This window comes from Ochotona princeps, chromosome 3 (assembly GCF_030435755.1).
Source record: "Ochotona princeps isolate mOchPri1 chromosome 3, mOchPri1.hap1, whole genome shotgun sequence".
In the NCBI taxonomy this organism is placed as follows: Eukaryota; Metazoa; Chordata; class Mammalia; order Lagomorpha; family Ochotonidae; genus Ochotona; species Ochotona princeps.
The window spans coordinates 40,925,018-41,498,566 of NC_080834.1; the positions used below are offsets into that span (position 1 = coordinate 40,925,018).

At 42.1% G+C, this 573,549-nt stretch overlaps 4 protein-coding genes and 1 pseudogene across 12 annotated transcripts; 2 read left to right on the plus strand and 3 right to left on the minus strand.

Annotated features, from left to right (window-relative positions):
• Positions 1–54,781: 54,781 nt before the first annotated feature.
• On the minus strand, positions 54,782–63,314 carry LOC101532384 (high mobility group protein B1-like; annotated as a pseudogene).
• Positions 63,315–72,038: 8,724 nt separating this feature from the next.
• Positions 72,039–307,474, plus strand: APP (amyloid beta precursor protein). Of its 6 annotated transcripts, XM_004588594.4 has the most exons (18): positions 72,053–72,269; positions 126,905–127,072; positions 145,835–145,964; positions 175,835–175,947; positions 177,694–177,887; positions 202,456–202,652; positions 218,142–218,309; positions 220,471–220,527; positions 231,933–232,066; positions 238,823–238,897; positions 239,908–240,066; positions 256,856–256,984; positions 259,249–259,348; positions 285,253–285,474; positions 293,151–293,204; positions 297,969–298,069; positions 300,311–300,457; positions 306,498–307,474. In XM_004588594.4, the coding sequence occupies exons 1-18, from the start codon at positions 72,213–72,215 to the stop codon at positions 306,597–306,599; spliced, it is 2,307 nt and encodes a 768-aa protein (XP_004588651.1). In that variant the 5' UTR covers positions 72,053–72,212; the 3' UTR covers positions 306,600–307,474. The 6 variants fall into 6 exon arrangements, with proteins under 6 accessions (XP_004588656.1, XP_004588657.1, XP_004588651.1 ...); XM_004588595.4 differs by lacking the exon at positions 293,151–293,204; XM_004588596.4 differs by lacking the exon at positions 220,471–220,527.
• Positions 307,475–419,540: 112,066 nt separating this feature from the next.
• On the minus strand, positions 419,541–459,241 carry GABPA (GA binding protein transcription factor subunit alpha). Of its 2 annotated transcripts, none has more exons than XM_058661733.1 (10): positions 459,102–459,241; positions 452,066–452,168; positions 450,273–450,417; positions 448,513–448,597; positions 443,686–443,931; positions 437,214–437,408; positions 433,679–433,732; positions 432,595–432,735; positions 432,216–432,408; positions 419,541–420,554 (listed from the first exon to the last, which is right to left on the minus strand). In XM_058661733.1, exons 2-10 carry the CDS (start codon positions 452,140–452,142, stop codon positions 420,326–420,328), a joined length of 1,365 nt encoding a protein of 454 aa, XP_058517716.1. In that variant the 5' UTR covers positions 452,143–452,168; positions 459,102–459,241; the 3' UTR covers positions 419,541–420,325. The 2 variants fall into 2 exon arrangements, with proteins under 2 accessions (XP_058517716.1, XP_058517715.1); XM_058661732.1 differs by lacking the exon at positions 459,102–459,241 and adding an exon at positions 458,684–458,993.
• On the plus strand, positions 459,058–467,161 carry ATP5PF (ATP synthase peripheral stalk subunit F6). Of its 3 annotated transcripts, none has more exons than XM_058661736.1 (4): positions 459,058–459,183; positions 462,986–463,164; positions 466,454–466,578; positions 467,034–467,161. In XM_058661736.1, the coding sequence occupies exons 2-4, from the start codon at positions 463,001–463,003 to the stop codon at positions 467,069–467,071; spliced, it is 327 nt and encodes a 108-aa protein (XP_058517719.1). In that variant the 5' UTR covers positions 459,058–459,183; positions 462,986–463,000; the 3' UTR covers positions 467,072–467,161. The 3 variants fall into 3 exon arrangements, with proteins under 3 accessions (XP_058517719.1, XP_058517718.1, XP_058517720.1); XM_058661735.1 differs by lacking the exon at positions 459,058–459,183 and adding an exon at positions 459,190–459,319; XM_058661737.1 differs by lacking the exon at positions 459,058–459,183 and adding an exon at positions 459,353–459,515.
• A 6,543-nt stretch (positions 467,162–473,704) lies between these two features.
• On the minus strand, positions 473,705–543,377 carry JAM2 (junctional adhesion molecule 2). Its single transcript, XM_058661738.1, has 10 exons — positions 542,792–543,377; positions 500,213–500,278; positions 492,874–492,981; positions 491,380–491,532; positions 488,516–488,718; positions 483,622–483,721; positions 479,464–479,571; positions 478,054–478,069; positions 475,654–475,693; positions 473,705–473,846 (listed from the first exon to the last, which is right to left on the minus strand). Exons 1-10 carry the CDS (start codon positions 542,856–542,858, stop codon positions 473,814–473,816), a joined length of 894 nt encoding a protein of 297 aa, XP_058517721.1. The 5' UTR covers positions 542,859–543,377; the 3' UTR covers positions 473,705–473,813.
• Between the last annotated feature and the right edge of the window lie 30,172 nt (positions 543,378–573,549).

Genomic DNA, 573,549 nt, shown 5'->3' on the forward strand with positions numbered 1-573,549 from the left:
TCCCAAAGCCCTGGGCCGTCCTCGACTGCCCTCCCAGGCCACAAGCAGGGAGCTGGATGGGAAGTGGAGCTGCCGGGACTAGAACCGGCGCCCATAGACACATGGACTTTCATACCAAAAGGGTTTACAGACAAAGGTGATTAGTAGCTAATCCAAATACATTTGATCTTTTCTGCAAGAATTTTTGACATTCATAAGAGACACTGAATATTTCAGTTAAGAATGCAATGTTTTTCCTATAAGCAGCCTTAGATAATCTGTGAAAATGGTTCACTATTCACTTGATCTAGAAAACCCCACAAAAATCACTCAAGGTTTAACTCTTTGTACTCACTTGAAGAACACCCAAAACTTACCCAGACTGCCAACGGTAAGCATATCAAAAGCCACCAGGTATCTGAAAGAGTTCACATTAAAGGAACAACATCAGCCATCCCGTCATCCCAACAGTGGGGTTGGTCTGCGCACCTTGGAAGTGGTTGAGTTGGACATGGTATCATTTGTCAAAAGCACTAAATTTCTTTTGCACATACTTAAAAATGCAGAGAGTAACACTATAAACTCAAGAATTTGGATATAGATTCTCTGGCCTCTGGCCATAGAATTTATCCAGATGAACAAAGCCCCCAAAATGTGCCATTGTACCTACAAAGTACATAGTCAGATTATTCCATACACGAGCTCCTCAGGCCACATAGAGATGATTCTCACTGAAAAAAAAAAAGTTCCTAAACTAGAAGAGGAGGTAGCAGAGAAGAAAAGGATATCCCAGGGAAAAAAAAAAAGAACTTAAGAAACAAAAACTAATGACTAGGAAATAACAGCACAGAAAACATGTAAATAAAAGTAAAATAGAGAATGTAATGTAAAAGCAGCAGGTTATCCTATGACTGTTTACCACTGAGGGCTTGGGCTAACCTCCAGGATCACCTAAAGAGGAAGACAGTGGCATGACTAAAATGGGCTTGGTCAGGTTAAGCTGAATCACTCCCATCTTAGAAAACATCACTACAAAGTGCAATGCTTTGGCATCAGTGAAGTAACTACTACCTATAAGAATTGATGATGTATTATAAATTAATCAGAATAGTTTGAAGTTTCCCAACACAAAGTATAAATTCTTGAGATTATAGAAAAGCAAATTATCTTGAATTGATCATTACACTTGGAAATATGTATTAAATTATCATACCATGATGGGTTTTTGACACAATTTAAGTGAAAGGGCAGGACAAGCCATTCAAAAGCTTAAACAATGCTAGTACTCTTATTAAGGAATAAGAGTCCTTATCCAGTCTCTGCAAAATACAAAATGTTCAGTATGTTGAACTAACCCTTTAAGAGTAGAAATCATTTCCTTTAAGTTTTTTTAATTGCTTTGTCTTATCAACCACACAAATGTATGCATATATGTATATATGTATAGCACAGTCTGAAAAGATAAACACTGAAATGTGTATTGTTCATCTATAGCTTGTAAGATGTCAAGTGACATACTTGTTCTTTATGCTTCCCTTTGTAGTTTAAATAGTTTATATTAAATTACTTTGCACTGAGGAAAGCTGTAAGATTGTTGTCACTTAAAGAACTAAGATAATGTCAGAGGTGATGGCATTTTCTTTTCTACAGTGGGTATTGTGCATGTGTAGAATTTGTGGATTATACTGAAAGCTACAGGAGTTGGCAGGAAGAAGCAAAGGAGACAATCCTATGAGGTATGTATTGTGGAACATCAGATTAAGCCACTTCCTGGGACACTGGCATCCCATAGTAGAGGCCTGCTTCAAGTCCTGGCTACTCTGTTTCTCATCTGACTTTCCGCTCATGTGCCTGGGAAAGCACACAGATGATATCTGTTGCACCCTTGCCACCCACCTGGGAGACCCAGAAGGAGTTCTTGGCATGCGGCTCCAGCCTAGTTCAACCCCAGCAGTTGTAGGCATTCGGGGAGTGAACCAGCAGATAGCAGATCTCTTTCTCTCTCTGTCTCCCTCTCTTTCTCTCTCTCTTGCTGCCTCTCTTTCACTTAGCCTTTTAAATAAATGCTTTAAAAATAAAATAAAATAAACAGTCATACTATCTTTGCAGCAGGAAAGAACCCAACTCGTGTGACTGACTTGGATCTCTTTAGCATGCCTATAAGATCTTCTACAGTCTGAACACTGTCTGGCCATGTTTATTAATTCATTCAACACTTACTGCATGTTGATGGTATTGCAGGCATAGTGCTTTGGAGATAGGAAAATAAATGAGCAAGAAATTGGTCTCCAGGCGATCATACAGTGTTGAAATATATATATGTAAGTCAAGGCCAGTCTGGATTGTACAGTGAGACTTGCCTAGGAATTCAAGGTAGAGAACAGCCTTCCAGCACAATCCAGAAAAATGGGAACACAGCAACAGTTTAGCATGAGCAAGCCGGGGCGAGCTGAAACTTCATGGTTTATGATGAGTGCCAGAACTAGAAAATATCCTAAACCTCTCATCATGTTCCCAAATTCCATTCCAAGGCAGATGTCCTAGAAATCCATGCTAATATATTTCCTATTTAGAATCTTATTAGAACATGTAAAAAAGCAATTTTTGTTCATATTGATTTCAATTCATTTACCGTAATTAAATTTCTGTAATTATTGCAAGAAAGCTCAATGAAAATAGGTTTACTTGTTTCTGTCAGGCCAGTGCTCTGCATTGCTAAGATCAATGCTATTTCCTGTGGCTTGGAGGCAAGAGTTCAGGTCATAGTGACATCATCCCCAACAGGAAAGGAAAATGTCATCCCCACAATTCAGAACCGAATTATTTTCTTTGAAAGTAGTTTTATTGCTTTTTTAATGATACACACCGGGTGTCTAATAGAAGACAAAAATTCTCAAAAGAGAAACAAAAAGTAAACTCCCACTCTACCGCCTAAAGGTAAGCCCTTGGGCTTTTCTATGGCATCCTGCTATACATAGCCATGCACATAGAGAGAGCAACACCCACACTTTCACACCCATGTTAGAAGAAATGTATAGTGGAATGCTATTCTGTAACCCACTGTATTCATTAAACAACATATTGTGGGTACTTTAGACAACAAAATGTTTATTTCTGTATCATTTTAATAGCTATACAATATATCCTTCTATGCAGGCCAATAACTAGTTTTAAAATATCTATTGCAAAATGTGCCCACCAACTTTAAAAAAAAAAGGTTCAATAGCTTGAGCTACAGTGACACATCATTTCATGCATTTGTAATTATCTCATGGTAATTTCCTACTAACAGGTTTTTGGCTCAAAGAAAATGATGCTGCCAAACTTTGCAAAAATTTTTTTTTAAAGTTCTTCCACTTACAAAATAATAACCTGCAAATGACCAATAAATAAGGCAAAAAGAATGTCATTGCTATGAGGGAACTGAAAATCAAAACTATACTGAGATAGTGCTTCTCATGCAGTAGCATGACATGAATCAGAAACAGACACGTGTTGCTGAGGAGGAAGAGCAATTGGAACACTCATACATTTCTGATGGGATTGTAAATTGGTGCAGTCACTGTGAAAAACACTCTGATCATTCCTCAAACATGTCATTACCATAAGATCCAGCAATTCTATTCCTATATAGAAGCTCAAAATTGAAACTGGGAACTGAAACAATGTTTGTATGCCAGTGTTCATTACAGCACTACTCACAGTCACTAAAAGGCAGACATATCACAAGTGCACATCAACAGATGAATGGATAAACAAAATGTGGCTTAGCTTTACAACGCAACATTATTCACTGATCCTTAAAACCATTATGTTAAATAAGTCAAATACCAAATGGCGAGTGTTATAGGAATTGAGTCACATGCAGTCTTTAGAATAGGCAAATGTACAAAGACAGAAAGGAAATTAAAGGTTTCAAGAGGCTGCTTCAGAGAGGAGAAAGGAGAATTATTCCTTGATGGTTTACTTGAGTTTGAGGTGGTGAAAAGTTTTAGAAATGGTAGTGATGGTTGTATAAAATCATGAGTATAATTAGTGCCTCTGAATTATACATTTAAAATTGATAATGGTGGCGGGCATTTTGCTTAGTTGGTAAAATACTGCTCAGGATGCATTCATGCCATAACAGAGTACCTGGATTTAAGTCCTAGCCCCAATCCATCTTTCTCTGAATGCACATCCCAGATGGTAGCAGGTGGCTGTTCAAGTAACTAAGTTCCAGCTTCCCATCTGGGAGACCTGAATTGAGTTCCTAGCTCCTGGATTAGGCCTGGTCCAGTCCTAGCTACTGTGAGCATTTGGCAAGTGAACCACTGAAGATGAGATCTCTATCTCTACCCTGTCTTCATCCTTCCCTTTCTCATAAATAAATAAATGTATAATAAGTAAAAATGATTGAAATGACTCTGTCAGGCCACTGTTGCAAGAGGAGTGATCATACATTCTTCAGTAATGACTGGTGTGAAACATTGCTTTTTCCTCATCAATATGAATATGCAGAGACATAGCATCAGTTGTATAAGTTGAAGACACGAATCTGCTTTTATTTAGAGCAGCTGATTCATTACAAGAATCTGGGTGAGAAGTCCAGGACAGAGGGCCAAGAAGCAGTGGATATCACAAAGCAGAGATCTAGCTAGTGAAAACCAGTAACTTCCCACATGCAGGACACCTTCAGCAGCATGATCTGCCAATGCACGCACCACCCTGATCTGCACATAGTGCCACACACAGAACCAGTGCCAAGTCACATAAGAAATGACACTCAGCCATCAGAAGAGCCTAAATATACTTGGGAATTAATACATACATTTCATAGAATTATATTATACATCTGCACCTTTACAGATACAACCACACAAGGATGACTTTTTAATTGGGGGACTGGCAGCATTGCATAGTAAGCTAAGTCCCTGCCTGTGGCGCCAACCTTTCATATGGACACCAGTTCAAGTCCAGACTGCTTCATTTTCAACCCAGCTCCCTATTTGTGTTCTGGGAAAGCAGCAGAGGACAGCTCAAGTCCTTAGATTGGTGCACCATATGGGAGAGCCAGAAGAAACTACTGGCTTTTGGTTTCAGATCAGTTCATCTCTAGTCACTGTGGCCATTTGAAGAATGAATCAGCAGATTCGAGATGTCTCTCTGCCTCTCCTCTGTGTAACTCTGCCTTTCAAATAAAAGTAAAATAAATCGTTTTAAAAATTAAATGTTTAAAGAACCTCAGTATTCCTCTATTTAAATTTTTTACCTTATCATTACAGAAACTGAGACACATAGATTTTTATTATAGAAAAATTCTCAATCAGCATCAGAGATTATAATTCCAATCTCAGTTATTTTATACTTCCCTGCCCACCCTGAAAAATCTCCATCCTCAATTTCCAAGGGCAAAACCTAAGCCTGTGAATTTAACACTTTCTAGCCCTCATCCTGCCACGGGAATTGTTCTATTCTCCAATTTGCTTTGAAGACTGGAAGAGAATATAATTATCAGCACTGCTCGTGTTTCCAAGGCACATTCCCCAGGTGGCTGAAAGTTTCTAGTCTGTGAAGCACCAGGTGAAATGTCAGAGTACTCTTTTGATTGGCACCCCCAACAGCAAGGGAGCAGATGTATATCCACTGGCAAAATCTCATGCTGATAGAAAAACTTGCTAGTTATGAGACATGTTGCCATGTAGAATTAACAAAAATCCTAATTTTACTTTTGATTTACCCTTTATTTTCTAATATTCCAAAGGTAGATATTCAATATTATTTTCAAATTATAAATGTATCATAAGTGTGATTCAGCAAGAAAGAACAATAACAACAAAAACACAGAACTCAATAAGGACATTTTATTTATTTTTTTAATTACATTTCATTTTATGACACAGTTTCATAGGCTCTGGGATTCCCCCAACCCCCCCGTACCCTCCCCCCAAACAAGGACTTAAAAAAAAAAAAAAGATTTATTTCTTTTTATTTGAAAAGCAGATTCTTGTTACAGAGAGAGAGAGAGAGAGAGAGAGAGAGAGAGAGTTCTTTTTTCTACAAATTTACACCTCAAATGGCCACTGAGCTGATCCAAATTCAGGAGCTAGGAGCAGGGGCCGAAAGACCAGGATCATTCTGCTGCTTTTCCTAGGCCATTCACAAAGAGCTGGAACAGAATTGGTGCAGCTAGAACACAAACAGTGCGTAAATGGGATGCCAGCCATACAAGTAGAGGATTAGTGTGCTATACCACCAAGCCAGCTTCAAACATTTGCTCTTGTATTGTTTTCCATATTATCAATGATTGCCTTCACCTGGAATTTAATTGTTTTAATGCCTGTTGGTGTTTGAAAATGCTTGTTAAATGCTGTTGGATGTATCTTGACAATAGGATGCTGGACTGTCGCATTGTCTGTACCAGCAATGGTAGAACACACTTAAATAACACAATGTTGGGCTTTTGACTGCTTATGAAGGACTATACTATTGTAATAATGTGGGGAAAATCAGCTGGGGGGGGAGGAAATTTGGGGAGGAAGTAGGGAAATCCCAGACCCTATAGAATTGTACCATAAAATTCAAATTATTTTTAAATAATTAATTAAAAAAATTTTAATTGAACTGGTGATTAGCACAGCCCTTGGCATAAATATGGATTGGGACTTGACGCACCGTGCCAGTTTAGACCGCAGCACAGTTTGGTGCTCTGGAGGACCACGGCAGACGTGGGACGGACTCGGCTAGGTTTCAACCTCAACTGAGCCATGTAAGAGCTATATGTGGGTATGAACGAGCTGTGGCTGGGCTCCAACTTCCAACAGCAGGAACCAGAATGGGTTGAAGAGCGGAGCTGGCCCAAGGAACTGCTGATATGCGTGAAGCCTGACACCAGGAACGGGTCTGGTGGAGGAACCTGAAAAGTTCCTCTGACAGGACACTGACCCTACAAATAAACGCAGGAAGCAAGGAGGTTAACAACCCAGAAGAGGCGTTGGAAAGTAACCCACTTGCATATATTGGCTCAAGTTGGGGGCGAACCGGGCTGAGTTAGCTTGCGTTATCCACTGGCAAGTCTGTGCGCTGGAGCTGTGCAGGGGTCTGGCCAGGTTCGGTTGCGATTAAAAAAAAAAAAAAAAGATATACAATACAAAATGCCAAGGCAAGGCTGCCTGTGCCGGTCAGGAAAGCAGCGCCCAACCAGCACACCTCCCATTGGTTTAAGTGAAGCATGAGTGTGTGATGGCCAGAACCAGGATGGGCTGCAGTACTCATTGGTTCCAGTGGAGGTCGGGGCTGAGAATAGAACCAACCCAGCAGTTGCAACCACCAGCCGATTGGGGTGATGGACTGTGGCGGGCACTGTGCTTACTAGTACATGTAGGAGCCTGGACTGGGAACACCTCAGAGCTTCTTTGGGGATTCCCCTGAACAAAATGGAGGAATCAAAACATTAACCAAGAAAAGATGGAAGATGGAGTAGATCAATCAACCACCTCAGCTATATGTTTGCAGCGGAAAACTGGACAAGGGGAAACTCTAAGATGGACTATGTCAATCAGTGGACTCTGCACCAGTCTCATCGTACCTGGATTGTTGCTGATGATATGTTGGAGCTTCTAGTTGATCCGGATGACACTCTGCTGGCTCTGCCCTCGGACCGAGAGGGCCTCCCTAAGAGGTCGTTGAATTTGTTCAATGGGACGCTGGACTCTATGTATGGTGTATGCTTGCAATGAGGGAATCCCAGAACAACTTGAGCTGTGGCTATGCAACAGGATGGAGGAATCCACCGGGGGGGGGGGGGGAGGGTTTGGGGTGAAGTAGGGAAAATCCCAGTACCTATGAATTGTGTCACGTAATACATTGTAATTAATGGGGAAAAAATAATAAAAGTAATAAAAGTAAATAGAAAAAAAGAAAGTGTAAAAAAATTTTTTTTAAATGCTTCTTTAAATGGGTATGCCAAACAGTTCATATGAGGGCCTGGTATAATAGCTCAATTGGCTAATCATCCCCTTACAAGCATCACCAGGAGCCCTTATGGGCACCGGTTCCTGACCCAGCTGTTCCACTCTTGATCCAACTCCCTGTTTGTAGCCTGGGAAGGCAATGGAGGATGGCCTTAAGCCTTGGGTCCCTGCACCCACGTGGGAAGCCTGGAAGAAGTTTCTGGCTCCTGGCTTTGTGTTGGCTCAGCTCTGGCAATTCCAACCACTTGGGAGTGAACCAGTGGATGGGAGGATCTTTCTGTCTCTTTGTCTCTGAAAATCTGCTTTTCCTATAAAAAATGAATAAATATTCAAAAATTCATATGTTAGTTTCTCAAATATATAAGTTATTAAGGGGTCAAAACTGAGTTGAATAAATGAAAATACACTTTTAAAATCCAATTTATATTCTAGGATGCTACAGCAAGCTTTTCCAAAAGATAGGCCATATTCATCTTACTTTAAAAACAAGATTTCACAGACCTGGCATGGTATTCTAGTGGCTAAAGTCCTCGCCTTGCGCACGCCAGGATCCCATACAGGTGCCAGCTATAATCCCGGCAGCTCCACTTCCCATCCAGCTCCCTGCTTGTGGCCTGGGAAAGCTGGACAGCCCAAAGCCTTGGGACTCTGCACCCACATGGGAGACCAGGGACAGGCTCTGGGCTCTTGGCTTCAGATCGGCACAGCACCAGACATTGGGGCCACTGGGGAGTGAATCATTAGACAGAAGATCTTCCTCTCTGTCTTTCCTGCTCTCTGTATCTGGCGTTCCAATAAAAAAATAAATAAGTCCTTATGAAAAACAAAAGACTTCACAGGTATTTTGGTATTGGCAAATCTTGTGCCATAATAGGTGTCAATTTGAAGGTGAGTACATTAAACATATAAGGAAAGTGCGTAAAGTGTCAAAGTTTTTACACATGTAGTTAATAATGAAGAATTTTATTTTAGTTTTTAGCTAGTGCAGTAATCGGATTTTACAAATACTTGAGAATACCAAGCATGTTCAAAATAATAACTCAGTACAAATAAGATTTAATAATACTATATCACATATTTTAGAGATTTGTAAAATTTTTCAAAATTGATACATGTATCAAAGTTTTGCTGCTTACATAATCAAATAAAAACTGACAACTTGAGATGGATGTCGTTACACAGTGAGTTAAGCTACTGCTTGATGTATCTGCATCCCATATAGAAATACCCAGATTGCGTTCCAGATACTCCTCCTCTAACCCAGCTTCGTGCTAATGTCCCTGGGGAGGAAGCTGGTGGTGAATAAACAACTGAGTCCCTTCACCCCAAGGGAGATCTGACTGAGTTTCTGGCTCTTGGCTTTAGCCTGGCCCAGCTCTAGGTTTTACAGACATTTGGAGAATCATCTAGCATAAAGGAAACCCCTTCCCTTTCTTTGTCTCTCTCTCTCAGTGTTTCAGTCGTGCAAGCAAATCATTAAAAAAAAAATACATCTGAGGACTCCTTTTTTCCATGTGATTAATGGATTGGTCATTGCTTTTCAGAATCATGTAAACACAAAGAAGTGTTTGTACTGACATAGTTTTTTTTTAATCTATATTTTCACTTTTAATTTTTGTTAAGATATTCAGTCATTAATTTTTATTTGTATGAAAAGCAAAGTAACAAAAAGAGAAAAACGGATCTGGTACCACAGTCTAGTGGCAAAAAATTCTCGCCTTGTACATGCCGGGATTTCGTATGAGTGCCGGTTCTTGTCCCAGATGCTCCACTTCCTATCCAGCTCCCTACCTTTAACCTAGGAAAGCAGTAGAGGATGTCCCAAAGCCTTGGGACCCTGCACCTGTGTGGGAGACCCAGAAGAAGCTCCTAGCCCCTGGCTTCAGATCAGCTCCAGCAGCTCTAGCCATTGTGCCCCCTTGGGGAGTGAACCAGTGGATGTCTGTCCTTCTCTCTGTAAATCCAACTTTCCAATAAAAATAAAAGACTTTTTTTAATAGAGGGAAAAACAGAAAGATGACCAATCTGCATGTTCTTTCCCCCAATGGCCACAACATCCAGGACTGGGCCAAACGGAAACCAGGAGCCTTGAATTCCATCTGCATCTCCAATGTGGTTGGCAGGCACACAAGTACTGGGTCATCACCCACTGCCTTCCAATAAGCACATTATCAAGATCAGAAGCAAGACGTAATCCCAAGCCATCCAATACGAGAATGCAGGCATTCCACACAGCTGCTTAACCCATCATACCACCATCGCTGCCTCTTACATTTTAACTTCCCTTTTGTTTCCTTTTTCTCAGCAAAATTACTTTTTGTAGATTTCAGAAATTTTGTGTTAGCTCTTCCAAGTTGATTTGCTGTATTCTCTAAGTTCGTGCCATTGCGAGCTGACATACTGAAATTTGATTTACAACATAGGCATCAGTCAACTGGAGAACATACTATCTGGAAAACTGGGAATGCGAGCACTGAAGAATGCCAAGACCCACTAAAAATAGAAGGGTCCCTATTTTCAGTTCCGTCATCTCTGTTCGGCATAAAAATCTCTTATTGCATCTCAACATGAAGGTTTTTGTTGTTTTTGTTGTTTTGTGTTTTAGGCAAAGTGGAAGAAAAAATAGCGATATGTCATTTTACTAAAGCAAGTCATTTTTAGCCCATCAAATTCCAGTATACATGGTTGTAACCGCTTCAAATTGCCATGTGAAAAGAAATTACTCTCACCTAATTGCCTGCCAAGGTTCATAAAGCTCTTCTGCGTCATTGGCAATTCATTGGTCTATTGATATCATAATTCACATTGATATTTTCTGAATCATTTTTACCCACGCTGAAATTCACTTCCCTTAATTTTTAACATTTAGTAGTTCCAAAATTAAGACACGTGCTTTTGCTACACAATTTTCAGCAGATTCTACACAAATACTGCTACGTAAGTAGATCTTCTTTTCCTTTATAACACACACACACACACATATACAGGCACTCATGCATGTCACGTACATGCAGAAACAGGCATACATATACATACTTCCAATAATTGAATATATTCTCTCACAAGTGGAATTTTTTCATTTCATAGCTACATTTTATAACCATATCTACCCATTGTGCCTTTTGAAACTGTTCTGACACCTCCTTATGTGACATATTGGTGATCAAACCTCTTTATTTCCAAATGCCGAAATTTTTACAGTTCAAATTCTGTTAATGAGTTGGTTTCCAGTACAGTGTCATGAGGCTCAGTTCCCAGAATCAAATCCGTCTGTCAGTTCCTTTCCCAGAAGCAGGACGCCTCGCTGTTTGAAGAGTGTCACCCAGGGACCAGCACAGTGTGACAAGAAACAGCTTCATATCAGGATGACTCCTTCATTTACCCTGACAACTCTGCATGATGTGACAAATGAACATTCGCACCTGCCAATCTGGCCAAATTTTATCTTCCCTTACTGCACACCCATGAGGTTTTACATCCTCTCGAGGAAAGTAAGTCTTTTGGAAGCAACCTTGTTGTTCCGTACTCCCTGAAATGCACACAGCATTCATTCTCACTAGTGGGAAGCCCACACACTTCAGATGTCAATGGAAGATTACCCCTGCAAGGAGACTTGCCTAGTGTGTCAACTCACTATTACCTCCTCAGGCAAAATGTCCATCTCCGTGGTCAGTCTCCTCCTCTTAAGGTCACTTCCTGAGATACTGACTGTCCCAAGCAAAGAGTGGAATCATCATGGATTCCAAGCCTGACAAGATGAATTTAATCACCAAACATAATCTGTCCCCAGGAGGTAAAACCCTCTACATGAGCCACTGCTCAGAAGTCTGATGAAAAAAACAAGTAACACTTGATGATTTTCTAGAAATACATAAGAAATTACTCACCAACAACATTTGCAAATTACCCCACTTTTCCTTACATTTTGTAGTCTTCAGATATAATCCCTTGAACTTCAGTCTTATATATATCTAAAGGAACACAAAAGAGCCATTTGAATGACTACATAAAAATCTAGGGATTGTTTGCAAAATAATTTTATTGTTTTATTTTTAATTATTTTTTTATTTTTGAAATTTATCATGCAATTGTGTATAGTCTGGGATTCCCTCCCCCCACTTTCCACTCCCCGATTGATTTTTACCATAATGTCACACTCTACATAAAGAGTTACAGTTCCATCAGTCTGTTCTTTCAGTGTTCCCCGACAATACTGGTACAGACAATGTCAGCCAGTCCATCATTCCATTGTCTAGATATACCCAACACTTTCATTGGGAGTTCATCTTTTGTTTGGAAGCAGAGATGCATGTCGCATTGTGTCTTCACTTTTGTTTATGGTTGTCTCCATCACTCCACCACTATACATTCCAATTTGCATGTTAGATTCCTTACATTAGAAAAAACATATGATATTTCTCTTTTTGTGATAGATCTATTTCACTAAGCGTAATAGTCTCTAGTTGGGACCATCTAGTTGCAAATTGCATAATTTCATTCTTCTTAATGGATGAGTAATATTCCATGGAATAGATGTACCACAGTTTCTTTAGCCACTCCTCTTTGGATGGGCATCTGGGTTGTTTCCATTCCTTTGCTATTGTAGATTGTGATGCTGTAAATATAGGATTACAAATCCCCTTCTCACATGTAGTTTTAATTTCGTTTGGGTATATTCCTAGGAGTAAGATAGCTGGGTCATATGGCAGGTTTATTTGCAATTCTCTAAGCACTCCCCATACTGATTTCCAAATTGGTTGTACTAGCCTGCACTCCCACCAACAGTGAAGGAGGGTACATTTCTCCCAACATCCATGCCAGCAGGTGTTGTTAGTTGAGTTCTGAATGTAGGCAAATCTGACTGGAGTTATGTGGTACCTGAATGTGATTTTCATTTGTATCTCTCTGATGGTTAGGGAGCCTGAGCATCTCTTCATATGTCTGTTAGCCATTTGGATCTGTTCTTTTCAAAAATGTCTGTTCATTTCTGTTGCCAATTTTTTCACAGTCATGTTTTTTGTTTCTTTGGGTTTTTTATTTGTTTTCACTGTCCCTGGGATTCTGAAGCTTTTCATAAATCCTGGATATTAGTCCCCTATCACTTGTGTAGTGTGCCAAAATTTTCTCCCATTTGTTGGCTTCTTCACTTTGTTAATTGTTTCTTTTGCTGTACAGAAGCTTTTTAGTTTGATGTAGTCCCGTTGGTTCATGTTGGCTTTATCTGCCTTTGCATTTGGCATCTTTTCTAAGAAGTCTTTCCCTGTTCCTATTTCTTGGAGAGTGCTTCCTATGATTTCCTTTAATAGTTTGATGGTTTCTGGTTGTAGATTTAGGTCCTTGATTCATATAGAGCTGATTTTTGTATACTGTGACAGGTGTGGGTCTTGCTTCTTTATTCTACAAGCTGCTATCTAGTTGTCCCAGCAGCATTTGTTGAATAGACCTGGCTTTTTGCCTGGATTGTTTTCAGTTTTCTTGTCAAAGATTAGTTGACTATACATGTGTCGACTCCCTTCTGGTGTTTCTATTCTATTCCATTGATCTTCTTCTCTGTTTCTGTACCAGTACCAGACTCTTTTGATGATCACTGCTCTGTAGCATGTCTTAAGGTCTGGAATTGTGATTCCTCCAGCTTGATTTCTATTTTTCAGGATAGCTTTGGCTATTTGTGGTCTTTTGTGATTCCAGATGAACTTTTGCATCATCTTTTCTATTTCTGAGAAGAATGTTGTTTGGATTTTGATTGGGATTGCATTGAACCTGTATATTACTTTTGGTAACATGGACATTTTTGATGATGTTGATCCTGCCAATTCAGGAACATGGTACATTTCTCCATTTTTCAATATTTTCTTCTATTTCCTTTTTTAATGTTTTATAGTTCTCATCATAGAGGTCTTTTACATATTTAGTTAGCTTAATTCCTAGGTATTTAAGATTCCTCTCCACTATTGTAAAAGGGATTGTGCTTACAATTGCTTTCTCAGCCATGGAATTATTTGTGTACACTACAGAGAACAAATTGCATGTGTTTCACAGGTACAGTTCCAGGAAGATAGTCATGTTTCCTCCCCTCTCTTACACTCACTCCTTCACCTTCATCTTTCATTTTTGCAAAAACACAGTTTTAATTCCTTTTATAATTGCAGGTTTAGCTTCCCACTAACAATCATATTCAACACATGAAAATTAGGAAAGCCACATTTTCACAGAAATATAAACAAGAGCTAAAAATGGCAGTTGTATCACAAGATGTATTATTATCTTTTTAAAAATTTACTTCTTTTTATTATCATTTTATGATACACCTTATAATTTTTGTATAATTTTTGTGTTCTGTATGAACTGCCACATAGCCAAAAGACAAGATTTCATTTTTTATGGATGAATAGTATTTCATAGTGTGTATATGTGATATATATGTGCATATATGCGTGTGTGTGTATACATGCATACATATGTGTGCATATATGTATGCATGCATATATATGCATGTGTGTATATATATATATATAACATTTTATTTATTCAGACTTCAATTAATGAACATCTGAGTTGATTCCACATCTTAGCTGTTGTGAAGTGACTGGCAATAAATATGGGGGTGTTGGGTACAAATAACTCTTTCATATACTGAATCCATTTTCTTTGGGTATGATCCCAGGTATGAGATGGCTGTCATATAGTGGATCTATTTTTAAATGTATAAGAAATTGCCATACTATACTGGTTAACAGTCTCACCACCAGTGTATAAGGATATCTTTTTCCCATATTCCCCATATTCTTACTGGTGTTGGCTATTTTTTTTGCTTTTTGAATGATAGTCATTCTAACTGGGTGAGGATAAACCTTGCTGTGGCTTTTATTTGAATTTCTCACAAGGCTAGTGATTATGAGCATTTTTACATAAGTCTGTTGGCCATTTGACCTTCATCCTCTGAAAACTGCCTATTCTTGTCCTTTGCCCATTTCTTAACTGGGTTGCTTGCTTTGTCATTTTTTACTGTCTTGAGTTCTACATAGATTCTGAATATTAACCCTTTATCAAACACAAAGATTGCAAGTGTTTTTTTCTCTTTTGCTGGTTACTTTGTTGACTGTTTCCTTTGCGATGCTGAAGCTTCCTAGCTTGATGTAATCCAATTGTTTATGTCTGCTTTTATTGCCTATGCTTCTGGAATTTTTCCCAATATGTTTTTTGCTCATGCCAACATCTTGCAGTTTCTCCAATGCTTTTTTCTAGTAATTTGATGGAATGAGATCCTAGATTTATATCCCCAATTCATTGTGAACTGATTTTAGTGTGAGGTGCAAAGTAGAGGTCCTCTTTCATGTTTCTGCTCACATGAATCCAGTTTTCCTGTGTCTACATTTGTTGAAGAGACTGTCCTTTCTCCAGAGCTGAAGTCCAGTTTGTTTCTCAATGATTAGTTGGTTGTAGATGTGTGGGTCAGTTTCTGTGGTTTCTAGTCCATTACATATTTTTATGCCAATACCAGGCTGTTTGGGGTATAACTGCCCTGGAGTAGATGATAAAATTTGATATTGTGGTGTCTCCTGCTTTATTTTTGTTGTTTAAGAATGCTTTAACTATTCATGGTTTCTGGCATTTCCATATGAATTTAAGCATCTATTTTTTAATTAATCTGAGAATAATGTTCTGGTATTTTGATCTTGGGATCACTTTGATTACAATTTAATCAATTGTAATCTTGTATGCCACCAGTTGCAATAAGCTATATATAATTGGAGATCACTTTGATTTTGCAAATTGACTTGAGTAATATGAACATGTTTATGATAGTATTTCTTCCAATCCACAAAGATGTAGGATTTATCCATTTTTCAGTGTTCTTCAATGTATTTCAACAGTGTTATGTAAAGTTCATTGTAGAGAACTGACATATCCTTGATTATATTTACTCTGGGGTATTTACAGTTTTAGCTAGTGTGAGACATTAATCTTACAAGCTCTTTCTCAGCCCTGACAATACTTGTTTATACAAAGGCTATTGATTTTATACCCTGCAACTTTATGTAACTCTCTTATTTCAATAGTCGGTTCTTAGTGTCTTTTGGTTTGGCTGCATAGAGGACCATGTCATCTGCAAGTATGGACAGTTAAACTTCCTCTTTTCTAATTTGTATGACTTTGATTTCTTTTTCTTGTCTGTTGGTTCTGTCTAAAATTTCCAGAACTATACTAAATAGCAGTGATAAATGTGGGCTTCCTTTTCCAGTTCCAGTTTCTAATGAAAATGCTTTCAACATTTCCCCATTCAATATGATGTCAACAGTGGGTTTGTCATATAGTGTCTTGAATATGTTGAGGAATCTTCCTTCTATATCCTGTTTGCTTCAGGACCTTATCATGAAAGGATGTTTCATTAAATCAAATTCTTTCTCTGCATCTACTGAGATAATCACGTATGGGTTTCATTCTTCAATTTGCTAATGTAATATTTCACATTTTATATTTAATTATCTACTTGCTTATGTGATAACATCCCTGCATAACAAGGATAATTCCTACTTGATCACGATAAATGATCTTTATGATGTATTGTTGGATTCTAGTATTTTGTTGAGAATTTTTGAATATACATTCACCAGAGATATCTGTCTATAATACTTTTTTGCTTTATTTTTTTCTGGTTTTGAAATTAAAGCAATGCTGGCATCATGGAAAGAGTTTGGAAAGATTCTCTCAGTTGTTTTGAATGGTATGGGAAATTGAAATAATTCTTCTTACAACTCTTGGTGGAATTCTACAGTGAAGCCATTAATTTATTGGGCTCTTCTTTGTTGTGAGGGTCTTAATTATACCAACTCCATTTTGGTTATTGGTGTGAGAGGTTTTTTTGTTGTTGTTGTTGTTTTGGTTAGTTTTGTAGTTGCTTCTTCATGCAAATTTTATTTTGAAATTTTCTGAAGAAATGTTATGGCCATTAATTCAACACCCAGCATTCATGTAACTGGTGTCCCTTCACGGGAGAGTATAAGACCCAAGCACAAACTTTAGTGAGTAGGGATGTGAGTAATAGGGATAGGATAAATAAAAACCATGGTGGGCAGGTATACAGCCTTACATGCTCAGCAAATCTTTTTTTCAAATTTGATATGAAACAATAAAGTAAAAATGAAATGGGCACAGATATTTGGTGCAGCAGTTAATATCAGCTCCTAACTCCAACTCCACTGCTAATTCAAACTATAAGAAGTAGCAGTAACAGCTGGAGTGAATGGTTCCTGCCACCCTCAGGCAAAATCCAGCTCAGTGCATCCCTCCATCCACTGTCCAGACCACTGCAGGCATTCGATGGGAAGAAGGGGTGTGGATCATTGGATGAGAGTTCATCTGTCTCTTTCTCAGTGTCTCTACCTCTTCAGTCAGAAGACTTGTTTCAAGACCTTCTTGGAACCACCTGCTCATTGTGAGTTTTCAGACTAGAAAATACTAATTTAGCTTCAATTCATTTCCACCACTTATGTGATTTGAATGCTGCAAGCATAACAATACTGTCCTTGACCAGTTGAAATCTTTATCTTTGATGCCAACTGAAGGATGATCTCTCCTGCCAACCATAATTGTAGCACATAGAAGTTGATATCACAGACCCTCCATACACATCCAAGAATGCTATCAGACATGCAGACAACAGAACTCCCCTTGAAAACCATTTCAGGAAGAGAAAGATTCTTGGACTTGCAGTGAATTTGTCCTGACTCTTGGTGACTGGTTAGGCAGAAACAGAGGAGATTTATTTTCTGACTGGCCCTCATCTGCGCAAGCTCACTCATCTGCAACCCAACTAATTAGAAAGTTCAGGATACCTTTTGAGCAAAGCAGAGAAATAGATCTGAGCCAAACTCAAGCTGTACAGACTACTGATGACTGCACCACACTGAAGCTGTGGAAAGATTTGGAAAAATGTTCATGCCCTGGAAAGAACATTAGTGAAAAATCTTATAAGGCAAACAAGCAGATACCATTGCTGGAGAGGTCACTGCCAGCAGGCTCTGTGCAAAATTAATACCACAAAATGGTTGGTGCCATGTGTCCTTGTCTCCATAGACAAGGATGGCTGCTTTAAGAATTTAGAAAAATGATTGGAATAAAAGCCAAAAGATAAAGCATGAAATATTCCTCACTCAAGAACAGACACACGCAGCTAAAAAATGCCACCTAACTCTCCTCTAGTGTTATTAAGGGCACTGAAGTTCTTGAGTATTTGATACACTCCAGATGCCATGTAAAAGTGAGCTTTCCTATTACAGAAGTACTATCCTATTATCTTCTGCTTGTAATGAAGAAATCAGAAATTTGGAAAAATAAAACTAACATGTGGAAAAGCTGAAGCCAGTGTTTATCTGAATTCAAGGACCATGTTTTACAAAGCAGATGGGCAAATACCACCAGGAGCAGATAGCTAGACATCCCACTGCAACTTCAATTATACTACCCCAGGAAATAAATAGTCATATAGAATAATTTTAGATTGGGTTATAATTAAAGCACTTGTTGAGTAATTAGCAAATAGCACAGCTGTTAAATAATACAATACATACAACTAACCTCTGACACTTGGACTTAAGTTACTGCAAGTGCATGAACACAAATCTATTCATCTCACTTTGTTTTCCAGTCATTGTACAAATAACTAGTTGCATGGACTTTTATTAGATCATATTCCCATGCAATAATTATAAGAATGCTTAGAACCTCACCACATTAATTTATCTGTGAGAACTTGGAGAAAAACCATTCCACAACATAGCAGGATTTGAAAATGACAGAAATAATGACACTTGTTGAGATCAGAACACTTTATGAAGTTCTTCGCTGTTGTTGGTCTATTACTTTACGTATAATAGGAAGCACTACAAAAACTATCTGAGCTGAAGGTTCAAAGTTCTATCTCTATTCTTAATTGGATGGTTGGACATATCCTCACGAATAAATATCTATCTTAGGCGTAAGTAACAACCTTCCAGCATGCCTGTGACCATCTGTACTCATCATCTCATCTTGCCAAAATTTTACCCCTGATGTCCTAATGTAGGGTTCAGGAATCTGAATTTTTAACAATCATCTAGTGTTCACACAGTAAGTCTTCTACCTTGATAATTAGTATACTCAGGTTAGGTTAGGTCTTTCACTCTGGTGAGGAAGGACTCCCTCGGGTTCACGCTGGTAGGACGCACAAGTGGCCTTTCATTTGTGCCTAAGGTGTCTGAGAATTCTCCTAGAATCTCAGATGACTGGAATAATTCCTCCCCTGAGTAAAGTGCATGTGTGAGAAATCTCCAGGATAACCCTAGCCGAGACCAGCTTTTACAGACAAGATTGCTGACATTTCTACTTAGATAAGGGTTTTCTTTATTCTCTTTTCATTTTTTAATTGGCTCAGAGCTTGTCAAAATAAAGCTGAGAATGGGGCCCAATGCTATAGCCTAGTGGCTAAAGTCCTCTCTTTGCATCTGCTGGGATCCCTTATAGGCACCAGAAAGTGTCCCAGCTGCTCTACTTCCCTTCCAGCTCCCCGATTGTGACTGGGGAAAACAGCTGAGGATGACCCAAAGCCTTGGAACCCTGTACCCACGTAGGAGACCCAAAAGAAGTTCCTGGCTCCTGGCTTCAGATTGGCTCAGTTCCAAACACTGTGGCCACTTGGGGCGTGAACTAGCAGATGAAAGATCTTTCTCTCTGTATCTACTTCTTCTGTATATCTACCTTTCCAATAAAAATAAATAAATCTTTTAAAAATAAAGCTAAGAATGAAAAGTATTTTTTTTTTTTGCATCCTATTGTCTGTATCTTCAATAGCTCTGGTACCAATAAACAATAGAGCTCTTTGGCAAGCCAGGATCATCAACTGAGTTATCCACTCGTAATGGATTCTTCTCAATTACCCACTCAAAATGTCCTTCATTTCTCCTCTGGTTAAGACCATGGCTGGCCTTGGAATAGTAGATTAAATTGAACTAACAGATTCATATTTTGATTGTGATCCAAATTAGAATGAAGGGAGGCATATTTTGTCTTGGGTTTCACATGCTGCTGAGTAAAATCAAACTGAAGCCACATAATGAGAAAATAAAAGGGCATTCTTCTGCTTTTCTTCTAGACACACACAGTGCATACTTAATTAATAAGTAATCCACTACCTCTGTTGACCATCCAATAAAGTCATAGAAAGACAGCCAATTAATAGGACTTGAAATTCAACAAGACAAATCCTAGATTCAAAATACGTTTAATTTCTTAAGGGGACATTCAGAATAACTTACCAAAATACAATCAAAATCAGAGATAAGGATCAAATACCAAAAAAAATGCTTACTTACACGTAAGAACAATGCAATTCACAAAACAAGCCATCTAAATGGGCACAACAGTCAAAAACAATTTTCAGGGAAAAGCAGAGAAGAAATGGGTTCTTTTTTTTTTTAATTACATTGCATTATGTAACACAGTTTTATAGATACTGGGATTCCCCCCACCCCTCCCCAAGCCCTCCCCCATGGTGAATTCCTCCACCTTGTTGCATAACCACAGTTCAAGTTCAGTTGAGATTCTTTCATTGCAAGCATATACCAAGCATAAAGTCCAGTATCTTATTGTCAGATAAGTTCAATGGCTTGTTAGGGAGACCTTCTCTGGTCTGAAGGTAGAGCTGGCAGAGTATCATCCTGATCAATTAAAAGTCCGAACACAACATCAGCAACAATTTATAACATTATGGAATTAGTTGACATAGTATTGAGTAACCAATATGTTAAAAAAAAATGCAAGTTCTTAATCACATCCTGTGACTTCTTCATTGATATTTCAATTTTCGTTTATATACAACCAGGTTCTATACACCTTAAAATGGCTATAGATTACTGTTCAGCTGTCTCGTGTCTATTTTCATTATAATATTTAGCATTTTATAGCGTTGAAGCATAATTTTGCTGAACCTGGCTGTTTTTCAGGAAGTCTAGACTGTCTTATTACTCTAACAAGACATATGTCAACAGTTTAGGGGCAGAACAGTTTTAGGAGGGGTGTCTTGTTTGACACTCTAAACAAGAAGCATGTAAGGCAATACATGGAAATTCATCCAACTTGGAATCATGCCATTCACCATTTGGAGTGGAATGATACTTGCCTGCCTTCAGCAAGTATCCTATCAATTCTGAGCAGCCAGAAGCCTCTCACCCTTCACACACCCTATTAATAATTTGCCATCCACTGGCACCCACCTTGCTCCATCTTTGTAAATCCCTCCTTGTCCTTGTTAGAGTCAGAATTAGTCCCATCCCTCCACCACTGCAAGAGTATACTGCAGTTGTTCTGTACCTATTAATATGGCCCCATTTAATAAAGCCTGTCTTTAAAATGGATACATATGGGCCTGGCACAGTAGCCTAGAGGCTAGTCCTTGCTTAGTACGTGCTTGTCCGAGTCCCGGTGACCCGACTTCCCATCCAGGTACCTGGTTGTGGCCTGGGAAAGCAGTTGAGGATGGCCCAAAGCTTTGGGACCCTGTACTCACGTGAGAGACCTGGAAGAAGCTCCTGGCTCCTGGCTTCAGACCAGCACAACTCTGGCCATTGCAGGCACTTGGGGAGTGAATCAGCGGATAGAAGATCTTCCTCTCTGTCTCTCCTCCTCTCTGTATATCTGACTTTCTAATAATAATAAGTAATTTTTTAAATGGATACATATTTTTTTTAAAATAAGCTGGAAAGAAAGCCGACTCACCATATTTTAATGCATTCCTTGATGACCCTCATAGTATCTCTTATCATGGGTGCATAAATACAGAATGAAATTGCAATAATTTATGATAAAAATAGAGAGGTGGGAAAAGAACTATAACTTATTGATTATTTTTGCATTATTACAATTATTTGACATGGTGGCTGGATTCTTGGATTCAGATAAATCTAGAATTCTTTGATTCTTAGCAATGAATAATTTAGCAATAACCTTCAAACATCATGTTCATAATTAATATGTTAGCCATTATAGATCCTAATGAGTTACTTTGCCTATGTAGCATGTTATATAAAAGGGAGTATATATATATATATGTATATAAATTGCAAGTACTAATTCTAGCAGAAGAAACTGCATGAGAAACGGCTATGAGAAAATAACTAACTCTGTATTTAGTCACGTACAGACCCTCAAAGATAGAATATACTCTACTCTTACTTCGATACCAGACTCTCTGTGTTGTCCAATTTCAGCAACAATTCCCTTAATCATATGCTAAGATGTAAAACACAAATGTGTTACAGATGGGAACCCAGCCCAAGTGGATAGATTTCCTATTTAGTTAATTGTTGTCAGATAATTCTCTTGCTTGGAAAATATCCTTCAGGCTTACACATTTCTGAAGAGACCTTAGTTGCCTTTTTGGATTAAGACTCATCCAAAGACCATTACATCTACAATGAAATGAGGTCTTCGACTGTCATTGTGATTGGATTGTAAATATTCTGCAAATGAGCACACATCTGAGCTCAGAGTTGATACAATGTTAGTAATAACATGCTCCTAGTTACCATTGACAATTCCCATCTCTCTCAGCCTTTACTTCTGTTTCTGTACAATGGGAGGGATGACTTTCAGCTACAAAATTGTGATGAAGAGGAAATGATACTACAAGATCACTTTACAATCATGGTGCTTAAGGAGATGCAATGCAGAATCATGTCACTTTCTCCTAAATGTACATAATTCTATAGACAAATAATTGGCCCTAACCCAATCTTGGAGAAACCATCCTTAATGTATAACATGTTATGTTTTGAATATTATATGTTGTGTATAAACTAAAATTGAAGTATAGGTGAGGTGGTCACAGAAGGTGGCTGGGAACCCGCATTTACTTTTAACATATTGGTTACTCATTACTATGTCAATTAATTCCATAATGATGTAAATTTTTGCTGATGGTATGTTGGAGCTTTCAATTGACTGGGATGATACTCTGCTGGCTCTGTCATCAGACCAGAGAGGGTATACCTAAGAAACCGTTGAACTTGACGGGACAATAAGATGCTGGACTCTATGTTTGGTATACGCTTGCAATGGGGAAATCTCAACTGAACTTGAGCTGTGGTTATGCAATAAGGTGGAGGAATCCACCATGGTGGGAGGGTTTGGGGAGGGGTTGGGAGAACCCAAGTATCTATGTAACTGTGTCACATAATACAATGTAATTACTGAAGTTAAATAATAAATAATTAAAAAAAAAAAAAAAAAAAAAGCCTGTGCTAGAACTGATATTTGATACCATCATCACTGGACATACTGAACAGTGAGCATTTTTGTCTAAAATGTTGATCTGTTAATTTTTCAAAGTTCTGTCTCAATCTTTGAATAAAAGTAATTCCTTTCGTTTGTGATCTTAAAAAAAAAAAAAAAAAAAAAAAAAAAAAAAGAATCATTTACCAACAATGAAACTTCTAACACATTCTCACAGAGAGGCTTATGCTTGCAATGAAAGAATCTCAACTGAACTTGAACTGTGGTAATGCAACAACGTGGAGGAATCCACCATGGGGGGGAGGGTTTGGAGAGGGGTGGGGGGAATCCCAGTGCCTATAAAACTGTGTCACATAATGCAATGCAATTAATTAAGAAAAAAAAGAAATCACACTAACTGAGCTTTTGTTAAATATAAATGCAGCATTATTAAATCATCTTTAGCAACTTGGAAAAAAATTCAGTTCAATCAAGTAGGATAATTGAGATCCAGAGAATCATGGAGTTGATCTACCAAAGGGCTGATAGTAGAGGTTAATTTCACAGCCTCATCCTTTTCTCACTGTTTTAAGCCATGTGGCCCTGGTATGCATGAGAGGCAGACATCTTGCCCCCATTTAACTTTAACAATAGCTCAGTTCAAGGTCATCATCTCAAGAAAGAGTGAGCCACTGATTCCTTCAGGTCTTTTTAGACCTCTTTGGTGCTCTCACAGCACTTTGGATTTGCTTTCCTAGCACTTAGAATAATTGATGATTAAGACTTACTTTTGCAACTCCTTGATTAATTCCTCCCTCTAGTTCAGTGTAATTCCAATGTAGCAGAAAGCATGACTAATATGCTCACCATGGTGTCAGTTCAGAGCCTAGCACACAGACTGACTGCTCCAGGGAGGGCATGAACAAATGGTTGGTGTTTAATGAGAAGTGAGAACTTGAAGCCATCTCCTCTGATATCAAAACCAATGTTCATTTTACAACCCAACAAGCAGAGCTCTATGTAAGTATTACCTGGGAAGCTCATTAAGACACATTTACCTAGGTCTTGCTTCACAATTGTAAACTCTCAGAACTAAAGGAATTTTTATTTTCAGATGACAACCAGTTCATGGAATAGCTGCAACATTCTGCACTGGATAAATACTATAACCCTAGACAGCACGCTCACAAGTACAGGATCCAGAATCCTGGCATTTTAAACCCTGCCTTCTGTCCAAAGTTGGGGGAAAAACCCTCGCAACTGGTTCTATACTGCATCAAGGAAGCAAATATAAAAATCAGTTTCCGCATCCTCACATGGAACGTGGTGTAAGGAATCCCTTCCATTAAGTATAAATCACATGCATTTTTTAAAAGGAAACATTGGAGCATATTGCTGGATAAGAGAACAGTCTGAAAAGGCTAGCTACATATGATGTGTTTCCAACCATGTGATATTTTAGAAATGACATAAATACAGATACAGTGAAAATACCAGTAGCTGCAGCAATCTGGCAGAAGGGGTGGATATGAACAGGTGCACAGAGGAATTATTTTAGGGAGGTGAAGTTGTTCTTCATGAATCTGCCATAGTTGCATAGGGGAGAAAATTTTCCTCTGCACTCTTGCATTCTATTTGCTGGACCTGAAAACTAAATAAACAAAAGACACAATTTCAGGAGAAGTGGAAGATGAAGTTATTTTTACTTTTATGTGCACAGTGGCCCTACAGAAAAGTTAAATCCAAAGAGGAAGTTAGACCCAAAGGCTTAAATAAAATTTTAACAAAGAGAGACAGATTGTAAAGTGAGTAGATTGAAGAGAGATGACGAGTCGGCACTGAGCTTCTAGAAGCGGTAAATTTTGAAGTGACTAGCAAATATCTGGTAAGAAAAGGTTGTTGATTTGTTGAATAAAGTTTGTTATGCAAACTTAAGTCCTCTCCAATCAAGTATCCCTCAGAACTTCCTGATACAGAACATTTTTAAAAGATTTATTTATCTATTTTTATTGAAAAGGCAGATATACAGAGAGAAGTAGATGCAGAGAGAAAGATCTTCTGTCTGCTGATTCACTACCCAAGTGCCTGCAAAAGCCAGAATGGATCCGATCTGAAACCAGGATCCAAGAGCTTCTTCCGGGTCTCCCACATGGGTGCAGAGTCCCAAGGCTTTGAGCCATTCTTGACTACATTCCCAGGCCACAAGCAGGGAGCTGGATGGGAAGTGGAGCAGCTGGGACATGAACCCATGTGGGATCCCATTGGATGCAAGGTGATGAGTTTAGCCACTAAGCTACCACACTGGGCCAAGAACATTTTTACAAAGCAAAATTTAAGCTCTGATTTTAGGTAGAGACTTTCTCCTGAGTCTACATTTTAAAAAATGCTTTCAGCTCAAAATAATCTTTATGCAAAAATAACATTTTAGTGTTCATATTCTGGTTCCTTTCTGTGGATATATACACTTTATGTCTTGCAAGGCATTTCAGTACAATACAACACATACACAAAAAAGAACCTAATGTAAATCACCAGCTATAATTAATCACACCTTATCAAAAGTAGTTTATTAATTATAAGGAATGCACCACACTCATGTAGGTTGTTAATAATAAGGGAAACTGTGAAAAGGAACAGAGGGAAAGCGGGAAGGTAAATACATGAAAATCTATGATCTGTCCAATTCTTCTGAAAAATCTAAGGCTATAGGGTTTTGTTGTTGTTGTTGTTGTTTGGTTTTTGGTTTTGGTTTTGTTTTTTGTTTGGTTTTTTGTTTGGTGTTTTTGTTTGGTTTTTTGAGGTCTGAAACATCACAAAGCACCCATGAAATAGACTGTGGTGGTACAGTACAATAGTAATCACCACACTCCACATTTACCGAGTGGTTACAGTGTGGGCAGCACCAAGTTAAGAATTAACAAACGTTCCCTCATTTAACCTCAACAACTCCTCTCTAAGGTAACTCATGGGATCTCCAAGACCGGAGGGCTGAGGGAAGTATGAGAGAGAAAAGTTAAGCCCTTAGCCAAGGGCACACAGCCAGTGAGTGTCACAGATTTCCAACCCAAATCCAGACTGCCCCAAAGTCCACACATTTACCCACTGTTACACACACTGAATGACTCAGGGATTACTACCAGGTTTTATCCATTACTGTAAACCCACAGGCAGTAGTCCTTCCTTAGTTGTCGGGGACAAGTTCCGAGACCCTCAGGAGACGCCTGAAACCACAGGAAGTATCAAGACATATTTTTCCCATACACACACATCCCAATGATAAAGTTTAATGTATAAATTAGTCACAACAGGAGATGAGCAATACCTGCTTTGGTTTGAATATGATTTTATCTCTGATGTCTTATGGTAATCATACTGAGGAGGGTAGGAATTTAACTTAATTAAGTCTAAAGGTGGGGCTTTTTAGAAGCGTTTATAACAGAGTAAGTCATTGGGTGTAACCTCCATGATTAAATCCTGTGGTCTTGTAAGAGGAAAAGGAGAAAGTATATAATATATACATGTTCCCTGACTGCCACTGTATCACTTCAGGACTTGGCCAGCCAAAAATTTCATCACCAGATGCTGGACCAATTATATCCATGAAATCTTGAATTTTGAGCCAAAATCACCCTCTTTCTTTATTAGTTAACCTGCCCCAAGTACCTCATCACAATAATGAAATGAAGACTAATTCACTGTTTCAGGTAGCATGCGTAATACAGGTATACAGGACAAAGAAACAGATTCCATGTAGGGCAGAGGTGGTACAAAGTTTCATCATGCTGATCAAAATGCTGCATAATTAAAACCTATGAATTAAGATGCTCATAATGAATCAATGCCTACTAATGATACAAGGACACATGCAGAGTAAAACATGGAAACATCCTGCCGTCAAGAAGCTGGGGAAAGTAGAAAAGCAAGTCATATTGGTCATGTCATGACTGTCTCAGGAAAAAAAATCCTGTTGCAAATAAACCAATAACATTGATGTACATATTACATGACAATACTTCATTCTAAAATAATACTATTCACTGACAACCAATAATGTAAAAGGTAGGGAGGGACAGTGGGGTTATGAACAGTAATAGGTTTAAGGAAAGACATATGGGTCTTGTCCTCTAATGCAATGTTTGCATTTCATATGGATTTTGATCAAAAACAACTACAGGACAATAACAAATGAGTAGAATTTGAATATAGCTTATATATTAGGTGACAGTAAGGGATTATTAACATTTTCAAGTGATGTTTGCTGAAATTAGTTTTAAAATATCAATGATTGCTAAAAGATGAGTATTACAGCTAGGATTTGCTTCACAAGTTGAAAAGGATTAACTGAACTGACTGTGAAGAGATCATTCCCCAACTATTACATCAAATGATATGGGTACAGGTTTTCATTGCGTGATTTTCCTTCTCTTTGAGTGCATTTGAAACCTCCCACAATGAAAGAGATGATTTTTTCAGGGTGGTTATTAAATACAAGTCTCTAACTTATCTAATCTTTTGCTTTTCTGTTTCATTCAATAAACATAAGATAGAAATATGAATTATGAAAATAACAAAGCTAAAGCATCAGAGTCCCATATACCTGCATTTCCATTCATTATCTCAACAGACCATGTCTTGTGATTTCTGTTAACCTTTCCAGCAGGCAGCCGTCCTGTTCCCACAGCTACTCTGCACTGGGTTTCTTTTTATTCATGTCCCTCTAGACTTGTGGCCAGAAAAGGGCATCTTCTGCTGAAGGAATGAGTTGAGTTCAAGGGCCCTGTTGCATGCTGATGTTTTCTCTGTGAAGTGAAGGGCAAGAGAAACTCTTGGGGATGCTTATTGCTGTTCAGAGTAACAGTTTTCTGCACTCTTGGGCATTGTCCATTGCTATTTCTCACCCAAAACTGTGGGCCATCCTTCCAGTAAGTTCAGTCAAGAAACACCCCAGAGGAAGTTGTCACACAAAGTAATGTATTTGCAGTAACAAAAGAGACTACAGGGAAGGATTTCCAAAACCAAGGCTCCCCAAGCAAGAAAAGACAAGTATCTGCTCTTTTATAAGGGATGAATACAAAAAAAGGGGAAGGTCTTCTCATTGCATGTACAGGTAGGTACAAGTTCACATGGTTGTAGTACAAAATGTGTCTTGACATGTACCATATTTATGGTTATAACGCTTAACCTCCTCCTGGAGTGGAGATCTTAACTATTGAAATGAAGCCAGGAGTGACTCAGATAACTATTTCGCTCCCTTGTTGGGGGGTCTGGATCAATTCAGAGTTGCTAGCAATTACTAGAGATCCCCATTCTTGGACCTGGGTGATCTGCACTCTTTCAAAAAAGTTTGTTGAGTCCCCCCATTGATTCATTGATTATACTCTCCTTGATTATACCGATTGAATTGTAACCTGATTTTTTTCCTTTGTGATGTCTGATGCTAATTCCAAAGACTTTGAATGTCAAAGAGGAGATGTGTACGAAAAAATAAGGTTCTATCTCCTACCCATTGCTTGTTAGCCATGGGAATAAACCGACCTTGGTCTAAATCTAAGTAGAAGAAAACAATGTAAATTCCATCTCCCCAGCAATGAAAATGTAAGCAAAAGTCTGAAAACACCTTTATGATATCTGTTTTTAGAAGTTGGTATGTTATTTTGTTGTAGAAATTTCTTTGAAAGAAATTCCCCAGACCTACGTTCCTTGGGCTGGTCACAGCAGTCTGGACTCAGAGCCGTGTGCTTCCTGGTACTCACAGATTGAAGTTTGGGTTAGAGCTAACACATGTGAGTGAACGTACAGCATTTTGCTTCCGAGGGTAGCAAAGTGGTGAGTGTGCTCACTTCGTGTCCTCCTTCCCCCCAAGCACTTTCACTTCCCCGGGAAAGTGAAAGGAATGCCTCAGCTTTGGTTGATTTATCCAGCTAACTGTCAAGGTATTCTTTTTAAAGAATATTTTTCATTTCCTATACTGGTACTGAGTTTTAACATTCAAACCATTCCTAAACCTTGTCTGAGGAATTCCATTAAGCCCAGTGATTTAAAATTCTAAAGGTCAGGAAGAGTATTACTGTATACTTAAACAAAGACCCTGCTTGGTATAAAAGTGAAATATTGATTATGCAAATTGACAAATGAGTATTCTCTACAATGCTATTGCACAGTATTGATGTGAACTTTTAATCCAAACAGCCTCAATGAGTTCACTTCCCAACTACATACGGATAGGTAAATTACTCATTTCTATTGGGCTCTGTAAAATTTTTAAAAAAGCATATTAGGTGATTGTTGATGATCTCTCAAAATCTCAGGATCAGTGAAGTGTTTATTACCCTAAAAACTCATCAATTGAAAACTGGTTTTCCTTGGATAAGAATTTGATTCAGGAAAATAAGGTTCCAAGAGACCACCTGACACCTGAACCCATATATGCTTTCTCATATATTTGGGGCTTTATCTGAAAAATGTCCATGTGCACAGGACATTCTGTTCCCAGGAGTAGTTCCATATGGGACACCAAATTACAGATCAGTCACTGCTTAATGAATTTAGGATCGGCACATATGGCACCATGTTTCAAAAAAATGCTTCCTTCAAACGAGGATTGCCTGTTAGACTTCAGCTATTATAGAAACACATTTGGTTGGGTAGCCAACATTCATGATGAAAATCACAGCCCACTTTACCAGTAATGCTAGAAAAATGCTTTTGACCCTCATTTTGAATAGGAGAAGATAATTTTACTTTGACCCTCTATGAGTATAGTTCTTAGTTGAGAAGGACACCTATATCAAAAGATAGAGTAACAAGATAAAAACAAATGCAAGGTTAATAATATGTAGGCCTCACGCATACATGCGAGATACCCCAAGAAGTGAGTGATTTTTCAAGAGATGACTTCAAATTCACTGGATATTGAAAGAAAGACTGAAGGATATAGTAGAGGCAATAACAGGGACATGACCAGAAAAAAGCACAGTAAATACAAGTGATGTTTGTCCTAAGATTCCAGTAAATGCCTTCCCCATTGATGGGTTGCTTGTGGTACAGTCATCCTTCCGGTATCTGATAGCAGGGAAATACCCTAACAGATGGGGATTTCCTTTATAAATACAAATTTTAATTTAAAACAAGGTCACTTTTGTGATCTCAATCTTTAATCCTGGGTCTGTAGTTTCTCAAAATAATCAATCTTTTTTGACCAAAGAAAGCGTTTCCTGGGGTAGGACACTCTGATCTCATATCTATTCTGCTCATGCTCTGGCAGCTATGACGACAGCTATGATGAGCTATTTCTCTACTCCTTTATGAAGGATTGCATAAGTAATGACTCTTCTACTACTTATTTTCTTTACATCAAATGATCAAAAAGTGTCAACCACATCCCTTGACCTGCTGTAGTGCAGCACAGTCCTACAGGACAATTCTGTGTGAGTGGTCAGAATCCGACCTCAGGAAGTGCAGGGCATTTCTGATTCAGAGCTTCCTCTGCTAAAGAATGCACAGTTTAGAAGCACATAGTGTAGGGACTCACCTAAATCCTTGCCTTGCAAGCACCAGATCTCATATGGGCACTGGTTCATGTCTTGGCTGCTCCACTTCCCTCCAGCTTCCTGCTTGTAGCCTTGGAAAACAGGAGAAGATGGCCCAAAGCCTTGGGTTCCTATAACCATGTGCAGACCCGGAAGAAGCTCCTGGTTCTTGATTCCTGCCTCAGCTACAGCCATTGTGGCCATTTGGGGAATGAACCAGTGGATGGAAGATTTCTCTGTCTTTCCTTCTCTTTGTAAATCTGCCTTTCCAATAAAGATAAATAAATCTGTAAAAAATTAAAAGATGTGCATGGCGTAAAGATGCCTCTAGGAATAACTCCCAACGAATAGGAAAGAGGAATGAATGCTCCAGTCTCACCATGGCAGAGGAAATTGGAAACTTGTTCTGAAACCTCTGCACATTCATTGCAGGGAAATGAGCCTGGACAGATCAATAAGAATAAGATGTATGAATGTTTTTTGTATGCACATATCGGATAGGAAGATAGACATTACAATATGAGGGGCTTTAGAACAGAAATAGGAATTTCATACAATTGAATGATGGAAGAAACCCAGAGCATTCCTCAGAAGCAGGCCAGCCAGTGCCTTCCCCTCAGGAGTCTTGCGCAAGTCAGATGCTCTTGTTAGGTTGAGTCCCTGCCCTCCTACAGATACCCTTAGGGGAAACCTTTCCAGTCCTTTACCAGAGGACTCCTAGGGCTAATAAAATCCTACAAGGAATTTTGTGAATTTCCTGCCTGTAAAACTGTCCTCTGACATTCCAGAAGAGAGTGTGGGGGAAGAGACGTGAGCTCAAATCTATGAGAAATCCGGTCTGGATGCAGAATGGGCTGTAGTCTTTCCAAAGTTATCTACCTGGTCTCTGGCTATATTCTCTTCATTCAACTTTGTAAGTACAGTTACTTCTTTCATGTCTCATAAATGAAACTTTTCTTGTAAAAACACAGAGACCTCTGACCTGCACATCTGTGGTACCTTGTAGAGCAGAACCAAAGGCAGCGGGGGGAAGGTACCCAACAACCCAGTGAAGATTAGACACTTACTATCCTCCTTTGGAGAGAGGCTTTTTGGAGAAGATAAGAACCTTGTGGGTAGTGAATAATCATTATGGAATATGAGTGAGTCCCCAAGACAGAAATGAACTAGTAAACGATTTTCTTTGCAATCTGAGTGATTCCCAGAGAAAGATATCCTCCTTTGACACCGGCCTTATGAAGTGTGACTACATTCCTCAGCCTTCTTGTTCTGGTCCATGATAGAGATTTCGGGACAGGAGTGGAAGATAACTGTTCCCTTCACTGGGTCCAATCTTAAGACAGACAAGGGAATAGCAAAACCTTTCCCCTGCACCTGTTAAGAGAGCAAGAGCATCAAGATAGTCAGAGGAAGGGAAAGACCAGAGACAATTTGATTCTAACACTGTTTTTCCAGCTCAAATGTCAAAGTGCTACATTTTGAAGTATTGTTTATCTGAGCTCAAACATCTTGGAGGGGGAACCTACGAAGTTCCTTTCATCTCCAACACGGCAGTCTGATAGCCCACAGGGACAGCTAGCTCAGTGACTGTACATTTCTCCCACTTAGGATCTCACTGTATTTTCCCCCTCACTTTTGCTTCCTGACATTAACTCCTAAATAAAGCACCTGTGCTCTTATATTGTCTCAGACCCTGCTTTCCTGTAAATGCAATCAAAGGCATCTTTCTTGATGAAAACTGGAAATTGAATATCGTAAGTAAGATACTCTGAACTGATGCTCCCCTTAAGAGAAAAATTTTTATCAACTCCGCCCTTAAATTTCAGAATGGCTTACTCTGTGATAAACACACCCTTCATGCATCTAGGTCTTTAGGGCCATTTCAGCTGTACCTTTTTTTTTTTTAAACACTGCCCAGAATCTTCCTGTCACAAGATGGTGGTGGCGGCAAGGCGGAGTCGGAGTTTAATCCAGTTCCTGAGATGCCCTCATGCTGTACTTACCCTGAGGGAAGAAATCTCTCGGTCCTGGGAACACCTAGGACTTGCTCCTTGTATGGCTAAGGTGCCCATGGGCTGCGGCCCAAGCATTGGGTCTGATTTGGCTCAGGCACCCTTCGCACCACCACGCTGCAGAGGGCTCCTTTTTTTTTTTTTTTGTATGTCTTTTTTTTTTTCTTTAATATTCATTTATTCATTAATTACATTGCATTACATGACTGGGATTCCCCCCCTTCACCCCAAACCCTTCCCCCATCATGAATTCCTTCACCTTGATGCATAACCACAGCTCAAGTTCCGTTGAGATTCCCTAATTAAAAGTTTACACCATACAGAGTCCAGCATCCCACTTGTCCAGTTCAAGTTCAACGGCCTCTTAGGGAGGCCCTCTCAGGTTTGTAGGCAGAGCCAGCAGAGCGTCACCTCGATCAATTAGAAGCTCCAACATATCATCAGCAACAGTCCAGGTATGATGAGGCTGGTGCAGAGTCCACTGATTGACATAGTCCGTCTTAGGGTTTCCCCTTGTCCAGTTTTCCGCTGCAAGCATAAAGCTGAGGTGGTTGATTCGTCTACTCCATTTTCCATCTTTTTTTGATTAATGCTTTGATTCCTCCATTTTGTTCAGGGGAATCCCCCTAAAAAAAAATTTGAGGCATTCCCAGTCCAGGCTCCTACATGTACTACTAGTAAGCACAGTGCCCGCCACCGTCCATCACTCCGATCAGCTGATGGTTTTAACCCCTGGGTTGGTTCTCTTCTGAGCCCCGACCTCTATTGGAACCAATGAGTATCGCATCTCTCCCCGGCTTGCAGAGGGCTCCTTTTGCCCCAACCCCACCGGTTGAACACTGCTCAGCTGCAACTCATCAGTCAATATCTACATCACCATCAGATTTTGAAATCGGGATTTCTTTTAACACCTTCAATCCCCCCAAGCATGTCAATAGCCTCCTGCTACATTTTCCCAACCACTTTCTGAAATTTTCTCACCCTATGCTTCAACAATAGCTTCTGATGACAAAGTTTGTTACATCATTTTTAAAAATATTTATTTATTTTTATTTGGAAGTCAGATTCACAGAGAGAGGAGAGATAAGAGAGAACTTCTGTTTGCTGGTTTACTCCCCAAAGGACGTCAATGGCCAAAGCCTGGCAGGTCTGAAACCAGGAGACCGAAGCTTCTGGGTCTCCCACGTGGGTGCAAGGTCCCAAGGGCTTGGGTCATCCTCCTCTGCTTTCCCAGGCACATTAGCAAGGACCTGGATCTGAAGTGGAACAGCCAGGACTGGAACCAGCACCCATTTGGATGCTCCCACCACAGGTAGAAGCTTAACTTACTATACCACAGTGCTGGCCTATGATTGCATTTTTTAAAGTTTCTGATTTCTTAGAATTACTCTAAGCCTTAGATGCTCAGGCAAAAAGAGAATACACAACCAAAAACTGCAAGCTGTGCAACCTGGCAAGTACAGAGGAAATCACTAACTTTCAGAAATAAGACTAGGGAACATGACCAGAGCCAGGGTCTGTCTACTAAGAATATGTGATGCAGAAGCCTAGATCCACTGAAGAAAAACAGTTATTTCCACTCCTGCCCTGAAAGCTTCCCTATCTAGGACCAGGACAAGAAGGCTGAGGAATTTAATCACACCTTAATAGACTCTTAGGAATAATGTTCTTGAAACTAAACTTGCTTGGAAAACAAGGCAAAGACTTTTTGGAGTTAAAATTTTTGAAACTCCTTAGAACTTAAAATAACTGTTTAAACATTGACCAAGTAAACATGCTGGTATTCATTAAATCAGAAAACAAATTTACATTGGCAAAAGCAAAATTCTCTGCAATTTGACACAAAGGTCTTAAAGTAATATGAGTTATTTGCTTTCAGTTAAATTTTTCTAGGTGAATTATCTTGTCTTTAAATAAATAGCATTTTACAAAATACTATCAGAGCCTTTCCTTTGGATGGCATGTTAAAATCTAAGGATGATTTTAACTTAGTTTTTTTAACTGAGGCACAGAAAAAAATTATATAACAAAGATAACATTCTATTTTTATGAACGAGTAAACTGAGGTCACATTGCTGGTAACTGGCAATGTCAGGATTCAATCTAGGTCTTTCAGCTCCAAATTTAACAATAAACCATTTGTCCAATAAGTATCAGCATTTCCATAAAGAATACCTTGAAGTTATTTCAAGGTTTCCCACAGGGTGAAGCAGAAGCATGTGTGTCTCCAGTGATATTCAACTTCAAAAAATGAGGTTTCTCTTTCATGAAATGAATAGGAGCAGGTGGTGAGCTCAGCTCATCTGGAAAGAACAATGACTGGGGCATGCATTGTGGCACAGTGCATTAAGCCACTGCCTACAGCACCAGCATCCCACATGGGCACTTCTCTGTGAATGCACTTGGGAAATCAACAGAGCATGACCCAAGTGTTTGGACCCATGGATCATTTGGGAGATCTGAAAGAAGTTCCTGGTCCTTGCCTAGGCGTGACCCTGCTCCAGCTGTTGTGGCCATTTGGGGGGAGAATTGGCAGATGAAGAGATTTCTCGTCCTGTCTTTCCCTCTCTCTCTTTGTAACTCTTCTTTTCAAGTAAGTAAAAGAAAACCTTAAAAAGGAAGAGAGAAAGAGAGAAAGGAAGGAAGAAAGGAAGGAAGGAGAGAGAGAGGAAGAAAGGAAGGAAGGAAGGAAAGAAAGAAGGAAGGAAGGAAGGAGGGAAGGAAGGAAGAAGAAAAGAAAGGAAAGAAGGAGAGAAGGAAGGAAAAAAAGGGGCAACGATCAGCTCCTAGGTGTCTGTATCCAAGGAAAGATGCCTTCATGAGCACATAGGGCAACTGTAGCAATCTGATTAAACACAGGTTCCCTTTTGATCTATCAATGCAATAAATCATAAAGTAAATAATACTAGAAATCATCACCATCACGTCTTTCTCAAGCAGAACCTGGCACTATCTGGTGTAAAAAAGTTTACAATATCAGGACCCAGCACAGTAGCCTAGCAGGTAAAGTCCTTGCCTTGCACATGCCAGGATGTCATATGGGCACCTGTTCATATGCTGGCAGCTCTGCTTCCCAATCAGCTCCCTGTTTATGAACTGGGAAAGCAGTTGAGGATGGCCCAAGGGCTTGGGACCCTGCATCCAGATGGGAGACGCGGAAGAGACTCCTGGCTGCTGGCTTCAAATCAGCTCAGCTGCAGCCATCACTGCCATTTGGGGCGTGAATTAGCATATGGATGATCTTCCTCTCTGTCTCTCTACCTCTCTGTAAATCTGCCTCTTCAGTAAAAATAAATAAATATTTTAAAACATTTATGGTATCTGCTTGAGTTTGTCATCTTAACAGCATTCTTCATTTAACCAATAAACTAGAACAAATCTTAAGGGCATGCTGATACTCAGGAAAGAAGTTTCCACCATTGAGAATGTGAAATGCTGGGGTTCGATCTTAATCAAATGATCGCTCTGTTTCTATTTACATAGCCTGTGACGTAAAACTAACCATCCCACTAGTTGTGTTTTTTTGGGGAGAGAGGGTTGTCATATTATCTAGTAGTTTAATTTTGTGAAAGTAGATTCCCACAGCTCACATATGAAAGGTATAGTACTTTGTGACCCACCAGGGCTGCAAATGACTTCTTACCTCTAAGAAAAGATTACTTCTGTATTACACTTCTATGACAGAAAGATCAGTCCTTTACAACCACAAAATCCAGGACTGTATTTCTGTAGTAACAAAATGACAAGTGAACCTAACAGTGTGTTTTTAAAGGATTTCTGCCTAAAGGAGAAAAACAAAATGGGTCCTAAAGCTTTGTCTGTAATGGGAATTGTATCTGTTACCTTTTCATGTAAACTTAAGTCTTTAAACAAAGACTTTCTGAGGCTAGTCTTTACATAGTGGCTTGTTGCCACTTGGGACACCCACATCCCACCTTAGAGTGCCTAGCTCAGATCCTGCATCCTCAGCTTTTCATCCTGCTTCTTGTTAATACACAGCATGGGAGGCAGCAGGTGATAATTCAAAGTTGCATCTCTGCCAACCACGTGGGAGACCTGACCTGAATTCCTGGTCTCAAACTGCAGTACAGCCTAACCCTGCATATCATGAGCATTTGAGGAGTAAACTCTATCATGTTTTAAATTTTTCAAGCTTCTTTTTCATAATATTACGATTATCTTTGCTGGGAAATACTTCTATGCTAACACTGTTTTTCTAAACAAAAAAAAAGATTCCAGAAATATGACATCCCTGCTCTTTAAAAAAAATACCAATTTTTAAACATATTTTAGAAATTAAGCATTTGGTCCTTAAGCCTAATGAGTTTTTGTTTCCTCTTCCTTCCTTTCCTTCCTGAGAAATGTGGAATCATAAATCTGACAAGTAGGACTAGGTAGACCAACACCCTGACAGTAGTGGGAACATTTGAGCAAAATTCCCAGTTTGGGGTGTCAGAAGCTAAGGAGGGCCCAGCGTGATGCCCTAGTAGTTACATCCTCACTTTGCATGCACCGAGATTCCATCCAGCTCCCCGCCTGTAGCCTGGGAAAGCAGCAGAGGATGGCCCAAGGCCTTGGGATCCTGCACCTGCATGGGAGACCTGAAAGAAGCTCCTGGCTCCTGTCCTCTGGTCGCCTCAACTCTGCCTATTGTGGCCGCCTGGGGAGTAAAATCAGTAGATGAAAAATCTTTCTCTCTGTGTCTACATTTTTCTGTAAGCTTTTTCAATAAAAATAAATTGATCTTTTCAATAAAGAAAGATAGATAAAGACTAAGGAGAGTGGCAAAAGCATCAATGTAGGAAGACTCCACAGAGCAGGTATTTAAAGCTTGGAAGAGTGATGCTGGTTTGGATGGAATTCAGTGAGATTATATCCAGGCAGGGAAAGATGGATGAAATACATATTTTCAATGTAACTGGAGCATAATTTCTCACTGCCAGAAAAGAAAGCTGTAAATTTTTAAATGGAAAAGCAAAGCAAAACAAACAACTCCCCTCCCAAAAGAGACAAGCAAGAAAAGAAAAAAAAATAGTAATGCTAGATTAAAACTGGAGAAATTGTGGGCAAATTACCATATACTAATTAGTTCCCCTATTCTAAGACACTCTGAGGGCAGTAACACTCAAAGAGCAATGACCACACTTACCAACCTGTATTAGTCAACTTTTCATTTCTCTAACTGGAATACTTAAGAAGAGCAACTTGGAAGGAAGGTTTATTTTGGCTTATGATACAAGGTTCACACTTCAAGTGTAGGTGGCCCCTGAAGTACGGCGTCTTGTGGAGACTGGCAGTGGTGGAGCAAGAGTGAAGGAATGATCACCTGGAAAGTCAGGAAGCAGAGATAGGCACAATAAGTTTGTTTGGCCTACAGAATCTATCCAATCTGAAGAGCAGTCTTAGGGCAGTCACTGCCCTCCCCCGCCACACATGTACTCTAGTGGAGCCTCCCTGATGCTATAAATAGATTCAGTCCTCATTCTTAATTCATCAATCATTAGCACAATACTTTGAAGTTTAAATATATGCACAACTTTGGGAGCTAAATCTTATTCAATTCATAACATGACCAAATTTTTGCTTCTGCATGCTATTTTCAATTAACAGGAAGCAGAACTGCTTATCCAAAATGATCAATTCCAGGATGAGACAGCGTAAGTATAAAATTAGCCTAAAATGTTTGATTGTGCCAAAAAGTCTGGAAATGTTCAAAGAATAAAGGAGATATGTGAAAAGATTCTATGGAAACCGTCAGAATGACAAAAATAATGGGAGATTTTAAATAAAATGGTAGACTGCAGTCTTTAAAGATACAAATAACTCAAATAACTTGAAAGCTTTGTGAGAAATAAAATGTTTGCATGGTTTGCAAATACTTCACCATGAAATAGTGATTATCTACAAATGGAAAGAGAGTAAACCTGACTGTGAAGAAACATGGCCGATGCCCTGTTAGCCCAGTGATTCAAGTGAAAATCAGCAGTCATCAGATGAGTCACACGGAAGCATTGCACACAGGATGCAAGAAAAAGAAGGAAGCAGCAATGCTTCATGAAATTCCTGCCAAGGATGCATGAATAGACTCATGAAAGCAAAGTGTAAAAATCTGAACTGTGAGGCATTTCACAAAATAACTGACGTATGAGTTTCAAGTATCAAATTTATTAGATTCAAGGAAAATCTAAGACCTTTTCTAATCCTGCAGAGGCAAAAGACACATGGCAGTTCAATGTATTTCTATGATTCAGAGCTGGATCCATGTGATTTAAGGGCATGAGTCAGACACCTGGTAAATCTTTGTTAGGAAGGTGATGGTTAGTTGTATGATTTGAATGGCTGTATTTCAGTGATAAGGTGAAGTGCATCATTTCGTGATCTCTACAAATACTTTAGGATCATGGAGCATAATGATCTGCATTCCATTACTTAAAGCCCCCCAAAGGAGCTTCTTTTACTTAAATCTCAAGCAACCTAATACTTCAGTGTCTGATGGAACCTGGTCATGCATATGTGTGGGCACATCACATGGTGGGCTAAGAAGAACAAGAAGCTAAGCAAACTCAATCAAATCTCCTATAGCACAATTATAAGTGTTAAACTCTTAATTTTACTTTCCCTGGTCATTTCCATACAAATTTGACTACGAATTAAGACAATCTCAAGTCAAAAAGATGGAGAATTAAAAAAAAAAAAAAGAAAACACACACACACACACACAAAGGATGGAGTGAATTTCATACCTAAAGAAAATTCACTATCCTTTGTACAATAAAATCCAAAAATAGAATAAGTTTTAAAAATTAAATTTAGCTGGCAGAGTTTAACTCAATGTATCAGTGACTGACAACTGGTAAAAATAGAGTTACAGATTGTCATTTCAACTTGCCAAGCCTGAAATGGATATTCTAGAATTGTGGTTCTGCCTGCAAATAGTTTTTATTAAGCTAAATTAATTTCAAATTTAGTCCACATGTGATCACATTTCAGAGTTTTTCAAGTATATTTTCTTAGGCAATTAAAATTAAGTGGCACATATTCTTCTGTTAATAAAAGGCAATGGCATGCAAAGAAAGAAGGCTTAACAAAAGGTAGAAACTGGTTCTGCATGATCTAACTGTGGCTTTAGATAAACATTTAATCTCAGTATGCATAGGTTTCTGAACACATAAAATTGATAATAAACAGGACTATTTTTTTTGTTCCCTTGAGCTTTTCTTAAGTATCCCTCATTTATAGTCAAGCTATTATCTTAATTAACTTGTGAATGACCAATTTTAATTTCTTTTCACTTCTTAGTGTCTAACATCTCTACTTATCATAGGGTCTCTTAACTTCTAACATTCAGTATTTTTTTTCCAAACTCGTGGAAACTTTACATACAATAGAGCAGTAATTATCCACTATAAGCAAATAATTTCATGATGTTATAATCCATGGTTCCAATTTTTCACTTATTAAGAAAATTCTTTGTGGGAGTGACAAAATCTTACTAAATTTCACCTATCTCTGTATTTTACTTCTAATAAAACACCAAGCACTAACAGAATAATATTAATCATATTAAAATTCAAGCTATTTATAGAATAATAATGAATCAGTGTTCAAGGTAGAACTACATGTATTGTTGAAGCACACTCACTATTTAAACATATTTCAATTAGTTTGCTTATTAAGGCTTTTCTTGTAAGTTAACAATTTCATGTATTAACTCTCGATATAGAACAAATTAGCTATGGATTGGGTTATAACTATTTGGAATTTTTAATGCTTCTTTTTTATTATTATTATCGGTAGTTTATGATACAGCTTCATAGGTCCTGGGTTTGCCTAAGCCCCTCCCCAAGTTCCCTCCCTCCACCAGTGAGTTCCCCTACATTATTGCTACAGTATAGTTCTTCATAAACAGTCATATGTGCATAATTGCAGGTATGGACAATGGCAGAGAGTCCAGCATCATATTGTCAAGATATAGTAAACAGTTTCATTGGGAGTCCATTTGGAAGTAGAGATGCATACTACATTGTATCCTCACATCTGGATACAGCCTCCATTTCACAGTTGCTGTACATCCCTGTAAATGAAAAGCCAGAATACAAAATAAACAACAGGAAGAAAAATAGAAATTTACAAAATCATGAAGTTAAATAACATGCTACTGAATGATTAATGTGTCGCTGAAGAAATGAAAAAGCAAATCAAGAACCTTCTTGAAGAAAATGATGCTACTATATGATTTATGAGTCATTGAAGAATTTAATGAGAGTTATGAAGAGATGAAGCTAAAAAAAGTCAAAATCCATGAGATATAGTTTCTGCTGATCTTTGTTGGTAAGATATGTCTCCTGTAGGCATCAAATAAATGGGTATTGTTTTTTAATCCAGTCTAATTATCTAAGACGTTTGATTGATGAGTTTAAACCATTTACATTCAGGATTAATAGGAATGGGTGATAATTTGGTTCTGTCATTCCAGCAATGGGTTGTTATTTGATTTAATCATCTGTTATTTTACTGGGATGTTCTTCACATTTGCCTTTGGTTTTGGAGAGTGCTATTCCTCTTTTCTGTCAAGAGAACATCTTTAAGCATCATTTTTTTTAAAGACTTATTTTATTTTTATTACAAAGTCAGATATACTGAGAGGAGGAGAGACAGAGAGGAAGTGGAGCCGCCGGGATTAGAACCAGCAACCATATGGGATCAAGGCGAGGACCTTAGCCACTAGGCCACGCTGCCGAGCCCTAAGCATCATTTGTAAGGCAGGTTTGGAAGAAGCATATTCTTTTAACTTCACTGTGGAAGAATTTTATTCCATTTTCAAAGACAAAGGAAAATTCTGCTGGATATGTTATCCTGGGCAGACAATTTATTGCTTTTAGAACTTGGAATATGTCACTGCATTCTCTTCTGACCTATAGAGTTTCCTGTGAGAGGTCTCCTATGAGTCTCATTGCCATTCCTCTATATGTCAATTCATTTTTTTCACATGCACATTTAAATATCTTTTCCTTATGTTGGATTGAAGAGAGCTTGATTATCATGTGTCATGATGAAGATCGCCTTTGGTCAAGACTGTTGGGAATTCTGTGCCCCTCCTGGATGCTGTTTCCCAGTTATTTCTCCAGATTGGGGAAATTTTCTTCTATTATTTCATTGAATGCATTGTTAAGCCCAGTTTCTCTTTCTGCACCTACTGGGACTCCCATAACTCTTATATTTGGCCTTTTAATAGTATCTTTCAATTCTTCAATACTTTTTTAGCTTGACCCAGCTCTGTTTCCAGCTTTTTGTTTGTTTCCTCCTGGTGACAGGAAATATCTTCCAATTCTGAGATTCTTTCTTCTGCCTCTTTCATTCTATTTTGGAGACTCTCCACTGTATATTTAATTTGCTCCAGTGTATTCTTCATTTATGATATGTCAGCTTTCATTTGATTCATTTCCTGTGTGACATATTCTTTAAACTCCTTGAATGCCTGCTTTATGTACTTCTTGTTGTTGATAAGAAGTTTTACAAGTGTTTTGAATTCTGTAGCCCCCATTTTCTCATTTTCTTCTTCAGTCAGCTCTGAAGTTGGCAAAGGCTTTGCTCCTTTTCAGGGGAGTTTTCAAAAACATTCATGTGCCTTTGCCTCCTCCCTTGCTCTTGGTCATTGTACTTCTGGTTAGCAGATTATTCTCCTTGGGGTAGGTTTCTAAGCTCTGTCACCCACAGGTCTACAATTCAATTTTACTCACTGTGGTTGGTACACAGCTCTTTGAAGTCACTTGTGCTAGTCCCTCCAGTGAGTACCAGGTATGTGTTCTTACGTTAGACTTCCACAATGGTCTCCATAGTCCCAGCTCCTGGCTCACCAATCTCCATCTCCTATGATACCATGCTGAGGCTGCACTGTTGTCTGTACCTTTCTCCCACTTCTATTTGAGCAGTTCCCAGGATTATGGAAACACCAGGTGTCATATATAGCTATTGTGTTGATGGTGCTGATATTGCTGGAACCTATTGGCTGTTATGTCTGGGGACCACATGGACCTATTTTGGCCCATATGATTCCACTGTATTATTTTCCCTGCAGGAACAGTGCAATGCACTGAGCTCAATGAGTTGTTTCCCAGCTCAGTGCATGCACAGTTCACTGATGTCCCTGAAGTCTTAAAGACTTTGCCGCAATGTACAAAATGGTACCAGATGTGTCTCTACCAAAGTTCTTGATCTTCTGGCTGTCAGGTCTGAGGTATCTTGGGTAGAGCTTGTAGGATACCATGCTGTTGCAGTACATTGAGCCAGAAATGAATTAACTCCCAGCTCAGTGCAAGCATAGTCCAGTCCCATAGCCTTTGCTCCGTACACAAAATGGCACCTGATTCAGCTGTAGGCAGTTGACTGGGCTGTGAAATCCAACTTGTTCATGTAGTGCCAGCCTGGGACTTGCCACTCTGTCTCTGACCTGGTCAAATCAAACAGACAAACAGGTTGGGCAGTTCTTTGTCTGGGTTCACCTCCTGAGCTCCCAGTGAATGCCGCTTCCCACCTTGTTGCTGCTGGAGTTCTGGATGCCGGTGCAGTTCAGATCACTGTTCGCTGAATGCTGCTGGAGCATTGGTCACTGCAGCACCACACCATTGTGTCCGCTGCTTTTCTTTGTCTGTCAGTCTCCAGGTGCCCCTCAGTTGTCCTTTCCTATTTCCTGGAATGTGCCTTCTCTGCTTCACATTAGCTAATGCTTCTCCGTGTATTTAAATGTGTCCTTACCATATTCTGCCATTTTGATTTTCTTTGTAATTCTTCTTAATACATATAATTGATACTCAGTGTTTCATTATATGAATTACTTGTAAAATATAGGCTGTTAACAATGTATTGAAATAAATAGAAAGTTGCTAAGTAATAGAATTAATTCCTCATAAGTTAAGTTTCTCACACACAATGTGTCAAAAAGTAAAAAATCTTTAGTATCATTGCCTGAGATATTTATTTTCTTCTTATTCACATACCTATTTTCTCATGAAAGAGTCCACTTGATACAAATGAATTTTTAAAACTAACTTATCACTCCCAGGTATCTTAGTGGGCATTAAGTTGACACATAAACAAAATGGTAAAGGTTCAATCATAGAGATAATTTAAACAAAGAAATTTTACACATTAAGACATAGTCATGTGCAAGTTCTTCATTGATGATTTGGTTTCATGAAAAGGAAAACTTTATTTAAATATTTCTATTTTAAAAGGCAAGATACAATATCTTTATAGTCATTAAAAGAAAACATCACTCTTTTATTAACAGATGAAGGACTCATCAAAAATAATTTTCTCTAAAATAAATTTCTCTTTGGGAAATTTGTACACATAAAATAATACCAGAATATAATCTAGAGAAGTGTGTGATGGCTCAGTTGGTTAACCATCTACCTGCAAGTGCCAGCATCCCAGATAGTTGCCAACTCATGTCCCAGCAGTTCTACTTCCGATCCAGCTCCCTATTTATGCCCTGAATAAGCAGTGAGGATGTCCCAAGGCCTTGTTCCCCTGCATTCGAATGGGAGGTCCGGAAGAGTCTCTTGGCTCCAGGCTTCAGATCAGCTCAGCTCCAGTCAATGAAGCCATTTGAGAGTGAACCAGCAGATGGAAGAGCTAGCTCTTTCTGTCTCTCCTTCCTTCTGCAAATCCACCTTTTCAATAAAAATGCTAAAATTTTAAATATATATGTAATTATACATATGTATATAATTCAAATAGTCAGAAAAATGTAACAAACTGTTCTGACACAATCTAACAAAATTAACAATCTAGTTATTTATCCAAACCTAACTGCTGTACTCATTAAAGTTATATTTGTAAATATTGGAGCACTCTAGGACACCACGCAAAGGTAGACATATCCTACAAATCCCAGGAATGATCTTCAGCAGGTACATAATGATCAGAAGCGATGTAATTTGACAAATTAAATTTGGGAGCACATTTCTGCCTTCCATATCCTTAACCACAGTAACAAGCCCAGGACACAGCACCATAAGAAGTACGCTCCAAATACTGGCTGAATCAGTAAATGAATGCATCTCAGTCTCAAATGCCTAATCTTTTTCTTTTGAAAAAGAAGAGAATTTCTTGTCCAGGGCCTGACTCAGCATTTGGCATTTCCCTCTATGATGATCCTCAGGCCTGTGCTCTTCTGGACTTACATAATTGCCTCTGACCCTAATGGCCCCATAAACACAATGTGATGGAAGAGATGTGTATTCCATCCTTTCATCATTTAGGAAAAAAAACATGACTGTTTTATTTCCTTTGCCCTTTGAGAACCCAATTTAAAACAGTTAGGATCTTTGTCCTTTTCAAACCATTAGATTTTTAGTTCCCTTAATAAAGTGTGTTAAGTGTTTCATTTTGCAGGATTCATAATGCTAATAAATTCATCAATCTCATCTTCATACATCCTACTGCAAATGTCAAACAACATGTAGCTGACAAGGTCAGCACCATTAAGTATAAGTTCATGGATGTACACATTTGTTCTTGACAGGGTCATCTATGGCTAGTCTCTGGCTTTTTAATGTTTCTGTTACTTGAATGTCAGTAATTGTCAACTGTTGTCACATTGGTTTATTTTTGTGGGTCAACACTTCCAAACATCTACAAATACTTGTATTTGTCTAATGAATATTTGTATTTGTAGTAAGTTAGCATGTATATTCTTTACTATTTGTAACATTTCATTATAACATTTCAATGTTTTTCCTCATTTGAAATTGCTACGATTTGAATATATCACCCAAACAACATGTTGAAGTTTAATTACCTCTGTGATGTGATTAGGACCTCATGAACGGATTGATGAATGTTGTTTTTGTTCCAGGAGAGGACTTATTATCATGAAAATGGATTATTTTAAAAAGTGAATTTAGTACAGGCCTCCTCTTTGGCTTGTTCCTGCTCTCTCTTCCCTCCAACCTTCTACCAAAGGATGGTGAAGCACAAAGGGCCATGTAGGTGTCAGAGTTGTATTTCTGGGCTCCCCATGCATCAGAACCAGGGGCCAGTACATTCCAGTTCATTATAAATCAGTTTATTTTCTGACTTTTAGTTTTTACCAAAAGTATAGCAGAATTTCTTACAGATTGTTGGAATAGTTTTATTGTGTTAGTGATCTCCAAATATTTATGATGCTTTTGATATGTGAGCGCATTGCCCCAAACAATTAGACTATAGAAATGTAATCATCCCTTGCTGGAAGAACAAATTATGAAATAGGGAGAGATAAAGATGTGCCCTCAAATACAGACGAATGTGAAAAACAAAGGCAAGGCCATGTTCCCTGGAGAGCAGCTAATAGAAACCGTCAGTACAGAAGTGACAGGACAATGCAAAGACCCCATGGGAAAGCAAGGAAAGAGAACAGCCTTGAAGACGCGGGCCAGCTACCCCATGTTACCAGCCAACCCTGGATCTACACAGCTGGCTATCAGCTGGAAAGCAGTCTTTCCAAGATAGGAAGAGATTGTTGTGCACCTGCCACCATCAGCCTTACAAAAGGATGATTCCACAGTCCCTCACTAACTTCAACTCTGGGGAGCTGGCTGGCTATGATTCAAGCAGCTACTTTTCATCGAAACAGAAAGCCCTGTTGCTTCATTTCTCTCACTCTACTACCATCCCCACCCACAGTTCCAGGCTCAATTACCTATATTAAATGACACGGCTAAATTCAATTCCACTGCTACCAGGTTACAAAAGTCACCAGACGCCCTGCATCCTGCCATTGTTGGAGTTGCGGGATAGGCTCCAGAGCTACACTCATTTTAGCTGATCTACAGGAGTTCTCAGCTTCTTGAGACTAACACCAGCAACAGTCCATGCAAAATCCAGATATGATCTGAGGAATCTCCCGCTGCCCTTCCTAGCTCTCAGTGCTATAAAACATGGGCAACACCCTGGCAACACCTTCACATGCTATGTGAGAACTTGGAGCAGTTTCATCTGAGCCTGTGGAATTGGGGCTGCTGGTAGTATGATCTTTAGAGTAACTTGCAGCCACGTATGGTTCCAGGAGCATTCTATCTGTATCCCTCTGCTTCAGACAGATGAGTACCACCACCTCCCCACAACTCCACTGTACCCTGTAACATCAGCACCGTAGAAATCACCACCTATACTGTAATAATCAAAACCAGTGCTGTAACAATCAACAACAGTACTATAACAATCAATTCCTTAAAACCACTGAATTACTGGGTATGGCCTAGAGAAGAGTCTGCCTACATCCCACCTTTCTGGACCCATTACTGCTATTACAGAATCTCTTGTAGACCTTTGCAAAATCTTCTGTATTCCTACATGTTGGTCAACTACTCCAGTGCTTGAAAAGACTTCTGGTTTTATAAGTCCCAGCAATATTCCCCTGGCAGAACCTGAGAAAGGTCTCTTATACATCACATAGTCCTAGAGCCACAGCTGTTGGTACCACAAGCCCCTACATCACCCAGGCTTCCCAGTGGGACAATGGAGCAGCCCCTTTTTGTCACTTAGCACCAGGTATGAGTCCCTGACTGTCACAATCCAATTTAAGGAGGAAATAACTCCAATTATTTTGAAACCAATCCAAGATTTTGAAAAAGGATGGAACCCTGCAAAAAAACTCTATGAAGCCAGCATCACTCTGACAACAAAAGAAAACAGACATATCACAAAATGAAAACTACAAATCAATATCCTTGATGAACCTAACTGCAAAAATTCACAACAAAATAGTAGCAAACTGAATCCAGCATTAAACCCAAAAGATCACACATCACAGTCAAGTGGAATTAATCCCAGAGATGCAATTTATCCCAGAGATGGCTCAACATTCACAAATCAATAGACATCAAAAATCACATCAATAGAACAAAGAAAAGAACAAATGATCATCTCAATAGTTACAGAGAAAGCATTTGATAAGGTTCAACATCCTTTGGTGATGAAAACTCTCAACAAATTAGGCATAGAAGGAAAATACTTCAAAATTATATGGGTATATATTCCAGACCAACAACTAATATCACACTGAATAGGGAAAATTCTAAATCATCTTCCCTCAGGTCTAGAACAAGAAGAAACTGTCCACTTTCACCACTCAACATAGTACTGGGAGTTTTAGCAAGGGCAATTGGGAAGTTGAAAGAAATAAAGAACAACAATATTGGAAAGAAGGCAATCAAAATAATCATGCTTGCAACTGACACAATACTGCTCATGGAAAACCCTAAACAATCCACAAAAAAATTAGAACTGATAAAGCTATTCAGTAAATTCACAGGCTGCAAAAGAAACATATGAAATAGAATTGTTTATGCTAATCATGTACTTGCCCCTCAAAACAGAAATCAAAACAGAAATTCCATTTCTAATAACCATAAAAAATCAATTATTTAGAAATAAATTTAATCAGAGAAAGAATTGTACAATGATAACTATAAAATCCTACAGGAGAAGTCACTAAGGATATACATCTAAAAAGGAACATAATACTTGCTCACAGATGAGAAAAATTAATGTCATTCTAATGTCTATTCTACCTAAAGCCATTGACAAACTCAACTCAATCCCTGTCAAAATAACAATGTCATTCTTTACAGAATTAGAGGAAAAAAAGGTCCAAAATCCATATGGAATCACAGAAGACCCAGAGTATTCAAAGCAAGCCAAAGGAAAACAACGCAAAAACAACAATGAAACAAAACAGGAAAGAAAAACTAAGCTGGAGACCTCATAATATCTGACTCCAAAGCTATAGTATTTAAATCAGAGTGATACTGGCATAAAATTTATACATAGATCAGTGGAAAACAAGAGAGCATAGAAAGTAACCCACATACCTACAACCTACTTATTTTTGACAAAAATGCCCAATTATATATTGGAAAAATAAAAACTTCATCGATAAATGGTACTGTAAATACTGGATTCATATATGTAGAAGAACAAAATTAGATCCCTTCCTCTCTTCATACACAAAAATCCACTGAAGATGGATTGTAAAAACAACCTAAATTTATGACATGAGACAAAGAAGTTGCTGGAAATATGAGGAGAAACTTCAAGACATTGTCCAAAAACACAGGAAACAAAAGCAAAACAAGACAAATGGAATTTTATCAAACTCAAAAGCTTCTGCTTAACAAAGGAAAGAATCAATGGAGTACAGACAGCTGACAGAACCAGAAAAAATGTGCAATTCCAACCAAGGAATCATATTCAAAATACATCAGTTAGAAAGGAAACGCATACACAAGGATGTGGAAATGTGAATTATTGCAGCCACTGTGGAAAACAGTATGATGATTTCTTAAAAATCTGAAAATAGAATTGTCACATGATCCAGCAGTCCCACTGCTGGGTTATATTCCAAATACATGAACAAATTATATCAAGGAGCTAGCTGCAACACCACATTTCTGCAGGAATAATAGGGATTCTTTTTAAATAATAGGGATTTAACCAAGGTGTTCATTAGCAGATGTATGGATAATGAAAATGTGACATGTATACACACACACACACACACACACAGATATATATGCACAAAGAGAGATACAATGGAATGTTATTCCATCGTAAACAGAATGAAATTCTATTACTTACATTAAAATGGATTCAATCTGAGAATACCATGTTGCATGAAATAAATGAAATACAGAAAGACAAATATCATACATTCTTTCTTACATGTAGGAGTTAAAATCCAAAAACAAAACTTAAAAAAAGAAACAAATGACTGTGTATCAGTATTGCTGCATAATTTTGTTCAACTTTGTTTCGTATCTGTCAACAAATGACTAAAAATTTTATATTATTATAATTTTAAAATTTGTGATTAATTTAAAACTTACTGTTATAACATTTTTCCTTTAATTATTTTCATACTCCTTGCCTATATTCCTACGCATAGAATTTTTTAAACTTTTAATGTGTTGAACATTTTAACCAGTGGTGCTAAGTCATCTCAAAAAAATTGAAAAAACGAGGAAGAAAAGAAGGGAAAGAATAAAGGATGGAAGGGGAGAGAAAGAGATTATTATAGTCTCAGAATTCTACCTATGACCATTACACCGAATCCTTAGAATTTATTTTAAAAATCTGTTTAATAGAATTGATTTAAAAAATTCATTAGAATGGATAAAGATTGTGTTGTAGTAATTATTATGTATTTACTGTGATACTGAGGATCTAATGTATTCATAAATCCCTCTAAAAACTAGTTATGAAACATTAAAACATAAGGCTTTCAGTCCCAAAAAGACAATTACTGTGTCTTCTATCTGATATAAGGTAACATTCATGCAAAATACAAAACAAATAGATATGTAGGTAAACACATATATACAAATATTCTTGTAGATGAACTATATAATTGAGACTAGCATACCAGGCAGTGTAGATATGTTGCAGTAGTCATCTGTACTCCTGAATAAAAGGAGGACTTCCAATGAAACAATTAAAGATTCCTTGACAATTTAATATTAGATTTTCTACCTTTGTATCTGTAATGCCGTGATACACTTAAATAGCAGAATGCTAACCTTGTAACTGTTACTGTATTACTCTGATAATATTATGGGTGGAAGTGGTGAGAGGGGGAAAAAGGAAGGGAAGAAAAGGAGAGGATAATCCATGTACCCACAAAACTGTATCATGAAAAAATAATAATAACAATTTTAAAAAGCCAGGCTTAATTGTAATAATAGCATAAGTTCCAAACACAGTCCTATCCTTCTAATTCAATTCTAGAACTTTCACTGAATCAACAAAAACCACTGCACAATTTTCAGTATACATTACTACTATTAAATATATATGTCACCAACAGTGATAATTTCACCAGCTTCTATACCCTGTGGGTCATCAGGACATTTACTGGTCCTTTTACCAAGATCAGACTTCCCTTCGTGGTGGTAAAGAGATGGCTCTAGAAGAGCACGGTGCTGGAGAGTGCACTGCCACATGGTTCTAGAGTAACTGGGGAAAACCGTGCTTTAATGTCATAGTATGCTTTCATTCTGATTTTCTATGCCCCTTACATTTAGTGTCTTACTAGTTCCACGATAACTTCTTCCATAAACTCTTTGTTACTCTTTTACAAAGTAATAAAACAAGGGAATGGGAACAGTTCTTTATCTTTTGCACTTGTGATTATTTATGGTTCATAATTTGGGAATAATTACATATGAGCATAGAGGCAGTACCCTGGGCCTTCTTGTTTCTTCACTAACATAGTGGTGGACGAGAGAAGATAATCTAAGACTATAGTATGCCCAGTTTACGTAGTTCCCTTGGTATGTGGAGTTTCATGCTCCTATTTGTTTATGTTTAGCTGCATTGCTTGAATCAGTAAATGAAGATCAAGGATAAAGATGTACAGTTTTTGCAGAGGAAGAAAGAAAATTATATCCACACTTCACCATACATCTAAGAATCAAATGTGATGCAGCCCCTGTGGGAGCATCTTCTAGGATCTTGAAGACCTGGAAACAGCCAGATTTTACAGGAGTGCAGAGTAACTATGTTATCTGTGAGGAAATAGCTATAGCTGGGTGTCTGAATTAGCTCAGAACATCCAGACAACCCACAATCTTCAGCGACATATTAAATATTCCAAAACAACTATTATGGGGAGGAGTTGAGGTGAGATAAAAAGGTGTGCCCTTTTCCTGAGTCATGAAGGGTGGAGTTGGGGAAGCCAAAGAACAGACTTGAATTTAGACTTTGAGAATCTTCTTCCCTAAGCAGTGGTTTGAGAAGGGTTGGCATCATAGGGGTCCAGCTCCCAGCTAATTTGAAATTCTTCTGCTGCATCTTTTCATCGTTGTCAAAGTTCTTCACCTGAGTCTGTTTTTATATGGAAGTTAATCTGTATCACACTACCTTTGTCACATATAGTTTTGTCTGCTTCAAGCTTGGAGCCATTATCCACAGCATGCCAGAGAGCTGTAGTAACAGGAACTTGAACTGGCACTCTGATACGGGATGTAGAAGCTTCAAGAGGCAACACTACCTATTGTTCCACAATGCCACCCATACCCTAAATTTGCTGAACATCTAGTCCCTCAGTTAATAAACACATTAAGCCTTTGCTAACAACATTCCTTCACATCCTTGCCTATTACTAAGGCCCTAGAGTTCACAAAGACTCAGTCAATTCTTGCATCGTAGTCTTTTTCTTTTGCTGTTGTGTATAATAACCATTAAAACTAAATACAAAGTCTTTTCTAACCCCAGTCCATAGTTTCAGCACCGAACTGTCATTTATTAAGTGTACGTAATGTGCTAAGCACCAAGCAGATGCCAGTTCTCAGCCCCATAACAACCTCAGGAAGTGGGCTGTGTTGTTCTCACACCCGAGAAGATAGAAACCAAGCTTAGATCATCCCTACGGAGTCACCACAGGGAAATTACAGGCCCAGGGTTAAGTTGTAAATTTCTGAGTCACATAATCTGGGCTTCACTTCCCATTTGTCTCCTCAAAGTATAAAACCAGTGCAAGACTGGGAATAAAGAAGGAAGAGTGTAGAATGTCTCATGAAGACCCATGACCTTATTCCAGTTTCCAACATATAACAGTGATGTGCGAATACCCATTTTAAAAAATTTGGCCCAAAGCCTTGGACACTGACAAAGAGTTCTTACAGGTGTGAGGCTACTCAAACTAGCAGTCTGCAGCAGGAAGATTTTTAATCTTGTCCCGGGTGAGCAAGCAATAGCATATTCTCAGGTCATTTTCTTTTGAAAAAAGATCTACTATTTGTTTCTTATTCTGGTTGTCAACCCTATTACCCACACTTGGTAATGACTGCAGTACACTGAAGTTTGTCCCCAGGCTACTTCCCGTTGGTGTTTCTGAGAGATATCTAAGGAATCCTTTGTTGTCTCTGTGTCTACCATCCCCTTCATTGATTTTCCTGCTGCACTTAAATCTAAACATTGTCCTCCACTGACCTCCTTTGGCAGTTTGGTTTCAAGTTCTCAGGGATGGCAGATTGGTCATCTCTTTCTCATGTGGTTTTCTACAAAATGCACACTCCTTCTTGTTGGTAATACTCTGGAATCATGAATACAGGTACCACAAATCAAGTACAGCTTTGCCAGAACCAAGAGGGCAAGTGACTGCTTTACATCTTCGTCTCTCCTCCATAGTCAGTAACTGTAACTAGCAGAAACCTGGAAAAAAACAACAGCACACATTTAATAATAATTAACAAAACATTGCTTTCACAGAAAGGAGAGTAAACTTATTAGAACATACTCTTAAATGACTGGAATGAGAACATAGGGAAGCAGAAATGGCCTCCAGAGAAGAGCTAAAACTGGCACAGAGTAACCAGCAAATGCATGCCCGGTGACCCGCTCAGATCAATGTGGTTGACATGGGCATTTTTGGACTTTAACAGAGAATATGACCAAGACTCCTGTGATACTTTTATGGACAAACTAGATTGGATTAGATAAGCATGTAATTATGTATAATCATAGCTGGCTTATTTAAGACTGAATTCATTATAGTATGTATTCTGAAGAGGTGCTGCATAGGCATCATTTAACACTTACAGCCTCCCCACCATCATCTAGTCCTGCACTATCTGCTGTCACGTGGCTATTGAGCACTTGAAATGTACCTGAAGTGAGTTGTGTTTTAAGTATTCAATGCACACAATTGGAAGATGAAGTGCTAATAAAAAAGGATATAGATATCTCATCAATGTATTTTATACTGAAAAATTATTGCAATAATTACTTGCATAGTAATATAAACTATATTATTAAAATATGTGCTTACATGGTGGGAGGGTATGGGGAGGGGTGGGGAGAACCCAAGTATCTATGTAACTGTGTCACATAATACAATGTAATTAATGAAGTTAAATAATAAATAATTTAAAAAATAAAATAAAATATGTGCTTATTTTTTTAATAAGGTTATCAAAACGTTTAACATTACCTGTGGTTTGCATTACGTTTCCGCTGACTGTGTTGGCTTCAGCCAGCATGGCGAACCTCATCCTGCCCTTTACCCATTCTGTATTAGTCATCCCAGAAGCCCTGGATTCTCAGCTCAACACTAATCACCCATCCCCTACAATAGTTCCAGTCTATACTTCTTTTGCTCTCCTCAGTTCCTAACTTCCTTGCTTTGCACCTTGTGAAAAATCCATGGTCCCTCAGCCACTAAGTTCCCATCTACTCTGCTTCAAATCCAGCTTCCTGTTACCGAACCTGGAAGGCAGTAGAAGATTGGCCAAGTACTTGAGTCCTTACCACCCATAAGTTAGACTGACTCGTAGTTTATGTCTCTTGGCCTCAGCTTATTCCAATCTAACTGTTGTAGCCATCTGGGAGGAGTGAGACCCTATGTGGAAATTCTCTCTGTCTCTGTATCTGTGTGTGTGTGGGCGTGCGTGTTAGTGTTTCACACTCTGTCATTCTGCTCTTCGAATTAATAAATAAATCATGGTTAAAAATTTTAAAAATGGGTATGAAACCAAAGATTTAAATCTTAAATTTTTTTTATCTAGAATCAAACTTAATCACATGTGACTAGTAGCAACTATAAAGTAATATGGTTATAAATATTGCACTATTTAAGACAAATTTCCTTTTTTAATAAAAAACTGTATTTGCTTAGAAGCATTCAGAATGTCAACAAAACAGCTGCAACTTGTTTTTGCAATTACAGAGTGGTACTCAGGAAACAGAACAACAATTATTTTGTTTAACTGCATCAAAGACAACTGAAGATGAACAAGTACTGTCCCCATATAGAACTAATTTGTGCTGTGCACGAACAAGAACCTGCTTTACATTTCATGCCAATTTGCAGCCCCCATACCGTACCAGGCAAGGTTAGTGGCTATTAACAATACCACCAGGACAGGACTGTCTAGACACATTTGATAGTGTGTTAACTATGCAAAAACGACACTGTACAGTTTAAAAACAAATCTTGCACAGCCTTACATTTCCATTTTTTTTTTTCCTTTAAAAGGAGTGAGTTGTGCACGGGGCGGGTGGGGGGGCGTTAAATACTTTACAGACAAGAAAAAGAAAACCTGCGAGAACCAACTTCTTCATCATCATCTTCTTCTTCATCTTCCTCCTCTTCATCTTCCTCCTCTTCCTTCATTTTCTTGCTCTTTTCAGCCTTGACAACTCCCTTTTTGGCTGCGTCAGGTTTCCCTTTGGCTCGGTATGCGGCAATATCCTTCTCGTACTTCTCCTTCAGCTTGGCAGCCTTCTTCTCCGAAGACTGCTTGTCGGTGGCAGTGTTAGCCCATGTCTCTCCCAGCTTCTTCGCAGCATCACCAGTGGAGAGGCTAGGGTGCTCCCCTTGGATTTTTGGACGATACTCAGAACAGAACAAGAAAAAGGCCGAAGGAGGTCTCTTGGGTTTGTTGGGATCCTTAAACTACTTTTTTGTCTCCCCTTTAGGAGGGATATAGGCTTTCATTTCTCTCTCATAACGAGCCTTGTGCGCCTTTGCCATGTCTTCACATTTTCCCTTCTCTTTAGCAGACATGGTCTTCCGCTTCTCTGAGCACTTCTTCGAGAATTCTGAGAAGTTGACGGAAGCATCCGAGTGGTTTTCTTGTGCTCCTCCCAGCAAGTTCGCTCAAAGAATGCATATGATGACAGTTTGCCTCTCGGCTTCCAGTGGTTGGTTATTTTTCCTTGGCGAGGCACAGCCGCCCAGTGCCCGTCCGGCTCTCACTTGCCCCGGCGCTGTCTCTATGGATCTCAAAGTACTGCCAAGACCAATTTCTCCACGTGCACAGCACGCACTATTCCCTTTTATCTACCCAGGACATAGCTCCAGCAATTGTTCTTTCTCCTTCTTATCCAGTTTTTTCTTGTTACTAAGTCATTCTCTTTTACATAGAATTGTTCTGCAGTATCGTCTTTCTTTTAAAAATGTACTTGACAAATGTGAAATGTTCATATGTCTGGGAGTAAATTGAGAATCTGCACTTCAAGCACTGATATAACTTTCTATGCTGGATGAATATATCATCGTGAAGCAGTATTAAAAATGACAGTCTACATTAGATATAGAGACAGATCTTCTATCCACTGATCCATTCCCAAAATAACCACAACAGCCAGGGTTGGGCTAGGCTGAAGCTAGAAGCCAGCAGTTGCTTCCAGATTTCTCACGTGGATGCAGGGGTCCAAGCATTTGGGGCACACTCCATTGGTTTCCCACGCATGTTAGTAAAAAACTAGGCTGGAGGGCCTGGCGGCGTGGCCTAGCAGCTAAAGTCCTCGCCTTGAACGCCCTGGGATCCCATGTGGGCGCCGGTTCTAATCCCGGCAGCTCCACTTCCCATCCAGCTCCCTGTTGTGGCCTGGGAAAGCAGTCGAGGACGGCCCAATGCATTGGGACCCTGCACCCGCACGGGAGACCCGGAGGAAGTTCCAGGTTCCTGGTTTCGGATCGGCGCAGCACCGGCAGTTGCGGCTCACTTGGGGAGTGAGTCATAGGACAGAAGATCTTCCTCTCTGTCTCTCCTCCTCTCTGTATATCTGACTTTGTAATAAAAATAAAATAAAAATCTTAAAAAAGCTAGGCTGGAAGTGATACAGCCAGGACTTGACCCTGAGACCATATGGGATGCTGACACTATAGGTAGTGGCTTAATCTGCAACACCAAATCCCTGCCCACAAATGCACTTTTTAAGGCATTATTAGGCTCAATATTCTAGGCAGTGTAAATGGTTTCCTGCTATCCACAACGCAGTAATGGATAGTCTAGAGCTGAGAATTTTATTGCTAGGTGGGAATTGCATTTTAATTCGAGGACATATTATCTAAAGTAAAAAATGCACACCTTGTAAGTTTGGCATATTCATTCAAGTTATCTTTAATTTCTTTTTAAGAAACAGGTGAGGTTTATGCCATAATAAACATTTTTAATACAGAATCTACTGCTTTAATCTAATTCCGTCAAGAAAAATTAATTTTTATTGTATTAATAATGCAAGATAAATGATCACCTTGAAAATTTGCTTTGCCCCAGTAAAGGAGATTCAGGCTAGATTTAAAATTGCAGGAGTTTTTAATAAGGACTTTTTTTATATAAAACTGCCCTTGCTTCTAATTTAAAGTTTTATTTTAGAGGAGAAGAATGTCTTTTCCCTAATGTCGCATGCTGTGTCTTAAGGAAAGTCGAGTACACACATTTGTTATTTTGAGACTGCATGGGTAATGTTCAGACTTTTCTGCCCTGGTCGGTGAATGCTGGGAGTTGGACAGTGTTGAAGTGTTGCACATTGTCTCTTCATTCACTGTGCAGCCAGAGACCATCCAGAATGGCTGTGACCAATGGATGACACTATGGATAAAGACGTTCAAGGACAATAGTATGTCTGTAAACCATGTTTTATGGGTAACATTTTAATATTCCAAAATTCAATATTTTAAATGCATCAACATTAATATTAAGTTATCAGAGGTTAACCTCACCAATTACTATTACATGTGGTACTAAAGGATATGCCAGGCAATAATGTTATCAAAATGCAGATAAATATATAAATAATCCTTTCCTGGCATTCTCTTTTAGCTATAACTACACTATTTGTCTCTTTTACAGCATTTGTCTTCAAACAGAATAATTGCTGACAACAAATTCTTCCCCCCAACTTCTCTAGAATCCTCTCCAGTGGCACTTCTATCCTTAATCAACCTTTGTTCATGTCACCACTGATTTTTCCAATTACTAAATCTAATCGGATCTTTATCATATTTGGCATATTTGCAATATTCATGCATTCCTCTGAAACACCTCTTTTTTTATTAAGATTTAATTTTTTGAAAGGCATAGTTAGAGACAGAAGAAGAGACACAGAGAGATCTTCCATATCATAATGGCTCATTCCCCCAAACAGTTGCAATAGCCAGGGCTGGACCACACCAAATCCAGAAGACTTGCACCATGTGGCTGCAAGAGCCCAAGGACTTCAACAGCCACACTCCAGTGCGTTACCAGGCACATCAACGGAGAACTGGATCCCAAGTGGGGCAGCCGGGACTTACCCAGTGTTCGTATGGGATGCTGCCAATCCTGAGAGCAGTTTGATCCTTTATGCCACAAAGCTGGTCCTGCTTAACACTTTGTTGATTTGGCATCTTGAGAACAACTGCTTCTTCTCTTCCCATATCACTTGGTGCTCCTTCTCTGTTTGCTTTTTAGTCTATGTTCATCTCAAAAAGTGTTTAAGTGTACTGCACTCATTCCTTGTTTTCTGTCATTATACCCGAGTGATCTCACTGAACATTACCTAAATTTTTATTGTAATCATTTCCCTTAGTCATATGCTAGTCAACAGCTGAAGTGCCAAATAGTATCTTTAAATTTTGGCCCTCTCCACTAAAGTTAGCTTTCTTACAGTATTCCCCCATCTCTCTGCTAACTCTGTTTTCTCCAGCCCCTAGAGCTAAAAGCCTTGTGTCATTCTTTAAAACATTCCTTTACATCTCATTTCCAGTTCATCAGAAAACCCATTTGGCTCTAACTTCAAAATATATCCCAAAATTTGTTTTAGACACCTCCCACATTTTTCCAATGGTGTCTTATATATTTTTTTCTTCTTTGACCCTTGTCTCCCTATAATTTTCTTTTTCTCTTTTAAAATAAAAATATGTATGTATGTATTTGAGGGCCAGTGAGGGAGGCGAAGAGAGTGAATGAGAAACAGAGAGATGTTGGATCTGCTGGTTCACTCTCCAAAAGCCTGAAATGGCCAGGAATGGGACCAATGCCTGGAGTCAGAATCTCAATTCAGATCTCTCATGTGGGTTGCAAGAACCTGAGCCATCTGTTTAAGAATAAAGTTGGAATCAGGGATCAGAGCGAAGTAGTGGGATGTGTGTATCCTAGCTAGTATCTTAGCCTTTAGGCTGATTCACCCACACCCAGTGTTACCAACCTTCATTACAGGAGTGATTCTTCGAAAGCACCAACTGAAGCATACCGTTAGTCTACCTAAAACACTGCACTGGGTTCCATCTTGTTCAAAGCGCTGTACGTGATTATGTTCAAGGCCCTATACTTTTGGTTTCTTTTCACTTCTGTGTCACTTTCCCAGGGATGCCATAACAAAGTGCCAGAGTTTCAATGGTTCATACAATGGAAATTTATTTTCTGACAATTCCAGAGACACGATGAAGGTGCTAGCATGGCGAGTTTGCTCTGAAGTCTCATCGTTCCCACATGGATTACCAACCAAACTTTCCCTGGGCCTTCCCATGGTCCTTCTGCTGTGCAAATCCAGATGCTAGTCTCTTCTGTCTGTGGGGACATCAGTTACGCAGGCTGAGGGCCCACCCTCATGAATTCATGCTGATTCATTGCTTTCAAGTTTATGGTCCCAATCTGGGGTGCTGAGGGTTTGGGCTTCAGTGTCTGAGTTTTGAGGGTACATGGTTCAGCCCAAAGCATGCTGCCTAACCTTCCTCTTGCCACTCTCTCTTTCATTCCCTCAAAGAGCTCTCTTGTTGTTCTTGAAACATCATCACACTTACTCCTGTGTTAGGACTATCCTCTCCCTACACTTGCCTCAACGTAGCTCCACCAGTGAGACCTATCCCGATAACTCGATGTACAAGAGCAAGCAAGCCTCCGATCCCATACCCACAGACACAGTCTCTCTATCTCCTTGTTCTGCTACTCTTCATGACTTGTACAATCATACACCCTTTAATATATGTCCTTATTTACATGCTCTTGTTTAAAATATTGCTCAGCTTGATAGATGATCCTTCAGTATTCTCTGAGTGGATGAAAACAATAAAGTCATTTGGCAAAAGGAATTACATCCACAGCTCATCATCATGAGGGATCAGACAACCATATCCTATGAGGGACAGTATAGAAAAATCAGATGTTTCATTTTGAGAAGGAGTTCAAGAGAACATGTGATATCGTTCAACAGTTGTGAAGGAGTGTGTTGTGGATGAAAACAGTCTCTTTTTGCACTGAGCACTACCACTTCAGTCACGAAACCCAAGAATAAACGTGAAAGCAAATTTCCTCTCAATCTAGCAGCACAAAAATTCTAGTGAAGTATTTTCTGCAGCTCACTCCCAAGATTAGAAAATAAGGAAGCAGAAGCTATATGGCTGTCTCGAATACGTTGCAAATGTACCTACTTTCACCCGGGAAATCAAACAGGTGACCTCTGGGTTTGTGGGATTTCAGTTACAAGATTCTAGACAGATATTCCAACACTGGTAAGGAGGAATGTTAATGTTCATAATGTGTGGCTGTTTTTTGTGTTCTACTGATTTCACGACTCAGGTCTAAAGAGATTGGCAGATCCAGGAAGCACCAAAACATGAAGTGACTGGGAGGTCAAGGACCCGGTCACGCTTTGCCAATTAAATAGTCAAGATTCTGTGCAAGTTAAGCCTTGACCTCTGTCACCACATCATCACCTTTAAAAAAATGTATTTATTTTTTATTGGAAAGTCAGATATACAGAGAGGAGGAGAGACAGAGAGGAAGATCTTCTGTCCAATGATTCACTCCCCAGCTGATGACAGGTACAGAGCTGAGCCCAACTGAAGCCAGGAGCCAGGAGCCTCTTCTGGGTCTCCCACACAGTTGCAGGGTCCCAAAGCTATGGGCTATTTTCTGTTACTTTCCCATGCTACAAGCAGGGAGCTGAATGGGAAGCAGGGCCAGGATATTAACTGGCACCCATGTGGGATCCTGAAACTGCAAGGCGAGGACTTTAACCACTAGGCTACTGTGCCGGGCCCCATGTTTTATTTTAAACTCTGTGATTCTAGGTTCTTCTTCAACTCACAGGAACTTTTTTTGGAAAGAGTTGTTAAAGAAAGAACACACAGTCCTAGAAGGCAAATGGAGGTGGGAGGGCTGCAGAGAAGAAACATACTGCAATCCTCAGACTGAAGGTGAACCATGGATACTGCAAATCCGTCCTTGCCAGAGGAATACAGGAGCCAGAGGAACATGTCCTCTGGGCCAGTCAGCCTACATGTTTTCCTTCAGTGTGAAAGGTTAGAGAGCTCAGAACCTGAACGATCAGGATGGGGAAATGCCAGTAACTCAGGGGAAATAGAATATGAATTGTGATAGCACCTGCGTCTCATTCTCAAGGGATCAGGAAAGCCCTCAGTTGTGCTTTGCTTTGGTGTATAGAAGGCATAACTCCAAGCCTAAGTGGAGGGAAAAAACACAGAACAATGTTGATAGAATCTGATTTATTTAAAAAAAAAAATCCCAGTAGCTCCCATGGTACAACTGATTTTAGGCAATCTATGACTCATTTTCTCGTGAAAGCAAAAAATCTCTACTCAATATTTTCTAGGATTTAAGCCAGTGTATATGCTAGTAGGCTGACATTATCTTAAAACTTGTGTTTTCACCATTTTTCCTGTGGATTTTCATCCCACTTTACTATTACTCTGAAAGAAGAAATGGCTTGTTATGCAGTATCTCTAACCAGGCCTCACTAATTCACCCACCCAAACAAGGGGACTCCTAGAATCCTTTTCTCTGTGAGGTTCAGATAACAGAATCTGTTTTCATTGATAGTTGGAAAACAGAAAGAACAACATGCCATTTCAGACTTGGCTCCCGAAAGCTTTTTGTGTGTGTGTGTGCAACAGTGGGAGCTGACAAGGCCACTAGACACCATTGTGGTACATGACTTTTTCAATAAGGACTAACAGAGAAAAACTACCTAAAAGTCAGATTTATGTTTTGACCCTGAGAGCTCTGTATCTCCCATGCCCTTGTGCTCCATAATATTACGCTTTACATATGCTTTTCGGGGTTATGCCCACTTCTTCAGGACCCCTCTCTTGGATAATTAAAGGCAAAATAATGAGCTCAAATCTTATGCTGAGGCTTATCTTAGTGAAGCCAGCAATACTTCCTCCTTCTCACATGTGAACACCCAAAAAGAAGCCATCTCAAATGCGAATTGAATTCTGTCCTATTTTTCCCCCAAACTGGAAAGTAGCTACTCATACACTTGCACATTTGTCTAATAAATATTCAGTGACTCTAATCCAGTATCTTCCAAGTAACACACGTTGTAACTCCTACTTTAAACTTTCAGGATGCTTTTTTGGCATGTTATGTCCTACTTTAAAGCAGCTGTCATCCTAATATTTCCACTTTCCTCCATTATTAATTTATCTTCCAGGTCATGTATAGGAACACCATTCAGCAAAAAGAATCCATCTGCTTTTAAAAAGTATTTATCTGAGAGTCAGAAACAGAGAAAAGCACAGATAGAGCTCCCTTTAGGTGGTTCACTTCCCCAAGTGTCTGCAGTGGCCTGGGGCCAAGTTGGGGTCCAAAAATAGGAGTCAGTAACTCAGTTGACATCTCTCCCATGTTGGGAAGCCAATTACTTGAACCATAACACACTTCCCCCCGCCCCCCAGCGAGTGCATTCACAGTAAGAGGAAGTCACTAGCTATAGTCCAGATACTCCAACATAAGATGCAAGTGTTTCAATTGCTGAGCTAAACACCTGCCCTCCCTTCTGCTTTGACAAAATGTACACTATACACCTTCATTTCTACAAAGGTCTAATCGGGGCACATGTAAAGCAGAGCTCCCCAAAACAGATTTGATAAGACACTTCCAAAGAGTTGATGCGGTAAACAAACACAAAACACAGGGAGATGGAGTGATGTCGTGTACTCCTCTTTAAAATTCAGAATGCATGCTAACATTATAAAGGGTAGTAGGTATTCCAAAGATATTTAAGTAATTTTATTTAATCTTATTTCTCAATTTTGGTGACAGAATTCTTTTCACATATTCATGTGAACACACTGCCACAGTAGAGTTCCACAGTACCTAGTTTGGAAATTGTGAAAGATATGTTATTTGTCTTGAAATTTATTATCCTAAAATGCCTATACATTTGAAAATGGCCTTGATATGGAAATATAATTTAATTACATCTCACATGTGTCAACCCTGACTGCATTAAGGAATGCCCAGACAGCTGATAACGTATTATCTCTAGGTGCATCTGTGAGAGTGCTACCAGAGTAGATTAGCATGTGAATCAGTACATGGAGTAAAGAAAACCAATCAATGGGGGTGAATGTCATTCAACCCACGGAGGCTGGGTTAGAACACAAGGGCAAAGAAAGCAAACTGTTCTCTCCTGGAGGTGGACAGCGGTGTATGGCTGTGGACATCAGAGTCCCGGCTTCTTGAACTCTCAGGCTGATCGGAGTTCAGAGGTCTTTAGTTTCTGAGAATTACACGAGTGGCTTCCCAGGTTCTCCAGTTTGCAGGTCACCAGTCCTAGATTTTCTTGGCCTCCACAATCTTATGAGCCAATTCCCAATAATTTTCCTTATGTGTGTACACACACCCATATGAACACACACACACACACACACACACACACCTGTCAGGTCTGTTCTCTGGAAAACTCTAATACACAAGGATATCTCTAAGTGACTGGGTTCCCATTAAAAATTACTAACCATGTCTACTTATTTGTGACATGTTACTTACTTTACCTGAATAGTGTTCAGCATATCTGCTTATGGGGACAATCATTTCGTTATGATGAACGATCTGTCCAGTTAGCTCTCCAACATTCACCTACACCTCACCGTCCCTTCAAATTTCACTTCTCATATTCATGTCACTTCCTATTTCTAAATAAAAATAAATTAAAATCACATTTAATATTTTTTAAAGTTTAAAATGACTTTTCTCTTCTCTTGTAATTCAGCATCATAACTATCAGTATCCAAGCGAGAGATTTGAGTACAAATCCTTCCTGATGTATTTCAGCGTAACTGATTCAACTTTCCTCACCTCTCATCTGTGGAGTGTTGTTAACCCAATGCAACTTACAGCTACTTAATGAAATTCTGTCTATAAGTCCTCAACTTGTGTGTCCTCCTATGATTTTTTTTTCCACAACTTTCCACAAATCCCATCTCTGGTCATATATAGAACCTCTAACATATTCTTTCTATTCTTTGCAATTTCACTTTCTTCCTCTTCCTCCTCCTCCTCTTCTTCTTTTCTTTCTTTTAAAAAAAGATTTATTTACTTTTATTGAAAAGGCAAATCAGATTTTACAGAGAATAGGAGAAAAAGGGAGAAAGATCTTTTATCCTCTGGTTCACTCCCCAAGTGGCTACATGGCTGGAGCTGAGTCAGTCCAAAGCCAGAAAGGAACCAGAAGCTTCTTCTAGGTCTTCAATGCAGGTGCAGGCTCCCTAGACTTTGGGCCATACTCGACTGCTTTCCCAGCCCCCCAAGCAGGGAACTGCTTGGGAAGCAGAGTACCTGGGACATGAACCAGTGCCCATATGGCATCCTAGCACTTACAAGGCGAGGATTTAGCCATTGAGTCATTGTGCCAGGCCCTCCAATCCCATTTTCTTGACTCCTCAATCCTCCCTATTCCCTGTCCCTACTGACAAACCTTCGGTAGAAATGTTGAAATGCATCATATTTGCAAGCTTGCAGGGAGCAGTTGTCCACTGCTGCCCAGTCCATCCAACCTAAATCCCTCATCATCTCTCACACCAAGACTCCCCACTATGGTTAACTCCATGTGCCACTGCCATCACAGGCACTCTTGATGGATCTCTCCTCACATAACTCTTCTTTATTACCTCTTTTCAGTTAGCACAATAGTTGCTATCAAAATTCCTGCTTTTCTTGTTCAGCATTGATGCTTCCCAATGCTGTAGGTCTGTGACTCGTTTGTTTTGTTGAAGGCACATACATGTGCACAAACACTTTATATCAAATTGTACTTATTAATGTACCTTTTTTCATTATGCCTTTTTCCTCCCCCAATGGTTTTTTCACACAAACATAAAAATCTCCAACAGAACTGGGGGAGTAGGGGCTGGTATGTTGGCTCAATTGGCTAGTCCTCCACCTGCAAATGTCAGCATCCAATATAGGCACTGGTTTGTGTCCTAGCTGCTCCAATTCCTATCTAGCATAGCCTGGAAAGCAGCATAAGATGACCCCAATCCTTGGGCCCATGCTTCAGATCCTCCCAGCTCCAGCCACTGCGGCCATGTGGGGTGTAAGATCTTTCTCTCTGTCTCTCCTCTCTTTAAATCTGCCTTTCCAATAAAAATTAATAATCCTTGAGAAATATTTAATGGAAGGAATGCATCATTTTTTATTTTAATATATCCCCCAAAATCTTATTCAAAATGGTAGTGTAAATGGACTAACCTGTACCAGTTTTATTTCTAATAGTTATAGTTTAGCTGGAATAAATTGCACAGAAAATAGTAACTGTCACTGCAGGTCACAGAAAAGGGAATGTTTGCTCAGAAACAAGGTTGTCTGTTGATTGGATATGTGACTTGTTTATTCCCTGGTTGGTGTGTGTTTTGGTCTTGTCATACAGGATTTTTATATGTAGGATTTTTTTCTGACTATTCTACCTGCGATCTTTCAATTCATCTGAGGCTGAAATCATATTTCTCCAGCTACAGCCTTCACTTTGATTTGAAAGTTGATTAGTCACCAGAAAGTCTGAATTCCTTCTTTCTCCCTAAAAATAACCTAAAATTGGATGATTGGTGGCTATCTTTTGTGTGCAGTGGACAGGTCCTGTTGCCTTGGGGGTGCGTTTGAGCTTTGATGTCTCCCCTCAGTGCTGGGTGTTGACAACAGGCTCCAGTGATTCCTGCCGAGAGCTGGGGCTCTTCATATATGCTGGGGAGTGACTCTCTCTGACCGCAAGACGTGAGCCTTCATGCTGCAAGATAAGCCCAGTGAGGTACCTTTGGCACCTCTAGCAAGTGGCTTTTCTAGAAGCTTAACTATCTATGAACAGGCTGTGTTTCTTTCACATACGTGGTACACACCCAGTGAGTGGTCAGAGCTTTGCCTAATTCCCACCACACTCTGCAACTCCATCCCTTTATTGGTCACTCAAGAGATCACATCAGAATGCAAATGACAGCAGTCTGGTTTGAGGGCAGCCCTGAGACTGCATTCATTTATAAGTGCATATATATATACCAAATCACTCACAAATCTTGGTTTTTTGAAAAAAAAATTTTTATTTGAAAGTAAAATTTACAGGGAGAAGGAGAAACAGAAAGATCTTCCATCTGCTGGTTCAATCCCCAAATGCCACAATGGCTAGAGCTGAACCAATCTGAAACCAATAGCCAGGAGCCTCTGTCAGGTCTCCCATATGAGCGTAGGGAGTTGGGCCATCTTCTACCATTTTCCCAGGCCAAAAGCAAGGAGCTGGATGGGAAATAGAACAACTGGAACGTGAACTGGCACCCATATGGAATGCTGATGTTTACAGGTGGAGTATTAGCCTCTTGAGCAATGGTACTGGTCCCAAATTTGTACGTGTTATCAGCTAAATGTTATTTAGGGACTTGCTTCAGGGTCACTGACTTGAGAGTCACTGTGTTTGCTGACGGACACTGACTAAGCAAGATATATGCCAGGACCATGCTAGTCACTAAGTGACTGCTGCAGCGAATTGCTATTCTCCTGGGGAAAAGGCAATGGATTTATGTGGTACATCTGGCAGCTGTGCTGCTGAGGTCTCGGTTCACCAGCATATAGACTGATGAAAGGAGGGTTTTTCAGAAACTGAGGTTCTGGTAAGTTCCAACGCTTGTAGGCAGAGGTTGGGCTTTCTGGTAACCTGGGTTTTTCTTCCTACCCCATTTACTGTGTTGTGATTCAAAGTTTTCTGAGAGACCCAGGAGTAGCCCACACAAATCCTCTCAATCTTACTGCCGCTGGGCTAATTTTCAGAACCCCTACAGCTGGGGTTGTTAAAGCCTATTTCTTTCTCTTCTGTTTATGTTCCAGAAAATATAGGGGTGTTCAGAATCCTCAAACAAGTTATGTAAGACAGCTGCCAACAGTGACCTCTGGCTAAATATTTAAATTTGTCAATTCATGGAGTTAGTTATTTCGACTCATGAAGTATCTAAACCTATTTATTCATTTATTTGATCTGAAAGCCATTTCTGAAGTAGTTTTGTGTTGTTAGTGCAGAAAAGGACTCATTTTAAAATGTTAGGGAGCTTGAACAACACGAACCCTTCCTAGGTATACAAATGAAGACCTGTAAAGAAAGCAAGGGTGGACATTTGGCCCAGTCATTTAAGATATTGCCTGGGATGCTTGCTCCCAGGTCAATGTGCCTTCTTGAGTCCTGGCTACTCCGCTTGGGCTCAAGCTTCCTGTTAATGCACATCCCAGGCAGGCATCAAGTAATGACCAAGCACGTGGGTGCTTCTCACCATCTGGGGAGACTGGATGGAGTTCGGCTTTAACTGAATACAGTTCTGACTGTTGCAGGCATTTGAGGGGACTCAAACAGCCATAGAGGACCTCTCCCTGCTTTTTTTTTTTTTTTTTACCTCTCTCTGTCTTGCAAATAAAATGAAAGCATATTCTTAAAAATTAAAAAAAAAGTGAGATGTTACATCCTTTGCCTACACTTAGGTCTGTTAGATGTGTATAGTTGAGCATGGGGATGTTAATGGCTAATTATCAATCTAAACATTTCCTGATGTCTGTCCTGGCTCAGCCCTGGAAGTTGAGACCATTAACAGAAGGAAAATCTTTCTCTGTCTCTCCCCATCTCTCTGTAACTCTAACTTCCAAATAAATCAATCTTTTTTTAAAAAAGGAGATGAAGTGGGGAATAATTTACTATATTGGGATAATTTTATAGTAAAAGCTCAAATGTTATTTTTAAGCTAGGTATCTCTAGATAGTGTAGGTTTTGGTCAAAAGAAAAAAATTAATAATGCCCTCTGCCTTTGAGCAGGCAGAGAAATCAGAGAATGCCATTCAGGATCTACTTCTGATCCCGCAGGTGAACTTGACAATGAGGTTCTGGAATGGAATATACATGAAGAAGTGTGTGCAGCTCTGAACTATGCACTGTGTCTGCCATCACAGATAAACCCAGCAGGGGTATAGGAGGTAAGGTTGTGCCCAACACCACTGGAAGCCTGCAGTAGCCATTGTTCTTCATACACTCCAGAAGCAGGCAGCTAAGGAAAACTATCCGGTTATGCAGCAAGCATCCTGACTCCCAAAGGACATGCGTAAAAGAAGGAAAGAATCCATTCTCCAAAATGGACCTGAGGATAGCTTAAAATATTGGAATAACTTTAAGGCTTCTGTTATGGACTGAGTTATGTGCCCTCCGAATATGTATGTTCAAGCCGTAGCCCTCAGTGCCTCGGCATCAGGGTCTGGATAAAGGTTTTAAGGAGATGGCTGAACTGAAAGGGAACTGTTAGTGTGGGCCTTTACGTGATCTGGTCAGTGCAGTTGTGAGGAGAGGAGATTAAGTCATTGCAAAGAAAACAGGGGCATGAACACATACCAAAAACAAACCAAAATCATGGGAGGACACGGCAAGAGAGTAGTCGACCAAAGAGGAATTCAATCTTGTCTGCCTTTTGATTTTGGGTTGTTTTTTTTGAGACTGTCAGAAAATGAATTTCTGATATTTAAGCTAAGTCGCCTATAAAATTGTGTTACAGAATCCCTTGCAAACTAATGCATATTTTATTTTTAAATTAAAATAACTTGGGGGGTCCTGCACAGTGTTGTAACAAACTCATCCTCTACCTGTGGTGTTAGCATCCCATTCAGGCACCAGTTCATGCTCCAGCTGCTCTACTGCTCATCCAGATCCCTGCTCATGCCCTGGGAAAGCAGCGGAGAATGGCCTGAGTCCTTGGGCCCCTGGACACATGTAGCAAACTTGGAAGAAGCCCCTGGCTCTCAGCTGCAGTCCAACCCAGCTGAGGCAGCTATGGCCATTTGGGAAGGGAACCAGAGAAAGAGTGTCTGTCTGTCTGTCTGTCTGTCTCTCTCTCTCTCTCTGTAACTCTTCCAAGTAAAAATAAAGATTTTTTAAAAATTGAAAACCATATTTGAGGGGAGAAAGCAATATAAAGAGATCTCCCATCTGCTCCTTTGTGCCCTACATGCCAGCAACACTTTGGTTTGGGCCAGATGGAAATCAGAAGCCAGGAACTCCACCCTAGTCTGAATCCCAAGAACCTGAGCCTTTATCTGCTGCTTCCCAGGGTGCTCATTAGCAGGACACTAGAATCCAGAGCAGACTCTGGACTGGAACCCAGGCACTCTGCTCAAGCAGCTTGCTAACTGCTGGGCCCAGTGCCCACACTCTAACATAGATTTTTACCTTTGAGAAAAAGTTCTACAAAATTTTCTTTTTAGAAAGGAAAAGTGACAGGACTGTTTTCTAAAAATTATTTTTGCTTTATTTTGTTGTTTTTCAGAGATCATCATGAGGGTAAACTAGTACATGGGCCCACAGTGCCTTGTTGAACCTGATGGAGAACAAGCAGATGCCTTCTGTAGCTGGCTTTCCTTGTTGAGTGGAATGATTTTCCACTTGAAAAGGGCAAAAGAACTAGCGGTTATTAGCAGCGAAGGCCCAGGATGAGTGATAGGATTAGAGAACAAGTCCTTGCCGCTCCAAAGGAGGCCCTTACCGCCCTCCCCCTCCCACCAACCCATCCAGATAGCCAAGTTCTAACCCCCAGGCTGGAGCTGTGTTTAGACACAGGAGTTTTTAACATCATAACAGCGTACCAGTGAGGTCATTAGGTTGACCTAGTCCTCCTAGAAGACAAGAGGACGCACCTAGACACGGAATGGAGGCTCTGGAGAGACACAAGGAGACGACATCTGTCGCTGAGAGAGAGCTCTCCGGGAACCCAGCCCAGCTGACACCCCTGGACTCAGACACCTAGCCTCCAAGATCCCCGGATAACACATTTCCACGGCTGCAGCCACACAGCTCACGGTATTTTGTCATGGCAGTTGTCACAAAACAACAGGGACCTCATCATCTGCCTCATACACAAATATTTTTTGATGATATTTATGGTAAGCACATAGCCACCTAACGACAGGATGCTACAGATATGGCCTAGCAGTATTATCCATGAAATAGAAGGCAAAGATTAGGTGATACAGGCATCCAATCTGAGTCCCCAGTAAGATGTAGCTTTTTTTTTTTTTTTAGTACAGATTGAGGTGGACAGCAGACTATTCTACACTGCAGTGATTAGAGTATGCTTGGAGTGTTGCAAGAAAACAGACACTGGGACACAGGGTGTGGAAGGAACCAGAAACAATGTCATTCATGAAACTATTGAAGGAAGTGCTTGTTTTACCTTGTAAAGAGAGAATTCTGGAGGCAGAAGCAGCAGCATAGAAACTTCTGGCAAGTATGGGAAGATCAGCACAGTGGGAAAGAGCCGTTCTGCCCAGTCACTGGGGTTGCAGCAAGAATATCTGAGTGGGAGTTTAAAGAGAAGGGATGTAGATTTTTAATGAGTTACGCATTTTTTAGTAACCACACAGTTTGAAGAATGTACTGTCTGAAGAGCTGGTGGACATCTCACAAGCCAAGGCTGTTGGTGAGGGGGTGATATGGGATCTGACTGAGAGATGGCTGACCCCTTCCACACCCCTGGGGGCTGTCTCCCCGGCTTGGATTCTAGAAGATACCTCAGGGGGAGACAAGGGCACTGAGCTTAGCATCTCTGAGTCATGTTGGACAATGTATATCCTTCTGACAAAGCACCAGCGAATCACCTTTCCTCTGGGAACATCTTGACCAGGGAATGTAAGAGTGTGAATCTCAAACTGATCCATCGAAGAGCTCTGATTTTGAAAAGACTGTAACATCCTCTCTGCCTTTGTGAACGCCAGGCTCTGCTTCCCAGCTCTCAGGACTGGATCCAGTCTCAAAGGCTCTGTGCCCGTAAGAGGCCCACACTTGGCCTGGCTGCTGCTGCCATCTGAAAATGCCTAATTCTGGAATAAAGAGCTGCCATATTTTTATTTTGCCCTGGGCCTCGGGTGTGGGGACATGCAGTCTGCTGTGGCAGTTCCATGGCTGGGTTCTCCCTGCCCGCCTCTCCTTCTGCTTGCCTCCACCCACATCAGGTCACTGACTTGCAGGCAGATGTGAGACAAGTTCATTACCTTTCCTGATGTACATGTGAGAATGACAGTAAGGTGGGGAATGACATAAAGCATGGAAACAGATACTGCATAGAAACTTGCCATTATTTGCTAAGGACACTCAAAGGACATGGAAGAAAGAAGGAAATCAGGGCCAGGCGTGAACGGCTGAAGCAGGGGAAGACAGGAGAATACTCGGTGAGCAGACAGATAAATGCTGACTCCTCATCCATCCCCCTGGCCTGGATGTCCTCCAACAGTCGCTAAACTGGTGACAGGAAAGGTATGCAGCCCCTGGGCAGGGCCAGAGACCTCCTTGGCATCACTGCTTCCCACCTGCCAGCCTTTGGGGGACTCCTACCTCAGATCAGGAGCAGGGGGCACCTCTGGGAGGTTCCAGAGCAGACACACTATCTGGTTGCCAGCCAGCCCTGAACCATTTGTATTTGATCGGGGAGAGCGTGGCCCTGCAGAGGATTCACTTCTGCAATTCAGAGCAGACACAAGGAAGAACAAGGGCAGAACTGGAGGTCAGAACGCTTTGGTTATGGGGCTTGAATTAAATCATCTCTCAAGATCTCTTCCCTTAGGATGAATGCCACATCTCCACCTAGCCAAAAGGCCCTGCTGTCAGCCCCCTCTCTCTTAAAAGATAAAATGCAAAAAAAAAAAAAAACAAACACCAAACAAATCCCTTCTTTTGGGAAGAAGTAAATGGGTCGCCTGGGTCTTTCCTAGGTCTAGAGCTTTTCCTCCTTTGGTTCATTCTAAAGATAGAAATTCTAGTTTGCTGGTGGCTTTGAGAGAGAGAGAGAGAGAGAGAGAGAGAGAGAGAGAGAGAGAGAGAATATGAATCCCGAGGCTTTTACTGTGCTGTTTCAACAAGAAATCCCAGTTCTGTACTTCCAGAAACGCCCGCCCCACCTCTCCAGCTCGGTGCAAAGGCCCGAAATGCAGACAAAAACGCAGCCCAGCAGCAGCCCTTTCTAGGACATCCCCGAGAGGTCGGATGATTCACGCTCGCGGGAACGAGCTGGGAGCGCTCCCGACTTTTCTGGAGCCGCAGCGTCCCAGGACTCCCCTTCCCCTCCTCCTGCACCGTGCCTCTCCTCCCTGCCTCGATTCCCGGAGCCCAGGTGGGGCGCCGGCTGGGCAGGCGCGCGGGGCGCACGCGGCTCCGGGAGCGCTGGCACCTGTGGGCGCCCGAGGCCGCTCCCCGGCGGCTCCGCTAGGGGTCCCTCTCGGGCGCCGAGCGGGGCGGACCGGATCAGCTGACTCTCCGGGCTGCGCGCCCGGCCGCCGCACTCCCGCTCCGTCAGTTCCCTCGGCAGCGCTGGGCGAGAGCGCCGGGAGTCGCGCGGCTGCGGGAGCCCTGCAGACGGCGGAGGCGGCGGGCAGAACGCGGGCGCGGCGGATCCCCCTGGCACAGCAGCGCACTCGGTGCCCCGCAACAGGGTCGCGATGCTACCCGGTCTGGCACTGCTCCTGCTGGCCGCCTGGACGGCTCGGGCTCTGGAGGTGGGTATTGCGCCTCAGAAGGGGGGGTGGGTGAGGCCACCCCGGGAACCCGGTTTCCCCCACCCCCACGTCTTTAATCCGAGTCAGTGTGGGTGGTGGAGGAGACTCGCTCGCGGGCGCCCTGCGCATCCCGCCCTCGGCCCAGCCCAGAGCTGGGGACGCGCGCTCCTGCCCGGGGAGAGGGATGGGCCGGGCGCCGGGGCACCCTGGTCGGCGCCAAACCTCGGGCGAGAAGGGGAGAGGACGACCCAGATCCTAGACCCCGACACAGCCCTCACCTTGGGAATGGGAGACGTCCGGATGGGGGAGGGGGAACGGAGCACGTGGGGGAAAAAAAAAAGGCGAAAACGCAGCCAGTCCCGGATCACATCCCCGGCTCTGAAATCTGTGTCCTTGCCTTTCCCTCCAGTCCCGGGGAGGAGTCGGGATAGCTGGGGAGACCGGGGCCCCTCTGGGCTTCTCTCTGCCTTCTCAAACGCCCCGTTTCACCTTTCCTCCCACCCCCACTCTCTTCCTCGCCCAAACCTCCTCCTCCCCCGTGGCCGGCGGCCGCCCGGGTGCCTCCCTAGCCGGGGCGAGCGTCGGGGTCGCGCACCGCCTTCCGCAGGCAAACTTTGAATGTTTCTGCGTCTGCCTTTTGTGTTAAGTTGCGAGAGCTGGGAGGGGTCGGAGCACCCACACAGCCTGCCCGCAGCTTCCCCAAAGCCTGGACGTCCCGTTCGCACCCTGGGCTTCTCCGGGCGAGGGAGGAGGGCCCCAGGAACAAAAGCCGCGACACTCCGCCCTCGCAGTCCGGGGCGCGGTGGCGAAGCCGCGTTGGTCTCGGTGCGCCACCGAGGCTCCTGCCCGTCTGTCGTGCCGGTCGTTCGGGAGGGGCTGGAGCTGGGGCCTCTCCGGACGAGCCTCCGTACCCTCCTCTGCTTCCCACCCGTGATCCCCACCCCCTCGGGCGTGTCCATTCAGGGCCTGTGCTGCAGAGTCCTGGGGGAGAAGTGTACCGAGAGCCGGCCGTGCGTCTGCCAAGGGCAGTGGCGGGTGATGGGGAAACACGGGCTCTTCCCCCTCCAATGCATCAAAGGAGGCGTTTGTCTGCATAAGGCGCAGCCTCCTGCCTGGCAGCTCCGGGGATCGTGATCTAGCCTCCCCGCGGGTGCAGGACGCCTGGGAGGTCCGCAGGGTCTCTCTTTTTTTAGGGTACTGATGAAAGAATTGGATTGAGTGAAGATTTAGACGGAGAAGATGGCGCCTCTGCAGCGTAGCAAAGAAAAGCTGCGAGGAGCTGCAGCCTGGTGAAATCCACCCACCGCTAGGTGTATAGCAAGTCTGCGCCATTCACCCATCTCGGGAGCTTTTGGCTAACGCAAATGACTGCTTTTCCTTGTATCTATGGTTGCTCTGAAGTTGTTTGCGTGACAGTTGGGGCACAGCAGGTTGCGTTTTGCATCCGTCGCATTCCCTGTTTTACCGTGTGCAACCTCCCCTCCTGAATGCCCCCCCCATAGTAATTTTCCAAAAAACCAATTTCCGGACTACTGTTTCCTTGCAGGTCCACTGAGGCTGTACAATCACACCATTACAGTTTCCCGGTCCGTAATTTGCAAGGTCATTGAACTTTTTTCAAACCCCTCTGATTTTTACCAAGTGCCCCCAAATCACCGAAGGGTGGGTGCTGCATAAGACAGGTGGTTTTTCTAAGCGTCCAAGGATTTTTTTTCATATTCAAAAGAAATTATTTACCTGATGACATTTGTATAATTATTTCACTTTTACCTAATTGTCTAATTTGCAAATTAAAAATGACAAGTCATTAAAATTATATAGCAACAGTTTTTTTGGACCTTTTCTCAAAAATTATTGACGTTTCTTGAACAGTATATGTGTGTGTGTGTATGTATATATACACACACATACATATTTTTTTCCCTGTATAAAATGAGGCAACTTGCAGGCAGACGGGATTCAGTTTTAATATTGGGCTTTGGCGTTTCTGGACTATTTCTACTGTCCTTTTTGGATAGTTCAACGGGCTGTTGTCACTTCCAGCCCAGGGTGCAGGTGAGATTCCAGCAATTAATTTGCAAAGCGTTGGTGGAGGGTGGGCCATACACGCTAAGGAGGTTGGGGGTGGGGCATTTAACCAGCTCAGGGCCCGCAGAAAAGGTAGCTCAGAGATAGGTGGCCTCACTTTTCCTGAAAGCCACGGGATTGCGTGGCCTCCTGGCCTCCCTGAGTTTAGTGTTAGAGGCCTGAGTTCCACACACCTTGACGTTTATTTACTTAGTTGATTCAGTCTGCCACTTCTTTTATTTCCTTGGGGTAGGAAGGCAGCGAGCCTAATCTTCACAGCCTGCGCTGGTGCTGCAGTGGCTGGCGGGATAGAACCCCAGGGCCACGGACAAACCCTGCTGGAGGGTTAGAAAACTTGTACACAAATTAATGAGGCCCAGATTCCCTGGTGCTCTTGTAAAAGAGTTAACCTTTTCTTGCTGACCCTGGGGAGCCATAGTGACTTGCAAAAGCTTCTTGCTCAGAGTCAAAACCAGCCCAGGTTCCTAACAAGGCTGTTAGACTGCAGAGAAGTTACCAGGTGGGAGCACTCATGCGGTTAAGTTAGGATTACTGACTTACAAAAACGAAAAACAGATGTGATTGAATATTGGCGTGAAGGAAAATGGAGTGGTTATCTTTACGATCCAGGCTTTTTCCTTGTTGCTGGATGATTCTAATTTATGTCAGTTTTTATGGCACACGGGAGTCTTATATAAATGTTTGTATTATGATGGAAGTTGTCATTGTGGAAAATAGATGTAGTTATTATGTGCCTGAAAAAGCGAATAAATCTAATAATGTGATTCAGTAAAAACGAAGTTTTTGCAAATTTTATGAAGCGATTTATAAAGCATTTTTTTAGTACATTCTTTTTTTGAATCGCTCCTTTGTTAGATTGATGACGTGTGTAAAGGTAAACCTGTCCAAATGCACCTGGAATGCAAAGCTTCCAGAATGTAAGGTTTAGTTTGCTTGCATTCACTTTCTTTCCCAGGAAGTTTGCAGGGTAAATAAAACATGCCCATGATTATAAAAGAAAGCAGAATGTGCTAAGAGCCGAAGGGAAAGGAGGAGTTAAGTGGTATCCTGAGTTCAAGAGATCCAGAGTAAACACCTCTATTCAATGTGTACAGCAAAAGTGGAATGAGCTAATCCTGGAGCATTTCCTGGTGGTACATTTCCAGCCAGGTTTGTATCCCCGGGGCCGGGAGCGAGGTTCATCTCCGCATTCACTGTATTTGTTTACATGTCTTTCTGCAACTCTTCCTTCCCAGACAGGACACACACACACACACACACACACACACACACACATACACACACGAGATTGTGAGTAGTACGTTTTTCTTCTTAAGTAATAAAAGAATGAGGAAGGTTGTGCTCTGGTTAGATGAATTTCTTTAATTCATTGGGGACTTTTTTGTTGATGGTGTTTTGGGGCACTACCCACAGAAACGTCTTTTCCTTCAAGAAGCTTCCAGTCTTCTGGGGAAGCCATGAGTGTGAGCTGCACCTGACGCCTGCACGGGGTGCTCCCTGCAGAGCACTGGGGAACTGTGAGGCAGTTGCACGGAGGGGCTGAAAGCAGAATCCAGGAGCTTGGGTACTTCCAGCAGCATCTCGACTAAGGAATTCACATGATGAAAAATAGATGGGTTATAGGATAATTTAGGTTTGATTTTTGGTTTTTGCAAGTGGTTTCTTACCTCTCCTTGTTTGGCTTGACTGTGAAATCTTTCATTAATTTTTGTTGTTAACCAAAGTAGACTACTGAAATCTTTAAATTTGCAAGTGAAAATCATCCTGAAAAGGCAGATGTTATGTAACTGCTTCTTCAGTTGAATTCTATGCAGCTTAAGAGATGTTTCAGGGAAAACATTAGTATTTTTTTTTAAAGAAAAATGTCTAGTAGATTATCCTCTGTAGATGAACCCTGGTAATAGAAATATTTTATTCATACTTGCTTAGAAATCTATGCAGACCAGGATTATAATGATTGAAAAGTTCTGATTTGTTTATGAATTAGCAGTTTGATTTTAAAAAAGTGATGTTTAATCCGTAGTTACCTGCTTTTTGAGGAGTGGCTCAAAGGACTTGACTTCATGTGCATAAAATCCCACCTGCAATAGAGAGCTAAAAAATCATTTATTTTAGATTTATTTGGAATGACTGCATTTTGAAGAACCGTGCAATTTATATTTAGCTTGAACATTGTTAGAATCTGTAGTAGCTTATGAAAATACAATGCAAAATTTTATTTCATGGTAGTTGAAATGGGGAAGATGGGAGATTAAAAATCCCACTCTGGGGGAGGGGGAGAACTGGGGTTGCTTCTACATTTATAATGTTAATTTCTATTCCAGGCGTATTGTAAGGCCAGTAACACTGACTCATGGACTGTTCCATAGGTGTGCTTAGGGAAGGTGGCGTTGCACACTCATCACAGGGCTGCATACGGCTAGGATCACATGACAAGGATTCTGGCTTGGTTCCCTTGGAGCTGTTGACCATGAGCAAGCTGCTGTGCCTTATTTTGAATGGGGATAATAGTGTTTATGCTTGTTGAGGATTCGTTGAATTACTAGTGGGATATTTTGTAAAAAATTATAAAAAATAAGATTTATTTTTATTTAGTGCAATATTTTTTAAATTCATAGAAGTTTTTTTTAAAATATGCATGTTCCATGAAAGTTTTAAATACGTTTCAAGATTTTTTTTTGGCATCAAAATAAACTTTTAATTCTGTTTTCCATGAACTTTTCAAAGAACTCTTGTAGATGCAAAAGGCTTGCAAATAAACCTGATTATGCAGTCCAGGCACTTAGTAGTGTTACAATATACTTAGTAGTGTTACTGGTGACAATATAAAATGGATATATTTAAGTCTCACAAGAAAGTTTTAAGAAATCCATGTCTTGTTTTACTTGTTGACGACTTCATTTACCAGATAATTTAGACTATAGTTGGAACTTGGTAGCTTTTTCTCTGTAACAAGGAATGGATTTAATTTCAATGTAAAAGTCATGCTTCATATATAATTTTTGTGATTAGATTTTACTTATTAAGTATATATGCTTAGTATTTCATTTGACTTTTTGAAAGGTAGTAAAGTAATTCATGTTCATTGAAAATTTCTGACAGTATCAAAATGTGCAAAAAGCGTAAGTGGATTTTACACAAATGAGAAAGACCTGTTAATCCACGCACTGGCAACCTGTTGTCCATCTAATACTCTGACTTGATTATTAACTCAGCCTCCCATCAGCCATCAGCGATGAACAAGTTGTGAATAAGCTTGGTTTGCTGTTTAACATAATCATTTCTGGAATAAAGAGACATTCGACCTTGTCCATCTGAGCAGAAATGGAAGACTTTGAAAGGCAGCAAAAATTTGGTCTTAGATGGAATCTTGTGGCACAGACAACGAGAGAGCCTAAGAGCAGACCTCATGAGCATGTGGCATTTCTCCAAGAAATCAATTTCAAAATAGAATGAGTGTGGATAACCCACCATATTATGACTATCACATTGTTACTTCACATTTATAGTCATCTAACTTTTAACACAAACTACAGATTTTACAAGTCAGCATTAAGTATTTTTTTTAAAAAAAGTTTTTCTTTAATTGAAAGGTAGAGACAAAACTCCTACACTTAGGTTGGCTTCCAAGATGCCCATGACAGCTGAAGCTGGGCCATGCTGAAGCCAGGAGCCTGGCTCTTTGGGTCTCGCACGTGGGTGGCACTCAAGTAGTTAAAGCACCACCGGTTGCCTCCCAAGGGTACACACATATTAGTAGGAAGATGGAATTGGAAACCAAGTCAGGGCTCAAACCAGGAACTTCATTGTGGGATATGGGGTTCCCAACTGGTGTCTTAACGACCATGCCATGTGCCCACCTGTGAAAGTATATTTTGTTTATATTTTGTACATCTATTTCAGAGTAAGGTGGGGGTTTTTGAATATATGAAACTAGGAATGCCGTAGCTCAGTTATGACTGAAGGGTCAGGAAGGAGACTCCCAAGCAATCTCTGCAGGTTTTTCTTATCTAATTCTTCTGCCTGTAATTATCTTGCTCACCTGAAAGAAGACAGGCCGGTTGCAGGTAGAGGATGTAACCAGAGGAACCATGTTTTTAATCAACATCCTGCTCAGAGGAGACAGGAAAGCAGGAGATGGCCGCCCCATCACATGAGTACAGCTGGTGACAGATGAAGAGTAAACAAATAAACAAAACGAACATTACGAAAATGGGACTAGAACACGTGTTTTGCAGGTAAACAGATCAGTGCAGTGATTTCTGAAGTGCAGGGATGGACCTAAAACTGTTTGAAATTCCTAATTTCTGCATTATCTCTTTCTCTCTCAATTCCACAAGTCTTTCAGATGGGAGATTTGACTTAACAAGGCATTTGTTTTTATTTTCGCGATTTAGTTGGTATGAAATAGTTCTTTGATTGTCTTTCCAAAGGATAGAATACTTTGTGCTCCCAGTTTGCTCCTGGAAAAATCCATGTGCTGTTTTCATCAAGGATGAAAAATGTACTTCACATGGGAAGGAGCTGATCAATGACCTTGCAGCAAGAGAGGATATTCAAGTGAAAGATACATTGTCTAAGGAGAAGTCATTTGTAGTAAGTGAACAAATGCATTATTACTCTTGTTGCTTTGCTAAATTTCACAGCTTTAATGACTGCAATATATTTGGATCCTATGGAGACATTTTCAAGGAGTAAAAAAGAGATTTAATCCTGCCCTTGAGATCTATTTGAATAATTCAAACTTGCCTCCTGGCACCCAGTTACTACAAACTCATTTGTCGAGTTTTTCCTTCTGTGTGCTAGCCTGATGGGTAGTTTGCAATGAAATTAATGAAGCAATATAAATTTCATTTTAATAAGAAGAAAATGATATCCATTAAGGTTTGATTACTTCAAAAATGACTTTCATATCTGCTTCTATTATTAGGTGAATTTTCAAAAGCATAATTACATTGTTTTTAGAAATATTTTCTTAGAGGTTGACTTTATAGGTAGACATGAAAGTCTCTCACTTCTATGGCCATTTCAATTTTTTTCTTTTTGCAAAAGCCTCAACACAAAGTTTTTTGAAATCATAGCTTGAATCTTCAGAGGCTAATATTCAGACCCATTATATGAGACACAATATTTGATAGACGATCTTCTGTGCTAGTGCTCTTAATTGCTTATTTTGTTTAAAGCACGTACAGTGTTTTGACTGTACAGTGCATTAGAGGATATAACTGAAGCATTCCTAAGAAAACATGGTCACATTCAGTTATACGAAGAATAGTATACTGAGAGATACATGTTAATTTAGAAACATTAAATTAATTAGCAACTTAGTCAAACTTAGGCTCTTAAAATATACCCAGGAAAGGAAAATTTGTTCCTTTCATTTATAATGCTTGTTTAAAAAAATTGTATAAAGAAGCATACAAAGAAAAGTTAAGCCTTTTGCTTGAGATTTATTATTTAACTTTTTCTGAAGTATTTTATTGTGGAAGAAATGTAGATATGTCACCAGTGGCTTAGTGTGACTAAGTCGCTTACAGCTCTCTACTTCAGGAATTTAGTTGGTTCAGCCAGAAAAAAAAAGTCTTCTTCCTAAAATACTTCATTAATCCCCCAATTGGATGAGGTATTTCCAGTTGAGGGTGCCTAGGAATGATTAGGTCTGAATAAGATAGAGTTCAGTGTTTTGGGATTCAATTGAGTGGGCATTAAAAATAAAAATTTTATTGTCTTTTTTTCTGGTTTCCTACTTTTTTGCCATTTGACAGCCAGTGTTTTTTTAGTGTGAAGAGTTAAAACTGGTCCTTTTAAAAATCAGTGTTGAATTCCATTACTTTTTTTCCTCTGGAAGAATTATACTCTTTAAGTTCAAGGGCTTGATGCCAATAACATTGTATGCCATGAACTTGATAGTTGAAAATCTAACTGAAGGTATTATGACCAGCCTTGTGTCTTTTCACAAGCTTGTTTTTAATGTTTTGCGTCAAGTGTTAAATCTTTGTACTCCACAGAATTGAGATAATTGGGATCCAGTACGACAGACTCTAAAATGCTAGAGGTATTTTGTTGAGGGGATGTTTGTAGCCGAACAAACTGGATACGTGAATGCGAAAGCCGCTTACATGTTGTTTATTAAACAGTTGTCCAGGACTCCATTTTTAGAGTATGTTTATGACTAAACAGCATTTTTGCTCCCTGTGCATATTTGTTTAGTGAAATAGAAGGGGGCATCCCAGAGGGAAACTAGGCTACTTCTCCATGATAGAGTGGCCACGTGACTGTGGCTAAACCAGAGTAGGAGGAAAGGACGTGGCTACTGACACTGTCCAGGACAGAAATAATGAACAATACCGGCATTTTGGGGCATTGCTTTTGCAAAAACAGGAGACAAGCCTACCTTTCTTGTAGAGTGCCTTTTGTTTGAATTTACTATTTGAATGTTTCACTTCACATTTTTGAGCTGTGGTTCAGTTTTTGGTGTGACTTTTTCTGCGTGCTGTAAGGACACAGATGGGAAGTGTTCAGTTCGTTAGGGTTATTTCTTCTGTGTTTCTTGTCATACTTGTTGGTTTCATGCACTGCCGGTGGAGAGATGAGTAAAAGCTGTCAGTGTGTGATGTCTTTTTCCTGGAGGGGAAAAAAAAAAGTCATCGGGTTCATTGTGATTCTTACAGTTTATTATCTTTTAAATCATCCTGACATGTTGATCTCATTGTGCATTTACTTCTTGGTGTCAGAGAGTGAATATGTCAAACCCAATCCCAAACCCTTGGTTCTTTTGGTAGTTGGAGGGAAGGTTTGAATGGATTATGCATTCACCTGGTCTGTCTACTCCAGACAGTCTTGGGCGTTTGAGATGGGTTTCTGTGATGGTGACACTGATTTGTTGTTATGCTGTTAAACCTTATCATTCATTTTGTATCTTGTGATTTCTCCCTCTTGAATTTTCCAACTTGTTTTATGTGGGACAGATACTGGATTTCTTCCAAGGGTTTGGGTTATGCCAAGAGCTTAGAATCTTTTTTTTTTTTTAAAAGATTTATTTATTTTATTACAAAGTCAGATATACAGAGAGGAGAGACAGAGAGGAAGATCTTCCATCCGATGATTCACTCCCCAAGTGAGCCGCAATGGCCGGTGCGCGCCGATCCGAAGCCAGGAACCAGGAACCTCTTCCGGGTCTCCCACGCGGGTGCAGAGTCCAATGCATTGGGCCGTCCTCTCCTGCTTTCCCAGGCCACAAGCAGGGAGCTGGATGGGAAGTGGAGCTGCCGGGATTAGAACCGGCGCCCATATGGGATCCTGGGGTGTTCAAGGCTAGGACCTTAGCTGCTAGGCCACGCCACCAGGCGCAGGAGCTTAGAATCTTGATGACATTGTGAGTAAATGGAGAGGTACTTCAAGCTGTGCTTTGGCGAGCTTCATAGCCTGATAGAGGAAGAAGGAGATGCAGACATAATTAGGTACCAATTGCAAAGGATCTTATAGAAAAATGTGAGATTTCTGGGCCCAGTGCAGTAGCCTAGCAGCTAAAGTCCTCATCTCACACCCATGTGGGCACCACTTCTATCTGGCGACCCCGCTTCCTATCCAGCTCCTTGCCTATGGCCTGGAAAAGCAGTCAAGGACGGCCCAAAGCTTTGGGGCCCTGCACCCATTTGGGAAACCAGGAAGAAGCTCCTGGCTCCTGGCTTCGGATTAGCTCAGCTCCTTTTGTTGTGGCTACTTGGGGAGTGAATCATCGAATGGATCTTCCTCTCTGTCTCTCCTCTTCTGTATATCTGACTTTCCAATAAAATAAATGAATAAATCTAAAAAAAAAAGGATATGAGATTTATGCATAGAGAAGACAGGCAGGATTGGAACTGGGTTTCAAGGCTGCATGAAAGTGAACTTGAGTATTCCAGGGCTTCTGTAGACAGCAAAATGGCGAGGGGGTAAAGGCTCAGACCAGGAATCTGAAAGTAAGAGTGAGGTATGGTAGGAGACTAAGTTTTGGATGCCACTGATGAATTTGCACTTCATGTTTTCAGCAGTGGGATGCTTGTAAATGTTTCTCAATTGGAGATGCTGAGGGCTGGTTCAAGTAGATTAATGAACTTTTGCAGACGTTCTTATCAATGTCTGCTCAATTTTGTGTTGCATAGATGATGACATTTACCTGCAAGGATAACTGGTCCTTGCTCCGTTAGATACACACATTGCCACAGGGGTATACTGCAGACTCTCAAAGAATAAGGGAGGGGAACTGGAATATTGACTGACAACTGATGATTTGGGATTTAGAGCTGCAGAGGAAACTGGGGCAGATAATACACATTCTGAATTAAAGCAAAGATTCTTTGTGGACCCTTAGAGTAGGTATGTGGGATTGTCCCCTTTTCTTGTGTGCTGGGGAATGCCTTTCTGTTTTTAAGAAGGTAACCAGGTAACCTCCAGGAACTGAGCTTTCACAATGGACAGCGGAACCCAAAGTGTGTTCAGATTTGTATTGCTGGGAAATCTTCCCACCAGAGCGAGAGGAAAGAGGGATCATTCCTGGGTCTCTCTGGGTAAGAGTAGCAGTGTCAGGTTTATTCTGTTAGTAAACTATCTTTCATTTGATATGGAGAATTCCCCAAAGAACCTTCTGTTGCATTGGTCCTTTGAAAAGCACCACAGATAAAACTAGCTTTGAGGTTTTCAGAAAAGAAAGGCTCTTTTGAGCAAGATCTGCCTATTGTGTCCAGCTGCCTCTCTGTGGATACACAACCATTCAGATCTGTATATGCTGCTCTGTGTCATTGAACCAGACTGGAAAAGTCTATAGAAGAGGGGAAAAAAATAAATATATTTGCATCAATAAAAAGGGAATAGACATTCAAAAGTTCTAAATTATTTATCTGTTTTCTTTCAGTTATTTTTGAAAAAAAAAGTTATTTTCATTTTATTTGAAAGGCAAAGAGTTAAGGAGTGAGTGAGAGCTAGCTCTTCCATCTGCTGATTCACCCTTGAAGTGACCACAGCAACCAGGGCTGCTTTGGGCTGAAGCCAGGAACTTAGAGAATTCCACTTGAGTCTCCCATGAGCTTGGTAACAGCCCAAGCACTTGAGACACCAGTTGCTGCCTTGCAGGTTGCTCACTGACTGGAAATTGGATGAGAAACAGGGTAGTCAGGACTAGAATCAGTGGCTCTGTAACGGTACATGGGCATCCCAAGTGGCAATGTAAGATGCTTAGCCAAGTGCCTGCCCTTCATTTCAGTTATTTTAAAAATGATTAGATGAGGATACATACTGGAAAGTGTCTGTTTAAAGAAAGATTTAGAAAAACCTTTAGTTCTGAGCAGGCTTGAAGCAATCACCTATTTAGGAAGCCTTAGGGGTTTTTGTAGAAGGGATTTTATCTGTGCTTTACAGATTTGTTTAAAATATGTCCTGACTGTTTGCCGTACTGTGCCTGATTTTACTTTATGGACAGGTTGAAAATATGTTTCCACAAAAGCTGCTTTTGCACTGATTTTGACTCTTTGATTCCCTTAGAAATGAATCAGAAGAGTTGTTCAAATGTGGTCATTTTAATCTTGGCTTTTTGCTTTTTTTTTTTTTTTTTTTTTAAGATTTTTATTCATTTTATTACAGCCAGATATACACAGAGGAGGAGAGACAGAGAGGAAGATCTTCCATCTGATGATTCACTCCCCAAGTGAGCCGCAACGGGCCGATGCGCGCCGATCCGATGCCGGGAACCTGGAACATCTTCCGGGTCTCCCACGCGGGTGCAGTGTCCCAGTGCATTGGGCCGTCCTCAACTGCTTTCCCAGGCCACAAGCAGGGAGCTGGATGGGAAGTGGAGCTGCCGGGATTAGAACCAGCGCCCATATGGGATCCCGGTGCATTCAAGGCGAGGACTTTAGCCGCTAGGCCATGCCTCCGGGCCCCTTGGCTTTTTGCTTTTTAAATTGAAGTATCAAGACATGTTTTACCTGTACATTTTTGTGCTGCCTACAGAAAACAGATGGAAATTTGTTTTTGGAATAGTTATTGTTAATGAGAATTAGAAATAGTAACTGTAATATATATTTGGATGTATATTTCAGTCCTATCATACTGCTCATGTTTTGAAGTTCTGTTGTTCCTAACTAATGGGTGCTAACGGCCCACCTGACATGGGTGGCCTGCCTTGCTCTCGATGGCAGAGAGGAGGACTACTGTTTGCTCTGTGTCAGTAGCTGATTTTGCAGCTCTGCGGATGAATGCCTTTGTTTGAGGTCCCTGCAATGAGAAAGGTTGACAGTCAGAATCTGTTCTAAGAGGAATTCTTGAGTGTTTACTCTGTACCCATCTAGATTTTATTACTATTTCATTGCATTTGCTCATATTCTTATTTTAGATTTCTAAATAAGCAAGCTTTTTAAAACTATGCCTGCTTCTTGTTACTTTAAATACATTACCCAAATTGGTAGAAATTTATTGGAAAGTTCCTGGTGAGTATTGATAAGGTAAAAATGTAGTCCTTCCATGCAAGTTCATTATAGTCATATCTACTAAATTCAAACAGGAGTTTCAGAATGGATGATTGGGGCCCGGCAGCGTGGCCTAGCAGCTAAAGTACTTGCCTTGAACACCCCGGGATCCCATATGGGCGCCGGTTCTAATCCCAGCAGCTCCACTTCCCATCCAGCTCCCTGCTTGTGGCCTGGGAAAGCAGTCGAGGACGGCCCAATGCATTGGGACCCTGCACCCGCGTGGGAGACCTGGAAGAGGTTCCTGGTTCCCGGCATCGGATTGGCGTGCACCGGCCCGTTGCGGCTCACTTGGGGAGTGAAACATCTGATGGAAGATCTTCCTCTCTGTCTCTCTTCCTCTCTGTATATCTGACTTTGTAATAAAAAATAAATAAATCTTAAAAAAAACCAAAATGGATGATTGTAAATATCTTTGTGAAGTATGCTAAATTATTACTTTAAGCATGTATTTGATTCATAGGAATCTGATAAAAGATTGAAAGTGGCTGTGAAAAGGCGCATTTATTTAGGAATTTCCTTAAGGTCTGCATTTAGTAAAATCAAGATTCAGGCCTGGAGTCAATAAAGTGTCAGTGATTACTTTTAGGCTCAGTGTCTTAATGTTGATTCGCTTTTGGTGCTCAAGAAAACAAAAGCGTGTTGTAGAGTAACCCCTTATAAGCAAGTGTGGGAATGGTAAGCACCAAGGCCTCACGTGGACAGACAGGAATAATCGCCGTTATTCCATTCAGATGCTCTGCTGGGGGCATCTTGTCTCAAAATTCCTCCAGCCTTTACTTGTGTCCAGTCCTGGCTCTAAAGCAGCACTATCCCCCAAAGTGTAATGGATCGTTAGATCCAATTCTAAAAATTCAAGCAGCCAAATAAAAGATGAAATGGTGAAATTAGTTGTAATAGGTCAGTAAATCCAAAATATTTGAACATGTGGTCAGTGTAAAAGGTATTTGTGAATTACATTTTATGCATTCTTCATATCATGTATTTAGAGTTTTCACACAGAGCAAATGTGAATTCAGACCTACTACATGGCAAGCGTTTAATCACATATGACCGCTGTCTATCATATTGGATAGTTAAGTCTAGAAGGCTAACTGAACCTATTGCTAAGTAAGAAGAAAATCTCAGTTTTTGGAGCAAAATCAAGTGAAACCTCTTTTCTAAGCTCCCTTCATTTGTGAGATGAATGAAGGAGGATCTGGAGTGTTTGAGTTGCTCAGAATCACACAGGAACTTAGGATCAAAAGCCCATCCTTGCTGTTGGGCTTTTTTCATCACCTTAATTCCTCTTGTGCAGTTCCATATTACTGGGTTGACTTTAATATATGTTAAAGTTAAGTTGTTGCTCCCAGGTAAATATTGAGCTAGGAATGTCAAGAAAATCGTGCTTACTTGGAGAAGACGTGGCTGATCTGGGCAAAACTGTTTTGCAGCAGGGTAAGAAATAATAGGTACATTTGCAACCTCTGGAATAGCGAAGTAGAAAACTGGGTCAGGTATTCAATTTGCATTTTAAAAAGTTGGTACCCGTTTAGTGATGGAGAACACTGAAGTGTCAACTTCCCGCTGAGAGAAAGGGTGATGGACATAACTTGACCTTTCATACTATGCTAGGTATATGGGTATATTGGAAAATACATAAATAATTGCGATTGGTTTCAGGACTTATGGAAAGACTGAGATGCTTAAACAGGGTTTGGCTCTCCATCTCATGCAGATGTTTATACCTCAGAATCTTAAATTATGATTGCTGAATTATGAGAGCGGTGCTTGATCCAGTAACAGCGTCTGGGAGGTAGTCCTAATAGGAGGGCATGGGTCGCCAGTGGGTAGTTCTTTGTTTTTGTTTTAAATTTTTGATTACTTGAAGAGAGACAGAGAAGGAGACTGGGATCCGTGTGCTGGTTCACTCCCAAACTCCTGCAGTTGCTGAATCCAGGAGCTGGGAACACCATCTGCGTCTTTCATACGGGTGCAGGGGCCGCAGAACCGAGCATTCATTGTCTTATGTGATTTCACAGGTGGAAACAAAGCAGCATCCTTTTTCCCATTTCCTTGCAGAGAAACTTCCTGACTTTATGTAGCTTTTTTTTTCTTTTTAAACAAGTGAGAAATATAAATCTTATGAGTTTCCTGAAGAATCTTCAGCCCACCCAAGGGAGCCATATTTATCTTTAATACGTTTTTGTTTATTTGGAAGAGAGAAAGAGACAGATGAGAATTCCTGTGTTCTAGTTCACTCCCTCGAAGCCCCAAACATCAGGGACTGGGCCAGAGAAAAGGAAAGAGTGAAGGATACTCCCGTGTGAGGACAGGGGACCATAGTCCTTGGGTAAGCATCTGCTGAATCCCAAGTTATCCAGGAAACTGAGCCAAGACTCAAACGCGGCACTGTGGTTCAGGATGGTGCCATGCCAAGAGGCATCTTAACTGCTGTGCCTTATGACCAAGGGCTGCTTTCATGAGACCCAGTGTGGGGTAGCAAAGCCAAGTGGAACGCATTCACACAGGTTTTGATTGTTACTGGCTATTGATATGGTCAAGTAAGCAGTTTTGTTACCATGTTTCATCCTATAGATTTCTGGAGCGAAATTTTATTGTTGTAAAACTACAGTGATGTACTGGCCCTGTTAGAAAAAGATGACAATAAAAACAAATTTCTGTAATATCAAAGTTACAAGAATTCTAATAATATACAGCTAAGCTATAATAGATAAACTTATTGATTTGCTCAACACAGTCATAAGAAAGGTCAAGTCTCTGATCTCACAGAGTTTGTACTTTATCAGGGCAGACAGCAGACCCATGTCTGTGCTATTGGATGCCACTGGACAACCAGTGCTGTGAAGAAAAATAAAGGCAGCAGTGAAAGACTGGAGAGAGAAATCCAGTCTAGAAGTATAAAGGGGATCAGAATGTACCACCCCAAAATATGCCATAAAGATTAAGCTGAAGGAAGTGAGACAGAACAGGCACAGGCAAAATTATGACGCATGGCCCTTTTGCCTTAAGGCAGGGTACAGGTTTATCTTTGTGGCTGTGTCTTCCCTCCCCTCTGCTGTGTCAGGGGAGAAGGCTCTTACTGCTGGGGACCATGTGCGTGGCAGTGGTGTCAGTCTTCATAAATAAACTATCAAAATAACCATCACTTGCAACTAGCATCCCACAATTTACATTCCCCCTGAAATCCAACACTTTTTTTCTTTGCCTTGTCATATCTTCCCAGTATATTGTTCTTTGTTAAAATGGTATCTAAACTGTCAGGCCTAACTACTCCTTTGATATATGCACACACACATACACACACACACACACACACATATTAAAGATTGATTTATTTTTACAGGAAAGACAGATTTACAGAGAAGAGAGACAGAGAAATATCTTCCATCCTCTGATTCACTCCCCAAATGACTGCAATGGCTGAAGCTGAGCCAATCTGAAGCCAGGAACTAGAGCTTTCTCCAGATCTCCCTCACTGGTGCAGGGTCCCAAGGCTGTGGGCCATCCTCCACTGCTTTTCCAGACCCTAAGCAGGGAGCTGAATGGGAAGTAGAGTAGCTGGGACACAACTGGCGCCCATATGGGATCCTGGCTCTTGCAGGTAGAGGACTAGCCGCTGAGCCATTGTGCCATCCCTTCTTTCCTCATTGAAGAAATGATTATATTGAATAAAATTCATGTTTTTTTTTTTTTCTCCTACACTAACCTGTCTTTTGTCAGTTGAATTTGCAAGGCCCCAGGTATTCAAGTTAGAGTGGAGGGAAAAGCATTCGAGCTGGAGGAGATAATAATTACAAGTCTGTGTGATGGAAGTTTGCTGGAGTGTCTTGAAGTTACATGAAGTGTTGCAGACATCCCACTGTAGAGAATGCGTATGTTTTCCATGATGTTTCACACTGGTGAATCATTTATGGAAAACCAGTGGTGAGGCTCTTTCATACTGAGTCCTTTCAGTTAGAGGAGAATTTTATGAGAGATACTTTGTATTTTAAGTACCTAAGAACTCTCAGAATAACAATTTATCTTTGTGCCTGTTAAAATTTTAAATAGGGAGAAATACTGTTTCAGAGTGATTTCAAGGTGTGTATGTATGTATGTGTGTGTGTGTGTTGCTGTATGGAGTTAATTTGCATTATAAACTTGGCAGTCCACAATGTATTGTTTATGATTTATTAGTTGTGGAGTAAACATCTGTATTTCTTGCATGGGTAAAAGTGGGATGCAGTGTGAGGCTAATAATACTAGCAGTTGTCATTGTTACCAACAGCTCTCTGAAGGAGGGGCTCTGTTTACTCTTCAAAAGCAGCCTGTGAGCTGAGCTCTGCCATCGCCAGCTGAGGGGGGCCAGGTGAAACTCCCCCTGCCTCTTCGCAATTGCTCTCACGTGTTGGAGAATGGTCCAGTGGATGGAGTTGAGCCAGTGTTGCTCCTTGATCTGGGTGTCAGCTCCTTGAGAAAGCAAGCGTTGAAGTGCAGGAGATTGGGAAGAAGACTGGATCTGATGGACTTCCAGTTCCTGGCGGCTGTACTGGATTTGCCACCCCTCACCTGCAGCAATCTCTGAGGGTCATTGCCCCTACTGATATCTTCTCTGTCCTTTTTTACGACCACTCCCTCCATTTCAACCTGATCCCTTTTTGTCAATGGAGGTTTGATAGTCCTTAGTGTAAACACTGAGGTCTTTTAGCCTTGGTTGAGTCTGAGTGCTATTCGTTTATGAGAACCACACCTCGGGAGAGTGACTTTGCTTCCTCAAACTCTGTTTCCATATCAACAAAGATCTGTAAAGAAATTGGTCAGAAGAAAAAATTGAATCAAGAATCAGCTGCAAAGCATAGATGGCGACCAGTGGAAAGCCTTGAATGAATAGGAAATGGCTCTGGTTTAACCCGGTTCAACCTTTTAGCAGCATCTCTCCTTGGACCTTGGTAGTTCAGGTCCACCACACCTTACCCCTTTGGATATGCAGAGCCAGGGAAGAGGCACAGCTGCTTGGGAACTGCTTCATTTAGTATTTCAGCACCCTGTAGTACACAGCAAGCTCTAGTATCTCACCATTTTCATTGGTAGGACTTTTGACGTACAGAGACAGAATGACTGATTTGTAGTTTTGGGTAGACTCCATTGTGGTCAGGTCCTTACAGAATTTAAGCCCCGTTTTCCCGATGATTGTCTACTTCTCCTTCCTCCTCTTCCTCCTCCCCGTTGGGGAGCCTAGAAGGGAAATGACTTGAGAAAGAATGTGAAGCATGCTTGTCCAGGATGCCTAAGCTCTCCTGTGCCCTCTCCCGCCCTCCCTTATGATGCCAGCAGGCACAGCCTGGCGTCTCGGACTGATTGCAGACAGCTACAACATTCCTGCCTCTCTTTCAGAGGTCTCTGCTAACTCCTTGGGTAACAAATTTGTTTATCAGGTTTCCAGAGGGCTGGCAAAGACATAATTGGGGGATCTTTCTGGAGGGACGGGAGGCTTCTGGCACCTGCAGCTGGTTCCTCACATGCTGGGTGTTGCTGATGCTTTAGGTAGAATCCTCCTGGCCTCTTGGTGTCAACTCCTGGTGGCTTTGACTGTGAATGGAAAAATGTGCATTTCTATTCACATTTTTCAGTCTGTTTCTCTACTGATGTCATTGAAACATTAGATTTCAGGAGCAAAATCTGTGTACTTTTAGTAGTTTCAGAAAGCTTTTAGATTTCATTCACTTGAAAAAAAATCTGAATTGAATGGCATGCTTTTTTTTTCAGTTGGGGAGATTTTGTTTGTGTGTTTTTTTTTTTTTTTTTTTTTTTTTTTTTTTTGTAAGTTCAATTTGGAGAATTAGCCTGGGCTGGAGAGGAATTGGATGTTTCAAGACAAACACTCAAGGTCTGCAGGAATTTTTGATGTTTTGATTTGAGAAGCATTTACTTTCCCTGCTCTCCAGTGCTCTCTTATGACCCCGCAAGTGTGAGGCCCTATCAGGTGTCCCTGTGTGTGATCCCATTACACCCACATCCTGTGGCTGCAGCCAAGTGCTTTGAGGCTGACTTAACATGGATTAATTGAACAGTTGCTCTGTGAAAACAGATGTTCTTTGCCACTTGTTTAAAATAAATTGTCACGCCGTTAGAAAATGTTTAAGAAGTCACATCTTCTTATGAAACTAGAACAATAAAGCAAAATTAAAAGGCTTACGTATAGGCCCAGCACGATGACTCAGTGGCTAAATCCTTGGCTTGCACGTGCCACTGGGATCCCATACATGGGCATCACTTCATGTCCCAGCTGCTCCACTTCCCATGCAGCTCCCTGCTTGTGACCTGGGAAAGCAGTAGAGAATTGCCCACAGCCTTGGGACCCTGCACCTGCATGGGAGACCAGGAAGAAGCTCCTGACTTCACATCTGCTCAATTCCGGCTGTTGTGGCCATTTGAGGGGTGAACCAGTAGATGGAAGCTCTTTCTCTCTGCTTCTCCTTTGCATAAATCTGCCTTTCTAATAAAAAGAAATAAAATCTTAAAACAAGAATGCTGATATAAAAAGCTAAGGTATTCTATTTAAGTCCTTGGCTTCAGAGTGGATTTGCTCCTTTAGGGAGCTTCTGGTCAGCTGCTCACTCATGCAGATAAGACCTATGTAAATGGCAGGGTTCAGGTGTCTTATCAGAACTGTTTTCGTAGTCTGACCTTTCACAGTAACTGAGCAAATACTTTCTACATGTGTGTGAGGTAGTATGTCAAGTGAATTCAAAGTCTGAAGGGAACAGTGAGCCGCTGGGTAGTAGCACGAAAACATTTCCATGTGAAAGGGAAAGTGAAGCTACACTCTGGGAGGCAGCATTACAGCAAGAAATACATGTCAGTTAACAGACACTTAGGGACATGAAGACTTTATTCTGAAAGTGCTTTGGGAAAACCATTAGGTAACAGTAGAGTCATGGCATCAAAAAAAGATAAAGGCAGACAGAAACAGTTGGTGACAAACATGTAGATACAGAAGTTATAGCTGCACAGCACATGCACAGAAAAATCAGTGGGACAAACTGAAGTCAAGAACTAAATATCTGTGTACATTGCAGGATAAAAATGGCTTTTCAAATTAGAGGCAGAGAGGTGGATTATTCATAAGTGATGTTTGAGTATCTCACACTGCATAGAGGGAAGCTGGGCAGTTATAGTGCCTGTAATAAAAAGACTTCTTCCAGGTCAGTAAGAAATACTAACAATGAACATCCTTTTTTTTTTTTTTTCATTTTTACTTATTTACACTTTACTTGAAATGCAGGCAGACAGGTCTTCCATCTTCTGGTTTATTCCCCCAATGCCTACCATAGCCAGGGCTGGTCTAGGCTGAAACCAGGAATCGGGGACCCAGTCTAAGTCACCCAGCTGGAGACCAGGACCCAAGTACTTGAGGCACCACCTGCTGATTTCCACACTGAATTAGCAGAATGCAGGGTCAACAACAGAGCCAAGACATGGACCAGCAGCTGATACAGGACAGAGGCATTCCACGTGCTACTTAACTGTTGCACCAATCACTCACGCTCCGTTTTTTTTTTTTTTCTTTGTTGTTGTTCTTTATTTTAAAGATCTTAACCTTTTTAAGAGATTGATTTTATTTTTATTTGAAAGGCAGATTTTTAAAGAGAGGAGAAGAGAGAAACAAATCTTCCATCCACTGGTTCACTCCCCAAATGGCCGCAATGGCCAGAGGCAATCTGATCCAAAGCCAGGAGCCAGGAGCCTCTTCCGGGTCTCCCACACAGGTGCAGAGTCCTAAGGCTTTGGGACGCTCTTCTCTGCTTTCCCAGGCCACAAACAGGGAGCTGCATGGGAAGTGGAGCAGTCAGGCCATGATTCAGTGCCCATATAGGGTGTTGCTGCTTGCATACCATGGAATAGCCAGTTAATCTATCATACCATCCCCAAGATAAACATATATTATCAAAAAACTAAATGGCTTTTTAAAAATTAATACAAAAACTTGAGATTCGTGGGGGAGACTATGATATCCTCAGGTGTGCACCGCCTGTCCCCTGCCGTTGTCACACTCAGTCCTGCTGTCTCTGTGCTTCTCCTTCATTCTTTTTATCCCCACTGGGTTGTTTCAAAATATTTATTGATACGATTTTATCCATAACTATTTCAGTGTAGATGTCTTTGAGATCAGAGGAGATCGGGCGCGTTCAGGGTGGTATGGCCGTAGACTTCAGTGTAGATGTCTATAAAAGAAATGGGCAGCAAGAAAATCTCCTTAATAGTGCACAGTAAAAATACAAAATATGCTCAATTCCATTTGTAATCAGGGAAATGCAAGCTGAAAGAGAGAGAGGATGCTGTGATTGCCAAAGTCTTGTTGTAAGAGTTGAAGTTTGCTTCTATTGTCAGTCAGTACAAACATTCAGACGCAGTCATTCAGAAGTTTAAATGCATATCCTCCATGTAGCAATTCCAGGAATTATTATTTTACACTAGTATATAGCTATACATGGATGAGAATATTATTACAGCATTGTTGAGTTAAACTAGCTCTTTAAAAGCGTTTGTCTTATTTAAGTGGGATCTTTTGCAATCATACTGAAAGAATATATAATTGTACTGATGTAGACAAGTAGCTAAAATACACTGAAAAATGAATATATAGAAAATAGGCACTCAGTTAACTTTAAAGTGTAGTTCATGGGGCTGGCGCAGTAGCCTACTGCCTGAAGTCCTACCTTGTATGCTACAAGCACCAGTACATGTCCTGGCTGCTCCACTTCCCTTCCAGCTTTCTGCTTGTGGCCTGGGAAAGAAATCGAGGATCGCTCAAAGCCTTGAGACCCTGCATCAACATGGGCGACCAAGAAGAAGCTCCTGACTCCTGGCTTCAGATCAGCTCTACTCCAGCTGTTGTGGCCACTTGGGGAGTGGATCAGCATGTTCAGTATAGTTCAGCATAGGCCCTGTTGGTTTCTTAAGACTGCTTTCAGTTTGCAGTTGGACTGAATCTTTTTAACTTATAAACAGATACTGCTTATGTCACACTTATATGCCACATCCTGGACGTAGAACTCCCTGCTTTTGCCATGCCTCCTAGCTGGCCAACCAGGTTCTAAAACTTGTCTCCAGGGAGTTCTACCAAGGGCAGTTTGTCCCATTGCCCTTAGCACATCTCTGACGTTAATAGGATGTGGTTTTAATGTTAACATCTAGAATCCTCCCAAAACTGTATCATGGAAAATAATAACAATTTGGAAAAATTTTAAGAGAATGGCAATGATTATATTATAGAACTAGATCTTTCAGGGAATTTTATCTGGTTTCAGAGATCACTGATTCCTAAAGCCTGCTTTTGAAAATATTAAAACTTAAATGATTACTTTGTGTTACCCTACTTTATCACATTGAACATTAGGAAGCAACTCCTTCAATCAGGTTTATAGTCTTGATGCTTGCCAATAATGCTGGCTCCAAAATTCTCATGTTGAGAAGGAAAGGGTTTAATGGAATTGTTTTCACTCCCCCTGAATTTTATACTGAGATGTGTTGCATTTTTTTTCTTCCTAAAGCAGTTGAAAAGAATTCACCATATAAAATGCTTGTCTTTGGGTTATTATATATTTCATTCAAAATAGATGTTATAGTCTCTTAAACTTAGGGCTTTAAGTGTAGACCCTTGTAAAACCACTAACTAATATTTCAGTGACTAGTTGGGATTGAGAGGTTGTACTAAAGTGCACATAGTTTGAGATAGAAAATATTTGAGTAGCAACATGCAGAATATGTTGAGGTTGTGTCAAGGAGAAGGTAACATTTGCAATGAGGATAATGAAGGTTCTTTTCAATTTACAAAAATACATGAAATGGAAAGATCTGGGTACTAATGTGATATTCTTTTATAAAAAACACAGAAAATGAAATATAATTAAAATTATGTTTGTTGACACTGCATCATTTGCTGATGCCAGGCTCTAATAGGACTGAGGTCAGAATTCAGACTTCTGGTCCTTAATGATGGCCTCAAGCTAAGTGAAATAAAACTAGACACAGAATGACAAATCATGCTTGATCTCACTTGCATGTGGAACTTAAAACGTCAAACTCGCAGAAGCAGAAGGGCGGCCACCGGATGAACAGCTACGGTAAAGTCAAAAGGGCTGAGTTGTTTTCCAGAACGTTATTGTTCCTGAAACATTTTTTCATTACCTTTTTTCTTCTGTGTAAATATTTAAGCACTTGTCTTACCTTAAAATTGATTTTCCCGCTCAGATCAGGGGTCAAAACTACTGTCAGATTCCCTTCACATTCCACTTTAACTATTGCAGATTGAAGGTTGTGGAAAGCAAAGCAATATTGATGTTTTGGATCTGTGACCTTGAATGAGGGTCTGTTTTTGGCCACGAGTTGATTGACTTTTCAGAAAATTTTATGAAAAAATCTGAATTTGTCTGTTCTGTCATAAGTTGTGTACATTGCTGAAATACAGGTGATAGTTGCCAGTTTGAAGTAATGCTAAGTGACGTTAATTTAGAATAGAGAGCATCTCCTAGTACTGACTGCTCTGCGGAGAACTAGATCTGAACCTTAGTGAAGGAACGGGTGTGCTTGGCCACCAGCGTTCATTTCTGCTGATAACAAGCCTTCGTGGTCATTTACTGAGCCTTTTAGCTTCTCACACACATTCCAGGCACCATATCTTATGCTTCCTGGTTGCCTGGGCTCCAAGTTTTCTACCTGATGTGACCAGGCAGCCACACAGTAGTACAGAGGTGGCTGTCCTGGGCATCCACGGTTGATTGCAGGCCTTCATGTGGGCCTTCCTCAGGCTCAGGAAAAGCAGATTGTTGCTTTTTTTGAATTGAGTATTTTCTTTTTTGATAAATCAGCTGTTCATATTGTTTACCTTATTTTTCTCAGTTTCTTTATCTGTGAAGTGGGATTTATAGACAGGTTCCCAACTTCTCTGGAGGGGTGAGCATTGTAAGGAACAGTATAGCTTATTTACATTCAGCCTTTTTAAAAAAATTATTCATTTGTTTGAAAGACAGAGTAATGAGAGAGAGAGAGATTTCCCACTTGCTTGTTCATTCCCAGAGTGCTCCAGATAGCTGGGGCTTTGCCAGGCTGAAGCCAGGAGCCTGCACATGGTGACAGGAGCCTCAGCATTAGGGCGTCATCTGCTGCAGCCACTATGCTATGGGAGCTGGGAGTCACAAATAGTGGTTAGCTGGTTGCCATCATATCTATTCCTACTTGTATTTCTTATTACTACTGCTGTTGTAAGCCAGTGGTGGTGATTGGCTTGAATGTGTCTATTTTCAAGGTGTTTCTGGTACCTCTGTTTATGTCCCACCTGTATTTATAGACGTCAGGATATAACTTTCTCAGTCTTCTGTCTTCTTATGACTTCTTGTTTCTCAAATACAATAACCTTGTTTTTTTGTATCTTTGATTGTAGGGTGGATTGAAATTATATCTATGCAAAAATTAAGATGAAGGAAGGAGTTTTGAGGGAGGAAACAGAAGAAAAATGTATTAAATATGTTGTTATTCTTATTAACTATAAAACATTGAGTGACATTCAAATTAGCTTGTGGCTTATACAGGCTTTAGAAGCTTGTAATGAACTAATGGCATGCAATTTTTGTAAGTTTTCATTAGAATCTTTGTGTTGGTGTTAGCTACATGAGGTATACATGTCATTGTTGTGTGGAATCACAGTGTTAGAATCCAGGCTAATGCAACCTGATTTTAAAACATTTTACTTTTACTCTTTGTAAATGTTCCATTTAGTGAACTGTTTCTCAGAATAGGGCAATATTAGAGACAGAAAAGAACTTGAACTTTGGGTCCAAGCACTCCATGTTTGATGGCAGTACTTCTTACTGGTCTTTTAATAACAGATAACTTGCTGGCAGTTCAAAGCAAACGTCTCTGAATTGACATCAGCACCAGAAGCCCTTGAGACAGCAATATAAATAAGCAAACAACTATTTTCTTAACCAGAATTTTAAATGGTGTTGACTCAGCTATCATTGCCTAACACATTTCCTGTGCTCATTGCTTGTAAGCTGTTGTAATTCTGCTGTAGATGCACTAGACTTTGACTTTGTTGAAATCTGTCCTCTTGCCTCCAAATTTTTTTCTTTTTGAGGCCTGATGTGGAGGATGCAGTGAGTGGGGGTGAAGTCCCTGGTAAACCTTGGAGTTTGGGCCAACAATGCTTCCTCCCTGACTGCTAACATTGGGCTTTGTGTTAAGAGAAAATCTAAAAAAAGGAAGTTAATGGACTGCATCAAGGACAGACAAGCATTCCTGTGGCTGTGGCTGTCCATTGCTGGCTTCACAGTTGGCACAGTGGGTGTGTGAGGTGTTTGTGTAAGTAGCACGGCTTTGCTGCGCCTGGTGGAAGTTGGGTTAGTTTTGACTTACCTTCCCAGGGATGGGTTAATCTGTGGTCACTGCAGAAACAGTTTATTGTTGGCTGGGAGCATTCCAGTGCCACTGATGTCATTACGAGTGGTTGGAGCCAATTCTTCTCCCAGATTCAAACCAACCAATTAGAGGCATTGTTGGCTTCTGGATTATCAGCTATGTAAGGGAGTTCCGTGAGGCAGCCTATACCTCTAGTCCAGACATGAGCGTATTTTGTGAGGGACAGTGTTAGTCGTAATGGCCAGAGAAGGGAAGAAGTTCATAAATGATTTAATTTGGTAATATAGGCAATGCAGTTCTCTAATCAGCATGATAATCCTCTATAAAACATTCATGCTCAACTGGAGCATTCTTTTTGAAAACATGGTTCTCGTAAAGTATATATTGAATTTTTGAAAATCATAAACAATTTAAAAAATGTGGCAGTTTGTAAGAATTGACCATGATTAGACAGTTCTAATCAAAGTGTGGTAAGAAAGTAGGCTCAGCCAGCTTAGGACAAGGCCTCTAGTTGCCTTGTGGTGGCAGCCAACATTGCGACCTACCAACATGAACCTCGGCTTTTGGAGGACACATGCTCTTCTGTATTTCACAAGGTGAAGGATGTTTTTGCTGTGTTTTGTTTTGCACATTAGTTGATGATGAGCTTACCTGTGGGATTAAAATATGTGCACATGATCAAATGTAGTTTCCTTCAAGATCAACAGGGTTCACCTTTATGTTGGAAGCACTCCAATTAGAGTATTTGGTTTTGTGCATGAAAAAAAGCTATTCTGTTACCTGCTTCTCGTTTTCTGCTTAACATTGTATCATGCTGGTTCTGCAGTTAGGGATTGAATGAGCCTTGTCTACCATATTTCTACCCACTTAACATCATAGGTCAGAGAAGAGTTTTCTCCCAGTCTATAAAATCATGTGCACTTTATTGCTTGCCAGGAAGATCAGCAATGCTCTTGAAAACCTTCTCTCTCCTTTCCTTTGGCTGCTCATAGACTAGTGCTCCCAAAATGTCACTTTGCTCTTTGAGTCACTAGACTTCCTTTTTCTCTTGATAATTAGGTTGTGCGTGATCGATCCCGCGTTGTTGCAGCATTGAAAACACCTGCCAGCAGAGCATTTGTGAAACAGAGAAATGTTTCGGAAGTACTTTTAACCCTTTGGTTTAAACCTGGATTTTGATACTTTAATATGTGTAATATTCAAGTACAGATGATAAATCTGTCACCTTGCCAAGCAGATTAAAAAACCCTTTTTGCTACACATAATCTCGGACATGTACTTATCTGTCTTCAATCATTGACCACCTTGGGCCCTTTCTATGGAACCTGATGCTTTTTTGTTGTTTTCTGAAGTGTCTGAAAGCAGATAAGTTTCATGCTGTCATTTTTGGCTCTTTATATTTCTCTTCATGGATTTCAAAGACAGTTTGATGCAGAATGTTACAGTTAGACCAAAATAGGAAATAAATAGAAACCTGGATATTAGTACATGTTTTGGTATTAATTCAGACAGTTCTTCCCAATATTCATTAGACATGCAACAAATGCTTGTTAGCCGACTCTGAAGCTGTAGGGGAAGGTGAGTTTCCTAGGGAAGCCCTGTGTTTATGGAACAAACAAATGTTTTGTTTCATCCATAAAAGTCATTGGCAGCTGACTCAAATCCGCAAAAAGAAGGAACAGACATAAATAAAATCCTTCTGGCGGTTTTAGTCCTAGTTGTGGCAAGAGTATCCTGCTAAGCAGATTTTTGTATTTTTAACTCTGACTTAATATTGTTTGGATCTTATCTCTTGACCTTGTGTCTGTAGCTCCCAGTGAAGAGGCTGTGGTCCCTGATGCTTCCTGGGTGTCAGGGTCTGGTTCCCCTTCTCACCTTCCTTGTCGGTGACCCCCAACAGGGAAGCACTCTGCTGTTCCTCTTTCCGTGTTAGAAAGAACAAATCCCCTCCTTTGCCACCACTTCCCACCTACTTGTTCTGTGGCACTGAACATTACTTCATAGTTGGGGTTACTTGAAATTGTGACAATTTTCCTCAAGATAACAGTTTGTGAGCTTCCACTTAGAGTTAATACAATGACAACATACCCTGTTATACATAGACTTATCACCTGTGAAGTAGATGTTAAAATCCCACTTGGCGTTTATTGAAACATGCTGTTCTCTTATAAACGAGGGCATCTCTGGAACTTCAGAGTTCCTTAGGACACAGTTTGAAATCATTTATCTAAGGAGTCAAGCTGGTGGATTCTTAAAGTAGAGGTGATTTTAGCCTCTTTACAGATCTAGGAGGTGAAAACCAATAAACTGATTACCCGTGGAATAACCGGTGTAGATACAGATGGATTATAGATGTTAGGCTCTGTCTTCAACTTCAAAGTTCATTTTTTCTTGGAATTAGTAAATAGCCTATAAAAGTAAAAATGTAGGATCATGAGATACCCATTTATTTCCTAAAGACTGTTAGGACTGCTCCATCAATGCCCATTGCCCATGGTGTGTGTGTCTGTCCTACAGACAGTGGGGTGCAAGGGGAGAGAATCACCCCGTTGTATTTCTACAAAAGACAGCTCTACTGCTATCTCCTGAGTTTGGTAAAACCTTCCTGGAGCCATGAGGCTGGGGAGCTGGGTCTGTGAAGAGAAAGGCAGGTAGGACTCATGGACTTTCTGTATTTTCTAAACAAGGCTTGGATTTGACATCATACTGGGGACTTGATTTTGAAGCAAATGAAGATTTTAACTTTATTTAAGAATAAGTTTTGAGGACTCAGTGGCTAAATCCTCACCTTGCATGCGCCAGGATCCTGCTGGGTGCTGGTTTGTATCCCAGCTCCTCTACTTCCCATCCAACTCCCTGCTTGTGGTTTGGGAAGGCAGTTGAGGATAGCCTAAGGCCTTGAGACCCTGAACCTGTGTTGGAGATCTGGAAGAAGCTCCTGGCTGCTGGCTTTGGATTAGCTCAGCTCCACCTGTTGCGGCTATGTGGGGAGTGATCCAGTGGATGGAAGATCTTTCTGTCTCTCCTCTTCTCTGTAAATCTGATGTACCTTTCAAAAAAAAAAAATCATTAAAAAAAATAAGTTTGAGAGGCATGTGTAGTGGGATTGACCTGCCTCTTCTGATTTGAAAACTCTCCTAATTTGGAGGTTTGATTTGTCTCTCCTGATTTGGAGTGCTGGTTCAAGTCCTAGCCGCTCTGCTAACCTAGCTTCCTGAATGTGCCTGGAAGAGCAGAAGATTATGATCCAAGTATCCAAGTATTTGAGTCTTTGCCAACCTTTTGGGAAACCCAGTTGTAGTTCCTGCTGTGTGGGGAGTGAACAGGAAGGTACAAGAGCTCTCTTTTTATCTCCCTCTTTATGTCATTTTGACTTTAAAATGTATAGCACCTCCTCCCCCACTTTTTTTTTGTAAGGATTGAGTTTGAGATAATAGTGATGTGTTGCCTTTTCACATAGTTTGCGTTGGCCTTGATAATAATGAAAGAAGTTGAAAATGAGCATTTGCAGTGGTTAAAGTAAAAGGTTTGTGAAAAATAATTGGCTTGATTTTGCCTTTTTTAAAGAAGTAAATACTGAATTTTGCATATTTTGTCATAATTCTATGATTAGTTGGGAAATGGTATAACATTTGTTTATGTTTAGATCCAGTTGAATGTCTTTAAGTCATGCATTTGGGACAGCTGTTTTAACCCCAGGAGGTTTTCTAGTGTGTTGGAGAGACCTTGAATTCCCAAGGGGCAAGACTGAGTGTTGCTGGATAGGTGATTATATCAGCCTGCTTAACCTTCTTGATAATCTGTGAATATAAGAAGGTCATAATAATCCCAGCTTTACTTTGGCTTGCTGCATGATTAGGCAGACATAATGAGGGATAATATCGCTCTCCGTTTTGTTCCTGGAAACAGTGTGAGTGCAGAGCTCAAAAACACTAGGAGGTGGGCACTATGGTGTGTAAAAAGAAATTCGAAATGTCAAAATATTTGGCGATGTAAAATGAATAAAAGAGATAGGGGTGAATATAAAATGATATAAGAAAATATTACTGCAAACATCGTGGCAAAATAACACTTTTAATCTCAAATGTATTACGGTAGGCATTGAGACAGTTATATGGGTGTAAGAAAATGATCAGTAATGATTTATTTATTTATCTATTTTATTTACTTTCAAAGGAAGAGACATACACAGACAGATAAATGAGACATAGGGAGAAACAGCTCTCCAATCCACAGATTCCTGCAAAATCCAGGGTTGGGCCAGACTGAAACCAGGGCAGGGATCCCCCAACTGAGCCATCATTGGCTGGTCCCTCCTTGCACATCATCAGAAAGCTGGCCTTGGGAACCGAGCCAAACTCTCAGCCAGGCAGGCGGACTGGGGACACAGACACCCAAAGCAGTGTTTTATTTGCTAGGCTGAAGGCCTACCCTAATACTGAATTTTTACTTATTCACAATAGATTTTACGGTGTAATTATGTGAAATTGTTATTACTGTACCCAGAGTGGGGGGAGGGACTGAAGGGAAAGAAGGAGTGATGTGTACCCTTCCCTAGAGTTACACTTACGTGTTAACTGCAAAAACTAAATTATTCTGTAAAAGGAAAGCATTCACGCTGCTTTAACAAGGACTGAAAATTCCTATGGGAAACATTGCAAGAATGAGTGAAGATTCGGAAAATATTCTGCTTCACCAAATGGCCTTGATCTTACTTACGTATTTAAATTGTTCCTTAAATGCCTGCTGAAATCAATTATGTACACCATTAAGCTAATTTCTGATAGGTTTATGGTCAAGGCTGTCTTACTTACAGATGTTAATACTGATGATTTCATATTAAAAATGTGTATTTTGGTTATTTCTAAAGCAGAGTGATCGAGAGGGAAGAAGGGAGTAAGGAGTAAGAGATACCTTCTTTATCTGCTGATTCACTCCTCAAATGACTGCAGTACCCAGGGCTGGCCAAGGATGAAGTCAGGAGCCTACAGCTCCATGTGCGACTTCAGCTAAGTGTTGGTTCAATGTAATTGTTGATAAATTTGTCTTTACAGTTTAGTGGAGTTTGATACAATTGGTTGTTTTTCTAATTTATTACTATGTCACTCATTTTGGTGATAAAACATTGTTCTTCAGTACTTGAATTACACTTTGTTTAGGAGACATTTTGTGGTTTTCCATATGATTTAAGCATGCCCGTATAACACAGTTGATGTCTCCAAGAAAAGTTTACTTCAGTATTTGTTTTAGCCTGGAAAAAGAGAAGAGACACTTTGAAATGACAGACATTATTGCTACGCAATCTGTTATCTTTAAGGCAAATAAGATGATAGAATGGCAGTGGACTATGAAATGGTTACCTATTGCTAGAAAACCTGGGTACACTGTTGGTAAACAGTGTAGTGTTTTATTTTAGGACTTTTTTTTTTTTTACTATTTTATAGCTACCATAGATGTATATTACTCAGGAATAGGTATGCTGAAAAAGAAATATGCTAGACTTTATTCTGAGTAGTGAGCTTCCGTCTCTACGATGGTCTTGTTTATTTCAGCAGAGTAGTTTTGCTGCTTTGTTCTGTACTGTGGTGCTGAGGAAGGAAGGAAGGGAAGACTAATGCTAAAAATACAGATTGCTAAATAGAAGTCAGGTTCCAGTTTGGGTTTTCAGGCTCACATATTTGTACTGTGCAGATCTGACACATTTAGAAACAGGAATCTGTGTTTAGCATAATCATAGCCATACAATTCAGTCATCTCTATGAATTTTCATGTTGCAGAATGTCTAATGGAATCTTTTTTTTTTATTAATTACATTGCATTATGTGACACAGTTTCATAGGCTCTGGGATTTCCCCAACCCCTCCCCGTTGTAGTATTACAGATAAATTAAGTCAAGATTCTTTCTTTGCAAACATATACCAAGCATAGAGTCCAGCATCTTATTGTCCGGATAAATTCAACAGCTTCTTGGGGAGACCATCTCTGGTCTGAAGGCAGAGCTGGCAGAGTGTCATCCTGATCAATTGAAAGCCCCAGCACAACATCAACAACAATTTACAGCATTATGGAATTAATTGACATGGTATTGAGTAATCAATATGTTTAAACCATGCCAGTTCTTAATCACCTCCTGTGACTACTTCATTGACATTTCATTTTTTTGTTTATATACAGAACCTGCTGCTATACACCTTAAAACGGCTATAGGGTACTATTCAGCTGTCTCTTGTCTATTTTCATCTTAGTATTTAGCACTTTATAGTGTTGAAGCGTAATTTGCTGAATTTGGCAGATTTTAGGATAGTCTAAACTGGCTTATAAATTAACAAGGCATTTGTCAACAGTTGAGGTGCAGCACAGGAGGGGTGTGCAGAGAAATCTTCAATACGCTAGTGAGGAGTAACTAATCTTTGTGTCCTACCTAGTAAGGTATATGTGAATCCACGCTAACCGTTTCCTGTCTGGTTCTAAGCTTTCCTTGTATTTGTCTGTCTATTCTAATTTTTTTGAGGGGGGTGTTCCAGAGCGACCCTGATGGTCATTGCAAGCGAGGGTGGGGATCCGAAGCTGGAACTAAATAAGGACCAGAAAAGGCTCCCCTCCCTAGTCGCGAAGGAAGTTTACTGTTCTTCTGTTTCTGCGGACCGCTCAGGGCTCCTGGCTGTTGTTCCAATGACCTTTGATCCTGGGAGGAAGGATTTGGGCTTCTTCCATTCCGTGTGGTAGATCCAGACGGGGCTGGGTGACCTCAGAGTTCCCTGCCTCCAAAGGCACTCCAGTTCCCCGTGATCTCCTTGTCTGTTGGGATGTAGTCCTTGGTGTCCGTACTGATAGTCCTTGGTGGGGATCCTGAGTCTTCAGGGTTGGGATACAAGCCTTCTCCTGTCCACCTGTTCGACTCTGAGGTCCCCCTGCTCTATGCATATGACCTCCTGTTAAGAGGTTGTCAGGATCACTCTTGATTCCCCCTATATGACTTTGTAGTTTTACCGTTGTCTAATACTGATTTGAATCTGTTGTCTATGAGTTACTTGTAATGTTCCCGATAGGTTATACTTCATGTGTTCTTCTCACCTTCTAAGGAGATGGAAGATTTCTCTGCTGTCCCGCCCCCTTTCCGAGTAGCTTAGGGTCTTAAAAGTATATTAGGTTTTACAATTCTTTGATGTAGATCATAAGCAGTCTGACTCACACTGTTTGTTGATTCATTGATGACATCACAATATCTTATTGCATTAGATACAGGCTGTTTGAGGTTGAAATAATATTACAATATACAGGTACTATTTTCCGGATTGACATCATTTCATCTTAAATTAGGGCAAGCATGTGATATTTAACCTTTTGGGATTGGCTCATTTCCCCTTAGCATAATGGTTTCCAGTTGGGCCCATTTGGCCTCAAAAAATTGCATTTCGTTTTTTTTAATAGCTGAGTAGTATTCCATGGAATAAATGTACCATAGCTTTGTTATCCAGTCTTCTGCTGATGGGCATTTTGGTTGCTTCCAAGTTTTTGCAATTATTGATTGTGCTGCTATGAACATAGGGGTGCATGTTGGTTTCTCGTGTAGCAAGTGTTTTGGATATATTCCTAGGAGTGCTATTGCTGGATCATATGGTATGCAGATTTTCAGTTGTTTGAGTGTTCTCCATACTGATTTCCATAGAGGCTGTACAAATCTGCAGTCCCACTAGCAGTGGAGCAGGGTTCCCTTTTCCCCACATCCTCGCCAGCAAGTGTTGTTGGTGGTTTTTTGTATGTGTGCCATCTTTACTGGCACTAGGTGGTACCTCAGTGATGTCTTAATTTGGATTTCCCTTATTGCCAGGGAACTTGAGCATTTTTTCATATGTTTGTTTGCCATTTGGGTTTGTTCCTTTGTGAAATGTCTGCCCATTTCCCGTGCCCATTTCTTGAGAGGTTTGCTTGTCTTGGTGTTTTGGTTGTTCTGGAGATCTTTGTATATTCTGGAGATTAGCCCCCTATCACCTATGTAGTGTGCAAAGATCTTCTCCCATTCTGGGGGTTGCTTTTTTACTTTGTTGATTGTTTCCCTTGCTGTACAGAAGCTTCTTAGTTTGATGAAGTCCCATTTGTTTATTTTGGTCTTGATTGCTATGAATTTTCATGTTGTAGAATGTCTAATGAAATCTTACGACTATCTGAAACAGGTATTCTGTAAGGATTTTACTAGGTTTGTGCTAGATGGAGAGGAACTTGATTTCCAGAGCTGCCAACATCAAATTCTAAGACCTTCACTTGAGTTGGTGTGCACTTCGTTTTTCAATGATGAGTGTTCGGGCAAGCACCATTGCTTGTGAATACTGACCTTGTTGTTTTCTGATGTATTTTTCTTGTTCATGAAAAATCAGTGCCTTTCTGCCTCCAGGGAATCACTTGAGATACTGCAGAGTCTTCAGACAATAATTTAAACCAAGTGAATTTTCTCTTTTTAAATTTTGTTTGAGAAGCAGAGGCAGCTTTGATCTGCTTGCTCACTCTCCCAATGCCTGTAATAATGGTTTCTCGTAAAACAGGTTTTTTGGATATATTCCTAGGAGTGCTATAGCTGGGTCATACGGTATGTCGATTTTGAGTTGTTTGAATATTCTCCATACTGATTTCCATAGAGGCTGTACCAATCTGCAGCCCCACCAGCAGTGGAGTAGGGTTCCCTTTTCCCCGCAACCTCACCAGCAAGTGTTGTTGGTGTTTTTCATGTGGGCCAATCTTACTGAATGCCTGCAATAATGGGGAACTAGGAACTCATTCCATGTCTCCCAGGCGGATGGCAGGAACAGTTATTTGAACCATCATCTGCTGCTTTCCATGGTGGGAGATGAACTGGGGAGGTAAGCTGGGTTAGATACTCTGAAATGACGTACAGGTGTCCCCATAGGCAGTTTAACTGTTAGGTCAAAAACACTGATTCCACACAAAGGGAGATTTTTTACACAGATGTGTTAAAAGTTTTGGCCAGTGCCTGGCATGGTAGCCTGGAGGCTAACGTCCTCACCTTGCATGCACCAGGATCCCATATGGGAGCTGGTTCCTGTTCCAGTGGCCCTGCTTCCCATCTAGCTCCCTGTTTGGAGTCTGGGAAAGCAGTTAAGGATGGCTCAAAGCCTTGGGACCTGCACCTGCGTGAAAGACCCGAAAGAAGCTCCTGGCTTCGAATCAACTTAATTCTGGCTGTTTGTTACAAGGCATTTTGGGAATGAATCAGCAGATGGAAGATCTTTGTCTCTCCTCCTCTCTGTATATGTAACTTTCCAATAAAAATAATTTTTTTAAAAAAAGTTTTGACCAAATATGAGTGAGGAACTGTTTGAGTAACTCTTGTTTTAAACAAAACATTCCAAATTATGTTCTGTGTCCAGTTTTAGTGTGGTATGCAACAAGATATAGTGGCAATTAATAAAGCATTAACATATTGTCTTTGAGGAAAACCCAAATTAGAATTAATGAAGTTCATGGTATTCTATTATCTTTTAGTTACCTAATTCTTATTTATCGATAAATGAGCTCCCTGATATTGCAAGACCTGGTAATTCTACTTTAGAAGTATTCCTAAAGGCCTTCGCTTTTTAGAAAGGGTGTTTTCATTTGACATTCAGAGTCACTTGTCTGTTATTTTTGTTGACAATGGGACAATTGGAAATGAGTTGTAGTCCTGTTGTGAAATCAGTACTGACATGGCTCCATGTTTTAGACAGAAAAGCGCTGATTTTTCTCCTCCCCGTATATATACACATATACATATTATATGTATGCATTATTTATGTATATGTGTGTGTATATATATATATAAATACATATATATGTGTGTGTGCTACAGGCAGAGCCATGGCTTCTGCCTTTTATGTTGTTATTTCTTATTCACTGATGATCTTATCACTTTATTGAATTTTACAAATAATATTTTGGAAATGAGCACATGAGTTATTGCCTGATGTGCACCATTCATCAAGCAGCTCTTGCTGCTGTAAGTGAATCTAACCTTGACTGAACATTTAGATTTCATGCACCTGTGGAGTAGCACAAGTCTGGGGTTTTGCACTGTGTCTGGATGTTATAAATATTTGTGATAAATTTCTTGATCTGGATACTTTTTTGTGCATTCTGAGGGCTCATGTTTTCCTTCTGAAATATCTGGCCTTTGGAGATTATTTTAATCTATTTTTGTGCTTTGCCTTCTATATGTAATCATTTTGTCTCAAGTCAAATCTGATACTTTATTACAGTCTGTGGGCTTTCAGTGACATCAGCTGCTCTTGTCAAAACTTCCTCCAGTTTGGTTTTCTTCATTTTGTTTCACTCAGATGATGTGGTTGAGTTTTGCTTGATCATCATTTCAAAATATGCTCAAACTGGTAAAAATGGAAGAATTCCATGACCAAATACATTTGGGAAAACTTGACTTAAAAAAAAAAAAAAAAAAAACTTAACCTGGAGACCGTCGTGGTAGCCTAGTGGCTAAATAATTGCCTAGCATGCACCAGGATCCCATATGGGCACTGATTCGTGTCCTGGCTGCTCAGTTTTCCATCCCGGTCCCTGCCTGTGGCCTGGGTAAGCAGTAGAAGATGGCTTAAAGCCTTGGGACTCTGTATCTACTTGGGAGACCCGGAAGAAGATCCCGACTCCTGGCTTCAGATTGGCTTGGCTCTGGCCATTGCGGCCACTTGGGAAGTGAACCAGTGGATGGACGCTCTTTCTCTCAGTGTCTTCTCTCTATAAATCTGCCTTTCCAATAAAAAGAAATAAAATCATTAAAAAGATAGATTCTTGCAGTTCATTCTATGCCCACTGCTTAATAATGCTTTGATCAAGGGCAGTGCATAAATTGAAAACTTCCCATTGCTCAGTGACACTTCAGTGTAATGCCTTACCAATGTGTTTGTAGTGAAGTTGGGTAAACAAATTTGCTACAGCACTGCCAGTCATATAAAAACATGGCAAGTATAATTATGTATAGTGCATCATGCTTGACAATAACAAATGACTATATTACCGGTTAATGTATTTACCAGTCTAATTGTTTTAGAGTATACTCCTATGTATAAAGAAAAATGTACTATAAAATAGCTTGTATGTTACTCTGGAAGCAGCCTCAACTGTCCTGTGTTTACCACATCTCTTGATTGCATCTAGTGCTCAGCCTGTACCATCCAGATTGTGGAAGTATGCATTATGCTTGCACAAAGGCAAAACGGACTGACAAACATTGTTTAAAGCATGTCCCATTATTAAGGTACATACAGCTGTATTGCTAAATTTTAATCCTTGCAATAATGTATGAAGTAAGGTGCTATCTATTCATTTGAGAGAAAAATGCAGTTGATGAATTTCAGAGATTTCCCCCAAACAGCTGGCAATTTGGCCCATGCCTTTTGAGTCCAAAGATCACCCTGAGGTGTGGGATCTCTCTACCTATTCCTACAAAGATCCTGAACCAGCTCTAAACCCCTGAGAGAAAAGGAAGTGATGGCTAGGCCCTGTTCACAGCTGCAGATGTAAGGCATAGAAAAGTTTCTGCAGAAAGTTTATTTTTAAGTCACGTGTTTTTGTTGGACTTTTGATCCAGTAGCAAACATCTTTAAATTCCAGTGAGAGTTAATCATTTAAAGGAATTCTAGTAATTTAGCATGTCTTCATGTGTCCAAGTCCCTTACCATGGACTGCTCAGCTAGAATTATAGTTTTAACCCATGGAAAAAAGATTCTGATTGGCTTACTTGGTCTTAGGAAACCCTAATTAAGAGTTTGTGATTCTGGTTTCTTGTGAACGTTGCTCAGAAGTGGCTACCACCCATTGTTTCTATTTTTATATAGCTTGGATAAGTAACACTCAAGATATGTTAATTAATAGATTACTCTTATAGCTTGACTCAGGGAGTTAGTGCAATAAATGTGTTTTTGATCAATGTATAATTACAGCGAGCCTCATGTTATCTGGATTGGGTTATCCTATTTAATGTTAATAACTGTTGATCTCAAAACTGTCTTTAATTTTTAAACTGGTACATAAAAATCATACATAAATATAAGGTACCACAAGGATACCTTGAATAATGGTCAATTCAGGTAGACCTGCTTATTAAATGCCAGATACATATCAAAACTAGTAAGTATTAATTTACATACTTGCATTGAAGGAAGACACGTAGTATTTTGTAGGGTTTAGATAATTGTAATTTTCCATTATAAGTTCGATTGTCTCTGTGCTATATGGAAAATCTGATTCAACCCATATTTTCATTCCAGTTTTGTTTTTAGTATTATCCTGGAGATACAGAAATGAGTAAGACATGATACTTTTCCCTTAAGTAAAAGCTTAACTCAGCATTTTCAGCCTAGATACCCTTGGTATTTTGAGTCAAGTAATGCTCTTTAAAAATCAATTCCATTTTTTGGTTGTTGTTAATCTGTTTTATTTACTCGAAAGGTAGAGTTATAGAGGGAGAGGGTTAGGGGTGGGGAAGGTAGTGATCTTCCGTCCACTAACTCACTAGCCAGATGGCTGAGACCATGGGGTCAGGCTGTGACAGGCTGCAGAAGAACCTGGGAGAATGCATGGGTGCTGGAGCTTCAGGTGGTGGCTTAACCCAGTATGACACAATGCTGGCCCTAGGTCAGATAGCTATGGATGGGGATGTCTGGAATGGCTGACCAGTGCATTACAGTATATTTAATAGCATCCCTGGCTGCAAGATGTTATTAGAACTGTGCAAGTTTTGACAACCCTGCTCCTTGGAGTAATTCATGGGGCTCAAAAAGCAAGGTGGCTTTGGGTCCCTGTAGTTTAACTAGCTTTTCTCCATTGAGAGCCACTGTATGGCTGAACAATGGGCAAGGCTCCTGCCTGGCTAAGCAACTGACGGAATGAAGATTGGCTGTGCATATAAAAGAAAATAAGTGCATGCGCTATTTGAAAATTTACTCTGATTTAGACTGGAAAAGGTTAGCATTATGTGTACGCCCACATCATTTCTTCTTTAGAAAACAGCTGTGATGTGAAATACCTTTTAGCAAATCTGAATAGGTGCCTCTACTCTAATTACTTAAAATTCTTATTACTTAGAAAAATTATATATGTTAACTACAGTAGAGTTGGGAGCCAGAGTTTACATGTAATTTTTTTGTGTATGTTTGTGGGCACAGCTGTGTATTTCTCTTGGATTATTTGAACAAGTTTTAAAAATGTGTTTATGTAAATACTCCATGATTGGATTTTCTAACTTCTTTGCGATGCAGTGTATTACCTGGCTTACTTAAGGGCAGGATGTAGATTCTATCCCATGTTATTTTTCTATTTTAATGCTTGTTGCTATGTAGGCATGTTAGAAAAACGTAGCCGAGGATCAGGAATGCATTAGTGATTCAAGGAGATAATTTGCTTGGTGAGAGTCCAGATAATTCTTTCCCCAGGTCACATAGGCAAATCTGGGCAGGTCTGTTACACATTTGTACTTTTGAGAATTAAAAAAAAATTTCCCATCTTTCAAGGCAATGAAATACAGATGGATTACTCCACCAGACTGGCTGCAAGAATCCCTGCTGTGATTCGGCACCCACAGCTGTAGAGGCAGTACTGTATATTTGTTGCTAAACCAGGGGTTCATTGCTGTTGGCGTCTCTTTCTTGCCCCTGCTTCTGTCCCCATGATGTGCTCCCATTTGCTGTTGCGGTGCTCCTGTTGCCCGGTGATGTGAAGGCCCTGCAAACCAGTCCACCCACCTCCTAGCACCCTGTGAGCTGTTGCCATAGTTGACAAGTCTCACAGTGTCCTCTTACCTGTATTTCTGTGTATTTGGCCGCATGCCATAGTCTTGGCTGGGCATTGCATCCTTCTCCCATGCTCCCCAGGACTGAGGCATCATCCTCTAGGGGTCCCATGAGTGTGCTCTAGTTTTCTTTTATCAAAAGAAAAAATAATGATTATTTTAAGACTCTTAGTTATACAATCATCCAACTTGAATTAAACCAACAGAGCCCTAAATATAACATTTTGTATTGTTTGTTTATCTGAGAGGGCAGAGGCAGGGGGAGAAAGAGACGATGCCTGTCCCCCAGTTCATTCCCCAAATGCTTTCAACAGCTGGGGCTGAGCCAAGCTCAAGCTGCAAATTTGGCACAACATCCAGGTCTTCCTGTGCATGGCAGGGACTCAACCCGTGAAGCCAATACCTGGTGCCTCCCAAGGTGGGCATTGGCATGAAGCTGGAAGCTGGAATGCAGTCAGAATTCAAACCCAGGTGCTCAGCTACAGAAAGTGGTACTTGAACTGTCGTTCATGGGCATTTTAATCACTGAGTAAAACACATCACTTTTCATATTATTTTAGAGAGGAAGGGACTCGTGCATCCTCCTACACTGGTGAGATGCCGCTCTTGATGTCCTTGAAATGTGGCAGTCAAACATGTATTACAAATTCAAGGTTGCTTACAGGCTGGCCCTGTGCTATCTGTCCTGCTTCCTCTCCCCAGCCCTACCCATAAACCTTATCTACTCCAGTCCATGAACATTTCTTTCTCCAAATGAAGTAGGACATTGCCTCCTGAGAGCTTTTTAACACCATGACTTCACACTTGTGCTTTGTCATGTTAGCACCTATTGTAGCCAGTTGTGCCTCAACCATGACATTGTATGCCAAAGAAGTGTGGGTCTCCCCACCATTCCTTATCTGGAATATTATCAATGCTTGGGAAGTGTTTATTGAAACATAAGACATCAAGCCAGAAATTTCCTGAAAGTTAGCCTAGGATTCAACTCTGAAACCTCTGCAAGCAGCAGCAAGGGTGAGTATTTGATAGTCATCTGCATACGCGGTTGGCCTTAATCATCAGCTCTTCCTTGTGGTTTCAGGTGTTTTTCTGCAGGCTGATCTTTTACTTTAGGTGTTAGGTTACCCCATAATCGATTCTATGCCTTCTGCGGGATTTTAGCTGCAGGAATTTTTAAAGGATGTTGGTTGGGTGCTTTTAAAAAAAAATCCGGGCTGCCCACAGTTGTGCAATTCTCCGGGTCAAGGGAGAGCGTCTGAATCTTTAAGAATGTAGCTTGAATTGCAAACTGATGCTCCTTGCACGAATGTGTTATCAAAGAATCAGAAAACTAATATTGCAACATATTCAGCCAGGCACTCCTAACTCGGACTGCCTTGCTTTTAAGCCCTGTTGCTAGAAGGAACTGGAGGCTAGGGTTCGCAGGGATTGGTGAAGACAGAGGTATACGTTATACTTGCTGTACATGCTGCAGTAGCTTTTTGTTTTGTTTTTAGTGTTAGGAAATTGTTTTTCTGTTGCCACAGGGAGAAAAAAAAAGAAAAAAGAAACCCTCGTGGGTATCTAAGGTGAAATCCATTTTGTACTGTTTGCTGCCTTTGTCAGTAACTGTAGGTTCTACATTTTAGTTAATTGTGGTCACTCTTTCAGGCTAGGCATTCCGTATTTCTCAAATATTTATTGCAGGAGTGAGCAAGGCAGGCAAGTGGTAAACAAGGAAGAGCTCCCAGATAGTGAAGCATTTACGTTAAAAGAACGCATTCTGTCGTGTTGATATGTCTAAGTGTTATCACTTCTGCTTGGAGCACAGATGTGTGCCTCCAGGTGGTAACCACTGGGTCCTCCCAGCACCCTCAACATGCACATACCACTGTGACTTGGAAAGCGCCTTCGTGATGCTTCTAACCCAGGCCTTCCCAACGTCCGCTGGGGTCTGTCCTCATTTATAGGGAGGAAAATGAAGTCTCTCATGTTACATAACTGAAACCAACACTAAAATTAAGTCCAAGAGTAAGACTTCATTTTTTGGGGGGGGGCTGTGATCTGCTTATTTTCTGCAACAAATCAACAATTTTTTTTTTCCTTATAATGTAGCCAAGAAAACAGAAATAGCAGCTTCACTTTTGTGTCCTCTTTGGAATTATTTTGTGCTGGGATTGCAATTCCTAACTGCCTTTATTCTGAGAGGAATGTCAGTTTGAAAAATTCTTACTGTGAATCTGAGGCAATGGAATGACTTCTTTGATAATGCCTTGGTATGAATTATTTAAGAAGGATAATCTATCTTTTCTTATCATGCACCTAGCCTGAAACCTGAACCTTGTGTATTTTTCAGGCCTGATGAGAAGGAATAGTATTGGCTTCCACTGGAAGTGATAAGTTAACAATACAGTTTGCACAATGAGCATGAATGCTGTTTCAAAGTTACTCTAGGTTTTTCACAGCACCTTCCTCTCTGGGTTTCTGTTGGCAAAGCTGATTTTTCCCATGCCAAAGACCTGGTAGTAACAACACAATACAATATAGACAGTAACCTCTGAAAGGAAATAAGGGGTGTATTTAAAAATCAAGTGTCCTTTTTGCTCATTAGAAATAGAATACATCATGTTTTCTTGCCGAAATATTTCTGTAAATGTGATTTTAAAAATGAAGGATACAGTTCTAAGACCATGAATCCTCATAATGCCCAGCACTTACAGGTGTTTGGGCTAACGTGTTTACGAATAATTTCTCTTGTTCTGTTGACTGCAGGCAGCTTTTACTGACTTTACGCAAATGTGAATGTGTGAGCTCTGTGTGTGTTTGAAGAGATAAAAACAGAAAAAAATAATAAATATCTGAATTCTTGTGCTTTAGTGAGTTTCCACGGAGTGAATTCTTTTATTTCTCTTCTCTTTCCTTTCTCCTAATCTAGTATGACTTGCTTTTTCTCCCAGGTTTTCTAATGGCATTTAATTATCATATTCTATTTATTGTATCCCTTCTTTGTTAATTGAAAACAGTGTATGAATGGTCAGGGTCAGGTAGTCTCATTTTGTGGGTCTTTGCTAATTATTGGCCATTGATAGTGGCCTCGCTGATGGACTCAAAAATGTTCTGGGGGGGCTGCTGTCCTGTGTACTTGAAGCAAGTCAAATAGAAAGAGATTTCAGCAGGACTCTGTGCTCCCAATGTGGGTTCACTCCTCTTAACCTAAGAGCTTTCTGAGATCTTTAAAAGCTTCAATTTGGCAGATTGAAAGGCTGAGAGAGACAAGGGAAAAGACACAGCTCCCGCATCTGCTGTTGTTTTCCCCAAATGGCTGCAACAGGTGTGGCTGAGCAAGACCAACACCAGGAGCTGGAATCTCCATGCTGATTTCCCACACCAGTGGCAGGGACTCAAGTACTTGAACTATCCTCTGTTGCCTCTCGGGATGTGCATTAGCAGAAAGCTAAATTGGAAGTGGAGCTGTGACTTGAACCCAGATTTTCCAGTGTGGAATTAAGCCAAACACCCACCCTGCTCTCAGATTTTAATTTACATTTTGGAAGACTCTTTAACCTAATTAGTAGTTTTGTAACATTTTGCTTCTAAAAAATTGTTAGACATGAAAGGATATGGACAGTGTGGGATGTGTGTACCAGATCCAGGTGCGTAGACTGGCTTCCTCGTTGCAGCTGAAGACTAGTAACCCCAGTATCTAGTTCTCCCCATTTTCTCCCTCATTGTCTGTCTATCCACACTGGTTTCATAATTACCTGAAGCCTGAGAGCTGGGAGAACCCATGACAGACAAGACTGGGATGACTTTCTTAGTGACCAGTGTGCTTTATTTTCTTGCTGAAGTAGTTTAGGCATTTCCAAGATACGCACGTGTGAGTCTGACCTTATGGCATGTGTTCTTCTGCCTCTTCTGAAACGTTGTTCTACTATTTTTCTACATGCAGCTTTTCCAAGACCTCTTATTTTATTCTCTATAGAATGATCTCTCGGGAATCTGTTTCATCTGCATTCTGCATTATCATAGTAAATGTGAAGGGCCAGAGGAGAAAGATATGCACTGTAAGATTTTGCATTTACACTTATTTGTACATGAATCATTTTCATATAAACCATGAACCCTAGAAAAATTCATTATTATGCTATGAAACCTTATTGATAAAGCTTGAGTGCATTTTAGTTCTGCATCATTAGCAATAAAATTCATATTTTAAGAAAGATAAAGATCAAGCTATCTTACAGGTGATACATGTTCCAAGTTTCCAGGCAAGAGGAATGGCTTGTAAATTATGTGCGGATAGTCTGTTCCAAGATAGTAAGATTCTGTCTAGAACTCAGTTATTTTCATGTACATGGGTCCATGTATTAAACCCAGGATATAGTGGATTTAATCTCTTGAGGATTTGCTTGGTGCTAGCTTTTTGAAGCATGATGAAATCGGGTAGAATCTCAATGCAAGTGCCAGACTCCAATTCGGCTTCACCCAACATTCCAGAACCGAGTTTCTCACCCCACCCCTCTTCTCTGCACGCGTTCCTCCCTCCCAGAGAAATCTGGGCAGTAGTTATGTGGGTCAGGAACCCACAGAGCATGTGTGACACAGATTTCAAAATACGCTGCTTACTTAACTGGTGAGGGTGATCATGGGCACATGACTGTTCTCTGGTGATAAGATGTGTGTATGTGTCTTGCTGGGAGAAGCCCAATTAGAGTAAGATTCTGTATTCCCAGAACCTCATGTGGAATGTGAGAGGGAACTCGGTCTATTTAATACGATTAGACTATTTCAGATTTGAAGCATTTCTTCATCAAGATCACATTGAGTGAAAACAAAAGGCACGCAATTGAAACTATCTTCAAACAAGTTGGCCTATCATTTTCAAAGGTCTAAAAAAAAAAGAATAGACCTGTAAAAGCAATTAGACCCAAAGATGGCAATAGGTTGTCCCTCCCCCAAAAGCATCTGAGCTTTGTGTTTGGAGCACCATTCTTTTGGCCCCTAGCCATTATCACTGGCGGTCAGTTCAAAAGAACAAAAGAATATGTTCATACGGCCTAGCTGAGACAACCTCAGGCAATACACGCAATACCACATTCTCATGATCTTTGTGGCTATGCATGTGCTGGCCTGAGCTGGTAGAAGTTATGGATGTCCTGACTCTCCAAGAGCTTATGAAAGGGCCGTGAGGAGATGGTGGGTACATATGCAGAAAGATTAATAGAAGACAAATATGTACTGTGTTGCCCAGCACTGAATATTGTTAGTCATATTATGTGCTTTGTAAAGTTTCTTTTTGGCAAGTTTAGGGCTATGCTATTCAATGGAAATATAGTACAAGTCCTTTAGATAATTAAATGGTTCAAGTAGCCTCATTTCAAAAAATAATTAGTATTCCTTTAAGTAACTTAATACATATTTTAAGACCTATTTATTTAAAAGGAAGAATTACGGAGAGAAAGAGAGACAGGGAGTGAATGACTCAATGGAAGATCTCTAAATGGCTATAATGGCCAGGACTGTGGAACCTGAAATTTCATGTTGGTCTCTCACATGGGTGACGGGGTCCGAAACAGTTCTGCCATCTTTTGCTTTCCCCAATAGCGGGGAGCTGGGCTGAAACTGGAGCAGCTGGGACGAGCCAGTGCTCATATGGAATGTTGGTGTCTCTGGCTGTGGTTGAACCCTATTGTACCATAACACTGGTCCAATAACATTTTATGAACATAATTATCACTTTGGAATGTAATCAATAGAAGTGTTATTACTAAAACCTTTCATTTTAGCATGTTTATATTTAAGAGCTTCAAATCCAACTTATGTTTTCATTTAAAATAATCTTGGAACACTTCATTTTCAGTAGAAAACTTTGTGTTTATTTAAGAGTTTTTCAATAATAGATGTCTTAGCAATTACTGTTTAACTTCATATGAACTACCATTAAATAAAATGAATAATCAAGTTCCTCAATCTTACTAGCCCACATTCTAAGGACTCAGCATTCGATGTGGTCAGTTGTTACCCTACAGGACAGTAAGTTAACCAAATTAATAGGATAGTCAATTGTTTTTTGTTTGGTTGGTTGGGGTTTTTTTTTTTTTTTTTTAAGAATATGGGAGGGAGTAAAGTTTTCAAGAACAGCAACAAAAGAACAATGTTTTGGGAAGGTAGTAAGGGCTATATGCTAACAACGACAAAGCAACAGAAAATCCAGTCCATAGTCAAGTAGGCCTACTGGGCACAAGTCATTTAGCACAGCATGAGTGAACATTTAGCCTAGCTGGTAAGACTTTTTATGCACCAAACAGTGGAGTACCTGAATATCATGCCCACCTCTGGGTCTGGACCGTAGTTCTCAGCCAGTGCACTGGGAGGAGTCAGTGATGACTCATCATTTGGACTCCTGCCCACTTTGACCCTGGGCCAGTTCCTATCCTTTTGCTCATTTAGAAAGTGAGCCATTAAATAAATGCTTCTCTCTCTCTCTCTCTTTTCCCCCCCCTTTTCCCTCCCTCTCAGTAATTAATTAAAATGTTTAAGTTTAAACATTGTTTCATAAAACATTAGAAGTAAGGCAGCAGAATTAATTATGATAGGTTGATTGTAGATCATCATTGATTGTAGACCTGTGCTTTACCAGCTGTGTGGGCAGGACTGTAGATTCCCTGGGAGGAATTGCTCAGCTGTATCTCACGGATTTACTCATCTACTGCTTTAAGGACAAAGTTAATCCTGTAACTGTCCACCCAGTTCATCAGTGCCTCTTGCAACAACACTGGATGGTTATTCACTGCGTGTGTGGTTGGTTGCCCGTGAGCTGGTGCTCTGGGAGCTTATCCCTCAGTGGGTGAGGCTGGGAATTGGCAAGCCCTGAGGAGGTGGAGCTCAGGCAGAGGTTGTTACTGTTCCCAAGCTCTCTCTTGGGTTTCCTTTCTTGCAGTGTGGTCTCTCAGTGAACCACTTTGATGCCATCCACCGTCAGGCTGCACAGCCAAGGAGCCCCTCATGGAGATAACTCTGTACAGTACTGTTGAACTTTGAGCCTCTAAAACTATGAGCTAAATAAGCTGCTTATTCAGCCTCCTGCATTCATTATAGTAATAGAAAAGACAGTAGATATTTTACTTACTTCATTTGCTAATGAGCCGCTCACTACCTTATGACTTTCCTAGCTATCTTCCTTTGTCGCTAGGTGTTTTCTTGTGAGTTTCATTCAGATGTTGGATAAACTTGTCTTATTTTCTTATGTTCTGGGGTAAATTTTTTTGCCCTCCAAGGAGGTTTCTTTTAATGTCCTAATAATGCTCATCGACATGTGACTGCGTTATTCTGCAGTGGTTTCAAACAGCCAGATTTCCTGTTTGGATCTTGTGTTCTCTTAGCGAAGCATGTAAGTACATTAACTGTTTTCATTTTCATCTCTTACAGCTATCTCTTTCCTGTCATGTACTACTTCAAATAATTATTTGCAGCAGAATACAGGATGTTGTATATATTTTAAAGAACAAACAATAATGTTTCTGCTTTCTGAAAGAAGTCCTGTTTTTATCATTTAGTGTCTTATGCCTATGAAATGCAAGATGATATTTCAAAAATTTGTAAAAACATAGGTAAAGCGGAAGCCTATTTTGGTGCAAAAAATTTGAAAGGCATTCATAGTTTCTTTATAATGTTTATTTTCCGTAACTTCTTGAAGACCTCTCTTTCATGGCTCTGCTCTTTTTATTGCCACAATAGTTTTACAAAAATCACAGCCTACCCAGAGAATTTGGTGGCTTAAAAACAACCGTTTATTATAGGCGACAGACTGGTAGGTCAGCAGATCTTGGTTGAGCGTGGCTGGAGTTCCTGTAAGTCAGAGAAAAACAGGAGCATGAGCACAGATGAAATGTCTCTTGTGTCTAAAATCAAAATGATTCACAGATTTTTTGGGTTTTCTGTGTTGCATAATGTGCTAGAATGCTAATCAATCTTAGCTGTCAGAGTCGGTGGAAATCTTATTGGAGAATAATTCATTTGTTCCTATCAAGTTCCTTTATAGTGAATGCCATTCAAACTGTTGTTTCTTAGAAATCCAATTTCTGACTCCTCCAGTTTATAGTAACACACTTAAATAACTCAACGGTTATTTATAATCTATAAATCTAGCAAAATACTGGCATTTCTGAGTTTCTATAATTGATTTGTTAAACTGCATATGAATATGTATGTATCGTAGTACCACTACTACGTAATACACACGTAGCAGTAAGTTACCCATAGATACACAGTATTTGCTCACAGTTGTAGATTTAAGAAAATGCAGATTGAATCAGTAAGAGTTACTGAATATCCATTAATAGTTGTAGTGTTGGGAAGTTCGTATACCTCGAGAGCAGATTCAGTTAGTTCTATCTAATTTAAGGAGAAAACTAACTTCAAGAACATTATATATTTGTATTTCAGGTGAAGAGATAAACTGTATATCAGTGTGACTGAAAAGAGTGGAATTCTTAGCAATATAAGATGACTAGAGATGCAATTAAATGTGGCACAGTATGTGAGAATTCAAAAAGTTAATGGAATATGTATATTAAGGAAAATATTTATTTTAAAGCTTTACACCGAAATACTTTCAATTGCATTTTCCATGAGCTTTTAGAAGCAGCCATCTATGTGTGGTTCTGCCTGTTTCTTTGTGGAACCGTGTATATGCAGTTAAAACGCAGAACATTCACTTGTTAAAACTAAATGTGCATTCATTGAATTATGAACAATTTTGAGGTTAATAGTTTGCTACACAAAGCTGTATTTTTCTTAGAATTCGCTTGATGTCTGTTTATTCCAGAGTTAATCAACAGACATCACTTTCTTGGTCAAATACTAAAATGTGTGGTTTAAGCATTGGCAGTTTTGTAGGTGTCAGAGATCAAAAGTTTCTTTTAGTTTCCTTCTGGGTGCCAGCCGCAAGGAAGACTGACCTTGTTATAAGATTGTAGGAACTTGAGAAAACCCATTCTCTGAGCTGAAAGAAAAGCTTGGGAACAACAGGCGCCACAAATAGCATCAAGGTCCCTAACTTGTAATTTGAAGGGAGATAACCATACCCCAGAACAAGAGGAGAATCTTTAGAAGTGATATATGTAAATTAGTTATCCGTGAGGAACTTTTTCCTTTCTCAGCACCCTGGTGGGGCCAGTCAACTGAGTGGCAGAAAGGCAAGGTGTGGAGTAATTACGCAGCAGGTAGTGGAGTGCACAGATGTGAGGATGCTCCGTGTGGGTTCGGTGGAGCGGTGTACAGTTTCAGTGAAGACATTCCATTTTTCTGCAGGCCTGGGCTGGCTGCTCTGTTCTCTCAACACAGACACGCATATGCACACATAAGGGCAAGATGCTTGAAAATTGCAATTTTCCATTTTAATTGGATAGATTTAGCCTGGTCGCACCAGCAGAACCCTTGATGGAGTAGATCCAGCTCCCTTCTGCTTCTGTAACTCTGGCCTTACCTGCATCTGTTCTGGAGGCTTTTCCCTTCCTAGAATTCGGATGAATGCTTTCTGTAGATTCACCTGCGTCTGCAATTCTAATTTCCAATCAGTGCTAAAACGAGCAGCTGCTGGCTCTGCTGAAGATACCTTGGCATTTAAAGGAAAACTTTTCCAGATAGTCTTGTCCTTAGGAGAATGAAAATGTACTTCGTTCAGGATGAAGTATTGTATTTAATGACTCCCTTGAAAGAGGTTTGCTTGGACATTTTCTGAATTGTGATTGTAGAGGACATTTGTAAATGGAAAATTTAAAAGTGCATGCCATTGACTTCAGAGTAACATATGGTAGAAATGTTTGTGGGATGTAATTGACTTACCCTCAGGTTAAGGGAAAGCTGTATTTATGTGTGGAAACCGCGGGTGTGCTAGAAATACAAACACGATCCTGTGCTTTGCAATGGGACATCAGACAAGAATGGGACCTGCAGGAAAAGCAGCAGATGCAAGCATTTTCCTCTGTGAGGCTCGGTATTCAGAGCACCGAGGACTTGGTCACAGTGCAGACACCAGAGGATCTGCATTAGCTGGAGGAGGCCTTGGGGATTGCCTCAACCCACAGACGCAGCTCAGCTGCCTACCTCTACCCGAGCAGCACGTAGCCTGCTCTCTCTCCTTGCCAAGCAGGACTTAGGCACACAGAGAGCTTCTTGTTCCCCTCTGCCTCATTGTGGAGGCTGCTGGAAGGAATGCTGCCAAGCCTGCTCCATAAGGAATTTTGATCTCCTTGATAATAATAAAGAAAGAAACTTTTTGGAGAAAGGGAACACCCCCATCTGAAAGACAACAGGAGAACTTGCTCAAGAAGCCTGGCTCTGTGCTTCACTGTAAATCACGACAAATGCAGGTTTACTGCAAATTCTGCCTTTATAGCTCTATACATTTACATTTGTTTGCTTTTGCTTCCTCTTAAACACCTTTGAAGCTATTTAGCAACTTAGCATTGAAAAGTCCATTTCAGTGTTCTATGTTATTTTTTTTTTTCTGGCAGCAAAAGGTTTCTAAAAGGTTTGCGATCTTGTTAGGTATAATATTTACATCTCTGCAGTCCAGAGCCTGCTGTGAACAGCCTCTTGTTTTTGACACGACGTGTGAACACTCCTTTGTCTTGGCAAGTTATTTTATTCATTGTCCCGGAACACTGTTTTCCCATGGGAAAGCACCTCGGGTCTTGTGATGTCAGTGGGAGCCTTTCAGTGCACGGGCAGGATCTTCATATTCACTCCGAAGTGCGTCAGCTGCCAGTGACCAGTTACATACCAGGGTTCTAATCCTGTAGGTATTGTTTTAAGATCTCTGCCAAGTCGCCTTGAGATACCTTGGAAAGTGTTAAGATGTAAGTGGAATTAAAATGTAGTAATTATTTGGTTCTATTTCCCATCCAGTGAGGTATTTATATTTTGCTGCCTTTGAAAGGAGTGTTTAAAAGGCGGCAATTTGGAACTGTGTCATAAATAAATTTTTTTAAATTAAATAAAAAGGTGTAATTCTTTTTAGAATGACTTTGAAGGAGCAAGCTGTTTGTTTGTTTGTTTGAAAGGCAGGATGTTGGGGGTGGAGGGAGATAGGGGAGTCGGGGAAACAAGACTAACCCCCCACCCCCAAATGGCCAGGCCATAGACTGGAGTTTTCTTCCTCATTCCTGCAGGAGCTGAATTCATTCCCATCCAGGTCACGAGTAGGGAACTGATCAGACTTGAACAGGCAATCTGATAAGATGCCAGCATTTCAGGTGGCAGCTTAACTCACCCGTGCCACAACACTGATTCCAAGAGCATGAGTTTTTGCTGGCATCAAAAAGCTTCGTCAAGGACCCAGACATTTCCATTTAGAAAGTTCATATTACTGTATCCTGACTAGGCTTACTGTGATTAAACCGTTTCATGTAGGGCTTCTTTCAGGAAAAGGGATTTGGGTCAACCGAGTGGGCTCTTGGACACAGCTGCTGTGTGGCCACATTGCCTGGTGTTGGTGCTTTGCTTGGCTGAATGCCAGGGAGTATGAGCTGCTGCTAACAAGCCTGCTTTGTTTCCTAAATGGGCTATTTAAGACAGGTAAAGATGCTGTGGGTAATGTTTATCCTGTTTCAATTAACTCAGGATGGCTGCATTACTTAACAGGTGGAAATCTTTGCAGGTGGGCCTCCGCAATTTTGTGTCTGTAGAATAATTGCTTTGCTTTTCATATACACATCTGATGTGAGTTTAGAAAATAATTTTTCCTGAGAAACGTGGTTTTGTGTGTTTGTAAGGGGGATTCCTGGCATATTAAATATAATAAATGCAACCTATTTATTTATTTGAAAGTCAGAGTTACACAGAGAAAGAGGGAGAGAGATGTAACTTCAGTCCACTGTTTTCTACACTGTGGCTACAATTGCTAGGAGCCAAGAGTTTCTTCCAGGTCTCCCCCTTGCATGGCAAGAACCCAGGCACTTGGGCCATCTTTCACTGCTTTTCTTAGGCCGTTGGCAGGGAGAGGGTTCTGAAGTGGAGCAGGCAGGACTTGAACTGGTGCTCACATGGGATGTTGACTATGTAGCTGGTGACGTAACCCTCTGTGCCACAGTGTCATCCCAGTTTGCCCTAATTATTGAAGGATCCAAGTCTATGCTATTAAGCTGGCTGTAATTGAAGTCATTGGAAGAATCTCCATTATCACTCTCCATATATTTAATTTTTAAATTAGTTAATCTCATCTGATATGAAACTCAAATATATCTGAAGCATTTGTTTTTAAGCCTGAAATTCCATTATTAAAGTGAAGAGATTATAGAGTAATTCTGATCTAATAATATTTGAAGATGTGAAAAACTTGCTATCATTTGTGGTAGCCAGCACACACACACACACACACACACACACACACACACACGAACTGATGGCCTTAGAATAACTCTCAAGTCATGAAGAGGAAATGGTGACAAAATGGAGATGAAGAAATAAATTTAAAAAACAAAGAGGCTTTTATTGATTATACTTCTATAATGGAGTCACTGATTATTCTCTCTTGTCGTGTTCCTGAAAGTTTCATGCTGGAAGGCCTCAGTCCCGGCCAACACTGGGTTGGCTGGTTATCCTGTTGTCAGTGCAAGGAATTTGTGCCTCGTGGTGTTCTGTTGGAGCTGTCCTGTTATTAGGAATTGGAAGGGTAAGGTCAGCCAGGAATAAAGAGGATGTCTATGCTGTAAAATCAGAGGGTCATAATAAATCATTGTAATAGAAGTCAAGGACTTCCAAAGGAGAATTCCGGCCTGACTAAAAGAGTGAAAAGGGACAGTTACTGCAGAAAATCCATTCTTTGTTTATGGGTGTAGAGGTATGGCATGTAAACTTCGAGAAAGTTGGAGTGATAAGAAGCAGGTGGGAGAGTGCTGAGTGTTATTTGTTCCCTGGTGGAGGAAGGGTGTTTGTGCATATACTGAGCTTGAGAAAAGGGGTAGTGTTTTAGGGGTCTGTGCTGAGGAACAGATCAGCACCAATGCCAGATGAAGACAACAACTGAAGCAGATTTTTAGTATAGTGATTAAGATACTGTTTGGATGCCTCAGCCCACATCAAGTCCAAATCTCAGCTCTGCTTCCAGTTCCAGCCTCCTGCTAGTGTGCATACTAGGTAGCAGCAGGGGCCTGAGACCCTGCTACTCTCACGAGAGACTGAGATCAAGTTCCCAGCCCCTGGATCTGTCTTTGCCCAACCCTAGGTGTTGCGAGCATTAAAGAGAATGAACTTGGGAAGAGGAGCTCTGTGGCTGATTCTCCCTCTTCCCCTCTCAAATAAATTTTAGAAATGCATCTTAAAAGATTTAAAGATTTTTGAAACAGTTTTTATCGCTTCGTTTCTGTGAGTCAGGAGTTTGGTAGTGTCCTCTGAGACACTCAAGGTCTCTCCAAATTTGAAGACGTGATGTCAACTAGGGCTGTGTGGGGTCAGCCAGGACCGCAGGTGCTTAGAGACTTGACGGAGATTGGCTGCTGCCTCACAGAGACATTGACAGTGGACATGGCCATGGGACTGCTTACCTGTCCTCCCAACACAACAGCTCTAAGTGAGCCCAGAACGCAGTGAAGAAGCAGGATGCCCTTTCTGACCACCCTCTGGAAGTTGCACAGCATCACCTCTGCTGCACTCTGTTTCTGGTACAGAAAACCCAGCTACCTTGTGGGAAAGGCTGCTCCAGGTAGTGAATACCAGGGATGGGACGCACTGTGAGCCTGGTTGGAGGCTGGCTGCATTTTTGGTGGAGACTGAAGGAAGGGAGGAAATGGAATCCAGGGCATTGATGTTGATAAAAAGGACACTTTTCAAGGACATTGCAGTGAGCTGGTGATAGAGCAACAAGTAGAGAGAAGTTAAGAGGTCATGAAGAGAGGATAGATTTGACATAATATTTATCAGCTATTATAAAGGTTCCCTGTGGTGACAGTGTGCTAAGACCCTGCTAATGTTAGGACTGTTTGGGACAGGAATGAGTGGAGTTTGGGCAGAGAGACGTATCTCAGCAACTGCTATGGCAGTTTGGGCAGTGGATCGTGAGTTTAGACTGGCAAGACCCTAGATGGCACCTAAGACAGGTGTCAGTCACAAATATCAGCTTCCTTTTTAACCTCTTTTAACTTTCTCACCCTGCTACTATGTATTTCAGTAACATTGCCAAACGTTGTTGATTTTTTTTAAGATCCAGACATTAGATAATCATTAAACTCTCAAGGAAATGTTGAAGTTGAAGCTTTAGACTTTTACATTTGGGCTGCCTCTTGATTCAGTGCAAGGTCTGCTTATTTAAAGGACATTAAATCGTCTGTTACAGTTGGACAAAATGCATGTGAAGATGCCTGGACAGAACAGGTGTCTGTGTATTTTATGTTTCTGTGGCAAGAAATGCTGGGAAATGGCTGTAGTTCTTAGACTGCAGTCTCTCAGTGCAATGCCTACATTGTTCATGTATTTCCTGCACTGAACTGTTACAAGTTCCTCTGGAATTACCCAGCTCTCGACTCTGTGCATGGCTTCTGTTGAGTGTGTTCTTGACGCGGAGGTTTCACATCTCTGCAGCTACTGGATTTAACTGGTAGGGAGGTGTGGATTAGGCTTGATGTGTTTTTTGATTCCGTCATATCAAATAGCATTTTCACTCCTGTGGATAAATTTTTTATCCACTGGATAATTCTGTTTTTCTTTTAACTCTTGAGATATCAGAACATATTAAGCAAGAAACAGACACTTTAGAACTTCCATTTTCCCTTATAAAATATTTATATGAAGATAACACTTATGCATAAAAGGATTGAAAACATTGGAGGCACCCTTAATTTTACTTTTAAAGATAAGTTTGGCAGAAAAAGAAGGAAAGAAGAGAGCGAGGTCTTCCATTGTCTGGTTTATTCTCCAGACAGCTGCGATGGCCAGAGCTGAGCTGATTCAAAGTCAGGAGGCAGCAGCTTTTTCACCATCTCTCACATGGGTGCAGGGGCCCAAGGATTTGAGCCATTCTCCACTGCTTTCTCAGGACATAAGCAGAGGGAAGTGGAGCAGCTGGGACAAGAATTTAGGCTAACAGCCAGGGATTAGCCACTGCTCTGGCCCCAGGAGGCATCCTGTCAAGAATACTTTACTGAAGTGCTGTATTGCCTACAAACATCTACTAAGACCAATTGCAAGGACGTGCCATACTAGACTCTGAATGAGGCTTTGCTGTGACTGGGGATACTGGACACCAGCATCCTTACTATATGCTTAAGAACTGAGAGTGGTGATCAGAGAATGTTGTAGGAAAAAGGTAGATAGAATGGTGAAATCCAGTTATGTTTTGGTGCTGAATTCTACTGTCACTTTTTCTGGTCAGAAATCAATCCTACTGTAGTGACTTGCTAACTAATAATGCACACTGTACCAGGTCTTTGGTGCCAAGAGGTGGCATACAGTGTTACTCCCCAGCCTGACCATCAGGAGGAATGGCATTGTGCTTTGTGTGATTCAGTGGGTGGTTAATATGAAAATGTGGTTTGCTCCACAATGGTTGTATTTGTTTCAGGAAGACATTTCACTGTCAGAACCTTCCAATCAATGCTGCAAAATCTTTTATGGGAATACATGCATGTTTTTCATCTAAAACATTCTATTGAGTATTATTTTTTCCTCTATTTTCATAAGAAAAAGCACCGCATTACGGTTTGTTAGAAATATCAGTAGTATATAGAATACTTAGCCCAGGAAATATTGAAGATAAAATTAATTCCTGATTCTAAATTAGCAGAACTGCTTTTGATATGTTGCCAAAATCTCTGTTCTTTTACCCAAGGGCTACAGATTCTGTAACTAACCAAAGTATGTGTGTATGTGTGTTTCAGGTGCCTACTGATGGCAATGCTGGCCTCCTGGCAGAACCACAGATCGCCATGTTCTGTGGCAAACTGAACATGCACATGAATGTGCAGAATGGGAAGTGGGAGCCAGATCCATCGGGGACCAAAACCTGCATCGGTACGAAGGAGGGCATCCTGCAGTACTGCCAAGAAGTAAGTCCTGCTAGTTTGTAGCCAGTGCTGTGTCATGATGGTGCCATGTTGGCATGTGGAAAGTGTTTGACATGGGAACGTTTCTGGTTTCACACTTGGGGATTATGGATGCTCAGTTAGCATTTCTTTCTTTCTCTTACACCAAAGGCATCTTACAATAAGTGATATTTTGAACTTGGCTGTTTTAGTTTCTTTCCTGGAAATCATGTCCTGTGCTTGAGATCTTCATTCTCTTTGCGTAACTTTCCTAGTATCTTCCCTGTCATGCTATAGGAAATTTCTTCTTATATTAAAGCAATTGAAAATCACCAGAGTCCCAGACATTTTATCTCAGGCTTCCTGACAGTTATCTGTCCTGGGAAATATTATAGCTCTGTGTGTTTGACTCATGTTCAGTATAAACACCAGGAACCTGGCAATGTTTTTGGACTTATAATTCTTTATGTCGTGGAAATTTACCTTCAGGTTTTTTTTGGATCAGTAATGAAGCTTTAGCATTATTATTATTATGGAAATATTTGTATCTTTCACTATGAATATTAAATGTAGTTAGTAACTGTCTAATTTTGGGTACAACTCTGTAAAAAAGGACGATATCTAATTATTAACTCCTGTACTTGAGCCCTCACCCACTGTCTTGCAGGGGTTTTTGTTAGTGGGAAGAGAGAATGGGAACTGGAGCTGGGTCTCCAACCCAAGACCATGCAATATGGGATGCATGATCCCAAGTAGTGTCTCAGCTGTTGTGCCCAATGCCTGCTCTAGAAGCTACTTTTTTTATAGTTTGGAATTCAAATTGAGTTAGTGATATATGTCTTTTCAAAATTACTGTTATTACTAGGCTGTTTAGTTTTTAATGTGCTCTATTTATAAAGGGCAGTCTTTATTAACTTACATTCTGAGGAGAACAAATTATACATCAAGGAAATTTTGAATCTTCATATTAAAATGGATACTATGAATATTTAAGTTATTTAATATGTATTTTTGGAAAGCTTTTGAGAATACATTGATTCATTAAGGGTTGATAATAAACTTTTGCCCAGGTGTGATATTTATGATGTATATATTTTTAAAGTGATCGCGTTCTGCAGAGTTCCTCTAGTACAATTTTATGTGTAAGTGATGAACTTGGTAAAGAAGAGGCATCTGTGTTTTGGGTAACATTTTAACATTTCTCGTAGATGCATACAGATTTTCATGTTTAAGATCTTTCAAATGCTAGAATTGAAATTTAATGACATTCATCTTTTACTGGCTATTGTTTGTGTGTGTTCACTTATAACTTTAATTTCCTCTCTAGTTTCTCTTATGCATGTTTGTACTGCGTATAGTGCTCTACTGAACTCTGAGGGTGCCTCTTATTTCCTGCTGTACTTAGATATCCCACTAATGCCTGGGTAGCTTTGCCTCTTCCTCCAGTCTGTTGTTTGTCCCAGGGTCAGGTCCAGGGCATTTCCCAGTCCCAGACTTTACCAGATTGCAGGTGACCATGGGCTAGGAGAAGAGGACAGGAATTCTCTGGCTGTCTCCTGCCTGTCGCACATCTGGTGTTTTCCTCTCTGTCTTGCTCACCAGCCACAGAGGGTCTGCACGGGTGATGCACGCTAGCCAAGTTCTTAAGTAGACATGAGCCTGTGGAGGGAGGAAAAGACTCAGACACCAGGCCTGTGAGCCATTTAGATGAATCTGGTCTCTGTGATATCAGCAACCACTGCAGGTGTTATTTCCCAGTGTCATTCTCTTACTCTGTCACTGTGTTCCCTCTGGGCTTCCTTGCTGGAGCCTTGGTGTCTGAGCTGTTCAGTTCTGAAGGCGTGAGCCCGCTGTGGCTGTAGAGCACATCAAGTGTGGCTGAGCCAAACAGACGTGTGTATAGCTGTAAGATAAATACCACATTTCACAGGTGGAGTGTGGATAGGCATGTAAGATAGCAATAATCTTATATGGGTTCCACATTGAAATAATTCCATTTTATTATTAGGTAGTTTGTCAATATGCTATTACATTTTAATTCTGTATGATTGATTGGCTTTCACCTTTTTGCTTCTTCACATGGCTCCTAGGAAGGGTATGGTTACATAGGCAGTGGTATATTTCCATAGGACAGCAGTGTGACTCCCTGATGAACGTGCCACCAGTAACTCTGGGTTATATGCAGTGGCAAGTAGGAGAAGCAGGTAGAATTGGAGAGTTTCCCCTCATCTGTGCTCAGAACTTGACTGGTGATGGAGAGTACAGAAGGAAGTCTTGTTTCGGGACATTTACAAATGTCTTACACTAAAAATATGTTAAATATTATAACAAACATTTTAATATTATTTTACCTATTAAGGTGTTTTAGTTAATTTTTTTTTTCACTCAAAAGGCAGAGAGGTAGAAAAGGAAAATGAGACATAGATTTCCAGTTCACTGAGGCACTCTGCAAATGCCTTCAGTAGCCAAGGTCGGGTCTTGGCGAAGCCAGGAATGCAATGTAGGTTTCCCACGGGGATAAAAGGTGACCCAAAGACTTTAACCACCAAGTGCTACCTTCTCAGGGTGTTTGAAGGAAAATTAAGGCAACAGGAAAGGCTGTGAGTCAGAGCCACAGTGTGTAAACTGGCAAGGGAAGATATCCATAGTGAAAACGAGGCTGAATATCTGGAGACTTCGGATGTGAGAACAAGTGGTGAGGTGTGTGGCTTCCTGGGGGATGTGGGCATGGATTGAGAGGGAGAGAGTCGTAGCACTGCAGATATTTTCTGTCGAGTGGTACATCTTGAACTATCTAGAATTATCCTTACTGATACTCCAAGGTCTTCCTACTGCTTTCCATGTTGTAACTATTCCTGGTAGCTTCCTTAGAAATAAAAGGTGTGTGTGTAGCCTTGATTTTTGATATATGTTGATAGGAAATGTTTCTTTTGCCTTTATTCTGTTTTTAGCTCCATTCTGTTTTTATGTTAGGTGTTGTTGCTTTATTCATTGCTGAGAACAAAAAGGCAAATGACAGTTCAGTTTTCTACTTTCATTCCATGAATTTTTAAGAAACATTATTTTTCTATTTTCAGAGTTACAGTCTTGCAGCCTGCTGTGGTGCCATGAATCCCCTAGTACTAGGTCCGTCTGGAACTAGGCTCATGGGCTGACAGCCCATGCTTTCATGAAAGCATCTCAGTTCCTGTAACTAAATGATTGTCTTTGTGTTGGATGGGTTTCATATTCATTGGGCATTTTCAGGAGTTGTTATGGAGAAGTGTCTTAATTGGATGAATAATTTTAGGTTGACGATCGGTGCTTGTCCAGCACTGTGAAGGTTTTTATCCACGGTTTTATGATATCTAGCATTATGCTAGATCGTTTCTTCTTTAAAAGAAAATACACGGGTGCTAGCATTGTGGTACAGTGAGTGAGGCCACTGTGATGCCAGCATCTCATAGGGGTGCAGGTTCATGTCCCCGTTGCTCCATTTTCCATCGAGCTCCCTGCTTGGGGCCTGGGAAAGCAGTCAAGGACAGCCCAAAGCCTTGGGACCCTGCACTATGTGGGTCTCTTGGTTCCTGGCTTCAGATTGGCTCAGCTCTGACCACTGTGTCCATTTGGGGAGTAAACCGGTGGATAGAAAGTCTCTCTCTTCTCCTCTCTGTAAATCTGATTTGCTTTTCCAATAAAAATAAATGAAAATGAATCTTTAAAAATGATTTTTTTAGAAAATGTATTTGATAGAGTGTCCATCCATGTGTTTGCTCCCCACATAACAGCAAAGGTTTTAGCTGGGACCAACGCTGGGAACTTGAAGCTCGATCCAGGTCTCCAGTGTGGAGAGCAGGGACCAGTCACTTGAGCCATCAGTGCTGCCTCTCACCGTCTTCATTAGCAGGAACCTGCAGTCAGGAGCCAGGGCTGGGCTTGAATCCAGGCATCCCTGTAACAGATCTGACTGATAGGCCAAGTGCCTGTCCTTTGTCTCAGTTCGTATGCTCTGCCAGTGCTTGGTGCTTGCTATTACAATTAACAGTGCGTTTTTGCTCTGTTGATTTCTTCATTCCTGTCTTTGATCAAAAGCCACCACAGGGCTGGGAGTCTTGGACTGACTGCCCTAGTGCTCCCAATTGAGATTTTTCCTTATGAAATCAGTGTGGAAAAGAGCCTCCCTGCCTGCACAGCCTGGAATCCAGGCTTTCAGCAGCTGCTGGCCAAATTTTTGCTTTGCCAGAGGAAACCTTTTTGAGGGTGGGCTCTTGTAGACCCGGAGGCAGCAGGTGTCTAAGTGCTGAATCAGGGCAATGAAAGGAGGAACCATACAGTAGCTCCTGCTGGCAAGAGGTTGCCCGCATTTTTTTCCAATTGGGGAAACGGGGCTTGAGGAGATTTGAAAATGTAGTCAAGGTCACTCAGAATGAGTTCTCTTTTGTGGGGAAGATGGGTAACTTACAAACTAGAAAGCTCACCTGTGAGAATAGGCAGGAAGGGCCTGAGAGCCCAGGGCTGCCTAGACTGGATTGGGCTGTGCTTGAGATGTCTGGAGAATAGACCTCCGGAAGTCTTTGTCTGGCTTTGGGCAGGACCAAGACCACACATGAGAGGAGGAACAGTGGACACTGTATAGGATTTCCGGCAAGGCAGCACCTACTTAACATCTCAGCCTGAAAGGAGGAGTAGGGTGAGCCCAGTGTCATGGTCCAGTGGCTGCATCCTCACTTTGCAGATGCCAGGATCCCATATGAGCACTGGTTTGTGTCCCAGTTGCTCCACTTCCCTGCTTGTGGCCTGGGAAAGCAGTAGAGGACAGCCCACAGCCTTGGGACCCTGCCCCTGTGTGGGAGACCGGGAAGAGGCTCCTGGCTTCTGGCTTACGATTGGCTCAGCTTCTGCCATTGCGATCACTTGGGGACTGAACCACCTGACGGCAATTCTTACTCTCTGTCTCTCCTTCTTTGTGTAAATCTGACTTTCCAATAAAAAGAAATAAATCTTAAGAGAGAGAGAAAAAAAGAAAAGGAGGGGCAGTGAAGAAAAAGAGCAGCTGACTGAAGCCAGGCAGGGCAGACTCCCGTAACCCTTACAATTCTCTGCCTTGGCCATGATCGGTTAGGAGCAATGTCACAACTTTGGTGAGGCACAGACAGGGGTAGAGAGGTCCCCAACCTTTCCTGGGCACAGTAGTGGGTAGGGGCATGAGACCAGTACAGGAAGACCCTGGCTGCTCTTTATACTTTGTATTAATAAAGCTGGTGAATTTCTTTGCTTTTTAAGATCGCTCCATCAAATATGTGTTTACTGGCTTGGGGCTGTCACTCCCTGCTTTCCTATGTTGAAACCACAAGCCCCAATGTGATGATATTTGGAGAGGGTCCCTCCAGGAAGTGACCAGGACTTGTTAAGGTCATGAAGATGGGGTTCTTGTGATGGGATTTAGCCCTCGTGAGAAGAGCCTCCCCAGAGGCCCCGCTACTTTTCTCTGTGTTCCCACAAAGAGGCAGTGCGTGCTGTGAGGACACAGCAGCATGGCACAGCTGAGCTGCACCCGAACACATCCATGCCGGCACCTGGATTTCACTGTAATAAAGCACATTTCTGTTGTGTCAGTCACTCCTCAGCCTGTGGTAGCCCAAGCTGACCACGACAAGGGCATGCTGCAGAAGCACGCCAGATCCAGCGTTTTTGATACACAGTGCAAAAGAGAGTGGCTTCCAGTCCATTGGGTCCCACTCTGGGCTCGCACTGGAACATGGCGGTCAGCACTTGGTGCCTGTGGGTTGCCGGATGTCAGACTGCAGGCTGGAACAGCTTGGGCAGGGATTCTCAACCCTCCTCAGTACCAAAATGTAGCCCTTGGCCACCTGTCGTAGAGACTTTTTCCTTCCATTGACAGAACTCTATCAAGAGATATTTTGGGAAGAGTTTGAGGAATGTTGAGCATTAGTTCAGTTTGTTTTCACCCTGATAAAATCCGAGTGCCATGTTATATTCTCAGCAGTAGCAGAATGACAGGCAGGTGGTGTGGCTTAAAAATTCAGTTATAGCATGCTGGGTGGTTACTAAGTGTGCTTTCTGAATGCATGGACCAAAGCAAATCCCTGAAGGATTCTTTGTTTACTGCTTGAAGCCAGCTGAGTTTTAGGCTAGTTTGTGTGTAATAATAGATGACCACAACAGACGCTCTTATGATTTTTCTCTGTGGTTCTTTGATTAAAAAAAAGAAGAAGAAGAAGAAAAGAGCCTTTTCTCTGTCCTATGCTAGAGACAAAAAGTGCCGACATCATGAAACCAGCTCAAATGTGATTATATAAATTATTCATTATTAAACAGCATAAAGACACTGTCTGCCTTAAATGAGCTATTGTAGTACCCAAACTTTGGCCTATGGAATTTTTTTCATAGTAATTGGATAAAACTATGATAAAATTCCCTTTGAATCATACACAGAGGAACATAAACCTTAAGAACATAAAATAGATATTGTTAGATTTCCTTTTACTTTTTTAATTAATGAGTTGTTTAAATTATTATTATGCAAAGCCAACACTTTGAGATAGAAGAGGGAAAAAAAAGTATACTCCAGTTTTGCATCTCAGGAATTTTATTTCTCTTTAAATTTAAACAGACTAAAATAAAGTAAAGTAAAGTAAAGTAAAATAAAATAAAGGTGAATTTAGCCAGTATTTATTGGGTGCTGTTAAGAATAGGGTTTTATGTTAGGAGCTGCCATTCATGGCTTGTAAGTTGCTTACAAATGTCCAGTTAAATACAATTGAGATGAGACTTCAGGAGACTGAAAGAATGGAATGAAGCTGCAAAGCAGAGAATCTTCGTTTGTAAATCTGGGGCTTTAGGATGTAAGCCAAAAGATTAGCAGACGCCTTTGGAGGGTTTAGCTGAGTGTTTTTCTGGACAAAACCGTTTTGGAAAAATTAGCTTGCTTCCAAGGGTAGGTCAGACCACAGAGAGGAGGGAATTGAAATGCCACAATACCTCTGAGGAAAAGAACATGAAAGATGGCCCAATATCCTCCCATCCTGTAGGTGACCAAGGCTGCTGCGTAGCGGTATCCTTGTCTTCTTGCACACCTCAACAATCCAGAATCACGAATCCTTTCCTCACTTCATAATGGGAACACACAGGCAGGTGTTTTAAAAGTTAAGTATTGCCAGTTAAATGTAACTTTGTGTGGGTATTTTAAAAAGATCACAGGGAAATTAAATTGAAGAATAAATTTGTTTTGATGCAACATGTTCTAAAAACAAATGCCTATTTTTTTAATGGCTTGCATTTGCTATGAACTTTTTTAAAGACTCCAGCAGCGTCCTTTAAGGAAAGAACTTGACACACAAGTCCTGCTGCCCAACCATTATAACAAGCAGAATGCCTCCTGTTGGGTAGAGCCTTCTGGAAGGTATGGATGACTCAGCTCTATTTTCTAGTAGTATATTTCTGGAGAGAACCTTGACCAGAGTAAGCTGGCAGAGCTGGCAGAGATTTCAGCAGAAGTTAGACAATGGGGCTTTCTTTATAATCTCATTAGATCGTAGGTATATTTGCTTTTTCTGTACCTGGTTTCTTTCCCACAGTGTACAATGTCCATTTTCTATTTCTTTAACCTTCTTGCTCTAGGAAATGAAAGCTTGTTTTGTCTATAGGTTAATGGGATCAGCAAACAAATCACACCATGCCTGACCAAAACAAAAACTGCCTGTGTGCGAGATGAGTTGAACAAAACCATTCTTGTTACTCAACTTCTACGCTGCAGTGTGTGAACAAGGGATTCCCAGATAAAAGAATCAGAAATCTCCACCTTTTTGTTTTCAGTCTGCAGCAATGTGAGGTTAGGATTTAATTAAAAATAGAAGCCAACAGCAGCTGTGATCTTTCAGTTAGCCAGCTTTGAGGGGATACTGTGTGCACTGTGTTAAAGTAGAAGTGATGATGCTTTCTTAGAAGTTATTGTGAACTCAGCTTCTGCGGGACTGACATTGATCCTCAATGACAGCACATATACATATGGCACTAGTATTTGAAAGATTCAGAAACTTATATTTAAGTGAAATCATTTTTGCATAGAGATATTGGTCTTATAAAAATTAACATCGCTTGCACAAACCATAGGAATTAGATTGGTGCTAAAAGTATATGAAACCGGGCCCGGCGGCGTGGCCTAGCAGCTAAAGTCCTCGCCTTGAACGCCCCAGGATCCCATATGGGCGCCGGTTCTAATCCCGGCAGCTCCACTTCCCATCCAGCTCCCTGCCTGTGGCCTGGGAAAGCAGTCGAGGACGGCCCAATGCTTTGGGACACTGCACCCTTGTGGGAGAGGTTCCAGGTTCCTGGCTTTGGATCGGCGCGCACCGGCCTGTTGTGGCTCACTTGGGGAGTGAAACATCGGACAGAAGATCTTCCTCTCTGTCTCTCCTCCTCTGTGTGTATCTGGCTGTAATAAAATGAATAACTCTTTTTAAAAAAAGTATATGAAACCATTTTAAAGAAACTAGTCAAATCTGTTGCTCTGCATTTGAAATAGATGAAAGAAGAACAAATAAGTGCAAATAAGTAGCCATAAATTGTGACAGAGCAGATCTAAGCTACCTGTACACAACAGTGTTTGAGGAGTGAACCTGTGGAAGGAAGATCTCTCTCCTTCTCTTTATCTCTCTCTCTCTCTCTCTCTCAAATTTTTAGCACTTTGGGATTATAGTGACATGTCGTTCAGTCAAGTTCTTCACAGTATTCTCCAATGCTAAGTTTGTATGTGTGGGTATAACAGTACATGTGTATCCAGTGTCAGAAGCAGTGGGCCATGTTGTTGGGAACTGTGCTGGTGCCCTGCTGTGTGTCTCCTTCTTGGCTCACAGAAGCTGTGTTTGGAGCAGGAGGACTGCTCACTTTGCCATTATTGCAGGAGTGTTGCCTCAGCTGTCTGGGCCCTGTTGGCCTCTCATTAGCTTGCAAGCAGAGGATACTTTCCGTTTCCACTTCTCTGCCTCAATTAAATTAGCTATTCCATTCTTCGTGTCACCCATGATGGAAAGAATGTATACTGAAAGTTGAATGTGTGACTTTTTTTCTTTATTTTAGAAAAAGTTTAAGTATGCTATTTAAATCCAGAAGCAGGAATACATTGTCTAGGACATACATTGTCTTGGTTTTTGTAATCAAGGCAAGATCATTCAACTTCCAGCTCTGGAGTCTTCGATTCCAGCTTTCTGCCAGTGTATACCCTGCGAGGCAGCTGGTGATGGCTCTGGTCACTGTTACTCTTCCCTGGGAGCTGGTTGGAATTCTAGGCTCTTGGCTTTGATCTGGCTCCACCTTTGGCAGGCATTTGGGAAATGCACAGTGGATGAAATATTACTCTCTGCTTTTCAAATAAAAATTAAAATAGACACTTTAAAAACTTTGAGTATACACTGCATGCTTAGTTGTTGTACCTTGACCTTGTGAAAACTGGAGCAGTTACTAATTCTTAGATGGTTATTTGACAAGCTACCCCTCAAACATTGTAGTGATGTCTGGTAGTAATAAATCCTATATTACTACATGTTTTTCCTATTGCACTTTTATATTTTTCTATATCTTTTTCTTTGAAATAGAAATTGGCATATGAAAGCTTTTAGAAGATGAAAAAAAGCCTGCCATGGTTAGATTATCGTTATAACATTTGTCATAGGTCTTTGGATTTTTTTTTGCTTCTTGTATGTCTTCATACATGCTACCTAAGATTGTGAAATAGTTAGCATGTAATATAGATTTTAAAATATGACTAGTTACCCCAGACTAGACATTTTTGACTTTTCATTTTTTTAAAGTGCGAAGTTTTAAGCAATAAGTAAATAAAATTAACTCACTGTATTCTGATCATTCAGCTTTAGTAGTTTTCAGATCTGGTCACCCTTGTTCCTGGGAAAGTCCAGGAAACCAGTTCTTAATTTGTTTGAAAGGCAGATTCAAAGAGAGGCCAACAGAGATCTCCCACCTCTTGGTTCATTCCCCAGATGCGATAACAGCTGGGGCTGGGCCAGGTGAAAGTCCCTCTTCCAAGTGGGTCGTGGGGAGCAGGGTGCACATTAGCAAGATGCTGCAGTCAGGAGTCGAGCCGGGACTTGATCCCAATGCTCTGATGTGGGACATGGGTGTCCCAAGCAGTGTCCCAGCTACTATGGCATACAGCCACCCTGGAATGCAAGTTGTTTGTCTTAACTACTCCCGGTATGCATCAGTTCTGGACAAACTCTGTGTCCATTTTTGTTGCTGTCTCTTTTACTGATGTATAAACTAAGATGTCTAGGCATCACATCTCACTCACTGACTTTATAATACAATTTAATTAAGGGGGCAAGAGAGTAGGAGAGTGACAAAGTCAGCATTCTCAGGCACTGATTCTTTCTCCCTAGGCTTGAGTAAGTAAAGGGCTGGGAGAGGCAGAAGCTGAGCGACAGGACCTCAAGCCAGGTCTCCTGTATGAGTGACAGAGGAGCCATCACCATCCCTGACTCCTAGAGCATACGTTAGCCGGAGGCTCGAGTCAGGAGCTGGACCCAGCCCCTCCAATCTGGCACACTGACATCGCAAACATTTTTCTGAACTCTGGGACCATATACCTCCCCTCAACTTTGGGCTTACATATTTAAACATTGTTTTACTGACACTGTATAATTTCTACAATTTTTTGAAAATGAAAACTTTGTTAAGAATTAACTTTTAAAATGGAATGACTGCAAAGAACAATAGGCAAATTATTGGTAGCGTTAGGGATCATTCCTACTTAATCTGGTAATTCTGTTTTTGACAGTTTATAAATTTTATGTTCTTGAAACACATTTGGTCATTTGGAATTGAGTTGTGGATAAAGACAGTTTTGTCACTACTTACCTGCCCCAGGAAACCTGCTGGCAAGAGACTTCTGGGATTTCCTTACTTGCTTTTAATGTTGAGAATATAAGAAAATTGTAACAGCATATGTTTTAAAGATATATATATATATATATATATATATATATATATATATATATATATATATCACATACATATGCATGTTCTTGGCTTTCTTAAATATCATCAATATCTTTTCATTGTATTTTTAGTAACTTAAATATCATCTTGCATGAGATTACTATATTTTCAGTTTGGGAAGAGTGAGGGAACAAATAGAGGCTTTAGATGTTTTAAATTTATGATACGTGTTGTAGTGGTAACCAAGGTCTGAGACAAAACCACCAGGGTACCAACCAGTAAGGATGCTTGTTTCTCTGTTACCTCTTTCCTGGCTGTTCATATTTGTAATTTTCTTAGCTGTCTTAGGTAAATCATATTGTTTACATAAGTTACCATATCTGCCTGAAAAACAATATAGGAAAGCATTGGCATGTTTATTTTTCTGAAAAGATCAAAATCCAATACCTGCCTATTTTGATTGCCTTATTTGCCTAATGGGTTGTTCATATGAACTGGATTTCCCTAAGAATGAGTTCTGACTTTAAGCAGACATTTCATGAATGTTTATCAGGCATTGAATTGTGCTGGCACAGTTTTGGCCACTGTTGGGAGACCAGAGACAATGAATCACACTGCACCTGCCTTCAAGGCATGTATGTGGTGATAGGGCAGAGAGGCCAACAGGCATGGCTGGATGAGGAAAGTGACTGAGGCAGGAGAGAAAGGAAGACAGTCAGGGTTGAATTGAGAGATGTGGATAGAGATTGAAGCGAATGTGGAGTGGCTGTTAACATGAACCAGAATTTAAGCTGGACCCTGTTCTTGGTTTGTTCCTTTGAAAACCAGTATAAATAGCTTCTATTTGAAAGGGAGAATCGTATTGTGGGGTAATTTCTTGGAATGTACAGGGGAAGATTCCCAGGAGTCGGCTCCATGAATCCCTGGCTGCTTCTCCATCTTGTCTGTCAGGCTCTGGACTCTCACCTTAGCCTGTGAGCACATCTTTCTGTTATCCCCCACCCATCAGCTGTTCCCTCCAGCTGCCCTGTACCCTTTCGCCTCAGGATTTTGACGCCCTCTGGCTCTGACTTATCCTAGCTTCTGGTCTTCCCCACTTAGTGAGAGACTGCATGTGTTTGTTCAGAACTCTTGAGGGTAGAGGTTTAGGCATTTGGCCTACCAGTTAGGAAGTTAATCAGGAAATTTGTATCCCATAACAGAGTGCATCGGGTCAAACCCTATACAGATCCTTGAGGCAGTGGTGGTGACTCAAGTAACAGAGGCCTTGGTGTGCCTGGGAGAGCCAGACTGAGTTCTTTGCTTGTGGCTTTCTCCAGGCCGAGTCCTTGCCACAGTGGGCATTTGGGGAGTGAACCAGAGTATGGGACCGCCCCACTCTCCCTGGCCCTTCATCTGTCACTTTGTCTACATCTCAGTTGAATAAACATAATTAAATTTAAACTCTTATAGAAGATAATGCAAACCTTCAGATTTTTTTCCTACTGTGGCCCTCCTCTAGCTATCGGAGCTAGAGAGTTGAAATAGGGTTGCTAACAAGTCTTTCAGAGAGCTGAGAACTGGAATGCCACAAAGAGGCATAGAGGGTTGGCATCCTTCTGGTAGTCCCTAATACATATGGACACCACAGGGAGGCTGCCCTGTGCGGGGCTGTTTCCTGCCTTTCAGGAAGTGCCTTTCCACTGGGGAAGTGGTACAGTATGTCCTGAACACAAATGTGCAACCCCAAGTGTTAAATGCCTTAAAGCATTACCCAGGTGGGGGGGGGGGGGGGTCAGGTGTTGACATTATATTTCACTGTGAGTGAAGCAGACTTCTCTGTGAAGGGACAAGAGGTGCCTAATGGGCTCGGTGGTGTAAGGGATCTTAGGTAAGAGTGCACTTGGAACACAGTGTAGCTCTTTTGACAGCAGTTGCCCTGAGTCACTGTAGTTGAGGAAGAATTGAGGACAGTCTATTTTTTAGTAGCTGACACAGGCTAGATTTTCACCTGCTTTATTTTAAGCATGTATTAATATAGTTTAGTTATCTGAAGTCTTTTTTTGATAGCCAAGGTAGTTAACTCAGAAATTGGCTTTTATATAAGAAACAATTGCAAAGGAAGGATATGAGAATAAGGATTTGCTTATGTTACATTCACAAATTATTATCAGTGCTTTGTTGTATTAACAGTTCATGTGTTGTTTGTGTTAGGAAAGGTGCAGAAATTAAATAGCTTAAAGTAGGCCTTTTTGTTTTCTTTATTAAGAAAATAGGGGCCAATCCTCTGTCTGCAGCACCAGCATTCCATTTGGGCACTGGTTTGGGTCCTGGCTGCTCCACTTCTAATCCAAATCCCTGCTTGTGGCCTAAAAAAGCCCCAGAGGATGGCTGAATTTCCTGGGACCCTGTACCCACGTGGGAGACCTGAAGGTATTTTCTGGCTCCTGGCTTTGTATCAGCTCAGCTCTGGTTGTTGTAGCCATTTGGGGAGTGAACCAGTTGATGGATGGAAAGCCCCCCGCCCTCTTTTTCCTGTAAAGTCTTTCAAATAAAGACAACTAAATCTTAAAAAAAAATTTTTTTTGAGAAAATACTAAGCACTGAACTGATACCTATAATTAATTGTGGTGAAAACTTACAGACATCTTTACTGGCGGTGAGGATATTTCTATGTCCAATTGTTTTAATTTTTATTCATGACCAAACTATAAACTATGTTGCATTTCCAGTATGAAGAATGCTTCATTTTCTCTGGACATGGACTAGAGCTACATAATTAAAAAGAAATAAAACTGGATGTGGTGTTAGGAAGTTTGGCTTGAGCTTCAGTGTGTTTCACAGTATCTTTGAGTTTCTGTTTGGAAGTTGCTGAGCACGCGATAGCACTTTATCTAACCAAGTCTCGCTGTGCTGCTGCTTCTGTTACCCTCATTGTATATGCCCCTGGTTCTGTAAAGAGATTGTTAAGATGCAGACACATGTGGAGATGATAAAATGTGAGACATCAAATCCACACATGCTGTGTCTTCTTTGTTTTTTTAGGGTTGCCAAGGCAGATGATATTTGGCACATCCAAATGTGTAGCTCCTTATCTCTGGATAGAAGTGAATTAAGTTATTGCTTCCATTTTAATGACCAGACGGTTGGCATACTATGTGTGGACTTGATGTCCCTCACATGTTATCATCTCCACGTTTGTCTGAATCTTAGCAATTGTCATCAGGACTGTGGATGGGAAGAGAAGTGGAAGCTAAGAAAACAATACCTGTGGACTTAAACTCACAGTCAGAACAAGGAGGGGTGAAACCTGTTTCCTGAATGCTGTATGAAGGAAGCTGTAGGTATCTCAAGGAAGAAATTCCATCATGCTGAATTTTAATTTGTCAGTCTGTGGTTCTACCAGCTGGGAAGCTGACAGTCCCGAAAGTTCCTACTCTGCGACACTGAATAACACCACAGGACTCTGACAGTGGAGCACAACCAATGGGAAACACAGGTCCTTGACTCCTAGAACTCGCTACACAGTCTCCAGACACTTGCTGGCTTTCAACAGAGCAAGAGCCAGTGTGATGTGATGTGACTGCTGCTGCTACAGGGCTTATAGAACACTGACAACTCCGGAGAGGATTCTCAGCAGGGCAGTGTTTGTGTGAAGTGGCAGCTAGAGTCCCTTTCGGAAATGTAATAACTCACCCAGTGCTGCACATAAGCTCGGGCCCCTCGGGGCAGACTCTCTATGTCAGAGTTTATGACTCACGAACATGATCCTTTTGTGGCACCAATAAACAAGGAGAAGTGGTGGGAAGATTCTATTTCTGCACGTAGAGCCACATTGCCTCTCGTTAAATTTGGAAAAAGAAATCATAGGGATATTAAAGTTTTAGCAGCAGTTTCAAGTAGAGCATTACCTGTGACCTAAAATATTGAGGTGTTGGAAGACTTAAAGAATGAAGTCAAGTAAAAGAGATGCAGGGCCATCATTTTGAAGCCACGTTTGTAACAGTGTGCTGAAGAACTCAGTACCTACCCCCAGGGTTCTGATTTCAATATCCTTTTCTTTTCCTTTTCCTTTTCCTCCCCACCCCTCCTCTCTCCTTCCATTCCTTTCCCTTTTCTGTATTCCAGCATACCTTACAATGTTGAATTTATCCTGTACTTTACTGGTAATTTTTTAATTTTAATATTTTTGAATAGTGTTTTTTTCCCCCCAAAAGAGTAGTTTTAGGTTCATTGCAAAATTGAGAGGAAAGTACGAACAATTCCCCTCAACTTCTGCCCCTCTTATGGTGCCCCTTTCAACAGTGTTGTACACCAGAGAGCATGTATTTGTTACAATGCAGGAATCTGCATTGAAACCCCATCACCCAAAGACTGTGGCTTCTATTAGGACTCAGTTGAGTGTGCTTGGACTTGGACACATGGCATTCGCATGTGTCCACCACATAGTATCATACGAAGGGATTTAAAAATATTTTTTATTTTATGATATAGTTCCACCCTCTTAACTGATTTCCCCGGTATCAGTACAATAGTATAATCCTTCTAAATAGTCATAACTCCATCATTCTGCTATTTAAGCATATCCTGACATTGTAGGCATGGACAATGGCAGAGAGTCCATCATCCTATATGTTTAACAGTTTTCACTGGGAGTCCATCTTTGATCTGGAAGTAGAGATGCATACTGCATTGTATCTTCACATCTGGATATGATCGTCTATTATGCAGTTACAATACAGCTCCTTAAATGAATAGCTATAAAACAAAAATCAGCAGGAAGAAAAATAGAAAAGTTACAACAACATAAAGTTAAATAACATGTGTCGCTGAAAAAAATGAAAAAGAAAATAAACTTTCTTGAAGAAAATGATGCTACTATATGACCTATGAGTCAGTGAAGAATAAAGGGATTTGACTGCCCTGAAAACCCATGTGCTGTATCTTTTCATCCTCCCTGGCCAGCTTGAAAACAAACAAACAAACAAACAAACAAACAAACAAAACCACTGGTCCTTTTGTTGCCTCTGTAGATTGGCTTTCTCCAGAGTCAGCTGCAACATTCAGTCTTTTCAGATTGTCCTCTTTCATGTAGTGATATGCATTTAAGTTTTTCCATGTCTTTCCAAGTCTTGGAAGCTCATTTCTTTTAGCACTGTCTAATGTTCCTTTTGGTATATATGTCCCATTGTTCTCTCTCAGCATCTAGTTTTTCAGTTGAGATTTTGGGGACTGGGACTAAGTTGAGGTAAGTGAGGCACTCAAAAAAAATCAAATATAATACAAAAGAATTTTCTTATTAAAGGTAATGTAAAAATCTGTGATGAGTGAAATATCAACATTTGTTTTTGTTTGAAGAGTTATTTGTTTGAAAGGTTAGCTTGGTAAAGACAGGAAGGGATGGAAGGATGGAGAACGGGAAAGGGAGGTGGACGGAAACCTTCGCCTGCAGATGTCTGTAGCAGCCAGGGCTGGGCCGGGCTAAGCTGGGAACCTACAACTCCGTTTGGGTCTCTCATTTGGGTTGCAGGGATCCAAGAACTTGTGTTATCTTCCACTGCCTTCCCATGTGCATTAGCAGGAAGGTGGAGTGGAAGCTGAGTAGACAGGACTCCAACTAGAAGTCTTATGTGGAATGCTGGCATCCCAAGCAGTGGCTTAACCCTCTGTACCCCAGCGTCGACCCCAACATTTTAGATATGGACAGAAGCACAGTGATTCTCTGCATGTCACTAACAGTTGCAAGCAAAATTCCCCTTGTACATAACACACACTAAGGGCAGAATGACCCTGTAACCTGCTCAGGGAGTTTCACAGTCCTCGTAGCTTGTGTCTTGAGGTGGGAGTGGATGTTTCCATTCTTGTGCTCACTCTCCAACCACTTCCTTCCCACGAACACCCCACCTTAGCTGAAGTTCATGTTTCCAACTCCGTTATCATTGTCTTCTATCCACTGGCATCATCAGCAGATCTTTTTCCACTCCAGTGGTGTTCAACCTGGCCCTTTGAAGATTTTAGCTTCTGGCTTTCTGTCATCCTGTACAGTGCTGCTTTTATGATTCTTAAGTGATTTTAATATTGATCTTTATGATCTTCCAAATTGCCAGTTTATCAGTTCCATAATTCTCATTGCTCCAGCAATGTTGCCTTCATTGTTGTTTATCAGTAACGCCCCATGATTGGTCACGTTATCCTCCTTGTAATTGTCAGTAACTGTCGTGTCTCCAGAATCTTCATGTCCCTTCTCTGACTCTCTGAATACCGCTGTAACCACCTCATTCTCTACTACCTCCATGCCAGAATTCCCTGAGCTCACTCAGGACTCTATCAAACATATTACCTTCTAACTGTGTAACTTCCTTTATGTTCTCACTTTCACCCAGTTCAGGTTTCATGAGATATCATTATAACCATTCCTTTGCTATCTCCACAGCTCGCTCTTCTCACTGTTACTTATCTGACAAAGCAGCAAACTTGGTGAAATACAAGATCAATGAGAGGAAAAGCTTTCTTTCAATATACATTTATGTGTTTATAGTTTTCTCCCAAGTTGCTCATTAATATATAGATGTGATTTGATAAATTACAAATGTATTTTCATTGATTAAACTTCACGTTTCATTCCAAGAGCTCAGTAAACTTGATTCTAAGAGTAGTAATGAAAACAACAAACTGTAGATGTTGAGAGGAGACAGATTATGAATGGAATCCTTAAAAAAACTTACTTATTTCAAAGTTAAAATCATACACACACACACACACACACACACACACACACACACACACACAGATACAGATCTTGCATCTTCAGGTTCGCTCCCCACATGGCTGTAACAGCTGAGTTCTGGCCAGCCCAAAGCCAGGAGTCTGGAACTTCGTCTGGGTCTCCCACGTAGGGGTGTCAGGAACCCCCAGATTTGGGCCACTTCCTGCTGCTTCTCAGGAGCATTAGCAGGAAATGGGATTGGAAGCAGAGGTTGGACTCTAACCCAGGCACTTCCGTATGGGGTGTTGACATCTCTGATGACTTAACACACTGAGCCAAACCCTAAGTTCTGCAATTCTTCTGCAAACTAAATGACACTCTTTCTAATGTTTTGAACAATTATTTCTATGTAGATTTGATTAAAGAAAATGACTTTTATGTGGAAAACCAGCCTTATTTTATATATCCTGCAGCATAATAATGTTTTGAAAGATACATTTTTTTTTTCATTTGAAAGGCAGATTTACAGAGAGGAGACACAGAGAAAGATATTTCATCCATTAGTTTACACCCTAAATTACTGCAATGGCTAGAACTGAGCTAATCCAATGCCAAAAGCCAGGAACTTCCTCAGGGTCGCTCACACAGATGCAGGAGACCAAGGACCTGAGCCATTTTCTGCTGCTTACCCAGATAAGCAGGGAGCTGGATCTGAAGTGAAGCAATCAGGACATGATCTTGTGCCCATATGGGATGCTGGTGCAAGAAGGTGGAGGATTAGCCTTTTGAACCACTGTGCAGCTGCTACAAAAAAAAATTTTTTTTAAATTACTAAAATAGCAGTAAGGCAAATTGAAATATGGAGAATATTCCTCCAAATGACTACTGTAACAGTTACATTAAAGTAGTATTGCATTTAGTACTTTACAGAGTAACATCCCCACACAGGTTTATTTTGCATTAAAACCACCCAATGCTTGTAAGGATTCCTCCTCAGCTGGAATTCCCAACACTTGTCACTTGAAATTCTCTTTGTACTGACACTGTTTAGTATGGCAGTAGATTGTGAGAGTGGTGGAGCACATCTGGTCCCTGCACATGCTAGCTTTGCCTCCATAACAATTTATTCTTCTTGTATGCACTTCTAGGTCTACCCAGAACTGCAGATCACCAATGTGGTGGAGGCCAACCAACCAGTGACCATCCAGAACTGGTGCAAGAGGAGTCGTAAGCAGTGCAAGACTCATGCTCACATTGTGATCCCCTACCGCTGCCTAGGTGAGCCAGCCACCATGTGGCTCTGTCAGTGGCCTGATCGTTGGGTAACAGAAAGGAGAGATGCTCTCATTGCACCCGATACACAGCCTCTTCCTTCAGCACATTGCCATTCTGTACAATTGCCCTCTGAATCCATGTGCTACACATACACACAGAGATTCAACCACAGGTTGAAAATGTCGAAAAGATTTTGTATTTGTGGCAGAGACTTTTTTTCTTGCCTTTATTTCCTAAATAATATATAAAGAGTATAACAGTTATTTGCAGTCATTGTTTTAGGTAATCCAGAGATGATTTAAAGTGTCATGGAGGGTGTGCACAAGTTACGTGCAACGACTACACCTTTTTATGTAAAGGTTGGACTGTGTAGATTTTGGTGCCTATGTGTGTCTTGGAAACACCCCCCGTAGAATCCAAGGTGCAGCTGTACTGTATCGTGCTTTGGACTAGTAAGGTAGTGCTTATGCTCTGACAGCACAGCATCGATATTTTTCATCTCCCTGTCTCAGAGGGAATTTACCTAGAATGTTTTAAAAACTATAAATTCCTGGGTCAGTTCCAGGAATGCTGGTTGAGTAATACCTGGTGTGGTGCCCAGGAATCCGATTGCATAGATGGTTCTCGTGTATACGCTCTACTAGACTTGGAATTCGATCATATGCGCATGTGTCTCATCACAAAGACTTCTGTTTAAAAATCTTTCTTGCACCAACCAAGTAACATCTCTTCCTACTTCATGCTACTTGGGGAAGTGAAGTTGGGGAGTTTGTCTGCTTAAATCGAATTAGAGAAAAGAGCCCTGAGGTTTAATATATGCTTTAAAATAGAGTATTTTTATGTGGTATGATGTTGTTTTCCTTGGAAACACTGTCAGAATTTGTTTAATTTGACTTGGTTATTAGGGTTTTTTTGCTGTGTGATATTTTTAAGTAATCAGGCATTGAGAAAGCCAGCTGTCTTTGATCAGGTAACTTGTATCTAGACATTTTCTGCAAGTTTATTCATTAGTAAGAAGGGTGCAAATAAGGAGATCTATGTATGAAAACCATTTTGATGACTTCTTTTATGATTTATATACTTAAAAGACAAAGTGCCAGAAAGAGAGAGGTGGAGAATGGAGAGGCAAAGGAGGGAAGGGTAGAGAGAGAGAGGGAGAGAGAGAGAGAGGGAGAGGGTGAGGGAGAGGGAGAGGGAGAGAGAGAGAGAGAGAGAGAGAGAAACAGAGAGATTCTTTCATGTACTAGTGCATTTTACAGTTGGCCATGAGAGAGAGAGAGAGAGAAACAGAGAGATTCTTTCATGTACTAGTGCATTTTACAGTTGGCCATGACAGCCAGGGCTGGCTGGGCTAGGCTAAGGTAAAGAGTCTGGAACAACATTTGGGTCTCCCACGTGAGTATTCAGGACCCAAGCACTTGGACTGTCTTCTTTTGCATTTCCATGTTTATTATCATGCAGTTGGACTGGAAGTGGAGCATCTGGGACTCATTTTGGCATTCATATGGGATACTAGTGCTGAAGCTAACTCACCACTCCTCGACATTGGTCCCTTTTCTTTCAAAGTCCAAACAGCTTAAAAAGTACAGATAACTGCTAAAGATTCTGTTTCTCTGCTTAATATTTGTTTAAAATGAATGTTATAAGTCAGTGCATACTAATTGCTGAGCATTCATATGTACAATCAAACAGAGATAGAATGCAGAGATAATAGGATGAACTTGTCACTTGATGGATTTAATATCCACAGGACATCAAGGAAGACAGTATCTATCTGCAGAATACTCGATTCTTTTAAAAAAATTATTTATTTTTGTTAAAAAGGTTGATATACAAAGAGGAGGAGAAAGAGTGAGAAAGATCTTTGGTCCACTGGTTTACTCCCCAAGTGAGCAACAGCCAGAGCTGAGCCGATCCAAAGTCAGGAGTCAGAAGCCGGGGGCTTCTTCCAGGTCTTTCACGAGGGTTCAGGGTCCCAAGGCTTTGGGCCATCTACTGCTGCTTTCCCAGACAACAAGCAGGGAGCTGGAAGGGAAGTGAAGCAGCTGGGACATGAAATGGCGCCCACATGGAATTAGAAAATCAAATCATGGGAGAAATTCTATGAATTAGAGGCAGTAAGTAATACTTTTAAAACAACTCACAATAGATTGTGTTTATGGAGACACCTGTGACTCCACTTCAGGCTAAATCTCCAAGTGAAAGTGGTTTCTTCTTTATGGCAGTAATACGTAATGTTATTACTGATTCCTGGCTGCTTGAATGAAGATTTACTGCTTAACATTAACTTATGTCCTCTCTAAAATATCTGGTTTAAATATTTAGACAAAGGACATTAATTTTTTTACTGAAGTGAATTCTCACAAGGATGTTAGCTAGAAAACAAAACAAGATTGTTTTAAACATTAAGCATGTTAACATTCAAAGGAAAGCTAAAGAGAGGAGAAATGCTTGTTATGTGTGGCATGTAGCCTTCCTAACCTCATGTCAGATGAAGGATCCTGTGTTTCCCAGGATTATGTTTTTTTGCCCCATGTGTTTGCCTTGTACATACTTGTTCCACAGCCTCTTGGGTTCCTTTTTGAGCTGGGGAAAACATGTATTGAGTTTCTGTTGCACAAGGCTTCCCAGAGAGTCAACGGATTTCCCTTTGAGAATGAGCTGGCTTTCTCATTTCAGCCTTGGCTTTTGGTGGTGTACCTGGAACCAGCGTATAGGATCTACCTTTGTTGTATGAACATTATTTCATGTGTGATTTTTAAGCACATCACATTATTTCAAGGAGAATATTTTCTTTGGCAAGCCTTCAACTCCTTTTCATTCAAATGATTACTCTTTGTGGTATGGCGGAAACATTGTTGAACTTGCCCTCTTCTGCGGCTTGTCTGTGACTAGTTAAGGTGAGAGTGCATAAGATAAATCACTGCTCATTGATAGGGGTGAAACCAGGGTAATAGTTTAATCTTAAAGAAGAATTGGAAGTTGGTGAAGGACTATATGAAACATCATTCGATTTTACTGTGTAATTATAAACTTCCAAGCATGTAGGCTGAAGTAATCAGAGAACTGTCCCAATATGGTCAAATGAGAAGTTAAAAGAATTTAATTCCTCTTAGTTTTGATTTTTTTATTGTTTCATATACCTTCAACACAATCTTGCATTTTTTTTTTCTAAGTAGCCATGTTTGGGTGAATTATCTGACATTAAGATACCTGTAATCATCTTTGTGGTATAAAAAAAGATACGGGTGAATGTTGTACTGGGGTAGTTCTTTGGATTTTGAAGACAGATCCACTGTGTGGAAACATTCCAGAATGCTGGGTGAGAGAGGGTAAGGATTATGGCACAGTAAGGAAGAGGCCCCATGGGGTGCCGACATCCCATATCTGAGTGACTGATTCAAGTCATCTCCTGCTGGTGGGCAGAAGTGATTTTTTTTTAATCTTTTTAACACGTATCTTTTATTTGAAAGGCAGGGTGACAATAAAAATCTTTTATATGCTGATTCACCTTCAAAATATCCACAATGGCTGGCATGTTTTCTGTGACTTGCAGTAGCTAATATATAAAAGACAGCTTAACATGTATGCATGTATACATGTAATACAGCTTAAAAAACAAGCTTAACAAATATAAAGGAGTAACTGACAAATTGGTACTTGATTTTTGTTTCTAGCCTTTATACATTCTTGTTGAATAGAAGCACTCTGCTTTTAATTTGTTGGTCTCTTTATTGAATGAAGCATTAAGCCTGTGGTCTTAAAGTAAATTAAAATTGTTGTTACAAAAGTTAAAAACAAAAGGAGGAAAGGGAGACAATAGAATCATTGTATTTAGAATTGTATCTGTGAACTGCCTTAATTTTTTTTAAAGATTTATTTATTTTTATTGGAAAGTCAGATATACAGAGAGGAGGAGAGACAGACAAGAAGAGGTTCCATCTGTTGATTCACTCCCCAAGTGACTGCAACGGCCAGAGCTAAGCCAATCCGGAGCCAGGAGCCAGGAGCCAGGAACCTCTTCTGGGTTTTGCACATAAGTGCAGAGTCCCAAGGCTTTGAGCCATCCTTGACTGCTTTCCCAGGCCACAAGCAGGAAGCTGGATGGGAAGCAGGGCTCCTGGGATTAGAACCGGCTCCCATATGGGATGTTGGAGTGTGCAAGGTGAAGACTTCAGCTGCTAGGCTACTGTGCCTGACACTTTATTAGTATATTTTTAAATGTAGGTCCAGTGTTTGGTGAAACAGCAGCTTAAATAAGCATCTGTGATGCCCACATTGCATATCAGTGCACCAGTTTGAGTCCTGGGTCCCCTGCTCCCAGTCCAGCTGCCTGCTAGCAAATCTAAGAAAGCAGTGGAAGACTGTACAAGAGCATGCACTTCTGCCACTGACTTGGGAGACTCAGCTGGAGCTCTGTACTCTAGGCTTGGCCTGAACCGGCCATAGTCACTGCATCCATTTGAGGAGTGAACCTGCGAATCAGACAGCTATCTTTCTCTCTGTCTCCTTCTTTGCCACTCTACCTTTCAACTCATTAGAATGAATCATTAAGAAAAAAGGGGAGTGGGGATGAAAGATAAAAATATTTGCTTTAGACAACGGTAATACCTACAGACAAACAGAGCTCACTTATACCAGAGCATTCCTCAAATGCCTGCGATACCCAGGCCAGGGCCAGGCTGAAGCCAGAAGCTGAAACACTATCTGGTTTTCCCATGTGTGTATTAGGGATACAAGCACTTGAACCATTATCTCTTGCTATACCAAACACCCACCCCTGAAACACTATATTTATTGAAGAGTGTAGGGACCTTGTGAATGCCCAGTTGTCTCAGCATAGTGATCCAGTGGGATAGAGGTGGTGGCCATGCCTCATCTCTCCCCCTCTGATCTGCCCTCTTTATAGTCAAGCCATTAGGAGGTCTTGGGAACGTATGCAGCCCAGGATCCAGTGTGGAGGGAAGTATGCTTTATGAGCTCTGCCTTGGAATATAAGAAGAGTGCAAATTCTTGCTTGTTCTGGTTTTTAAAGATCGTAAAAATTATGTTCTCATAAGGAATGAGTAGAATCACTGGGCATTTCTTCATCAAAGAAGACTGGAGAGGGACATGGCTGCCCTGAACACTCCAACGTAATCATGCTTCAAAGCGAAGATTTATTTGGACTCTGTTTCTCGACTAAGTCAAAGGAAAACATGCACAGCATAGAATATTGGAGCCCGGCAAAGTTTTTAAGCCAGTAATTCAATCAGATATTATATGCAGAATATTCAGTATTACCTGTTGCTTACGTAAGAAGTAAAAGCACTGTTGGATTGGGCTCTAGCGTTTGTTTCCCCTAGGGATACTAGAACATAAAACTCGAAAACATCAGTATAAGTTATCTCTACCGTGAGTTAAGACTTCTTCTTTGGTTATAGCTTGAATTTATAATGAACCGCTAAGCATTATTTTTGCATTGCTTTGCTGTGTATATTGCTTTTTTTAAATTGTTTCTGTGTGTGCATGCAAAGACACTGGAATCCACAGAATTTATTAAAAAAAAAAGTCATGCATAACTTAAATGTCATTTGGACGCAGTCTCATTTTCTGCAGTTTTTACCTGCTTTGTATAGAAAAGACAAAAATGCCTGCAGGCCTAATAACCTATCAGCTGCTCAGATCTGACAGTTAGAAACATTTGGACTAGCGTGCCAGCCAGTGGACAGAGGCTTCCCCGTCACATCTGGCACCAATCCACCTTGGAGCTCATGTGATACCTTCAGAAAACTTCAACTCGCTGTGTCTCATGTGTTTACCATAAAAAGCAATGACGCTCCGTGGTAACCTCAAGCTATATCTTGTGTCAGAAATCCGCTTTTTGTTCTTGAAGCAAATATTTACATATCCTTGTGCTTGGGGATCAAGAAAGAAAATTGACTTTGATCAAAGTTCTCTTTTTACTCTAGTGGTTTCTGCACATCCTTTTCTGGTGCCAGGTTGACTTCGCTCCTCACCCTCAGCAGAGAAAATACGCGGTTTCCCTGCTGTCTTTGAAACCCACTATGCATCAGTTTACAGAAGTAAAATAATAAATAACAATCCGAAGATCCCAACTTGGCCTTATTTTTATCAGTATTTCAAGCAATAAGTAACTTTCCATATAGATATCCATAGTAGAAAAACAGTCTCTGTGACAAAACCGCTGCGAGATTTTGAAATGGTAACTCCATGTTTTACGGTAAGCGTTTAATTAAAACCCTCGTAAATAATATGGTTAAAAAAAGATTCCTTTCTTCTTTCGGTCTTTTTTTTTTTTAAGATTTATTTTGTTTTTATTAGGAAGTCAGATATACAGGGGGGAGAAGAGACAGAGAGGAAGATCTTCCATCTGTTGATCCACTCCCCAAGCATCCACAATGGCTGGAGTTGCGCCTATCTGAAGCCAGGAGCCAGGAGCTTCTTCTGGGTTTCCCACACAGGTTCAGGGTCCCAAGGCTATGAGCTGTCCTTGACTGCTTTCCGAGGCCACGAGAAGGGAGCTGGTTGGGAAGTGGGGCAGACAGGACACAAACCGGCACCCATATGGTATGTAGTGCAAGCAATGCCATTAGGCTACTGCACTGGACCCTTTTTCTTTCAGTTTTTGCTATAACATAGTTTCTGTTTATTTCGCAATGACAAATTTAATGTTTAAATTGGTGGAAAGACCACTGTTTCACAGGAATATAGATAAAACTATAAACAACAATCAAATCATAGGATGTCAGTTTCACTCCTTGGTATTGTTTTTTTTTTTTTTAATTAGTGAATTCTGTAATAAAATTAGTTATATAAATAACACCTAAATTGTTAGGCCTGAACTTACCACCATAAGAAATTATAGGATTATTTCTTTCGTAGGAAGTACCTTTACTGTGGACTTAAAAATCTTGTTCTAGGTGTGCCACGGTGGCATTGTAGGCTAAGTCTCAACATGCATCACCAGTATCTCACGTGGCACTGGTTCATGCCTGGCTGCTCCACCTCCCATCCAGCTCCCGTGGAGGATGATCCAAAGCCTTGGGAACCTGTATCCGCATGGAAGACCTTTAGGAAGCTCTAGGTTCTTGCCTTGACATAGGCTCAACTCTTAGGCTGAGTCCTGGCTGTTGCAGCCAGTTGGGGAGTGACCCAGCAGATGGACGATCTGTCTCTGTTTCTCTCCTTCTCTCTGTAGCTCTGCCTTTCAATAAAAAAAAAAGGATTAAAAAAAACCAGTTTTTTTTAATATTAGGAATTAAGCACCACATATCTTTTATTCTGTGTTTCCATGGCATCCGTGAAGTCATGACTCTTTACAGTTGTCCTTTCTTTAGGGACTTAAGTCCAGGACACGCATTCACCCCATTTGCTTGAGTACCAAAATTGGAGATGATGAAGTTTTTTTTTTTTTAAGTAAAATGAGGCATTAGTTGCTTATAACTAGTGGGCTTTCTTCTATACAATTAGAATCATCGCTGGATTACTTATATTACATAGTACAATGCTTGGATTACAGAACAATGGCCAGAAAATGAAGCCAACACATGATTGATACAGCTGCAGCCAATTTTTCCCTTGAAGATTTTTTTTTATCTTAGATCAGTTAAAAATTTGAGAACGTGAAATCCTGAGATAAGGGCTATTGTATTATTTTTAAAGAGAGAGCAAACACTAAAATAAATGAATGATTGAATGAATGAATGAATGAATTAAAAAAACTAGTGGGGCCAGCATTGTGGTGTAGTGGGTAAAACTGTTGCCTGCTTTGCTGGCATCTCTGTGGGTGCTGGTTTGAGTCCCTGCTGCTCCGCTTCTGATCCAGTTCATTGCTAATGGCCTGAGAAAAGCAGGGAAGATGTCCCAAGATCCTGGGCTCCTGCTCCCCACAGGGGAGCCCAGGAAGAACCTTCTGGCTTTGGCCTGGCTCACCCCTAACCATTGTAGCTGTTTGGGAGGTAAATTAGTTTATGGGATATCTTTCTCTGTGACTTTGACTTTCAAATAAAGAGATAAGTCATAAAACTTGAGCAGTTTTTAAGATAAAAAGTGAAAATGTTAGTGCCCAGATATAATTTTTTGTTTACTGATGATATAAATTGTTTACATGCATGATAAAACTGTACTATTAGGATGATGAGAAGGGAAGGGGTTGGCTATGGGTGAAATTTCATTTTACATGGTGGGAATCCCTGAAGTGAAAGCAAACAGCTGTTGTAGCAAACAGTCTAACAGTATGGGATTGGGGGGAAGGTGGAGAAGAGACAGTTGTATGACGTGCCAGTGGTTACTGCCACCTCCCCATTACAGAGAAATTTACCAAATAGGCCGATGTCGGAATGCTAAAAGAGGTTGAGTTCAATGCTTCCAGTTCTAATTTTTTCCTCTAAAAAATATTTTAGGATTATAAGTCAGAAGGCAAGTTATTGCTAAAAGTGTCCCTATTTAACTAATTTTGAGTTGGATAAAAGCGAATGATGACTGCATGGAGATGAGCTGGTTGTCTTTTTTAATCCGCTTGGAAAAGTATTTGGTTTTGCTTGGGTGTAATGTAGAATTATGCATATATTAAATCACCTTTGTGTCCAAGTCACAGAATTTATGGCAGAATTCCCCATTTAAAATATTGTAGAGGGATTGATTCTTGATGTTTTTATTAAGTGTATGAGGATGGTGTTTTAATAGATGCTTGATATAAATGAAGCCACTGCACGTTTAACACATTTAAATTTCCATTCCATTTCACAGTTGGGGCATACGACTAATTTTCAGAAATAGTTCTCAATTCGAGTCATCCTCAAATATGTTTCTTCCTTTTAAGCTATTTCTTTTTGAAACAACAGCCTTTTGAAAACTAGGTTCTGGGCATTTAGATGTCACTGATTATCTTCTTACTTCTTGGGGGGTATGCGTATCAATAAGACTGTTTCTGGGGTTCCGTGGATTCTTATGGATGCGTCCTATAACTGACTTTGTGGGAAGGTTAAAATTAATCATAAGTCAGGGATCTGGAGTATTCTATGAGCATATGTACTATTAATAGGCTCTTGAGCTGTATGCCAAGAAGTTGTCCTGTGTTTTCATCGCTTAAATCAGATCCTATTGGCATTCTTTACACAAAATGAGCTTAGTTTCTCTTTTCATCTCAAGCTTTTAGTTGAAATTCTCCAGTGAGTATTAATTCATAGTACCAATGTACAAATTTTTGGGGGGTAAATTTTTTAACTCCATCACATCTGTTGTTAGACTTCGTAAAAGACCTTCAGCCTACTGCCAGCCTTCTCCAGTTTTTCCGCATTCAGAGAACCCTGGGCCCTTATACCAGCCCTTGACCCAATGTCGTCTTTCACTTCCTCCCTTGCACTGTCATTTCATGGCCATGCTGCCACTGCTGCTGCTTTTTATCTTCTGTTTTCTTTGAAAGAGACAGAAAAGGGCCCGGCGGCGTGGCCTAGCAGCTAAAGTCCTCGCCTTGAACGCGCCAGGATCGCATATTGGCGCCGGATCTAATCCCGGCGGCTCTACTTCCCATCCAGCTCCCTGCTTGTGGGCTGGGAAAGCAGTCGAGGACGGCCCAATGCATTGGGACCCTGCACCCGCGTGGGAGACCTGGAAGAGGTTCCTGGTTCCCGGCATCGGATTGGTGCGCACCAGCCCGTTGCGGCTCACTTGGGGAGTGAAACATCGGATGGAAGATCTTCCTCTCTGTCTCTCCTCCTCTGTGTATATCCGGCTTTCCAATAATAATAAATCTTAAAAAAAAGAGAGACAGAAAAGCAGAAGAGTTGTAGTGTCCAGGGGTGGGTTAGGTGGCAGGACCTCAGTCCAGGTTTTCCACATGAGTAGTTGAACCATCACTTCCTCCCACACAGTACATGTTAGAGTGAAGGCAGAATTAGGAGTAGAGCCACGACCTAAACTCAGGCCCTCCAACATGGGATGCGGCTGTCCCAAGCTTGGTAGGAGCTGTGACACCAGATACCCCTACGTCGTGATACAATAACCAGAGTTCCCGGGCAATCTTCCTGCCCTCTGCTTTTTCCACACTCAGCTCTTGCCAGGCATCTATTTCTTTGGCTCCAATAGTGGGCTCTTGTCTTCCCCATCATCACATCCTCAGGGAACTTTTCTGCCCTTCACCTGTTGGTGGAACCCAACCCTGCAGATTGTTTCTCCCGCACTGGGGCTGTGCTGTTGCTTCTGCCTTGTTTTCTGCCTTCCTCCCTTGTCTTTGACCTCACCTTTTTTGCAGTCCACTTGAGAGATTTCTAATTACTGGCGTATTAGAGATGTCCTCTTAGCTGTTGATGTTCTCTTAATGACTACATGCTAGGACATAGCATCAGCAAAGTTGCATCCCAAAAGCCAGAGTTAGTGGTGATTCCAGAATCATCACATTTGGAGCAGGCCCACACTATTGGGTCACATTCTGCAGATGTACCACCCTCAAGACATCATTGCTAGAATATTGGCACTTAGCTCACTTAAATATCATGTAAGTTGTATGCCAGTGCCTTGTCAATAAATATTAAAGTTGGACTTTTTAATATGAGAATGTGAGCATAGGATACACCTATTATTCCACTTGTCTCTGTGGGCTTATTATTTTACAGGGGTGTAAAAAAAATCCTGTTTTAGGCAAAAGATGAAGTTTTTAAAACAGATTTACTAATTTTTATTGTAAAGTCAGATGTACAGAAAGGAGGAGACACAGAGAGGAAGATCTTCCATTTGCTGATTTACTCTCCAAGTGGCTGCAACAGCCGGAGCTGTGCCAGTCTGAAGCCAGGAACCTCTTCAGGATCGTCCACGTGGGTGCAGGGTCCCAAGGCTTTAGGCTGCCCTTGACTGCTTTCCCAGGTTGCAAGCAGGGAGCTGGATGGGAAGCAGTGCCGCCAGGATTAGAACTGGCATCCATATGGGATCCCGGGATTTTCAAGGCGAGGACTTTAGCCACTAGACTACCACGTTGTGCCCTGGAGTTGGTTACTGTTTTTAAAATCTCCACGCTTGATTTCATGCATAAGAATTGAATTTGAATGAATTTGATTCAGGAACTCTGCTATTAATGTGGAAATAGACCTTGTACTGGTTTGTCACCAGAATCAAGTGCTTTGGTTATTGTTGCTTTTTTGTGTTGTGTGTGTCAGTTAATGATAGCCAGTCGGTATTACCAGAATGAAATTGTCAAGTTTATTAATTTCTTGTTTTAGATGACATCTAGATACTTAGACTTAAATATAAACTTTATTTTTGGGTACTTTGACATAAGTATAAACTTTCTTGCATAATACTATTAAATGTGACCTTTAGCCATCTCACATGGTGTGAAGATCTTCCAGTTCCACCACAATATGTAACTGGAAAGAAGGGAGAATTAAATAATTGGAGAACAAAAGCACTGAAAAGTGTTCTAAAGTAGGAATTCCAAATAAATAGCTACTTTTGTGTGTAAAGAATGGTGATAGGATGTTATCAAGTGTTTAAAATCTAGAATAACATACCTGTCATTTATTGCTGTCGTAGATGAATGTGCATTTGCAAATGAGAATTGCTATCAAAAAAGCATTTTATACTTGCTTGGTAAAACAATAACTTTCAGTCTATCAATTCCTTTTTCCCCCAAAGAGAATTCCTTAAAAATACACATTTTCCAGGGTTGGCACTATGATGTCACAGGCTAATCCTCTACCTAGTCCCAGTTGTTCCAAGTCTGATCCAGATCCCTGCAGCTGGCCTGGGAAAGCAGCAGAGGACAGCCCATGTCCTTGGTATCCCTCACCCACATTGGAATCCCAAGAGAAGCTCCTGGCTCCCAGCTTTGTTGTGCCCAGTTCTGACCATTGTGGCAGTGGATGGAAAGATCTTTCCTTTCTCTCTCTCTCTAAGAATGACTTTCAAGTAAAGAAAATAAATCTTTTTTTAAAATAAACATTATCAAAAAGCACATAAAAAGCCAGCTCTCTTCCTTTAGGAAGTTAAAAAAAGAAGGCTTTTAGTGCTAGGCTATGGGGTTGGGCCAAAAGGAGCCCCCTGCAGTGTGGTGGCTGTGGGGGGGTGCCCCAGCCAGTCTGGACCCAATGCTGGGGACTCAGGCCAAAATTACTGTCAACAGGCCATGACTGACTCCTAGGCTTGGGTGGCTAGCACGCCAAGTGACTCCAGGCTCTGCCTGCTGGTCACCCAGTGGCAAGCTCTGGGGTTTTAGGATATGTGATTGCTGCCTAGGGACATCCATGGATAAGGCCAGTGTGAGTGTAGGTGAGGGATGAATTCTGGGTTATTCCCAGCAACGTGGACACAGACTTTCTGGCAAGCGTGGGGACCAAGACCTGGTGGTTTGGAGGAGAGAGTCCATAAGATCTATTTGGGCCAGACTGATTCACCAGCCCACATGGGAATCCTGAAATGGGCTGTTAGCATAGAGTTCCACTGAATGCCACACACCAGTCCACATGAAAGCTATGGATGGGTCCTCTTTGCCAGGGCTAGGTACCAGTACTGACTGGGTGGTAGAATGGGGGACAAGTCACACTTGGCAGGGTCAAGACAATAACCAGCACATGAGAGAACCATGTCTTGGGGTAGATTCTGTGGAGGAAGTGTGGACCGAACCCTGTGGGAATACAAGTCCCACTAGTTAGCTCATGAGCTGGGGTGGTAAAGGACTGAGCTAGGTGTGACCATGGAACCTGCCATCACTTACGGGTAAAGGAACCAACAACAGTCTGGACAGGTCTAGGCAGCAGCACCCGAATGTGCATCCTAAAATAGAATGTGGTGTGGGCAAAGCTGCAACTGGAAAGGGGTGGACCAGGCAGGGCCAAGCAAACCTCAACTCACAAGGAAGAACAGAAATCAGGATGGAGCACAGGTCACGCCAAACTAGGCTCTTACACCAACTGATCTGCATGAGCCAGGGATACTAGGCCACTGCATCGAAGACAAAGGCTAAGACAGATGAGGAGCTGAGCCAACTGGGTCAGAGCAACCACTGGCACGTACATAATCTAGGGCTGGGAATAGGCTCAGTTGGGAAGCTATAGGACCGACTATGCTAGGTCTCTGTCCTTACTGAGCCATGTATGTTCAGTGTCTGGGTATGAATGAACCTTGGCTGGGCTGAAACATCCAACAGTAAGAACTGGAATGAATTGAAGGCAAGCAAGGAGGGTTGGTCCATGGATCCACCAGTATGTGCAAAATCTGGCATAGGGAGAGGTTCTGATGGAGGAGCTTGGGAAATTTCTCTGTCGGCACACAGTCCATGCAGGTGAGCGCAAGAACCGTGATAGGGAGCAACCCAGACCAGGCCAGAGAGAGATACCCACAGGCATACATTTGGCATAGGTTGGGGATAGACCAGGCTTAACCAGTTCATATCACCTGCTGGTGAATCCAAGCACCAGAATTGAGTGTGGATCGGGCCGGTTTTGGTCCTGACACAAACCAGTGCACATTATGGAATGCCAAGGTGGGATGAGCCGTATCAGATGTGGCCACAAAGCCCAAACAGCACACATGAGAACCATGGAGGGAGGGTACAAGAGCCTGCAGGGGAAATGTGGGCTTCCTTGCTGGACAACCACTCCCACTGGAAAGCATGAGTTGGGATGGGAGCAGACCAGACCAGGCAAGGTTACAACACCTGTGGGCCTCATGTGAGCTAGATCAGGGAAAAGTCAGGCTGGGCTGACTGCTCCTACTAGTGCAAGCATAAATCAGAGTGGGTGAGGGTTGGTTGGGCTTTGCTGCAGCATCAGCTGGCAGAAGCTGGGACTGGGAGCTTAATCTGTCAAGTTAAACTCCAGAACCACCTGGAGAGTGCATGTTCCGGGAGTGGGAGTGGCCTAGCAGGGAAATAGTGGGCACTTCCCTTTTGGGTTACCTCTCCCACTGGAAAGCATGAAAACCAGGACTGGGGCAGGGGTGGCTCAACAGAAAGGCACCTGCCAGTAGGTGTGTGGGCTGGATAGTAGGGCTGGTTGGGTTGCGCTATGCTTCAGTGCCCATTGACATGTATGAGAGCTAAATGGGATGTGGGAGAGACTGAACAAGTCTGCAGTACATAGTGGCAAGCATGGGAACCAGGGTAGGGGGCAGGCCTGGTGGGGGTTATGGGGAGTCACCTTAACTAGGCTGCAGCTCCCAGTGGTTTGCATGAGGGCCCAGTATGAAGTGGGCAGGATCAGACTGAACTGCAACACCCATTGGTTCGCGTGGAAGACAGGGCTGGAAACAAAACTGACCCAGCAATTGAAATGACCAGAATGTGCAAAAGCTAATTGGGGCTACAGATTGACGGACCCTGTACTGGCAAGCACACACAAGAATCAGGTCTGGGATCACCTCAGACGAAGTTTCTTTGCATGTCCCTCCAACTGAACTGCTGATCTCAGAATCCCAACCATCAATAGACTATGTCAGCCAGTGGATTCTGGATTCTGAATAGATTTAATTGTGCTTGGAACAGCAGGGTTGGCAGCAATTCAGGTCTGTTGAACTATCAAAACTGCTTGAGTAGGACCCTGGAGCACACTCCACATCGGGGACCTGGGATGGATGGGAGGCTGGGTGGGGCTTCTCCCTTTGTTTCTCCCCTGATCTGAGATACAGGGTAAAAAAAAAAATGATGATATTAGTTCGGAAACAATGGTCTTACCCACTTTCCTGTAGCCCTTGGCCCTTTGTACCCTAATCAACTATGTAAGATTATTTAAAAAAAAAAAGAGAGAGAAAGAAAAAAGGCCTATTTCTTGCAAAAAAAAAAAAAAAAAAAAAAAGAAGGCTTTGAGTTACCCAGACAGCTTGAACATAGGAAACAAGTGAAATGAATATGTAACATTACATGTGACTGAAAGATTCAAGCCAAAAGAGGGGATGGGCTCATGCTTCCTTTTCCTTCTTTGTGGGCGACCTTGAGTATACAATTCATTTAATCATTAAGTGGGTCACCTTCAGCTTTGATCATGGAGCTCCTGGGGCTGTTGGTGTGACATTGTTAGAAAATCTGCCTTTGACCCCCAAATGTAAATCATTTACTCCTTCGGAGACAATTTGGGTATCCAGATAGTCTTAGCAAAAGTTAAAGTCTTTCCTCAATATTTTCTCAAAAACACTATCCAAGTTAAAGCAACTCAGATCCTAACTGTGGTGCGTTTAATGTGTATTTTAGTCATCATTCTAGATTTTATTGAAAAAAATATACATTGTTTGGATTGGAGAATACTCTCTGTAATGACAAGCCTTCCTCACCATTTCCTCATCTCTGAATGTTGAATATAAAATGTCTTCGTGAAACCCTTTTTATGTCTCTTCTATGTGTGGCCAGGCATTGCTTTGAAAAACAGCTTGAGTTGAGTTTAAGCTGAGTTTCTGCTTGCTTGGAATGCTTGCTCTTCAAAATATTTGCTCCCTGGAGAGGTAAACTGAAGCTGGAGTTTTCATGTGCCTTTGGATTGTTGACCTGGAAGGCTTTGGGGTAATGGAGTGGGCTTTGGCACTGCTCCACGGTTTTCTGGTTGAGCGGGGCTGGCAAGGGAAAGCAGGCCTGAGCGTGCATACCGGAGACTTTAGTTTGAAGGTGTTTGAAGCCTGAATGCACCTTCATTGGATGGCTTGCTTTATTGCTTAATAGAATATGGACTTGTGCATCCATAAATGTGCTGCAGCTGGTAATGGCGCACATGTAAATGATTTTGTATCTGAACAAATGCATTCACTCTCTGCCTGGTGTGCAAAATTTGAATGACACTTGCGCTTTGAGTGAAAGGCACAGACGTTTTCATTATCAAATTCAGTGAAGCAGAAAAGTAGCAAAGGGAGCAGAAATCTCCATTTACATCTCTGACTGAGGTTGTAGTGATGAAAGAAATTACTAAGGTTGGAGAATAGCCTTGCCTTCATTCTGCTCTGCGGCATGGGATTTCTGTCAGTTTGGAGATGGTTTTTATGTTCACCTTATTGGGAAAAGCTTTAATCAAGAGTCTCAAATTATCGATATATTCTTTAACCTTGTATTTTTCTAAGTGATTTTGCTTTATTTTATTCTGTTTTGTGGTTATTTATAAATAGTTTACAGGATTCTCTTTACTATTGGTATCCACTATTTCTTTGTAGTAGATTAATGATTAGCTTTTTCCATTATCTAGTTCCATGATCACAGACCTTTTTGGTGTATTTGTGATAGCAGCAGCTATAGACAGATAACTCATTGACTATCATACACCATTGTATTACAGAAGTGGATCAGAATTCTTTAACGCAAATTTCCTGCTAAAGAGTAGCTTGGGATTTTCCTTTTGGAGCCCTTAATGTAGTTATCATCCTACACATGCCCTCTTGCTTAGAAGTCTGGGAATCTAATTATCTCAGCTCTCTGAGGAATGATAAGCCTTGGCAAATTGATTTACAATAATGAAACAGTCTTGTTTACAAATCTAAGGGGTGATTTGTACGTCCGCAAGCAGGGTGGTAAGAGAAAGATGCTAATTTGTTTGGGATTGTACCCCTATGGAGAAGGTAATATGATTTTTAAACATAACTCAAAGGTGTGTGATTAACTTCCAAAAGTGATTTGTACTGAGCTCCATAAATCTTGTGTGCGGACTGCATTTTTAATGGTAGTAGATAGCTGTTCCTCATCTCTGCTTATTGTTATTGATATAGTGACAGCATTTTCATCCCTTTACAGTGTCTCACTGGAGCTTTAGAAGCACATAGCACTGTTGAAATTCCTAGTGAAAGGGCTGCAACAATTCGAGTGCTGTATTCTCATTTGTTCCCGATTAGATCTTTTGTTAAATACAGTGACATCTTTCTTTTTCTTTCTTTCTCCTCACGGGATTTTAACTCAGCAATGAAATGTTAATTTGGGGTTCTACAGTTCCCACTGTTGGGTACATTGGTAATCAACAAACTTGATCAATGTTGCTTACATCTGTAACAATAAACTTGATAAAAGTATAACTTCCAAAATGGAAACATCAATCAGCTATCTAGAACTTCAAGTGCAAGTTACAATGGAAAAAGTGGAGGACGTTGTTGAGTCCTTAAATGTGGATGATAGATTTAAGAAAGTTGTAAGAGCAGAGTCGAGGACAGTCTTGCTTTAGAATTAGAATTATTGGAAGAAGAGTCAGTGAGCCGGACGAATGACGAGCTTGAGATAGAAAACCCGAGAACAGATGCCATCTGGACTGAGGAAGCTAGAAAAGATTAAATTTAAGGAACAAAGTGGTTTGGTAAAGCAGCTAGGGCATATGATGCCAGAGAAGAGACGAATCCCTTTGTCATGTTTGACCTTGAAGGGAAGAGTTGTAGATTGCAGAATATTGGAGCAAGGTGTGATGATACAAATTAGAAGGAACTAGTTAGGAGTGACAGTCCACATCTTGGGTGAAAAGTTGATCTGTGGACATGACTCTCTCTCCATTATAACTTGACTCACATGTGTTCCTGGGCATGGTGTATGGAAAAAGATGCCATGCATTTTCACATCGCCCTGTAATTTAAGGTTTTGTTAATGACTGGTGGTTCACTTGCCTCACTGTACATCATCCTGCTTAGTATTTGTTAGCAATTCTGTGGCTTCTAAAGAGCCCCACATAAAACTTTAACTAATTGCATATGTATAATCTATCAGTCCTTTAATTTTTTAAGTGAGGCAGAATGAAACGAGGGCATTACGAGAAAACAACCAGTGAGGAAATAGGTGGGGGTGGGTGTTGTGTGTTTTGTTTTGTTTTGTTTTGTTTTGTTTTGTTTTGTTTTGTTTTAGATTTACTTCTGTTGGGAAGGCAAATTTATAGGGAGAAGGAGATGCAGAGAGATAGATTGTCCATCTGCTGGTTCACTCCCCAAATGGCCACATTGGCCAGAGCTGAGCTGATGTGAAGCCAGGAGCCAGGAGCCAGGAGCTTCCTTCAGGTCTCCTCTGCAAATGCAGGGTCCCAAGGTCTTGGGCCATACTCCACTGCCCTCTTAGGCCACAAGCATGGAGCTGAATAGGAAGTAGAACAGCCAGGATGTGACCTGGCACCCATTTGGGATCCCAGCACATGCAAAGCGAGGATATAGCCCAACAGGCCACCGCAGCAGGCTGGAGGATATATGTATTTTCAGGAAACAAAACAGAATTCAGAGGGCTGTCCCTACTGTATCTACCTTTCAGCTCATCTCTCAGAATTTACGAGATAAAACTGAGTATGTTTAAGTAGGTTTAGAGAGAGACGAAACCTTATTTCACTTTTAGCATGTAAATCAATCACATGCCTACAAATACAAATTAATTGGGGAACTGCAAAAAAAAAAAAGGAAAAGAGAAAGGAAGGGCAATCTGCTGGTTAATAGGGTTAATGTGATAATATATATCAGTTGTATACTTTTCAATGAATAAAATATAAAATATTATGTTAGCATTTAGAATAAAATGTCTATGCAGTCTCAATATAGTCCAACTCTCTCCCATATCTTCATTGTGTCCGTATTGAACTCATCATTCCTCTAAAAATATTCTCTAATTTCTAGTATCTGACCCTAAGTCTGTTATGCTCATTGCCCATGGAACCAGTCCACATTGTTGTAAGCAGAGATACACACTGGTGATCCATGTGTTAGTTTGACAAAAGAATTGTGTAAGTTGTTTTAGTACTAAGAATTTTGCATTTATTGCAGGTTGAAATGATAAAATTTAGAATGTATGCACTAAGTTAAATAAATTACATGGCTAAAAGTTAATTTTCCTGATTTGTGTTTCAAAATGTGGTTAAGTTCATATATGTGGCTTGTGTTATGTTTCTATTGGAAAGTAACACTCTAAGCTCTTGGTGCAAGATTGTATCTTGGCTCTTTTATATGTTACATGAAACAAGGCGCTGTTAAAAACTGATAACACTTACATTTAACAAAGATCAACATGAAAAGGGTTTCTAAGAACCAGCATTATTCCATGTCTTTCCAGAACGAAGCTGGATCAGAATGCCCCAATTTGCACTGGGTACAATTACAGTTGGATCAAAGGAAATGATAGAAAAAAATCTGTCTGCAGTGGCCTTTGCCTTATAAAACATGGTGCCGTGAAGCACGTGCCATGTATTTGAGCATGATCTAATAACTGTCAGCCTGCGATTAACAGAGTTGTGATTGGCTGTGATTCAGTTGCTTAGTTACAAATATACACTCTTAGATCAGATTGCAGTTTGCTTACCTGTCAAGCTAGGGCACCATTCATCATGTAAGAAGAATGCTTTGGGCTAAACTTTCTCTCAAATGTAGAGAAGATTTAAGCCAAACTTAGTTCGATTAAACCTTCCAGAGTAATGTGTAATAACACTCAATTTAGTAGAGGTATAATATCTCATAATTAAAGCAAATTATGTTAGATCTTAATTCTTGCTCTGACCCTTCATCCTGTTTGAACATCACTGACCAGGAGACATTATAACATTACCTTTAACTGTATAGACCACTGTGTTTATATCTGCCTAAATCACTCTGTTTTGTCCCAATATACAGAACTCTTTTTTACCACATTTCATATCTTATGTAATAGAGCAGTGGCCAAAGGGGAGCAAGTCGGCCCCTAGAGATATGTCAAAATGTGTTTATTCCTAAAGGTGGTAACAAGATGATGCTTCTGTGGGACAGGACGCGGGCCTGGGGATGGAAAGAAGGTGTGTAAGATGTTAATTCTTTTTTAAAAAAACAAACTGATCCAGCTACGAAAGGATGGATACTGCATGAGGCCACCAATGTGTGTTACCTGAAGTAGGCAAATGTTAAAAAGAAATAGAATGGTAGGTGCCAGAGGCTGGGGAAAAGGGAATTGCTGAGGTCGTGTTTTACGGGCAGAGATTTTGTTTTGCAGACGATTGGGGGTGATGGTTGCACAATGAATGTACTTAACACTACTGAAGCTGTAAAATTAGATATGGTTCAGAGGATACATTTCATGATATGTGTATTTTACCTCAATCACAAAGAAAAGGAGGATCTGGCTAAATGGTTCAATGACTAAATCTTTATCTCACAGGCACTGGTTTGTGTCCCAGCTGCTCCACTTCCCTTCTTGTAGCCTGGAAAAATGGTGGAGTATGGCCCAAAGCCTTGGAATCCTACACCTGTGTGGGAGACGCAGTGCAGGTTCTTGAACCTTGGCTTTGTATTGGCTTCTCTGTGGCTGTTGCTGCCATTGGGAGAGTGAATTGGTGGATGGAGGATCTTTCTATTTTTCTCTCTATAAATCTAATCTAATATGCCATCAAAAATAAATACATATTTTTAAAAAGGGAAAAGTCATTCTACAAATACAATAGCCTGTAACTTCTGAAAGTCTTAATGAGATCAGGTATGATTGATCTTAAATAGACTTCGCTAGCTGAAAGAGCAGGTGAATCGCATCACTTGGGAGCTTATTAGAAAAACAGTAGCAGTCCCACCCTAGACTTGTCCAATCAGAGGATGCAGTTTAACAAGATCCCCAGGTGATTCTTATGCACCTGCAAACATGAGAAGCCCTCATCTGAACAGCCAAGTGTGGTGGAGGTGCCACCTGATCTGGACCCCCCTCCCCCGGGGAGGTTTCTTCAGACCCATCCCTCAGCACAGACATCAACAAATTAAGTTTATCTTTGTACAATAAATTTATTTAAGCTTTATTTGTTGCGAGAGTTACAGAGAGAGGAAGACACAGAAAGAGAGGTCTTCTATCTGCAGGCTTACACCCCAGGCGGTCACAGTGGCCCAGCCAGGAGCCAGGAGCTTCTGCTGGGTCACCCATATGAGTGACAGAGGCCCAACCGCTTAAACCACTTACTGCTGCTTTTCCCAGGGAGCTGGACTGGAAGCAGGACAGCTGAGAAACATACTGTTGATGTTAGCATTGCAGGTGGTGTCTACCTGCTACCCCACAGCACTGCCCCTTTGTTGTTATTTAGAATAACTTAGATTTAATAGAGAGGATAGTGCAGAGTTCCCATGAACTTACCATTTGTTTTCTCTATTGAAAACATCTCAGCAACTGGTGTATTGTGTTAAAATTAATACATCAGGGCTTGACATGGTAGCCTAGTGGCTAAAGTCCTCGCCTTGAATGCACCAGGATCCCATATGGGTGCCAGTTCTAATCCCGGTAGCTCCACTTCCCATCCAGCTCCCTGCTCGCAACCTGGGAAAGCAGTTGAGAATGGCCCAAAGCGTTGGGACCCTGTACCCACATGGGAGAACCAGAAGAAGCTCCAGACGTCTGGCTTTGGATTGGCTCAGCTTCAGTCTTTGCGGCCTCTTGGGGAGTAAATCAACAGATGGAAGATCTTCCTGTCTGTCTCTCCTCCTCTCTGTATATCTGACTTTGCAATAAAAATAAATAAATCCTTAAAAAAATTAACACATCAACTTGATGAGCCATGATTATTACTTCACATGCATACTTTACATAGATTTCCATAGTTCTTTTTTTTTTTTAAGATGTTATTATTGGGCCCGGCAGCGTGGCCTAGCGGCTAAAGTCCTTGCCTTGAAAGCCCCGGGATCCCATATGGGCGCCGGTTCTAATCCCGGCAGCTCCACTTCCCATCCAGCTCCCTGCTTGTGGGCTGGGAAAGCAGGAGAGGACGGCCCAAAGCTTTGGGACCCTGCACCCGCGTGGGAGACCTGGAAGAGGTTCCTGGTCCCGGCATCGGATTGGCGCGTACCGGCCCGTTGCGGGTCACTTGGGGAGTGAAACATTGGATGGAAGATCTTCTTCTCTGTCTCTCCTCCTCTGTGTATATCCAGCTTTGCAATAATAATAAAATCTTTTTTTTAAAAGATTTATTCATTTTATTACAGCCAGATATACACAGAGGAGGAGAGACAGAGATCCCGGGGCTTTCAAGGTGAGGACTTTAGCCGCTAGGCCACGCCGCCGGGCCCGATTTCCATAGTTTTTATCTAGTGTCCTTTTTCTCTTGCATGATTCCATTCAGGAAAGCATGTTATGTTTAGTTGTCATAAACATAGCTACTTCTTGGCCAGGACAAATCCTCAAACATTCCTTGATTTTAATGACAGATTTATGGAACTTTGGCTAGATGTTTTGTAGGTTGCCTCTACTGAAAATTTCTTGTGCTTTGGGATGTATATATACATATATATATGTATATGTAATATGCGTTATATGATATATATATATATATTTTAGAAGGGAGGTTACAGAAGTGGAGAAGCCATTTGTCCTCTCACATCAAGGATATCTGTCAGCAGCTCGGCATAGCACCCCTGATGTTGAACTTGGTCATCTGGCTCAAGCTGTGCACACTCGATAATCTATTCTGCTTTGCAAACTGCACTGTTTGAAAGGAAGCGGCACGCCCAGCACACAGTGGAGCGGAAGGTTGGCCTCTGCTTTGTGAGGGCAGAAGCTGTGTGCTTTATTTGAAGTTCTTCTGCCCAGGGTTGTCTCTTATGTCACATGTGTTTACATATTCAGTCATTTGGACTGATGGGCTTCTATTTTATGCTCTGAGTTATAATCCAAGACTACTATAATCTGTATTGTTGCTCCAATTGTTCCAACAGTAGTCTTTGGGAACCACTTTTTTAAGCTGACCTTTGTGCATTTCTGACCTACTGCTTTTCTCGCAAGCTGATCTAGGTTCATCTTACCTGTTTTCTACTGTGTTGTCATCAGAATCTCCAAGGAACCCTGGTTCCTCTTATTGGAAGTGTGTTGAAAACCATCCTGATGTCTCCAATTATAATCCATCATTCCACGGATCATCCTACTGTCTTCCATGGATTCTTCATAAATTCTTACACCGACAGAGGTTTCTCTCTGGCTCTCATCACCTGTCTTCTTAATTATTTGATTTTAGTTGGTGTGCACAATGCTGTTAAAATTGTTAACCTGCCCCATATGAAAGGCACAAGATTGGTAACAACTGACTATTTTGTTCCTATCTATCTATGAATGTTCACGGTAGGCCTCTGCGCCTGGAGTCCATTACCTGAGTAAATCTGAGAAAGGATCTAAGTTATACTTTTCATTTTCACTTGCACTTTCAGATCGTCTTGATTTGCTTTATTTCTCCTGTCCAACAAGTAGTTCTTTATCTGAATAATCCCTCTGTCACTTGTTCAGTGGTAACAGTGACAGGGAAACGAGAGTTGATGGCAGCATTTGTTCTTTAAAGAGATATGTCATTCCTGTGTCCTCTCTGTGACCCTGAAACTGCTCACTCTGTATTAAACTCACTTAAAAGTGAAATCGCCTGGAACGTTGGTTGAGACGCGTCTCGGCCACATCTGGCGATCTTCTTCCCATTTCTTGATCCTGCTAGAAAAATTATCCTAGTCTCTTTGTTCATGTGACAGTTACAGAATATCAATATTTTAAAAAGAACAGCTCTAAGAAAAAGTATTAGTAGACTAAGACTCTTACATGGTTAGAAAATGTGTGAATATACATTTTATTCTGTAGTTGTCATGCTGGTATGAATAGAGTAGAAGTGTAGCTTAATAAACATATAAATCTGGTATGTTCTACATGCATGTACACCCGTGGGGAAAATTTTAGGAAAGTCCTGTCTAATTTTACTTCACCTGCAGAATGCACAAATGATCTAACAGCTTACTGGGGTAGGATCAAGCTAGATCCAGCATGATTCTCTCTTTGATCCTTTAGGTCTGACCTTCACATGACCTTCAAAATCTTCCTACTGCTCTCATGATCTGGGCCATCTCGATTATGTCCGTTGTCTCTCGTGACCTCTAGGTTAAGAACACTGCTGAGAAAACCACGCTAGTCTTCCATGTGACTCTAAATACTGGATGGAGTGGTAACAGTGCTTAACGGCAGCTCCACATTTCAACGTTGATTTGTCAACCCCTCACTCAAATCAACAGTGCAGCCAGGACCAACACTCAATACAAAAGTTGAATGGATTAATTTCTGGCTCATCAATTTTGCAGTGTTCCACCCTGTTGACCACCGTTACGTAATCCTGACATCGTAAAGTTCCTCGGCTGCAGCTGGGTAGTGATAATGTGATGCAAATAAAATCCATCCTTCTCTGTAGGTCCTCAGGAAATAAAGAAAAGTAGTTGTTATGGTTCTTATTACTAAGATTACTATGAATTTGAGAAACAACAATGGCTGATGAATGGGTAAAAATGATAATTATAACTTACTGCATTTTTGTTCGGAACACTGAGTTGAGTATTGCGTAGATAATTCACTCATATAATTCAGGCCTACAATGTGCTTACTGTGAGTATAACCTTACCTGGTCATGTATCCTCTCAGTCTTACCTTCTACTCTTAAATTGAAATGAGATCGTGTAACTGTCTCACATAGAGTTCTGAGGGCAATGGGGAAGGCTGTGCTTGAATTATTTAGGGTAGTGACAGGCACAAAGTTTAGAGTTACTGAAGCCATCCACACAGCATGCTCACAGCCAGATCTAGACCCAGGGCATGAGGAAGCTGAGATTTTGCCATTTCTCAGTCATCTTCAATTCTTTTTTTAAAAAAATGTTTCTAGGCTTACTCTAGAGACAGCATGGCAGGCCGGTGGCACTTCCACTGCGCAGATATCCCTGTGGGCTCTGTGGCAGCCAGGCCTAAGCAAGGAACTGGGAACTTCACCTGCTCGCCCACACGGGTGGTTGGGACCCAACTAGTTGATACCTAACCTGCTGTTCTGTAGGGTATGCTCTGGCAGGAAACCGGCATCAGGAAAAGAGCTGTGCTTTGGCAGGCTGGCATCCCAACTTGGTACCATGTACCTGCCCCCTTCAGTAACTCTTAGGAGAGAAGGAAGGGAGGACAGACCCAGGGCAGAAATCTAAACATTGAAAAAATTTTGGGCTGATTCCTCCTCCTAATTCTGGCCAACTCTAATATACATTATCTCATAGAAACTTTTTAAGAGAACATTTTAAAATCTGAGGTCTCTGTGCCTGGAAAAATCTGTATTCCTAATTCTGTCTTCTTCCTGGAATTTCTTTGGAAAAGCAGCATAAAGGAGACATGTTCCTGTCTTTCAATTTCTTCGTGCACAAGACTCTGTTCTATACCTACTTGTCCATTTCCAGGCACATTCTAGACTTTTGTATTCAGGGGTGAGTTTAAGCTGAAAACAACTTCCACAAATTGCCTTACAGCCCGGCATGGGCAGACAACAGTGAAGGCATGCGTGATGTGTGAGTCTGAGGGGATGTCTCCCCAGATAACACAGCAGAGCTGCACTAGAAAAAGAGCAAGCAGGAAACTGCCCGTGCTCAGCCTGTTCCTTCTTTCTGCTGGAATTTGGACATAGAATATGACATTTTGTTGGCCATTTTGTGCCCACAAAGCATGGCAACACAAGCCAACATGATAAGGATGGCAGTACAGAAACAGGATGTCTCAGGTGGTATTACGGGGAATCTTCAGCAACCTCACCCCAATATCACTTCTTCAGTGACACAGTTAATCCTCATGGTGTGCTTAAGCCGCTGTTTAGCACACATTCTATTCAATGAAGCTGAATATATTCCCAACTGTTTTATATGACTTGCTAGCTAATTTTTCTAGTTTTGTTGTCAATTCTACCACATTGTAGGTAACACTGAAGTAGTTCACAGTCTAAAAGTGAATCTGCTTTTATAAAAAGCCAAGGAAATTGGCCAAATAAGTCACTTTGTCTAGAGTTTGAATGCACAGAGTTGAGTTAACACAGTTGGAAGGAGAGAACGGAGACCTGGATTTGCAGCCCAAATCCAGTGCCAGTTGGCTCTCTGGGCAAGCTCTTGACTTGTTTTTTCTCTCCTCATTGCACAATGAGGTAGTTTGAGCTAGACAGTTCTACAAGACCACCAGAGAACCCATGGATGGAGGCCTGCAGGGTTCCTTTTGATGCCAACACCCTTGATCATCTTGCCAAGAAACCAAATCCAGATTTTGCTCATTAACTTTGAAAACTCTGTTTCAGTTTGAAAGTGTGTGTCTCTAGGTGAGTGTTTTCAATGCAAAATGGGAATTATTGAAATAAGAAACCAAGTGTATTGTTATCCATAAACACATCTAGTTTATAAGGATTCTTCATAAAATTTGTGGAAAATAAAATTAAACATCAGCTTATGTTAGCACAAAACTTATTAAAATTGTGCATATAAAGGATTTTTTATAAGTTCATTGAAAGTACATACTGCAAAATCAACAACAACGAAAAACTACATGGTGGCATATTTCCTAAAATTCAGTATAAACAGCAGCTCAATTTTTCCTTAAACTTTGTCTTGGTCTTTGGTCTCCTTCACCAGAATTCTTAGAAATCTTTTTGACACGAAAGATCAAACCTAGTAGACTGAGGTTTTCTTTAAAACTGAAAGTATGCATAGTCCCAGCTCAAGTTCACAACAAAATTAGACAGGAAATACAAAGTCCCTGTATATTTCTTGTCCTCATATGTAGTTTGAAAATTTTTTATTAGCATTAAAATGAGGAAATATTAGCCATGCTAAGCTAAAGCAGTTTGTGAAAAAAATTACAATTTTTTGCCTCTTTTATGTTTTTAACAGATTTTTGTACAGTTGTACATTTTCTTACATTTGCTTACATTTTTGATGGATAATGTTCTAGTGTTTTAGCCATTTTTTGAAAGCCATCTAAAATTATGTTTTAATGTGTAGGTACAGTGACTTTGATTGCTAAATTTTAATGTGTCGGTATAATGATACTTTCCATTATTTTCATTAGTCTTGAATGTTTATGAAATAACCAGTGTTAATTCTTTAAAAATTCAATCTTGCTGTCAGAACTCATTTCTTAGTGATGTGTGATAATAGAAACTTAGGACGATTTTTATAATAATAAATGGTTTCCAAGTTAAAAAAAAATAGTCTCCTTTTGTTAAGTGGGGGCAGTTATTCCAGTGCATGTACCTTTACAAACATTACATTTTTCTAAAGATTTTCCAGTTGACTTTGACTTTGTATTGTGACTGTTCCTGAGCACACTAAAGCAAGTGAAAGGAGATGTGTTTGGCTTTGTTTTTCCCCCATGTTGTCTGGTGTAGGCCAAGGTTGAAGGTGTCTTACGTCTCATAATGCTGTCACCAACTGATTTAATACAAATAGCCTTTGGTCAGGAGTTTAATTCTTCCAATAATTGCTTGTAGAATGGAAAGGCATCACATAGCGGGGTTTTTTGTTTGTTTGTTTTTGTTTTTGTTTTTGTTTTACATTTGCAAACAAAACAAAATAAAAAACAGCTGACCAGAGCTAACTTCTAAGCCAGGCGTCTTTAGGCAGGCATCACACTGGCTCCCTGTAATGGGGTGCTACAGCTTTCCGGTTGGCTGTTAGGAGCTAGGGACCAGAGCCTGACCTCAGACACCCTGAGCAATCCATCTGGGAAGGGTGGGAGAGTTTTGGCAGAGATGAATTTCCCTTTCCATGCTCTGGTTCTTCTGGGGTTCTGTTTGGTTTCTGTTTTATATCATTCTATCTAAAGGACAAATGTAGCAATAGTTGCTTCATTGTGGTGTTATTTCTTCCTGATTTGCATTTATCTATAGAACTTGGTTTGTAACTTCCCAGGATAGAAGGGTTCTATACTAGTTGCTTGGCAGGGATTATGTACCTGGGAGGTCTGTACTAACAGGTAGGTCACTAGCTCTTTCGTGCTGCAGCTTCAACCACTGATGTGGTGTAGGTGCTTGGGGTTCATTGCCCTTTTCCCATCTGCAACTTTTGGGGGCATTGTGTTGCCTGGGTCTTAGTTTCTTTTACCTGTGACACACACCATAATGTATCTTCAATCATCCTAAATATTTAAGAATGACAGGGGAGTTGCCATATAATTGGCTTATGTTTATGTCTACATGTCACTTTTTAAAAATAGGTAATCCTGTATCATGAGCCATCTTAATATGTTTGTGATAGACACAAGAATTTTCTTAGAATAAGATTTATTTATTTGAAAGACACAGTTGCAGAATGGCCACAGTGGTTTATGACTGGGCCAGGCTGAAGTCAGAAACCTGGAGCTTCTAGGTGTCCCATATCAGTGAGGGTGCCAAAGAGCTTTGGGTATACTCTGTTCTCTGCCAAGCACACAGTCAGGGAGCTAGATTGAAAGTGATGCAGCTGGGACATGAACTACACCTATACGGATTGCTGGCATCGCAAGTGGTGGCTTTACTTGCCATGCCACAACACCAGGCCCCATGTAAGTTTAAAAAAAAAAAAAAAAACTTTTTTCAAATATAAATGGAATGAAAATGTATTGATTCCCATTGTTAGGATCCTCTAATGCTCCTTATGTTACATTTTAGGAAAAAAAGTGGCATATGGCATATTGTGAAAAAAAAATCATTTCTGTTTGCTGGTGTGTAAACAACCTGTTTTCCCTGCTTATCAGTGGTTGTGGGTTTAAATCTGTTTTCCATGCCTTGCCCCCAAATTGTGGTGGCTGCTTGAGTGGTTTCCCACTTTCGTAGTCTTACCACATTCATTTTAAGGGGCTTTTTACCATCCTTCCATCTATGCATCCATCTGTCCTTCCATCCAACCATCAATCCATCCATCCGCCTATCCACCCAGCCAGCAGACTTTCCATCCATGCATGCACGCATCATCCATTTGCTCACCTACCCACCCAGCCATCCATCCATTGAATGTGACATTTTGGGGTATATGGTAAATGGGAGATACATTTTGCTTACCTCATGAGGTTTATATGCAATTTTTTTAAAGATATTTAATTTTTAGCGGAAAGGTAGAGATACAGAGAGAAGGAGAGACAGAAAGATCTTGCATCATTGGTTCAATTCCCAAGTGGCCACAACAGTTGGATCTGAAACGTCCGAAACCAGGAGCCAGGAGCTTCTTCTGGGTCTCCCATGAAGGTCGGGATCCTAAGGAATTGGCTCATACTCTGCTGCCTTCCCAGGTCACCAGCAGGGAGCAGGAAGGGAAGTGGAGCAGCCAGGATACGAACCAGTGCCCATTGGGGCAAAGATTCAGCTACTAGGCCATCACGCTGGGCCTGCAATTTTTTGTATATGATATGTTTCTACTCATTTATTCAAATTAATTTATAGTAATATTTGTGCTTTTGAGGCTTTCTCAATTCTCCTAAACAGATTTGGGGCCTGAGGCAGTACTTCTTTTCATCTTTGTTTGTAACATTTAATTAGTTCATTTATCAATAAGTAGTTGTGACCTACTGTATGTGAAAGTGATGTTAAAAACTGAGACTACCACAGTAAACAACCATCATTAGAATATGAGTTCATGGATGAATGCATATAATATTTTCTGCATAGTATTAGTGATATGTATGGCTGATTTGCATAATCTGCATATTTTGTAGCATGACAAAAATTGTCATAATTGACTTGATTGCATATATGTGTATTCTATTAGATACAAAATGTATGGGCTTATATAGCTTTTGTGTTGCTTAGGAAATAAAAATTAAAAATTATGTTGCTTACAAGCTGATTGAAATAAAGGTAGCTAATTCAAGAGAAAAAGCAGTGGTTTATGTGGATTCTGTCCAGGTGATTACCTAGGCAATGTCAATTTTTGTGTTTTAGCACCCTCTTCCCCTCATTGTAACTGAATCATAATTGATTCTCTAACTAAGCAGTATTTAACTTCATAACCAGAAGTCAAATTAATTGAAGAAAGACCTCACTGCTAACATGTTGAGAACACGCTGATATGTCAGGGAACTGGGATGCTTCAGAAGCTATCCTGAAACGGCAATTTTGATCAGATGCTTAGCATTGAAAAGCCACATCTCTGACGTTGGTCTCAGCCACGTTTGCTTGCTAAGTGTCATCAAGTCAGACCACTGTGATGCGGGTGGAGTGACACAAAGTGATTTTCCTTTCTTCCAGTTGGTGAGTTTGTGAGCGATGCCCTTCTCGTTCCTGACAAGTGCAAATTCTTACACCAGGAGAGGATGGACGTTTGTGAGACCCACCTTCACTGGCACACCGTCGCCAAAGAGGTACGATGGCCCTGCGCCCGCCCTCTCACCAAGGGCGGAGTTCCCGATGAGTTTCTAACAGTGACAGAGCTGGTGGAGACAATAACTGTTTCAAAAGTTCATCAAAAACTCCAGAATCTTATTTTGAGTAAGACTGTATTTTAAAGAAATGTTAGGTTTACACTGACATTGGACAGAAAGTACAAAGGATTCCCATTTACTCCCCGCTCACAACAGAAGGATTGTTTTGAACGAGTCAAAAATAGAGACCCATTTAGTTAAATAAATTGTGTGTTGTTTTAAAATGTATTTCTTTTTTATTTGAAAGAGAGAGAAAAACACAGGGAGGGCTTCCATCTATTTGTTCACCCCTCAGATGGCCTGGGCTGGAGCAGGCCAAAGCCAGCAGCCTAGCACTCACTCACTCACGTGGCAGAGACTCGAGCACTTGCAGCATTATCTGCTGCTTTGCAGGGTAAGCATTAGCAGAAGGCTAAGGCTGGATTGCAGGTGCAGGAGCTGGGACTCAAACCAAGCCCTTTGATATGGATTATGGCTGATCTGGTTTGTGCTTACTTCATTGAATGCCTGCCTCTATGTATGTCTTATAAATTCAAAAAAAAATCACACTACTTGTAATTTTTAGATTTTCTTCTCTTTCAAATTATTTTTATTTACTCGTTGTCCTCTTTTGTGATATCAAATTTTTATAATTTGACCATTTAGTGTAGTAGCCATTAGTTAATAGGGTAATAGGATAGGAAGATAGCTTGTCTGATAGCTCAAAACCTACAGTTAGAATTCCACTTCTAAGTTGCACCATCCAGGTCTGTATTCGTTTGCTCATGACACCATCTTTACTTTCCTAGTGCGTGAATCAGTAACACTCAGTGTTTGATACCCTCTGTTTTAGCTCAACCAATACAAAACAGGGCAGTTCACTTCAAGTGCCCTTTGGGGCATCACCACCTTCAAATCTGCTTTTGTGGATTGAGGAGCTTGCTGTACATCCCAAATACTTCCAACTTCAGCTACCCATCTAATGACCTAATTTTTCATTTTCTCAAGAGTTTCCAGAAGAAAAACAACTTTGCGTTGCTATGAAATAAAACGATTGAAATTCCCATGAGATCAGAATACATTTTGTAATATTTTTGTTGTGTACCATTCAGCGTTCCTTTGCTGCCAGGAGGATGCCTTCAGATCCTTATGTTAATCAATATTTGTGCAAATGCCAGGAGAGCAGAACTGCGCTGAAGGAGAAATCATTAATGACTGTTGAAATCTGATTCATCCTGGCTACAGTGGTTAATTCCCTTTCTCCCCAGTTTAGTTACTTGGAAAGTGAATTGAAGCCAAGTTTATGGGATGATGCAGGTTCAAGAAAGAAAAACTTCTACCCATAGTGGAGTGTGATTTTCTTTCCATGAGCCTTCCTGGGTTCCTGAACACAAATCAAGCTAGAGAACATGGATTGTTTGATATTTATTCTGAAAAGCAGGTGTCTTCTACATCTTGTTTCTCCATTTGTTTCTACTCCAGTGGATTTCAGAAACCTGTGTTGTACAACGTCATGCTCTCGCTAGCTAAATAGAGAAAAACCTTGTCCAAAGTAGCATGCGCAAAAGAAACCCTGCACCAAAAGCAATGCTTGTTTCCTTGTGGAGTTGGTGGCTGATATATTGGATCTGCAGGTTGACTGTGTCATTTTAGGTTTTCACAGGATGAAGATAGTCGATAGAACTCACTGTCTTCTTACCTCCACAGACTTGTAGTGAGAAGAGCACTAACCTGCATGACTATGGCATGCTGCTGCCCTGTGGCATTGACAAGTTCCGAGGCGTGGAGTTTGTGTGCTGCCCACTGGCTGAGGAGAGTGACAATGTGGATTCAGCTGATGCAGAGGAGGATGACTCAGATGTCTGGTGGGGTGGAGCAGATACGGACTATGCTGATGGAAGGTAAGGTGGCCTTGAGTACACTGCTAGATGCCCAGACATCTTGCATATCTTTTTTGAATTCTACAAATGCACCTGTGTGTTGCTCACTGGAACAGATCTGTCCATTCCTGTAAAAGTCTGCTGTTATTAAAATAATACTACTAATAAAAATCTCGAGGTCCAGCGAGAATATTTTAATATAATTGACAGGCTGTTACAGAGTTCAGTTTAACCATTTTATTTATTATTTTCCTTGAAAGTCAGAATTACAGAGACAGAGAAGGGAGAGAGAGAGAGAGAGCCCTTTCATCCACTGATTCACTTCCCAAATGACTGCACTGGCCAAGCTAAGCCAGTCTGAAGCCAGCAACCAGGAGTTTTTGTGGGTCTTTCATGTGGATACAGGGGCCCAATACCTTGTACCATCATGCACTATTTTTTGAGGCCATTAACAAAGAACTAGATGGGAAGTGGAACATCCAGAATGTTAACTGGGGCCCATTTGAACATTCAAAAGTCTGTGTACACTCAGGAACCGTAGTGGTCTATCTTGCTGGCTAATAAAACTAGGCTTTTTTGTAGCTATTGGATATTTTTTCAGAACTTTGTTAAATTCTTTGTGCTGCCTCTTGGCCATTTTTTTTAATATTTATTTTGTTTGAAAGGTGAATTTAGAAAGATTAGAGAAGGATCTTCATCTGCTGGTTCATTCCTCAAATGATGAGAATATCCAGGCCTGAGCCAGCTGAAGCCAAGAGCTTCATCGCAGTCTCCCATTTGTGCGATCTGCTGCCTTTTCGGGGTCATTAACAGGAAGCTGGGTCAGAACTGGAGCAGTTGAAGCTCAGACTAGAACCCATAAGGATTCAGTTCTCGCAGGTGGTGGCTAACCAATTGTGCCACAAGACCAGCCAAAGAAAACTTTTAGAAATATAGTTCATATAGGTGTAAGAAAGCTGAACTCTCAATGTATTTCATGGAATGAGAAGAACCGTGAAAGAAAGAAAGTGCATGGTTGAAAATATTTCTCTGTGTTTTCAGAACTTGAAAGTTAAATGTTTTAGGCCTTTCTTCCAGGAAATAGATCAGTGGGGTTCAGCATGGGGAATGCATTAAGCTTTGTTCCGTGGGATTAATCCCTTGGGTCCCGTGCCATGGCTGCTTTCCCACACCTGTAACATGTGCCGGATGCAGACTGCCCATTGGCTTCAGTTTATTGCTGCTTTGGGGGGCAGTTCTTGCTTCTTACGGTTTCTTCAGATTCTTCCTCAGTCAAATCTTAGAGTTGAAAGTTTTGGAGTGACTTTTTGGAAAAGTAAACTCCATTGCACCATTGTCTTGGCTCATTGGCTGTTGGATGCTTGATAACGATATTTACCATGATATAGTTGACTGTATACAGAGAAAACAAACTACATACTGGTGACAAAATGAGGAAAGCACCATGATTGCTAAAATTCTCAGGAGGTAGGTATTTCCTGTAGCCCTGAATCTATATTGGTGACATAGTGTGCGTATTCATTCACATACAGGAGACTGAATTAAAAGTGGGTGTTAATTACTTTATCCAGAGAATGATAAGCTTTTCCTAGGCTAGTTCTCATCTCACACATTTTGTTTATCTTATGAAACCTTTTATGGAAATAGATTTCAACATGCCTTGATCTTTTCCTCCCACATTCCTTCCAACCTAATGACTTAATTGAAAGCGTTACGAAAGTCATGTCTTAGAAACCCTCTTAATCGTAGCCCTTTCACTTTCTGCCTCCCTTCTTACCACTTCTAGAATTATATGCAAAGGGCTTCTCATTCTGAACTTGAGTCCCTAGTTTCTTTGTTACTGTCCTTCAGTAACTGGTATCTTCTATGGTATCCTTCCAGTGTGAAATCCCTTTCTACCTTCCATGTTAGAATCACCAAAGTATAGGACTTTGTATTTTCCTTTCAAATTCTATTTTATTTTAATTCTCCATATCACCTACTAGTAGGGCAGTCGTGCAGTTTATACCCTAATTAGGCAGATAGCTGAGACCACCATTAGTTGAGAGACCCAAGCATTCAGGGTCTTCTGATCACCACGCCTCTTCTGCCTCATTGAGTCACCGTCCATGTTGGTATCCTATTGAAATGCTAACCAGCTCCTTCCCAGTTGTCTACATTTTTACTGAATTACAGTCACTTGCAACAAAGTCATCCTTGGACTCTGTCACCTCTTAGAATCACAGTACCATAGGACTACCAGTTATGACCTTTCTCTAATTCTCTATTACTCTATGACTAATTGTCTCTAAATTTCTATGACTCTCTCTGATTCTGTGTGACTCTCTCTAATTCCCTATGACTATGATCTCACACCTGAAGTACTGGCCATGTCTTATTCTTACTAAATGTTACTTTATTTCATAATCACCATCCATTTACACCTGTCAGCCACAATTTTCCTTTCTTCTGTTTACTCTTTCTAACCAGGACAGGTCATTGGATAACCATTGTCACATATTCCGTCAAGCATCCTGAACTTGCTGGTATCTTTGACATTTCCTAAATGTATTTTTGTCTGCCCTCCTTGCCAGAGGGAAATTAATTTCCACTTTTACTTGCTTCTGGGGTTTCTAAGGCTGGTGTTGCAAGTCACATTATCAACCAGCTAATACATTTCTTATTTATGCTGTAACATTATCTGGGGTCTCAATGTTACCAGAGGCACCTAATTGTCTCTGCTTGAAGGCTTATCATCTTCCACATGGCAGCTGGTCCAGGCCAACTCCCCCTTAGTTCCCAGTATCCTTGACCTTCAAACTCTGCAGATGCACTCTCAGACTAGCACTCTGTGCATTTCTGCAGCCCTCCACTTGGTGGGTGTATGTGTGTTGAATAAATTAATGAATCTGCCCTCCATCTCGGTTTCTTGTGCACTTTTCTTCCCTCCTTTTGTGTCTTGCGGCCCTCTTTGAGATTTTGACATTTCTGGGTTCTCACACTCCTGCTGACCTCCTCCTCTGTCTTGTTTCTGTCTTTCTTACCTTGGCCCTCTCCACTTCTGCCTGCGAAACTGCTGGTTCTTGAACTGCCACTGCCGGAATTCAGATCATCTCTTACCAGACACTTCTATGGTTTCTGTTTACTACATTAATGCCACACTTGCCTCCAACGCCCTTGCATTTTTAAAATACTTTTGTAGAATTCATCATATTTTGACTCCATTCCCATTACCTGGTGTTTGTGAGCTTCCCGCCCCATTGCCTAGGACTCCCCCACTGTATTACCAGAAAATGCTACCCCATGCCCTTCTAATCTCCCCACTATGCATATGATAGGAAATCTTTGATGGTTTCGTATTCTAGACTTAATCTAGACTCCCCAGCAAGCCATTTCAGGATATTATTGGCCCCAGCCTGCGTTTTCAACCTTATGTTTGTATAACATTCTGTCTATTGATAGTCTGCAACTTTTGTCTTTTTTGTTTATAAACTGTTATTCCTACTACTTTGCCCATTCTAAATGCTTTTCTCCTGTTTTCATTAAATGCAGTTCATGCATAAAAAGGATATTTGCCAGCTGTAAAATTCTGCATTTTATTATAGCCTGTTAAAATTCTATGTATGCATGTTATGGTATTCATGTGAAATGATTCCTCGTTTACAAGTCCTTCCATAGGATTTTCCTTGCCTTTGCTTCTTCTTTGAGGGTTTACTCATATCCTATATCATGCCTCTGTTTGCTGGAATCCAGAGAACAGTTTATGTACCTGGTACGACATCCATCTATGTCCACAATAAATATTTTTGGTAAAGGTTTTGTGGTCCATAGTTTGATGTTTTAGAATATCTCACATTTTAGCACAGGGCAATCTGATAGAATTCCAACGTGGTTTCATATTCTGTAATAGCCACTTTTTAAAATGTTATAAGGGACAATTGGATTGACTTTGAACAATACATTTAATCCAATACAGATATATCCCAGTAGCATTTTAATGCATAATCAATATGAAGAAGGCATTAATTCAGTGGTTCACATTGGTTGTTGTTGTTTAGTTCTTTGTTTCATCCTTGCCGTCCAAATCACACTATACATTCTAACACAACAGCGGTTTTCTCAAACCTGCCATATTCTAGATTTACAATGTTTGTGTGTTGCTAGTGGCTGTCATATTTAAACAGTGTTGCCCTAAGTGACTTGCAATTTCTTACCTTTCTTTATTTTCCATTAGCACAAATGATTTATGAAGCCCAAATTATATATTCCAATGTCTAGTCAGTGAATTATTGTTTGTGCTTTTAAGATTTGAAAAATTGGTTTGGCACTGAACATAGTTGGGGTATTGGGTCAGTCACATCCTTCCAGGAAAGTTTTCCTATAACTCTGCAGGTAGATTTACTTTCCTTCTCATCTGGCAGAGTCGGCAAAGGGGCAGAGGCATCCCGTCACTGATCCACACCCAAACTAGGCTTCTGCCAGCTGACAGCTTCCTGGTCCCACAAGCTGGAAATGCAGAGTCAGCGTAGGAATGTAACCCGGCTAACTCACAACATCTTTAAGGGATGCTGAGTGATAATTCTTGAAGAAAAGAGGAGAAACCCTAATTTTCATGACACAAAATTTGATCCACAGTGCTTGCTTTGGCAGCACATATACTAAAATTGTAATAAAATTTGATCCACAATTTAATAGACCTTACTGGTTGTCATGAAACAAGACTTGGTTTTGGTAGAGAAGGAGTGTTTGCCTGTGGCTAATGAGACGTTAAGGAAAAGACCATCTTTGAGGGTTGAGCACTGATCTACTATCATTGAAAAGAGGTAAAGCTTTTAATACAAAGTAGGTCTAAAGACAACTCAGTATCTGTTTCTCCAGTGTTAGAACAACTAACTCAGAGAGCTCTCCTTAGTTTTGTTTCTTTGTCAAATTGTTATCCTTTAATAAAAATAATAGTAGACCAAAATTTCAAGAAGTGGAAACAACAAATATGCGGGCTAGTGACTCAGCTATATTAGCTGCTGGCAGGTATCCTGTGTTCTTAGACATGGACAAATAAACTCCAGTTTAATAAAGCAGTGGCTCTCAGTTGGGGGGGGGGGGGTGATTTCAACCCAGTGGACTTTTTAGAAATGTCTGTAGACATTTTTAGTTTTCACAAGGAAGATGGGGATTCTGTTGGTACCTAGTGAGTGGACACCAGGGACATTGCTGATCACAGAACAACTACACAGCAGTGTTAGCTTTTCTGAGCTTGAGACATGCTGCATTACAAATTCCTTCAGATTTCGTTGGGTTTAGGAAAGCAATTATTTTTCTATTAAAAAAAAGAATCTTCTATTTAAGCTTTGGCCTCCTTCTGATCTGAACATAGATAGCACTACCTTCCCAGGAGTATGCCCTTGCCTCTTGAAAAAGTGGGTTTTCCAGAAAAGAAAACGGTTTGGAATCAAAACAAACGCAACTTTCCTCGTGGCATCTAGAACTAAAGTCCCATCCTTAAACTTGTCTCAGATGCAAAGAATGGTTAAAGCTTCTTCTTTACAACTAATTTCCTTGTTAATCTTAATCACAAATGCATTTTCCTCCTGTTCATGTTAGTGCCCATGTAGAGTACAGAAAATGGCAGTATATTTTCTAGTGCAAATCAATCATGTCTTTAAATATTTGGTCCACTTAAAGGTATGGGACACCATCTTCACTCAAAATAATTTTCTATTGTATGTCATTTGAAAATTATGTGAAGACCCTGGGTCATGGAAATTTACATGATTTGATCTTATGGCAGGTTTTGTCATTTATTTAATCCTCCCTTCTTCCCATATGTACATATTTTTACTTGATTGTAGTTAAAATTTTCATTTTCCACTTGTTTTTTTCATCTACTGTCTTCATATTTATCCTTTTAATGACATGTGTTTAACTTACTCAGTTTTTGATCATTCAGGTCACCATTGTCAGATATTTCACCTGATGCTGTATCTAACATAAGGGGACAAATGTTTATGATCATCAGCATTGCAATCAGCACAAAGCAGGCTTTCAAGGCTGGATCTGTGGAAGGTCAGGTTAGGGATATTTGAAAGCCAATATCATTATGATCTCTCTGCTCCATGAACTTTTCTCAAAAAGTGATGGTCACCATTTGGAGTCTATGAAAATTCATTGTGCAATTGGATAGTTGTGAATAAACTACCTCCCAAATAGCCAGCAATAGTGAAACATTCAAAGTGTTAGCTGATGGCAGGCTGTCTAACAGTTTTGGCCTATTAGTGGGTCAGTCCTTCTTCTGTCTTTCAAATTGGATGAGAAAGAAACAAACTTTTTTTGAAGCATAATCTGTCTTCTTATTTGGATCTCTGGACTTCCAATTATTTAAAAAAGTAGTCTTGTAGTTTTTTATCTTTTATTCTTTATTTTTGACTTACATTTTATGAAAGTGTTATTAAGCACTGAAGAGAGAGCTGAGGAAGCTAAAAACTTTAGAGGGTCACAAAGTGAATCACCAAAAAAAGAAATTAAACCGTAAATCTTTGCCAGTGGATGAGTCAAGTGAAAATGACTTTGATGGAATAGCTTCTGGCTTTGAAAAGCTACCATTGTAATGTTGTGCTGGCAGCTTCCAGTACAGTTAGAGGCTATCTGGCTCTTGAACTGCAATAAGAGAACTAATTTGAAAATGATGAATAGGAGAGTAGCAGACGCTTGTATTTTCTCTTGAGGGCTCTGACAGCCAATTCTGAGGTCTTAGGAGAAATGCAAAATTTCTGTATATAATATACTTGGGCCACATGTATGTCAAGAAGAAAAGCAAAACACATTAATGGCCTTAACCACATGACTAATGGGAGGCCAAACCAGTGTTTATTTTGGTTCTAAGCAGTAGTGGCTGGGAAAGGGACAACTTTGCAACCCAGGGTTGGGCTGTTGCCATGGGAGCCAAATCTGGTGGTGACACTGTACTGGGTGGGAACAGATGGCATAAACTGCCCCAGCAACAGGATGTGGCTGAATAACAGGAATTGAAGAGTGATTCATTTGGAGGAATTATTTCTAGGGTAGGATTGTTCAAGTGCTGAGACTTTAAGCCATTGATGTATGAAATCCAACTCCCCATCCCCCAATCCTTGTATCTCAATAAGGTATCTGAATTTTGTAATCACCAGACTGTAGGAAAAGAGGAAGAAAAATACAAGTGATTACGATTTCTAACTGGTTTACCAGAAATAGTAATTTTTTTTTTTTGGTTGGAACAGACATCTAATCATTATTGTCCATGTGAAATCCCCAGTTTAAACAAGACTCTCCATTGTCATGAGTATAAATAGCCTGTCTAATTATTATTAGCCTCGGCTTTAAGATCCATGTGTCACCATTTTATGCCAGAACATATTTCCTCTACTTGAGAGCTCAGCAAAGTTCGAAGAATGCTGTTTGTTTAGAAAGGAAGTCACTTATGTAGAAAATAACCCAGAGACACTTAAAACTATTGGCTTTGGGTAAAGGTTAGAGAAGAAAAATCATTTCCAAGTAGGTGCTAACTTTCTTGTTTGCTAGTATTTCCAATGTCCTGGGAATTCATGTGTTCAGTTGCAGATGGCAGGCTTAGAATTTTATCTGTGTGTGCACACAGGTATGCAGTTTCTTCAAAAAGCTTATGAAGACGCTTGTTATGAAAAACCTGTGCATGGATTTTATTTTTTTCACCAGATGATTAAGTATTTTTTGAATGCTATATATTGATGTAGCAATTTTTCTGCTTTGGGAGAGCTATTGGAAGAATCATTTTTAGTTAAGAGTCTAAAATATGTAGTTTTTTAAAATAAATGTCGTTTTCTACTATAACAAAAGCAATAGATCAAGGTGTATGGTATTCAAGTTGTTAATAGTATTTTTATTTCTACTATTATGTGTATCATGCACATTATGCAAATAAATCATTCATAATTGAGTAGATAAAAATTAGTAGTTCTTTCAGCTTTTACATTTTTTTTAACTTCTATCAATTCAGTTTAAAAGGGACACATATTATCAAGTTGCATTATTAGACATTTGAAGGTACAACAGATGGAGGTTCGTGGCCATAATTTATCTGCTATATTCTACAAAATAAGTCTTTGTTTTGTGAATTGCTATAATGAGATATGAATTTAGGCCCTGCCAACGCTTCCAGATCCTCTGAACTGTTTTAGTAAAGTCTAATAAATAATTCTGGACAAGATTTCCTGAAGGATGTTCGCAAGTGTTATACGGTATCTGAATTCTTGTACTTGAAAATGTTTACAAAAGAGCACCATTTTCATTAGAGAAGTAGTAATCACACTATTTGCAAATGATTTGCTATTGTTTATCTCCACAGTAGCATATAATCAAAATTTGCTTTTGCACTTCAGACCATTGTCAACTGTCTGTCAAATCTGGTCTTCCTAAGTGCTGTGGTTCGCAGCCCAACTGGCAGTCCTAGGGGAAGAGCGGTTCCTGTCATTGGCAGCCACACAAGTAGGCATTGGCTTCTCCCCTGAAGTCACTGGCTTCCATGCCAGTAGTCACCGGGCTGATGCTGCTGGACGCTAAGCATGTTAGCACCTCTTCGCTGCCAACCTGCAGAAGGAAAGGGGACTGTTGTACCGGGCTGATAGTTGAACTAATTGTGGAAGATCCTGGGAAATAATAGAATCATCCAAGAGGTTTGCTGGGCAGGAGAGGGAGAAAGATTTGTTAGTAAATAATATAATCTTTGATTAACAAACGTCTTCAAATTTTCAAAATATCCTTTAAAACTAACATAATCTCCCTGAGCCTGTTTCTTTGCCTCTATCACGGAGGGAAATGCAATAACCAGGATTACGATGTTTGCTTTGGGAACTACTAAATAGTGGATATGAAGGCATGTTGACTTATAAAAATGTGTAGGGGACTTGTTTGTCACGCACAGATTGGAACTGTAAGTGGGGGCAGTTTGGAGTGGGGCTGATATTTTCTTAGTCAAAATCTCTCTCCCACCCGTTATCTCCTTCTGTCAAATGTAAAAGCATTCCTTAAGGCTCAGTGACTAATCCCCCACCTCCAGTTTGATAATCATGGCTATTCTAACCTGTTCCTTTTTAATTAGATCTTTTTAAAAAGTGCTAATGACTTTAGAATTACTATACTCAACAGTAAGAGATAATGATTTCTTAACCACTTTTTCCCCTAGATAAAACTGAGAACATTAAAATGAAATTTGATAGTAAATAACTAATGATATCCTCTGTTGTGGATTTAAGTACATAGGAGTCCTATTATCTTAGGGAAACAAAAATGTTAGAATATGTGATTTCTCATGGCTGGAAAATGGCTAGAATATTAATATAAAGTAAGCTTGGTTTTTTGTTTCAACATTTAAGATAGAAATGCAGTGGGTATTCCTATAGCAGTAAAAATCATCCTATTTTCAGTGTGCAGTCAAGAACCTCCAAGTTTTGAAAATAATTTCAAAAGAATTATTATACTTTAAATTCTAACTACTCATAAGTAAGGGAAGATATATCAAACTTTTAATCTTCTCCTGCCTGAAATATGGTATTCATTTGTTTCTGATTGTACATTCTTGAAATGTTAATCAGTTGGCCTCTAGCAGTTTTCAGGAGCATTTTATAGCTGCTATTATTGGACAATTGACGTCAAAGAATCCTAGACATATTAAAAGTGGTAAGGAAGCACTTTGGTTTTATGAAAATGTGTTTACAAGGTGATTACAGGATAGCAGCCTTGCATTTAATGTCATATAATGATGGCAGAACTAATCACCGAGGAAGAGCGTGCTACAGCCAATCACTGTTGCATCTGTAGGTATATAGGTTAGTTGGTTCCAGCTCATGGACAACTCACACAGCACTTATATCTCGACTATTGATAACAAAATAGCAACTTCAACTGGACTCCATTTGCAAAAGTTTTACATGCACGCTGAGCAGCTGACTATATGTGCCCCGTCTTTCTGTCTCAGATACTGTATTTAATATTGTGGCAATGACTGAATGATGGTTTTTGCTTTGCTGTCAGTAATTGGTTGACAGGCAGAGCTCCTTTATCTGTCTAATTATAGTGTCAGGAGAGAGAGGCCCAAGGTGTGGTGACAAGGAGCTGGACCCCAAGCACGGAAGCTAGATTTGGAACTGATGCTCAATATAAGATGCTGGTGTCACAGGTGGAGGTTTGAGCTGCTATCCCACAACTCTGCCGCCTTCTGGACTGTGCATCCTTAGTCTTGGTAACAGAATCTTCAGGACAGAGAACTAGCTTGTCTTCTGTTCCCTTCCTGTAGTTTAGGCAACGTTTTGGCAATTGCTGCAGACCCTTGTTTTTTTATGGGTGTCCCTTCATTTTTCTGCTGTTCTTACTGCCATTTTTCTCTGTAGATTTCTAATCATTCGTTGTATCCCAAGTCACCAGTTACCTCTTCATTTCTCCCAGGCCCGTTCAGTAGATTATTCTATTACTGTTGATGTGCACATCACTTACAGCAGTGTTTTATGCTAGTTTAGCTTCATCTTGCAGGATTATGAGCCTGTGGTCAGCAGCTGGAACAGTATTTAGTAAAGCTGGGATGGCAGACCTTTTTTTCTGCAAAGGATCAGCTGGATATTTAAAACCAATAATATTTTGTCATTCACAACCCATAAAAAAAGAATCAACTTAAAAACTAGCCTGCTGTAGATTTATTGTTTCAAGTACCATTTCCTATTGCCTTGGCAGTGCCAGAACAAATGATTTCTCAGGCTCTATACAACCTCATGTTCACCACTCCTGTAATCAGGAACAGATACTAGTAAATTTTTTTGAAATAACAAACCTCAAGAAAAACATTACATATTAAAAACAAATTATACTTTTACTTTTCCATTTTCAGAACTCAATAGTATTAAAAGAAAAAGGCTACAAGTATAACTTGGAGATGTAGTCTCTTTGCTAGCAAAGTGAAAATAGTTTTAGATCTTACCTTAAGTTATTTCCTAGTGCTTTGTCCATATGAACTGTACGCAGTAAGTCCTCTAAGGTAATTAACATTGCCATCCTATGTTTAAATTGGAAGAAACCAAGTCACAGCAGAGTCAGGAACTTACTCATAGTCACACCAGAACTGGCAACTGGTAACATCACATTCTGGCTTGGTGTTAGCCATCATATCATATACCTTTGTAGGCTCTAGATAACAGGAGTTTATTGTAATGTTATCTTTCCAAGGGTAAAAGAATTCACAAAAGTAGCTTGAGTATTTTACCCTCAAATTCCTGACCACATTTTTATTGCCCTATATAGTCTACATTTGCTTAGACTTAATGCATGGATTCTTAAAATTTTTATGGTACCAACTACAGGTACTTGAAAAAATATTCTTACTATGACAATGAAATGGAGTAGGCTTTTGATAAGAAGAAAAAAGACAGGTTGCTCATGGAAAACCAGCTAAAAATCCCTTTGCAGAACATGCTGCCTATAAATAGTCTGCCTAACCCAAGACTTCAAGAGACAGTAACAGATTGCATTTGTCTTTCCTTTTAGAAAACAATTTAAAGTGCTTTCCTGAGCATGTTGAACCCTCAGAAGGGAGGCCTTGGGCCATGGTCCTTGTGGCCTGAGTAGCGGGGCTTCTTGTCATTTGGGGACAAGTGGATGAGATGAGCAGATGTATGCATCTCCTCCCAGGTGGGGGCAGGGCTAGTGCTATGTGCTGAGAGAGTTTGCTATTGTTCCTTCCCAAACAGAGCCGTGTGTGTGTGTGTGTGTGTGTGTGTGTGTGTGTGTGTGTGTGTGTGTTTTCCTCTGAAGAGCTCAGGGCAGCCCAATGAGGCAGGCAGTTTCTCTTCTATGAAATAGACCCTTTACAAGGTGTTGTCAGCAGAAAGAAAAGGCTGCTGATCCCTTCCTTTGCTATTCTTCTAGAAGGCTATGTATACATTTTATGTGTGTTTCCTCCATAGAATTGTTTAATTCTCAAGGGTATGTTAGAGGACTCCCAGAAGCTAGTTACAGGAAATGCTAAAAAAATCCTCAAAATTGGATATACTCACTGCTACACAGTAAACCAATAACTGAAACAGGGGTGGTAGAGTTTAATTACAATGTGCAGAGCAAGGAGTTGGACAGCTGTCACTCAGTTCCCAGACTTTCCGAGGCATTAAGGGCAGTAAATGTTAGAGGTCTCAATGCAGGTGAACAGTGTGTGATCATCTGTTGTGCAGGGCCCAGGTTAGTATCTGGAGCTCGTGGTCTTGCTTGGATTGGTCACTGATGGGTCAATGTGTTTTTGTGAAAATGCAGTAATGGCAAAGTAGGCTCAAGCTCATCTGAGGTCTACAAGTAGATGGGTGAATACCCTGCTTGGTCAGGTTGGGAAGTGGCTTCAGAATGTCTCAAAATAGAGTCCCGTGGTAGGGTGTTAGCCATGGATGTTATCTTTGACTTCTGAATCTTGTATTTATTTGTCCTGAGGGCCAGCCTGACCCTTGTGTCACTCCCTTAACTTAGTAAGTGAATGTTTAGGATGCAGTTGACTTGTAATCACCACAATGAGGACAGAGCAGCTTTAAGCTAAGGACAAAGACTAGGGTCTAATAGGGTAAAGGCGTTAGGGATAGGACTGGGTTGTATGTAGATCTTTTCAGATCTTCTTTGCCTGCTGCCTGGTTTAGAAATGACGGTGGTTCTCCCCACACCAGTCTTGCCCACTTGATTTGCTGCTCTACTTTTCTCTCTAACACTCTAGCATTACCTAGTGATGTGCTGATAGAGCATCTTTGGTTGGATTCCTTCTAACTTCCTATTCTTGTAGAATTAAAATTCCAAGAGGGGAAGAGTGGCTTGGTTTTATTCCCTGTAGCATACTCATAGTTTGCAAGAGACCTTGGAACCTACCTACTATGTTCTCAAATGTTTACCAAAAAGCTGCAGGTTCTATTTATTCCCAGCTCTCATGGATCAGGCGTACCCAACAGCTAAGTCTTTGGATGAGGAAAGCTTGCTCATTGTAAGTTGTCTGGCATAGCATCTGAGTAACAGAGATTGTGTTTCATATCACACATTTAAAATGATTCTGAGGCTTTTCATCACCATAGGTGCTTCTGTTTTATCCTTGTTGCTTCATAAAGCTGTCATGACAATAATCTGCTTTTGATTATGTATCACTTGCCTCCAAGATAGTCTTTTAAAAACCAATTTAGCCTTTCACTATAATTATATTCTAAATTTAAAAGCCCTGCCGGAGTGTCATTTTTTCTCTTTCAATGTATTTTTTGTCATCCTGAAATATTTTACTGTAAAGTTCAGATGGTGAACATACCAAATGTTCTGTCTCTTAAATCTAACAACCCTTTTCTGTTGAGCCCAAATGACACCATCCCACACCTAAAATTGACAGTAGTTTGTTAGTGTCAAATTGTCTCCAAGTCCCATAAACCTCTTTTGTTTTATGGCTCAAGTGCGGCTCAGCAGCCGCCCAGCATCGCAGTCCTATTTCTTACCATTCAGAAGAGCACTGTTTGAAGAAACTATACCAATCATCCTATAAACTGCCCAGTCCTTGGATTTGTGTTATCAAGTTCTGGGGATATGTCGATTGTTTCTCTATTACTGAAATTTTCTTCCTGCCATGCATGTGTGCTGAGGTAACAGGGATAGGAGATTGTTTTTCCAAATATTCACTGCTAGCTTATATGAGCGCTCGGTTTTCATACTTCTCTTGTTTCTTTGCTTGTTTCAATCTTACATTTTAGAAGTTCACAAAAGTAAACAGCCAGAGTTACAAGCATATATTACCAAACATTGATTTTATGTAGAGCTATCATTTTTATCGTCTTCCTTAAATTGTCTTCCAGTCCTAACCTAGTTTAGTGAATATAGTTCATTTTATTCTTAAAATTGCCAGGAATCTTCATAGCAGATAAATGTGTAAGATCAATACTGGACTCTTAACATAATAATATTGTGCTCTGTAGTACAAAATGTCTTGAAAATAAAATTTGCAACGTGGATATTTTTGTTGCAGACAGTTAAAGAATTTTGTAATCCTTCTTTGAGAGCTTTCCTAGGAGTGCCTACCATTTGATATTTATGTTTTATAATAAAGAAGTCAAGCTATGAATGAAATCATTGTAGAATACATCCATTCTGGTGTTCTAGAAGAATTCAGTGCTGTTCAGCCCTGATGCCATTCATTCATTCATTCATTCATTCATTCAGCATTTGTTTTTCCAGCATGTACTCTGTGAAAATCAGTGTTTCCAAACCGCATGCCTGTGTTGTTTGCTTTATTTGCCTCTTGGGCACATATAGTTGGTCAGGGGCCATTGTGAATGCTTTACAAATCTTACAGGGTACCCCATTTTTTCCTCCTGATACCTCCATGGAAGGACCTGCTCTGAATTTCAGATTTTACAGATTAGACTACAAAGGAAGGAAATGTTAACAGATCTTGCTGAAAATCACAGAACTGGGATTTAAATTCAGGAAATTTAGGGCTGGCATTGTGGTGTAGCAGGAAAAGCCACCTCCTGTCTTGCCAGCATCCTATACGGGCACTGGTTCATGTTTGGGCAGCTCCACTTAAAGTCACCTTCATGCTAATGACCTTGGGGAGCAGTGGAAGATGGTCCAAGTATTCGATCTTCTGCCACCAACACAGGAAACTCAAACGAAGTTCCTGGATCCTGACTTTGGCTTGACCCAGCGCTGGCCCTCGTGGCCATCTGGGGAGTGAAACATGGTGGCAGATCTCTCTGTGTCTCCTGCCTCTGTAACTCTTTCAAATAAATAAGTAGCATGAAAAGGAGCCCGGCCCCAGAGTTCACACTTTACCCATGCTTTGTGCTATAGAAGCCCTGTTCTGTTAGAAGCACAAACAGAGATAATATTGGTTGGTCCCTACTCTCCCGTTTCAGAATGTGGGTATGCTGGAGCCCAGGAAGCCTTTCAACTTGTTTTATTTTATCTCTTTTGTTCCATATCAGAACACAGTATGTCATGATCTTACCACAGCCAACCACTGTGCAAGACTGGAGAACCTTTTCTCTGCCAAGGGCCATTGGGATTCTTTTACCATCATTCATGGGCTATACAAAATTACCAGCTCAAAAATTAGCCTGCTGTAGACTGATTGAATTTTGAATCTTGCCTGCAATTGCCTTGGCAGAGCCAGACGGAGTGATTTTGTGGGTCTGCTGATGGTCCGCTGGCCAGACATCCCCCACTTCTCTCTAGGGTCTTATCTGTGTCAGGAGTCAGCAATCTTTTGTCAAGGGCCAGAAAATGAAATACATTAGGCATTGTAGCCCACATACAGTCCCTCACAGACTTTCGTTTTCCATTTACAACTTCTGAGAATGCAAGCCTGCCCTTTCATCACAGGATGTGCAAGAAAAAGTCAGGAGCCACAGTATGTATGGCCCAACTCCATGCTATCAATTATTCCTCAAGCCTGCTTTGTGTCCTTGTTCAGTCATTCCCTGTCAGGGTTCAGGGCTCCCTTTCCTCCTGTTACAGGGTTTTGCACATGCTCTACCTACTGTACTTGGTGAAGCACAGACTTGAACTCCCAGACTTGACTAACTTCTGGTCCCTCTTTAGGCATCCTTTCTTCATGTTTAACTCACTAGATCTCAGGCATGGTCAGTTCTCTTTGAGGTTTCCTAGCCTTTTATGATTTCACCCCGGTAGTTAGATGGACAGTGACATCATTGCCCATCCCTGTGCCTGTTAAGGAGTCATGAGCTGCTGCACTGCCATACTGCCGCTTACCAGTATATCCCAAGCTCCAAGCAGAGTCTGACCTCTCAGCTTGCATTCCACCAGCAGCGTCATCCTCAGAAATACCATTATCATAGAGTCATTCCCGTTATATATGCTGCATATGGCCTTGCTGCATCACACCAGACCTAGCTGTCTCCCCCACTTTAACTTGAACTTCTCCTTAATCCTTCTGACTCTGTGCTGATGCTTTCTGTCATGTGTTCAGCCTGTCTCCCTGAGAGCATCTTTGTACTTGCGCCTGCATTATGCAGCCACCTTCTCCCCTTGTTTTTTGCATGCCCAGCTCTCAGTACTCTGTGTCTTGGTCCCCATAACTTTCTGAGGACCCTTCCTTGGCCATCTGACCAGAAATGCTTCCTCGGTCCGTCACTCTCAGCACATTAGCGCTATTTCCTTCCTTTCATTCTTTTTAATATCTTTTGAAATGTGATCGCTTGGTAGCTTTACTTTTCTTTGGAAAAGCAGAGACAGATGGAGACAGATCTTCCTTCTGCTGGCTCACTCGTGTAATGCTCATAATGGCTGGAACTGGGCCAGACCAAAGCCAGAGGCCCACAGTTCAATCCTTACCACTCATGTGGGTGGCAGGGACCCAAGTCCTGGAGCCTTTATCTGCTGAATCCTAGGACGTAATTAGCAAGAAGCTGCAGTCAGAAGTAGAGAAGTAGAGCCAGGACTTGAACCCATGTGCTCCGGTCTGAATCTTAACTGCTATTCAAAATTGCTTCTCTTCCTCCTTTTCTTACTTCTCTGCTCACAGTTTGCATTTCCCACTCAGATATATTTTCCAAGAAAGCTAGAGCTTAACTTTGCGCTGCTTACTCTTATGCACCAAGTTCCTGCAGTAGTACTCAGCACTTTGTGCAAAAGAAAAAGAAAAAAAAAAAAAAACACATTCAACAAATTCAAACTATCCACTGAATGGCACATGGCATAGAAAAGCAAATTAATGGAAAGGTTCTGTGGTTGGATGTGTTAGTAGTGTTTTGACCATATTATCAATTTGTACATATCACTTTCTAATTGTGCCTGTTCCAAACAAAAAATAGAATACCTGCATGTCTCACTGTTCAAAACCTTGGTGTGCGTTGAAAATTTTGTTGTAGTTGCACTTCTTTATTATACCCGATTGTGCATGACACGGGTTTTATCCCTCATTGCCACACCCATTTTTCACATCCCAACAGCTCAGTCATCCCTGGCTCATCAGAAATGCTTTTCCATGGACTTTATGAAGCATTTAATATGTAATTCACCTGTTTCCCATAAGCTGTGAAGGAAAATTCTCTGGCCTACAGTAGGCATGCGTAAAGTTTCTAAGAATAATGAATGATACTGCCTCATTTTGGCTTAAGGTTGTGAGCTGCAGCTCACCCTTAATTGCTGATATTATCCTGGTGTTGTCAACAGTGTCGCTTCCAGGTCTGGAACAGACATCTGAACCCTCTGTCCGACATGCCTGTGGCTGAAAGCCCCAGAGCAGTCATTGATAAGCATCCGGGGCTGTGACAGTGATATGAAGATCCCTGTCATGTCTTTTTTACATAACCACAATTACACTTGCCAGACAATGTACCCTGATGTTCCTTAACTCACAATTGACCCGGAACCTGGCTGTTGCCATTCTAGATTTGAGCAAAGGCAACAAGGTGAAGAAATATAGGTGCTGTGCTACTGATTATGAAGTTTTTCATGTAGAAAATAAGAGACTGTTATGCTGAGTGAAATAAGCAAGTCCCGAAAGACAAATGTGTATGTTCTCTGATATGGGGTAGTTAATATCAGTTAAAAGAAAACACAATATATAACAATGAAACTGACATCTTACAATTCAATTATTGTTTATATTCCTTTTCTAAATTCCTGTGGAAAAGGGACGTTTCTACTTTTTATTAGTTGAACTTTATGGTTAGTGGTGCATTAAACCTGGGGTTATCAATGAAATGGAAAGTGTTTTATTGGAAAAATTATAGGTTATTGAGGGAGGAAGGGAAGTATGGTTGTCTTCTTAGAATTGTGTCTGAAAAACATGAAATTGGTTCTCTTTATATTAATAAAAATTGGAAGAAAAAGTTTTCCAAGAGGCCTTTTCTAGAAGTAAAAGCAGGTATCCTTTGGTGATTCAGAAAGTGTCAAAAGTGCCTTGTCAAGGCAGGCAGGCAGGGAAGGAGCTTCTGCTTGCACATTCGAGCGCTGGTGGTGGGGTTGGGGGAGTGATGCATTCGGAACAGAGTTGCATAGCACAAAGATGCTGTCTCTGTGGTGCTTGTGCCTTTTTCAGGGAAGAAAATGGCTTGCCCAGTTTCCAGAGTTTTCTTTAATTAAAAAAATGGATGACATCCTTCCTTAAAATGATATCATCAAGACAATTAGCTGCAGGGGTCCCCACAAACCAGGGGTATAATCTTGGTCATGGTGCACGTCCTGAGACTTTGGGTTGTACTAAACTCAACCTGTACTACGCTTAGCCCTTGGTGTGAGAGTAATTTGAAAAGTTTATGGGAAGTGGAATTCAAAGATGAGTTTATTTTGATAGGAAGAAATTCTGAACCCTGCCTAGTGTTTCCCTAATATATATTTCCTGTGAACTTTTTAAACACCTCTCATTTAACATTTACTTTATAAGCTAGGAGCATAACATCAATCACTAAAAGTAGCAATACTGTAGCATTGACCATCATCAAGGTTACTGAAGACTAAAGAATTATTTCTTTCTGGAATTTTACACTGACTATTTTGTAGCCATGGTTGACCACAGGTAACTGAAAACGTAGAAAATAAAGCCACAGAAAGGGGAGACTGCTATTTAGTAAAACATGGAAAAATGCTAGGAATTTGTAGGGTCAGTATATATGACCATAACTAGTTTGTCATAATGTGTTCCTTATGCAGCTGGTATTTGGGGTGGAGCAATGTTTTTTTCAAAGTCGGACCTTGAACATACAGCTTGACCAGCTATAAAGCTTTTAGTCTGGACGTGTGTGTGTGTGTGTGTGTGTGTGTGTGTGTGTGTGAGAGAGAGAGAGAGAGAGAGAGAGAGAGAGAGAGAGAGAGAGAGGGAGAGAGAGGGAGGGAGGGAGGGAGGGAAAGGGGAGAGAGAGAGAGAGAGAGAAGGAAACGGACATTAGCTTCGCAGAATGTCTCCCTGTTAAACCTTGATCTACCCCTGCCCTTGTAGACTTCCCCCTGGCGGCTGAGGACGTTTTGTGGGATGATTTGCTGGCTTTCACTCTTGCCTCATCACTGTGGTAGTTAACTCTCAGGATTGTTCTCACTCACATAACCTTGGGAATGAGAACTTTCCCTCTGCCATTTCCTCTCTTTTGTTTGTCCTACAGCAGGAAGAAAGAGAAAAATGAGAGACTTTGAAATAATAAACAGAGGTTATTCAAAACTTCATTTAATTTTTTTAAAAAGACTTAGTTGTTTTAATACAGCTTTAAGTTCACAGCAGAGAAGTGGGCAGGGAGCACAGATGTTTTCCAAGTATCCCTGTCTTATCCTGAAATATACAGCCGGCCCCAAATCTACATACCCATAACCTCCAGGTTGTACTTGAGTTCCATGGGAGGAAACCTGCACATTGACATATTGTTATCACCCAGGCTCCCTTGCTTGTATGAGGGCTCACTATTGGGGTTGTATATTCTGTGGGTTTGGGCAGCTGGTGTCAACCAAGGTCACACTGTTACAGTATCATGTAGACTAATTTACTGTTTGCTGTATCCCTGTGTTCCAGTTCCTCAGCCCCTCCTCCCAGCAGCTCCCTCACAGCCACTGGCCATTTTATTGTCTCCCTTATTTTGCTCTTTCTAAGATATCATGTGTCTTTTTTGGGAGAATACAACTGGTGAATTGTTTTTGCATGACTTCAATAAAAAAGGATTAAAATTGGTATGTGAATTAGAATTTTTGACTACCTCAAAGAACTGTTAGGAGGAAACAAAATGGAATTATATCCAGGTCAATCTTTACTTAGAAATAGAAGATGGGCCCAGCGCAGTGACCTAGTGTCTAAAGTCCTCGACTTGTACATGCCGGGATCCTATATAGGTGCTGGTTCTGAGCCCGGCTCTAGTCCTGGCAGCTCCACTTCCCACCCAGCTCCCTATTTGTTGCCTGGAAAAGCATTTAAAGATGGCCCAAAGCGTTGGGACCCTGCATCCATGTGGGAGACCCAGAAGAACTCCTGGCTCCTGGCTTCGGATCGGTGCGCACCAGCCCGTTGCGGCCTGTTGCGGCCACTTAGGGAGTGAAGCATCAGACAGAAGATCTTCCTCTCTGTCTCTCCTCCTCTCTGTATTTACCCGACTTTGCAATAAAAACAAACAAATCTTAAAAAAGAAATAGAAGGAATGTTATCTTTGTGATGCAGTTTATCCTTCAGCAATATTAAAATCTTCAGGCTGACACACTGAATAATATCATAGTGATTTATTCCCTCAAAAGAATATCTCTTTGACCTTATTAAATGAGGAGACTCTTGAGGTGGCCAGTGTTCACAGATAGGCCCCTCATTCTATACAGGTGCATCTGATTGTATTGATATTTCACCCTATCACCAAGTGTTTGTTTCACTGAGTTGTTTTTGATTCTTTCAAAAGGAAATTAATTCTTATTGCTCAGCTTCACACTTCCATAAGCTGTTTTCCCCTTGAGCTTTTTCTCTTATTATTACATGTGATTAGGTTTTCAAAACTAGCTCATTTCAATCAGATCACAGAAAGCTATCTTGTATTTGAGGAGATAGTGGAAAAGTAATTATTTGCCCTCATCTTGTTTCCTGCTACTCATGAAAACCATAATTAGATGTAATGTTGGCACAGGTGACGTTGCTGGGGAAGATAACCATCCTACAAACACAACTACATCCAGCTGCTTGAAGTATTACCCAAACAGATAATTGAATTCATGGACATCTAAATTTCATTCCAGAAATCAAAGCTATGGTAATGAGGACTGGACCTTGGTTCTCTTAGGCCAAGTAATTCAATTTCTGTTCCTCGTTACTATGCCATTAAATTATTCAGGCAGCTGCTTGCATGGGTTATAGGCACATAATTCACTCTTCATGGCTAGACACATACCAGAATGCAGATCACTTTAAACAGCTCTTTTGCTAAGCATGTGTTCTGTTTGGATTTCAAGAGTAACATTGAAGTCATAACAGAAAAGCTTTGGGAGGCACCTGATGTTCCCAAATGGCACCGGGCTGTGCCATTCCACTTCGCGACAGAATTCTCTTGGTTTTTTTTTTTTAAGATTTATTCATTTTTTTATTGCAAAGTCAGCTATACAGAAAGGAGGAGAGACAGAGAGGAAGATCTTCTGTCCGGTGATTCACTCCCCAAGTGACCGCAACAGGCCGGTGCTGCACCGATCCGAAGCCGGGAACCAGGAGCCTCTTCCGGGTCTCCCACGCGGGTGCAGGGTCCCAACGCTTTGGGCCGTCCTCGACTGCTTTCCCAGGCCACATACCCCTGCATCATCTCCCTCCAGTCCTGGTTATGATTACATGCACAGTTGATTGTTCCGGGAGAATACTAGCTTGATTTCATCTTTCTGACTTTTTTGAATTGCCACTTACACAGACAGACCTGAGTAGCACACTGTGCTAGTGGTTTAATTGCATGAAGAAGAGGCCTCAGACACAATACATTAGCTGATGACATGTTTGGGTCATGTTTATTTTATTCAGTAGGAGTTCATCTTTGGGCTTCCACAGGAGAATTCAGAGAATATGTTTTGGATAAAATATGAGGCTTCTGAGCAACTGTTACGTTTTGAAATGTTGCTTCAAAAAGTACTCTTTTATGCATAAATTCGGGCAGTCAAAAAATCCGTTTATTCCATTTATCTCTGAGCAAATGAAAGCTTGTTCTCTGTCAATGCCAAATTTTCTTTTCATCTTCTCACCTGTTTCTTCATGGTGTTGTGGAAATGTTAAGTTACCTAGCTAGGGTCTTCTCTTGTGTTAGCAGGAGTGGTAACATGTGAATGTGTCTGTCAGCTTAGTAAATTTCTGTTTATTTGTTGCCTAAGACTTCAGATATGTTTAGATTGTGTTCATTTGTCCTTGCATTATGTTTAGTCAAACTTGAGAATTGTGTTCCACTTCCATGGGTGAGTCGTATTCACATCTGTAGAACTTTCATCCTGTGTTTTCATCATATGTAATCACAAATAGGTGATCTGTGGGGCCCATACACATCTTTTAAAAGCTCTTTCATTTTTGGGGAGACCATCTCTGATCTGAAGGCAGAGCTGGCAGAATATCATTCCGATCAATTAAAAGCCACAACACAACATCAACAACAATTTACAGGATGGAATTATTTGAAATGGTATTGAGTGACCAACATGTTAAAAAATGCAAGTTTTTAACCACATCCTGTGACTACTTCATTGACATTTCAATTTTAGTTTGTATACAATCGGCTTCTATACACCTTAAAATGACTATAGGGTACTATTCAGCTGTCTTGTGTCTATTTTCATTTTAGTATTTAGTAGTTTATAGCATTGAAGCATAATTTTGCTGAACTTGGCAGATTTATCTGGACAATAAGATGCTGGACTCTATGCTTGGTATGTGCTTGCAATGAAAGAATCTTGACTGAATTTGAACTGTAATACTGCAAAAAGGTGGAGGAATCTACCATAGGGGGAGGGTATGCGGAGGAGTTAGGGGAAATCCCAGAGCCTATGAAACTGTGTCACATAATGCAATGTAATTAATAAAAAAAACTCTTTAAATTATGTTTATGATGAACATAAGGCACAGTGATTAAGTACCACACCGCTTCATATGCCCATATCCCATATTAGAATTCCTCTTGTTTACTCTGTTTCCAGTCTGACTTTCTGCGAATGCACACCTGTGAGTCAGCAAGTGATGGCCTAAATGAATGAGTGCCTACCACCCACATGGGAGATGGACTCTGATAGAGTTCTGAGATCCTGTTGTGGACTACCTCAGTTCTGGCCTTTGCAGACATTTGGGGAGGGAACCAGGAGATGAAAGATTCTCTCTCATTCATTCATTCATTCATTCCTTCTCTCTCCCCCTCTCCCTCTCTCCCTCTCCCTCCCCCTCCTCCTTCCCTCCCTCCCTCTCCTGCCTATAAAATAAGTACAGATAAGTATAAATGTTTCTAAGAAACATATCCACAGTTAACTCACATGCTGCTTTCTTATTTTTATGCATGTTTTGCTTTTTTGTGATCATAAAAATTGTTGCTAGCTCTTCTGTCAGTCTTTGATTTTTGAAAACTATTCAACTATTGTGAGCCATATCCATGTATCACCCTTGACCTTGGATGAAATCACAGTGCTCTCCTTTGTAACATGTTTGAAGTCTCTTTCCCTATGAGTCTGTATACAGTCTAGTCATTCCAAGGCTACCCATCGTAGCTGGCAAAATGCCCCAGAATTCTCTCATTTTCCCCATATCAAGCCTCTCTGTATTTGCCAGAGTCCATTCCCAGTAGAGTTCACCTCTGCTTTCTCTGTTTCCTGAGGATGTGCAGCTCTCAGAACAGTTACCATGGTACTGTTTCTCCACTGGGCCTGTGGCACCTGTTGTGGTCCAAAGAAATCTTCTACTGCATCTAGCTGTTTCTCCAGTGTGGCTTTCATGAGCTGGTCAAGAACACCACATTCTCCTGCCTTGTCCAGGTGTTCGATGGCATTTCAGCGTTTAATTCTTAGATTCCCATTTTTCTTCTTCCATGTGCTTTACCCTGGCAGGGATGTGATTTGCACAAGGAATTCCTAGTAGGCTTTTAAACCTTTTGTCCCAGACGTGTCCTTTTGCCACACAGATTTGCTGACTTACTATTCACTGTCATGCATCAGCAAATAAATGTTCTAGGCCATCAGTGTTATTTCTAATCATCAGCCCAGTTTTACTGTGGTCACCTGCCATCATTCTCAACATGGTGTGTTTCAGTGGTTCCTAAGGAATTGTCCCCTGACCACCTGCAAGCAAATTCTCCAGCCCCATACCAGACCCACTGAATCAGAAACTCAAAGTGAGTTGGGTTTCAGTGAGCCTTCCTAGTGATTTTAATACTCACTGAGTACTGCTGAAATGTCCAACAGTCTGCAAACATAATTAGCAAGGCAGGGAGATCAGTGAAATCACTTTGTAGGTATGTCTGACCATGAGATATTGTGGAGTTCCTCCTAAAACCCTCTGTGCTCCCTGTGTTCATTCGTTTCTCCTCTTAAACCCCTGGTAAATATTGATCTTTTCTTTGTCTCCGTTAATTTACTTTTTCCAAAATATGTGGTTAGAATCCTGACATTCTCCCTTTTGCAACCACATCAAGTAAAAAGAGCTGTGCTCAAGAGTGGAAAACTTGTAGACCTACTGGGTGATAATTCATGCTTAGGGCTTCATGCTTGTGTCTGTACATGTGTGTGTGTGTGTGTACGTGTGTGTGTGTGTGTGTGTGTGTTTAAGATTTGTTTATTTCTTGGAAAGGCTGAGTTAGAAAGAGAACCAGGGATCTCCTCTCAGCTGGCCACAACAGCCAGCATTGGGCCAGAACCCAGGAGCTTCTTCTGGGTCTTCCATATAGCAGCAAGGGCCCAAGCACTTGGGCCATCTTTTACTCTCTTGCCAGATTGAGAAATAGGTTGGCATTAGAACAGCCAGGAAGTGAGCCAGTGCCATGTGGGGTGATAGAGTGGCATTCTATGACCAGCTCCTGTGTGTGTTCTCTTTGTCACATTCCCTCTCAGATTACATAGTGATTCATTCATGATTTTTTCCCCTTCTAAAAATGAGTTTGGCGGTTGTTTCTATTTTTTCTTGTAGTGAAGACAAAGTAGTAGAGGTGGCAGAGGAGGAAGAAGTGGCTGATGCTGAGGAAGAAGGCAATGATGATGAGGATGTTGAGGATGATGAGGAGGTGGAGGAAGAAGCTGAGGAACCCTACGAAGAAGCCACAGAGAGGACCACCAGCATCGCCACAACCACCACCACGACCGAGTCTGTGGAAGAGGTGGTTCGAGGTAATACACCATTTGCTTGGAGTTTTGTCTTGTTTTGTTTTAACTTACTGTGGCAAAGAAAGCATGATACCAGGGTTTGGAATTGTGTCATTCTTCCCCCACTGCTTTCCCCATCAACAATGAAATTTTTTTATCAAAATGACAAAGCTGTTTATGCTAACAGAATTATTTTGGCTTAGTAGGCAGTCCAGTGGTTAATACCAATTAATATGAACTATTTATTTTGTTGTTTTTTTTTCCTCTTGTGCCTCATACATACCACTCAGAAAATTCAAAATGAGTGTCCAAGACTCCACCTAGCCACCTTTGGTCTTATTTGATAATTTGGAGTTAGGCAGCCTTTTTATGTTGCTCCTAAGGTTGGGTTGATTACAGAGAATTGTCTGTTGCCTGTTTCACCATCTAGTTTATGAGCTCCTTGAGGTTAGGAATTGTATTTTATTCACCGGTACAGCGTCCAGCTAATAGAAAGTTCTCAGTAAGTCCCAGGTGAGTAGTTAGTTAGATTTCATAAGGACTGTTGGATGAGTATCACGTTATGATGTGTTGCGAAATTTAGCCTGGATGATTGGTGTTGTATTAAAGTTGTTTTACTGGGGAAGTGATGGTGCCTTCTTCAAAAAGTAAATGTAATTCTGGTGTCTTAGATTTTTTTTTCTGATGAAGAGTTAATGTCCCTGAGAAGATGTTGAGGTGATCTGTGAGCTAAGTGCCTTAAAAGACTTCCTTTTGTCTCCATGAAATAAAAGCAAGCATTTTCCTTAAACAAATGTCCTAGCAAATAGTACATTGGGTTGGATTTCTTAAAGGACATGTAGTTATTTTGCACTAGTAAAAGATACCTCTGAAACTAGATTGAACAAATATGAATTAAGGAATTTTAACTTTTCACCAGCCTATTTGTGAAAGTCGTAGCATTTCACTTTTTGTTTAGGCATAGTCATTTCAGGTCTGTTATATTTTGGAGCTCAGGAGGGGCTGTATTCTATGCCTCACATAGATTCCTAATTATCACTGTTAGTGTTTATTCCCTTAACTACATATTTTCAACAACTTTATCTTAGCATAATTTTCATGACACTTATTCTAAGTGTTTAACTTGGTGGCTTTAGTACAAGAATCAAATCATTTAACCATCACTAAAGCCTAATTTTGGAGTATATTAGTCCAGTAAGACCCTTCATACCCATTTATACTTAGTCCCTATACTCACCATTAGCCCAGGTAATAGGTAATCTCCGTGTGGTCTCTTTAGATTTGCCCTTTGCAGAACATTTAATGTAAGTTGGCTCACATTATGTAACGTTTTTTGAATGTGGCTTGTTTTACATTACACAGTGTAGTTGATATTCCAAGTTTCTTTCACTTGTAGCTTTTAAACCTGATAGTACTCTAAATTTTACAGAGTTCATAAAAAAAAAAATCCATTGACCAGTGTTACATATTTTTTTCTAAGAGAACATGCACTGGAAGAAGGATTGATTAGCTTTATCATTCCCTAATTAAAGATACATTTGTATTCATGCTAGTACATCAGTAAGTGTGCAAATAAATGTACATTTTGTTTGAACTGCTACTTTTCAAATAACAGAGGTATCCTAAGGGTATTTTTCTATGTCTATGGTGCCAAGTCTGGCAGATCCAGTGAAATGAACTTGTTGGCTCAGATTTTACCCACTGAGAACAGAGTTTCCCGGAATTCTGTTCTTGAAACCTAAATAACATGATTACAGATTACAGTGGCTAAGATTCTATAATGGATTGAAGTTCTTTAGCTTTCAATGTTCGCTTGTTCCACATTATTATTTGGAACACATGTTAGATACAGGAATTTTATTAAAATGTATGATAATGCAATCAAGATATGTGGTCCTCACTGATGTTGAAGTGTAGAAGGAGAAAGCTAAAGAAATGCAGTGTCATCTGAGTTGTAATAAGTGAGAGCCCAGAACTTGCTTCAAAGTGTTAGAGAAGGTTTCATGGAGGAAAAAACCTTTGATCCTGGCCTGGCTGGTGATGTGTCTTCCAACGGACGTTGTACAGAGTATATTAAAGTAACCAAAAAATGCCAAGATAATTCTGTGCCATAGTACAAAGCACTAGCTTAAGTTAGTGTAAATATCCTACACAAGACAGAGGAAATTAGGCTCAGATGATACAACGGAAACATTCAGTACCAGACTGGCATCTTTGGGTGTAATCCAGAATGATTAATTCATCAGAATTATTGATGAATTATTGATGAATTGGGTGTAATCCAGAATTATTAATTCAGGCTCTACTGTGTGACCTAAATTATTCTAGTGGATAGTGAAGAGGTTTTGTTTTAGTGCTTCCATTTTCAAGGTGACAATCTGTGTGCTGCACGAGAAGGTAACACGTACAGCCATGCTCATATTCCAGATGATATCAGAATTGTGAAATCATGCAGTCTTGTTACCTTCTGAAGTTAGTGCTTCCTGCTTCCGGTTTTGTGGATAGTCCAGTTCTTTTGCATTTCAGTTTCTCATGTAGTGTTATTAGATATTAAGACAGAACAAAGAAGTACCTAGGCTAGGAGTTTTTATTACAAATGAAATTAAAAGAGGCAAAAAGAAACACAGAATAGCATGTCAGTTTGTTGATAGCAATCAAAGTGATCTGCTAAATACAAACATCTGGTTATTTGGTGCATGAGCTGTTAATGCCAGACACAAAGGAACTTGTGGGAATCTGTTTCATCTAAGACTTCTGAGCTGAACAAAGGGGATGATGGATGGCAGATGATCTGAGAAGAGGACCTGACAGCAGAATATTACATTATACTCTGTTTAACTTTGTCTAACTTTAACTCCCAACTACAAGTGAGCCTGTTTCTGTGCTAAAAGCTGTTTAGAGGTGATGGGAAAGGAATAGATTCAGAAATGAGGCTTAAAACCTCATTTTCAACATTAATGTTTCAATACTCCAAAGAAAATATGGTTTGCAACCACACTTTCAAAGAAAATTGCTTTATCATTACAAAGCCATTGCTATTCTATCAGTCCTTAATGTGTTTCATAAAAAAACTCAATACTTGTGTGACCCATGAAATTTGAAAGAAATAGACAAAAAAGAAGAAAAATAGAAGATATTTCAGTATGGTCATAAGACTTTCTGCCATATTGTGTGAGAACCAAGGATACCAAAGTGAGAGGTATTTGTTCCATGTGATTTGTTCCAGAGGGGAGAAATATTATTTGCAAATGGGATCAGCATTCCAAAATCCATTGCACTTTAGGGTTTATTCTTGTCTGTGGTCATTAAGAGTTGGATATCAATCAAATGAAATAAGTCATTATCAAGATGAGTAAAACAGTGATACATTTAAATACCTGCTCCCAATTCTGTTTCAAGAAGACATTATGCTTCATATACGCAAGAGTTTGGAGTGAATTCTGACTAAGCTTTGAATTCTAAACTCTGATTAAATGTACATATTGTGGTAAGTGACAAAGTCTCCAGTTAGATCTTGTCAGTTGGAGTAACGCTGTCCAGAGTAATGCTGATTTTCTATATGTGCTCATTGCTTCAACCAAAGTGTGCTGTGCCCTCTCGGCAGGTCTCAGGCTTTGCTTCAGATGTGTCTTTAGGGTCACTCTTCTTTTTGCCCTTCGAGGTCATAATACTATTAATTCAAGTTATGCTGCTGTGTGGCAGGAATTTTATTTCGTTTTAGGCAAAGAAATTTCAGGACTATAGGGAAATGTATCTACTTTTCATTTCTCACAGGCATGTAGCTGGTAGGCATTAACGCCAGGATTTAACTCAGGAGGGTCAGGGAGTCTTTTCTGCTATGCTGATATCCAAATTATACTTGTGCTTTCCTTCATAAATGCACAGTGTGTCCTTTGTAACTGCAGAGTCCTTTCATTTAAGCATATATTCATCACACTGCTTTTTCACATTGAGTATGTTGGAATTTTAGCATGTTCTTTTACATAATAGCATTGATCAGGGGATTGGCAAACCAAACAAAAAGTTTTTTAGGACATGATCTCTGCTGTTCTCTTACACGTAGGCTGTGTGCCTTCCCACTGTAGAGGCAGCTTAGTAATCACAAACCAGATGATGTCACCAGCAAAGTGGAAAACAGTTCTTAGCTGGCTATTATGAAAAACTGGTTCTCAGCCCCGATACTGAGCATCGAAGACTGCTATGGAGATCTTTGTCTTTCTGATATTATCATATTCATTGCTTTAGGGTAGTTTTGTAGTTGTTAAACGCAGACTAGTAATTTTGTTTGAGAGGCATTTGATCACTATGGCCATGTGCAGGGTAAGCAGCCTGTTGTTTTCATCTGTGAATTGTAGGTGCTGATGTTCCCTTGAGTGCTGTAAGGCTCACTTGAGATCATCTGTGTTAAGCACTCACCATAATAATGCCTAGGAAGTGATGGCATCATTTGAGAAGCACAGACTGCTCAGATTCTCCCTAACTCTGTCAGTATGTATGAATCATGTCATCTTTCGTCCTTGCTGCTGCCTCCTGTCTAGTGGAACTCAATACTCTGTTCTGTGGTTAAGGGAAGTAATCCTGGAGAAACATGTGACAAACATTCTGGAATCTGTGAGCATTTGATCAATCTTAGATGCCAAGGTGGTTCTGGTGAAGATCATCCCCTGCTTTCTGAACCCTGAAGAATCGCCGTTGTATAGCTCGTTACAAATGCCAAAGGTAAACCAATAAGTTGGCTTTCCTAAACATGGAAAGCATAAATGTGGCACATCCACTATCAGAATTTAAAAAGTGATATGTATAGATTAGGTTGTGTTCAGATTTGTGGTTTTTTTGGTGAACTGAGAATTTTTTTTTTACTTTTTTTATTATTATTTTTAATTCATTGATTACATTGTATTATGTGACACAGTTTCATAGGTACTTGGGTTCTCCCCACCCCTCCCCAAACCCTCCCACCATGGTGGATTTCTCCACCTTGTTGCATAACCACAGTTCAAGTTCAGTTGAGATTCCCCCATTGCAAGCGTATACCAAACATCGAGTCCAGCATCTTATTGTCCAGTCAAGTTCAACGGCTTCTTAGGTATATCCTCTCTGGTCTGAAGACAGAGCCAGCAGAGTATCATCCCAATCAATTAAAAGCTCCAACATACCATCAGCAAAAATTTACATCATTTTGGAATTAATTGACATAGTAATGAGTAACCAATATGTTAAAAGTAAATGCGAGTTCTTAACCACCTTCTGTGACCACCTCATTGACATTTCAATTTTAGTTTATACACAACATATAACATACATAACATAACATGTTATGCATAACATCATATCATCTTAAATTAAGGCAAACATGTGGTATTTAACCTTTTGGGATTGGCTCATTTCCCTTAGCATTATGGTTTCCAGTTTGGCCCATTTGGCCACAAAGAACTGCATTTTGTTCAGAGTTTTTAAAATACCTTCTGTTTGTTTCTTGCCTAAAATGCTTTTATGAGCATATGTTGCACATTAAAATAGTGGTTCAAAAATCTTACGTCCAGGTGAAAATTGAACATTTTAGGGTAGACTTCCTATCTTGCAGGCATTTGAAGCCTCATGAGGTTTTATTCAATGGATAGAAATACCGAATCTGGTGCCTTTTTAACCACGTCATCATGATGCAGCTCTAAAATTTGGCCTAAATATTGTTGCCTTGTGTTAGGTAATTAACATTTGGAGTTTAACTTGTGCGCATAAAAATGAGCTCAAATTCTTGAGCCAGAGGCCTTAGTAGTAGCAAACTGCGTATAATTGAACTTAAAGCTTTACGATGTGTTTGGAAGATAATGGCTTCTCTTTTTAGAGCGAATTTTTCTGGTTGGATCAAGGCAAAAAGGATGGGCTCCTGTTCCTGGACCAGAATGCAGCATCTCTTTTAATGTCAGTAAAACCTGTGTCAGCTCTGATGCTAAATGTGACAGATTGTGGCCCGTTAGTTTGTGCCCCATGGCACGACAGCCATTGATTTCAAGGTGTTTGATACGTGCTTGGTTGAAGCAGAATGAAGCGTGACACTAACAACTGCTTCCATGCACTTCAACAGCCCCAGACCGCAAGTGCCCCTTCAGTAATTAGGTTGCTTCAAATATGAAGGTAAAGAACAGAGCCACATCGTTATTTTACTGAGTATAGTTTGCCTGTTACAGTGAATATAAAATGGCTTAGTCGGTTTCACAAAGATAGGCATTGTTGTATAAGATGTTACAGTTTTGAACTTGGTTTGACTCCTAAATTTACATGGCTAGTGGTGTTCACTTGTTTTACAGCTTGCATTTATGCATCATTTCATTTGTGTCAAGTACATTGTTAGGATAAAGGTAATCGGCGAAAAGTGTTTCGTAATTTTTTTTATACAAAATGCAGATTTACAGAGAGAGAGGGAGAGGGAAAGATGTTCCATCTACTGGCTCACTCCCCAGAAGGCCACAAGGGCTCAGGCTGAGCCATTCCAAAGCCAGTAGCAAGAAACAGGAGCTTCCTCCAGTCTCCCAAGTGCTTGCAGGGTCCCAAGGCCATCCTCCATTGATTTGCCAGGTCACATGCAGGGAGCTGGATAAGAAGTGGAGCAGCTGGGACATGATCTGGTACCCACATGAGATGCCAGCAATTGAAGGTGGGGGATTAGTCTGTTGAGCCAAGGCACTGGCCCCCAAATCAAAATTCTTTTATTCCAAGTTTACTAAAGGCTCAAAACTGTATTTTTAAAGAATACTAGTCTTTTTCATGTTTGCTCCCAAATTAGTTACTTTTTTTGAAAGATTTGCAAATGCCAAAGATGCAACATTTATTTATAACTTAATTGTTTACAAACTTTTGTGATAGAGAAAAAAATAAGCCTAAAAAAAAAATGAAACCCAGCAAATGAGAGAATGATCATGCAGACATCTTTTTTATCCACCCAGAGGTCAGATTCTTTGGGTAGGAAAACAAAGCTATGTTTTTTTTTTCCCTCTCAGAATATTTTACATGTTAACTACTGAGTCAAACTTATTAGAAACAAAGAGAAAAATCATATTTCCAGTAAAACAAGCCTGATTGTGCAAGCAGTGCTGACGTTTTCATCTTCATACAGTAAGGTGATAGCAACCCTGATGCAGCATATATTTGTGTACTTCTCATGTGCAATTTTAGGGACCCAGCCTTGTCCTGCCCCAGGGCCTCCTCTTGATGTCGTTTTGTGTTGCTTTGCTTTGGTTTGTTCCCAGTTTTTAATCCAAATCCATTGGAGACCAGGGTAATTTTGTATTTTTCATTTGGCCGACAATCTCTTGATCCTGACTGTGTGATAAGAACACAACCCAAGGAAGTGAGTCAGGCACACCCGTCGCCATGATGGAGAGTAGGAGAGCCACTGTGAGATTGAGTGGAAATCTTGGGTTCTGTCCCAGAAAAACAAGTTTCTGAGGACTTGAAGACAGGGGGATTATAGCCTCAATATCTGTTTTTCTTGGCTTTGAACCATTTCTTCCACTGAAAATCCATTTTTGATTCCCAGCCACAGTTTACCATGTGCCTGACCTTTTGTGATTCTTTGAAGAGCCAGAAGTCTGGGAAGGCAAGAATGAAGAAATCTCCATAAAAATGATGCCCAGAAAACCTCTCAGCATTCAGGATAGCTAGTGAAGAGATTCCTGCAGAACAAAAGCAGTTCAGAACACAAGACAGGTTAAAGATACACCAAATTAAACTTAAAAGACCATTCAGGTGTAAGTGACAGGAGTAGTTACCTCTTAAATTTATGTATGTCCTTGTTATGCATAATTTCTGAGACAGAATAGGGAAAGTATCACAAACTAGGGACAGAAATTTCATGCTGCTTCCTTGTGGCTTTAAGTTCTGGATTGAAGTGTTTCCTCAAGCTGCAGCACTCTGGAAATATACTAGCATCTGTTTATCCCAGATCTGCTCACCCTGGAGAATGAAACTGTCTGAATACAGCTTGAATCCCTCTGCTATTTGCTCAGGCTAGAGCGCAGTTCCTCAACCTCAGGATTATTGAGATTTTGGAGGAGATAATTGTTTGGGGACATGGAATGTTCTGTACATTGTAGTATATTTAGCAGCATCCTTGATCTTTACCTGGCAGATGCCAGTAGCAACACCCAGTTGTTATGACAACTCAAAATATCCCGTGAAAGGGGGTGAGGAGATGCTCAGTGGCTACAAACCACTGGACTTTGATGTTGAACTCTACAGTAATGTCCACCTTTAAATACAGGAGCAGAGAAATACCCCACAAATACTGTGTTTTGTTAACATGGACTGTAACTCTCAACTCAATCCATTGTACACAGTCAGAAGTTAATGACCATGTTTTCGTAAATAATAAGTAAAATATATATGCCAAAATAAATTGCTAGCTAAGAATTAGATAAGCTGAGTGTTAGATAAAATACACAGCACAGCCTAATAGCTCGTATTCATGTTTTCTCAATGAATGTAAGATATTGATTTGAAACATTGCCTGCACAGCCTTACTAGGTGGATGGTGAGTTATAGAAGTGAACTTCCTTTCTAGCTTTGGTTTTCATTCTTGCAAAAGCAGTTCATTCCCCTGTTAGAGAAGAGCAAATGGAGCTTAGCATTCGTACTGCACTCAGGGACACTGCTAATCTCAACTGAAGTCTTCCGGTTCCATCATGCTGTGGACCGTGACAAGAGGCCACTTACCATGGAGAGATGGGCATGCTAACAATCCCCCAGGAGAGGACAAGGAGCAGCATGCCCATCTTGTAACCATTGAGTCACATCTAGAGACATCCTTTTCTGATAGAGTAGAAATGCCATGGAATCCTTTCTTTACAGAGAAAAGAAATCCCTTGTGCTCCTGCCTTGGTTTTATCTCTTTTTCATTTTTCCAAATTAAAAAATAAACTTCAATGTTTCTAATATCCTGGCAGATTCTAGAAATGGCATCTCATAAATTGAAGTTTCAGTTGAATCTGGTTTCCATAAACTTAAATATGAGCAACAGAATTATCCTAGTATTGAATTTAAGGCAAAAGTATTGAAGCTGTTTTAATATTCTTCAAACAACTCTTCAGAGTGAAAGACTTATGTATTGGCAATCAATTATAATAATTTTTGAGATAAGAGTTTCAATGTTAAGACTCAGCTTATTTATTTTGTACCTCTCTTTCCCTAATATTTGTGTACTTCTTTTCATAAGCTGAATACTATGCAGCTTTTACTAATTCTTCCCCTCTCGAATTTTTAGAAAATAGTTGAACTTTGTAACTCTAATTTTGACATTCTATTTTATAGAAATAAAATAAGTATTTTATTTATTTGAAAGAATTAAACAGAGTGAGACAGAAAGAAAGAGAGCTTCTACCTTGCTGATCATTCTCACGTGGCCACAACAGAGCCCAGAACCTGGGGCTCCCATAGGGACCTGCGCACAGGCGGGGAGCAACCTGGCCACACACATTTATTGAATTTTGATTCACACTCCAAATAACCATGACATTCAGGGCTGAGTCAAGGAAACCCAAGGTCCCAGAACTAGTCTGTCTTCCATGTGGGTATGTGGAGTCTCAATTAGGGAGCCATAACTGTTGATTCCCCGGCTGTGTATCAGCAACACAAACCAGGTGCTCCAATCTGGAGAATGTATGTCCCAAACAGCATCTTAACTACTAGACCAAGGACCTGTCTAAATCTGCAGATGACCTCAGTCCCAGATAATACTGGCTTCATTTGTCTACAAATTATCCTTTGAGAAGACTGTAAGCAGTAACTTCTGTGCCCTACATGTATAGTGCATGTTTGAGGCATGAAGACATTGCATAAAAACTGAAAAGGAAAACTAAGACAACAAATCTAAAAACTAAAAATCTGTGTTGTTACTGCTCTTAATGTGTTAGTACTTAGGGACCAATGTTGTGGCAAACCAAGTGTTGAGCCCCGGTTGCTCCACTTCTGATCCACCTCCCTGCCATTGCACCTGGAAAAGCAGCAGGATATGGCCTAACTGCTTTGGCCTCTGTACCCACGTGTGAGACCCAGAAGCAGCTCCTGCCTTCCACTTATGGCTGTTTGGAGATAGAGAATCAGCAGGTGGAAGATTCTGTCACATACTGTTTGCAACCCTGCCTTTCAAATAAATTAGTAATTTAAATAATAATAAAAATAAACACATACAAGCATGTGGGAGAGAAATCTGAACACCTACCAGCTGAAATTTTTTTATTCAGATCCCAAAATCAAGGACGCAGAAAATTCTTATAATTTCCCTATGTTTGTAATCGCTCCTATTGATAGAGTATTGCTATTCTTAACTAGCCTGCAAAAATTGATTACTACAATGCTACAATTTTGTGAGCCAGAAGCATTGGTACCTTTAACTAGCAAAAATTGAAGTATTTACACTTTGGAAATTAAAAAACACTGTAAGAATGTTCTACCTTTTTTTTCCTCTAGAGTAAGCAAATTTCCTGGTATATCCCTGTCCCTGATTCGCCAAGAAAAAACATTTCCTCTTACTTTACAACAAAGAACAAAATATCTTATACCAAAGTTTGAGTTCTTTGTTAATATTCCCTTGTAGTTCAACTTAACCAGGTAGTTCAGTGAAGAACAATTTATTTTTATTTCTTTTTGCCTAATAAACAGGAAAGAATGGTTGAAAAGTAATAGTGAATGTTCACTCTCAACACTAGCATGGTCCTACAAGACAGTCTCCTTCAAGTAGCCTTTTATTAATATCTCTTCATCATGAAGATATGTGAAAATTTCATCAAATATGAAAAACGATAGATTTAATTGTCCTAGAGATTTAACACAATCCAAGAAAAAGGCTAGCTAACTGCAGATATTTTGTAGAAGGTTTCGTGGCAAATTAACGTTCCTCTGAGTCAGTGGTTTCAATACCAGGCACAGCTGTTGGCATCATTTGTTTATATTTCAACCCATGCTGGGAGATTAAGTGAGATTTGTAAGACTTCCCTTCAACCGCAATGCCTAATTTTGCATGATTCCATTTAGTGGAATGTGATTACTTATAATACATATTTCATGAATTATTGCCCTAATCAGAACAATTTTCAAACATTATTTTGGATGTACATTTGCTAATATGTATACACATGTGACACTTAAAAATGTTCATATTAAAGTACTTGGCTATAGCATTGGAAAAAGCACACTCTTTTTTTTTAAGATTTATTTTTATTACAAAGTCAGATATACAGAGAGAGGAGGAGAGACAGAGAGGAAGATCTTCCATCCGATGATTCACTCCCCAAGTGAGCCACAATGGGCCTATGCGCGCCAATCCGATGCCGGGAACCTGGAACCTCTTCCTGGTCTCCCACGAGGGTGCCAGGTCCCAGTGCATTGGGCCGTCTTCTCCTGCTTTCCCAGGCCACAAGCAGGGAGCTGGATGGGAAGTGGAGCTGCTGGGATTAGAACCGGCGCCCATATGGGATCCCGGGGCTTTCAAGGCGAGGACTTTTAGCCACTAGGCCATGCCGCCAGGCCCATAAAGCACACTCTTAAGAATTAACCAGTGTTCTAGTGTGCTACCACTTCAAAATCTTCATCTACAAAATCAAACACAAGTTTGTCTACTTAATCTTGAACAGAATTTTACATGGGTTCATGAAATGTTACTCCATAGCAATATTTATAATGGCAGCAATAAATTAAGCTAAAATTCGAAAGTCGTTAAACTGTGTTGAGGTCAACCTTTTTCATTATTAATAGATTGAGTCTAGATAAATCAGAATTTATTAGAAATATTTGAACTATAGTGATGGATTTTAATGAGTTAGTCCTTTTCATCTTGTCCTGTTTTCACTAGTAATTCAGCAAATGATTAATTTCAAAAGCAAAGTATTAGTCTTCTTACATTAATCCTTTATATCATTACGGAGAAAAAGTGAAATTGCCAATGTTTAAGTAGGGGAAAGTAGATCTGTTTGTACTGTATGTAGGTTTAAGATGAGTGTATTCTTGCAGAGTTGGAAGAAATTGCAATCTAATGCTTTTTTCATTGTTTTACCACTTCAGCATAAACAGTTGTTCATTCTCTCTGGGAAACTATGCACTTTGATAGAGGCAATTGGGACAAATAGACTATCTTATCACAATTTAAGAATAGCACTGGTGACATTGCAGCCCTGTTTCTTCAGATTCACATATTTCTACTCCATGCATATTTGGCATTAAATCATTGCAGATTTCTCTATCCATCCCTGAGCACCTTATCTGAATTGTCCCAAAGTGTATATGGAATTTGTTACAGTTTTCCATGAAATGTGGACTCCACCTAGGTTCTAAAACTTCTGTGGCTTTTGGAGATCATTTGAGCCATACAGCACTCCCCAAATGAAAGTTTTCCTTTGCTTCTTCAGAATGAAGAAGGCAGGAATGTAATAGCTATAGAATCATATCAAGAATTGTGGATTTACTATGTAGTTTATTTTACTTATATACTTGAAACATAAATGGAGTTAGAATTCCAAATGCTTTTTCTTCTTGATTAGGGCGCATTTGGCCTGATTTCTACAAATTGACTGTAACAAAGTGTTTTTTTAGAGCTAGTTTAGAAAGAGGCATCAGGAAGAAAAAGTGAGTATACGCCTTCATTGTACTGGTGGTATAAAAATTGGTGATACCTCATTTGCATTATGGACTCAGATTTTTGCCTGTTTCATAAGTAAAAAACGTTTAAGGAGTCACACACAAGGTCAAATATCCATTATGGATTATCTCCTTAGTTCTCTATTCTTTTATCCTGTACTTCTGACCACCCAAAATTCTGCCATTTTATGTATACATAGGAGAGCTGAATAAGTTACATTCCCCAAATCGGTAAAACTGTCATGTTAACTGTTGAGACACTGGCCAACAAGTAAGACAAAACACATATTTGGTACTCTAAAAGTACCATACAATAGAAGGATTGGTATGAGTGGTTGAAACATTGTGAGCTTTGCTATCAGTTTTCCTATGACTTATCATCATAACATAGAGTGGAAGAATTTTGTGCCTCTGTTGGTAGCAGTGGTCACATTGACTGCAACCCTAGTGCTAATTTCAGGCATAGTGTAGAATCATGGCTATTACCTAATGATATTGCTGGAATTAACACAGCCTAAGAAAGAGACCAGTGATGGATGTTGTCACCCCAAAAGCTTAAAAGCGCATGTGACACAAATATGGACATATTAGCAAAGAAGGGAAAAGCCAACCTATAGATATTTGTTATTGAGAGAGAAGAAAAGGAGCAGAGACCACTGATGAACATGTTTGCTGTACCCCCCACAACTGGGCACAGCCTTTAGCTCTGTGGTTACAGAAGTGCTCCTTGGAACCAGTGTCGTGCTGTAGTGGGTAAAGCCACTGCACATACCCTGGCATCCCAGATGGAAACTAATTTGTGTCCAGGCTGTTCCACTTCCAACTTAGCTCACTGCCATTGGCCTTGGAAAGGCAACAAAGAATGACCCAAGTCACTCATATAGAAGACCCAGAAGAAGCCTTTAGCTCCTGAATTCAACCTGCCTAGTGTTGCCTATTGCAGCCATCTGGAGAGTCCAGAGATGAAGGAGTCTCTCGCTCGCTCGCTCACTCTCTCTGACTTTCCAAATAAATAAGTAAATCTTTTTTTTTAAAGATTTATTCATTTTATTACAGCCAGATATACACAGAGGAGGAGAGACAGAGAGGAAGATCTTCCATCCAATGATTCACTCCCCAAGTGAGCCACAATGGGCCTATGCGCGCCGATCCGAAGCCGGGAACCTGGAACCTCTTCCAGGTCTCTCACGCGGGTGCAGTGTCCCGATGCATTGGGCCGTCCTCAACTGCTTTCCCAGGCCACAAGCAGGGAGCTGGATGGGAAGTGGAGCTGCTGGGATTAGAACCAGCACCCATGTGGGATCCCGGGGCTTTCAAGGCGAGGACTTTAGCCACTAGGCCATGCCGCCAGGCCCAATAAGTAAATCTTAACAGAAAAAAAAAATTTTTAAAAGCCAGTAAACTGCTCTGTTGGTGACTGAAAAATGGTAAGCCCTTGTCAGATGGATGCCACTCTTTAGTTTTGGAGGGCTACATTTGTAAATAAAAGTCTCATCATACAGAACAGCCAATGAAACACACATGTATGGGCTTCTGAGGTAGTAGTGTTGAGTGGATTGACTCTTAGAGGACTGACATTGAGCCTGAGGTTCCTTTAGCCATCTGGAAACCATCAGATGAGAACCAGGATCATCTCAGTTGCTATTACCCTCTGGGTTCTCCCCTACCAGTGTGTGTGCTCACCTGCCTGGCTCAGTGCTGACTGTCCCTCCTAGGTCAACATTGTAACTGTCAGCAACATCTGATGGCCACAGACTCATTGACTGCATTGAAAGAATAATAGGTAATGTATATAGGACAGAGAAAAGATAGTTCCCTTTTCCAGACATCACGGATCTTTGAGATTGGTTGTTGATTGGGATCAATGTGTTAAGTATTCCTTACTTAAAAGCCTTGGGTCTTGCATAACTGTTTTCTTTGAGAAAGTTGTTGCTAAAGCAAGACACCTGTGTGCTAGGACATCAGCCTAGCGTTTTCCCCTCCAGGACATAAACCTGGAGGAAGAACTGGGGCTACCATGTTACCTGTAACAACAAAAATGGGACAGACATGGAAAGGAGAGGTCTATCTAATTCTAGTTATGGTTAACCTTATTAGTGGGATTGAGTAGACTGCTGCACTTCGAGTCAGTCAGGTTATGGAACTTATCTGGAGCAGGTGACAGGTAGGTAAGGTGTGTTTTGGTGTAACACTGTGACCTGCATTTTTCAAAAATTACTTATCTAGCTACATTTTGTTGGCTTAAAATATTGTCCAAGGGTCAGAGAAGTATATCTAAATAAAAATTGTCTGAAATTTGAGTTAATGTATTCGAGTGTTAGTAACATTGACAGATATTTAAAAGTTATACAGATATACAGACTGGCTGTCTCCAAGAAGTGGAAAACATTGAAAATATGTGTGATTTGTTTTATGCTTGAATTGAGGTAGTGCTAATAAGGAAAATAATTGGATGTTTGTGAGATCATAAACTTTCACATTTGGTTCTGATGTAACAGAACCAAAACAGTTCTGTTACATCAGAGTAGATAAATGCATTTTAAAAGAGAAGTTTTACACTAGAGAATCATTTTGACAAGCAGATGTCTTCCATCACTTGAAATTAATCTTAAAGCACTGATAAGGTCTTTGACTTTCAACCAGAATCTTTTCATTACTACCAACTTCCACATTTATTAAAACAAATGACGATGCCCCAATTTCAGAGGTAACTGCAATCTGGGTGGTTAATTAAATTCCTTAGGAAAAATTTGGTAGATGTTACCTAGCAACCATGGTCCCAGTGACCCATGGGAGGATTAATGTGTACGACAAATAAACATTGTGTGCATTGAACAGAAGACAGTGCCTTTCATGCTAAATGTGGTTCCCCAAATCTCTGATTAGAGGTGTGCTCTGAACAAGCTGAGACGGGGCCATGCCGAGCAATGATCTCCCGCTGGTACTTTGATGTCACTGAAGGGAAGTGCGCCCCGTTCTTTTACGGCGGATGTGGCGGCAACAGGAACAACTTTGACACGGAAGAGTACTGCATGGCCGTGTGTGGCAGCGTCAGTAAGTGGACCCTTCCTCCAGCCTGGCCACCTATCGTCTCTCTCGCCACTGACTCTGCTCTTTGCAACGGATTGGTTTTCTTGGGTCTTGGGAATGGGCCTCTTGCTACCACTAACCACGTTTCTGTCCACTTCTCTAATTGCCTGGAGTCTCTGCAGTATGTTCAGTCGTGAGCACACCTCTCCGACCTTTTCTGAAAAAGCATGGCCTTGAATGTGTTCTTTTCCTAGCTATGGTAGATACGTCTTGAAATCTGTAAGGGATTTTTGAATGCTTCTCTTTCAAGTGACACTCGAGTGGCTGTCTTGCCTTCTGCAGCCATTTCTGCAAATGCACACTCACCTTTTCAGTCTGTGTCTGTGTGTTGATGTTTATGCATGTGCACTCTGTGCAAAAGTGGTCTCTCCTACTGGAAGCCTGGCTGATGATGCTTTGGTTGCATTGATGAGGTGTGTTGCTGTGATTTTATACCTTGTGTCATGTTGTGGGGGAGAAGGAATGTGGTCACTGAGTGCCTGCACCGCAATGCCAGTGGGTAAAAATGCCCGTGCCCCCTGAGCTCCCCACACAGGAATGTGCAATGTCAACCTTTTGTTTCTTTTCGAAATAGAAGAAAACTGCTGATTTAGTATTATAACCTTTCAGTGATATGAAGCCCAGAGAATATCATTTTCAAAACCCTCTTCTTGAATATTGAGAAAATTGCAAAAAATTGGGGGATAAATATTCATATGTACAATTGTGGTGACTTCAATACAAGATGAATTTTTTCCCAGAGGAGGTAATTCTCAGGTGGTGATTAAGCAGACATGAGACTTCTGCCATCCGAGTTAAATTCTCATTCTTGTTTATTTTTGCTCATATGTGGAAAGTTTAAACTACTCAAGAAGTAATCATTTGACTCATTAAATTAAACATGAAATAGTCATGGTGTCTCATATTGGAGAGGCTTGTTATTTGCTGCCTTGGGATTAAGCCAAACAGCAAGCCCTACACCATTAAGACCTTCGCTTGTGAAGGAGCTCGCTGTCCAGTAGATTCTGATGGAAAGTTCCTGTTTGTCTCCTGCCATCACCTGGAGGTAGTGACTCTTCTCCAGTGCTGTGTGAGAACAAGTGTAGGAGCTGGTAACCCAAGCATTCTGCTCTGGCTCAGATTATATGATTGCAAGCTTCTAGCTCAAATAACCCCCTTCTTCAATTTCATACAAAGAAGCTAATTAGGTCAGGTAATAGGGAACATAATGGGGCACTGTGTTGCCTGCAGCTTTTGGAACAAAGGGCTTTTGTTACATTGACTAACTGCCTTAGAAGCTGGGTGACATTTCCTGGCAGATTTCCAAGTGTTTTTCTGCCTTTCCCAGAGGGGAATTTATTTAGTTAATATGAATTGGGTTTGTGTGTGTAAATTATTAGCAATGATGAATTTGTCTCGGGTGTCAGAAGTCCTTTGCCTCTTCATCCTGCTGCTACCACCCTCCCACAGTATCCATCCCATTTAATGGATTTTGATGTGGGAGGGACAGTGAGCAGCACAGGTGACAATACACCTGTCCTGTGTAGCACACACTTTACTGAGAGGCTCCCTAGATAGTATATATTTCGTTGAGAATTTGCCAAACTAGATGCTTTCAACATATGTACTGGAGAAGGTAACCAGTGGTTAGTTTTGAAACGGAAAGGGGATTGCAGAAGAGTTTGTCAGAAAAACAAAGGCAAGAGGCAAACTTTAATTTAGATGGATGAGCCAGTAGCAGTGGAAAATAACACTTCCACAAACAGCCACAACTGAGAGCCCAGGGCTGCCAAATGAGTGGATGAGATGAACGGATTTATTGTAAGAAATAGATGGCACAGTAATACCGGGCACCAAGGAGAGCAAGCACAGGCAAGAAATCGCTGGCAGGTGGCTTGCATAACCCGTTAGAGACCACATGCTCTGCATCATCAAACATAAAGCTCTCAGAAAAATGCAGCTTAGGTTCATATGTCACTCTGATTCCATGGAGAAGCCAAACCTCTGGACATTGGTTTAATCTTTTGTTTTTCAGTATTTCTTTCATTTGTTTTGTTTTTGTCACTGGCGTCATGTGAGACAGTTCCAGCCATCATTCTCATGTTTCTGTTTTGTTTTTAGTTATGTTCTCTCATTTTCTTTATAGTGTCCCAAAGTTTACTCAAGACTACCCAGGAACCTCTTCCCCAAGATCCTGTTAAACGTATGTTGTTGTTCACTTAAAGGGTGGGAAGGGTATGTTGCATGACTGGTTTCAGCTCCACTATCATCACCTTCTTTGCATGGTTTGATAGTTCTTAACATGTGTCTTTCAGTGACATTGGTATTCCTGTTGTCTTGCTTGTGATTATGTCTAATTTTGTCAGACAACTTGAAACATCAGGCTAAGAGCATTGACTAAGCCCATCCTATTTCTGATCAGTTTTCTATTTATTTAATATGGTTCTTTTAAATATCATATACATGACATTATTGTCTCTTAATTGTCATTACTATTTTATTTGCCAAAAGCTGCCAAGATGCCATGATTTTAACAAGAGATCATGTATGTTAGTAGCTTGTTTCCTTCTGGAATATTTCATATACATATATTATAATATGGACTAATTCATGTTAGGGTTATGTGTGTTTTACTTCATCTGTTAGGCTTTACAGGTTGAAAAGTCACTAAAATTTGAGAACCACCTCCACCTCCTATCCCAGAATGTGTGAAGGGGTCAGTCATGCCCCACTTCTGATTTTCTCATTAGGAAGTTGAGAAAGAGCTTCCTGTAAAGAAATGTTGTATCGACCACCTTTATAGGTCTTACAGTAGCTTGTGCTTCATAATTGCTTCAGCCATTATAGCATTTTAACCCAATTGAACAATGTATCATCAAACACGCATTTGGTCATTTCTTAGTTTAGTTGATATCTAGAAGGAGGTTTATCCAGCCGTAGGTTAGGGATAATGTATACTATTGATGCATATGATTGCTAGAGGAGATGAACAATCTCAATTGTAATATTTTATCTTTAAAATTAGCATTTATCCACAATACCCTGATTTTTGAAAACTTAGTCTCAAAAATTGATGAAACTTATTTTTTGTTTAAAACAAATTATCAATGGAGAATTACATACTTCACAAGATTGCCTCCTGAACCGTAAAGTTTTTAAATGGTTTCCATTAGAGGTTCAAACTGTATAATTATACATGACATTTTAAGAATTTTGTGGTTTGTAGTGCCAGATTAAGCATATTTCCTACTATTGTGGGAAAACATTTTTCTGTAAGAACACGGAGTAGCAAGTGAGTACCTAGAAAAAGACTGGAAAAGAAACTGTAGACAGTAAGGATTGATAACTTTATTGTAATATGCCAGCCATTTTTAAGATTGTTTGTTGGTTTTTGGAATCCTTTGTGGACATCTTCTTCATTTCCTTTGTGTTTATGAAAAAATGTGGCTGGAAGAGCTTAGTAACTTGTCCCAAACCATTAAACATAGCAGGGCTAGGCTTGAAACCTAACTGGCGTCTTAGCTGTGCTCCACATCAAATGGCTAAGCATTTGGTGCTAATATTGTTTTCTAAGGTAGTAAAACTGCCTTTGAGGCTCAGAAGCATATATTTTAAGACTGCAGAAAATGGTAGAAAGGGAATAAAAAATGTCACAAACATGCCCGCCCGCACACCATTGCTATAGATAGCAGGCATCAATAACCTGAAGTCTTTTCCCGATTGTACAAATCAGAGATGATTTTTTTTCTTTGAGTTCATGCTAGAATATTGTGGCATACAAAAACATGTTTTCATTTTTATTAGATGGAAAATTTAGCTTCATCATTTGGTCATTTATTTTCATGATATGCTGGATATAACTGTGCCTGCATCATCCATCCTCACAGCTATTCAAAGTCTCGTAATTTTCTCCATCTACTTGCAGTGTGTTTAAGATCCTTCTTGGAGGCTGAAGTGATTTTGGCAGCTATATTTTCCTCTCTACCTACAGAGACCATTCAATCATATAACAAGTGTAGGGTTTTGCAGTGCTACTACAAACAGATGGGAGAAGCATATAATTCCTGGTTATTTATAGTTTGTACAGCTCTGCAGTCTTATTTATAGCAAAGCTGCCCATTTCAATTGAAAAAGTCATGGCCATCTGGAGGTCAAATGTAGATAAAATGGTTTTAGAGGAACCCAAAGGTAAACAAGCCTGTTTGATGGGGCAGCTCAGGCTTTCACATCACTGCTTTACCAACTGAGAGCTAACTAGATGCTATCTCTGCACAAAGGTAATTGGTTAGCTTCCCAATCTGGGCTGCTTTTAATCAGATGATAAATGTGAACGAAAAGGAGTAAGCTCTGCAGTTGAACTGATAGAATATTGCATCAATGAATAAAATGTTGGATGCTCTGCATTATAAGCACAATAATTGTCCTGTCAAAACTTATTCTCAGGCCTGGTCTCGAAAAGCCATTTCAAGGACATGTACTTATGTGCTCTTTTGTTACTGTCGTTAGTAGGAATGCAAACCAAAACACAACAGATAAATACATGAGACTTCATTTGACTTAAACTTACATATTTGAATCTTGTGAAAGCTGAGTCGTTTCTGCCACCAATTTTGCATCTGCTCCTTTAGGTTTAATACCAAGATTTATCGTAATGTCTACACAGGGCAGAGTTTAGCAATAGTAAAATTACTAAATAAATACTTGGTGAAAATTTATCTGTTCAATATAAGGGAAGTTTTTTTAATTGTATATTTTACATTGTTCCCATGAGATTATATCACAGAAGGCAGGTCAATTCATAATAATGTCTAATATTACAATAAGCATCACCTAGATTTTAGACCGTGATTGCACCAATGGAATCTGGCCAGACACTGACTTAGCTCTGGCTCTTGTAGTTACAGCAGCAAACATCTGGGGCTGGGGTGGGGAGATGGCCAGCTCAAAGGCTGTATGAGGCCCCTAGGATCATTCCTTCTGACCCTGCTGTGGATAACCATGGGCAGGACTCAAAATTCAGTAAACCTATCATGGCAGGCTGATTTTTGAGCTGATCCTTTTGTGTGGACCTCAGATGCTGCTGTAAGTGTCCAAATGGCTCTTGGCATAAAACAGTTTCCCATCCCTGATCTGGACCTAGGTTTCTCAGCCCTGGCAGAATTGACTTTCTGCTCCAAATAATTCTGGACTCTTCTTCTGCATGTAGTACATTTAGCAGCATCCTTGGCCCTTGCCTAATGTATACCATTAACACATCCCCTACTGTGATAACTAAAACTGTCTCTTGATTTTGCTCAGTGTGCCTTGTGGGGCAAAATCACCCTTGGCCGAGAGCCAGCATTCTTAATGACGTTTCCCCATATGTGACTCAGATTTAATGACGATGCTGTAAGCATGTGTACTTTTCCACACCCTTGAGGGATGCGTTGAAATGCCACAGCGTTGTTCTCCACAAATACTTATGAAATTGATTTTGTTAGGCCCATGACCTAGCTGTCATTATTTATGAGAAATATAGACATTGCTGGTGCTATTTAGACTACAATATTAGAGGTCTCTTAGGTTTTCTACTCTAATGTTAAACTGCTGTAAAAGTAGAGAAGAAACCAGTCAGTCCCTGTGTTGGAAGCACATGATTCGCCCATGCCACACCCCTTCCTCCACTCTATTTCATTTGGATTTTCGTGAGTTCCAGCATGCACTGAGAACAACCACCTGTTGAGATGCCCTGGCACTTGCCACAGGGATTACCTATGACTTTGGATTATCCTTATTGCCAATATGTAGATCTGACCCTCTGCATTGTTGAGGGAAGAAAAGGTATTGGTTTCTAGCAACATCCAAATGACCTAGTTATGGGCTAGACTAGTATCCACGTACACTTGCAGAAAACATAGAAAGGATGAAAACTTAACAAGTCAGACCAAACTGCCATGCACAGCTTGATGCCTCAAATGTTCATTATTTCTTAGGCTATGGGTGACTTCCTGTTTAGCCTTTGAATGGAATGTGATGTGTTATCGCCAGGGTTCTCTGTCATCTGTTCTATCTGGCCACTTAGTCTGCATACATTGACATGGTAGGATGGTTCTTGCACTACTGAAATTGCTAGCGTTAGTTCCTGTTAGTACATTTTGTAATACTAACGGAACTATGGTATTTCTGTGAATCTGCCAGTCATTATTGAAAATAATTAAAAGCATTAAAAGATATTGTAGTGCATTAAATTACATGTCACATAAGTGCCAGTAAAATCTGTCACACTGATAAATATAAAAAGCCACATTCTTCATATCTAGAAACACTTACATAAGATTTGACATTTTCTTCAAAGCTATAATCATAAGAAACTCTGAGATGGAAAGAAATTTAGTTGCTTAGCAAACCAGCAGTTCTTTTCTTTCTTTCTAAGATTCATTTATTTATATTGGAAAGGCAAATTTGCGAAAGGAGAGACAGAAAGAGAAAGATTTTCCATCTGCTGGTTCATTCCCTAAAGTGAATGAATCAACAACTGGCTGGTCTGAATTGAGCCAATCCAAAGCCAGGAGCCAGGAGCATCTTCTGGATCTCCCACAAAGGTACAAGGTCCCAGGGCTTTGGACCATCCTCTGCTGCTTTCCCAGATCATAAGCAGGGAGTTGGGTGTAAAGTGGAGCTTCTGGGATGAAAATTGATGTCCATATGGGATGCTGGCACTTGCAGCCAGATAATTAGCCAGTTGAATCATTGTTTCAGGCCCCCTTTTCATTGCATTTTTCACAAGCTTTTTTTTAAGTACCTTAATCAAAGCATGGAAATATATTCTTGTGAAAGGCTGTAGTGATTTTATCCTCCAAATCTTGATGGAGGTTAACATTTCATCTGTTGTTACTGCAAAGATTCTGTGAAAGTGAACAATATTGAAGATGCTGGCTTTTTGAACATCTATTTGGTGGTGAATGGTTGTGACAGGTCTCTTTTAGAACCACTGTCAGGGAGTTCAGAATAGCTTCCCACACATTGACGAGAAGCAGTACTTAAAGTGCAGATGGACTGATGCCAATTGTTACGCTTTTGCTTCACATAGATTTGTTAGATTAAGACTTGAGGTTGCCTATTAATTTGCGGGCATTGTGCTAAGTAAAGAATATCAGTATTAATTTAAAAATTAATGCAAGCATTCATTCTTCCACTTTCATATTACACGTTTGACAAAATACTCATGTTAATCTATGTTCCTAGACATAAAAGAGAAATGTAGCTTGACTAGAATAAACGCAGTGTAGATGACATTTTTATTGCCTTATGTCCACACAATGCATTCATGATGTTCTTCTCCAACTGTGATTACACTGATTATAAAAAGCACTGTGGTCCAAGGACATGTCGAGGAGACAGGCCTTGGCGCCTGTTTGAGGAATGTAGTACCACACTGAGGGATCACACATTGTCCGACCTCAGACTAATCAGAATGCAGTCGGAGCTTTAACTATTTTTGAGTTAGAGAGATAGATATTAAATGTGTTTGTAATTGGAGTGATGGCTTTAGCTTTTCTATTTTGAGATGAAATTTTTTAGCATTTTTTTATTCATTAATTACATTGTATTATGTGACACAGTTTCATAGATACTGGGATTCTCCCCTCCCCTCCCCAAGCCCTCCCCCTATGGTGGGTTCCTCCACCCCATTGCATAAGAGATGAAATTTTTAACCTGAAATCCTGTTTTACAGGTTTATATTTCATCCACATACAAATTATCTCCAGTGCCAACTCTCATAAACCTCAGCCATTTCAAGTGACAGCAGAGCTAGTTCTGTATCAAATAGCATTTTCAGTGAAGCAGTGACTTTTATGGGTCTTAATTTACTTTCATCTTCAACCGACAACACCAGAGCGATAAATTGCCTTTCCCTGCAGTAAGAATGGTCATGAAATTTTTTTGGTTACAAATTAATATTTGCATATCAGCTGAATGCCACTCGTGTGCCTGTCATTTGGGGAGATGGCACTGTGGCCTGTCTGAGGTGGTCTTGGTATTAGGGTTTAGAGATTCAGTTGTTCTTGTTTGTGTGTCCAGAGCTGATGAGGAGATGGAGGGAACGGAACAGCAAAGTAGACAGGGGTGGTTGTTCTTTCTTTAATGTTGACCTCACGTTCTTGCTGCCATTAGTATGAATAGGAGTGGGGTCCAGCCGGTCCTCCATACTACCAAATCATGTTTTTCATGAACGAAACGGTAAAACAAAATCCATTTCTAGTGTATGGAATGTGTGAATGGATTTGCGCTTTGCTGCTCTAAGATTTTTTCCTTTAAAGATTCCCCTAATACTAAATTCAAAGTCTATTTGTGTGTGTTGGTGAGTATATGAAGTTATAGTATTTCCCCTCTATAAGAATATAGGATAATTTTCTCCCACACGTAGGAGCAGGTAGAACATGTCTAGTGCAGCGCACGTCGGTGAGTCATGGCTGTCAATATTATTTGGTCAGCTTAAAAACCTGAGCCTGTAGTGTGGTGTCTGAAGAACCTCAGAGATCTCTGAAAAGGGTGAACTGTTTGGCAGGAGTTAAAAAAAAAGAAAACACAAAAAAAGTTAAAGCCAGTTTGTTCTGCTCCCAAGTATTTACCGTGAGCTGTGTTTGAGTGAACTGCACTAAGTAACTGCCTGTTCCTGTTGTGCCTTGAGACATTTCCTGACATTCTCCGAGCCACTCCCTTCCCAAAAGGAAATGCCTTAATAGGATAGAGACATAGGACACAGAGTTTTCTACTGCTGCTACCAACTATGTTACCAGGTCTCTGGTCTGCCATGAACTTCATCACAAAGTAGCAGGGAAATAGAAACTGAGATCTCTGGACTGTTCTTTAAAAACATTCTTTTCCTCCTCACCTACTACAGAGCAGTAAAAATAACATGCTATGTTCATTTAGATAGCAGTGCTGTCCTTTCTCCTTGACTAGCCTGTGACCTGAGTTGCTGATTGCTCTGAATATAGGACAGTGTCACTCTTACTATTAATTGAGGTAAAGAGTTATTGGAAAAATCTACCAAGTTTGAACTGCGGATTAATAGAAGCATCTCTTAAATTCCATAAGTGTATGTTGTAACTGAGGCATCTAATATTGACATGAAGGGAAACGTGTAGGGAGAAAATGAGAGAAGAGAGGAGAGAAAGAGAGATACTGTGAGCAGTTAGCCCATATGATTATGGAAACTACTAAGCCCCATGGGTTGGTATCTGCCAGCGGAGATCCAGGAAAGCTGGAGGCCTGGGAATCCAGGAAGTGGATAGTGCGGATCCTGGTCCAAGAGAAGACAAAGACCAATGTTCGAATTTAGACTGCCCGCAGGACGCATAAGAGCAGATTCCTTCTGTCTTGTTCCATTCAGGCCCTCACTGATTAGGATGATTCCCAGCTACTCTGGGTGGAACAGAATACTGAGTTCACTGGAACTCAATGCTATCTTCTTCCCGAGATAGCATCACAATAGACTTGGTAACTTTTATTCAGGACACCGTGTAGCCCGGACAAGTCACACATAAAATGTGTGCAGAAATACTTTTTGAGTGGAATTCATTAATAGCATCCAATTTGCGTTATTTCCATGTACCAAAAAAGTTATAATACTTAAAATATTCTAGTCCTGTTAAGGCCAAACATACCTTGCATAGTTGTTTCTTGAGTATTCTTTTGTTCTTAGAATTGCAAAGCTACATTTCAGTTTAGTCCAATGCGATTATAGTGATTCAGATTATAGTATTTTTAATCCTCTTTCCTTTATACAGGAATAAAATGTGCAAGTCATATTAACTGCAGGAAATGAGAACATTTGCCAACCAGAAAAATAGGAAAACGTTCAGCTTACTAAGTGTTGAGTACAATTTTCTCACTTTTGTAATTTATTTATGTAAAGTGAGCAAATTTCATTGGGCCTGGTACAGTAGCCCAATGCATTCTCACCTTGCATTTGCCAGGATCCCATAATGACACCAGTTTGTGTCTTGTCCCTTCTGCTCCACTTCCCTTCCTGCTCCCTGCTTGTGGCCTGGGGAAGCAGTTGAGGACGGCCCGAAGCCTTGGGAATCTGAACCCCTATGGGAGACCTGGAGGAGGCTCCTGGTTTTGAATGAGTTCAGCTCTGCCTGCTACGGCTGCTTGGAAAGTTGAACCAGCACTGGAAGATATTTCTCTCTGTCTCTCCTTCTCTCAATAAATCTTAACTTTTCAATAAAAATAAATAAATCTTAAATAAATAATAAATAAGGTGATCAAATTTCATGTATTTTCCAATTCAAATTTAGGAGCATGGTGATCCTTCCTACCCTACCCTGCATCCTGCCTGCATTCCCTTCCCACCCTCCTGCTTCCTTATTTTCCCTTTAAAAAATTTACAATAGTATACTTCATTTCATTTCACAGTCACAAGCTTAATAGTCCACTAGATAATGATTTCAACACAATGCAAACAGTAAAATAAATCCTAGTATTCCTCAAGCATATGGAGGCTATAAACAATCAAATCTCCAAATATCAATCTCACTCATAGATTACATTTTTAATATTCTGTATAAGCTACCACAGATCAAGGAAAATATATTTGCGTTTTGGTGACTGACTTATATCCCTAAGCAAAATGGTTTCCAGATGCATCCATTTTGTTGCAAATTATACACATCACTCCATCTTTATCCAGTCATCCGTTGTTGGAGTTCAGTTTTCATAGTACGGTACTATGCTATGGTGTCTTGATTACTGTAGTTTTAGTTTTTTAGTTTATTTGGGAGACAGAGCTTCTACCCAATTGTCCTCTCCCCAACTACCTATAATGGTCAGGACTAGGATGGGCTTAAAGCCAGGAGCTGGGAATTTGACCCTGGTCTCCTACATAGTTGACAGGAACCCAGTTACTAGAAGCACCACCTATCATCTGCACCGGCAGGAAGCTGGAGTCAGGAGCCAGTGTTAGGAATTGAACTCAAGCATTTCAATGGGGACTCAGGCACCCCAAGTGCCTGCTTAATCAGTGAATCGTATGTCCGCTCTGTATGGTCATACATTTTCCTCTGCTTGATTTCCTAATTATAGTCTCTCTAATCATGTTGTTTTCCCCAATTTTACTATGGTGAAAAATGTTACTGTTTCATTTTCTACTTTTAAGTTGTTTTCATGTATACTCTTATCAGTAAAGAAGGAAAAATGATTAAAACCTTGAAAAAAAAGACAAATTTAAAACAAATGAAAAATATTTTAAAATACTTATGTATTAATTTGGTTCAGGTTATGCAGACTAACATTTTTCTTATGTAAGTGTATAAAAAAGGATTGAAGGGCCCGGCGGCATGGCCTAGCGGCTAAAGTCCTCGCCTTCAAAGCCCCGGGATCCCATATGGGCGCCGGTTCTAATCCCGGCAGCTCCACTTCCCATCCAGCTCCCTGCTTGTGGCCTGGGAAAGCAGTTGAGGACGGCCCAATGCTTTGGGACCCTGCACCAGCGTGGGAGACCCGGAAGAGGTTCCAGGTTTCCGGCTTCGGATCGGCGCACACCGGTCCGTTGCGGCTCACTTGGGGAGTGAAACATCGGATGGAAGATCTTCCTCTCTGTCTCTCCTCCTCTTTTTATATCTGGCGTAATAAAATGAATAAATCTTTAAAAAAAAAAAAAAGGATTGAATATTGAAGCTTTTTTTAGTGGCCCAAATTAAAGACTCATATAAAAGTGTTTTTAAGAAAAATACATATCAGGTCTCGTGTGGTGTTGTAAAAGGTAAAGCTGGTGCCTTTAACACCAGCATCCCCTGTGGGAAGCAGCTGAAGACCTGGCCGCTCCAGTTCCCTACTAATGTGTCTGGGAGAGCAGGGCAGAAAGACCCATGCGAGAAGCCCAGAAGGAGTTCCTGATTCTTGACTTTGGCATGGCCCATCCCTGGCCAGCATGGCCATTTGGGAAGCACACTAGCAGATGGAAGGCGTGTGTGTGTGTGTGTGTGTGTGTGTGTAGAAGAAATTCCAGATCTGACTAGAATGTAGTATGTTTAGCAAGATGGAAGAGCACCACACCAACTTCCATGAACTGACATCACCTTCTTTCCTGGTTGACTTGTACAGGATGTGGTGTTGAATATTCCCAATGGTCTAATTATGTTGTATGGCACATTGTCTCCACATGAGAAGAATCTGGAACTTACACTCAGTCATAACTGACCCCCACCCCCACAAAAATAGGAGATCCAAAACCACGTGCACCTCGTTGCAAATCCATGCATGTTCTTCCTTTGGCCTCCAGTTTGCTGCCAATGGAAAGTACGGAGTGAGGGCCTCATTGACTACACTCAAGACGGAGGCATTCCCGGAGTTTCTAGGACTGCCCCCATCCCATTCTTCTTCCCACTTGGAAGTAACATCTAGAAAGACACCTGAACCACTTTTATTTATTTTTTTTAAGCATAATGGAAGCAACTCAAAATGAATATTTTTTAAAAATATATTAATGATTTAGCAAAATCTCTTTTGTTTCCATTAGTGTTCTGAAAGCTTTAGATTAAAATTCCAAGCATTTTCTTAAATCTGTACTCATATAGAAGAGATATGACTTAAACTTTAGTTTCAAAATGGCATAGCTTTAAGCCTTCTCTTTGGGATATTGTATCCCAAATATAATAAAGAATTAGATAAAAGAATAAAAAGAGTGTTAGAACATAAGTGATATTTGAATAGTCTTTTGAATAAAACACTTAATTTGATTTGACTTGAGAATATAGTGAGAGTGCCTCGCTTCAGTTTTGTGCTTGAACATGAACTCCTCTTCAAGCCATAACTTTTTTTCATTTTCTTTAACCTCATAAATATTCTAAATTTGTAGTCATTCCTGGTCTTTTGGGATACTGTGTAAATAGAAGACATTGTAATTCACTAGGTTCGTAATTTAGGAATTTTTATTTCGTAGTATTCTCTTCAGTTGTACATTCATGTTCCTGTGTAGCATAGCAGAATATGTTTCAATGCAGCTGTATTAGTTTGATCAGTTTCTTTTTGATAAATAGTGTAATGAATTTGCTGGCTAGTGAAAAATTTGTGAAGCTCAATCCTTTGTGATTTCAAAAGTGCATTATTGTCATTGATGTTCTTGTAGTGTCCTCTTGTGAAGGGCTGTCTTGTCATTAAACTACTTCAGATTTACCACGTGGAATCTGTCTTTCTCTGAGTTGTGCTTATTCTTTAGCAGGCTGATGATCCGATTGCTTTCATTTCCACAGGAAGCATAAATTGTGATACAGATAATAGCACCATTTATTTTGGAGATTGCGAAAATGTAATCTAGTAGAGCATGAGGATTTGGAAAGACAATTCTGTATTGTGCATGCCTGTGTTGCCAAGAACTGGTCCTTTTCATTGCAAATTGGATTGCTTTAAAGATTTCCCTCCACCTTCAACTTGGAAAGGGGGAGTCCTACCCACGCCAGGCTGCAAAATGTCTCTTGGTATTCCCTTACACAGCTTTAACATCTTGTCTGTGCTTCTTTACTAAATTCTTCTTTCTGAGAGCTAACTGACAATCCGGCTCTCTTTGAAATGGTTGGATGTGGGTTCTGTTCTCAAAACTCGTTCCGTTGTTCTTTGTAGTTCCCACAACTGCAGCCAGCACCCCTGATGCTGTGGACAAGTATCTGGAGACACCTGGAGATGAGAATGAGCACGCGCATTTCCAGAAAGCCAAAGAGAGGCTGGAGGCCAAGCACCGGGAGAGGATGTCTCAGGTAAACTTGGGCCCTGGGCACGAGACCCTAAAACCGTCGGCACGAGAAAGCCTGAGCAAGCTTCTGCCTAGTCTCCCCAGATGGCTCTGTTCAGGGCTTTACAAATGGGACGTTTTTATTTGTTTGTTAAAAGATTTGTGTATTATTTACTTGAAAGAGTCACACAGAGCAATTGAGACAAGGAGAGTGAGAGAGGGAGGGAGGAAAAAAGAGAGAGAGAGAGATCTTCCATCCTTCCACCACTGCACTTCCCAAATGGCCACTTACTGTTTGCCACACACTTCTGCCACATGGTGGCAGGGATTCACCTACTGTTGCTCTCGCAGGTACATTAGCTGGGAGCTGGATCATAAATGGAGCAGCTGGGACTCAAACTGTTGCTCATATGAGATACCAGCATTGCAGGTAGCACTGTACGTCTCTGCTGTGATACCAACTATGAAGTTTTAATTTTCAATCTTTAGTTGTGCTTTTTTATCTTCCATGAGCACTTTGCCTAGGAAAGATTCACATATAGCAGGGGTGGAAGGACTTTGTAAGACCAAATTAAACCTGTAACATTCTCCCTAGTGATCTTGGTATATAAATATGTGCGATGATGGATGGGTTAATTTGTGTCAGTGTGGTAACCTGTTGATTATCCGTATGTATCCTCATAAGATTTACTTTTAAAAAAGAAAGCAAAACATTTCATTTTATTATTCTCAAATCCATTAGAATGTTTTGAAGTAATAGCAAATGGTTTGTAGTAAGTAGCAGATTATTGTAACTATTGGCGTATCATTTCTTGCCAGGTAATTCATAGGCTGTAACAATTTTAAACTGAACCGTAGTAATCATGTCATCTTGGTCCCGTAAGTGATCGGTAATGGAACAGAGATTCAAGACATTTCTTTCCCCTCGAATATAAAGTGTAAATGGCATAGAGATGGGATTTCAAGCCCAAGCCTGTGTATTCTTTCACTGGTACGCTGCTGTAGATATTCTGTTAAAAGCAGAGTCATTATTAAATGGAAAAACAATTTAAGTCTAATGCATGGCTACACTCACGTGTGCTGTATGATCTATTACACTTACCTCCAGGCAGTGGACACTGTATTTGAGCATAACAGATGATTTTAGTCTTCAGTCGTTATTCATTTATTCATTCACCCATCAATAAACTGTATATCTAACGCTGTTTGCCACTTTTCTAACTTGTGGCCTACAAACTTTAAAGAGAATGGAGAGAAAAAAAGTCTGAAATCTAAAAGAATGAAGGAAGAGTTCATTTCCGAAGTCAACCATTTCTTTTTGGTATTCTTATTCTGTGGTAAATATCAGAAGATGTGACTAACTATTGTTATTTTTAATGCAAATACTCAAAAGATATCTTCATAGTCATAAAATGTGACTCATGGATTAGCCATGTGTTGTCTACGATCATAATAAATCTTCAGCAGACTGCTAGTTGTGTTTTTTTTTTTTTTTTTAATTTTCTGTATTTTCTGACTTAAGGCCTTCCAGAATAGGCCAATTCCTAGAGAGAGTAGTTAGGTGCATGGTCTGAGAGCGGTCTCTACCAGGCAAACCAGCAAACCCAAAGCCCACACCCCCAAAGCACTTTCTCTGTCAAACCACAGCTCTAACCACCTCGGGTTCAGCAACCAGATAAGAAGGGACAACCCCCTTGTTAGGAAGCTTTGCATTACAAAAGACCTGAGACAAAAAAAAAAAGAAGGAAAGACAGATTTAGTTTGCCCATAGGGGATTCAAGTAACAGTAGAGTAGGTCTCCGCAGCAGCCCTCTGGGGGATGGCGAACTGTATGTGGTGGGAGGATTCCCAGAATCACATGGTGAGCCAGGAGACAGACCGAAGCCAAACTCAGGCTTAAGCTCCGTGTGAGAACTGCCTACCAAACGCATGCCTGCAGTGATTGGAAGCCCATCCAGGTGGCCCCACCTCTGAAGTTCTAGCATCCTCCAGTAGCACCCCTCCAGGGACCAAGTCTTGAAAGCAAAAAGCTTGCAGGATGTTCACCATCCAAACCATGGCAGCCTTGTACCTGGAGCCTGCCGGAATTATTCACAGTATGCCATCCCACAGCTGCCTACCCTGCCTATCTCATTCCTTCCAATGACAACCACAATAAAGCTGTTTTCCCACATTTTTCTCTCATTCCCTCTGCCTCCTGATTGGCCTTATTGCTTCCAGTTGTTCACAAGGCCATGTGTGTGTGTATATATATGTGTATGCACCTGCCTGGTTTTATTGCTTCCAGTTGTTCACAAGGCTCTGTGTGTGCACGCACACTCACATTGCTGCCTGCCTCTTGGAAACTGAATGACAAACTATTTTCAATGTTGACATCTTCTGATATGTTAGCCTCACCTTCCCGAATGATAGAAGCCCTACATTCTAAATGGAAAATTAACAATGCATCACAAAAGATACAGCCTTTTGATAAAAAAGAAAGATGAATAACTACAATATGTGGGTCTGTTTTAACCTAGTAAGTAACATAAAGTAAAAACAAAAAGCACTGAGTCAACAAGCACTTGTAATCTAGAATAGAAAGTGCCTGTGACTTCAAAAACAAATGATGCTGTGTTCACAAGGTGAGCTTCAAGCTGGCTAGAGTGTGTTAGGGAGGTAGCGTCACCTTATCCAGTTCTCATGAAAAATGGGATTTTCTTTAGGAAAGATGCTGGCTGAGGTGTCACCCTGTCTCTTTATTTTGTTTTGTTTGTTTGTTTGTGTTTAAAAAGTAGCATAGCAGACTATGAGTCACGCTTCCTGCCACTGAAATGTTCTCAACTTAAGTCCCATCTCACTTCTTAGCTCTGCGACTTTCAGGGGCTTCCCACTACCCTCAGAAATCCAATCCTGGGTACATTAAGTCTGAAAAAAGGAAAACAGCAAAAATAAACACTGCTCAGCTCAGTATTTCCAGAGCCTACCGCTGCTTCCTGACTGCAGTCTGCCTGCGCCTTCTCGCTTCCTCTCTGCCACTCCCATCATCTGCAGCTTTAAGCTGCTACTCTCATTAGCATTCTGTGCACGCATCCCTGACCCCTCCACACACACCCCGCATGCTTCCCTCAGCCTGACTTCCTGGGGTCTCTGCATGGAGTTTTCCACTTGATGAATCCCACCCATTACTACACCCATATGAGTCTTACAATGAGACAGGCTGCCATAGATCTTACCTTTCATGTAATTCTAAATATTTGTTTCTCAGTCCAATTGGTGATTTTTTTTTCTATGTTTAGAACCGTACATCCAACAGTCATGCAAAGTACATACCAAGAAAAGACTGCACAGATTTAAAAATGAAAAAAATGCCCCCAAGTAAACTTGCCTTATTTGAAAGGCAGTGTGACTGTTTCTGGTCTGAGGCACTTTGGCAGCTGCAGGTTACAATGCAGACATGTGTGAGTCCAAGGACCACACAACATACAACCATTTTCCAAAACAGCACAGAAATGGCACCGAGAAGCTGTGGTCACGAAGATAGGAAGATATCCTAAAGGTAGGGCTGGATCACAGTTTTCTGCAGAAGATGCTTTGTCCAAGAAGCACAAACAGAATAGTCTGAAGAAGATGCAGATGGCCAACCCCAAGGCTGTTAGTTCAGGTGCTAAAGCTGTCAAAGCCCTCGTGGAGCTGAGGATGTTAAGCCCACGATCCCAGATAGGACTAGCTGCACACTGCATCCACCTGCCTTCATCAGCCACTCCAGGTTTGGGAAGTGTGCCTGTGCCGTTGTTGCTGAAGGTGTCAGGATGCCCTGACCAGAGACCAAAGCAGAGGCCAAGACAGAGCTTCAAATCAGTACAAAGACCCACGTTCAGGCTGTGCCTGCAACCCCAATTTCAGTTCAGGCTCTTCCCGAAAGTGTCCAAGTCCCTACAAGCAGCCTTTGCCTGCCAATGAGAAGACAGAAGGAGTGGGGTGACCCCTAGGCTACTGTATGCATGGGGCTGCTATCCTCCTATGTTGTTTGTACAAATAAACCTGAGACAAGGTTTAGCAAGAGAGAGATTGAGATCTTCCATCCATTGTTCCCCTTGCCAAATGGCTGCAATAGCAATGTCATTTAGCCAAGTCAGCATTAGGAGCTGAACTCCAGCCAGGCTTCCCACATGTGTGGCAGAGGCCCCAGCCCTTGGACTATCTTCTGCTGCATTTAGCTGAAGTACAGTGCTAGGGACTGGAAGAGGTGCCCCATTATGGGACGCCAGTGGCGCATTCAGCCTTACCTCCTGCACAGTACTTCCTCATGAATGTTATCTCCTAACTCCATTTTTAATGACATTAATGACTACCACCCAGTGGCTATAAACATCCAAACAGTGTATGAATACATTAAAGTTGAATTTAGCAATTTTTCTGTATCCTTAAAGTAGTCCAAAGCACACACTGACTTGACTAAGCAGCAACATCTCAGGAACTATTTTATACTGGCATCAAATAAGAGTGTTAGCTTGCCTGCTAGATCTTGCATCTTAATTGGCAAATGGAGGATTAGGAGCCACTTTGTTACTGGAATCACCTTGAGCAGGTGCCTTTACCTGATGCCTTGATGATAATGTCCATGCTTAGTCCAGAGGTGGTTGTGAGGAATCAATTAAATTAGGTGGATTTCTACAGGCCTGAATGCGAGTGGCCCAGCAGTGCTACCTGACAGCAGTGTGCTGCTGTGGCTGCCATTACTCCAAGGGAGAGTTTTGACCTACAGTGGGTGTTCATCTGCAGTAATATAGTGAGGAATCCCAGGGAAAGATGTTTTCATAGGGGATAGAATATTGTTAAATTGTTCTTGAAATCAAAATTTGCTTCTTTACAGTGCATTAGCCAAAGCTTCCTTGATTGTCCCATGGACCCCGAGCTCAGAGGTGCAAAGTATGAATTCCAGATGTACAAGGTGTTATGCCAATGTAGGACGAGAAACCAGTTCTTCATATTCCTGTCAGACCTTTCTTTGGCTTCTGCTCAAACTGATTCTGATTTTCTTTGTGTGAAAAATTTCTTGACAGAGTGCTGCCTCTGTGACCAATCTGGATGCAGGAAATTGAAATCTTTTTATGCATGGCTTATCTCCTTGCCATAAAGCCAAGATAGACTTCAATATCCCTTTGCACACAGATGTCCCTCATTAACTCACAGGGACACCAAAGCGACTGGGACAATATGTTTCTTGTGTAAACTGCTCTTGTTTGTTTTGCCTTGAACTTTGAGATGATTTTTGATATGCTATTCAGGAATAATAAAAAAATTATTCCATGCTTTTCTCCTTAATTTTACTAAAGCAAGGTCTTTGTTACCTTATATAAGATATAAGTAACCATATTTTGTTTAAAGAATCAAGGCTTATGGATCACAAAATATCTAGGAGAAGCCCACCATGTGATAAAATTTTTGTGGTAATATCTGATAGAAATTGTGTCATACCCTTGGAGCATGCCCCACATCTGGGACCTGGGGTGGGTGGGAGACTGGGGGGGGGCTTCTCCCTTAAAATCCCCTTTTACATCAGATATATTAAGGAAACAATACGGGACTAATTGTCTTGCCCATCTTCCTGTAGTGCTTGAACCTTTTTACCCTAATTATGCCAAGATTGTCAAAAATAATAATAATAAAAAAAGAAATTGTGTCATAGTTGTTTCGTTTTTGTTTGTGGCCTTGAGGAATATCATAAAAATCAGTTCCTTGGTGACAAATACCTATAAAGTACAAGCTGAAGTTCTGCCACTATTGGGAGCATACCAGTTGTACAAGAACACATCTGGTAATAGGCCAGCATTTTTGTTTAGCTAATTATTCTTCCTACATTTAATTTAGCTGCAGCATGACCTACACTTCCACAGTCTACCTGACAACACACAAGTGAAAAAAGGAAGGGCTGTAGTTATCATATTTCCTTTATATGGAATACAAAAAGTCCAGACTAAGATTTTCTTTCAATAACGTATTGTGATGCAAAATTTTCCCTTTGGGTAATGAGAACAGTAAGTGAGCATCTCTTGTGAAAATTTAAGCAGCCAAATTTGAGAGAGCAAGAAGCTTTTTTTTTTCCTATAAAACACATAAATCTAATTTACTGAATTAACATTAGTGTGTTACTTGTTCAAAGTAGTGTGTGGTAGTCTCAGAATATTGTAACGTGTTTTTTTCTTGGAATTTCCAGGGAGACTGGAGTAATCCCTGTTACTCATGGCTCCAGTTGCTGGAGCTCAGCTCTGGTTGCCCACTGGAGCTAGATGTCAGGGATTCAGACGGAAATCCTCTGTCCCATCCCCCATTGTGCATGTCACTTCATTTTGACGTTGTATTCGTGACAGATGGACACTCAAAATTCTTTATGGGTTTACTTCCCCCCATATCCTGGAAATACACTGTTTCAAATGTTTTGCTTCCTTTAATAAAAGACTAAAAGCAATGTATTTGGTTTTATATTGGAAGACTTTATTTAGAAATTATATGCCTTTTTAAATGGTTGACTTTTATTCATATCAAATAAAATGACTTTTAGTCATTTCTCAGAGAGGCAAGAAAAATCAACTATTCTTTCATTAAATGTGAATTTATATCTACTATACTGCTATGAGAAGTCATTTACAACTTAGTGGTAGACCAAATATACACAGGTAAAAGTTGCATTTTTTAGAACTGAAATTGACAAGAATGAATGGAAAATAATCCATTCCATTAAATCTGTATTTGAAGGAGAAGTGATAGTTTGAAACTCAGATGTCTTCTCATTTCATAGGTCATGAGAGAATGGGAAGAGGCAGAGCGCCAAGCAAAGAATTTGCCGAAAGCTGATAAGAAGGCAGTTATCCAGGTAAAATCTTGACCTGTTTCCTAACAAGTTGGACCTGCCAACATGTGTTTATTGAGTACAAGTTTCCCAGCAACTGCTAAATCCTCACATGGAATTGTTTTTGTTTCCATAGCTTGAACTACTTTCAATCACCATCTAACTATTGTGTTGCTTAACTATACCTTATATTTGCTTCCAGTTATTTCATGTTATAATTTCATGTTAGTCTTTGTGTCTAATAAAATACTGGAAGTAGACTTATCTTGTAAAGAAGAGGCCATTTAGCTCACATTTCTGTTGTTCCGAGAGCATGAAGCCATTATCACTTTGGCTGCAGTATGGACCTCATGATTCACGGCAAGAATGTGCAGCCCAGGAAGAGATCACATGATCACCAAGGAGCAGGAGAATACTTGACTGGGCTCACTTTTTTGAGAGATCAGTGACCTCACACAGGCTGCTTTGATCCCTCCCAGGCACCCCTGCACTTACTTAAGGATTCTCCACTAGACCCCATCACTTAAACAGATCACCACACTGAGGAGCAAACCTCCAGTACATGAACCCTCCATTTTTACACTAAAGCAATGTCCAAACCCTAGCATACTCCATGGCAATAAAACTCGGTTATGAATAATAATAAGTGGTTGTCATAGTTCTAATCTGCTGCTGCCGCTACCTTTGAAATGATGTGAAGATCTGTATTGAGGTAAAATAATTCTTAAATTACCTTATATAACTCAAGATTTTGCTGTGGCTCTTTGGTTAAATTGCTTTCTGTAAGACATGATTTAGGAAAAAAAAAATATATATATATATGCCATAGCTTTAAGAGTACATAAGTTTGTCCAGCACTACCATTAGTCAAATCAATCTTCAGGAATCACATGAAATACTGATAAAGATGGAGATAAACTGTAATGTGCAGAAGGAAAATGTTGGAAGGACCTTACCATGTCTTAAAAGACTCCTTTGCTCCCCATCCTACATGCTCTGTGTCCCAGTTGACGTGTGTGTGTTTGCTGTCACAGCACTTCCAGGAGAAAGTAGAGTCTCTGGAACAGGAGGCAGCCAACGAGAGACAGCAGCTGGTGGAGACGCACATGGCCAGAGTGGAAGCCATGCTCAATGACCGCCGCCGCCTGGCCCTGGAAAACTACATCACCGCCCTGCAGGCTGTTCCTCCTCGGGTAGGTCTGCCCTGCATCCTGCTGCGGCTCACAGCACACACATGGATTTGATGGTCCTATCAAAGAAATTAGGAGAATTGCCTCAAGCGTGGTTATTGTCCCAAGCAAGCCTTAGGGTGACATGACAGCTGTCTCCAGGGGGCTCCTGCAGCATATTAGCCTTTGCTTGGAGAAGTCAGCCAAGCTTCCCAGGAAATCAGTGTGCACAACTTGACTTTATATAGTATTCCAGGAATTCTGACCATGGGTAGCATAGTAAAGTCCAAACCACAAAAGCTGTAAAGGTTTCTTAGTCCATTCAGGCTGCAATAATAGAATAGCACAGACTTTGTAACTTCCAAACAACAGGAATTTATTTCTAACCATTTCAGAGGCGGGAAATCCAATATCAAGGTGCTGATGGATTTGGTGTCTGAGTAGGACTTGCAACCTGGTTCATAGATATTTTTTTCTCACATGATATTCTTGATTGTTCCCATGTGATAGGAGCAAGGGAATTCCTTGATGCCTGTTTTAAAAAGACATCAGTCTCATTCCTGAAGACTCAACCCTAGTGACCTCCTCTCCCAAAGCCTGTCTTCTCCCTCCACCCAACACATTGGGCCTTAGAATTCAGCATCAGAATGTGTTAGGAAGAACATACACATTCACAACATAGCAAAGAATGGTAGATGTGACTCTGCCAAACCCCCTCATAATATCACGGAAATCAAACGAACCAGAGAGATGTCTGAGCTGTAAGAACATCTGTTGGACCAGTAGGAACTAGGACTTGAATTTCCAGCTCAGTGCAGGTACCAAATGGGGAGAGACCTGAAAAATGATCTCAGATTTGAGGAAGCATATTTGTGATTCTCACTGATTATTTCTCAGAAAGGCCAATGAGGCAGAAATTTCTTCACTGATACCCAGCTGGGAAATTTGCCTTGAATATCAGCAGTGTTCTAAGCATATGCTTTATGTTTAATTGTTCTGTCATTGACTGAGAAGTGTGGAAAACTGTGATTATAATTGTGGATTTCCCTGTTTCTCCTTGCAATGCTGTCAGTTTTGCTTGTGAGTTTTTAGGTACTGTTTTCACATGTACATTTAGAGTTTTTATAGCTTCTTTAATCCGTTGACATTTTGAAATTTTAGATCTTGATCATTTATTTTGCTTTGAAATCTTCTATTTTTACATTGACAAAGCCACCCAGCTCATTTTAATTAGTGTTAGTACAGTATGTTTTTTATACTTGTACTTTTATTTAAAGCTGGGTATCTTTCTTTGTTTTTAAAGCATATTTCTTCTAGGCAGTCTTTTAATTGGGAAGGCCACGCATGTGTGATTAAATAATGAGATTATTGATATAGCCGCATGTACATCTATCATCTTGTTATTTTCTTTTGGATTTGTTTTTGTTGCCTTTTGCTTGTCTTTTTCTTGGAGTAATTGAACCTTTTTTTTTAGCGTGCCAATTTCAGTTGGCCTTCAGTACATCAAAATTTGTTTAGTAGTGTTAATCTAAAAGGCAGAAACACTTCTATGTATAGAGAGTGGAGGGAAGCAGTGGAAGAGCGAGTGTGAGAAGGAGGCATCTCCCATCTGTTCACTCCCCAAACGCTCACGAAAACTGGGACTGGGCTAGGGCAAAACCAGGATCTGAGAACTCAATTCCATTCTCTGTAGGAGTGGCCAGGGCACACTCCCCTGCCTCCTGCCCAGGACACACATTAGCAGGAAACTGGAATTAGGAGTGAAACTTTTGCTCAAACCCAGGCACTCCAGCATGGATGCAGGTGTCCTGAGCATCAGCTAACTGTTACACCATATGCCAATCCCTGATTACTTTCATAACTCTTATTTGTTCATCATTTTCATTATGTATTGTTTAAGTGCATTTATTATGGTTTATAGTACACATTTTTTAACCCAGCAATGATATTATCAGATCCGTCCAAGTGAGATTATGCTGCTTCACAGATGATATTAGGTCCTTAAAATGCCTCCATTTCCCGCTCTCTGTAACCTGTTCTTGTAATGCAAGACTACTAAGTAACAGCAAGAAACGCCCCACTTTCCACTGCACTGAATTGTTTGTGATGAAGCCAGATCTGCCTGGTTTCCTTTTTTCTTCTGCTTAAAACCTTCCCTGAAAATGTCTTCGAGGATTTGTGGGCTGCTAATGAATTGTTTTGCTTGGGCACATATGAGAATACTTTAATTTCATCTTTACTTTTGAAAGATTTTTGCTGCTTCTATAAAATCCTCCATTGAGGTTTTTTGCTTCCATTATTCCAAAGATAATGTTGCTTTGTCTTCTTTGCGTTATTTCCAAGAAGAAAGTGTTACTTTTCTGTTTCATCACTAGTTTTTCACCAATTTAATTATGATGTGCCAAACGTAGTTCTGTCTACCCTTAATCCCACCTGACCATTTTTCATCTTGTCAACTCACATATGAGAGTTTTCATATCTAAAAATTCAATCTTGGCTTTTGTAATTGTCTCCATAATAACTTCAGTATCTTTACCTAACCTTTTTTCTCAGCACAAAAAATAGCTCCTTGGAGACCTAATCATTTCTTTCAGGAACTGATCATTTTTTATTTATAAAAATTTTACATACTTGAGAGGCAGTTTCCACTCCCATCTGCTGGTTCACTCTGAGTTTGCCTGCAGTGTGGCCAGGACTGGGTTAGGTGCAAAGCTCGGAGCCAGAAACCCAGTAACTGGCAGGGACCCAGCTGTTTGAGCCATCACTTGTTGCCTGTCAGACTCCTAAGTGGAAAACTGCAGTCAGGTACAGGACTAGAACACAAACCTAGGCATTTCCATATAGGATGCAGGCATCCCAAGCAGCGTTTTAAACATCAGACCAAATGCCCATCCCTTTACAACATTTTGAAACCTATGGGATGTGACTATAAAGTGGCTTAAATATCTTTTCTTTGTTCATTCTAACACTAATGCCAACTTTGAGTCAAATTTGATATGTTGTTTTTCATTTCTGTGTATTATTTTCCTGCACTGTTTCATGTCTACTTTTTTAGACATCAGACACTGAATTTTACTTTGCTGAAGCCTGGGTATTATTATAGGCCTGTACATTTTCTTGAGCTTTCTGCTGGAGTTCAGTCACTTGATAATGCTTTAATCATTTTAGATTTTTGCTTATTGGCTTTTCGGGGTGGGATCAGAGCCGTTACCTGTGAGTACTTTATTTCTCGCTAATGAGGCAAGACCCCCGTGTAGTCAATGTGAATGTTGAGCATGCCTATCTAAGTGGTGGGAGCAATGCTAGTTCTCTCTGGGTGCGAACTCCACAGTCTGTTATCCCTTCACCTCAGATGGGCTTCTTTCTTGTGCATCCATTTCTTTCACATTCCTGTAATGATTATGACTCAGCTACATTCCCCAGAATCTCCCTCAGTGCTCATACCTGTCCTGTGAATTTCGGCCGCTTTGATTATCTCTAGACACACTCCATCTCTGTAACTCCGAGCGTCCTCCATGATTTTTCCTTGCCATGTTGATTTTTCTTTCCTTGTAGTGTTACAACACAGAACACCATCAGGAGCCAAAATAGAGCTCTTGGCATTCCTCCAGGAGGCAAGATGGTGTTGAGTTTACTGCAGTGCTGACATCATCAGAACCGTGGGAGACTGAGTGCCTGGCGCAGGATGTCACCACTAGTAGGAAGCAGGGTGAAGCAGTGCCTTCTCACTAGGGCATACTTCCTGCCCTAACAAATAGCTTTTGAAAAAGAATATCTCCATCATTAGCATTTTCATTTTTTATGAGCAAAAGTGTAATCTCTGATTTAGCCAGGCACTACTCAGCCAAATTCTGCTTTTACCTCTGTAGATTCAAGTTCCTTGATTCCTCTCTTCCTCTAAAGAAGACACTTTGGAGAAGAAATCATTTTCCAGAGCTGGGCAGAGTGGTGGGTACTGAGACTAGAAACTGAATAGCAGGCCCATTGTGATGTAGTCCAGCTCAGAGTCCAAGCTGAAGTCAGATCTCCACAAAATAGTCATTGATAGGGCTTAGACTGCTGTGAAAACTGAATGGAATCTTCAACAAATGCTCGCTTTGCATTTTAGTGTCATCAGTCCACAGAAACACAATAGGAAAAAAGCACTGACCAGTGCCCTCATGTCTTATCAAAGTAGGTAATTTTAAATTGGTCCTAGTACGGCTTCTTACAGACCTGCTGATTGCTCCCATGTAGAACTTAACAGCACATTTGTTTGAAATGAAAATTAAAGCCTGATTCTCTGAGAAGGCTTTGGCTTAGCAATTAACATGCCTGTTTGAATGGCATTTTATGTCATAGTGCTGGGTCAAATTCCAGCTTACTGTGACTCCAGATTCCTGCCATTGCACACATGCAGGAGGCTGCAGGTGATGGGCTTAGAAAGCTGAATCTCTGGGACCCAGATGGACGGCCTGGCTTGAGCTCCTCACTGCCAGCTTCTACTCAGCTCAGTCCTGGCTTCTGTGGACATTTGGGGAGTGAACCAGCTGCCAGCATGTTTCTCTCTCTGCCTCACTCACTTCCCTCCCCTCTTCCCCCGACTCTCAAACAAATACAAATGCTAAAACTGGTTAGGAGAATTATTTCCTGTCTAAAATATCAGATTGTAATTGATTAACCCAAGGAATCTAATTAAGTACTTACCTAATACATGCATGAATCTCCTCTTTTTTATGAAGAAGGAAACCAGATAATTATGGGCAGGAAATCTTACTGTTTTTGTTAAGTAACCATCTTTACAACTGTTCATTTTAAGTTTGACATATGGCCTTATATGTTATATTTAGCTCTGAACTTTGGAAAGCTCAGGAAGATTCTAAATTTCTTCTTGAAGTGTTTTGCACATATTCGGTCTTTTATACATATCCAGCGGTTGTCTAAGGAAAGGCACATCTTGGTATCAGAGCTGTAAAAACATGTTTCTGAAATATTCCCCCTACTTCACACAGTGCCTGGAAAGCACAAGATATTAAACATATGTAATTTGAATATCAGTAAAGAAAGTAATTGAAGTGTTTCTTTCTGTTGGTGTTTTTCTTTTAGAGTAATTATCCTCTAAACTCTTGTTAAACTCTACCATATATTCCTACACTTTGCTAGCATATCATTTTCAAGAAATGTTGATTGTATTTAGTTTCTCTGAAGTTCAGGTTTATTTCATACAATTAAACATTTTGAAATCCAAACCATTAAATATAAAAGAATGAGGTTGTGTCACATTAATGCCTTGTTCTATGAATTTCATTTTTTGAATGCCCATGTCTGTGTAAGCTTTATGATCTAAATTTCTATTTTCATTATGTACCTGTAGGCTAATAAATGAATGTCCAACCTCGTGATATAGTATTTCACTCAGAATTGCATATATTTGTTTAAAATGAATACTTCAAATAGTACATTAAAATGTTTATTTTTCTCTAGAGGATGATCCAGCCAAATTCTATCTTTGTACTAGGAATAAATCCTGCTTCATGGAGTTTGTGGTTTTTCTGAGAACAGCTCCTTAATCAGGTGGGCTTCCTGCTTCTTGCCTAGTTAGAGTTCATTCAGCTCAGTGTGCCACTTCCTGTTCTGGCTGCACCACTTGCTGATCTAGCTTCCTGCTATAGTCTGGGAAAGCCGCAAGGATGTCCCAAACCCTTGGGCCCCTGAACCACAGGGAAGACACAGAGGAAACTCCTGTCTCCCAGCTTCAGAGCAGTCCAGCTCTGCACATTGCAACCATTTAGGGAATGAACCAGCAGTTAGAAGATCTCGATCGCTCTCGCTCTCCCCCTCTCTTCCCTCCCTGTCTTTGTCCCTCCCTCCCTCCCTCTCTTCCTTTCTCTCTCTGAAACTCTGGCTTTCCAAGTAAAATAAATCTTTTTAAAAATATATATAGATAAATAGCTAATAACTGTTTACCTGTCTTATATAACAAGTATTCTTCTCCAGTAAACAGAAGAGAAACACAGGATCCCTGGCTTGGGAATGTAAACAGATACTTTCACATCATTGTCAAGAATTCCACTTGTTATGTGAAGCTTAGCCATGGATCCCAATTTAAACACATGAGTTTTTTTCAAGATTTATGTATTTTCTTTTTTTTTTTTTTAAAGATTTATTTTATTTTCATTACAAAGTCAGATATACTGAGAGGAGGAGAGATAGAGAGGAAGTGGAGCTGCCGGGATTAGAACCAGCGGCCATATGGGATCAAGGCGAGGACCTTAGCCACTAGGCCACGCCGCCAAGCCCAAGATTTATGTATTTTCATTGGAAAGGTGGATAAACAGAGAGGAGGATGTATAGAGAAAGATCCGTTTGCTGGTTCACTCCCCAAGTGGCTGCAACAGCTAGATCTGAGCCGATCCAAAGCCAGGAGCCAGGAGCTTCCCCCAGATCCTCAACATGGGTACAGGATCAAGGCTTTGGTGCAGGCCACAGGCAGTGAACTAGAAGGGAAGTGGAACAGCCAGGATAAGAACTGACAAGGACTTTAACCATTTGCTTGCCGCGCCAGGTCCAACACTTGGATTTTAAGAAGCCAAATTCATCAGGTCCTTTGTTAGTGGAGATTTGTTTTTTATCTTGTTTTCTATGGGTTTTGCATTGCTGCTGCTCTTATTCTATTGAGGAGTTGGTTTTGATAACTGATTCTGAAAGTACAAGGTCTAGGAACCTCATCTCGTGAGGCCCTTCTTGCTTGCAGAACCTTGAGGCAGCTTGGAACAACACACAGCAGGGAACAGAGTGTTTGTGTATGTGCGGTCTCTTCCCTACTCTCGTAACACCATCAGGATTCCATCATGACACAGTAATAACCTCATCTAATCCCAAACACTTCCCCAGGACCCACCCTCACAGAACATCACAATGGATAGTCACTTTCAATTCCATAACATATGTTCAGCTATACCTAAACCACAGCTGACATATTACATTGAGTTTCTCTTCCTAGATGTTTATTTTAATAAACAAACCTCATGAGGTTTCATAGCTCAAAACACTAGATACGTGGAGGAGAGAGAAAGGGTGAAACTAAATATGTCTTGAAAACGTTAACCAGTTTATTAACAAAGAATATCCAAGTCCAAATATAAATAGGCAAAATTAAGCTAGATTGCTATAAATTCTCTTAGAAAATTGAGACTATCTCACTTTTAGCATTTGGCGATCAGACCACTGGACCGTGTTTCCAAGGGTCTGTGCGACTTGAAAACATCTTTTGTTTATGAACTCTTCTGCAACTCTGTGAGCCTGGCCTCCTGGGTTGCATTAATAATCCTGCACATGGTTAAGAGTTTCAATATGTTTCACTGCTCGGCTAAGCAAGAAAATTGAAGGCATACAAGTTCAAATAATTTCTATCCCATACTCTTCAGTCAGATTTAAGTTCTATACCCACTGTTTGTTAACATTTGAGAGTACAAAGCCCAGGTTTGAGCCTGGTCATAAATCTCACTTCTTCATGCTGAACTTACTAGCTTATAGCTCTGATTTACCTCACCAATATAGTTACACTAGGGAAATAGCAAACTATCCTGGAGGGAAAATATGCAGTTCATCAGATTTGAGTAAAGATCATCAACTTCTGAGAGATAGAATTAAAATCCCTGCTTGTTGTCTACCTTTTATGTTATAAATACTGATCTTTAACTTCCGTGTTCGCCACCTGTGAAACTTGTGCCTGAAAAACAATGACTTCATAAAGGGATCTTCCTCTGGATCTGCCACATGGGGTTAATTCTTCTACTGTGTTTGCAATTAACATTGTTCCAGATTTCGTTAGCCTAATTAGAAATACATAAGAATTGGGCCCGGCGGCATGGCCTAGCGGCTAAAGTCCTCAACTTGAAAGCCCCGGGATCCCATATGGGCGCCGGTTCTAATCCCGGCAGCTCCACTTCCCATCCAGCTCCCTGCTTGTGGCCTGGGAAAGCAGTTGAGGACTGCCCAAAGCTTTGGGACCTGGCACCCTTGTGGGAGACCCGGAGGAGGTTCCAGGTTCCTGGTTTCGGATCGGCACGCATCGGCCCGTTGTGGCTCACTTGGGGAGTGAATCATCGGACGGAAGATCTTCCTCTCTGTCTCTCCTCCTCTGTGTATATCTGGCTATAAAATGAATAAATCTTTAAAAAAAAAAAAAAGAAATACATAAGAATTAACTGAAGGGTGAGACAAGATGAAGTGGGAAGATTGTTGGTATAAAGAGGCTTCCGTGCCTTGTTTCTACAAGGAAGCTATGTGAGGCCGTGGGAAGACAGAAGCAGATGGGAGATGACTTTATATTCCCTTCAATGTCACCGTGTTCTCAGTGCAATGTCAAAACTGAAGTGCTAACCAGATCGCTGAGGAGGAAGCTGGAGTAACTCCAGAGCCATGTGCACAGGTTCTGCTCTGGGTTAGGAGTTAAGTAAATTAATCTTTCGTTCTGATGTGTATCATAACTTGATACAGGAGGGCTCAAGAATCTACCATCATATCTTTTGTTTCTTTCTCAATCAAGACTTAGTTCATTTTGGCATTTTCTTGCCATTCAGCCTCACCCACTCATTTTAATTTGTACAAACCATTACATGTGTTTCTGAAGGAAAGTAGGTAGATACATTTGCAGTGAACTTTACAAATGTAGCTCAAGTTGTGGCTTTAAAGACAAAATGTGTGATCCACGGGCTTCTATGGAAGTTTCCCCAATGTGGGATTGTTTTCCAGATCTTTTTGTAACAGTGACAAGTGTCTGAAACACAAAAACACAATCATCTGAGCTCATCCCACACACAGAGATTTGACTCTTTTCCGTGTGTATTTAAACCTGCACACAGGGATCTTGAGTATTTTACGTTATACACATCATGTATCTTGAAAGTGAAGATGTAGAACTGAAAAAAAATGGCTGTGAATGTATTTGAAAAATCTAGAATTGCTTTTTTTTTTTGGTATATGATAAACTTCTTCAGATGCACTATTGGAAGCCATCAGGAGAGGGTTTTCCGTATAAGACCACTTTGACCTAGAAAGATTCAGGTGCTCCTGGTAAACTGAGTCATTTATTTCCTTCACCAACCTCTGGACACTTCCCTCCCACCAGGAAATAGTTTAAGGCAAATGTCTATTCTCTTAAGATGCCAGACTTGTAGATCGAGCAGAGAACTAGAAAATAGCATAAGAATGGGCCCGGCGGCATGGCCTAGCGGCTAAAGTCCTCGCCTTCAAAGCCCCGGGATCCCATATGGGCGCCGGTTCTAATCCCGGCAGCTCCACTTCCCATCCAGCTCCCTGCTTGTGGCCTGGGAAAGCAGTTGAGGACGGCCCAATGCACTGGGACCCTGCACCCGCGTGGGAGACCTGGAGGAGGTTCCAGGTTCCTGGTTTCGGATCGGCGTGCACCGGTCCATTGCGGCTCACTTGGGGAGTGTAACATTGGATGGAAGATCTTCCTCTCTGTCTCTCCTCCTCTTTGTATATCTGGCTGTAATAAAATGAATAAATCTTAAAAAAAAATAAGAAAATAGCATAAGAAGGGTGAATAGATGTGCTTTAATGTACTTCCCTTGTGAAGTGTTAAAAAGCTCCATATCCAGTCATGATTTATGTTGAGTCATCTTGGGTCCAATGCATATGACTCATTCTAAGCCCCAGGCAGACCACATTTGAAAAAACTCCATAAAAGAATTTTATGGAAAAATGACTATAGCTGAGAACTTGGAAATTTAGTAAAAACAAATTACATGTTGTAGGGAAGTCCATGACAGGTGCTTCAAAACTGTTTCCATCAACCTCCCATTGTTAACATAGGAAGGCAGTATAGAATATCTGTTGGAATTAGTGCCATTAATCTTGTTAAGACTTGTTTGTATTTATGAAATCCTTGTAATGTTTCCGGGGGAAAGCCATCTGATGAAGCAGTAAGACCATGCTTGCAGCATGTGCATCTCCTATCACTGCCTGGGTTCAAGGTCAGGCTCAGGTATGGCTCCAAATTTCTGCTGATGCACTCTGTGAGAGATAGCAGATAAAGTTTTCAGTACTTGGGTTGCCTGCCTGCCTATTTCCAAACTTCTGGATTTGGTATGGGCTTACTCCAGATCTGGAGGGGATTGAGAGGAGTGAACCAGCACATGGGAGATTCCTGTCTGTCTGTCATCTAACTACATGCCTAACAGAATGGCAGATAGATGACAAGTGGATGGCTTGGTAGATACATCAGATGGGCTTAAGATCATTGATATGTTCTATCAAAACTGGGAATTCCAGCCTTCCCAGGGAAGAGAGTCAGATACATAAAAGATATTCTGAACTATTGGACCTGTGTCTGAAGTTTTATTTAGCTGTGGATTATTCATCAATTTTATTGACATTTATTAACATCAAATTGTACCCAGCAGTAAGAATATGTTATAAGCTGATCCGCAGGGGTAAAATGGTTAATATTCCAAAAGGTAAATCTCTTTTTAGTTAATTATTCTCTTCACTCTCACTGAAGATGAGCTCTCACTGAAGATGAGCTCTCGTCCATTTTAGTAATGCCCGTTCTTTTTTTTTTTAAGGTAAACAATATTTAATAAGGTAAACAATATTTACAGCTTGCTTGAAAATCACTTCAAACATTCCCCACAAATGTAGTGGGTTTACATCTGTGTCCTGAGAACTGACAATTTCAGTAATGCCCGTTCTTAATCCTTCAAGAATTTTCTTTGTGAATGATTTTTTAAAATGATTGTAGGGTGAATTTAATGTAAATTGAAAAGTACCACCACAGTTGCAAATAGTTAATTATTTAATTTGAATGAAGCACTGTTTCAAAAAGGTGGTGACACTAAAAGGGACTAGATAGGATAAGTCCCACTGGGACAGACTTTTTCTTTCTATTTTCTCTGTTCTTCACTTTAAGTTTTAATAAGGTGAACCAAGCAATATCAGTGTAATGAAATTGAAGTATTAATAAGAAGAATAGCCTAAACTGTGATGTTACAAAAATTTGCCTGGGGGAAAAAAGTGTTACCAATTATGTAATAGTCGAGGGCCATTGAAATGTGTCTGTGTTTTGAATTAGATTTTGAAAAGTCTTTGTCCTAACACACACTCCTGGTCATCCGCGCGTGTGTGTGTGTGTGTGTGTGTTAGGACAAAGACTTTTCAAAATCTAATTCAAAACACAGAAACATTTATAACGGTAAGTAGGGGAAAAATACCTGGTACTGCTACAGAAACACTGTGTTATCCCTACAGAACACAGAAAGAGTTCTCTAAAAGCAAGTGCCATTACATGTGAATGCTAATGGAATATTCACATTTAAGCCAAAGTGATATGACTGCAAGAATTCAGTGGCTCATGATGAGCACACTGCTAATACTGCGAGTTTAAGAAAATTCTTTAAAAAACTGTACATGTACACATTTCATGGGTACACATCCTACAGCTCTAGAAAGAAGTAGCCTTAAGCTCTGAGGAGTTCTGTATTCTGACTAAACGTTGGGAGGACAATTACTTCTTTCTTTAAATAAATATGCATGAATCAATAAACCAGAGCAGAATTCTCTTTTTTTTACATCAAGTAAATGAAATACAAAAGTATAAGGGAACATTGACTAGTTTTCTTAGCATTCATTTCTTAGTTGCAGACATAGCTACCATGTTTTATAGTTTGATTTATTGGCCTACTCTTTGATATAGGAGTTATAATCTAATCTTCATATATCTAAAGCATTACTAGAAATGTGTCTGCATGATCAAATCAACCAAGCAGAACCTCAGAATTCATTCATTCAAGGAGATCCTAATGTGTTTCTGGATTATTTGGTGCCCCTGGGCTTTGCTTATAAATTAGGCGTTAGGGGAGAAAAGCTTATGTTTAAGTAGATGCACACAGAATGTGTGTCTGAACTCACATAAACAATAATGAGGTCAGAGCGCATTATAAGCTTGAAGAGCTCATTATCGCAGCAGGAGCTGAAGCCTGGGCATTTCTCAGAGCCTGATGTGTTACTGTTTCACTATGCAGCCCAGGGGCTCTTCATGGGAGAGGGTTGGAATCTACTTCTGAATGTATTTCTGTGGTGTAGATGGAAGTGCTGTATTGAATGATGAGCAGTTGAAAGCACGTGGCTGTGTATCAGCATGCCCCAGGAGAATGTCAGAGTTCCCTCCTGCACGGTTGCATTCCCTGTAGATTCAGTTACCCACAGTCAACTGTGGGTTCATATTATGAAATGGAAAAATTTCCAAAAATAAATCATAATTTAGGTAACTCTTGGCAAAATAATTGTATATTAATCTCTTACTGTGACTGGTTTACAAATGAAACTTTATCATGGGTATATATGAATACGAAAAAAAACCTTCAAAACGTTGATGAGAACCATGCATGATCTTATGATCTTTCATTCCATTTTTCTGTACCCTTGTTTTGGACTGGGTTCCACGGTGGTTCCTGGCTGTTGCAGAAGTCTTGGGGGAATATAGGAGAACACTACATCTTGAGTGCCTAGGAACTAGAAGTTGAGATGAGGACTCCTGGAACATAATGTCACTTGTAATGGTTCAGTTGTGGCCAACTCTCACTTAATTTGTAGGACTGTCTTTGGCCTTATCATATTACATTTTGCTTGGAAGGCAGGTTTACCTAGTGAGTAGAATGGGGTGTGGTCGCAGACAGTGGAGCCAATCTGGTCTTCGTGTGACCGAGGCGAGCCATGACTCCCTGTGTATGAGCCTCCCTGAGGTTCACAGAGCAGCTGCCCCTCTGTCATGGGCTGGAGGATGCATGAGTTACCAGCCATGAAGCACTCAAAACACCATCTCCTTCATGTAAGCAGTGAACAAAGGCCAAGCTGTTATTGCTGAGAGTAAATAAAGGGACCGGGGAGTTGGCGATGAGACTTAATATTAAGTGGCGTAAATAAATGTGTGCTTTCGGAACCTGCTTTGTCCAAGCATGAACTGCTCACACTGAAGATCATTGCTGTCTGAGTTGCTTCTCTGTTTTTCAATGGATGTTAATATTAATAATTGGCAGATAAGAATGTCTGCTGTTTATGATGATAATGCAAGTAAAAGGTGAGACCCAGATGTTAGTGATCGGAACCAATTCACTCCCCATTTCTAACTGCAAGTTACCTTAATGCAATAACACAGACACCACTGTGGAGCCTGTTATCCTGAGACAGTGGTGAATCAGTGACCAGAGTCCTTCAGCTGATGAAACACGGGGCACTAACTGAAATAAATGAGTAAGCTGTGGTGGAAAGCAGTTATTCTGTGATTAGAAGTGTTTTTCTTTCTTGAACTCCTCAAAGAAAAATGAAACTCCATTTTCATCCAAACAATAAATCCTTTTCAAGAGAGTAAAAAGGAATACGCGGCTACTAAGAGAGCACAGTAAATGTTGGGCAGCTGCCTCGGTGACGGGCAGGTGGGAACACCATAGAAAAATGGATGCAACCCTTTCTGTCAGCAGCCTGGGAACTTTGTGGATGAGAAAACTAGAGGGAATATTTCAGAACTGGCTTCTTAACAACAAACATCATGGTTAGATAAGACCTAATTGTATATAAAACATTCTCCAAGATCAACTATTTTCGGCCTTTAATTTTCTGATTTTTTTTCTTTATGGTGTGCATGCCCATAATCTTTGAGTTACATTTTTAATCCTCCATGAGATGAGCATGTTTCATGTAGTCCATATGACAGATAAGAGCATAGTGATACCGTCCTATCCTTCCAGCCCAGGATCCCAACTGCCCTACTCCTTCCTTTATTATTATTTTTTAATCTTTACATCAACATACAATCCGTTTTCTTTATAATTACAAGCTTGAGTCTCCACTAACTAAAAATTCAACAAATAGTGAAGAAAAACATTGTCCCTCAAAAAGTATAGACAACAGGGCCCGGTGCCATGGCCTAGCAGCTAAAGTCCTAGCCTTGCCTGTGCAAAGATCCCATATCGGCATAAGTGCTAATCCCGGCAGCCCCGTTTTCCATCCAGCTCCCTGCTTGTGGCCTGGGAAAGCAGTGGAGGATGGCCTAAAGCCTTGGGATCCTGCACCCGCGTGTGGGAGACTCAGAAGAGGCTCCTGGCTCCTGACTTCAGATAGTCTCAGCTCCAGCCATTACAGCCACTTAGGGGCTAAATCAGCAGACAAAAGATTTTCCTCTCTGTCTCTTCTCTCTGTATATCTGACTTTCCAATAAAAATAAATGAATAAGTAAGTCTTAAACATTTAGAATTGCTGTAGTAACTTAAGGTTTTTTGTATTTTATGTGAATTTTAGCATTTTGTTTCCTAGATCTGAGAAGAATGTTATTGATACTTGCATCAGGATCACAATGTATCTAGAAATTGCTTTTAGTAAGATGGACATTTGATATTACTTCTTCCATTGCACGAACATGGAAGATTTTTCAGTTATTTTGTGTGTCCTCTTTCATTTCTTACCTTAATTTTTATAATTTTCATTCTAAAGATCTTCCACATGCTTGGTCAAATTCAAAATGCTTAAATTTTTTCTGATTTTAATATTTATTTAATTTTATTGGAAAGGCAGATTTACAGAGAGTAGAGAGAAAGATCTGCCATCTGCTGGTTCACTGCCCAACTCTCCACAACAGTTGGAGCTGAGCCAATCCAAAGCCAAGAGCCAGGAGCTTCTTCTAGGTCTCCCATATAGATGCAGGATTCCGATGCTTTGGGCCGTCCTCAACTGCTAACCCAGGCCACAAGCAGGAAGCTGGATGGTAAGTGTAGCAGCTCGGATACAAACTGGTGCCCATATGGGATCCCGGAGCATGCAATGTGAGGACTTTAGCCAGGCTAGCTTGCCAAGGCACACTTAGATTTTTTTTGAAGCTATTATGAATGGGACTGATGATATAAGTTCTTTGTCAGTCATGGCATTGCCTGTGTATACCAAGGCTACTGGTCATTCTCTGTTTGTAGATTCAACCAGACTTCACTGTGCAGTTGAGAGTTAAAATCTATTTTAACTCTGTTAAAAGCTATTTTTCAAACTATGAGGTCTGTCTTCCTTATTTGTGGGGAAACACACCTCTTCTAGAAGAGAATGAAAAGGTATGGCCGCTGATTTATGTTTATATCATTGTATTTATTAATTTTTGTCAAGCAGAGGAACATGGTATCTGTTGTAGGCATGCATCAAGCAAGTTCCAGGCACCCTCTGGGTCAGGCACAGTATGCTGCTCTCAGCAAAAAAGTGGCAATAAGCCACCCACATCATTGGATCTCACATTGAAGAGGGGATCAGAAGCATAAATAACTTAATGGAGCATGTTAAATGCAAATTTATGCAACATTTTCTGGGCTCACAGAAAAGACCATCGCTTTAGAAGCAACAGGGAGATGGACTCTAAGTTAACTAAATAAAAGAGAGGGAGAGGTATATCCTGTAGAATATGGGCATCCTATTAACACAGGCCTAATAAACAACTCTCCCTAGCGCACACACACACACATACACACACACACACACACACACCATCTCTAAGAATAAATCCTGTGCCTTTCAACTGGCTTTTGAAATATCCATGACACATTGGGTTAATACTGGCTAAATATATTCAAAGGCCAGAATTTTCTATTTCTGTCATTGCATTTCATCACTCATTGTTTTTGTTTCAATGAAGAAGAAATGTATCGTGGAAATCAATTATTTTACAAAATTACATATAGAAAGCATACAGCAGTGAAATCATGAAAGACAAAAGGGGCTTTGTCCCTTTTTTTGTAATTAGGATGAACATTTTCATGTAAAGCTGGAATAAGAATGAAATGAGGGCCCAGCAGCGTGGCCTAGCAGCTAAAGTCCTCACCTTGAACGCCCCGGGATCCCATACAGGCACCGGTTCTAATCCCGGAAGCTCCACTTCCCATCCAGCTCCCTGCTTGTGGCCTGGGAAAGCAGTCGAGAATGGCCCAAAGCTTTGGGACCCGACACCCTCATGGGAGACCCAGAAGAGGTTCCTGGGTCCCGGCTTCGGTTTGGTGCAGCACTGGCCGTTGTGGTCAGTTGGAGAGTGAATCATGGGACGGAGGATCTTCCTCTCTGTCTCTCCTCCTCTCTGTATATCTGACTTTGTAATAAAATAAATCTTTAAAAAAAATAGTATAGACTTAAAAAAAGAATGAAATTAAACCAATTGGAAAAAAGTAGAAGCCCTTAAGAAGAAACTTAAGTGTTGCTGAAAGAGTTAGACTCTGATGATTTCAAGCGGGACTTAATTAAATTTCAGATTAGGCTAACTACAGTTTAGTAATGCCCTGTTTCCTACATAAACGTCTGTCCCTTAGAATGTATTGGTTATTCCTTCATGCAAAAATGAGCAGCAGTTTAATGGCCTACTATTTTTCTCATTTTTCTTGTTGTGCTGTTACATGCAGAGTATCCAAATGTTTGTGAAAAATGTTCTCTCCATTTAATTTTTCCACCAATTTTATGAAGTTCCCTCCTACGTTACTGTAGATGGGATTATTTGCACAGCATCACTTCTTGTCTCAAAACCATGCCTGTAAAGATGTTGTCCTGTGCATGTCCTATCTATTTGAGTTAGAGCAAGATCCAGTTGAGACCCAGCAGATCCACAATCTTCGTTAGTAGACTACAGAGGATCGTTTATGGAATATGTGTGGAAAATGCTAACTTTTCTTGTTCGAATGAAACGTGGCTCATCAAAAAGAGTGGACAATTGCAGAAATCATGATTCACACTGAATTCCAAGGAAAGAAGCAAGACGTTGCAAAAACCTGAAAAAATGTCTTGTTCTTTTCGCCAGCCTCGTCATGTGTTCAATATGCTGAAGAAATATGTCCGCGCTGAGCAGAAGGACAGGCAGCATACCCTCAAGCATTTTGAGCATGTGCGGATGGTGGATCCCAAGAAGGCTGCCCAGATCCGGTCTCAGGTAAGCCCAGATGGGGCGAGCACCTTCACCTTTGACCAGCCCACATTCCCTACTCTTGCACTGTTGCTGGGATCTTCAGCTGTTCCCAAGCACTAGTGAGTGTTATACCTCCGTGGCAAGAACTGTTTACTATCCTGGAAAATGCAAAAGGCTTGCTTAGAGGACATGAGTTTTGGTATTTTCTGAATTCTGAAAATAATAAGACAGTTTCCCAACTACTCACTGTTTCCCCCCCCGAAATGCCCACGATGGTAGGAGTGGTCCAGCCCATAGCTACCTGAACTGTCTCCTCAGCCTCCCAGGGTTGCACCTGAGCAGAAAGCTGGAATCCAGAGCAGGGTCAGGACATAACTCATCCATTCCAGTATGGTGTGTTGGTTTTTTCAAGTGGCGTCTTACCCACTAGGCCAAACACCTGCTTCTGCAACTGATTCTTTTATATATATATATATATATACTTTTTTTTTTATTCATTGATTACATTGTATTATGTGATACAGTTGTTGGAACTGGGAATCACCACACCCCTCCCCCCGCCCTCCCCCCATGTGGAATATTCCACCTTGTTGCATATCCACTGATCAAGTACAGTTGAGATTCCCTCTTTGCAAGCATAAACCAAACACCGAGTCCAACATCCCATAGTCCAATCTAGTTCCTCAGCTTCCTGGGGAGACCCTGTCCGGTCCGAGGGCAGAACCATCAGACTATCAACCCGATCAATTAAAGGCTCCAACGTACCCTCAGCAACAATTAACTTCGTTGTGTAACTAATAGTTATAGTATTGAGTAACCAGTATGTTAAAAACAATTGCAATTTCTTAACCATCTTCTGTGATCACCTCATTGTCAATTCAGTTTTAGTTTATATACAACATATAACATAATATACGTAAAATAACATGTTTTACATAACATCATATCCTCTTAAATTAATGCAAACATGTGGTATCTGACCTTTTGGGATTGGCTTATTTCCCTTAGCATGATGGATTCCAGTTTGGCCCATTTGGCCACAAAGAACTGCATTTTGTTTTTTTTAATAGCTGAGTAGTATTCCATGGAGTAGATGAACCATAGCTTTCTTATCCAATCCTCTGTTGATGGGCATTTCGGTTGCTTCCATGTTTTTGCAATTATTGATTGTGCTGCTATGAGCATAGGGGTGCATGTTGGCTTCTCATAAAACAGGTGTTTTGGGTATATTCCTAGGAGTGCTATTGCTGGATCATACGGTATGTCGATTTTGAGTTGTTTGAATGTTCTCCATACTGATTTCCATAGAGGCTGTACCAACCTGCAGCCCCACCAGCAGTGGAGTAGGGTTCCCTTTTCCCCACAACCTCACCAACAAGTGTTGTTGGTGCTTTTATTCATGTGGGTCTGCAACTGATTCTTAAGAAACCATTGACGCTCGACAAATAAAATGAAGAAAAGGAGAGTTCTATGAACTAACTCCCACAAAATTGTCTAAACAGTGTCAGGCAATCGAAAACTCCATTGCTGCTACATTGTTTAAATTTCATGTGAAGCTGAATAAAGCCCTGAAATAGCATGTCAATCTATTCCAATAAAAATAAATGCATTTATTATAAAATATCCTGTCAAATTTAAATATGTTCTTACTTATTGGGAAATTTGCAGGTTTGAGTGCTATTTTAGAAGCCTCCTCTTAAGAGGTCAGAAATGGTAGGGTCTGTGTCTTTAATTGACTTTTTAACACATCTGAAATATCATCATAAGTTTAAGTTAAGTTTTAGAAGCTGGACTTTTGACAAAGCAATTAAGACAACACTTGAGCTGCCTGCATGCCATATCAGAGTGCCTACGTTCGTGTCCTGCATGTAGTCCACTTCCAGGTCCAGCTTCCTGCTAATATGTACCCTGAGAGGCAGTAATTGATGACTCAATTATTTCAGTCCCTGCCACCTACACGAGAGAACCAGATTTGAGTTCCCAGGACCTGGCTTCGGCCCAGCCGTGCCTCAGCTATTTTGGACATTTAGGGAATCAGCCAATGGGAATATCTCTATCTATATTTATTCTTCTCCCCCACCCTCCATCTCTGCCTTTCAAATAAAGTTTAGAGCCAACAACAAAGTTAGAGAACAAAAATAAGACTAAAAATAAGGATGCCCCTTCGGTAAAATTCTGGCAATGTCAGCTTTATTTTGGAAGTTTGTATCTGTCTACAGCGCTTGGTAAGGAAAAGTGCTGTTTTTGTCCCAGAGGCTGCTTGTCTGACACTGTCAACTTCACTGCAGGTTATGACCCACCTCCGTGTGATTTATGAGCGCATGAACCAGTCTCTCTCGCTGCTCTACAATGTACCTGCTGTGGCCGATGAAATTCAGGATGAAGTTGGTAAGTAAGCTTTGATGCTGTGCATTATATGAACACCCCACCCCACCCCACACCTACATCACCTGACATGTAACTGTGGGTTCTGATTTTGAGGTTACTGTTATATTCCCCACAATTCTGTGTGATAGGGAGAATGCTATTGATGTGAGTTGTTAAACTGCTCCCATTTTGACACTGTCCTGCTCACACAAGGCATGTGACAAATAATAGAGGGAGTTCTCTTGCCTCTATCACTCCTTTTGTCTCCGTGATAACACCTTCCGTAAATACAGTGCATTATCAAAGCCGGGAAATAGACGTTGCATACACATGGTCTCCTCTGTGCTCTGTTTTCCTACCTCCATGTTTAATATCTACTGTGCGCAAGTTGCCCCATCTCCGTTTTCCTTGGGGAGGAAGCAGAGTGTCTCTTGATTCTACACAAGCCTCCAGAATAGCCATGAGCGTTCGGTGTTATCTAGATACACAGCTTGCACTTCTAGAAATGCTTTCAGCATAAAGCAAATGTGTGTATACCATAGATTCGATGCCATCTACCAGCATACAAGCAATGCACACCTGGCATATTCGCTATAGAGAATGTTACCCAGTGCTAATGGAGTTGGAAATAATACAGGTTATCTTATGATGTTAGAACGCCCAGGATGTTATCCAAGAATGCACCTTGCAGTCATTTCTACTTTGATGTGCCTGAAACACTGCTCAAGAGAGCACTTGGCCCGTGTTTCACATTTTATGCCAGTGTTATTTGCTTTTTCTTGCTTTGCTGCAAATGTTTTTGTTATCATCAAGTATTTGGCTCATGTTGGGCAATGACTGTTTAGAGCTATGTATTAAAGGGTGGAATCAAGCATACTTCAGCAGTGAAAACTCCATGCTAAAAAAGATCTTTTGAGGAGTCTGTGGAGCTTTTAAGTTGCACAATAATTTAGGAATACAGATGCTATTAATTTTTCACTCAACTAAGTTTCTTTTAAACACTCTTAGCTACATTGGAAGGGTAAAAATTAGTAAGTAATTATCTATTTGTTTGTTTATTTAAAAACCAGAAAAACAGAGCTCCCAGGAACTGGTGCACTGTGAGATGCCTGCAATGGCTAGGGCTGGACCAGGCCACACCCAAGATATGGGCGCTTATGTCTCCCACATGGAGACTCAATTACTTGACTTCATTTTTGCTGCCTCCCACAGTGAACATTAGCAGGAAGTTGGAATTGGGAGTGGAGCCAGGATTCAAACTCAGGTGCTCTGAACTTTGATGGGATGTCAGCATTTCAATCACCGTTTAAATCCCCTAAATCAAATGCCCACCCGATTAAGGAACCTTTCAGTTACTTGCATTCAATTGGTATTGATGTTAGCTTATATTGGATTTTACTATTATGAATGACTAAAGGGTCAGTAACCCATATTCTACTCTCACTAAGGCATTATGGTTGACTCTTCTCATACTGAGTGAAAAATTAATAGCAGCTGTATTCCTAAACTTTTGTGTAACCTCAAAGTTATTAGAACTTTTTATTCAGCAGTATACTTGGAACACATTAGCCACTACTGAGTCACATGTCCACAGAACAAATGGTTTCTCAGATATCTTAACGTTGTAAAACGTCCAACGATAGGCATTTCACAGTAAACTTGGAATCTCGGTGACAGGAAAAATATTTAAATCATTGGAGTCATGAAGTTTTTTTTCTTCCTAAAAGATCATCTTCTTAAAGGTCTTTTGTTTGGAATATTTGCAGCTTCATTTCTAAGTGACTATGTTGTAGAGGAAGAGACATTTGTAATAATGAACTTCCATGCAGTAGAGCTGTGCACCATAACAGCTCTTTCCACCAAAGTTAAAAGAACATGCATGGGAAAGAATGGTGTTCTTGGGTGGAGTGAAGTTGTTCTTGTTTGTTTGTTTGTTTGTTTTTTAAGGAATATCTAAAAAGAACTCATTTTCAAGTAGGAGAATAGATTAAGCAAGCTTGGCTGTGCTGATTTTTTAAGCTGAGTTGTATCGTTGAAGTTCCTTTTATGATAGGTATACTTCTAACAGTTCAGAAAATGGATATTAAAATGCGTAAGTTTCAAAAAATAAGCAACAAAATGCTTAATTTTTTATTCCATTTATCCATGACATCTAGTATTCTCTGATTCTGTATGTATTTGAAATTGTCCACAATAGATTTACTGTGCATTTGTTTCTTTTCTAAGTAGCAGCTTAAAAGGTTTTTGTCCGGTTTGTTTTGTGCTCTGTTAGCTTCTGATTAAAAGGCTTGCTACTGGTCTGATTTGCATTTAATTGTCATTTCTGTTTGTAATCAGGCTGTAGACTTGGAGTCACTTCATTACAAATTGATTGGTAGGGTGCTGAAATGCAGAACCACTGCAAAAGGATAACATTTAAAAGTATCTTCAGATGCATATTTTCTGTATAAAAATGTGTGCTGGGTAATGCAGGCATTTGGATATGTTTAATATAGTTAAACATCTGAGTTTAACTAATGATAACACCTGCTTTCTGGATAAAGGCTTTCCACTAGTCAAAGGAACTGCCATAGTCTATTGAGATAAATTTCTCTGCTTCAGAACATCATGCTCCCAATATGAATTCTCAGTGATGAGGAAGAAAATGAGGAAGAAGGGAGCCATGCTAAAAAGGAGGAAAGTGGGTGAAGGTGTGACTTGGAGTCACATGTGTGAGCACTACTTGTGAGAGGAGCATAGGATTTACTATGCTGGTGGGTGCCAGCTGTGGCCCTTTTTTCTTGCTGAATCATCCATCAGTTTCTGCTGCTTGCCTGCCAGCAGCAGTATTTCCCACATCCTTGAGCCTCACATGTTCTTCCTCTTTGAAAGTCCCCAAGTTGCCTGCTAAAATATAAACAATGTGCATTTAATTCTTCCTTGCTGCTTCACACCCATCCATTTGAGTGACAGCCGTGTGGTGTCATGGTAACATCAACGGTGCAGTTTCCTTTAAATAAAAAGAAAGTTGACCCTGATACAGAACCACCTTGTATTGACGTGGTTTTAGGCTATGAGTAAGATCTAACATACATTCTGAATCTCATGCCCAGAGTTAAGTGCTCTGGCATTGTATTGCATCCACTTGAAGCCACAACATTCTCTAAAAGTGTAATTGATTAAGCCAATAAGTTTGATGTGGTTGGCAGTGATACCAAAATAAGGAATAAAGCAGAGTTCCGAAAAATGTTATTAATAACACTTTGAACCTGGCTCTGCTATTTGGTCCTCTGCCTAGCTCACCTTCTTTGACACTTGATTTAGTTATGATTGATTTGACTGTCCAAAATGGCTTTGTTAGTTGTTCTCTATAAGACTTACCCTAGTATTTTACATCAAATGATTTTTTTTAAATTCTGTTTGAATTATGTGCGGATCCCTAGGCACAGCAATATATTGCTCAATGTTTTCCTTTAAAATGACGTACTTGCAAGCAAGTTACTGTTAAGCTTTCTTCACAGAAAACCTCATGTTATTTACAGTGTGGAAGCTCCCCAAATCCCTTCCAAATAGTTGATTAGGATTTTTTTTAAGTGGGAGAGACAGAGTAAGAGAGATTGTCTAACTGGTTCATTCCCCAAATGCCCACCGCAGCCAGAGCTGATGGGCCTGGCCAAAACCGAGGGCTGGGGACGCAATCCATGTCTCCCACCTGGGAAATGGGAATCCAGCTGCTTGCGTTTGCCTGCCATCTCCTCAAGTGCACCCCAGCAACAGGCTGGAATCAGGATTGAGTTTGAATCCAGGCATTCTGATACGGAATCAGACCGCTTATGCACTGCACCAAACGCCCACCTTTAACAAGGACATTTTGCAGACAACCAAAAATCAGATCTTCAGTTTAATGAAAATAGGACTCCTCTTTGACGGCCACATTCATCGTAGTCCTTAAAAAAGCAAAGTCCTCTCATTCCTACTAATACTGCACTCAGCCTTCGCATTGGCACACGCTCATTTCTAAAAGATTTTCTTCTTTTATTTTTTTTAGCCCTTTTGTGCTCTTTCTCAAGTCTGTGCTAAAACAGTAGCATTCTTCTCCCTGCTGGCACCAAGGGTATCTATCAGCATGCTTCGCTGTACAGTCACCTCAAGGCTATAACACTGTAGCTCCTGTTCAGAGGTTGCTGTTTTACAGAATGCTGTAATGACCAGCTTATAAGGAAAATGGCCAGAGAAAGGGGAGAAATGAAGCATAATTGCTTTATAATGCTGTTTCTTCCCTAAGCATTTAAAATTAGTAATTAAAAAAACATGAGTTTTTATAAAACCAGATGCAGGAAGAATCTCTGACTAAACAAATTCATAGATAATGGGATTGGCACTGAAAGATGTGGCAAAGGATTAAGAAATGTTCCACCCTTTAGGGAAAATGCAGCAAGTTTATTTCCAAGACAGTTTTTTATTGTTTATTCCTAATACACCCATTAATTTTGGAATTGAGTCCAAAATAGACTAGATTAAAATAGAATATTCATGATATTGTCCAGTCCAACAAAGCAGAACATTGTCTACTGTAGAAAATGATTAGGATCCTTAATACAATTCTTAGCCAGGGAATGTCAAGGAGAAAACTATAATGAAAGTAAATATTGTACATGAGCTGTCAGCTGATTTTGCTTTCAGAAGAAATGACCTTTAAATGAATGTGAATTTTGTATTTTATAGCTGGCTTAAGTGCTTAGAAATCAAATCTTTTATTCATATCATGTACAGCCATGGGAGTATTCAAGTGTTTGTATTATAATAGTTTCAGAGCCAGTATCATTAACTGAATCACAAGGATGACCTATGCTTGATACCTGATCGTCAAGTTCATCTTTGACACCTTCTGAATGAAGTAATTGCCCTTCCAAAACAGAAATACTCATTTTATGATTGAAAAAAATGAAAATTGCCAAATGAATGAAATATTTTAATCTTCAGAATGGTAAAAGATGGCATCCAATTTTCCAACAATCATTGGTTGAAATGCCTCTTAATAATAAGACAAGTGAATGGTAGGGCATTTGTACCACATATTCCTATCTGAAAATTATCTAAGTGTTAAATTCACCTGTACTGGTTAGTAGAAAGCATTATATCCATTTAGCTCTCTATAACTTTTTTTTGGATATGACATTATATAAACTTTTTCTTGATTAGGCATTTATATATGTAATCTATAAATGTAGTCAAAAAATTTTTCATTCAGATAATCTGTGGAAATAATCGATACAGACCTTGAAAAGTTGGCATGCAATACAGCATCAGTTTTCTGAATTTTACATTTTTTACTTCTGATAAGCAGATATTTTTCTTTATGTGTTTCTTCTTTGTAAGTTTAAAGGAACCTCAGTGCACTTTCTAGGAATATGAGTGTCTAAATGTTTGCTTTAAAACAAAAACCCTGCTATTTTGGTAGACAAATTATTGGCATGTGCCACACAGTGCAGTATATTGGTCTTGATTACCGGCAGTCATTCAGTAGAATAGTAGATACGGACAAATATAGATAATGTTTTATATACACTGTTTTCTTCATCAAGTAGCAATGATTTACTGCGGATTGCGTGTTCAGTTCAAATAGATAAATAAATGAGGTCTGTTCAAATCATCTGTCCGTAGTTTTGAGCAATCCATTCAAAACCTTCTTCATATGTTCTGGATACTGTACTCTTTTAAATGCATGATTGATGTATTTTGCATTTCCTATCAGCTGCCTTTTTACTTTATGAGGATATCCTTTTGAAATACACATCTTAGAAATTTTGATGAAATGAAATATCAACTTTCCCTTTTGTTGCTTTGGGATTAGATTCTAGAAACAATCAAGATCACAAATTATTCTGTTTTCTTCTCAGAGTTACATAGTTTTAGCTGTTACAGTTAGATCACTGATTTATTTGAGCTGAGTTTTATTTATGGTGTTAGGGAAGAGTCTGGCTTCCTTCTTTGAAAGTGAATCCCCAATGTACTGCTGGTACATGAAAAACCTCATACTACTTGTTGAAAACAGATTCTTCCCATTGAATAATTTATCAACCTTTCCAAATTCAGTTTTCCATGGGTGTTTGAGTTTATTCCTTAACTTGCATTCCTATTCCGTTAATCTGCATGTCCTTTTTGCGGTACTACACTGTTTTGATTATTATAGCTCTACAATAAGTTTTGAAATCAGCATATGTAAGTCTTCTACTTTTGTTCTTCCTATTCAACATCACTTTGTTCAGAATCTTGCATTCCCAGATAAATTGTTCAAGTTTATTGTCCCTGTTTCAACTCCTCCATCCACCAAGAAAAGGGGGGAGGGGAGTTGCACTGCAATCTGAATTCATTTGGAATTTTTTGGTAACTAATGGCATCTAAGCAGTGCAGTAACTTGCTAGAGCAGACTTCCACTATGAGATGACCCTACATCCATGAAGGTTAATGCTGAAAAGCCGCAGAAGACTTGATTTAGCATGCTGGCATCATTTAGTTCAGAAGATTTTAGAGGATTTCTTGGCAAACTTTTCCTTGAGCCTGATAACCAAGATACATTACTAGCTTTGGGGTCTTTATCCAAGGCTCTTTTTGTGTTTTTGTGTGGGCACCTGGACCAGATGGATGAAGCCTGGGGCAGGGTCTCCCTTGCCAAGCTCGGCTGATTCCTGTGATGACCCAAAGTGGCTATGACATTTTTGTAACTCATCAGAGCTTATGCGTGACCCTGTAATTTGAAATAAAACTAAAAAAGAGATTGTAACTAAAAGTATTGGAGAGTGAAGTCAGACTTCAGTGGTGGCTATAGGGTGATTCCCTGGCGTGAAATTCTGAACAGATGTGTCCCGTTTTTTTTTTTTTTTTTTTTTTTTTTTTGTAGAATCTTGAGAACAACCGATGAATTTAGATGGGAACAAGGGTGGATTTTTCTGCCTTTCACAAGCAGCTGCCTTCAAGGTTCATTTTTTTTTTTTCAAAAAGGGGAAAAAAATCAATCATGTTTGCCACCCTGAATATGGAAATGAATCTAAATTGAGATTAATTTTAAAATATGTTTCTACAAAGACTAAGTGGAAATGGGATCTATTTGTTTGCATATGAAACAGTGGAACAAATTTTAATTTGCCTCTTGTTCAGCTCGAAAGTGATTTTTGCAAACTAATTTCTGAGTGAGCTGTGTGAACTATTCTATAATCTACACTATGGGCTACTTTGAAAGTAAATCAAAGTGAGGTGTAATATTTTATCAAACATAGTAGATCGGTGTATACCCATGCCAGATAATGAGCCATGTTAAAAGGGAGTATTGATTTGATATGTATGAAAACACTATCCATAAAGCTTCTTTTGGACTTGGAGCATAAAACAGGTAGTCAAAGGGTCAAGGCCAGGCTGTTAATTTCCACTCCTGTTGACTGACACAGTGGATTTGAAATAGGCCATTTCATGTATTTACCATTTTGTGCTTATTCTTCATTTACTTGTGCTCATAGAAGTGTGACTTAAATCATACATCGCTGAAAACACAATCAATAAATACCGGTATCTTGGCTTTTGGATTAAAGAGCATCCCAGGAAAACAAGCATCTAGGTGTGGATCTATGCATTCTACTTGTTTGATAGCTTTGAGCTTGAGAAAATTGCTGGGTAAGCCAGTGGAAAAGGTTAGAGGGCAGCTGCAGGTTCAGGCCTCTCAGCAACAATAGCCTGAGCCAGCTGGGCTTTGAAAGCAGTTCATTGCTTCTCTTTGCAGCACTGTAGCAGTGAAGTGAAGCTCTGAGCGCACAGCAGCTTCCTTTTAAAGCTTTGCCAAGTTATAAAAAAAAAAAAAAACAGTCCCAGGAATAAGCATGGTACCTGTGAGAACTGCATCCTGTTTTTGTTGAGGAAAACAAATCAAGTGGAGAGTTGTTGCTTGAAATTCTAACTTACTTGCTCTTTTAAAAACCTTCGTTTATTTTATTGATGAATATTGAATACTAAAGTTAGCCTGGCCATGTGCAAGGATGGCATGTAAACTAGCTAAGTTTTCTGCTCCTGTTGATTCTACTTCCAAGAGGTATCCAGAACTGTAACAGGAATTTGTGTTTAACAGTTATGAAGTTTCAGTTTGAGAAGATGAAATAGTCCCTTTGGGAGAAACGGTGGTAGGAGTGATGTTTGTACAACCATATGAATGTATTTACTGTTGTGCAACATTTTTTTAAGTACTTGTATAATTTAAAAGGTTGTATTAATATATGTTACCATAATAAAATGTGCATGTGTACATATTCAGTATGAATAGCAAGGAGATATTAGAATTATCAGAAATGTAAGATCCTAAATGGATATTTAATGCCAAACATGTTCTAGATTTTGTGATTGGTGCCAGGTAGATCAGAGATTTAGAGCAGTCTTTTTTATTCAAATAACTTCAGCTAGTAGCATCTTTCGTTTTAGTACGTTACAGGTGGAAGACATGTTCTTTAGTATTTGTAATTCAGAATACAATTCTTTCCAAGCTCAAAGACTGAGCACCCTTAAATACCCAAGTTGGTGGTAAGGAGTTTCAAAAGGACATCAGTGTCAGTCTGTGCATTTATAAGATTTTCATGTTCTACAGTACTTTCTAATTGCTTAGACATCAGATGCCAGACACATGAAACATGACAGCCATACCTGCTTCCATGCCTTGATTATTGTTAGATTTTCCTTTGCAGAATAAGCAAAGTATCTTTGAAAGATAAGGTTATAATCCTTGGCCAGGTCTTCGCCATTTGCGAGGGATGAAACGTGAAGTGTTTACCTCTGTCACTGTGAGTGGGTGGAGCCTGCTGGCAGATGGAATGTTAGTGGCCTGTGACACCCAGCTGTTAAACCACACGCACTAGCCTGGAATCCCTCAGGCCAGAGGAGAAAATCTTTTCATGGTTGTTAGGCACAGTTCAATCATTGCCACTCAAACATATCCCTACAAAGAGTTTTTAAAAATATTTTAGTGAAAGCTGTTGTTTATGTATTTTTCTGAGTTGATATTATTACTTTATAACTACCTTTTGATCACAGATTTCACTCCTCAAAGTAGCCTCGCACAAACCAAGTGGGCAGTGTTCTCCTTGATTCTCCTTCATTAGTTGACTTCCCAGGAAGCAGATCTTGTAACCACAGCCCTGGGTTGTTTACTTCAGCTATCCCATCTGTCTATAATACTCACCCCCACTAGGTCTGTTGAGATCCTGTTTACATCGCAAAACTCCAACTTTCATGCCACCTCCCCCTTTAAAGCTTTGGTTAACACATAGACTGCACCCTCCAGTCACGCAATTAATATGTTCCATGAAGCTAGCATGGCTGTGATGGGTACATGTTAACAGTTGCCACTGACTAATTGTAAGTTCTTTGAAAATATGAACCACAATCCCTATGCATTGTTATCTCCTGAAATACATACCAGCTATAAGCTGAGTATTAGAAATACCTGTACCCAAAAAGCATTTCCAGTCACTGTTCCCCAAAATGTGGTCTGTTCTCCAGAAGCTTCAGCAGCCCCAGCAAGTTGTTGGAGATGCACATTCTTAAGCTCCCACCCCAAGCTTCTTGAATCAGTAGTGCAGGAGATGAGGCTTGGCATCTATGTTGGAACAAACTGTCCAGTTCGCCCTCATGTCTGATAAACTTTGAGATTCACTGATTTAAAGATGAATCAATCAGTTTGTGTCAAGTCAGGAAATAGGTCAGGATTAAGCCCACCTCCATTACACAGCAGAATCCCTGGAGCCAGTGTCCTACCAAGCTTCCTCACTCCAGCTTCCTGCTGTTGCAGACTGTATGAGGCAAGAGTGATGGCTGAAGTACTTGGGTGCCCGCCACCCAACGGGGAACTCTACCTTGAGTTCCCAGGCCCAGAAAACATGGTCCAATCCACAATATTATGGGTATTTGGTGGCTGGAGGAGCACATGGGAGGCAGTAAATGAAAAAGTACTTTCTGTCACCATAAATAAAGAGGCAAAAAAGATAATTGCTTAATTAGCCTGTTTTGATTAACATGACATCTAGCTGCAAGTCAAATATTGCCTGAAGATATGAGCGAGGTTTTGCTTTGCACATCTCTTTGATGTGAAAGGAAAAGCTGGCTTCCTTCCCACATTCAGAATGGACTTGCATCCGCATGCTGCTGCCAGCAGCTCTTCAAGGCAGGATGAAAGTGGAATTGAGCCCTCTCAGTTTTCAGATGGAGGTGTAATCATAGGAATTGGAATGCTAGCTGTTAAAAGTCTAGGCAGATTCCAAAACCAGAGAGAAAGTTGTGATCTGAAATCCTCTGGGCTGGCGCCATCAGCCCAGCAATATCCAACCTGTGCTTCATCAGGCCCTTGCCCTGTGTCCTCAGTCCTGCTGTATCATCCAGGCTCACATTGTGCTTGGAGAAGTCACCTGTTAGACTCACTACAGATCAAAAAGATATTTTAAGAAGACATGAGAGGAAAATGAAAAACTGCACCAAGAATTGTCGATTGCAAATGGCAAACAGCAAAAACTTGTGTAAGTTTGTCGGAGAACCTAGCGGTAACTCAAAATTGTGTGATTTCAGGAAATTGATGGAAAATTGGCAGGTAAGACGTGCTGAGTCACAGTGTGGACACCAGTCCTAAAAGGCAACAGTGATAAACAGTAGCAGACTTCAAAAGTTCATGTAAAAATTGAGTTAAAAGGTGACTATTTTGGTGCACAACAAATTTTTTATGCAGTTTTTCAAAACATAAACTGTTGTGAAGTGCTTGTGTATGTTTAATGAATCATGCAGGAGACCAAGCCGGACTCCTTTACTGCTTACAGTGTCTGCTGTGGTGACTTGGGCTCTTTGCACTTGATCAGATTTCATGTTTGGAAATATCCCAAATAGGGCCATTGCTCTGGAGCTTTCCCTTTCCTTGGGCTGAAGGAAACTAGCAGAGGAAAACATCTGAAAAAAAAATTTTTTTTTGCAAACATCCATAAACAGAGAGAACTCCCCAAAGGTAGGTATAATCTCAAATCCTGAACTGAACACCTGGAAGAAATCATCATCTCCTTGCCATTTCCATGAAAGGAGCAATATAACAGAGTGTTTGCACATCCCAGGCAAGCCACTGGTCACCACTGTTTCCAGGGACCGCCTTTTCAAAACAAAAAGAAAGAAAATAGACTCCTTCCAAAACCTATTCCAAGCTTGACTCTTGTCTAAGTGTGACTCAGTGCACGCACTAGTCTACCATAGCCTGAATGGTTAAACCACAGTGTGTTCCAATTTCTCCAGCATGAAGGAACCAGCAGGTGTGTTGGCTCTAGAGACGCCATCTCCTTGACCTGTCCTTGCTGGCCTTTGTCTTAAAAAAATAAAATCAGTGAGCAAACTATTGTTTTTAATTTCCCTATTGCTTCTATTATACTGTCCTGATGTATCAAGAAGTAGACTAGGTACTTACAATAATTTCATCTGTTTCTAGCTCAGGGTCTCATCCCACAACTTAAACAGCCTCACTTTGTGGGGAGATCCTTTGAGGAGAAACTAGCACTGTTATTAAATAATCAAGTAAGGAAGCAAGAGACTATGTCTCAAGTCTATCCTTCTTATTGAAGTTTAGAGATGATCTCCTCTACCCTGTCTTTCTCTTAAATACACACTTTCCCTATTGGATTGCCTCCTGAAAAGCCCCATCTTCAATGCAGTTCCATTGAGGGCTATGATTTGAATATAGAAGAATGTACTGGGATACAGTGCAGCTGCAACAGCTAGCTCAATCATATTGTCAGATAAGCCCAGTGTACTTTGCTTCTTTATCCTTAAAAAAAAAAAGCCAACAAAGGCCATGAAAGACATTTTTCCTGCTTCTGTACAGCTAAGACTTCTAAACCAGTTGCTATGATTTGAATGTCTCCTCCAAACGTAGGTTGAAATTTAATTGCAGTTGTGACCATAAATGAGGTGGGGACCTTTGAGAGGTGATTGGGTCATGTGGTTCCTGCCCTCATACATGGTCTAATGCTGTTCTCATAAAAGCCTGATACCAACTCGATTTGTTACAATGTGCCATGATGGTCTACACCAGATACTATACCACACCCTTGCACTTCCCAGCTAAATAAATCCCACTTCTTCATAAATTACAGTGTCTAAGTAACCTGTTGGGGCACAACTGGGCTAAGAAACAGCTTCTGCTTTGACTACCTTCTGCCTTTGTGAAATTCACATCCAAGACCTTCTAGGTATTTTTAGAGCATACACTTGACCTACAGAGGTTTGTGGATTTGTTTATTTTGTTTTGTTTTAACTGATGCGCCCACATTATTTGTATCTGAGTGACTTAAGCCAGGCATGCAACAAATTAAAGTCTGAGACCTGACCAGAGGATACAGCAGCATGTAACATGGCCAAGTTCATAACTATCATCATGAGCCATGTCTTTTCATGTCTGGAGCCATAGAGTCACAAATAACCTACATGCTGCCGCTCAACACTCATCCCATTAAAAATGTAATTCTGGCCACCCAGATTCATCCAAGAGTAAAAGAAAAAACTTCTGTTAGACTAGTGGAAAAGTTTAGCATTAAGGCCCAGTTTGTCAAATGCTTAAATTGAGATTGATGTGCTAAGTGGCGTGGACTACTACTCCAGCTGCTCCGGCTTCACTAAATTTAGTTGCTGACCCCCAGGCATCTCAGCTGACTCCATTCTGACACTGGTGCTGTTCTCATCACCTTGCAGTGAGTAAAGCCTGAAACCCTCCAGGCATTTGCCACGCATGTTACTGCCAAGGACAGCTCAGTGTCTGGCTTTTAGAGAGGAAATGACATCACCTCTCAGTTTACAAGGCCCTTCCACTGGCATACTGAGTTTAAGGGTTGATGGTGACATCCGATTTCCCATGGTCTTACCAGGACAAGACATGCAGCCATCATTGGACAAGAAAAGCAGGTGGAATGTGCCCTGCGGAAGAAAACAGAGCTAAATCGAAGCAGAGTTTAGTCTCCACCAGAATCTTTCCTGTGGTTGGCAGGGAGAACATCATGGGATAGGTGAGCAGGTCCTAGTGTTGCTTATTCTCTGTGATGTGCCTAATCCCAGCCTTCACCATGGGCTCCTGAGGAACATTTTACTGCAGTGTGCTTACTTTAGCCAGAAATGGCTGTCTCACCAGCAAATAGTCAACATTCACCAACACGGGCAGTAGGACAACCAGAAATAATTGCAAACTGGGTGGCCTTAGCTAGCAGCAGGATATGCTCCGGATGCTGGAAGTCCTGGGGCAGTGTGCTGGCAAGGCCACCTTCACTCTGGGCTCTAAGGGGTGATCAGTGCTGTTCTGCCTTTCTTCTCGTGCTTCTGACAATGTTTGGCTGATGCTGTGGCTTATAGGTATGCCAGTAGAATCTGTGCTTCCGTTTTCAAGTGGTATCAGTCTCTAGTGTGTGTCTGCTTCGTCTTAACTTGTTTACACCTGAAAGGACCCTCTTTCCAAATAAGATTGAATATTTTTAATGGAAAGGTAGATTTAGAGAAGGAGAAACAGAAAGATCTTGTATCCATTGGTTCACTACCCAAATGGCCACAAAGGCCAGAGCTATGCTGATCCAGGAGGAGCCAGGAGCTTCTTCTTGGTCTCCCAGGTGTGCAGAATCTCAAGGACCTGGGCCATCCTCCTCTGCTTTCCTAAGCTCTAAACAGGAAGCTGGACCAGAAGTGGAGCAGCCGTAACACAAACCAGCACCAATATGGGATGCTGGCGCTTAAAATTAGATTAGCCTATTGAGCCACACGTTTGGCCTCTCCAAATAAGATTATATCCAGGATTCAGACTTAAGGGACAGACTGAGGGACAGTCAACCCACAATAACAGCATTATCTTTTCTTTCCTTTTTATCTCTTTCTAGTAACAACAGTAATATGTATTTGCGGGATTCATTGTGATGTTTCCTTGTGCACTTAATTTTTTTTTAAATTTTTTTTTAATCTTTTGCCATATTTACTTCATTTGTAGATATTCTATGCCTACACGATACTTTTTTTCACATATTTTAAGATCTCCTTGTTTTATGCTGATTCATTCCCCAAAAAGCCACAACCATCAGGGTTTGCCCAGGCTTTGGATAGTCTGAAGTTGGGAGGCAGGGACCCAAACACCGTTCCCATCTTCTGCCTCTTTTCCCATGCCATTAGCAGGGAGCAGGGTTGGAAGTGGATCAACTGGCATACTGTGGGTGGCAGCTTCACTAATTATGCCACAGTGCTGGCCACCACCAATTTTTCTTGAAAACAGAGATTATATCACATAAAGTGAGGAAAGGGGTATATTATCAGGTAGATGGTATAATTTACACAATATTTATAGGTGTGTACTAAAGAGTATAACAGCCACAGTTTTTATTTCTACGTATTCATTAGATAATACAAAATCTAATATCTATCTTTGTATACCGGGTTTATTTCACTTAGCATAAGGCTGAAATACTCTCAAATTCTTTCTCAAACACTATCAAATTTAAATCAATGAATCATGTGTCTTGAATTTATGACTTCTTTGTTTTTAAAAAAAAAAATAATTTCCATATATAATTGGGACCAAATTATAAGAAGGTTTTAAATGCTCTGCATTTGCTTGAGGCTGATTAATGAGTAAATTTGTAAACCATGACTGTTTTAATTAGCCAGGGTTAATTAAGTTTACCACACTTGGAAGATGAAAAGATCTGTATACCTGCATGGTAATGTGATTCATTTTTTAATCTTCTGTACCTTGAAGTTTCTCCCAGTAAGGATTGCTTCTATCATACTCTAGCTAAAAAGAGCACTTAGCTCTGCATTTGTACTTTGAGATGCATTGTTTTAAACACGATCTTGCTTTAATACTGTGTTTTTAAAGAAAGAGAGTTACATGTTCTTATGTGACTGTGTAAGAAGAATTGAATTGAGATTCAAGTAATTTATCCTAGGTTGAGGCTAAATCTGGCTTTTCTTTTGTTTGCATTTTAAGCTGTACGTTTTCACAGCAGGGTAGAAATAAAGCAACGTTAACTACACTGAGATGAGACTGACATTTTAAAATACCTTTCGTTTTAATTATTTAAAGGTAGAGTTACAGATGGGAAAAGACCAAGAGAGAAGAGGAGAAAGAGAGATCTTCAGCCACTGGTTCACTCCCCAGGGGGCTGCAGTGGCCAGAGCTGAGCATGCTGAAGCCAGGAGCCTGGGACTCCATCAGGATTTCCCATCTCTAGGTGCAGAGGCCCAGACATTTGAGCTGTCCTCATTGTGTTAATGGGAACCTGGTTCAGAAGTAGAGCTGAGAGTCAAACTGACGCTCATTTTGGATGCTAATCTCTTAATACACCATGCCATAATGCTGTGCTCTTCAAGTATTATGTAAAACTTAACCTTATGTAAATCGTCAACTTGGATGACAGTTTTCACTGAGGCCAGTGAACATTAGGATTAGAAATAGTTTGGAGAGGTAGGCTAGTAAATGTTCTATCAGCCCTCCCTGCCCTAAGGGAACAGGTTGGTTCCAGAAGCCCTGTGTATACCACATCCACAAGTGCTCAGATCTTTTATAAAATGACATATTATTTGCATGTAGTCCACACACATCTCCAATATACTTTATCTCATAGGTTACTGACAGTCCCTAGTACAATGTAAATAGTTATTGTAGTGTATTGTTTAGGAAATAATAAGAAGTCCATGCATGTTCATTATAGGGCCAGTTGGTTTTGTTTATTCTGTTTTGTTTTTTAAATTCTACTTATTTGAAAAGCTGAGTGATACAGAGAGGGAGAGATAGATCTTCCATCCGGTGGATAATTCACCCAAATGGCTTTAACAGACAAAACTACACCAAACCAAGAGTAGGAACCTGGAATTCCCTCTGGGTCATGCCCATGAGCAGAAATGGTTCCAAGTACTTGGGCCACCCTTCATGGCTCTCGCAGGCTCATCAGCAAGATGATGAACCAGAAGCAGAGTAGGCAGGACTCAAACTGGTGCTCTGGTATGGGATGCCACATCACAGGTGGCAGCTTAACTTGTACCAAAACCTCAGCCCTGTGCAATTTGTTTTCTAGTATTTTTTCATTTGTGGTAGTTAAAATGCTTAGATGCAGGTGCGACACCTGCAGGGGGGCAACCGTGCAACCCCACACAGCAAAAGAGGTTATCCAGTCTAAGGGAGGGAGTGGCCAGCTGGCTTTTCTGATTCCATCCATTGTGGATGCTTTGCTGCAGTCCAGGCTCTGTCCATGCATTGCCAAGCTGCCAGTTCCCATTGCTAGTCTTGTGTACTAATCATACGCTCATCCATTCTCCCTAGTACTTTCTGCATACATCTTCATTATCCAAGTATGGATGTTAAAAGTCTTCCTTGCTCTCATGTGCTCACCAGCTTTGCTGATAAACTCACGATGTTTTTTTTTTCAAATTAAGGAGACTTATATATTGGCCTATGAGAATCATAACATGAATAGGATCCGCCTTCAGAGATCACTTCTATGTCATTAAGATTGTTTTTTGTCTGTGCTGTAGATGCCTTCCAAACCAGGCAGGACCATGATGCCCCGATGTAGCTGGACATGAGGTTGAGACATTGGCACAAGTTCCACAAGGAAGTGTGGAAAGGAGCCCTTTAGTCCTCTTTTAGAAGTCAAGGAGTCTGACTTTTCCGTTGATTTCTGGCTGATGCTACTGATTGATCTACACGATCTAAGCAGTTTGATCTGTGCTGTTTGAAAGCCAAAAGGAGAATTTCTCTTAACTGACAAAGAGTTTGTTCCTTTTTTTTAATTTTTTTTTCAGTGTAAGCCAGGCAAGTGATATTTCAGGAAAGTATTGCTTACAGTAAGGGAGGGCTGTCTTCACAAGTGATGTTGGGTCTTGTTTGTGCTGCCTCCAGGGGCAGTTTGTGATTGTGATTCGGCAAAACACACTCCATTTAAGAATCTAACCAGAAAACTACTCAACAAAAGTAAACCCACATTGAAACATGAAGTTGAATTTTAACTCAGATTTTCAAGACTGATGATGCGGTTAAAAAAAGAGCACTGACTTATCTTCTCAGGGTCAAGGCTAAAAACTGAATTCATAACACAGCAGTTTTGTGATAATATGGCTATAAATGCTTCCCTAACTTGGAAAATGTAGTTTTGTCGTACACAGTTGTTTGGTTCTTGGCCACTGATGTATCCTGACCAATGCATAATACTATGGGTGAGAAAAGAGATTTGAGCTAAGGCCACAAAACCAATCTAGTCTTTAACTGTTTAAATAGCTCACAATCAAAAAGTTTTTTTCCGAGGTTGACTCTGAGTGGATGGAACCGGAAAGTGATTCATGTAACTGTCATGTTCAGACCATCCTGAGAAAGGAGAAGTCTGAACACGGGCCAGAGAGTTAATAGGGAAAACTGCTTTGGAGAGTGCAGTGTCAAAATGGATGTGAGCAGTTGGGCCTCACTTGTTGGAGCAAGCCTGGCTTGCACAACTTGGAATCGCCTGGCTTTTCCATACCATCCCACCATCCAAAAGCTGTGTGACCCAGGACTACAGCTCTAACCTCTTCCACTGTGGTCTCTTATGAGAGAAAGAGGTGCTGGTGAATTTGTCTGTTTCCAAATCTATTCACAAATATCACGTTATGAAAATCAGAGTGCTTGTGCTGATAGATGGGGCTATGCTTCTACAGTATTTGTTACTACCCAAAGTTACATAGCTACGTTCTCTATAGAATGGAGATTTTCATGCAGTAGTGAGAAGGTTATACTAGAAATTGGGGTACTTGGATGTGAATGTCAGTTCTGCCAGTTACTTGCTTAAAATACATTTTTTCGAGTAGATACTGGTTCATTCCAATGCCAATGGGGCCTGAAGTCCCACTCCCAAAATTGTTTCGGATGGTGGCTGAGATAAGAAAAGGACACAGAAAATGGAAAATCTTTGAGTGTAGTTTGTCTCGTGTTTTCAAAGGATCCTAGCATGACATAGTTGTATGCATCTATGGCTATGGCATTACAGACAACTGTAGCATATACACAAAGCAAAACATTCCTGCAGTAATCAAGCCACATGGGTTGTCCCCAAACCCAGCACATCAAATAGCTTCTGCTCCACTGAACTTCAGGCAAGTCTATGCTCAGAAGAAAATGTATCTCTCAGTGGCCAAGGGAGCTGCTGTTTCCTGGCAAGAGCCTAGCCATGAACTGTGGCTCCCTGCCGGCCACCTCCCTTGCCCACGTGGGCCCAACCCTTGCTCTCCGGACTTTAAAAGCAGATTCTCTTCCTCAGAATCCCCATCACCCTGACCTGTTTTCTGAACACTTCATCTTCTTGCTGTCATGGCTTCCTGCCACCCAGATGGATGGTCTGATTGGGAATCTGTGACATTTTCCCTTTCCAGCAGCTGTCTGGTTCAGATTGAGCCTAAGTGATAGCTTCGTTGCAGAGTGTGAGAGCACATCAGACACAGGAGTAGGATGTTAGGAGTCTTACTGTCCAAGCTTGGCGACAGCAGCTCCCACAGGAGCCACTGTGCCATGTGGTGGAAGTCAGAGGTTTATAAGCTCTCATCCTCCAATCAGTTTGACAGCCATGCAGGACTAAGTTTCCATGCATTCAGTTAACTAAGTGGCAGGAAGCAGAAAGGGAGCTTCGGGATCCCCAAGTTTCCCTGTAGTTAATTAATCTAACGTAGCACAGTGGCAGACAGGAGGGGCCCATGCCTGCAGCCTCTGGGGCCATTTCTATACTGTCAGTTAACTTGAGTGGCAGGAAGCAGGAGGGGCAGGGCACAAACGAGAAACCTCCTTCCACAGCTGGTTTAGCTTTCAATTAACTTGAATGGTGCCAGAGGAGGCAGGAAGGGTGGGAAGGGGAACCTATATTTCTGTGCTGTCTGGGCTGTCAAATGAGTGCTAGCTGTTAACCCACTGCATTCCACTATAGCTTTAGGACAACAGAGTACATAAGGTTCTAGGAATCTGAGTGCAAGTGTTTTGAGTAAGTTTTCTTAGCTGTTCCCCACCCCTCACACCTTACTTTGGTTTTGTCTTTTGTCCTGAAGCCTGGTTGGTCCTTTATTAAGTCATGACTGCAGTCATCTCTTGGTGGTATCTCTGCAGCCTCAGGGCTGTATCCATGTGCAAAGAGTTATGTGGCCACTGCCACTTCACCTGGTAACCTGCAGATTCTCATTCTTACCAGTTCCATGGCACAGGTGGTTCTGCATTCCTAATAAGTCCCCAGAGGACACAATGTAGTACAGATAAAGGATTCAACGTGGAGGAGCTGCAGATGTACCCAAACAACCCCCATAGGTTTATGAGTACAGAACACAAGCCTTGTGGGGCCTGCAAGGCCATGGAGATGATAAATACAATAAACAGCATAGTAGCTTTATGCTGAGCCAAGAATCAGACATGCACAGACTGTGATTGGAAAATAAAATCTGATCCTAGTCCTGGTGTGGGCGGAATGGCTAGAAGTGCTGGCAGCTGATTCGTAGTGGAATTACTGTCAGAAAAATTACATCCCTCTTACAAATACTTGAGTGCAGCTGTGCTAGTGCAGGGATTGAGTGTCCTCTGTGGTGCACTGAGTAGCATGTAAGGCTGTCGCCCTCCACCTTCCTGGCAAATGAGTAAGCTCAGTGGCTGTTTAAAAGATCAGAACTGGCCATATGGAAATCCTCTGTGATGCAGCCTGAGAAAGTATTTTTAGGAGAGCACGGTGATATATTTTCCTGCCAGAAGCCCAAATAAGAAAAAGATAGAGGAAAAAATGTCAGTGGAGGTTAATTCCTAAAGAAAATCTAGCATCTCCCTGGTCTCCAAAGCAGACCCTAACAGCCTGGTCTTGGAAAAGACAGGCCAAGTCCTTATAGAAACAAATGCCCTCCATGGGTAATCTTTTACTCACAACTTGTAAGAAAAATATTTCCTCATTTATTTTTAGAAACAGAGAAAAAGTGAGAGACAGGGACAGAGTTGGATTGAGACCTATGTCCATTGGTTCACTCCCAAATGCATCCAGTTGCTGGGACTGGGCCAGGCCAAAACCAGGAGCCAAGAACTCTGTCCAAGTCTCCCATGTGTGTTGCCAGGTCCCAATTCATTGAGCTGACACCTGCTTCCCCACTTGGGTGTGCATTAGCAGGGAATTGAAATCAGGAAAGCAGCCAGGATTCCAACCCAGGCACTCCAATGGGAATGTCAATCCAAGGTTTACCCAATTAGCCAAAGGCCCATTTCTTCACGAATGTTTAAGATTTGGGAAAGATTGTTCAGTGATTAGAACTGATTTAAAATTGTAAACTACTTTCTTGAAATGTAAAATGTGGCTGTTGAATTTTGAGCAAGCTGGTCAATGAATTAACATAGAAATGATCTGCAATTATCTAGTATTCGTGTTTCCCCTTAACCAGTGCCTTTATAAGTCCATTTTTCTGTAAATGAATGATCATGGTGTCTGGTGGCTTCTGCAGAAATGAAAGACACAGAATCTAAAGAAAACTTTTGTACACGGATTTCAAAAAATTTTTGCACCTAAACTAATTTCTCCTTTTTTAGAGATTTTTTGTTTGAAAAACAGAGTTCCAAAGTGTGAGGGGGAGGGAATTAGTGATCTTCCATCTGCTGGCTTAAGCCCCAAATGGCCACAACAGCTAAGGCTGGATCAGGCCAAACCTGAAGCCTGGAATTCCATCTGGGTCTCCCAGGGGAGAGGTAGGGACCCAACCACCTGGATCACTAAGCGCCTCTTTAATGTAAGTGAGCCTAAATACATATGCAAATCATTTTATAAGAGTAAGGTATTGGGCCTCATTGTATGGTTAGAACAAAACACATTGTTACAGCTTAAACGGTAAGTTAAACATGATCATCGTTAAACTGTTACATATTGTCACTTCTAACTGCAAGGTTCAGGTACCCCTATGTTGTGAAGAATATATTTGACAAGAGCGGTAACTGCTGGTATTTCCCACAATAACAACTAGCTTTTAAGTAGGAAAAAAAAAGTCTTGGAGGAAGATGAATGAATTGTCTCTTAGTTTAACACAGCATTTGGCAAATATGGATGCTTGGGAGCTTTGAAAATCCCCAAAATGGGCCATCAAAGCATTGTAATAAAATATTCAATTAATTTAGGAAAAAAAGGACAATCCATCAGGGCCACCAACATAGTACAAATGTGGTTTCTGTCACAAAACCATGGCAATAAGAGATAAAGTCCCTCTTGGAATGAACAATTAATCCAATTTGGCCTTGGATATTTTGTCATAAGTTCAATTGCCCAGCACCAACATGTTAATCGTTGCTGAAATCCAGAGACTTTAATAATGTCACAAAGTTCCTTGGCTGCCTCAGCTATTTTGTGATCACACAGTTGAATTCCGCCCTAATTGGAATCCATTGTATCTGCTCTCTGTCACTCTTCCCCTTATCTTCGTTGTTCCAAATGACACAACTGTGGTGCTTGTAGATTTCCTTAAGGACGTGTACATTTTTTTTGGAGAAAAAAAAAGGAAAAAGGACTAAGTAAATACTTTTCACTCTACTTAAAAAGTAGCTTTTGTTGACTCTCATTCTTTCACTTAAGGTTTTCTGAAAATAAATATAATAAAACAAGGAAGTTAATCACCATGGGACACACCATTGTTCTGGGCATTTAGGGGAAGTGCCCTGCTAACTGTACAAAAGGGAGATTTATGTCAACTCAAATGTTCCAGATCTTCTATGGGATTCAAATGTAAGATTTCCCACTTTGATATCCTACTGTGCCGCCTTGGCTTGAAGGGCTGAGGTGGGATCAAGACCATAAAAATGCTGAGAAATACCTATTTGAGAGACAAAAGCAGTAAGTATTCCATAGGGCTACTGGTAATTATGTCTAAATGCAGCACCATCAGAAGGGAAAGCTTTGCTAATGACATTGGACCATAGTTAGGCTTATCATGAAGAATTTCCACAATTACTCTGTAATTGAATCATTATCCAGTGATGAGATATAAGAAACTATGGGAAGCTGAAATAAATAGGAGAAAATTACAAGGAGATGTGCAATGGACTCCGTGCCATAAAAATAATTGTGTCCTGTGTTTGTTAAGAGTCATAACAGAGGAAATATTTGAGCTGGGCTTTAAAGAGTTCTTAGGATTTAGGTAAGGACAGATTAGCTTCCAGGGAACAGGGACAGAAAATAAGAATGGCAGTGTTGGAAATGCAACTTTAGAGATAACCTTAGAGATAACCTTTAGAGACAACCTCTACAGTTCAGCCCCAGAGAAGCAAGATGTGGACCACAAGGAACCATGGACCACATGGATGGACATAAAGATTGGGCCCACATCCCGAAGGGCTCCTGGATCTGACAGAGGGGATTCATTCAGTAGAAAATGAGGGCTCACAGAAATGAGGAAGAGCCATTCATCAGTGCTAGGAAATGGTTTAGGGAATAGAGAAGAGTAAAAATTAACAGGAAGAAAAATGTCTATCAGTTCATGGTCCTGTGAAAGAACACCTGAGATTGGGTAACTTCTAGACACCAGACAGTGACTTCTCGCAGTTCTGTAGGCTGGCAATTCAAGACCAAGGCACCTGCATGGTTGAGGTTTGGTGAGGGGCCCAGTTTCTCTGCTTCCAAAATGGCACCCTGTCATTGCATCCTACAGAGGAAACAACTGCTGTGTCCTCCCACTGCCCCAAGGCGGAGCAGAACAAAAAGCAAGCTAAGATGACCCCCCCCACGGCCTTTCCTAAGGCCCTCGTCTACTCCCACACTACAGCCCTCCAGCCTTACTCATTTCCCAGCAGGCCCCATCTCCTTCCACTACAAATTTGAGAAATTAAGTGGGTTCTTGTTTTAATTCATTTATTTATTTTATGATACAGTTACATGGGCTCAAGGATTTCCCCTCCCCCCTACTGCCTTCCTCTGGTTTATGACAATAGTATTGTCCTTCAAACACAGTCATAAGTCCATCATTCTGCTGTTTAGGTGTATACTGACATTGTAGGTATAGACAATGACAGAAAGTCTAGCATTCTGTTGTCAAGATAAATTTAACAGTTTCTTTAGGAGTCTGTGTTTGATTCGAGAGTGGAAATGCATGCTGTAATGTGTCTTCACTTCAGTTGGATTGTAGGAGACTTCAGACCACAGCAAGCAGTGGGGACACCATTACCATTCAGGCAGAAGTGACTGGGGTGGGAGGATGGGGTGGTGTGTGCCAAGTAATGAGTGAGAAGGAAGAGACAGTTCAGAAACAGAATTCATGAGGGGCTGTTGGCCATGAAGCCTGGGGTGTGAGAAATGAGGTCACTGATGATTCTGTGCCTGGGAGAACAATTCTGTGCAATGAGATAGAGAAAAGCAGGAGGGAGGGCCACAGGTGCAGAGCACAGTTCTACACCTACTGACTGCATGGGTCAGGCGGGTCTCACCCACTGTAATACAGAGTGGGAGGCAGGAGTGAAAGCTGAGAAAATCAGTTTCACATTTTTCAGTGGTAGGAGATCTTTGGAGTTTTTATGGTAGATGGCGCTTTAAAAGTAGAGAGTTGTAGGAAGAGATATGTGGGGACTTCAAAAAGCTTGTGGAAAATGGAACCTAGAAGGTTAGTGACCAGGGTGCACAAAAATTTTGGAAGACACTTTTTTCTTTCATAATACTCATTTTCCATGAACTCTTTGAACACCCCTCAGAAGCATGGCTTATAACTTTTCTGCACCAAAGTAGACTTATCTTTTTTAATCACCCTTTCCCATGAACTTCTGGAAGTACTCTCATACAAGAAGAAAATGCTAGAGACCAAGAGATGAGGGGAAAAGGCAGAAACAGCATTGTTCAGAGAAGCCGTGGGGAACAGTCTCTGGATTTCTGTGAGACAGAGGGGACCTAACGGGGGCGGGTAGGTAAGTGCCGCCGAGACCCTAGGGACAGTGTACCCCTGCACTTGTGCAGGAGAAGGTTCTAAGATGAATATGTGAACACAGTTACAGTAAGTGCTTCACAGGCCAGGCATAAGATTCATAGGAAAGAAATACCCATTGAATCTGTTAGGTTAGACACTGGCTAAATTATGAGCCATTAGCTGTGGCTCTGTAAGACATGGAAAAATTGGAGGTAATCTAAGGAGGACTTTAATCTGTAAGGAAAAGCTCATTGCCAGCATCCAGCAATGAATTTCAGAATGTGCCACCGTGAATAGGTATAAATTGTAACTCGTGTTAGACTTCAAAAGGACTAATTTCCTAAAGAGTCTATCACTTAAAATCATTTCTTGCGAAAGAACTGACTCTGTGAAAGGATATTATTCATGTACTTTAGGGCTATCCCATCAAAATCATTTCCATGGGTATATCTGAAGGGAAATTCAATTTTTCAGACACGTTATTTCTTGTCACCTTAAAAAGAGACTGTGAAAGATAACAGTAAAATGCTACAAGTCAAATGGCAATCCTGATTTAGTTTTCTTCATTTTGTCCTGCAAGAATATTAACCAGTGATTGATTTCACATATACAATAAACTCTTGGCCCAGGTGTTATCAAAAAATTAGATATTCTGATTGATAAAATATTATTAGCACACTTGCTACCTCTGGGTCTCTGATTTAAAATAAATAGTGTACAGGGGCCTGGCAGAATGGGTCAGTTATCTAATCTTCTTGCAAGTGCCAGCAACCCATATGGGCACTGGTTCATGCACTGCTGTTCCACTCCCCATCCAGCTCACTGCTTAGACCTGGGAAAATGGCAAAGAATGGCCCAAAGCCCTGGGACCCTGTACCTACTTGGGAGACCCAGAGGAGGCTCCTGGCTCATGGCTTCATATCAGCTCAGCTCCGGCCATTGAGGCCATTTTGGGAAATGAACCAGAGGAGGGAAAATCTTTCCTCTTTGTCTCTCCTCTCCGTAAAAATCTACATTTCCAATAAAAAATAAATAAATCTGGAAAATATATAGCTATAGAGCAACCTGGTAAATCTTCTATCATATATTAGGAGATCTCTATACATCTTTTGATACACCAGAGATAGTTCTAAAGCCATAATTACATTTGAGGTAAATTGATTTCTTTCTAGTAAAATGGATTTCAGTAATGATTTGTTTGACTGGAAGATCTTCACTAGCCTACCGGAACTTTAGCTAAATCAGTGATATTCTCCAAAGTTCATTTCTTTCTCCCTAGTTTCTAAAGGTGGATGCTGACTATATATTTTGGAAGCGTGAACCCCTTAGAAGATAGGAACAGGCAAGCTGTTCGGTATCTAGTCACTTGAAACATGCTGTTAGGCAGAGGTGGTCAGCCAGAGAAGGGTGGACCCTCACATCTCCAGAGCTACATCTGGCAGGGCAAGGAGACCAGGGATCGTGGGCAGACTTGTCCAAAGTAAAACAATGACAACTGTTCCAGAACTAAGCAGGATATCCATGGATATCCATGGAGCAAATGTTCAAGGACAAGGCATTCACTGGGATGTCCTTGAGCTTCAAAGAGATTGCTGCTTGGCTGCTGCTGACCCTGTACCTCAGACCACCCCCAAGGCATGCTGTCAATTCCTTTGTGATGGTTGTATGCTTGGAAAATCTGTATCTGAGAGCAAAATGGGCATGGGGCCCCATGGTCTGCCACTTCTGGGAGGAGTGGTGTGGTGGTAGAGCGTCAGCCCCCCACGCCCACGTCATTCTGCATGGATTCAACCCCCAGCAGGGATACCTGCTGTGACTTTGCCTAAGTGACTTAACTTCCTTGTGCCTCAGTTTCCACGTTTGTGAGGTAGAGATACTATTGGAACTCCCAGTATCGCCATGTGAGCTCACTCAATTGAGAGCAGTGCAAGTTGTGCCCATTAGTGGTGGCGCTGCTGTTGATGGATTGTTGAGGATGCTCATGAAAGCACTGCTTGTGTTTTGCTTAGATGAGCTGCTTCAGAAAGAGCAAAACTACTCCGATGACGTCTTGGCCAACATGATCAGCGAGCCAAGAATCAGTTATGGAAATGATGCACTCATGCCTTCCCTGACCGAAACAAAGACCACCGTGGAGCTTCTGCCCGTGAATGGGGAGTTCAGCCTGGACGATCTGCAACCGTGGCATCCTTTTGGGGTTGACTCCGTCCCAGCCAACACAGAAAATGAAGGTAGGGTCCCCAGAGGGGACAACAAAATGTGATGGTGTGTTTGTGTCTGTCTGTCCTTGTGCCTTGGGAGGGCTTGGGGGGCAGGGGGAAGGGGATTCATTAAGATTTTTTTAAATGTAGTCATAATATTTTATTTTTTTATTACAAAGTAAATAATAGGAGGTTGCTACTATAGAACCATTAATGTATCTGTGTGAATTGTTCTTTGTATGTTTTATGTCACAAAGCAGATAACGGACTGTTCATAGCACCTCATCATATATGTAGGAAAGGGCATGGGAACGGTCACAGTTGAGTTTGCCCCAGGTCCCAGTTTTCATCCGGGAAAGCATCCACCCAGAGTTACCCCTCACAGAAAAAAGGAACCCGCAACCTATTGCTTAAGAAGCACATGGAAAACTTGTGGCAGTGATATTCTATTAATTTTTTTCTTGTTTTCTTGATATAAAATGATGCATTATACAATAACAACAGAAGCAAGGCACCTTCTGTTATTTTCATCACTGTTTTTCAGGTGAGAAGGTTGAGGAACCAAGAGATTAAGTTCCTGAGAGGTGATTTTTGATAGAAGTTTAAATTAAGACAGCAACCAAAGAAAAAAATCTCACTTGGAGGCATATGGTTGCTTTTGGAATGAATCACCACAATATTCCACTAGTGTTCATAAGACAATTACTTAAACAGGTGATAAAATTAAGGCAAATAGTTCTCCCAGGAAATGTGTGAGATTTCAGGTTGTAATGAATGTTCAAGGCAAGGTTAGAGAAGATTTAAATTAAAAGAAAGTTTTTCTTAAGATATAAATAATTTGTGTTTAGAAAGTTAAATTCTAAAGCAGATGTCCAAATTAAAGAAAACTTTCATCCAAATATTTCATCCAAATCTGTGTACCTTTTGATGTACCTTGTCCTGAGGCCTTCTTAGCAGAGGTTCCTGCTTCAGAGAGCGCTTTTTATGGTTTGTCATTTTTCCATGTTCAAAAACATAAATGCATCAGCACCTCTGTTTCTAAACAGTAAAAATATATTTTTCAAAAACATAGCAGAATTTTACCCATGTTTTCCTGCCGTCAGGCAGCAAATTAGCCTGCTTTCCCATTTGTAATGTGGACACTTTATCCAATGCAATCAGCACATTTCTCACGCTAAGTCGATACCCAGTGTTAGACTTCAAGAACACTGAACAAGCTTTATTGTTCAGGGTTTTTCAGAAGAACAATTGGAGAAAATCTATATAATCTGTTTTCACAATGTGAATAACCTCAAATTGGTTTCCTTAATTCAAAAAGGGGACAGTTAAAGCAATATCATCCAATCTAAACCATAATGCTGCTTAAAATGTAAAATAGATCACTTCTTAGCTGTTTACGCAAACAGTCTTTACTCACAGAAGAGACCATTGTAAGGACATCTACTTATAACAGAACTGTTACATAATTTATGGAATTATGTTCCTGCTCACAAGCTGACTGTACCATTATATATATATAATATATATAATATTATATATATAATATATATAATATATAATATATTATATATATTATATTATTATATATTTACACGCGCGCGCTCATTGTGGCCATTTAAAATGCTCATCGTTTAGTCTCTGCTGAGAATTTTTTGCACAAAAAAAAAAATTCAGTGTCGTTTTCTGAATCAAACGCACACAAGCTTTGGTCTGCACACTGTGGCATTAGGCACACACACACCCAGAGGCCACTGGGCTCCAGGAAGATAGGGCCCAGAATTTGATTTGCCAGCTCTATGTATACTCGGGGGATAGCTGTCTCATGGTCTGAGTTTCATAAAACAAAGTCATGTTCTGGTTAAGTAAAGATCTGTGGGTAAATGGCAAAGATCGCACATAAAAATAATGAGAAATAACGCAACTTAACACTTAAGAGTCTTTTAAAATTATAGTTTTCATCAGACCTGAATCCCCTTTGTAGCAAATATTTTGAAAAGGCACAGTGATGAACCGTAAAATAAAGTTGATTGGCTCTGTTAAGGGCAAGTTTTAATTTAAGTAAAGTGAGTTGATCATGTGTATTAGCGCATGTAAGTGCTTATGCACAACAGCCAGGGGAAATGGTGGCAGTCCAGTGTCTGTCCTCCCTGGACGTGTGATGCTGGGCTGCAAGCCCCTACGGAGACTCTTCCCATGATTTGAGCTCTTCAAGCCACAGAAACTTCAGTTATGAGATTTTCCAAAATAATAAGTAACTTGTGAAAGCTCTGAATTAAATAAGCTTGCTTTAATTTACCCAAATGCAATGCTCCTTGAATATTTAGGTTGCATTGAAAACTCAGAGCATTGCTCTGTGCTTACATATAAAATTGAGTTAGATTTCTAAATTCACATTGCCTTACACACCTGTATATCCACGAGGAAATTCCAAAATCAGATAGAGTTCAAGACAATTTTATTTGTGGGACTGTCAGGTGCACAGCATCTAGTGTTCCTGGCCCCCACCCAGTAAAAGGTAAGTATCCTCCCTGGTCTCTGGTCTTAGTGATAGTCAAAAATACCTCGATATCCCCGCAGTCCCTGCCCCATTCCCCTGAAGGAGAAGGATCTGAGTTTAAATTGCAAGCTTACTGTGTTATAATGAACAAGTTACTTAGTCTCTCTGGCTGTTTCCTAATCAGTTAAAAAAAATAAGGTATAATAATTTCTAATACAGGGCCTGGCCCAGTAGCCTAGCAGCTAAAGTCCTCGCCTTGCACAGGCTGGAATCCCATATGGGTACCGGTTCATGTCCTGGCAGCCCCGCTCCCCCTCCAGTTCTCTGCTTGGGACCTGGGAAAGCAGTCAAGGACAACCCAAAGCCTTGGGACCCTGCACCCCCATGGGAGAACCAGAAGAGCTCCTGGGCTCCTGGCTTCAGATCAGTTCAGCTCCGGCCATTGCAGCCGCTTGGGGAGTGAATCAACAGACGGAAGATCTTCCTCTCTGTCTCTCCTCCTCTCTGTATATCTTTTAAAATAATAATACTCATATTGTTATCTTTGTATTAGAAATTATTAAGTGAGAAAGTATGGGAAGCTCTTAGCAAAATGCCTGAAGTATAGTAATTTTTAAGAGAGAACTTTTGATAGTTTTTTTTTAATAGAACCAGGCCTTTGTTAGAGAAACTCTGCGAACCTGTCTTAAGATGAATCATCATCAAAATAAATAGTAATAAAAATAATAAATTGAAATTTATATTTATATATATATATATATATATATATATATATATATATATATATATATATATATATATATAAAAGTCATCACATGGCTCAGTGTATGCTTAACAGGAACGACTACAATGGGCCTTAAAATGATTTGGTCTTAAAGCCACACCTTTCAGCCCTCCTGGCCTCCTCCTGCCTCTCCCCAGAGAATTAGTCCTACTTCTTTTTACAAACATGCACACCAAGAGAACTACTGCAAATATCTGAAATTCATAAAGGATTTCCTTTTATTGTCCTGTCAGTCCCTATTGTTACAACTTCAAATGCTTACCAAAAATGATTGCTTTTCTCCCATTCACTGCGGACCAGAGGAAGGTCCTATGCCTGGGCGATCTTTTACTAATTTATCCTGAAAAAATAAACATAACCACCACAAAGGCAGCCATTCCAAAAGCACAGGCCTTGACCAGCAGTCATTTGCCATAATGGATTTTTATTTTCATTCCTTTTTTCAACTATAAGCTGAAAAACCTGCAAACTTAATGGGATGAGCAAATGGCAGGGACATGTGTGTAGCCTACCGTGACAGTGGTTTGGCTGAAAACACTTGTGTCAAAGCAGGTGACTGCCTGGAAGCCAGCCACAGCCACCCCTGTAGCATGCAGTGACCACAAGGAACTCTGTGTGCCCAGCAGTCTGCCTCTTGAAACATCCTTGAAGATGGCCAACAAGTTATGTGAGATTATTATATCATGTATTTACACAGTGAGGCAGCTCCCTTGTATTTTTAATTAACCATAAAGAAGCAATGAGGAAACGGTATTGGATGTGAAGATTAAAAAGATGAATCCTTCCTTAAACCTGTGAGCCGGTGTTTTCAGACTCAGTCCCCCCAATTACCTGCCGACCTCACTAGGCCTACCAGAGGCAGCAGGAGACCGTACTAGGTTAGAGACGCTGTGTTACAGAGAGCACCAGGCGTAACAAACTCAAAAATCCCAGTGTTTTATCCCATTGCGCTCCATTTCTGGGGAAGGATCTGCAGGGAAGTTACATTTCATTGTAACTCTTTAAGATTTGATGCTTATTTTTCAAGTACTAAGCAACCAATGTTTTAGACAGTATATTATTGACATTGTTTCTGGGCCATTTGAACAATCTGAATGTGTTGTCAATGGACTAGAAAATAATGCATTAGATTATCTTGTCAATGTGTGTTTTTTCATCTTTGCATAGTCATAATTGCCTTTAAAACATTTGTATTGTTTGCTCGCTGAATTTAAGAGCCAGTTATTTTTTGAGCATCATTAATTCACTCTAAACCAACCTTACACTGTTAAAGCAGGCTCCATAGATACAGCGTAAGTCACTACAAGTACTCTTTTCATCTTGCTAAAAACAAAAGTATGGTCTTAAGATAACTCATGCTAATATTTGGTGGCATAGCTTGAACCTCTCTAATCCACAAACCCAAAATGCTCCCATGTAGGGTTATCTAGAGAGACACAATCAATAGGATATGTTTATGAAGGGACGTTAATTAGGGTAATTAGCATACAAGGCTCTGTCAGGAAAGATGTCCCACCACAGGCCACCTGCAGGCTGGAGACCCTGTGGTGCCAGGACATTGGCTCAATCCACCTCTGAGGGTCTCAGAACCAGAGAAGCCAAGGGTGTCACTTTGAGCTCAAGACTGAACCACCTGGAGGCCAACAAGGGGGCACTTGAGGACCAGCAACTGACACAAAGCAGGAGTGGAGCTAGTGCCAGCCAGCTCTCACCTTCCTTGTAAAGACTTTGTAGACCTCCATAAAGTTTATGATGCCCACACATACACATCGAGACTACGTCTGTCCACTTGCTGCGCTCAGACTTCACTTGCTAACAGTTTCTGGAAAAACTGCCAAAGGTACAGCCACTAACATTTTTCCCAGTTTCTAGATATCCCTTAATCTTGTCGTGTTGGTGCCATGAACTAACCAGAATAGCTCTAAAATTCAAAATAATTGAACAGCAACTGACACAAGTTCCCAAGTGTATAATCCCACCTGAGAACATGTTACAGGCTGTAGCCAAAATGCAGGTCGCATTAATCATATTGCATAAAGTTAATCTTCAGACTGCTGATAAAGGTGTATATGAAACATGATTGAATTTCATGTTTAGACTTGGGACCCAGTCCCCAGGTACCATGCGTGGTCTGTGCAGATATTTCAAAATGTGTCAGCTGGAACACTGCCAGCCCTTAACATTTCAGCTAAGGGATTCTCAGCCTGTGATATCTTACGTACCTTTCTGTGCGTCTTGATGTGTTTCAGTATTTGCCTTAAAGGCACAGCAGTGCTTTGTCTGTAAGCTTCATTGGCCTGTAAGTATGCACATTTGAGCCTCAAAAAACCCCTATTGACTTGAGAGTTTAGAAAGATTCTGATTTGCTGAAAATCACACACATACACACACAAAGTAGTGGCACAACAGAGGACCTGGGACCACCAGCTGCATTTAAACCATAGATACAGCTGCCTCCCGATGTCCTTAGTCAAATAGAGTCACACTTTTTAAACGACTGAATTATGACGCAGTGGTGAACACTGCCTCTGTTCTTTGGTGTTCTCTTACCTGCAGCTCAGACACCAGTTAGGGCACTCACCAGAGAATGCAGTAACGCCTCTGCACTCCACTTTACAAGTACTAAGTCCTGGAAATGCAAATGGGGAGGGAGGAGCGAAGGGAGGTGGAACATAAACTATACTTCATGGGTGGAAAATATTTGCGAGTTACAGAAGGCTGCATGTCTCGTAATGCACAAATAAAGAATTAGAGAGTTGTCACTTTCACAACAATTGTTATCAGCAGATTTAATAAAGCCATTTAAAAGTATTTGGAGTTTCTAAAACAAGTTTTAAAAATCGTTTGCCCCCTCCCAAAAAAAAAGAAATTAGCATGCGAGATCAGCATTGTGGTTCAGCAAGTTAAACTACCACCTGCAACAATGATATCCCATAGGAGTGCCGGTTCAGACCTCCACGGCTCTGCTTCCTGTCCAGCTCCCTGCTCATGGACCTGGGAAGCCAAAGACCTAAATGCTTGGACCCCTTCCAGCCACATGGCAAACCCATACAGAAATCCTGGCTGCCAGTTTCAGCCTGGCACAGCCCTGGTTGGTTGGTGGTGACTATTTAGGATATCAATCAGTGGTCAGAAGATCTCTTTCTCTGTAATTCTCTCAAATAAAACAAGTCATTGTATTTTTAAAATTATATAGAAAAAGGTTGTATAAAAAAAAAGCTCTTTGGTCCAAACTACCATGTAGAGATATAAATGTTGTTATTTCTGTTTTCTATACAAAGATTTTCTCTTAGAAATGGTCCTTTGTCGCAGGTCATGAACACTGTAAATCTGCAACCAAGTTGCGAGGCCTCCTACGCTCCCTTCCGCTCTACCTTGCTACCATTCTCTGCACACGAAAAGACCCAATGATTTTTCTCTTGATTCATCCAGATGGCTAAGTTCTCTTGGAAATAGTATTTTCTCATAGTTTGAATACTTGGCTGGCAGCCGGGTTTCCCCCACTTGCAGATGACAAAGCTGCTGGATGGTTTTATTGAAATTCCAAGTCCCCAAGTGACAGCATTGACCGTACCTATCTCCCATCTGCACCTAGCTATGTCTACACTCACTAGGCCAGCCCCTAGGGGCTTTCCCCCTCTTGGCTTTAGTTAGCCTTCTGATTATTTCTTAGCTCTAAACGCTTTGTGGCTTCCTCCTTTCCTCATCTCTTCCAAGACCCTGTTTTCTGGGATTCAGACACACTTGGGAAATGTCAGATGAAGGCAGACAATGGATATGTAGAAAGGAATCATCATGAATCTCTCAGATACGATAAGAAAGCATGGCATTTCACACACATCAGCTGTGTGTCATCTCGCCAGTGAAAACCTGCCTTCCAAAAGAGAAGCTGGTTTCCTTCTACCCTCAGACTAAGGACAGATTGGATTCACTCAGTTGCCGATGATGTGCGTGAAACTTGTTCTCCTGATAAATTCGTATTTGCATTTTCCAGGGAGATCTAAAAGAGCCCTTTTGTAGTTAATTAATTGGAAAATAAGGTAGGATGAGAGGGTTGTAAAAGGAGGTATCTTTAAGGTTTTCCTCTGGACTAGTATAGTCTATTTTCTTTCCAATCGAAAGCCTAGCAGCCCTTGCTAAACTAGCTCAGAGGGAAATCCCCACTCCCCACCCCTCTCCTTTGATGTAGCTCCCTATCCCAGGGAGTGAAGTTAGGGAGGCGGATTGGCAAATCAATCCTGTGAGCCTTTGGAAGGGGTGCCCCGCCCACTCCCTGGTGCTTGTATTAACTAGCTGCGGTTCTCACCTACCTGTTCCTTTTTTATAACTTGTTTATTGCTCTGCTCTGCTCTGCGGCCAGAAGCCACCACTCACCATCTTGATTTGTCCCGTTTGCTTTCTGTGTCTCTTGCTTCCTGTGCCCAGTTGAGCCTGTCGACGCCCGCCCTGCCGCTGACCGAGGACTGACCACCCGACCAGGTATCTGCCCCGCCCGCTTTCCACCTGCTAGCCTTCTGCACCTGAGCATGAGCAGGCGCCACCCCGCTGCCCCCTGATAAGCTTCTCTCAATCTCACACACGGCAGAGAATTTAAAATGACCTTGGGAACCAAACTTTTAAAAAAATTTCCCTATGTTTTGCCCTTACACTTTGTTTCCCAGATCTACATTTTTGTTTCTGAGGTCTCCTGTTGGAACGTAAAATAAGCTTTGTCAACGTTGTGTTTCCCCCCCGCCTCATTGGAGAGAATTCAGTAGAACTGTCCTGAAATACAGATTCGCAGACAGGTTCATGAGAATCAGGTGATAATGTGATGATTAATGCTGAGAACATCTCTTTCTTGTTTGATGTCTTAATGAGTCCAAGATAGGCCTCAAAGTTCTGCAGTTTTCCAGAAAAATAATGCAGTTGGTGTATGGAGGGCCAAAAAATATCTCGCTTTAGTCTTGCCCATTGTCTATTTACTGTCAGTGAGCAGCTAACACCACAGGTCCATGTCCACAATTTTGTACCTAGTCCTTTATTTTTCAAATAACCTACAAATTCTGTTAAAACAAAAGTTGGTTTTTAGTCACCCGAGCAGGAAAAAAAAGAGAAACATCTTCTCACCTTTGCTGTATGTCTAGCCTCTTTCTCCAAGCCTATAGTCACAGCTGTGGTATCTGCTGCATATACAACCTCGCCGCAACTGTTAAGTGAGCCAGTCTACTCAGTGAATTAGAAAGCAGGGAAGTTACTGAGCTGACAAAGTGCTGTATTCTGAGGAGGATCTACTCCCTGTAGCACGAATCTTGCCATTTTTTGGTATGTTTCTTGATCCTTGTAAAGTCTAGGTGCAATAGTCAAGGAAGAGAGAATCAGCCTCCACCTAGTGTACAACACACACTGGTCCAGCCGTGGCCTGAGCAGCAGACCTGTATCCTTCCTGGAGACGGCCCAGGCTTGACTCATGGCTGCCTCCAGGCTCAGTCGCTGGCGGACACTGAGAGCAGGCCCATGGCATCTCCACGCCCTCGCAGTGTGATGCGCAGTGGCAGCTGTGACAGCGGAGTGACGCATCTTGACAACTAATCTCGTTGATTTCATGAATCTGTCTGTGGAGCTTTTAAGGGGAACTTACATTGTGTAAGTCACAGACGCTTTCAGCTCTCCTAATGTCCTCCTTATAGTCAGTGTCCCCTAAGTGCATCTCAAGGAGCGGGCAGTTGATGGAGCCTCTCTGCTCGCCAGCTGGTGAGGGCCAGGGCTGAAGGTTAGTTCTGTTCTGACTTAAAACCGGCTCATGTTGTTCACCTGGTTGGGCGCTGTTTCCTGGTGCTTCACACTTGATTTTCAAAAACAACCTGCTTTTCACTTAAAAGCATAAAGTGTTACATAGAAGCCATCACTCAGCCAATTGAATTAAGTTCCTGGGGGAGGGGTACTTTATGTAGTGAAATAAGGTGTGAACCCACCAATCCATTCTTTAACATGAAAAGAATATTTCCAAATATTGTCAGGTAAAATACCTGTTTTAAGGAAGTCACTAGAAAATACTTAGTGATACAGAATCACTATTTCTGCTTATAGATGGTCTCTCGGCCATTTGAACTGATGTCCTTGAGTTTTGCAGCAATGATTGGGGTTCTTCGACATCACATTTTATGAAACCATTTTTAAGATGGATCTAATATGCCAAATTATATCTTTAGACTTTCCAAACTTAGAAACCCCAGGATGTGTCATTAAGCTTAATGGCATTGTTTTTTGAATAATCACACTTGTCGCTCAGAAGCAAGAAAAGAATGGGTGGTTGCTTTCCGTTAGTGATTGCTCTATAATCATGACTGAGGAAAATGCCTTGAGTTTCATATCTAAAAAAACCAAACATTGCAATTTCTAGAGCGTAGTGCGGTCAGGGGGGCACAGTTACAAGAATAGTGACTTCTGAGCATGATGGCTATTACAGCGCTCTTCCTGGCTCTCTTCCAGGGAGAAAGAGACGGTGCAGGGCAAGTTACCCAGTGTGACTGGAATCAAAAGGAGGCTCTCGACGTATGGCAGAAAGCTCCCCTTTTCATTACACTGTATGGTCTCCTTCCTCTAGTCCCAGTGAAGGAAACCAGGTCCATGACCCCAAGGCATCGGAGAAGAGTTATGAAAAACACACCTCTCACTCCTACCTGAGAGCCGACTTCCCAGTCAGCATGGCTTAGAGACAGGGCTCAATGCTGGCGCTCCCGGAGACCACTGCGCTCGGTGTTGTGGCAGGTGCCAGCTCCCCAGGAAGGTCTTCACTAACGGACTACACTAGCGGGATTCCACATAGGTTATGGAATTAAAAAGATAACTTTGGCACCAAAAAAAAAAAAGTCAAAATTCAAGTATCTCTTTTTCCTTCATGAAATGGGTTTTCCACTGTTTGAAGACGCCCTCTATGCATAGATTCCCAAATCTTTTCCCACCAAAATCAACATCTTTAAAGTGCGTTCATAACTGCTAAACAAAAAATGAACTAGCTACAGTTCTGTTCAGACTCCATCACGTTATTAGTTATAAACCACCATTAGCTGCTGTGCTGACTTGGTACTTGAATTTCTTTTAGGGGGAGGGGGAAGGGGAGAGGGAGGGAGGGAGGGGGAGAGAGAGAGAGAGAGAGAGAGAGAGAGAGAGAGAGAGAGAAAGAAAGAAAGAGAAAGTTAGTTTTTGGACCAATGAAAGTATCCTTGGGCCTGGTGTGATAGCCTAGCAGCTAAAGTCCTCACCTTGCACACACTAGGATCCCATATGGGCGCCGGTTCTAATCCCGGCAGCCCCGCTTCCCATCCAGCTCCCTGCTTGTGGCTGGGAAAGTAGTCAAGGACGGCCCAAAGCCTTGGGACCCTGCACTCACGTGGGAGGCCTGGAAGAGGCTCCTGGCTCCTGGCTGTGGATTGGCACAGTGGGGGCCACCTGGGGAGTGAATCATCTGACAGAAGATCTTCCTCTCTGTCTCTCCTCCTCTCTGTATATCTGACTTTCCAATAAAAATTAATAATAATACAAAAGAAAAGTATCCTCATGCCCTTTCAGAAATATTACTAACTTAGAAACTTTCAAATGGAGAACTCATTGTTCTCTACTATTTTTTCACTAGAATTATTTGGCTCTCAAATGTGAAAAACAGGACTGCTGAAGAGTTTTCTTTAAAAACCTCAGAAAAGGGGGATTGTGTTGTGGCAGAAGGTGGTAATGCTGCTACCCGCTACCCTGGCATGCTGCACAGGCACCAGGTGTATGCCAGTTGCTCCTGCCCCCTAATGAAGTGTCTGGGAAAGTAGTGGAAAATGGCCCAAAAATGTGGATGTCTGTGCCCATGTGGGAGCCTTGGAAGAAGCTTCTGGATTTACCCTGGCCACTTGGGGAGTGAATCAACAGATAGAGGCATATTCTCTCTCTCTCTCTCTCTCTCTCTCTCTCTCTCTCCCTCCCTCCCTCCCTCCCTCCCTCCCTCCCTCCCTCCCTCCCTCCCTCCATGCCTCCCTCCCTCCCTTTCTCTCGTGTGTGTGTGTATGAGATTCAAATAAATAAGCAAATTTTAGAAGGAAAAATTCAGAAATAAAATCTTAACTGTTGCACTGCTGATCCTGATGACAGCAAAAAGTGAGCGATAAAAAAAGATACCTTGGTCATACAAAGCTCACAGATTCTTAAAGGGATCATCAGACAGTAAAAGATACAAGTGGAATTGAAAGTTATTAGTGTCATTGCCTTGTAAAAGTTTGTTTTAGGATGATTCAAACTCAATGTGGACACTGTAGAGAAACCAGTTGGCCTAATGTAGGAAGACCATCCCCACAGGCAAAATCATCCCACAGTCCAAGCAAACTGATGCATCCCGGTGTTCAAGGAGGCGCAGACCTGCCTGGGGGGCACACCAGGGAGGACATGGTTTGAAAAGCCCCAGATTCTGACTTTTAACACTGAAAGGCTACAACATGGAAACTGATATGTATCCCTGGCACTGCTGGAGAGTTTGTTTATTTTAAAGATGACTTTGCATTTGTTTTTAAGCTCCAGAGTATGGCTCTTTGAATAATGAGATTGATTACGGCAATTAGTGTAAGAAAGAATTCTATAGCAATTCATAGAGAAGAAAAAATTTGGAGGCTATAAATTCTGTTACTGCAAAAGAAGCATAAAGAAGCATTCTAAAAATTATGTACTGAACCAATTATATTCTGTATCTATAACTGGAATATTTACTAAGTAAATTATATAATGTTTTCAGTGCTTTACTGCATAGGTTCATGAACATAATTTGTAATTGGAGCAGAGCCCTAAAGTAGCGGTTCTGTCCCACCAGGTAATTAATGCTCATTTTTAAGGCCTTTCATTATTTTTTTTTCTGAAGTAATGAGATCACATGGGGGCAAAATGCACATAATAGGTGAAATAATAAACCCCCAACCCAGCAAACATACTCAAAGACAAAACCTTGCCAACCTCCCCAACCCACATTTAACCTGTTTTCTCCTCAAAAATATTCTAGCATGTGTTTAAAGGCAAGAGAAGGCTCAAATTCAGATTTTTTTTAAGCTTCTTTTTTAGTTAAAATAGGTGGTGGTTAAAACTTTAAATAGAGGGTGTCATTTTTTTGTACCCATTCATCTAATCCGCTGTGACTTCAGGCCTGGAAAAAGTTTCTGGTAGCCTTTGAGTCATCGTACTGTTGTTACAGCTAAAACTGGTCACCCTACATATTTTAATTATGACGTCATGCAGGTTCGGGCTTGACAAATATCAAGACAGAAGAGATCTCTGAAGTGAAAATGGATGCGGAGTTCCGACACGATTCTGGCTATGAGGTTCATCATCAAAAGCTGGTCAGTACAATCACTTTCCTCTCTTGGGATCCCTATTTGCATTTTAACTCCTCTAAGCTGTGCAGATTGACAGCCTTTCGAAGCATGGCTGTCATTGGCAGGTGAATCGGCTATCACTTAGTCAGGAGAGCGCGCTGTGGATCTAAATGCTGAAAAGGGTTGCGAAGGAAAGGGAGTTGCTGAAGAGTTGGGAGCTGGTGGAACAGAAGTCTTAAGACTTGTCCACAGATCTGTTTCCTCCATCCTGTGCCATGGAAGCCCCTCTTGATAACCACACTAACTCTTAGAATACAACAGTGACTAATGGTGGTGGTAGCAATTAAAAGAATCAGCTCCCTTTACTGAGCTAGTTGATAAGATAATGTACTATAATTAGTGCAATGAATGTGGTAAAATTACAGTATTTTCTTAAAGACATAGGAATATGTCCAGACTTGCAGTCACTCCTCATTGCCTCATGCCTGTGTCATTAGCTAATTAATGACTTGCTCATTATAAATGTATCGAGGTAGCATTTTTGGTTAGTGAAGGAAGAATTATGAACGATTCTAATTTTAGCGCTAATTTCATACACCACGAGCAACACCCTTTTAGAAATTTGTGCAACATGCTCTTTTGGGCTTCCAGTTCAGATGGCTACAAGGTTAGTTTTAACAATGAAAATCTGTCATTTTTGTAATCCTTTTTAAAATGTGTATTTATGACTCATTTTATGTGAAATGCAGAGTGATAGTGAGAGTTCTTCCATATGCTGGTTCAATCTACAAATGTCTACAACATCCCAGGATGGGACAGCCAAAGCCAGGGTCCTGGAACTCAGTCAGGGTCTCCCACATGGGTGGTAGAAACCCAAGCACTTGGGCCATCACCTGCTGCCTCCCAGGATGAGCGGTAACGGGAATTTTATGGCATCAGTAGCAGAGCTGAACTTGAACGCAGGCACCAGATAGTGCATGCGGGTGTCCCAGACAGAGTCTTAACCCCTGTGTCAAACACGCCCATCTTTTCATTTGGCTATCTTGAAACTATGTTAAAAACAGTGTTTACAGAAACTGTTTTCATTAAGTTTTTTTATTAAAATAATAATGTGTTTGGTAATTGTCTATTTGATCTGGAGTAAGATCACCTTCTTTGAATAACAAGGTAAGTGTTAAGATGTGCTCATATAATTTCACTCACATCGATACAGTTTAAAAAAAAAAACAATGACTTGCTTTAAAAAGAATGTAAAGGAATATAATGCAATAAACTCCGCACAGAATGAACTTCTTGCAGTGTTTTCTGGATTCTTTGCATGTACAACACCAGTAAACAGCTAGAAAGCAGTAACTTTTTAAGCTTCAGTTTCTGGAAACGATGTAGTAAGACCATGTAAACCATGTAAATTGTGCGTGACTATTAAAATTCTTGCTGCCCACTGCTGCTCTTGATGGAAATAAAAGCATTGTTTCTCAAAGTAATTATATTCCAGCTAAATTAATGCGGCTAGCAGCAGATTCTGTTTAACTCTCATTTCAGAATATTTATGTCTGTGCATTTTAAAAAGCTGCACTTAGAGCAGGGCTGTGCATGCTCAGACAGCGGTGCTCCCAGTTTCAAAGCTGCTGTGACTGGAAAAATGCTGGCCTCCTTCTGTAACCATGATGCCTTTACGTTTTCAATAGCTGCAGGAGCTACCCTCCCTTCCATCATCCAATGTACCAGCTGCCAACAGGTTATACAGTCCACAAAGACTTCTGTTTTGTCAGTTGGGGGTGTGGAGAGTAGACTTCCTTGAATAAGAGTGGCCACTTGTCATAAATCATGAAGTAAGCACCATATAGGTGATCAACCAAAGAACTGAAGATTTGGGGGGGCAGGGGTAGCATTTAGGATGGTCACATCCCATGTGGGAGTGTTTGGGTTCAATGCCAGGCTCTGTGCCAGCTCCCCAGCTTCCTGCCAAGGCAGATCCCAGGGTGCAGCAGCCTTGGCTCAGATAACTAGTCTCTGCCACTCACGTAGATGACCTGATTGCACCTCTGGCTCCTGGCATCTGCCCCAGGCACTGAAGGCATTTGAGGAGTAAACTAGCAAACGGGAGTTCTCTCCATTTCCCTGCCTCTCAAGAAAAAAAAATGTTTATAGTGTTTTAAAAAATATAGTGTAACACTGGGTTAGGGCTGGGGTTACACTGCGGCTTTTCAGACTTCATCCAAATGTCTCTGTAATTACAGTTGTTTTCCTTGACTTGTTTTCAAGGTGTTCTTTGCTGAAGACGTGGGTTCAAACAAAGGCGCCATCATTGGACTCATGGTGGGCGGTGTCGTCATAGCAACAGTGATTGTCATCACCTTGGTGATGCTGAAGAAGAAGCAGTACACGTCCATCCATCACGGGGTGGTGGAGGTAGGTAACCCGGGCTGCAGGGGTGCGGGTGGGAATTAGGGAAAGACGAAGAGAGAAAACATGCATTAGGCTGGTTGTCTGTTCCAGAAGGTGGTCCAGACCATCATAACCTCTTCCTTGGGGAAAGAGCAAATGAGTATTCCTCCCTGCAGCCCAGCGCACAACTGTTCTTTTCTTGCTTTGCTTTTCCTTCCAATTTATCGTGCATACTGTGATCAAGCATTGAGATGGCCCTTTTCTCATCTTACCAGGTATATTGAAATGATTCGCTCTTGGACATTTAAAACAACATAAAGTGTCAGGAGAAAGGAATTGGGAGGTTAGTTTTCCCAAAAAAGAAAAGAAAATTGGAAATGCATTTATTCCCAGATTCCTTTTTTTTGGTCTCAATAGTCTGACCGTCTGACCTGTGAGTGAAGCCAGACAACAGAAAACAATATGATGGCTAGGAAAGCCGCTCATGTTTTGCAGGAAATCACATTGAACCGAATGGCTCAGAGAAAAAAAAAATGTGAGGTTCTTACTCAAGATCCAGCCTGCTGGCCTATGCTTCCCCGTGAAATACTCTAGTTTCAGAACCCCTGCGCTGGCGCACCGGAAGTGAAAATACACAAGGGGCAGTCACGGTCACCGGTCCATTTTGCCTCATAATCTGTGTCCCCCACAAGCCAAGCTCGCAGGGATACATAGCATAGAGCTAGTGGGTTCCACCAACACAGCATGATACAATTGCCACAAGATTGTTCAAATAGAATTTTTTAAGATTTATTTATTTTTTGGGCCCGGCGGCATGGCCTAGCAGCTAAAGTCCTCACCTTGAACACTCCGGGATCCCATATGGGCGCCGGTTCTAGTCCCGGTAGCTCCACTTCCCATTCAGCTCCCTGCTTGTGGCCTGGGAAAGTAGTCGAGGACGGCCCAAAGCCTTGGGACTCTCCACCCACATGGGAGACCTGAAAGAAGTTCCTGGCTCCTGGCTTCGGATCGGCATAGCATCGGCCGTTACGCTCACTTGGGGAGCGAATCATTGGACGGAAGATCTTCCTCTCTGTCTCTCCTCCTCTCTGTATATCTGACTTTGTAATAAAAATAAATAAATCTTTAAAAAAAGATTTATTTTTTATTGGAAAAGGAAATATTAATAGGGAAGAGACGGGGATCCCCAGAGAGGAATGGTCCTGGAATGGTGAGGTCCGGGCATAACCTGCATCCTATCCATAGGCAGGGATCTGGTAGTGGCTGAGGTGACAACACACACTCACACCACCACCTCTGAATATTCTCTCTCGGCTGGGTGAGACAGCAGTGGCAGCTCCTCTGCAGCCTGGCTCTTGGTGCCAGGCGCTGTATCTGCAGAGACCTGGGGTGTGGCTGCTTGGGGTGGCACACACTGGAAGGAGTGGCGCCCAAACAGCTGTGGATTCAGTGGTCCTGGCCCCTAGTTTTGCTCTGATGATTGAAATCCAAGGAGATATTTATTAGTAACTGACGGAAAGAAACACTGAATCCAGGCAGGTGCAAGAGTGCTGCTGGAAAGGCGGCCAGTTACCCTACATCCAAGACAGTAGTCTGTACATTATATTTTGGTCTTAAACTTGACCAATGTATCTGATCCTGCTGGGGAATTTTTTTTTATAAAGATGTATTTATTGTCGCAAAAAGGCAGATTTACAGAGAAGGGAAGACAGATATCCCATCTGCTGGTTCACTCCATAAACACCACAATGGCTGGAGCTGAGCCAATCAGGAGCCAGGAGCCTCTTCAGGGTGTCCCACATGGGTGCAGGGTCCCAAGGCTTTGGGCAGTCCTCAACTGCCTTCCCAGGCCACAAGCAGGGAGCTGGATTGGGAGGTGAAGTGGAGCTGCCGGGATTAGAACCAGTGCCCATAAGGGATCTCACACTTGGGGGGTGAGGATCAGTCAGTCGAGGCCATTGCGCCTGTCCCAGCTGGGGAAATTTTGACACTTCCCTTGCCTGTTTGGGAGTTCTGTTTGCCTAGGTCTGGGGTGGCCCTTGGGAATGGGAATGGGGCCTGCACAGCAGGACGGGGAGCTGCTTTGCCCGGCACCCCTGGGCTCTGCACAGGCTGACCTGTGCCCTGTTGCATCCTTCTATCATATGGGGCTGTATTTGGAGATGGGACCTTTAAGGAGGCTAGGGAAGGTTCCACGAGGTGAGGAGGACCAGACTCATCTGACTGGGGTCCTTCCAGAAGGGCGGGCCACGGAACGGAGTGAAGACACAGGGAAAAGATGTCACATCTGCAAGCCAGGGCCAGAGGCCACGGACCGCACCAGACCCCCTCACACCTTGACTTTGGCCTTCCAGTTCTCAGAACTGTGAAGAAATACCATTGCTGGTGTTTAAGCCTTGCAGTCTGTGGTCCTTGGCTGTGGCATCCAATAGAAGCTCTTAAGTAAATTGCACCTTTGGTGCCAGAGACCCAACAGGAAGCCGGTCCTTGGCAGGCTCCTCAGCTCAACACGGTCATGTTTTCTTCTTTCTTTTTTTTAAGAGCCTTTCGAAACTTAAGTACAAGGAGACTTCACAAAGCTTACGAACAAATGGAATTAAAAGATGGGTTTTTTGTTTGACACAGAAACATTTTGAAATCCACTCATTTTTCACAAAAACTTTGAAGACTTTGTATGTGAAAAACAGTTTTGGTTTGTCCAAACATCTTATTAGAGTGAAAAAAACAATAGAGGTGAGTGGAAGAGGAACTGAAGTTCATGGTGACGCCGCCTGCAGGGTGCGGGGGACCCAAGGTGAGGCGCACTGGCAGAGAAGGGGCAGCATCTCCAAGGAGATGATGTCATTGTTGGTTTTCAGCGTCTCTGCTGTGCCCCGTTCAGCTCCTCCTCCTGGGAGCTGCTGTTGTCAGGGTGGCCCTCACTGCCCTGCCCTGCAGCGCACCCCCTGCGGTCTGGGCCAGGATGGTCAAGACTCACCCATTTTACACACCCGTGGCCCGTGGGCTTTCTAGGAAGTGAAGCGCTTTACCACAAACCGAGTTTACTTAAACTACACTTGCCCTCTTCGAATGCTTCGGAGCGCATTTCCTTGGGGTGAGGCAGGTGACTCCCTGGGACTGTCTGGCCTCTACTTGCCTGGGAACAGTAGTGGGGGAATGTGTGGGAAAACCTGGACTTTGACCTTGACCCATACTCAGTCTGACATTGTTGGCTGAGCACAAGTCCCACCCAAAGTGAGATCAATTTGAAGGACCCTTCAGATCCTGTTCAGCTCAGATTTCAGTGACTCTCTGAGGTTTGCTGTCTTACTGTCTGTAAAGACAACTGACTAAAACGTCGCATACATAGGTTTTTAAAAAAAATCTTTGTCTCAACAAAAGTACATCCTAAAAGCAAGTGAATTCTTAAAAAAAATCTTACTTGCAAATTTCGTTCCTTTCTTGCCCCACCCTCTCTGAAGTATGAACTTAAATTCTATTTGAGGGCCCAGTGCAGTAACCTAGCAGCTAAAGTCCTCGTCTTGCACGCGCTGGGATCCCCTATGGGCGCCGATTCTAATCCCGGCAGTCCTGCTTCCCATCCAGCTCCCTGCTTGTGGCCTGGGAAAGCAGTCAAGGACGGCCCAAAGCCTTGGGACTCTGCACCCACGTGGGAGACCTGAAAGAAGTTCCTGGCTCCTGGCTTCGGATCGGCATAGCATCGGCCGTTACGCTCACTTGGGGAGCGAATCATTGGACGGAAGATCTTCCTCTCTGGGGATCCCCGTCTCTTCCCTATTAATATTTCCTTTTCCAATAAAAAATAAATCTTTTTTTAAAGATTTATTTATTTTTATTACAAAGTCAGATATACAGAGAGGAGGAGAGACACCATTCCAGGACCAGGAGGTGACTGATGAACCTTTCTGGCCCTCCCTCAGCTCTTCCCTGAGTGGTAGCCTTCTCCGTAGATGAGTACTTGACTCTTCCACCTTTCAGGAGATTATGGATTAAAAGATATATTCCAAATCCCCGAGGTGCCATCGTGTACAGATAATCCCTTCTCCTGTAGCTCCTGAGCCCCCTGCAGCCCGAGGCCCAAGCTGCCCCACGGCTGGAACAGCAGCAGGTAGCTGTCCTCCCAGAGACAAAGGCTAAGGAGGATTTTCCAGAAGCACCAAGGCCACAGCCGAGAGGTCGGGTGTCTGGATGGCACTCCAACCTCTGGCCCTCGAATTTCCAGCAGGGCTATTGGGTGCTTGGCTTTGGAGTTTGAAGAGGAGATGAGGCTCCTGCACTTGCAGGTGTCCCTGCCCTGGCTGAATGCAAGTGGTTACTGGCAGCCGGCGTGAAGGCCGAGGTGCGGCCTGGAACAGATAAAGCTTTCCTATTCCCACTACCCACCAGCGCTAGGGTTCCTCCCACCCACGCAGAAACAGGGCCACTGTGTGATGGATATAAACAAAATATTTTTTAACATGGCACTCCCAGATCACAGTTACACGGTGACACGGAGCAAAGAGATGCTCAGATTCGAGGGGCATACTGTTGCAGACAGGCCCTGGCAATCAAGTCATAACCTGAACTCGCCCATTCTTCTCACTAATCCTCCATGGAGGGGTTTGAATTTAACACACCTGTAGCTCATGACGCAACTCCCAGGTAAGCCAGGTGAGCTCATTATTGACAAGGATGCAGATCCGAGGGAAGACTGGGGGGGTAGGAGTTGCACCTGGGACTGACTCCCCAAGGGCAGTGATGTGAACAGAGCCTTGAGCGGTACCTGTGAGCAGCGGCTCTTCTGGAGGGCTTGTCGGGAAACACCTGGCACCATCCTGGAACTAGCCAAGGATATGGCTGGAGGAAAATGCAGACAGCTGCCAGGAGCCATGTCCTTCCATGAGAGAGACCTTGAGAACTGGAACGCCCCATCGAGGCCCAAGATGTCTGTCGCAGCTGCCTGGAGCTTACCCAGGGGAATTCCACTTCCCGCGTCAGCCTCTGAAGTGGGGTTACACAAAGGCCCATAGACAAACCTGGTGTTTCGTCCTCCGGTCTGAATCCCTGGCTGGCACAGGGCTCTGGTCATGGCATCTCCAGTGTGTCTGGCTGCTCCCTGGCAGATTCCCAGGTCAGGTTCCATGGCAGTGGAGCAGCTGTGTGGGATCAGGCCCAGGGCAGATGGGCTGGCAGGAAAGAGGCTGCATGAGATGCCAAATGACAACGCCAAGCCGAAGGGACAGGCAGGGCCTGACACGTGGAAATGAGGCTGTCCCTTTATGGAAAACGGGGCGGCATGCGTTTCTCTCGTCCCTTGTGATGACACGGGTGTGCATTCTGGTGGTTTGACTATTTAAAAAAAAAAACTAAGCTTGATTCACCCGGCACAATTTCAGTACCTTCTGCGCACTGAGACAGGCATCGTGTGTATGCCTCTACCTTTCAGATACGTTTGAAGAATGTAACCTGATGTGTGTTTATCAAAGGGGCTACAAGGAAAAAAAGGAGAAATGCACCATAGACATACTGTTGTTGAGCACATGTGGTGTTTTTTTTTCTGAACTAAGGACTGTAGAAATACTAAGAGTCTATACAATGAGAGCACCCAAAACTCCCTCGGCAGATTACAATAAACCTGGGGAGACAGAGATTTAGGAAACCGATTGGTCTTTCCACCCTGTTTGCTCTGGTGAACCCCTTTCTGCAAGGCTCTTGTATTTCTTCATAGTTAACCATCATACTTTGAAGTAAAACAGCCTTCCACCAAAGGTGTTTTTCTCTTATGAAGCGAACACGGAGTTACAAAATACCTAATCGCCCTAGATTTACCTAGTCACTGTGCGGTGAAGAAGCAAAAGCCACTACTGGGCACTTTGCACGGTCAAGGTTCTCAGCGCCACCTGGTGGCGAGAGCGAGCAAGTACACAAATAGTGGGCAAAGGCATGATGAGAAGTCTACGAGATACAGAAAATCCTGAATGTCCTACAGTTACCATGTTTTACTGTGCTAATACTGCGCACACGTATTGCTGCACACTCTCCAAGGCTTGCTTTTTCAAGTCAACTCCCATTCCTGTTTTCTCAGGTGGACGCGGCTGTCACCCCGGAGGAGCGCCACCTCTCCAAGATGCAGCAGAATGGCTACGAGAACCCAACCTACAAGTTCTTCGAGCAGATGCAGAACTAGACAACCGCCACAGCAGCCTCTGACGTTGGACAGCCAACCATTGCTTCACTACCCATCGGTGTTCATTTCTAGAATAATGTGGAGAAAACAAGCCCTCCGGTTTTATTATTTACTCATTTTCGCCTTTGACAGTTGTGCTGTAACACAAGTAGATGCCTGAACTTGAATTAATATACAAATCAGTAATGTATTTTCTCTTGACACTCTGATCACCACACTACATTATTAATGGATTTTGTGTACTGTAAAGAATTTAACTACCAAACTAGTGCATGAATAGATTCTCTCCTGATTATTTATCACATAGCCCCTTAGCCAGTTGTATATTATTCTTGTGGTTTGTGACCCAATTAAGTCCTCCTTGAAATATGCTTTAAGAATCGATGGGGGTTGCTTCCTGTGTACGTGGGAGTTTAGCTGCTTCTCTTGCCTAAATATTCTTTTCCTGATCACTATGCATTTTAAACATTTTTAAGTATTCCAAATGACTTCAAGACTCTGTTCCCACGACTGCATTATACTGTACAGACTGCTGCTTCTGCTATATTTGTGATATAGGAAGTAAGAGTATACACATTTATTTCTTTGTGCCTGTTTTATATGCACACACTAGGCATTGGGAATTTGAACTTTTTTTGTCCATGTCTCTTTGGATCTTTGATTAAAAAACAAACCAACCAACCAAGAAGAATCCCTGTTCATTGTAAGCACTTTGCGGGGCGGGGTGGGTGGGAGCACTCTCTGGGCTCAGATAACCAAGGATTCTCCCAAAAAACTTTTTCTGCAGGATGATTGTACAGAATCATTGCTTATGACATGATAGCTTTCTACACTGTATGACATAAATAAATTAAATAAAATAACCCTGGGCAAGACTGTTCTTTGGAAGATGACTACAAATCTTAAACAGTCAAAGTAGTTGGGTGTGCATGAAAAGGTAAATTCACCTGATGCCTTACTTACAATGTCACAACAAGAGGCAAGCCACAAAATAAGGCAGGCCTAGGCACGAGACCAGCTTGTTCGAAGGTGACATTTCTGCAGGTGGCAGACACCATCATGCTGCAATGAAGCAATCTGAAATGACCCGCTTGATTATCTAATGAGCTGCAGACCAGCGAGGGGTCTTCCCACATTGAGCATTTATCCCTGTGTGTCTCAGTTGAGTAGGAAAGTGGGGCCCACATGTATCATACGATTCTAGAACAATGTCTCACAGGGTTAACCAGCATGTTTGACACGGCTAAAGCATCATGACTCGTATGTGGTCTTCAAGTGTGTGCCAAATCGGCAAACTTCCAGGGACATAAAAAATTAGGACCAGTTGATGGACGGTTATCTCTAACCTAGTACTGTTAATGTTTATCAAGGAGTAATGCTTTGTTGGTCGTGAGCCATCCTGGATCCCACTGGACATTTATTTCACGGCCCCTACTCACTAGCAATCGAAAATGTCTTAGAGATATTCCCAAGTCTCCCTTTGGGGAGCTAAGTCGACCCCGCTTGTCATTTAACATAATGTCACATATATATAATGTTTCACTGGGTAAGTCTGCAGACTGCCATATCAGAGTGCCACAGACTGGGCGGCTGTGGCAGTGAACATTATTTCTCCAGTTCTGGGGGCTGGCAGACTTATGGTCAAGTTCAAGGAAAGGCCCCTTCCTAGTCTCGCAGATGGTGGCCTCCTCTCCACATCCTCATGAAGTTTTCGGGTCTGCATTTTAGACAGACACTAGTCTCTCCAGAAAGGCTTCAGCCTCATGACATTAGCTAACTCTGCCGCACAAAGGTCCCCCCTCCACTAGACTCACTGAAGAATTAGCATTTTGACTAGACCATCCACATCTCACTGCTGCTGCAGAGGTCTGAGTACGTGTTGTCCCTGCTGTTCGTCAGGCTGTGCTTGGTCAAGTAGGTTGACATGAGCCTGCACCAAACCCGGGTGAGCCTCAGACTGCAGCCTTCGAAACCAAACACTAACCCAGGAAAACAATCAAAATAGTCTCTCTGCACGCTGTGAACAAGTAAGTAAAATACATCTGGGTGTATCCTGCTTTGACGAACACGGAATTGCCCCTGTTAAAGCAATTAGATGTAATTCCTGTAGGAGAGTACTTGAAAAAGTTTATGGAAGATAAAACTAGAAATGATATTTTGAAAGCTATATATAAAATTTGTGAAATTTGTTCTCTATAAATCTTTAAAAAGTAGAAAATTGCTCATGGGCAAACAGAATGTAAATTTTTTAAATGTTTGCTTTGGTGACAAAAATATTTTGAAATTCGTATATACAAGGATATCAAAATGTATCCAAAATGTACAGATTTCAATATTTTGGGAATCAAATAATTCCATTTTTTTCCATGAGCTTGAAAATGGGTACATATCCTCCCTGTGAAAAATTCAACACTGAGAATTAGGCTGATACAGATTGACACATATACTAGCATATTAAAATCACAAAATTAATGCCTTATTGTCTTAGTTAAGTTGAAGCAGATTGATAAGACTGTCTGGAAATTAGTCATAGACATCCATTTACACTCCAGCAGAGCCCAACAGAACACCAGCAGCACCTGCCTGGCCAGCGATCAGCGCATCAGCATGGATTTCAGCACTTCTTATCGGCTGGGTAAAAACAACAGCTGGCTCTAGCTTTAATTTATATTTATCCTGTAAGTATTACTGGAAATGCTTTTCTGATCACTGGCCATTTTACAGCTCTAAGTTTTCTGTTTCTGTTTGCTTAGCTTGAAATCTACTTTAGCCCTAGAACTCTCCCCTCCCCATGCTGAAGTTTCCATTTGCAATGGTAAATCATTGCCCACCCCTTTATTTTTAGCTTACTCAGTGGTTGAGTTTTAAGTGCGTCACTGCTCAGGGTAGAGCTTGCTTTTCGGTATACACCGATTCAAATTTTTTTCAATAAGCAAATTAAGCCTACCAAGTAATATTGATGGAACTGTTCACTTTGTCTACACTCCTGTTTATCATAATTACTGAGCCTATAATTCACTATTTCTATTTTAGGGGAAAGGGGATCCTGTTGTACTATTGCTCAATTTGCTTTGCTCAAGCCTCAAAATCCAAAATTTTTGAGCACCTGCAATGAATACACAAGTAGAAAATTCCATGCCATGAAACTGTTTCATGCGCAAAATTATTTCAAATTACATGAAAGAACTTTCTAGCTAAGTATGTAAGATGCATATAAAACCAATAAATTCATTCTGTGCTTAGATGTGGGTCCCTTTTCTAAGATAACTCCTGGCCTATATGCAAATATTCCAAAAATCCAAACAATTCTGAAGCTCATCTGTTTCACATGAGGGACATCCAATTGGTGTTTGACTTTTATTGCTACACTTCTGGTGTTGCTCCAAATCCCTGTTTCCGTACTTAACTCCTTCCTGTTTTCTGCACGATACCTCCACGGGTTACCACACAGCAGTCAGGGGTCTTACTTTGCATCCCCCTTCTCTCTTTCTCCATTTTTCAGTTTCTGCTTTACTTATTAGTACTTAACATTAACATAACTTTTCTTCATTCTACAGTCCTTCCCTTATTCTAGTCTTAGCTGAGTAAGTTAAGTATATGAAATGTTCCCTGGTCCTGTTGTTCCCAGAAATCCTTTGGTGACACACACGCCCCCAGGCAAGGATGCCGATGGACAGTATCTCTGACAGTCCATCAGATTCAAAATGGATTCTCCCATGACCTTGACACTTGGAGGGCAGCTTGTTCCTTGGGTTTCTTGACACTGGTGCCCCACTGTTCCCTTGCTTTGGGTGTTATTTTGGAGAAACTCTAATTCAGTCTCTCTCCTTTGTACCTGATTTCATCTTCTTGCCTGGAAGCTCTGGTGGTACGTTCTCTCTTTATCCTTAAAGTCTAATCATTTTACAAGGTGCTGAGTTGATTTTTGGACCTGCATTGTCCCAGGCTCTCTTGAGGCCTAAGTTACACCCTGGTAGCTCACATAAGGGCAGGGACCACCTGGAGCCACTACCTGCTGCCTCTCAAGAGCAGCAGCAGCAGAAAATTGAATCCAAGGTAGAGAACTCAGAGCTTGAACCCACTCAGAAATGGAAAGCAGTCATCCTCCAGTGCCAAAAGCCTGCCTTCTACCCCCTAACCTCCAGTCACTTCTAATGTGGAAATTCAGTTCTTTTAAGTTGGAACGTCTTGAACTGGGTCTTGAATACACTGTTCTGTTTTCCCTCACGGACTCCTGTGATACAGTTCAGCAGCCTCCTTTGTCCAGCTTCTTGCACAACCTCCTTCTGACCCTTCTTGCCCACCCATTTCTGCTCTCTCACTTGTTTCTCCTCTTTCGCCCAGTGCCTTTTGTGAAGTTTCTATTTACACTCCTTGTTTCTGGACACCTTGTAATCTGTCCTGCATTGCGATAACATTGTATGATCTACTGTTTGTCCTGGCATTCCATCACCTCTCATTTGGTCATTTCCTAGTGTTGATGTTTCTGACTTGTTTATTATTTCTGATGCAGTGGACTTTTCATGTCCCCAGATGCCTACTGGAGAATAATTAACACCAAGTGCTGATTTTCTTCTTTAAAGATATTTCTGTTGGAAAGGCACATTTACAGAGAGGAGAGAGAAACACCTCCCATCTCCTGACTCACTCCCTAAATGGCCACAGTGGCTGGAACTGAGCCGATGAGCCAATCTGAAAGCAGAAGCCAAGAGCTTCTTCCAGGTCTCCCACATGGCTATGGGGTCTCCAGCACTTGCGCCGTCCTCTGCTACTTTCCTCGGCCCTAAGAAGGGAGCTGGATGAGAAGTGTAACAGCTAGGATACAAACCAGAGCCCTTATGGGATCCCAATACTTGCAGGGGGAAGATAAGCCAATTGAGCCATTGCACCATGTCCTGAGTGTCTTTTGTTTCTGTTTTTTTTTTTTTTTAACCATTTCTCTAAATTCATGGTGGGTTTATGAAGAGACTTCACCCACACAGAATCATTTATTGCTGATGTCTGACTTATCCTGCAGCTCCTGTTTACCCCGGGCACGCTGTCGTGCTAACCGCACCAGGTTCTATCAGTTCAGCTCTCTTCTGTGCAGTTTTAACATGACAGTCACAGGTAAGAATTGGGAGGAGAATCTGAGCCCCGTTCCTGTTTCCCACCAGATCCTATTTAGTTCTCATTTCTCTTTTTCTTCCCTGCATGCACCCAGGAGCCTCACCTTTCCCCATCCTCCTGATTTCCCCCAAAGCATTGCCCTGTGGTCCATCACACGATCCCACACTCTGTCGCTGGGCTGTGAGTCACCAGCCAATATCCATGTTCACGACCCTGCTATACAAAGGCATCTGAAAAAGTTTATGGGCAAATGGAATTGAGCATTTATTATGGTGCAAATGGAGTTTGAAATCCATGCCAAGTTTTTTCAAATATATTTTTCATGAACTTTTGGAACACCATTTGTATATGTGGATTTCAAATTTGGGGGCACCAAAATCAACTTAACCTTTCAGTTCCATTTTTCATGAACTTTCAGAAGAGCCTTCATATATGTCCTTTGTTGAGTACATTTCCAATCTGACTGGAATAGAAACTCCAGCGTGGTAATGAAAGCAACAAAGAACACCTCCCAGGGAGTGACGCACCAACTCCAAGGCTGATGGGCAGACTGTATCTCATTCCTGATGCTTCTCTATTAGAAAAGGTTTTGCAGTGTGTTTTTTTTTTTTTCAGTAAATGACATAAGCTGCTGGTAAGTTTTCCTTGCTTTTCACATTCAAAGGGTAGAATTTAAGCTACTGAGTTCTTCCCAAACTGATCACTATTTTTCCAAAGTAGGGGTTCTTCATGCTTCCAAACCTCCCTCTTCATTTTGTGAAATGGCCAAAGCTGCTTTTTTTGGGTAACTCATTTTGAGCAGTTATTGAATGCCTTCTTTATGTACTCAGACAATAACAGGAACTGAGAATGACAATCATTTTCAACAAAACAAACTGACATGATCTTCAGACTACACGAGAAGATTTCAGGTGACTACTACTGTTTCAGTGCCTTACACCAAAACTTTTCATCTTGCCACAAACCTACTTGGATGAGACTTCGTGGGGAATGCTTACAGCTCTGCAGCAGTAACAGGGGCAATTCAAACACAAGGTGTTTACAAGATGGCACACTCCTGCAGCTGGCAACTTGGTGTGGATCATCAACTTGGGAGTGTGATGGGGGACCTCTGTCCTCCGTGGGAACCTCCACTTGGTGTGGACTTTCTCAGAGCGTGGGGAGGGGTTCCTAGGGAGAACATCTCTAAGAGGTCCCACTACACAAACATCTATACCCCATCCTCTGAAGTGCCAGCCTCCATCAGTTCTGTCACAGTCAGTAGGCTAAGGCAGTCAGAAAGGCCTGCCAAGACCTAGAAGAGGAGAGGTAAACTCCATCTCTCAAATGGAAAAATGTCAAGCAACTCTTGAGCATGTTTTGAAACCACCATGTTAGAAAATGTCCACATGTTCTACTAGGAATAAGAAAGGACAATGATCATTCCTCTCTCGATCTAATGAGCATGTTAAGATTGAGTGAATGACCGGAGCATACGGTGACACGGCTTAGTTCCCCTGGGTAGAGCAAATTCTTTACGTTTGCCTTACTGCACCTGTCTCTATGCCCTGAATTCCAGACTGCCCGTCACCTGCTGACCCCTCTGTTGGCAGACATCTCGGGATTACCATGTCCAGACATTCAACTCCAGATGCCTTGCTCTTTCTTTAGCCTTTCACTTCTCACTAAATAACAACGCCATTCTTCCAGTAGCTTAGGTCAAAACTCACAGCTCAGTAGTTATTTGCCTACCTTATTAATTTTCCTCCTTATGTCTTTGAACAAATGTCATATTTTCTTTTGTGCCTTACCTTATACTTTTCAAGCTAAACCTCTTCTCAGCACTTTCTACATGCCTTCCTTCCATCATTATCCTGCTTGGCACCATTCACCAATATACATTTTATGGGCTTTCTGTTTCCTTCTAATAGCAATGTGAACTCTGTAGAAAGGCGGGATTTCTTTGGTCTGTCTTTTTCACAGGTGAACACTCAGTGCCTAGAACAGTTTCTCACAATGAGGATTGTACAGTGTTTCTTGAATAAATGAATGGACTTAAGCTGGCATGGGCTGGCAACTAGAACAGAGGTGGAATCAGGGAGACAGAGAAATGGAAGGCAGGTGAGTAACTTGCTCAAGTGTTACGCACAAACTGGAAAAACCAATAGAGCTGTATATTAATACCTCAAGATTGAGCCAGATATTAAAGTTGCACATTCTTTATAGTATGCTTCTGCGGTCTGAATAAAACCTATGCCCATATAAATTTCCTACAGTAATTTTCCCCAGCTGAACATGGACACATGGACCGAAGGGGGCTGGTGAGGGAAACAGGCCTCCTGTAAGCTTATGCAGCAAAAAGTAAGCTCCTAAGTAACCTATTATTCCTATCCATCCTTTCAAACTGGGCAATTGTATCTACACACAGTCCTGCTTTCACATCACATGATAGATGTAAAATAATGAAGAATCGAAAGCCATCATTTGATGAAAATTATACCTATTACTGAGGAATTTCACTTCAGCCTAAAAATGACCATAAAAGCTTTGGTGAATTGCACAGAACCCTGAAGTATAAACACCTCATTGCAAAGAGAAACATGATGGAGAAATAGGAACATCCGATGAGGAATCAACCAAAGGAGTATACAGTATAACACTCTGGAGCAGCTTTCCAAGGACTGAGAAAGCAAAATCGTCTACAGGGAGGCAGACTAAAGAGACATGAGTTCCTGTAGACTGTACCTTGCCAGTTTGAGAGTTTTTATAATTACATTTCTGGTCCCCCCATCTCATCCTACCCTTTGACTACTCAGAAGAGCTCTGCATTCAAAGAAGATGGAGCCATCTGCAAACAGAATTCCCCAAAATGTCCAGGATGCTTCCTCAGTACTGTTCCCTGGCAGAGACCAACCAGCTTCCTCAGTGCCGTTCCCTGGCAGAGACCAACCAGCTTCCTCAGTGCCGTTCCCTGGCAACGACCAACCAGCTAAAAAGGGCTTCCGGTGCAAAATGTGTCATTATATTTCAGAGAGGAGGGAATGTATGACACTTTCCATTTTTAATTTTAAAAAATAAAGAATTATTAAATTAATGTTAAGTCCCCCCTCTATCTGCCTCATTTAAGAAGAATAAAAGGTAACAGGTAACGCGAGATCAGAGATCCTTTTGATGGATTTCTTTGTTTTATTAAGGAGAAGCCTAAAGTCCAACAATGGCAGGAGACTCACCTACAGGCCACAGTGGATGGAGGCAGAATTCAGTCATTTGACGCCCCCGCCAGTCATTATGACACCCATTCTTTGCTCGTTCTGAACTTCACTCCACTCTAGGATTACAATACATTCCCTTAGACAAACTCCAGTCTTACATTCTTACCTAGTCCTTATTTACATCACTGTGTAATGTACTGTTTTCAAATTATGTCAGAGAAAAACTTAAAAGGCAGAATAGAGAATCCCTCAGCTGATCACACAGATAGACAATTAAAATTATTGTCCTATACTGTCTTCTTTTTTTTTAAAGATTTATTTATTTTATTACAAAGGCAGATATACAGAGAGGAGGAGAGACAGAGAGGAAGATCTTCTGTCCGATGATTCACTCCCCAAGTGAGCGCAACGGTCGGTGCTGCGCCGATCTGAAGCCGGGAACCTGGAACCTCTTCCTGGTCTCCCACGTGGATGCAGGGTCCCAGTGCATTGGGCCGTCCTCAACTGCTTTCCCAGGCCACAAGCAGGGAGCTGGATGGGAAGTGGAGCTGCCGGGATTAGAACCGGCGCCCATATGGGATCCCGGAGCGTTCAAGGCGAGGACTTTAGCCACTAGGCCACGCTGCTGGGCCCCTATACTGTCTTCTTGATACAAAGTTCCCCAGCTCTTTGTGACAGAGAGAACTGACTTTATATTCCCAGTTCTCACTGTGATACATAGATAAGGAAGGCAGGATGAAAATTGGTAATTTGGGCCTGGTGCCGTGGCTTAGCAGCTAAAGTCATCGTCTTGCACATGCTGGAATCCCATATGGGCACCAGTTCTAATCCTGGCTGCTCCACTTCCCATCCAGCTCCCTGCTTGTGGCCTGGGAAAGTAGTCGAGGAGGACCCAGAGCCTTGGGACCCTGCACCTGCATGGGAGGCCAGGAAGAGGTTCCTGGCTCCTGGCTTAGGATCAGTGCAGCACCGGCCGTTGCGGTCACTTGGGGAGTGAATCATCAGACAGAAGATCTTCCTCTCCGTCTCTCCTCCTCTCCGTATATCTGACTTTGTAATAAAAAAAAAAATAAATCTTTTTAAAAAAGAAAATTGGTAATTTATTAGAAAAAGTAGTAATGATAACAAATTCCCTATTCAAGTGAGTTTGTTTTCATCAAAAACTTAGGAACAGAGAGGTAAGAGAAGTGAAATACACAGATTAATGGTAGTACTCTTCCCATCTTCTTTTCTGAAGGTTAAATGGAGAATTTTGCTGTGTTGTTGAAAGTAAAGCTGCAGGTGCACTTGGGTCTCAGTGGCAGTGGGCAGAAGGACTGTGGGTTGTCTTTTCCCAGGGAGAGATGCTTAGCATCACTGGGCCTTTGGAATGTGAGATTAGAAGGCAGTTCTCAACACTCAGAAAAGTTCTAAATTCTAACATCGTAAAACGTTGGGGAAAAGCAAAAAATGAAAAAAAAAAAAAAAAAGTACCAGGATACAGATGTTTTCTTTTTCAAAAAGGACAATAGCCATATAGAAAGAACCCAGAATTAAAGTCCAAGATAGTTTGGTCTATTATGATGCAAACCGCTCTGAAATGGACATTCTCATTATATCTGCATTTCACTAAAGTAATTTCAATGCTATCAGGGTGCACCCTGACCATTCAGCTTTTATTGTTTATGCTAATGGTGGATTTGCTTCATTTCAATGCCCAGAGGCAAAAAAGAAAGAAACTATTCACATGACAGTATGGATGATAAAACTCCTGTTGCTGGTAGTTTCAGACACAAAATTACATGACTTTTTTCTTTTAATGTATGTTGCCTCTGCTGGTTTAACCATTTTGACAATAACTTTCCATTTCACAATGGCTTTTCCCAAACAATTCAGTCTGTTCTGCCTAATATTTTTCTTAATTTCAACCTCTAAATCTTTCCTAAAATTACAGGTAAGTCTGCTGAATGTTACAGGATCAAGACACATAGAGTTATTTCATTTTTATATGTAAGAATGGATTTATTTAAAGGATGAAAATAGCATGACACTAATAAAAATAATTCTGGACCAAGTACTTGAGCTATCTTTCACTGCTTTCCCAGAAGTGTTAATAGGAAGCTGGACCAGAAGTGGAGAAGCCAAGACATTAACTAAATAAGGTGGCAGAAGATTTGAGAATAAATGAGAAGATGCTGGGCTTTCAGATTAGCCGGAACTTTCCTGCAAATTTTGATAAAAATATTTATGCACAGCCAGTATATTTACAATTATGGAGAAAGCATAATTTGGCAGGAATGAATGACCCCATTAGATTTTTGTGTTTTTTCTCCCTATAAGGGAATCTTCAGGAAGCAACACAAATGCACAGACATTCCAGAAGTTAATGAAGTCATTATCTGTTCTCAGCGACCAGTGTGGAGCCATTTTAGATTCTATTTGGCTGGGTTAGCAGCCCACGCTGCCCTTTCCATGCACAGCACTGTGATTGCTAATCACCCGGGGAAAGCAGGGTGCCTATAGATGCTTAAACAATCCTGACAGCACGCCAAATGAGGACTCTTAAAAAAGGAAATGGAAAACTAAAGTAAAAAGTAAAGGGGTCTTAAAGATGCCACAAGTGCTTCTTGTAAATTATTTTTTTCTAATCTGAATAGCAAATTGATCCTTGAAATGTTTCATGATGTTTGACATTCTCCTTCATCTCTCCAATCAAGCAAAAGAAAGGTTGGTGTCAAACTTCACACTGGATTTTCCTTGCATTTCAGGAAGAAAACCATCCCAGGAGAGATTTCTGAACATCAAGCCACTGCCTTCTGTCAGTGATGACTCTGGACAAGCCCAGAGATGACGCTGACATCAAGACAACAGCTCCTGATGAGATGCCACACCTATTCCCCAAGAATGTGTGTGCGGGAAAACGCATGTATGCACTTACACACACACACACACACACACACACACACTGAGAGCATGGGTGGGAGAGGTACACTGAGAAGAAACCATCTGATAGACATATCATCCCTCTTGTTTATATTTTATAAAGAAAAATAATTTTTAAAAATTTCTAGAAATAAATGCTTATAGTCTACTTTATTTTTAGTTTGAAATAGGCATTATATCTAAGCATTATAAAACCATTACAACAAACCAGAGATGGGACCCATCATGAAACAGTCAGGCTTGACCTAGTACTCTAGCATATGATTGAACAAAAATGGCCCTCAAACTCATGAAAATTTCTTTTTAAGATTTACTTATTTGTTTATTTGAAAGGCAGAACTATAGAGAAAAAAGAGATCTTCTACCCATTGGCTCACACCCTAAATGGATGGAATGGCAATAACAGGACCAGGCTGCAACCCAAAGTCTGGGACGCCATCCAGGTCTCCCACACAGGTGGCAGGGGACCAAGTACTTGAGCTATCTTTTACTGCTTTCCCAGAAGCGTTAATAGGAAGCTGGACCAGAAGTGGAGAAGCCAAGACATTAACTAAATACGGGATGCCACTGTGACAAGCTTAAACCACTGCACCATCGCTCCCATTCCCAAACTCTGCATTCTTCGTGTTAAGGGCTGATAAACTAAGTCTAGAGACTCAATCTAATGATATCTGTAAGAGAAATTAAGCTTTTACCCCCCCCCCAAAAAAAGCCAAGTTACTTTCCATAAAGTTTATTTGAGTAAGAAAAAATTCTGGAACTGGCCAGCACTTCAGATCAAAGATAGTTCTAAATGTCCACACATATAATGTGGTGAGCTGTATTTATAACTGGAAGATCAGGAAATGAGAAATTGGGTTAGGGATTTTGATTATTGAAAGAGTCCCTGGCAAGATGATTCTGAGAGCTCTTAAAATTAAAAAAAAAAAAAAAAAAAGAAAGAAAGAAAGAAAAAGAAAAAGCCGATGTAGTCCAAACCCCAGGCTGAAGTGATGACATTTGGCTTCACAGAAGAAAAGAAACCCAAAGCTGTTGAGAATTTGATTTTACCCTTTTTTTGCATGCTTAAAATCACTTCAAAATATTAAAAATAGTATTATTTTATGTTATAAGACTTTTTTTTTTGTATGTTATAAGACTTTAAAAAGGGGTCAGGAGAGCCAGATAGAGTCACTGTGCGTGTTCCTCTTTCCACTGTAATCCCTGTGGCCACCATCATCATGTGCAAATGTTTAAATCCTCCTGTGGTAGAGGATATTGGGGCCTGCAAAGGACATCTGGTAGAGGAAGGAGGGCTGAACACATTGGACCATTACCCCAACCAAATAATGACAGCAAATATCTGGGCAAAGGAGACTCTAAGGTCAACCATGTCAGTTGATGGACATTGAAAGGGTTCCTTCATCCTTGCATTGGTGAGATTTCAGAACCATGAAAACCATTCGGGCAGAACTCTTGGAGCATGCGCCACATCGAGACCATGGGTTGGTATGGGATGACCATTCCCCATCCCCCGGGCACTGGGGCAGTTGGGAGGTTGGGTATGGCTTCTCCCTTTATCTGCCCTGTTCTTCCCCAGAAACAGGAAGAAATAGAACACTTCTTTTTCTTTTCCCTAACCCTCAGTGCTTCCCATCTCGATCAACTATGTAAACATCACATAAAATAAAAAATAATCCTCTTGTCGGAACTCAATAACCCAATGAACCCCTCCCCATGACCCTTTGACCCCCTTTAAACTGAAATGACACTGGGCACAAACTGAGGAAGAAACAATTCACAACAATAGTAAAATGTACCAGAAGAAAATTTAAATTCATTGTAAGCATGTATTTTACTGGCATTCAAGCAGGGGTAGCTCAATTTTGCAAGACATGGAAGGAATTTAGCCTTATATTCTATGCTTTTTTGGCATAACCTTTGTCATAATTTTTCCAACTAGTCTTCTTACTTTTAATAATCCTCTATGAATCTTGAATGCAATAATTTTTAAATTCTAATTAATCTTTACCAGCTCTCTAAAATGGCAATAATGTTGAAAATGTATTCCAAGTACTCTAACAAATCTTCCAAATATTCTATACTGTTGCTCTTTTAATTAAATCACTTGATTAGTGTTAATAAACACATTTTATTCTGCTATTATATAGAAATACGTAATGTAATACATCATGTACTTCTTCCTTGGTGTTCTTAAGTGACTATCTCGTACATATTTGTGTTTGTGTATTATCTGATAGGCAGAACTCTCATTCACTAATTCACTCTCCCAAAAGTCCACAACAGTCAGATTTGGGGCAGGGCAGCAGCTGGGAGCTGAGAGCAAAATCAGGGCTCCCTTATGGATGATGAGAACCCAGCTCTCTGAGTCTTCTCAGTGCCTCTCAGAAGCAGGAGGATGGAGTCCAGCCCAAGATGGAAATCTATCATGGTCAGCACCAGCAATCTTAACTGTTAGGCTAGACTTCTGCTCCATATTTTTAAGGATATCTAATTATTAACAGTTTATATCCAGGGACCAGTGTTGTTGCTCAATAGCTTAAGCCTCTGCTTGCAACACCAGTATCCTATGTTGAACAAATTGGACCACTACCTCAGCCAAATAATGATGGCAAATATCTGGGCAAATGGAGACTCTAAGGACAACCATGTCAGTTGATGGACATTGAAAGGGTTCCTTCATCCTTGGATTGGTGAGATTTCAGCTGTTCTGCTTCTAACCCAGCCTCCTGCTGCTATGCCTGGGAAGGCAGCAGGAGAGGAGGGGAGGGGAGGGACGGGACGGGATGGGACAGGACGGGACTGAAAGGGAAGGGAAGGAATAAAAAAAAAAAAGAAACCAACCACCAGGACAGGGATACTTCCTTTCACACCCCTGCCCCACCGCCACCCTCCTGAGCTTGCCTGGGGTTGCTGTCCAGGGCTATCTATCTAGTTGGTGTGCATCAGTGAGGAGTGACAGGAGTTTTAAATGACATTTTCTTACTTCCAGAAGAGTAACAACAGAGCTTTACTATGTTAAATTCTCTTCTCCAGCAGTCTAGCTGAAAAATCTCAGTCCTCCACCATGTTTTAAAGAAAATAAGCATTTACAAATCATCCAATCCAAGAAAATTTACCATCATACATTTGTGGGTTAAGAAAAGTGGCCTCTTCAGATTTGTATTGTACATTTCCTGTGCAGAAACAAGCAAAAAATAAGGCAGCAGACAAGCGACCAGAAACCATGGGATGCCCTGGTGAATGATCTTGACAGTGACTTCTAAGTAAGGATCCTTAACTCCCAGGACTCCCCTCAGACAGGCAGAGAAGGGACTGGGGCACTGTCTGCCTGCTAGGCTGTTATAGGCAGGAAATTAAAATAAAAGGAAGTTTCCTTTTCACAAGTTTGAGCTGGGAAAACTATTGGCACCAAAATATGACCTCTCTTCCCCTGCCTGGTACAATAACAAGTGTATGCCTTGTGATTCCATTTACAGCTTATTGTTCATGTGAAACAGAATTTATGCACTCAGGAAGTGTGGCATTGTTTCTCAAAATAAATGGATCAAGCTTGACTTTTTAAGTAAAATAAATAAAAAAACAGAAGAAAGTTTGAGCATCCCTAATTGGAACATCCAAAATCTGAAACCCTTTAAAAATCTGAAACATTTGATCACCAATATGATGACACAGTGGAAAATTCCAATTGACTACACATGACTGGTCCCAGTCAATACTTAAGTGCACTTGACCACATCATACAAAATGATCTGTAGGCTATGTGGATGATGTATATATGAAATGTATATATATGGCATATTTATACTTGGATCACTTCCTCCAAGATAGCTTATTATGTATATATGCATATGCAAATATTCCAAGACAAAACTAAATCTGAAATCTAAAACTCTTCTTGTCCCAGGCATTTTAGATAAGTCATAGTCAACCTTTACAGTGGTTGCATCGGTTTAAAACAGGGTTTCTCAAATTCAGCACTGTTACCATTTGGAACCAGATCACTTATTTCAAGGATAATGAGCTGCCCATTGTAAGATGTTCAGCAGAATTTCTGCCCATCGCAATGGATTCCCTATCCACTCAAACTCTGTGTTGCATTTACTCCCCTTTTCCCAAAAGTTTCCCCATCTTCTACTTTAACATTAGGTCTGGTCAATTTTCTTAAGTGGCTACTTTTTAAAACATGACTTAAATGAACAGAAGGTACCGAGGATATAGAGTTGTTTGCTATTCAACTTCAGCACATTCAAAAGTAGGAAACCATCACTGTCAGAGCCAAAGCATCCAGACCAATACCCCAACGTGGGTACACCAGACCTATCAGGAACAACAGGGCACTCAGACATGGAAATCTGAAATTAAAAGGCCATCTTAAGAATCAGCATCTGACTTAATGGTTCAGCTGCTCCATGAGGATGCCCATGGTTTACCAGAACTTCTTTAGGCAGGACATAAGTCACCCTAAGATGTTGAAAGAGTCAAGGAAGTTCCTTGGGGCAAGGATAATGTACTTTTTATTTACGCTAAGTATCAGTTCCTAACATGGTACAAGCACATGCGCAGTATGCTCTCAGTGAATTAATCAATGCATGAACAAATGAACAGAAGAACAAGAAAGGAAACAAGGAAATAAGATTAGTTTACTAGTCTTTCCTTGGTTATCTCTAGACATATGCCAGCAGTCCTTTATTCACCCAGGAGGCTGCAGTATCCCAGTGACCAGGTAGACTTCAAGTGTCTGACTCTGTGGTACCTGAAAGAGCAGGAATCCAGTGTGATACTTCATGTTTTCCATCTACTGTTCTACCACACATCAATGAGAATAAAGCCAACCATAGCCTTAATCTGGGAAGTGAATGTACAGCAGTAAGCATGGAACTACACCATGTTGTAAGAATCCCTACTACAACCCTGCTCCTTGCATTGTGGTTTGGAGACAAAGAGCTTAAGTAGGCCAGCAGTTGGTATTACACAACGCAAGCTTCTGACTTGGGGAAAGCTCTGAGTTGCACTAGAGGTTCTAGGGCTGCCTGCGGTCTCTGAATACAAACTTCTCTTACATGGCAGGAATTTAATATGCCAGCTCTTCTGTTGTGGTTGGCAAAGTTTGCTGAAATTATCCGTTCCATGACGCTGAAACCTGACCTTGTAGGATTTGTTTTTGGAAAATTCTTTTTGTTGTCTGAAATCATTTGGCTTCCAGTTTGAAAATATCATCTTTACACTGTATAAATAAGCAAACTCTAACAAAATACCCCCAATCTCAAAGGACTCTCACTTTCCTAAAAGAACAAAGTTGGAGCTTGTGGGAGACTGGTACTGAGCAGTTCCTTATGGTTTTATTTTATGGAAGATGATAGTCCTGCTATAGAAGTATGCAATACATCTCCCATGGTCCCAATTACCATGGCCGCTTGCTTGGTGAGTCCAACAAGCACCTCATCTGTTCTATGAGGAAAATGGCTTGCTCACAAAGCAGTTCATAGCAGGGTTGTTTGGCTCCACTGACAAGCATCGCATCAGGCCCTCCTACACCTTAGAGAGCACTCTTTGTAGCTCAAAGGACACATCACTCTTGACTACCTCAAATGGCACCCTGTGCTCACTAGGCTAAGGAAAGAAGAAAAGTTTGTCATTTCTTCCAAGGTCCACAACTGACACCGAGGCAGTGATGGGAAAGGAGGAAGGAAGGATGGACAGAAGCAAGCTTGAGGAGTGTTGGGAATGTGAAGAAGAGTAATTAGAGCAGTAAGCAATGCGCAGAAGCCTGGAGCTCCTGTCCCAGCTGTATCTGAGCTCCAGGTCTCATCAAATAGGAAACATTCAAAGATAAGAATGGAAAGAGGTCAGTCCCTGATCCGCAAAAAGTTTAAACTCACAGGGAAGGTAGATAAGGAATAAGAAATCTGCAAGAGTAACAACCAGACAAGGCAGAATATAATGGGATTCATGCCTGTGAAATGAGAAAATCTGGGGCCAGCACTCTGGTACAGCAGCATAGACCACCACCTGCAATGCCAACAACCACATTGGCATGCTAATTTGAGCCCTAATTACTCCACTTCCAACCCAGTTTCCCGCTATTGTGGTGGATAAACCAAATATCCGAGCCCCTGTTTCCCATGCGGGAGGGTCAGCTAGAATCCCCTGGCCCCTGGCTGTGGCCTGATCCAGCCTCTGCAGTTGTAATGATTTGGGTTGTGAACCAGAAGAATGGCTAGATGATCTCATCTTCATCTCTCCCTCTCTTTTTGTAACTTTGCCTTTCAAAAAAGTCTTTACAAAAGAAATGAGGAAATCTATCACTACATGGAAGATGGAGATGAGTTTCATGGCATGTTGGATAGGACTTGCAGAGTGAGATGGATTTGGACAGAAGAAGATGAAGGCAAGTGTAGGGGAGTGTGGACCTTGTATGAAATACAGAGGAGGCACCAAGCATCAACTTGCAGAAGTCCTCAGATGGGAAAGAGAATACAGGGACACCCACTTGTGCTTGGAAGTCGCTTCATGAGATTTAATCAGGAGTGGAAAGTCACGGTAGCTATTTCAGCAGAGGGAGGGTAATACAAAGCAGTCATTTACATGTAAAATTCTAAGTTAGATCTGTCAATAAGCAGTGTGTGTTCAGTCATTTTGGAGCCTAAGGCAAAAGGAAGACTTGTGGAAATATACATATTTCCAGGGTAATTTTTCAAGAATATTAGCCAAAAAATTGAAAAACTAAAAAAAAAAACAAAACATTTAAAGTCATGCTATTTTTAAGTTTAAATGTTTTACATATAGAAAAAACTTTTATTCAATTTTACATCTGTTTAAGCAAAATAAATATTGTTCATGATGATCCCCCGGACAGGAGAAATTGTTAAGCATGGCAATTCTCTCAACTGACAATGCAATAAGCCACAAAATGCATTTCAAATATATTATTGATGGATTCTTTCTATTAAAGCCAATGGCTGCAGGCTCCAGTGTGGCTCAGCATGGCACAAGTGCCCATTTAAATGTTTTATTTTGTTCATCATAGAGGGATTTTTGAATTGAACTTTGATTTAAAAAATATTGCATTGAGATACATTTTTCTTTATTACTGAGTATTTTTGCTGCTCCTTAATTTTATCCCTCAAAGAGCTCACCAATCTGCCTTACCTGGAGCCTGGGACCCACCTGTGAGGTGGGTGACAGGTTCGTGAGCCCCAAGGGTTGGGGATCTGGCAGGGCTCAGGTCATCTGGCCCGGGTCCTGGGGCCCGCCTGCAAAATGGGTATTGGGTTTGTGAGCCCTGGCAGTGGGGGATCCCTCAGGGTTCAGGTCCCCTGGCCCAGGCCTTGGGGCACACCTGTGAGGTGGGTGCCTGGTTTTACTGACCCATTTACCTGGTCTGGGGCCTTGGGCTCACCTACAAGTGAAAAGGGCAGAGCAGTAGATGCAGAATCTGATGCCCATGGACAATGTGGCAGCTCAAAGGATACCACAGCAGAGGAAGGAGAACTGAATAACTGGACAACTACCCCAGCCAAATGATGGGAGCAAAAACTGGGTGAATGCAGATTTGAGGTCTACGATGTCAGCTAATAGACATTGGGCAGGCTGAGTCACCCTTAGATCAGTGAAATCAACAGCATTTCAGAGCTATTCAAACCACTTGGGTACAACCCTCAGAACATGTACCACATCAGGACCCTGGGTTGATATCAAGTGGTGGTCATGTGGGAGACCGGCTTCCCCTTTTACTTCTCCCCTTCCCTCAGAGACAAGAGTAAGCAACAGAAAATTTGGAAACAAAGGTTTCACTCACTTTTCCCTAATCCTCTATCCTTCCCACCTTGATATACCATGTAATGATCATTAAAAATAAATTTTTGAAAAGATCTCAGCAATGTCACACTAATATCTGTTAAAAATAATAATGAGATGGGCATTGTGTTGGTTAAACCTTCACCTACGATGGCCAGCATTCCATAGAGGTGCCAGTTTGAGTCCTGCCTGCTCCACTTCCAATCCAACTCCCTACTAATGCATCTGGGAAAGCAGGAGAGATTGGTTCAAGTGTCTGGGCACCTGCATCCAAGTGAGAGAACTAGAAGTTCCTGGCTCCTGGCTTCAGCTTGGCACAGCCCTGGACATGGTGCCATTTGGGGAGTGAACCAGCAGATGGAAGATTCTCTGTTTCTCTTCCTCTGTAATTCTGCTTTTTCAAATAAAATTTTTAAATCTTTTTTATTAATTACATTGCATTATGTGACACAGATTCATAGGCTCTGGGATTCCCTCAGCCCTCCCCCCTTGGTGGATTCCTCCACCTTGTTGCAGTATTACAGATCAAATTAAGTCAAGATTCTTTCGTTGCAATCATATACCAAGCATAGAGTCCAGCATCTTATTGTCCAGATAAATTCAAAAGTTTCTTGGGAAGACCATCTCTGGTCTGAAGGTAGAGCTGGCAGAATATCATCCCAATCAATTAGAAGCTCCAGCACATCAACAACACAATTTACAACATTACAGAATTAATTGACATGGTATTGAGTAATCAATATGTTCTAACATCGCAAGTTCTTAACCACATCCTGTGATTACTTCATTGATCCTTCAATTTTGTTTGTACCCAGCACCGGCTGCTATGCACCTTAAAGTGGCTATAGGGTACTATTCAGCTGTCTCGTGTCTGTTTTCATTTTAGTATTTAGCTGTTTATCGTGTTGACACATAATTTTGCTGAACTTAGCAGATTTTAGGGTAGTCTTAAACTAGCTTATAAATCTAACCAGGCCTTTGTCAACAGTTGAGGTGCAGAACAGTTTTAGGAGGGGTGTGCAGAGAAATCTTCCATACCCCAGTGAGGAGTAACTAATCTCTGTGTCCTATCTAGTAAGGTATATGTGGATCCACGCTGATCATTTCCTGTTTGGTTCTAAGCTTTCCTTGTATTTCTCTATCCATTCTATTTTTTTTGGGGGGGTGGGGGGGCCTCCAGGGCGATCCTGATGGTCATTGCAAGAGAGGGTGGGGATCCAAAGATGGAACTAAGTAAAGACCAGAAGAAGCTCCTCTCCCTAGTCCCGAAGGAAGTTTTCTGTTCTTCTGTTTCTGCAGATCTCTCAGGGCTCCTGGCTGTTGTTCCGATGACCTTGGATCCTGCAAGGAAGAATTTGGGCCTCTTCCATCCCATGTGGTAGATACAAACGGGGCTGGGTGACCCCGGAGTTCTCGGCCTCCAAAGGCACTCCAGTTCCCCATGTTCTCCTTGTCTGTTGGAATGTGGTCCTTGGTGCCCATACTGATAGTCCTTGGTGAGGATCCGAGTCTTCAGGATTGGGATACAAGCCTCCTCCAGTCCACCTGCTCCACTCTGGGGTCATCCCCCCCCCCCCGCTCTTTGCATATGACCTCCTGTTAAGAGGTTGTCAGGATCGCTCTTGATTCCCCCTATATGTCTTTGTAATTTAACTGTTGTTGAATGCTGATTCGAGTCTGTTGTCTATGAATTACCTGTTATGTTTCTGATAGGTTATACTTTACGTATTCCTCACACATTCTAAGGAGATAGAAGATTGCTCTGCTCTCCCGCCCCATTACAGAATAACATAGGGTATGAAAGTATATTAGGTTTTACAGTTCTTGGACATGGTGCCATTTGGGGAATGAACCAGCAGATGGAAGATTCTCTGTTTCTCTTCCTCTGTAATTCTGCTTTTTCAAATAAAATTTTTAAATCTTAAAAAAAATGAAATACATAAAATAAGAACTCGCAGCCTAGAAAGGAACAGTCACTCAAGAAGCACTCAGCGATCAGCAAGGAGACCACAGCCTGCCTCTGTTGTCCCTTTGCCAGAATCTCACAGTGACTCAGTAGGCAAAGCACATAATCAGGTTGCAAAGCCCTGGATCCAGCATCAAAAAGTCTACTATTGAAGCTACAGGGCTGCAGCCCAGTAAGTGGCTCAGACATGATTTCCCCCAAGTTGAAACTTGCAGAGTAACTAGCATTTTTAATACTGACTTCTTCAGAACTTACTGCGATGTTATAGTTAAAGCTTGAAATCCATGTTTTTAATATACATTTTATATGTACATTTAATATGTACATTTTCCTCATGTTATTTTTAAAGAGCTATGTGCATGAATTTCATTTTTTGCATAAGAAGTATATACTTCAATAATATTTTCACTTGAAGTACTCTTATTCCTGAAAGCATCTGGGTCAAACCCTAGTTGACTCTCATGCATGGTTCATGTGCTCACCCACTAGGCCATGGGTGACTTGAGGCAAAACTACTTCAGGCCCAGGAAAACAACACAGAGCGAGTTAGAGACTATGACACAGAAACAATCAGGCCAGTATTGATAAAAGCAACATCATTGAATACCTATTGTGTTAGCATTTTACCTAATGACCTATAATAATTATTCTGTTCAATCCTTCAAGCAACCCCTTTTCATCTCATTTGTCTCATGAATATTCACTAAAATCTCCTCAGGCTCACCCAACTCACAGAAGAAAGCCACCTTGACTACAAAGCCTTTGCTGTTAGTCATTAGCCACACTGCACTCCCTAGAATATACAACGAACACAAGGCCAAAGGATATAGGTGGGTGACTTCATGGAGGCCATCCCAGCATGCATGGATTTCATTTCTGTAGTAATGGAGACTACTAAAGAATTTTTAAAACAGCACTGCTTTTGTGTTTTGGGTGGATCACTCTGGTCTGAGGACAACTGGAAAATGATTTGAAATACACCAACAGAAATTAGGAAACTGATGAAAAGGGAAACCTATTGCAATGATTTAAATGAGTAATGAGCAGGATTCTGATGAGAGAGTAAACAGGGAATATATCCAAGAGACCAGAGATATGTAAGATACCAATAATTCATGTAGATGATGGAAGAATACAGAAGAATAATGGACTTCTCCATCTTATTTTGGATGGTTAGTAGGTAAGAGTAATACCCACTGATAGGAATATCAGAAAAGGAAAACTTGCACAGTATATTAGCTACTTTCAATATCTGTGATTTCTGGATTTTTAAGCAGATGAAGAAAGGGAAGATAAACCAAGTTTAGGCCATCTTGGTATGTCAGCCTTTTTTTTTTAACAAGATGCATTTATTTATTTGAAAGGTGAAGTTACAGGAAGAGAAGGAGAGGCAGAGAGAAACAGAGAGAGGGAATGTATCTTCCATCTCCTGGTTGACTCCCCAGATAATCTCATCGGCCATGGCAGGGCCTAGCCAAAGCCAAGAGCTTCTTCCAGGTCTCCCAACTCAGAGTAGGAGCCCAAGGGTTTAGCCCATCTTCTGCTGCTCTTCTACACATGTTATTAGGGAGCTGAACCAGAAGTGGAATAACCAGAATTCAAATCAGCAATTATAGGAGATGCCGGTATCATAGCCAGTGGCTTAACCCATTATCTCGCAACAGGTGTCTCACTGTTTTGTGCTATCATAGTATACCACATTAGGGTAACTTGTGAAAACCAGTGTATTACTAATTAATGTACTGGAGGTTGGTAAGTCAAGAATAAACCATGGCAAAAAGAAACAAAAAAACAGAAGACTAGGAATATCAGGAAACTGAGCCTACTGCCTCAATCCCTTTGTTAATTGGCAATAATCCACTTACAAGCGTGGCACTCTCATGACCTAAACACCTTCCTTAGGCCTCACTTCCCAATACTGTTGCATTGGAAATTAACACATGCTTTTAGGGGTCATATTTAAATCACAGTACCAGCTAAGGAATTCTAACTCAGCCTTATTGGAAATGATCATCCTGACTTCCTTATTCAATAACTTCCTTATTCAATAAAACTCTATGGTTTAAAATTTCAGTTCTCAGATCTTTCAAACCAAAATGTAGTCCTCCTTTGGGAGAAATGCATATAGTCATCTTAGTCCTTTAGTATCTCTACAATGTGTGGTTGTTGTGGCTCAGCAAGTGGCAGGCTGCTTGGGATTCCCATGTGCCACATCACAGTGCCTAGACTGAGTCCCACCACTTCTTCTGACCACGCTTCCTTATAATTCTCCTGGGCAGCCACAGGTTATGTGGTAGTAGATAACCTGGAGCAAGGACCCCTCTATCCAGAACATATGTGGCTCTGTGCGAGACTTCACTGGTCTCTCAACCATTCGACATTGCTATAATTTTTCCAGTGGTTTTGCATAGCTACTTTGGTTAGGCAAGGGCATAACATAAACATTTCAAATACATCAAATTTAAGAAGAATTAAGGAGGTTTGCAAATAGAATGTGTAGTAACACCTGAAGTAAACAAAGTCAGCAGATTAAACCCACTTGGAAATAGAGAAGTAATTGCAAACACAGATTCCCAGCAATCCACCTGTTTCAGTGTTTAGAGAAATGAGAGACAAGGGGCTAAGAACGTTAGAGATGCCACTTATCTACAGAAGAATAACCACAATTAGAGGTTCATTTGCTTTTGGGGGCTGACATTTGCAGTTCTGTCTGAAGCAGAAGAATATATCAAAAATTGGAGACCTGTGATTCATACCCTGCCTGCAGAGATGATACTGCACTAACAAGTCAAAGACTAGAATGTGTTTCAATGAGAGGTAATAATCCCATTTGTATTCATACTTGACTGTCTGTGCTTTTACATATACCATCTTATATACTTTCAATCAGCCAGCAATCAACATAATGAGAGAATACAAAACGCTTGCAGGGAGCTGAGAAAGGAAGGAATTGCACCCACCCGCCTTCCTGGCTTAGAAAACTGCAAACTTTTGCTGGGAATGACGTTGCTAGGTAACCACCAACTTCTATAGTTAGTGGGACTTAATGCTCCTGCTCCTTCCCTACTACCAAGAAATACTAGTTTTAAGGCTCAGGACAGAAAAGACTTATTTGTTGATCTTCCCTACTCCATGAAGTGATCATCATTGGTCACTGGCCACTAGATTAGCTAGAAAAGAAGCCACAGATCTCCACCTATAACAAATATGGGAGGATTTTTTTCTAACTTATCTAGACAGCTGTAAATTTTGTTTTCTCTTTTAAAAATTATCACTCAAAAACATAATTAGGGTGCAGCCTCTGGAGAAATACATGTAGCAAAGCTGTAGCAACAGGGAAAAAAAGAACTCAACTCTCTCCGTTTATTTTTGTTATAATAGGGAAGATCAGAGACAGATAAAGAAAAAAAATCAAGGTTCTCTGAACCAAAAATTATTCCAGAAGAAAAATAATTTTAGGGGGCTGACACAGTGGTTCAGCAGGCATTTCATGTGAGCACCAGTTTGTGTCCTGTCTGCTCCACTTCTGACCCAGCTCTCTGTTTATGGTCTGGGAAGCAACAGAGGATGGCTGAGTCCTTGGAACCTTGCACCCATATAGGGAACCTGGAAGAAGCTCCTGGCTCTCAGCTTCGGATCTGCTCAGTTCTGGGCAATGAACCAGCTTTGGGAAGTGAACTAGCAGATGGAAGAGCTTCTCTGACTTTCTCTTTCTGTAAAATCTGCCTTTCAAATGAAAATGATTTTTAAAAAGAAAAGAAAATTATTAAAGCAACTTAAAATTTCATCAGCAAAATGTTACTGACACTGGGTTTCTGAAGCTCTTCATAAATCTTGGGCAATAGTCCCCCATTGGTTGTGTAGTGTGCAAAGCTTTTCTCCCATTTTGTTTGTTGTTTCTTCACTTTGTTGAGTGTTTCCTTTGCTGTATAGAAGGTTTTTAGTTTGATATAATCCCATTTGTTTATTTTGATTTTGATTGCCTGTGCTTTTGGTGACTTTTGTAGGAAGTCCGTCTCTCCCTCCCTCTTTAACTCTGCCTTTCAAATAAGTACACCTTAAAAAAAAAAGGAAAGAAGAAAGAATTTGCCTCAGGTATTTTGCTAAAGCAACATAAAATGGTATAATACTCTTGGAGTAATTGACTTCATAGCCAAATTACAATCTTCCAGTCCAATAAACGCCACTGCAAACACTAAGCCACTCTGCATTGTTACCTTCTTGCTAAGCCCTGGACAGCAGAGTACATCAGTGCCACACACTGATGGACTACATAAAATGATACTTTTGAGGAAAAGATTGAAGAAGCAATCATCACAGAGACACAGGTCATTGAAAAATCTGTATGTTAAGTCTGCCTCCTCTGAGAACAGATTCTGACAATAAAATATTAAGTGTTCTTCAAAATTGGGTCACGTGGGGCAGGTAAGTAATTTTTGCTGCACAGACATTCAGCTGGTTGATCTACATTACAGTTCTCTTGCAGCAACTCTCCACGGAGGAAACCAGGGAGGAGCAGGGAGAAGACAGCAGAGCAGTGAGATACAGTTCTCTTGAACTAAGACTGATTAGCAAATTAATCTAGGGGAAGTCTCATTGCCTGCCATCCTCTATTTGTAAACAAAGATGCCAAAAGCTCAGAGAAAGAATTCTAAGAAAATATTGTTAGGGACTTGTTTCTAAGGAGCATACCATAATCAGATTAGACAAAAACATAAATGCAATTAACGACCTATTCAGTAACATCAAGTTTAGTTTCATCATCACCAACTACACGGAGTCAGGAGCTTACCTTCCTACCTGCAGCATTCACATAGCAGGTAAAAAACATGTTGAAAAATAAAATAAGGAAAGATAGAGCTGTCAGTTTTACCTGCTATAGACATTGTATGAATATACATTTACCCATTGATCTTCTATTGTTATTTTTCATTAGCTTAAAAAACCCTAACTATTATGTGTGTGTGTGCTAGATTCTGGAGGCATAGAGATATACACATAGAACATTCGGAGTAGTCCAAGAATTTGCTCAAGGTCACAGAGTTGGAAAATCAGGACATTGCCCGCATTTGCAGTGTCCAAAGTCCATCCACCACCCTGTGTTGACCGCCCAGGGCCTACCTTTCCAGTATTTGAGTAACTGTCTCATTATCTGATGGTAGGAGTGTGTTAAACACACAAAATGTTCCCACTCAACTTTAATCTCCCAAGGAACTGGGGCTGGAAGTCTTGTTTTTGTGACAGCTTGCAGAATGGATTTCCACCAAATTCTACAAGCTCCAGATGCTCTACGGATAATTCTGAGGCAAACCTCATGAAAGAAGAGCAGGGAAGCTCTAAGCCCCCTCTCTGCCACCTCCAGTACTCACGTTCTTTATGAGTTCTCCATATTATTTCCACTACAGAAAGGACTGTGCTACTAACTGAAGCTCTAGAATCCATCAGTGCATGTATGCTCAACAGTATTGGATACAGACTAATTAGAGGTTCAAGGGCAGCCCCAAGATGTGAATAAGGAAGGGACTCATTATTGTCACCCATTGGTCATTTGTGGTGTTTATGCAGTTAAATTAAAAATTTGATGTCATCTTCCAGCACAAGAGGAATTAGAATAAAATAGCTAGCAAGGCTGGCACTGTGGCTTGGTGTTTCAGAAGGCAGCTTTACCCTGTGACCCCATCAGAGTGCTGATTCCAATCCCAGCTGCCCTACTTCCAATCCAGCTCCCTGAGAATGTACCTGGGAAAGCAGCAGAAGACAGTGCAAGCACTCTGATCCCTGTGCTCACATGGGAGACCCAGGAGAAGCTCCTGGGTTTGGATTGTTCCAGCCCTAAGACTGAACCAGTGAATGGCAAATAAATCTTGGTCTCTCCCTCTCTCTGTAACTCTGACTTTCAAATAAATACATACATCTTTAAAACAGCTAACAGGGAGGATTTTGAGAGTTCTCAATACAGTGTGGTCCTTACATATCACATACCATCTGAAATATCACACACTATACCTCATCAACAGGAATAATTATTTTGTCACTTACATGTTTTTTAATTATATTTGATTTTTTATTTGAAATTTTTAGCAATACTTTCAACTCGGAAGACACATCAGATACAGTAGACAACTTGTCTAAAATATGGGTACTCTAAAATTTGGTCCATTTTTCGCACTTCACAGGAGAACCTGTTTTTAACTACAGGGGGGATGCTTCATTTTTTTATGAAATGTTTCATACAAAATACATAAAAGTGTGGGAGAGGAAAGGTAATGAAAAACGTGCGCTGTGAATGTAGGAAATAGGTTGGGTTCATCATCTTCCACCTCAACTATTGTTCTGAGGCCACTAGAGAGCAAACTAGGAACTCTTAGACAAATAACCTCCCTCAGAGCACTTACACTTATATAATTGCAACGCCACAGACCTTCACAGGCAGTGTAAATTTGGCTCACCCTCTGATTTTAGATGAGGCACAGGCCCAAATAGAACAGGACAGAGAGAAAACACTTTCTCCATAGCAACGACCTGAAAAACTCAGCTCCATTCCCTTCGACTGAGAACATTTGACAGAGAAACCTTGAAGAGCACGTTTTCCTGAGAGATTTGCAGAAAAGGCATGTGGGGGAGAAGCTGAAGGAGAACGAGTGCCGGGGGACAGAGTTACCAAGGTGTGGGTGGTGACAAGCCGAGAGGAATCCATAGAAGCTATTTCAAAAATTTGAAAACACTGATGTCACGTGGAAGAGTCCACCAACCAAATGCTGACTCACTCAACTGACAGCCTCAGCCCCTGTGAACGAATGGTGCAACACTGAAAAGTAGATTACTCATTCCCGACAAGGAGTGGTAGCCTGGCCCTGAAAAGCGACAGTGGTGGCAGACCAACTTGTCCCCTGGATGGGCCAGACTATGATTCCCTTCCTGAGGAAGACCCAGTTGACACAGCTCCTTGGAACACCAGGACACTTTGACCTTCAGAAGAGCACCTGCACCACAGAAGAAATACCCTGAAGGTTAGCCAGTGGCTGTCTTTCACACCACTCCAAGCAACCCAGTCCAACAGTATAATCATGTGTTCCATTCCTCCAAGCAACCTAGAGTGGCAGACATACAGTGGGATGTTAACAAAGATGGTTAACACAGTGCAAGCACCCAAGGAAAAGCATTTGGTTGGTGCCATGATGGAGAGCTGAACATTGTGTCCCTGCACTCAGGAAGACCTATGTTGGACAACTCCTGGCTGTGCAAACATTGCTGTAATCTTCTTATACCCCTTTGCTAGCCTGTTTTTCAGGACTTTGTGTTAGAGGATGGGATTCTGACTGAACTAGAACATTCCAACTACTTCATGAGAGAGAGGATTAGATTCTGTTCTTAACTCTTATGTACACAAAGTGGCCACAAAACTTCACTTCTGCTTCTACCCTTCACGATTGCTCTTATTCTGTAATGAGCACGTAAAGAGGCACTCAAGTTTCTGCATGGATTTGAAGGAAAGTACACAGTGACCTTACTAACTAGCACTAACAAAGCTTAAAAGTAGATATTGCAAGGAATAACAGCAAAATCATTGACCAACATTTGTTGTATAGATTCTTTCCAACAAGACTCCATGTGTGTGTGTTAACATCTCTCATGCCATATTGTCCCAACTTTGTCTTCACTCTAGGCCTTAAGGAGCCTACACTTGAATTCAGCTCAAATAAGTTGTCCATTTCCTTTGCCACATCAAAGTGTGAAAGAAACTTCCTGTAGGGAAAGTTTCAAAAATATCCTGTTACACATGATTGCAGTCAAAGGCAAGAGAGGATCTTAATAAGATACGGTGGTGAAGAGCAGCCTTTGGACACACTGTCAAAACGTCATTTTCTGATGACACCTGCTCCTGCTGACTCTCAGCTCCTCATTTGTCAGTTCCCAGTGGTAACAGAATCGAACTGAAGGGACTCTCTGAATGAGTGAAGTGGGCAACAAATAATAATGAGATCCCAAGGTTCTGACTCTCTCAGGAGATGCTAACCTTCTCCAAAGACAGTGAAGGGATCCCTGAATGACAGCCAAAAGAGTAGCTCTGTTCAAACAGCCACACTATTGTGTGGCATGGATGAGTTCTGAGCTTTCTACCTCTGAGGAGCCACTTGAAAAACAGAAATATTTCCAGGGCTTCGGGCCTTGGGTTTGGGGGCAAGTGCCACTCCTCACAGTGTGGCGGCTGTGGGGGGTGCCCCTGCCGGGTCAGAACCAATGCAGGGGGCTCACGCCAAAGACACTGCCACAAGGCAGTGAACGAGTCCTCGGCCTCCCCCAGGACCCAAGAGAGCTCTTTCCTCAGGGTAAGTGTGCCATGAGGGAACTTGGGAACTGGGTTAAAATTCCTAGCTCTGCCCAGCTGCTAATATCTTGCGGCTAGGTGAGTTTGGGAGGGGTTCGGGCTTGGAGACGGGGGCAAGTGCCGCTCCTCACAGTGTGGCAGCTGTGGGGGGTGCCCCTGCCGGGTCAGAACCAATGCTGGGGGCTCACGCCAAAGACACTGCCGCAAGGCAGTGAACGAGTCCTCGGCCTCACCCAGGGCGGCCTGCTCTGGGTTTTTTTAAGATATGTTTGCTGCCTGGGGACACCCATGACTAAGTCCAATTTTAGTGTAGGTGAGTAGTGAATCTTGGGTGATTCCCAGTGACAGGGTCATGGAAGGTTTAGGCATGCGTGGGGACTGAGACCTGGTGGTTTGGAGGGAAGTACCCAGGAGACAATTACGGTTAGTCAGATACACCGAACCAATTCGGAATACAGAAATGGCCTGTTTTCCTAGAACATCACTGATCGTCACACACCAGCCCACACCAATACTATGGATGGGGGCCTCTTTGGCAGTGATGGTTACCATTACCCAACTGTTTGGTGGAGTGGTGGAGTGGTCACATTTGGCAGGGTCAAGACTGTATCCAGCATGCGAGAGAACTTGGTCTGGGGGTAGACTCTATGGGGTTGTGTGGGCCCAACCCTGTGGAAATACAAGTTCCCCTAGTTGGACACCCTAACAGGGTTGAGGTTCCCACCAAGGGGCATGTGTGCTAGAATGGGGGCTGCGTTCTATCTAGGAAACAGTTGCAGTCACCCGAGGCACTAGTGTGGGGTGGGATTGGATGCACCAGGCCAGTTCAGACCCCAACACCATCTGGTGTCATGGAGAACCAGGGTAGATGTGGGACTGACTAGGCTGGGTCTCAACCCCCTACTGAGCCATGTGTGAGCTGTATGTGGGTATGGACGAGCCATGGCTGGGCTGAAACATCCAACAACAAGAACCAGAATGGGGTGAAAGCCAGCCAGGAAAAGCTACTGTTCCTGCTAGGACAGGAGGTGAACTGAGTAGGGTTGGCTCAAGGACCCCCTGGTACGCGCAAAATCTGGCATTGGGAGGGGTTCTGATGGAGGAGCCTGGGCAACTCCTCTGGCAGGACACAGTCCCTGCAGGTAAGCACAAGAAGCATGATAGGAAACAGCCCAGATCAGGCCATGGAAAGTTTCCCACTGGCACACATTCAGCATAGGTCAGGGGCAGACCAGGCTGAATCAGTTCATGTCATCCACTGGCAAATCCGAACACCAGAACAGAGTGTGGGTTGAGCCGGGTTTGGTTGCGACAAAACCAGTACACATTATGGAATGCCAGGTTGTCTGTACTGGATTTGACTGCAGCACCCAACCAGCACACATGAGATCCAGGAAGGGAGGGACAGAGCTGGCAGGGGGATTAAGAGGCTGGTCCCCTCGCCAGACAGCTACTCCCACTGGAGAGCTTGGGCTGGGATGGGGACAGACCAGACTAAGCAAGGCTACAACACCTGTGCGCTGCATGTGGACTAGATCAGGGAAAAGCCAGGCTGAGCTGATTATTCCTGTGGGTACAAGCATAAATTAGAGCGGGTAAGGGATGTTTGGGTTTGCCCGCAGCATCAGCTGGCAGAAGCTTGCACTGGGGACTAATTCTGTCAAGTCAAACCACAGAACCACCTAAAGAGTGTATAAATCGGGACTGAGAGAGACCTGCAAGGGAAAAAGTGGGTTCCCCCTTCCCGGGTCACTAGTCCCGCGGGAGGGCATGAAAACTAGGACGGGGGCTGGGGTGGCTAGACAGAGAGGCACTCAACAACATCTGTGAGGGCTGGATGGTTGAGTTGGTTAGATGGAAACAAGCTTTAATACCCACTGACAAGTACAAGAGCCAAATGGGATGGGGGATAGACTGGTCTTCTGCAACACATACTGGCAAACCAGGGCAGGGGACGGGCCTGATGGGGGTTATTGTGGGTCGCCCCGACGAGGCTGTACTTCCCACTGGTCTATGAGAGGGCCGAGTATGTGCTGGGCAGAACCAGACTGGACTGCAACACCCATTGGTTCCAGTGCAACTCGGGACTGAAAACAGAACCAACCCAGCAATCACAACCAACAGCTGATCGGGGTGATGGACTGTGCCGGGCCCTGTGCTTGCAAGAGCATACAAGAATCTGGTCTGGGAATAGCTCAAGGTTTCTTTGGAGATCTCCCCAGTCAAACTGCTGGACTCAGAACTCTAACCAAGAAAAGACAGAAGACAGAACAGGTCAATCATTCATCTCAGCTATATGTTGGCAGCGAAATATGGGGCAAACGGTGACTTTATGATGGACTATGTCAATCAGTGGACGACCTCATCCAACGAAACTGGCAGCGATTCATAACTTGAGAACTATTAAAACCACTTGAGCAAATATCTCAGAGCATGCCCCACATCCGGGACTTCGGGTGGGCGGGAAACCGGGTGGGGCTTCACCCTCAATATCCCCCTTTACCTCAGATACATGATGGAAACAATATGGACATAATAGTCTTACCCACTTCCCTATACCCCCTGAACTTTTTTTTTAACCGCAATTAACTATGTAAAGATTGTCAACAATGCAATACAATAAAATTAAAAAAAATAAGAGTTTCAGATCTACAGGGATGTTGCAACTCACACCAAGAGTGTAATTTTTCTAAACCTGGTTTTAGACATGATGATGTATTCACTGTCCCTAAATTGTTGATTATTTCTTTTCTGCTGTCAAAAGAAGCAAATAAATGCTAGTTTAATATAAAAAAAAAAGAAATATTTCCAACTTGCCTAGTGGTTGTGAGGACACACTAGTTTGGACTAAAAGTGGTTAATACTTGGTAATATTCATTCTTGGTAATATCCATGGGCAGCAGATAGGAGTTCCTGGGAAACTTAAAACCTAGAATTAGAATGTAAGCACCTCAAAAATTTCTGTATGTCAAAGGGTCTGTCACCCCTGCTTCTCACTTCATATTGATTCCACCTTCCACCCTCTTTCTAAATATCTGCTTTCGGGAACAGGCATTTAGTGATTCAGATACTGGCATCCTACATCAGACAGCCTGGATTTCAGGATTTCACTTCAGACTCCAGCTCCCGACTCAAACTTTCCACCAATGCAGTCCCTGGGAGGCAGCAGGAGATGGTTCAAGAGTCATTGAAACCCTGCCATCCACACAGAGGACATGAATAGAGTTGCCAATTCCCAGCCCCAGTCCATTTCAGCTCGCCTTTGCTACTGTGAGTGTCTGGGGAGTGAGAGGATGGAATTTTTCTTAAATAAATTAAAACAAAGAATAATTATCTACTTTCTCTATTCTAGAACCCACAAGTTGAGGTGGATGGGTCATGAAATTAATGAAATTGAAACATCAGGATTCCTCACATGGAGGGCCTCTTCCAAATCAGTATTCTACTTAACACTGCATTCTGCACTTGTTTGTACCCATCAGGACCCCTGCATCATATACACCTCAGAAGTCTGGGCAACTGCTGCCCATGAGGCATGCATTGCCACAGCTTATGCTGTTCATACATCATACACTTTCATTTACATTACACAGCCCTGAGTTTAAATGGCCCCATATCTGAACTCCCCCCAAAAAACCTGACCAGAGTTTCTGTCTTTCAAAAGAACAGCTTTTATTTTCAGAGCAATCTTAAGTGTATAAGGAAATGGATAGAAACTCAGAGACTCCACCCCTCTCTCTTGCTTGCCCAGTGTCCCCATTATTAATGTCTTGCATTGGCAGCATCTATTTCACTGTGGCCTGATTGTGCCCTTATTAATTATGTTAAAATCCTAAACTCAATGCAATGGTCTGAGGAGATGGGGACTTCGGGAGATTATATCATAGGGATGGAACCCTCGCTGATGCAGTTAGTGTCCTGAAAAATGAAGCTTCACAGAGACACCTCCCTCACCAGCGTCTTACATCATGCGAAGATACAGCATAATGTTCCTATCTATGAACCAGAAAGTGCGCCTCCACAAGACCATGAATCTGCTCACATCATGACCTTGAACCTCTCCGCCTATGAGAAGTGAGAAATAAACAACTGGAAGAAACAAATTTGTGTTGTTACAAATTGGCTGGCTTTTGGTGTTGTAATAGAAGCACAAACAGCTAAGATAATTTCTTATAACTGATACGTTACTTAGTAAGGTTCACAGTCTATGCTAGGGTTTATTAGATGTAGACAGAGATTTTGAGTCTCAATTCCAAGTTCCTAAAAGACATCTAACAGGCTTCATTGAGCAAGTGTTTACCACTTCAAAGAGGCTGGGAAAGGGAAAGCTCACCAATGGCTGTGTAAGTTCTGGGTAGGTGCTTCTAACAAGGGTCTGCTACAGGGGCCCAGTACGGCAGCCTAGTGGCTGAAGTCCTCGCCTTGCATGCACTGAGATCCCATGTGGGTGCTAGTTCTAACCTTGCAGCTCTGCTTCCCATCCAGCTCCCTGCTTGTGACCTGGGAAAGCAGTTGAGGACGGCCCAAAGCCTTGGGACCCTGCACCCGTGTGGGAGACCCACAAGAGGCTCCGGGCTCCTGGCTTGGAATCAACTTGGCTCCAGCCATTGTGACCACTTCGGGAATGAAATCAGCAGATGGAAGATCTTCCTCTCTGTCTTTCCTCCTCTGTATATCTAACTTTCCAACAAAACTAAATAAATCTATTTTTTAAAAAAGGATCTGCTACAGAAAAACAGACCTATTCCATATAAGAAAATGATCTCTATAGGAACAGCATGAATGTGCATGGAAGATGTTATCTTACTGCATTCTGTTTTGATAAATCTGAATTTCCCTTCCCCTGCTGCTAGATGAATGGGTCAAAACTCTCAGAATTAGTCATTTCTTTCTTTTATAGATCTTTTCACTTCTTGAGATCTTCCAGGTAAAATCAGAGACTGACCAACTAAATGCAAGAATGCTATAATACCATATTCAATATCAGGGAGCCATGAAGGAAGTAAAGACAAACTGGAAAAAGTTAAGATTTGTGTTGTTTTCCTCTTTGAACAGCATCAGAAGAACTTAGTACAATGTACTGAGAAGCTAGACACTTTAGGACAAAGCCTGTTACTCCTTTCTGTTCAGAAAAGAATTCTGAGCTCACCCTTGAGGCATATTTGCTTTTAGGAAAGGACTCCAAGGATGTCCACATGCTAATTTCCAGAACACATGACTATGTTAGGTCAGGAGAAAGGGGAGATGAAGATTGCAGATAGAATTAACGTTGTCAGTTAGCTGGCCTTCAAATAAAGATCCAGTGTTACCACGCCTGATGGGCCAAATGTGATCAAACAGGTCCTTAAAAGTTGATGGGAGAGGGCCCGGCAGCGTGGCCTAGTGGCTGAAGTCCTCGCCCTGAATGCCCCGGGATCCCATATGGGCACCGGTTCTGATCCCAGCAGCTCCACTTCCCATCCAGCTCCCTGCTTGTGGCCTGGGAAAGCAGTTGAGGACGGCCCAAAAGCCTTGGGTTCCTGCACCCGCGTGGGAGACCTGGAGGAGGTTCCTGGTTCCTGGCTTCGGATCTGCGCAGCACCGGCCGTTGCGCTTACTTGGGGCGTGAATCATCGGAGGGAAGATCTTCCTCTCTGTCTCTCCTCCTCTATGTATATCTGCCTTTCCAATAAAAATAAATAAATCTTTAAAAAAAAAAAAAAGTTGATGGGAGAAGGGGATAGAAGACACCCGTGGCATAATTTGACATCAAAGAGATTTAATGCGAGACAGAAGGGGGCCATGAGCTGAGTTACGTCACAAGCTACAGAAGCTGGAAAAGCCAAGCAAGGACACCCATCCACAGAGCCCTCCAGGAGTCCAGCTATGCTAACACATTGATGCGGGCCAAGTGCTGCCGCATCAAACTTCTCAAAGTCAAGCAAGGACACCCACCCATAGAGTCCTCCGGAAGTCCAGCTATGCCAACACCTTGATGCGGGCCAAGTGCTACCATATCAGGCTTCTCAACTCAAGAACTCCAAGATAATAACTGTGTGGGGTTTAAAGCCCCTAAGTCCATGAAACTATGTTATAACAACCAAAACTTACTCCTTAAACACTTTGCTGTTCTCATACTTGGTTAATTCCTGAGAGCTGGGGTGGTAACATCCCTCAGGAAAAGCACTGGCAGACCCTCTGTCTGCCCTGCAGTGCCAGAACATGGCTTTGCCCACACTAACCATTCAAGACATAGTGACTGACATGTAGCTTCTACTGCCACAGAGACCCACGTGACATGTGCAAGGCACTAATTCCCATGACTTACCAATTTTGTCTGCTTCTTAAAGATTTCCATTGGAATTTCTGAATAACAATGGCAGGAGAAAGGGTTGATATTAAAGATTCTCTTTTTTAAAGACTACTCACCCATTCCCCTATATATTGGAAGTTAGCAGAACGAATCATTCCTAACACATGCTATGATGAAAACTGTTAGTAATTACCAGCTCCAAATCAGACAGGTTTCCAGCAACAGAAATTAAGTTCAAAAAAGATCTGTATCATGTAACATCTTTGGATCCAAGGGAAATAATAGTTATACAATCATTTATTATGAATTTTAAAAATTATAAAGCAAAATGAATTCAAAGGAAATCTAATATAATGTACAAATTTGAGAGATGGGGCCTTCTAATTATAAGAAAAAAATTATTTGGTTTACTTTGAAGGACCTTAACACTCCTCAAGCTGCTGTGTATTTTATACAATTGCAAAAGAAAAACATCTGCCAAATTTCCCAGAATAAACTACAAATTCTGAGAGGTCCTAGCTCCACTGGGAGCCATTAGGGAAACTCTGATGCCGCAGTGTCCATAAAGAAAACAGTCTTGAAGTTGGGTGTATGAACGAAAACACACTTCTTTCTCAGAGCACAGTGCATTGAAACTTATTATAATTTTTGACTAAGCAATTCATGGAGGTTCTTAAAGCATATTTGCTTTTATTTATTTAAAAGGCAGAGCAACAGAGAGAAACTAAAAAGGAGAGGAGAGGGAGAAACAGATCTTCCATCCACTGGTTCATTCCCCAAAAGCCTACAATTGCCACAGCTGGAACAGACCCAGGCCTGGAATCCCGTCAAGATTTCTCACATGGGTATCAAGAACTCAAGGACTTGCGCCATCATCCGCTGCCTCCAAGGGCAGAGATGAGAAGGGAGCTGGGTTGGAAATAGACTCAGGACTCAATCCCAGTCACTCTTGTATGGGATGCCTATGTCCTCAGTAATGACTTAATCCACCATGCTACAATATTCCCCTACATTAAGGACTTTTATGAGTTTTAGCTTGGATTTCCAGTTACAAGGTCTAACCAACCCAGTTCGAAGAGGAAAGAAAGTGCTAGAGGTGTTAGATAAAGTGATCAATATGCTTTCCACTGCCAAAAATGTCTAGATGTTTTGAAATAAATGGGATTTTTAAATCTCCCCAGAAAAAGATTTTAAACAAAGACATTGTGAATTCACAAAATAAAACTTATTACTTAGAAGGCCATGACTTCCCCTTTTGTTCTAAATGTGGACACTTCTGATAAGTTCTTTGAAACATTTATTTCTCAGTAGCCTTCTAATGATTAAAAAAAAATTCCTGAAAGAAAGGTGTGCTCAAGTCCTCGCTTCTGGTACAAATGCACGTGAATTTATTTGGCAGCAGGGTCATTGCAGATGCAGTTAGCATGAGATGATACTGGATTAGGGTGGGCGCTAATTCCCTGAGTCATGTCAATGAAGGCCATGCAAGGACTAAGGAACTAAGGAACACAGAGACACACAGAGCAGGGGTGGGGGGGGGGTGAGTTGAGGCCATGCGTGGAGCTCATGCAAGCAGAGAAGTTTGATGCTGTCGCTGTCAACCAAGCAACCCCCAGAACTATTGGCTGCCCCAAGAATCCAGGAACGAGACATGGAACAGATTCTCCTCCAGAGCTTCCAAAATGAATCCGTTGTGCCATCATCTTGATTTTGGACTTCTACTAACTGTGAAAGAATAGGACTGCTATGTGAAGTCACCCAGTTTGTGCTCATTTGTTGTGACAATCTTAGAGCACTAACGCACCTTCTGCAAGTTATTGCTTCAAAATCAGTTTTCTTTTTTTTTTTTTTGCTTCAAACTAGTGTTCATTTCGAAAAAAAGTCTCAAGAAGAAATTGTTATTGTTATTACATTGAGTGAAAGTGGATCTCTCCTACATAATTATCCACAAACCAGCAGGGGCATGGATACGCTCTTTGTTCTTACGCCAGCACTCACAGGGTACAGTGGCAAGAGCCCAAAGAAAATTGTGGTACAGCCACAAAGACTGAGTTACATCACATACACAAGGCCTCCTGCCTCTGATCACTGATAGAGTATAGACATTTTCCACCACCACAACCAATTTGCAGAATGATTATACACTTATGGTACACCATATGTCAAGGCAGATCATTAATATTCACAAGAAGGATTAAGACAGTTATGAAGGCTCAGCTTTCTCACTAGAATGTCCATTATCTTAAAATAAAGTAAGTTCACTATTGCAAGCCTTTTCGTTAGCCTCCCTTGGGTATTGTGAGAACATGGCCTGCCTGTTTATCTTGGAGAACTTGGGACTATATCAATTCCTCTGCTCTAAGACACAGATTCCCCTGAAGTCTAAAGACACAGAAAGAGAAATGTGTACATGTTGGCATGATGTTAATGTCCAAAATCTGCAGAGTTGAAACAATGAGAGAGTTAAAAACAACCCTGTCTCGAGCACAGAGTGAGGCACCATCAATTTGGTGGCACTTGAAATGCATGCTGCAAAACAGCATTGCCTCGAAGGCTTATCTTGGTCTCTCTGGTAGCAGTGACTCAGCAGAGACGTCACTGTACACCCAGTTTAACAGTGAACCTGGACATGGTCTCCCAAGTCCACTCTGATCTCTCTTCTCTGCAACGGTAGCTCACTTCCCATGCTATGTAGCATATCCAGAGACATCATCTCTAAAAAGCAAAAAAAAAATACTTCCTTTTTAACTCAGCTTTGCCTATAATTAAGGATCAAGGAGAATCATCTTAGTAAAGAAGCTCACACTCCCCACTTCTCATACTATCTTCAATCTGTGGTAATCTTTGCTTTGCAGAAGAAGTCCATCATTCCACAAATGCTCTCTCGCCCCTGAACTAACAAAGCTGTGTGAGTTGCCAAAACAGAAAGGCAGTGTGATTCCTGACTTCACTTGACTTTGTCAGGGCACTTGCTCACCTTCCCCGTGGCAATTCTTCCCCTGTGGCTTGTGGGGCACCATTTGCCTCCTGTCTCACAGCCACTCAGAATCTCTTTGCAATGTCCCTCCTGGACTCCTATGACAGTGCGTCTTGTGTGATTTCATCCTGACTTTCCTCTCTCTATAAACTCTTCCTGGATGTTCTCATCTAAACACAAGGCTTTAATCAAATCTAATTCAAATAACTACGTCTCTCCCATTAGCTCCAGACGCTTATGTCTCCAGCTGCCAGCTGGGCACCTCCACAGGAAGATTCATTGTGTAATTTGCAAATCATGCTTCAAACTGATGTCCTCTCCCTGCACATCCCACCTGATTCTTTTCTTGTGAGTCCTAGCTCAGGATATAGCCTATGTAATAGAGACAAGGCAATGAATGGAAGCATCAAAGCTCTTATCCGCATGAAGTTTAATTTTAGTCATTGGAGATAACAGAGACAGTACCACACGATGTAAAACATTAGGTGGGAGAAGTATGGGGGAAAGGAGAAGCAGGTAGAGCAGATGGTGAGTGTATAGCGGAGGTGAAGGAAATGTTTGCTGGTGAGATGACACGTGAACAGAAAGCAGGAACAAGTGAGGGTTGACTCCAGGTAAAGATCCAGGAGGGCTGTCCCAGGCAGAGGAGAATCCCCAGTGTAAGGACATACCAGGTGGGTTTAATTGGGAACAAGTTCTCGGTGGTCAGAATGTAGTAAATGTGGGATCAGGTAGGAGGGAAGGAGAGAGCAGGGACATGAACTCAGGAGGGACTTGTAGCTTGTAGTAGGGACTTGGGATATTTTGTCTTAAGATTTATTTTTATTTATTTTGAATAGCAAGGATACAGAAGGAGGAAGGAGAAAGAGGAAGTGGGAAAAAGAGAGGGAGAGAGAAAAGAGAGGGAGAGAAACCTTCTATCCAATGGTTCATTCCCCAGATAACCATAATGGCTAGGTCATTGGGTTGGGCCAGACCAAAGTCAAGAATCAGGAATTTATAGGTTTCCCATTTAGGTGGCAGGGATCCAAACACTTGAGCCATCTGCTGCTATTTTCCCCACACACATTGGCCAGGAGCTGGATCAGAAGTAGAGCAGCTGGGACTTAAGCCACTGCCTGTATGGGATGTGAAGATTGCAGGATTTATCCAATGCAACATCACGCCAGCCCTGGGGCTGTGCACATTCAGAAGCCACTGCAGACATAAGTTAACTTAAAAACTGTATTATTTTGCAGAAACAGTTGTTTAGTGGTTAAGATGCATATAACTGGCCCAGCACAGTAGCCCAACGGCTAAAGTTCTCGCCTTGAACGTGCTGGGATCCCAAATGGGCACCAGTTCAAATCCCAGCAGTCCTGCTTCCCATCCAGCTCTCTGCTTGTGGCCTGGGAAAGCAGTTGAGGATGGCCCAAACCCTTGGGACCCTGCACCCATGTGGGAGACCCATAAGAGGCTCTGGGCTCCTGGCTTCAGATTGGCTCAGCTGCAGCTGTTGTGCCACTTGGGGAGTGAACCATCAGATGGAAGATCTTCTTCTGTCTCTCCTCCTCTCTGTGTATCTGTCTTTCAATAAAAAAGAAAGAGAAATAATATTAAATATTATTATTATATATAGTACATGTAACACACCAGAATGCACAAATCAGCATCTGCTTCCAGCTCCTGACTCAGGCTGCTAACAATAGACATTCTGGGTAGCAATGATAAGGGCTCAGGTAGTTATATTCCTGCCCTCACGCAGGAGACTTGGATGGTAGTCCTGGCTCCTGGTTCTAGCCGTAGTCCAGCTGAATGCTGGTGGAATATAGGGAATGAATTAGCAGGTGGGAGAACTACTTTTCTCTGCTACACCTTTTAAATAAACAAATGTATCTTTTAAAACTGCTATTAATTTGCTTTCTAAATGGAGAATATCTGCAGTAAATTTCTCATTCAGAGTTCAGGCATGAACTAGAACCAACTGGAAGTGTTTCAGAACCAATAAGAGAAATGGGAATCTTCTGCTCTCTCCCACTTCCCAAACTCCTTCTGGTGTCCCACTGTCACACCTGTCAGCACAGCAATGGAAATGCGCAAACTCCAGACAGCAGCACTGAGGGATGAAACTAAACACAAGCTACTGATGACAGTGATCGTCCATCAGTTTTGGCTCATATGTTTTAAACTTGAAAGACATGTTAAGGTAGCCACTGTTGCCACAAATTCAGTTATTTAATGGGGCCTGGGTGTGTCTGAAATTCTCGAGGCTGCCACAATCCCATGGTCACTTTTGGAGTGCTGAGAGGTAAGAAAGAAACCTGAAACCCTTCATCACAGTTCTGCTGACTTCACTGGGCATAACTACGTTACATGCCCACTCCTGGCCGCCAGGACTGGGCTTTGCAAGGGAGAAAGGGATGGGACATTCATGTTAAGGTGCATTGTTAGGACTATCATATGATCTAAGGGGATCTAGATTTTGAACCTATCAGGATAGGAGTAGAGAACGTTGCAAAGGACTCAACAAACAAGGTTATTAAGGCATGCTGCTTGAGCAAAAAATAGACTCCTTCTTGGCTCTTTCCAATGCAGTCGACCACAGCAGCCACATGTGGTTAATGAGCAGTTGAAATATGACTACACTGGGCTGGCACTGTGGTGTAGTGGGTTTAGCTGCCACTTGCAATGTCAGCATTTTATATGGAAACACTGGTTTGAGTCCTAGCTGCTCTATTTTCAACAGAGCTCCCTCCTAATGCAGTGGAACAAGGCTCATGTGCTTGGGTCCCTGCAACCCATGTGGGAGATCTGGTTGGAGTTCCGGGATTTGGGTTTCTGCCTGGCCCAGCTTTGGCTGGTGTAGCCATTTGGGAAATGAAACAGGAACTAGATCTATTTCTCTCCCTCTCCTTCTCTGTGTCAGTCTACTTTTCAAAAATATGACTATGCTGAATTACGCTGTGCTACAAGTTTATACCCAAATTTGCAGTATAAAGAAAAGAACTCTAAGTATCTTATTAATAATTTGTTAGGCTTACTATATGCTGAAACAATGATAGCTTGGAAATATTATGAAAATTCACTTTGCCTATTTCACTGCACTCCACTAACATGGCTACTACACTGTGTGGGCTCGTATCTTATTTTCAAAGGATGCATTGTTCTGGATTGCTGAATGACCCTTTCCTTCTCTATAGAAGGTCCTTGTTGTGAGACCTTTGAACCAACTTCTCTCTGCAGGCTAATGCTGCTGTTTTCTAAATCTGGACAGATCGTACCAGAAGAGAATCCCCTAGTCTTATAGTGCCCTACATGCACCTTCCAGTAATAGCTGAAAAAAAAACCCAGCTATACATAATTACCTAGGTTTCCTTGTATCTAGACAAGTGTTACACTGCTAGGAGAAAAGCAGTCAGTAGCTGGCAGATATTCTGGGCCTGGTTAATGCCAAATTTGCTAATTATATCAGTGTGCCAGCACAGTTGCCTATTCCTTCATCATCATCATCATCATCATATACGGGGAAGGGACATGGCTCCCTGGCCCCCAGGCAGGGGTTGAAAGAGCTGCACATTGCCTTGGGAAGGGAATTTAGGGACCTATTGGCATTGGAGTGACTGAGGGCATGGTTGACAGGAGAGGAATAACTTCTGGGCCTTTCATGAACCAGGACATTGCATTTGCAGGTAAGCAAGGGAGCTGAGACAGAGTGGTTTACAAGGAGGGAAAACTGAAGGGTGTGTCTGAGTTAAGCCAATGCACCCATCCATGTGGGAGACCTGGGCTGGGCAAAATAGCATTGCCTGCCACCTGCTGTTACATGCAAAAGCTTGGACTGGGGGTACACCTGGCAGGGCTAGGCAGTACCCACGCGAAGTGTTGGAGCAAGGAGTGGGTCATTTCAGGCTATGCTGCAGTACCCACCAGAATGTGAAAGAACCAGATCTGAAGGCAGATACTGTAAGGGAATTGTGGGCTCGCCTCTGTGGGACTACAGCACCCACCTGTTCCCAGGGAGAGCTGGAAGCAGTGATGAACCAGTCCAGGCTGTACCACAAAACTCACTTGATAGGAACCCATCTGACACTTGTGGGAGCTGAGGCTGGAAGGAGGCTGGGCTGGGTCAAGCTGTAGCACCTTTTGGCACATCTAAAGGCTGGAACTGAGGGCAGACCATGCAAAGCAGGACCGCGGCACCTGTTAGCACATGTGGGATCCAGGGCTGGGAGTAGGCCTGGTAGGGTAACACGGGAAACTCTGCTATTGGACTACAGTTCCTGATGGGGAGCACAATAGCAGACTGGGAACACTCCAGGCAAGGTGAGACTGCAACACTTGTCAGCATTTGTGTGACTTAGGTGGTGGGTGAGAAAGTTGGGGCTGTGGGCAGACCAAGCTTGGCAAGGCTGCAGCACCCACTGGCATGCATATGGGCTGTGTCTGGGGATGGGCCAAAATGGGCTAGGCTCCAGCACCTACTGGTACTCTTGAGAGCCAGAATGGGTGCCGGATAGGCCAAGCTAGCCCACAACATCTGTCGTGTCACATGAGAGCTGGGTCTGGGCTGGGCCTGGCTGGGCTAGGCTCCAGCACCCATTGGTGAGAGCCAGATTGGCAGTGGGCCAATCGGGCTAGGCTGCAGTGCCAGGACTGGAGGCTGGTCAGTCTGGGTAGTAGCACCTGCTAATAAATGTGATATCCATTCCTTGGACCAAGCCTGGAAGGGGAACTGGGAAAACTTCCTTAGTAGGCCACAGCTCTAAGTGGTGAGCCAGGGCTGGAAGCAGTGGTAGACCAGACTGGGCTGCAGCACCTGTTACCATACGTGTGGCCAGATCTGGGGGTGCAGGTCAAGCTGGGCCAGTTCACAGCAAACACTGGCACACAGCCAGGATCAGAACAGGGTACAGTACAGACTTGGTTGGACTGCAATATCTGCCATTTCACATAACGGCTGGTGCTCAGAATGGCCCAGGTTGGGCTAGGCTCCTGTACCTGCTGGCAAGAGCTGGACTAGGAGCAGGTTGGGACTAGCCAAGCTGTAACATCTGCTGTCAAACACTGAGACAGAGAAAGGGAGGGGGCATCTTGGATTGGGTTGCAGCATCTGCTGGCACATGCAACGTTCAAAACTGGCAGTGAGCCTGGTAGGGGAACCTGTGGACTCACCTTCTGGGCCACTGCTTCCATGGGTAAGCATGAGAGCTGGGACCTGGGTGGGGGTATGGTGCCAGGCTGGTCTAGGCTGCTGAGCTCTCTGGTGCACATAAGAGTCAGATGGGGGTGGGCCAGCAAGGTTATGTCACAGCACAAGCTGGAAAGTCCCAGGACTTGATCAAGTCATGTCAGGCTTGACTGCAGTACCCTCTAGCAGGGACAAGATCTAGGAGTGAGAGAATGCCTAACGGAGGGACTGTGGGTACTTGCCTGCTAGACTTTACCTACCATTAGTGAGCATGAGAACCAGGGCTGTGAGCAGACCAGGCTGGACAAGCAGTGGCACCTGAAGGTACCAGTGAGGGCAGCATCTGGGAATGGGGTAGGCTGGGTCACAGCACATATCAGCTTATGTGAGAGATGGAGCTGGAGTGGAACTGACCACTGGCTGGTCCAGGTGACAGATATCACCTGATGCTGCCCTGGCTGGTACACATGAGTCAGGTTTGGGGGAGCCCAGTGCAGGTTTCCTGGAGGAATTCCTGACTAGACCTCTGGAGTCAGACCCTGACCACAGGAAAAAAATCTCAGGATGTGTGGTCCAACCTTTGAGTATGTGTATTAGTATTGGGTCTCCTCAGTTGCTGATGACTGTGTAGTGGGCTTTATGTCCAGATGTACATGGGGGACATGATAGCCAGCCTATCTAGGCCAGTAAGTGAGGTCAACTGCCTCATATCAGGAAGTAAAGCAGAACAGGTTGGAAAAGTCTCCTGGCCAAGCTTTGTGGGTGTGCTAAGGTAGATTCCCTCAACCAATGGACCTTGGAAATAGCTTCTCAGTCCTGGAGCAATGAAAACAACAACTTCTCAGAACTATCAAAACCACTCAGGTTACACCCTAGAAACACACTGCCCCAAATTGGGATCTCTAAGCTATCATCAAATGACCATCCCCCATTCCTGGGTGTTGATGCTTGACAGCAAGGAACAGCCCATTTTCCTCCTCCCCTGGGGACACAGGAGAAAGAAAATTTAAAGCATTTTCTCCACCCACCTTCCTCCATGCCTGACCCTCCCCACCCAGAGGTCCACATGGGTGTGCATCCCTCTCAGTTATATCGACAATATTAAAAAAAAATTTTAAAGGCTAAGAAAATCCAAATTCTTTTCACAATAAACCTGCTGAGCTCACAATATATATTTCAAACTGAGACAGATAACAGCAAAAATACAAATGATAAAACTCAAGGAGATATAAGCTAGGGATAAAATTATTCAACATCAATTGTTGCACCCTGAGGCAGCAAATGAGCCAATTTTAATAATGCTGAAGTAGGGACTCAAATTTAATTTAATCCATTATATAACTCTAAGTATTTTTCCACTGGAGATCAGAAATCATGAAATTCTAATTGTGCCACAGTCTTCACGACTTTACATTTAAAAGCTTTTCAGTGGCTGCAGAAAGAAAATAAGTGAGTTAGGACATGATGTCAATAACCAGTTTGTGGCAGGTAGAAAAACACTGCCTCTTCCAAATAAATGTGTCTATACTTTAATCCCTAGAGCTCACCAATGTCAGCTCCCATCGTAAGATGACCTTATAGATATGATTAGGTTAATGGCCTTGAGATGGTGAGACTATCATGCATTATTCCAGAAGACTAAATCTAATTTGTAGGCCATTAAGCCATAGAACATTTGTTGATGCCTTAAGGATCAGATGATCCTATACCTGACAGTAGAGAAAAGGGCCATGAATCAAGGAATGTGAACTCAGAGAAACAGCTTTCCCACAATCTCCAAAGAATGAAGACCTGCACACACCATGGGTTTAAACCTAGGTGATCTATGATATGCTTCCAACCTCTAGGACTACATAAACTCTATGTTGTTATCAATTACTATGTCTGTGAGGATTTACCCCTTTGATTGCTGGAAATGGATTCACATCCCACAGAGAGAAGCACTAAAACAATGCTGAAAACACTGATTTTGAAGATGTTGACAACAGTACAGTTTTTATCAGTAAGGTCTCTTACCATCTCCATTCCAGCTCTCAGAATCCAGATGTAACAAAGCTCCCAGCCAGGAAGAAATGATTCTAATAAGATGATCTCATTTGCCCAATTCCCTTCTCCCCCAGTAAGATACAAAAGCACAGAGAAATGCCCAGTTAACTTTTCCCAGAGGATTCAAAACAAATTTTCCTTTCCTACTGTTTATTCCTTTCAAACAATACACAGCATTAAAGCTAGAACAAGAAATATGTTTTCTATTTTCATGTTTATACTGCTTCTACTGTTTTGTGTATTAGTTTCTCTCGCCTTGACATTTTTGTTTTTGACACTGCAGTCATTATATCCACCTCTCTTAGTACAGTGTACTTAAACAACCATGCCTGGCTCAATATACTTTCTGTAAGGAAATGAGTTCACATGAAAGATTTTCTCTCTCAGCAATAGAACAAAGGCACCCAACGTCTATCCTCTTTGTACACAGACGAGATGAAGTTGAACAAAATCATAAATGATAAAAAGCTCCCAACTTCACAAGCAAGAGTTTATGTGAAAATTCAGCACTGTGCTACAATCAGAATTACACAAAACTAGGAAAACCAAATAAAGAAGGAAATGGAAGGGGAGATGCCCATTTGTCCAAAGTTGTTCTCTCAATCTCTTTCAGACCTGCAAGCAGCCTGCAGAGCCTTTATTGTATGTCTTTTCAATGAAACCCAAAGTGTTTAAGTCTGTTTTCTGCTGATGGCTCCAGAGCAAATAACACAAAGTGCCTCTCATCTAAATGTGAGGATTTCAGTATGCTCAACTAGAATTCTGAGGAGTCCTACATCAGACACTCACTCCAATCCTCCTTTCTACCATTCAGACCCTCCAACTAACTCTTGATACTGCTCTGAACCCTCCCATCCAGCTTGCTGTTACACTGAAAAGTATACACGTTTGTAGCAGAATGCCTGACACAGGCTGCTTAGGAAAGAGAGATTTGTTTTGCTTTATAATTCTGGAGATTCAAGTCTAAGATCACAGAGTTAAGGGTGGCAGTGGAGGAATACAGGCAGTGGAAGCATCCCATGACCCACTTGATAGAGAGTTGAGCCCAGCTCCAGTTTTATTATAAGTAGTCCTCTCATGAAAACAACTTCCCAGAACATACCATCAAGAGCCTACAGGTCCATTTCCTAACACCATAATTGGAATAAGTTTCTACTCAGTATCACTAACTTATATCTTTGAAGGTTTAAAATGCTGCATGAGATTTGGAGCTAGATTTTGTTCAAATAGTAGCTACCATCAACATAAGGTTATTATATATGAGACATTAGGATGCAAAAGAATAATTTGAAGCATACAGGCATCAGGCAGCAATGATGCTAAACTGGATCCATGATTCCCTGCTTCAAAATTCTCTCTGGTGATCTTCTCTCTGTTGTTTCAGTCTTCCTTCTCATTACTCCAACTCTTCTCCTCCCTAATATCTTTGAGATCCAGAAATCTGAACCCTGGTAAAAAGAAATCCCACTAGTGCTTTCCATCTCAGATCATTTAGTCCACTCCAAGCCAATATATCTTTTGAAATCACCATGAAGAGCAGTTCAACAGTGCCCTTTCTCAATTTCTCTCTTGTCTGAGCCTTCTTGTTTTATAACAAATATCCAAAAAATATCTTCTTATGCAAATACGAAATTTTCCACGAAGTGAATTCTGCTATTGTTTAAGAATAAAAATATGACTAACCAGCTGAGGTTTCTCTTTAATAGTATTTTCCTTCCCACACAGCAACATTAAATATGCTACATTATCTATTTTTTGTGTGTAAATCCAGAGTTGTGTTAAGATGGTATGGAAACGGCCCAGGATGGTGGCCTAGCGGCTAAAGTCCTCGCCCTGCATGCACCAGGATCCCATATGGGTACCAGTTCATACCCCAGTTGCACCACTTCCCTTTCTGCTCCCTGCTTGTGGCCTGGGAAAGTAGTAGAGCATGGCCCAAAGGCTTGGGATCCTGCACGCCTGTGAGAGACCCAGAAGCAAGCTCCTGGCTTCAGATTGGCTCAGCTTGAGCCACTGCAGCCACTTACGGAGTGAGCCAGTGGATGGAAGATCTTTCTCTCTCTCTTCTCTGTAAATCTGACTTCCGGTAAAAGTAAACAAATCTTAAAAAGAAAAAGAGACCTTATGGTAAAATTCTACAGTACCACTGCCTTTCAAAGAGGTATTATGAACTCATTTTTAAGACAAGAAAAGGGCCCGGCACCATGGTCTAGCAGCTAAAGTCCTCGCCTTGAACGCCCCGGGATCCCATATGGGCGCCGGTTCTAATCCCAGCAGCTCCACTTCCCATCCAGCTCCCTGCTTGTGGCCTGGAAAAGCAGTCGAGGACGGCCCAAAGCTTTGGGACCCTGCACCCATGTGGGAAACCCAGAAAGAAGTTCCTGGTTCCCTGCTTCGGATTGGTTCAGCTCCAGCCATTGCGGTCACTTGGGGAGTGAATCATTGGATGGAAGATCTTCCTCTCTGCCTCTCCTCCTCTCTGTATATCTGACTTTGCAATAAAATACATAAATCTTAGGGGAAAAAAGACAAGAAAATACTGGGGTGGCAATGCTATGATGTGGCAAGCAATCAGCAATGCCAGCATCCCATTTGGACACCAATTTGAGTCCCAGCTGCTCTACTTCCAATCCAGCTTCCTGCTAATGTGCCTAGAAAAGCAGCAGAGAATGGTCCAAATGCCTTGGGCCTCTGCATCCATATGGGACACTAAGAAGAATCTCCTGGCTTCAGATCAGCTCAGTTTGAACCCATCGCAGCCACTTCTGGAGTGAAGCAGAAGATGGAAAATCTTTGTCTCTCCTCTCTGCATCTGCCTTTCTAATAAAAATAAAATAAATCTCAGGAAAAAAAAACTGTCAGGGTCATAAAAAAATAAGGAGTGTTTGAGAAACCATCACAGCTTAGAAGAAATGGTAGAGACTGGATGACCAAATGTGGGGAAAAAATTTTAGATGAAACTCAGCAACAGGATAGGAAGAAGTAAAAACTAAATGAATATCAAATCAAGAGGGTTGAATAGGGTAAGGACATGTTTAAACAGACGGAAAAACACTTAATCAGGATGAAGCAGAGAGGACACATTCCAGGAAATAGGAAAGGACAGAACAACAGCAGAGGGGTACCTGGTAACTGACACACACAGGAAAGCAGCAGGCACAGCCGTGTGGTGTTGCAGTGACTGATACTCCAGTGGCATTCAGCTAACAGTAATCTGAACTCCACAGGCAACCACGTGGGAAGGGACTTTCACTGGGAGCTTGGGAGGTGAGCCCAGACAAAGCACCGTCCGTCCTGCTAATCCATTTGATTTGACCAAGAGCAGATCCCAGATGGGCAGTGCGAGAACAGGGTGGATTACACAGCACAGTCAGCTCCCGAGAGCTGAATTGGGCGCCATTTTGCATAAGGATTGAAAGGACTGAGCATACACTGAGCTGGGAGTGAACTCATTTCTGACTCAGTGAACTGCATCAATGTGGCATTCTACAGGTTCCACCCAAGACAGGTCTGGGTAGCCCTCAGAACTGAAGGCCAGATCAAGAACTGAAGTAGTGGTATCATCAGGCGCCATTTTGTACACTGTGGCAAATGCTTTAGGACTGCAGGTGACAACAGTAATCTGCACATGTGCTGAGCTCAGGAGAACTCACTGAGTTCCTTGGATTGCACTGGTACCGCAGGAAAATAATACCGACTGCAGCATCGTACTGGTCAAAATAGGTCCATGAGGCACACAAACCTAATGTCCAACAGGTTCCAACAAGATCAGTGCCACTGGGCACAGAGGCGTGGCCTAGCAGCTAAAGTCCTCGCCTTGAACGCGCCAGGATCCCATGTGGGCACCGGTTCTAATCCCGGCAGCTCCACTTCCCATCCAGCTCCCTGCTTGTGGCCTGGGAAAGCAGTTGAGAACGGTCCAATGCATTGGGACCCTGCACCCGCATGGGAGACCCGGAAGAGGTTCCAGGTTCCTGGCATCTGATCGGCGCAGCACCGACCGTTGCGGTTCACTTGGGGAGTGAATCATCGGATGGAAGATCTTCCTCTCTGTCTCTCCTCCTCTGTGTATATCTGGCTGTAATAAAAATGAATAAATCTTTAAAAAAAAAAAAAGATCAGTGCCACCAACAACCAAGCTATATAGGACACCTGGTATATCTCTAATCCTGGGACCTGCTTCAACCGGAAGTGGGAGAAAGGTTGCAGAGACAATGGTGTAGCCTCAGCATGGTATCACAGGAGGTGGTGAGTGGTGACCCAGGAGCTGGGGCTGTGGAGATCATGGTGGAAACCTTAACGTAAGAATCTAGACCTGGAACTCGCTGAAGGGAGTGGCACAATTGACTGCAAGCAAAAAGTTGTGAACCAATGGCAATAAGTAAATTCTCATTGTAGACCTGTGGGTGACACAGCTTAGAAACCTGCCCCAAGGAGAAGACTATGCTAACCAGAAGTACAATGACCAAGAGCAAAACAAAACACAAAGGCATAATTACGGAAAACTCCCCTGCAAAGAAGCAAAACCCATTGCCTACCTCAGAGTTAACTGAGGAGGAAGACATCGAGAAAATGGGGCACACAAAATTCAGAAAACTCATAAAGCTTCTGATCAACAATGAGAAGCACATAAAAGAGGTCAAAGAGCAATAAAGCAAATCAAGCCTGATATATCAGAAATTAAGAACACAGTAGAGCAAATTAAAAGTACAATGAGGGCCCGGCAGCGTGGCCTAGCGGCTGGAGTCCTCGCCTTGAAAGCCCCGGGATCCCATATGGGCGCCAGTTCTAATCCCAGCAGCTCCACTTCCCATCCAGCTCCCTGCTTGTGGCCTGGGAAAGCAGTCGAGGACGGCCCAATGCATCGGGACACTGCACCCGCGTGAGAGACCTGGAAGAGGTTCCAGGTTCCCGGCTTGGGATCGGAGCGCACCGGCCCGCTGCGGCTCACTTGGGGAGTGAATCAGTAGGTGGAAGATCTTCCTCTCTGTCTCTCCTCCTCTGTGTATATCTGGCTGTAATAAAATGAATAAATCTTAAAAAAAAAAAAAAGTACAATGATGAGTCTCCAAAATAGAATGAAGCAAGTAGAAGAAAGAATCTCAGAATTGGAAGATATTTCCTGTCACCAGGGGGAAGCAAACAAAAAGTTGGAAGCAGAGCTTGATCAGACCAAAAAAAGTATTCAAGAATTGAAAGACACTATTAAGAGGACAAATATAAGAGTTATGGGAGTCCCAGAAGATGCAGAAAGAGAAACCGAGTCTGCAAATATATTTAATGAAATAATAAAGGAAAACTTCCCTAATCTAGAGGAAGAATTGGGAAACAAGATCCAGGAGGGGCACAGAACTCCCAACAGGTTTGATCAAAAGCAATCTCCACCAAGACACAAGATCATCAAGCTCTCTTCAATTGAACATAAGGAAAAGATCCTTAAATGTGCACATGAAAAAAATCAATTGACATATAAAGGAATGCCAATTAAACTCATGGGAGATCTCTCACAGGAAACTCTACAGGCAAGAAGAGAATGGAGTGACATATTCCAGATTCTAAAAGAAACAAATTGTCAGCCTAGGATAACAAATCCAGCAAAACTTTCTTTTCTCTTTGAAAAGGAAAGAAAATTCTTCCACAGTAAAGAAAAGTTAAAAGAATTTGACTCTTCCAAACCTGCCCTACAAATGATACTTCGAGATGTTCTCTTGACAGAGAAAAGGAACAGCACCTACCAAAACCAAAGGCAAATGGGAAGAACACCCCACTAAAATGACAACAGAAGACTAAACCAATGAACAACCCATTCCTAAAATGACAGGACCAAAGTACCATCCATACATATTAAACTCTGAATGTAAATGACTTAAGCTCAATCAAATGTTACAGATTAGTAGACTGGTTTAAAAAACAAAACCCATCTATTTATTGTCTAGAAGAGACACACTTCAACAAAAATCAGCAGAAACTATATCGCATGGGTTTTGTTGTTTTCTGTTAGTTTCATCTCTTGAAAACACTCTCTTCTGATTAAATCATTCAATAACTCGTAGATCATACAGTGGCATCATTTTCTGCAAGAAGGTTCTTGATTTTCGTTTCTTCAGCTACACGTTAGTCAGTTAGTAGCATGTTATTTAACTTCATGGTGTTGTTAATTTCTTTTTTCTCCCTGATGTTGGTTTTGTTTTGTGGCTTTTCATTTAAGGGGATGAATAGTAGCTGTGTAATGGAGACTGTCATATCTAGTAACATGTCATTTAACTTCATGGCATTGTAAATTTCTATTTTTCTTCCTATTGTTGATTCTGTATTATGACTTTTCACTTAAGAGGATGTGCAGTAGCTGTGAAATGGAGACTAACATCCAGAAGTGAGGATACAATGTAGTTTGCATTTCTACTTCCAAAGATGGACTTACATTGAAACTGGTCACTATATCTTGACAATAGGATGCTGGACTGTCTGCCATTGTCCATGCCTGCAATGATGGACATATGACTGTATATGAAGAACTGTATTTTAGTAATGATATAGCAGAACCGGGTGGGGGAGCGAATTGGGGAGGGGATAAGGGAAATGCCAGGAGCCTATGGAACTGTATCATACAATGATAATAATAAAAAATGTAAAAACCTAAGTAAATATAAAGAAAGTGTAGAGTTTACCTACTAATGTGCTGACATTGATTCACTGATTATGGAAAACATACGTATTTTTATTAATGTAAGTTGATGCTTTTAAGAGAATCCAGATATGGTATATATTAAATTTAAGCCTACTGGTGATATATATCTTGATCAGTGTTTTCATTTTGGTGAATTTTAACCTGTGTGTAATGGAATTTCAATTCATGTACTAGTAGTGGGCTTTTAAGAGACATGCCGAGAACACTGCCACAGTTGAGTTTTGATCTGTCTTGACTCCTGTTTTCAAATATGTCAAAATGAGTTATTTCAGAAGCGGTTCAATTCCTAGAATAGTTGTGAAAATAATATAGAGAATCCCAAGAAGGGCTCATTGATGCTCAATGCTTATTTCTCAAGCGAGTCTACCACGAATTTTTAAAAAAAGAGCCAACGCTGGGTGTAGCTGTTCCTCATGCCACTAATCTTTTCCTATTTGTCAACGAAAATTTGTCTTCATGTTATCAATGACAGATTGCTGATTTCCTCCATCTGACACCCAACATCTCATCAACTAGGTCAAGATTAAGAGAGAAAATCCCAAAAGACATAGCTATGCCTCCCTAGTCCTTACCCCATTTGCTACATGCTAGAGCAACCTGTGACTGTCTTGCCTGCAAGAACTGTTATTAAATTTACAATAACTTTAACGTTGATTGTTACATTATTAGCTTTAAATCATCAGGGTAGGAATATCCATACCTAGAGAATTGGCAGTCACTCAAATTAGAGCTTTCCGTCCCCACTTTTGGAGTGAGCACACCAACACACACTACTATGCCTGATTTTGTAAAGTATCTACAGACTTTAGAGTCCTTGTCTCCATCTTCTGAGAGTCCTAGTTGCATTGTCTTGGTCAAGATTTCTTGATTTCAAGAAATGTGGTAGCCAAACAAAAAGATACAAATTAGAATGATAACTGAGAAGTTGCAGAAGAATTTCAAATAGACCATGACTGAAAGGACCATCTACTGCTGGGGTATGTGAGAAAACGAACAAGTGCTCACCACTCAAGCTCCACTGACTGACTGGTATATGGTACAGTCTTGCGGGGAGGGATCACTGGATAAAATTGCCATTTCCTGATAGGGGCTGTCATTCACACAGCCCAGCACAAGGAAGCAGAGCCAACATCTACCTGTCAGCTACATGGCCTGTTATCTTTTCCTGCAGATTCTGGGTGGAGATTGATGCCCTATTTTTAATCTCACTTCTTGCAATAAAATTTACAAAATGTCAGAAAAGCTGAGTTCTTGTTTGAATGAGGAGAGCAGTGGAGAAGAAATTATCCAGTTACATAATTCTCCTTAATAAGTAAGGAAGGATTGGAAACTGAAGAGATTTCATTTGGACAATTATGTAGATCCTGGTATGTGGTCAGACAATGACAATGAAACGTATTTGGAAACTCAGTTATCATTCAGTAAGATGTGCCTTAATGGGAAATTAAGCAAGTCAACATGAGAGTGTGTGGCATGCTATAGGTGGAGTGTTAGGGGTCTCAGACATAGCCAGACAAAGTGCAGAAGTTACCTACAGAAGGGTTTGCTCCTTCAGGCTTCTTTGGTTCCCTCTCCTACCACCCCCTCCCAATTTCCTGTTTTATCCTTTTTGTTCAAGAGTTAACTTTTGCTTGCTTGGAGACTGGACGTTTTCCCACTTTATTATTTATTTGCAAAGAAAAGCAGAGTGGAGAGAGAGATTGATTTCCCATCCACTGATTAACTTCAAATGCCCTCAGTGGCCAGGGATGGAAAAAGCTCAGGCTGGGTATGCAGATAGCCTCACGCACTGCAACATAGCATGCAGCTTAAGACTCGTGCTGAGGGGCCAGTGTTATAGCAAGTAAAACTGACGTCTACAATGCTGGCATCCCATATGGGGGTACCAGTTCGAGTCGTGACTGCTCCGCTTTCAGTCTCCCTCCCTAATAATACTCCTGGGAAAATAGGAAAAGGTAGTCCAAGTGCTTGAGTGCCTATAGCATAACGAAGACCCAGATGGAACTCCTGTCTCCTGGCTTCAGAATGACTGAATGACAGATTTACTCCCTGCACAGTACCCAATTCCAAATTTAATAAAAGTGTGTCTCTTGGTAAGTGCTGGTTACGTAACTGAATTCAATGAAGAGCAGGAAATTAAGTTTCACTCTTCTACCAGGTGAAATATAACAAATAAAGTGGAAAAAAAAGTTAATGTGTGTGAGTGAAATTGACATCTTGGGATTTGATTATGGTTTATAGTACTCATCCATATTCCTGATGAACAGCAGTCTTTCTACTTTTTACTTGTTGAACTCTTTTACTTAATGGAGCAGTAAGACTTTGAATATAACATAAGTTTAAAATGTTATCACACAAAGCCGATACAAAAGCACGGCTGCCTAATCATTCACCTCAAAGTGCTGACAACCCATATGGACGCCAGTTCATGTCACCAGTGCTGCACTTCCAATCCATCTCCCTGTCTGTGGCCAGAGAGAGCAGTAGAGGATGGCCAAGTCCTTTGGACCCTGCACCCACATGGAAAGCCAAGAAGAAGCTCCTGGCTCCTGACTTTAGATTGGCCTAGCTCTGGTCACTGCAGCCACTTGGGGAGTGAACTGGTAGACAGAAGACCTTTGTCCCTGTCTCTCCTTCTCTCTGTAGATCTGTCTTTTCAATAAAAATAAATAAATATTTAAAAAATGTTATCACGCAAAGTAAAAAAGCAGGGAAGTTAGAATGGGAGATGAAGGGGTGAACTGTCATTATATGCTTATAAACTACATGAAATATTTGTTTATATTAATTTAAAATATTAAAAATTCACAGAATTCTAATAAAAAGAAATTTGAGTCATTAAACCAGTACTGGAAGTATAAATCTGTAGTAATAATATCCTCCATCAAATTAGAAATCACAAATAATAATTAATCTACATAACTCAAAAGCACAGGAAATCAATAGTGACATAATAATACATGCCCAGTTGGGTGCAACGTTTGGTGTAACCCTATGTTGCTCCTTGGGATTCCTGTGTCCAGTATCATAGTGGCTGGGTTCAAGTCCCAGCTATTCCACTTCTGATCCAGCATCCTGCTCATGTACACCTGGGGAGATAGCAGATGGTGACTGTTACAGCCAAAGACTTGTCAAGATGTCCCTGTTTGCCTGTCTGGCTTCATGTGGTTTGGATCCGTGTGTGTTAGTTGCTATGCTGCCCATCTAGCATACTGAATACATGACCCACCAGGGAAGATATCCAAGAATGAGCACTTTGGAGTCTCTGTTTCCCTCATGTCTATGCACTTGAGCTGAAAATTGATGCCACCTCAGTGGTTCTCAGAGTGTAGCTTCTTGACCAGCAGCCTCAGCATCCCCTGGAATCTAAGCAGAAACACATTTTTCAGGCTCCACTTCCCAGATCTGCTGAATCAGCTCCTTGGCAGAATGGCTAATGGCATACAGAGCAACATGCTCAAGTTCTATCATGACCAGTGCCAAATGTACATCACTTATGACTCCATCTGTGAGCAAGTCACTCTGTCATGGCAGAAAACATGAAGAGAATCTGAAAGACTGCCATCAGAAATGAATGAAAGGGAAACCTCAGAGCCTGTATTTCAACATGGGAACAAACCTTCTAGCACAACCTCTCCTCCTCCTCCTGCAGGCATGAGGACCCCACATTCTCCCAGTGTCCTGAGTCCCACTTGCCTGGTATAATGCAGTATCTCATATGGGAGGACCTCCCAGGGTGCCAGTGATAGGCCCTGCTCCTCCTGGGAAGATGACAGTGGAACTTTTTACTGAAATTAAGTCACCTCACAGCAGCAATGCCAGGATCTGCAATGATGAGACTTCCTGTCTGCCCGCTGAGTGCCTGCTCCTCTGGGACTGACAGCCAGTCAGATAAGGATGGAGAGGAGGTCTCTTTGAAGTGGCGTGATATCACTTATTCTGCTTTGCCAAGAGATCATGGTGTTGTGATTCAGTGTTTCCTAACTGCATGACAAGGTTTGTTTCCACTTTCTATCCACAAGACTGTAATACTGGATGGAAGAAGTGGGATTTTTTAAAGTGCAGTTTTGATTTGCATTATGGTATGTAAAAAGCAAAAATTGTCAACTCCTACAGCAGGAAGGAAAGAAGGAAGGAAGGAGAAAAAAAAGAAGAGAAGAAAAGCGAAGAGAAAGGAAAAGAAACAAGAAAAGAAAAAAGAAAAGGGGAAAGGGAAAGGAAGGTTGGTCCTCTAGAGGTAGGCCTGTGACCTGTGTTTACACAAGACCTTCTGGTGATTCTGGCACATGCTGTGGAGAACCACTGCACTATTCTAGAAGCTTCTTAATTATCATACATTGGTTTTTTTTTTTAAAGATTTTATTATTATTGGAAAGCCGGATATACAGAGAGGAGGAGAGACAGAGAGGAAGATCTTCCACCTACTGATTCACTCCCCAAGTGAGCCGCAACAGTCGGTGAGCACCGATCCGAATCCGGGAACCAGGAACCTCCTCCAGGTCTCCCACGCGGGTGCAGGGTCCCAAAGCCTTGGGCCGTCCTCAACTGCTTTCCCAGGCCACAAGCAGGGAGCTGGAAGGGAAGTGGAGCTGCCGGGATTAGAACCGGCGCCCACATGGGATCCCGGGGCTTTCAAGGCGAGGACTTTAGCCGCTAGGCCACGCCACCGGGCCCATTATCATACATTTCTAATGAGACACAAACTCCATAGGAATATGTTACATTTAAGTTATAGTTCTATATCAACATCACAGATTTTATATTTTAAATAATCACAGTATTATAAACATGCCAAAAAATTAGAGAATTTCCATGTATCTCCACACTAACTTTGCTTAATGCTAATACATTATAGAACCATTGTGCATAACCACGGTGCATTTATTTTTTTTTCTTATTTTTTTTTCTTTTTATTGTATTGTTGACAATCTTTACATAGTTAATTACAGTTAAAGGAAAAAGAAGAAAAGAAAAGAAAAGAAAAGAAAAAAAGAAAGAAAAAAAAAAGGTTCAGGGGGATAGGAAAGTGGGTAATGCTATTATGTCCATATTGTTTCCATCATGTATCTGAGGTGAAGGGGGATATTGAGGGAGAAGCCCCACCTGGTTTCCCACCCACCCGAAGTCCCGGATGTGGGGCATGCTCTGAGATATGTGCTCGAGTGGTGATAATAGTTCTCCAGTTATGAATTGCTGCCAGTTTCGCTCGATGAGGTCGTCCACCGATTGATATGGTCCATCATAAAGTCTCCGTTTGCCCCATAATTTGCTGCCAACATATAGCTGAGATGAATGATTGTCCTGTTCTGTCTTCTGTCTTTTCTTGGTTAGAGTTCTGAGTCCAGCAGTTCGATTGGGGAGCTCTCCAAAGATACTTTGAGGTATTCCCAGATTAGTTTCTTGTATGTTCTAGCAAGCACAGGGCCCAGACAGTCCATCACCCCGATCAGCTGGTGGTTGCAATTGCTGGGTTGGTTCTGTTTTCAGTCCCGAGTTGCACTGGAACCAATGGGTGTTGCAGTCCAGTCTGGTTCGGCCCTTACTTCAACCAGTGGGAGCTGCAGCCTAGTCGGGGCGACCCACAATAACCCCCACCAAGCCCGCCCCCTACCCTGGTTTGCCAGTATGTGTAGCAGAAGACCAGTCTGTCCCCCATCCCATTTGGCTCTGGTACTTGTCAATGGGTATTAAAGCTTAGTTCTATCTAACCAACTCAACCATCCAGCCCTCACAGATGTTGTTGAGTGCCTCTCTATCTAGCCATCCCAGCCCCCGTCCTAGTTTTCATGCCCTCCCACGGGAATAGTGACCCAAGAAGGGGGAACCCACTTTTCCCTCCCAGGTCTCTCTGTCCCGGTTCATGCACTCTTTAGGTGGTCCTGTGATTTGACTCGACAGAATTAGTCCCCAGTGCCAGCTTCTGCCAGCTGATGCTGCGGCCCTGATCTAGTCCACATGCAGCGCACAGGTGTTGTAGCCTTGCTTAGTCGGGTCTGTCTCTATCCCAGCCAACACTCTCCAGTGGGAGTAGCTGACCGGCGAGGGGACCAGCCCCTTAATCCCCCCGCCAGCTCTGCCCCTTCCTTCCTGGATCTCACGTGTGCTGGATGGGTACTGCATTCATATCCAGTACAGTCAACCACGCCCTGGCTTTCCATAATGTGTACTGGTTTTGTCACAACCAAACCCGGCCCATCCCACACTCTGTTCTGGCGATTGGATTTGCCAGTGGTTGACATGAACTGATTCAGCCCGGTCTGCTCCTGACCCATGCCGAATGTATGCCAGTGGGAAACTTTCCATGGCCTATTCTGGGCTGTTTCCTATCATGCTTCTTGCGCTTACCTGCAGGGACTGTGTCCTGCCAGAGGAGTTGCCCAGGCTCCTCCATCAGAACCCCTCCCAATGCCAGATTTTGCGATGCATTTATTAAAACCAGAAAGTCTCTACTGGAGTAAGACCTTAGCCTACAGTCTTCATTTGGAATTTGTCAATGGTCTTTTCCTCAGCCAGGATCTAATACAGGATTCCCAGCACATCTAATTATTATTTCTTTTAGCTTCCTCCAGTCTGTGGTAGCTCCTGGGCCTCTCCTCATCTGTCATGACCTTGACACTTAGAAAAGTATTAGTTCCTGACTTGCATAATACCCCTCACATTGAAGTTATCCAATTATCTTTCATGATAGAGTGAGACTGTGCCTTCCAGAAAAAAATAGTTCTTATGCCTTTCTCGTTTGAAGCAGCTGGACATGAACGAGCCCGTATGGGATGTTGGCACTTGAAGGCAGAGGATTGGCCAATTGAGCCTTTGTGTTCACCTCCTTCTCATTCTAATCAATAAATGGTTACAAAAAGATACCTTGAGATTATGTAAATATCTAGTTTATCATTAAATTGCCACACACTTCTTTTAGCATTCATTGGCTAATCATATTTATTAAATATTAAAATATTTCCCTAAATCTACATCCAAGATATGTCCATGGAAGGCTCTGGCTCAGACGAACTGAGTGGGTCACACAGGGCTGTCTGTGACATTAGTGTCCGGGAAACAGTTGCTTGAGTTAGACTGAAGACCTAGAGACGGAGGATAACAAGCAATTCTCAATGCCAGCCCCGAGGTACACGTCTGCTCCATGACACAAGCTAATCAAAAGAAGTTGCAGAAGACGAGGGATGAGTGCCACAGCCAGTGCTGCTCTGGGGCTCAGACCAAGAGCCCTGAAGTAAACAGAGGCAGTCCAAACAGAGATGGTAGCAAAAAGAAAGTGCAGGAAATATTCATGAGGACAGCAGTGTTCTCCAATGGCAGCAGTGAGATGACTCCCTGTGGAGGTGGGGACGACAGCAGCCTCCCATCTGGATGTCAGAGGCAAAACCAAAAATGCTTCCTGTTCCAAAACCAGAGGAGACTGAACAAAGAAGCAGCAATGAGGGAACAGGACAGTGAATAATCAAGAAACCGGGTAGTTTGACATCGTTCCATTAGCATGCAAAGGCTATAGCAGAGGCATTGAGGAAGGGTCTGGGTACATGGCTTGGCATCCATATATTCAGTGCATCACATGACCCCAACTCTATTCCCAAAGAAGCTGGAGACATCGCTGACACACAATCTTGAGGTTTGTGCAAGGTTCATCTTATCACGGGTCTTCCGATACAACATGAATTCTGTTCCCATTCCCATCACAGTCCAAGGAAGTTCTCAAACTAGAATTTCTTCATCTCTAACTCCCAGCTCTCATCAATGACAGCCATGCATGGCGCTGGTGCCTGTTCCTCTAGTCCTTTTTCTTAACTCTAAATCCTGAATCATTTCAAATGTCATTCAACATCAATGATCTTAAAAATCTGAAACCACACAAACTTAAGGTATAAAAGAAATATGCAGTATCCGAGGAGATGTCATTTTAGTTATGACCCTATGAGATAATGAAATTAGGAAAGCAATGAAGAGTTCTCTCAAGTTCAAAGTATTTTAGACCTAGCCAGAAAAATATTTGAATATTTTAAGGACCAAAAAACCATAAAAATCCAATCAAGTAAAGTACTCTCCTAAATAGATATTGCAATATGTCATTAACAGATGGAAAAAACAAGTAATGCTATGTGGCAAACCCAGGGAAATGACAACATTCTTCCATAACATTGGGAACCATGAAATAGGGACTATGAAAAAGATTGGCTCAGCAGTTAGGATTGGGAAAGAATCCAATCAGAATTCTGTCCAACATCTCTGAAGGCAGAGGATTAGCCTGATAAACCACCATGCAAGCCCCCATGGATTCATTTTTAAACTTAAATTCCTTTGGAATGTTCGAACTGCAGTTTAAATATTTGATTACCTTTTAAACTGATTTTATTGATTGAACACACAAGAGTACTTCTGAAATAGGATTTAAAGAAAAAGAACTCACTAAGGCAAGCCCTCCTAATCTAATATGTCCACCTTCAGTTCCAAACTAGTCCGGAGTAAAGAGCTTACAGACCTTAACGGCAAAAGTGAAAGAGACCCCATACAGTCCCATTAGGGATTTTCCAAACCTGTGCACATATATGAAATAAGCCAATATGACCAGCAGGTGGTGGTAGTGAGCAGCACTGTCATTTTGTGTGTTGAAAGAAAACCCAACAGCATCTGTCCAAAACTTTGAAGTGGGTGCAAGCCAAAGATGCAAATCAAAATGCCACATGCCAAAGGGGAATTGCCAAGTCTCCCCAATCCCATAATAATATCTGTGTAGTTCTAGTCATATAGACAGTTGGCAGAAGCTCTTCCCAGGAATAAGCCCCCCAAATATTGTCTGGATTGCACATTGGCCTTCTGTCAATTTCTATCTGCAAGTGAATCAAGGAAGCTGGAGATGGTAACATTTCCATTCACTGGTTCACTGCCCAAATGCCTGAAAATAGCCAGGGTTGTGTAGGATCAAGGTACCGGGATCCCATATGGGTGCTGGTTCATATCCTAGTTGCTCCACTTCTCATCCAGCTCCCTGCTTATGGCCTGGAAAGACAGTAGAGGACAGCCCAAAGCCTTGGGAACCCACACTCACACAGGAAGCCTGGAAGAAGCTCCTGGCTCCCAACCTTTGACCAGCTCAGCTCTGGCCATTGAAACCATTTGAGGTGTAAGCCAATAGATAGAGGATCTCTTCCCTCCATCTAACTTTCAAGTAAAAAAGAAATTTAAGTCTTTAAAAAAAATGAAAATGAATCCATAAAATCAAATCATTTATGTTAGTTTCTAGCACTGATGCAACAAATATTGAGGAACTGAGCAGCTTCAAACAACAGACATTGGAGCCAGGGCCAGGGACGGTGAATTAAGCCATTGCCTTCCACAGGGTTGTTGATTTGAGTCCAGCTGCTCCACTTCTAATTCATCTCCAAGTTCAGGCACTTGAGAAAGCAGCAAAGGATGATTCAAGTCCTTGGGCCACTGCATCCACATGGGAAACCTGAAGGAGACTCCTGGCTTCTGCCTATCTTATCCCCAGTCACTCTAGGCATTTGGGGAGTGAAGCAGGGATGGAAGATCTTTCTCTGTTTCTTCTCTCTCTCTCTGTGGTTCTGCCTTTCAGATAAAGAAATCTTATAAACACATACACATTACTGTGACAAACAGTAATCGCCAACTCCCTCTCCTGTTGGAGAGATCCGAAATCTGAAACAAAGATGCAAGCATAGCCATTGGCCCTTGGAATGTTCTAAAGAAAAACCCTTCCTTGTCTTTATCAGCTTGTGTGGCTCCAGCCCCCACTCCCCCTACCTCACTTGTTCCACCTGATTCTTTTCTACATTCTATTTGGATTTATTTAATCCAGTACTAAATTTATCCAGTCCTGTATTTGACTGATTTGTGTAATGCTGTATCACCTCATCTCAATCTTTTACCTCAATTACATCTGCAAAGACCCTGTTCCAAATAATGTCATAATTTACACTATGGGTAAACATACATTTTAGAGGGACACTTTTCAATTTAGACTGATATGAAGAGTAATATTTGTAATTTAAAGTTTGCTCAGGGGTAGGACTTTGAGAGTGTTCCTTTAGCAAATGAGTTTTAATTTGGAAACATAAGAACTTCTGAGAAATCTAACCTGTTTCCAAGTCATGCTCAAGGTCACAGCCCACACCAACACACACACACACACACACACACACACACACAAACATCCTTTTACCTAAAAGTTTCTGGGAGGTGGTTATCCTTAAACTTATTCTGCTCTTCGTTTCATTTTTGAAAAGAGCAGTTTCTGCCTAGGCTGCTCCTCAGCTGAGTAAGAAGTCTGGGCAAGGTGAATTCCTGTCACAATAGGACAGCTGAAGAAAAGGATTCTGAATCAAAGGTCATGGAAATCCTGAGCTCGCCAGCACTGAAGGCTGTAGCTGCAGACACACAGCCTCACGTGGAGTCAGAAACATCCGCCTGCCGATTCAAGGAGAGCAAACTACAGCAGAAACATCATTTGTCAGATTTTGCTATTTTTAGAGTCTTCAGGAGCCAAATTATAATTCAGAGATTATTTTTAGATTAAAAAAAAAAGCTTCACTAATTCTAGCTTATCTTGCAAATGCCAAATGATCCCAAATGAAAGATGAACTCCCCCAAACTTCTTTCCTAACAGCTTTTACTACATTCCTAGTCTGTGAGGGTTCCAGGCAGGCATGCAAGACTGAGGGCTGCCCACTGAGAATATTCCAGATCTTCGTGACTTCTGTGAGACATCCACAGAAGTACCTGGAGGAAACTGCACAGCTCTGCAGTGGGGCGGGCAGGTAAGGCGGAGGTTTCTCTCAAGCTGATTTGACTCCACACAGGAGCTCCACGCAGCTTTGCTGGCAGCCAGAGAAGTCAACACACCAGCACAATTCCTGCAGGATTCATGGAGATTTCCCAAGGGAAGTCTCCACGAGCCAGGATCCCATCTCCAGAAGCAGGCTTCCTGGTGAACATTTACAGTGTGTGGCTTTTCAAGTGCGCATCCTCTTCAAACATTTGCATCTCTAGCAATATCTGTACTCTTCAAGATAAAGTCTTTGACTTACGACTATCACACCAAGTTCTTGCTGCAAAGATATATGGGTACTCATTAAACATGCCCCACACTGAAATATCAGCACACTTCAGACTGCTGTCCTGTGACAAGCTCACAGCCGTTCACATCACTCACCTGAACAATGGGGTGGGAGGTAGGACAAAATCTAGATAGCATGGAAAGGATAAACTTTGGAACAAAAACGCAGAAAATGTTTTGATGCACAGAAATAACAGAATACAAAATGCTACAAATAAACTGAAAAGTTATCAAGAGAGTAAAAAGATGCTTTCAAATAATACAGCAAAGAACAGATTAATATCCTTAGATCACGAGCAGCTTGAAAATTAATGGGGGGGACAGTGCAGTGGTTCAACAAGCTATTTCTCCAGCTTACGGAGCCAGTCTATAGGGGCACTGGTTTCTGTCCTGGTTACTCCACTTGTGATAAAGTTTCCTACTTATGGCCAAGGAAAGCAGTGGAGGATGGCTCAAGTCCTGGGGCACTACACCCACATGGGAGACCTGGAAGACACTCCTGGATTCATATCGACTCAGCTCCAGCTTTTGTGGCCATCTGGGGAATGAACCAACAGATAGAATCTCCCTGTGTCTGTCTCTCCTTGTATCTGTAAATCTGTCTTTCAAATAAAAATAAGTAAATCTCTAAAGAAAAAGTAAGGAAATCAATGGAGAAAATATTCATGGAGGATTCATAAATTGGCCAAGAATTCAATTACCGTGGGTCCATTCTAATGACCTAACCTAATCACTCCCCCAGTGCCTCACTTTTAAAACACTCTTGAATTCCACCCTCCTAACACCATCGACAGTAGGTGTTGTGTATGAAATTCCTGCATGAGTTCTGGGAATGAGGGGAATGGCTGTCAAAACCACAGCAATCTTTGTATGGAATCAGGTTTTTAAAAGGGAAGGATGCTAAGCCTCAATGAGGATGCACAGCATGTATGTGGAGTGGACCACATCGGTAAGCATGGAGCAGGGATGTTCTGAGAAGAAAGAGGTACCCAGCGCAGATGAACTTCTGGCCATGTCTGCAAAAGCAAGACAAGATGAGGCCTTGATGAACGTAAGACTGAGGAGGGAGTTGCATTGGATGAATACTGGCAGCAAAGCCGCTGGCAAACACAACTTGTGGGAAAGGGGAAGGAGAGAGAACCTGGCAGCATTGCCTCATGGACTGTGACTGAGAGTCAGAAGAGATGAAGCAAAATGCAGCCAGATGAACTTTAGGGCAGACAACAGGAATCCCAACAGACAAGGCTTTAACGGCAGTGGTCGCTTGGCTCCATGTGTCATTCTGAATCCATAAGTTGGATCAAAGACAGAGGCAGGCAACAAGGTTTGGAATTCATGGCGAGTTAAGGAAAGCAGGGAACAGACCTGAGGATGATTGAGCCCATCAGCATCATGGTAGGATACCATAAATGAACACCGACAAAGAGTGCCCAGACTGGCCGTGCAGTCCATGCCACTTCCTGTTTGTGAGAAGTGTGTGTGTGGGTCTCTAAGGTTTCCCTCCCGCCAGGGACTTGTCAGGGAACAAATCAGGTTCTTACAGAGAGCCCAGCCCTTAGGAGAAGAAAATTGCATAGTAGTTATCTCTCACTCCCTTTATCAGAATCTAGGAGTCTGGCTTTCATTTGTTTGAGAAAGAACACTGGGGTTTTTTTCATATAGTGCTAACACACACAATCAAGGCACAGAACAATTCCACCACTCCAGTTTCCTTGTTCCACCCCACTTCCTCACATTCACTGATTTCTGTATTTTTACCTGGAAGAGTAAAAAGACAGAAACAGTCAGACAGAGAAATTTCTTTATCTGCTGTCTGCTGCTTTACTTCCCAAATCCCTGAAACAGGCTGGGAAATCCCAGGCTGAGGCTTGGAGCCAAGGAACTCTGTCCAGATCTCCGTGTGGGTGGCACGAACCCAAGTACCGAGGCCATCATCCATTGCCTCCCAGTGCACATTCTCAGAAAACCAGGTTAAAATAGAAAACTGGGACTCAAATCAAAAGCTCCAATACCGGATGTGGGTGTCCCGGGCAACAACTTAGCATGCTGTACAACGCATCCACGCTCCTAGGGCCCTTCAGGCTTCATTTCCTGCCCTTTCCTTTAATAGGACCTGATTTTCATTTTACTAGACTAACTTCTCCTAGAATCTTGTATAAATGAACTCATTTTACACATTTATGTTCTTTCACTGAGCATATTGTAAAAAATCATTCAGGAGCAGGAACTGGACATGGCAGTTAAAACAGCCACTTCCCATATCAGAAGGCAGGCGGTCAAGCGCTGGCTCCGCTTCTGTCTTCATCTTCCTGCTAATGCACACCTGGAGAGGCAGCATTGCTCGGACCTCTGTCACTCACATGGGAGACTCAGAATTGTTGCCTCCTGCTTAGGGCTGGCCCACCCCCAGCTGCTGCAGGCTTTTGGGGAGTAAACCAGTGGATGGCCTTCAAATAAAATGTAAATAATTTTTAAATATTCCATTAAAATATAAAAAATTAGCCATGTTAGCTGTCCATCGCCTTAACCACTCAGTCACCTCAGCCACTAGCCATATTATATATAATAATTTTCCCTTTTCATTGGTAAAAGTATTACATTTTATAAATACCATAATTGGTTCATTTTCCAGTTTGGGGCTAATTAATTAAGCTGATGCGAATATTTATCTCCAAGTCATTTTGAGGGTATGTTTTTCTTTTGGGTAAAAGTATAGCAGTGAATGATTAGATCCTGTGTAAACTATATACTTAACTTCATAAGAAAGTATTAGGACCTGGCATGGTGGCTCAGTGGTTAAAGTCCTCGCCTTGAATGTGCCACAATCCCATATGGGCGCCGGTTCTAATCCCAGCGGCCCCACTTCCCGTCCAGCTCCCTGCTTGTGGCCTGGGAAAGCAGTCGAGGACGGCCCAATGCATTGGGACCCTGCACCCGCGTGGGAGACCTGGAAGATCTCCTAGCTCCTGCTTTGGATTGGTTCAGCTCCAGCCGTTGCGGTCACTTGGGGAGTGAATCATCGGATGGAAGATCTTCCTCTCTGTCTCTCCTCTCTCCTCTCTCTCTCTCTCTCTCTCTCTCTCTCTCTATATATATATATATATATATATATATATATATATAGAAACATCCAGCAAAAACAAATAAATTTTTTTAAAAAGTATCCAACTGTTTTCCAAGGAATCTGTGCCATACTAGCAACATATTTAAAGATTATTCATTTATTTATTTATTTGAAAATCATAGTTACTCATAGAGAGGAAGCAAGAGAGAGTGAGAGAGCAGGAGATAGAGGAAGAGAGGAAACGAGAAGAGGGAAGGAGGGAGAAAAAGGAAGAGAACGGCATGAAGGAGGAGAGTGGTAGGGAGGAACTGAGAAAGGGAGGGTAAGGTATTTTACGGTGGGTGTTCTCTCCGCAGATGTCTTCAGTGGCATGGCTGGGCAAGGCTAAAGCCAGGAGTCTGAAATCTGTTTTTTCAAAAAAAAAAAAAAGATTTATTTTTATTGGAAAGTCAGATGTACAGAGAGGAGGAGAGACAGACAGCAAGATCTATCTGCTGGTTCACTCCCCTAGTGACCACAACGGCCAGAGCTGAGCCGATCCTAAGCCAGGAGCCAGGAGCTTCTTCCAGGTCTCCCACGTGGGTGCAGGGTCCCAAGACTTTGGGCCAACCTCGACTGCTTTCCCAGGCCACAAGCAAGGAGCTGGATGGGAAGCAGGGCTGCTGGAATTAGAATCAGCATCTGTATGGGATCCTGGCACACACGGTGAGGACTTTAACCACGAGGCTACTGTGCCGGGCCCAAGTCTGAAACTTCTTTTGGGTCTCTCATGGGGTACAGAAACCCAATCACGTGGACTATCTTTCAATGTTTTCCAGGACACATTAGGGAACTGAATAAGAAATGGAGCCACTGGGTCTTCAACCAGCACCCATATGGAATGCCAGTATTGCATGTGGCAGCTTTTTTCACTAAGCCACAATGCCAACCCCTTTAGACAATTCTTTTCAAATTGTGATTTTAAAATTTTGATTAACATCTAGTATTTGTGCATTTTATGGGACACACACAGTGTTTTACCAAACCTAGCATTAAAAACCTAACTGGATAACCAGCCTTTCCATGTTATTATCATTCTTTAATTTTTAACCTGTGATATAATACACTTAACATAAAATGTACCCTCTTTGCCATCTTTCAGTGGACTATTGAGTAGTGTAAGAGCATCCACAAAGGCCTTTCATTTTGCAGAGCTGACACTTCACACCCATTAAACAGCTCCCCTTCCCTCCTTCTCCTTTTTGACCTTGGCCTGACTCCTGGCAACCACCTGCTTTGTCTCTATGGATTTGACTACCTTATATATTATATAGACTCATCGTATTTGTCCTTTCATAACTGACTTATTTTCCATAAAAAGGTTCATTCATGTTATAGCATGTGTCCTAGTTCTGTTAAGATTAAACAGTATTCTATCTTATATATATTATACATCCAAGTTTGTTTAGTTGTTCATTTATCAAAAGACTTACTTTGCTTTCAGAGTTCAGCTATGGTAAATAGCATTAGTATGAACACTGGTATACACATCATTCTCTGAGACCCCACTCTCAGTTCTCAGATCCCATGGTCATTTTTTTTTTCAGGGTTTTTGAGGAAAACAATAGTGCTGCCCATCGAATTTGCATTACTGCAATCCACTGAGAATGTACAAGAGTTCCAATGATTCCATGCCCTCATCAACACCTTTATGTTCACGTTTTTGGTAGTAGCTGTTCTTACAGATTAAGGCTCCAGTTGAGTTTCCCTAGTGATTAATCACACTGAGCATGGTTTATTGTGCTTGTCACTTATATTATCTTCCTTAGAGAAATATCTAAGTCCTTAGGAGTTTTAAATTGTTGAGTTGTAGGAGTGTTTATCTGAATACTAATATCTTACCAGATGTATTATTTCCCAATATTTTTCTGTTCTGTAGATTGTCTTTTTATATTGTTTATTGTATTCTTTGACACAGAAGTATTAAATGTTTAATCGCAAATACTGATTTAGTTCCAAGTTTGAAACATTTGATTTAGTCAACAAGTGTTTCACATCTGTTGCCCAGGCTTTTGGTGTCAAACCTAAGAAGTAGTGGGAAGAATTATCATCTCACAGTAAAACCCACTCAATATCATGGTACCTCTCTCTGTCTTCTCTCATCTCTTTCAGCAATAACTTGAAGTTTTCAGTATACAGATTTTCCACATATTTTTAAAAATTAACCATAGGTATACATACTGTGGCTACTATTATAAATGATATTTTCATTTTAAATTAATTTTCCGGGTTGCTTACCACTGGTTTTTTAGAAGTGTAATTGATTTCTGTAGATTAACTTTTTTTTCTTGTTCCATAGAAAATTTTAAATACTAGGTTTGATAAGATAAGGAAAAGAAAATGCGAGTTAGGAAGACTGAAAAGGAATTTTTACAAGATTTTTTTTTTTATTGAAAGGCTGATTTACAGAGATGGGAGAGACAAAGATTTTCCCTTTGCTGGTTCACTCCTCCAAGTGGCTGCAACAGCTGGAGCTGAGCTGGTCCAAAGCCAGGAGCCAGGAGCCTTCCCCCAGGTGCAGGGTCCCAAGGCTTTGGGCCATCCTCTACTGTTTTCCCAGGCCACAAGCAGGGAGCTGGATGGGAAGTGGGCAGCCAGGACACAAAATGGTGCTCATAGGGTCCTGGAGCACACACATGGCAAGGATTTACCCATTAGGCCATTGCACTGGGCCTGAAAAGGAATGTATTTTTAAAAATAAACATATAGGGGGCTGGTGTTGTGACAGCAGCTGAATCTTCCACCTGTAATCCTGGCATCCCGTACGGGTACTGGTTTGTGTCCTGGATGCTTTACTTTCAATCCAGCTCCATGCTAATGGCCTCAGCTGTGAACAATAACCTGGGAAAAGGCTGGCTCACATGTTTGGACCCTTCCCAGCACATGGGAGACGTGGATGAAGCTCCTGGCTTTAGCCTGTTCCAGCTGGGGGAATGAGCCAGCTGATGCAAGATTTCTCTCGCCTTCTCTCACTGTAACTCTGTCAAATAAATGAATAGATCTGTAAAACAAACTGATCTTTTCATTTTTTACATTTTTTTCAAAAAAGATATTTCGGTGACATCAATACAGAGAAAAAGAGCTCCTCTATGCTAGCACACTTTCCAAATATCTGCAACAGCTGAGACCAGAGGCAAGCACAAGGAACATGATCCATGTGGTTGGCAGAGACCCAACTAGTGCGAGAGCCATCAGCTGTGACTCCCAGTACTTACATTAATATGAAGCTGAAGTTAGGAGTAGAGCTGAACACAGGTACTGCAAATTGGGATACGAACATTTTAACCAGCATTTAACCACTACACCAAATATCTTACTCAATAATATGTATTTTTAATGTTCCTTTCTGAAAAACTGTGAACAGTCTGTGAAAGATGTGTAAGATGAAGTAAATTATTTTGAAGTGATTTATCAATTTTTAAGATGTGACACGGGAAATAAAACAGCTCTCTACTGGAGTAGGACTCATGGAAGCCAAGGTGTGAAGGCACCTTACAGCACCTGGTCTTGTCAGGTCTGTTCACCTTCCATGCCAAAAACCTTGGCTGGCATGAAGCACAGTAAGCATACAGTTTCTTATCTCTTCTAAAGAGCGTGTAAAGCTTTTTAACTTTCTTGTGAAATTTATCATGACATATAGTTATCGCTCAGCTAATACTGGCATAATGTACTAGTGTTTAAGGTATTTGAGTACTGAATATTAACGAAGACTGCTTTGAGCCCCACAACTGCTACTGGACACTTCTAGACCACTTCATATTCTGGAAGCTAAATGGATAACCCCGGCCAATCAGAAGGTCCTGAAGCCCTTCTGCCAATCTGTGGTCTCTATCCCTATTGAGAGATTGTCAGGCACTTTGAGTTTTCATTTGAAAACATTTCAAATAACATGGAAAAGCATGAAGAAGAGGTCAATATTTGTTACTTTCTAACAGTTTGTCAGATCTCTCTATATATACTATACATATATAGTATACATACTATATATAGTATATATAGAATATACACAGGCATACATACATTATTTAAAGGTAAAGACGCTTGTAATAGTTTTACATAATGTGGGATTCATGACACAGGTTATATAATGAAAAAGAAGAGTATTTTATTATATGAGTAACATTTACAAACTCTAGACACCAAGTAAAATGGCATCCACACATTATATATATATATATATATATATATATTTATATATATATATAAACTTGTAAAATTTTAGATAAGAGAAAATGTTTTGGTCTTTGTGTCTGACTCCTTCCACTTACATAATACATAATATTCTCCAGTCCCATCAGTTTTAAATTTCTTTTTATTGAAAAGTCTGATTTACAGAAAGAAGGAGAGGCAGAGAATAAGATCTTCCACCTGCTGGCTCACTCCCAAATGACCGCAACAGCAGAAGCTGAGCTCATCTGAAACCAGGAGCCAAGAGTTTACTCCAGTCTCTCACACAGGTGCAGGGTCCCAAGGCTTTGGACCATCCTCCACTGCTTTCCCAGGCCACAAGCAGGGAGCTGGATGGGAAGTAGAGCAGTTGGTACAAGAATGCCTCCATATTGTATCCTGACATGTGCAAGGTGAGGATTTAGCCACTGGGCCAATGCAACAGGTCCTTTAACACCTATTCTTTACGCATTCATTCATTGGTGGACATCTAGGAGACATACCAGGTAGCTTCAGAAGATCCCCAATTAGACAAAGAGCAGATTTTTTTTAAATCACAAAACCTACAGGCTAGGAGAGACTGAAGAGACATAACCTAGATCCTTAAAGAAAGAAACTGCCAACCCAGAATACTATATCCAACACAGCTCTCATTTCTAATGAAAGAAAAGCAAAGACCCTTCAAACTTAAACTCCAAACAGAAACTTAAACAATCTTTCAACACCTGTGCTTCCCCAAAAATGATGTTTAAGGATGTACTACAGAAGTAGAGAATGATAATCACCATAATGAAAGAATGTCAAGGTAGTCCATCTCCTCGTAGTAGTACAAAAGAAAACCAAAGCAAACATTAAGAATATTTGTAGGAAAATAGTAGGACCAAGTCATCTTTCAATAATAACCTTGAATATGAATAGTCTAAATTCTCAAATCAAAAGATACATACTGGATGAATGGATTATAAAAATAAAACCCACCTCTTTGTTGCTGACAAGAAACACACCTCACCAACAAAGGTACACACAGACTGAAAATGAAAGAAGTAGATACATAGCCATTCTAACAGAGAAAGTGTCACGTCACCTCCAGTGTAGCCTGCGTGAGAAATCGCCAGGCTGAGGCGGAAGCTTCAAGGAAGGATACCTCCTGGATTTGGCTGCATCTCTAGTGGTCTTGGCATTCCTGACTGTACTCTCTTTACTCTTATCTTTATGGCTAGAATAATGCTATTTATGTGCGGCAAAGGCTCAATGTGTCTTTATAGTTCTATGAGGCCTTCTGACAGGAGACTGGACAAGAATAGTAAGCAGTATAGGATAAAAACTATTAAGTCACTAGCTTTAATTAACCTATCTGGAACTATTTTTGAGAATGCCTAAAAAGAAGATTATAGTAGAAATCTATAGCTTAAATAGCCATACAGGAAGAAAAACTAAGAAAAATAGACAAGTTAATATTAAAACCAATGTAAGGGGCCCGGCAGCGTGGCCTAGCGGCTAAAGTCCTCGCCTTGAACACGCCGGGATCCCATATGGGCGTCGGTTCTAATCCCAGCTGCTCCACTTCCCATCCAGCTCCCTGCTTGTGGCCTGGGAAAGCAGTCGAGGACGGCCCAATGCTTTGGGACCCTGCACCCGCGTGGGAGACCTGGGAGAGGTTCCTGGTTCCCGGCTTCGGATCGGCGCACACTGGCCCATTGCAGCTCACTTGGGGAGTGAATCATCAGATGGAAGATCTTCCTCTCTGTCTCTCCTCCTCTGTTTATCTGATTGTAGTAAAAGAAATAAATCTTTAAAAAAAAAAAAAAAACAATGTAAGGCACAAAACACAATGAGCGCTAACCGCTTAATGATTAAAACTGCAGCTGGTGCCAAACTGTGTCCACAAGAAATAGCAACTGCAGTCTGTCACCAGGCTGTTAGAGAACAATCTTTTCTCAACAGACCCGCTTACTTCCCTGGAATAATTGTTTGTAGAAATGTAACCACATGAATAAACAAAGAAAATGTCCCTTTGCAATAATCTATTGTATATAAGCTGATGCCTTGCTTCTGCAAAAAGCACTCAGATACAACTGCCTTGAGTTGTTGTGTCTGTTTGTCAATCGCTGAATCCTTGCCCACTGTTACCGGGGTCCTGTTCCCGTCGGACTGATTGCTCCTGGCAGAGCCGGTCCGTCACAAGAAAGTAAGACTTTAACAACAAAAATCTATTAAATAGACTAAAAAGGGTATTACATAATGACTAAGGGTCAAACCAACAAGAGGAAGTGACTACAGTGAATTTGTATGCATCCACGCCAAGGCTTCTGGTTATTTAATACATTTTTGTTGAAGCTAAAGGGAGACATAGACGCTAATACACTAATGAGGGACTTCAACACCGCACTTTCATCAATGGAAAGATGGATTCAACAGAAAATTAATGAAGAAACAACAGTGAGAATCTATGCTATGAACCCAATGGACCCAATTGGTTATCTACACATTTCATGTCAGTCGCAGAATACACATTCATTAGTTCATGGAACTTACTCTAACATAGACAATATGCTAGGCCTTATCAAATTTATAAATAAAATGTAACCATACCATGTATCTTTTCTGACCACCATGGAATAAAGTTGAAAATCAAAAACTCAAGAAATTTCTAGAAAATATGCAAATACATGGAGACCGAACAATATGATACAGAATGAACAGCATGTCACAGAAGAAAGCTCAACAGAAATTTAAAAGTTCCTGGAAATAAATAAAAATGACACACACATCAAAACTTAGGGGATATAGCAAAGGCAGCATATGAAGGCACAGGGCCAGCAGTGTGACTCAATAGGCTAAGCCTCCACATTCAAGCCAAAAAAGGTTACAACTCATGCATCATTTCTTCATAACATGCATTTCCAATGAACTATGTCAAAACTGAGTATTACAGTCATCTTATCCACAGATGAGAAAAGCAAGCTCTTGTCAACCTGCTTCCAACTTTGAGAACTTCTCTCTGTTCTGAGTTTTCTATCTGAGTCCTGTTCCTGATCCTAGAAGCCAAAGCTAGAGGATAGAGCAACAGAATATCCCACCTTTTTAAAAAGCAACCTTAGGCAGTCTGTGTGCTTCTTAGCTTTCTTTCAAGATTGAAGAAAACCAAAAGGCCTCTTGTCAACCTCAGCAGTTTCTGCCTGTCTCCAATCGTGCTGAACTTTCACTTTTAAATGCTCTTTCCAGCATTTTCTCTATGACCTTGCTTTTGTTTCGCTTGTACACGTGATCTTTTAAAAGCCACAAATTTATTTATATCTAGCCCCATTTGGAAATGGATGGGAGGTGACTGCTTGAAGGTCTCAGACAACTTCATGCTTGACGAACCTTTGGCTGAGTCTTGGTCATGAAGGAACTGAACTATTCTCCAAAACTTGAATGTTACTGCTACTCTTGAAGTTTTTCTAAAAAGCAGCTATTGTCAACTTGCTTAGTAGTAGTTCTCCATCTCAAAACCAATTATTAACAAATAAACATTTTTGTAGCAGTGTTGGATTTACAGAAAATTTTCCCAACTTAAAACATTTTAAAGAGTCCCATATTTCATATTAATTGGGCATATTTGTTACAGTTATTGAGCCAGAGTGGATTGGCTGAGATCCAGCTTTGCTTTTGTTTGCTTTCTCTCTGAGCTCTCGTTTTCACTGTTAATGATCTCTTTAGATTATTTTTCTCTATTTCCTTCAGCCTTAAATGATCCTGCTTTATCTGGTCACCTAAAATAAGGCTTGCATTATTGACTTTAGACATTTCTTTTTCTAATATGTACATCAATGCTATAAGTTTTTCTGTAAGCCCTGCTTTCACTGTGACCTACATGTCTTGATATCTTGTTTATTATCATTCAAATGGCTCAAATATTTTTAGCATTTCATCTGTGAGCTATGATTTTTTCAGGAATGTATTGTTTCATTTTTGGCTATTTGGGGGACAGGGATATTTTTATTTGCTTATTTTAGTTCAATTTCATCATGATCTGAAATTTTTGGGTGATTTCTACTTTTTTTTTCACGTGTGTTCCATGTAGAAGGAATGTGCGTTCTGCTTTGGAATAAGTATTCCGTAACTGCCAATAAGTCCAGTTGATTGATGCATGGTGCAGCTCAAGTCCACTGCATCCTTACAGTTCATCTGTCTGCTTCAATTACCAGTGATTCAGAACGGAGTGAGGAAGCCTTCTTTACTAGTGGGTTTGTCTCTTTTCCTTACAGTTCTATTCACTTTTGACGCATGTATTACAATAGATTTGTTGTGGTACACAAATGTTATAGGTATAATATATTAGAGAATGAATCACTTCATCATTTTGTAGTGTCTCCCTTTACTAATAATAATCACCCTTGTGTCTGCTTTGTCCGAAATTAATATAGCTACTCCAGGCTTTTAAAAGCAAGCTAACACGATACATCTTCATTGTTTGCTTTTAATCTGAGCCTTTACATTTAAAACCGGGTTCTTGAGGTGGGTGTTGGGAAGCAGCAAATTGAACGGCTGCTTGGATACTCACCTTCACTACTGCAGCTCCGGCATGGAAGTCACCCTTCTCTTCTGACCCAGCTCCCTGCAAACACTCCTGGGAGGCAGAAGTTTGGGCCAAGTGGGAGACCCGGGTGGAGTTCCCACCTCCAACTTGAGCCTGGTACAGCCCAACTCTGCAGGTTTTTGGAGATTGAACCAGTACAAGACGACCAATCTCTGTTCTATCTGTATCACTCTGCATTTCTTTTTTTTTTTTTTAATTATTTATTATTTAACTTCAGTAATTACATTGTATTATGTGACACAGTTACATAGATACTTGGGTTCTCCCCACCCCTCCCCAAACCCTCCCACCATGGTGGATTCCTCCACCTTGTTGCATAACCACAGCTCAAGTTCAGTTGAGATTTCCACTCTGCATTTCAAATAATTTTTAAAAAGCTTGAACAAATGCATTTCTTGTTGGATGATGTGTAATTGAATTTTTAATCCACATTGACATTTGTCTTAACGTGTGTATTTAAACCATTCTTACTTTAACTTAAAGTTATCTTATATATGCTTGAATTAATGTCTACCAAGTTTGGGACTGTTTTCTATTTGTTGCATTTATTCTTTGATTTTCCTTTCTTTTTCTGCCTCTTGTGGCTTTTTTAATTTTTTATTTATTTATTTAGAAGTAAGATTTACAGAGGAAGATGGAAATACAGAAAGATAGTTACTCCTTCTGCTGGTTCACTCTATAAGTAGCTGCAATGGCCAGGGCTGAGCCAGGCTGTTGGTTTGGTTTGGTTTGGTTTGGTTTGGTTTGGTTTGGTTTGGTTTGGTTTCTTTCTTTCTTTCTTTCAAGATTTACATAGTTATTTGGAAACTGGGGGTGTGGGGGACAGATAAAGATCTTTCGTCCACTGGCTTACTCTCCAGGCTGGGCCTTGCCCAAAGCTAGCACCCAGGAGCTTCTTCTGGGTGACAGAGACCAAAGTATTTGGGCCACCTTATCCCAGGCACATTAGCAAGGCGCTGGATCAGAAATCGAGCAGCTGAAATATGAACCCATGCCCATATGGGCTGCTGCTACCACAGGTAGAAGCTTTTACTGGCCATGCCGTGATACCAGCCACTATTTCCTTCCTGCTGTTGTTGCAGTTTGGAATGTTTCGACTATCAAGTCTTCAAGCTCATTAGTCTTTTCCCTGGTGACACCCAGTCTACTAACAAACCCACCAAAGGCATGTCACAATTTTGTTACGGGATTTTTAATCTCTTTTACTTATAATCTTTTCTTGTAGTCTCATTTCTCTTGCATAATCCAAGTATTATGTGCTGTCCACTTTATCCATTAGTACACTTATCATATTGTCATAGCTATTTTAAAGTCTGTATAATTAAGAAATCTGTGTTATATCCAAATCTGAGTCCAATGTTTATTTTGCTTATTTCTTTTTATTTCTTTGTTTTTTCAAACAGCCTGAGGGCCCGGCGTGATGGCTCAATTGCCTAATCCAGCATCCCATATAGGCGATGGTTCAAGTTCCAGTTGTTCCACTTCCCATCTAGACCCATGTTTATGGCCTGGGAAAGCAATAGAGAATACCCAAAGCCTTAGAACCTTTGGGAGATCTGGAAGAAGCTCCTGATGCCTGGCTTTGGATCAGCTCAGGTTTGACCTTTGCAGCCATCTGGGGAGTAAACCCATGGATGGAAGATCTTTGTCTCTCCTTCTCTCTGTAAATCTTCCCAATAAAAGTAGATAAATCTTTTTTTAAAGCCTGAAAACTTTTTTGCAAAGTAACTATGCTGAACAAGGTATTAGAAACTTTGACAGGACCCGGTGGCGTGGCCTAGCAGCTAAAGTCCTCACCTTGAATGCACCGGGATCCCATGTGGGCACCGGTTCTAATCCCGGAAGCTCCACTTCCCATCCAGCTCCCTGCTTGTGGCCTGGGAAAGCAGGAGAAGACGGCCCAATGCATTGGGACTCTGCACCCGTGTCGGAGACCTGGAAGAGGTTCCTGTCTCCTGGGGTCGGATCACCACAGCACCGACCATTGCGGTCACTTAGGAAGTAAATCATCAGATGGAAGATCTTCCTGTCTGTCTCTCCTCCTCTCTGTATATCTGACTTTGTAATGAATATAAATATATCTTTAAAAAAATAAAAACAAAAAAAAAGAAACTTGAACAATAGGGCATGAGGGTTACTATTTATGTTTATCTGACTACAAATTGGGCTTTGGTTAATATTTTCTGTAGCTCTAAGTGCTGGTAGATTCAAATTCTTCTATTAACTTTCTCTGCTGACTTTGGGCTTCCCTGAGAATCTTGAGGTAGCAACTGCAGCCTGAAGCTCATTTTTCCACAAAAGACTCTAAAGTGTTGGGATTCAAAAATACTGTGACAGCAATCTGCTATTTTTTGTATTGGAGGCTATGGTGTGGTAGTAACACAGAGAGGGGAAGGAAGCATTGAGTGATCTTACTAACTTCTAGCATCTCACTGGGCCTAGGCACAAGTGTCTCTCATCTCCTTTCATCCTTCCCTTCTTACAGGAGGAGGTTGGGGAAGTGAGATCTTCCTCTCCAGCTGACACTAGGCTTGGGTAAGTCATTCTCCCTTCCCTATCCTTTGTGGGAACACACTCTGGCCATGTTGACGAGGTTTGCTTCTCCTCATTCCTCCAACCCTGCTTCCATCAGAGCTCAGGTGGAAATAGATAAGGGATAGGGGCTATCTTGTCTGGGTCTTCATCTTGAAAATATGATGATCCGGATTCCTGGAGGTAAAGCCCAACGAAAATATGGGAGTCCCTCCTAAAGTTGGCCCCAGGAGTTTTTAGCCCTCAAGTTAGGCAACATACAGAACCCAAGTAGGTCACCAGAAGTGCCAGTAAAGTGTGCTCACCATTTAAAGCCTCAACAGCTTCCATGCTGAACCAAGCAAGTATTCATGTGACTCTGGATTCACTCATTTGTCTCACCAGATTTGGGAGTGGCTTTTTTTTCCTGTAACTTCAATTTTGTGACAGTTCTTAGAAAAGTCTAATTTGGGGCTGGCATTGTGACACATCAGGTTAACTCACTGTATGTGACACCAGCATCCCACGTGGGTTAGGGTTCATGTCTGATCTACTCCACTTTGGATCCAGCTTCCTGTTAACATGCCTGAAAAAGCTGGTGGAAGATCGACTAGGTACTTGGGATTTTTGTTCCCACATGGAAAATCTGAATGAAGCTTCTGCATCATACCTGCAGAAGCCTGGCCCACCTCTGCTGTTGTGACCATTTGGAGAGTGAACCAGTACATGAAAGATCTATATCTCCCTGCCTTTCAAACAAACAAATCTTATCTTAAAAGTCATCAATGTTCAGCTTGCTCAGCCTTTTCTACCTGTAAGCATAGCAGTAACATCTACATGCCTTCTGTGTCACAGCTAACACCCGAAGTCCCAGAAAGTGACTTGAATCATTATATTCTTCCAATCCCAAGAAAAAGAGATGCTGCAAATGTGACATAATATTCCTGTAGTGAGAATTTACTTCAACTACAGGTAGAAATATTTTCAATGTGCCATAGTACTGTACCAAAAAATAAGCTCAAATACATCGTAGTATAGTACTGAATGCTAGAGATTTTCATGGAGCCAGTGATTTGTTGATATTGTCACATTTAGATGCTGTTCCTACCCCAAAGGTTATAGTTATCTTTATTCCCTCCCCTCTCTCTACCATGCCTAATGTTGAGAACATTTTTATGTACATGCTGACAGCTCCAAGTCATGAAATAATTTTATGTATTTTGTTAAACTTATTCCTACTGCAGTATAAAATCAAATTGCTACTACTCTTGTTTCATTTTCTGTGAACTTGGAAGTTAAAATTCCACATCTCTGTATAAAACAGACCCTGGAATTTGAAGGAATCAACTGATAATAAAGCACAAATTTTTAGAGGCATTAAAATATTCAGTGAGGTAAAGAATATTTCAATGCATCATTTTTTAATTAATGAAAAGCTCAAAATGAACCCAATACAAAACTTTCAATAACTTCAGGATCAGTGTATTGCCTTGTGTAAAGACTGTAAAACCTTCACACAAGGGCCAAATATGGAATCCACTCTATTATTATTCATATTATAGCTGAGACAGTGTGCAGCCCTTAATCAAACTTTACTAAAGAGTCAGCGGTTACAGAAAGTCATTTCAATGAAACACCCAAGCAATTTTACTGTCAATGAATGCCACAGTTCCCCAAGTCCTTCAGACAGGAGCTCTCTTCATTAACTGCCTTGGCCCAGTATGGATGAGAACAGAGGGTACCTTACCCTTTACCCAGGCTGCCTTGAGCTTGTTTCCTGATGTGGATGCCCTGTGAGTCCAATGGAGGATCTAAACATCAGAACTAAGCTCCAATCACCTCACCCTACAGAGCCAACCAAAGGACCCAATTATCAAGTCTCTCCTGTTTAGCATGCTCTCCTTCCTGGGATAAGTGACAGTGAGAAAATCCTATTGGTTCAGCCAAAGCCAAGCCCACAGATTTGGCCCCCTCACCTATATGGGAGATGAAACTCCTGGCTCCTGATTTCAGCTTCTGTGGGGAGCCATGCAGTTGGGGCAGATGGCACAAGAGTGTAAAGAGGACAGTACCCTGTTAGCAAGGCTATGAGGAGTTTCTGGTTGTGTGGCAAGGCCTGGAAGAATGTCTCTCTAATCACCTCATTGCTGCATCACAGCACTGTATGGACACTTGATCACCTCTTTAATATTTCTTGAAATTCTCTTGAGAGTGTTGTGTCTCTGCTGTGTGGAATGGTTTCTATAACTGGTATAACACCTGAGACTAATTTTATCAAACATATCATGACAAAAGGGTCTTTAGCAACTTAAAACAATGAGACATTGCTAAAAGCTTGCAATTGTGCTGTGGAGACTATATTACGTGTCCACCTTCATCCTGGAACTTACCCTGAGATGCATAACGTTCTCCTTAAAAGATGGCTTGATAATATCTTAGGAACAGAAGGCAGTGTTTATTTACTGTGCAGCCTCGAACTGCTGCAACATACGGAGTGACACAGTCATTTTAGCTTCCCACCATGGAAAGCAGAAAGTATATCTCCCTTTTAGAAGATGCCCTATATACGTTGTGAGCCCCTAGAGGAAAATCATTTGAAACTTCTATACTTTAGATTGGCACTTATATTTAGGGAAAGAAAATAGTTTGAAAAGAAAAAAAAAGAAAGAAGGCCTTCCATTCACAGAAAGGCTGATTCACCCTCATCCTTCTCACTGTCCTTTAACAAAAGAACAAGAACAATTGAAAACAACTAGGCTAAGGGGATGTAGGGAGGAGGGATGTAAAATTGATTATAGGGTTTAGTAAGAATTTATGACACAGGCCTTTATAAATTCCTTTCATTTATAAGCTTTACTTTTTAATTTTGTATTTTTGATACTTGAAGTAATATTAGTTTTTAGTTTAAGTTTATTGAAGATTGATTCTGGATGTAAGTAAACCATCTGCCACTAGGTAGGTGCTGCCAACCACGGAGTTTCCTGGCTTCAGCAGAGTGAATGCAGGTTGGAATGAGTAATGGCTTGTTGAGAATGCTTTCTTTGAAGTAAAATGATTATAACGTTTTTTATAATTATCTTTGTAATCATTCTTTTAACCATGAAGTAAACATGAAGCAACTGATGTTTGCACAAAAGCTTATAATGATTTCAGTATAAATAAAGAAAGCAGCTTTTTGAGTTGTTCATTATGAGCACATCAGAGTGGTCCGCATCTTTCTCGTCTTCCTTTTCGCCAATTACATGCATCCTTCACAAGCTTCCACCTCAGCTGGGGCTGGTCTCTGGCAAGCCTGAGCCAGCCTGGGCCATTGCAGCCATTTGCGGGGTAAACCAGAGAATGGAGAATCTCTCTCAATCTCTACCTTTCCAATAATCATTTCTTTTAAATGAAAAAAAAAAGATCATCTGTACAGACTAAAACTAGACAGAGAAAAAGGGTAACTCTCCCATGTCAGCCTATTATGTGTCCTCTCTTCCCTCACTATGACATAGGATTTTCTCTTTTTAGGAATTTCTCTTCCAGTTTAACATAACTGCTTGATATGTTATAACCAGATAACCCCCTCTATTCTCAGATCAAGGACCTTAGGATATATTTAAGTCTTCATACCCCCACAATATTTTCATCAGTGCGGACAGAGTTTAGAAAATATTGAAACCCAATTCTAATTAGAGCTTCATGTTATAATTCTTTTCACATATATTAGTAGATTAACTGTAGTCACGAGTCAAATTTGTGTAGTTAAAAAGGCTCACACATGCTTCTTTGGCATCTCCTAGCACAAAGTGCACATCTTCCCAGTATTTCCTGAAAACTTAGTACACAAGGGGAAAGAAAGGAAAAGGAGAAAGGAAAGAAGGAGTGAGGGAGTGGGGGAAGGGAGGGAGGGAGAGAAGGGAATGAGGAAAAAAGAAAAGGAAAGGGGAAGAGAGAGAGGAAGGGAGGGAGGGAGGGCAGGTGGAAGGAAGAAAAGGAAAGGAAGAGAGAGAGAGAGAGAGAGAGAGAGAGAGAGAGAGAGAGAGAGAGAGAGAGAGAAGAAAGAAAGAAAGAAAGAAAGAAAGAAAGAAAGAAAGAAAGAAAAAGAGGAGAGAAAGAAAGAAAGAAAGAAAGAAAGAAAGAAAGAAAGAAAGAAAGAAAGAAAGAAAGAAAGAAAGAAAGAAAGAAAAACAGGAAAGAAAAGAAAAAAATTATTGGGGAAGTTCAAGATTAAGAAAGAAAAAAGTGTGTCACACATGCCCAGCAGATAAACTGGTAACTTCCATACACTCAAAACTAAAATTAACTTGAAAAATAAAATTCAATTTGAAAGTTTCTTAGCAAAAACCAGTTTGTTTTTCTACCACATCGCTGGCAAAAGCTTATGGTGGAAATTGGATTAAAGCAGGTGTACTTTGATATACACACACAAAAAATCTGAGATCCATGAATAATAGAAGTGGTCTTCAAAACCTTCATGAAAATTGTATACTTTGCATAACCTAGGCATGGGTTTCAAACATTTTTATCAAACATGCATTTTTATTCATTCTTCCATAAACTTTATGAAGTAGCCTCTTAGCATTTATTCTATGACCAGGAATCAATATTTCCTCCAGGGAACTGGTGTTGTAGTATGGCTTAAACTACCACCCCATTATCTGGCATTACCCATGAGCCCTGTTTCATGTCCCAGCTGCTCCACTTCTGATCTGACTCCCCCATTAACTGCCATGGAAAGCAGTGAAAAATGGCTCATGTTCTTGGACCCCAACACTTGTGTGGGAGACCCAGATGGAGTTCCAGTGGCCTAGTCTAGCAAGTTCTCTCTCAGAGATTCTCCAGAAGCCAACTCTATCTTCCTAGACACTCAAATTCAATGATTCCTATTCAAAGCCCACTTGTGATCACATCCCAGTCAAGGCAATTAAAACTCAGGTCTTCCCTGTGCCTTTAAAATGCATTCCAGGGGTGAGTGCTTGGTGCAACAGTTGGATTGTTGCTTGGAACACCTGTATCCAATCCCATGTCAGAGTGCCAGTTGCAAGTCTTTACCCTGTTTCTAATTCCACTCCTGCTATTGGTACCCAGAGAGACAGCAGGTAATGAACCAAATAGCGGGGTCCCTGACATCCATACTGGAGACCCTATTGGAGTTCCAAGTCTGGCCTTTGTCATGTCCTATCCCTGGTTCTTGTGGCATTGGAACGTAAACCAGGTGATGAACGTCTCTCTTTTTCAAATAAAACAAAAATCATTCTACTGTCTATTCTTGAAGTACAGTTGGTTTTCCACAGCCACAGCTTCTGTATCAGCTGGTTCTACCATCAAAAATGCTTGAAAAAAATTTCACCTGCATTGAGCTTACCTTTTTTAGCTATCATTATTCCCCTAACAATATAACCATTATTCACACAGCATTTCCATTCTATTTAGTACATTCTATTTGGAAACATACATCTAAGTTATAGGCAAACACAATGGCATTTTATTTGAAGGACTTGATACAAGACACAGGTTTTGGTACCTGCAGCTCATCCTGGAGACAATCCCTGGAGACACTGTGGGAGAACTGCACCAGTGAGAGCCTCACTCCCCCTCTCTTGGTCCTGGAGAACTACATGTGTTTTCCAGGAAATCCTGCCCTCTGCATTCCTCTGGCTACTGCAAGCTTCACCAGCATGGTCTTTCAGCACCCAACATCACTGACACTGATTCAGGGTAAAAACCCTTGATTTTTCTCCTACAAAATCCCAACAAACATCATCCCTACGCTGCCCATCATTATTGGCTCACAGGTTTAAAAACGGAAGTAACAGGGCCTGGCGTGGTGGCCTAACGGCTCAAGTCCTCCCCTTGCATATGCCGGGACCCCATATGGGCACCAGTTCTAATCCCGGCTGCTCCATTTCCAACCCACCTCCCTGCTTGTGGCCTGGGAAAGCAGTCGAGGATGGCCCAAAGCCTTGGGACCCTGCAACCACATGGGAGACCTGGAAGAGCTCCTAGCTCCTGCTTTGGATCGGTGCAGCTCTGGCCGTTGTGGTCACTCGGGGAGTGAATCATCGGATGGAAGATCTTCCTCTCTCTCTCTCCTCCTTTCTGTAAATCTGCCTTTCCAATAAAACGAATGAGTCTTTAAAAAAAGAAATAAAAAGAAAGGCAGATTTATAGAGAGGAAGGACAGAAAGATCTCCCATCTGCTGGTTCACTCCTCAAATAAATGCAATGGTTAGAGCTGTGCTGATCCAAAACAAGGAGCCAGGAGCCTCCTCCAGGCCTCCTGCACAGGTACAGAATTCCATAGCATTGGGCCATCCTCTGCTGTTTTCCCAGGCCACAAGCAGGGAGTTGGATGGGAAGTGGAGCAGCTGCGACATGAACAGGAGTCCATGTAAGATGCTGGTGCTGCAAGGTGGATTAGTTAATTGAGCTATTGTACCAACCCCTGAAATATTTTTAAATGGAAAGTAAATGCTAAAAAAAATAAATAAGTAAAATACGGAGCTGCACACTAAGGAAAGGAACCAAAAGAAGTGCCCCGACAACCTGGGATCTTCCTGGGAACCCTGCCTGGGAACCCTGAGGTCCAAGGTGCCAAGCAGTTGTTTTCACCAAGAAAAAGTTTCAGAAGCCTGAACATGGCTATAAGATCTTGGAGCTTGTTGCTTTGACTGGTACATGGTCTACTTTAGCCCTTGTAGCTTTCAGGAGACCTCACAATGGAACAACAAACATCTCAGAAATTTGCATCAAGGCCAAACCTTCACAGATCTTCACAATCTTTAATTAAAAAGAGACGGAAATAACAGGTCATAGCTGTTGGGCTGAATGCTCCTTCTCAGTCACACCTGAGATTTCCAGCAACTGTGCAAAGACTTCTCCCTGAGGAAGATCCAATATCTATTTGGAAAATAAATTTTTAACAGGTAAAGATACCTACTTCAGACTTCCAAAAGAAAATTGAGCAGGACACATGTTCTTTAAAACAAAGTTAATTGCCTTTACATAAAGTGTGATGACATGAATTGATCACATGAGAGCCTCCCTGAAGACCATGGCCACTGGGAGGCAGAAATGTGTTAGCAGAAATGTGTTAGCCACAGCTAACACATAGCAGAAGCCACAGCTCCAGAACTTCCTATGAGTGAGGTGGTCACAGTGTACCCTGTGCCGGGTGTGGAGGAATTCATCTGTTCGCTTCCTTGCCCAGCTAAGGAAGATCTAAAATCAGATCTACTTCCATCCCCATTTCAGAAAAACCTCCAGTTTTGGCTGATGAATAGTGTCTGTTTACAGAAGTTTCTCTACCCTGCCAGTTAAACTGATACTAAAAGATATAGGGGTCTCTGAACAGCTGCCCAACCCAAGGGCATATTATTTATTTTTGAGCGATCAAGTGTCTGGGCAGGCACTTCCAGTGATTTTCAGACACTCTGAGCCCTTACCACTTGTTGTAGTAAACAGTGTTGTCCCTGCTTTACACTTGCTCTGCTCTCTGCTCGAGTTCTGTCCTGACCAACAGGAGACCAGCTGTTTACGCATACTCCGAGCCAACCACTTCAGATCCATAAGCTGAGTTTGGATATTTTGCCTTGTTCCCCTCCTCATTTCAGCCACATTCCCCCAAAACATGGATTCTCTTGAATCAGCCTCATCATTAAATCCGAGTCTTCTTCCCCTGCTGTTTCTGTTACAAGTTGGAGATCTTTGTCACAGTGACATCAACTGGAAAAAGCTGGAACTAGATTCTCCAAGCATCACAGAATCCCCAATTTTTTTTTCTAACTTACTTAAAAGTGACATTCTAATACTCATTGTTATCAGTGCATAAAAATAAGTCTAGCTATATTTTAAAAAAGAATGTTCAAATCTCCATACAAATAATTTGTGAAGTGTGTGTTAACTGCTATGAGAATAATGATGTGTGAATAATTCTGCAGTTGGGTGTTATTACTTTTTAAAAGTAGACTTAAAAGTTCATCATACAGGTTAATAGGCAATTAATATTTACTATTTTGCATTAAACTTTGTTATTCACTAAGAAAATGCATGTTTTGAAATAAGAAAATATGGCAGGCACTAATAGTGCAAGATGGTTAAGAATGAATTAGCCATTGGTGTTCATTTTATCCTGGGGAATTACAACTCAGATAAAATCCATTCACATGGCAATTGAATTAAAATTAAATTACAAACTATATATATTGCCCTGAAGGAATGCTGTAAGATGAGCTAGCACTTGGTGTAGCAGTTATGATGCCGCCTGGAAGTGCAGGCGTGGGGGCGCGCTGTGTTGTGCTACTACATAGATACACACATCCCTTTTCAACACGCCTGTTCAAATCATGGCCACTTGTTATTTTTTATTTTAGCTTTGAAGGTACAGGGTTTGCTTACTTGTATGTGTTTTTATTCTGTGTTTTGGGTGAAATCTATCATATATCAGAGAGAATATATGATATTTGTGCTTTGGGGATTAACTTATTTCACAGAGCATAATGGTCTCTAGTTGGGACCACTTTGTTGCAAGTGGTAGTTTCATTCTTTTTAATGTCCATAGAGTAGATTTTCTTTATAAAATCCTCGTTTATTTGGCATGTAGGTTGTTTCCATGTCTTTGCTATTGCTGATTGTGCTGCAATGAATACGGGGATGCAGGCTTTCTCATATGTAGGTTCCCTTCCTTGCATATGTCCAAGGAGTGGGATTTCCTGAGACATACAGTAGAAGAATTTTCAGTTGCCTGAACACTCTTTATACTGATTTCCATGATGGCTGCACAAATCTACGATCCCACCAGAAGTGGAGTAGGGTACATTTTTCCCCACATCCTTGCCAGCAGATTCTGCTGTTCTCTCTATGGCTTCCTGCTACAGCACCTGTGAGGCAGAACATGATGGCTCACCTCCCTGTGTATCGCCCATCCATGTAGGATTTCCACATGCAGTTACTAACTCTGGTTTCACGTTGGCCCAAACCTGGCTGATATAGGTTTGGAGAGTGACCCAGTGCATGGATGGATGGATAGATACACAGGCTAATCTGTTTCTCTCTGCCTTTCAAAATAAATTGCTAACACTGGGGATGGTGTGGTTGCATAGTAGTCTAATACTCCACTTGCAGCACTGGCTTCCCATATAGGTGCCAGTTGGAGTTTCACCTGCTCTACTTCCAGTCCAGCACTCTGAAAGCAGTGAAGAATGACTCAACTCCTTGAGCCCTCCACTGCTATGGGAAGCCCGGAAATCCTTTTGGGTCCCAGCTTTGGAACAGTTCAGTTCCAGCCACTGTAGCTATTTGTGGAATGAACTAGCAGATGGAAGATCTCTCTCTCTTCTTTTTCTTCTTTCAAGTAAAATAAAAAATATATACATCTTAGATGTTTTTAAAAAAATGCTAAGATACACCCTAGGAGGCCATAAGTGATGATGGCCTCCCTGGATGACCCTGATGGCGTTCCTGGATCCTGGCTTGAGCCTGGATAACCACTGCCGTCACAGGCATCTTGGGAGTGAACCAGCCAATGGAACGCACCTCTCTATCTTTGTCTCTTTCAATCTTTACCTTTCAAATAAAAACAATTTTAAAATATAAAAAGAATGCTATAAGAATTCGGAGAGGAGATATCTGTGCTTTTTCATCTAAGATTATTTATTTGAAAGGAAGAGTGACAGAAAGGAGGAAAGACAAATGATCTCAACAGCAAGGGCCGGGCCAGGTGGAATCCAGGAGCCCAAGACTCCATCCAGGTCTCCAACATGGGAGCCAAGGATGAGAGTCAATACCTGCTGCTTTCCAAATCAGAAAGAACCTAGATTGGAAGCCTACAGCAGTTGACACTCAAGCTAGGCACCGTAATATAGAATATGGGTATTCTACATGGCAGCTAACTAGCTGTATAACAACAGCCAGCTAGCCTTTTGGTTGTCATCTCATGAACAGGTAAGCTTTCAAAAACAATGCAAATAAGCAATATTTCATTTTTTTATCCCTATAGTAACCTTAAGAGAGCAGAGTTGCATTTTCTAAAATTATCTTATTTTTGCTTGAAAGGCAGTTACACAGAGAAGGAGAGACACACAGAGATAGCGTCCATCCACTAGGTCACTCCCCAGATGGCTGCAGCATCCAGAGCTGAGCCAAATCCAAAGCCAGGAGCTTCTTTTGGGTCTCCCATGTAGGAGAAGGGGCCCAAGGACATGAGCCATCTTCTGCTGCTTTCCCAGGAGAAAGGCAGGCAGACAGAACAAATGTAGAGCAGTCGGGACACAAAATGGAGCCTTTCCGAGATGATTAGAGCTCCTGAGCAGAGTCTTCACAAGTGGGATGAGTTCCTCCTGAAAGGCGCCCCAGAGAGCTGTGTTGTCCTTTCTACCACGTGAACACAAAGCGTCATCATTGAAATGGAAAGCAGACCCTCTGCACACACCAAATCTGCCATCACCCTGACCGGTACTTGAACCTTCTGAAACTATTACAAATGACTTGAAGTTATTTGTAGGCCACCAGCTTGTGATGCTTTCTTAGAACAATCTGAATGGACTACAACAAACAAGATGGTAACGCCAACATCTAATTTTTCACATTCTGTGAGAGTCTTCCTTTAAATCTAGCACTGTTAAGGAGAACAGCCCAAATATCCTTAAACTCTACCTTGACATTTGGTTTCAGGCTTTCCTGCACATGCCCAAAGTAATGAAATTACTGATGACAGTAAAAAAGACTACTAATAAATAATATTCACATATATTAAAAATTATCTGTGATGTAATATTGCACACGCATAAACATTTTAATGTATATATGTATATACACACACAGAGAGATGTGTATACACCTTAAACTAGGACATTTTACTTTTAAAACACTTTGAGGACTAGGCTGGCGCAGTAGCCTAGTGGCTAAATTCCTTGCATTACACTCGGAGAAATCCCATTTGGTCACTGGTTCTAATCTCGGCAGTCCCATTTCCCATCCAGCTCCCTGCTTGTAGCCTGGGAAAGCAGTCAAGCGTGGCTCAAAGCCTTGGGACCCTGCACCCCCGTGGGAGATCCGGAAGAGCTCCTGGCTCCTGCTTCAGATCAGCCATTGTGGCCACTTGGGGAGTGAAATGAGCAGACAGATCTTCCTATCTGTCTCTCCTTCTCTCTGTATGTATTTATTTATTGATAAAAATAAATAAATAAAAATACGTTGAGGACCAAGGACAAGCACAGAGAGGCAGAGTGCTCCTTTTGATGGGTTCCCTCCCCAGATGTCCAAAACACCAGCCAGGCACCAGCAACTCAGCCCAGGACCACCATGTGCATGGGCTGAGAGCCATCTCCTGCCACCTGGCAGGGTGAGCATTATTAGGAAGTTAGAACAAGGAACAGGGCCAGAACTGGAACCCAGACACTGAGACATGGCAAATAAGGATGCCAACTGGGGTCCCCACTGCTATACCTTACACTTTAATACCACATCATAACATGTTGCTCGCTAACCAAATGAGTTCCATGGGTTCTTTTAATGTGCAACATTTTTATTCAGCTGAATTTTATGGATGCTTTAATAAACTCCAATAGTACCCTCTTGTGAGAAATTTGGGTTATTTCTAACTATAAATTTGTGTTACATTTATCTCAGAATTATAAAAAGCACTCTGATGAATATTTAAAATTAAGCCACATATTTGGAAATAATGTAAGAGTTCAAAATAAGATTATGAGGAAGTGTAACATTTTGAACTGCATGTTAAAAAATACAGCATTTTATGGACCCAGTAATTCTACCTAGGGTTAAGATAAGCGCATCCCACATCCTCAGAGCACCTGACTCCAAGCCTGGCTATGGCCTCTGATTCCACCCTGGCAGAGTTTCCCTGGAAAGCAGGAGAAACAGTCAAGTCACTTCATTCCTGCCATCATCTTAACGGATGGACTGAATATAAGAATCTGGAAAATGAGGAACCTAAGAAAAATACATAAGTTCTTCCTTTTGAGCAGCTGGGTTTCTAGAGATCCTGTTGAATACTGGGCAGAACAGAAACTGGTTGGAAAGTAAAAAGGCACCATTTTAGCTTTTTTAGGTTTCAAGTGATTTGTGCTATTAATCAGTTCACAATATTCTGGGATTCTATAACAGGTCAAAGTTCGGTATAAAGATTTTGAGGCCATATACAGGCTTTGTAAAGTTAGTCTCCTAATGAGATATTGCAGAAAGCAAAGGGGGAGGGGCCAAGTACTGAACCCAAAAGAAGTGGCAAGGCGTCTGAAGTAGGAAAATCATGGGAGCTCCCTTTAGAAATTGTGTTCAAGAAGGAAGGTCTAGGGCCAGGCGTGGTGCCTTAGTGGCTAAAGTCCTCACCTTGAACGCCCCAGGAACCCATATGGGTGCCAGTTCTAATCCCAGCAGCTCCACTTCCCATCCAGCTCCCTGCTTGTGGCCTGGGAAAGCAGTCGAGGACGGCCCAATGCATTGGGACACTGCACCCGCGTGGGAGACGTGGAGGAGTTTCCTGTCTCCTGGCGTCAAATCGCCACAGCACCGGCCGTTGCAGCTGACTTGGGGAGTGAATCATTGGACGGAAGATCTTCCTCTCTGTCTCTCCCACTCTGTGTATATCTGGCTGTAATAAAAAATGAATAGATCTTAAAAAAAAAAAAAAAAAGGAAGTGGCAAGGCGTCTGAAGTAGGAAAATCATGGGAGCTCCCTTTCGAAAGTGTGTTCAAGAAGGAAGGTCTGGGGCCAGGCGTGGTGCCCTAGTGGCTAAAGTCCTCCTCTTGAATGCGCCGGGATTCCCTATGGGTGCCGAATCTAATACTAGCAGCTCCACTTCCCATCCAGCTACCTGCCCGTGGCCTGGGAAAGCAGTAGAGGATGGCCCAAAGCCTTGGGACCTGCACCCACGTGGGAGACCCGGAAGAGCTCCTAGACCCTGGCTTCAGATTGGAACAGTACCAGACATGGCGGTCACTTGGGGAGTGAATCATAAGACAGAAAATCTTTCTGTCTCTTCTGAATATGACGTTGCAATGAAAATAAATAAATCTTTTAAAAAGGGAGAATCAAGAGGGCAGAATAGGGTAAGACACATTTAAATGAACAGAAAAACATTTAATCAGGATGAAGCAAAGAGGACATATTTCAGGAAATAGGAAAGGACAGAACAACAGCAGCAGAGGGGTACCTGGAAACTGACAGACACAGGAAAGCAGAGAACACAACGGTGTGGTGTTGCAGTGACTGATACTCCAGCAGCATTCAGCTAACAGTAATCTGAACTCCACCAGCAGCCAGAACTCCAGCAGCAACCAGGTGGGAAGGGACGTTCACTGGGAACTTGGGAGGTAAACCCAGACAGAACCATTCGTCCTGCTGGTCCGTTTGATTTGACCAAGAGCAGAGACAGAGCAGCAGATCCCAGATGGGCAGTGCGAGAACAGGGTGGATTACACAGCACAGTCAGCTCCCTAGAGCCGAACTGGGCGCCATTTTGCAAAAGGAGGCAAAGGCAAGAGAAAGGACTGAGCATACACTGAGCTGGGAGTGAACTCATTTCCGACTCAGTGAACTGCATCAATGTGGCATTCTACAGGTTCCACCCAAGACAGGTCTGGGTAGCCCTCAGACCTGATGGCCAGCAGATCAAGATCTCTAGCAATGGTATATCAGGCGCCATTTTGTACACTGTGGCAAATGCTTTAGGACTGCAGGGGACAACAGTAAACTGCTGAGCTCACGAGAATTCACTGAGTTGCTTAGACTGCACTGGTCCCGCAGGAAAATAATACCAACTGTGGCATCGTACGGGTCAAAATAGGTCTGTGAGGCACCCAGACACAAGTCCAACAGGTTCCAACAAGATCAGCGCCACTAACAACCAAGCTATATAGGACACCTGGTATCTCAATAATCCTGGGACCTGCTCCAACCAGAAGTGGGATAAAGGTTGCAGACAAAACGGTGCAGCCTCAGCATGGTATCACAGGAGGTGGTGAGTGGTGACCCAGGAGCTGGGGCTGTGGAGACCATGGTAGAAACCTAACATAAGAACCCAGACCTGGAACTCACTGGAGGTTATGGCACAATTGGCTGCAAGCAAAAAGTTGTAAAATCGCATTGTAGACCCGTGGGTGACACAACTTAGAAACCTGCCCCAAGGAGAAGATTCTGATAACCAGAAGTACAATGATCAAGAGCAAAACAAAACACAAACGCATAATTACTGAAAACTCCCCTGAAAGAAGCAAAACCCATTGCCTACCTCAGAGTTAACTGAGGAGGAAGACATCGAGAAAATGGGGCACACAGAATTCAGAAAACTCATTTTAAAGCTTCTGATCAACCATGAGAAGCACATACAAGAGGTCAAAGAATTTAAGGAAGCAATAAAGCAAATCAAGCCTGATATATCAGAAATTAAGAACACAGTAGAGCAAATTAAAAGTACAATGAAGAGTCTCCAAAATAGAATGAAGCAAGCAGAAGAAAGAATCTCAGAATTGGAAGATGCCAACAAAAAGTTGGAAGCAGAACTGGATCAGGCAAAAAAAAGTATTCAAGAATTGAAAGACACTATTAAGAGACAAAATATAAGAGTTATAGGAGTCCCAGTAGGTGCAAAAAGAGAAACCGAGTCTGCAAATGCATTTAATGAAATAATAAAGGAAAATTTCCCTAATTTAGAGAAAAAATTGGGAAACAAGATCCAGGAGGGGCACAGGACTCCCAACAGGTTTGATCAAAAGCAATCTCCACCAAGACACATGATCATCAAGCTCTCTTCAATTGAACATAAGGAAAAGATCCTTAAATGTGCATGTGAAAAAAATCAATTGACATATAAAGGAATGCCAATTAAACTCACAGGAAACTCTACAGGCAAGAAGAGAATGGAGTGACATATTCCAGATTCTAAAAGAAACAAATTGTCAGCCTAGGATAACAAATCCAGCAAAGCTTTCTTTTCTCTTTGAAAAGGAAAGAAAATTCTTCCACAGTAAAGAAAAGTTAAAAGAATTTACCTCTTCCAAACCTGTCCTGCAAATGATACTTCAAGATGTTCTCTTGACAGAGAAAAGGAATAGCACCTACCAAAACCAAAGGCATATGAGAAGAATATCCCACTAAAATGACAACAGAAGACTAAACCAATGAACAACCCATTCCTAAAATGACAGGACCAAAGTACCATCCATACATATTAAACTCTAAATGTAAATGGCTTAAGCTCAATCAAATGTTACAGATTAGTAGACTGGTTTAAAAAACAAAACCCATCTATTTATTGTCTAGAAGAGACACACTTCAACAAAAATCAGCAGAAACTATATCGCATGGGTTTTGTTGTTTTCTGTTAGTTTCATCTCTTGAAAGCACTTTCTTCTGATTAAATCATTCAATAACTCGTAGATCATACAGTGGCATCATTTTCTGCAAGAAGGTTCTTGATTTTCGTTTCTTCAGCTACACGTTAGTCAGTTAGTAGCATGTTATTTAACTTCATGGTGTTGTTAATTTCTTTTTTCTCCCTGATGTTGGTTTTGTTTTGTGGCTTTTCATTTAAGGGGATGAATAGTAGCTGTGTAATGGAGACTGTCATATCTAGTAACATGTCATTTAACTTCATGGCATTGTAAATTTCTATTTTTCTTCCTATTGTTGATTCTGTATTATGACTTTTCACTTAAGAGGATGTGCAGTAGCTGTGAAATGGAGACTAACATCCAGATGTGAGGATACAATGTAGTTTGCATTTCTACTTCCAAAGATGGACTTACATTGAAACTGGTCACTATATCTTGACAATAGGAGGCTGGACTGTCTGCCTTTGTCCATGCCTGCAATGATGGACATATGACTGTATATGAAGAACTGTATTTTAGCAATGATATAGAGGAACTAGGTTGGGCGGAGGGAATTGGGGAGGGGATAAGGGAAATGCCAGGAGCCTATGGAACTGTTTCATAAAATGATAATAAAAAAAAATAGATACCAGAAAAAAAAATTATAGAAAAAAAAGGAAGGTCTGGTGGTCAGCTTGAGGTGTAGCAAACTAAGCCTCCATCTGCCGCATTGGCATCCCACATGAGCCTCACTAGCTTGAATCCTAGTTGCTCCACTTCCAACCCAGCTGTCTGCTAATGAGCGTGGGAAACAGTGTAAGCTAGGCCCAAATCCTTAGTCCCCTGCACCTATGCTGGAGACCTGGAAGAGGCTCCTAGCTTGTGGCTTCAGGTTAGCTCAACTCCAACATTTGTAGTCATTTGAGGAGTGAACTAGCAGAAGGAAAATCTCTCTGTCTCCCCTTTCTATGGCTCTGCCTTTCTGATAAAAATTAAAATAATTAAAAAGAGCCCAGCACGGTGGCCTAGCGGCTAAAGTCCTCCCCTTGAATGCGCCAGGATCCCATATGGGCACTGGTTCTAATCCCAGCAACCCCACTTCCCATCCAGCTCCCTGCCTGTGGCCTGGGAAAACAGTAGAGGACGGCCCAATGCATTGGGACCCTGCACCCGTGTGGGAGACCTCGAAGAAATTCCTGGCTCCTGGCCCTGAATTGGTGCAGCACCGGCCATGGCAGTTACTTGGGAAGTGAATTATCGGACGGAAGATCTTTCTCTGTGTCTCTCCTCCTCTCTGTATATCTGATTTTGCAATAAAAATAAATAAATCTTTAAAAAATAATAATAATTTTTAAAAAATGAAGGTCTAGGCAATTTAGGACAAGAAAGGGTGATAAAATTTCTGATAGCAGACAAGCAGAGAATTGAAGGATGAAGAGAAAAAGCAGTTCAGTCAGAGGGAACAGAATGAAAAACATCTGGCTCTTCATGCTCCTCCCTGAAAGGGCACTAAATCTGTCTTCCACCTTCGAGAGTGTGGGGTCAACACAGGAGCGCCTGCTTCAGCATTCATTCGTTCTCAGCAGAACTCGGAGGTCTCTAGCGGGGTTGCCAGTGCAACGAGCTTGGCCCTCAGAAGTGTCTACTGTGTTCCACACCACAGCCCCAGCATTCCCACACTGGAATGTAAGCCCAGCTACTTCTGGGAGAGCACACTTGGACCATCCTGTCTCTAATATATTACTGATGACTCCAAAACCAGCCAGCCACGGGAAATCCTGGCATCCTCCCAGGCGAAGTGAAAAGTTAGAAAACTTATTTTGATTTATCTTTTCAAAGATATGTAGTATTACTGACTTCTCAGCACAGATGAGATGAGGTTTTTTGTTTTTGTTTTTGTGTTTTTGGTACACAAGCCATACATGAGGAAAAACTTTAGAACAATAAATATCTTGAAGAATCTTCCCCCCGGGCCATGATAACTATCATGTACATATTATGAAATATCCCAGCCCTAACTCCATGCAGGTGAATGCTTTTAACCTCTCAAAGTTTTCTAACTTCCTGTTTGCTAAACTATCATGAGGCTCACTGCTCTCAAATGTTTCACTGATTTGCTTCAATCCTCAGACTCTGATAAGAACTTGTCATAAGAATTCTGTTTCGGCAGCTGCTTTTTGTTCAGTTTATAAAACAAGAAGGGACTGTATGCATTTTGAGTTGCTAAGCAATATCTTAGCTGGAGGGCAATCTCACTGTTTCTAGAACTCAGCACCAAAATCTTGACTTCACAAATAAAATGCTATTAGGTAATCTAATTCCATTTACTCTTTCCAGTTGAGTCACAAACCAAGCCCCTATCTCTACTGCTTTTGATGTAGATTTAATAAATCCCTAGTTTCTCTCCTTCACTTTTCAGTTTCTCTCTCTCCTTCTTGATAACTACAATTTCTTCATAAAGATTAATTCATTACATGAAGGTAGTGGTGCATGGATTAGGCTGGCCCCCCGAGACCTCATATAACAGAACTTCAATTATTACCTACATCATTAGCATCTAATGCTAAATCACATTTTGAGATGTTTCACAGGAACCTTAGGCTCCAAACAAAATAATAGTCACTTAACTGTAGATTCTAGGGAGCTCAGAACACACTGTCATAATAGCATCTTAGTAAAAACACACCAATCAAAAGAGGGCCAGGAGCACTGTGAGCCAACCAAAAACCTGCACACCAGCTGATCATGTATTGCTCATCTCAGACTTTGACATTTCTTTCAGAGCCTGAGACAGGGCTCTTACCCACTGGTTCAAGCCCCATTGTTTGAGAAGGCTGGGGTTGAGCTCAGGCCAAAACCAGTAGCTCAATTCAGGGCTTCCTCACGGGTGGCAGGTATTCAATCAATTGAGTCATCATCTACTGCCTGCCAGGGAAGCAGAGCTAAGATTTGTGGGCACCACTGCTACTGGCAGCGTAACGGCTAGCCACACACCCATCCCTGCCCCAACTTAAATCCGTAAGATTCATTGCCCTTAGACCCTACAGAGTCTAGTAACTGAATAGCAGTCACCTGATTTCTTGTTCCGTGCATTGTAAAACAAAATTCTGACATCTACTCTCTTCTACCAACCCTGTGTCTGTGGTTTCCTGGTCAGGCAAGTGAGCCCAGGTGTTACCTGAGGTTCTACAACAAACTGATGGCAATGAAAGAACTCGACTCCCAGGTGGATGCCTTGCCATGAAACATTGGCCACAGACCAACATCCTTGCTAAGGTGCTGCCCTGTAGTTGTCTAAGCACTTGTTAGCCTCAGGGATACACCCTTAGTGGCTGACAAGCTATCATTGGTTTGAGGCACTTTGTGGGTGGAAAGAAACGGCTCAAATCTGGACACATTTTGGGTGATGTCTTAGGCAGGTAGTGAACTCAAACATGACTTCGCCAGGGTGACTTATTTTGTGCTCATTTGGTTTCACCGTGGACGAACACGGAGTTTCAAAGGCATTTCTTCTTTTGGAGTTGAAACACATACTGCCCTGAGATGCTGCTTTGTAACTTCTAAGCATGTTTTGTAACTTGATTTCTCAGATCTTTCTGAGAGAAGCGCATTATGAGTAGTCTATTCCATTTTGCACCCTTTAGGGTTGCATTATGCAGAACTGAAAGTTTTCTAGTTATGACTGTATAAAAAAGAGAAGGACAATATTTTATTGTAGTATAGCCTGGCACCACTAATCCTTGAGATCTGAAGGGCAGTGAGCAGTTAATGTGTCTAGAATTAACGTTATTATTTTTCAGCTGTAGTTGTTCTGTGAGATAGAGGAGAAAAGGGGTCGGGGGAAGGCTTTCACCTACAGGATATTGTGCTATTATGTAAGAAAGGACCAATATAGAGAAAATTTTATATGCCTAGAATAATAGTGCAGAAAGAAGTATAGTGCAGGAAGAAGAGGCCAGTTAGTTCACTCAACTAGCCACTTGAGCCTCCACCTCCTTGCGCAGCAACCCACATGGGTGCTGGTTCATGTCCCAGCTGCTCCACTTCCCACCCAGCTCCCTGCTTGGGGCCTGGAAAAGCAGTGCAGGATGACCCTAAGACTTGGGACCCTGCACCACCTGGAAGACCTGGAACAAGCTCTTGATTCCTGGCTTTGGATCAGTTCAGCTCCAGCTGCTGTGTCTATTTGGGGAGTGAACCAGCAGATGAAAGATTTTTCCATCTTTCCTTCTCTCTCTAAATCTGCCTTTTCCATGAAACAAATACACATTTATAAATAAGTAAGCAAATAAATAGCAGCAATGAGGATTACTTGACTTTCAGGAGCAGAGGATGATCTGTTCCTCCGACAGATAAAGGCTCCCGTGGCTCCCCTATCACCTCATGGGGGATGGAGAAAGAAGAGGCTGAGGCAATGGTAACATGCACAATGAATATGCTAACATTTGACCCAGGTTTTTGCCCCCGGTAAAGATAGAAATACTAAGAAAAGGGAATGCTTAGTGGCACTGCAGGTAAAGCTGCCGCCTTCAATGCCAGCCTCTAATATGAGTGCTAGTTCATGTCTCAGCTGCCCTACTTTGAATTAAGCACCCTGTTAATGGCCTAGGAAAAGAAGCAGAAGATGGCCCAAAGGTTGGGTCCTTGACACCCACAAGGGAGACCTGGTTGGAGCTACTGATTTCAGACCAGCCCCACTCCAGGCCATTGAAAATGGAAGATCTCCCTCTCTGTGTAATTCTGACTTCCAAATAAATATTTTTTTGAAAACGAAACAGTAGGCAAAGACTAGTATATTTAGTATGCATATATTTGCTCTAAATAGTATATATAGCAAATTAAAACAGTTTATCTGGCAGTGAGGGAATCAACGTACATTCATATACAAGTGTGGGTGGCCCTACCCTGAGAAACACCCAACACAAAGAGGACAAAGAACTACCCATAAACAAGAAAAAGTAAAACCAAAACCAGTGCATACAACGAGGAAGAGCTATGTGAGTGGGAGAGTTCCCTCCAAGCTCTGTGACAGAAGAATACACACAATATGGTATTTCTGAGCACATCCCACAGAAAGAGACCTCTCTTCCACTGTCCACTTCTTTTTAAAAGCAAAAGGGTATTGGGCCCGGCGGCGTGGCCTAGCGGCTGAAGTCCTCGCCTTGAATGCCCCGGGATCCCATGTGGGCGCCGGTTCTAGTCCCGGCAGCTCCACTTCCCATCCAGCTCCCTGCTTGTGGCCTGGGAAGGCAGTTGAGGACGGCCCAATGCGTTGGGACACTGCACCCACGTGGGAGACCCGGAAGAGGTTCCTGGTTCCCGGCATCGGATCGGTGCAGCACCAGCCCGTTGCGGCTCATTTGGGGAGTGAATCATCGGACGGAAGATCTTCCTCTCTGTCTCTCCTCTGTGTATATCTGGCTGTAATAAAATGAATAAATCTTAAAAAAAAAAAAAAAAAGCAAAAGGGTATTATCTCAATTGGACATGCAAACAGGGTGGGGCTTAGCATGGGCCTTGGTCCTGGATGCAACAGGTGCATCCTGGGAAGGTGGGTGTATCAAATAGACCATTAAAGAAACAGTATCATTAGGCAGGAATACAGAGTTCCAGCTTGCCTGAACTTTAAATAACTAATTCTACCAAATCAGCGGGATTGGCATCAACAACAAGCTCTCCCTAAGATCAGGTGCCAAAGAAGGAATGGTGCCCCCATCACATGCTTGGCAGTACACTCATTTTGGTTAGGGAATCACTCTGGTTAAACAAAACACTTTTCATTATACCAGGTCCCAACTCAAAGAATAAACAACCAAGGATTTCTCTGGAGCCACTCTGCACCTTCAACATCCAGTTTATCCAACTGGAAACATAACCTGACGTCAGGATGACCCAAAATGGATGGAACAGTGATTCTCCTCCATTTTTACTGCTCCTAAGCCCAGTTGGGAAGATTTCAAAACTCATGAAAAATCACTTTTCTGATGTCATTCTTTAACAGAACCATGAAGCTCAGAAATACAAAAGCATGCAAATAGAAAAACTAGCTACCATGAACCTGCTGTCATGTTTTACTGGAGCTTAGAAAGTGAATGAAATAAACTCCTCTGGCAGGACACAGTCCCTGCAGGTAAGCGCAAGAAGCATGATAAGAAACAGCCCAGATCAGGCCATGGAAAGTTTCCCACTGCATACATTTGGCATGGGTTGGGGGCAGACCAGGCTGAATCAGTTCATGTCATCCACTGGCAAATCCGAACACCAGAACAGTGTGGGTCGAGCCAGGTTTGGTCGCGACAAAAACCAGTGCACAATATGGAATGCCAGGGTGAGGTTGCCTGTGCCAGATGTGACTGCAGTGCCCAACCAGCACACATGAGAACCAGGAAGGGAGGGGGCACAGCCGGCGGGGGGATTAAGGGGCTAGTCCCCTCGCCGGACAGCTACTCCCACTGGAGAGCGTGGGCTGGGATGGGGGACAGACCAGACTAAGCAACAGACCAGACTACAACACCTGTGCGCCGCATGTGGACTAGATCAGGGAAAAGCAGGCTGGGCAGATTATTCCTGCTGGTGCAAGCATAAATTAGAGTGGGTATGGGCTGTTTGGGCTTAGCCGCAACATCAGCTGGCAGAAGCTGGCACTGGGGACTAATTCTGTCGAATAAAACCACAGAACCACCTGGACAGTGCATAATCCGGGAGTGAGAGAGACCCGGGAGGGAAACAGTGGGCTCCTCCCTCTTGGGTTACTATTCCCGCGGGACGGCACGAAAACTAGAACAAGGGCTGGGGTGGCTAGACAGAGAGGCACTCAACAACACCCGTGAGGGCTGCATAGTGGAGCTGGTTAGATGGAACTAAGCTTTAATACACATTGACATGTACAAGAGCCAAATAGGATGTGGGACAGACTGGACTAGTCTGCTACACATACTGGCAAACTAGGGCAGGAGGCAGGCCTGGTGGGGGTTATTGTGGGTCACTCCGACCAGGCTGCAGCTCTCACTGGTTGATGTGAGGGCCAAGTATGTGCTGGGCAGAATCAGGCTGGACTGCATCACCCATTGGTTCCAGTGGAAGTCGGGACTGAAAACAGAACCAACCCAGCAATTGCAACCACCAGCTGATCGGGGTGATAGACTGTGCCGGGCCTTGTGCTTGCTAGTACATACAAGAATCTGAACTGGGAATACCTCAAAGTTTCTTTGGGGATCTCCCCAATCGAACTGCTGGACTCAGAATGCTAGCCAAGAAAAGACAGAAGACAAACAAGTCAATCAACCACCTCAGCTATATGTTGGCAGTGAAATACTGGACAAATGAAGACTCTATGATGGACTATGTCAATCAGTGGATTCTTCAATGACCTCTTTGTGCTTGGAATGGCGAGACTGGCAGCGATTCATAACTGGTGAGCTATCAAAACCACTTGAGCAAGTATCTCAGGGCATGTCCCACATCCGGGACTTGGGGTGGGTGGGAGACTGGGTGGGGCTTCTCCCTCAATATCCCCCTTTACCTCAGATACATGAAGGAAACAATATGGAAATAATAGTCTTACCCACCTCCCTATAGCCCCTGAACCTTTTTACCATAATTAACTATGTAAAGATTGTCAAAAATATAATGATTTTTAAAAAAGAAAATTAAAAAAAAAAAAGAAAGTGAATGAAATAAGCATTAGCAAGAGTGCAAGCAGACACCACTGTAAAAATGCAATGCATGTGGAAAAACACTTTGAAAGGCTCAGCAAGTGTTAATCAACATGAGGGGTTCCTGCATTTCAGAACACAGGCTATGTGTTGCTAAAATAATTCAGACGCGATCTGTTCATAATTTTTTGTTTTTGGGGGGAAATGTGAATGAGTTCTGCTTTCAGATTTCAATGTTGATAATAAATGTGCAGTGCAGACTGTCGAGAAGAGGCAGATAGCCACTGAAAAGCCTGAGCAGAAGGTGACCGTCTCCATGAGCAAACCCCAGGCAGTACCATCACGTCTGGAGGCCATCAGTGGCACCTGTTGCTCAGCCCAACCCTGAATGACTGAGCAGAATTCTGCATTCCCACGGGCTCAACATGCTTGACAGAGTGAAGTACTGAAACAACGCAATTTGAGACAGTTACAGCAAACATCTCTGAGATTTTGTAAAAAAAAAAAAAAAAAACAAAAAAACTCTGAGGCTTATTGACAATACATAGATTTGGGTTCACAGGACCCTCAAGAATTGTAACTAGTTAGCCAGAATTTGTTACATGGAATGCCTCCAGTATTTAAAGAACGCTGCAGAAAACAGATGCAGGGTCAGATGCAGTAGCCTAGTGGATGAAGTCCTCACCTCGCACGCTTTCGGGATCCCATATGGACGTCTGTTTGTATTTCAGCTGCTCCACTTCCCATCCAGCTCCCTGCTTGGGGCCTGGGAAAGCAGTACAGGATGGCTCACAGCCTTGGGACCCTGCCCCCATGTGGGAAACCTGGTACAAGCTCCTGGCTTCATATCAGCTCAGCTCCAGCTATTGCAGCCACTTGGGGAGTGAACCGACAGACAGAAGATCTTTCTGTATCTCCTCCTCTCTGTATATATGATTTCCCAATAAAATAGATAAATCTTAAAAAAAAATGGATTGTCTTTCATCTCCTCATATCACATTTAGCCGAAGTCACTTTTCAGGTTATTAATATCAGAGAAGAGGCTTTGAAATAAAAGAACAGAAAAATAAGAAAGCAGGCACCCCTAACTAAAGCAGGTGGGCAGAACCTAAGGGTACCAATAAAGGAAGTGAAGCATCCCAGAGAGTGAGCCCAGAAAAGTCCCACAATGGCAAAGCTTCAAGCAACGCCCCTGCTGTACGCAGAAGTGTTACAGGAAGGTTGGTATGAGCACGGGTGCGTGAGCGAGGGTGAGAGGAAAAACAAAAAGAGCAGCAAGTTCATGTGATCACACGAGAGAAAGAACGTGGACTCGCTTAGAAGCATGGCTTTCCAAGCTGCTCATCATTTACATACCGAAAGTCCTTGCACTGTCCATCTGATAACCTGGTGGGGGGTTTCCACCCCAAACTGGGAACACCCAGGGGACTCTTCAGAGTCCTGTACCAAGGGGGCTTTTTGGTCCAATAATGCTGCATCTCAGGAGAGACTTTCCCACCTGCAAAGCCTTCCATGCAGGAATATCCCAAGAGCAGGAAGAAGAGGAAGGATAGAGAGGAAATGGTGGGGAAAGGTGTACCAGTACCCATAAAATCCCTCTGAATGCAGACTGGGCTCTAGGTTCTGTGCCAAGTTGCCTATTTGATCTGTCAGGTGTATTCTCATCATTAGGCCAAGTTAGCCTGCTTCCTGTTGAATCTGTCTTGTGTCTGAAATTCTTTTCTCACAGGAAAGCAAGAACCAGTGGTAACAATAGACAGAGGGTCACTGGACAGCACAACATCCAACTTTGGCAAGAAAGGTGAGGAAGGAAAGTTACTGTTCATGCTTAGGAGAGATGACGATTGATTTGAAATGAAATGACTTCATTCTGCTCTCCCACCAGGAGCTTCAAGTAACTCTGAAACAATTGATTTCCTCATTGACACTGGACTACCTCCTCTGTTTTGCATATGAGACTCAGAATGACCAAAAACAGCAGGTCAATTAACAGAATTAGCCATTGTCGAACATTGTATAAGCGCTGTTGTTTTGTTTGTTTGTTTACAAGGTTTAGACTGTGCACTGGGAACTGAAAGCACAACTTCTCCACAAGTCCAGATGCCACATGCCCCTACGGGGGCACAGGTCGACAGCCGAATTCAATGCTAAGGTGTTCTTTCTTTTTTAGTCCAGGGCCATTGGATTTTGAAATGCTTCCTTAGTCTGTACTCTTCAAGGTGACCTTCTAAATCAACACACCAAGGCAGCCATCCTGGACGTACCTGAAGATGTTTTCATACACAGGTAAATCTGGCGAAAGTGTGTGCTGACAAGAGGCTCAGGACACAAAAACCAGTGTCCTCGTGTGAAAACCCCCAGCCTGAAACAGTGTCCTTGGACGAGAACAGGAGAAAGGAAATATAGCCCCTCTGTGTAGTTTTCTGGAATTCACAGACACATCTGTTTCTGGCCATGTTGTATTCCTACCTTGCCTGGTACGGATCAGTACCAGTTTGTTCAAGCTGTAAGAAAGGGTATTCACTGGTGGTACAAACCCATACACCCCAATGACAACCATGATGACTAAGTCACAGGCGATATTGGGCTTCTAATGAGAGGAGTGCAAAAGAGAAAGCAAACCAACAGGATTTCAGTCAAAACTTCCCCCTACCCGTTCCAGGAGACTCTTGTTCCAGAAAACACACGCTCCAGGAGGGGTTGGTGCTTCAATATGCTGAGGACATCTTAACATCCAACATCCCCAAAGACTACAGGCAAAACACCACGATTGCTAGGGATTCCTTAGCAGAAAGACAAAGTGTCTCAGAAAAAAAAAAGCTAACATTTCCTAGATTTCAGTAAACACTTCAGTTTTGAATTTACTCAACGTTGAACACCCTGCTTCCTCACAGACAGGAGGAGGAAGCTGCCGGGGGAGCCCGCTCCAACACCAAGAGCCTGCTGTGTTCCTGAAGATGGCTTATTTCTGTCACCTGTGAACATGCAGGGGCCTGAGAGGCTTTGCAAGGAGCTGTAAGAGAAGCTGACAGCGAGACCTTAGTGTGGAAAGGGGACATGTGAAAGAGCCTTTAATAATGTTAAGTAAGGACTGTTGGCAGCACCTGCATGGGCTTAGTTGGCTGACCTCTTCACACCCAAGAGCCCAGGATTAGGACTAGGAGGAGTAATTCAAAGTGGGGTATAAAGGAAACTCCCAGTACTAAATTTTGCAAGCATTTTGACCTTGTCATCCAAGGCTGGCCAAAGTGTCTGAAGAGAAGACACACATGTGACAGTACAGTAGACAGAGAGGTTCACCCGGGGGCAGCCGGCCACGGTGCATACACGGACTGTGACCTGCTGAGTCTGCAGCAGCAGGGAGTTTCCTGGCTTAGAGCAACTACAAGCCGTGAGATTCTCTAAACACGATATCATCTTAAACCCAGCTGCTTTACTCTCACCCCACTGTGAAGAACTTGCACCGTGACTGTTTGCAGGTTAGCGATCCAGCAGGCCAGCTCTAACCAATGTTCCCTTAGAAGCTCTATGTCTGAAAGTCTCCCTGGACTAGGGAAATAGATTGTCCAAAGACAACTCTGGAAGTGCAAGTTTTGCCAACAGGTACCTAATCCCAAAAGGCTGAATTCACAGCCTCCACCAACACCCTACACCTTCAGTGAGGTAAGAGAGTACCATTCACACCAATTCTAAGAACATTTTTGGTACTATACTGCATGCCCTTAGGGCTAATTGTAAGGTGTGAGGAATACTGACATTAGGAAAGCCACCGAGCATGCTCAAGAAATTTTAAGGTTGCTAGAGATACTTCAGGAGCCAAGTATAATAGTCCTGGACATCACAAATCAGAGCGTGTGGGATAAAATCGCAGGAGGCAGCAGGACTAAGAACCGTTAGTGATGGCCGTCATTTCAAATACAGTCCGTTCAAATAACACTGCTCCCCAAAGTCACCCAGCATAGTCTCAGGAACGAGTTCTAAATCCATGGTCCTAACAACTGAGCCTTAGTAAACAGCACACACGGAAGACTTTCAGTGCCTGAATACTTAACAGTCCCTCATTAAGCTTATGCATCAGAACACCCGCTGTGCCAGACTGCAACACTCCAGTGTATTCAAAAGTACATAATTGGACCAAACATTCAGAGAAACACACAGTGATTCATATAAAAGCACGTAATGTACACTAAAATCAATCCTTAGGCAGGCGCACCCTTATGCCAGATAAGCGCAAGCTCAAGACAAGACTGGTAAACAGACTTTACTATCAAACCAAAGGCAAAAGGAAATTTCCAGTACCTGTTCGTGATGGTGGTCACTTCGGATGAAGAGGAACTTTCCCCTGTGGCTCAGAGAAGACAACAGGAGCAGCCAAAATCCTGTTAAAGGAAGCTGTGACTATAGTTTGGGTTGCCCTTCTCTACTCAAAGTGCTATAGAAGCACTACTGAAAACTACCTGGAGACCCCAGTAAATGGAGAACACTTAAACGACATGCTGGGAAGAAAAATAGCCAAAATATACCAGGAAACCAGCCTGTCTTGGGAGAAGGCTTTGCTGGTTGCCCTGCCGAGAGGCTCCGTCGCCGAGAGCAGGTCCAATTGATCACACGTGAGTTGTTGCACAAGCTCCACCTTGGTTTGCACGGAGCACGCAGGTCAACAAGCTCATTTCAAATGGAAAGACCTGGGCATTTGTAGAAGAGCAAAATATCAAGGAGCAACCCTCCGGTTTAACCATTATTTCACTTTTTACCCTACAAATGTTCTCCTCCACCACCAGAATAAGGGGTGCCCCATCAAGCCTTGGAAGCAACCCAGCCTGGGGGACCAGTTGCAACCCCAGCCAGCAGATTCTTACTCACCCCATGCTACTTGTAACACGTCTCTTAAATTAGCACAGGATCACGTCATCAGTCTGATCTCTCACACCTGCGTGTAACAGGTACCAGCCCCAAGTGTGAACTCAAAAGCGGACCCACCTGCTGAGAAGAAAAAGAACTTTGCAGAGAAAAATGCTGTTGAAAACCAGGTCCCGGACTGAAGTGGAAGCTAAAGAAAACAAGCAGTATGTGACACCAGAAGGAACCCAAGCCCTTGACTCAAAAGGATAATAGGGATCATGCGCTCATCTGTGGAGATGCTCAGGCCTCGTGCAGGAGTGGAGAGAGAAATCGATCTTCCCCCAGATTGGGCCCAGCTATATGCAGGCAGTTCACAAAAGCACTCCTGCTGAGCTTGTGGGTTACGATCGGTATGGAACAACCTCAGGTGTATCCTGCAGCGTGTGCCCCCCCCCGCAAGGAAAGAAATGTGGTGACCATAGGCATTAGTATAAGATCTTCAAATGGGAAACATGTGCCAACATAAAGTCACCTTACCAATGACAGCTTTGGGTCCAGGACATAATAAGAACTTCTCAGTCCAGTATTATGTTAGAGGTCAATCAATAGGCAAACCCCAGCTGGAAGAATCAAAACTGTGTGTCCCTAACGCGTAACCTAATGAGAATATATGTAAATGACTACTTCCAGACATGAGATGATACAGAGCTGACCTCGACTAGAGGACCCCTAAGCCAGGAGGGGCCTCCTGTCTCCCTGCTGTATTAGAAACAGAAGAGGGTGGAACCCTGTGCATCGCTGTTGAGATATTGTGGTTCTGCAGGTCATGGCTGGCTTGTGACGGGAACACAGGCCAGGAATATGGTGTCCAGCCCCAAATGGAACCCATGGCTCCGCAGTGTCAATTTTGGGTCATGTTCTTCCTGGGATTGATAGGAAGATGCACTTGAGGGCCACCCTTGGTTCAAGAAACTCGGGTAGACATACTAAAATCTGTCTACTTTTCAAGCAACCTAGTCTGCAGATGGACCACTAATGGACCAGGTCCCTTCAGGAGCTGGAACCATCCTTTGCCATCCATCATTGCTCCACAGGTAAGGCTGGAGACTGAGTTGGTATGATGAAGCAAATAAACGATACTGCCTGCAGTAATGATGATAAGAATGCTTCCAGAAGAAAGGGAACAGCAACTGAAATCTGGTCCAGCTAGAAGCCAGCTTCATGCTTTTACTCTGTGCTACGGAGACTGGGCATTTGTTCTGAAGGCAGTAAGAAATCCTGAGTGCATTTTATAAACTAGTTTGATGGGATCCAACTTTCACAATAGTGAGATGTGTTGCCTTGTGGCAATTTGGGACTATTATTTCTTGAGAAATAGTTGCAAGTCTTGAGTTCATACATATATTCCTTATTATTGTCATTTCTTCTTAGAAAATGATTTTCAGAAGTGCTTCTCCCCTGTAGTCTGAAGTTTAAGTATAAAGTTCTCTAGTATGAAAGAAAAATGCATCTTTCATTCTTTCTTTTTTATATACTATTATGGTAATCATATTATCATGAAAATTTTTAAATTTTACTTGATATGTGAGGTTGAGCATCTTTCTATTTGATTTTACTTCATAGCCCTTGCCTCCTTTCCTGTTGGATAGTCTTTTTTTTAATAAAAGATTGGTTTATTTTTATAGTAAAGTCAGATATACAGAGAGGAGGCGAGACAGAGAGGAAGATCTTCCGTCCAATGATTCACTCCCCAAGTGGCTGCAACAGTCGGTGCTGCGCCAATCCGAAGCCGGGAGCCAGGAACCTCCTCCAGGTCTCCCACGCGGATGTAGGGTCCAAGGCTTTGGGCCGTCCTTGACTGCTTTCCCAGGCTACAGGCAGGGAGCTGGATGGGAAGTGGAGCCGCTGGGATTAGAACCATCACCCTTATGGGATCTTGGCGTGTTCAAGGCAAGGACTTCAGCCACTAGGCCACTGCACCAGGCCCTGGGATATAATCTTATACTCCAACATTTTTCACTCCTTATCAGCTGATCAGTTCTCAATGCTTTGGTTAAAATTGAGTCTAGAGTTTATTTACTGAATTTTTAATTAGAGAAGTCATTAGGACTTTGACTACAATATAAATTCAAAATATTACCTCAAAACAAAACTACTACATTAAAAAAGCAAGGGTCTGGTGCAATGGCTCAATCTTGACCATGTAAGCGCCTAAATCCCATATAGGCCCCAGTTCATGTCCCGGCTGCTCCACTTCCATCCTTCTCCCCGATTATGGCCCAGGAAGGTAGAGCAGGTTGGCCCAAGTTCTTGGGTTCCTGCACCCACGTTGGAACCCAGGAGGAAGATCCTGGCTCCTGACTTTGGATCAGTCCAGTTCCAGCCATTGTGGGGAGTGGGAACAGATGGAACATTTTTCTGCAAATCTGCTTTTCAAGTAAAAATAAAGACATAATACTGAGGAGTGCATAAAATAGAGCTAATATTTGTATTTTATTTATATTTTTCACAAACAGATCCATCAAAGAACTAGATGCAGTTTTAAATGCTTTTTTAGATTATATTGCTACATCCAAATACTTTAGAACTTATTTCATTGAAGGCATGGCACGGTGGCCTAGTGGCTAAAGTCCTTCCCTTGAACGTACCGTGATCCCATACGGGTGCCTGTTCGTATCCTGGCGGCCCCACTTCCCATCCAGCTCCCTGCTTGTGGCCTGGGAAAGCAGTTGAGGGTGGCCTGGGAAAGCAGTTGAGGATGGTCCAATGTCTTGGGCCCTGCACACACGTGGGAGACCTGGAAGAAGCTCCGGGCTCCTAGCTTTGGATCAGCTCCGCTCTGGCCATTGGCCATTGCAGGTAAGTCATTGGACATAAGATCTTTCTCTCTGTCTCTCCTCTTCTCTGTATATCTGCCTTTCTGATAAAAATAAATCTTTAAAAAAACTTATTTCATAGAAAAATTTCACTCATACTGATTACTTAAGGGTACAACTCACATTCATGTAACCATCACCAAGTTTCAACAGCTTTTGCCAGTCTTTTTTTCCAGCCCACCTACCAAAAATATTCCAAAGTAAGTACTAAACATTACTTATTTAATCTTTATTTCAATATACTGTTGCAAAAGACAAATTCCATCCCTTCCTGCCTTCCCTCCCTACAACCATCCTATCATGAAACCTGAAACAGTGCGAAGAAATCCCTTCAGGGTTTCAACTATCCCATGTTAAGGTTTCCTCAACTGTTGGTTTTTTTTTTATTATTTTTAAATGATGTTTACATACTTGAGAAGGATGCATGTGCATGCGGACCCTAATTAGAGTCGGAAAGGTCGAAGCAAAGGGGAAAATGAATGAGATCATTGTTTCCGATTTTTTTCCTTCCTGGATCTGAGGGAAAGGGGGGAGAAAGGGAGAAACTGCACCCAGTGTCCTCACTGCCTCAGCACCCGGGATGGAGGACAGCCACCTGGTGTCAGTTCAGGGTCCCAGGGTTCTGCTCAAGTGGTTTCGATAGTTCTGAAATACCTCAGGGGAAAAAAAGAAAGAATCTGTCTATTGGTTCACTCCCTACCCAGCAAGTGGGGCTAGGCAAGGCTAAAGCCAAGAGCCTGAAATTCCAAGCACATCTCCCTTGTGAATGGCAGGGGTACAAGCACTCAGGCCGTCATCTGCTGCTCTCCCAAAATTCATTACTCACCTACACTAAAACTGGCCTTATTCATGGGTAACCCCAGGCAGCAACTAGATATCTTAAAAACCCCAGAGTTCACTGCCGGGCAGCCAGCAGACAAAGCCTGGCACCACTTGGTGCACTGGACACCCTGGGGGAGGCCAAAGGCTCCTTCACTGCCTTCCGGCAGTGTCTTTAACGTGAGTCCCCAGCATTGGGTCCGACCTGGCAGGGGCACCCCCTACAGCCGCCTTGAACATTCCAAGATGCCATATGGGTGCTGGTTCTAATCCCGGCAGCCCCACATCCCATCCACCTCCCTGCTTGTGGCCTAGGAAGGCAGTGGAGGACGACCCAAAGCCTTGGGACCCTGCACCCACGTGGGACACCCGGCAGAGGCTCCTGGCTTCGGATTGGCGCAGCACCAGCTCTTGCAGTTACTTGGGGAGTGAACCAACAGACAGATCTTCCTCTCTGTATATCTGGCTTTCCACTAAACATAAAATAAATCTAAAAAATAAATAAATAAACAAATAAATAAAAGATGAAATCCTGGGTAAAAAATTTAAGAATACTTCAAAACATTCATGGAAACCCGTATTATGTAAAAAACTATGTCTTGCTTTCAAAATTTTTGGTAACAAAATAAATTTACCCTTTCATTTTCCACGAAAATTTTTTTCAGTATCCTCATAGACCTCACTCATGTTCTCATAGCTGTAATTACTTTAAAATATAGAAACTAGAATATGTATTTTTAAAGCATTTCACACTATAATTTCTTAATTAAGTATGTCAAGGTTTAGTCATTCCTTCACCCACACAAGGACACTGTCATATTTTTTTCCTGACTCCTTCTGTCATCTAGTCTCTGATTTTCGTTAAGGCTTCTTCGGCTAATTCAAACAGCCGACTTTTAAATAAAATATTTCCAGAAGGCCAAACCAACACCTTAAAGTTAACAATCATTAGTTTGCCCTTTGACAAGTACTTAGTCTTCCCACATCATTTGTGATTCTGAAACTGACTTTGTAGATGGGGTATCCTTACTTATCTCAAAACCAGACTGTTTACCAACAATTTTACTTCAATGGCACTATTCTTACCAAATTGAGAGTTCGTTAAGTAAAGAAGTACACACAAGTAATGTATCACAAACGGACTGTTAGGTTTCAACCAACCAAAAAGTTTAGGAATTTGTTTCCAGAAAAAAAAAAAAACCCTTTAAACAACATGGAAGCATATTGCATAATATTTTATTTTTTTTCTCAGTTTACTATTTTTTACATTTTATGCACAAATATTTTTTATCTAAGTAAAAATAGAAAGTAACTTTTATGTAAAATTACAATAAAAATAAAAACCACAAAGAAATACATAATCATTATTATGACAGTATAAGTGTCTTTATTTAAAGAGTAAAAATGTATGCAAAAATTTTCCTCCCTTTTACAAAAGACTGAAAATTATTTTTTTTCCTGACAGCAAGTGAAATACTCAAGTTTCAGTATCTTTTACACTCTTTAGGTCTAAGGACATTATGTTTGTCACAGATTTCTTTTACAACTGTGAACTTCAAAATGCTTTTGTGCTATTTCGAAGATATGTACACATTAGTTTTTTTAAGAGGCAATAACATAAATTGATGAGCAGGCAAAAACAGACCTATCAAAACACAACCTTCTAAAGAAATGTACTGGGTATTACCTTTAGTATTGGCAGAAAACAACAATTTTTCCTAATTAAGTAACCTGGACAGAGTAAAACAAACAAACAAACAAACATTATGAGTTGATCCATGTGAAGATCAACCCCACACATACAATCCGCCTGCTTGGCTTGATTTTCGCATACCAACACACATATTCAGACACCAGGATAGCAATATGTTTGAAAACGGACTCAATATTTCACCTGGAAAAACAGTTCTAATATTAAAGCAAAAATTTCATTTTTTTTCTAGGATAAATAGGATGATCACTAATTTTATCTTCCCTTGGATATATTCTAAATTCTATTAAAAATTTTATAAAGAGAAGAGCATTACTTTTATTTTCTTTCACAATCTAAGTTATCTTTTAATGGAAGACTACCTAGCTTTCTGGTAACTGTAACCTCAATAAGGACAATACAAATATCTGGAGACAAACACAAGCTCCTTTAATCCATCAGTCACATTCTGAAGTCACTACGTAAGAAGATAGCATGACAGAGCGAAGAAACAGCTATGGCCATATGTGAAAAGGCTCTGTTCAAATCGTGAGGAACAAAAAACTGATAGGGGAAGAAAATGGCTTTAAAAAACCCAAAAAGACCCAAGGAATGGTTAAAGGAGAAAAGAAACAATAGTTTGATTTTACAAATCTAAAATAAATCTGCTATCCCATGCCTTAGAAATCTAAATACATAGGGAAGTCTGCTATCTTGGCTAAAATGTTGACATATCTTCCCAAAAGCATTTTAAATCTAAAAGTCAATATATCTTAACTTCTGATAATATACCCAGAGTACACTTCATGCTATTTTTAAACTCTACATGACTTGTCAACTTGGGAGCAACAGCTGGCCCCTCCACAGCAGTTTGTTCTCTGAAGCTCGAGCTTCAAGCTATTATTTTATATTATTTTATTGAGATATTCCTGCAACGAAAGTGCCCAATCACACTAACAATCTGTCCTTTTTTTCTATGTACTTATAAAGTTACAAATTTTACTATTCATAGAACTACTGCAAAATCCTGAATTTAAGATAGCAGTATAAGTGACCCCACAGTAGACCAGGTAGTGCAATAGCACAGCACTCACAATCTGGATTGAGGCAGCAGACGGCCCGGGCGGGCCTTGCCTAGTGCGGGCAGCAGCTGCCAATGCCTGGTCCTTCCCTCCTAGTCAGGGAAAAGTACCAGCTCAGTCCTCCAAGCTGCTTCCAGCAATGGACTTCAAGGAAATGATGAGAGGGGACATGCATCAAAGAATATTAGAGAATCAATCTCCTTTTACACAGGATTTCATGTCCTCATTTGTATTATCTGAAAACAAATAAACAACACTAAAAAGAAAAAAACATTTATATTCTTTTGTTTTTAGTGTTAGCTTGTTGTGAGGAATTTCATATATGAGACTGATTTTAAGAGTTTTCAAAATGATTTAATGATTTTCCTTTTGGTAATTTTGTCTTCATATAAATGTGTTTAAATGCCCACATACAGTGGTAAACTGCATATGTACAGAACATTTGTACACACATCTAACACTCAGAAGGAAAACAAGCGGGAAGCTTTGTTTCAAAGAGAATACCTACGGTGGAGATCAAGTGTTCTCGTTACACTTAGCAGTCATTACAAATATCTTGAAAAGCAAAGTACTGATGACTAACTTAAAGTCTTTATCACATCAGAATTGCAGGAATATATATATGCTTTGCACATTAACCTGGTACTAGAGGGTAATTAGACCAAAAAGAAACATACATACACACAGGAAAGCCAAGCTAAACCAAACCAAACCAAATATATTTTCTGACTGAGGTATACCTTTTCAATTTTTAAATCTCTGAAAGGAAAAAGAGATGATTTTAGAACTTCTCTAAGAGCTGGTTTATTAGAATTAAATGCCTCTTTCAAAATAATTTAAGTTCTTGGCCTGACATTATAATCTATATAGAAAATCTGTAATGGCCTAGTTTAGCCATTCCAACCATCGTCTTCAGCACTGCTGTCTGCCAGTCAACTTACCAACCTTTACTTGCAAATATATAAATTACTTTAATAATCTGATACTCAGCTTAGTAATTTACTAATATTATAATTTTATTTGATAGGAACATTTTAGCTCTGCTTGATTAGATGAGACAGGCACACATGCTCTAGCTAAGAAACTCCGTTTTCTGGTTCTATGTAAAGCAACATCTAAAGCAGCAGAGAGTAAAGTTACAGTTTCAAAAATAGTTAAGCCAGACTGTTTCCTGGAGATACTTCATTTATTTTCCATCTTCAGATGCCACTGGCTATTTTTGGTAGGGCTAGACATTAATACTGACCACTTATAGCTTTCCTGACTGTGAACAAACTACCCCACAAGAAATCTGCTTTCACGCTGCAGATAATGTGGTGACCTTTTAACAAACACATATTCTAAAATATATGCTCAAAGTAAAAAGATCCAATTCACAAGAGTATGAAATATTTATATAAAAATCATGCATTGGATTGTACATTCTGGAAATAAAAGAAGATTCAAATTCAGTAATAAAGGTAAGAGCAATCCCTGCTCAGAATATGTAGGAAAGACTCCCACGGGTGTTGGCCTCAATTATCCTTTTCTGTTTGCAGCGAAGCAGTGGCCAGGGCTACTGCTGTGACTGGCTGCGCAATCCCATGAAGCTGCATCTTGGCGAGTTTTTTCTGTTCACATTCTGTGACCAAACGGTTCAATTCTGCTGCACTGTATCCAATAAGAGTCTTCAAGTCACAGACAAACTTGTACACAAATCTCTTGCCTTGAACTTTACAAATCATATCCCCATCATAATAATACCTTTAAAAGAGAAAAATAATTAGGACAAAATAAATACTTTGGATTGCTGCAATACTTCAAACTGTTCCACAGGCAGAAAGCTGGGAGGCAACTGCCTCCACCACAGTGGCAACACACACTTACATTACACAGACTATAAAATGTACCATCCAAGTCGACTTCAAAATACAATTTACTAAAACTTGGATATTCAATGCTCAGTGAAACAAGCCAATCTCAAACAAATATCATATGTTCTCTCTGATATAAGGCAACCTTCATGCAAAACACAAGATTAAAACATACATGTACACACAATCTAGAGGAACAGTACACGAGAAACTATCACATTAAAAAGTGAAGATACACTGCAGTATGCATCTCTACTCCCAAACCAAAGATGGACTCCCAATGAAACTGTTAAATATATCTTGACAACAGGATGCTGGACTTCCTGCTATTTTCCATACCTACATTGTCAAGATACACAAAAGGAGCAGAAATGATGAACTCATGACTTTTCTGAAGGACTACACTACTGTAATAATATAGGGTAAATCAGTGGAGTGAGAGGAACTAAGGAGGACAGGAGGGGAAATCTCTGAGCATATGAGTTGTATCATAAAATAAATTTTAGAAATAAAATTAAACTTGAATGTCTAGCAATCTAAAATCTTATATACTGATTTTCAAAGCACATTTTCAACTATCATGATAAATCACTGTTTTTATTAAATACATTAAAAAACAAAACAACAACAACAACAAACTAAAACTGAAACTCTGGGAGTGGCAGCAGCAGCTATGAACAAGAGTTTTGGAGTTAAAAATCCAGATTCAACATCTTCCATTTTGGGGCCAGCCTTGTGGAGGAGCAGGTAAAGCCACTGTCTGCAGTGCCTTCCCACACCCCACTGTTTCCAGTGATGGCTGCTCCACTTCTGATCCAGCTTGCCACTGACGGTCTTCGAAGAGCAGCAGAGAACGGCCCAACTGCTTGAGCTGCTACGCCCACATGAGAAAACTGGGTGGAGATCTGGACTTTTGTTAGCTCATGGCTTTCACATAAATTGAAAATATTTATACTTTTTAAAAACCAGTTAACTTACTGCCTCTGCAACTATAGAAAAGTAATTTTATTTTCTCCATGTTTTTGTAATTATAAAATGAGGCTAAAAATGCAACCCCACAGATTTCCTGAGGATTAAAGCATGATCTTTAACCTCTTAGAATGTAAAAGGGCTAGCAGAAACAGAAGATAGAGAAAAACAGGAAAAGGATATTACAGAGCATAGCATAATGCTTCTAAACTAACATAAAGCAGATTAGGAGAAAACTACTAAAGATACCCATTTCTCAGATGTGTTCAACAGAGGGAAATTGTTACATTTTTATTTACATTGGAAAACTTTTTTTTTTAACTATGTACTGTCAAAAAAATGTTAGGTATTTTTTTCTGTGATGACGGACAATAAAGCTTCTATTTTAAAACTGCTCTGCCTGCAACAAAATGGTCCCAACTAGAGACCAATAGGCTCAATGAAATAAGCCAATCCCCACAGGACAAATATTATATGCTCTTGATATAAAGCAACCTTCATGAAAACGACAAGATCAACAGATATACAGCTAAACGGGCATGCACACAGTCATCTAGAGGGACAGCGTAAGAGACTGCCAGATGAGGATGTGAAGACAAAGCAGTATGCACCTCTACTTCCAAGCCAAAGATGGACTGCACATGAGACTGTTAAACACATCCTGACAACAGCATGCTGGACTTTATTCTCTATACTACAATATCATGACACACTTAAATAGCAGAATGATGGACTTAGGACTGTTTCTGAAGGACTATACTATTATAATAATACAGGGGGAAATAAGTGGAGGGGAGGGGATTTAGACAGGGAGGAGAAACCCCAGAGCATATGGAACCGTATTATAAAATAAATTCAAAAAAAAAGAAAGGGGGTAAAAGAAACTGTGCTGTCTGGGGCTGAGGCCATGCCTCACAAGGCCTATCCTCCACCTGCAAGTCTGACATCCCACATGGGCACCTGTTCGTATCCCAGCTGTACCGCTTCTGATACATCTTCTTGCTTAGGAGCTGGGAAAGCAGTGGAGGCTGACTGGGATCTGCACCTCTGTGGAAGACCCAGAAGACGCTCCTAGCTTATCATCAGCTCAGCTCCGGACACTGCAGACATTTGGGGAATGAGCTAGTGCAAGAATGATCTTTCTATCTTTCTTGCTCTCTGCAAATCTGCCTTGCTAATAAAAATTAACAAATCTTTTACAAAAATATTAAGTAGCTGTTTAACTATAAAAAATTGTACTGCCCATCAAAGAACTATTGCAGAAGGAAGAACTATTTTATCTGAGATAAGCTGCCACATTTAGCAAGATCTTACTCTAAATGGCACAGCTTAATCAAGAGTCCACTAATGAAAAGTGTAACTTAGATGAAATTTACTGATTTTTCCCTAGCTCTAGTGTAGCAAACATGTAACAGTGACATTCATTCCCTCAGGAGCAGTTACATATAACAAACATACACAAACAGGTGTTTCACTTTCAATTACATTAAAATAAAATTTGGATCTCATCCACAAACTACCAACTGTATGTAATCTAAATTAAAATGATGTAGGCTTTTCAATTTCTTTTCTTCTTTGCTTATTTAACATTTATTTATATTTATCGGAAAGACAAATTAACAGAGAAGGAGAGACAGAGAAAGATCTCCCATCTGCTGGTTCACTACCCAGGTGGTCACAATGGCAGCAGCTGAGCTGATCTGAAGCCAGGAGCCTCTTCTGGGTCTCCCACGTGGGTTCAGGCCCCAAGGCCTTGGGTCATTTGCTGTTTTCCAGTTCACAAGCAAGAAGCTGGATGGGAAATGGATCAAGTGGGACACGAACCAGGGCCCATATGGGATCCCTGACGCTGAAGCGGGAGGACTGGGCCCATTGAGCCACACTGGGCCCAGGCTATTTAATCTCTTGAGAAAATTTCAGGTAAGTAGCTTATAGATATTTTTACCATCCCATTGGATGTCTCTTCATTCTATTGTTTGCTCTGAGATGCAGAGCATTCTGAAAGTAATTCAATCTATTTTACTTTTGTTGCTTTACCAAGAAATCTTCACCAACAGCAATGTCTTGAAGTGTATTCCCTACACTTCTTTTAGTAATTTCAGAATGAGGCTGGAAATCCAAGTTTTTGATTAATCTTTAGATTTTTACATATGGTAAACAGGAGGAATCTAATTTCATTCTTCTACATATACACAATTTCATTCTTCTACAAATACATACAGCTTTATCAGCACAATTTAGTGAACAGTTTCTTTTTTAGCCACCCTAACATACAGGAATGATTGCCAAAAATCAGCTGGCTCTACCCATGTAATAATCGGGCTCGCTAACATTTGACAGATGGGAAAAATACTTCCAAGTCACTAGTATCCATAATACATCAACAACTCAAAAGTACAATAAAAATCCTGTTAAGAAGCTATTAAAGGGCTTCAATACAGTTTTCTGGAGAAGGAATACTTGCCATATGCTCCAGCAATCCCACTGGATGACATGAACACACTGTACCAAAGACATACTTGCAATATGATGTTTACAGTAGCACTGTTGGTAACAGTGAAAATATATAATCAGATATATAATCAGCAAAATGTCCATCACAAGAATGGATTGAGGAAAAATGTATATATAATAAAATACAGGTCCTGCCCGATAGCCTAGTGGTTGAAGTCCTCACCTTGCACATGCCAGGATCCCATATGGGCGCCGGTTAGAATCCTGGCGGCCCCACTTCCCATCCAGCTTCCTGCCTGTGGCCAGGGAAAGCAGTCAAGGATGGCCCAAATCCTTAGGATCCTGCACCCGTGTGAGAGACCTGGAATAGCTCCTGGCTCCTGGCTTTGGACTGGCTAAACTCCAGCCGTTGTGGCCACTTGGAGAATGAACCATTGGAACGAAGATCTTCTTCTCTGTCTCTCCTCCTCGCTTTATATCAGCCTTTCCAACAAAAATTAAAATAAATCGGGCCCGGCAGCGTGGCCTAGCGGCTAAAGTCCTCGGGATCCCATATGGGTGCCGGTTCTAATCCCAGCAGCTCCACTTCCCATCCAGCTCCCTGCTTGTGGCCTGGGAAAGCAGTCGAGGACGGCCCAATGCATTGGGACCCTGCACCCTTGTGGGAGACCCGGAAGAGGTTCCTGGTTCCCGGCTTCGGATCGCCACAGCACCGGCCGTTGCGGCTCACTTGGGGAGTGAATCATCGGATGGAAGATCTTCCTCTCTGTCTCTCCTCCTCTCTGAATATCTGACTTTGTAATAAAATAAATAAATCCTTAAAAAAATAAAATATTACTCAGCTATAAAATATGGCATTCTATCACTTGCATCAGAATGGTTTTAACTAGATGACATTATGTTGAAAGGCATAAGCCACAAATAACAAATCCCATATGTTTTCCTTCACATGTGAGAGCTAACATTTTTTTTCCCAAAAAATTCTGGAAACCAAAACTAAAAAATAGGAAAATGTTCGTGTATCAGTTTTGATACAAATGAAGTAATAAGAAAAAAAAATTCTACATTAATGTGTCAGGCTGTAAAAAAAAACTGATACTTGGGAGAAAAGGAAAACAGGTTCTATAGTAACAGGTAAATGGAGTTGGTTATAATCTTGTATGTTTCTTAGTAAAAAAATAGAAAATGCAAATTTTAACTACTTCTACCTGATATATGGGAGTATCACAGAACTGCATTGAACTGTAATTATTGCATTTTCCTTTCCCTAATATAAAGTAAAAAAGTGTACGACATCCACATTTTCATGGATACGATTTCTGTTCATCCATTATTTGATACAAATTTAAAGCTTTTTAAAAGTTGTGAAATGAACACCACGAAGAGGATACAAAAGTGAACAGCTTGGTAATTTAGCTCAACGGTAAGCACTTACCTGTGAAGTGTCATTCAGGTCGGTGCTGCAGTAGCGGGCCCGACACTAACACTGGGTGATTTTCTGAGTCCTGGCTGCTCCACTTACGATCCAGCTCCCTACTTATGTGCCAAAACAAGTAGTGGATAATGGCCCAAGTGCTTGGGACCCCTGCACCCTTATGGGAAACCCAGAAGAAGCTTCTGGCGCCTGGCTGCAGGCTAACCGAGTTCTACCCATCACAGCATTTGGAGTAAACACCAGGCATCTCTGCCTCTTCCTCTCTAACCCTGCCTTTCATGGATATGAAATTCATAAACACAGAAACAAAACAAACAACCATGTCAGCGACTGAAATCATGTCCAAATATCTCCTAAATTAACTTCTTCACCCACTTAAAGGCCAAACAACCTTCTCTCATATAATACTTCCTTACTTTTATCATTAAAATATGCATTTTTAAAAGCTATAACTTAAATTTTCCTGTTTCTTCAACTCCAAATGAATACACTAACACAGTATGTACAGATACAGTATGCAATCTTTTGGGTGTGGATGCTTTCCCTGAACATTATGTTCACCACAGGCACTGTCTGTAGCAATGATTCATTTGCTTTGATATCTGGATTCATCACAATCAATTTGTTCATTTTCCTATTGAGAGATATTTGTGTCGCTTCTATTTGGGGCATGTAATCAGCAAGTTGGTGCGCACATATGTGTGCCATCCTTTTCTAGACCTATTTGTTTGAAAGGTAGAGTTACAGAGAAAGACAAACGTCTTCAATCTGCTGGTTCATTTCCCCGAAGTGGTCCATGGCCAAGTCTAGGCCAGGCCAAAGCCAGGAGCCTGAAATTCCTTCCAAGTCAGGCCTATACACCTGTTCCATCTGCAGCAGGGAGAGGAATCAGAAGTGGAACAACAGGACTTGAAACGGTGTCAGGAAGCAGCTTAACCTGCAGTGTCACACAATACCAGCCCATGGCCATGTAATTCTAAAGCAACTGTAGTACCTGACAGGCTAACAAGGGCACTCTCAAAGTGCCCACACACTACCATACTCTCACCAACATCTGCTATTTGTAATCTAATTTGTAATTTTTCCCATTCTAGGAGGTGGATAGTATCATTTTACTGCAGTTTTAATTGGAATTTCCATGAGAATTCATACCTTAGAGTTTATATTCTTTTTTTTAAGATTTATTTTATTTTTACTGAAAAGGCGGATATATACAAAGAGGAGAAGAGACAGAGAGGAAGATCTTCCATCCGATAATTCATTCCCCAAGTGCCCACAACAGACGAAGCTGAGCCGATCTGCAGTCAGGGGTCCAGATCCCGGAGCTCTTCCAGGTCTCCCCTGTGGGTACAGGGTCCCAAAGCTCTTCGACTGCTTTCCCAGGACACAAGCATTGAGCTGGATGGGAAGCAGGACTGCCAGGATTAGAACCAGCACCCAAACAGGATAATGTGTGTGCAAGGTGAGGACTTCAGCTGCTAGGCTACCATGCCATGCCCTAGAGTTTATATTCTTTGTCTATTTGAATAATCCCTAACCTAAATTCTCTATTCAAGTCTCTTGTCTAGCTAAAATATTTTTTGATTTCTGCAATTTCTTCAGATACTCTGGACATGAGTGTTCTGTCAGTTATGAACAACACACCTTGGGGGAGTCTCATGCCCAGGTCACAGACGCCAGCTACCACGTGCATGTGGTAAGCTGTCGCCCGGCCTGCCTGGGCTCCGGGACTGCTCCCTTCAGGGTGAGTACACTGAATGAGGGGGGAGGTCTCCGTGACTGGGCAGGGCAGTACCAGATGGGCAGTGCAGTGGACGGAATCAAGGAGGGCGCAACCTTGGGCCTGGGGGTTTAAACTTCCTACAGCCTCTCAGCTGTGGGTGGGTCTCAGGATGGGGGCGTCTCATGCCTGGATCCTAGACGCCAGCCACCACGTGCATGTGGTGAGCTGTCCCTTGCTGGAGAACTCTGGGGTTTTGGTTTTTTGAATCGCTGCTTAGGTAGCTCCATGTTGAACCCACTGTACTTCTGGGTTGTGAACCAATACTTAAAATCCCCAATGACAGTAATTCTTCCTTTGTAGAACTTGTACTCACTTAACAATGCTGAGCACCAAACACCAGTTCATGCAAAACCTAAGGCTTGGGGCTTGTCCATCAGGATATCCTATTACCTGACATGATGGTGAATCAGCAGAAGGGTCACATTAGGCAGGGCCATGACATTAACTAGTACTCGAGAACCATATCCAGAGCTAGATTCTGTGTGGGATGTGTGGGCCAAACCCTGTGGAAATTCTAGCCCCACGGGCTAGCTCAAGAGTTGGGATGGTGATAGACTAAGCTATGTGTGACCAAGGTGCTTGCCATCAATCACAGCTAAAGGAAACTGCAACAGTCTGGACTGGTCAAGGCAGCAGCACCCAAATGTGCATCCTGAATAGGGTGTGGGGTGGACCGGACTGTAACATTCACCAGCTTATACAAGGCCAAATAGAAGGCCAGACTTCACCGGAACATGGCCTAAAACCCAAGGGCATGTATGAGAGCTGGGTCTGGGAGTGGATCAAGTGGAGGAACTTGGGAAACTCCCCTGGCGAGTCATAACTCCCGCTGGTGAACATGTGGTCCAGACCTGGGGGTCGGACAAGCTGGGCAAAGTAGCTCCAACAGCTGGCTAATGTATGAACTGGTAATGGAACGGGGTGTACCGGGCAGGACTGAGCAAACCTTAACCTACAAGCAAACTAGAAACCAGGATGGAGCACAGGTCATGCCGAGCTAGGCTCTTGCACCTACTGGTCTGCGTGAGCCAGGGATGCTAAGCCACAGGGTATAAGGCAGAGGTTGAGACAGGTGATGAGCTGAGCCAAGCTGAGTCAGAGCAACCACTGGCATGCGCGTGATCTATGGCTGGGAACAGGCCTGGTTGGGGAGCTAAAGAGACACCCTAACTAGGTTGAGGTTCCCACCAAGGGGCGTGTGTGCTGGAATGGGGGCTGCATCCTGATCAGGATACAGATGCAGTCTCCCTTGGCACAAGTGTGGACTGGGCCAGACTCCAACACCCTCTGGTGTTCTGGAGAACCAGGGTAGGTGTGGGATGGACTAGGCTAGGTCTCAGCCCCTACTGAGCCACATGTGAGCCGTATGTGAGTATGGACAAGCCATGGCTGGGCTGAAACATCCAACAGCAACAACGAGTTTGGGTTGAAGACCAGGCAGGAAAAGCCATTATTACTGCTAGGATAGGAGGTGAACTGAGTAGGGCTGGCTCATGAACCCACTGGTATGCACAAAATCTGGCAATGGGAGAGGTTTTGATGGAGGAGCGTGGGCAACTCCTCTGGCAGGACACAGTCCCTGCAGATAAGCACAAGAAGCATGATAGGAAACAGCCCAGATCAGGCCATGGAAAGTTTCCCACTGGCATACATTTGGTAGGGTGTGGGGGCAGACCAGGCTGAATCAGTACATGTCATCCACTGGCAAATCCAAACACCAGAACAGAGTGTGGGTTGAGCCAGGTTTGGTCGCAACAAAAACCAGTGCACAATATGGAATGCCAGGGTGAGGTTGCCTGTACCTGATGTGACTGCAGTGCCCAACCAGCACACATGAGAACCAGGAAGTGAAGAGGCAGAGCCAGCAGGGGGAATATGGGGGGTTCCCCTGCTGGACAGCTACTCCCACTGGAGAGTGAGAGCTGGGATGGGGGCAGACAAGACCAGGCAGTGCTACAACACCTGTGTACCTCATGTGGACCAGATCAGGGAAGTCAGGCTGGGCGGTTTATTCCTCCTGGTGCAAACAAAATTAGAGTGGGTGAGGGTTGTTTGGGCATAGGCAGAGCATCAACTGGCAGAAGCTGGCACTGGGGGCTAATTCTGTCGAATAAAACCACAGAACCACCTGGACACTGCATAATCTGGGAGTGAGAGAGACCTGGGTGGGAAATAGTGGGTTCCTCCCTCTTGGGTTACCATTACCACTGGAGGGCACGAAAACCAGGACAGGGGCTGGGGTGGCTAGACAGAGAGGCACTCAACAACATCCGTGAGGGCTGCATAGTTGAGCTGGTTGGATGGAACTAAGCTTCAATAGTCATTAACATGTATGAGAGCTGAATGTAATGTGGGATAGACTGGACTAGTCTGCTACACATACTGGCAAACCAGGGCAGGGGGCAGGCCTGGTGGGGGTTATTGTGGGTTGCTCCGACAAGGCTGTACTTCCCACTGGTCTATGACAGGGCCGAGTATGTGCTGGGCAGAAATCAGGCTGGACTGCAACACCCACTGGTTCCAGTGGAAGACAGGGCTGAAAACAGAACCAACCCAGCAATTGAAACCACCAGTTGATCGGGGCGATGGACTGTGCTGGACCCTGTGCCTGCTAGTACATACAAGAATCTGCTCTGGGAACACCTCAGACAAAGTTTCTTTGGGGATCTCCCCAATCAAAATGGTGGACTCAGAATGCTAGCCAAGAAAAGACAGAAGACAGAACAAGTCAATCAACCACCTCAGCTATATGTTGGCAGCGAAATACTGGGCAAACAGAGACTCTATGATGGACTATGTCAATCAGTGGATTCTTCAGCGACCTCATTGTGCTTGGAGTGGTGAGATTGGTAGCAATTCATAACTGATGAACAGCACCAGAAGGACTTATTACAATGTACTGAGAAAGGAAGACACTTTAGGACAAAGCCTGTTACTCCTTTCTGTTCAGAAAAGAATTCTGAGCTCATCCTTGAGGCATATTTGCTCTTAGGAACTGGCTAAGCTCCAGCCGTTGCGGCCGCTTGGGCAGTGAACCATCAGATGGAACATCTTCCTCTGTCTCTCCTCCTCTGTGTATCTGCCTTTCCAACAAAAATAAATAAATCTTTTTAAAAAATGAATTAGGGCCCTATGCAGTAGCTCAGTGGCCAAAGTCTTCACCTTGAATGCGCTGGGAGCTGGTTGGGAAGCGGGGCCGCTGGGATTAGAACCAGCCCTATGCAGTAGCTCAGTGGCCAAAGACTTTGCCTTGAATGCGCTGGACGCTGGTTCTAATCCCAGTGGCCCCGCTTCCCAACCAGCTCCCTGCCTGTGGACTCAGAAAGCTTTTGAGGACGGTCCAAAGCCTTGGGACCCTGCACCTGTGTGGGAGACCCAGCAGAGGTTCCTGGCTTCGGATAGGCTCAGCTCTGGCCAATGTGGCCACTTGAGGAATAAATTATCAGACAGAAGATCTTCCTCTCTTTCCCTTCTCTATGTATACCTGCCCTTCTAATAAATAAATAAATAAGTTTTGGTAATTGTTGCATTAATCAAATCTGGTGAGATTATACAGGTTATTTATTATTTTAAAATTTTATCTGAAAAGTAGAGTGAGACACAGATTTCCATCCTCCTTAAGCCCCAAAGATAGGGCAATCTGGGCTTCCCATGTGGGAGGCCCAAGTCTGAGTCCTCACTTGCTCCCTCCACAGTATGCATTAGCCGGACTCAGAAGCATAACCAGGACTCACACCTAAACACTCTGACAGTTTATGGGCATTCCAACAGGGTTTTAAGCAGACATCTGCCCCCACATGTTAATTATTAATTCAAACAATGTACCTCTAAGTTTTAGGCCTGTAAGTTTGATTGTATATATATGCAATTTTCCTCCACTGACGAAACAGTAGTTTTAATTTTAATTACACAGAAAGGATATTTCCAGTTGCCAAAATGATTCTGAGAAACAGTAAGTGACAAGCATACTGAAAACTAAGCAATTTCGTTACTTATGAATTCTAAAAGACACAAAGAATCATTTGTGAAGAAATAAGAAAGCTACATGGTGGCATTTACATGACCATGATACTGTAATAATGAACACACAACCTAACCTTCACACAATTAAATTGGGATGAGATGAAAAGTGTGTGTGTGTGTGTGTGTGTGTGTGTGTGAAATAGAGACAGAATTAGTAGTTACAGGGTGGGGTGGGGAAGGAGCCTGATGAAAGCCAAATCACACCCCAGTGTGAAGTTCACAGACCACAGTCAAGTGAAACATGAAACAGCAAAAGGCACATGACCTGTAGAGGCAAACAGCACAACCATTTCACTGTAGCTACATCCCAAAATTCACCTGCATAATCCAATGCTATCCTACACATCATCCTTCTTAAATACAGTAAGTTTACATCATGAGTTTTCATCATTATAGTAAGTATAATTTTTCAGACAAAACTGTCAAACACTTTTTATACTATTCCTACAGACTTGAAACTCTTATTTAATTCCAATTTTATGATATTCAGATTTAGGCAGATAGGAGGATGAAAAAGCCACTTATAAATATAGTATTCACATATTTGCTAAAACTGACATTCAATTCATGCATGCAAATGATAGCATCTTCTGCTATGTAAACAACATAAATACCAAAGATTGACATTTTTGTTTTTGAAGAGTATTACAAGCTTTTAAATCAGATAAAACAAATTATCTTACAATAGTCTTTTTGAAAAGCTGTGTACACCAAAGTAGTTAGGCATTTTTAAAAAAACTTATCTTTAGTATAACATGTATGCAAATTTTACTGTTTTTAATTTATAAAGAAAATGAAATGAACTTGTACTTAAAAATTTTATGGAACGTTTACACCTAGAATAAAACACTATTTTAGTTATGGGAAAAAATGCAATAAATACCTACCTTAATGCACGACTGAGTTTCTCATAGTTCATTGTAGGCTTATTTTTACGCTGTCCCCATTTCTGAGCAACCAGCTCAGGTTGATTTAGTTTAAATTCACCTTCATCACCAACCCATGAAATACAGTCTCGGGCATCTTTGTCAGTAAGGAGTTCTAGCAAAAACTGCCACAGCTGGATCTGTCCATTGTTTCCTGATTTGACAGCATGACAAGAATATTACCAATTAACAAGGAGCAAAAGCAAAACAGTTTTCTTATGTTTAAACAAGTACTTTCTAAATTCTGTCACAAAAGACTGAATACACATTTCCAAAGAGTGAAATGAAACAAAATGTACCTCATGTGACAGATTCTATAAGAACTAGTTAACGTAAATACCTGTTCTGTTCCCAGGTGAGCTCCTGTCTTCTCCTGAAATCCGTGGAGCCCTCTGGACTTTGGCTGCTTTGGCACTGCTGTTCAGGACTTTAATGGCAGTGGGTGTGGCTGACTGCACTGAAGCGGGAATAATTTGCACAGCTGTAAGAAACACAGGGAGAAAACTTTTTTCTTATAATGGAAGCACTAGAAACAATCACTAAAAGACATTATATGCAACTGGTGTAACAAATGCCCTTTTATTACCTTATTAAAAAAAAACCTGACTAAAAGCCTCATTCTACAATTTTGATGAAATCACAAAAAGTTTAGAGTACAGTATAACATTTATCTTTACAGTCTGTGAATCTGAAACATAAAAAGTTGGTTTCATTGTACGAAACCAAAACTTACTAGTACCTACACCTTAGACAAAGAGTTAAATATGAAAACACATTTTTGAAAAACTTGTTCATAGAAAAGACTTACTAATTTATTGATTTAAAATGTTGGAGAAATACAGACAACTGAGAACTCACATTTTACTATGGTTGACAGCATAATCTATCACCACTCTGAGAAAAACTGGTAATAACTTAGCTACACTTGCTAACAAAGGAGAAATCTTGGGATACTAAAATCAAAACACACGTTCTTACAAACACTTGCTCAATGATTCTCACAGCATTTTAGAAAAACTATTCAACAGTGAAACTTATCTACAAATATCAAAATAATTTAAATCTTTTAAGTGTTTTGAAAAAGAGAAATTTATAAGAGGAAATGCAGGGTATACAACCAGTTTAGCCAAAATGCTTAAATACAGACAACAGTATAAAACAATACTATAAAGTACCTATGGCTACATAATTGGTAAAAACAGAAACATTCAATTCAGGATACTCTACTCTCGTCAGAGACAGAAAAACAGGATCTATGACTGATAAATTCTACATCTCATTTTTTGCATGTGTTACTTTATTTCTATTTATACCTAAAACCCTTTACAAACATTTTCACATTTCCATGTTACTACTTTGTATTACATACAGAAAACACCTTACTGCTAAGTGGGGAGGCAGTACAGGCACTCAGCAATACTCACGTTGATCGATGGTGACTATCTCATTCATCTGTTGCTCTTGGCTTGCCAACACATCTAAACAACATATTAAACATTCTTTAATCATTTAAAACTATAAATAAAAACCCCAATCCAGTAAAACTCAACTTAAAACACATGATCCTTTTAGGTGGGAAGCTTTTTCCGCCAATGGCCATTTGGACACTTTCAACAGCCACACAAAACTATCAACAGAAAAATCAGCCTACTACAGATTTATTGAACGTTAAGTACCACCTGCAATTGCCTTGGCAAGGTCAGACCAAATGATTCCATGGCTCACAGATAGATGTTTTCCAACCCTGTTTTAAAGGGAACTCCACAACTAAAACCAAAGCCAGCAAAGGGAACCAGTGAAAAAGTGAAATACTGATATCTGAAAAGTGACTGGTGCAGGAAACCAAAACAAATCTCCAGAATCAGAACATCACCAAACTGAACTCTTTACATACATCTGGCAGCAAAAAGGCTCCCTTAGAGCTGTGCTGTAACATCCACGCTGTATAAAAGTTAACTTTACAATGCTAACTTCTTCACAAAATTACAATGATCCTAAATACGACAATTAATCCAATGCAACTCCAAAAACTAAGCGTGATATGTGATGAAAGTTCCTAATGTAACCCTCTATAGAACAAGTTCTTCTCCTGTTACTGTTTCTAGCTTAAAGTGGTCTCAATCCTGTCAGACCAGAGCTTTTGTTTTGGGTCCTGAGTTCAACAACTTCCACAACTACGTTGACTAGATAGATTTCAGTTCACATCTAAGCTCTTGGTAATGTTGACCCTGGTAAAATTTTCAACCTCCTTATACATTTAAGTTCCCCATGTTTCAATAAGAAACCTGTTATGACCTCAAGAGACTGTTATGAAAATTAAAATTGTTTTAAACCATTATTGTGGAATGCAGATCTTCAGTTTTGAGTATTTCCTAGAACTGCTGTGTCTTGGAAAAACAAAAATTATCCATACCTTTGTGATAGCCTTTCCTTAGAATTTTAAAAACTTCAAGGGACAAAATGTTACTGAAATTAAAATATTTTAATGTGACGAAAAGAATGGGGGTATCTTAGTCCCGAAAGGGACAAAAGACAAAGTAACCAGCACAATGAATAGGTCTATTAGCAATTTGTACACTCAGTTTCCAAGTCCTGATCCTCAGCCTGCATTTTGGTCTTATTCCTGGGAACCCTAAAGAACAAGGATTGAATTCAGTCAAAGGGGTTTTGGAAGCCTGGTGTAAGACTGTAGGAACTGATTTCCACACTCTGCCAAGCCATGCACAAAGCGTGTCCTAAGAGACAAAACCCTGAGGTTATGCAGTCATTCCTTGAAGAACGCAATACTCCACAAAAAACAATTCATTCCCTACAGAAAACCCTCAGCAAATCACAGCCTCTGTCCATAATGACAGAAGATACACAGAAGCAGTACATCATGTAATATCATGGGATGCTTTCTCATTATCCACCCCACATACAGAAATTCGAGTTCCAACATAGGCCAATGCAAGCAAGTGGTGGCTCAGGCGAGTGACTTGACAAACAGCTGAAGGAGCTCAGTCTCTTCAGCACTTCTCCCTGAGCAATCAGTGGAGAGAGATGACATGATGGGTTAACAGATAGCAAGCTGGTCCCAGAAAACAGTAACTTTCAGAGATAAGCTACAGACTCTCTTCTACCACAGCACCTGACTGCACTCAGAAGATGCAAGAAATGATACTGTTCACTTCTCAGACGCTACCACAAACACTCAGACATCATCCCGCCTAGTTCTCAATTTCTAAACTGACCATTAGACTCCCAAACCAAACAGGATTTCCCTGAGAGGATACAAAGAACCATGGTTGGACAGGCAAAGATTTTCACAACATTAATCTAGGCCATTGGAGCCTTTGCTGTTTTTGAAAGCAAGCCAACAATTTCAGCAGAGCTTCTCAGAGCAAGCTCCATTCCACTGCAGACAGGATAGACAAAGACTTTAGGAAAAGTCTAAGTTTGAGAAGCCTAGGAGAACTTAAGAGAAACTCCCACAACAGGCACTGACTTAGGAGATACTGGGAAACCATTGTCTAAACACTGCCCCTGTGTTCCTCAGAGTAACTGAGAAAAAGTTTCAGTAACAGTGACTCACAAGGTAAAACCTTAACGTCACTGGAAGTTGAACATACCTTTAATTGAAACAGTGAATTTATCTAACAAGAAATGAAACTAGAAATAAGCCTAATAAATGTAATGAATGTAAGTAAGCCTTTTAGTGTCATGGTTACTTTAAAAAAAAACAAACCCATATCGGAGTACAGCCAAAGCTTGTTTCTTACTCAAGAGCAGAGAAACCACCTGAGATGAAATGCCAGTTACTGCGGAAAAGCCCTTTCCCAGAATACTTCTTTCACTGGGCACATAAAAAAAAGTAGCTGATTACATTTTCATCCCTAATGGCTAAAAAAGGCACTGTTAATGTCCTCTCTATTTATGCAATGTGAAAAAATGTGGAATTGCTTAGCATTTCGGATATACAAAGCTATGTTAGGGAAGAGTTGCTGCTAAGTTCTCTTAACCGTTGTCTGCACGGTCACTAAAATGTAACCCAGATTAAAATTCATTTAACATCCTATATACTTATTTGAGCTTTTTGTTGGGCAGCCAAGCAGTTTCTAATTCTATACAGTTACTTCATAATAATGTCTGTGGCTACATTCTGTGTTCTAAGTTGAAACACTATACGATTCACAACAATGAGCTGTACACTTTCTTAAAGACCCTGTTCAATTAAGATAAAGATATTTTGAAAAACCTAATTCTGCAAATGGGAAGGAGAACACCAGTGAACAACTGATTCCAAATTTCTAGAAACTGAGAACTGGCTGGATTATAAAGATCTAAGTGCGAGGAATCGGATTTTACAACTGGAAATTCTAATGCTAACCTGGTTAAATCCTGGCTCTGTACACTGGGGCTCTGTGACCCTGCAGGACTCTGAACACATCACTTTCCTATCTATAACATACAGAAAATAATTCATGGTTTTATTACAGGGATGACATGATACATTGTGGGGAAGGTATCACCATGCAGTAAGTTAATCGCTGCTCACAAGGACACCATCCCACAATGGAGTGCCAATTTGGGTCCTGGGAGTTCTACTTTTGTAGTTTCCTGTTAATGCTCCTGGGAAAGCAGCAGAAAGATGTCCTCAGTAATTTGGTCCCGATACTCTCGTGAGAGCAGCCTGGAGTAGCTCATTCCTGGTCCAGCCTTGCCTGCTGCAGGCATTTGGGGAGTGCACCATAAGATGTGAGCTATTCTTCCCTGTCTACTTTTCTGTCCACCTATTTTTACACGAATAAATATCTCTCAAAAAATAAACAAAACATACAAAAAAGCCCACAAAAAACAAAGAGTTCTCAGTATTTCCTTACAGTTAAAAACCACCGAATTATCTGCTTGTTATTGCTACCAACAAAGCATTAACCAGTTAAAGTTATGATACAAATGGATAGTACTCCACTCTTATACATTTTCGAAGAAGCTCCAGATGACTCCAAAGAATCTCTCCCCGAGGGACTCGTTGAAAAAAATCTTCTTGGCTGAGACTACATAATTCTCTTCCGGAAATGTTGAGTGTGGTGAGATCTATGTCAGTCATGCTGAATTCCTTCATGACCCAAACCACCCAATGTAGGACTTGGTCTGTGGACCACTGTATAGGATCTAGAAAAAAAAAAAATAGTTTCTTTAGCCTAGTTTCATCTTAGATATTACATGAATGTACAGTTTTCCTGTCAATATGCACACACAATCCAAGCAGATGCTTTTTTCTACAACTGAAATAAAAACAATCTATTAAGTTAAAACCATTTTTATTCTCTATTTTCTCTTCAGCTCTTTTTAATTTATTGATCTAAACGTCTGTTGTTGTCAAGGAGGCTGAAATTTTACCAACAAAAACAATATGCAGATTTGTTCTCCTAAGGCAGCAAATGCAAAACATAAAATACTGTGATTCTTCTGCACATACTGGAGTAAATTATTCAAGTTTGAAATATTATTCTGCAGTAGCATCTGATTCACCCCAATGAAAAAATTGTTAAGGGTGTTTTAGGAAGCTACCTTAAACAGTCTTTTCTCCCTTTCTGTTTTGTCTGAAACATATTAGAGCACTCTATCTGTGGAAGAATACAAGGTACTGATGAGTGAATTTTGGCACTGGTATTCTGTTTTCAGAAGATGATATATTCAAATAGCATTAGTGACATGCTCAATGAATGATATTAACTAATTGAAGAAAAAAGAAAACAAACACGAAAGTACAGTAAGAATAAATCAAAGAATACAGAACGACAGCCAGAGACTTTGTTTACTAAATTTTTCCTCAAAAAAAGTTAAGGGAGTAGGCGTCTAGGAAGACTGTAGCTAAGACTGTTTCTAGCTTTGGTAATTTCTCTAAATGCCAACATAAAAATAGAAAAAGCAACTAAAAAAAACCAAAAACCCACTGACATTAACAATAAAATCAGGTGACAAGACATGCTGTGTATCCAAAAATAAAAATGAGAGAAGAAGAAAAAGCAGTAACAGTCACAAGAACTTGACAATCTCAGCATCCGTACAGGAATAAGCAAAGGGACCACGCAGCTCTTCAGAGCACAGGAACACCTCCACACAGCCAAGAAGTAGTCACTGGAAAAGCAACATCAAAACAGCAGGTTTTCCCAGTCTGTGTGATGGCACAACTGGGTAATCCTCCAGTCCAACAGGAGCAGCAGTTCCTGCCCTGGCTGCTCTACTTCCATCCAGCTCCCTCTTTATGGTCTAGGAAAAGCAGAAGAGAATGGCTCAAAAGCTTTGGGACTCTGCACCCATATGGGAGTCCCAGAGGAGGCTCCTGGCTTAGGATTGACTCAACTCTGGCTGTTGAAGCCATCTGAAGACTAAAACAGAGGATGGAAGATCTTTACCCTGTCTCTCTTTGTAAACACACACACACGAGAAAGAGAGACACGAGACACAGAGAGAGAGAGAGATCTTCCATCTGCTGACTCGCTCCCCAGATGGCCACAGACACCAGTGTTGAGCCAACATAAAGCCTGCAGGTCTCCCAGAACAGCAACAGAAACAGAAGTAAATTGCACATGAATGCTGAGGAAACCAAAGGGAAGGTTGAGGTTAAAGCAGAGTCAACAAACAGGAAAAACAGAATATGGAGTTAAGTCAGTAATGCTAATCCTGAACGTACATCCTGTGAAAATTCCAGGAAGGCTCACTTTACACCAAATAATCAAGTCTTAAAGATCAACAGAGACTTGGGAAAACACAGCCTGATTTGCTTCCTATGTATCATAAATTAATGTTTTAAAATTCAATAGCTACACTGTATCTATCTTTCCTGTATCTATCGTACCCTAATAAAATGAAGGGTGCAAGCATTTCAAAAAGATGTAAAATTCTAGGAAAAAGAATATAAGGTGAGACTCACAGACAGGAAATTTTAGCTTCTGAAGTCAACAAGCACTGTGAAACCAATTTAACAGAGAATGGGAAATGATGACCTCAAGTCTACCAAGGAGAATATAATGGGAAAGTCTGCCTGCAGAACCTGTTTTAACAGCTCAGGTTCTGATAATTTCAGGTAGGAGAAGAGACATAAAGTTAAAAAACAGGTCATGCATTAATGTAGAAGGTGCTATCAGAACCGCCACGGGCTCTGCTACATTCTTAGGGGACAGGCAATTGAGAGCATCCCATGTGGATGCCAGAACATTTCATATGGGAGACTGAAGTGGATACTGGCAATTGTCAGTGACAATGTCTACATCTCTTCCCTGCCTCACTTCTTTTTCTACACCTATCAATCAAATCGTCACGCCAGCCTTTCACTGACCAATTTTCTACAGAAGCTGAAGACAGTTTGTGACATATGAAAATCTTCTCATGAAAAGGTCAAGCCCCACCTAACAAGTGTATAGTCAACAAATCCTTTGGAACTCACTAGCTTTAAAGTGTTTAGGTAAATGCTTTACTCAAATTTATTTACGTATTTGAAAGGCAAAGAAACCCAGAGAAGAAGATCTATGCGCTGGTCTGCTCCCCAAATGCCTACAACAGCCAGGGCTGGGAACAGGCCAAACTCAAGAACCCTATGCAAGGCTCCCTATGGTGTGCATTAGCAGGAAGCTTGATTGAAATGGGAGGGGGACTCAAATTTAGGCACTTTGATAAGAAATTAGGGCCCTAAGTCATGGCTCAACCATGGCCATAATACCCACCCAAATATTCATTCTCAAATGTGAACAGTTAGATGATAATTAGATATTTGAGAGAGAATAAAGGCAAAGCAGTAAATGAAAAACAGAAAAACAGAGTCTGAAGAAACAAATATGTAATAACAGACTTTAAGTTAAAAAAGTAACATAATCAATATACTCAGAGAGGGAAGAGAAAACAGGATATCTAAACTATAGGATTGGGATGCCCTAGATGGGTCCAGTGCAATGGCTTGACTGGTTAATCCTCCCTCTTCAAGCGTCTAATCCCCTAAGGGCGCAGGTTCAGGCCCTGGTTGCTCCACTTTCCATGCAATTTCCCTGCTTATCGCCTGGGAACCATACATTCACATGGCAGACTCTGAAGAAGTTTTTGGCTCCTGACTTTAGATCAGCTCAGCTCTGACTATGTGGCCACTGGGTAGGTGAACCAGTGGATGGAAGATCTGTCTCTCCTTCTTGCTACAAATCTGCCTTTCCAAACAAAACAGTGCTCTCTGGAAAGAAAGAAACAATCAAAAAAAGGAAAACCTGTAAATTATAATAAACAAACAGGAAAATTTGGCAGGGTAGTACAGACAGCAAATGATGAAAAGAAGAAAGATGAAAGATGAAAAGAGTTTCAAACTAAGAGTTTCAACACAAGTCTCAGAAAAAAAAAAAAAACATAGAACTTCTGAAGATACTTATCACATCCTCTGTGAGCCCCAGCTTGAATCCTGGCTGCTCTACTTCCAACCCAGCTCCCTGCCAATGTGCCTGAGACAGGAGAAGAAGACGGCCCAAGCACTTGTGACTCTGCTGACAATATGAGAGACCCAACTGCCGTTCCAGGCTCCTGGTTTCAGCCTGACCCAACACCAGCCAATGTGGCCATTTGGTAGTGAAAGAGCAGATAAAAGATTTTTCTTTCATTCTGCCTTTCAAATAATAAACAAATAGATTAATGTTAGAGGCTACTATGTAATTTTTATTGTTCTATAAAGTAGATGAAATTCATTTTAACAGTAAATTTAACTTCATATATCCAAATGTTATTTCAGTATGCAATCAATATTAAAAAAAAAGAAGAGCTGGCACCATGGGGTAGATTAATCCTCTGCCACTGGTGGCAATGTTCCATTCTGCTATCAAAATTTTGAGGAAAAATGATTTTCCATTTAATATTCTATATCCAAACTATCAAAGAGAGCAGAAGAAACTTTCAGAAGTATAAAGCTCAAAAAGAAGAAACAATCTATTTTTTGTTTCCTTTCTAGAGAACCTATGGACAAATAAGAGAATAAAAGTAGAAAAAAACCATGAAATACACAAAAATGGGGACCCAATACTACAGAGGATAGATGTTAGCAGATCCAGAAGACACAAACTAGATTTACGTGAAAATCTGTGAAAAACCAACAACAAACACATGTATGGAAATGGAAGAGAGTCAGTCTTCATAGTTACAGAAACCTAGATGGGTTTTTTTTACCTATATGGGTTTTTTAAAAAGTCAGCTTTGAACTGTAGGAAATTCAAAAGGTACATAAATGTAACCACAGGGATACATTTAATGAGTGCATACCTAATCATAGACACATCATGAATAATGGTTTAAAGTCATATAATATTATGAAATAATGAAAACAAGGTCTTATTTGACTCTGTTGGGGACAGAAGAGTTAATTCTCACCCACATACAGCACAAAGTCAATAATGATTAAAAGCAATAAAACAAAAGGTGGTTTCATTTAGAGAGCAAAACTGAAGCCAGAAAAGCTACTGCAAAAAAAAAAAAAAAAAAATGGGCCCGGCGGTGTGGCCTAGCGGCTAAAGTCCTCACCTTGGACGCCCCGGGATCCCATATGGGCACAGGTTCTAATCCCAGCAGCTCCACTCTGTCTCTCCTCCTCTCTGTATATCTGACTTTGTAATAAAATAAAAAAATCTTTAAAAAAAAAAGCTTTCATGGGGTTTTTCTTCTTTTAAATCAAGAAACAAGTTGATACTTCAAAAAGTTAGTTTTGGTGCAAAAAACAAAACAAAACCAAACCTACAGTTTTTTTATAATATGCATTTTTGGTGACCTTTTACAAGACATGTAATGCACATTTTTAGCCTACCCATGAACCTCAGGAGAAAGCTATGAACCGGTTAGCTTGGAAGATATAAATCAACTATATCTGCTACACTTCATTTTTTTGTGTGAACATGTATTTTTAAGTGTTAGCATATACAATTCTAAGACAAAACACGAGCTGGTGTCTTCCTAAAATAATCATTTAAGAAACTGGAAAAAGAAATAAACATGGCATACTCTTGCGGTGTAACACCCACTGCAATGCCAGCATACAATATGGGAACTGGTTTGAATCCTGGCTGCTCCACTTCTAATCTGGCTTCCTGCTAATATGGGTTGTTTCTGGCTCTTGACTTCCACCCTGGCCCAGTACCATCAGATGGGAGCTTTCTGACAGATCTTTGTTTCTGTGTCTCAATTAAGACAAAAACAAGTTTCTGTGTCACTATACACAGTTCATTTTCCTTCTATCAGCACAGCCGTTTCTTGTCTTTTTCTTTTCTAGAACATCAATGTACAGAGCCCAAGAGCTATTGTTTAGTAATATCATTTACATTTCTCTCCACTGGAGACTATCCCTAACTTCAAGGTTTCAAATACAAATTTTATATATATATATATATATATATATATATATATATATATATATATATATATATATATGAATCTCATTATAATAGTTATGTCTCCAGGACACACCTCATAAACCTGAAACTATTTTCTGGCAATTCAAAAACAGATTTGAATATCTACTTTGACTTCAAAATCAAGTGTTAACAACCACTTGTCTTTAAAAACATTTGCATATCAGACTTTTCTACTTCCTTAATTAGGCGTTTGAAGGCATGCTGCTTTTTCTTTTTGCGTCACCATAAGCCCAGTATTTAACTCAGCACTGGCATATGGTAGCATTCACTGCACTGGTAAGGAAAATGCAACCGATTTTTATCGAGATTATTTTACTGTCTAAGTCACCCACGCTGGAAGTTAGATCGGTATTTCAATCCCTCTCCACCTGCAGACAATCTGCAAATTTGCAGTTTGCATCACCTCTTCCCACTCCCTTAACCCTGACATGCGCACTGCTACATAACTTAGAGCATGCCTTCTCTCTCCCCAGTCTCTGTTCACTAAATGTACGACATATACCATTGCCACATCTTTGTAATTTGCATCAAAAATCCGTTTCTATAATGCTACAGAATAACTAAATCTTCACAACACTAAAACATACTGCCTGTCACAAGTATCTTTCATTGTCTAGTAGTTCCTTGTTTACAATAAATCTTCCTCAAATTTTTTCCTAGACCACCATAATAATACTCTTAATTGCATGCTTCTTTTTACTGATGGCATACAACGAATTCTTTTTACTGATCTCACTCTTCTACACTGTAAATAGCCTAATGACAGTAATTTTTTATACATTCATAGCACCCATAGTATTTGTCCATAGGTGTATTTAATGTGTATTTCAACTTTTTAAACTTCTTTTTTACAAATATAAAGAGAATGGATTCAATGCTGTTCAATTATTTTAGAAAAATAAGTTACAGGAAAAAGGCATTATTCATAAAAATTCTGTATTTAAAACAGACCGCAACTTGCAAACTTATGTGTCAGCCTTCAATCGCATTCTTTCAGAAGTTGTGCATTTTATTACCATAGGGTATCCCGAGGCGTTCTTGTTCCTTCCTGTAACCTTCCAGCGCGGCAGCCCATCTCGTCACCTGCTCTGAGGTTTCATCTGAAATGGTGGTGATATGCTTGGTGCCGTCCAGGGTTATCACCTGAGCTTCCTCAACAAGATGTGCCTCAGCTTCAGCATGGTGAGCATCGGGATCAATGACCACTTCAACAGTTTCCGCAGTTTTAACAATTTCAAGGATGTTCAGCTTCGGCTCAATTCCTTAACAATAAATTTTTAAAAACGTTAAATTAAAACATACAGGATAAAAACAAGTAACTGCTTTCCAAAGACACAGGATTTCAAGTATTTCCAGCCATGTATCTACAGATACTAACAGATCACTTTTAACACCAAATGCAATTCATTTTGTAATAACAATTGTTTCAATGAATTTCCTGATTTTGACTGCCCCACTATGATTAATTACGAAAAAATGGCGCCAGTTGTTACGAGAACAAAATTTTTAAAATAATCAAATAAAAAGTACCCAACATAGAGCTGAAAACAAAACAGGCTAAGATAAGTCCAACTAGGCTGTGAGCCATTGTCAGGATGAAAAAAAAATCTCCATAGGGTTAGAGCTGCGGTCCAAATTAAGCTGCCTCTTAACAACCCCAGCAACCCAAATGGGAGCTACTGCAAGTATCAGCTGCTCCATTTCCACAGCAATTTCCTTCCAAAATGCCTGGAAAAGCATCCCCCCAGTTCCTGGCTTCAGCCTGGTCCAGCTATGGGCTATTGTGACCATTCAAAAAGTGAAGCAGTAGTTGGAAGAGCTCTTTTCCTGCTAACTCTGCTTTTCAAATAAAAATCTTACCAAAAAAAAAAAAAAGGCCTGCTCCCAGGTGGCCTACTGGTTAGGGCCTGGGGCTCTCACCACCACGGCCAGACCAGACTCCTTGTCAAGGAAGTCTTAGCTCTTCCTCTGGGGCTGGTGGAGTGGGCTAAGCCTCAGATTGGAGCATCAATTCATGTCTCAGCAGTCCCACTTCCAACCTAGCTCCCTGGTTACGTGCCTGGGAAAGCAGCAGTGGAAGGCTCAAGTCCTTGGGTTTCAGATCCACTCAGCTCCACATGGTGGCCATTTGTGGAGGGAGCCAGCAAATGGGAGATGTCTCTGCCTCTCTGTTAACTCTTATAAATAAAAATCAATGTCTTGGGCGGCGGCGTGGCCTAGCGGCTAAAGTCCTCGCCTTGAACGCCCCGGGATCCCATATGGGCGCCGGTTCTAATCCCGGCAGCTCCACTTCCCATCCAGCTCCCTGCTTGTGGCCTGGGAAAGCAGTTGAGGATGGCCCAATGCATTGGGACCCTGCACCCGCGAGGGAGACCTGGAGGAGTTTCCTGGTTCCCGGCATCGGATCGGCGCGCACCAGCCCATTGCGGCTCACTTGGGGAGTGAATCATTGGATGGAAGATCTTCCTCTCTGTCTCTCCTTCTCTCTGTATATCTGACTGTAATAAAAATAAATCTTTTTTTAAAAAAAAATCAATGTCTTTAAGAAAAAAAAACTAAGAAAATAAAAGTTAATTGGCTATTGATTTGTTTTTCTTGTTATAGGACAATCATTTGTTCAGAATGATGCTAAGCTTATTCATATCACTAAATTCTAATTTATTCTTCCCTGAACATTTATTTCTTTGAAATGCTGAGTTAGAGGTAGAGAGGGACAGGATCTTATCTAAGGAGAGAGATCTCTCATCCACTGATTCCCTCCCCATATTGCTGCCAACAGTGAGAGCTGGTGAGCCCAATGCTAGAAACCATGAACTTCTTCCGGATCTCCTACCTGAGCCCAGGGGCGCAAGCATCTGAGCCATTCTCTGCTGCTTTCCCAAGCATACTACCACAGAGCTGGATTGGAAGTGGAGCAACCAGGAACCAAACCAGTGCCCAGAAGGCTACCTGGCACACTGCAGTGCCAGTGCCTTTATTTGCAACTGAAGATAAATGAAAATCCTGAGGACATTCAAAGACTTGTACTAATATGTTAAAAACCGTTATTCATGCAGAAAAATAAAAAAAGAGGCAAATAACATTACATCAATAGACTTGTCAATGTTTTTTGAATCAGGAGGAAAACTTGACTTAAACCTATGTTTCAGGGCTCAGTATAGTGGCTCAATGGGCTAATCCTCCACCTCCAAGTACTAGGATTTCATATGGATGCCAGTCAATGTTCCCACTGCTCCAATTCCCATTCAGCTCCCTACTTGTGGCCTGGGAAAGCAGTGGAAGAAGACCCAAAGCCTCGAGACCCTGCACCCACGTGGGAGATCCGGAAGAAGCTCCTGACTCCAGGCTGTGACCATTTGGGGAGTTAACCAGCAGATGGAAGATATTTCTCTGTTTCTCCTCTCTCTATACCTGCCTTTCCAATAAAAATAAGTAAATCTTTAAAACAAACAACAAAAAACCTATGTTCCACAAATTACAATTAAGGGAGCTAGAATTTCAGCCTAACAAGTTAAGCTGCTGCCTGCACACCACATGGCCATTGTTCCAAGTTTGGGCCACTCCATTTCCAATCATTCTGCACGCTAATGTGCCTGGGAAAGCAAGGCAAGACAGCCCAAGACCTTGGGCACCCAGCATCCACGTGGGAAACCCAGAGGAAGCTTCTGACTCTACGTGTCAGCCGGGCCCATCCGCAGCAGCCATCTGGGGAGGAAACCAGTGGATGGAAGACCTTGCTTTAACACTCCCTTCATCTTAAAAAAAAAAAAAAAAAGAACAGAAAGGCAATTATAACAAAGCCAAGAAAGTGTGCCACAAGTTATTTTATTTAGTCATGTTTATACAACTGTAAGATAGCTGTGAGTACCTATCTAAAACAGAGCAACCTCAGGTACTGAAGTTAGGTAGGTCTAAGAAGCTAATATTACTGAATAGCTATTGGATACTTCTTAATGTAATAAACTATGTCAAAATTAGTTCAAGTATATCTGGAAAAAAAAATTCAGTCTCTTGGGAAAATCAGTTTTAGAAGAAAATGTTCACACTATAATTCATTAGGTGGTATAAAGGAAAGTCATTTTTTTCAAATAAGTGATTAAAGTAATCAGAAATTTTAAAAAATTTCCAGTAAAATTTACCCCATAATCCTATTACATGTGGTTTTCTTTTTTCCCCAAATACAAAATGCCGATTTCACTCATATACAGTAAATATGAATTCACAGATCATTAAAATTAAGCAATATACACACCATTCTTAAAAATCTTTTTAATAAAGATGCAAAATAGTTCCACAAAACACTATTTATAGAAAAAGTGATAGCTACTTCTTTTAAAATTCTAGCTTCTACATGTAAGGAAGAACATGTAGTATTTTTATTTCTGTTTCTGATTTAATTCACTCAGCATCATGAATTCCGGTTACAATTTTGGTGCAAATGATAGAAATTAATGTTTTCCAATAGTTGAATGTTATGAAACATACACACACCTTATGCTATAGTTTCTATCTTTGTATCTGATGATGCACAGTGTGGTTGGTAACATTCTATTATGAACCATGTTGTTATAAACATGGTGGTACAGGCAGCTGCCACTGTAAATTCAACATCTTTTGGGTGTTCACCCAGTAGGAGGATTGCTGGATCACATGCAAGTCTACTTCTGTTCTTACAAAAAAAATCTCAATTGTTTAACAAACTAGCTGCACTCTAACGGATACTTCCATCAGCAGTTGCCCCTTCTCTCAGTCCTAGCCAGCATCTGTTGTTTTTTGTCCTTTGGATAAAGGCCATTCTGAAGGATGAAGTGGTATCTCCCTGAAGTTCTGACTCGCATTTTCCTGGTGGTTACTGCATAATTCTCAATTCCAATTTCATCCTGTCAGCTTCAAGTCAGCTCCTCTTAAATACAATCATATTCGTATTTAAGTATATTTAATATTAAGAGGTCACCAGGCTTATAAAAACAGTAATTTCTTACTATTCCTAATAGTAAATCCTGTAGATATTAAGGATCACAAATATATAGCTATCACTTTTGGAGTCTAAAGAAAACTTTGGCTTATTAAAACACAAAATACACTAAAAAAAGTATAATGCATGTACAGAATTTAACAGATCACTAGCAATAGATACAATTCAACAGAATTGCAATAACAAAATTGTCTAAACATCAATTTCCTGACTTTGAAACATCATAAAACAAAAAATTTTCAGACTCCAGTCAAAAATCCCAACAAGCAATATTTCAACAGATAAAATTCAGCTTCCCACAAATGATTTCCCAATTTTCTAACTTGTGTAATCACTACACATTCTAAGTAAAAGTCTGTGATGGTTGGTATGATTGACTAGGTCACATCACAACCCCCGAGGTGTAGACTCAGCAGCGTGAACCTTCTTAGGAAAGGGTTTAAGAGGACAAGTAGGCATACAGCATCCAAACTGGCAGAATGGATCGTGCAAAGGTCAGCATGCTTCCAGGCTGACAGCTACAGCAGTGGCTTCCATTTGCAGTATTTTCCATTTGAGCAAGGCCACAGCTGCTTGCCAATCAAACATGACTACGGCATGCTCAGGAAGCAAGTTAGAGCCTTCGACACCCTTTGCAATGTTGTTATTTTACTGCAATATAATACTTCCCTCCACGCATCCGGATGAGTAACTTCAAAGTGTTATGCTGCATGCTTCACCTTGACAGCACAATTACTAAACCAAGACCATGCCTATCTACCTAGAGCACCACATCTGTCATTCAGACAGCTGTCTAACATGTAATACTTGAGTTATCACATCAGAAAATCATGAGCTAAACTTACAACTGCCACAAACAATAACTTACCTTGGTAAGAAATTACCTGTACACTAAGCTGTACAGTTCCATCTGTCTTTACTCCTTGGTCAAATAAACTTCGCTCTGGATCCAGCTAAACAGATGAAAAGAGTAAGATGATATATAAACTAAAATTGAAATGTCAATGAAGTAGTCACAGGATGTGGTTAAAAACTTGCATTTTTTTTTAACATATTGGTTACTCAATACCATGTCAATTAATTCCATAATGTTGTATTAAAAGTCTGCTAAGAGATCAAACATAGAGTGCTTTTATCTTACAAATGAGAATAATGGGCAAGGCCCAGTAACACTGAGTTATTCACCTTAAACCTTTAAAATATTTACTGAAACAACTGAACAACGTTTTGGAGTACCACAGGCCTGGATTCAAATTCCAGGGTTAGTCCTTCGTAGCTCAGCATTGGGCAAATTAACCTCTTTAAATCTGCTCCTACAACTAGAGAAAAGAGGCAAGCAACACGCTGATTTCAGAGACTGATAATAAGATTTCAATGAGATAACTGAGGCTTGCTTCGTAAGTATTTTTGCACCCACAGTATCCTGCCTATGCGCTCTGGTTTCAACAATCTCTCAGGGCTACCCTGAGTTCCAGTGTATGGAATTCATTCCATCTCCTGGTTTCGGAACAGTCAGGTTGCTTCCAGGCTTTGTAGAACTATGAGTGATCATTCTTACGTACTCACCTTTGTCCAGCCTGATGAATATTTCTCTGAGGACAATTCATGGCAGTAGAAATGTTAAATATTTCACATTTAACATCAAGATATTTAATGCCTGATTTCTTTCCAAAAAGATTGTGCTAATTAACCTTCTCGTTGTTAACAAAACAATTTTAAACTATTAAAATCAGTTCTAGATTCACTCGCATATCCTAGTTTTAAAAGGGCAATATCCTCCATCATCACTATTTACTAGACTTATATTGAAAAGTAATGTATGATTAACTGACAACTATATTGTAAATTTCATTACAATAGTTTAATTGTACAATAAATCTTATTTTAAAACAGTAGCAGCATACAATGATGTGAATTTTTAAGGCAAAAATTCTATAATAATAAAACAAGATAAGAGGAAGAGTAAAGAAACTGATGCAGAAAGAGGTTGAATATGTCTTAAAATACATTTTCTGACCTTCTAAAGTTAATTTGTTTTCTACTACTCTGTATTCAACCTCTGATTCTGAAGGGCCTGGCATTGTGGCATAGCATGTAAAGCCACAGCATGCCATGTAGCATCCAAGAGATGCTGATCAATGCCACACATGCTCCGTTTTCAATCCAGCTCCCTGCTATAGGTCTGAGAAAAGCAGTGGAAGATGGCCTAGGCCCCTACTACCCCCTTGAAAGATCCAGAATAAACCCCAAGCTCCTGGCTTCAGTCAGGCCCAGCCCAGGCTGATGCGGCCATCTCCAGAATGGACCAGCAGATGGAGGACCTCTCCCTCTCTGTTTAATGCTAGCTTTCAGATAGATCTCTTTTCAAAAACTGTTTTAAACTTTTTTTTACATTACAGTAAAAGTCAAAATCTTTGATTTGGCATTCAACCTTTTCAGTACTGTTTTATTTATTTTTAAAATATAGCTTTAAATGGAGAAACTTTGTTGAGAGATGTTATATTTCACATGCTTACATTTTGCAACACAAGTAAATCTAGTTACAGAGGTAAAGACTAGAGCTTTAAGATAAAAGACAGATAAGAGCATGCAATACAACATGCTGAAAAACAAACCAAAAAGAAATACCTGAATGTCTTGCAGGCATATTTCATGAGCATCCAATGAACACTGCAGTCTTGGTTCCAGCAGCTTCTTTAAATTACCTATTGGCTCGTTGATGTCTATGGCCTGGCTCACACATTCCGCCGGGGTGTAGGTTTGCTCGACAATGCTAAATGTTAAAGGATATAAGAGTGAACAATTACATTTTCCCCCAGTATTGAGGTAACAACAGAATTGGGGCCAGCATTATGGCACAGTGAGTTAAGCTGCCATCTGTGACATTCTAGATCCAGCTGCTCCACTTCCAGTCTAGTTTACTCCTAACGTAGCCAGAAAAGCAGCAAAAACTGGCTTAAATACTTGGACTCCTGCCATCCACGGCTAATGTACACCATGGGAGGTAGCAGGTTCAAGTCCCGGGGTCTCTGCCATCCATGTGGGAGATGGGTACTGAGTCCCCAGCTTGTGGCTTCAACCTAGTGTAGTCCTGGCTGTGGCGGGCGTTTGGGGAGTGAACAGCAAATGGGAAATATGTCTGAGTCTCTGCTTTACAAATAAAAAAAATATTAAAATATGTATGCCAACAATAAAAATCTCCCCACCTAACAAATACAATTTAATAAATATGAATGTGTAAGATATGAAAACATAACCTAAACACCACTGGCTATAATCGACAGTTTCACGTTAAGCAGAGTAAGATGGTCTGCATTTCTCCTTAAAATGCACACAGGGCTTTGTGTGCTGATATTTTATGTACTGAAGTCAACTTGAAATCTTGGTATTTCTACATATCTTTTACAAATCTTTAAAGATCAAATGAAAGTAAATCTCAAAAGATATCTGCTTGGTTGGCTGAAGTTTGAAAGCATGTGTAGCTTAAAATGCAACTTTTAATTTCACTTGATGCATTTAAAAATTTGTCATTTTATTTTTACATAAACTCTAAGAGGATATACGCATTTCATTTAATGAATGTACACAATGCTTTCTAAGGCATTATTTTCAGTTTTCTTTGAAAGGCTCCAGTAGCCAGGGCTGGACCAGCCTGCAGCCAGGAACTCCATCCGGGTCTCCTGTATGTGTGGGAGGGACACGCGTACCTGAGCCATCACTTGGCACCTCCCTGAATGCACGGACATAAAGCTGCACTGGAAGGACAGTCAGGACACAAACCTGGCACTCCAAACAGCCTGGGACGTGGGAAGGGCCACGCAGTCTTTTAACCTCTGGACCAAATGCCCACCCCAACAAATTACTTCTTAGATGAGAATATGTTGAAAGGTGCTGTGCCGTCAATCTTGACACCTTCCTTCTCTGTCCCGTGCTTCGAGTGAAGCCAGCTGCCAGGTCATGAGCAGACCTAGAGGGCCCCGCAGGGTAATGTACTGGGGCATACTGTCAACAGTCTCACGCACAATCCTGGTATAAGCAAAGGTAAAGATCAACGGATTGCACCCCCTGAAGTGTAGGTCAAGGTTTTAAAACAAACCCAGGGGGTTGGCACTGAGGCAGGCAAGCTGTCACTGCCTACAATGCTGGCATACCAAATAGTTGCTTCACTTCTGAGCAGTTCTCTGATAGTGCACCTGGGAAAGCAGACGAACGGGGCTCCTGGCTTTGGCCTAGATGACCCAGCCACTAGCCCACCTGGGAGGGAACCAGTGAATGACAGCTTCTGTGTCCCTCTCTGTAACTCAACCTTTCCAATAAACAAAATCTTCAAACAGAAAAAAGGCCAAAGATCTAAAATTTCTCACTTCAATTATGCATATTGAAAAAGTAGTTAACAAATGACAAATTCAGAAAACACCAACCTTTCTTCTGTGCACTCTGATTTCTCTGTCCCATCAATCTCAATCTCTATCAGCTCCTCAGCTTCTCTCTTAGTCATGGTTGAAGTATTTCAAAAGATTAGTCCTGCAAGGTTACAAGGTTTTAAGTTCATCTGTATGAACAAGTATGACACACAAAGAAACAGAGATATTTCAAATAAAAGCAGATGTTAAGTAATTGAAGAGAAAGTAATCTTTATCTACAAAGAAAATTGACACATGGAATTTACAAACCAATTTTTGCATAACGGTTGTTTTTATTAAGCTGACATGATGCTATGATTCTGATGGATTTATCAGGATTTTTTCTGACCCAATAAGTTAACACAAATTACTTCGAAATTAATAGCCTCAATAACAGATTCAAATATGATGCTTAACATGGAAAGAAACTGTAAGTACTCATCTAAAAATCGCAGTTTACTATAATTTATGGCAAAGTATACCAATAAGATAAAATTATTACAGCTAGGATTTGGGCTACAAATGACATCTTGTGGTGTTTATTTGCTGTTGCAGCTACGACATCGGGTATGCATGTTTCCCAAATGTGTCTGGGTTCAACTCCTGGCTCTACTTTTGACTCTAGCTTCCTGCCAATGTGCACCTTGGCAGGCAGCAGGTAATACAGCTCAAGTACTTAGAGCCCTGCCACCCCCACTGCACACTGGATGGATCTGGGCTACTAGCTTTGACCTGACCCAGACTTAGCTGTTGCAGACATTGGGGTATGAACAAGAATGGAAGATTTCTCCCTTTTTCTGGGCCAGGCCAAAGCCAGAAGCCAAAAGCCTTTTCCAGGTTTCCCAAATAGTGACAGGAGCCCAAACATAAGGGCCATCTTCTGCTGCTTTTTCCAGGCCATTAGTAGCAGGGAGTTGGATTAGAAGCACAGAAGCTGGGACAAGAATCGGTGCCCTTATGGGATTCTGGTGTTGTAGGCAGCCAACTTTATTTGCTATGCCACAATGCTGGGCCCCATATTATTCTTTCAGAATTATCAACCTAATTACGTGCTTTTCCACCTGGGGCTAAAACATGCTTTTCTCAAAGGCAACTACCGCATGTGTAACTACAAAACCCACACCAGTTCTTAGTTGGAATAGTGCCAAAGTATAACAGGGTTCCCTGTAATCACTCACAATTCTGTTTAGTCTAGTTAAAACTGTCAATAAAATAGGCAGAGTGTAATCCTTTTACAAAAGGAAATTAGACCACAGCATTCTTTGGTACACTGTGATACTAGCCACAGTGAAAACTAGACTTGATCAGGTCAACAGGCTCCGTGGGATCTAGCCTCATCCCTGTCACATTTTCATTAACTCTCATTAGCCTTCTTGCTTATCCTAACACCTGTTGCCCTAGGACTTTGCTCCCTACTATTGTCTTCCTGGAACCTATTTCCCTCAAACATCTGGCCAGATACTAACATTTCTTTGAAGCTTCTGCTCAAATCTCATCTTCTCAATCGGATTTTACCCTGATCACTCCCTTTCAGTTCCATCATTTGCCTCTCCTTTCTCCATTTCTCTAATATGTTCTATCATAAATTCATTATACTGTCATTCTTCCCCTGTTAGATTCTTATGAAGCACAAAGAGAAAAACTGTCTATAAGCGATCATATAAACTTAAATTCAGTTTCTTTGGACCTAGTGTTTCTTTTATCTTTCTGAGTTGATGGGGCTTCACTAGGTCATTACCCACGCCTGTAATTATGTAAGCTACACGGCAAAAGAGAATTAAGACTATAGACGCAGTCAAGATTACTAAGCAACTGACTTAAAATAAGGGAATTATTCTGGATTATGTATGTAAGCCTAATAAAAGACAGTGCTTAGAGGGGAAAGGGGGCCGGTCTTGCAACACAGCCAATAAGGCCACCTCTTGGAATGCTTGCATCCAGGCTGCTTCTCTTCCGATCCAGGTCCTTGCCAATGCCCCCAAGAAAACCAGTGAAACAACGCCTAAGCATCTGGGTCCCCGTACCTTTGTGGCCGACCAGTAAGCTGCCGGTTCCTACCCTTGGTCTGGCCCAGCCCCAGCCACCATTTGGGAAGTGAAGTGGCAGACAGATCTCTGCAAAGCTGATTTTCAAATAAACACAATAAATCTTTAAAGCCAAAATCATAAAAACAGCAAAAGAAACCGAAGCAAGTGGCAGACCAACTCAATGAGAAGACTTAATTGGCCAATTCTATTGGCTCTGAAGCAGCAAAGGAGCCACAAGCCAATGCAGAGAAGCTTCTGAAAGCCAGAGACAAGGGACAGAGTCTCCATTAGAGACATTAAAGGAAATGCAGCTCTATCAATGCCTGATTTCAGCTCACAGACCCATGTTGCACTCCTGCCATCCAGAACTGTAAGACACCAAAGTGGTGGCGTGTGACAGTCACTAACCCCACAACGATGTTAGAGTGCCCCAGGCATGCAGTCTCTCTCCCCACATAGGAGAGCAGGTCCTAACACCGCCAAGTGCTGGGGGGGCTGATGTGCTGACAACTTACTCACTCGTTAACAGTTGGCACCCCATTCCAGTGGCCCGATACAGTCTGATTTTCCTCACATTTATGGGGTTGCCCTCACACATGCCTCAGAGGTGGCTGAATATAGGGGAAAGGTTTTCCATTCAAATAGACACAAATCATGTCTTTAAAATACTCCCTACCCTCCAGCTCCATCATCGGCAATGATGAAAAGATGAAAGAACTTAGCTTATTTTTCTTGATGTTATTAGATTAGCAAGTTTTCCCTTTGCCCAATAAGGCCTATTTCCTTAACTCGTGTTATACTGTGGATCTGCCACACCTGCAATGCCCGCAGTCCATGTAGGAGCTAGTAAGCATCCCAGAAGTCCCTTCGAATGCAGCTCTGTGAATGGTCTGGGAAAAGCAGAAGACGGGACATATGTTTGGATCCCTGCTGTCCACGTTAAAGATGCAGATGATGCCTCAGGCTCGGCCGGCCCAGTCCTGGCTACCGGGGCCATCTGGGGAGTGAACCAGCAGACAGAAGCTTCCTCTGTAACCTGTAACTCTGATTTTCAAAATAAACAAACCAATAATAAATAAGTGTGTATAACGTGTACGTATGTATGTGTATATATATGCATACATACATATGTACGTGTGCATATACATGTATATATATAATTTACCCTGAGCAAAATACATAGTAACTCAGCATCTATACATGGGACACGATGAGTTTCACAAGGCCAGGTTATTTCTTCCCAGATGCTCTGAACAGTGCGTCGTCTACAGTGGGCATTCCAGGAATACCTGCTGCACAAGACTATCTCACACTATGCAAAAACGAACTCCATGGGATAATGCATAGTGCAAGGTAATGCTACAAGTACAAGAAAATAGTGGAATTAACATGGCCTAATTAAAGAAAATTATTTTTATAACTCCCAAAGTATAAAACGTAGAGAAAAATAAAAATTTCATCCATAAACTTCAAAACTTGAACATAAGTTCATAAAATTAGGACAGGACAAGATGTTTCCAACACCTAAAAGTGATGGGACAGGTGACAACCTCTTAGAAGCTGAAAATCCCCCCAAAATGCAAAATCCAGAAAAGGAAACCCACACAAAGGGAACCCAGCTCTTGGTACAGGGTGAGAAGACAGGCAAAGGTTAGAAGCCGGCTCAAGGATGGCAGGTCAGCAGAGACATGGCGACAAGAAACTCGCACGCTTTTGCTCAGGGGTATAGCTGGTCTTAGGCAGTCTGGGCAAAATTCTAGCAGCTCTCTTTAAATCGAACACAGTTACACATGTGGTCTGGTAATCTCATCCACGGGGTAAGTATTCCAAAGTCTCTAACTGATACACATTCAGTAGTGGCAGTTGGAGCCAAGCACAGTCCCCGTAGAAAGTACTCAAGAGGGCTCGGCAGCGTGGCCTAGTGGCTAAGGTCCTTGCCTTGATCCCATATGGCAGCTAGTTCTAATCCCGGCAGCTCCACTTCCTCTCTATCTCTCCTCCTCTCAGTATATCTGACTTTGTAATAAAAATAAATAAATTAAAAAAAAAAAAGAAAGTACTCAAGAAAGCTCCTATCACATCAAATGTTGGTTACCAGTTAGAAACAAGGAAATAACATCTGCACAAACTAAGTAACTAAAGCAGAACAAGCAGAAAAGCATAGGGAATGAGGAAGCTGAGAAACATTCCAGTGGCTTAGCAGCAGGCATACCAGCATCCCCTGATTACAAGCTACGACACAGAGCTGTTAAAAGGATCTTTACATTGTGATTCTCCTCAGGAGTGACAGATCAAAGTGTCTAGAAGGTGGTAAATACATGGGAAAAAAGTAACCCCCAGATTTAGAAGAAACCAAAAGCAAGCCACATGTCCCAGTCTCTGAACTGCTGATCATTCTGCTTCTGTTCTAAATTTCCCGTAGAAAAGCAATGGAGGGGTTTAGAAAGCTGTCCAAATCATAGGTTGATGACTGTAAGTTGGCTGGAACCAACTGCCCATCTACACAGACTTCACCTGCATAATTAGGCCATCGGAGGGGCCAGTGGTTGTGCTGCACGGACTAAGCCACAACCTAGGATGCCCTGGCAACACATACCAGCACGGGTTTGAGTCCCAGCTGTTCCACATCCACCTAGCTCCCTGCTAATGTGCCTGGAAAAGCAATGGCAAAAGACCCTAAGGCTTGGAGCCCTGCCTCCCCAGGGGGGATCTGGAAGGAGCACCAGCCTTGAGCAGCTACAGTCATGTGGGCAGAGAACCAGCGGATGGCAAATCTCTCACTCTGCCTTTCAAACAAACAAATGAATATTTAAAACAACAGAAGTTCCCTTGTACTGTCACACAAAATGAATATGAACACCCTGAATCCCAGATTTTTTTTTAAGATTCACTTATTTTATCTGAAAGAACTAGAGCGAGAAACAGGGAGAATGTTAAATAACAAAAACAAAAATAAAAAAAAAATAATAAAAAGAGGGAGAATCTTCCAACCAGTGGCTCACTTCCCAAATGGCTGCTATCGCCAGAGTTGAGCCAGTCCAAAGTCAGGAACCAGGAAATTCTTTAGATCTCCCATGTGGGTAAACCGGCCCCAAGGCCTTGGGCAATCTTCTACTGCTTTCCCGATCTATTAGCAGGGAGCTGAATCAGTAATGGAGCTACAGGGAAACAAACCAGCACCCATATACATGGGTGGCATATACATGCTGGCACCACAGGTGGAGGATTAGGTTGCTATGCCACTGCAGCAGTCCCACAATTTAGCAATTTTGGCAAAGTCTACTGTCCTTCCTCTCCCTGAAGTAGAAAACATTTTCCAACCCTGATCCAAAGCCAGGAACTTCTTCCGGGTCTCCCAGGCCACAAGCAGGGAGCTGGATGGGAAGTGCAGAACTTGATGTCCCCATGGGAAGCCAGTGCAGCCAGGCCTAAGGCTGGTGTCCTTTCAGATGCCCTTTCTGGACCAAACTTGAGGCGGTCCTTCCTCACTGGAACCGCTGTCAGTTTACAGAGCTTCTGACCCCATTTGCTAATGCAGAATAATGGAAGTGCAGTCTGGGTGAGGAACCCGGTCAGCTACTCAGTTTCCCAAGCTTACACTTTTAACACAATCTTTTTTTCCAAAATTAAGAAAGCAAACCTATGTGTGTACACGAGCATGTGGGCATGTAAAGGAAGGTGCCAATACGGTGGGAGGATAACGACGACCTACCCCGGCCAGCCCAGGTAAGGTTACACAGATGCTCACTGCACGGTTCCATCCTCCCAGGGCTTCCCTCGGCCTCCCCACGCTCGCATGACCTGCTTTCAACTTATGGGCTTACTTAGCTGCTTCACGACCATAAACTCAAATTACACATAGACTTCAGTCTATCCGGTGACCAGAGGGAGCCACAAACAAACCAGCGTGGCACGCCCGGTTCAAACCAGGCGTAAGACACGCTCCTTGAAAGCAGTTGCTGAGAAGTGGACCAATCTATTCTGAAATGTCAGATAACACACGACCCAAGAATGTTCTGCCTGCCCCATGCTACCCGGCTCGAGGCAACTCTTGCAAACTTTGGCTCTCCCAGTCAGCCGGGCGTAGTCTACCTGTAAAGTGAACTACAATGCTAAATTACTACTCTTGGCCTCGCCACGCACCAGGAGGCACTGTGCGCTCCGGACTTACCCGAACCACACTAGACGCCCTGAATCCAAACATGATCACAGAACCTATCTCGTAGGACACAAAACACTTTTTTTAAAAAAAAGTTGGTAAGGTTAACTGGCTTTTCCTAATTTCTGACTCCCCTTTACTCGTGTTGAAACGGACCAACCAGGTAGTATGACTAACACGGTTAGCGTGCACGCATGAGAGGACGTAGGGAGGAGGTGAACGGGTCCCTCGCCGAGCCCCGGCCGCGAGGACGGAGGAGCCCGGCCGGCCCGGGACCCCGCGCCCCGGAGCGCCCCGCTCGGCTTCTCCCGCCCCTCGGCTCCCCACCCCGTTCCCTCCAGCCTCCACCAACGGAAATGGGAGTCGCGGAGCCGGGGACCAGCGGAAACAAAACACAGAGGCGGCGGCGGGGGGGCCGGGAGCGAGGCCGGCCCGCGTCCGCGCACTCACCCGCTCCACAATGGGCCCGAGCCGGCGAGGACGGCGGAGGCGCGGGCTCCACGTGCGGCGCTGCTCCGGGTGCGAGGCCGCTGGCCGCCGAGTCGGCGCTGAGGAGCCTCCCCCCCGCCCCCAAACCCCGCACCCCGGACTACAACTCCCAGCGGGGTGCGGGCAGCGAGCGCCGGCGGCCGCGGAGGCCCCCCGAGGCACTGCGCCCCGGCTCGCCCTGCAACAGTCACAACACACCAGAACCACCCCTCAAGAACAGGACGCTAAACTAGGGCCGGGAGCTCCAACTCGGGACAGGCCCGGCCCAGTGCGCATGCGTACAGCGCCCCGTTTCCAGCCGTGGAAAAAAAAGACAACAGGTCAAATTAGGCGAAGGGAAGATGGCGGACTCTTCGTCTGAGGACCCGGAAGCACTTACCCTCCACTTCCTCCTCCTCGTCGGCTTCTGTCTCACCTAGAGCCGTCCGGTCGCAGTTCGTCTCCAAGACGCTTCCTGTCCGGTGAGCGCCGACCGACTGGAACGGCGACCCATAATGCACTGCGATGGCGGGGAGGCGTGGGGAGGGGGCGGAGCCAGGGCCGGAAGTGGAGCGGTGGCGGCCGCGGTGGCTTGGGCAGCTCGGGACATCGTGCAAGGTGACTGGGAGGGCGCGCGGGGCCGCCCGGCCCCTGGGGACTGCGGGTTTGGGTTTCTTCACTCGGCCTCGGCTGCCATCACCTCTGCCTTACTGGGAGGCCGGAGTGGCCCTGGGTCCCTGGGCACCAGCGAGGCCTGGCCCGGGGTCACGGCCCACCTCGGCGGGGCTGCTTGCAGAGGCTGGCCGTAGACCCAGTAAATGGGAGCGGTCCCCCGGGGTTACGGGGACAGTGCGGGAGGCCGCGGGGCGCGGTGTGCAAGGTCAGCCGTGCTGGGGCCCCCAGCTCGTGTCACCCCGAGGTCAGCTGTGCTGGAGCCCCCTAGCTCATGTCACCCCAAGGTCAGCTGTGTTGGGGCCCCCTAGCCCGTGTCACCCCGAGGTCAGCCGTGCTGGGGCCCCCTAGCTCGTGTCACCCCGAGGTCAGCCGTGCTGGAGCCTCCTAGCTCGTGTCACCCCGAGGTCACCCGTGCTGGAGCCATAGCTCATGTCACCCCGAGGTCAGCCGTGTTGGGGCCCTCTAGCTCGTGTCACCCCAAGGTCAGCCGTGCTGGGTACTCCCTGGTATGCGACACCCCAGGTCAGCCATCCCGAGTCTCTCCAGGGGCGACACCCCAAGGTCAGCCGTGCTGGAGCCCCCTGGCTCGTGTCACCCCGAGGTCAGCCGTGCTGGGTACTCCTTGGTATGCGACACCCCAAGGTCAACTGTGCTGGGTCCCCCCAGCTTGTGTCACTCCGAGGTCAGCTATGCTGGCTGGGTACTCCCTGGTGTGCGGCACCCCAGGTCAGCCATCCCAAGTCCCTCCGGGGTGCGACACCCCAAGGTCAGCTGTGCTGGGGCCCCCCTGACATGCAACACCCCAAGGTCAGCTATGCTGGGTCTCGCTGGAGTATAGCACCCCCAGTGTGAGTCTTGCAGGCTGCCCCTGGCATTAGCACCCGCAATTCAACTGCTGGGTCTCCCTGGGCGCAGAACCCCAAATCAGCCGTCCTGAGTCTCCCCAGGGTGCATCACCCCTAAGGTCAGCAGTGCAAGGCCCCCACTATGGGTATAACATCCCTTGCTGTGCGTGTGGGAAGGACCCATCCTGAGAAGAAAGCTGGCAGCGGTCAGGTACAAGTCCTGCTTCAGGTGTTTGCATTGACATCAGGAGTGTGGACCAGGCAGCCGTGGTCATTACTATTAGGAATACATCCAGGCCCCATGCCACCCCTGGGCGTCCATCTCTACCCTACCCGTCCTCTCCTGAGTCTTCAACCCCAAATCCCTGTCACAGGTCCTAGGAGCAACCGATAGTACACCAGCAGAGAATTGATCACAAACAATGTTTTACATCTTTGTGTGTCCTCTGTGTGACAGTGAACCATCTGCGCTCAGTCAGTGAAAAGGGGAAGAAAGGTGAAGGAACAGGTTTTTATATGAGACTGGTTTGGTTTTTTTTGTTTGTTTATTTGTTTGTTTTTTTGGATGAGTTTGTAGGACCTATGAGAGCATGAGGACTGTTGAAAATACAGATTTGGGGTCCGGCAAGAATGTTTTCTTCCAGGCCATCGTCCCTGGTTGGGGCAGCCATTCCGTGGTTTCAGCCTTTAACGTTAATTTGGGAGCCGTCATTTTTATTTTTTCCTTCTGGCGTTGGTGGTATTATGACAGCCAACCTCTCATTCCGTTGGGTTCAGGACTAAGTTCTTAAGGGACTTAAGATTTTATGTTTGCGTGGTTGGGCTGAAACATCCAACAGTAAGAACCAGATTGGGTTGAAGGCCAGTTAGGAAAAGCCACTGTTCCTGCTAGGACAGGAGGTGAACTGAGTAGGACTGGCTCATGGACCCACTGGTATGCGCAAAATCTGGCATTGGGAGAGATTTTGATGGAGGAGCATGGGCAACTCCTCTGGCAGGACACAGTCCCTGCAGGTAAGCACAAGAAGCATGATAGGGAAACAGCCCAGATCAGGCCATGGAAAGTTTCCCACTGGCATACATTTGGCATGGTTTGGGGGCAGACCAGGCCGAACCAGTTCACATCACCCACTCTCAAATCTGAGCACCAGAACAGCGTGTGGATCGAGCCAGGTTCAGCCGTGACAAAAACCAGGGCACAATACGGAATGCCAAGGTGAGGTTGCCTGTGCCAGATGTGACCACAGTGCCCAACCAGCACACATGAGAACCAGGAAGGGAAGAGGCAGAGCCAGCAGGGGTATTTGGGGGGTTCCCCTGCTGGACAGCCACTCCCACTGGAGAGGGAGAGTTGGGATGGGGTTAGACAAGACCAGGCAGGGCTACAACACCTGTGGGCCTCATGTGGACTAGATCAGGGAAAAGCCAGGCTGGGCTGATTGTTCCTACCGGTGCAAACAAAATTAGAGTGGGTGAGGGTTTGCTTGAGCTTAGCCGCAGCATCATCTGGCAGAAGCTGGCACGGGGGGCTAATTCTGTCAAGTTAAACCACAGAACCACCTGGAAGTGCATAATCCAGGATTGGGAGTGGCCTAGAAGGGAAATAGTGGGTTCCTCCCTCTTGGGTTACCATTACCACTGGAGGGCATGAAAACCAGGACAGGGGCTGGGGTGGCTAGACAGAAAGGCACCCAACAACATCCGTGAGGGCTGGATGGTGGAACTGGTTAGATGGAACTAGGCTTACAATGCCCATTGACATGTATGAGAGCCGAATGGGATGTGGGACAGACTGGACTGGTGTGCTACGCATACTGGCAAGCACAGGAACCAGGGCAGGGGGCAGGCCTGGTGGGGGTTATTGTGGGTTGCTCCGACCAGGCTGCAGCTCCCACTGGTTTATGTGAGGGTCGATTGTGTGCTGGGCAGAATCAGGCTGGACTGCAACACCCATCTAGTGGAAGACAGGGCTGAAAACAGAACCAACCCAGCAATTGCAACCACCAGTTGATCGGGGCAATGAACTTGCTAGTACATACAAGAATCTGGTCTGGGAACACCTCAAAGTCTCTTTGGAGATCTCCCCAAGCGAATTGCCGGACTCAGAACCCTAAGCATGAAAAGACAGAGGACAGAACAAGTCAATCAGCCACCTCAGCTATATGTTGGCAGTGAAAAACAGGGCAAAAGGAGACTCTAAGATGGAATATGTCAATCAGTGGATTCTTCAACGACCTCACTGTGCTTGGAATGGCGAGATTGGCAGCAATTCATAACTGTTGAACTATCAAAACCATTTGAGCAAGTATCTTGGAGCATGCCCCACATCCGGGACTTGGGGTGGGTGAGAGACTGGCTGGGGCTTCCACCTTCATATCCCACTTTACCTGATATACATGAAGGAAACTATGGAAATAATAGTCCTACCCACTTTCCTGTAGCCCTGGGACCTTTTTACCCTAATTACACATGTAAAGATTGTCAAAAATATAATGAGAAAAAGATTTTATGGTTGCTTTCTGTTCAAACCTTAGTGAAGCCTCGGTCCCGAGTTATCAGTCCCAGCTACTTCTGGGTCGCAGGCCCTCTCAGTTACGAAGCAAAAAGCAGTGGAGAATGGAGAAACGGAACTGACGAGGTCTGAACTAAAGTAGCATGATGCAGCCGTGTGGGGTGGTGGAGCTAGGTTTCACTGTGAGGTGTACTTGGAGGTGGTTTACAGTTGTGTGCATGTGCGTGTTGACGTTCAGGTGCTTGTTTTCAGTCACACACAGGCGCCATGATGCTTCAGAAGCTCTTCCGGTTGTCCTCCGTCATCCGCTCCGCCGTGGCAGTGCAGCTGCGGAGGAACATCGGGGTCACGGCAGTGGCATTTAATAAGGAACTTGATCCTGTGCAGAAACTCTTCGTGGACAAGATCAGAGAATACAAATCCAAGCGACAGTAAGTGGTGCTCACCCCTGACATATATAGTGCGGTTACACTATCTGATCCCTAACATGCATTCTCACAATTTATTGTAAAAGGATTTCAGGGAAGAATCTCAGTAAATCTGTTGTCATTTTAAATGATCTTCACCATAAACCAAATCAGCTCATTCCTAGAAGTCATTTAGCAGCTCTATTTCAGATGAGTAAGTTGCTTAGGTATTGATTAACGTAAGATTATAAAACTACGTTAGGTAAGAATATATGCCTGATAGGAATATTGCAGTTCTCAACTTAGTGCCCTTTCTGTGACATGGTGGTTGAGGTAATGAATAATTAGCATATTTTCCTTAAAGCTAGTTCATAGTAATAGTCTTACCCACTTTCCTATAGCCCTTGAACCTTTTTACCCTAATTAACTATGTAAAGATTGTCAAAAATATAAGAAAAAAATGGAAAAAAAAAAGCTAGTTCATAGTAACCTATCTCTGGGAATACCGAAGGGGGAAAAAGACAACACGGCACCCCCCAGTGCCATAAAGTCGGTCCAGGACAAACATGACTACAGAACCACACAGTTTTTATGTTGGTTCTGTTTTTATTTTTTTTAAGCATTTATTTGTTTTGAAAGGTAGATTTACAGAGTGAAGTCTGCTGTATTAAAGTACTGAAATACTAACCATGATAGACCACACTGCACTTTCACAATATGCTTAAATCAGATTGTGAATATCACAGTATTCTGAAATCTGATAGGGAAAACGTGATACAAAACAAGGTAAAATAAGCTAGGTGATGAGACACACTGTTGGGGAAATTCATTGGAAAGAAAAAACTTGAGCCTAGCTAAAGGCCTTTGAGGGTTTTGCCCTGTGGTTTGCGTTGCTAAAGTTCCTGCATCGTGTAATTTACACGCAGTGGTAGAGAATCTGGTAGCTGGTTGTCACAGTGTGTTCTAACAGCTTCCTTGGGGATTCTCCCGTCGCTCAGGAGAAGCGATGCATGCTGCACTGCTTCCTGTCTCCATTGCAGCCGTGTTTCCACAACTGTGTGGATTGTCCTGTGAGCAGAGAGTGCTGCAGGTCCTTTTTGCCTCTGTGGCTTTCACTTCGTGTGGATGCATTCCTGGGAGCGGGATTGCTGGGTCACATGGTAGATGGATTTTCGGCTGTCTTGGCACCCTCCGTACTGACTTCCATAGTGGCTGCGCTAGCCGGCACTCTACCAGCACTGTAGTAGGATCCCACATCCCCACCAGCAGGTGTTAGTACATTTCTGTGTGTAGGCTATTCTCACTGGATTGAAGTGGAATCTCACTGTGGTTTTTACTTGTATTTCTTTTATTGCTAGGGAGCCTGCCTGAGCATTTTTTTTTTTCATATGTCTCTGAGCTATTTAAATTCATTGTTTTGAAAAAATGCTCATTTCCTTCGCCCATTTCTTCACAGGGTTGTTTGTTTTGCTGTCATTGTGTTTCTGAAGCTCTGTGTAAATCCTGGATATTAATTCTCTTTGCCATTGGTCTCCTCTGAAAGTCAGCAGTGAGTCTAATTGGTGCGTCCCTGTAGGTTATCTGCTGCTTTTTGTGTGCCTGTTTGAATATCTTTTCTTTATGTTCAACCAAAGGGAACTTCATGATGATGTGTCAAGGTGAGGATCGCTTCTGGTTGAGTAATTTGAGGTAGTTCTGTGGCCTTCAAGGCAGATTTCTCTTCCAGTGGCAGAAATCCCTGCCGTGTGATAGGGACTCCCACTGAGGTGCTGGGCATGCTGTGGTGCCATTGGTCTCCTGGTGCTGTGGGCATTGGGACCCGCGTAGAGGCAGACGCCAGAGTGGCTGTGGAGCCACAGAGCTGCCCTGCAGGTTATTTGTGTTTCCCTTGGCCTTGTCCCAGTTGTAACCAGTGGTGGGTGCAGCAAAACCACAGCTAGGTCAGCGGCTTTGCTGCACCCTGCCTCTCTGGCGTCCAGCACTGAACCTCTCCGCTGCTCCGACTGCCTGCCAGAGCGGCTTGCTGTGTACAGGCGAGGCTGACCCCCCAGCCGCCTAGTGAACACAGGGGCCTAGTGTCTGCCTTGGCATTCCTGCTTGGCCTTTACTTCTGCCGTGCTCCCTAGGGCCCAGCTAGCTGATCCAGATCCAGTCTCAGTTCCCCTAAATTCCTCTCTGTAGTGGCCCTGCTGTCTCAGGGGGCTTAGGGCACAGACCTCCTGGAGCTGGGGTGGACTCTGCTTTTACTTCCCGGGTCCTTCCCTCAGCTGGTTCGCTCCCCAGTGGTGAGGCTGGGCAATCGGGGGACAGTGGGCAGCCCATGGCTGTCCTTTGCCCATCCTCACAGGGGTTAGGAACCATGCTTTACTCCTGTGGCTTCTAGCTGCACGCTCCCTCTTGGGAAGACTTGCATGGGAGTCCACCTGCTCAGTCTCCCTTTGTGTTGGCTCCAAATCTGCCCTGTCCGTAGGTTGGACTGCTTTCCCCTCTTCTTGGTGTGCAGGTCTCAGCCTCAGGCATTTTTAGGATTGTCCTCTTCCACGCGGCTTCACCTTCCCTCCACAGGTGTCCTGCGAACTCCGTGCTCAGCCTCCTTGACGTCTTGTCCATGAACAAATTCTTAAATTTGAAATGTTTTTCTGGAAATTCTCTTCCGTGATCGTAGGCGCGTGGAAAATCCCTTTGAAAGGATTTTAACATAAATTTTTAAGCTTGTAACATTTATTGGCAGTAATTAGTGAAATTTATTTCCACAGTGCTGGTACTTGATGCTATATTTATCTTCCCAAAACACAATTTGCCACATGGGATCCCGGCCAGGACTTTAGCCATTAGGCTACCATGCCAGGCCCTCCACCAAGATCTTTTAGAAGCCACTTGGTGATGGCAGATTTCCTCAACACTCTCATTTGATAGTGTGTTCGTTGTGCTCGCTTCGGCAGCACAACTACTAAAATTGATAGTGTGTTTGCTTTTCCACCTGTAAAATGAAGTGGCTTGTGCTTCGTCTCGGTTTCTGCGATTGTTGACTGGTAGGGCTCATATTGGAGCAGAAGCAGTTACTGAGCCCAGAGTTCATAATACTGTAATGTAACCTGGACTTGCGCCTCAGTAACCTTAAATGGATTGTCTGAAAAGTTATGTGGAACTTCATGTTAAAGTCTGAATTAAAATGCACATGGACACCCATTTTTCTCCGGAAGAGTGTTTTTACTACATGTATGTTTTTATAGGGTCTTGAAATTGGAGTGAGAATTTCGATTTTGCAAACTAATGAGTATCGCTCATTTTCATGTGCTCATTTATGTAACAGGGCATCAGGAGCACCTGTTGACGCAGGCCCAGAGTACCAGCAAGATCTGGAGAAGGAACTGTTTAAGTTGAAGCAAATGTTTGGTAAAGCAGACATGAATACATTCCCTACCTTTAAATTTGAAGGTAAGTCTCTTTAAGCATGGGTTCATTCTCTGGGCAGATTATCTGGAGTTGAGGATTGTCTCCCTGCACCTGGATGGTTTAGAGGATTGACAGTTACATGCAACCTTATTAGGATTGTCACCTGTGCCTGGGAAGGCCACATTTAGAAGGTGTAGGAAAAGTGCTGGGGGCATACTGAGGGCCTTTTACTGTTGCCTCTTACAACCTTTGAGAACTGTAATGCCTTCCTCATGTAGTAGCTGCATCTAAATAATTTATTTTTTAGTCAGATAACATAGAACTAGGATTATAAAAAGTATTAAATAAAAGCTTAGCTACAGTAAGACTGGTATATATGTCTAAAACGGTATTCACTAAAAAAGTATCAGAAGATTGGTGTGTTGAATCAGGAAGCTTCTAAGTATGCTACGGCTCCTCAGGATGGCTAAGCTTGACCCTTCTTTCTCTCCCCTTAGATCCCAAATTTGAAGTAATTGAGAAACCCCAGTCCTGAAGAAATAATGGAAAGTTAATCTGGTAATCTGTTGTGTATTACTTATACAATTAAGGAGAGGTTTCACAATAAACATACGTTTGGCAATGATCACATGTTTGTTTCCAGATTATTTAGTGATGTTGATTGTATGCTTGACTATATCAAATTCTTTGCTTTAGCATTTTTTATTTTCTAAGATTCGTTTGAAAGGCAAATTTGGGGTCTTGGAGACAGAACTTTCATCTGCTGGGTCAGAGTTGGAGCAGTCCAAAGCTGAGAGCTGCTTCTGGGTCTCCCCCATGAGTACAGGGACCCAACACTTGGACCACCATCTGCTACTTTCCCAGACACCTAGCAAGTAGCTGGATTGAAGTGCAGCAGCCAGAACTTGAATCCTCACTTATGAGGGATGCTGGCACCACCGGCAGAGGCTGAGCTCACTATGCCATGGTGTCAACCCCAGGAAACTGTTTTTCAAAAGAAAAACAACCATACCCTCTTGTATCTGGCATTATTTCTAACATACTAACATGAGTCTTAATAAGATTCTTAATTTTCTTTAAAATGAAAACCATGCCTTCCTGAAGAGACTGAGCTCACCTGAAAGAGAATTTATACAGGCTAGAACTGAGGTAAAGCGGCTAAGGAATACCTGGTTAAAGGTAGTTGAGATCATTGCAGAGCCTTTCTCTATCCTGTGAAACAGTTCCACTTGCTTCTCTCTGAGGGTAGTTGAATTTTACCTTCCAGATCTCACGTTTGACTTTTTTTTTTTTTTTTTTTTTTTTTTGAGATTTACAAAGTTTTATTTGAAGGGCAGATTTATAGAGAGAAGAGATAAAGAAGGTCTTCCCTCTGCTGATTCACTCCCCAGATAGCTGCAACAAGGAGAGCTGAGCTGAACAGAAGCCAAGAGCCAGGAGCTTCTTCTGGGTCTCCCACGTGGGTGCAGGGTCCCAAGGCCTTGGGCCATCCTCGACTGCTTTCCCACAGGCAGGGGGCTGGATTGGAAGTGAAGCAGTTAGGACAGGAACCGGAACCCATAGGTGTGCCAGCCCCCACAGGGTAGAGGATTAGCATGGCATGACTCATCTCTGTATCAATCTCCATTATGAAAGGATTCTGTCTGTGACTAACTGCAAGAAGCACCCACGCCTGTGCTCCTGATGAAAGGGCTGTGTGTTTCCACCTGTGAAGCTGCGGTCAGGTGAGGGCAGCCCTGCCCTGCCACGTTCCAGCTGAACCTTCCCCTTGCAGTGAATTCCTCCCGCATCACTGACACAGCAGGACCAAGTTTATGACAGATGTTCTCAGCCTGCTTCTGGGCTTGGCCTTTAAAATGCTTTTCCCCCACCTGATTGGAGTATGGACTAAATTCCATATGTTGAAACACCCTCCCACACAAACACACACATGGTTGGGAATATAACTATTTGAGAGTGAGGAATTTAAAAGTGACAAAGTTAAAATGAGATGTTCTGGGTGAGCCTTAATCTAGTCTGATTGCTATATGAGATTTGGAAAGAACTACAAAGGAATATGTTTATTACTAATGTTGTGCTACCTTTAAAAATAATAGAGGACTTTAGTGCTAGGGAAGTTTCACTTCATCTGGTGGGTTTTTTTTTTGTTTGTTTGTTTTTTGTTTTTTTTTTTTTTTTTTGGTTTGGTTTAGTTATCGCTGTTTCTCTGGTCATCCCAAGCCAGATTGTCTGGTAAGGTACATGTGTGATTTTTGGGGGGAGCCTGGGGTCTAGGTCTTCCAAATTGGAGGTGCCTAAAGGGAAGGCCCACTCCGATTCTCCCAGACTGTCCTCAGTCTTGTCGTCCAGATGTTCCTTCTAGGTGAGACACCAAGAGGAAGGCCAAATACTTTCAGCAGTAGGGACCTCATACATCTTTGGCCTTAGAAATTATGGGAAAATGCTTTCATTGTTCCTCCTCTCCTGGATACTTTTTCCAATTCTTGCCCTTCTCACAAAGCTGCTTGTCCTCTGGCAGGTGCTTTCAGGTGTTTCATTGTTGTTTTTCCCCATTTGGGGGGAAGTTGGAGACTATTCCACTCATAACTTCTCTGTCACATAATTTTGACAATTCCTACATTCTCTCCTTTTATTTCTCCTTTTCCCTATTCCATCCATACACTATTCAGCTAATATGTACTGTGTGGGAGGGTAAAGGGTAGCAGTGGCTGAGGTGATTATTTCAGGGCATCTTACCACTTCACAGTGAAAATGGAAGATTCACTCTGCCTCTTCCTCTCTATGTAATGCTGCCTTTTAAATAAATAGGTCGTTTAAACCATATTTTAACCAAAGCATTAGAGAAATTTTGTCAGTAAGTGTTCTTTAAGTTTATTCTTTCACAAATTTTTTTGGAGGGTTAAAAAATTTGTTGAGGGTCCGGCAGCGTGGCCTAGCAGCTAAAGTCCTCACCTTGAACGCCCTGGGATCCCATATGGGTGCCGGTTCTAGTCGCGGCAGCTCCACTTCCCATCCAGCTCCCTGCTTGTGGCCTGGGAAAGCAGTCGAGGACGGCCCAAAGCCTTGGGACCCTGCACCCGTGTGGGAGACCTGGAAGAGGTTCCAGGTTCCCGGCTTTGGATCGGTGCAGCACCAGCCGTTGCGGCTCACTTGGGGAGTGAATCAGTAGGTGGAAGATCTTCCTCTCTGTCTCTCCTCCTCTCTGTATATCTGACTTTGTAATGAAAATAAATAAATCTTTCAAAAAAATTTTTTAAAAATATTTGTTCAAAGGCAGAGTTACAGTGCTCTTCACTCCCCAAAAAGCTCTAATGGCCAGGTCTGGGCCTGAGCTTAGCCAAGAACCTGGAACTTTATCTGCTCCTTTCCCAAGTGCATGCAGTAGCAGAAAGCTGGTTCAGAGGAGAGCAGCCAGGGTTTGCCCATGTTATAGCAGCATTGTAGGTGGATGCTTAACTCACTCTACCTTGCCATCCCCTTATTTTGGTTTTTAAGAGTACACTCTACATTTATTAGATAATCAAATGCTAGGTAATATAAAATACTTTATATAAAACATGGTTCTTTTCTCAATGTATTTACACATTGCTAGAAGTATTAAACATTTGCATTGTTCTCAGCATTAATAAAACCAATACATCTTGCAACAAGTGCCAACAAATATTATGTAAATTCAAAGACGAAAAGGTTCCAGCTGGAGGAATGAGAAGGTACTTATTCATTTAATTGAAAGATGAAAGACAGAGAGCTTCCATCTGGGGCTCATTCCCTACATGGTTGCAATAGCCAGGATTGGGCCAGACTGAAGCCAAGAGCTGAAAACCAATCCATGTTTCCCACCTGGGTGGCAGGGACCCAAGAGCTTGAGCCAATACCTGCTGTCTCCCACAGTATACTTCAGCATGACTATGGAATCAATAAAACTGGGACTCGAACCACACTGATAGGGGACATGGGTGTCCCAAAAAAAACCAAACACAAGGTGACATAACAAAGGCCTGAAATTGAAAGGTTAGTGAGCGAGATGGAGTCAGTGAATGAACAGAGTGGCTTAAGCATAGGAGTAGAGAAAGTAGTGGTGTTTGGGGATGCTTGCACCCCTGGAGTATATGGTTCCAGTCTTGCCTCCCCTCTTCTGATCCAACTTGCAGCTAATGCACATTCTTCAAATGATGGCTGAAGCACTTGGGTCCCTGCCACGCACATGGGTGACCCACATGGAGGTCTAGCCCTGGCTACTGCAGGGATTTGGGAAGTGAACCAGGGAATGAAAGCTCACTCTGTGCCTTTCAAATAAAATCAAATCAAAACAAATGTGATTTGTGTATCTGCTGAGGGGAAAGAATGAGATGGCATTGAAGCTAGCTAGAGGAAAGGGAAGATGGTATCACAGGTGAGTTGGGAGGGTTGGATGGTTTAGAGACTAGAGGATGAGGGGAAATGTGAGAACAGAACCCAAACATTGCAAAGGAAGGAGCTGGGGTGTACAGAAATAGCATGGCTTGTGAAATGTCCTAGATCCAGAGGGATCTGTTTTTCATTTATCAGCTCTATGAACTTGGCAAGTCACTAATTTGGTTGTTTAGGGACTTATTTTTTGTTTATCAGCTCTATGAACTTGACAGGACACTTACCAGCTCTATGAACTTGACAGGACACTAATTTGGTTGTTTTCTCAACTGTCAGTTGCATTGCCCACCTGATGTCATCACCGAGATGAGATTTCACACACCCTCAGCCTCATCCCTCCCATCTCTGACATATACTATTCAGTGCTCTTTGCCTTGTATTTTCAGAACGTGTTTTTGTGCATCTAAGAAATTGGCAGATACCCAAACAATGTTGAGATTGTAATCTGAAGCAGCTGAAGAGCTAGCCCTGTAGCTACAGAGGGTAAGAGGGTGTAGTTTCCTGGGTTTTAATGAACAACAATAGGTGGATGACTCGTCCCCTGCACTGTTAAATGGAGCTAAAAAAGTTTTGCAAGATCAGCTGTTTTTATTGTAGATTTTAATCAAACAATGCCACCTGTGAGATGAAGGAAGTTCTTAGCAAAGCTGTATTGAAAAAGTCATTCCAGATTTAGTTAAGCTAAACCCTCAACTAAAAATAAATTAATTCTAGTACAACAGGAACAATATGAAAACAAAGACTCTAGAGCTTTAATCTTTATACAAAATTTCACTGAAAGAAAATAAAATCAAAATACTATTAACATTTGCAATGACATTTTACCAATTGTTGGTGTTCCAGTCCCCCAGAAGCACATGGAAACACTTAGACACCAGTGACCTACAGATAAACTATTACTAATTGGAAAATTAGTGCTGAATACCATGCCCTTTGTGTGGGAGAAAGCACTGTTTATATGAATTTACTTAGCCATATACAATATTTTAAGAATGTGTAAGATGTTTTGACACCTTTCATAAAATGAATACTCTAGCTTTCGAAAGCAGCTCTGAATCTATTAGTGAAGCTAAGGCACTACTTAATTTCCCCCTGCAATGTGGAAGTGTATCATTTAAGCTGAAGCAGTTGCTCCTGTGTGATGATAGGTGCGCTCAGGAGGCAGTCTGAGAGTCATCACTCCCATGGCCCTTTGGCAAAGCCTGAAGAGAGCATTCCTCAAACCAAAGCCAAACATTTCATCGGGGCCTAAGCAACATTTTATGAAAGCTTACAGAAAAATCAGGGAATTATGCTTATGGGCTCAAACTTGACTACGTTTTATTGGAACATCTCGTTTGTTTACTCGCTGGCTGGTTTTGCACTGCAGTGGCAGAGTCCACTGACTGCAACAGGAGGTGTGTGACTGAAAACATCCACTGTGTGGCCCTTTACAGACTGTTTGCTGACCTCTGACTCAAGTGGTGATTTGACTTTTGGCACAAAGTCATGGTGCAAAAGCCCAGGCTCCAGGAAGAGCGTCTAGTGACAGCATCCAGTGTCCCAAACAAGGGAAGCAGTGCGACAGCAGCCATCTTCCACTGGCTGGTGGCTAGGCACGGTAGGCAGTGACTGAGTGCTTAATCCATCTGCTCAGTGACTCCTGGGTTTTGCTGTGCCCATGGGGTAGAAGAAAGCGGACTCCTTTGGAAGCAACTTAACCATGCTCAAAACTGTCAAAGGTAGCAATAACCTTTATATCCAGATCTTCCAGAATACAACATGCTTTTTGCCCTATTTTTTTCCTAGTCTGAACTGAATAATCATAGTAAGCTATGACAATCAAGCGTTTTGCTCTTAATATTAAATAAATCATCAGAATTTTCAAGGTGTGCCAGCAGCTGTGGGGGCCTTTTTGGTTCATCAGTTGAGAAGCTAAAGGATTACACCCATTTCTTATTCCAGCCAGTTTCTCCAGTGTCCTGTGCCTCAGGTAGGGCACCGCACGCACGGAGGGGCAAAGAGCAGTCCCACCCTGATGAGCTGTCAGTCGACTCCTGTCCTGGGCGTCTCCATCTTCCCCTCACAGGACTGGCAGCAGCCGAGCTCAGCCTGGCCCGAAGACGCTCCACATGCTCTCCAGAAGCAGGATGCTTCGACGTCACTGGGAGTGCAGGGGACGGTGCTGCTCCCTGGATGGCTTCTGACGTGAAGGCCGTGAGCCTCGCAAATGACACACGCCTAGTGAATTCCGTGCACACCTGCGAGCGCTGGCCATTAGGTCTTGATGATGCTTTTGGTTCTTAGAAGTGGAAGTAAACACAAAGTATAAATCCTTCTCTGTGAGATGTAACGCCCCAGCCTCCCTCCTGTGGAGGAATTCATGATGAGCCAGCAGCAGAATAAGGATTATAGTAAGAGAGAAAAGAGGATTCTGGTAGGAATGGGAACAGGTTCCTTCTGCACCTGTCAGAGTATTTCCCACACTCGCATGCACGACCTTTTCCTGGTCTCTGGATTAGCTTCACAAGCAGCGTGATTTGAATAACTTTCTCTAGAAGTTAGGATATCTGTTAACGTTTCACAAACCTCAGAATACTGCAAAGTGCTCTGACCCTTTTCCTCCAGTTTGAGCATCTGTGCTGCCGAAGCAGCAAGACCCTTCCCCTCGAATCGGACACCAGGAGCCAGCCTCTGGGTTAGATGCTGACAGAACTATTTGTTGGAAGGAACAGTTTCAGGTGAATCCATGGTCATACAAATTACAACGGAATACTAATACCATTTCCTCGAGTACCCTTTTGCAAATGTAAGCCCAAACAGTTTTATAATAGTTTAATAACTTGTGCAACAACTGTGGTTTTAATGAAGTCAACACTGGAATTCCTTTAAATTACAAAAGATTTTGTGTGCTTGAAATCCTAGGAAAAGAAAGAAAAAAAAAGTTTAAGGATAATGTACTAATCCATATTCAGAGACATACAAACAAATTTTAAGTAACAAGTACAAACAAGAATCTTTGCAAAATACATTAAGCTATTTTCTAGTGTAATATACTAGAAGACAAGATGCTCTGAAACGTTGCTGAAAGTTAAAAAAAAAATTACCACTGGAAGTGAGATTAAGAGAAATTGGTTAGGGATGTGCTATTTCATACGGGGGCAGGGCCAAGGCTGTTGGTAAGCATCCTATAAGATAGTCCCCACAAAACAAGGAGTTATATGACCAGAAGTGTAAATGGTACCGTCATGCAAAGTGAAACTCAAGGAGGGTCCAGTCCTTAGCTAGGAAGGCAACTGAGTACACGAGTCAAAGCCATTTGTTTTAGAAGCGGAATGCCTCCTATGGTTGATGGGATGCAGTTGTTTGATGCCACTGCCATGGAGTACTTTGCACAGATTGTAAGAGTAACTTTGGAGTTATATATTGCTTGTCTTTAATTAAATAGCAAAATCACAAGATAGGATGGCTTCTGTGACAGATTTGCAGTAGATAATTGTTTTAAGATGAAATTTTCGTCCAAAAAAAAAAAAAAAAACAACTATGCAACAGCAGTGGTTACTAAACACGAGCATCTGGTAGAATTACATAAAATACTGATGTCCACGCCCTACTCCAATCTTTCTGAAAAGAGAATCTGAGAAGTCCTGCCATGAAGTACTAAGGAATTCTGGCAATGCAGGCTCTATTTCTCATGTGTAGACCTCTAAAAATACTTGCAGCTCTTTGTCTCATATCCCTGGACAAAACAAAAATGAAGGTTGCCTAGCCATCCAAAAAAAAAAAAAACAGAAATCTGAACAATGATGATATTTACTGCTGTACTCTCTATCAATGTGACAGTAAAAAATGTCAAACTCATGTTGCCAAAATAATCAGAATTGGATAATTCCTGCCTTTTTTCAAGTATTATTAACAGGTTCTTTACAGCATTAGCAGAGAATTCATATCCCTCCGCTTGCCAAGGGCTTTGAGTAAGCAAAATCCTGAACTAGAGGCTGGTCACGTGGCGGGTTTCCAGCTCAGCTGCGGTTGCCCTGTGACTCTGTCATGTAGCAGACAATCAATACTGCCAGACCTGGTGACAAAATCAGGTAGACCCGTGAGAAAAACAATGACAGGATGAAGATCACTTTCTGAAACTACCTTCCATGCTGGGCAACTTATCATGCCATCCCAGACAGGGCACCTCGAAATGCCAGTGTTATAAAGCATAATGAAAATGAAAATTCACAGCATTCTTAAAATTATTTCATTTTCCCTGCTCCATTACTAAACACATCCACTCTACAGATACACTTTCTTTTTTAATTTTTTTTTTTTTTATGTGGAAGAGACATATTTTGGGGTGGTGTGTTCTGAGTTTTTTTTTTTTTTTTAAAGATTTATTCATTTTATTACAGCCAGATATACACAGAGGAGGAGAGACAGAGAGGAAGATCCTCCATCCGATGATTCACTCCCCAAGTGAGCCGCAACGGCCGATGCGCGCCGATCCAAAGCCGGGAACCTGGAACTTCCTCCGGGTCTCCCACACGGGTGCAGGGTCCCAATGCATTGGGCCGTCCTCAACTGCTTTCCCAGGCCACAAGCAGGGAGCTGGATGGGAAGTGGAGCTGCTGGGATTAGAACCGGCGCCCATATGGGATCCCGGGGCGTTCAAGGCGAGGACCTCAGCCGCCAGGCCACACCACCGGGCCCTACAGATACACTTTTAAAAATACTCACATTTTCACTCATTGTAGTGGCTTTAGATGAACTACTCTTCCTGTATGGGGAATAAGAAGGCAATATTTATTATTGCTTCCAAGTGTAAAGCACAAATCTTTCAGTTAATGCTACATTCATATGTTGTCTCAGCAGGACAATGAATATTTATTCAAGCGAGATAGCAAAAATCAACAATCCTAACTGAATTTCCCACACGTTACACACAAAATTCCAAGAGAGACCCTTGCACAGTCCTACATGGGTAACTTGTAAGAACCTGGCCCAGCACTAGCTCTTACAGCCATCTGGGGACTTAACCAGCAGACTGGAGATCCCTGTCTCTCTCTGACTTTCACACAGATAAAAAAGTGTTTTAGGAAGAGGGGTGGGGGAAGGACACTGAGAGACCAGGGTTGAGCCAGGACAACCAAATGTCAAGCCATGGCAGCTGGGCATACAAGGGAATGCTCGTGCGCTTAACTTTGGGTCTGCTATGTACATACACACAAAACAGCCAGAAATCCAATTCACATCAACTAGGGTTTTGGTGATCTCATACCCCAATTACTCTTAACATTTCTTAATTCCAGTTAGAAAAGTTCACTGCCTCCAGATGAATATATTTAGTGATGAAGTCAGCACTGTGGGAAGTGGGTAAGGCCTCCACCTATATGTTGGCATCTTGCATGGGCACCAACCAATTCATGTCCTGGCTGCTCCACTTCCAACCCAGCTCCCTGCTAATGTGCCTGGCATGCAGCAGGGGATGGCCGAGTGCTTGGGCCCCTGGACCCTTGTGGGAAACCTCGAAGTAGTTTCTGGCTCCTGGTTTTGGACAAGCCCAGCTCCAGCCATTACAACCATTTGGGAAGTGAACCAGTAGACAGGAAATCTCCCTCTCTGTGGTTCTCCCTCTAGCTCTGTAACTCTCCCTTTCAAATAAATAAAATCTTGAAACATATATACATATTTGTATGTATGTGTTATATATACAAATATTTGTGTATAAATTTCCTAATTGGTCTGCCTATACCAACCTGTTGTCACCTGACAGCTTAGCACTGACTATTCTGAGTTTTGAAGAATTAGGGTGACAATGCTGAGGATGGCTCAGTTGGCTAACCTGCCCCTTGCAAAACGCCAGGATCTTATATGAGTGCCAGTTCGGGTCCTAGGTACTTTGCTTCTCATCCAGCTCTCTTCTTGTAGCCTGGGAAAGCAGTGCAGGATAGCCCACCAGTGGGACCCTGCACCCATGTGTGGAGATGCGGAAGAAGCTCCTGGCTCCTTGCTCAGCTCAAACCATTGCAGCCATCTGTGGAATGATCCAGCAGATGGAAGATCCTTCTGTCTCCTCTTGTAAATCTGCTTTCCCAATAAAAATAATAAACATATATAAACATATTTTTTAAAGTGATACTACTCATTACTTCCAAGCCCTCTAGCGACTTTTCATCTTACTCAGAGCCAAAGCCAAAACCCTCATGATGACCTAGAATGGACAACACACAACATGACCCCTGCTACTTTTCCACACTCATCTCCCTTCTTGCACGTCCCTCACTGTTCCAGCCACACAGTTCTCCTGGGTCCCTCGGACACTGCAGGCACTCCTGGCATGGAGCACCTTGCGTCTGTGTGCTGCGCTGCCCGTGCGCTCCTCCAGTGGCTGTGTGCATGACTGGCATCGTGCCTTACTTGTGTCTTTCTCAGTGTCGCCTCTACTCCTGCCCACGCACACTCTATTCTCTTACTTGCTTCATTACTCTCCTAATACGTGGCCCAGTCCGGTATGTCGTATAGTGTACATCTGCGGACTTTGTGCTTGGCTCTACTAAAATGAAAGCTCCATAAGACAGGGTGTAGTGCAGTTTGTTTTGACCTGCTGTATTTGCCAGTCTCAGAAACAACATCAGGCACAAAAGCACTATACAGTTAAACGTAAAAAATAACTTGACTTGAAATTTTTAATCAGCAAAATGCACTAAATATATTTTTTTATAGTAGTCATGAAAATGCCTGCAACGTGAGTAGGAAACCATGTTTGTGCTAAAGCACATCTGAATATTTACAAAAGCATTTGTGGGTCATATAAAGTTACCAACTTAAAAACTGGCCTGCCATTGGGTTCCAAGTCCCTCCTGCTGTTACCTTGGCAGGGTCAGATCAATGATTTTGCAGGCAGGTTCCCCACCCCTGGTCTACAAAGCCAAATAAGTGACTGTCTTTTTTTAACTAGTCAATGACAATTTACAAGCATGCATGAGGCATTAGGCACGATACCTATCTTGATGAACTTTAATAACTTCCCAAAGGATTAAACCTACATAAATAACTTTGCAGTTGTTGACTTTAGTTAGATAACAGGAAAACCATTGGAAAAGGGGAAAGGAATGAATGCAAAGAAGCTATACTTACTGGAAAGAAGCTTCTCCTGCAAAAGAATAAATATGTCTCATGAATGCAAGGCACAACGTGGCGTGACAGACTCAGCTTGCTTTCTAAAACACCCTGACTCTCACTGACTGAGGTTTGTACCAACTAAATGAAGGTTGGAAACTTTTCCTATAAAGGGCCAGGCAACAATATTTAAAACCTTGTGGGCCTTATGCAAAAATCAACAACCCTATATAGTTACCTTTATAATGAGAGAATACAGAATAAGTGAAAGGGATTCTTTCAGTTCAAAGTTACTGCTTCCTGTCATCAAACAGATTCCAAATACTCATCTATAAAAACCACTTTTAGCTCATGGCCCTACAAACAAGTGTGGGGAAGAGATAAATTTGGTCTTTGCATCCTAGTTTTCCACGCCTTATCCTAATTACAAGTCAGAGTGTCATGGAAAGTTTTCTGCCACATTAATTCTGGAGCAACATTCTTAGCAAATAAACTCCTAGTGTGCAAGAATACACTTTAATTAACTCACTATTTTAAGGAAATTTTCTTCAAAAACTCCTCATTAAAAATACACAGATGATAAATTTTAAACCTATTCAGGCATCTTACGATCTGTACTTGCACGGGTAAGCCACCAGGGGGACACAGCTGGACTCCATTCACAAGATTCTATTACAGCAGTATGGAGTAGAACATTATAAACATGAGCAAAGGTTATCAATTTACAGTCATTACCCTTAATTATAGAAAACCTCCTTGAATCCATGTTCATTGAAAAAATATTTATCACACTTAATGCTTAACTTGGGTATTATTCATTATTCCTTTTAAGATCCAGATACTGGTATGAAAATTTTTCTAAATTCTAGAATTCATGTTCACTCTAAAACAATGAGTCTAACACTTGTTAATTCTATATACTATCTAGCATTCCACTACAAAAATTCTACTTACGTATATTGCCAATGGGTCTCGTCACAGAATTCTATACTGCTTTTGAGCACTCAGATAATTTTAAAGGTAAGGAGTGAAGAAAAGTATTCAGATGTTAAAACACTTTAAAATCTGATCCATTTCTTGTAAATCTACTGTACTACCACATAGTGGTTTACTTGGGAAAAGATCTCAAATACATATAGATACAGCATAAATGTTGGTCTACCATGAACACAAGAGGCTCCCTGCAATGTACCATGCTCTGGGTGCCTCACACATTCTCTGTTGTTCTTGGAATTCTAGAATGAGCTAATTCTATCTTCTCTTCCTACAGTTGTCAGGATGCTTCATAACCCACCTGCATGTCATCACAGACATTGTCAATAGTAGAAAATCAACAAACAGCATTCTCCAGAGTTTTCTAGAACTTCTATCCCTAGAACAGCATGTCAAAAAAACTACATCCGTAAGAAGGGGTGGAAGTTCACTTACTTGAAAAGTAGCCTTTCCTCTGAGCATAGCACACACCAAGGCTACACACGGAGATCACCAATACCACAACCACCACAGCCGCTATGATGCCGCTGATGTTGAGGTCATCTAGAACATGAAAACCCTGCATGAATCCACGTGGGACAGATGGACAGGGGTGGAGACTCAAAGAAAAGGGCTCAAAAAGCCCCCCATTTGAGTTATACAAAAAAGCAGCTTTGATGTTTTGGTAGCTTGTTCAGCTAATTTATTGCCAAGGACATGGCTCAAAACTGATTGAAATGTTAATAGAATTCACTTTTGCAAGGATCTTAAATTTTAAAAAGGTTGACTACCCAGAAATAAAAATTTACTCATGTAGGATTCCTTGACATTCACTTGGAGATGTAAAAATTCACAGAATTAAACACTGATTGGAAGCAAACATTTTTTTCAAAGGCATATAGTTCCAAAGTCAGTGATGGCACACAGCATCTCCAGCTGCTAGCTCCGTCTCTCCTTCTCTCTGTAACTCTACCTTTCAAATAAAGTAAATCTTAAAAAAAAAAAAAAAAAAGACAGTAACATTTGCCAAACTTTCTAAATTCTGGGGCTGGTGCAGAGGCATAGCTACCTAATCCTCTACCTGCGGCACAGCTTGTGCCGCAGCTGCTCCACCTCTGATTCAGCTCCCTGCTTGTGACCTGAGAAAGCAACGGAGAATGGCCCAAGGCCTTGGACTCTTGTAACAATGTGGGAGTCCCAGAAGAAGCTCCTGGCTCCCAGCTTTAGACTGGCCCAGCTCTAGCCACAGCAGCCATTTGAGAAGTGAAAAAGCAGGAGGAAGAACTCTCTCTCTGTCTTTCTACTCTACAATTCTGCCAATCAAATAAAAATAAATAATTTTTTTTTTAAAAAAATGGAAGCAGTGGTCAGCACAGTAGTATAGTGAGATAATCCTCCATCTGCTGTGTTGGCAGCCCAATTAGGCACTGGATCGAGTCCCAGCTATTCCTCTACTGATCCAGCTCCAGGGATTGCCTGGGAAGCTAGCAGAGGCTAGCCCAAGTTCTTGGGTCCCTGCAACCAAGTGGGAGACCCAGATGAACCTCCTGACTCCTGGCTCCTGGCTCATAACTGCCCAGCTCCAAATAGTTACAGCCATTTGGGAAATGAGCTTGTAAATGGAAAACATTCTCTCTCTCTCTCTGTCTCTCCTTCTCACTCTCTCTCTGAATCTCTGAATTACAAGTAAAAGTACATAAAATCTTTTCATAAATGTAAGCAAAATAAACAGAAACAGTGCCCACAATACAAGGTCATGGTGAGAATCAGAGGTTTTTATATATTATAAGAATGAAATTAGGAAACACTTAACTAACGTTCCAATTTTTAAACATGTTCATATGAATGTTTAATGATAATTCAAAAATATCATGCAAGGGATACTTTCCAACAATTCCAATCACTGCTTATGAATGACTATAAATGTCAGCTGCTGGCTCCTTTGCTGGCTCCTTCGCTGGCTCCCTGTTGGCCAAGTAGAAGCCCTGCACTGAGTGTCTGACTCAGTGAACTTTGGCTTTCGCTGGCCACTCCTGGCTGTGCAGGCATGGCAGTTCTCAGTGTGCCTGCTCACTTGCTCACTCTCTCAAAATTAATTTTAACAGGCAGAGTTACAGGAAGAGAAGGACAGACAACGACAGAATCTTCCATCCAATGGCTTACTCCCCAGATGGCTGCACCAGCCAGGGCAAGCTCAGTCCAAAGCAGTGGGCAGGAGCTTTTCTTGGGTCTCACATGTGGGTGCAGAGGCATAAGGGCTTGGACCGTCTTCTGCTGCCTTCCCACGTGTGTTATCAGGGAGCTGATAGGAATGCTAATGCTGTAGGCAGAGGCTTAAGATGCTATACTGAAACATCATCCCCTCAAATAAGATGAGCTTCATAAACGAATTACAGGCTGGCATCGTGGTTCACAGAGTAACCCTCTATCTGTAAATGCCGTGAACCCACATGGGCTTTGGGTCGTGTCCTAACTGCTTCTCTTCTGTGACCCAGCAACCTGCTTATGCCCTGGGAAAGCAGTAAAGGATGGCTAAAGTCTTTGGGCCCAGCAATTACATGGGAGACCTAAAAGAGCTCCTGGCTCCTGGTTTCACATAAGATCAGCTCAGCTCTGGCAGCTGTGGCCATCTGGGGAGGAACCAGTGGGTGAAAAATATCTTACTCTGTCTTCTCTTCTTTCTGTAAATCTGCTTTTCCAATAAAAATAAACAAATCTTTTTTTAAAAAAATCAATAAGATTTGAAATGCAAGTAGACAAAATACATTTACATCTAAGGGCACTAAAAAATAATGTGTGGGGCCTGGCATGATGGCCTGGTAGCTAAATCCTTGTCTTGCATGCACTGGGATCCCAAATGGGTGCCTGTTCATGTCCCGGTTGCTCCACTTCCCATCCAGCTCCCTGCACATGGTCTGGGAAAGCAGTCAGGGATAGGCCAAACCCTTTGGACCCTGCACCCATGCGGGAGACCCAGGAGAAGCTCCTGGCTGCTGACTTCGGACTGGTTCAGCTTTGGCCATTGTGGCCACTTGGGGAATGAATCAGCAAATAGAAGATCTTTCGATCTCTCTGCTACTCTCCATAACTCTGATCTGCCTTTCCAATGAAAATAAAAAAATAAATGATGAATTTCTGACTCCACAAATGTGAAGAAAGCTCCTGTTCTCAGTGTTCTGCTGCCAGGGGCAGCTCTCCTGGGTACTCTGCAACCCCTCAGGTACCAACTCCAGCTCATCCCTCTCTCTTACACAACTATACTCAAATTACATAGCTTTCACTCAAAGAAGAACTCAGCCACATTATTAAAACTAAAAACACAGGGGCCAGCACCATGGCTTAATCAGCTAATCCTCTACCTTCAAGTTCTGAAATCCCACATGAGCAACTGGTTCATGCCCAGCCACTTAATTTCCCATAAATTCCCATTTATGGCCTGGGAAAGCAGCAGAGGATGGCCCAAACCCTTGAGACCCTGCACCCATGTTAGGAGACCCAAAAGAGGCTCCTGACTCCAGATTTTGGATCAGCTTAGCTACCATCAGGAGAATGAATCAGGGGATGGAAGATCTTTCTCTCCGCATCTACTTCTCTCTGTAAATCTGCCTTTCCAATAAAAACAAATAAACCTTTAAACTAAAATGAAAGAAACAATATATTCTGAAACTCATATAAACTAGAAAAGATTTTTTTTTAATGTTGACCAATAGATTTGAGAGGATTTTTAATATAATGACCCAAGTTAATAATCTCTAAGTTGTTTTTCCTTATGTGACAGATTCCCTATTAACCACATATTCTTCCCATATGGGTGGGTAAACATCCTTGCAATGGGACTTGCTATTCCTCCTTAAAGGCCGCCAAATTCTCTTGGAAGGAAAAGATTTAACATCACATCTTCTGGACTCTAAGAGTTTACCTTAAGGTATAGAACATGTGACAGTAATGTTCTACGGCCACCTATTATCCATAAGTATTTGACATATATTTATTTTAGTTTAAGAAACAAACAAACAAAAAAGCTCTCTCTGCTGGTTCACTCCTCAGACACCAGCAATGGCTCGGGGACACAAGAACTGAGAACTGGGCATTAGGAACTCTATCTAGTTCGCAGTGTGCCACCACTATTACAACAATTCTTACAATTTCAAACATCGTCTTACTCGTATCATGTCTAAGAAAAAGACCTCTTACTAGGTCCATTCTGGGGAGATGGAGAGACACAGAGGATGAATAATTTGCCTAACAGACTGTGGCTCGTACATGGGAAGCCTGCAAATGGAACCCCCACAGACTCCTGGCCGTCCTCACTTCACACGCTGCGAGACAAACATGAGCTAAGCAGCTCCTGTCTGAAAGGTGACTCAAAAAGACCCTATCACAAACATTTATTTGAAACATATAAAAATTCTGAAGGATAATACTAAATATTCTTGGCTTTTTGCGGGAGACAGATTAAAATCCATGTTCATTCATTTATAATATATCAAGCTAATTTTAAAAATTCCCTTCTATCTCTTCTTCCAATTATCCCACCGTCCCTGTCTCTTACTCATTTCAGCCTCAGCTATTTTCACACTTTAGCAGTGAACTTCTCCCAGGATTTCATCTTACCTACTTGCAATCGCTTTCCAGGACACCTGCGATATCCAACTGAGTTACGGGCTTCACAGGAATATTCTCCACTGTCCAGTTTGGAAATTGTATTAAATTGCTATTGGTGGGGGGAAAAGCAAAGATAAATTTTAGAGAAACAAACTTGGTACTAAACTGTCGCTGTCCTGCAGCGATGGACTTGGTGCACGGAGCGGATAATAACACATGGACTACTGACTGATGATCAATAGCCAAAATTTATTAGGGGCAACAGACTTTATATGCTGAGGGTCATACAGGATTAGGGTAGAGATACTTAGTTCATCAACAGAACCATCAACTGTTTCTATGTCTTAGTTTGGAAGTCCTTTTGCCTTGTATATTACTTCCCACTCAACTGTTCTTATACAAATGATATCTCATCAGGTATACAAAAGGTAGCCATATAGTTGTTCTCATGCAAAGGATATCCAATCAGTCACACACAAGACATCCATTCAGTTGTTTATCATACAAATATTGTCCCATCAACTGTAATCCTGTGCTTGCTGACAACGGTCGCAATGTCCTCCCACTAAACTTCTAAAATTACTGTGTCCCTTGTATTTTAACATTAACTGACTCTTACCAGTTTAATCATTCAGAACTTTAAAACTCTGGCTTCAAGATGTAAATAGCTACACCTTCTCTCGAATTTGATGGAGAAATTGTTAAATATGCAGAAGAAAGCTTATTTTCTCGGTTTTGCTATGGTGTGTGGTACCAGTACGGTTAGTAAGGGAAAGCGCACTGCTCAAAGTGCATCACACACAGCACCATTAAGAGTCTAGGTATTTCCCAGTCAATTGAAAGCTCCAACATACCATCAGCAAAAATTTACATCATTATGGGATTAATTGACATAGTAATGAGTAACCAATATGTTAAAAGTAAGTGCGAGTTCCCAGCCACCTTCTGTGACCACCTCACCTACACTTCAATTTTAGTTTATACACAACATATAACATTCATAACATAACATGTTATACATAACATCATATCATCTTAAATTAAGGCAAACATGTGGTATTTAACCTTTTGGGATTGGCTCATTTCCCTTAGCATTATGGTTTCCAGTTTGGCCCATTTGGCCACAAAGAACTGCATTTTGTTTTTTTTAATAGCTGAGTAGTATTCCATGGAGTAGATGAACCATAGCTTTCTTATCCAACCCTCTGTTGATGGGCATTTTGGTTGTTTCCATGTTTTTGCAATTACTGATTGTGCTGCTATGAGCATAGGAGTGCATGTTGGTTTCTCATAAAACAAGTATTCTGGATATATTCCTAGGAGTGCTATTGCTGGATCATGCGGTATGTTGAATTGAGGTCTTCAGACCAGAGAGGGTATACCTAAGAAGCCGTTGAACTTGACTGGACAATAAGATGCTGGACTCTAGGTTTGGTATATGCTTGCAATGGGGAAATCTCAACTGAACTTGAGCTGTGGTTATGCAACAAGGTGGAGGAATCCACCATGGTGGGAGGGTTTGGGGAGGGGTGGGGAGAACCCAAGTACCTACGTAACTGTGTCACATAATACAATGTAATTAATGAAGTAAAAATAATAAATAATAAAAATAAATTAAAAAAAAAAAAGAGTCTAGGTATTTCTGGAACCTGGCACGACAGCGTAGCGGCTAAAGTCCTCGCCTTGCTCATGCTGGGATCCAGTATGGGCGCCGGTTCTAATCCTGGCTGCCTCACTTCCCATCTAGCTCCCTGCTCCTGGCCTGGGAAAGCAGTCAAGGACGGCAGGAAACATTCGGGCTCTGAACACATGTGGGAGACCCAGAAGGAGCTTCTGGTCTTGGATTGGCTCAGCTCAAGCCGTTGTGGCCTCTTGGGGAGTGAACCATCAGATGGAATATCTTTCTCTCTGTCTCTCTTCCTTTCTGTATATATGCCTTTCCAATAAAAATAAATACATCTTTAAAAAAGGGAGAGAACCTAGGTATTTCTAATTCTCGGCTAACATCCATAAATGAAGGCCTCCTTAGCAAAGGATCCACGTACTTTCGTAAGGCACAGGGGTCTCTGAGCAGCAGTGACTGCTTCCTCCGCAAAGCAGAGTTACTGCCAGCAAGTGACTTGGGGCCGAGGAAATCTCAATTGGTATTTTTTTTACAGGATTGCAAATTTCATCAAACCTGGAATTTTTGAAAATTCTGAATAGATGATGTCTAGCACAAGTCCCTGCCAGAGCAAACGAAAGCAAGCCTGAGATGTAACAGACTTAGTCGCTTGTATCAGTGCTTGCATCCCCTTGGAAAGTTTCTGGAAAAAATGAAGACAGACAAGAAGAAAAATGAAATGGAAGGAGGGAACAAGGAACGAAGGATGGAAGAGAGGGAGGGAGGAAAATATAAAGAAAGCAAGAAAGGCATGTGGGTGCATAGGTAGGCGGGTGTGTGAACGGCCTCCTGGACTCCTTGGCAGCACCCTCCAGGGAGAGTCCAAGGATGAGAGGGCTGTCCGGTCATTCTTTGGGGACCCTGGAGTCACATCCTCACCACTGCAGCAGTCACTGTGGCCCCAGCCAGGAGAGCATCTCCTCATTGCCTTGGACCCTGCCACAGCATACATCACCAAAAACAGCGAGAGTCTGACCCGAGAGTTCCTCTCCTCCCAGGTTTCTCTGTCCACTCTGCATTCCCCTCTTTTCTGGCTCTTCTTCCACTTAGTGGAATAGAAAGCTTTTTCTGGTTTATTTTCATTCTGTGAGATTATTTCCCACTGTCCTCAAAAACCAGAATGCCTTCAGAATATTTGCCATGTATTTAGGGCCAAGATTATGTATGAATAACAAGTTAGACTAAAACCCCAAATGATCTCCCAGAACTCTGTAACTGTTAGTTAAAAGAAAACCATTGGCACTTGTACAACAAAGACTTTGTTCAATTTTTTCTCTCTCTCTCCCTCTTCTCTCTCTCTCTCTCTCTCTCTCTCTCTCTCTCTCTCTCTCTCTCTCTCTCACACACACACACACACACACACACACTCCATTCCAGCAAACCCTGAGTGTATTCCTGTGATATCACAAGATATTTCAAGGGTGGGTTGAGGCTTAGGAAAGTGAATCTGTATCATTTCAGACTTGCCTTAGGGCTTTTATCACCTGCTCTGAGGAAAAAATAAATTCGAAAAGCAAATATAGCAAAGTGTGACAGCAGATTTTCTGCCCAGTTTCTCGGTGTAAAACCATGTGGACCTGCTCACGGTGCTGACCGACTGCTTGAAGGGCGAGAGTGTGACGTTATGCAAGGGGAGCCGCAGGTCTCCATATCCTTTTCTTTTAGTCATTTGACCAGTTAGCTTGACTATGTATCAGAAAATTTAGCTTTAAATTTTATTGTACTCTTATAGACTCAATGAATGAAAGAAATGCTATCCCCTCCTTTTAAAACTGTGATTACTCTCATGCCTTTAAGATTCTTCTGATAATGTCTTTTATAATGGTTCTGGAAGTTGATATTTCTGAATTGTTATGTAATTTGCTAATAACTTAAGTAGAAGTAAAAAATAATTCAAACATGATGATTGTTTTTTACTTCTACCCCTTATTTCTTTGCCTTGAAAAGCCAAAGAAATAAGGAGAAATATCAATTGTATTTAGTTTAAATTACTTAAAAGAGAGAGAGATGTTGAGAAAGAGACAGAAAGATATCTTCTATCTGTTGGGTCATTCCTTAGACAACTGCAAGACGGAGCTGGGCCAGATTAAAGTCAGGAGCCTGGAACTCAACCTGGGTTTCCACATGGGTCCCGATGACCCATCCACTTCATCCACCTCCCACAGGGCATATTAGTAGAAATATGCTGGAGCCAAGACTCAAACACAGAGACTCAGGGGCTGGTGTGGTGGATCAACAGGCTAATCCTCTGCCTGCAGCACAAGAAGCCCATGTGGGCACCGGTTCTAGACCCAGCTGCTCCACTTTTGATCCAGCTTCCTGTTTATGGCCTAGGAAAGCAGCAGAGGATGGCTAAAGTCCTTGGGCCCCTGTACCCAGGGAGACCTTGAAGAAGGTTCTGGCTCCTGGCTTCCTACTGGCTCAACTCCTGCTATTACAACCACTCGGGGAGTGAACCAGCTGATGGAAGATTCTACTGTTTCTTGTCCTCTGTGTAAATCTGCTTTCAAATAAAAATAAATAATAAAAATTTTAAAGGCACTCTGATGTGGGATGTGGGTATCATAAGTGCAGTCTAAATCATTGTGCCAAATATCTGCACCTTAAAATGTCGTGAATGTTACAGAGCCTCTTTACAGGTTCTTATCGATATTCTCTAGAAAAACCTTACAATCGGGATATTTTTCAAGAAAGAACACTTGGAAAATCTGGATGAAATCTAAATTAACAGGCACTCAAGCCACAAGTCCAAAGGCTGATGACTCAGAATCACAGAAACATTCCATGACCCTGATTGATACCTTACTATGGATTAACTACAATCCATCTTCTGGCAGGGTTAGCATCAGGGTCAGGCTATCCCCAAATGAGCTTTCCTGCCTTTCCCTGGAGCTGTAACTATGGAGCTGCACCTGGTCATTTTCCAGGCCAGGAAGCCGGCTATCAAAAACTTCCTGATCAATTACCATGACTTGGGCTTGACCTGCTTCAGAGCACTCACATGACCCTGGGCGTTCAGGTCCTGTTTTCCCTACGTGGCCCCCTCATCTCACATGTTGGTCCTTGCCATTATTTCCATGGGTAGGTGCTGCCATCTTCCGGCTACTCACTTCTCCCTCTACTTAATATGCAAGGCATCAGTCTGTTACCCCCCACCCCCCACCCCCAGTCACCTATGATCTAAGCATATTTTCATCCAAATGCAAGGAACCTTTAGCCCAACCCTTGAAATGAGCTTACCAGAGTTCCAGATTTCACATTCACTGTGTAGGAGCTGTTCGTGCTTTGTGAGTCAAGCCTGGGATTCCCTAACAAACGGATGCCATCCTTAAACCACGTATACTCAGGAGCTGGCCTCCCTTCTTTGTCTTGACATCGTAGCTCTACCACAGTCCCACTCAGCGCAGAAGCGGGGACCTCACATGACGGAACTGCTGGAGCCACTGAACAATGAAAATCACGTGTTGTTGGTTATTTATAAGTAGGCAGCAAAAATATACTCACTCTACCTACCTAGGAGAGAGTACTACTTGGTCAATAGATTGATTTTTCATGGGCTCAGAGTAGACACCACAGTGCCAGTCCCACTGTTGCCTGATGGGGTCCTAAGCATGAGTTCTTGCTGATGGAATATGGCAAAAGTAATATATGCCACTTTAAGCCTGACCCCTGAAAACCTCCAGGACCCGCCCACTCCCTGGCAGATGTCAATAGAAAGTCACATATTGAAGACCCTAACAGGCCATCTCTCTCTAAAAATTTCATGGAGTAAAACAGAATTCCATCACCACCCTTGCCCAAGCTATCTAGGTTTCACTAAAGGGGAAAAAAAATTCTACTATGTTGAACCATTCACTGAGAGTTCAAAGGTTTACCTCTTTAAACAATCATGACTTCAGCTAATACAGCAGCTATTATATTTTTAGATAAACAATCTTAACTAATTTCCTCACCAATGGCCTTTTTTTTTAATTAATTGATTTGAAACGAAGAGTTACACAGAGAGGGAGAGAGAGAGCGACATATTCATCTGCTGCTTCATTGTCCAACTGACTACAGTGTGTGAGACCAGACAAGGCTGAAGCAGAGCCAGGAACTTCCTCTGAGTCACCCACGTGCGTGGCAGAGCCGAGGTACGTGAGCCCTCTTCCATTGCTCTCCCAGGCACATGCGCAGACAGCTGGATCGGGAGCAGAGCAGCCGGGATTCGGGCCACAGGTGACATAGGGAGCCAGTATTACAGGACCTGGCCTAACCTGCTGTGCCACAATGCCAGCCCCTTACCAATCAACGGCTTTAATGTTTTCTTATCAACTGTACTGAAAAGAAGGCAAACCTGACTATGTTTCTTGGCATTGTTACTCAACTAAAATCCCATTCTACATAGAACTGGCTAAGTTATAAAATGCCTGATCCAGAAATCAGGGTTATTATGTTCTGAAGAACTTGGCCAGTAAAGAGTTGAGCTGATGACCTAACCCCTGGGAAATCCCAGAGCTGGCTGTCGTAGGCCTAATTCTAAGATGGTCCCATATCACTGGTATGCATATTCTCTCTTTAATTATTCAAACATTCGTTTAAGTACTACTGTTGAGGCGTTTTGAAGCTGTATTTAGGGCCCCAAATCCATTGTCTTTTAAGATGGGGAGATTTGGTACATGGGTCTGACTTAATCATACCGCTGCTTTGAAAGCAGAGAAGTATTCTCTGGTCACAGAAGAGAAAGATTCAAAGCACACAAAGGATCTGACACACTTCTGAAGGGCCCAGGTGGCAGGCAGTGGGGTGGCCTCTGGGAACAGGCCTCGAGCTGACAGGCAGAACTAATGGACAACTTTGTCAGCAAAGGCAGTGAGATTGCCAACACCATGATTTTCTTAGAAGCCTCCAGACAAAAACTCAGTCCAGGTGATGCCTGGGCAGAGAACTTAGCCACGCTGTGAACTTCTGACCCACAGAACCATGAGCTAACAAAGGAACGTTCTACATGTTACATGGCAAGAGCCAACACACACACTGGCTAAATCTGCCGCAAGGGTCTGATTTAAATTTTTTCTATGCTAATATATCACCAATATTTCAGGAGGAGTGTAGGCAACACACACACACACAAGAGAGAAGGCAAGTTATTTTATTCCCTATGTTTGGTAGCTCATGCTGACACCAAAGAAAGAGACCATGGGCCCAGTGCAGTAGCCTAGTGACTAACGTCCTTGCCTTGCGCACGCCAGGATCCCATACAGCCGCAGGCTCTAATCCCAGCATTCCTGCTTCCCATCCAGCTCCCTGCTTGTGGCCTGGGAAAGCAGTCAAGGACTGAGTGAGAGACCCAAAGAGGCTCTTGGCTCCTGGCTTCGGATTGGCTCAGCTCTGGCCATTGCGGCCACTTAGGGAGTAAACCAGCAGATGGAAGATCTTCTCTCTCTCCTCCTCCTCGCTGCATCTTTGATTTTTCAATAAAAATAAACAAATCTTCAAAAAGCAGAGAGAGAGAGATCATGTTCCTCTACCAATTATGATTATAAGCTGTTAACCTCTACCAGTGATTCCTATATTAAGTAAGCGTACTGGCTTTGGGGTTAACGACCCTTTCTGTGCCTGAATGGCCTTGGGAAAATATTTATCTTTTATTTCCTCGTCTGTAAAATTCATTAGGTATGTGGAGAGCCTAGCATATATTAATTGCCAACAGTGGTGGCAGAAGCAATACCTATGCCAGAACCTCCTGCCAGTCTTGAGAAAGTGCTCCTGCGTATCGTGGGGGAGCATCAGGAACGGGCTTAGGCCTGCACAGTGAGACATGCTCTGGTAAGGACCAACTATAAAATTTGCACAGCCAATGAGGTGACAGGAAAAACAGCCAAGGCCTCACTGGGAGAATGATGTCTGTGACCTCTTGCAACCACTGGGTGGGGACCTCTGCTGTGCAGTGTGCCTGGTCAGGAACATTTCATTGCTCCCAGAAGATGTGGAAATGGAGATGGAAGTGGGCAAAGAGGGTGGGGAAGGAGAGATGGAGGTGGGGAAGGGGGCAGAAGAGAAGGACGGAGGTGAGAGCCAGGAGGTAGCCATGCAGCCGGAGACAGTAAGTGCACGCGTATCACCTAGTACTTCCAGCGTGACTGTGTCCTCTTCCAGGTTTTGGCCTTGCTCCGAGGGGGCGCTAACTTCACAGCGGTACTTCCCAGCATCATTTCTTGTCACGTTCTTGATGCGTATGCTGAAATCTATCATCTCAGCCCGATCTTTGAAATCACCTTTTACAAAAAGGTGACAAAATTAATGATAATGCGAAGAGTTTTCTACACAATACCTGGAGTTATTTCATTTAGTAACCAAAGGTACTGACATTCTTGCTAAGGAACTTGTTTTTAAAACTTAAAATTAGCCACATGTGCTGTTAGTTTTAATTTATAAGAATTGTTTTAGAATATTAAACAATACTCTTAACATTTCTGTATTTTATCTCTATGAATTCAATCCAAATGTCTGTCTCATCCCCTTTCTAGGTTGCAAAAATGGTCATGTCTCTAAAATCGATGGAGAGCTGGGTCTGTCAGTGACTGCACCTGTCACAGCCAACCTGATCCTGCCACAGAGGAAAAGGGGAAGAGGGGAGAGTCTTCCACTCTTTTGGCCAGCTTTTAATAGCGACATATACAGAATTAAAATGTGATTTTAAAGAATGTCTAGATACCAGAAATGGCACCTGCAGAAAATTCGAATAAAGACAGTTGTGCTATTAGCACTTTCATTCCCACAGACTTGATAGTATAAAAAAGAGGGGATATTTTCAATTTTCCATGCATTTTCAAATCGTTTTTCCACTTAATGCTTTACATTCTTTAAAATTTGCTTCAGGATTTTTACTGTAGAGCTATTTTAAACAATAATATTCATTATCCATGTCAAGTTGTATTTCCAACTTTAAAAATACTTATAATGGAAAAATTGACGCGTACACACACTTGGAAAGTAAAAAAAGACTCAGTTGAGCTGATAATAATCCATGCCATTTCTTACTTCATCTGTGCCTCTATCATTGGGCATCTAACACTTTGAATTGTCATCAACATTTTAGATGAAAAGTATATCACATGTTCAACAGGATGAGAGTGGAAATAAATGTGCAACAATTCATACCAAATGTATAAGGAGCCAAAAAAGAGATCACTGAAATCGGTCACTGTAATGAGCCGTTCAAAAGTCTCAATTCCGTTTCTCAGTAGCAACCTCCTTTCCTGGATGGAAGTAAGGAAACACTAAGAAGTTACTCTTACTGAGCTGCGGTCTCTGTCCCAATCTGACACCATTTGTCATTCCATTCTTTTCAAGAGTTAAGTCGTGGCTGAGTAAGAACAATTTTGCTTTGTATCTTGTAAAACAGAGCCAAGGGTGCAGGGACTGCATTGGGTTCACCTGATTCGCTCCTCTGTCCCGTTTCTGTGGCTGTTGTGTTTTAAATCTCAGTTCACCTCGCACTTACAAAGACACATTTTCAGTAATCAGTCATGTCCTGTTCTCATTTGTAAATTTAAGGACTTAGGCTGTATCTGGCATTTTCTTGCTCTGGCTTGATCAAGTGAACAGCTTCTTACCTTGCAGAGCCTGTTGATAATACACAAAGGACACGCTCCGCCCCAGTTTCTTCCACTCTAATCTGGAAGAAGTGGTCTTCTTTGGGTTTTTGCAGGCTAAAATAACCTCTAGAAAGAACAACAAAAATATTTATTTTCTAAGTGTTTCTATGGATTATTTTACTTACGCAGCTAACATTTTAAACACCCTTAAGTTAATTCTTCATATTTCTATTCATTTGCTCATAAATTATACCAGAAGATACCATGTTGACTTAACCCCACATGAAGCATTCTAATTCTTGCACAAAATGAAAGGGTGGTATAATGTCACTTCCCATAGTTACCTAGTTTCCATCTGTAAGTTGGAGTAATACTCGGAGTTGTTCTGAAGGTGCATATGTAATAATGTATGCAAAACACACAAGCCTTAGCAAATGACACTTATGGTTAATGATTTATCTTATCTTTAGTCACAAGAGGCAAGTATGATAGTATCAATTCAGTTCAGCATCAGTGAATGGACAGCTCTATTCTGTAAAACACGGAGATGGTGTGTAGGCAGACTGCACTCTCACGCACACTCTCTGCCAACCCTCCCTACAAACACATGAATACAGATAAACATGGTCTTCTACACTATTCATTCCTACCACAGACAGACTGCCTAGACCCTTGCTTCCATCTAAGGTATTGAAACATGTAATCTTGGCACCAAGTTTAACTGCCTCAAAGTATTAAGTTGACTTGATTATAGGAAATTTACTACAGTTGCATTAGTAAGGAATTCTTAGAACCTCCAACTCAACCCCTCTTTGGACTGTCCAAACGAAATGACTATGGGGAGAAAAACCCAGAGCTTGTGTATGAACTGCTTCAGTTGGCAAACTAGAAATTCCAGATATAAATACTTCTCAAGTATTCTTCAACCAGAATCTCTAGAATGCAAACCCCATATTTCAGGGACATTATTTTCCCATAATACACATGGTCTGACTTGAAAAAGCACAGTATCTTTGGCTAGATACTATGTTGAACTACTTTCCCTACCTCTGATTTTGATAAGAAAATTTAGTGACACTTTTAACGTATTGTAAAAATTCAAAATATTATGTGATATCCCAGGCTTTATTAAAAATATGTACACAGACAAGGAGAAAATGTGTGTAAGAGTAATGAAAATCATAATCCAGCAGACATTTGTGCATAATCTATGCTTTTGATGAAATGTATTTTCTATTTTTATTTCCACACATAGTGCTAGAAATAAAAATAGAATAAAAGGTGGTGAACAATAGAAAGTAGGGCAGAAAGAAGAAAGGTAAGGAAACAAAAAAACTTGAAAGTTGCTTTCAATTTTTTTTTCTTTAATATTCATTTATTCATTAATTACATTGCATTACATGACTGGGATTCAAAACAGGTTTTACACTACAAAGAGACACCATTTTGCAGATGTGTTTACAACTACAAAGCCCAATGTGTGCTGAGGGAGCTGTCTGAGGAAGTCCAGGGCTGTTCTGTTGATTAAGAAGAATGGGCGGCAGCCTTCCGGAGGCTCGGGCTTTAGATAGGTTTCCTTCCCGTATTTTGTCGAGTTTTCCAACAATGAAACACACACCCACCTTCACTTTAGCCCATATCTTACGAATATGCCTATATCTTAACAATAATGTCATACTGAATATCATACTGTCCCACATATTGAACCATACACACAAATGTCTCTGTTGAACCATATACACACCCCTTTTGGTGAATCCTTACTGATTTCAATCCTCCCTACTCTGTGGAAATAATATTAGAAAATGTAACCAATGGTTTTTCCCAGTCCAGTAACCACATGCCAGTTTCTCTCATTCACCACGTAGGAGGTGAGAACCGGTCCTATCCAATTTGCTGTAATCGCGTTGAATGATTAGAATGTGGCCAGCGTTGTTCTTGCGAGATATCAGTGGACAAAACAGATTCCTAGTGCTTGGCATTTGACAGTCTAGAAAGGGGAAGTTGGGCAAAGAGATAATGCCAAAAAAGTGAATTACAGAGTAGGTAGAAGGCGACAAATGCTGTGAAGAACAGCGTGAACACAGGAGGTGTGAGGACAGAGACACAAAAAGGGAATCCATGTGGTTCTGTGAAAAACAGTGTCCCAAGCAAGCCAAAGCCAGTGCCTGGACTCTAAGGTGTTAATACCTTGATCTTGAACTTTTAGCTTCCAGAGCTGTGAGAGAACTAAGTTTTCTGATATTTTAATAAACCTGGCTTGCAGAATTTTGCTATAACAGCCCTAGGAAATGAATACAGAGACAAAAATATTGGAATTATGGGGTCAACATCTGAGGATAAAGAACTGCTTGAACTCACCCACTAACGTCCCTGGACTCTACTCTTTAGCTAAAATCTAACAGCCATGGGCGAGATAGGCACAACACTGAATGGGTATCTGCACCTCCTGGCAGAGTGCCGGGGTTCAAGTCGTGCTCCATTCCCAAGACAATCACCCTAATAATGCACACTTTGGAAGGCAGGAGACGGCTCAAATCCTTGGGCTCCTTGCCACCCACATGGGAGACTTAGAGGGGTCCTGGCTTCACCCTGACTTTTGGGTGCACTGGGAGACTGAACCAGAAGATGGTAGCATTCTCCCTATCTCTTTCTCCTTTTTTTTAAGATTTTTTTTTTTATAGTAAAGTCAGATATACAGAGAGGAGGAGAGACAGAGAGGAAGATCTTCTGTTTGATGGTTCACTCCCCAAGTGAGCCACAATGGCCGGTGCTGTGCCAATCCAAAGTCAGGAGCGAGGAACTTCCCTCAGGTCTCCCATGTAGGTGCAGGGTCCCAAGGTCTTGGGCCGTCCTCGACTGCTTTCCTAGGCCACAAGCAGGGAGCTGGATGGGAAGCGGGGCCACTGGAATTAGAACCAGCGTCCTTATGGGATCCTGGTGAGTTCAAGGCGAGGACTTTAACCGCTAGGCTATTGCAGCAGGCCCTATCTCTCTGCTTCTTGAATAAAATAAAATAATTCAAATTACATACATTTCAGCATGCATGGACAGCATACTTTTCTGTGTTGAGTTGCAGGGTTATTATGCCATATATAGTACTTCAAAACCCAGCTTCTGCCATGTCTTCAAAGAGTTCTCTATGAAAACAACTATTTCAGACTTTTTCGTGCCAGTTGTCCAACTGGCATAATAGTTAAGATGTCACTTGTTGGGGCCAGTGTTGTGACACAAGGTGGTGCCAAAGTCCTACACGAGAAGAGTTTCAAGTCAGGGTTGTTCCACTTTGGACCCAGCTTCCTGCTAATGTACCTAGGAAAGCTGCATGGCCTCCGTGTTTGGGGTCCCGGCCACCTTTGTGGGAGACTGGGATGGAATTCCAAGCCAGTGTGCCACCTTAGCTCAGCACTGGCCATTGTGACCATCTAGGGAGTGATGGAAAATCTTACTTTCTGTCTGATTTCCTTCTCTCTTTATACCTCTGCCTTTCGTATAAATAAAACAACCAACCAACCAACCAAAAACTAGGGCCAAAGTTGTGGGTAAAGTCACAGCTTGCAATGCTGGCATGTTATAGGGATGCCAATGTGAATCCCGCTGCTCCACTTCATCCAGCTTTCCGGCAATTTAGCTGAGCAAGCAGGGGAAGACGGCTCGGGCCCTCACGGCCCTGCACCCACAGGGAAGACCTGGAAGAAGTGTTGACTTCTTAGTTTTGGCTCAGCCCCGCTCCTACTGTTGCGGCTGTTTAACGGCATCGGGAAGGAAATATTTTCTGGCTCTCCCTGTGTCTCTTTGTAGCTGCCTTTCAAAACTAAACAAATAGATCTTTGACCAAAATTTCTTCACTAGAATAATCATACCTTTAATCCCACGTCCTATAAAGTTTTGCGGTACACTCGTACTAGACGCATGTTCGAAAATTACTTAACTTTTTTTGAACATTAAACCCACATCTATAAAATGATGGAAGTCAATATCCATCTGACAAGATCGTTGTAAAGATTAAATGAGACAATGTATTAGATTCAAGGGTATTTCAAACAGCTCGTGAAAATGGAGTAAAAATGCGAATTTATTTGGGTACAAAACATTTTGAACGTGCATTTTCCGTTGATGTTTTGAAGCTTGCTCATGTTTGGTGCACACAGTGCCTTGCATAAGGTATGTGCTCCATAAACGGTCAACAGCATTTTCATCCACGAAAAATGCCTCTTTAGATATGGTGGCAGGTTAATGGCACAAAAATTCCTATTCTATGCCATCACAAGATGAGCTGTGGATGACTCCCATATGAACAAAATTTTACCTCTGTTTGGAACAGCAAAGAAAATGACATACAGACATTCTGTTTCTTTTCACATCTAGGTTCCCTTCCTATCAAAGTGATTATTTCATTGCCAAATACCTGCTTCATCTGGATTAAGAAAAGCAGTTATTTACAGAAAGCATTGATCACAACCTGGAGTGAAATAATCCCTTGTAGAAATCACTTGTGGAGACTTTAAAAAGTTCATGGGAAAGTTGAATTAAGTTTTTTTGTTGCAAAAAATGTTTTGAAATCCATGCACAGGTTTTTCCATGACACTAATCTTCCCTGAAGTTTCATTAAAAGACCTCCTGTAAATAGAACCATTATGAATTCTTAATAGGGTTCTGTCCTGCTACCTTGAGTGTATTATCTGTGCTCAAGTTTAAAATCATCAAAAGCTTACATAATACAAAAAAAAAATTGCTGCCAGTGAAGCAGTTCTGCAGAATGAGCAAAAACTGCTTCTGTGGGAAAATGCTTACTAGTGAATGTAGAGGAACAGCCGTCAGAGGGTTGGAAACCCCGCACAGGGTGGGAGGGCTGCCCTGACCGTGGTCTCTGCTTGTAAAAACCCAACGGAAGTGACACAAGATGCCAGCACCAAAGAGGCACTTCCCTCAACATCTGAAAAACCAGAGGCAAAAGACTAAGTGTTTGGAGTGGACCACACATACCTACACATCCACACCATAAAAGAGCTTAAGTAAAATTTAAAGGACCCCATAGAATATCCACAAACCATGATGTAGAAGAAAATAGATATTTATTTTTGCTTTACCAAGAATCAGATTGTGGGTTGCTGGGAGCGGCCCTCCTCCTTTTCCCACTCCACTTTCCCCACATACCAGAAGAAAAAATGAGACTGGATCATCTACTTTCTGCCATTCCTAGACCCCCGCCATCCAACTTGGTGGTCTGCATGGGCATGTGTCCCTCTCTACTATGTAAACATCATTGAAAATAAAATGAATGTATTTAAAAAAAAAAAAGAATCAAACTGAATAACTGTAGCCAACTAAGCCACCATTGGCAACACTGGCATACCATATCAGCACCCCATACTGGAGTTCTGGCTGCTTGGCATCCAATTCAAGTCCCTGCTTCTGTGTCTGGGAAAGGAGGGAAAAATAGCTCAGTTACGTTGGCCCATGTCACCCAGGATGGAAATTTGGATGGAGTTTCAGGCTCGTGGATTGACCTGGGATAGTCCTCTGAGGCCATTTCAAGGAGTGAACCAGCAGAACGAAAATCTCTCTCCACTCCCTCTCCCCTCACCCCATCTCTCTATGCAACTCTGCCTTTCAAATAAAGGAATCTTTCAAAGCTATTTGTTTATTTTCATCTACTTAAAAGACAAGAATGATACAGACAGAGTTTTTTTTTTTTTGAAGATTTATTATTATTATTGGAAAGTCAGATATACAAAGAGGAAGAGAGACAGAGAGGAGGATCTTCTATCCGTTGTTTCACTCCCCAAGTGAGCCGCAACAGGCCGGTGCGTGCCGATCCGATCTGAAGCCGGGAACCAGGAACCTCTTCCAGGTCTCCCACACGGGTGCAGGGTCCCAATGCATTGGGCCGTCCTCTACTGCTTTCCCAGGCCACAGGCAGGGAGTTGGATGGGAAGTGGAGCTGCCGGGATTAGAACCGGCGCCCATATGGGATCCCGGGGCATTCAAGGTGAGGACCTTAGCCACCAGGCCAAGCCAAAGGGCCCAAGAGACAGAGATTTTTAATCTGTTGGCTCACATCCCAAACACCTGAAACATTTGGGCCTGGGCCGAGCCAAAGTCATGAGTCAGGAAATCTCTCTAGGTCTCCCATATGGGTATGCAGCAGCAATCCAACTATGTGGATTCTTCCAATACAGAAAGCTCCATTAGGAAGTAGACATTCTAGGACTTGAACAAGCACTCCAATGCAGGTGTCCTGGACAGCTGCTTGACCCACTGCACCAACAACATTCACTGCTAATACATAAATCTTTTTTTTTAAAGATTTTATTTATTTTATTACCAAGCCGGATATACAGAGAGGAGGAGAGACAGAGAGGAAGATCTTCCGTCCGATGATTCACTCCCCAAGTGAGCCGCAATGGGCCGATGCGTGCCGATCCGATGCCGGGAACCTGGAACCTCTTCCGGGTCTCCCACGCGGGTGCAGTGTCCCAATGCATTGGGCCGTCCTCGACTGCTTTCCCAGGCCACAAGCAGGGAGCTGGATGGGAAGTGGAGCTGCCGGGATTAGAACCGGCGCCCATACGGGATCCCGGGGCGTTCAAGGTGAGGACTTTAGCCGCTAGGCCACGCTGCCGGGCCCAATACATAAATCTTAATTTAAAAGAACCGAAGTGAAAAAAAAGAAAATGGAAAGCACCTGTCTTGGAGTGACACTAACATTTGATTAAAATTAATTTTAGAAAGTTTCCTATATTATAAATGATATATTAGAAAGGCACGTAAATGGTTATAAAGTTTCATTTTAGTGATGGAAATTTTTGAACTAGAGGTAGTGGTTGCATAATACTCTGAATATTCTAAGTGCCATGGAACCATTCACTTGTAAATGAAGGATATTCTGTTCTATAAGCCTCACCTCAAAAAATCTTCTCTAAAGTAATGTAAAATTAAGTAATATAATTTTAGCGGCCAGCACTGTGGTATAGTAGGCTAACCTGCAGTGTCAGCATCCATATGGGTGCTGGTTTATATCCTGGCTACTCCACTTCCAATCCAGCTCCCTCCCAATATGCCTAGGAAAGCAGTGGAAGATGGCTGAAGCCTTTGGCCCCTTGTACGCTTCTAGGAGACCCAGAAGAAGTTTCTGGTTCCTGGCTTCAGCCTGCAACAGCTAGGGAGACCCCTTCCTTCTCTCTCCATCTGCCTTCCAAATTAATAAAATAGGCAGAGGAAAGAGGAAAGAAAGGGGTGGGTAAATAACAAAGGAAGGAAGGAAGGAAAGAAGGAAAGAAAAATATGGCACCACATGTGCCATCTTAATGAGTTCTTACAACAACAGAATCCATGAGAATCAGGGAGACTATACCTTGGTACTCAACTGCTGTGACTACTTGTTGGTCTTTGGGAGCAGAAAATCCATAGGCCTTATGATCTGAAACATTAACACAGATAAGAAAGTCAAAATAGTGCAAAAAAAATCAGAAAAAAACAAAGCAAACCACGTATGCTGCTTCCATATTCTGTGTTACCCTTTCGGCCTTTAAGCGTTTCCCACAAGAGAACTCATGAACCTGCTTAGACTTCTTTATGAACAACCACCCCAACTCTGAATAAGAAATAACATTTTTAGTTCAGCCCCGTGTGCAGTCCAGTATCGGTCCAGCCATCCATCCAGCAGTCATCAGTCTATCTGTGCAGACCTGCTTTTCCAACTGAATTATCTCCCTACTATAGAATCTTCATTTCTTTATTTTAATTTTATTTTTTTCCCATGATACAGTTTTGTAAGTACAGGGATTCCTTCCTTCCCATCCTCTTCCTCCGTCTCCATTTCCCCCCATACTGTCACCACAGTACAGTCCTTTAGTAGCAGTTATACGTTTAGCATTCTGGTATTTAAGTACATCTTGGTTTTGCAGGTACATTATGCTCAGGGAAATAAATCAGTCCCGAAAGAACAAATGTCATATGTTCTAAGGTATCCTTCAATGCAAAACACAAAATAAGTAGATACAGGTAGACAAATATGTACGTATATTCTTTTTTTTTAAAGATTTATTTATTTTATTACAGCCAGATATACACAGAGGAGGAGAGACAGAGAGGAAGATCTTCCATCTGATGATTCACTCCCCAAGTGAGCCGCAACTGGCCAGTGCGCGCCGATCCGATGCCGGGAACCAGGAACCTCTTCCAGGTCTCCCACACGGGTGCAGGGTCCCAAGGTATTGGGCCGTCCTCAACTGCTTTCCCAGGCCACAAGCAGGGAGCTGGATGGGAAGTGGAGCTGCCGGGATTAGAACCTAGCGCCCATATGGGATCCTGGGGCGTTCAAGGCGAGGACTTTAGCCGCTAGGCCACGCCGCCGGGCCCATGTACGTATATTCTTATAGACAGACTGTACAATGGGACTAACCCACTAGGAAGTGAAGTTACACTGCAGTATGCATCTCTATTTCTCAGTAAAACGAGGACTCCTAACGAAGCAGTTAGACACCTTGATAATATGATGCTAGGCTTTTTTCCTTTGCCTATGTCTACTATATAGTCTTTTATCATCTCACTGACCTGCCATTTGTTTGTTAAAAAGTCATAAACCTGTATCTCTTGCTCTAATCTTGGTCCATGAGTCCCTCTTTCACCAGACAACTCCCTCTCCAAGTCTAAGATCACCAAAAAAACTCAGGGGCAAGACTGACCTCATCCACTTGTCCCCCAACTTTCTTATATTGTTACCATCCCCTCACAGTAAAAGGCATCACAATTTTGTAGCTGAAGGACAATATTAGTGTAAAATACAGGGTACACTGGGCGGGGAAGGGTTAGGCGTGATGGAGGAAAGCCCTATACCTATAAAACTGCATAATGGAAAATAAGAATAAAAATTTTTAAACATTTGAAAAGGCATCACAGTTTACACGATCACTCATGCCAGATTCTTAGGTGTTGCCAGGGATGCATCCATTCTCTCATCCATTCAATAGCTGCCACCTACAGATTAAAATAATTGTGTATTGGCCAAGATGCATTTTCAAATACTCATCCTTTTGACTAATGTACTAGTCAGCCCTTCATTACTGCAACTGGATATCGGAGGGACATTAAACAGAGTAGTTTTCAGGGAATGGTTCCCTGCTAAGATTCAGTGACATCATTGGTTGCATTTATGTTGAGGGCATTCTTACTGGCAAAGTCCTGAAGTGGCAAGAGACAACACATATGCCAATGTCACTCCTTACAAAGCCACCATGATTCAATCGCAGTCTGCCCTAACACCTTAATCCAATCTGATCGCCTCCCAAGGCTCCACCTTCTGGCATCCTAACTGGATTACATTTCTATCCTCGCAGTACCATTAACATAAGACTTTGGGAACCAAATCTTTAGCACACAGATCTTGGAGTGTATCCACACTAATACCCAAACACATCTTCGTGCAACCAAATACTCTGCCTCAGAGAGGGGACATGGCTGACCAACACAAAGGAAGCAAGTTTAGAGCACTTCTGCCTTCCTACACTTAAAACCTTCATCGTCATAGGAACAGAGAAAACTCACGGAGGCCATCATGAATAAAATCTCCCTGCTGCTCAGATCTGGGGTAGTGAGGAAGAAATGCGTTGGAAAACATGGATTTTGGTGGGCTCTTGAGGAAGTATGCTGATAGTCAAAGCTTACTAAGCACTTGGGTTTCATGCAACATCCTCAGTGCTTTTCAAGAACTGACTCGTTTCAGGCTTGCAACGATTCTCAGTGGTAGGGGCCATTTTTATCCACATGGTTTTCAGGTGGGAAAAGAGAGGCACAGAGAGAGTGAGAACTTGGGCTGCAGATAGTAAGTGGTGCCGCTGGGACTTGAACGCAGCCAGTCTGTACCTAAAGCCCACATGGCTAATTAGCAGACTCTACTGGGTCCCACACCAGGTTCCCCACCAGCTGAACTATGAGGAAGAATTGCAGAATCACATAAGTGCTGTGTGGAAAGGTCCATTGCTCTAATGAAGATGAGTTAGGTGGAAAAATTGGCTAGAATGAGAACGGGACCTGCTCTGAAGTTCAAGAGGAATGCGAAAGGGGGAGCTAAGAAAGTGAAGAATGAACGCAAAAGAAATCTGTGACAACTCAGAAAGGGATCTGTGTTAGAAGGGGCTGTGCTGTGCGTACTCGATGTTGATATTTTGCAGCAACCCTATCTTTCACCTACTAGATCCTGGCATCAACCCACACCCATCTCAATTGGATTTTAGAGAGGCATAGAATATTCCTGAGATGAGGGCTGGGCAATCATCCCTGGCTGAGAACCACAGCCAGACAGGCTGGATTTGCAATTAGACTATAGCAGGCAAAAAACAAACAAACAAACAAGGAGTTTAATGATCTTGGAAACTCCCATAAAATCAGAAGTTCCTAACTATGAAAGACAGTTTATCATCTCTCTGTGAAAGAGAAAAAAATCTTTGAAATTACACAATGGCATCTTTTCTATGATTGATTCTTCAACCGCTACACCAATATACCAATCAGTCTTTCAGTGGTGCTAGACTTGGTCACAAGGAACATGATATTCTTTCTCTCTTCTTTCCCTTTCTGTCTTCCCTTGGAAGTTTGAAAAGTAATTGTGAGAGTATAATCCTGAAACCTACAGGACCCAAACATCTTTAACTGCAAATGTCTTCATCAGGGAGACAGCCAAGCCTATATAAATGCGGACTGGAACTGAACTGATTCTTCCTACTGACCGCGGTGAAGGAGTGGCAGAAAGCAGTGACCCAGGCGGCTCCATCTGAGAACGCACGCAGGGCTGCTCCGCGTGTCTATCCCGAGAACCACGAAATGGGTCCAAGTCTTCTTTTTAAATATCCTTTTCCTCCCCCACCCGCCTTTTTTATACTACACTGCTAAATACCAACTATTCTTTCTTTTCTTCTCTAAAATCCCCAAGCCTCAGTCCTACCAAATACCTTTCATTTCCAGCTTCCCCTCCCTTCCTCCAATTTAAAACATTTCTTACTTACTTTTCACTTTCTTGCGAAGCACATGTGTGTAAAAGAAGCTGAGAAACAGAAAGATCAAGCACTGGTTTCTTTTCAAAATGCTGTCAACAGCCAGCTTGGAGCCAGACCAAAGTCAAGACGCCACGGCTCTATCTGGGTCTGTCCCAGGGGTGGCGGGGACCCAGGTATTTAGGCCATCTTCTTCATGCCTCCTAAGAGTGTGTATTAAGGGAAGCCGAGCACCTGAGGCTCCAACTCAGACACCAACACGCAATACACCTGTCCCACGTAGCAGCTTAACCACTGTGCCTAGTTTGTCCGCTTCGACTCAATTTCATTTTGCAGAGTCTAATGATAGTCTCAATCATCAGAAAGCAGAGACGGGCCGTGCAGAAGACAGCCAACACACCAGATTGTCATAAGTGAGCCAAGTTAAAGACGGGACCTTGTGGCCTTACTGTAGCCACCTACATTTTTTTTTTTTAAGATTTATTTATTTTTATTACAAAGTCAGATATACAGAGAGGAGGAGAGACAGAGAGGAAGATCTTCCATCCGATGATTCACTCCCCAAGTGACCACAACTGCCAGTGCGCGCCGATCCAAAGCCGGGAACCAGGAACTTCTTCCAGGTCTCCCACACGGGTGCAGGGTCCCAAGGCCTTGGGCCGTCCTCAACTGCTTTCCCAGGCCACAAGCAGGGAGCTGGATGGGAAGTGGAGCTGCCGGGTTTAGAACCGGCGCCCATATGGGATCCTGGGGCATTCAAGGCGAGGACTTTAGCCGCTAGGCCACGCCGCCAGGCCCTACATTTCATGACAGAATTTCTCAAAATTTTTCCTTAGGATTCTGCTTTCAAACCACGATTCTGTGAGACTTTCAAAATGTATTTGGAAAAGTTTCTTTCTCCTTGGGTAACATATGTATTAGTGGCCTCAAAGAAGCTGTAAAATTGACCATTCTCTCCATTTTTGAAGTATTTTCGAATACTTTCAGACAAAACAATGCAGACCTAGACAGTCCCTGGAAACCAGCTGAGAGGAAAACCTGGACAAAATGGGAAGACATCCTCTTTGTTCCCTCCACGCAGGACTTCTTTGAACTTCTCTAACACCTGCTTCCTACTGTGAGTATCTGCGTTCTTGAGGGAGTTCCAGCCTTCTTCCATGTAGGGTGATTTTTCTGCACAATCAGATAGGAAGACACATGAGCCGAGTTTCAGGAATCACTGAGAAGAAATGATTCCCCACATCTTTCTCAGCTCTAAGCTTTTACTGGCTTAACTCCTTTGAGACAGATTTCTTCAGTTGTCAAAAATAACTCTCGAAGTTCTATGGAAAAGCAAAGCTGTTAACTTTACAAATTTTATTAACTCCCTGTGAACACAGAGAGTTCACTGAATTGGCAAAAGCATGAAGAAAAAGAATTATACAAGGGGATCAGTTGTTTTTTTTTTTAAAGATTCATTTATTTGCTTGAAAGGCAGGATCACGAACAGAATGAGAGAGACAGAGAAAGAGAGAGAGGGAGAGAGGGAGAGAGGCAGATAAAGGGAGGGAGAAACAGAGAGCGCGTACTCTCCATCTTCCAACTGCTCGTTTGCTCTCCAAGTGGTTGTCAAGGTCAGGGCCAGGCCAGATTGCAGCCAGGTGCCTGGTACCCCATCGGGTCTCCCACGTCCATGACAGGAGCCCAAGTATTAGGACCGTCTTCCACTGCTTTCCAAGCACGTTAGCAGGGAGCTGGATCAAAAGTGGAAGGGTCACAACAAGAGCTATGTTCGTATGAGTTGCCCGTGTTACAGGCAGTGGGCAAACCTGTGCCATGATGCCAGCCTCAAGGCGAATGGTTTTAACAAACAGGCAGCAATTCTTAGTAGGTAAATAGTTAACTCTGTGAGTTTTAAATATGTTCTTCCTGCTACCCTGCTTCTTCAACATTGCTTTCTGAATAAGCAAAAATATTTCAAGTATCTGATAAATTATTTAAACTTATTTTAATAGGTAGTGCTCAGTTTTGAAATAAGGAATACTTTTTTATGATAAAACTCCTACCTTGTTTCACTTGGTTTTTCTTAACTCGCGCTAAAGGCCCTTTGGATTAAGCCTGTGAACTTTTTGCCAACATTTCACTAGGAGATGTGAGGGACTGATTCTGTCGGCTGCTCCCTTGAACTGATTTGTACTTTATCAGAATAAATTAATAGGAAAATAAGTTTTAAAAGGTCATGCAGCCCTGTGGTAAAGAACTGTTTTAGAACTAGCGGCAAAATGTCCTTAACAACCATGGACATAGGCCAGAAGCACTGGAACACGCTGAGAGGAGGACCTCCAGACCTGCTAGTGATTCCAAATCAAGGAGATCTTGGATGGAATCTTCTGGGCCCTAGCTTTCCCAATTCTAAGAGTTAAAGTCCTTGTACGTTCTCTTACTCATCTAAGATATCTGGTCTACCTAATAATAACTGCTTCTATTACCACAATCTTGTATATGCTACATAATGTTAACATTTTAAATGCAAAATATGATCTATTGTTACAGATTCAGTGAATTTTTAGTCTTGCCTGCAGTTGGCTCACCAGGACTAGAGCAGATTTCCCACACAGTAAACAGCACGCTGTTTGCCGCCCCAGGCCTATAGGGTTATTTTGATGATGGATGAATTTTCTCCTGGAGAATCTAGCATTTCGGTAGCACATCACTCCACATTCGATGGACGTGACCACAGAGACGGGTTAAACAAAGTTCTCACGGGTACAATGCTTTGAGAGCAGGGAAGCTCAAGCGGACATCTACTTAGTCCAAGGAATGTGTGAACTCGTCTCTGGCATTGTGAGAAAGTAGTGTCAACTCAGACACTACCACTCTGCAAATGGCCTCAATGATCCATTTTCAAATTTTAGGATTAGAAAGACAATGCTCTGTATTATACAAAATGCCATCTTACATGTATATGACACATGAACTAATCTGAGTAAGTTGTGTGTATGCTCTACATACACACAATTTCATGTGTGTCTACTTTGTGATTCTTTGACAACTCAAGTGCAAGGATTACTAATATTTAAGGATTGAATACTCAACGACCTCATTGTGCTTGAAGTGGCGAAACTGACAGCGATTCATAACTGGTGAACTATCACAACCACCTGAGCAAGTAACTCGGAGCATGCCCCACATCCGGGACCTGGGGAGGGTGGGAAACTGGGTGGGGCTTCTCCCTCAATATCCCCCTTTACCTCAGACACATGAAGGAAACAATATGGAAATAATAGTCTTACCCAGTTTCCTATAGCCCTTGAACCTTTTTACCCTAATTAACTATGTAAAGATTGTCAAAAACATAATTTAAAAAAATTTTTAAAAAGAATATAAAGCTGTGTTCGTGTAAGTTACCTGCACTGGTTCATTCGGAAAAGCTCTCAGAGACTTGCATTGCCTAAGTAACTGAATGCTAAAAATTTTCACTTGATATTAAAAAAGAAATGACATAAATTGATTTCTCAAAGTAAGTCTCTAAAATTTCAAACACATGTCTTCAGCAAACCTTCAAATTTCTTCATTTTATTAAAAAGATGTACTGACTCACTTGAAAGGCAGAGTTGCAGAAAGGGTAAGAGAGAAATGGGGAGCTCTTCCATACCTCCCCCACTCCACCCTGGCCTGGATAAAACGCCACAAATTGCCACGGCAGCTGGACTGGATCAGGTTGAAACCAGAAGCCTGGAGCTCCATCCAGGTCCCCCACATGGGTGGAGAATCCTTTAGCTTTCCTTGCTCTTGCTCCAGTGACAATCTCAATCAAATACAATTTATTCACCAGTGAAATCAGCAAATTACCAGCAGATTTCAGATAAATGGCAATAATCAAATTCAGTAGGATCTCAAGACAACATAATGAAGGGCATATTACCAAACTGATACTAACAAGCATCATAAACAGGGGGTAAGAGCATTGTGGCACAATGAGTGAAACCACTGCCCACAACACCAGCATCCCTTATGAACACGGGTTTGGGTCCCTGCTGCTCCACTTCTGATACAGGTTCCAGCTAATGTAACTGGGAAAGCAGGAGAAGATAACCCAAGTGCCACCCACATGGAAGACCCAGAAGTCCCTGAGACATGGTTTGGTTCCAGCTCATGCCCAGTCCCAGCTGTTGCAGCTGTTTGGGAAGTAAGCCCATGGATGGAATATTCTCTATCACTCCCACTCTGTAACTCACCCTTTCAAATAAACTGTTATTGCACACACACAACATACACACGCTTCCAAACCCCCAGCATATGTGTAAATTTGTGGATAGTACTGAAACTTACACATTGCTGCTTTTTTTTTCTTTTATGATCTTCAGTAATATCATGTCATATCAGAGAATTAATTCATGTTTCAGTGTCTTATATTCTGGCACCTCCTTTGCATTACAACTTCTATGTTTTATGACCATCAGTAAGTGAGATAAGTGTTATCTGAACACAAGCACAGCAATATTGCAATATACAAAGGATGAACAGGCATAGAATGTGCACTAGTGGACAAAGTGAATCATGTCCCAGTAAGACAAATGGGGACAGAATGGGCTATCATCATGTTCTTCAGAATGGTATGGAACATAAAACCCATGAATCGAGGCAGGGATGTGGCACAGTGGCCAACCACCTCTTGGGATACTTGTACCTCTGTATCCTGTAGGGGAGTGCCAGGGTTCAGGTTCTAGAACTGCTTCCCATTCCCATTCCCTATGAAGGCATGCTCTGGGGGGCAGCAGTGGTGGCTCAAGGAGTTGGGTCCCTGCCATTGACATGGGAGACCTGGACTGAGGTTCAAGCTGGGAGCTTTGGCCTACCCCAGCCCCAACTGCTAGGGACATGTGGGGAGTGAACCAGCGGATGAAAAGTATGCCTCTCTCTTTGGCTACACACTCCCTGCCATCTATCTACCTTCCGTATAGAAATGATCTTTAAAATGTAAAAGATATGAACTGCTTAATTCCGGAATTTTCCATTCCGTATTTTCACACTACAATTTACTGCAGATAACTGAAAATAGGGCAAGTAAAATTGTGGAAAAGGGGGGTGACGTACAGAGGCCATGGCTACCGACAATCCCGGGTTCTAACTGATGCTTCTGAAGACTCTGATGCCAAGAAATAAAAGCCAATAAAATGCCAAGAAATAAAAGCTGTGAAGTAGGAAGTTACTAAAGATGAGAATACATCAAAACAGAGTCCTTGTGTGATGGTAAAGAGAAGAAACGCAAGCCTGAGTGTGGTCCTCCCTAAGGACACATGTGAACTGGGCTGGAACAGAATGGGCTGGAACAGAAGCATGTCCCTAGAGGAGATGGTTCCAGCCCTGAGAGCTGACCTGTCTTCATTAATTTTTACTCAAAGCTCTCCAACCTAAAATTGCATTTATCTGATTCCTAGACCTTGAAGCGGTTTTTGAAAATTAGAAGGTCAGAACCAGTGTATCTGGAAGTTAGTTCCTAAAAGAAATAAATTTACGGTATAATTGTCAAATAAACCATTTTTTCAGACTCTATCCATGAATCACTTCTATAAGAGTCCAGTCAACTGAGAAATGAGTAAAATCATGTTTCCTCCTCCTTTCCCCCTTCCTCTCCTTCCTCATCCTCTTCCATTTTCTTCTTTAAAAAAAAAAGGGCCTGGTGCAGTGGCATAGTGGTTAAGGTCCTCGCCTTGCACGTGCCAGGATCCCATTTGTGTGCCAGTTCTAGACCCAGCGGCCCCACTTCCCATCCAGCTCCCTGCTCGTGGCCTGGGAAAGCAGTCTAGGACGGCCCAAAGCCTTGGGACCCTGCATCCACCTGGGAGAGCCGGAAGAGCTCCTGGCTTCAAATTGGCTCAGCTCCAGCCATTGCAGTCACTTGAGGAGTGAATTACCAGATGGAAGATCTTCCTCTGTGTCTCTCCTCCTCTCTGTATATTCACCTTTCCAATAAAAATAAATAAATTTTCTTTTAAAAAAAAGATTTATTTGTTTTGCTTGGAAATCCAGAGTTACAGAGAGGGAGAAAGAGACCTGCTATCCACTGGTTCACTTTGCAGACGGCTGCAGTGGGCAAAGCTAGGCCAGTCCAAAGCAGGAACCAAAAGTTTGTGCCAAGTCCCCTGTGGGTACAGGGGCCCAAGGACTTGAGCCATTCTCCGCTGCTCACCAGGACATAAACAGGGAGCTGGGGGAGCTGGATCAGAAAGTGGCACAGCCAGTTCAAGAACTGATGCCAACATGAAATGCCAGCACCAGCAGGCTAAGGATTAGACTACTGAGCCACCATGCCAGCTCCAAAGCCAAGTTCCTGAATCTGGGTTCTGGACTCTGCTGCTCGGCCTTTTGGCTAAGATCTAGTACCAATCCAGGTCGTAAACTTTGAAAATCTGAGAAAGTCTTCCCAAAATGTCCTACCAGCTGATCAACACCCGGATTATTGAGGGTCTCCTTGGATCAGGGCTGATCCAAAGCCACTTGATACTGTTAACTTCTGAAACTACATCTGAGAAGGTTGCAAAAATGTTCATGGAAAATGCACATCACCTCTTACATTTGATTTTTACACAAACTTCCAAAAGCCCTCTCCTATACAAGAACCTTCTGTCAAGCTTCTCTACCCGGCCACCCTTCCTGGACCTGTAGCACTCCCCTCTCCATTTCCCATACATTGGGGGGGAGGGGAAGGCACATCTACAGAGAGAAGGAGAGACAAAGATCCTCCATCCGACGGAAGCTGTTCTCTGCATACTGAATGAATTTTAGCAATAACGATCAAGCGTTCAGTCTTTCAAATCTGAAAGCAGTTCTGCAGTGGCTGTTTCGCTGCTTAGTGTCTGTTGAATTCTTAACCTAACAAAGGGTTAAGCCTGTTATGGTGAGCTGAACTCAGAGTATATCCTTGCAAAAAAATATTTTTAAATAAATAAATGAGCCAAGAGGAGGAGGGAGTGAAAACAGCCAGGAGCCAGGGTAGGGCGGGAAGCATCACTGTGCTCCTGAACCTGTATTGGGAAATGCGTTCAATTGATTCTCTTTATATAAATAATATTTTTTTAAAAAGCAGTTCTGCATTCATCTCAGCTATATGTTGGCAGCGAAATATGGGGCAAACAGTGACTTTATGATGGACCATATCAATCAGTGGACGACCTCGTCGAGCGAAACTGGCAGCGATTCATAACTGGAGAACTATTAAAACCACTTGAGCAAATATCTCAGAGCATGCCCCACATCCGGGACTTGGGATGGGCGGGAAACCGGGTGGGGCTTCTCCCTCAATATCCCCCTTTACCTCAGATACATGATGGAAACAATATGGACATAATAGTATTACCTACTTCCCTATACCCCCTGAACCTTTTTTTTAATAGCAATTAACTATGTAAAGATTGTCAACAACAATACAATAAAAAAATAATAAATACATAAATAAAAAGCAGTTCTGGACCTGGCACAATAGCCTAGTGGCTTAAGTCTTCACCTTGAACACAATGATTTCCCATATGGGTGCTGGTTCTGATCCTGACAGCTCCACTTCCCATCCAGCTCCCTACCTGTGGCTTGGGAAAGCAATCAAGTTCAACCCAGAGCTTTGGGACCCTGCGCCCATATGGGAGACCAGGAAGAGGCTCCGAGCTCCTGGCTCCTGGCTCAGTGGCGCAGCCCTGGCCTTGCAGCCACTTGGGAAGTGAATCAACGGACGGAAAATCTTCCTCTCTGTCTTTCTTCTTCTCTGTATAACTGACTTTCCAAGGAAAATAAATAAATCTTTTTAAAAAAAGCAGTACTGAATACAAACTGATTTTTGGAGAGGTTACCATTAAAAATGTCAAAGTTTTCTCTCATATCACTAATACATAATTTGAAAATAAAGTTATCTTTGTATTTCTCCAGTGAACATCATGCCTCTAGTGCTTTAAATCTCTTTAATTAAATGGAAAATTTATTTAAAAACTTAAAGAATAGACTTGCAAAGGACCAGAATTTAAAGGGGCTGATGTCTGAGGCCTTCCCTTGCCTGGGTTCCCCTCAAGGCCTTGTGGATGGATGGGGAAGGCCTCAGTATGTGTACATCTTGTGAAATAAGCAAGGAAAAGATTGGTTTGTTATTTTTCCTGCAGGAGACATTGCTACTCCACCCTTCACACAATCCTGAACTTCTTTTAATTTGCCTGTTCAGCTTCCCAGGTCTGACCACACGCAGAGTTTAGCTGAATAAAGTGGTCTCCAGGGGCCAGGATCTGAGAGTTCAACCTTTAAAACCCTAAAGATTCTATAGGGACAGTGTCTTAGCATGCACATTCATGCTATCAAACATCAACTCTTAAAATGTACGAGTTGTGTAACTTTCAGTGCCCCATTCTGATGTTGAATGATATGTCATAAGAGCTTAGCCTTTGCGTCTCATGCATGTGTTATTAATTAAGCTCCATTGCTACACATGCTTACGGAAGAAATCTGAAGACTATGGAAAATCTCCCAGCCTATTATTGCTTCATGTTTCCTTTGATTAGTCTCCAGGAAACCAAAAGAACAAGAACCACTGATTTTGACGTGCAGAACCTGGAAACAATGGTTTGGCATGACTTAACTGTCATCGTTGTAATTGTCAGGCGGGACTACCCAGAATTACCCTCCCTGATTTCTCAGATGCTCTTAACCCAGACATCGTAATTTCCCTTTTCTTACTGTAAACACGGTTCCCTGGTTGATTTTATTTCAAAACTGACCCTACCCACCCAGGTACAAGCTAATAGCAAAACACACTTTTTTTTTTAGGGTCAGCCAAGTTGCTTTCATAAACAGCTTAAAGAACATCTGCACACATTCACATCCACAGGGACATCTGGAACTGCTTCCGGGACTGTCCAGGAGATGAATACATACTCTCAGAAAAAGGCCCAATGGGCCCGGCAGCGTGGCCTAGCGGCTAAAGTCCTTGCCTTGAACGCCCCAGGATCCCATATGGGCGCCGGTTCTAATCCCGGCAGCTCCACTTCCCATCCAGCTCCCTGCGTGTGGCCTGGGAAAGCAGTCGAGGACGGCCCAAAGCTTAGGGACCCTGCACCCGCGTGGGAGACCTGGAAGAGATTCCTGGTTCCCGGCATCAGATCGGCGCGCACTGGCCCGTTGTGGCTCTCTTGGGGAGTGAATCATCGGACAGAAGATCTTCCTCTCTGTCTCTCCTCCTCTCTGTATATCTGACTTTGTAATAAAATAAATCTTTTAAAAAAAAAAAAAAGAAAAGAAAAGGAGTTACTTAAAAAAAAAAAAGAAAAGGCCCAATGTTTGAACCTCATTCAGGTTGCTTGTTTTTTTCTGATTTATTTATTAAGATGCCAGATAAAAATTATGCAAAGAAGGAAAGACAGAGAGAAAGAGCTTCCATCTCCCCAAGTGGCCACAATGGTCAGAGCTGAGCCAATCCAAAGCCAAGAGCCAGGAGCTTCTTCCAGTTCTCCCACATGGGTGCAGGGTCCCAAAACTTTGGGTCATCTTCTACTGTTGTCTTAGGCCATAAGCGGTAAGTTGACTGGGAAGTGCAGTAGCTGGTACATGAATCAACATTCATATGGGATCCTGGCGCTTTGCAAAGTGAGGATGTTAGCCACTGAACCATCACACTAGGCCAAGAATAAGTACTAGAAATATTGGCCAGGGAGTTGTGTGGCGCAGTAGCCTATTGGCTAAAGTCAGGATCCCATATGGGTGCCAGTTCCTGTCCTGGCTGCTCCACTTCCCATCCAGCTCCCTGTGTGTGGCCTAGGAAAATAGTTGAGGACAGCCCAAAGCCTTGGGACCCTGCATCTGTGTGAGACATCCGAAACAAGTTCCTGGCTTTGGCTCAGTTCAGCTCAGCTCAGATCTGACCATTGCAAACACTTAGGGAGGGAATCAGCAGATCGAATATCTGTTTCTTTCTCTGTAAATCTGAATTTCTAATAAAAATAAATACATCTTTAAAAAAAAAAAGTTTGGCAGAGACCAAGATTGTGGTGCAGTGGGTTAAGGTGCTGCCTGTGATACAGGCAGCCCATAAAGCCTCCAATCCAAATTCTAGCTGCTCCTCTTCTGATCCAGCTCCTGGCTAATGTGCCTGGAAAAGCGATAAAAGATGGCCCAGTGCTTGATTCCCTATATGCATAAGGAGCCCCAGAAACTCCTGACTCCTGGCTTCAGTGCAGCCCATCCAAGACCATTATAGCCATGTGCAGAGAGTAAACCAGCAGTTGGAAGATCTCTGCGTCCCTACCTCTTTCCCTGTAACTATTCGAATACTTAAATCTTTGAAAATAAGTAGATAAACAGGAGATGAACAAAGGTTTCTGTGTCCAAGTACAGTAAACAGAAGCCTAAATGTAATCATTTAATTAGGGTAAAATGGTTGTTTGACATGTGAGGATGACCGGATTTAACACAGAATTAACCAGATATTTTTTCCACTATGTACAGCGAGCTTTGGTACATGGGGTTTTGATGAGTCCATATCAGAACTGATTTCACATTCATTAGGGTAAAGAACTGAGTAATATTCCAATGCCTATTTCAAGAGATTGGCATTTTAACCAAATATTATGTGAAACCAAAATAACAAGCAACACTGGAGTCCAGATGGATGAGGAAAGGGTAGTCTGTAGTAAGTGTGACCTAAGATTTTATTAGAGATGAAAATGGTAAGATGTAACCAATAGAGGAAACAAAACCTGGCTGGCTTATCGCCATGGGTGAGATACAGCCTCATTACCTTTTAGGCAAAATGAACTGGGAAAAAAAAATGCCTTCCTTAATTGACAGTAAAGATAGAATTAAAGCCGGTGCTGCGGTGTAGCGATTAAAGCCCGTGGCACCAGCATCCCATTGATTTAAGTCCTGACTGATCCACTTCCAATCCAGCTCCCTGCTGATGTGCATGGGACAGCAGTGGAGGATGGTCCAAGTGCATGGTTCCCTCCCTGCATCCACGTGGGAAACCCGGAGGCTGAACTGGGCTCCTAGGTAAGGTCATTTGGGGAGTATAAACTAGCAGGTAATTCTTGGATCTCTGTACCTGCATGGGAGACCCTGAAGAAGCTCCTGGCTCTTGGCTTTGGCTCAGCTCAGCTCTGCCCATTGCAACCACTTGGGAAGTAAACTGGCAGACAGAAGCTCTTTCTCTCTGTATCTCCTTCTCTCTGTAAATCTGACTCTCCTTTCTTCTAATGCTTTGATTGGCTTTGCAGAAATAAAGTTTTAAAATTTAAAAAAAATCTGACTTACCAACAAAAAATTTTTAAGAAATAAATAAATAAAAATCTTCCTAAAAGATCCCAGGGGATAGCATTGTAGAATAGCAGGGAAAGCTACCACTTGCAACAACATCCCATGAATGGTGGTTTGATTCCCAGCTGCTCCACTTTCAACCCAGCTTTGTGCTAATGGCCTGGGAAGAGCAGTAGAAAATGGTCCAAATTCTTGGGCCCCTGCCACCCATGTAGCAGATCCAGAACAGTCTCCTACTTTCGCTTGGCCCAGTCGTGGCTGATGCAACCACCTGGGGAGTGAACCAGTGGATGAACATTGTCTGCCTGTCTGTCTTTCTCTCTCTAACTCTTTCAAATAAACTAACTGATTAGAAAAAAGAAAAAAGAAAAAAAAAAAAAAGATTTCAGTGTCCCGTATGACAGTGTGTGGGATCAAGTCCTGGCTCCAGCATTCCCGATAATGCACCTCCAGGGAGACGGCAGTGATTGCTCAAGCAATTGCCCATGTGAGATTCTGGGCCTGAGCTCCTGCCTCTTGGCTTCATTAATGGCCCAACCAGTCAATGTGATCACTTGGGAAGTGAATCCATAGATGGAGGTGGTCTCTCTCTCTATTTTGCAGTCTCCTTCCCTCCATCTCCAAAAGGAAAACTAAAAAAAAAAAAATTGTGAGGTGGCATGGTGACACATCCATCCCGTGGTTCCAAGATCCCATATTGGGCACCGGTTCTGATCCTGGCTGCTCCACTTCCCATCCAGCTCCCTGCTTGTGGCCTGGGAAAGCAGTCGAGGATGACTCAAAGGCTTATGACCCTGCACCCACATGGGAGACACAAAAGAAACTTCTGGCTTCGGACCGGCTCAGCTCCGGCCATTGCAGCCACTTGGGCAATGAACCAGCGAATGGAAGATCTTTCTCTGACTCTCCTTCTCTCTGTAAAATATGCCATTCCAATAAAAATAAATAAATCCTTTTTTAATTCTTTCTCACACTTCTCTCACACCACACTGCTTTCCATCCAATACACTGATACAAATTTAGCATTGCATAAGTGATTCTAAAATAATCATGTATTGGGAAAGATTTTAAAACACAGAACAAATCATAATGAGTATATACTTTTTTTCTTTGTTTTAAATGATTCTGTTGACTTGTTCATTACAGTGGCTGCTTAGGGTGGGAGAACCTGGGTTGAAACTTAACCTCCTTTTCTGTCCTTATGACATGTTTCAGACAGCTGCAATCTCTTTGAATTGCTTCACCTTAAAAAAAAAAAAAAGGACACAGATTTATTTTTATTAGAAAGGCAGATTTACAAAGAGGAGAGATGGTGAGAAAAATCTACCATCTGCTGGTTCACACCCCAAATGGCCACACTGGCCTCAGCTGTGCCAATCTGAAGTCAGTTGCTTCTTCCGGGTGTCCCACGTGGGTGCAGGAGCCAAGAACTTCAGCTATTCTTTGCTGTTTTTCCAGGCCACAAACAGGGGGCTGGGTGGGTGCGAACTGAAGTAGCAGGGACAAGACCCTGCACCCATGTGCAATGCCAGTGCTTGAACACGGAGGGCTAGCCCAGTGAGCCACTGTGCTGGCCCCTGCGTCACCATCTGTAAAACCTTATTAAGATGACGATGTTAGCCACAGCTATCTTAGTTCATACAGTTCATCACACTCATCTTGACACATTCTCCATGCCCTAGCATTCTAGGTTTTTCTTCCCATGACTACTGTCCTTTGTCAACGCCTCTTCTTCATACCTACACATACTTCCTTCCTTAATTATGTCCGCAGATTCTTGGCGTTAAATATTCCAAGATGCTACCAAACTCCAAATACAAACCTCCAGGCTATGTATCTTTGCTGAAATCAGATTCACCTCCAAATGCCACTTCAACCTGTCTACCTGAAGCTTTAAGACAGAGTTTTCAAAGTCCTATGTCCAAAACCTATCTTTCTTTCTTACCCCTCACCCCCATCCCAGATGAAGGTAACTCAATTATTTCAGATGCTCTGGCCAAAAACTTGGCAGTTATCCTTACGCACTCGCTCTGCTTGCCACAGCCCACATTCAGTTCCTCAGCAAGTCTTAGTGTATTTACCTTCAAAATGCACTCAGACTCTAATGACCTCCCACTGCCTCCACTCAGATCTGAGCAGCGACACCACTAGCCTGAATTTCTAAAGTAACTTCCTGATGACTTTTGCCTCTGCATTGATCTCTGGAATCCAGTCTCTACACGTTCACAAGAGTGACCCTTTAAAACTGCCACATCAGGGCACGGCGGCATGGCCTAGTGGCTGAAGTCCTTGCCTTGAAAGTGCCAGGATCCTATATGGGCACCAGTTCTGATCCTGGCAGCTCCACTTACCATCCAGCTCCCTGCCTGTAGCCTGGGAAAGCAGTCAGTCACTTGGGGAGTTAATTATCGGATGGAAGATCTTCCTCTCTCTCCTCCTCTCTGTATATCTGACTTTCCAATAAAAATATATCAATCTTTAAAAAACATGCCACGTCAGATCATGACACTCTTTTAATCAAAACCATGGACCAGTTCTCCATTTCTACAGAGAAGAGGTACAACTTGGGGCAGATGATTGGCACAGAGGCTCAAGATGCCCCTTGGTATGTCCATGTCTCCAATCACAGTGACTGTTTCAAGTCTCAGCTCCACTTGTAATCCCAGCTTCCTGCAGATGTGGACCCTGGCACACAGAAGATGACACGTCACTCAAGTATACGAGTGTCTATCACTCACATGGGAGATCCGGACTGAGTCCTGGGCACCCAGCTTTGGCCTGTCCCAGCCTGGGCAATGTGTGGGTTATTTGGCGGAGTGAAGCTCTTTCTTTCCATCTCTCTGCCTATCAAACAAAACAAGTGAATACTTTTTTTAAAAAAAGAGAAGATGTACATGTTTTAATACTGGCCTGGAAAGCCCTCTGGCCCATTACTTTTCTGATGCCTTTCACTCTGCTCTGTGCTGTTTACCCAGGACACTGGCCTCTTTGCTCATCCTCAGATGCTCTATCTGAAACTCTTCATTCAAATGTCAGTTAACTTTCTCACTTCAAGTCATTGTTCAAAGGACACCACCATAAAGAGATCTCTTCTGATCATGCAATTCAATACCAAAACCCAACCTTCATCCTCAGCAGGAATTAAAACACATGAATACATTTGATGCTTAAAATGCTTGGTGTCAACTCTTAAAATAACAAATTCTTACATTTAATAACACAAAGAGGCTTTTGATGAAAGCAAAATGATTTACTTTTTGACATTTTACATATAACTGCAAATGGCATAGTGACAGTTAATTCTGTCAATCTGGCTGGGCCATGCTCCCCAGACATACTCCTGGGGTCAAATGTTAATTATGCTGGATGTGTCTGTGATGGTGTTTTTGGATGAGATTAACTTTTCAATCAGTAGACTGAGCAAAGCAGATTGGCCTCACTAATGTGCATGGGTCACATCCAATCACCTAAATAAATCAAAACAAAGATTTCCCTCAGGCAAGAGGCAGTTCTTGGCCTTTGAACCGACAGTGCAGCATTAACAATTCCTGGATTTCCAGCCTGCTAGACAATCCTGATGCTTTGGGGCTTGCCTGCCTCGTCTCCACAATCATAAGAATCAATTCCTCAAAATAAACCTCCAGGTGCACACAACACACACATGCCCACACAACACACAGAACGCAAAACAAGCACACAGAACACACAGGCAATGGTGCCACACAGGCAAGTGCACAGTACAACATGCGCTTATAACACATACAACACATGCACATGGCATACACTTGTCCACACCACACAGGCCATGCATGCCCACACACAACACAACCACATACACAGCATACACAGGTGCCCACAGAAACAACATGTACACATGCAGCACACAACGACTGGATCTATTTTTTGAAGAGTCCCATTACAAGCATCGTAATGAATCACGGTGATAGATTCCTCTGAGGGTGTTTACACTTTGATGCAAATGTACTTTGCATCTTAGGAGTTCCTTTCAGCGTCTCACGACACAGTCATTCAAATAGATGTCCTACAGTCCATTTGGCTCCAAGAATGCTAAACTAAAACCTTACATAGACAGTCACTCCCTGTTACAATGTAATACCCTCCACAAAGCCACGTCTATACCCTCACGCATTCATTCTCTCTTCCTGGACTCCCCTCTCTCCAACACTCTTGCCAGGTGATGAACTCCAATGTGTGAGACACTATTCCACTCAAAAGTCAGCAAAGCTAAGGGAGGGCAAACCTTCCCCAGCCTCCTCAGTCCCCTTTATGCACAGCTGTTCTTTTTCTGTATGACACAGCCTTTTCAGAGGCCTTAATTATTTTTTATTATAAATGTTCTATAGGAGGAATAGGATAATGCTGAAAACTACCTAATACAGAGATGCACATATTTCATGCATAATCTGCCATAGGAGATACCTAAATGTCTATTACAAACAACACTAAACATTTTTGTCTCCAGATATATACACTTTACTATTTTATAGACAGTATAAAAAATACATAACACATAGAATATTTTTAATACATGATGTCAGCTGCGCATTTTTAATTTACTCCACTGATGCCCATAACAGCTGGGCTGAGGCTGGGCCAAAGACAAAGCGGGGTGCAGGAATTCAATCCTAGGTCACAAACCTTGAATGTTACACAAGTAGTATTAAGTTGTAAACAAAACTTTAATTCAACTATTTATCTACTTAGTTGATGAGGTGTTGTGCTAGATTTAAAAAATATAGTTGATGGGGAATGTGTTTGGCGAAGTGATTAAGCCTAACAGGGCATGTGCAGCCCATATCAGAGAACACAGACCTGGCTCATTCTGAAAGAGTGACATGCTGAAACTATTGAAGAGCGTTGGTTCCTGCTCATGACCTGGAAAGCAATTATCACTGTGATGATCAAAGGGTCCCAGCAGGGTCTGGCAGGACAAACCCTTGCCTTGCAGGCGCCAGGATCCCATACAGGCACCGGTCCTTGTCCCGGCTGTCACTTCCCATCCAGCTCCCTGCTTGTGGCCTGGGAAGGCAGTCGAGAACAGCCCAAAGCCTTGGGACCCTGCACCCGCGTGGGAGACCCAAGTTCCTGGCTCCTGGCTTCGGACTGTCTCAGCTCTGGCCATTGTGGCCACTTGGGGAGTGAACCAGCAGATGGAAGATTTTCTCTCTCTCTCTCTCTCTCTCTGTTTATCTGCCTTTCCAATAAAATTTTTGAAATATTTTTTAAAATTATTTAAAAAATTGTTCCTAACAAATCCTCCCACATTCCCTGGGGGCCAGTAACCACCCTCCTGTTTATAATACCTGATTTTATTCCTTAACCACAAGGTCAGCTAAGAGAAATCTGAAAGCTTTGTTCAATACACTAGAGGTTTTTTTTTTTCCACTTTCACAACTAATGTAATATAACCACAAAGTTAACCTTTTAAAAGTGAAAATGATAACCTATAGCAGGTGGAAATAGTTGTACTTGTTCCTGCAGTAAAGTCTGAAAGAGGCACGGTACGAGAAAGGACACAGGATTTCCTCCATGTCCTTTTTGAATAGTTTGAGGCTTTTCAGCTCTGCTCTTGGCTATCTGGCCACACTAGACTTCTAATTACTCACTGCTACAAATCTAAACCCAACATAATTCCTCTTTTTCACAGCACACTGTATTCCAAATGGAGCAGAGTTTTAGCTAAGAAAAACACAACACTCAGATTTAGCTGCGATAATAACTGTCTCTTTGGTTTGCTTATCAGTCAAGAATAATACGTGTAAAACTATTTTTTACACAAGCACTAACGTCGTTTTAAAGTTCTTGGATCCGATTTTTAAAAAATGTTTAATTTATTTTTGTTTGAAAGGCAGAGTTAGAGAGAAAGATTTCATCCACTCGTTCATTCTCCAAAGGGCTACAACGGCCAGGGTTGGGCCAGTCTGAAGCCGGAACCATGGATTTCCTCCAGATTTCCCACAGGGGTGCAGAGGCACCCCCAAATTGGACCAGATTTTGCTGCTTTCCCATACTCATTAGCAGGGAGCTGGGTTAGAAATGGAGCGCCTGGGACTCAAATAGGCACGTATATGAAATGCAGGCACTCCAGATAGAGGCTTTAGGCACTAAGCCACAGTGCCAGCCCCAGAAGGAAACTTTAACAGAAATCTCTGAAAAGGCAAATATATCATAAAATGATAGTCCACTTATCTCCACCTTCAAAGATATAACAAGGAAACTCATGCTAAATTACATGCGTGAAAACACTGAGTTATATATGCAAGAAAATCTGAACTCATTATTTGGTGTTCAACTGATCTAATTAATCCTGCTTCCATAGGAACTAAAATTGGGAACTAGTAAAAGACAAGCGGTATTACAAACCTGGACCAAAGAACTTAGCTAAGAATTCCTTATTTCAAAAAATGAAAAACACATCCTTGTGTCTCACCATCAGATACAACACAGCAATTTGGAAAATAACACCAATACAAACTAAGGAAAACATGATATGTAAACATATCACTTTTCGGAAATGATATTAATGTTTCCCTTTCAATACTGATTTTTAGAAAAAAACAGCGGGGGGGCATAAAATCGAAGGAGCCCAGGACTAAAAGTCAGCCAACCATCGCTGTCCCACAGCTCCTTGCTAGCACCTGTTCCGCCGCTCCTTCTAGCAGGTGCACAAGGAAGCCCCTGTCACATACACTTATCAACACAGACATGATCTGGGTGGCAAAATTTGGGTTCCCATGACAGGATCAATAAAAACAGGCGAGAAAGGGCTCCATTACGACTGTCCCTGGCTTTCACAGTAACTAATGTATAAACATGACCTTTATTGTTGGACAGCACATGGTAAGGGCATAAACACTCCAAGATTGGGAGTCCCCAAAAAGTTACTTCGTGTCTCTTTCTGATCACTTTGTTTCTCTTTTTTCTTGCCTACTTAAATAACACTTCACTTCTACTTTTATCATTGTGTCCAGGCTCACAAACCGTCATCAATATCAGAACACAAATACAGACTCAGCAGTTTTCCTGCACCAAATTATTGCGACTTTCTGCATTTCTCTTGTAGATCACCTATATAAGTGTTGGGGTGATTGTAAGGAGTTATTCCAATATCCCACCCTGGACCCGGCGCCATTTCCTCTTCCTCAAAGCTCACGAAATTCGTGCCAGTCCAGCCGTCCATTTCACTTGAGAATCCCTCCCCAATCTCCCAGCCCCTTCCCCAGCTTCGCCCATTTACCAATCATCCCTAAGTATTCACCTGCAGGCGCCAATCCCCTGGGGCCTGCCCTCAATCCCTCCCAATCCTACCCCCTCCCACACTTTGCAGGCCTATCTGAACAAGTGGTCCCAGGTGCCCCCATCTCCCCTTCCCCCCCCCACACCTTGCAGGCCTACCTGAACATAAGGGACCCCAGGTGCCCCCATCTCCCCTTTTTCCCAGTGATCTCCACCACCTCCACCCTGTTCCTGCCCCACTGGAATAAACCTCCTAAGATACCTCGTTGTGCCTGGTTTTTCAGCTGACAGTAAAGAACCAGGTTGCAGGAATTAGCCGCGTGTAATGATACCATAATAATATCATAATAACATATGAACCAGAACTTTAACTTTTTAAAATCACTAACAGTGACTAAGTTGGATAATAAATCCTACATGACCCTAATGGCACTTATGTTTGGATATTCGTCCCATTTCCTTAAGTATTTTCACACCATGGAATTTGCATTACAAATGAATGGCTTTGGTTTGGGCCTTGGGACTGGGAGCAAAAGCAGCTCCCGACAGTGTGGCAACAGTGTGGAGGCTGTGGGGGGTGCCCCTGCCAGGACGGACCCAATGCTGGGGACTAAGGCCAAAGCCACTGCCGAAAAGAGGTGACCGAGCCCTTGGCTTTCTCCAGGCCCAAGAGAGCTCTTCCCTCAGGGTAAGTACACCATGAGGGAAACTTGGGAACTGGATTAAAGTCCTAGCCCAGTGGTGAAATCTGTGGTTTTTAGGATATGTAATTGTTGCCTAGGGACACCCATGAACAAGGACAGTGTTAGTGTAGGTGAGAGATGAATTCTAGGTGATTCCCAGTAACGGGGTCATGAAACATTCGGGCAAGCGTGGGGACTGAGACCTGGTGGTTTGGAGAGGAGTGTCCATAAGATCTATTAGGGCCAGGCTGATTCACTAGCCCAATTAGCAATCCTGAGATGGGCTGTTAGCACAGAGCATCACTGACTGCCACACACCAGTCCACACCAAAGCTATGGATGGGAGCCAGTCTGGCAGGTTAGGTACCAACACCTGATTGGGTGGTGGAATACTGGACTGGTCACACTTGGCAGGTCAAGACACTAACCAGTACGCAAGAGAACTCGGACCGGGGCTAAATTCTATCGGGAAAGTGTGGGCCCAACGCTGTGGAAATACAAGTCCCGTAGGTTAGCTCACGAGCTGGGGTGGTGATGGGCTGAGCTAGGTGTGACCATGGTACCTGCCATACTTACGGGTAAAGGCACCGAGAGCAGTCTGGGCAGGTCAAGGCAGCAGCACCCAAAGGTGTATCCTAAAATAGGATGTGGGTGGGCCGGGCTGCAACTGGAAGGGGCAGACTGGGCAGGGTCGAGCAAACCCCAACACACAAGAAAGAATAGAAATCAGGATGGAGCACATGTCATGCCGAACTAGGCTCTTACACTAACTGGTCTGCGTGAGCCAGGGATACTAGGCCACAACATCAAAGGCAAAGGTTGAGACAGGTGGGGGTCATAGCCGATTGGGTCAGAATAACCACCTGCCCACGCATAATCTAGGGCTGGGAATAGATTTGGTTGGGGAGCTGTGAGAGTACACCCTAGCTGGGTTGAGGTCTCCACGGGAGAGTTCGGGGCTGGAGTGAGGGCTGCATTCTGATCTGGATATGGCTGCAATCTCCCTAAGCACAAATGTGGACTGGGGCTGGGCGCACCAAGCTGGGCTAGACGCCAGCACTATCTGGTGCTCTAGAGAACCTGGGTAGATGTAGGACGGACTAGGCTGGATTTCTGTCCCTGAGCCATGAGTGAGCAGTGTCTGGGTATGGACAAGCCTTGGCTGGGCTGAAACATCCAACACCAAGAACTGGAATGGATTGAAAGGCAGCAATGAGGGCTGGCCCATGGAACCACCAGTACGCGCAAGACCTGGCATAGGGAGAGGTTCTGAAGGAGGAGCCTGGGAAACTCCTCTGTCGGAACACAGTTCCTGCAGGTGAGCGCAAGAAACACCATAAGGAGCAACCCAGACCAGGCCAGAGGAAGATACCCACCATCATACACATGGCATAGGTGGGAGGCAGACCAGGCTTAACCAGTTCACATCATCCGCTGGTGAATACAAGCACCAGAATAGAGTGTGGGTCGGGCCAGGCCCGGTCGCAACAAAAACCAGTGCACATTAAGGAATGCTAATGTGAGGTGAGCTATACCAGATCTGGTTGCAGCGCCCAAACAGCACACATGAGAACCAGGGGGGAGGGGCAGAGCAGGCAGGGGGAATGTGGGCTCCCCTGCTGGACAACCATTCCCATTGGAGAGTGTGAGTTGCGATGGGGGCAGACCAGACCAGGCAGGGCTACAACACCTGTGGGCCTCATGTGAGCTAGATCAGGGAAAAGCCAGGCTGGGCTGACTGCTCCGACTGGTGCAAGCAAAAATCAGAGTGAGTGAGAGTTAGCTGAGCTTTGCCACAGCATCAGCTGACAGAGGCTGGCACTGGGAGCTTAATCTGTCAAATTAAACTCCAGAACCACCTGGAAAGTACATCATCAGAATGGGAGTGGCCTAGTAGGAGATAGTGGGCACCTCTTAGGTTGCCACTCCCACTGGAGAACACAAAAACCAGAACATGGCATGGCTACACAGAACGGCATCCGCCAGCATGTGTGTGGGCTGGATAGTAGGGTTGGTTAGGTTGTGCTGGGCTTCAATGCCCATTGACATGTGTGAGAGCTAAATCGGATGTGGGACAGACTGAACAACCCTGCAGTACATACTGGCAAGCATGGGAACCAGGGCAGGGGGCAGGCCTGATGGGGGTCATGGGGAGTCACCCTAACTAGGCTGCAGCTCCTACTGGTTTGCGTGAGGGCCGAGTATGAAGTGGGCAGGATCAGGCTGGACCGCAACACCCATTGGTTCCAGTGGAAGACAGGGCTGGAAACAGAACTGACCCAGCAATTGAAACGACCAGCATGGGGCGATGGACTGTGCCAGACCCTGTACTGGCAAGCACACACAGAATCAGGTCTGGGATCACCTCAGACGAAGTTTCTTTTGAGATCCCTCCAACTGAACTGCTGATCTCAGAACCCCAACCAGCAAGGGACTATGTCAGCCAGTGGATTCTGAATAGATTTCATCACGATTGGAACAGCGAGATTGGCAGCAATTCAGAACTGTTGAACTATCAAAACTGCTTGAGCAGGACCCTCGGAGCGCACCTCGCATCGGGGACCTGGGATGGGAGGGAGGGTGGGTGGGACTTTTCCCTTTGTTTCTCCTGTGACCCCAGATAGAGGGGGAAAAAATACTAGTGTGAAAACATGGTCTTACCCACTTTCCTGTAGCCCTTGACCCTCTGTACCCTAAGTAACTATATAAGATTATTTTAAAAATAAATAAATAACAACAACAAAAAAAAAGAATGGGTTTTCCTTTGAGTTAATACTGCATAAAGTTCAATTAGAAGGGATGGCATTGTAGCCTAGCAGCCCACAGGTATGCCAGTTCAAATCCTGCCTGCTCCATGTTTATTCCAGCTCCCTGCTAATATGCCTTGGGGAAGCAAGGAAGATGATGCCATGCTTGGGTCCTGCTTCCCACACAGGAGACCAGGATTAAGTTCCTGGCCCCTGGCCTTGCCCTGGACTACCACTGGCTGGTGCAGCTATTTGTGCAATGACCCAGTGGAAGAACTCTCTGTCTGTTCCTCTCTAAATCTAAAAATTCTTAAAAAAAAGGTTCTGAATGTGGAAGGCATTGATGCAAATTCGGACAGCTACCTTGCAAGCATACTAAATGCCAAGAAGCATTTTAATGACACATTGAGATAATTAAACCCTTAACCACAGTCTAAACAGTGCATTCAAATTATTTTTAATTGTGACAGAAAAAGCGCAGCCTTCCCTGAAGCACCCCTGCAGGGCACTGCAGGCTGACAATGACTCTACAGAGAATAAAAGGAAGGCTTTTTCTTCTTTGTTATAGGTTAGCATTGTCCAGAAAGACCTGGAAAGCTTCTCCCTGGAAGATCCTCACCTTCTTCCACTTTCGAGAATATCCCTCCTGTCATTGCGTCTGGTACAGAAAATCATGTGGGCTCCAGGGTCAGCAGCCCCACCTCCAAATCTCGGCAGCCCTAGACATATTCCTTAGCCTCTGCTTCTCATTTGTGAAACTGCGCATAAAAATAGTTCCACGGGCCTCGCAGGGATGTCAACATGAGAATACAATAAAATCAGCTCCTGCAAGTACCATTACCAAACTCAAAGTCTCTCCAAATGCTAATCTTGTGTTTCCCCTGCGTTTTAGTCCTTCAGGTCGCCCACCACTTTACTGCCATCATTTCCCTTTATCTGGTAAAAATTGGCTTTGCCGGGCCCAGCGTGGTAGCGGTTAAAGTCCTTGCCTTGCACGCACTGGAATTCCACATGGGCACCGGTTTATGTCCTAGTGGCCCCACTTCCCATCCAGCTCCCTGCTTGTGGCCTGGGAATGCAGTCAAGGAAGGCCCAAAGCTTTGGGACCCTGCGCCCGCGCGGGATACCAGAAAGAGGATCCAGGTTTCCAGCTTCGGATCAGCACAGCTCTGGCCATTGTGGCCATTGGGGGAGTGAATCAACACATGGAAGATCTTCCTCTCTGTCTCTCCTCATCTCTATATATCTGACTTTCCAATACAAATAAAATAAATCTAAAAATGGTTCTGCCAGGGCACAGCACAGTGGCCTAGCGCCTAAAGTCCTCGCTTTGTATGCGCCAGGATCTCATATGGGCACCAGTTCTAATCCTGGGAGCTCCACTTCCCATCCAGTTCCCTATCCATGGCCTAGGAAAGCAGTCGAGGACAGCCCAAAGCCTTGGAACCCTGCACCTGCGTGGGAGACCTGGAGGAAGTTCCTGGCTCCTGGCTTCGGATCGGCACAGCACCAGCCGTTGTGGTCACTTGGGGAGTGAATCATTGGATGGAAGATTTTCCTTTCTGTCTCTCCTCCTCTCTGTATATCTGACTTTCCAATAAAAAAATTTTAAAATCTTCATATAAAATTAAAATAAAAAACTGGCTCTGCCAAATTCCTGCAGGCTTTCATGACACTGATTTTGCTGGTGGACAAGCGTTTTTATCCTAAAAATCAGTAAAACATGGGCCAGGCCACAACACTCACTCCAAACTTATCTTTCAATTCCAGGAACTTTATTGCATAACAAACAAGCGACGCCATGAATACCAAACTGGTTTTCAAGCCTATTTCTTGTTTCTTTCAAAACAAATTCTCTTCTAACCAAAAAGAACTCTGAAAGAAGAGGTTTACAGTTATAGTATGTTCTCAACCATGACATGTAAAATAATCTTGTCATTATAGGCCAAGTATTGGTACTTTTTCCTGAAGATTTTGAATATGAAATTATTTCTAAAAAGCCTAATCATCATTGAAAGAAACTCTCCGATTTTACCAACAGGGAAAAAAATGTAACAAAGATGATTTTTCTTCATTACCAAGAATAGAACTGACTCAAGTAAGTTCTTTGGAATCCTAGCTCCATTTTATTTATATCCTACCCTGCCACTTCATGAGTAAACTTGACATAGATGACTAAGACATAAGGAAGCCCTCTGAATGTCAGTATAGACATTTGCCCTCAACATTTAACACATGAAATCACTAGTGTCTCCCTGGCAAAGGGATTTTAGAGATGTAATCAATAAAACTCACCAACCGAAAAAGGGAAGGTGATTGTGCCTTGGTTGCCACAGCAAAGAAGATGTGACTACCTTTCAAGTGCGATAGGACCGTTACTTGCTATAAAGAAACACTGTTTGGGGCCCCGCGGCGTGGCCTAGCGGCTAAAGTCCTCACCTTGAACGCCCCGGGATCCCATTTGTGCGCCAGTTCTAATCCCGGCAGCTCCACTTCCCATCCAGCTCCCTGCTTGTGGCCTGGGAAAGCAGTCGAGGACGGCCCAATGCATTAGGACCCTGCACCCACGTGGGAGACCCAGAAGAGGTTCCTGGTTCCCGGCATCAGATCGGCGTTGCAGCTCACCTGGGGAGTGAATCATCGGATGGAAGATCTTCCTCTCTGTCTCTCCTCTCTGTATATCTGACTTTGTAATCAAATAAATAAATCTTTAAAAAAGAAAGAAACACTGTTTGGGGCCGTGCTAGATGGGCAATGGATAAAGTCCCATCCAGCTCCCTCTTAATGCAGCCGAGGACGGCCCGCGTGCTAGGGCCTCTGTGCTGGGCTCCTGCTCCACGTGAGAGACCCGGCAGAAGCTCCTGGCTCCTGGCTTCAGATTGGCTGTTTGAGAAAAGAACTAGTGGCTGGAAGATATTTTTCTCTGACTCTGTCTCTCTTTCTCTCTCCCTCCTCCTTTCCTTCCTTTCCCTCTCTATAACTCTTTCAAATCAAAAAAAGTCTTAAAGAAAAAGTTTGCATTTAACATCTATCAGTGAGGCAGCTCAATTCTGCTGTTTATAGCATACTTACAAAATTTTTTTTTAAAAAAAGCAGTTGATAATTTAAGCACTTAAATGTTTTTAATTATTTGTTTTCATTTGTCATTTGAAAGCCAGAAAGATGTTAAATCCCCAAGTGCCCAAAACAGCTAGAGTAGGGTAGTGCAGAGCCAGACAAAATCCAGGAGGCTAGAACTCAATCCAGGCTCAGCTCTCCTGGGCAGGCACCCCAATGAGGGAGCCCCAGTGTGGGAGCCCCAGTGCAGGAGCCCCAGTGCAGGAGTCGCCGTCGCCGTGTGCTGCCTGCCAGCAGGTGCACTGACAGAAGGCTAGACTGCAAGGAGAGGAGCTGGGGCTAGAACCAGGCACTCTGAGGGACTGCACTGTGACAAGAGTCCACCCCTGCTCTTATTTTCCAATAATCAGAAATAAATTTCCCCAAACTTGCTAGCCTATATAACGAATAGGTTGATCAGTCCCATCATTACTAAGAAAGTTGGGTATCTCAACACATATACACACAAAACAGTAGAGCATAGAAAATGGTACTAGCAAAAGAGACAGAAGATTATTCAAATAACTTGGACTCTGCATACGGCTTCTTTTAAAGGGCTGGACGCCATCACACTTCCACTCTAAGACTAAGAGGTAATGGAGTGCAAAATAAGGCAAAAGTTCGTTGTTAATGTCAACATCCCCTTCCCTGCTGTCAACTCAAAGCGCACTTGGGGAAAGTGTGATGCAGCATGGAAATAGCTTCCGATGCAAATGACTGCAAAAGCAATGCTCCTCCGCTGACAAACAGCCCGGGGAACCTCTCATCTGTCAGGTGAGCGCCTCCATTTCCACTCCCTCCCAAGCACCAACAACTGCTCCAGAGAAGTTTTGAGATTTGGCTGACCCCTCAAAAGTTCCCAATAAACAGAACTGGGCTGAAGTCAGAAAAAAAGAACACAATTCATGCCTCTCACCCTGGGGACAGGCAGCCAGTGGCGTAGACCTTGCTTGCTGCCTCCTACAGGCAAGAACCGGGATTTAACACAGAGCAAGACCAACTCGGGCACTCCAATGCCAGAGGAGTGTGCAAGTCATCACCTCATTTCTGTCCCATCAAGGATTTTTTTTTTTTTAGGATTTATTTATTTTTATTGGCAAGTCAGATATACAGAGAGGAGGAGAGACAAAGAGGAAGATCTTCCGTCTGATGGTTCACTCCCCAAGTGAACGGCCAGAGCTGAGCTGATCTGAAGCCAGGAGCCTGCTCTGCATCTCCCGCGCAGATGCAGGGTCCCAAGGCTTTGGGCTGTCCTTGACTGCATTCCCAGCACACAAGCAGGGAGCTGGATGGGAAGCAGGGCCGCTGAGACACGAACTGGCGCACAAATGGGATGTTGGCGCATTCAATGTGAGGACTTTAGCCACTAGGCTACCACGCTGGGGCCCCCATCAAGGATCTTATGAGAAAGCTTATAAAGAAGTTCATGTAAAAATTTTGTTGTCATACACACACACATTTGAAAGGCAGTTAAAGAGGCAGACACAGAGACATCTTCTCTCTGCTGGTTCACTCCTCAAATGGCTAAAACAGCCAGGGCTGGGCCAGGTCGAAGCCACGAGCTTGGAGTTTCATTGAGGTCTCCCATGTGGTTGGTAGGGGACCAAGTACTTGGGACATCCTGCATTGCTTTCCTACACACTGTCTTAACTATTAGGGCCATGTTTGCCCCTCGTTGTCCTTATTTTCAGGATAAGTCAATGTTTTCGGTAATAACAGATGGACCCTTCCACTGTCAAGTTCGCCATGAACTTTTTGTCTAAGACTTTTACCCACGAATAATTATTTCAATCACGTTATGCAATGATTATTAACTCCTGTTACATTTTGCTATTATCTTGTACACCTGAATTCTAAACAATTCAATGAATATTACTTTCCTTTTTAAAGACTTATTTTTTTTTATTGGAAAGGCAGATTTTACAGGGGAAAGGAGACCGAAAAATTTTCCATCTGCTGATTCATTCCCTAAGTGGCTATATCTGAAGCCAGGAGCTTCTCCAGGTCTCCCACATGGGTGCAGGGTCCTAAGACTTTGGACTGTCCTACACTGATTTCCCAGGCCACAAGCAGGGAGCTGGATGGGAAGTGGAGCTGCCGGGATTAGAACCGACACCCATATGATGGATCCTGGCATGTGCAAGGCGAAGATCTAGTCACTGAACCATCGCGCCAAGCCCAGTGAATATTATTTTCTAGGACAAAATTGGAATATTTATTTCCTTTTGTGTGGTCATATCACTGATTTGATAAAGGGCATGTTCACCTCTCCTCTATGTGTTTCAAGTTTTTAGAGATTTCTTGGTGAATTTATCCTTTAAATTAAAACATTTACATTTTCACAATCAAGTCTATGTAGGTAGCTGTAGTAAGAGACGTCTCTTTCATTCTACCTATTGTTAACAACCTTCTTTTAATCTCCAGGCATTAGAGTCATCTACCCCTTCGTTTATTTACTACTAGGTTTCTTCAAACAGTTGGCTGAAAAACAGAATTAAAAGGCACGTTTTTTGATGCAAATAGCTTTGAAATCTATACACAGATTTTCACAACACCTATTTCAGTCTACTTTTTGAAAGCCATATATATATATATATATATATTCATTTTGAAGTAAGTAATTCAACACAGATCACGTCCTAGCTTTGCTAGTACAGCTTTGAGATGGGGCTGACGGGACAACAGGCAGATTCTTCTGCCGACGGCTGAATTCCCTTATAGTGAATGACCACAGGGCCCCATCAGCAGTGTGTAAGAACACCTGATTCTGAACTGCATCGATTCAAAAAAGAGTGTTGGTGAGTTTGTGTTTCTGATAATCCGACAGGAAGTGGTGCTGTCTTTGTGATGATTTCCTCTGCGTTTTAAGAACAAGGCATCGTATTGTTGATTTTGCTTCATGGTTTCTCATGTAGGGGAATGTATAGTGATGGGGTACTAGAGACTATCCTATCCAGATGTGAAGATACAATGCAGTATGCATCTCTACTTCCAAACCAAAGATGGACTCCCAATGAAACTGTTGGATATATCTTGACAACAGGATGCTGAACTCTCTGCCATTGTCTGTACCAGCAATGTCAGGACACACTTGAATAACAGAATGATGGACTTATGACTGCTTACAAAGGACTATACTATTGTGATAATATGGTGGAAATAAGTTGGACAGAGGGAATATGGGAAGGTGGTAGGGGAAATTCCAGAGTCTATGGAATTGCACCATAAAACGCAAAGTAAAACACAAGAGAAAAAAAAAAAGGGCATTGTATTTCAACAGCCACATTTTTCTTCTGAGGGTGGGTATCATGCCTTTTAGTTTTTGATGTTTGTATTTCATTTTCTCCTAAAGATTTCTTTCTTTGGAAGACAGGATTACAGCCAGAGGGCCACAGAGCAAGCGAGAGCAAGGCATTTTCCATCTGCTGGTTCATACCCCACAGGGCCGCGAGCCAATCCGTGCAGTCCCGCACGTGCGTGGCCCAGCCCCGAGCACGGGCCCCTCTTCCCCTTCCTTCCAGAGTGCGTTAGAAACGGGGCTGGAAGTGCAACAGCAGGGACTCAAACCAGTGCAGTGGGTCACCGGCCCTGTTCTGTTTTTTACAGCAGGGACAGTAATTCTTTGTAACTTAAATGGCAAGTACCATTTTTCCAGTCAGTCATTTACTTTTGGATTTCTGGTGTTTTAATTTTCCTATGTAGATCTTCTTTTGATATTTGTCTAGTTTATAGCAGAGCACACCCATGCTTTATTTGGTATGGACAGAAATGGTGGAGTATTTTTTTTTTTTAATTTACCTAAATTTTACATATCCCTGATCCATTTGGGATTTATACTTGTGCACACGGCCGGATTCAGATCAATTATTTCCTCAGATGGTGAAGCAGGAATTTTAATGCTACATTTCAGGAACTACAATTATGTGTGTATCCATATCCATACACAATATACAAGCTGTTGTTAAAAATGTTTTCTTGACGTTTTATCTAGAATAATGCCAACCATTTCAAAAATCAGTGTTCAGAGCAAATATTTGGCTTGGTGGTGAGGATGCCAGCTGGGTTGAGTACTTGGGCTCAGGACTCAGCTCTGGCTCCTGCGCCCGGCTTCCTTCCAGTGCACACCTCAGGAGGCAGCAGTAGCCCAAGTTCCTGGGTCCCCATCATCCCCACAGGGACTCCGGAGTGAGTTCACGGCTGCTGGGGTTTAGCCTGGGTTAGCTTTGGCTGTTGCACACACTGGCAAAAATAACCCAGCAAATGAGCGCTCTCTGTTAGCTCATCTAAATGGCAATTTCAAATTTTTTTAAAAAACAATTAAAAAGTAGGAGTTTTATTTTCTCCCATTCGTGTTTTCTTATGTACAAAAACTGCCAGAAATCATTGGAAATTCCTTCTTCAGTTTTCCTATTTTAGACATCACAGTGCGTATGTTCTTTTTAAAAAACACAGGAAATAGGATCACCACCACACAGAGTATTTCTGAAACATTCCAGTATCTTCGGGCTGCTTTTCTGGGGGAGAGATGGGATTCGGAGGGTGGATCTCATCTTAGCCTCTGCCTAATGCTGAACTGTGTGATGCTACCCTGAGAGGGAAGCAATGAGTCACCTGAGTCCAGAGGGAACTTCTGTGCTAATAAGCAGGTGGCCAAGTCCCACAAGAACATGTCATGAGTGCCAGCCAAGAACAGGAAAGCCATCTTTGGTTAGGAAATAAAGATCATCTTGGCTCTATCTTCCCACCTCTCTTCTGGCAGTTTTGTCCATTACAGGAATAGCTGGCTATGTCCTTAGTGGAGTAGCAAAGAGATTCCGCCATGAGAATAAAAAAAATCAGAATCCCCTGTTCCTGAGTGTTTGGGTATACTTCACAATTTTTCAGGGAATTTAATCAGTGCTTACTAACTCAAGACTTTCTTTGCTTTTGCAGTCCAAAGCAACACTGGGCAATCAGCAATGTTTCTTCAACTGTAAGATTGATGAGTCAATATATTTCTTTGTAATTCTAGGGAGGCCACTGTTAATAAGAGGAGGAAGGAATTCAAGGAATACTAAAATTAGACACTTATTTTGCATGATTAACTTCACATGTGATCTGGGATTTTATTATTAAAATTTTATGTACCTTGATGAAGATAAGAAATACAGAACTCCAAGTTCCTATTTATTCAATTATTGAAGACACACTGTGTGCAGGGCCCCAGTCCAAGTATTAGAGACACAAAGATGCATTGTCTTTGCCCTGAAGAAACTCACAATCCAGAGAGGCACACAGGTAACATGGTAAGAACACAGCCCAGGAAGAACCAAGGCAGAACCAGCAACACACTAAATGCGACAAAGCCTAACATTTATCAGACTTCCGTTCTGAGGAACGGACAAATCAAAAAAAGTCTATTGTGTTTGTTTTAGAGATCTACTTTGGTTATTTCACAGAGTAGAGAGTGAGATTTGCCATTCACTGGTTCTTTCCTCAAAAGACTGGGCTAGACCAAAGACAGGTGCAGCCTGGCCTGCCCTGGGGACCTCGACATGGGTGGCAAGACACAAGTTCTTAGACCATCCCATAGTGTTTTCCTGGGTGAACTGGCAGAGAAATGGGAAGGAAATAGAACTGCCCAGGTCTTGCTCTGACATGGGGGACTGTTGTGCCACAATGTGGACCCCCAGAAGGCCTTATGAGGTAAAGACATTTTGGAGGCAAACCTTCAAAAGAAAATGCATTTGGCTATCTCAAGAAAATTATTACAATAATGATGTCAACAACAAGAACAAAGCAACCAAATATTGGGCACAGTGGTGTACACACTCCTACACACACACCACAGTGCAAAGGACCTTGAGTTGGCGCCTCTAGACCAATTTTAAAGAACATACATGCCATTCTCTGGTTTCACATTTAGAGCACTTTCCCAGCAGTTCAACTTGTTCCCTTTTTATTTGTGGTCATCACTTCTTTGGTCTTTGTTAAAAATAGCGGCCATTTGCACTTGTCTGCCCAACTCAGCTGGTGCTTCCTGTTCTCCGTGGGTTTGGTGTTTGTGTCTGTCCCCCTACTGCTCCTGGGTTTGGCCCGCTTGCTCTCCCCTTGTAGACTGTGAATTTAATGGGATCTGGGTTGGGATTTCACCTTTTCCAGGTTTGGTCATTATCTTGTAAGTTTCTTCTCTGTTCTATCAACTCACTTCGGTTTATCAGGTTTTAGTTAGAAGGCAGTGCCTCCTATGCTTTCATGTAACTGTTTCAACTGTTTCTGTGGATGTTAATCATGAATCTCCAGCGGCGTATGTAGCTTTTGGATGTGGCTTCAACACCAGCACAACTAACTGTTATTGTAGGAAGGCACGGAACACAGAGGCGATTTGATTTGCTGAAAGGTGTAGAGTGATAAGCATAGCAAATATTTTTAAACATAGAAAACTTGATTTTTGTTTCTGAAAAAGCTGTACAGATATGTTCATTTATATTGAAACCAATTTCCAATTTTCCTGGAACTATATGGAAGAAACTTAGGGGTAGGATACCTATGAGGGCAGGAGTGAGCAGGGCTGGAAGGACACTGATTTTCATCTGTAACCTACTTCCAGGGCTGTTTGAACTTATCATATGCAAATATTATGTTTAGTTAAACATATAGGTAAATCTATCTAATATTAATTTATTTGTTTGTTTTAAAGATTCACTCATTTTTATTTAAAAGGCAGAGTTACAGAAAGAGGAGGAGAGACAGAGAGCAAGAGAGATCTTCCCTCTGCTGTTTAACTCCCTAAACAGGGCGGTCTGAAGCTGGGAGCTTGGAGTTTGCTCTGGGTATCCCACACCAGTGCACAGGCCATGCACTTGAGCCATCCTCTGCTGCCTTCCCAAGCCATATGCAGGGAGCTAGATGGGGTGTAGAGCAGCCAGGACTTGAACCAGTGCCCATGTGGGATGCCAATGCCACAGGCGGAGGATTCACCTGTTATGCCCTGGTGCTGGCCCCCAGTTACTTATTTTCATTTTGGGTTTCGTACAGCCTAAGCCATTCAGCAAGTTTTCACAATGGGAAGAGATCAAAGACTAAAAAACAGCAGGTGATTTCTTTGCCAATATTAAGTAAGGGGGGAGGGGGAAGCCCAGTAGAGAGGAATGCAGGAAATACCTTTTTGCTCTCCCAGAGTGAGATCCGTATTCCTTATCTGAAAGGCTTAGGAAGGGTTCCAGAATTTGAATTTTGGACTATTTGCATACACATAATGAAGCATCTTGGGAATAGCACCCAGTGTAAAACAGAAAATAGATGGTTGTACACGCTGTTACACAAATGGCCTGCGGACAATTTTAGAGAGTATTTATAGCACACCTGCATTTAGACTGAGACCCGTCACATGACGTCAGGGGTGGAATTTTCCACTTTGGGTTGTCCGTCAGCACTTGACAGTTTTTGTGACATTTCCAACAGTGGATTGTGAATTAGGGATGCTCAATCTGGCAGGCAGGCAGATTATGCCAAGTCTATTATGAGGTCTTCCCCTGGGGAATTCTGATAAATGAGACAGAAACTCTGAAACACAAATTCAATCTGGATGCTGCAAAGGGTGTGGGGAGCAGCAGGTAATCCCTCCTATCCATCTGCGAGATCAGATCGAATTTGGAGCTGTTGGTTTGACCCTAGTTCACTTCTGGCAATTGTGTGCATTCAGGGAGTGAACAAGCAGAAAGCAGCAGGTGGTGCAAAGGCTCAACAGGCTAATCCTTCTCATGCAAGTGCCGGCATCCCATATGAGTGCTGGTTCATGTCCTGGCCGCTCAGCTTCTCATCCAGCTCCCGGTTATGACCAGGGAAAGCTGTCGAGGACAGCCCAAAGCCTTGACACCCTGCACCCATGTGCGAGACCCAGAAGAAGCTCCTGGCTTCAGCTTTGGAACTCCAGCACTTCAGTCATGGGCGGTGAGGGGAGTGAACCAGCAGATAGAGGATATTCTGTCTCTCCTTGTCCCTTAAATCTGTTTTTCCAAGAAAAATAAATAAACCTTAAAAAACAAAAGCTGGGCTGAGCGCGATAGCGATAGCGTAGTGGTTGAAGTCCTTGAATTGAACGCGCCAGGATCCCATATGGGCGCCGGTTCTAATCCCGGCAGCTCCACTTCCCATCCAGCTCCCTGCTTGTGGCCTGGGAAAGCAGTCGAGAACGGCCCAAACCCTTGGGACCCTGCACCCATGTGGGAGAGTCAGAAGACGCTCCTGGCTCCTGGCTCCTGGCTTCTGATTGACTCAGCTCCAGCCATTGTGGCCACTTGGGGAATGAATCATCGGATGGAAAATCTTTCTCTCTGTTTCTCCTTTCTGTATATCTGACTTTCCAATAACAATAAATAAATTTTTTTTAAAAGCGGATAAGAGCACCACATTTGTGCTCTCCTTCTCTATCTGTGTATATCTCTCCCCTGCTCCATCTTCCTGCCTCTTGAATTAAAAACAAGCAACAGGGTCTGGCACAGTAGCCTAAAGGCCTTGCCTTGAATGTGCCAGGATCCCTTGTGGGCACTGGTTTGTCAGCCTAGCTCTGGCCGCTGCAGCCGCTTGGGGAGTGAACCAGTGGATGGAAGATCTTTTTCTGTCTCCTTCTCTCTATAAATCTGCCCTTCCAATAAAGTAAATAACTCTTTATTATTTTATTATTATTATTATTATTATTATTATTTTATTGGAAAGTCAGATATACAGAGAAAAGGAGAGACAGAGAGGAAGATCTTCCATCTGCTGATTCTCTCCTCAAGCAACCCCAATGACTGGAACTGAGCCAATCCAAAGCCAGGAGCCTGGAGTCTCTTCTGGGTCTCCCATGTGGATGCAGGGTCCCAAGGCTTTGGGTCGACCTCAACTGCTCTCCCAGGCCACAAGCAAAGAGCTGGATTGGAACTGAACCGGGGTTGCCAGGATTAGAACAGGCGCCCACATGGGATTTCTGCACGTGCAAGGCAAGGACTTTAGCCACTACGCTACCACACAGGACCCAATAAATAAGTCTTTAAAAAAAAAAAAAACAAAAACAAAGGTCAATCTTTCCAAAACCACTGATTAGATTTAATTAACATCATTTCTAATATAAAACCATTTCCTGTGGGTGTAGGTATATTTCAATAAGTCAAAAGAAAGAAACACTTCCACAAGTAATTGCCTGGGTCACTCCAACAGCATCTACTGCTCTCCTCACTTAACTGCCAACCCACCCTCTCCAAGCCATCCCCTCTAGCCATAATCTAGATTCCATCCAAAGTGTTCCCTCTGAAATGCAAATGTGGCTGAAATTCTGTATTTAAAAATCGCACTTGGCTTCTCCAGTCTTCCACGTGTGCTATTCGGGTCAACCTACTCAACTCTCCCTAAACCTCCTAACTCTTATCACTATTACAAATGGGCATACCGAAATTAACACACTGACAAGCCTGTACAAGGCCACACAGCTAGTAAGTGAGCACAGGTCTCAGCATCAGCAGCCATGTCCTCCATAGGATTACGTAGTTGGAAATAGCACAGATCTTGGGGCCTGTGACATACCACGTTAGCTGCAGCGCTCCAAGTGAACACTGAGTGGGCTCCCAGCTGCTCTCCTTCTGATCCAACCCCCTGCTAAGACACCTGGGAAAGCAGCAGAAAATGGTGCGATGCGGGGGACGCGGAAAAGGCTTCTACCTCTACCCTGGCCATTGTAGCTATTTGGGGGGCAAGGGGTGAGGAGGGGAGCGGTGAACCAGCAGATGGAAGGCCACATTGTCTCCTACTCCAACTCTGCCTTTCACATAAATTCTTAAAAATATGTTTTGTTTAAAATTATTACAGATCTTAGTATCATTTAGAGTATAAAAAGTAGGACTTCTCCATAGGATCTGGAATATTCTTGGCCCCACACTGAGTACACATGCTATACACATCCTCACTTTGACTGCTATGTCAGGCAAAAGAACGCTCCTGCCAAGATGTCCACATGCTGCCCCCGGGACCTATACAGATATTCCTTTACAATCCAGAGGCAAAAATCCTTTTCTCTACTGAGGGTCATTTGAATATTTATGATACCGTTCATCCCATCTTCTAAGGTCTGAGTGCCCTCCTCTGTGTTGAAAGCTGGGCACCCATGCGATGTGGGGTATATTACGATGCAGTCAGAGGGGATATCTGGGTCATGACAGCAGAGCCCTAAGAGTGGATGCTGCTACAAGGTCCCAGAGAGCCACCATGTGAAGACATCCAGCAGAGGCACTAACAGCGAGAACAGGGCCTTAGCAGACACTGCACCTGCCAGCAGTGTTGTTAAGACTCTGCCTCCAGAACTGTGCTTAAAAACCACTTTATGGTACTTCATTCTAGCAGCCATTCAATCAATCGCTATATATTTACATGTACTTTTAACCAGGTATTTTGTTCAGCAGTGGGCAACAGTGTTGGACAAACACCAAGAGATTCCTTCCTGCACAGAGTGGGGAAGCAAAAATTTAATTCAACTACATCAGATTGACTAAAAGTAAGTGTCCACTTATCAACAGAGGCACCGAGACCAGAGTGGAAATAAGAAGAAGCAATCCTGCAGACCACCTCGGAGCACAAAGAATATTAACAGCAGGGACAGCAGAATCATGCAACCTTGATGTTACACACGACAGACTCAGGTAAGAGCAGCAGTTCTATTTGGGAGGAATAGTTAAAAGATGAGTATGTGGAAGTGGGTTGTCTTGGGTTAAGCTGTGGCTTAGGATAACCATACCCCATAATGAAAGTGCTTGGAATCAGGCTTCACTCTGCTTTTTTTCTTTTTCTTTTTTTCGAAAGACTATTTTATGTAACAAACTTCTTTGAAGTAACAATTGGTTGGGCTACTTTTTTGAAAATTTTATTTATTTGAAAAGCAGAGTTACAGAGAGAGACAAGTAGACAGATATTTTCCATCTGCTGGTTCACTCTGCACATGGCTACTCCAAGGGGACATCTGGCAGATTCATCCAAAATGCCCATGTGGGTGCAAGGGCCAAGCAAGCACTTGCTTGTCAAGTCCAACTGCAGAACCACCTAGAGAGTGCATAATCTGGGAGTGGGAGTGGCCTAGTAGGGAAATAGTTGGCACCTCCCTCTTGCATTGCTATTACCACTAAAGAACCTGAAAACCAGGACAGGGGCAGGCATGGCTAGACAGAACAGCACCCGCCAGCATATGTGTGGGCTGGATAGTAGGGTTGGTTAGGTTGAACTAGGCTTCAATACCCAGTGTCATGTATAAGGGCTAAATGGGATGCGGGACAAACTGAACAAGTCTGTGGTACATACTGGTATACATGGGAACCAGGGTAGGGGGCAGGTCTGATGGAGGTTATGGAGAGACACCCCAACTAGACTGCAGCTCCCACTGGTTTGCGTGAAGGCCAAGTGTGAAGTGGACAGAATCAAGCTTGACTGCAACTCCTGTTGGTGGAGTGCATGTCTCTTCCTGAGGACGGGCTACACACAGTAGATTCCTTCCAGGGAATCATATGGAAACAATAAAGGCAGGGCAGAAAACCTGTGGAGAAACCTCTCACATACAGCTTTGATCAGGGGATTAAGATCCACTGGAGGGGTCAGAACGGTGCAATAGCAAAGAAATCTTCCCACTGCAGCGCCACCATCCTCTACAGTTGCTGGTTCAAGCCCCGGCTACTCTACTTCCAGCTCCTTGCTAATGCCCTGGGAAAGCAGTGGAGGACAGCTCAAGACTTTGGGCCCTTGCACCCACAAAGGAGTCTCATCTCAGAAAAAGCCTTCTCACTCCTGGCTTCAGACCAGCCCAGCTCTGGCCATCGTGAATATTTGGGGAGTGAACCAGTGGATGGAAGCTCTCTCTCCTCTCTCCTTCTCTCTCTATAACTCTCTAAAGAAAAAAAAAAATTCATTTCAACAGTGACATGTCATGATTACAGTCTGTGCCCTGGAGATGTAATGGAGTGTGATGGAGATGACACTTCACCTCCATGATCTTCTTCCAAAACACTCAAAACCGATAAAGGAAAAAAGTAGCAGAAATATACCTGTTGGGGGATATTCTAGAAAACTCTGGAGCAATACTCATTAAACTGTTAAAGTAACAAAAGAGTCATCGGAAGTCTGACAAATCACCCTGGAGCCAAGAGGAGCTCAGGGAAGCAAAACTAGGAAGTGCAGTGTCCTGGGCCTGAAGGGACCCTGCAGCCCCGAGGAAGGAGAGGCAAGAATGAGGGAACCTCCACACAGTGCAGGCTGGCCAGGGCCGACACTTTCTTCATATCTAAACTTCTGTAGAATAACAAAAAGATTCACTACAAAGTAACAAGGAAGGAAATACTGTTGTGATGCCAGATCTTTGTCACCCCAGGAATGATGACAGAAAAGGACCCCACAGTAGTTCAAGCTGATCTCTGGAATCATGGGGAGGGGGCTTATTCTGCACACTCAGCCGAGCCTTTGTTTGCCCCTTGGTCGATTCTCAGGGACTGTGTCAACCGTCCACTGTTCTCCATCTGAAACCATGGACTCTGGTCTCAGCTAAAGTTAAGTCTGAAACATTCAGAATTCAGTGGCAAACACAACTTTCCCAGTTTTGCTACAGTTCCTCCAGCTTGCCCCTTTGTTGATGTTAGGCTGAGCGCATTTTCTCAGTACATTCAGGTCACCAACAGACAGTTGAGAACTGCATAAGGGTCTCACTGTGACCCTTGTTTGATTTCCTATCATATAGGTCAGCACCTGTCACTTCCCCGAGTGGTCCCTTCCCCTGAGTGATCCGTGAGTCCAACCCCTGGATCCCAAGGGGCACTGCTCACTCACACACACACACACACACACGCACACACCCCACACCACGTTCGGCTGAATAAAAACTCATTGTACTGTTGTACTAAACTCTCATCCGGCAGGTTATTTTAAGTATTGTTAGCATTTCAATTATCAGAACTTGAATACCCAGGATAACCCAGTTTACAAATAAACAAAAACAAAACAACACCCACCAAAGCCAGAAAACAGGTAAGGAAATAAGAATGAAGGGAAATTCATAAGCGGGAGGGGGAGGACGGAAAAAAAAGTAAAAGCAGGGCTTCACTGCTTAAAATCTAGTAATTTCCTCCATTTTCCTAACAAGTCAACGGGAAGAAAACAAAAGGAAACGTTCCCACGGCTCCATGGCTCATGAGCCCAGAATCCGTAAAAATCCGGCTTAGACGCGTCCCATGGAGCGTCTGACCCACGCCGCGCGCGGAGCCCCGCGCTCTCCGCGCCGGCATCTTCCTAGCCATCGTCCCGTAGGACTGTCCCCGAGGACCGCGCAGCTGCCCGGGGTCGCGGGCGGACACGGCGCCCCGCAGCCGCGCAGGTGGAGGCGCTCGAGGGAATTCCGGCTCAGCAGCCGCGCACGCCCACCGCCCAGGCGCACAAGTGCGCAAGGGTCTGGAGAAAGAGCACCCGGGCTCAGAGTGGCCGGCCCCTGCCTCCCACGGATGCCATCTTTCCCGGGATCTTAGCATCTTAGCGCTAATTATTTGTTGCATTCGGCTCACGTTCCTGAACCTTCAAAAACTTACCCCAACTTTGCGAAAGGATCAGCACCTGGTGTGTGTGTGGGGGGGAGGGACGCTTAGTTTTCTCGCGGGAACACTGACAAAATCATATGAATTTACGAGAAACCCAGGAGCTCCGGTCACTCCCACCCCCAGACTGGTCCGCACCCCAGGATCCCGACCCGTGGGGTGCGAAGTCCGAACCCCGAGCACACCCACGCAGCCCAGGGTCGTCCTGCTCAGTCGGCGTGCTCAGTCTCTGGGTCGGCGGGGGTAGGGGGTCTGGAGGTTTAGGGGACTCTGGCCCCGGCAGGATAGGGTGGGTGGGTGAAGGTCCCCAAGAAACTTACAGCCCAAGGCGACCAGCAGGTAGCGCAGCAGCAGCAAAAGGAGGCGGTGGCGGCTCCGCCTCGCCATCTTCGCGGGGCCGCAGCCGGCTGCTCGGCGCCTGGGTCTGGGGTCCGGGCGTCGGCGGAGCGCAAGGCCAGGCCGGGGCGGGCGAGAGGGGCGGGGCTGCAGCGGCCGGCAGTCCTTTTCCCCTGGAAGGCGCCTTTCCTGCGGGCTGCCCGGGGGCAGGTCTGGCAGCTTTGCAGTGGGGGGTCTGGGAGGTTCTCTTTTTGGAGGGGGGGGTAAGAGGGGGAGGGCGTGGACGAGGGATGCGGTGTCCGCGGGGTCCTAGTGAGGGGGCAGCCAGAGGCGAGCTGCGCCGGGAGAGCCCTGGCGGGTGGCCCCCGCCCCGCGCCGCGCAGCGGGCATTGATCGGCTTTGTGTCGGGTCCGGCTCGAGCGGCCAGCTGTCCTCAGGGCCCGGAGCCCGGGGCGAGGGCGTGGGCGTGCTAGGGGGGCGGGGGTTCTTCCAGCCTCGACCCGACTCCCTTCTTCCCCTCCTCTCCAGAAAACTTGTTTTGAGGTCTTCAGCTCTGGGCTGTAGATGGTGAAGAATAGTTCTTGGACTCAAGCTCTGAAGAAAAAAAAAAAAGCAGGCAAGATTCGTGCTAGCAGTCAGGTTTTAGCGACAGCCTTGGACGCTTGCTCCGCGTGCTTCTTTTCCTCCTTGGAGAGTTTTGGGGGGTTTGGTGTTGCTTGCTGCTTCCCGTGTGGGAGTTGGAAGTTCATCTAACGGTGTGAAATATTTATCATGTTTCTTTGCAGTTATATAACCTCTGCCTGTGGAGTTTTCCACATGTAAAAACTCTACAGCTGCCCTTTGTCAGGTTTATTTTTGGCCTTCTGTGCTTTTAAAAAGGGAAACCCATTATGAATGGGCTGTTAACGTCTTTTAAAATTGACCCGCGCTGAGAGACACGCTTACAAAGGCTAAACAGGCAGTTTTTTTGTGTTTGTTCCTAAGGGACCGAAGCTGTCTTGAGTTCTAGAGTACATACAGGGTTAGGAAAGTCATTCCCCAAAGAAGAAACTGTTGTACGTCAGAGTTAGAGTTTTTAAAGGTAGGATAACGCATAAAGTTCTGAGTAGAAGAGAGTTGATTCAGTGGCCTACACACAAAGAACCCAGCCAGCCCTGTGGACAAAGGCAAGCTGAGTTTAGATATGCAGAGCTGTGAGGAATGAAGCATCCCTGCCGTTGCCTTGGAGACAATGATGAAAGCTCAGTACCGTGGGGAGGGCAGGGCATGCCCAGGACCCAGGGGGCACAGGGAGGAAAGTGGAGATGGCCAAGTGTGAGAGTGTGCTCCAGTCCAGCCAGGACAGCGGCAGACTCAAGGACAGGCGTAAGCCAGTTTTTCCAAGCAGAAACAAGATTTAATGCCTTGAAAAAACGACTGTCCGTGTGCTCTTGCTTTTCTTCATTCTTAGTCCAACTATGTGTCTTTTACCCCTTTCTAAATAAGAACACAAAACCAGCGTGTGATGCGGGAGCAGAACTTTGGCCCAGCTTGGAAAGACGTTTGGCTCCCCTGTCCAGCTTGCTACTGCTTCAGACCCTGCAGCGAGGAGGACCCCAGGAGCTGGGTTGTTACCATCCATGAGCAACATTTGGCCTGAGCTCCTGGCTTCTGCTCAGCTTTTGCAGCCCGATACCAGCCACTGAGGGCATTTAGGAAATGAACCAATTAAGGGGCTCTGTCCCTGTATCTCCTTTCTTAAATATCAGTATATAGTTTTAAACGCAGTGTATCTTTTTTGTAACCACAAATTTTGTGGCACACCCTGTGAGTAATTCACTTGTTGATTTATCTGCCACAAAGTCAAGGCATTTGTCAAAATGACTCTGATGTGCCAATGAGGAACAAAACGGAGTCTTTGTTGCTAATGAATTCCCAGTCTTGAGGGGGAGAGGGAATCCTTTCTGAAAAGACCTTTAATTCTACATGATAAAGTGTTTCAAGGGCAGAAATTATCAGCTGTTCCCATTGCAGTTTATCAGGGTGGAATTTAATTAGCATCTTTTTCCCAGTAGCTCTGTACAGAGGGAAATATTACCATTCTCACTTTAACAGAATGAGAAATTGGGCTAAGAGATGTGAAATGACTTGTCCAAGGTCATGGATAAGGGGGCGCTCCTTATGTTGGCTGTGGAGGTGGTTGCTTGATTACGTTGCTTGATTACGACAGCCACATTTGAACTTCTTACTAGTCATGGGGTAGCCGGAGCTATACCATTGGGGACAATGTAGGTGCAGAACATTTCCATCATCACAGAAAATTCTCTAAGAAGGTGTTGCCCTGGACCAACAAATCTATGAAAATGTAAAGAGTGCATCAGAGAGAAGAAAAGCAGGATGTCGGACCAGTTTAAAACTTCTACACCACCCTGGTTACCAGGGGATGCAAGAGAAACCATGCAGATTCAGATGATATGGCGTGAGCGCCTGGCTGGGTGGAGCAGATGCCAGGATGACCACCCTGCCTTCTCCAGCTGACACTCCCATCCAGGAATGTCTGGAATGCCCTGCCAGGAGCACCCTGACCCTTTCTCAGTGTACAAAAGGGCAACACCAGCGATGATGGGTACCCTGCACTACACAGCACATGCATGCACAGAGCACCTGCAGAGCGAGGCAGTCCCACCTTACCTTCTCTTACCCACAATGTGTGAGGTGGATGAAACTTCAGTGCCATGTACCTTAGGTGGCCATTGTCCTCATGTGTGAACCCCCGTCTCCCCCCACATCCCCCACCCCCTGCACCCCTGGTGTGGAATTGATCCCAAAGCCAAATCCCACAAGGGAACATTCCATCAGACTCTCTCCCCTGACTAATAAAACCTTTTGATTGGGCTAAAAGGCTGACTCTCTCTCTCTCTCTCTCCCCGCCCCCCCTCCCCATGTTGGAGCACCTCTTAATTTCACGGTGAGCTTCAGCAGTAGGATTAAGTCATCCATTTGATTCAGGAATCGGAAAAGGGAGAAGTCACAGCCCCGTGGGATTTCTAGCCTTGCTAGTGGTTGTAAGTAGTACTGTTATGTGAATGAGACGCAAAGGAATGGAAGAAGCATCCCAGGTTTGAACAGGCTTGGGAAGAGATGACTGTGGGTTGCCTGGTAAGCTGACTGGCAGTCTGGCAGATTGATGGAGCTGAGCTCCGGAAACCATCAGGATTGACTGAAGTAGTAAATGCAGATGTCAACATCTGTGACAATGCTCACCAAGGCCCTCTGCCTGGAATTCCCTCGGGAGGTGTAGGATTGTCTCCCCAGATTCTGTTTTAAGTCTTCAGTTCCAGAACTTTCAAGTTGAGAAGAACCTGTGAATCTTTTTTTCTTTGAAGTACCCTAGTTGATTCCTTTTCTCTAAAGTTTGTTTTTGTTGATTTGAAAGATAGCGAGATCATCTATCAGCTGATTCACTTCCTAAATGCCAGAGCCAGAAGCCAGGAACTCCATCTGGTTCTCCTTCATGGGTGACAGGCTCAAACACTGGACTGACCACTTGCTGCTTCCCAGGGTGCACAGCGGCAGAAAGCTGGATCCAAAGAGGAGGCAGGACTTGGATCCAAGCATCTCATTTGGAATGCAGTTGTCCCCAGTGGCAGCTTAATCCAGTCTGCTACAACACAAGCCTACCTGATTGGTTTTGATGCAACAGACCCATGAAATGGTATTTGAAGGCTTAGAATTGTTTGAGATGGCAGGAGAAGCCACAAGAGCAAAGATGAATCAGCAGGAGGGAAAAAGCCTCAATATCTAAGGAAATCTAAGGAAATAACTACAATGAGAAGCAGGAAGAAGGCCCGAAGAAAGAATCCAAGAAGGAAGGATCAGGGTAACACTGTGGCATAGTGGGTAAAGCCACTGCCTGCAGCACCAGCATGTCGTATGGGAGTTGGTTCGTGTCCTGGCTCCTCTCAACCGAACTCACTGCTAAGGCGCCTTTGAAAAGCAGCAGAACATGGTGCACGGGCTTGGGTTCCTGCGCTTATGTGGCAGACCCGGATAAAGCTCCTAGCTCCTGGCTTCAGATCAGCCTAGCCCCAGCCATTGTGACCCTTTGGGGAACGAACTAGCAGATGGAAGATTCTCTGTAACTCTGTCTTTCAAATATATAAAACAAAATCTTTTTTAAAAACAGAGAAAGCTGCCAGAAAAAAATAACAGAGGACTCGCTGGAGAATGGGGAGCCAAAAATAAAGGTATTTATGATGTCAGATGCTAAAAGGGAGGTTGAGAATTGTCTCCTGCATTTAGTAACAAGGAGGCCATTATCCACTTGAGTCATCAAGAAAGGCTTCAACAAACTTATAGTAAGATTTGCACACTTGTGTTCTGTACTTAATAAAGGGATCTCTTTAAGAAAACACTTGACATTGACACTTGTTAAGGATGATAAGGCTGGCCTTACATAGGGAAAAGGGGCATGGGAAAGCAGTCGAGGATGGCCCACAGCCTTGAGACCCTGCACCTGCATGGGAGACCCAAAAGAGGCTCCGGGCTCCTGGCTTCGGATCGGCTCAGCTCTGGCTGTTGTGGTCGCTTAGTGAGTGAACCACTGGATGGAATATGTTCCTCTCTGTCTCTCCTCTTCTCTGTGTATCCGACTGGCTAATAAAAATAAATAAATCTTTAAAAAAGAGTGGGGAGGAAACACTATGGGCATTCCTGCACTCTCTGTACTTCCCTCCTTACTCATGGCATGCCCCTCATCACTGTCACTTTCACCTCCACTCTGACACCAAACGTAGCTGTGTTAAGAAAGATAAATGGGGCCCTGGATGTTTTAGGGCATCCTACTGGTTTTTATTCTTTCTGCCTGCACTTATTCAGAATTCAAAGCAATGTTAGGCAGGTGTCAAGGCACATTTCCTAAAACAAGCAAAGGGAAGGGCTGGGCTGAGACTGACTTCTCACACCATCCCAGATTTGGTATTTCTGTAGTGTATGGGTTATTTTTCCTCATGGGTGTGGAGAAAGAACTGGAAAGTGTGCCCACATACTGCAATTTAGAGAAAAGAGGGGGAAAAGGCCTTTCAGGGATCTGCACCATGACACATCAGGCTGAGCCTCAAGCTGCAGCGTCGGCATCCTATGCGGACAATGGTTCCAGCCCCAGCTATTCCACTTCTGATCCAGCTTCCTGCAAGGGTACCTAGGAAAACAGCAGATGGTAACCCAAGTGCTTGGGCCTCTGATCCACGTGGGTGACCCAGAAGAAGCTCCTAGCACTGACTCTGTATCAACCCAGCTACAGCAGATGCAGCAATTTGGAGAGTGAACCAGTGGACGGAAGATTTTTTTTTCTCCCTCTCACCCCCACTCTGTAACTTTCCCTTTCAAACAAAATGATCTTTTAAAAAATCTTTCTTTCTAGGACCACCAAAACTCCCAGTTGTTCCACATTATCATTTTCAAATTCATAGTGGAATTCCTGTTCCCTACCACCCTCTCCCTATACTCATCTCCTCATTTTTAGAATTAAGCCAGATTTCCACATTTCATTTGTCTACAAGCACAACTTACACTGGTGCCAGTCCTATTCTTTTTTTTTTTTTTTTAAGATTTATTTATTTTATTACAAAGTCAGGTATACAGAGAGGAGGAGAGACAGACAGGAAGATCTTCCGTCTGATGATTTACTCCCCAAGTGAGCCGCCACGGCCGGTGCTGCACCAATCCGAAGCCAGGAACTTCTTCCAGGTCTCCCACGTGAGTGCAGGGTCCCAAAGCTTTGGGCCGTCCTCGACTGCTTTCCCAGGGCACAAGCAGGGAGCTGGATGGGAAGTGGGGATACCGGGAATTAGAACCAGCGCCCATATGAGATCCTGGCGCGTTCAAGGCGAGGACTTTAGCCGCTAGGCCACGCCACCAGGCCCCAGTCCTATTCTTTTTCAAGTCGTATAATCTTGTTTGTAGAATCTACGGTGTCTCCAGCATGAAGTTTATGTTATTCTCCACAAGGGATGCCTTTCTTCCGACACATTATAAATAGCAGTCTCCCAAACTTACTTGCAAAGTGCAAGCAAACAACTCCCTAGCTTTGCCTTACACTTTTTCTACATGTAGAAACACACAATCTGCTCCTAAGTTATTTAGCATCACTAACTTAGTTCTACTTGTCAATTAATCAAAATTCACTAGCAGTCAGTAAATTAGTTATTAATGCTTTACATTTTTAGTAAAAGCATATATATTATCTATTCTATTTCTTATTTGAATAAGTAGCAATTTCGCAGGAAACTAGGTGACATGAACATTTCAGCAAGATTTCCTTGAGGAAGCAGCTAGTATTTAACAAACTTGGATGTCAACTACTATATTGGCATCAATTATGTACTGGCGTGGAATTAGAACAAAAACCAGAAGAGATTTTGGAGGTAATTCCTAACTCCATCCTTTCCTCGGGATTCTTGCTTCCTTGACTCCATAGTTAAGGAAAACCATACCCAGAGTGCTGAAGCCGCTCACACGGCCTCATCGCAAGAGCAGGAATGCCTGTCTGGAATACCCACCAGGGATGCCTTTCCTGGGCATCCCCCAAAGAGCATCTATCCCTCCACGTTGGCTAGGCAGGAATTTGCCTCTGCCTATAACTTTACCCGAGTTTTCCCCTTCCCCAGGAGAGCTGCACCTATCATATGTCCTTAGTGAAAGCCCTGGGGAGCTAGGAACTCTGCATTGGATTATGTTGTCATCCAAGTCAGGTCAGCATCTAGAATCAGGGGTGGCAGAATCCAGAGAGGATGCTGGAAATGGTTCAGAAAAATTAATTCTTCATTTGACTCTTACTTTCCAAAGTGCTCTTAAAGGTCATGGTGAAACTAATTGCTATTTAATTTCAATCTGAAGATGGGGAACCAAGGGCTTGGAAAAGTTGTAACTCTGACCTAGGACTAGGCGATTCAGAAATAATCATGTTAGATGTAAACTCAGATTTGTTAAAGACCTGTGTTCTTTGCTACTACATAGATGGATTTCAAAGCAATGTATTTCTCCTTTTCTGTAGGAAATGGGAAAAGTTAATGTTGGTTCATTTTCATACTGACAGTATTGTTTCCACTTGATATTTTGATATTTGAAAGTCCTTTCGTATCTGTCTTCCCTTTGGAGCTCTACAACAGTCCAACAAAGGAGCTGGGGGAAAGTGTAATAAAGCAAATTTTAAGAGCCCAATCCATAACTGACAGTGAGAGGTAAATATTTGTTGCTAAGGTTTCCCAGTGCGGGTCATCTCTTAACATAAAAACCTGAACTTAGCAGTGGGATGGAAAACTCTGGACTTCAAATCTAGCTGATTCCACACTCCATGTGTTTAACCAGTGTAGGCACGGCTCCCCATATGTCTTCCCCCTCATCTGGCCAAAGCCTACTTATCCTTCTGCCCCAATCTTCAAGTACCGTTTCCCTAGGAAATCTACCATTCAGATCAAACCCCCTTGCAGGCTGTCACCACTTCCTTCCTCTCCAGCAGCATAACTGGGATTTTCCACTTCACTGGTCGCAATCAGTCACCAAGTGTAAACTGTGGACCTCAAGAAGACAGGTGCTGTGTAATATTTTGTTCTCTGTTATAGTCTCTTGGCCTAACAGAGTACTTATTGGCTAGCAAATGTTTGATAAATTTTTGGCTGCTGGATCGATTTATAGATCCATATAGTTTTAGCAAAAGTGTGTTTTTGTAAGTTTCTAGTAGCTTAGAAAGTCTCTTTTCTGAGTTAATTAATGTTTAAAAAGATTTTGTATTTGTTTAAAAGGAAGACTGACAGTGATAGGCAAAGACAAAGAAAGATAGATCTCCCATTCATTGTTTCACTCTCCAAATTATCTCAAAGGCCGAGGCTGGACCTGGGCTGAAACCAGGAGTTCAAAACTCCATCTGGATATCTTGTGTCAGTAGCAGGGGCCCACAGAGTTGAGCTATCTTTAGATGCATCACAGCAAGCAGCAGGATGGGAAGTGGAGCAGACAGGACCCTAACTGGCACTCTGATATGGGATGTTGGAGTCACAGGTCAGGCATCTTCTTTGGCTGTGCCACCATACTGACCCCCATGTCAACAGCACCTTTAGATTTGAGTATCTCAGGGTGACACAGTAATACAGTAAGCTAATCACCCATCCTGGCATCAGCTTCACATGTGGGCACAGTTCATGTCCCCGCTGCTCTACTTCCCACCCAGCTCTCTGCTTCTGATCTAAGAAGGCAGAGAGGATGGTACAACTCCTTGGAACCCTGTGCCCTTGTGGAAGACCCGGAAGAGGCTCTTGGCTCCTTGCTTTGAATCAGCTCAGCTCTGGTCAGAGCAGTCATTTGGGGATGGAAGCCCGGTGGCTGGAAGACCTTCCCCTTCTCTCTCCTCTTCTGTAAAAATCTGCCTTTCAACTAAAAATAAATAAATCTTTAAAATGAAATAAATTTCAGTATTGCTCTGTGCCAAACTCATCACTACATATATTATCTCTCTTGATTCCACATATGAAAAACTGGGATGGTGCAGTGACTCAACTGGCTGATCCTCTGCCTGCAGACTCTGGCATCCCATGTGCCAATTCACTCCCTGGCTGCTTCCTCTGGTTATCAGATTCTTCTCCTTGGGGCAGGTTTTTAAGCTGTCACCCATAGGTCTACAATTCAGTTTTACTTATTGCAGTTGGCACATGACTCTTTGTTTGCAGTCACTTGTGCCACTCCCTCCAGTGAGTTCCAAGTCTGGGTTCTTATGTTAGACTTCCAGCATGGTCTCCGCAACCCCAGCTCATGGCTCACCACTCTCCACCTCCTGTGACAGTGTTGTTAAGGCTGCACAGTTGTCTGTACAACCTTTCTCCTACTTCCTGTTACAGCAGTTCCCTAGAGGCATTCTTTTAAAGTAAGGAATTTAGTACACACTCTAACTTAAGATAGATAAGAAATATATGTAGCAAAAGCAGGAGATTATGAATTTTTTGTGTGTTGGCCATATTTTCTAAATACATTTTCTTTTCCTTCCTTAGGTATCTATATAAACACCGATTAAGTATTATCAAGTGCTTAATCCTGGTGGAGTTCTATATCTGTAATAACTTAGCTTTACTGAAATTCCAGCTGCATTCTTTTATTTTTGAAATCTTTGGGAAGCGGTCAGACAGCATAGATAAATATGATCTATCTCACCACAGCAAAAAGTGCACGCAGTAGAGAAAACAATGGTGCCTTTTCACACACATACCTTCCCTGCCGCCCCTCAGCTCCACAGACATAGTGGTTCTGCTCTGTTCTCACATCTCTCCCAGTTTCGCCAGGTGAATGGCTTTAGTCCTTCCAAGATGGCGTCTTTTGGCCTTGATGTAATGGAGCTGACTGGAAGAGCAGCAGAAAAATGTAGTTTGACAGCTGATCTACCATTAAGTAACATCACTGTGTCCCCCACACATGCCAAAAAGTTGTTGCTTTGGAGAAGTCAAGTAAGCTGATATTTTTTCATCGCATAGCCTTTAAACCCCTAGGATACTTTCGCCAACTTTTAAGGCTTGCCTTAAACCTTACAGATGTAAATACTCTTAGAAATTGGAGCAGTTTTCAAAATGCCTCCCCCTGCCTTTTTTTTTTTTTTCTGGAAGAGTAACATTATAAAGAAGGCCAGACTGTTGTTGAATCCCTGAAGTTCAAATGCCTGTCTGTTGGCTGGTAGCCAATGTACACAGTGGCAAGGAAAAGGGAAGACTTTGAGAGTTCCCCTTCGGGTGGATGATGTTTAATAAGGAGGTTACAGCACCTGTGACAGAAGGGGCCCTCCTGTTATTCCCTCCTAGGAGAGGGACTAAACATCCTGGTGTGCTGAAAAAAATCAAAGGATGAAATACAGTGTCTGTTCCAGAAACAACATCTTCTTCCCTCGACGCCCTCTTAGATATACTTTTTGAAATACACTTTTTGAAATTTTGGTCGGTTATCTATCAAAAATGGGCGTGAGATATGTGATTTTAAATAGGTTTTCAAATGTTAAACCAGTCTATACTTACAGATTTGTAAATGAACAAATAATACTTTATCTTCTTTTTTGGGTAAAGATTCATTTATCTTCACTCTAAAGGCAGATTCACGGAGAGAAAGATGCTCCATTCACTGGCTCACTCTCCAAATGACCACAACGGCCAAAGCTGAGCTGATCTGAAGCCAGGAGCCAAGAGTTTCTTCGATGACTCCCATGTGGGCTCAGGGTCTAAAGGCCCTCAGCCATCATCTGCTACCCTTCCAGGCCACAAGCAGAGAGAAGGGTAGGAAGCAGCCAGGGAGTGAATTGGCACTCACATGAGATGCCAGAGCTTGCAGGCAGAAGATCAGCCAGATGAGCCATTGCACCATCCCAACAAAGAACACTTCTAACAGACAAATTGTATTATACTCTTATTGCTGCTAGAAAATTGTCAATAGGATGAGCAACCTATATTCAGATAATTTCAAATATTCTCTTGCCCCTTTCAATGAAACACACACATTTTCTCTCTGTCATTTCCTAGTAAGTCTGGAAAATACCATATGGGGAAGTAGATGAAGAATATGAAATATGGACATAGGAAAATAAGAGACACCTTGCTTATGACATTTCAGTTAGATTTTATAAAACCGCTAGTTTATGGGCCTGGCATGATAGCACAGCGGCTAAAGCCCTCGCCTTGAACGTGCCAGGTTCCGGGCCCGGCAGCGTGGCCTAGCAGCTAAAGTCCTCGCCTTGAAAGCCCCGGGATCTCATATGGGCGCCAGTTCTAATCCCAGCAGCTCCACTTCCCATCCAGCTCCCTGCTTGTGGCGTGGGAAAGCAGGAGAGGACGGCCCAAGGCTTTGGGAACCTGTACCCGAGTGGGAGACCTGGAAGAGGTTCCTGGTTCCCGGCATCGGATTGGCGCGCACTGGCCGTTGCGGCTCACTTAGGGAGTGAAACATTGGTTGGAAGATCTTCCTCTCTGTCTCTCCTCCTCTCTGTATATCCGGCTTTCCAATAACAATAAAATCTTAAAAAAAAAAAAAAAAAAAAAAGTGCCAGGTTCCGATATGGGCGCTGGTTCTAATCCCAGAAGCTCCACTTCCCATCCAGCTCCCTGCCTGTGGTATGGGAAAGCAGTCGAGGACGGCCCAAAGCTTTGGGACTCTGCACCCACGAGGAAGAGTCAGAAGAAGATCCTGGCTCCTGGCTTCGGATTGGCTCAGTTACAGCCTCTTGGGGAGTAAACCATCGGATGGAAGATCTTCCTCTCTGTCTCTCCTTTTCTCTGTGTATCTGTTTTTCACAAACAAACAAAAACACTAGTTTATTTCTTGTTGCCTTCCTCTTAACTACTTTTTTATTTTCTACCCTCACTTTCCCTCTTTCAACATTCAAGGGCTCCAATGTGTTGACTGAGATTTTTAATTAAGAATTCTTAATTAAGCTGTTGGAGGGCCCAGAGTGATGGTTCTATAGCTAAATCCTCATCTTGCACTCACTGGCATCTCATATGGGCACCTGTGTGTCCCAGCTGCTCCACTTCCCATCTAGCTCCCAGTCTGTGGCCTGGGAAGGCAGTCAAGGACAGCCCAAAGCCTTAGGACCCTGCACCTGCGTGGGAGACCTGGAAGAAGTTCCTGGCTCCGGGCTTTGGATCGGCACAGCTCTGGATATTGTGGCTATTGGGGGAATGAACCAGCAGGTGGAGGATCTCTCTGTAAATCTGATCTGCCTTTCCAATAAACAAATAAATCCTTAAAAAAAGAAAAAAGAATGAGCTCTTTTTTTAAAAAAAAAAGATTTATTTATTTTTTTTTTAATTTTTTTTTTAAAGATTTTATTATTTTTGGAAAGCCGGATATACAGAGAGGAGGAGAGACAGAGAGGAAGATCTTCCGTCCGATGGTTCACTCCCCAAGTGAGCCGCAACGGCTGGTGCTGCGCCAATCCGAAGCCGGGAACCAGGAACCTCTTCCAGGTCTCCCACGTGGGTGCAGGGTCCCAAAGCTTTGGGCCGTCCTCGACTGCTTTCCCAGGCCACAAGCAGGGAGCTGGATGGGAAGTGGAGCTGCTGGGATTAGAACCGGCGCTCATATGGGATCCTGGCGCGTTCAAGGCGAGGACTTTAGGCGCTAGGCCAGGGCCCAAAAGAATGAGCTCTTAGAGAAGGCATTTGGTAGGTTAAGATGGAGGTCACATGTGGCTCTGCCTTGACTTCCAAGTTTCATGTTATTTGCATCCAGGGAGACAACAGATGATGGCTTAGGTAGCTGGGCCTTTGCCACTCATGTGGGAAACTCGGATGGAAATCCCTGCTCCTAGCTTTGGGCTAGCCAAGCCCTGGGCTTTGCAGGCCTTTTGCAAACATGAGATCTCCTCTCCTTGTCTTTCTCTCTGCCTCCCTACCCTACCCCGACCCCACTTTAAATAAACTGCAGGACCAGCAGCTTCTAGTGTTTAGTCAAATCTTTTACAGCATTTTCCGATGAACGGATGTTTAACTTTTGCCCTAACTGGATCACGGTCTTCATTAGTGTGTGGAGGACTTTGCTTGGGGCTGTCAAGGGTCCTCTGGAAAGCACACAATAAGTCTCGGCTGGCCCAATTCTAACAAATCCAAGTGTTTTTTTTTTGTTTTTTTTTTGTTTTGTTTTTTTTCCTTTCTTCACCTCATGCTACTAGAAGAAAAAGTCTTGAAAATAATAATAGAGATATTTGGTATTGGAAATGTTTCCATCTTAATCTCCAAATACTTTGATAGGTAAATTTTATTTTACATAAGGAAACATTCTTTTAAAAAGCAATACGCCGAGGAATTAGAGGTGAAATGTCATACTGTTTAAAATTTAAGTTGAAACACATCTTAAAACTAAAGAAGTCACAAAATGTGGCAAACTATTAAGCTAGATGTGCTGCTCCTTTTAGTCTGCTAAGACACTGATAACTGAGTGACTAGTAAAACAACAGAAGCTTATTCTCCATGTTTCTGGAGGCTTGCAGGTCCAGCTTTAGGCACTAATGACAGACGGCGTATCTGCTGAGGGTTCGTTGCCTGGTCATAGCAGATACAGGCTGGCAGGTGCAGCAGCTCCCACAGACTTCTTTGATAAGAGCATTAATCTCACTAGGTCACCCCACAGCCCGATCACCTCTTAATAACATCACATTGGGAATTAGGTTTCTATACATGTGAATTTGAGGGGTTCACGTGTACTCAGACCACCACGGTGATGGTGGGGGCACAGCATTCATTACACTAGTTTGTCTTCTTTTCTGCATGGTGTAGTGTTCTACACATATTCTATAATTTCACACCCAGAAGAAAAAAAAATAGTAAAAGTACTAACCTCAATTTCATCAACACAGAGCCAAAACATATTGAATCAATTTTATATCCTCCTCCCTTAGGCTAAATGACTGGTGATTTAAAATGGAAAACAAGATGACATCTATCTGTGATGTTTCTGATTCTATTTATTCACTGTTTCAACAGAATTGAGTGCTGTAAAAATGACTTGAGTTTTATACAAACGTTGACAAAGAGTTTTAAGGCTAATTCACTCTGGAGAAAAATAGAAACTTCTGCTCTTTGTTGTTTTAACCTGGCTTTGTACAACTGAAACTAACATGCCAGTTCCTTTGGAAGACAAGAATACCATGAAAGAAAGGGGCAAGAGTGGCAGCCGATCACCTCCAGGCACAGGGGTTGCTGGTGACCCCATAGATTACATGCCACCAGCAGCAAAGCATCCTGAGAGTGAATAGACCTTCTGCACCCTTTTCTGTTCTGTAAATAAGCCCCCAGGAAGAACCACATTTGAGGGCCCAGTGTGATGGCTCAATTGGCTAAATCCTCACCTTAAAAGCGCCAGGATTCCATACGGGTGTCTATTCATGTCCCAGCAGCTCCACTTCCCATCCAGCTCCCTGCTTGTGGCCTGGGAAAGCAGTCGAGGACGGCCCAAAGCTTTGGGACCCTGCACCCACATGGGAGACCCAGAAGAAGTTCCTGGTCCCGGCATCGGATCGGCGCTGCACTGGCTGTAGTGGCCATTTGAGGAATGAACCGTAGATGGGAAGTCTTTCTCTTTGTCTCCCCTTCTCTCTGTAAATCTGAGCTGACTTTCCAATAAACAAAAATAAATCAACCTTTAAAAAAAGGAACCATGTTTGAGAAATTCCCACTGACCAACATGGTTGAAATGTTTTATTCATATAAATGAGTACTGGGTTGAAATGTTCATCTCTTCAAGCATCTTAATATTGTAGACGGTAAAGGAAAGGAAAGGAAATAAAATACACCTTGAACGTCAGAGATGATTTTTTCCAATGGAAAAATTAACCTAAATTAAACAAAAAGTAGCTAATCCTGTGTGTGTGTGTGTTTATAATACTCCCTGAAGGCATTTCTTTCTATTTGTACCAAAGGGGATTAACTCCACATTGCATAGGAAAACTGACATGGCTTCCTGAGGCTGACGCCAGCAAGATAGCACTGATAGCCCTTAGGACCCATCGCCACCACACCTTTTTGCTTCTAGACCTGTAACAAGACTCAAGTTCCGGCTGACTCAATTATGACCCAGGAAGAAGTATATTACACTCCAAAACATCTCTCTGTTTTCTGTGTTAGTCAGAAATCTGGGGGAACGAATGTTGGAGTGGATATTGAGAGTGTGGAATAATGGTGGCAGGCACATGTAGTTGGATGAGGCCAAATCTATTGACATGGGCTCGCTAAGCAGAGATGACGACATGCAGAGTTAAATTGCTCTAACAGCCTGGGTGGGCAGTTGGCTAAAGCATAGTTAAAAGGGGGTGTTCTGTAAGAGAGCTAAAGATGTAGGATCTTGTGGGTTTAATGTAGAAGAAATAATTCAAAGGCTTAAGGAGGCGAGCAGGAGGCCAGCCAGGCAGACTGATGAGTGGTTGCGTCATAGATGTGCACGGCAGGTGATGGCACTGGTATGACCTGGAAGCAGAAAATCTGGTTCTGTTACTAAGGCCTTCTGATCATGACATTCCACATACTATAACCCTGGGACTTCATCATGTTTAATTCTATGCTGGTTTCTGAGGAAATGACGTTGCACAGAGAATATGACTTCATGCCCCAGCAAATTATGGTAAGATTGCACTATTTTGAAATTGTAATGACGAGAATGTGACCAGGACCCAGAGGTACCTTGAAGATCTACCCTACGGAGTTGGAATGAGACTTCACCTGTTGTCGTAAGGGATGATATTCTGCCAGCTCTGCTTTCAGACCAGAGATGGTCTCCCCAAGAAACTGTTGAATTTATCTGGACAATAAGATGCTGGACTCTATGCATGGTACATGCTTGCAATGAAGGAATCATGACTGGATTTGAACTGTAATACTGCAACAAGGCAGAGGAGTCCACCATGGGGGGAGGGCAGGGGAAGGGGTTGGGGGAATCTCAGAGCCTATGAGACTGTCATAGAATGAAATGAAATTAAAAATAACTAAATAAAGTATATAGGATGGAAAAAAATAAAGTGCAAAGGTCTCTCAGGGTTAAAAAAAATAAACTGTCAGATGGCTACATAATCAACTTTATGAGAACTGAAAATCATGAGTAGAACAGGAAAATGAACCTGACTCGTGTGCTGTGTTTTTTTGTTTGTTTTTATGGATTTATTTCAGGGGTGCTGTCACATGAGCAACAGGGGATGATGTGAGACACAGGGACATGCCCCCAGTTCCCTGCTATCTTGGCCCCAGGAACAGTCAGCCGCCTCTGGGTAGAGGGCTGCCCATTGCCCAGCAATGGGGGTCTGGGTACAAATCATAATAGGGGACACCAAGGGTTTGCATCACAGGTGTGAGGAGACTTTTAGGGGCTTCCACAGACCCGCAGGTAATCAAGGGAGCTGAGAGACGGTGGTCCAGAAAGGGAGAATCTAATTCGCCCGTGGTGTTCAGGCCAAAGTACTTGTCCACACACAAGAGCTGGGCTGGGCTAAATCACAGCACCTGCCAATGCATGCAAAATTCCATGTCTGGGGGCCTGGAAGGTCAGGGCTAGGCTGCAGCACCTGTCAGGGAGTGCTGGGGCAGAGGACAGACCATGTTATGTTGGACCACAGAACCCAGCATATGTGGAATCCAGGGCTTGGATAACCTAGTGGGGGGACTTTGGGGACTCCTCCGGATAGGCCACAACTCCTACTGGTATTTGTGAGAGCCAGGGCTGGGGGCAGACAAGACCAGGCTAGGCTGTAACACCCACTGGAGCTGAGGCATGGGGCGGGATGGCCTGGGATAGGTTGTAACACTCATTGGCACATGCAAGAAACAGGGCTGGGAGTTCTTAGGTCAGGTTCTAGATGAGGTTTCTTGGGGGCCTTCTCAAGTAGACCACTGGACTGCAGAGTCTAGTTCCAGGGTCAAACCCTGGCCTCAGGGAAAATCAAAGGGCATGTGGTCTGAGCCTGAAGCACTTGTTGCAAGACTGGTCCACCCCAGTTGCTGATACCTAACGCAGTAGAAAACATGCCCAGTGTTAGGCTGGGTGGAGCAGAAGTGACTTCACGATGACCAGGCTGCCTTTACCAGCTGACACTCCCATCCAGGAATGCCTGGACCACACTGCCAGGACCACCCTGACCCTGTCTCAGTGCGCAAAAGGGCAACACCAGTGATGATGAGTACCCTGTACTACATGTCATGCGCATGAGCAGAGCATGCACAGAGCAAGGAGCTTCTTTGTGCCTTATCTTATTTTCTCCACCCCTCCGTGTGTGAGATGTATAAAACCCCAGTGCCACGTACCTTAGGTGGCCATTTCCCTATGTGGTCATCCCCAAACCCCCGACTCCCCGACCCTAGTGTGGAAGTGGTCCCAGGCCAACTCCCACAAAGAAATAGTCCATCACTCTCTCTCCTGCCTAATAAAACCATTTGTCTGGACTAAAAGCCCCCGCCCTCTCTCAAATAAGTCTAAGCACCTCCAAACCTAAGAATCTGAGGAGGGCTGCAAAGAATTGGCCTACACTTAGCACAAGCCAAATCTCCACTTAAAAGCCGAGACTCCCTCCTCCCGACTCCTCTTTTCCTCCAAGACCCTCTTCTTTCTGTGCGGAACCCAGGGTGGTGGTATTCAGTGGACCCCAGGGTGACATTCAGTGTCCCGCCCCGGTGGACTCTTGCACCCACCTTGGGGAAGCCCCTGCCTAGCTGTCACACGTGGCTGGACCTTGCCTATCTCTTGCATTTCCTTTCCTCTTCCCTTTTTTCTATCTTTTCTGACCTAGTGCCTCTCCTAGTGATGGAAGGAAGGAGGCGCGTCAGGTTGCCCCTCCCCCAGCAGTAGTTGGGAGGACCTGGAAGACCTGGAAGACGCCTTTCCAAAACTTCCCTGGGAGAGTTCCGAGTTGCCTTGGTCTCTGTCTTCCCGCCGCTTGTGTCTTAAGCTGGTGCATTAGCTCACGCCTGCTCTCCCACTCAGGGTTCTCTGAGCTCAGCAGTCACGCCCTTCCTTCTTGCCCTGAGTCACACTAGCCTGTGGCGGAAACCTCTCCCAGTCTCAGCTGACCCTGCATGCTGCATCAGTCACACTGACAGCTTTGTGAGTGGTAGGTGAGCGTAACCTCTCCAGTGGCTCTCTACATTCTTGCTCTCGGACTTCAATCCCTCTCCAGAATCCCCCACACTGGGTGTGGGGACTCCTTCAAGCCTTATGGTCGCTCTGGACTAGAGTAGGTGGTGGGGTCCCTCCCCGGCCCACCCTCATCGCAGCGCCGACACACAGAGGCCAGCGATGGTGGGAGAACTCTCCAGCCTCTCTTTATTACCCCCATATATACTCTTCCCCCCCCCCCCCCAGCCCATTAGGGCGCCACTAAGGCGCCAATGAGTCTGATTAGACCAGGTGCTATAGCCGCAGGCCCAATTCCTGAGTGCTCCGCTTAACGAGTGTTAATCAACTCATTAGCCCACTACACACCCCGACTCCCACCATGAAACGCCTAGGAGGACAGCAGAGACACCTCGCCTCCTGACCTGAGGTCCCTGACATTTCAAAGTTGTGCCGATTTGAACTTGACATGTCAGCCAGGCTGGACAGATGAAGCCTCCACCGGAGTCACCTGTTGGCTGCTTCCTAAAAACAAAAATCTCAAAACCCCTAAGACTCATAGACACCCAATTATGCCAACTAATTTTCTTCTGCAGAGTGGGTTGGGTTCGACACAAACTAAGCAATGGGACAATGGGGTCAGAAAATGGAGCATTTGACCTGCAAGATCTCCAAAATCCACGGATCGTCTATCACTGCAATGGCAAATGGTTAGAGATTTCCTATATTCGGGGCAGCTTTTTCCCTTCATTCCTGCACACCAGTCAATCCTGCTCCCCCTCTCAAAATCTGGCCTGCTCCGAACCCTCAGACTGCACACCTCCCGCTTCCTCCAGCCAGTCTGACTTCCCAGAGTTCAGTGCGGGAGAATGGGTACTGTCCCGCACATGAAGCCTCACGCACCTGCTCCAGCTGCCTCCCCATGGATGAAACTCTCCGGCTTTTCACTTTTCCTCCCAGCAGCATCCACAGTTTCTCCTCTTGCCCTTCTCCCTCACATTTTTTTTTCCCTGTGTTACTCCGCTACTCTCTGAAAAGGCTGTTTAAACTTTAGTTTTCTTTCTGGAGTGAGTGTGGTAAGTTGATTCCACCCCTTAGCCAGTGGGGTAGGGATACGAAGTAGGCTAGTTAACATCAGCCAGACTTGTTCTGTAACTTAATCTAACAGAACCCACTTAAAGAAAAGTTATAGACCCCCCCAACATGAATTTTGTAAAGTTAAAACGTTTGGTTTAAATGAAACAAGTGTTTTCTAAATGTAAACTTAGGTAACTTTCAGCCTCTTCTATCCCATGAAGAAGGCTTGTGTGTGATTAAATATAACTTTTTTTTTCAAGATTGATTTATTTTTATTGCAAAGGCAGATATACAAAGAGAAGAGACAGAGAGGAAGATCTTCCGTCCGATGGTTCACTCCCCAAGTGACCGCAACAGCCGGTACTGCGCTGATCTGAAGCCAGGGGCTCTTCTGTGTCTCCCACACGGGTGCAGGGTCCCAAAGCTTTGGGCCGTCCTCGACTGCTTTCCCAGGCCACAAGCAGGGAGCTGGATGGGAAGCGAGGCCGCCAGGATTGGAACCGGCGCGCATATGGGAACCCGGAGTGTTCAAGGTGAGAACTTTAGCCATTATGCTATCGCGCCGGGCCCTAAATATAATTCTTAATGTATTGTTTACAGCATTCTTTATTTTTATTTTTTTTTATTATTGTATTGTTGTTGACAATCTTTACATAGTTAATTACAGTTAAAGGAAAAAGAAAAAAAAAAGGAAAAAGAAAAAAAAAAGAAAAAAGGAAAAAAAAGGTTCAGGGGGATAGGAAAGTGGGCAATGCCACTATGTCCATATTGTTTCCATCCTGCATCTGAGGTAAAGGGGGACATTGAGGGAGAAGCCCCACCCGGTTTCCCGCCCACCCCAAGTCCCTGATGTGGGGCGTGCTCCGAGATATGTGCCCAAGTGGTGTTAATAGTTCTCTAGTTATGAATCGTTGCCCGTTTCGCTCGATGAGGTGGTCCACTGATTGATATGGTCCATCATAAAGTCTCCGTTTGCCCCATGATTTGCTGCCAACGTATAGCTGAGATGAATGACTGTCCCGTTCTGTCTTCTGTCTTTCCTTGGTTAGAGTTCTGAGTCCAGCAGTTCGATTGGGGAGATCTCCAAAGATACTTTGAGGTATTCCCAGATTAGTTTTTTGTATGTTCTAGCAAGCACAGGGCCCGGCACAGTCCATCACCCCGATCAGCTGGTGGTTGCAACTGCTGTGTTGGTTCTGTTTTCAGTCCCGAGTTGCACTGGAACCAATGGGTGTTGCGGTCCAGTCTGGTTCGGCCCAGCACATACTCGGCACTTACATCAACCAGTGGGAGCTGCAGCCTAGTCGGGGCGACCCACAATAACCCCCACCAGGCCCGCCCCCCCCCACCCTGGTTTGCCAGTATGTGTAGCAGAAGACCAGTCTGTCCCCCATCCCATTTGGCTCTGGTACTTGTCAATGGGTATTAAAGCTTAGTTCTATCTAACCAACTCAACCATCCAGCCCTCACAGATGTTGTTGAGTGCCTCTCTATCTAGTCATCCCAGTCCCCGTCCTAGTTTTCATGCCCTCCTACGGGAATAGTGATTCAGGAAGGGGGAACCCACTTTTCCCTCCCAGGTCTCTCTGTCCCGGTTTATGCACTCTTTAGGTGGTCCTGTGATTTGACTCGACAGAATTAGTCCCCAGTGCCAGCTTCTGCCAGCTGATGCTGCGGCCCTGATCTAGTCCACATGCAGCGCACAGGTGTTGTAGTCTTGCTTAGTCGGGTCTGTCTCTAGTCCACATGCAGCGCACAGGTGTTGTAGTCTTGCTTAGTCGGGTCTGTCTCTATCCCAGCCAACACTCTCCAGTGGGAGTAGCTGTCCGGCGAGGGGACCAGCCCCTTAATCCCCCCGCCAGCTCTGCCCCTTCCTTCCTGGATTTCACGTGTGCTGGATGGGTGCTGCATTCATATCCAGTACAGGCAACCACGCCCTGGCATTCCATAATGTCTCTTTGGGGATCCCTTCAATCAAAATGGAGGAAACAGAATGCTGGCAATTAGGGAATCCCAAATGAACTTGAGGCTTGCACCTAATGGTCCTCAGAGCAACCACAGGCAGGTGCGTGATTCACGGCTAGGAACAGGCCCAAACTGGGAGGTAAGGGGACACCACAACTGGGATGAGGCTCCCACCAAGGAGTGTATGTGCTGGAATGGGGGCTGTGTTCTATCTAGGAAACAGTTGCAGTCACCCGAGGCACTAGTGTGGGCTGGGATTGGATGCACCAGGCCGGTTCAGATCCCAATACCATCTGGTGTTATGGAGAACCAGGGTTGATGTGGGACTGACTAGGCTGGGTCTCATTCCTCTTCTGAACCATGTGTGAGCTGTATGTGGGTATGGACGAGCCATGGCCGGGCTGAAACATCCAACAACAGGAACCAGAATGGGGTGAAAGCCAGCCAGGAAAAACCACTGTTCCTGCTAGGACAAGAGGTGAATTGAGTAGGGCTGGCTCAAGAACCCCCTGGCAAGCGCAAAATCTGGCATTGGGAGGGGTTCTGATGGAGGAGCCTGGGCAACTCCTCTGGCAGGACACAGTCCCTGCAGGTAAGCGCAAGAACCATGATAGGAAACAGCCCAGAATAGGCCATGGAAAGTTTCCCACTGGCATGCATTCAGCATGGGTCAGGAGCAGATCAGGCTGAATCAGTTCATGTCAACCACTGGCAAATCCGATCGCCAGACCAGAGTGTGGGATGGGCTGGGTTTGGTTGCGACAAAACCAGTACACATTATGGAACTACAGCATTCTTTAAAATGCAGCATTGATATCAAAGATACGCTGGCATAAAATTCAAACCTAATCCTTTGTTAACCTTGACCTTCATTAAAGCACAAAGGTTTTGTAATACACATATGTTACTGAACATTTTGAAGTACTCTGATCTCTAGTTTTGAAATCTGTTTAGAAAACTATTGCATCTCCTTTTAAATAGCTCTTAATCGATGACTTTGTGAACTTTCTAGTCACCTCCAGAAAGCACTCGTTTTGACTCTATTAAATTGTTCTGAGTTATGAGACAAATCCACATGCTAACTCTTCAAGCTTTTTTTATTATATCCATTTTGATGACAAATAAAAGACATAGATTTCATATTCTATTTAAGTAATCTTTGCATTATCTGTGTCTCAGTAAGTTCTCATTATGTAAAAATAACAAAAGTTATATGTACTTTTTTAGAAGTGTATGAGTGATCACTTTATGTCAATGATTAAATCTGATCAATTTCAATTAGATAATTTACAACAAAAATGCTTTTTTAAAAATATTTATTTATTTTTTATTGGAAAGACGGATATACAGAGAGGAGAGACAGAGAGGAAGATCTTCCGTCTGATGGTTCACTCCCCAAGCAGCTGTAACGGCTGGAGCTGAGCCAATCCGAAGCCAGGAGGCAGGAGCTCTTCTGGATTTCCCCCATGGGTGCAGGGTCCCAAAGCTTTGGGCCGTCCTGGACTGCTTTCCCAGGGAGATGGATGAGAAGCAGGGCCACCGGGATTAGAACCGGCGCTCACATGGGATCCTGGCGTGTTCAAGCCGAGGACCTTAACTGCTACGCTATCACGCTGCGCCCCCCAAAAATGCTTTTTTTTGGATCTGGTATGTTGATTCAATTACCTAAACCTCTACCTGCAAGCACATATGGGATCATGTGCTGGCTACTGTCCAAATGGCTGCAGTGGCTGAAGCTGAGCCAATCTGAAATCAGGAACCAGAGCTTTCTTCCAGGTCTCCCACACAAATGCAGGGTCTCAAGGCATTGGTTCATCCTGTACTGCTTTCCCAAGTTACAAGCAGGGAGGTGGATGGGAAGTGGAGCAGCCAGGACACCAACTGCAGCCCATGTGGGATGCTGGTGCTTGGAGGTGGGGGGATTAGTTAGTTGTGTCTATGCACCAGCCCGTAAATATTTTGATTTCTTATTTTAAGTACAATTTAAGTTGGTAATTGTAAACATGTACTTTTGTCTGAAATTTATAGCAGGCATGGGACCTTTTGGTAAATATTTTCCTAAGTTGTTGTTTGAAGGTTTTCAACTGATGTTGTTACTGAGAGCAAGCACTGGGTACTAGGAGTGAGGGAATGCTTATTGTCAAACTACCTCAGTGCCCAGGGATGGAGGTGGTAATTTGATGTTTCGTTAGAGACCCCAGTGTGGCAAAGAATGTTCCAAGAGTGTTACTTGAGTGGCGTTTAGAGTTCTGAGAAGTTGTCAGCTTTGTTGCACCAGAGGCGAGAAAAATCTTTCTAAGGCCTAGTGGCTGACCAGGTGTACCTCAGTGTATCACGGATCTAGCGTGGATCTAGTGTTTATTCCACAGCCTGGCCAGGAAAGCTGTTCAACATACTCTGCCTCCCAGTTTGCACATGACCAGGAAAATGCTTTGGGAGCAAATTAGCAGGATTTCAACCAGGCACTTTGATACAGAGTGTGGGCCTCCTGTTTAACCAAAGGCTTACCCCTACAAATTGTTTTTGAAAGAAAGTTCATTGACTTTGTTTTATTGGTTCTCGTACATTTTGACGGAGGAGCATCAGTAGTTGGTAGGTAAGACTTGTAATATTGTATACTCCAGCTTCACTTTTCTCAATATTTTTTTTATTTTTATTTTTATTTATTTATTTATTATTTTTTAAATCTGTTGTATTGTTGGCAATCTTTACATAGTTAATTACAGTTAAAGGAAAAAGAAGAAAAAAAAAAGAAAAAAAAGGTTCAGGGGGATAGGGAAGTGGGTAATGCTATTATGTCCATATTGTTTCCATCATGCATTTGAGGTAAAGGGGGATATTGAGGGAGAAGCCCCACCCGGTTTCCCGCCCACCCCAAGTCCCGGATGTGGGGCATGCTCTGAGATATGTGCTCAAGTGGTGTTAATAGTTCTCCAGTTATGAATCGCTGCCAGTTTCGCTCGATGAGGTCGTCCACTGATTGATATGGTCCATTATAGAGTCTCCGTTTGCCCCATATTTCGCTGCCAACACACAGCTGAGATGAATGATTGATCTGTTCTGTCTTCTGTCTTTTCTTGATTAGAGTTCTGAGTCCAGCAGTTCGATTGGGGAGATCTCCAAAGATACTTTGAGGTATTCCCAGATTAGTTTCTTGTATGTTCTAGCAAGCACAGGGCCCGGCACAGTCCATCACCCCGATCAGCTGGTGGTTGCAATTGCTGTGTTGGTTCTGTTTTCGGTCCCGAGTTGCACTGGAACCAATGGGTGTTGCAGTTCAGTCTGCTTCGGCACTTACATCAACCAGTGGGAGCTGCAGCCTAGTCGGGGCGACCCACAATAACCCCCACCAGGCCCGCCCCCCCCCACCCTGGTTTGCCAGTATGTGTAGCAGAAGACCAGTCTGTCCCCCATCCCATTTGGCTCTGGTACTTGTCAATGGGTATTAAAGCTTAGTTCCATCTAACCAACTCAACCATCCAGCCCTCACAGATGTTGTTGAGTGCCTCTCTATCTAGTCATCCCAGTCCCCATCCTAGTTTTCATGCCCTCCTACGGGAATAGTGATTCAGGAAGGGGGAACCCACTTTTCCCTCCCAGGTCTCTCTGTCCCGGTTTATGCACTCTTTAGGTGGTCCTGTGATTTGACTCGACAGAATTAGTCCCCAGTGCCAGCTTCTGCCAGCTGATGCTGCGGCCCTGATCTAGTCCACATGCAGCGCACAGGTGTTGTAGTCTTGCTTAGTCGGGTCTGTCTCTAGTCCACATGCAGCGCACAGGTGTTGTAGTCTTGCTTAGTCGGGTCTGTCTCTATCCCAGCCCACGCTCTGGGCTGGAGTAGCTGGAGTAGCTGTCCGGCGAGGGGACCAGCCCCTTAATACCCTCGCCAGCTCTTCCCCTTCCTTCCTGGATCTCACGTGTGCTGGATGGGTGCTGCATTCGTATCCAGTACAGGCAACCACTCCCTGGCATTCCATAATGTGTACTGGTTTTGTCGCAACCAAACCCGGCTCATCCCACACTCGTGGTAGCTACTGTGTGTTCCCAGGCTTGAGGCGTGGCCATCCCAAGGCCCCCCGGCAGGCAGCAAGGTGGCTGCCTGCCGGAAGTTCAAGTCCTTAGGCCCCAGTCCCACCCCTCCTGGCTCCTCCCCCCAGCTCCAGCCACATGGCGAGCAGTAGGGGAGGCCCAGACTCGCTACACAGACCCCCGGGACTCACGCAGAAAAGGGGTAGCCATCGAGGTTCCGGCAAATCTGGGAGCAGCTCACCACGTGTATGTGGTAGCTACTGTGTCCTCAATATTTTTTTTTTTAAAGATTTTATTATTTTTGGAAAGCCGGATATACAGAGAGGAGGAGAGACAGAGAGGAAGATCTTCCATCCAATGTTACACTCCCCAAGTGAGCCACAATGGGCCGGTGCGCGCCTATTCGATGCCAGGAACCAGGAATCTCTTCCAGGTCTCCCACGCGGGTGCAGGGTCCCAATGCATTGGGCCGTCCTTGATTGCTTTCCCAGGCCACAAGCAGGGAGCTGGATGGGAAGTGGAGCTGCTGGGATTAGAACTGGCGCCCATATGGGATCCCGGGGCGTTCAAGGCGAGGACTTTAGCCGCTAGGCCATGCTGCCGGGCCCACTTTTCTCAATATTAATCCAGGCCATCAGAAGCGATTTTCTTTAGAGCGATGCAGGTCAGAATTTATGCTCATTGTCCTACTTTAAGGTTGTAGCACGTCTCTGGCACCATGTCATAATTTAGTTTGTAGGTAACTGTGATTGTGTGTCTCCAGCCACAGGATATTGTTTCCCTGCTGTAGGCAGCTGGCTGCTTTGCCCTGGGTCTAAGCAAGTGTTACACTGCTGGGAGAAAAGCTCTCAGATGCGACAGAATCACCGATCTCAGGGACAAGAGGCTAGGGATGTGTGTCCTCGGACTCCTCTGCGGGGGAGAGGATCATGCCTGAGTACACACAAGTAATCAATCAGCCTGCTCCTATGGACCAGTTGAGGACCTTGGATGCTGTTTCCAAAGACAAAAAGACGCCAGGGACATTTGTGACTGGTGACGATGATATGCAGGGGGACATAGCCCATGATAGTAGCTGAAATGTCTCTGGCAATGAGATGGACCCATTCGGAGCTGAGCTGATCTGAAGCCAGGAGCTTTTTCTGGGTCTGCCTCAAGGGGGCAGAGTCTCAAGGCTTTGGGCCATCCTTCACTGCTTTCCCAGGCCACAGGCATGGAGCACGATGGGAAGTGGAGCAGCTGGGACATGAACCAGCATCCATATGGGATCTGGCACTTGGAGGTGGAGGATTAGCCACTTGAGCCATCATGCTGGGCCACATCAAGATGTATATTCTAAGGTGAAGGATAAGCTATTGTATTATTCATGTGTGTTTGTGTTTCTGACCTACTTACCAACTAGCCTGAAAAGCTGCTTGTTTTAGGCAGAACCTGGAACAGAATAAAGCTTTTCAAGAGGTCCAAACTTTTGCTGGCAGGTTGATTATCCTGGACTTTCTCTCTTTCTTAAATTATGGAAGGGACAGTTATTTATTTATCTATCTATTTTTATTTTTGATGATGTTTACATAGTTAATTATGCTGGGAAGGATTGAGGGTTAGGGGAAAGTGTATGAGACCATTGTTTCTAAATTTTCTTTTTCTTCTTCTTGTATCAGGGGAAAGGGTGTGAGGGAGGTAAGAGGAGAAGCCACACTCAACCTCTTAACCACTGCAGCAACCAGGTGAGAAATGGCCACCTGGCGTCATCCCAGGGTCCCCAGTGTGGAGCATACTCTGAGGGTTCTTTATGTCATTGACATTCTGAATATGGAGTTGTCTTCTCACACAATGCTTCTGCCGTCACCACCATCCATTGACTTCAAGGAATGTCTTATTCAGAGTCTTAGTATTCAACACAGCATTGCTTCTGATCTGGGATTCATTTCATAGCAAAAGAAGTGTGGAAATGGGCCCCTGTTGTGAATTTTCCTGGTCTTATTGTGTTCTCCATTGTCCTGAAACCATTGTCTGCACTGACTGTGAGGCAATGACTTGCACGGCTAGGACAAGGTTCCCAAGAAGCCTGTGTTTGCTCTGAGTCAATGTCCAATGTATTTTTGAAATCAAATTACTTTTGGGCCCGGCGGCATGGCCTAGCGGCTAAAATCCTTGCCTTGAATGCCCTGGGATCCCATATGGGCGCCGGTTCTAATCCCAGCAGCTCCACTTCCCATCCAGCTCCCTGCTTGTGGCCTGGGAAAGCAGTCGGGGAAGGCCCAAAGCTTTGGGGCCCTGCACCCACGTGGGAAACCTGGAAGAGATTCCTGGTTCCTGGCATCGGATCGGTGCAGCACCGGCCCATTGTGGCTCACTTGGGGAGTGTAACATTGGATAGAAGATCTTCCTCTCTGTCTCTCCTCCTCTGTGTATATCTGGCTGTAATAAAATGAATAAATCTTAAAAAAAAAAAAAACGTTAGATGGAAGATCTTCCTCTCTGTCTCTCCTCCTCTCTGTATATCCGGCTTTCCAATAATAATAAATTAAAAAAAATAAATCATATTACTTTTCACCTTACGTGAAAGACAAAGAGACAAATTGAGACAGACAGGCAGACAGAGACTCAGAGGTCTCCTGTCTGGTGTTGTTTTGGTCGGCAATGGACCACACAGACAATGCGGACTCCAAGAGATTGCAATGACGGTCTCAGCATTTGACAGAGTGGCTGGGATGCTGGTTAGGATACCTGCACCTGTACTCATGTGCTTAAGTTTCACTCCTGGCTCTGCTTTCGATCCATTTTCTTGTTAATACACGTCTTAGGAAGCAGCACTTTTTTTTTTTAAGATTTGTTTATTTTTATGGCAATGTCAGATATGGAGAGAGGAGGAGAGACAGAGAGAAGATCTTCCGTCCGATGGTTCACTCCCCAAATTAGCGCAACGGCCGGTGCTTAGTTGGCCTGAAGCCAGGAGCCTGGAGCTTCATCCAGACTTCCAAGTGGGTGCAGGGTCCCAAGACTTTAGGCTGTCCTCCACTGCTTTCCCAGGCTCCAAGCATGGAGCTGGATGGGAATGGGGGCTGCCGGTATTAGAACCAGCGCCCATACTGGATCCTGGTGCATGCAAGGCGAGGACTTTAGATACTAGGCCACGGCGCCAGGCCCACGGCACCTGTTTTGTAGTTGTTCATACAGGAGATTTAGAGTGAGTTCTGGGTTTGTAGCTTTGACCTGGTCCAGCCTTGGCAATTATGGGAGTTTGGGGAGTGATGGCTGCCAAGAGTGCAGGAGGTGGGCTGGGCTTACTCAGGACCCGTCATGTCACTCAAACCTCATCCCGGAGCCTGTGCTAGCTCCCGAACTGGGGGGGATATAAAAACCCCTCCCACAATGCCCTGCTTGCCTTTTTTCTCCGCAGCTTGCTCTCTCCTTCCTGTGGAGATGGGAGCCAAAAATAAAACACTATTTGCAGTTTTTACAACCCGTTGATGCTTTCTTTTCATGGGTGGCTGGCAATCTTACAGGGAGCAAACCAGTAGACAAAAGAGCTTTCTCTGTCTCTGTCTTTGTCTGTCTTTCAAATCAAATAGAAAATTAATTAAAAAAATCATTTGAAAGAATGCTATAGTTAAAAGACGATTACAACACCAACTGCGTTGTGGCATAGCTGGGCTACTGCCCACGACACCAGCATCCCATACGGCCACCGGTTCATGTTCCTGCCATTCGACTTCCAATTCAGCTCTCCTATCAGTTAGAAAGGCATGGAGGATGGACCAGGTACTTGAACCCCTGCCACCAATGCCAATTGTGTTTGTCTTTTCAAAGAATCAACTTTTGGCTTCATTTCTTTTTCCAGTCTATAATTGATTTGTGCTGTAATATTCATTGTCTCATTACTAGCTTTGATTTCGTTTGCTCTTATTTTAATTCCCAACACTGTTAGTGTTAGGTATTGATTTGAAGTCTTTTAAAATACTGCCATCCATAGTGGTAAATTTAGGAGGAATAAGAACTGTTTTGGCCCAAAGATTTAACACTCTGAAATCTATTAGTAAGTGTGAATTATATAGAAGTCTCCTTGGAGGCTTTTTCTGCCTCTGATTTTATGGCAGGGTAGCACCTAAAATGCACAAGCCGAATATTAAAACCCCAGTAAAACTTTTGTGTTCGTCATCATAAATTATTCAAAATATTCATTTAGGTTTTAATTTTGATGAATGTGTTACTTGGTGACAATTACGGAGCATTCTCAGATGGGTCTCGTGTAGCAGTTCTTCAGTCTGAGAAATTGTTACTGGCATTTGCAAGCACGGCAGAAATTTCATCAACTCTAGCCAAACCATTTGCTTGTTTGAATGCCAAGGTTTCCTTCCCCACATCACATGCGGTATCTTGCTGCCAACAGTTATCAAAATACTCCCACAGTTGTCACAGACAGAATTGTTTAGAGGGTCACTGTTTCTTTATTCTTGGTGTTCCATTGCCTTATCATTTCTCCTTGAAGATTTGCTTGAATAATTCTATTTTTTTTAAAGATTTATTTATTTTATTGGAAAGGCAGATATACAGAGAAGAGGAGAGAAAGAGAGGAAGATCTTCCGTCTGATCATTCACTCCCCAAGTGACCGCAATGGCTAGTGCTAAACCAATCCGAAGCCAGGAGCTGGGAGCTCTTCCAGGTTTCCCACACGGGTGCAGGGTCCCAAGGCTTTGGGCTGTCCTTGACTGCTTTCCCAGGCCACAAGCAGGGAGCTGGATGGGAAGTGGAGCTGCCGGGATTAGAACTGGCGTCCATACGGGATCCTGGCATGTTCAAGGTGAGGACTTCAGCCGCCAGGCTACTGCGCCAGGCTCCAAAAATATCCTTTTTGAGCCCTGGCTGTAGAGGGGCAGCAGGTTTGAAACGGATGACTTTGCTTTACCTCTAGTCTGTTCTGAAGGTTTGGAATTTTATTGAGAGATATATTGTTTGTGTAATGTAAAACAGCGACAAAAAAATGCAAAAGCAGTGAAGGGGAGAGGGAACCAAGATCAGAAATACTCAGAATAGCCAGCTGGAGCAACTCATTCGGATCAAAAATATGCAACTCGTGGTATATGACGACACTAAAATCTAGAAACCAAATCCAATTCTTTTAGCTAGAGCTTCATAACGAGATAAAATTCGTAGTTGTGAGTTTGTTTCTTATAATGAACTCAGCAACTTAATATCAGATGAGTTTTTAAAAGCTCTTGTTGGGACCAGTGTGATGGCCATAACACACATTAATCCTACACCAGCTTTGGCCACATTCCCTGTGGGCGCCGATCGGTGTCCTGGCTGCTCCACTTCTGATCCAGCTCCTTGCTTATGGCTTGGGAAAGCAATGAAGGACAGCCTAAGAACCGGGATCCCTGCACCCACATGGGAGATACGGAAGAAGTTTCCCTGATCCTGGCGTTGAATGCATTTCAGCTCCAAGCACTGCAGCCATTTGGAAAGAGAATCAGAGGATAGAAGATTCTCTGTCCTCTGTCAATCTGCCTTTCAAACAAAAATAAATAATCCTTGAAAAAAAGTAAAGGCAAGTCTTGTTTGTGAAATAGGAATTAGAGGTATGATCCTGGACCTTACTTTTCAATTTAGAGATGGAGTGTAACCTTTTACCAAGAGGACAACAATCACAATTGTCATTTGAAATAAATATATTCTGCTTTTCCTTGTTTGTCAATGGCTTTGATGGACACTTAGAAATTCTTACTGACATTTCAAAGGCATATACTGTTGCACCAATAACTCCATGACTCAGAACCTCTTCTAAGGAAAAGTTATATTAGAGGTAGCAAAGTAGGCTAAGCCATGACTGGCATATCCCATACCAAAGCATCTGGTTTGAGTCTGGGCTAGTTAGCGTTTTGTATCAAGCTCCCTACTACTGTACCTGGAAGGAAGATGAATTTGGACCGAGTGCTTGGATTTCTGCCAATCAAATATGGAAGCTAGAGATGAAGTTTTTGGCTTTTGTAGTTGGCTTGGCCTGGCCCTGGCTGTTAAGGACATTTGACGAGTGAACCACTGAACGGGACATTTTCTCTCTGTCACTCTGCCTTTAAA

Bases quoted from the DNA above. Each gene is read 5' to 3' on its own strand.
- APP (XM_004588594.4), top strand. From the start codon at position 72,213: ATGCTACCCGGTCTGGCACTGCTCCTGCTGGCCGCCTGGACGGCTCGG. The intron at 220,528-231,932 runs GTATGTTGTTGT...TGTTCTTTGTAG, and splicing joins TCCCCAAGATCCTGTTAAAC to TTCCCACAACTGCAGCCAGC. The intron at 298,070-300,310 runs GTCAGTACAATC...CTTGTTTTCAAG, and splicing joins AGGTTCATCATCAAAAGCTG to GTGTTCTTTGCTGAAGACGT.
- GABPA (XM_058661733.1), bottom strand. From the start codon at position 452,142: ATGACTAAGAGAGAAGCTGAGGAGCTGATAGAGATTGAGATTGATGGG. The intron at 450,418-452,065 runs GTTGGTGTTTTC...TTTAACATTTAG, and splicing joins TCAGAGTGCACAGAAGAAAG to CATTGTCGAGCAAACCTACA. The intron at 432,736-433,678 runs GTGAGTATTGCT...TGTTTCTTACAG, and splicing joins GATAGTCACCATCGATCAAC to CTGTGCAAATTATTCCCGCT.
- ATP5PF (XM_058661735.1), top strand. From the start codon at position 459,227: ATGGCGGGGAGGCGTGGGGAGGGGGCGGAGCCAGGGCCGGAAGTGGAG. The intron at 459,320-462,985 runs GTGACTGGGAGG...GCTTGTTTTCAG, and splicing joins AGCTCGGGACATCGTGCAAG to TCACACACAGGCGCCATGAT. The intron at 466,579-467,033 runs GTAAGTCTCTTT...CTCTCCCCTTAG, and splicing joins CCCTACCTTTAAATTTGAAG to ATCCCAAATTTGAAGTAATT.
- JAM2 (XM_058661738.1), bottom strand. From the start codon at position 542,858: ATGGCGAGGCGGAGCCGCCACCGCCTCCTTTTGCTGCTGCTGCGCTAC. The intron at 483,722-488,515 runs GTAAGCTCATTT...CCCCACCAATAG, and splicing joins ATGTGAAATCTGGAACTCTG to CAATTTAATACAATTTCCAA. The intron at 479,572-483,621 runs GTAAGATGAAAT...TTCATGTTCTAG, and splicing joins TGGAAAGCGATTGCAAGTAG to ATGACCTCAACATCAGCGGC.